This window comes from Perognathus longimembris, chromosome 17, assembly GCF_023159225.1.
Source record: "Perognathus longimembris pacificus isolate PPM17 chromosome 17, ASM2315922v1, whole genome shotgun sequence".
Lineage (NCBI taxonomy): Eukaryota > Metazoa > Chordata > Mammalia > Rodentia > Heteromyidae > Perognathus > Perognathus longimembris.
The window spans coordinates 28779060-29332761 of NC_063177.1; the positions used below are offsets into that span (position 1 = coordinate 28779060).

Sequence of the window (553702 nt, forward strand, 5' to 3'; positions counted from 1 at the left end):
TTCCTTAGGTTGTGGTAGATGGGATTTCATCTCTCTCTGTGTCTGTGTCTTTCTCATTAGGGTTACATTCATAATCACAACAGGAAGTTTTAGAGATGGACTTCTGTTGATCAGAAAAGCCATCCACTCAAAACTCATTGGGATGAGGATTAAAACCAGGAATTGAAGGTAGAGGGTCCCCAGAGTCCTGAGATCAGAGCTTGGTAGCACAGCCCCAGACATAGCACATTGGGAACAAGAAGAATAGACCCAGTGTGGTTCACCCTTGTGGGCGGGCCAGTGGGGTGAGTCTACCTGCCCAGACATCTACCCTCGTGGAAAAGGGTCTCAGTGAGAAGAATGGATGGCTGAGACCACGAAGGTAGGCTCCATCCGTGAGACTCAGAGCAAAAGACAGTGGTCCAAGTGTCCTCCACATTTCTGTTTTCATCCTGGACGGTTATTGCTTCAGGAAGGGTATGGCCCCATTTCTGGGTTTGACAGTTCTGGGGGAGTCAAACGCATCTTCTCTAAATAAGTTAGATCTCTCCAGGGCAGATCAATATTTAATGTGGGGCTTAAAAAGACTGACTCAGGAAATGAGTTTAAAAGTGGAGAATTTGCCTTAGGTAGCAATTTCTGAAATACAGTGGTATCAGGGGACAGATTATTCAAACCCGAGCCATGGATAATATAAAAACAGTTGAACAAACCCAGATCTGCTTCCTGTGCATTGGGTACTCTCAGTCCCCCAGCAGTCTGGGCACCACTCACAGAGCAGGAGTGTCAAGTGAGGAGGGAGCTCCGGGAGCTCCAGGGAGGACCACTTCCCTCTGGCTGCCCGCTGCCCTCGACAGTGGCAGACATCACCAATCCATCCCAGCACCCTTTCCTCTGGAATTGGATGCAATGTCATCTATTAATGAGAGCGACCTCTGCCTGATGTGACATTTGTTTTCTATCCTCATGAAGTCCACAGTCCTCATTTTAACTGAGAAGCACAAGGTTACCCAGCGCTAGCGGCAGATACAGGACCAACGTCCAGAGTTCTTGCTCTAAACATCAACTACTTTCTCACAGGAATGCATTAGAGGTCAGGGCACCGGAAGGGGTTCTTTGCTTTACTGGCTTCTCTGTGAGTTCCACAGGGCTTTCCCTGAGTGGCATGGAATAGTTTGTTTAGTGACAATCCGTGGTGTGTTGCAAACAAGTAGAAAAACACCATCTAATTCTATTCTCTCCATCATTGGGAAATTAAAATCCAGAGTCCAGGAGATTTTCTTGGGAACACCTAGGTAGTTACTCTACATCAACAATTAATTCCAAGCCCTGAGGTCTCACTTGGAGGCAGACAAATCATTTTTTTGGGGATGTCCATTTTCTAAATGGAATCTCTATAGCTGAGACTTTCAAAAGGTGTGTGTTTTGAGAAGCATTCACTTTTGTATAACTACCTAAAATTAAAAAAAAACCCAATATATTTTAAAACATATTTTGATGTTTATGATGGACCCTTTAATTTACCCCTGTGGATATGTGTGGATATGTGTGCGTGTGTATGTGTGTGTTTTGTTAGTACTAGGGCTTGAACTCAAGGCTTCCTCATCCCTCAGCTTGCTTGTTCATAGCTGGTGTCCTAATACTTGAGCCATGCCTCCAGTCTGACTTTTTTGCTAGCTATTTTGGAGTCTCATAGACTTTTCTGCCTGCATTGACTTTGGTCCACGATTCTCCATATCTTAGCCTATTGAGATGGTAGGATTACAGGTGTAAGCTACTGGCACTCAACTTCGAATTATGTTTTGTTCAATGCAAAAACAAATTGGTTTGTAAACTGGGTATGGTTGGCTTACGCCTGTAATCCTAGCTACTTGGGAGGCTGGGATTGTGGTCTGCTTCTGTTATTCTACCTATCAGAGCCTAACATTGATGGATCATGCCCAGACATTTATCCAGGGCAAGAATGGAGACCCTATCTCAAAAACAGTCAGCAAAAATTAGAGCAGGAGGCGTAGCTCAGTAATACATGCTTACCTAGCAATTATGATATCCATTACTAAACAAGGCTGGTTTGTATTTCCTACATAAACAGCAAATCTGGGCTAGAGAGGCTTGTCATTTTATGTGGAAATCTTTTCAAGGGTGTGTGTGTGTGTGTGTGTGTGTGTGTGTGTGTGTGTGAAGAAAATGGTAAGCTTCTAAGGCAGGAAAGAAATGTTCTTTTTCTCTGGTAGAGAAGCAGGTAAGAGACCTACTAATCTTGGGCTGAGACCATTTTTGTGGCCTCAGTTTCCTCATCTATAAAATGGCAATAATGACACTTGTCTTCTAGACTGTAGAGGCGGGTTGTGGAGGCTGAATGGAGGGAGTTGTGAAAAGGAGAGGACTGTTGAGCCCGGAAAGGGGTGGGGCCTGCAGACAGAGGACAGAGGGTTACACGTGGGGCTCCAGGAAGAGCACAGGAGACAGGCACTGCCTTGGACTGAACTGCTGGCAAGAATCCTCATGCCTGCATTTTGCTGGGCACTCCTGTCAAATTTAAACTAGCTTATTTCACTGCTTGAGATGCTGCAATATTTTAGAAATGGCAACCCAAAGGAATATATATATTATATATACATATATATATACATATATATATATATTTAAAGCTCTTTTTCCTGAATTTGCCACTGGGTGTTATTTTTTTATACTACTGCTCTGTTACCCAACTTTAAAATATACATCATATTTATATTGCCTCTGCTAAACATATATTTTTATTTTATTGCTTACCATGTGTGTGACATTTGGTTATTGAATGTCTAGAGAATTGGACCCAGTTGTTGGGTTTTTTTTCCCTTCCTTTCATAAGTGCTTGCTGTGATGTATTAATCTTTACAAAAGGAATGAGACAGGGACACATAAGCATTCGCACTCACACACACACTAATCACATTGCCATTTTATCTCACTTTGCGGGTGTGTGGCTACATTTATAAGAGCCGACAGATCTGAAATAGGTGGTCTGAACAGATTCAGGTATGGAGCAATGAAGCCAGCAGCCTCCTGGGGAATGGGCGAGGGGAGGGAGGGAGACAGAACCCTTTTGTCTCTTGCTTTTGAAGGACATGCAGGCAGGAGCCATTGCAAGTCAGAGCTAGAAGGGGCCCTGGGGACATATTTATGTGTCTATAAAAATATAGACATACGTTTTATAGATATTTTATATCTTATGTACCCATATATCTATATAGCGTCTCGCATAATTCCTGATCCTGGGCTCCATAAATGGTTATTGAATTAAGGAATGGAAGGAGAGTTATATAAACCATTTATTGAGGTTGTACTCGATAGGACACTGTTCAGGCATTTTTCTCTAAGCCTCCCAGCATCCTCACAAAGTAATTTCATCATATCTATTTTAAAAATAAAGGAAACTGAGTTCCTCCAAAATGGTGAACATACGATTGTTATATGACCCAGCAATTCTACTCCTTTTTCTGTTATAGACCCAGAGGAATTGAAAACAGACTCAGATACTTGTTATCTTAGTACTGCTCACAATAACCCAAAGGTGTAGATGCTCCAGTGCATACACACACTGATATGTATTTATGTATGTATATATATATGTATGTATATATACATCTATGTGGAATATTATTTAGCCATAAAAAGGAATGGGTGTAGATATATGCTACAACTTTGATGAACCTTTAAAACACTGTTAAACCACAGAAACCAGACACATAGAAATACATATTCCATTTACATGAAATGCCAAGAGTAGGTAATCCCATGGAATCAGAAAACAGACTGGTGGTTGGATGTCTGGAGCTAGAAAATGAGATGGGGGAGGGGGTAGTTTCTTCATGATATAAGGCTTTATTTAGGGCTACTTAAAATGTCTTGGATCTGGGTGTAGGTAGAGATTCCATTATGGCTGCTATCAAGCACCATTGAACTGTTCACTGTTCACTTTAAAATGGTTAACTATTTTTTTTTTGGGGGGGGGGAGTCAGTCATGGGGCTTGAACTCGGGACCTGGGTCCTGTCCTTGGGCTCTTTTGCTCAAAGCTAGCCCTCTGCCACTTTGAGCCACAGCACCACTTTGCTTTTGAGGGTTTAAATGGAGATAAGAGTCTCAATGGGACTTTTCTGCCCAGGCTGGCGTTCCAACTGTGATCTTCAGATCAACTAGGATTACAGCCAGCACCTGGCTAAAATGGTTAATTTGATGTCATGTGAATTCACTTCAATTTTTTTTTAAAGGCCACTGAACTTAAAAGCATCTGGCAGGTCACTGGTTTGAATGTGTGAATGACCCCTGCCTCCTGTCCTTGCCGATTGTCCTATGACCTCACAGAGCCCTTCCATCCTGACCTGGGCTTAGCTGGAAGACCCTCGGCTAATGGGGTGGCGGTGAGGGCTGAGAAGGCCCGGGTTCCTCCCCTGCTTTCCTGAACTTGCCCCCCTTGCTGAACACAAGGGTGGGGCTGCCAGAACCAGAGCCCATTGGTGAGGCTGCGCCAGTCCCGCCCCGCCCCAGCCCTCCTAGGGCAGTCAGCTGTGGGTGAGTGAGCCCAGCCAGCACCAGCCTGGCTCCCAGCAGATTGCTGGGAACCAGTAACCGCTTACTGTTCAGATGGGGCTCCCTTTGCAGTACTAGCTAGCTGACACGGAGTGATTGAGTGATGGTCGACACCTCGATCTAGTGAGAAAAGGAGGTACTGCTTCCGAATGTTCTACATGATTGTCAAGCAAGGACAATGAGGCTCAGTGTGTTCGTAGAGGATAGGAGTATGTGTGTGTGAGTGTGTGTGTGTGTGTGTGTGTGTGTGAATGTCCTCTACCCTTGGTAGTTGAAGAATGTATCACCTGCAAATCTTCTCAGCCTTCCCCAATCCCAACACGATATCCTGGGAGGTCCTGAAATGTCAGCCCTGGCCTCTGATTTGTGTTTCAAGATCTCCGCAGTCTCCGTTGGTGTTTGGCAAGGCTGCTTGCTGTCCCACATGACGCTGCCTCGCTGACAGAAAGAAAAGACAGCTCGTCACTTCTCTCCTAAAGCTTTGTCCAGCCACTAGCATGGCTCCACCAGAGGTTTCAATTCTGTGACGCGGAGACATGGCGAAGGTAAGGGTTGCTTAACAGTTGTGGAAACAAGGGTCCCAGAACATGCAGCTCCTCTCTGTCACATGGGTTAGTGCACTGGGATTAAAATAATTAGCATGGTGCTATCCCACGCATCTCTCTTGCCTGCAGAATCCTGGGATTGCTAGTTCACACCCCCCCCCCCCCCGCAGCTTCTTTATTATGGATGAGAAGGAGATGGAAGCAGAGAGACTCCCTCTTTCTGCGCTGGCTCTGGGGTGACACACTGAGGATAGGGGATCCCTGGTCTGCCGTTCTCCCACGGGAGCAGAAACCTGTGTGGACACATGGAAGACTTTCTCCTCCTTCTCACACCACATCACTCCCCTCATATCCAATACCATGCACGTCACCCGCGTCCCTCCACATAGTAGATTACAGGCCGCACACATACCACGTGCCACACAGATGCTGCAATTCATACACAACGCACCACACCCAATACCAAATGCTCTGCACACGTATCACACCCCACCCCCGTGTTTCCTACACAGGAGGGACCCCTGCCATGGTACACAGGTTACCCCAATGATGCACCCTGCAACTCTCCACTCCATGTGCTATGACCACTCTGTCTGCTTTACACTCCAGTCCCATTTCCTTCTCACCCAACCAGCACAGAAACCCACCCTTTCCTCCCTCCCTCCCTCCCTCCCTCTTTCCTTCCTTCCTTCCTTCCTTCCTTCCTTCCTTCCTTCCTTCCTTCCTTCCTTCCTTCCTTCCTTCCTTCCCTCCTTCCTTCCTTTCTCCCTCCCTTCCTTCCTTCCTTCCTCCCCCCCCTTCTAGCTCCTCCTCCTTCCTCTCTCCCTCTCTCTCTCTCTCCGGTTTTAATTTCTCCTCACATTTTATTAGCATCAATTAGTTGTACATAGGGGGTGTTCATTGTGACATATTCATATATGTATACAACGTATCTTGCTCAGACTTACCTTGTCTGTCATTCTCCCTCCTCCTCCTCCCACTTCTCCCCTTCCCAAACCAACCCTAACAAGCTTCATTGTCTCATTCTCACACGTGTACATAAAATATTTTGACTATATTCATTTTCTCCCACTCTTCCCCTCTCACTAGTCTCCCCCATCTAGGACCTGTTTTGCATTCCTGTCATTTGTCTTTCAAAAATGTATGTGGATTTCAAAAGAGTTTCACCATGGTATTTCCCACATGCGTAGATAGTACTTTAAACACATCGACTCCTTATTATACCGTAGCCTTTCGTGTGAGCCTCGTTTCCCTCTCTTCGTCTCCAGCTCACGCAAGGATGGCTGGGAGACCAGTTGGGGCTGTGGTGACGATGCTGTCTCTGCCAGCCAGTCCCACAGAATGTAGGCATATGAACTGGGGGTCAGTCTCCCTGCGGAACACCAGGTTGGCCAGTCACATGGCCTAGTGTGGGGGTAGTGGCCTTTCCTCACCATCTGGTGGCCATGGAGTGTGGCAGATACGAGGCCCTCCTGCCACTTCTCCTGGGAATTTCGAGAGGGGTTGGTCTTGGCTCTGCCAGCTGTCTTTATGTTCCCTTGCAAATCCCTTCTCCTCTGTGAAACAATGGGGTTCTGAGGGGTTGGGACACGCCGAGATCTGAGGACAAGGGCGGCTCATTGGTTCACAAATGACACAAGCACCGCCACTGCCTCGCTGGTGCTGGTCCACACTTTGCCTACGGAGTGACCCACCCTAGAGCAGGGGCCGTGGGGAGAGCAGAGTGGTGGAGCTTCCTTCCCACATCGACAGGGGGCGCTGTCTCCCCTCACTCCTCTCCACTTCCTAGGACTCCATTGCCCATGGGCTGGGGAGGTTCTGATGCTCAGAAACAGATGAAGCTGTCCCCTCCCTCAGTCAAAAGGCACCACTGCCCAAGTCTGCAGCCACTGATGAGTGGACCAGAGTGGGTGGGAATGCTTCAGGCAGTAACCCACATCCCCATTCCCTACGACCCAAGCTTGGAGACCCCACTTTTTATCATGGGGACTTCAGCTCACCTGCTCCCCACGTCCCCTAGCACGCCTTAGAGCACTCTGCTTTGGGACAAAGAGCTAGTGCTCCCTTCCAGCCAGGCCCAGGATGGCAGAGACAGGTGGTAGTCCTCCCCCTGCCTCCCACAAAAGCAATCAAGCCATCAGCCTGATTAAAAAAAAAAAAAGTCAATTCCCATGACAAATGGGTCTGTGAAAGAGGACAGGCTGCCCCGGGCATTCTGTACTTCAATGAGGACAACAGAAGGCACCGGATTCATAAAACTATAATGCACCATGTGAACATATTTCCCAGTAACCGGACCCTGCAGCCACTTCCCCGCCTCCTGCACCATTAAAAGGAAGGCGCCTCATCCTTCACCGGCCCAGATGGAGCCACTCAGCAGCCTCCTCGAGGGACGGGACCGGCTCTGTGTGCCTGGTTGATCAGAGGGCATTGTGGGAAGGGGGCGGGACAGTCAGGACTGGCAGGAGACTCTGCTGGGATGGGAATCTGTGGGTTTGGAATCGTCCACATCTTTATCCTCAGAAGTTTCCTGGCCCCTCTCATCTGGATCCTCGGTTTCCTTGCTTGTGCAATAAGTTTGTAACTGCCTTCCCTCTGAGTGGTCAGGAACACACAAGGTGGATGGAAATTGTGAGTCAAGCCTGGCACCAAGCTTATCTGGTAGACACAGTGAGAACCTCGGGGTCAGCCCACCACAAACATGGAGAAAGACACTGACACCGCCCTGAACACCCTGTTAACAATTCTTCATAAATGGGGAGTCGCAGAACTGAGGTCAGGGGCAAACTGCCATCCCTAAATTAGCCAAAGAGGCCCATCTGGAGAACCAGAGACTCCCAACGCAGCTTCGCACAAGTGGAAACCAGTGTGAGATCTGTGCCCAGCAGGCCTCTGGCTGGGATTGGTGGGTCTCTTCAGGCTCCCAGTGAATGTCCGAGGAGATGGGAAGTCCCGGGGACCCAGGCCACCGCAGACCTGGTTCTCAGGAAAAATCTCCTATCCCCTGTTGCTTCTGGTAACATTAGAAAAGGAAACATTAGAAATGCTCACTGTGTGTGTGTGTGTGTGTGTGTGTGTGTGTGTGTGTGTGTGTGTGTGTGAACTCTCCCGTGTGTCTGTGTGCAGAACTCAAGGCCTGCATGCTGTCCTTTAGCTTTTTCCCTCAAGACTTGAGCCACACCTCCACCTCCGGCTTTTTGGTGGCTAATTAGAGATTAGCCTTTCATGGTCTTTCCTGCCCGGGGTTGGCTTTGAATGGTGATCCTCAGTGCTCAGCCTCCTGAGTGTCTAGGATTACAAGGTGTGAACCATAAGTTCCTGGCCTGAGCTTTCTGTTTTTAACAAGGGCTGCCACTGGTGAGGGAAAAAATGAGAGAGGAGGTAACAAGTTGGATAAGAAATGTACTCACTGCCTTACATACAAAACTGTAACCCCTCTGTACATCACTTCGACAATGAAAAAAAAAGAAACTAGTTAACTATAGCCTGGCCTGCTGGGGTTTATCAAGGCCTATCCTACCAAGGGGAACGAAACCCCCACCTCCAGCTTCTTCTAGCCTCCATCTAACCGAAGGTGCTAAAACATCAGAGCTCCCCTCCTCCGACCTCACCACCACCACCGAAGGCCAGTGCATATGGATTCAGGGGTATGCAGCACACACTGGCTCATTCTTGCTGTCTCCTGCATTGTGCAGCTGAGAAAACCTAGGCTCACAGAGGACAAGAGATCTGTGGACAGCCACAAAGTGGCAAGGAGCTCAGATCAGAGTCTGGATCAGCTTCTCACTTCTAGACCAAGAAACAAGGATTCCCTGCCCTCCCCCATCACACCATACTCCCCAGAGCGTCCTTGTTCTTCCCAAACCAGGTAGAAACCTTGCCCCTAGCTGTTCCAGTACAGCACTTTCCTCTCTGGCCTTGGGAAATCTCTCGTGGTAACCAGTTCTAGCTATGTGACCTTGAACAAGCTCTCTTCTTTCCATTTTTTCCTTCTGAAAAAGTGAGGATAATAATTATAACCAGTTCATGGCGGTTGCCCTGAGGGTTAAGTGGGATGATTGATACAGGGCCTTAGTTCTTGGCAGAAGGAGGTGATGAAATGTTTAACTGTTACCTTCGGGGACATGTGTAAGATGACAAGAGTTCTCAATAACGCAATGTTTACCGCTCTCCCTGTGCCACCAGCCCTGCTGAGTGACCTGGAGCCAGTCATTGTCTGGCTGAGGTAGAGGAGGGATGGCCTCTTGCAAAGGCTGCCCTGTCCCAGCCCGGGCAGCCCTCTCCACGGGGCCTGAAGCGAGCAGAGGAGCAGGCGGAGGCCCTCAGGAGTTACCACCGTGCCATCGTCCGGGATATTATTGTTTGTAAGTTTGAAATTTCCTGACAGACAGGATGAGCCCTCTGAAGCAAGAGTTTCATTTCCTTTGCTGTCCAGCTGAGCCATCTCCCGAGGACGGCACGTGAGTGACAAGCTATAATTAAAGCCTCTGTCTACGTCCTCGTTGGAGGAGGACAGTCCTGTGGTCATGCGCACTGGGGCGGACAGGCCTTTTCCCCACCATTCGCCTCTAGAACCTTTTCCCCTGGCTTCCCTGTGCCTGGGAACAGGTGTCCCTCTTGTATGACCTTCACTGATGCTTACTGCCACCATCTCAGACTCCACTCCTGCTGCTGATTTCCCGGAGAGCCCGTGTCCACGTTGAGATCCTGGGAGGCCTTTGTGCCACTGCCCCAGGCAGCCACAGCTCTGGGAGGGCTCTCTGGGACAGATGGCGCCCCGCACACAGTCAGTAGTGGGACAGGACTGTGCTTTCTGGTTTCCATCTGCCTGCAAATCTGCACAGCTCATGGAGGTAGGGTGTTCCTAGGCAGAAGGTGCCTCCCTCTGGCAGGAGCCCACGAAAACGAGGACCACCTGTCCGGCCTCGCCTGCTCTCCCCACATGTGGCTGGCCCAGAAGTTTTCTTTTTTGATCATGATACTTTTGCTTGGTGGTGTTTCTCTCCTGATCTCTCTCTCTCTCTCTCTCTCTCTCTCTCTCTCTCTCTCTCTCTCTCTCTCTCTCGTGGATCTTATTTTTTCTATCTTTCTATTTATTGGAGACCTGTGTTAGAGAGACAGTGCTAAAAAGCACTCTGGGCTCGATACAGGGAGACTTTGAAGGGCAGTTCAAGGTCACACAGAAGTCCCAAACGCTCCATCCATCCAGCCCCCTCTGAGCCTGAGTGGAAGGTGTAGGCCAGGGGGAACCACTCTGACACACCACTTCCAAGCCCACAGGATCCCAAGTTTTGCCTCCTAATCTCTAGCCCAGTCCAGACTGATCTAGATCAGTGGGCTACCCCTGTATCTATGCCTGTTTCCCAGGCTATCTCAGGCACCCACCTGGGCCAACAATGTTCCATCATGTAGATCCTAACAAGGAGCCATCAAGGGAGGAGCAGGGGGAAGGTGCCCCTGGCCTCCTTACCTTGTGCTAACCACACACCTAGTCCTTTCTTGCACCCTTGTTTTGGTTGCACAGAATGCTCTTGTGCTTTTTCCATGCATCAGTGGTGTCTTCCCCAAAGAGCATAATCAGTAGACACTCCTTGTGATAGGGTCCCTGCTTGAACCAGCAGGCTGAGGGGGGACTTCGCCATTCTTCAAAGGGAGTGACTTCTGCTAACACCACCATCCCCACTCTTGTCCACATGCTCCCTGCCTGGGAGACATGGGTCAATGCTGCTGCTGCTGCCGATTCCCTCCTCCTTCTCCTCCTCCCCCTCCCCCCTCCTCTCCCCCCTCCTCCCCCTCCTCCCCCTCCTCCCCCTCCTCCCCCTCCCCTCCCCCTCCCCTCCCCCTCCCCCTCCCCTCCCCTCCCCCTCCCCTCCCCCTCCCCTCCCCCTCCCTCTCCTCCTCCTCTTCCTCCCCCTCCCCCTCCTCCCCCTCCCCTCCCCCCTCCCCCTCCCCCTCCCCCTCCCCCTCCTCCTCCTCCTCCTCTTCCTCCTCCTCCTCCTCCTCCTCCTCTCTTCCTGCCAGTCCTGGGGCTTTAACTCAGGGCTTAGACACTGTCGCTGATCTTTTTTGCTCTACTCTATGAACCACAGCTTCACTTCCGAGGTTTTATTAGTGGTTCATTGGAGATGAGAGTCTCATGGACTTTCCTGGCCTGGGCTGTCTTTGAACTGTGAACCTCAGATCTCAGCCTCTTGAGTAGCTAGGATGCCAGGCGGGAGCCAAGCAGTGCCTGGCTGGGGCTTTCTTGGTGCTGTTATTTGTGTCCTGTTCATCCTGGCTCAGCCTTGAGAGTTGGATACTGAGCGACTCCCCAGAACACAAGGCATCCAGGACCAGTTTCTCAGAATCTTTTTGATTTGGCCTTCAGCTGAACCCTGACACTGCAGGATCTTCCATCAACCTGTCCTGGGAGAAGCCAACGTCTTCCCGAGCAGAGCCCTTACTTTTAGTGCGACAGCTATTTTATCTGGACTGTGGGGGAACAGAGATATTTTAAGATGTGTGTGTCAGCCGGGGTCAGTTTCTGCTCAGCTATCGCTCGTTGCTGTCAGGAGGAGAGAGGTTTCAGCTGTCCGGCGGGAGCCCATCAATCACATCCGACAGCCCTTAATCAGACAAAGGATCCCTTGCCACGGTGTTACAGAGAGGGAGAGACTGTATTATTGTTCACACGCAACAAATAATTTTGGACAGGAGCTTTAAGCCTGTAAATAAGATCCCTGGTAACTAGCTTCCAAGTGTGTTTGATTCCTAAGGTAGCAGACATCCTTCCTCTCAGGTCTGAGTGTCTCCCACTTTTCTTTTGCTACAACTTGCTCTTCCCCCCCCCACCCCCCACTCAAGATATTTCATTCATTCATTTATTCATCCAACAAGCATTCACTGTTCACTTTTGATGTGCCAGGCCTTGGCTAGGGGCAGTGCTTAGAGAGAAGTAGTTTATAATATTATAGAAGTGACAGGCTCATCAGCAAAGGAGCCCCAGGCCACATGACAAACACTGGAGCTAAGAGGGGAACAGTGTGCTAAGGAAACACATACGCCCAGAAAAGGCGCAGGGCAAAGGCTTCACGAGGAAGCATGAAACTAGAATCTGAACTTGGCCATGTCCAGGCTCTGTGAAGTCAGGCATCTTATGTCAGCCTTGCTTGCATGGTCTCCTCTGTGCCTAGAACAGCATGCAATCATCCACACGTGTTTTTGTTTTACAAGATGGAGTTCACTTAGGAGGCCGCTGATCAAGTCTGGGGTCTCATAGGTGCTTGGCCAGTGTTCTACTGCTGCACTATATGCCCTGTCCTATAAAAGCAGAGTTGCAACCAAGACTGCATGGCCTCCCTAGAATGCCAATGGGGGGTGGTTTGCTTAGTCCACTTCCTCCACACGAGGCATTTCTGCCTCTCCATCCTGTATCCTCTGCATTTGGCTGGTCATGGAATCCCAGATTTCCCCCGGGGCGCCCACATGGGCACTGCAGTTCTAGGCCCCACATGCTACCAATGCTTATCGGTGGAAGAAAGGCAGAAGCAGGGGTTTTAGTATTTCTATTATTATTATTATCTTTTTATTATATTATTAGTTATGTTTTATTATTAGTTATTCTTTTATTATTTTTTTTTGGTCTGTTGTGGGGCTTGAACTCTAGGCCTGGGCACTGTCTGGGCGCTGTCCCTGAGCTCTTCAGCTCAACGCTACTGCTTTACCACTTGAACCACAGCGCCGCTTCCAGTTTTCTGGTGGTTAATTGGAGATGAGTCTCATAGATGATTTTCCTTCCCAGACTGGCTTTGAACTGCGATCCTCAGATCTCAGCGTCCTGAGTAGCTAAGATGACAGGTGCGAGCCACAAGTGCCTGGCTCTATTATTATTTCTAGGGGTTTTGTTAGTATTATTTTTAAACAGAGTTTTGTGCTAACTTTGCCCCTGCTGGCTCCAAAGACAGAGCTTTCTATCTCTGCCTTCCAAGTAGCTGGGACTACAGGTATCCACTGCCACACCCAACTTGAAAGCTTCCTTCTCAAAGGAAGGAGAAAACTTTCCCAGAAATCTTCCCAATGAACTTCCTCCCTTGTGTCATTGGATGCTATGCCATTTTTAAGAATGTTTATTGTTGAGGAGAAAGGAATCAGGGGAGATTAGCTTAAGTTAGTGAAGATTTACCCTTGGAGAGTACATTGTACTCATAAATTGACATGTTAAATGAAACCTGCTTGTACTCCTTAAAGATGATGATGATGATGATGATGATGATGATGATGATAAGATTTGAATTCCAGTGAAGGGATATATCATCAGCTCTGAATTTAAATTCTGACTCCATCACTTGGTATGAATCCATTCATTAATAACATCACTGGCACTCAGTTTCCTCATCTGTAAAATGTACTCCAGGAGAGTGGATGTAACACACACACACAACGTACAATACTAAAAGCATTTAATACAGTTTCTGGTACACTTAACAAATGCTGTTTTCTTTTCTTTCTTGATTTGAACGCTAACCAGGCTGTGCTGGCTCCTACCACGCTTTCTCTCCTGCTTTTAAGGATTCTTTCTCATATCTGATGTTATGAAACATGTTCTCCCCCCCACCCATTTTCTAAAATAACCTAACGGCAGGAATTTACATTTATCCCTTTTACATGTTTTCCACCCATTATTTCAACCTGTCAAGATGTTTTTGAATCTCGATTCTGCCATTCATTCTATTAACAATCCCTCTGGCTTTGTGTCAACTGCAATGTTGATAAAGCACGTCTTCCATTCTGCTTTGTCCAAATTGCTGAGAAAAGGACTGAAGTGGTAAAGGTCGAGGGCCAAGCCTTGGTGCGGTTTTGGAAATGCCCACTGAGCTGACACAGCCCCCTCCCTGCCCCCTCCACACGTGTAGCCAGGGGCAGGGAGCACCGCCTCTGCCTCAGCCCCACTCCTGTGCCTGGGTCTTCCCAGAACCACCTCTGCGCAGCCTCTGCCAAAGGCACCTGCGTCCCCTACTCTCACACTCCTTTGAGTCCAGGGATTCTGTCCGGCACAGCTCCTCCCTGGTAGATGCATTTCCTCCCCTAAGGAGCTGTGGCTTTGCCTGCTCTAAGTCCTCACACTTAGAAGGTGGCCGGCAATTGTTATGAAACCTGCCAGCCCCTTACTAGCAGTTCATGTTTTCGTGTGTTTTAAAAACAGAATATAAGCTTTCAGTAAGTCAGTGGCTGAGAGTTACGGTTGTTCCAGAACCCTTAGAATATGGGGCCACAGGTTTTGCAGTTGTCCCTGGAGCTTTATGTCCTGGGTTGTTGTGTCTGGAGGATGGAACTGCTCAGGACAGCTCCTAGGCCCTGAGTTCAAGACCCACAATGGACATAACAAAACAAAACAAAAAAACAGAGTATCTTCCTAGAGCATCTTAACCTCATGGAGTTCAGGCCAGAGGAAGCTGGCCTCCTAGGAGTGGGCAGAGGGGAGCAAAGGGAAGAGGGAAGGGAGAAGGCCAAGCTGCTTTGGGCTCCATCCTCAGGCTGCCATTCCTGGGCCTCTCCTGGGACAAAGGCGCACCGCCCGCTCCTGTGTGCTCTCAGCGTATCACTGAGCAGTGAGAGGTGGCCGTGGTGGTGGGAACAAGGCTATTCCACACAAGGGCTCCCAACAGGACAGAGGGGCTACATTGCCTTGGACAACAAAGAGTAGGGAAGGAAGGCAAAGAGATCTTGGTAGGACTATGGTACAAGCAAGCAGCAGGAAGATAAGTAAAAGGAAACAGGGGGACTCCCTAAGGAGTAGCAGCTACTCCTGGTTATGAAGGTGGCCATGCACACGGTGAAGAGGGGTAGAAAGCCACTGCGCATGCCCGCATTCTTACTTAGGTCCTGCCGGCTACTCTGTCCATGACTTCCTATCCCTCCTTCCATTTTCGGAGCCTCAGTTTCCTTGCTTTGCAGCGGAGAGGGATGAAGATGAGGAGGGTTGGGCCCTGGACTCTCCTATGCCAGGTCGCCCCTGCTTTGAGGAGCCCAGGGGACCAGCACCGAACTAACCCATTATACAGAGCCACTCTTTACTAGGCTGGGGCTCTGGCAGCTTTATTATAAGTTTATTACATGCTAATTCAAGCAAATAAATTTGCCCCAGCTGTGAAGCAGAGGAGATTAATAACCTCAAAGATTACTTTGCTGCTTTGATGAGTTTCTTGAGCAGAGTATATTTAGGAAGAGCAACTAGATTAGTCAAAACCCCCTTTAATTATTAGTGACACTGTGCAAACGACTCTATACGACTGGAATACCAAGTACTTAACTCCCTGACCTTCGTATTCAAATAAACACGTCCATTACAGCAACATGCCTTCTGAGCCCACACACCATGGCAACTGCGGGCCTGAGGGCCTGGCGATGGGATAGCTGGCATGAGTCCGCCATTAGGGTGGGATGTCAATCTTAAAAGGTGTAGGTCTTCCTTTCCCTGGCCACCCTCAGGCTGGTTTGGAGCCACAAAGAACGCCTTGGAGCTAGAAGAATCCATTGTCAAGCGAGGGGAAAGGACTTGTCCACAGTCTTGGGGTGAGTTAGCTGCATGGTCTCCATGGCGCTGCCACCCACTTTGTTCCATCCATCCCAAACCCAATGGGCTGGGTGTGCTGCCAATGGAAACAGGAGGTTGACTGAATCCATCTACAGGGGCACCCCGCTTCCTCTGAGCCCCCAGGCCGCACTTGCTAAACACAGCCTTCACCTGGCTCCATCTGTGTGCACTCCCTCCCTAACGCCTTGAGCTGCCCTGAAATCTCCAAATCTCGGCTGCCCAGGTGCAGAGAATGCAGGGCAGAACCGCCATGTGGATGGTAGAGAGGCTGAACTGCCTACAAGCTGGAGGAAGGTTCCTTTGTTCCACAAAAAGTCCTAATAGATAGTGAGGATGGGGCATGGACAGAAGCAACAGAGATTACAGCTTGAACCTGGAGCAGAAGCCATGGGGGATGGGCTGGTTCCTTTTGTAGCAATCATCCTAGGACTTCCAAAGGGATCACATAAGAACTACCTCAACCCCCAGTGACCTATCCACATAGGGAGCTGCTGTGTCTTTAGGCCCCACCTCCTCCTTACAGGGTGGGGAGGGGGGAGGGGCAGGCACTCAGATCCTATCTGAACCATAGCAGCTCCTTATGTTGGTATCTTGTCATAGAACAAACCCAGTTCAAGACTCCTACTCAGGGTTCATGCTTGAATTCCTGTGCAACAGGCACTGCCGATTTCTGTGTTTTCTAGATAAAGTAAGCTGTGTTCAGAGAAAATGCACCTCGATTCAAGATCTAGCCATTCATACCCAGTGAGACTGAGGAGGATATTCTTAGGAGAGGAACACAAAGGCACAATGTCTATGTGCATCGGATCATATAAATTTAATATTATATTATTATATATTAATATTATAATATTAATATTATATTATCAAATAATATTTATTGAAATGAACTCCAGGAATTGGAAAAAAGAGGTTTTGTTTGTTTTGCTGTTGTTGTTTTCTTTTCTGTCTTGTTCATCTGTCTTTGGGAGGAGAAGGGGAAACACAAAAAGGAGGGACAAGGAATGAACAAATGCAGCAGTGGTCCTCACTAGGCACTATGTTGAAAATGTACTATACAGCTTGTGGGATGGGTTGAGGGAGAACTGGGAGAGAGCAAGGAAAGGAATGACATTGTCCAAAAAGAAATGTACAATTAAAAAAATAAAAAATGCTCCTTGAAATGTCCTTCCTGCCTTGGATCACCTTCTAGTCTTTCTGGGCTCAATTCAAAATAAGCTCCCCAGTGGGCTCCTCCTCCCACACTGTGCTCCGTGGGACATTGCGTTTCCTTGTTCTGTCACCCCCTCATGGCAAGAACGGGACTCCTCCATCTTCAAGTCTGAGAGCTGGGGTTGCACTAAGCGCCAGCCAACACCGACACAGACTGGAAGCTGTCCTGGATAATCTTGGTCATGAGGCACACTATGCAATGCCATCTGTCCCATGTTTCATCCCCCTGATTGGCAACTTGGAAAAAAGAGAGAGCCTTCATTTCCAGAAATGATTCCAGAAAAACCTTAGGTGTAGAAGAAAAAATAATATAGGAATGAACTGCAGAAAATAGATCGGAATAGGTATTTCCACTCAAGTGGAAAAATGTCTTTCTCAACACTGAAACAAAGGCATAGAAAAATTTGGCTATGTAGAAATCCAGGTTTTATCTGCCACAGGTGAAGTGTAGATCCTTTTGCCCATACGTTGTCTGCATAAATTTCTTGTCAACCACGGTTTAAAAATATCATCAAGGTGAAAAATGTATTGGTGGAAATGTTTGGCTTTCTGGCTTACAATATGGAGGTTCCCCAGAGACCAGTCTTATGCCTCTCTCTCTCTCTCTCTCTCTCTCTCTCTCTCTCTCTCTCTCTTTCTTCCCTTAATAATGGAATCTCAAACTTTAGCTGAATATCTGCTTTTGACTAGAAGGCTGTTTCTCAGCTTTGCTTATTGTGAGTTAGTTAATGGGCTCTAAAGAGCAGCTGCCTGTGCACTTTGTAGGTCTTCTCCTTCAGGAGAGGCGGCTTCCTCTTCTCCTTGGCTCTTTGTTGGCTGCTCCTGGGATGATGACAGGGGCCTGGGAAGAGGTCTGGATCACATGGAACCCTAGGTTGGGAGAACCAGAGTAACGAGATGAAAGGAGCCCAAGTCCGTGGTGCATTAGACTCGAAACACCAGCCCTTGGAACTGTTAAGGGAGAATTCCATATTGCTATTAGCACTGTCCCTGAGCCTCTTTGTGCTCCAGGCTAGTGCTCTGCCACCTGAGCTACAGTGCCTCTTCTGGATTTTTCAGAGTAGTATATTGGAGATAGGAGTCTCACAGACTTTTCTGCCTGGGCTGGCTTCGAACAGTGATCCACAGATCTATTGCCCTGAGCTCTTTTGCTCAAGGCTAGTGCTCTGCCACTTTGAGCCACAGCTCCTCCTCTGGTTTTTGAGTGGTTCATTGGAAATAAGAGTCTCTTGAGTACTTTTCTGCCCAGGCTGGCTTTGAGCTGCGATCCTCAGATCTCAGCCTCTTGTGTAGTATTGCTGCTACTTTAAGGTCTTCGTTACAGCGTGATGTCTGTATTCTAATGATCGGCTACCTTGCTATGCATTCCTAGAGATCTGGCTCATGTTGCTACTGCAGAACCTTGGGACTGTGGAACCTACACCATGAGCAGCACGCTGAGAGCAGCTTGGACTCTAATGGATTAGAACCCAAACACTTCTTTTAAGACAGCTTGTTTTGTAGCTATGACTCTGGAGCCTGTGTTGACAATGATAAAAACAAATCTGTTGTTAGAAAACAAATCTGTTAAAGTTTTAAGTCTGAATTGTGAAAGCACTTTAGAAACAAGGAAACCAATTTATTGATTGATGTGGTAGCATGATGAATGGAGATGGTTCATGTGACTTTCAAAACAAATTAATTGTCCCAAGGGAGATACAGCCTAGCCAAAACAGCTAGGATATTGTTGAACTCTTGGAGGAGATTCAACCACTGATATTAATATTAGTGATGGCAGCTCCGGTATTGTTGATCTGAGCCCATTGGCTGCATCCTGTGTGATGAAGGAAGTAGTTTTGTTGCTTTTACTGAGAAGTGGAATTTGAAAGAAGAGCCTTCTCTTACCTTGCCTGGCTTTTAATGACCTTAGTGGGACCTAAGGACACTAGGGGCTCAACCTTGTCATCTTAGCTCCTTAGGAGGCAGAGACTGGAGATTGTGTTTTGAGGCTAGCTTGGGTAGAAAAGTCCATGAGACCCCCCCATCTCAAACCAATGGTGGAACACGATCCCTAGTTTAATCAAATGATCAGTCTAAATCACTGCCAGTAGAGCTGTGTGTGGTGGCACATACTGTAACCCCAGCAGTCAGGACAGCCCAGAGTTGGGAAGTAGTGTAGACATCACAGCAAGACTGTCTTAAAAAAAAACACCCCAGGATATATTATATTTGCAGATAGATAGATATAGATATAGATATAGATGATATAGATCTCTCTCTCTCTCTCTCTGGAATGACAAATAGGAATTGCATAACACTGGTAGGTGCATGAACCACTGCTGAAGTTCACCACAGAGGCAGAGGATGTAGAGACAGCATGGGGCTGGGAAACCACAGGGTTCCATCTTCCTCGGGCATCTAGAAGGGGCAGGATTGAGGCCTGAGCCGCAGGGCTGGGGAAGCCCACTGCAAGAGGTTCCTGCTAGGAAAGGCTAGCCCAGGCTGAGGACACAAGGGGAGCCACAGGACTGGGGTCTGGGAAAGAACAAGGAGCTGGGGGAGGTGTGAGGCAGGTGGGCAGGGCTGGCACCCTGCGTGGAGACCGTGGAGCATCGTGGAAAGGAGGCTTCGGCGGGCAGGATCCACCTTGAGGGCAGGAAGACAATGGAAGGCTGTGGACAGCTTCCTGAGTGCTTGTGGGGACACGCCATTGGGAGACAATTGGTGATTTCCTTCCACCAGTCCCAGCTGGGGCAGAGCAGGAGGCCCAGCGCCGAGACTGCCCCTCTGTGGACTGCGTGTTCCCCTCCCGGCCTCCCCACACTGCCTCCCCATATTGTGTCCCCCCCCCCCCAGCCTTCCCACACTCTATTCCCCCCTCCATGCCTCCCCCTGTGTCCCCCCCCGGCCTCCCCACACTGAGTCCCCCCCCTCCTGGCCTCCCCACACTCTATCCCTCCCTCCCAGCCTCCCCATACTGTGACCCCCCTCCCCGGCCTTCCCACACTCTATCCCCCCCTCCGAGCCTTCCCATACTGTGTCCCCCCCCCTCCGTCCCGGCCTCCCCACACTGTGTCCCCCCGTCCCGGCCTCCCCACACTGAGTCCCCCCGTCCTGGCCTCCCCACACTCTATCCCTCCCTCCCAGCCTCCCCATACTGTGTCCCCCCCTCCCCGGCCTGCCCACACTCTATCCCCCCCTCCCAGCCTCCCCATACTGTGTCCCCCCCTCCCCGGCCTGCCCACACTGTGCCCCCCCTCCCTGGCCTCCCCACACTCTATTCCCCCCTCCCGGCTTCCCCACAGTATGCCCCCCTTCCACAGTGTGTCCCAGGCTGAAGGCTCCTTTGTCCCTCCAGATCACCCCACAGAATTGAGTCTCCATTCCCAGGAGTGTGACTGTCACTGGTCCCTCCATCCCCGGGTGCCAGCTGTTCTGTGCCCAGGGGGAGCAGAGTGAGGGTTTTGGGGACGGTGGAGCCCATGCCCCCAGCACTGCCGCTCCAGATGGAGCACTGGCCCCCTCCCTGACCAGAACACAGGCTCGGAAGTTGGCTCACCTTGAAGGCTCCTGGGGGGAGAGGACGGGGGGGGGGCAAACAAAGGGCCTTTCGTCACCCAGCCAGGTCTGGGAGGAAGGGAGGGGTGGGGGTAGCGCTGGGGCGGGCAGAGTTTGTACCCCAGGACTATTTAGCCAAGGATCTGACCAATATTTACCTTCCCAAAGCCTGCACATGCTTCCCCAAACCTACCCATCTGCAGTGTAGCTGACACCAGGATCCCTCCCCCACCCCCCTCCTTTCATTTTCCTTGGGGGGGGGGGGAGAGGATACACAGCAGAAGGCAATGTAACATCCCCACAGCTGGGACTCAGCTGCTATAGTTTTAGAGTTTAGAGCCCTGCCCAAAAGCTGTCCCAGCATTGGGCTCCATGAACTCCAGTCAGCGGGCGGCGGGGCTGCTGGGGTCTCACGCTGACCGTCCAGGCCAGCCCAGCCCCAGCTAACCTTGCTCTGGGCGTTACTCCTGGGAACTTCCAGAGCATCTCTCGCCCTGTGGGGGCCCTCTGCTATTAGGTGTCCCTTTCTTGCTCTTGATGTGTTACCTGTGTGTCCCAATGTGGGGGACTCAACCAAGTGATCCACAGCTCCACGGCCCCAGGCAGGCAACTGAAATCTCTCCAGAAGCAATTCAAAGCCTTCCCCACGGCGATACCATCAACAATCCCTCTCACTGGAGAGCGCGCTTTAGTTCACTCAGGCTTCTAAAATAGAACACGGTAAACTGGGCCGCTTCCACAATAGGCACTTTATTTTCCACAATTCTGAAGGTTGGGAAGTTCAAGGTCAAGGAGCTGGCACATTTAGCGTCTACCAAGGGTCCACTTCTGATCGTACAAATAGTGCCTCTTTGGTGTGTCCTCACACGGAGGGAGGAGGATTCGGGAACTTTGGAGAGCTCTAGTGTCTCTTTCAGAAGTGCAGTAATCGGCTGGTGGTGAATTACTACAATTGATCATTCCCCATTTTACCATCTTCTTTCTCCCTCCTTTCTCCTTCCACCCCCTCCCTCTCCCCTCCCCCTCCCCCTTCCCCTTCCCCTCCCTCTCTTCCTCCTCCTCCTCCTCTTCCCCCTCCTCCTCCTCCTGTTTCTTCTTTTGCTGGTTCTAGGGCTTGAACTCAGGTCCTGGTACTGTCCCTGAAATTTTTTAAGTTATTTATTTATATATCTATTTTTGCTCAAGGCTGGCACTCTACCATGAGCCACAGCTCCACTTCCAACTATTTGGTATTTAATTGGAGATAAGAGTCTCTCATGGACTTTCCTTCCCTGGGCTGGCTTTGAACCTCCATCCTCAGATCTTAGCCTCTTGAGTAGCTAGGATAATGGTGTGAGCCACTGGCATTGGTTACATTCTCCTAAACCCAGCTCTTGTCTTTTCCATCTCTTGCCCATCTCTTCATTTCTCTTTTACCAAGTAAGTAGATTCTGTCTTGGGCTGGTAGGTCTTTCCCAGTCAGGATAACGCCCGGTCTCCTTTCACTCCATGTCTGCCCATCTGAGACCAGGTTCTTCTGGGGATTAGGGGAGGTAGGTGGAAGGCAAGAAGAGATCTTGACAGGGTCATGCTTTGCATGTGGAGAGGTCAACTTTGCCAGGTTGGACTCACACCACCCCAGGCCTCCACATGACATGCGCATTCACACCCGCCCTTACACAGAGCACTTGCCTGTGCTGCTCCCCTTTTACCCAATTCTTTTTCTTTCTTTTTTTTTTTTTTTTTTTTTTTTGGCCAGTCCTGGGCTTGGACTCAGGGCCTGAGCACTGTCCCTGGCTTCTTTTTGCTCAAGGCTAGCACCCTGCCACTTGAGCCACAGCGACACTTCTGACCATTTTCTGTATATGTGGTGCTGGGGAATTGAACCCAGGGCCTCATGTATACGAGGCAAGTACTCTTGCCACTAGGCCATATCCCCAGCCCCCTTTTACCCAATTCTTCAACGGGCACGTTTAAACTTCGTCAATATTAAGTTCTGATATTCATAACCACGACTCTGATTAGTGCAAGACTTCAAAGCACCTTTTGAATCATTAAAGAAAGATTAAATTATGTTCAGAGCAGTTTCAGTATTAAGTGTGGCTGAGCTAATTCAGATTCTCTGGAAATTGACAATGTGATACATTTCCACTTTACACAATCAGCATATTCAGATTAAACCCACATAAAAGCCCAGCCAAACTGGGCCACTCTGAATAGGATGTGAGCCCACAGGAAGCCATAAACACACAGGCACATCTGGGAAAGAAGCAGAGCGCCAGAGCCCCATCCAGCCAAAAGCTGTCACAACCCCATAAATCTCCCAGAAATTCTAACAGCCCTTAACGTTTGTCAATGCTGTAAGTCATACTTTCTTCCTCACTCCCATCTGTCTGGGCTGGGCCAAGCCCAGGGTCATTTGGTTAATGCAGAACTCCATCTTCATTGCTTCGTAACTGGTTTTTAATCAGCGATGATTGCCGAGCTGGGCTGCTGCAGGCCCGCTCGCCTGCTCTTTCCTTGGAGACTGCCCATCGATATGTCATAGCAATTAACCGGAGACCTGTGGGAGGGGTGCACAGGGCGGCCGGAGAGCCAGGCTGGCTGGAGCGGCCGCCGACTCCATCCTGCTCTTCTGGGCGCTCACCTAGCCCCACCTACTATGGTTGGCGAAGAACATTCACAGGCAAAGGATGCCATCCACGATGCAACCATGACCACGGTTGTTCTCAACTCATCCAACAACTTCATCTCCCAGATAGGAGGGAAAATGACTGGTGGACTGTCAGCCTGAAGTCAGAGAACTGACTGGGTGACTGGGAGGGAGAAGCTCGAAGGAAAGAGTGTAATAGCATTATCATCTTCCTAACATTGTAGGTCATGGTAGCAGAGGCAGAGAAGGCTTAGCATATGGAAGCAGCCATTAGACTGGTCTTAGGCTATGTAAGTGTATAGCAGACAATGATATATATATATATATTTGTTGATTGTTCATATGACAAGACTGGGAAAGTGAAAATGATGTGAGAAGATGGGAATGTGTGTAGATGGCACTTCTGACTGGGTGATGGCCAATGATCCTGGGGAATGTCCCTGTCCTTTCTCTCCTCTCTCACACATAGACATTTCATTCTATATATTTCTCTCTCTCTCCATATATATAATATATTATTTTTTGGGGGGGAAAGAAACTGGAAGAACCATCATCTCGAGGAGAGCAGTGGAGATGAAATGAGAGGGAGATGTTTCTCTCAGTACTTGTTGAGTTTTGAGATATATTATCGTATTAGCCATTCACATAAAAAAAAACCACAGAAGTGAACTAAAATAAGCAATGTTTACAAAAGATGGAAATAGAGCCACAAACCCAGAGGAGAACAGAGGGCAGCCCATCTCCATGAGGACAGGCTTTAAATGGCTGAGGCCTTGGTAAGTGGCCATATAACATGCACTTCAAATTTATGAGACAAAAAGGCTTTCGCAGGAATACTTGGAGCAGGAGGGCGATCAGAGCAGCAGCAGCAGCAGCTTGCTGCTGGGGTAATGTGATAAGAGAATATTGAAGCTGTGCTGGAAGTGGAAGGAAGTTAGGGGTGAAGACAGACAGGAAATGCAGGCTGGGTTTTCCAGGAAGTGGAAGGGAGGCATCAACTGGCAGAGGCCTGGGATGGTGGGTCTGGGGATGAGGCACTCCCAGATGAGGTATGCAGATGCCCACATGAGCTGGGGAGGGGGGGCTGAGCAATGGAGGAGGAGAGGCCTTCCCTCTGGATGGGATGTGTCTGACTTCTCTGCTTTACATTGTCATCCCCTTGTACACCCAACCAGAAGCTGGGAAGGGAATAGACGAAGGAATGCTCTCTGGACCTCTGAGCCCAGCCTAGGAAGCTGGTACAGTGTTTGCCATTTGCTGAATAAAGAAGGGAGCTAAAATATGAGGCAAGATGGCAGGAAGGTGGGGGGGGGGACACAATTTTGGTGAGAGGATGTCAGTAGGAGGGGGTGATAATGAATGGTAAGAGTAAGGTTGGGAGAGGGGAGAGGGAAGGGGAGAGCGTGCAAGGGGAGCAAGTGTGAGGGGAGTGAGGAGATGCTGAGGAGGGGTGAGTCACTCCCTCCCCCATCCACTCCTGCCATTCTCCACCCCCCAGCACCTGATCTGGCTGAGCCCTGTGCCAGTGCTGCAGCTCTAGCTCTTGTCCCGTGGAACATTCTCCTGAGCAAATCATACTGCTTATTAAGTTGCTCATGCAAGCCAGGTGCCAGTGGCTCACACCCGTCATCCTAGCTACTCAGGAGGCCAAGATCTGAGGATCACAGTTCAAAGCCAGCCTGGGCAGGAAAGTTCCTGTGAGGCTCTTATCTCCAATTAACTACCCAAAAACCAGAAGTGGAGCTGTGGTTCAAAGTGGCAGAGTGCTAGCCTTGAGCAAAACAAAGCTCAGGAACAGCAACCAATCCCTCAGTTCAAGCCCCATAACAGACAAAAACCAAAACAAAAAAAAAATTTCTCATGCATTTCTGTGGGGAAGGAGGATGGGGAAGGATAGAAGAAGGCAGAGAGGAAAACTGATCACGTTGCCTTTCACTCGAATTCATCATGTTGCTGTCCACCGATCAAATCCCAAATTCTTCAGTACGACATTTGTAATCTTGGAGAGTAAATGCCACTTTGGGTATACAACTACTGGATAGTTGTGCCAGTCATTAAGCTAAGAATCAGTGTGTTCACTATACATTTCAGCCTCTGTGTGTGTGTATGTGTGCGCGTGCATGCTGGTACTGGGGCTTGAACTCAAGGTTTCAAGCTCTTAGCCTTTTCTGCTCAAGAATGGTATTGTACCATTCTGGTATTCTGGTTAGTTGGTTAATAGGTGCCCTGAGTTTAGGCCCCAGTACCAACACCAATACACACACACGCACACACACACACAGTGATAGGTTGTCACAATGTGAGTGTCTCCAGGATAAACAAGTCCCCTATGTAAGGGCTCATAGTGGGATAGCTATTAGGACATCCTCCAGGTGAAGGGAAGATCCTATAAAAGGCACACTGTAAACATCCAGGTCCAGCTCCCTTTCATTTACTGGCAGGGCAGTGTTGCTAACTAGCCTGGTATTGGAACCCCAGTTTAGCTGGGAGCTCTCAGGCTGTCCCCTCATACAATCTCATGTCCTCAAATTTCCTGACTTCTAGTAAACCCAGACCTGATAATATGGAGTGTTTAATGAAGAGCCATTATGCCCTCTAGTTAATTTAGTCCCTGGGAACGAGGCAGGGTATATGACAGGGAGGGAAACTGAGTCACAGATATAAGCTAGGTCACCAGGCTACTTAGCATTAGACTCAAGCCTGCCGCTCTTCTCTCCAGCATGCCACATGCCTCTCAAACCACACAGGGGCCCTCTTCCTCCTCTTGCTTTTCATTCCCAAGGCCCTTACTACTAGTTGCTATGTGATTTTTCGAATGCCAATTCTCCCCCAGCCTTAGTTTATCTTGTTTATTGGGAAAAGAAGATGGACCAAAGATTCTCAATAGTTTCTTTCAGATATTATTGAGTCAGTGATTTTTTCTGAGGTCAAAGTTTTCAGTTTCTCCTCCCCAAGACTTTCTATGTTCTTATGCTCAGCTTTTGATTTGACATAATTAGAGCACTTGTATTTAGTGCAAATCCACCGCATGAGTTATTAATTACTCTTTAAGGATTGACAGGGAATTCACTGCAACTGAGGCTGCGTTGATTAGGACCAGGGGCAAGTCAAGCATCCAGATGTTGTCTGGGGCTGGAATTCATCTGTGAAGTCAGAGCTTTCATGGAACAGTATGGATAAACAAAAAAGCAGGCTGAGCTTACAAAGCAGTGTTACGAAAAATGAACTATCTTGACCTGTTAGTCCATGAGGGTCCTAAGAATCTGTGGTTGCTTCATCATAAACACACTTGAAAACCACATCTTCATTTTATTTCCCCTTAGCCCTCTCATTCCAAAGGTGTTTTGCTAACAAAGTGACAAGGCACACTTCCTGCAACCTAAAAAATCATGAAGCCTAGGCTGGAAGGAACAAAACTTTTAATTTTCTAGAGGAGCGCAGAAAAGCAAGAGGAATCCCCTGTGACAGGAGGGAGACACATCACTGACCTCCAGGAAGTTTCAGACACAAAGGAAAGCCTAAAGCTAAGGGTCAGACAGGAGCACCAAGACAAAACCTTCCAGCAACTCTGCATTGTACTAGAGGAATTCAAAACTGGTGGTATATTAAAGCTAAGACTCAAACCTATAGCAGCAAAACCTGAAGCCAAGTTAACATTGACTACATTGGTCAAACCATCGACATTAGATAGGCCAATTTTATCACTAAAGGGACCAGGTAATAAGACAATATTGAAATTATTAGTGACAGCAGCATCCCAGTTGTTTTTTTTTATTTGAAACGTTTTGTATTTCCCCGTATTTTTAGGGCAACAGTATTGAGTTTGGTGCTTTACCATAGTGTAATCAATTATTTTCTGTGTCAATGGTATTAATTAGAAACAACCACTATATTATTTTGAATATGCTATCAGTATCTGTATTATTCTTCTTTGGTGTTTCTCTGCTTGCTGAATGGATTGCTGATAGATTTTCTACTACTGAAATAGCCTTGCATTCTTGGAGGAAGTCCTGCTTGGACACTTTGATGTAATTTCTAGTTATACTTCAGAATTTTTGTATCTGAGCTCCTGTGTTTGTCTTAGTATGGTATTGAGCTTTGCTATGAAGACCATGTGTTTCATAAAACAGGAATGCTGTCCACATTTTTCGGTCATCTGGTTTACAAATAAGGTTTACATGGCACGAGGATTATCAGTTACATAAAATTCATTTGGATCCAGGCCATTTTACAGCATTAAGCCTTTAATTATACTTTTGGTATCCTTTTTGGTAATAAGTTTATTCTGGTTTTCTATTTCTTACTGTGTTTGGTAATTTTTATTTGTAGGATTTTTTTTTTGCAACTTTGCATTTTCATATTTGTTACCATGATGAATTTTCTCTGCTATTTGTGGCTAATGAGTGCATAGGTTTACTTTTCCTCTTATTCAGGGGAATTTATGTTTTAGTAATCTTTGTAAAAATCTAGGTTTCATATTTCTGTTTTCCTATTTTAGTTCCTACCAATTTTTTTAGGGATTTTTTTTGGTGTTTGCTACCTTATTAAGATGAGTAATGTTTTTTCACCATTTTTTTCCTCATTGAAGACATTGAAAGCTATACATTTCCTTTTAGTATGTGTTTGCTGTATATGCTACAGGTTTGGTATAATTTGTGTATGTTGTTGAATTCTAGGTAGTTTGTAATATTAACTTTCCTCTCTTATCCTCCCCACCCCCATGTCTTACCATGAAGCCCCAGCTGGCCTCAAATTTGCAATCCTACAGTCTCCAGGGAGCAGAGACTACAGATATGTACTACCACTCTTGGTTCAGCATTATTTACTACACAGTTACAATGTTTATAACCACATTTGAATATTTTAAATGTTATTGGGCTATGACATTGCTATTTATATTTGCAGACTTTCTGACTATGACTTTTTGTTTTTTGCCCATGTTCTTTTGAGAGGAACCAACCACACATTTTCTATTTGCATTTTAAATATGATTATAACATTATCAATCTATAATTCTTGGAGAGGCATATTAAAGTCAACTCAACTGTCTTCTATTTGAATTTTCAATGGTTCTTATTTTACTTTTGCCATTCTTGAGGCTTGAACTCAGGGCCTAAGCACTGTCCTTGGTTTCCTTTTTGCTCAAGGCTAGCACTCTGACACTTGAGCCACAGCACCACTTCCGGTTTTTTCTGTGTATGTGGTGCTGAGAAATCGAATCCAGGCAAGCAGTTTACCGCTAAGCCACATTCCCAGCCCGATTCTGTCTTATCTTTCTTACTATTGTGTCTTTTGTCGTTTCATTACATATCCTGTGGAGTGCTTAAAACTTTGAATTCCACTATGTCCCACACTAATCTTTCTTTTCCTTCGGTTTATATTTGCCTATTTTCTCTTTATCACCCCCTTTCAGCTTTCTTATTTGTTTCTATACATCGTACATGATTTCCTCTTTTTCTAGGGTTTACTGAGACATTCACTGTACACAGTCTTGACTGGTCTCAAAATGGGATCCTTCTGCCCTTGTCTTCCATATGCTAGGATTATAGGCATATGCCACCATGTTCTGCAAAGTTATGTGTTTGTCTAACATATCTCACTTTATTATTTTGTAGGTCATGGGGCTTGCTTGAACTCAGGACCTGAGCACTGACTGTCCCTAAGCTTTTTCTACTCAAGGCTAATGCTCTACCACATTGAGCCATAGAGCTACTTTGGGCTTTCTGGTGGTTTATTGGAGGTTTGAGTCTCATACTTTCCCTGCCTGGCCTGGCTTTGAACCACAATCCTCAGATCTCAGCCTCCTGAGTTACTAGAATTACAGACATGAGTCACCGGTGTGTGGCTCTCACTTTTCTTTGTAATAGAAACAAATTCAGTCATATTCTGACTGGCAGACTCACTTGATTTCAAGTCTTTTTGTTCTATCTTGCATATTACAGCTTCTCCTTAGTATTTTTTAGTTTTTGGTGACATGCTTTCTAGCCTGTATTTTGGTGTTTCTCCATGAGATATGAAAGCATGGAAGTTTTCTCCCCTTCCCAATTTTTAATTCTTCCACCTCTTATTTGGTATAGCTTATTAACTCAGGTGGGCCCCACCTCCATCTCCCAGGCACAATTGGCCCTCAATGTTGACACCTGTCACCAGTCTTGAACCCAGGGACGGGCAAGCTGTCCTGGAAATGAGATTGCATTCTGCCACTCAGCAGTTGTAAGATGGTGAGCCAATTAGCTCTTTGAGCGTTAAATCACACAGCACGCGCGGAGCTCAGCAGACTGTGACCTGTCACGTGGTTGGTGCTCCTGTTCTCTGTCCTATAGCTTCTTAGGCTGGGTGTGGGCCTTGTCCTCTTTTTGAGCTGAGCAATCAGGATGAGGAGGAAGATGACCAACGTGACTATGTGTGGGGCTCCCTCACTACTGTCAGAATTCCGGGGATAGATCAGCTCCCACTGGTCTTCTACCTCTGCAGGACAGTAGGGGCCACACACTCCTATCTAAAAACTATGGGGACAGGAGAATGCTGCTGCTTTGTGGGTGTACAGCAGCTAGTGCTGGCACAAGTGATCCTGTCCCTAGCTTCAGACAGGGGCATCTCCCACCTGTCCTCTAGGCACTTGGTGCTGCAGCAAGGCGTGGTGATAAACTGGAGGACAGACCTCAAGGAGGCTGTGTCCTAGGGACCTCAGCTTTCTTCAGTGCCTTGAGCAGCAGCGATGAGGATACCTGAGGCCCACACTTCAGCCTATACACATCCATTGGCCTGTCTACTGCTTGAATGGCTGAGAAATCTCCTATCTTGCATGTTGCCACCAAGCCTTAGACTTTCTGTGAGCTCCACCTCAGTGCTTTCATACTCTCCCAAGTGCTTGGTAAGGAGGAGAGGAGTGGTAGGGTTGATCTCTTTCTGTACTTCTGGTTTTGTGAACTTTTCTTTTTGGTGCCAGTCCTAGGGCTGGAATTTAAAGACTGAATGCTGTCTCTGAGCTTTTTCACTAAGCTTAGCACTCTACCATTCATTCCACAGCTCCACATTTGGCTTTGTGGTGGATAACTGGAGATAAGAGTCTCAGAGGTTGAGGGGCGCCTGAGATTCATGCCTGTAATACTAGACTCTACTCTCCAATTAACCACCAGGAAACCGATGTAGAGCTGTGGCTCCAAGTGGTAGTATGGTAGTCTTGAACAGAAAAGCTGAGGGACTGTGCCTAGGCCTTGAGTTCAATCAAGCCCTATGACTGACAGGAAAAAAAAGAAAAAGTGTCTTACAGACTTTCCTGCTTGGGCTGGCCTTGAACTGTGTTCCTCAGATCTCAGCCTTCTGAGTAGCTATGATTATAGGCAGGAGCCATCAGTGCCTGACTTTGGGGCATGTGTGTGTGTGTGTGTGTGTGTGTGTGTGTGTGTGTAACTATTTCTAGTGGGTATTTCTGAGCTCTTCAAGATACTCTTTTAAGCCCTCAACTGCAGGGCCACAAATTTGGTGTGGTGCCTTTGGGAGAAGGCCCGCCACTGACTGAGCTTCTTTCCTCCTCTTCCCTCCCAGGGTGCGTTGCCACTTCCTGCAGCCCCGTTCTCCCAGGGATTCTGAATACCTTCCGCTGTTAATCTCCTCCACACGCTGGCCTGCTCATCCTATAACCCCATGAAAATGGCTCCTCAAATTCCTTCCCATGCCAAGTCATATGTGGAAGGGTGAGGGGACCTGGTGCACCCCAACAGTAGCTCTTCCTTTCCCAGCCCATCCTCCAAAAGTACAAGAACACCAGACAACTCTGTTCAAAACAGTTTATTTTATTTCATTTTTTTTGTCAGACAAACACATTGATTTCTGGACCACAGTAGAGGATGGAAACCTTTCACAAACTTATTTATTTGAAAATACAAATATAAAATTATACTTTCCACATCTGTGATGTGAGAGACTGCCATCCACATAGTATTTTTTTTTTTTTATTTTTACAACAGGGCTTTAAGTAAGCCACACACAAAGACCTGAAAGATGCTTGAGATATATATATATATAGTTACATATATATGTATATATATAAAAAAAATACTCACTACCAAAGTTCTCATCAGTTTCATACTAAAGTATAAAAGTAAGGGTGAGGTCAGCCACAGTGCTAGGGAAAGTTTTATTTAGATACATTGATGTCCACATGAAACGCTTAGACTTGCATCTTATTACATATGGAATTCTGAGTTCACAACACACCATGAATGGCAGATTGGCTAGCCCACGCTACTCAGAGCACGCTCACAGACTCCACACAGGATGCTACAGTATGTACAGGATACAGTAGTAGGAGCCTTCTAGAAGGCTCTGGAACTTTTGTCTCTCAATCCCTTTCCCCCTCCTATCTTATGCTCCTGCCTTCTGGAAACGAAATCCTATCAGACAATGCATTCTGATTATTAGATAGCCAAGATTACGGTTGTTCCCCAGGAGGGGTGGGTTTGATTGAAATGTTTCTTTTGTTTCTGAGTTCACTTACTTTTGTTGTTATTGTTGCTGTTTTGGTGAAAGAAAAAAAGAAGAAAAAAGAAAACAAACATATTACAGTATTATAAAGTATTGCTTAACATCCAGCGTAGCCGTGTGCAGTGTCTGTGCCAGGCCTTTTTTTCTGCTCCAGGTGAGGGTGGGGAACTCGCCAGTGTCTGTTCAGTGTGCTTGCCTGCAGCCTGTCCCTCTCCTCTCCTCTGCCTGGCTGGCCTGAGCCTTCTGTGGAACATCTCCTGGCTGGCTTAGCACATTCAAGAAAGAAAAAAAAATTTCTCCCCTCCCTCACCTGCCCCCTGAATAATCCCTCTGTCCCTGTGTGTCTCTTCCAACTGATAAAGAGAAGTATGAATTAGTGTTTCTTTTGTAAACAATTTCATATGCAATATAATACAGAAAGCATGGCTGACCTTCAATAAAAAATGTAGTAAACTATATTGCTTTATTCTTGAATATGCGAGAGTGAGTGAATGGCAGAATGAAGCAGTGTGGTAAGTGGTGGTGGAGGCTAAGTCCCTAGCCTTCGTTTGCACTAAAGATCAAAATAGGATTTTGTTTGGAATCAAAAATATTTCCCCCCTTAAATTCCCAAATGAAAAAGAACAACCAAAAGAAAAAAAAATAAAAACAAAACAAAACAAAAAAAACTAAACAAAAAAATCCTGAACACCTTTCAGGTCATTAGAACCAACAATTACCCAATGATTTTATACTAGTCTAGCAAGATGTGTATAACATTCACTGGCTGTGGATTGCTGTGTAGTGATACATTAAATTGACAGCAATCAAGCCATGCTACCTTAAAGCCCAAGCTACAAGTTCAAATTAAGATGATGGTATGAAGGATAAAAATGCAAAGGCCTGCTGGAGCTTCGTTTAAATCAACTCAATAAGCGAATGGGATAATGTGAGTTTTCCCAATGTGTAGGAGGAAGGCCACAGAGCACATCTGCAGAAACTTCTGGAAGGAGATCCAGGCTTGGTCATCTCCAACTGTCTCCCATGTCCAGGCAGGACGGGGATGGGACCAGGAGCTGCTGCCACTCACTCTCCCCTGCTTGGGAAGGAGAGGAGCTTGGGGACTCCAGCTGGTGGGTCCAGAAGCAAGAGAGTCCCCAGGAGGTGGCTATTGGTAATGCCAGGGGAAGAGTCATCAGCTATGAGGGTTTCTTCCCCAAGGGAAGGCGAAAGGTGGTTTCCACATTCGCCACTGAGCTTAAATGAAACAAAGACAAGGCAGGACATCAGTGCTAAAAGAATTTATCAAAAAAAAAAAAAAAAAAAAGAAATTGTTCAAAATGGACTCCTAGATGAGATGGGTAGGGACTAATGTGAACCTTAACCTAGGTAGCCACATTAAAATGCATCAGATTTCTACAAGATTTGTGCTATGGGCTACTGGGTCTCTTCAAAAGGTTTATAAACACCTAAAACATATTCACACAGATTATCAATTTCTTCTGAGCATTCTTAAAAAAATATTTTTTTCTCTTAGTAAAATCATTTTAATATACCATGCCTCCCTCTTTTAAAAAATAAATTAAAAAAATCCAGTTTTGCATATTCTAGCATTAGCATTTAAGGTAGTATGGCACACCCCAAAACAGTGAGGGGGGCGGGGGGTCTACGAAACGCCACAGAGTCGGCCGGCATTTGAACATGGTGAGACCTTGGGTTAGTTGAAACCACATCAGATCAGCAAAAATAAAATTAAAACTTGAAATAGAAAAAAAAATAAAAGAAAAAAAACCTGCCCCCAAAATTATTAGCATTTTTTTTCTTTTCATAAATAAGAGAAAGTTCTATCCTTACTGGTCCTAAATCTGAGTAACTATGTCTAATTTTTTTAAACCTTAATTACGTTATACCTATCAATATGTAGTAGAAGAAAGAGGAGGGAAAAAAAAAAGTTTCTACGCTAGTACCAGGATAGCACACTTACAACATAGCCATTTTATACATTATTAACAAACAATGATCAACAAAGAATCTTCTATGAGATGGGGGTGCTGAGAAAGGAGGGGTACAGTACATCACCAACATGGACAGAGAAGAGTAATTCATCCCCTAGCTTGACACTGAATCTCTAGGAATTTAGTGTCTCTCTTTTTTTTTTCTTTTTAAAATAAAATTTCTGTTATTTTATGACTTGAACAAGTTTTAATATTTTAAAAGCTTCCAGCATTTTATTAACTTGGTTGTTTGGAAATTAAAAAGATGACTCCCCCCCCCCCTTCCCATAACCCTCACCAAACAACCTAGCATTTTACTGGGAACCAAAGAATATGATTTTTTTTTTAAATGCTGTTGCTGTTTAATTAGAATTGAAAACAGGCTTTTTTTTTTCTCCTTTCTTTCTAAGTTAGCATTTTGGAGGCTTTAGTTTGAAGATGCTTTTTCCCTACCATGTCTGTGAGTGTCTATGTTAGTCTACTTTGTTAGTAAAATTTATAAAAAATAGGAGTGCAGCAGCTCTTTATAATAAATGTCGCATTCAGTGTCTCATACTGGCTGTGCCTTAAGTACCAAATTTATAAACGTAACAATTTAAAAAATATTAATAAAAGTCAATATCACATTTTAAAAAAGAAAAAATATATATCCACACTACAATAGGTTTTAATGCCATCTATTGAGTTGTACTTCTACAGTTGCTGTTGCCGATCTATTACCAATATTAAAAAAAAAGTTAAATTAACAAATATCCTTCATCATAAGTGTCTTTCCCCAACTGAGGACCATATATTATAACAGCCAAATGTTTAAACATGTGCAAACAGGAAGTGTCAGTTTTTCCCACCAGTCACAGTGCAGGGATGTTTATACTTTCATTTTTAAAATTCTGTTTACATCTACAATAAATTAAGAAAAAAAAAGTTCTTCCATAGCCTCTCTGGTGATACTTGCAGCACTGAGGTATTAAAAAAATATATATATATAAACCAAAAAGGTTGCTTTTTCTAATTTGTAAATAGAAAGTGAATGGAGAAAAGGTTATATATTCCAGCCGGCTAATCCATTCCTAGCCCAGGGACCCCCAGCAATGGGGGTGGTGGGGGGCAAGGCGGGGAGAGAGGCAAAGCATACATAAGGAACCTTTGAAGGTGCTGAAATGATTGGACAATAGAAAATGATCAAACATTTAAAAATTAAGACTGAAAAAAGAAATGTTCCCTTCCCGCCCTTTGCCCAAGCCAAACAGGTGTGCTTTGAAACTTTTAAATATGTTAAATATTAAAATTGTAGCTTTTTTTTCCTTTAAAAAACATCTTGGGAAAAGCAGAGTTTATTTTTTCATATTTTAAATAAAAATCTAGCTAGACAGTAACATTTGAAGCTGTGCACAGGTGAGAGGTTGACAGGCTGGTAGGATACTAATGAAGTTCTTAGGTCTTATGACACCAAGGAAGGAGTTTAAACAAGTGTTCTACGTGTCCTGGGTGGTCCCGGCAGCTAGGTGTCCTTATCTCATACTAGATTGTGTCATGTCCTCCTCCTTCCTCCTCCTCCTTCCAGAGCATCAAACTGCCTGGGACCTACTCCCTCACAAAAATAAGTTTGATTCTTTCTTAATAGTTTCTATGTAGTTAATGAAATTGTATTTACAACATTTTTTTTTTAAGAGTTCACAATTTCAAAAAACCTTATAATATGACCTCTTTCAACAGAAAAAAAAAAGCACTTATAGAAAAGGAGGACACTCAAAACATGGTCATCCTTACCTTATTGCCGAAAATAGATATACTTAGGTTAACAAAGAGACATCACAAAAAGAAAGAACCGCTTGGAGAGTGTGTTAATCAGCTTACTACATCCCACTTCTACAATGCAAAACAGGAAGTCCACACCCACCACCTCCCACTCTGCGAGTCACAACTTCCCCTCAGGTGCGTCAAGTTCCACCTGAAATATCATACAGTCTCAGAATTGGTACCAAAATACGGAGAGCAACATCACCATCTCAGTATCCTTTACAAGTGAGAACAGAATCAAAACAAGCAAAAAAAGAAAAAATAATAACCCCTTAATATAACAATTACACTATGGTTAGCTTTTTAACTAGATATTAAAGCTAGGTGTGTACTGGACTAAGTCAAAATCACCACCAAATGTGATTCAAAGAGATTTCAAAAGGAGAAGGGGAAGGGAGGGGAAGGGAGACCACCAAGAAAAACAAAACAAAACAAAACCAAAATCATGGGTTATATACACATTTAAAAGCTGTTGTCTTATATTACAGCAGATTCGTGAGATGATGCGACGTAGTCAACCCTCGATCCGAAGTGAGCCATCTCTGTGTGGGATGAGGAGTGAGGCTGGTGGGGGTCCAGGTCTGAGGACATCACCTAAACAAAGGACCACTCAGAAACTTCGCCCAGTCTTGCCTGGACATCCAGGTATGCTCTGCAGGGCAGGGCAGGGCAGAGCAGAGCAGGAGTGTCACGAAGAGAAGACCAAGCAGGGTGAGAGGAGAGAGAAGACCCATCAGATACTTATGTGATTGATTCTAAATAGAGTCTTCAAAGGAAGGACTGCTATGGTTGTGTGGCTCAGTAGGTGGCCAGCTGGATTTCTGAAAACACAGCCTGGGAGATCGGATGTCTAAGTTATGTCTGATACAGGGAGGGAGGAGACAGCTCCACCTCCGCTCCTGATTATGTCACACAGGTGGTATTGGGATTCACACGCAGGGCCTAGTGCTTGCTAGGCAGGTGCTAAACCACTTGAACCATGCCACTTGGGACCACACAATCCTTGAGCCAAGAGCAGGAGCACGATCAGCACATTGAGAGTTGAAGTGCACACTGACCGGAAACTTTCTGTTTAAACGTCTGCTTTCAAAGCTAAATGTATAGGAAATATATCTGTCTTTAGAAGACACCTGTCAATGACAATTTATAGCTGGAAATCGAAATTTGTACTAAAAATATAATTTACAGGATATACCAAGGGCAAAAGATCAGAACTTTGAAAAAAAATCAAACCAGCTTTGGTTGGAGAAAACCCAAACAGCCCAGGATTCATAGACTTACTGAGTTTCCCTCAATTGACTGTGGGCCCTTCTCTCATGGATGGTGCTAAATGTCAGTGGGTCACCTCTGCTGGGGACATAGTGTATGTCTGAGCAGTCCTTCGTCACTGTGGTACAGCTTCATTTAACCTATGTGGGAGGGAAGGCTGCTGCCTCGACTCTCCTGGCTACTTGGTCCTTCTCTGGAAACCAAGTTCTTGAGTGGGTTGAGAGATGGTGTAGGAGCAGTGGCAGCCCTGGAGGGCATGGAAGACCCCACACTCCTTCCCCAGGGTAGGGGAAGAGTTGCTTGTAGCCCCAGCAGCTGGCTTCCCAAGCAACTGCTGGGCTGGGCAGTATGTGGTCTCCTCCCTCAGCTGAGTCTACAAGGGCTGCTGCTGTGTTTATTCCCAAGTTCGTGCACCTATCTGTTTTCCTTGCTTTCGGAGGAGCCCTACTGCCCCTGGGCCCCCAAACCCAGCTTAATTAGTAGCAAGTAGCTCTCTTTCAAACTGTTAGTGGCCTCTGGCTCTGGCCAGCGCTGGCTGGGTCAGTGCTTGAAGGGCAGTGGAGGCGAGGGGTGGGGTGGTTCACACACATGGCTTATTTGGTTAAGAGAGGCAGTTGCGTTAGTGGAGGTGATTCCTTAGCAGCAACACAGGAGAAATCTAAGAGATTTATGGGGCTCAACGCCCCCCCCCCACCCCCCACCAGGTCCCCAAGCTGGTCCCTTCTCCCGTTCTGAGTCCTGGCTGGCTCTGGGGTGGGTGCAGTGCCCCTCTACCAGACCGGAAATGCCTGAATGCCAAGTCCACAGCTAGCTCTCCTGTGTCCCAGCTCCATGAGTGAAAGGCTCTCGTCTCCTCCCTGGCATGATTTCTTAGGTGGAATCCCTTCCTAGGCCTCAGCTTTCACCCAAGAGACAAATCCACGTTCCCAGCTCACAGCTCATGTGTGAACACAGTCCACGTCTAGCGCTTTCACCAAGACAGCTCCTATCTTCTGGTGCTCTTCCCACAAATGACAGACCCTCGGTTTTGGAGGAGGAGAACGTGGTTAGAGGCTTGTTCACTGCCTGCCCCAACCTCCCCATTGCTCTGTTCCACCACCTCCGTATCCCCATCAAAGTGATTTAAAAATGTTTAATTAACTTGAGCTCAGTTTAAAAGGTTAGGAAACTGGCAGGGATCCAAATCCACGTTAGGCAGGTGATGTCGTTAATTTAATTTGCTTTTCGGGCGGTAATCTGGATAATTACACCACAGTTACTGGCAAAAAAATGTTTTCTTTTCACTAAAAGATGGGAGGTCTGGCTGTTTGACTGCACAAACCCGAGAAGCCAAGCCCCCAGTGGGCCTGATGGGCCCAGCAACCCTTAGGGAGGTCAGCTGGCAGAACTTCCAGGAGTGGCCCTGACCCCTGGCTCCCACCTCCCCCCAAGGTCTGTCAGAAGTCCAGTTTCCCTGCCTGCTCCCCGGGGCTGGGCACAGCCCAAGGTCTCCTTCCAGTTTCCTGCACTCTTGATTGTATTTCAAGATGGAGAAAGATGAAGGTGGGAAGATAGAGAAATGGAATCAAAAGAACCAAATCAAGGACATTAAAAAAAAAAAGTGAAAAGGAAAAGGCAGGGTCATGATTAAAAGCTGGAGGAGTGGATGAGAGATTGCACCTAGATTTGTGCTTGCCCCCCACCTCCCTGGAAAGGGGGTTGAGAAGGAGGAGAGAAATGTGATGATGCATGACAGGGGCATGCGCGTACAGGTATGAGCAGGGCACATACGTGTACGGACACGCCGGCAGGGCGGAGACGCATGGCGGAGACGGTAGTACCTCAGAGTGAGATGGCAACGGGAGCACCTGCTCAGTGGTATCCATTTGTAAAGGCCGTTGCAATCAAAGGTCCCTAAAATTGCACAATTGTTAAGGTCATCAGTGCGCTATACACGGGAACAGATTGTCACATTCTGAGAAAGGAAATTATCTCTAGGACTAGTCTGTGGTTGCCAGCATGAATATGTAATTCTGAGACACCAAGCTCCAAACCTCACCTCCCCCCTCCCCAAAGTTTCCCCAATAGGCCTGTCTGTTTCCCCAGGGGAAACCAAGAGCCAGATTCTGAGGGGTGGGCAGATGGGTGGGTGGTGGTGAAGTGGGGCAGGGGGCTCATGCCCCAAATAATAGACAGAATTGCCCCGGACCCCAAAAGGCAACAATAAAAGCCTCTGTCTGTAGGCCAGCAGCTGGAGAGAAGAAACCCCAGTGCAGAGAACACATCAGTACACCAAGGTCCCAGGATCCAGGTTTTCCAGAATGCAGAGGGACTGTGTTTCTGAATGCTGAAAATGGAAATGAGTCATGCTGTACACGGTGACAGATAGTTCCCCAAACTGATGCAGCTCTCAGCTGAATAATAATGTTCTGGAATTGGTACTATACTTGATCCAAAGGAATTAAGAGTCATCAAAACTCTGACTCAAGTAATATTGGCTTGGGAGGTGAATTGAATAGCAACCCAGACAGACAGAGAAGTGTGTGTGTGTGTGTGTGTGTGTGTGTGTGTGTGTGTGTGTGATAGAGTACAGTCTATGTGTGCATAAGATACAGAGTATTGTGAGAGTATGTGTGTAAGGGAGGCACAGACCATTGTGAGAATATGCAAGTGTGTGTGTGTGTGCTGTGTGTGAGTGTAGGATCCGATGCCTGGGAACATGGATAAGGTCACTCTGATGTCTCAGGTTGTCTGCACTGGCTTTGCTCTCTCTAGCACAGCCCCCTAAGGCAGAGCTAGAGCCAGCTCTCCTCCCAAAGGGAATCTTCCGGGGATGGGACCTGAGACAGCAGACACTGTCATGTCAGCTCAAAACCAAACTGCCTTCAGGAGGCTGAGGTAGGTGAGGGCAGAAGTTGGCCACGTTTCTGATTCCAAAATGGAGAGGATGGCGAGCAAGTGGGCTCAGGCACATTCATGCTCACATACCAGGAGGGAGAAGAACAATACAATCTGAAAACAGCATGCAAATCTGTTAAGCAAATTTCCATTGCCTGGATTAGTCAGATTATAGAACCACAGAGCATTACAAATATCCAATGCATCTGGCCTTTGGGGGGGGAGGGGCTGCAGCTACAGAACACACATGGGAACTTACTTGGAACCTGGAAAGAAACGTTAGAAAGGGATTGGCCTGCATGGGGGCTTGGCCCACACCACCTTTCAGGTACCAGCACTGCCACTAGGACAAGCAAGCTGGGGACACTGCTAAGGTTGCTAGCTCTAAGGGGAAGAGGACTGGCATGGTCTGCATGAACCTACAATGAACCAACATGTGATATAGGCTATTTCTGTTTCTTCTCATCCCGTCTACTCTGTCTTGTTTTGTAGTCCTGTGTAGCCAGGGACACGGGTCATATATGTGGCTTGAGATTGCAGGCAGTAGAGTGATGAACCTGAGCCCTCCATGCACCTTATATTCTTGCTGGGCCACTTAGAAGGGGCTTCAGGCTCATGACAATGACATGGAGGAGTCTGAACCTTCAGGAGTGGGTATTGACAGGGGCCCCGTCCTCTCCTCTGTCCCCACTCACTCTGGCCTTCCCTCCCCATGGGCTGGTTGGTCAGGAAGGAAGGACAGGGAGGGAGTCAGGTACTTACAGCTATGCCGTGGCCGAAGCCCGAGCCTGGCTGTGGGCTGGCCGCACTTATGTAATTCCCCACTCCAGAGTCCTGGCTGGCAGGGCCGTAGAGATCGGCGACAGGTCCTGGGCTGTTGGCCCCCGGGAAGCCTCCGGGCCGCGCCGGGTTGGAGCCTGCCGGGGAAGCGGGCGCGCCAAAATTCGGTTGAGCACTGTAGCTATTCAGGACTGGTGTGCAGAGAATAGAGCTGGGTATGAGGCCAGAAGCCAGGCATGCACCGATCATTACAAGCCAAACACTCGAGAGAAACAGCTGAGGCCCAACTTCTAACACTCAACCAAGGCCATGCGAGAACAGCAGGGACTCAAGAATACTCAGCCCAGGCTACTACTAAGAAGCTCGGAGCTCCAAAAATAGAGAGAAGAAATAAAAAACGATCATTCAACACACTACGGCAACCAACCGGAGGTGCTTTCACTGTCCACCAAATTATCACAATAGAAATAGAGATATATATGGAGGAGAGAGAGAGAAAGAGAGATTTTTTTTTTTTCACATCTGAATTGACGCTCATGCAGTCTTCTAGATTTGGGCACGTTGAGACAGCATTCACATCCCATGCAAACTACAAAGGAACTAGTTTTAGACTACACATTGTGTTAATATTGATATTAAAACGTGACAGGAAACAAAGCAATTTGTGTCCAGGAAAAAAAAATCTTTTAAGGAGGGGGATTTTTGATTTAATTTCATGTATTTATTTTTCTTTCTTTTTTCTTTGGATCCATTAAATGATAATTTTGATTTTATTTATTTATTTGAAAAGACAAAAGATCTCCATTCTTTACCCCTCCCCCTCCCCACACCCTCCCCGCTCCCCACTACTGGCTATTCCCTCCCTTCCCGCCCCTCCCATTTTAATCTCTGCATGAAAGTCGGCAATACTGAAGTGGTCGAGGATGGGATATGTCATGGAAAAATTCAGGCGTCTTCACAGAACAGTAATGATGGCGGCAGAGGGATCCCTTTTGAGGTGGAGAGCCTGGGATGGAGGGAGGGGATGGGGGTGGGAATGGTAACACCTGAAGGTGGGCCACAGCTGGGGTGGAGGCAATGTTCCTACAGAACACCCACACACTCACCTCCTGCCGTAGTAGGAAAGGGGGGATTTAAACTTTTTTCCTTTTGTTTAAAAAAAAAAGACAAAGAAGAATGAATGCAGAACATACCGATCGAACCAGTTTATAGCTAAAGCATATCTGAGGCGTGCAAACTCCAGACTGAGAACAAGGAAGCTCAGATGCACCTTAGCTACAGAGGGGGAGATCTGGCACCCATACCCCCAGAGCCTGACGGGACTGAATCTGGGTTGGCCCTGCCTTAGACCCTGCCCTTTACCTCCCCCACATCCCATCAGGTCCTCCCAGTAAGGGGCCCAGACTGTCTAGCAGGTTACTTTTGTCACAGATATAATTCCCTTTAACAACTTGAACTTTGTATCCAGGCCAAAAAGAAAAAGGGAAAAGAAAAGAAAAAGGAAAGAGTCAGTTTTAAAAGTAAGCTCTCAATGGTTTTGAAACCTCAGAGCATCTGGGACCAACCACTATTTGGATAACAGCACACCCCTCTTTAAGAACCATACAGTCTGAGTACCACACGTTTCAGCTCCACAGGTCACAGGTTCCCTTCTCCCTCCTGCTTCCCCTGGCACCTCTCTCTGCCCACCTGACAGCGGCTTTCAATGGCAGAAGGAAAGAGCATCTGAAATGCAGAGCTGTCATGTGTGCCTAAGGGCCTGTGGTTGGAGACCCTCTCACTTCTGTGGCTCCAAAGAGCCACAGGTGGATTTTCACAGGGGAGGGAGGAGACTAAGGATGCACCATACCAGGCTGATAGGAGATAGAGAAGAGGATACAAAATAAAGGAAACCAAACCAAGCTGGGTCTGGCTCCTGATTCAGCAGTGAAAAGTGATTCCATGCCTCCAGATGCTCCTGGGGCAGGAGGCTCCAAGGTAAGTAGACTCCAAGGTAAGTCCCTTTGAAGCTCTAGCCCAGAGTGAAAAGCGAGTCAATGGAAAGAGAGCAGGTTAAGGAGAAAAAGAAAAAAAATTATATAGGCTTAGAGCAAGTGAATAGCTTATTTGGAGACACACTGGCAGACAAAGAAGATGGGGAGTTTTGAATATAGAAGATTAAACCTGCAGATAACATTTGGCCCTCCTTACTCAAGGAGGCAAATATCAAGCTGATATATTCAAAAATCAGTATTATCTTGGTGGAACACACTTTCTTCCTCTAAGCTTGGGAAATGCAAAGAGTCACAGGACTCTTGGTTTATTGGGGCAGCTAAACCTCTCCTACAAAGAAACAAACCAACCTGTTCTGGGGGGATGGGGTGGAGGGAGAGGTAAGGATGGGAAGCCCAGTGGGAAAGGGAGAGTTTTCTCTGCTTTTTTCCCCCACTGGTTGGATTTACTTCCAGGAAGATCCAGGGCAGGCCTGCCTGTGTGGAGGTGTTAGGGGAAGAGGGCAGGTTAAGTTGGGGGTGGTTTCTCCCAGCAGGGAGAGGTCCTCAGAGTCTCACTGGGCCTGAGGCAGCCAGCCCTTGGAGACAGGATGTGGTGTGCTCACTGAAGGATGCTGACTAGAGATGCTTCCTGGAAAGCTAGAAGGCCAAGTGGGATGTTTGTGCTTGGTGCTCTGGCCATTCCTGGCAGCTTCTCCGGCTCCCTACGCGTGGAAGCCTGGCCCTCAAGAGCCGGCTTGTAGGGAATTTCACAATAAGCAGCTCGTCTCAGGCTGTATTACTCCCCCACCCCCTGCTCAGTTATCTCCTGTCAAATGATATTCAAATCATCATGGAGAAAGCACCGTATTAGAATGTAGCTTTAAACTCCCCAAGTCTCATTTTATTATGCACTTGCTCACGATAACATGTAAAACCCACCTCAAAGTCACCTTGCAAATAAATATCCCCAGCCAGGGTTGGAAGATGGGGCTGCTGAATCCCACCAGAGGGGCAGTGGGCAGACAATTAAGTACTCAGTTCTTGGCTGTCCTCTGCTGCAGAGACAATGGAGCCTGTGCCCTCAAAGGCTGGCCAAGGAGGAAAGAAGTCTCTAAGCTCCACAGTCCATACCTGCCTCCCTGTCCCTGTCAGTGGCAGAAGATCCACACTCCAGAGAGTAAGCTATAGTCCCCAAACAAGCCACCTGCAAACCCACGCATATTTGGGCACATTCAAAAAGCAACAATGGCTCTGGCTGCTCAGGAGAGAAAGGAGACAGACACTTGGCACACAAACTTGCCCATAGCTGTTTCTGTAAGAGGTAAAACTTAAAAAGATGCTTTGGCTGGACACTGTGAATTAATGAAAAGCCTTCCAACTTTGTATCTCTGCCCTCTGATCTGAGCTAGTCTCTGCCACAGTCTCTTTGCAAGCACCTTGTTTTCAGAAGCAAAGAGAGGATTCAGATAAGCATCTTGGGTGGAAGGTAAACTGTTCCTCAAACAAGCTATGTCTTTATTATCTTAAAGCCAACAGCCCAAAACTCAGGAGACTACCTTGTTCCTGTTCCAGTAATAAACTGATAACACTGCCAAGTACTACTCTGCCCTTCACTATGCCTCTTTATTTGTCCTAGGTGGGGGTGAGTGGCCAGCCCTACCTTGGAACTCCTGGACTTTGGGCTGGGGATCTGAAAGCCTGGTTTCATTTCTGGGGACTGACAGAAGGAAAGCATCAAGGACAAAGTCATGTTCTTCTTCTGGGAAGTCAGGGTAACCCTACATAGTGCACACTTCAGCTGGCTCCATGGATCTGAGGATCCCTTTCTCCCTCTAAGTTATGAGAGACAGGGGAGCAGGCATGAAGCTAAGTCTCTGACCTAGGGTGCTTAGGAGATCATGCTAGTCAATTCAATAATCTATCTTAAATAGAGCACCAAGACTCATTTTGAGGGGCCAGATATAGTCCAGGCACCAGCATCAGGTTAGGAAAAGAAGATGGACAAGGGCATCTTGACTGCTGCTGGGGCAGGGTGTACATGGGTATGTGGACAGAGTACATATTGCCGGTAAATAGTGCTGAGATCCAGAAACTGGCTATTACAACTACTGCCCAGAAACAGGGACTGCCTTGCAAACACTAGCATTTTTACAGAAGTTGAGAGTGTAAGGTGGCATGGGACAAGCCATCACAAGGCTGACCATTTAAGGAGTCACTGTGGGGAGCAGGCTCACTTTCCCACCAGCAGCTCTAGGCGGTATCCACCACAAAGACTTAATACTATGCAGGTTTGTTTTTCCCCTGCACCTCACCCTTTAACATCCTCGGGGCTTTCCCAGGCCAGGTGGTATTCTCAGGAGGCAACTAAAGTGCAGAGGTGGAGGTGGGGTGGGGGTGGGGGGGGCACTGGACTTGGAGTCAGAAGGCCCCGAGTGTAACCTGCCCCTGATCCTACTAGAGCTGTGTGCCTTGTCTAACCACTCTGGTCTATGTCCTCATCTGTAGCAAGTGAGTGATCTCTCCTTTCTTCAATCTGACTCACTGGGCTGCTGCAATGATGAAAGGAGGAAGTGTTCTGTGACTTGTCAAATTTAAAACAAACACACCTATTTTTGAAACAGTTGTGTCTGAACAGTCCAACAAGGTAGGTGCTACTGGCAGGTTTAGAAAAGTCCGACAGAGGAAAACACAATTCACTTGCTATAGAAATCAAGAGGTGATGTACACAGTGTCTATTTCATCTGCTTGATGCAGTTAAACTTCTTTTGAACCTGAAGAAAGAACTTCAGGGTTGGGGACAGGAAAGCAAGGACACTAAATCTCAGGACAGCAAGATGAATTCCTTCCTTTGAGTGACATAGGCATGGACTAAAAGGTGGAACTACCTGTCCTTCAGGAAAACACCTTGATGCTGACACACAGAGGTACAAGATATGCAGACTTTCACTTGTAGGCACTTTATCCCTAGTGTTTTAAAATGGGCCAGGTCAGGCTCCATATGGCTCTGCCCACCTGTGGTCAGATGGGGGCTGGGTGAGCAGTACAGTTAGCCACTGAAGTAGAGAAGTGGTGGGAGTTACAAGAGCCCTCCTGTAGGTCTAATAAAGGGGCACCAAGTCTAGGTATTTTTATATTGTCCCCACTGGGATGCTGTTGGACAGGATCATGAGGGAGACAGACCTTCAAGGGCATGTCTGGCTCCAAGGCCTGAAAACTATTATTGCTGATCTAGACAAAGCAAACAATGATCCAATTCTTTCCAGATGAACACAGCCCACATATCTGAGACAAGCCAGAGCCTACTGAGTTCCAGCTCTAGGCTAAGCTCTTAAGTTTGGTGGGTCTCACATTTCCCCCAAAGACTGGGCTAGCCTTGAAGACAATTTCAACCACTTGTTTTTGAATCATCTGCTGTTGCCAGGTTTCATTAGAGTAGTGGCTCCTGGTACATTTTCTGGGATGAGGCTCCCCTGCCTAGGCAGTCTGTGTTGCTCAGGTTCAGGGAAGGCGGTGGCGGGGTTAGTCTCACTGACTCTAATGCAGAAGGTAAGACAGAATTAATCACATCCTGCATTTCTGAGCTAAGCAGGAGGGAGTCTGGGCTGACTGCTTTCATGATACAAGTTGCTGATGGAATGGAGGAATGAGAGCAGGGAGGCTAACTAATAAGCCCATGTGTCAGTCTGTGAGGACAGGCTCTGTGTCAATCTATCACACAAGATCACTGGATTTCACTATTTTTTTTTAACATAAGCTAAAAAATGAAATAAAGTTTTCTCCTCTTCCGAGATCCACCACTCCTCACCTTGTCTATACTATGCTTCTAAATCTGCCACAGTCCCAAACTCCACGGTAGCAAGACTGTCCTATTGGTAATGAATTCATGGTAGGCTGTGTGGGACAGTGGGGAGCTTTCAGGGTTCTTTTGGGGCTCCATGATTAAGAAGGTGTGCTGAGTCCCTGTCTCAGGCAAAGTGACATTTGCACAGAGTTCCCCCAGAGTCTCTGAAAGTGCTGAGGAAGACCAGGGGAAAACCAATTCAGGAGACAGAAGTTTGTAGTGTGGTCAGACCTGCCAGTGTTTTAACATCAACATCCTGCTGCCCCCTCCTTAACTGTCTTCAGACTCCAGGCTTACAATGGTTAGAACTTGCAAACACTAGCAGCCAAAGAAAGCTATCAGAAACTGCAGTTCCCAGGGAATGCCTCACTAAGCCACTCAATAGCTGGGTGCAGAGCCTTTGCTTCCTCAGCCAGCCCTCTGGAGCCTGAGAATCAAAGGGAGATAGGGCGCAGAAGTGACTCCCTCTTCCACCTTGTACAACTTGGTGGCTCCCAGTCAATTCTGAGAATGTTCTTTGCTTTGTTTAACTTTTCAAAGAAGATAGCAGGGTGGCTTTCCCCATGTGCCCCTAGCTGCTCTCCTGTGTTGCTGCCCTGCTGTGAGCCCACTCACTGGTTTCCACCCTGAAGCCATTGCACCTGGCCACTGGGCTTCAGATCCCTCTGTGTCTTGTAAGTGATTCACTTCCTGCAGGGCCGGTGTACATTTTCTACCCTATAAACTTGTTAAACACAACAACAGCAACAAAACACTATAAAATCCAAGGCCAGGACTATAGACTTTGAAGATGGCCGAACACAAGTGCTTCAGTCATGATGATAAGCTATATAAGAATTAGATGTCATTCCGTCCCTGTTAGGAATGGGGGGGGGGGCGCAAGGAAATGCCACAATATTAGTGGGTTAAGAGAGAAGAGAGCTAATGAAGCACAAAGTTCTAGAAGATGTAGCTTTAGAGGGGTAGCAGGCTAGAGAGGCAATACAGGTAATTTTCAGCACCTGCTGTGGTGACAGGTACATTGGTAGGTCCTTAACACCAGCTTTCATTCTTCTTTTTTTTTTCCAGTACATGAGACCTCATCCTTGCTAGGCATGTCCATGACCCTAGCCCTTTTATATAAGTGTGTGTGTGTGTGTGTGTGTGTGTGTGTGTGTGTGTGTGTGTGTGTGTGTGTAAACAGGGTCTCTGTATTTAGTATAGGCTGGTCTCAAATTTGTGATCCTCTTGCCTCCACTTCCAAGTGCTGGAATGATTACAGGCCAATACCACCCACCCTGCCAACACTGTCTTTTTTTTTTTTTTTCCTTCCACATTCCTAACAACTTGTAAAATAGGCTTTGTTACCTGTGGTAGAGATGAGGAAACTGAGGGTTTGAGCGGCTAGGGATTGTGTTTATTAATCAATGTCACTTGGGGGTCTCACAAGCCTGAACGTAGCTAGCTCTAACCTGGAAGCACATGTGATTTTGGCTGTCTTACGCACCTTAGTTGCTCCTCCTTAAATCACAGCTTGACAAGGTTTCTTCTGTTTAGCTGGACCTTTCTTTGCCCCAGAGAAATGATGAATTCAAGGACAAGGAATCACTCCTTAACTTTGGAGCTGCTAAGGGTGGCTTGGATACTATTACCTTTTCTGAATTGGGAGCTTCCTGAGGTTGAGCAGTAGCTGCCAGATGAGATAAAAGGACTTCATCTCTCCTGACGACTAGACAATCCTCCATTGTCACAGCCCAAAGAACAAAGAGCCTGGCAGCCATGCATGTAGGCAGGCAGCATTAGTGGAAGGGGGTGCCACTAGAGGGAAAGTAAGTCCTGCCAAGCCTGGACCCTTACTGGGACCTCCTTGCCAAAGTGCCTGGACTAGTAGGGGTACCCAAAGGGCTGATCTCAGTCCCAAAAGACCACTCCATTTTTTTTCCTAAGGGCAAGTCTCGTGGAGAGCTGGAAACACCCTAAGGCTGATTGGCATTTACTGTCCAATCCTATCTAATGGCAGCCAGCAGGTGGGGTGGGGAGGGTGCCCAAGGGGGGGTCAGTCCCTTGAGGACCTGTACAAAAGACTTTCCACTTGAGCAGCCCGTCTTTAATGATTATAAAGGCACAGGAGTTTAATCCATTTTTGATGTAAGCGCTAATAGCTCTGTGCCCTTGAAGTTCAAAGCGAGAGCATACATGTCACTAATTAGCCAAGCACGAGCCATTCAGCTCCCTCTCATGTTTCTAATTAGGTCTTTAATAACAAACAAACTCCGACCTTAGCAAAGGGCCCCCATTCGTCAGACAGTCTAGGAGGGTGGCTGCTCCCCTGTTATGGTTAGTTTAGGCTGCTTGCTGTATGTGTACATGTGTATGTACATAGCCCCAGACATGACTGTCATGGGACAGTTCAAGTCATGGGACAAAGAACATCATGGCCCATGGGATGGTAGTTTTGTTGGTCCTGCTGGAAACACCAATGGCAAGCAGGAGAGCCCTAAGTCCACACTACAGATCTAAAACCTAGGTTGGCGATTTCTCCTGCTACTTGCTAGAGGATGCTGGGTGCCTGTTATAGGGATGGTGTGAAGTTCTGTCTTAGACCACGGTTGAGCTTGGGCTATACTTTAGTCTTGCCAAATTCTGATTTGATGGGTCTAAGTGTGACCTGGCCACAGGGAAGTTTAAAAACTCCCCAAGTTATTCTAATACGCAGTGAACATTCTGGAACTACTGCACTAACCCCAATCTCAGGGCTGGTTTACTCAGAAGCAATAATTAACAGCTATTAACAGGTTCACCGTTATTAATGAGCATCACCCATGAAGAGAGCCGAAACCTAAAAGGTTCAATTAACCATACTCCAAGACAGAGATCTAGCCAGCTATAAAAAAAACCCAAACTAAACAAAAACGATATGCAATTCTGAAATGCCTAGTCTCAAGTCCTGGTTATCATCTCTGACTGATTCCTCTCTCTTGGAAGCTCCTGGCTTTATTTCCACTTGTACCACTTGGCTCTTAAGCCACTGCCATTATCACTGCCCTCACCCTCAAGGACAAAGCATAGGGAGCTTTGGACACAGAAACAATATGGAGCCTTAGAGCTTCCCTATCCCCTAAATCATTCCGCAGAGGTGGAGGTCTAGTCATTTACACTGACTCTATTCCTTTTAAAAATTGGTTTTACACTTTCACTGGATTAATTCATAAGGTACTCCCCTCTCCTAGGGAGAAGGGATGGAAAAGTCAACTAGATCAAAGGGGATCAGCTGTTTCAACCTCAAAAAAGGCCAAGACATGAGGAGTGAAAGCAATCTCTCACCCCCAGAGCAAGTAAATTCCAAGCCTGAACTTGAATGTACTCTTTAAGGCAGGTGGGAGGGAGGGAGAGAGGAGGGAAGATAGGACATTTTGGGGGGGGGGGTCACTTCAGAGAAATTTAGACTATTTTATGTACCAAGAGATGTATTATCAAGAGCCAGGAGGAAAAAAAAAAGTATCAACATACATAGTAAAACAGGTCTAGGTTTTCTCCTAGCACTGTTCCATGTTGTCTGGGTGTACCACTCTGTTTCTTAAGTACATGGTCTGGGTCTGGGCCTAATTGATACGCTGATTCCAGGGCATCCTGGACCCTGTGGGTGTCTGTGATGGTGAACTCTTCTCCTTAAGGTGAGGAGAGCTCATCTTGTCCAGGTGACAGAAAGAACTTTCAGAAAGTGGGGGAAGTGAGGCTGAGAAGCAGGGCTCCGCCAGCTTTTCTCACCACATTGGCCTGCAGGTAGGCAGGTTTGCTTTAATTGTTTACCACAGACCTGGGCAGACCATTTTATTAATATTAATAAGTAGCCAGGAACAAAGGGCCCCTTTATTTTTAGCTTTCTCTAATTGTGTAGTAATTACTCATCTACAAAACAAATGAGCCCCTGCTTGCAGTTGCCATGGTACCAAGAGCCCAGCCTCCCTGCAGGATGACTGGCTGAAGAGCCCACAGTTCCTGCCTGTGGTTCCTCCCATCCTTCCACCATTGGCCCAAAGCAAGGCCCCAGCAACTAGGCAGCCAATCTTCTCCCAGCTCTAGGGCAGATCTGTATATCTGAACGACCTTCCAGATGCAGGCCTCTCAGGGCAGAAGAAGGGATGTTGACACCTCCCCATGGAGAACTCTGCCTTCCCAAAGAAGCCCTCCCTCCATCACCTAGTTTCTTTTGGACAAAAGCTAACTTCTTTTATTCTTCTTTAAGCTAAAGGTTCTCTTTCAAATAATTATGTTTGGACTCCTTCCTGTCTCCTCCAGGCCTCTTTTGTCTGACATTGGTTTGAATGGAGGCAGGGCCCAGAAGCCAAACCAGAAATGTCAACTAAAGAAAGCCAAGCAGTACCACGGCATTAACAACAGCAGGTGCCAAAAAAAAAAAAAAAAAAAGGTTTTATGTCTCCTGATGGCACTTGTAAATGATTTTGGGTTATCTCCTCCCCTAAGAATATGGAGAATTGTGAGTGCAGCTGTGGTTTTCAGTTGTGGTATGTTTTTAAAGCTGCAGAGTCCTGCTCAGCTCGCTCAACTGGTACAATGAAGCATCTGATGATAGGGATGGACAATGTAGACTGCTGGGATAGACTTCAGTTCAAATCCTGTCACTGACATCGCAAATAGGTTACTGTCCTCTTTAAGCCAATTTTTAATCTTTTACATAGGTATGGGTACAGAGCCAAGTGCTGGTGGCTCATGCTTGTAATTCTAGCTGTTGAAGAGGCTGAGATCTAAGGATCGCAGTTCAAAGCCAGCCCAGGCAGAAAAATCTGTGAGATTCTCCATTATTAACTAGCAAAAAGCAGGAAGTGGTAGAGTGCTGGCCTTGAGGGAAAAAGCTGAGGGAGAGCATGAGTTCAAGCTTCAGTACTGGGACAAATAAAATAAAATGATAGTTCATAGGATGATGAGAATTACTTTTTTTTTTTTTTGGCCAGTCCTGGGCCTTGGACTCAGGGGCTGAGCACTGTCCCTGGCTTCTTCCTGCTCAAGGCTAGCACTCTGCCACTTGAGCCACAGCGCCGCTTCTGGCCGTTTTCTGTATATGTGGTGCTGGGGAATCGAACCTAGAGCCTCGTGTATCCGAGGCAGGCACTCTTGCCACTAGGCTATATCCCCAGCCCGGATGATGAGAATTAAATGAAGGCAGGAGGGCCTGGCCTGGCTTTTGGCTCAGTCATGTAACACACAGGCTATTATTAACATGGTACTATTGTTATTTTGTTAATTGGTTGGGAAATATCTCTAACATCCTATCAACTACTTTTAAGATACCCTTCCCTTAAGGAAACTTGCAGCTAGGAGTGAATTTAGAGATGCTGGATGGAACCCTGCTCTTACAGGCCCTGGAGTAGGCCTCACTGGGGCTGTCTTGTCCTCTGACAGACCTATACCCAACAGCCTATCACAACTGCTCAAGAGTACTCCTGCTCTGAAAGATCCCAACCTGTAAAGGGAAGACCTTTTAAAAAGTTAATAGTAATTTTTTAATAAGCATATTAATGAGCATCCAAGAACAAATTACTAATATTCCATTTTCTCATCATTTCCTCCCAACTGTGTAAAGAGCTATTCTGTTTAGAGGGAGATGGATCGCATGCTCAGCGCTTTGTTCTTCTAATGCAGGTCGAGGCCAAGCAGTATAAAGCTTGGACTTCTGCTAGATTCTGGACCACTGGAGTGCTTCTTCTTTAGATAGGACAGTGATGCCAGAAACCGCCATTTTGTCACCATGAGAAAAACCAGCATAAAGGCAATACTGAAGTAAAAAAGAGGACAAAGCTACATCCCCTTGTAAAGGCCCATTTTTTTCATAGAGCTTCCAGGCCATATGCCCCTATCATATTTTAAAACAGTGAGTTGGGTTTTCTTGTCCTACCAAGAGCACCCTTGAGTCAGGTCTAGGAAAGCATTTGTACATATAATAATTATTACAATTATTGCAATACACTGAGTAAACATCTGCCTAATTAAACTCCACAGCAGATGTGCCAAGTACTGAAACCTACATTTGGAATCTTGGCTGTGAGGTCTTAGGCTAAAGTCTGAGTCTTTGGCCAAAGAGAGGCAGAACCTAGGCATCTTGGGTGTCCCTTGCAGCATCCTTCATTGCCACTGTGCCAGGTGACTGCTGGCACGGGTCTCCCTCATGAACACACACAGCTCCTCCACAGGGCTCCTTTCTTGGCTTGCCACATGCCACAGTACCCACTCCTAGCACACGATGCAAGGAGTAGATCTCTTGGTCCTTTCTCCAACATACTCTCAATGCTCCTGGAGCTCCCAAGGTCACTACTACATTTCCTGTCCCTTTTCCAGATAGCTGGGCCTGGGCTCTGGAGCCAATATGAGAGCCAGAGAACAACCTGCTCTGGGGGGAGGAGGGGCAGGCAGGGATGTGTCACCTACTGAAAACCATTCCACTGATTTAAAAGACCATTAACATTCCTCTACTCCATCCACTGTAGGATTAACTTATCCTTAGGTCTGGGCTTCAAGGCTAGTCACTAATTGCACTAGAGTTGATTTATCAAGTGCACGGTATTTCTATTACAAAATTATTGATTGGAGCTGATGTATTTTATCCTCAACAGGGTTGAGTCCAAAAGCCCTTGGAAAATGAATGAAGTTGAGGTCAGCAGTGGGTAGAGCTCTATCACATTATAAATTCACTGGAGTTACTGAAATCCTGCGCTGGTCTCTTTATGGTGAAAGTTCTGGGTCTTCCAGAAATGGCCATAGGAAGTAAGGTGTCTGTCCCCAGAACACAAGTGGGGATGGAGAGATGTGTACTCAATTAAGATCCTTTTGGAGGCAGGTGTTGGTGGCTCATGCCTGTAATCATAGCTGCTCAGGAGGCTGAGATTTGAGGGTCATTGTTTGAAACCAGCCTGGGCAGGAAAGTTTGTGAGACTCTCATATCCAATTAACCGCCAGAAATCCAGAAGTGGCACTGTGGCTCAAGTGGCAGAGTGCTAGCCTTGAGCAAAAAAGATAAGGGACAACACTCAGGCCCTGAGTTCAAGTTCTGGCACTCTCATGTGCGTATGCGCGTATGCGTGCCCGTGCGGGCGTGCACACACACACACGATCCTTTGGGTAAGCTTGGTTAGTTGCAGCAACTGCAGCTGGTTCTAACACCTGATCTTCCCCTGGGCCTCTGCACTAGCTCTCTTCCATGCCCACAGATGGGGATGTATTCTAGGATCCCCATGATCTTACCCACAGATGGTCTATCCTGGGGTCACGGACTTCAAAGGATGCTTGCTGCTAAGCATGGAGGGGAAGTGGAAGTGATAGACTGTGTCCTTCACCTCTCATACCCCATTAGATCTCGCTAATGGACACACACACATTCGTCTACTTTCCCTTTTTTAATGAAGCCAACAGAGGCAGAGCAAAACTGTAAGTGGCCTCTTCTCTGGGTGTTCTAAGTCCTCCTCTTTGGATGTTCTTCTCTCCATGAAGTTGTGCTAGTCACCTCTCTTAGGAATGTTATGACTCACCCCACTGGCTTCCTTTCCCATCACCACGCATGAGAACCAGCATGAGAACTAGGGCTTGACGCTCCCTGTCTCCTCCAACTCACCATCCTCCATCCTGAGGAGTGGACCACACTGACATACAGACCTGCATCCCTGAAGAACTGTCAAAGGACTCCAGAAGAAGAAGGGTTTGGGGGAAGGCTGGCTGATATACCTTAAGAGAAAAGCAAATTCCTGCTGCTTGGGTCAAGAACAGTAGGAGGAAGACAAAAACAAGGAAGAATTTGAAGTCTCCTTCCAACCCTAGTTCCCCCATCTTGGACACTGGTTGGACATTCAACCTAGGACCTCAGTTGGGTGGGCTAGCACTTAGGGGGTGATCCAGTTCTGGACTGGGGATGGGGCAGGGAGTGTGAGGGGAGGTGGTGGTGGCTGATGGCGAGAACATGGATCCAAGCCCCTTAGGCAACGTTGAAAATATGGAGCCCCTTCTCTCCCTGGCCCCCACACTACCTTCACAAGGCTAGGCTGTGCCCAGCATTCGGAGACCCTGTAATATCAACTCAACAATGCATGTTCTACAACTACGGCTACAGCTACCAGTACATCTACTACAGTGCATGCATTTAGTTCAGTCCCACAGATACATACAATCTAAGAACAGGCAGGGAGGTGTGAAATGTTTTACTGGACAACAGGTGTTTTGGAGTTGTAACTAATAAAAAAATAAATAAATAAACGAAAGTGTACAAAAAAAGAGACATTTCTCGAGAGTTGGATATGAGTTTTGTTTCTTGAATTGTTTCATCTGAACAAGCAAAAACATGCAAACCAGCTGGTACTAACAGGAAGCTGGACACTGAGAGAGGATTAATAGGTGTGGACAAACCTTCCCGCTGAGCGTGCTCAGAAGAGTGTTTGAGAGGAGGTGTGCAGATCCTAGTGTAAGAGAGGCGGGAAAGTATGCCTCAGACACTCTCACCGCAGCCCCAACCAAGCAAGAGAAAAGACAACAGAAACATGACTTGCTCACACTCACCACCACCATCGGGAGCTCATGTCACTACATTGGAATAAAGCTGGCAAGTATAAAGCACAGTAAAGGGTCCTGGCAGGGGCCGGAGATGGGCAGGGGAGGAGAGGGGAGGGCCGTGGGGCTCAGCAGCTCTGCAGACTGATACATAGACCCACCTGTAACGTCATCCCCCCAAAATAAAGCAGCCTGAAAATCTGAACCACTTCCCTCCTCCTGTTGGGGGAGTCATGTACCAAACTGGATTTAGGTTTGGATGGGACGTGATGAGGCTGCTGGACTGAATGAACACAAGCAAAATAAACAAACAAACTCTGACTGAGCACAAGAAAGATGATATTTTCAAACTACCAGGTGAAGGTAAAAGAAAAGTGACCACTGATAGTGAAGTTATCTAGGAGTCAGCAGGACCTCCCTTGGTGGGGGGTGGGGGTCACCTGAGCCCTGCTCACCTCAGGTCCTGGGGAACTACGAAAAGGCGGGCAGGTTGGCCCAGAGGAGTGGGCTGAGGTAGGTGCAGAGCTCAAGCTCCCCGCGCCACCCCCCCCCCCATCTCCTACCTTGGCAGCACATCCCTGATGGATACCAGCTACCATTCTGAGCCAAAAGGAAGCTGCCTCCTATCCACAGTCCTTAGCAAGTGCTTCCCACCTCAGGAAGGGCCCCATAAAGCCATCACAAAACCAGAATGGTGGAGCTAGGCAAAAAGACAGAAAAAATTGCATTCTATAGGATGCCTGCTCCCTAAACCCAAGCCTGAGAACCCTCAGTGGGGGCAGAGGCTATGTCTTTACTATGTGGAGTCACCTGCCAGGTATAGCATGCAGCCAAGCTCCAGGAAGGAATTCAGAGGAAGTTGGGAACATGCACTGTGTGCTGAGCTCTCAGAATCAGGATGCTGGCTCAGGCGGCTGGAGGCGCCTCCTTAGCAGCTGGGGAGGAGCTGGGATGAGTGGCCCAGGGTAGTACAAGGTGGTACCAGCAGAACTGGGTCATCCGTCCCATGGGTCCCCTTTCAGGGCCCGGACTTATGCGCATATCCTCGAAAATCTGTGTAGTCCTCCTCAATTAGCAGACAGCTTTTGCTAATGAAAGGCCACTTACAGATAAATCACTGGCCAACCTACCAGAATCAGAGTGCAGATCATTTTCAAGCAGGAAGGTGACAGTTGCCCTAGCAGCCAAACTGTGTTAAATGAAAGGCAAGAGTCTTTCCTTCCCCAACTTTATAACCTTGCTCCAGGTCCAAAGGTGGGGCTGAAGGCTCGGCTACACTGTCTTATCATAAATAGGTCAGACCATGTGGTAGCCTGTGACCCTTAGGTGACACTTGAGGGGCTTCCTTGTAGCTTTCTGGTGAGCTTGCACCTTAGAGTGGGCAAGTCCAGTTAAGGATTTATTCTTTGCACTACTCCAGGTTGGGGTGGGCAGGTGGTTGGGGAGCACACTCCTGAATACAATTCACTAACAGTGCAACGATGAACATGGCTGACCTTGGATGGCCTGTGGGAGATTTCGCTCCCAATGGAAATGACTACAAATAAAACACCATTGATCCTGGAAAAAAATGTGTGGTTGGAGATGAGCTTAGGGGTTAGGAGTTAGAGGACGGGTGGGTGGCACTCTGGCTGGGCGTGAGGGGAGGTTCTGTGAGAGGACAAGGGTGGGCAAAGGGGGCACAGACTGTAGGGAGACGGCCCTCAGACTTGCAAAGAGCCCCATGCTGCCCTTTAAACTTGCCATGAAGTCAAGGAGAACAGGGTGGGATAGGGAGAGAGGCAGGGTTAATTGTGGGTTAAAGTTTAGTTTCATAATCCAAGTTATAAAAAGAAAGAAACGGAATGGAAAAAAAAAAACAAAACCAAAAAACCAACCAACAACACTCAGGGGAAAAAAAAAATCTCAAGATAGTTTCTCCCATCCCAGGCACAGGTAGGACTGAGGCTTTTATTTTTTTTGAAGACAGTAAAAAGCACTCAGGTTCATAAATTGGCCAAAATAGGGAGATGCAATGTAGTTGAGTACACTGCCCAGGGACCCAGGGGCAGAAGGGGAACCTGGCCAGAAGGTAGTTAGGGGCTTTGGACATCAGTCAGGGCAGATGGAAGCTGAGGATGCCCAGCTTTTGGGACCTGCCTGCCGTTCACCAGCTCTCTGGCCCCTCAGCAGCCCCCTGAGAATTCTCTGCCCCCCCCACCCCCCGCCTTGGTTCAACAAAACCCCATAGTTAGAAGGAGTGGATCCTTTGTAGCTTGGAGGCAGTGCCAGTTTGCATGGAACGGATTTTCACTGACGTTTTCTAATGGGCCTCACTGTGCCAGTGTCTTACCACTCAGGGTTTGGGTTTCTGGTGTTTGCCCTTTGGGCTTTTAGTGCTCGGTTTCAGCACTAGCTCCTTCACCAGCCTCCCTGCTCCCCCCCCACCCCTCCCACAGAGCCCTGTTATACAAACTCAGTACTTCCCTGGGTATTCCTGCACACTGCTAGGGGTAGGGTGGAGAGGCGTAGGATAGGGGCTGAGCTGCAGCCCCATGTGTGACACAGGCCCCAGTGCCTAGGAAGGCAGAGGGTACTTAGCCTCATAGCACTGCTGGGGTAGTATTCCCAAGTCATTTGTCACTGGGGTTCCAGGCCTCTTAAAAAGGTTGAATTTGGGCTGGGGATATGGCCTAGTGGCAAGAGTGTCTGCCTCATATACATGAGGCCCTGGGTTTGATTCCCCAGCACCACATATACAGAAAATGGCCAGAAGTGGCGCTGTGGCTCATGTGGCAGAGTGCTAGCCTTGAGCAAAAGGAAGCCAGGGACAGTGCTCAGGCCCTGAGTCTAAGCCCCAGGACTGGCCAAAAAAAAAAAAAAAGTTGAATTTGAAGACCAAAGGGCTGGGAGAGAAATGCCTGATTCTCTTGGTAGCTGGAACCCAGGGGATTGCCTTAATTACAGAGTCAGGGGACAGCTAAGACTCAGCCCACAGTGGCTTTCTTCCTTCCTTCTCTGAGATCAAGAATCAGCCCATACTTGGCCTTGGGCACGGGGGCGGCGGGGGGGCCCTCTGGGAGTCCAACCAATCCAACAGCCTGCCTGCCAGGTACAGCAGGGGCCCAGAGAACAATCTAGTACCTCTCTGGCACTAAAGTCAAGGAAGGAAGCTTGGTAAGCCAGCCAAAGCCAAAGAAGTCTAGTCCCAGGGCCCAGAATTAGGCCTTGGGTGGAAGGGTAGTCCAAAATCAAAAGGAAATCTGGTTCGCCTTAGCCAATGGGACCATCATAGTCACTTTAGGTCGTGGTCCCAGCTGATTGATCCTCAGCAGCCGCTGCCTTGGGTGCCTGGGACTCACCCATGCCCCCTGTCTGCCCTCCCTGCCCAGCTGAGGTGACAAGTGTTGGACAGACGCAGCCACAAAGATCTGACATGGCCTTTACCTTCCCCTGCACACTGGGGCATGCCTGGGAGCCACCTGTCCCGCACACCTTCCTACCTGATCCTCGTGCCGCTGCCACTGCTGCCGCCGCCACTGGTCCATAAGCCGCTGCAGGGAAGCCTAGAGAGAGAGAAGGACAAGAATCAGACGGAGTCTGGACAGGTCCTGGGAAGCCCCCAGCCAGGCTTCCTGTCCCCAGCTCACCCAGCAGACAGGCCTGGAGAGAAGTATCATGGGTAGCTTTGGGCAGGACACAGATCAGTGGCTCTCAGGCTTCTGGAAGGCACACAATAGCTCCCTATCCTCTGAAGACGGGGCTAACTTCCCTGTTGACTCTGCACTGACAAACCATTGTTCCCAGACTGGCATACTGTTTCTTACAGGGAATTGGTCTCAAGTTCAGCTGCAGCTGCAGGCAGCAGGAGGCACTGGAGGTAACCTCTAGGCAGGACAGGCACTGTAGCCTAGAGAAAGGACAGATCCTTTTATTCTCCAAGGCCTCAGCCATCTCAACTCAAAACCTCATTGCAGTAGCATCTCCATCCCCAGGGAGAAGTGTGTGGGGAGGGGAGTCCCAGGTGACTGACTCCGTGTGGATGGAGCCAGGTGTGGAAGGGCTAACAGGGCTCCACATGGGCTGACAACTGTGGCACTGTTTCATTTCCTGGGGGCTTAGTTGTGGTTCTTCTGACTGAGGCACACAGTTAGATGAGGTGAGCACTGGAGAGTCTCCTAGGGGTCTCTGGGGTTTTCTGATCAAAGTTTGTGCTCTCTGCAAACACCCTGGGTGGCAAAGCTGGGCCAGCCTGGAATAGAGTTGGGAGGCTACGTGGCTACAGAATGTCTAGATGAAGGAAGAAGTGGGCCCAAGTCCCCTCTGCTGGGCTTCTCCAGCCATCAGCATGTGCATACATAGCCACACACTGGGACACACACAGACCTACTCCCACAGACATAGAGATAAACAGCCTGTCATTAGGCAGACACTTGGTGGCCTGACCAAGACCTACTTCCAACAGCTGTGGTTTTTAATGATGTGCCAGGAGCCAACCACAAACTCAATAAATGACCCCCAATGGAGCCAGTCAATTTTAGCCATTGAGTCTTTGCAATAGGGGACATCTACAGGACAGAGGAAGACATGCACACAAGGGGAGGGAGGAGAGAAAGCAGAGAGAGAAAGAGAGACATCCTCCAGACAGAGTGGTCTAGAAGCTCACTAAGACTACTGTCCTATGCTACGTGGTACTACCAAGGGTAAAGAAGATCACAGGGGAACAAGCTACTCTAAAAAGGTCGGGCTAAGCTACTTAAAATGTCAATGAAAAGAGACATACTTGCATTTAAATATGGTAATAGGGCTGTTGAAAGGGGAAAAAGAAAGATCCAGGTGAAACAAATGTACAGTTGTCCCAGGCTGGGAAGGAGTCTCCCAGTGAACCCAGATGGAGCCCAGGATGGGACCCCGACCTAGTCCTCTCCCCAGCTCTTCCAGGCAGGGGCTAGCTTTCTGAAGATGTGGTGTGGCTGGAAACTGCTGAAGGAAAATAAGGAAGAAGTCAAGTTATGTCCCCCTGTCCCAACCTCTGTACCCTGGTTCCTGCTGCAGGCCCAGAGTTGGGTTCAGGGGATGCTGCAGAGGAGGAAGCAGGTGGGGAAGAGGAGGAAGGTCAAGTTACTCTTTCACACTCTCTTACCACAGACTTGACACAGCAGGTTTCCTGGGAAGCATGAAAAGGTGGTGGCTGGGAGAGGGTAGTGCGGTCAATAAGATTTGCTAACAAAAAGATTTTTCTGGAGTTTGAGCACATTTTGGACAAAAAGTCTGAGAGAAAGCAGGGGTGGGGATGGGGGTGGAGGGAAACCCCTTTATCCGAGAAAGGAAATCCACTGTCCTTCCTTGCAGATAAAGGCTCCTATTGGAGACTGATTACCAGACACTGCTGAGGGCCATCCAAAAGGAGGGTGAGTGGGTGATGGGGTGGGAAGAGATAGAGTCAGAAGTCACCCCCCGAGCCTCAGCAACACAGGATACAGTTCCCTGGTGGCCACATACACACTGCTGAGGGCTCTGCTGAGACACTGGAGCCTTGTGTCCTTCCCATCTATCCCCCTTAGAAAGTTCCTGAGGGGAGGAGACTGTGTCTACCCCAGCATCCTCTACCCAGGACCACTTTCATCCCAAATGTTCCCCATAGGACTTGGCAGATGGACAAGCACAGGTGCCTAGCAATGTGTCATTTTAAAGAAGTATTAGTTGCCATCATGAACTTACACAGATGGCATGCAACTACCACTCCTGTCCTTAAGCCTGGACTTTTCCCCAGGAAAGGCTGTTCAAATGGTCCCATGGTGGAAGCCCTGGTTAAAGACCATTGGTGCAGAGACCTGCATTCCTTACTAGTATGGTGGCCTCTAATCCTTCACAATGTCCCACCTTCACCATGGGTGTCATTTTTATACGAGGCAAGCACTCTTGCCACTAGGCCATATTCCCAGCCCCATGGGTGTCATTTTTAATGGAGCTACATAGCCACAGCTCCAATGACAGATGGGAAAAGTGAATGGGCATGGGCTGATGCCCCATATGTTAATCCTACAGAAAGGAGGGTAATGACAAATCTCATGCCAGCTATAGGCTGGCATTGTGGGCCCTAAGAAATGCAGTATATTCCAAACAGGGATGTCTAGGGACGAAACAATGAGATGCTAATATGATTCCAGAGTGGACATACTGTGTGGCTTGTAGGAGCCAAAGAACCACCAAAGTTCCCCCAGCTTGGCATCATAGTCCAGCTCCAGTCCTGACTGACTCCTGCTTTCATGTGACTTGGGCAGGGCATCTCTCTCTCTCCTCTCTGCTGCAAGGGTAGGGGGTGGCAAGATGACCTTCACTGTAGACCTTGCACTATCTATGTAAGAGCAGGACACACCAAAGTCCTCTGGGGTTGGTGAATGATGTGCATTTCTATTCTTTTATTTTTGTTGTTCTGGTCCTGGGGCTTGAACTCAGGGCTTGGTATTGTCCTTTATCTTTTAAACTCAAGGTTAGTGTTCTACCACTTGAGCCACAGCTCCACTCCTGGCTTTTCGTTAGTCAATTGGAGATCAGAGTCTCATGGACTCTGGCAGACAGGCAGGCTTTGATTTGTGATCCTCAGATCTCAACCTTCTGAATCCAGCTTTTGCTGGGCATTTTTGGAGCTATGCTTCTTCATTGCAAAATGGAAGCCAATAATGCTTTTTCATTTCTTTTTTGAGATGATAAAATACCACACCTACATTTTCCTGCTTCGGTGGCACTTCCTGGTTCTGCCTTACCTAAGCAGAGTTATTTTTATATGTGTATTTTATTTCTCTTGCTAGGTGACACATTCTTCTAGGGCAGGGAGGGACACCGTCGCACAGCCCACTTAGGACCCAGCTTATTGTCTGTGCTTCCTGGCACCAGCTGAGGATGGTCAGGACGTGTGGATGCGGGCTGGAGTCACTGCTCTGGTTCAAGGATGGATGAGGGCAACACTTCACGCAAGCCCAACAGCCTCCTTATTCTCTTAATCATCGTCCTGGGCTGGCAAACTGGGTCTTACTTTATGTCCAGATGGGTTTGGGCTGAAATCTTCCTACTCGTACTTCCCCCTTATCATTGAGGATGACAAGCATGTAGCACCACATTCAGCCACTGGTTGAGATAAGAGTCTCAAAAACTTCTTTAACTCTAAGATGGGTTCAAACCAAGATCCTGCCCCTATCTTGGTCTCCCAAGTAGCAAGGATTACAGGCTTGAGCCATCTCACCCAGCTGGCTGGAACCTTTGCAAGCCAAGGTTGAGGATCTTCGGCATTCACAGTTTAAAAAGCGCTAGTCTTGGTGTACAGCTGTGCAATCTATCATCCCCTCTACCTTGTGGGAGCAAAGGGCCCCCTGAGAACACAGTAGAGGATCTAGTTCTTGTCATCAGTCCCCTTTGTGAGCCATCCATTCAGAGCAGTGGGGCTCAATCCTGTCTAGAGGAGCTTCAACATCTGATGTGCTGGCACCACCCCTGCTGACAGAATCAGATGGAACTGGGGTCTATCTTTTAAAGACCATCCAGGAGATTGTAGTGTAATGGGGACAAGCTTGGTAGAGTAGAAGCCCAGGGCTATTCTCTATTCTGTAACGGGGAGTGTATTTGGGTCATGAACCTTTTTCTTTGTCTCTTCTCCTACTCTTATTAGGGTAAGATGCTAGGCTAGAGGCAGCTGCCTGGGGTATGGCTCTGGCTCGGTCAATATTTATTTCTGTGATCTGGAATGAGTCAATAGATTCCTCTTGTCCTCTGTGCCTCTCTCAAAAAGGACAGATGATAATTCCTAGGCTCCTTATTGCTCCAGGAGGGATATGTTTCTAGAAGTCCAAGATGAACAATTCCTTCCAAGTTGTGCTTGCTTATTAACGTGCTCTCCACCCCATTTCCAACACCCTCTTGCATCTGCCCACCAGTGATGTCTATAGATGGTTCAAACATTCTTGGCTAAATCTAGTGTTGCTTCGCTGAATCCAAACGCTACAAAATAAGCCACCAAAAGAAGAAACTGTCACCCAGAATGTAGGAAACATGTCCTACACAAGTTTGGAAACATGGCCATCTGTCACTCTGGCTGGCCCAGGCCGCTCCCCACTCCTGGGCAGGCCTGCCTGGGGCGACAAGGCGAGTGCTTTTACAAGAAATGCATGGCTCTGGTGTCTGTGCAGAGGAGAGGCTGGCGGCTGCCACGGATGAGGCTGAAAGTGGAGGACCCCAGAATTCACATCAGAACAGAGTGTTTGAAGAGAAAAATGGATGACTGAAGGCATCCATTACCACCACCAAACACTGACAGTTTGCAGTGATGGAAGCTGATGAATGGTCCATGCAGAAAAGAACAACATGAGTCCCGAGTTCCTTGGCATTCGGGAAAAGAATCTGACTCAGACACACCATTTCGGAACTGAGACCAGCTTTCCTAGAGGGCAGCGAGAGCAGCATCTCATGGAGACCCCAGACTGAGGAGACGAATGCTTCCTGCTCAGCCCTCAGATACAGCAGAACATGACACCTCTCTCTTGGGAGAGGAACATGTGGCTAGGGCCAGTGATGGGCTAGAGGAGGAGGTTCTGTGGTCTGCAACTCTCAGTGTATTAGTACTTTTAAAACAGAGTGGGAGCCAGGTGCTGGTGGCTTATGTCAGTAATCCTACTCAGAAGGCTGCGATCGGAGGATCACGGTTTCAAGGCAGCCCTCATGGCAGGAAAGTCCAAGAGACTCCTACTGTTCCTTAACCAACAAAAAGCCAGAAGCAGACCTGTGGCTCAAATGGAAGATGATCTCCAACCTTGAGTGAAAAAGCTAATGGAGACAGCACCCAGGCACTGAGTCCAAGCCCCAGGATTTGCATGACGAAGTAATCAACAGTAGCTAAAACAAGGTGGGTGATAAGAGTCTCACTGCCCACTTGGTCTAGCTGTGAAAACTGATCTAAGTACTTAGTGACCCTCGCCTCTTGCTACTGAATTATCCGCTGCCTCCCTGTGCTGAGCCAGAGAGATACGTTTAGGTGTCTAGCCTACCATCCTGTTCATGGATGTGATATTTGGTATCTATAGAGTTTTAAATGATAACACTTAGAATTTGGTTGTGAGCAGTTCAGAAGAGTTTTGTCTCCAGTGCTTGCTCTAATGCTGAAGTTTTGTAGGGATCAGAGAGCCTGGCTGGAGTGGCCTCAGCCCTGTGATGTGGTCATGAAGGTGGGAATAGGTATCCTTGAAGTCTGGGGGTTGTGCCTATCAGAGAAACTGATTCTTCACTACCTTCACTCACATGCACCCTCTTGCTAGCTTCCCCAGCTCCTTGAGGAGGCTCAGGGCTAGAGTCTTTCTGGGTCCTTTTATCAAGTGGAATCCCATTTGCTCCTCTGCCTCCATAAGTAACCTATAAAAGCAGGGCCTGTGACATGGTGGGGACCTAGTGACTGTGCTGGATTTAAAAGCTATGGATGGATAGAGGAATGGGTAGAGTAGGCATAGGCAGGTGCTGGGGAGAAAAGCCTTGTACCTAGGTTCCCTGGGGTCTGCCTGTGGGGTTGCTCAAGGCCCCTGGGGAGTAACTTTTATGACAAGGGTGGGATTGACACCCCCACATCACAAAGGATCTGCACTGGCTTATGCATGTTCCAGTCTTCACCAAGGTATAAGGACCGCACCTGCCTGGAGGGGAGCCAAGGAATCAATGGAGGCAGGAGCAGGAGGGAGGTAAGACATGAAATGTTTTTTGTGCCTTGCACCTGATGGTTCCTAGACCTGGAATACCCTTCCCTTGTCTGCTGAATAAACTGCTATTGGTGCTTCCAAACCCAGCTCAGATATCGCCTGCTATGGTCTGAATGTTTCTACACTCCCACAAAGCAGACCAAGGAACCCTTACCCCCAACGTGACAGTACTTTTGGGAGGCCATGGTGGTAGAGACCTCACATTGAGATGCATGCCCTTAGGAAAGAAAACAAGAGCTCAAGACTCCACTAGCCCTTCCACCCAGGGAGGACACAGCGAGAACATGGCCATCGCAATGTATCAGAATGGCCTTTACTTGATGTTAGACTAACTGGGGTCTTGGCTTTAGGTATTCCAGGCTCCAGAAGTTTAAGAAATGTATTTCTGCAGATTTTTATCCGCAGGCTAAGGGATTGTTATAGCAGTCTACTTATGCCACGACTCTAAAGTCCTTCCTCTGTGCTTATGGTCCCTAGTGCTGTTAACATAGTGGGTCATATCAAGAGGACTCTACCTGCTCCCTAGCCTGGAAGGTTCTACTCTATAGGTGCTGAGGGCTGAGAGAGGACCCAGTCAGCTGGGGTCTCTTGGGGAAGAGGATCCTGGAAAAGTCTCTAAGCAGGGTTGTTTCCAGCCTAGGAGGAAGAGAACATTAGACACACTTTTGCCTTCTACTTGTCCTTGGCTGTTCTGGATAAATAGCTTTCCAGCCTTCAGGCCTGACTCTACTGTCTGCCCACAATTTCACACTCTGATAGTGTATGTGGCTGTTGTTTTTTAATCTGAGGCTTTCACTTGCTTTTGCTGATGACAATGAAACCTGAAGACTTGGAGAAAGGTGATTAAGTTCCTGGGATGACTGGAGAAGGTGTGAGAAGAGACAGATCTGGTAGGGATGGGGTCTCTGCCCACAGGGACAAAGGTATGGAAGCCATACCAACTCTGCCTTCCTTGAACAACTACTTTCTAAAACAATCAATCCATGCCTGATACCTTCACAAGGAAGCAGGATAGAGCAAGGACCAACCACTCCATTTAATAGATAGGGAAACAGAGGTCCAGAGATGACCTTGGCAAGGACTCATTTTCCCAACTTTCCACCTGAGAACACAGTGTTTTCACTGTGGGGAGAGAGGCTTGTATGAAGTCACATTACCTACTTATGCAGAAGAGCTTTGAGAGGCACAGAAAGCTCATGGCAAGTGAAAACTGCAATTCCTGTCGTTTTGGATGGCTCCAATTCATTTCTGCAAACGTTTATTAAGTGCTTTTTATGCACCATGCTCTGCTTTCCTCTGGGAAGAGTCAACTCCAGATTCTTCTCATGGTGACTAGGCATAACCACAGCCCTTACAAGCCTCCTACAGGGTTCATCTGGACTTGGGAGTTCATTTCTTTCAAGCAACAGAGATTCAGCTTCCTAGTTAAGCTTGCCTCTACTATTCAAATGAGAAGATAAGCCTCCAGCACACACTGGGCCAGGTGGCACCGGAGACTGGCTAGCCCAGGAGAGCTGGGCTTGTGATTTAAAAACTGGCTGTGGATGGGCTCTGAGAAGAGAGGAGTCTGGAGGGCACAGGGAATGCACATTGGAGGGCAGGGATGGGGCAGATGTGTGGGGCTCTCCCTCACAAGGGATATAGCTCAGCTCGGGGTTCCAACAACAGACTTGGGAAGCCAGTCATCTCATCTTGATATATTAAGACAGGCTTCCAAGTCAGTGAATGAGAAACCAGCTGCTGCTGCCTGAGTGATAAGTCTCGAGTAGAGGCAGAGGGTCTACCATCGGGGGCTCACCAGAGTTCTCAGACAGGCATTCTTGGGCTGGGATGGGGGAAAGCAGGAAGGGGACAGACACACGGCACTTAAATTTATACCCAAAGGTGGAGTCATCCTATATCCCTGGTTATGAGGTCCACAAGGCAGCCTAGCCTTCCCTGGGAGGTGGACAAGGCTCTGAGAACTGGACTAGAAAGAGCAAAATAGGGGAGACTGAGGCAGGAAGGGGTGTCTGCCACTGTGATGGGCTAGGGGAATGGGTGGGCAGGAGGGCTCTGGAGTGAACACTCGGCTCTAAGCAGGTTCCCAGGCCTTTATTAAGTATAGTACTCATCACTGTTTCTCAATCCTTTGCAAAATATTGTCCGCTGGGCAAAATTAACAGGGTAGTGATATCTGCCTCAGCCATCCTGTTGAATTGTGCCTCCTCAGCACCAGGGCTGTACGTGTTCTACTTCCCACAGGAAACACATATCCCTAGGCTGCGGCAATGCACCACACTTTTATCACTGCTCAAAGACCCATGACTTGCCCCAAGCTCACCTGGAAGCAGCTGCTGCTGAGAATGGCTTCTCATGGTGTTCACTCCACAGGGACAGGACTTCTCTGTGCTAGGACACCTCTCCTCTGACCATCCCCTCCATGGGAAATACCCCATAGCTGTCTCTCAGAGAACCTGAAACTCAGTTAGTGCCCTAGAGCTATCTTTAAATTGAAACACAGTACACTGAGTGCATGGCACACAGCCGCGAGTCTGCATGCCGGAGCCATTGATGCTTCTCACCAGACATTCAGCCAAGCTTGGGCTTGGCTTTGGTCATCTGAGTCAGTGCTCCAGGAAGCTGGTCCCCATTAACCACAGCAGCCATGGAGGTAAGACTTGTTTTCCATTGCCAAAGGGTAGGAAGCACAGAAATGGGTACTTCCAGAATCAGGGTGAAGCTGAGTGAGTGGTATGGGGAAGGGGGTCCTTGCCTAGGACCCATATTACCTCTGTCCTGGCCCAAAGCATCTTGGGAGGGAGGCACCAAGTCACATGTGATGCTGGCTTGGGCTCTCCAGGCTGCCCTGAGAGCACTGCAATTGAGGCCACTGTTGGTGGGTGTGGTAGAGACTTGATCACTGGGCAAATAACAACCCTGCTGTTACCAATAGAGCTGAAAGATACCAAAGGACCACCAACCAGCCTGAGGCAGGGAAAGAGGAATAAAGCTAAGAGGAGAAAAGCAAGGCTGGGGAAAGAGGGGGAACTCCTGGAAGCTTCTGCACTGTCCCCACCCCCAAAGCCTCTACTCACTCTAGAACTCTGCCTAATATGATGCCACTAATGCCACCTCTCTTCCAACTTTTCCCAAAACCTTGTATCTTGAGGACTACAAACTACTCCCATAATTCCTACAGCCTGCAGCAGTCCCCCTCTCAGATTCCTAGTAGAGATACTAAGGTTCACTGCTATCTGTTCATTCTTCCTGTGTGGAAACCAGCACAGAGCTACCTAGAATAAGGCATTTTTGACATTTCCTTGCAGCTGAATCAGCCAGGTGTTAAGTTCTGACCAAAGAGATCTAAACAGAGTGTCAAGCATGAATTCTAAGAAGTGTTATTTAAAGCAAGATGTACATTCTTATGGAAGAGTATGTGATGACTGGTGCTGAAGCAGTTTCCCTCCACTATGAGGTAGAGTCTCGTGCTAAAAAGGATAGAATAAGAAGACAGATGATAACTAGACTCTTATTATTACATCCAGGCCTCTTTACATGGGAGAGATAAATTCTTATTTAAGCCGTTACTAATTCTTGTTTTATTATTTTTACCTTTCCTTCTTCCTTCTTGTTTGTCCCCCCCCCTTTTTTTTTAATTGGCAGTAATAGGGTTTGAACTCAGGGCCTTGAGCTTGCTAGGTAGCCACTCTTATAATTTTCGTCACACCAAGCGTCCAAGTGGGACCTAGACACCAGGCCCTCTCACTTCCGGTCCAGTCCAGCCATGTTTCCACTATCCTACCGCTGACCTGCGCTTGAAAGGCAATCCCTGCACACACTCACATGCCTGGTGTGCAGATGTGGGGGCTCCAGATGCTCCTGTAGCATTCCCAGTGGCGGGCAGGCGCCACGGCAGAGGCAGGGGCCTGTGCAGCTGCTGTGCGCAGATGCTCTGCCACTGCTCAAGGACAATCACTTCGAGTGAGTGCAAGCACTGGCTGCCCGCGGTGAAGGCGGGAGGGCGGGGGACAGGCTGCAGCCAGGGGGAGTTGGCACACATTTAGACACTGTACTTGGCTGTCATTGGTACAGGCTATTTAGTGCATTCACCTCCCCCGGAGCGAGAACAGGACACTCTCAAGCTTAGAGATGGTGGGACACAGCATGTCCATGGTAAACAATTTATTTTTCTACCTCAGTTGCTTACAGGGGAAAAAATAAAATAAAATATCATTAGGGAGTAGCACAGATACACTATTTACAGTGGTGGAGAAAATCCACAATGGATGAAATGACTGTGAGACAACAACCAGGACAAGCTCACCCAAGCAAACAATTCCAAAAAAAAAAAAAAAAGTCAGTGGAAATAAATGGAAACTAACCAGTTATCTCATCAAGCATCTTTAATGAGATGAGTCACACGGCACACGCTGGGTCTCAAGGACGCTGACATTCAAGTGTATGAATTTGCTCATATCCACCACATTAAATGGGGGCATACAGGTCACTTCTCAAAAACACAGAACAGACAAAGGGGTGACTCCTGCAGGTGCAACTGAGCAATCCTCTATTAAGCTGAAAGAGTGGGGGGTACTTCAAAGAGGCAAGTATGGAGGGGCGGTCAGAAGCACAGGAAAAGGTCTTCCTGGGGTGACCATAGCCTGATGGAGATGGTTCTCAATGCTCTGCTCCTTCCTATCGCAGTGTATCACTAGGAAGGCGAGGCCAGCACAGGCAGGGAAGGAGAAGCTCCATGTGGGTTTGGTGCCTGTGGGCTCAACAAGAGGCAATGCCAGAGTGACTCCGCAGCACTTCTCAAAGACAGATGTTGTTATTATGGCCACAACCACACAAAGATTGTCCACAAAGGACAAAGACAATCAGATAACACTTGCACAGGTGTTCTTCCCTATTGTTTCCCATGTTTTATATAGAAGGGCGATGTGTGTTCACCACTGTCCACCACAGCACATGGGTGCTCCAAGTCATACAGCTGCAGCCCCCCTCTGCACCTCTAGCAATTCAAAGCTCGCCGCTTGACATGCCCACCAAGCCCGTTCCATCATTAGTCTTAAAAACCTGACACCTTTCCATACCCCTTAAGGAGTCTTGACAAAGTTGGAGAAGTGTTTGGACCCTGCCATATTCTGGGGAAAGGATCTGGGAATGAGAGGTGTGTCATTCACTATGCATACCGGAGAGGTAAGAAGGAAGAGGAGTGGAGCATGAAGTCTGATTTTTTTTCCCCCTTAAACTTGAGTGAAGGAAGCATAAAGTCTTTTCCAGGATTAAAAATGAGAAACAGAATATTCATTAGAACAGGTGCTAGGACAGGGTTTTGGCAGGCCCTGACAGCAGGTGGAGTGGCCCCAGCAGGACAGTGTCCTCTCTAGAAATGGGAACAACCCCCAATTTGTTATGCCTTTCCTAAGAACTAGTTGATTAAAAAAATTTTTTTGTCTTGTGAAATCAGCAAACAGTCTGCAAAGTGAAATAAAAAACAGAAGGGAAGAGATTAAGTGAAAATGGGAAGTCCAGAGGGGACTGTGACAGGATGTGGGGACCACTGATCACAGTCACAGTTCTAAACTTGCAACTGCTCTGCACGATGGACGAGCAGGCTGGACACCTGGGCTTGGGAAGGGGCCATTTCCAAAGTGGCCAGCTGCCACCCAGGTTTTCCACAAGAGCAGCTCTCCACTCTTAAGCTTATCCAGGGATATCCAGTCCTCTTTCTTGGGCACCTCATTTATTCTCAGACTCCTACAAGGGAGGTAGAGGCCAAACTGTGGCCTATGTGCCAACGAACCAGGGAGTACTGTCTGTCCATTGCAATGCTTGCTTTCTGCCCCATTCACACCTAGGGACTGTGCTGATTTGTAAGCTGCAGGAGCTAGAGCCATGGGGAGCAGCATTATCTCAGGGCACAATCAATCCACCCCCCCTCCACCTCCATGCAACCCCATTTCAATTTGCCCAGCCTTGGCTTGGCTGTACTTGCATGCCTGCTTGCTTAGGGCATACTTAGAATATAGGTCATAGAGACAGACTTCTACCAGATGTTTCCTGAGCTGGCTCATGGTATCCCTGAGGGAAGGTTCTCAGAAAACACAGGGGTCTCTCAGTATGGAGTTGTTTGTTGTCCCCCAAATGACTACAAACCAACTTCTCCTAACTCTGCCCTTTTGGGACCAGCACTGAGCCATAGGACAGTGATTGTGAATGGAGGCAATGAGCATGCAGATAAGCACAGCACCCTCTCAGGGAGCTGCAATGGGTCAGTCTGTGTGTCTCTTGAAGGCATGGGTTAGACAGAGAACAGAAAGCAGCCTGCAGGACCTGCAGGCTGGATAGTGCATGTATGTGTGTGTAGTGGAGACCATACATCCTTTTTCTGACCTCTAGAACAGCATGGTCCCACTGGTCTGCAGGGTGATGGAAATGTTCTGTGTTCTGCATGTGGCTGTGGAGTAGCTATAATGTGGCCCAGAACACTTAACTACTGGAATTTTCCTTTTCACTACCAATTTACTTTAAACTAAAATGTTAGTGGCTAATGCTATATACTACTGCACTAACAGATGAAGGGATTCGAGGTTGACAGTGGAGTATAAAAAGACAGCCCTCTGGGGCGGGGAGGTTGTGGGAGGGCTGAGGGCCACCAAGGACCTTTGCTGTTTTCCTCTCAGGTAGGGAACTGCCTTGGCCCCAGAGGGAACAGCAGAACACCAGCCTGCCTTGCAGCTCTCTTATCTCAAGCCCCCCTCCTCTCTGAACCACACTATCAGAGAGGTGCAGAGACCTTAAAGATGCTACTCAGCCCTTGCTTATGAAGAGAGTGAGGCCCCGAGAAGTGCCACAGTCACTTGATTAATGGGTGCTAGAGTCAGGAGGGAGCCATGGGGCATGGCCCAGAGGATCCTAAATGCTTCCTGTAACCATCTCCTGATACACATGGCCTCGCCCACTCCCAAGAGCTTGTGGCTAGCTCCAGTCTCTCTTTCTGCCCACCCACCCCCACAGGACACCTCTCAGCTCCTTGAGCCCCTTAGAACTTGATGCTCCCAGGCCACCCAGTCAGCCATGTGGAAGTGCAATGACCTGCCAGGAGTGACCAGCCAGGAGCCTGGCTCCATGTGGAGCCTGTCCTCAGTGAGAACTACAGAGAATAAATCTCTTCCCAACAACCCCTCTGGATATCCCAGCTAAACTGTCACCCAGATACTAGGTACCCTACTATATTCCCATCTATACCCCATGTCTGGGAACCAAGGCCCCCTTTGTAGGGAGAGGCAAAGCTTTCTGCAGTGTCCTCCCCCTCCCTGTCAGACTATGCCTGCCTCGGCTACTGCCCAGGGCCTGCCAGTCACCTGAGAGCTGAAGCTCGAGCACTTGGGTATGAGCAAGTATCGTTGAGTGCCTGCGGTGGCTGGACAGTCAGCTCACCCAGGGCAGATAGGGCCCCCCTACCAACAGCACATACCAGAGGGGCCTGGAGCACAGTGGTCAGAGCCAAGTGGAAGGAGGAGGAAAGGGAGAGAAGGTGGGAGGGAAGGAGGGAGAAAGGGCAGTGGATATCAAGCATATGGAGCAGGGAGGAAGGAGACAAGCAGTGGGGTGCCACACAGTGAAAGAAAGCCCTGGATCTCGAGTTTAGTCTCCAGCAAAAAGAACCCTAGAACAGGCTTCAGAAAAAGGAGTTGGCCAGGGGCATCTTGTTCTCTTCCCCCCCCCCCGCCCCCCGCCATCAAGAATGTCTTCAAACTCTCCAGTCAATCAGACACTGAGCTGCTTTCTGATCCTGTACTAAAGGGAGGTGCAAGGTGGCTCACACAAGTTGTCTCTGAAATGGAGGAAAGTGCGAGCACTGTCCTCTTTCAAGGCCCTCCCTGCCTCCAGATACAGCACACCTCCCCAGTTTCTAACATCCCAGGAGTCCAGGGCACTTACTTGGGAACTGGTAGCCATAGCTAGGTGCAAATCCGGGGTAGCCTCGGCCATAGGTTGCCACAAAGTTGGGGTAGCCTTGAACACAGAAAGAGAGAGCTGTTAGACAGTGCCCTCAGCTTTGGGGTATAATCCCGAGGTGACGCACACATTCCAGAGTCATTTTCCTTCACAGAATGACTTGTCTCAGGGGAGGATCTTTGTACCCAGGTCCCAGTCACAGCTCTCCTGTGGCAGGAGTGGGAGGTGGGGCTGTCAGCCTGCTGGTAACTAACCCGTATTTGGGCAGCCAGACCTCCCAAAGCCCATGCACTTTCTTGAACCTGCAGAGTAAATGCCACATATTAGCACCAAACACAGGGCCTGCGCCGGGCTCTGACATTTGGAGAGCTTACTCTGAATGTACTTTACTATAAAGCTGTTGACAGTAGGAGATTAAAGTCCTTGTAATGTCTCCTCCAGAGGTGGTGGACAACAAGGCCAGCACCAGGCCAGGCAGGGGGTTCTCTGGGGTGGTGGTGGGGGGGGGGGGGGAGGTGTCTCAGGTTAGTGGTTTAACCTGAGGACTGGTAGACTTTTGGCCTTAGGCAAATGCTGGACCGACATAGCCATGGGCTGAGGATTGGGGGAGACAGCAGGGTATGTCCAAGCACAGCACACCACATCAGTGCCAGTGTGTCACGAAGTCCTGGGGAGAGCCATGGGGAGCTGGGTGTGTGAAAATGTGCACCATGAGGCCTGACACAGGTGCAGAAGCCAAAGCCCCGTTTTCAATGGTACGTCATGGTAAGCAGTTTTCCCAGAGCCTTGTCTTGGCAGTATACCTAGAGTGATCAGTTACTGAAGGCTGTCTGGGGAAGCCGCTGCCAGGCTAAGCACAGGGTGCAGAGAGTGCCTGCTGGAAGTCCTGGTGTAGGTTTGATGTCTAGCTGTCACTTCAGCTCTGGGTACTTCATTCTTCACATCCCTGCCACATTTCCAGCTATAGTGATGGCCAGTGTAGCTGGGATTTCCTGGGTCACAGCAGGTTCACTGTCCCTGCTGGTCTTAAGTACCATGGTACCACCTGACCACTTGGCAGGGGAAGCTCAGGACACCTGAACCTGCCCTGCCACCAGGCTACTTAGCCTCTTACTTTGGTTGCCAAGGTTGATGCCTGTGGCTTTGGGGCTGCCAGTGCTGGAGTTCTTGCTTTGTGAGACTTGAGAGGCCACAGGCCAGTGAATCCAGGCTCAGCCAATACAAGCCTTCCCCAGGTGCTGCCTCTGGAGCCAGTGGGCAGAGGAAGAGTGAGGGGCGCTGGCTCAGAATGTATGCTGGTGCCAACAGCAGCAGAGTTCAGCATTTGGAGGGGGCAAGAGTGGCCCCCTGAGCTGGCCATTCCTGGGCTGCCTCCCAGCATGAGATAAGACCTCTCTTCCTCCCAGCTTCCAAGCTCCTGCCTATGTTCTTAGTCCTGTTCTTAGCCTCTGGTCAGTTCTGTACACTTCCCACACTCCTTGCAATGATCTCCTTCACTGCTTCCAGCAACCAGGGTTGCTTCTGTAGTTTCCACGAGAGCTCTAGTTGAGCACCATTTCAATGAGTGGGTTCCAGACAGCCTGGAAACCTTCCAACAGCAAAGACAGCAAAGACAGCAAAGACCATTCACCTCATGTCTCCATGCTCCCTCACACTCTTAAACAACACTCCTGAACATCAGCTCTAAGGTCTCATCCTTTATTTTCCCAGTGGATTCTCAGTGCTTTCTGACCCTGTGAGTGAGGATGGGGGAAATGTGTTGTTCACCTTGTTTGACAACACACAAAGAGCCAGGCTTTGCTCTTCTGATGCCAGTTCAGGCTTTTATACCTCAGAGGTCCAGAGCTGAGACTCACCACTATTCCCATCTCTGCAGATGCTAGTGGTGTAGCTTCTGCCTGTGACCACTGGATCCAGAACATACACACATGGATATGGAAGTCAGGAGATGGGTTTCAGTCCTGCCTCAGACCCAATACGATACTCTTTGGGGATTACTATGGTGGGAATGCCCAAGACCCCCAAATTCATATGCTGGCATCCTAAAACACACATACCTTAGGGAGGTGAAAAGGTCATGAGAGCAGAGCCTTCATGGATGGGATCAGTGCCCTTTTCAAGGAGGCTCTGGAAAGACTCTCACCTCTTTTACCAGGTAAGGACAGTGAGATGCTGACCATGAGAAAAGGGCCCTGGAATCTGCCAACACAGATCTTGAGCTTGGATTTCCCTGACTCCAGAGCTGTGAGAAATTAGTGTTATATATACACAGAACAGAACTTATGGAACTCTGTTGTAGCAGCATGACCTAAGACAGAACCTTCCCTTTCTCTTGGAGCCTGAGTTTGCCACTTGCAGAAAGCTTTGTGAGGTCCTTTGTGGCTCAACCAAGAGCAGCTATGGCTCTCTCCCTTGCCTCAGCCAGGGGCTTCTCAAATATGTGTTCACTGAATTTACTAGCCAATTTAGCTGTCTCTGCTTCCATAGGCCCTGCACCTACTCTGTCCCTCACACCTGTCTCATTGGCAGACGGCTGCCCAGGTGAGACAGAATATCCTAGCAGTGTTGTACTCACTGATCTCTTGAGACCCAGGAGCTAAGGGGGATGCTGATTTCAGGTACCTGATGGGAAAAGGAGGAAAAAGAGAAGAAACGGTAGTCCTCAGATGCATGCACACTGGCTCCTTCCTGGGTATTTATTTCATGGCTGGGCAGCTCAATTCTTCTTCAAATAAATCACCTGCTATCAAATTGGATCTTTCAGCTCTAGATTTTTCTAATACCATTATTTCAACAATATTGATGAACGGATTGTATGCAAACAGCCAAACCACTGCTGCCTAGGGGTTTTCCTGATGAAAAATGTCCCCGTTACTTCTAACTTCAGAGGTGGGGGTGGGGCCACGGGGGTCTTAAATATTTTATTGTTAATCTGACAGCAGAACAGCAAGTCCCTCTCTGTACTCAGGACCCCCACATGATCCAGTCATATATGCTTTCTTCCTGGCATACCCTAAGAATGCTTGACAAGGAAGAAGAAAAAAGAAAAACATGGTCATGTTCACCCTAACTTTGAGCCTCATCCCACTCTTTTGGGACAGGTCAACACTGTCATTTCCTGAGGAAGATGAGAATTGGGCACCTGCAAAAGTAAGGGAGACCATTTCCACACCCCCATTGCTGAGCAGTCTCTTGGCCAGGCAGATGAAATTATAAATTTATAATACAACATTACTTCAATTTTCCTCTTCATTTACTGCTGTGCAGCCCAGCTCTGCTCCAGCGGCCCGCGGCCGCAGCCACACAGGGGAAACTGGCGGGCTGCATATCAATAGCACATTATAGCAAGCCCATGTGGATGCTCCATCAAGCCACATTACAGTGGGGTGACCCAGCCACCACTTCCATTAGCAGCTGGGCCCCTCCCTCACTGGCCATTGCACAATTCATTTGCTCCAGTACCCTGGACGCCTGATCAATCCCACAGTAATTATCTCTTGTCACTAAAGTTAAAAAAAAAAAAAAAGCAAGCCTTCTGCCTGGATGATCACCTTTCATGCAGGCTGGCTTTCCATTGTGACAGAAATCAACAATAGAACTTGGATGTAAGCTTCTCTGCAGGACCCATTTTGGGGATGTTAGTAGGGCTCTAGATCTTTGTTCCAAACCTTGGATGGGTCCCTGATTTATCTTCTCTTGTGCTCTGCTATTCAGTTACTCAAGAGTCATGGAAAACCACTCTCACCAGGCACTTGACTTTAAAGCAACCAGAGACAAGGGCTGTTTATTCAGGCAACAGCCAGAGTGTGAGATATCTATGTGACATGCAGAATACTGCTAGGGCACCATGATAGCTCCATGAAGTCTACAAAGCAGACCAAAAAGGGCCAGGAACCTTTCTAAGACAAGGAAGTGAAGGCCAAGGTCTACAAAGACATTTTGCTCCCCAAATCACCTGGTATCACAGAAGTTCCTTTAAGCCTCAGCTGCCTAATTTAAGCTAAAGTTCTGGTAGATCTTATGATGTTAGGGAGTACCAGCAGATTATAGCTTCTGGCCCTTCTTACAATTACTGATTGATTGGTGCCAGTCCTGGGGCTTGAAGTCGGGCCTGGGCACCAAGCTTCCCTGTCCCCACCCCCCAGGGCACTTGAACCACAGCTCCACTTCTGGCTGTGTGGCTGTTGTTGTTGTTGTTGTTAAGTTAATTGGAGATAAGAGTCTCACAAACCTTCCTCTCTGGGCTGGCTTCTGTGATCCTCAGAGTTCAGCTTCCTGAGTAGCTATGATTACAGGTGTGAGCCACTGGTACCTTGTGTGATTTGCTTATTTTTCCTTTCAATTTAAAGGGCCTTACTTAAGGGTGAGACTCATGGTTGAGATTGTACTAAAGTTTCTTGGTATAAGTGTAGATAAAAATGCTTTTGCATAAAATGGTTAGCTGGTCAACTGTATTTCTCCATTCCCCAGCCCGCCAAAGTGAATCTTTATTGCAAGACCTTAGCAAGGTGCTATTTCTCTACCAGCAGTTATATTAACAGTATGTGTCCAATGAGGCCACGAGAGTTAAAGGCAGGAGGGGATTATGTGGCCAAAGGGAAAGAAAGCCAAGAGGAATCAAGTATATCAACAGTCATGTTTTTGCTTTAAGTCTATTTTCATTAAGAAAAACTAGGGCAATTCTTTTGCATCTTGCTAGCTATCTGTGGGCACTCTTGCTGTGGGAAGTACAACAGCATCTCAGGGGCTGTAAAAACACCTTCTCCAAGGGTGCATTTACTTTTGGTTCTGTCTGGCTGAGAGGCAGGTGACAACATCTAGGGATCACCCTCTTCTGCTACCTGACATGTTTAAAAGGGATTTCCATTGCGAGGATGACCCTATCCTTCTATCAAAAGCTGTAAGAGCTAAAACCTAAGCAGGTATAGGTTTTCCCAAAAGACACTGGCGGTCATACTAAAGGAGATCAAGAAGGAATAACTCTGCAATTTTACCATATGCTCATCAGACATTTTCCATGGAGAAAATCTAAAAAAGGTATGAAATCCATTCCATGATGGTCAAATCATTCATAGGCCAGGACCCAGGCTCCCAAATGGGTATCACTTCTCTGAGATCAGAGGACTTTTTCTCTGTTGTACATTCGGCATTTTAGACAGGTGCCTGCCAGGCATTTAGTACACACTCAATAAATATTTGGCAGTGGGCAGGGTCCTCCTCATCTAAGAGAACCTGAGCTGCATGATTAGGCGACACGAGGGCAGCCTAGGGAGTCTTCAATGAATGTGTCGGAGAGGCTGCTGGGAGATGGTGGCCTGACTGTGGGGTGACAGGCTCAGTAGACCATGAGACAGTGAGCTCGCTTCTTAGATGCCCGGCCTGACACATCCCTTCTCCCCAGACTTCAGCTAGGCAGGTGCCTAGCCAGGATCTCTTGGGAGACCTTACTCAGCAGACATTGATGGCCTCAGTTCACTGGCTGGGAAATTCAGGAGACCTGGGCCGCAGAAGCCTGGAGCCAGCTTATGGTCTTTGTCTTGAAGTCAGGCAATGCAAGGATTCATCAGACTCTCGAGCTGGAGCTGAGAAGGCACCACAATCGCTACGGCACGTATCACACATGCAGATCTTGCTAGGCAGAAATTGACTTCCAAAGGGTCCAGGTGTCAGCCACCTAACCTTGCAGTAATGTGCCAAAGCCCTCTAGTACCTGACTTATAACAGTTCCCAGCTGACATACAACTGCACCTTAGTGATGTGAAGAGATGTTCCTCTCTCTTACATTTTAACTTTTCTGTAAATGAGACCCATCTCAGTCAATGTGGTAAGACAGCACCATGCAGTTCACTCATCATTTTTGTTTTCTTTTCTGAATGGTACATGAAGGTTTACCTCACTAGCCAGGGCATCTAAAATTTCAAGAACTACTGCCTTTGCCATTTAATATTCAGTTTCACTTCTGCAACAACTCCATATAGTGAGGTGATTGTCCCATGGATGGGGTGTGTGTGTATAAATGAAGACCAGAGAGGCCAAACCACTTCTTCCAAGTTACACAGCTGACAGGGGTAAGGAGTCCTCTTGCTTCCAAAGTCCTGAGCTCTTCCCCCTGAGCTACATGGCCTCAGGCTTATACTATCAATTCCACAGGAATAGCTCTCTGCTTGGTTGAGGCTGTGAACCAGGGTAGGCTGGGGCAGGACTGAAGGTTCAACAGAGTTAAGGCAGGCAAAAGGGGAAAAAGCTGTAAGGAGCAGGGTGGGGGTGGAGGGGCTGGGGGGGGAGTTGACAGCAGGAACAAAGGAGCTCTGGGATACAGTGCTATTTTTAACTAACACTACTTTACCATGGCTCAGGAAAGACTACTTGAAACATGCAGGGAAGAATCAGGGCAGGTGACTAAGCATCTGGCATTCAACACAGTCATTTCTGAGCAAGTGGGAGACTAAGTGTCTGCAGAAGCCCAGGGACCTTGTCCTGTCTGCCATCACCTCTGCAGGTGCTCTCAGAATGGGGCCACTTGGGCTGTCCACTTACTGCAGGGCACAGCCAACCCTTGAGGCCCCAAGCCATTACTCCTGTCCTTAGCCTCAGTTCCACTTCAGTATCCTCATGTCCCCCAACACTACTCCTTGAAGTGAAAGGCCCTGGGCTTACACATCCAGTCCTGCCCAGCCCAAATGTCCCTGCAGGCTCTCCAGACTCCCCTCCACCCTTCCTCAAATGATCTCACGGCAACCCAGGGTGGTAAGGATGAGCCTCCTTGAGAGGAGCTATGGTGTATGTATCTCTTCCTTAGACCACAAGCTCCCCAAGGGCAGGGATATGGTCACCTGATTAGACACTGGATTCCTAGTGCCAGCCCAGGGCTGGGCACACAGTAGATGCCGACAGAGATTGTTGTGAATGCCTTCTGGCCCTCTCCCTGATGTGGCTCCTATGAGGACAGTCCTGGAAGCCCTTGTGGTTGGGGGACCCAGGCCTGGCTATCTGTGGAGTGGTAGCTTGGAGTTTAGAGTGATGAATACAGAAGTGTTTTGGTTCTTTCAGCAGTTACATGAGCAGAGATGGCTTGACTGCAACTTGTGCTTCTCCTCAGTATACAACCAGTGCATTCTTCCCAGCCTAGGAGGGCAGTGAGGTAGGTGAGCACTTCCTGCAGATCTGGATTCCAAACAGGCCCTCATTTATGCCCAAGGCCTCTCTACTCAATTTCAATTCACAACTTTAAAAGCCAACAGGTGGCTCAACTTTTTTTGTCAGTTGTGGAGCTTGAATTCAGGGCCTGGGTGCTGTCCCCAAGTTATTTTTGTTCAAGTCTAGTGCACTACCATGTGGAGCCACCACAGCACCACTTCCAGTTTTCTGGTAGTTAACTGGAGATAAAGAGTCTCACAGACTTTCTGGCCTGGGTTGGATTTAAACCATGATCCTCAGATCTCAGCCTACCGAGTAGCTAAGATTAAAGGCACTACCCGGCTGTTCCAACTCTTTAAAGTATGATTTCAACATTTAAAATGGTCAGTTTGAAATTATCAAGGTTCTTTCTGAGATACAACATCAAATAAAATAAAAATAGGGCTGGGAATATGACCTAGTGGTATACATGAAGCCCTGGGTTCGATTCCTCAGCACCACAAATGTAGAAAAAAGCTGAAAGTGGCACTGTGGTTCAAGAGATAGAGTGCTAGCCTTGAGCAAAAAGAAGCCAGGGACAGTGCTTAGGCCCTGAGTCCAAGCCTCAGGACTGGCAACAAAAACAAAACAAATAAACAAATAAAATAAAAATAAATGTGGTCGAGTGGCTAGAGCACCTGCTTAGCAAGCATGAAGCTTTGAACGCAAACCCCAGTACTCTGTCTATATATAAAACACATCTAGCCTATGGAACATCACAATACAGTGTGCAGTGGAGTCAATCTCATAAGAGAGGCTAACTATAGCTCACCACCACCATCTATCACCTTCAGGGAATATGGGACCATGTATAAGCAGCATTCACTGAATCTATATTGCATTCTCATCATTGTAAAGTAGAACATTTGTTAAGTTGACTCACTGTAAGGTGAGGACAGCCCTGTGTAACATACTGTTTGTATTACTGCAGCTTTGGGCTATGTTCTGGTATTTGGTCAAACCAGTGTTTTCTCATTTTAAAAATCAATTTCCTTATTTATTCCCACATGTTTCTTCTTCTAGGTAAGTTTTAGAATCATCTGGCAAGTCTTTAAAGAACTCTAATAAGGTTTCCCCGCCCCACCCCCTGGAAACTGTTAATTCTAAAAAAATTAATTTGAGGGGGAATTAATATTTTGGCTATTTTTAGCTATTCTCAAATGGCATTACTCTCCATTTTTAAAGTTATTCAAAACAGCTTTACCTGCCTTTATTATTTTTACAGACAAATAGAATTCTATGTAAGACCAAGAAAAGTTTTTATAAATTTAAAACTAAGCCAGGAATGATTTAAACAGCAGCAAATCTGAAAATATAAAGAGCTTATCAAAAAATATAGAAGAGGGACTCTTAGCCAAACTAAATGAAAACCCATTAAAACTAGACAGCTCATGTGCCTGAATGGAATTTTACCATTAACTACCATTTATCCCATTTAATTAGTATTTTCCTGACACACAATAACTTCCACTAAAATACCGCTCTCTCTCGCCTTGAAATTTCTAATTATTGTGGCGACCCACACCATTCCGCATCTCCTCTGCTTTCCTCATCTTTCATGCCATTTAGGCAGTGAGATTTTCAATTATCTGCGCAGGATGGACAGAGATACCTTTAAGGAAAGGGGCATATAATATGCAACTCAATTTCTCTAAAAGCCAGGAGAGATCATTTTTAGTCAGAACAAACACACTTTGTCTTTCATCATTTTTTTTTGCAAATAAAGAGTAAAACAGGCTATTTAAAACATCCATTTAAATGCAAATTTTGATATCCCAAGAGAAAAATGTTAATCATTTAAATAGACAGGATTCCCTCCCACCCATGCCACCTCTACTCCTCTCCCAAGTTTTAGAAGATGTAGTCTGAGTTCACACAGAAGCCAGTCAGGAGTCCTTAGATCTTAGAAACCTCGAGTGGGCTAAGAGGGCCTAGGCAAAAGGAATGACTTGTGCACAGGAAACAACAGAGGGTAGATATAAGTCAGACACAGACCAAAATGATATGCATATATATATATATATATATATGTCTACCTGGTCATCCTCATTTAAAGACAAGGAAGCTGAGGCTCATACTATTTTCATGATTGCCAAGTGACTCTGATGTGCACACAGACCTCCATGCAGCCCTCCCTGTCCACCATTACCCCTGACCCCTGTCCAGACTCACCTAGCATCCCCATACCAAGCATGAAAGCATCCATGGTGTAAGGCAGCCCCCGGGCCCGGCCTCTGGTCCCAGGTGGAAACATGACTTCTTTCGGCTGAGCTTTCTTACATTCTACCTGTTAAACAGAAAGGCCAACAAATGAGATGCAAATGAATTCCACGTAAATGTCAAATGCAGAACTGATCTGGTTACGAGCTAAGTTATTTTTAGACTTGCTCCTTACTCACTGTAAAAATAGCCATGCCGAGTAAATGGCCTGCAAAATAAATATTTAAGAAAACACACCACTCGTGCAAATCCTGCTTTGGAAAAATCTACAAGGATGAAATTAGGTTCTGGAAGGGCAGCAAGGGCGGCGGTTAAAGATACACACGCAGGATAGAGCTCAGATGGTAGCTTGTATAGAAAGCTTGATAGATTTTTTTTTTTTCAAAGAAGGCAGGCCATGGCTTACAGATGTGCCTGAGGAAGAGTAAGAGCAGCAGTAATCATCATCCTTCCTGATTGTGTGACCCTTTATACACAACCCTCTGATGTTCCTTCCGGCCAGGGCCTCTTCACATCAAGTCAGCTGATTCTCTCTCTTATAAAACAGGCCACTCAGCTCAAACTCACAGAGGAGAAAAGTCATCATCAGGAGGCTTGCATCCTTGCAGGTGCAAACTTCAAAGCCAGATCTTTACAATTTCTAGGTTAGTGATACCATCATTTCCATTCAACCTATACCATCACCATTCCCAGGGAACTTGAGATTAAACCCTGATTCTCTCCCTCTAAATATCTGATGTTCACTTGCATCTGTATCTTCAAGCAGCTGCTAACCTTTTGGTTTACATTCTGCCTCCAAACTGTCTTAATTCTACTTCATATCTTCATCTAGAAATCATTTGGGAACAACCTTAATGGTACAAAATACAAACCCTAGGAAATAAATGCATGCCATGGCCTGCTGAAGAGCCTTTACTATTTGCCTAGAGTACCTACTCCCGCTCAACGCTTCTTTCTTCTAGACAAATCTACCGGCACTGTGAGCCAATAGTCAGTTCTGCTGCTGCTGAAGATGGGCTGCTGCAGGGTAAGGCAGAGCCAAACAGCAATGCAGCCTGATAGTGACATAAAAAGAAGAATCAATTATCTTATTTAAAAAGTAGTTTGGGGCCATATGGCATAGGTGCCAAAGCTCCACAGCGGCAGAGGGGTACCACTGTATCTTGATCTCAGAGTACCTGAGAGCAAAAGAATGAGCCACATTGTATGCAGTATATATGGCTTAAAAAGGAACCTACCAAGCTGGGCACTAGTGGCTCATGCCTGTAAATCCTAGCTATTCAGGAGGCTGAGATCTGAGGATCATAGTTTGAAACCAGCCCATGCAGGAAAGTCTATGGAGCCTCTTATCTCCAGTTAACCACCAAAAACCTGAAAGTGGGGCTGTGACTCAAGTGGTAGAGCACTAGCCTCAACCTTGAGCACAAAAGCTCAGGGACTGAGCCCTGACCTTGAGTTTAAGACCCAGGACTGGCACACATACATACACAGAGACTTACTTTAATTGCTCATTTTAGAGATATTCTCATCCCAAATACTTCAATTAAAGAGGTAATGCCCCCTTAGTTGGTGATATTGCTGGTGTTTGTTTCCTCTTTTGTTCTTTCTTTCTTTTTTTTTTTTTTGCTAGTTATGGGACTTGAACTCTGGGCCTGGGTGCTGTCACTGGGCTCCGTTTGTTCAAGGCTAGCATTCTACCACTTGAGTGGTACTTCTGTGCCACTTCTGGCTTTTTCTGTGATTAATTGAAGGTAAGAGTCTTTCCTTCCCAGGCTGGCTTCGAACCACAATTCTTAGATCTCAGCCTCCTGAGTAGCTAGGATTACAGGCATGAACTGCAAGAACCCAGCTCTTTTTAACACTGATATAACTTTTGCTCTTTAAAGACAGATAAGCTCTAATGTTTCATAAACAATGAACAAAATGGCTCATTATTTAAGACTTAATGTGATTAATACAAAGAAGTTTTTATAGTTTAAAAGAGCTGAGCATCGGGGCTGGGGATATAGCCTAGTGGCAAGAGTGCCTGCCTCGGATACACGAGGCCCTAGGTTCGATTCCCCAGCACCACATATACAGAAAACGGCCAGAAGCGGCGCTGTGGCTCAAGTGGCAGAGTGCTAGCCTTGAGCGGGAAGAAGCCAGGGACAGTGCTCAGGCCCTGAGTCCAAGGCCCAGGACTGGCCAAAAAAAAAAAAAAAAGAGCTGAGCATCAGGAAAGAGAAATGGATAAAAAAGATATAAAAGGCAGTTCACAAATGGCTCATAAAGAAGCATACATTCCCAAAATAAGATATATTTTGTCTGTCAGACTGGCAGTGATGAACACACTGCTTGACGTAAGGGCTTCTGTGGGGATGAGGAGAGGTGGAAAATGTCACGTACTATTCTGATGGGTAACCTGATAATATACCCAAACCTATAAGAGTCCATTCTTTGATCTAACAATTCTACTTGTAGTGATTTATGCTGCAAGGACTTATGGGTGAGGGTATTTACCAGCAATATTGTTAAAAAAAAAAAAAAAAAGAAAAAAAGATCTCTCTCTCTGTCTCTCTCTCTTCAAAGTCCAAAGGGCAGGAACTGGTTAAGCTGAGTCTGGCCTGCAGTCTGGCCTACACTGAATGAATGCTACACACCACAGGAAACCAAGTACCTGAGGATAGCAGACACTGATACTAGGAACCTCCACAGTCCCAGGCAAACCAGGTTGTCTGGTCACCCTATATGTAAGAGGGCAAAAGAATAAAATGACTTTGGGGAAAACAAACAAGTATGTATGTATACTAAATAGACCGACCAATGTTCTCAGAGTAGCTTTAAAACTTTTCTCCATTGTTAAGGAAGTAGAAGTGTGGCTCAAGTGGTAGGGCATCAGACTTAATCAAAAAGAAAAAAACCCAAACAACTACTACAAACAAGCAAGAACAAGCTCTGGTTCAGATGGCCAATTTCCATTGTGCATTTTGTTATTGTTTATTTTCCAAGTTTTCTGCTAGGTATAGATAGCAACATGTTTTCTTATGACAATGCAATAGTCTGTCACCAATGGGGTTATTAGGGAAATATTGTGGCAACTAGGGAAAAAGCTACTTAAAAGATGTAACTCATCATGTTGAGTCTTTCAGGTTTTTCTCTTATGTAGGGGTAGGGTAGCGACTGTCCCCAGGGGACTGATTCCCAGGCCCCCAGAGGACTCCTACAAAAGCAGACTGAGAAATCTCATTTGCATGAATTTGTCCCAGCCCAGGAAAGTGGGCGGGCTCTGCACAGGCAGACAGATAATTACCTAGCATGACACCAGGATAGGGAATAATGCCGCTAACCAGCTCGCTTCTCTAATAGCCCTATCGGTGACAATCTATTGCATTGTCTTATGAAAACCTGCTGCCTGTTCCTAGGCAACCTGATCAACGAAAATTTCAGGTTTATACAATTTTCATTTAGGGAACATAAAGGTTAACTGACTGTAATAGGAGTATTTTAAACAAACCCACCTACTCTTCCTCTCACTAAACAGGGCTGGCAGCTCTGTTTAATTCTGCTCTGTTTTTGCTGGTGGCGTTTTGGGCCATACCTACCACTGGAGTTCTGTCAACCCCCTGCTGTGTCAACTGTGAGTGCTCCCAGAGGCCAGGGGCCTTGGCTTCCGCACTCTCAGGACTCCAGCCAGCTCTGGGCATTTGAGTGACAAGGAGAGGCAGCAGACACAGCAGGGTACCTGGGCTGGCTTGGCCTGTGCTGAAGACTTCTTGAAAGATTTCTCAGACCAGAAGGCCTACCCACAGAGCCTCCCACCTTGATTCAGTCAGGTTAATCAGGGGGTGGAGGAATTCTGTGTGCCAGGTATGAGCTAAGCTTTAGGGGACACAAGTCTCTGCCTCAGAGGTCTCAATCTATTCAAAATCAGCTCTGATTGTCTCAATCTCCAAAGATAAATGCAAGTATTCACACAGTGAATTGCCCCTGGCCACCTCTGGGCTTGTCATCTCTTGGCCTTAGACTTAGTTAATTATTGAGGCTATTCTACTCATGCTTGGCATGAAAAGCTGAGGTAGAGCTGGAACCCAGGTAGGAAAAACCAGTCTACTTCCTTGGCCCTCATCATGACTTAGGTCATCTGGCCACAAACCATACCTCAGACATCCACTGCTGTGTACAAACTACTCCCACACAGTGTGTGGCTTCAGGCAACCATCAATCATTTCTTCTCCATGGTTCTGGAAGTTAGTTCACAGCAATCAGCTGGAATCCTACCTGTAGCCTCTCATAGAGATGCGGTTGGGGCTGGAGCCAGAGGCAGTCTTGCCTAGGCTGGAAGTCTAAGACTGCAGTTGGGGATGCTACCCATAGCTTCTCTAGAGCATTCTATCCTCTCAAAGCATTTAGCACAAGCATTCCACACCGCTGAGGCAGAAGTGGTAAGTAAGTCTTCTCCTAACCTAGCCTTGAGACTCATGATGCTACTCCACCACACTCTATTGGTTCTACTGGGCCAGCCTCTGTGTGGGAGGGGAAAACTCAGAGAAGTGAATGCCAGGAGACAGAGACGGTAGGAGACAGCTACTGCTATGGCTATTTGCAGACAGGCATTCTCATCTTAGTGTTTGGCTGGTTGAGTTCCTGGGACAGTGGGCACTGAGGGCTGATGTCTCCACGGGGCAGAGGGTGAGGCATGGGAGCTGCCTTCCCACTGCTGCCCCAGAGAGGCATGATCTTCAGGAACAAAATGAAAATGTCTCATAGTGCTCCCTAAAGTCCTCATTTATAAGAAAAGCTCTCACCACTCACATGCAGAGGATAAGCAGCCACCTCCAAGGGAAGCTTTGCAGGCTAAGGCTAGAGGGAAGACAATCTTCACCTATAGCTGAGTCTCTGCCATCAACTGCCTCTCACAAAAGCTGGCACTGGCACTGTCTCAGCCAGCCACTGAAGGCAGCAGCGTGATTGGAGGGAACGCTCTCATTTGTGCCTCGGCACAAATGGGAGACCAAAAGACTAGGCCTCCATTTCCCAGTCCCACAGTTGGCAAAACCTCTACCAAGGATGTGATACAGATACGATTTGTTTCCATATTTCATTCTCTAAATATCCTGCTTTCCTTGGCAAACAGCTGGCCTTGGAAAGGAGGGAGTGGCCTCCTTCTATCCCCCAGTTATGGCTTTAGAATAAGGACCTGTTAGAAGCCCCTTTACTCCAGGGACAATTAAGAGTACTGCATGTTCCTGCTGGTGACATACAGACTACCCCATGTGAACTTGGGCATGCTGCTTCTTGGAGGTAGAGGCCCTTCCAACCAAAGCAACTCAGCAAGGTCTGTGGTTTCAAACTGTCTATTTGGAAATAACTTTAAGCTTATAGAAAAGTTTCAAAGACTGTCTAAAGAATGCCCCTGTGCCCTATACCCAGATTAGATCATCCCCTGCTAGCATCTTGTTACTTAGCATTTGCCTTACTGAGCATTTGCACACACTCCAAATCTCTATTTATAGATTTTAATGGAAAATTTTTTTTTTTGCCAGTCCTGGGCCTTGAACTCAGGGCCTGAGCACTGTCCCTGGCTTCCTTTTGCTCAAGGCTAGCACTCTGCCACTTGAGCCACAGCACCACTTCTGGCTGTTTTTTATATATGTGGTGCTGAGGAATCAAACCTAGGGCTTCATATATACAAGACAAGCACTCTTGCCACTAGGCTATATTCCCAGCTGGAAACAGGTTTTAAACTCAAGGCCTTGTGCTTGGCTCTACCATTTGAACCATACCTCCAGTTCTGCTTTTTCTCCTGTGTGTCTATGTGCCAGTATTAGGACTTGAACTCAGGGTTTCATGCTTTTGCTTGGCTTTCTTGCTCACAGTACTGGTGCTCTGCCACTCTAGCCCCACATTTTAATGGTTATTTTCCCCCCCCCCCATTTGAAAATACGCTATATGCATTATGGTTTATGCTTCCTAAACATGAGAACATTTTTCTTACATGATTAGATATCAAGGTTACAACATTTAACTTGGATATGATGTCTTTATAACCTATGTGTCTGGACTCTAGGCATGTACCTGGTTATACCCATGTTTCAAATACCTACCTTGTGATGCAGATCAGGGTATGTGCTACAGTGCTTAGATTCAAATCTAGATCTGTCTACAGCCACAGTACATGTGGGGGGAGGGTTGCCCTAGCCCCCACAACTTCCAGTTGGGTGTGAGGGGGGTGGTGCTTGGTACTGGCTTTTTAGGAAGGTACGTACTAGAACTTTTACAGGGACAGAGTCTCTTGCAGCCAGCCCATGGTCAAGGCAGGGTGTTTCTGGGAAGAGACAGGCAGTCTGAGAAGGCAGCCAAGCTCTGGGGAGTGAAAAGGCTTCTGTTTCCTCGCTGCTCGCTATACAAACAGTGCCAGTGAGCACACAATACTGTGCTGTGCCAGAAGGAAACCCAAGTCCTGTACCTGTGGCCTTGCTGTACCATCCAGAGACAAGGGAGCTCTGTGTGGCCTGAAGAGGCCGGTGTGTGCAGCCTTATTCCTCACTGCCAATAGGTCATGTTACGCACTCCTTGCTCCACTCAGGTGAAAGGCCTGTTCCAAAGGATAAAAGCCCTCCTCCCCCATATGCATAGACATTGACCTTGACTGTCTGGCTGGTAGGAAGAGGAGGGAACAGAGGTTCCCCCTCTCAGGAAGGAGGTTGTCTTGTGGCTTCCACAGTAGGTATCTGTCTATGTATGTGCCTCCTAATAGACCCAACAGGTCTGTGCCCCAAGACCAGCTTGGCCTCCTCCTCAGAGCAAGGCACAGCTCCTCCCCAGCCAGTTCTGTAGATGCCAGCCAACAGTGCTTTTCTGAAGCCCAGGTGACCACCTCCTCTGGCATCATGCTCCAAGCACTGTCCAGGCAGCCAGTGAAGGGAAGGAGAGAGGACATGCCCATTTAAGACTCAGGGTCTTTCCCAGGATCTGGCAGCTACATAGATTTTCCCATAGGGCAGGACTGTATGAGTGCCCCTGCCACGCTCCTCCCCAGCAGCCTTAGCTGTCCAGTACAAATGCCTTCCTTCCCCTGGAGCCAACAGGGTCCCCTGTCTTGTTCTACTGCAAAGAGGTTGGGACCTACTTTGTCATCTGGAAGGGTGTGGGTGTGGGTGTTACTGTGCAGACTGTAATGGAAATGTCAGCTCAGAAAGTGGAAGTGGCCAGCAGGCTCTCCGCCTTTAAGGGACACATGCTGATCCATACATAGGCTGGACTCACTGGCATGAAGTGTGGAGAGTAGAATGGGATTCACAATGTGGGCCGGCAAGACTTCTCTGGGAAAGAAGGAGCACTACCCACACGCCAGGCAGTCACACATTCCTGTGTGTGCACACATGCACATGTGCATGTGCAAACGTGTAAGGTATTGTCATAGATTATATAACTGGATTTCAAGAGCAGTGTGTGGCACACAGGAGTCCTCAAACTATGTCCACTGATCATACTGTCCTCGCTGCAGCAAGCCTCATCTCCTCTGGGAGATAATCAGCTTCCCTGTTGACAAGGACACTGATACTCCCTCTTTTTTTGCTGGTCCTGGGGCTTGAACTCAGGGCTTAGGCACTGTTTCTTTTTTCTCAAGGCTAGCACTCTACCTCTTGAGCCACAGCACCACTTCCAGCCTTTTCTGTTCATGTGGTACTGAGGAATCAAACCCAGGGACTCATAGGCAAGCACTCTACCGCTAAGCCACATTCCCAGCCCCAAGGACACTGACAGTTCGACGACTGACCGGCTCATTCTCAGGGCATAGCCAGGCCCCACCTTTAAAACCCTGATTCTTTCCCCGGGTGCTCCTCTGCCAGCCCCTCTTTGCTCCCTCTCCCCAGCCCCAGTCAGATGCTATTTCTTCCACAAAGTCATTCCTGACTCTAGCTTCCAGAATTAATTTCCTCACCACTTACAGAATTAATTTCATCCACTGTTTCCTCTGCTCAGTATTTTATTAAAATCAGTGATGGCAATGTGAAGTAGGTCATAAACCAATAATATTAAGCACCTACTATTTACCATGCAGGGCTGGGTGGGGCCACAGAAAGGAATATAGGGGGTATGTCTCTTCCCTCAGAAAGTCTCAGAGTCTTGACAAAGGATTGGGGGAAAGCTGCTTTTCAATGCTGCCGGAGAACATGGACCCCAATAACTACAGCTTCCACTCTGCTCCAGTCCTGGGGCGGGCTGAGGCCTTAAGGGTCACACTGTAGTCTTATTCCATTTGCTGGCTCTTGAGAGTTGAGTGGCTAACTTCTGTGGGTTTAGGGTTCCCATTTGTAAGACAGAGCAACAATAGCCCACAGGGCTGTGCACAGCCTCACCTGACTCTGCTCCACATGGAGCCTTAGGTGGTATCACTTTTAAAAAGGTGGTGTACAGAGGGGTTATAGTTACCTACGTCAGGTAAAGAGTACATTTCTTTTTGGACAATGACACTCCTCTTAGGTGGTATCTTTGAAGGTGATGGAGCCAGTGACTATGTTCACTTAAATCTCCAAAACTGGGAATCAAGAGGGAGAGAGAACAGCCTCCCTCCACAGCCTAGCCCTGTCCCTTCCTCACCTGCAAGTCCCTGCACTCATCAGCAAGGTATGCTAAGGGAGCACATGGCACAAGCTGCACTATCACAGGAAAAAGCTGACAGTGGGGGCAGCAGCTGTTCTTTTTCTTTCCAGGCATCTGCAAGGGCATTTCAAAGTGAAAGGAACCTCAGCCTCCAGCAGGTGCCCAAATCCTGCCATGAGACAGAATGAGGGCCCACCTCAGCCCATGGTGGCTTTACTGGACCTGCAATGGGCCTCACTTGGGAGGTGCGGCTGCAACATTCCCTTGAACCTCCAGCAAGAAGAGGTCACAGGAAGAACAGGGAACAAAAGTCCCAGGCCCAGGCCCAGGGCCTCAAACAGGTGATCCCTTTTCAAGACCCCCATACCCTATGAATAAGCAAGGCCATGCCAGACTTTTCTGCCCTCCTTGGCCTTCCCTGCATTGACCTGGCCAGAGGACAAAGGAAGGGCAAGCCTACCAGAACTCATGCAACCAGGAGACTTCCTCTCTGTAGACCAAATTATTTCTGCTTAAGAAGCCACACATTTGCCAACACTCGCCCATTAGTCCCCACCCCCCACCCCACCAACAACAAACCAATCACCGTGCTGTCATTAAGGGAGCCTGTACACAATAGCATGTGCACACATGCGTGTGTGATGCGTGGGGCGCGGGATCGCTCCCTCTCCCACGTAAACATGGGATTCATTTATTAAATGCCTCTCTGGCATTTCCTTTTTTGCCTTCATCCTGCTTGTTTAATATTGCATTTGACATTCTCATTTTATAAATGGCAACAGAAGCAGAATGGATGGCTAAAATTAGCTTACGAGTGAGAATGATGCTACAAATAGGATCGTGAGCACAGAAGCCCAGTTAATTCCACCCACATTACCCACCCTCCCTCTGCTTTTGGGCTGGTTCCCCACTAAGCTTTCAGTCTTGGGGGATGAGGAAGAACAGCTGGAGGGAGGGGCAGTGAGCTCAATCACCAGGCCCAACTTAGCCTGGGGGAGCCTAGTGCTGCAATCCACAGCCAAGAGGTCAATTCAGGCCTCTCCCCACATCTTTTGCCCCTCACTCCTCAGAGCCTGTTTTGAAGCTTAACCCCCAGAAGCTGAAGCAGGGGCAAATCTGAGATCACAGCAGGTTTTGCTTTTACAGAAATAGATTTTCAAAACCTCCTCCCTCAGAGGATGACTCAGTTGAAGGGTCTGGGTCAGCTTTTCTGGGACCCTCCTGATCTCCTCCACAGGATGTGTGCCTCCTCCTGGAACCACCTCTCACTAGAGGCACTCAATGCCCACCTCATACTCCACTCCCTGCTTAGGGACCTGGGACCCCTTACTGCCTGATCCTGCACCCTGCATGGTACTCACATGGTAGAAAGGACCAAATTTCCCTAAGATTGCTGGTGCAGTGGTATGCACTGGTTACCTCAGCTATAGGGGGTGGGGGCATGTAAATAAGGAGGATTGCAGTCCAGACTGATAAGAGCAAAAGCCAAGACTCTATCTCAAAAATCATGAGAGCAAAGATGGCTGGAGGTGAGGCTCAAGCAACCGAGTACCAGCCTAGTAATCACAAAGCTGAGTTCAAACCCCAGATATCCCTCCAATCAAGCACATCATGGTCTGGCTCTTTGCAGGTTTTTACAGGAGGGGGAGCTAAGCACAGAAGGTAAGAAAGGGAGTACCAGGTACTACACCATAGAACACTCAGGAAGATTTGAGGCATTCTCTCCCAGGAAGGCTTCTGGGCTTGGCACTACCTCCCTGACCTTTCTTTCATTCTTTCTCTGCTTAGTCTTTGGGGGCCCTGCTAAGAATGGGGCACCGATACATTTTACAAGCCCCGATTCTGAACCCTACTGTGTTCAGGGTTCGTGGTACTCTGTCTTCTCTGCCTCAGCCTCAAAAAAAATGTCACTCAGCAGTAAACCTGGCAGATCGCAGGGCTAAAATCCTCTTTAGGCCCAAGGAAACAAGCAGCATCCAAACCATGCCGGCTCTCAGCAAGTTTGGGGTGGGGGTGGGGGAGGGTATGGAAAACTGGTTTGCAGGCCAAATCCAGCTGGCTGTGTCTGTTTTTGTAAATGAGGTTTTATTTGAACACAGCCACGCCCACTCATTTACATATTGTCTGTGACTGTGTTTGGCTACAATGGTAGCATAGAATAGCTCTGACAGCGACCATATGGTCCTTCAAGCCTCAAATATTTACTCTCTGGCCCTCTACAGAAAAGCTTGGCCCCTGGCTTAACTTAAACAGAGGTCACTTGCTGTCACTGGTCATTCATTGTCACTAAGGAGGTTTTTTCAGAAGGGTTAATTCCTGCCAACCTTCCAAACTACATTCTTGACCACAGAGCAGACCAGAACCACAAAGCTGGAAATGGAGCCTCTGCTTCATATAAACTGCAAAAGGCCTTTCTTTACTCTTCTGCTTCCTCACTTTGAAGAGGAGAAAGCAGATGCAGGCAGGTGTGGGATTCATTGATGGTCAGAGGATAACCAGCTGTGGGTACACCTAGATTTCAAAACTCTTGGTGCCTCTAAATGATTCAGTAGGAGCAGGCACTGGTGGCTCATGCCTGTAATCCCAGCTACTCAGGAGGTTTGACACCAGCATGGGCAGGAAAGTTTAGGAGACTTATTTCCAGTCCAGCAAACAGCCAGAAGTGGCGCTATGGCTCAAGTGGTAGTGTGCTAGCCATGAGGAAAAAAGCTAAATGAGAGTTGGGAAGCCTGGAGTTCAAGCTCCAGCACCAATACAAAACAGATAGATAAATAACAAATGGGCCCAGTAGGTCCTGGCTTGGGGGCTAGGCCATTTACATGTCACTCAGGAGGATCCAGCCCATGCCTGGCTTCTTGTGCCTCAAGCTCTTTCTATAACCCTCAGAGGGAAGGGCATGCTGGTTGAAGGCTGTGGCATGGGGACTCTGGTCTCTATCTGACCATACAGGGAGTAGGGGGTAGTTCTGAGGACACTAGCTTGGCCTCCAGCTGCCTGGTCCCATCAGGCAGGGCTTGTCCCCGCTCTACACTCTTTTCTCTCCCAGATGCCTGCTTTTCGCTGCTGGATAGACGATTTATGACCCAAGTCCCCACGTTATCAATCATTAGCAGTGATCCTTGCCTGGTGCTTCTCAGATTTTAATGTGCCCACAAATCACTGGGGATCTGTCAGCACACAGATCTGACTGGAGGGCCCTGAGACTGCATTCTCACTCAGCTCTCAGAGGCTCTCCCAGCTTGTGGGGCCAAGCCCAACACTGACCACCAGGGTCCTTGCTTCCTTCCAACATGTGAGCGGCATTGTACCCCAACCTGCTTAGCCATGTATGTCTCTAAGTCTGATAATCTTAAAGGAATAAGTAAAAGACTATACATAAAGGAATTCTTTAGTAGATCTTGCAGGAAGCAAATAAAAGCTCTTCCTTACACAGCTGCTAATCATGTACATTCAGATTTCTCAAATATTATGTTTGTCTAAGTTGGTAGCAAGATATATACATATATAGTTCTACTAACATAGGACTTAGGGAATAGAATGGCACAGATTCAAATCCCAGCTCTGCTACTTATGACTGGCCCACCATGGAGCTCCAGGGGCCCTGTGGGAAATGGAGTGGGATACTCACAGAAGGCTGTGAGGAAGGAAGGAGATGGTTCCTTTGCTAAGTGTTGGTATAGCACCCTTAACCTCAGGTCCTTGTGTTGGACGTCTAGGAAAAGGCTCTACCCACCACCTGTCACATTGTATCCCAAGTTCTCATCCAGTGAGGGTGGCATTTCTTCCCTGCCATTATTTCAATGGTGAAGGCTAAACCAGGCCTCTGAGGAAACCCAGAGCTGGCTCTTTGTCAGTTTCCACCTCCCTGCAGCTGCCTGGCGCCTCAGGAGGCCGCTTGGAGGCCGGGCTCTGGCGACTAATCAGCAAGTATCCCTGCTGTTCAGGGGCTGTTTCAATCAGGGGGACATGGTGGGGGGCATTATTAGCTGAACTTGCATGGGGCCTTGCAGAGTGGCCGGAGGGTCACGAGGCAGTTCCATGCCTGCTTTTGTGTGTTTGTGGATAAAGAGTCAAGTCTGCATTTCACTCTGGCTGGGTGAAATGCAGACTCTGGTCTTAGCTCTTAAGGGCTGTACCCTGAGCTTGAGTGGCAGCCAGTTCTTTCCTCCTCCATGCCCTGCTCACTGTGTGCCTGCTTCTCTTGGATTTTTCTGTGGTTGACTAGAACCCCCTAACCCCAAATTCAGCCCTTCTTCCTAGCTAGGAATGTGGCCATGTGAGCCTGTCATCTCGGCCCTTTCCCTAGAAGGTCAAAGAACCAACCAGATGCCCTATATTAGGCCTCAGGTAGCCATATTCCATGGTGGCCATACAAGGCCTACAGCTCAGCTAAACATTCTCTCTCTCTCTCTCTGGTCCTGGGGCTTGAACTCTGTTCTTGGGTGCTGTCTCTGAGCTTACTTTTGCTTAAGGCTAGTGTTTACCACTGAACTACAGCTCTACGTCTGGTTCTGAGTCGTTTATTGGAGGTAACAGTGTCACAGACATTTTTGCCCAAGCTGGCTTCAAACTACGATCCTCAGATCTCAGCCTCTTGAGTATCTAGAATTACAGCACCTGGCTTAGCCATTCTTTAAAGTCCTTTTTGGCCTGCAGAAGAAGTATAGACTTGAGGGTTCAACTGAGGACTATCTCTGTGGCTCTTTGGTGATGAGACCTGTCTGTGAATATGAGAGAATGTTAGCTACATGCATGATGCTGGGCACTGCTATCTGCTGGCTCCTGCCAAAGCCCATGGACATAGTGAGGGTTGGAGGAGATTAGCCTTTCCAGTTCCACTAGCAGCTGCCTGGGCTCCTGACTGGTGATCTCAAGAGTTGTTGGTCTTTCTAGTTCTCTCATTTGAATTCTGCTCATAGCACAGCTTAAATGCATTTTCTATTCAGGATGTAGGCTCTTCTACCAAAAGTTTCACCCTTCTTCAGAGTGGGGGGGAACTGGCTGGAAGAAGAGTTTTCAAAGACAATGGTAATTTGGTAGACAAGAGCAAATGTTCATGAGAGTGTCCTGGGGCAGGCACTGTGTTTAGCCCTTTACTAAACCTCTAACAAACCGGGGAAGTAGCTCACTCAGTCTTGTTTAATGGGACATCCAGTGACCTAACCCAGGTCCCCACCAAGGACACTCTGAACTGCATCCCTCCAAAATGAGTGTGTCTAGGCTAGGAACCTAGACTATTACAAGCTTAGCATCCTAACCCCTTTGCCCCCATTTCTCTCTCTTCTTTTCTGCTTCCATTTTTTGCTCTCTTAAAGAACAAGGGCTGGTCCTTGTTACAAAGGCAAATTGAAAGTCACACTAGAGTCACCTGTATGGCCATACTCAGGCATCCACCCAGGTGGAAGAGAAGATGTTGATCAATGTGGAATGACTTGGGAAATGGCTGCCAACCTCTCTGCCTTCCAGCAGCAGAAGAAAGTGGAACTCTATCTCTACTCCCAAGTCACCTGGGGTTCACCCTAAGATCAGACAGCTGTCTATCTAGATGAGTGTCCAGTAAGCTCAAGGCCTACTTATGTTCCTTTGCTATCTAGGTAGTTCTGGGGTATGCTCCTGGCCTCAGTTTCCCCACAGGAATAATGGGGATAAAGCCCTTATCCATCTATGTCTTAGGCTTATTTCTAAGCCATGGATAGTGAAGACTGAACATTTATATCTGAAGCAGCATATAGACTGGGGTCTTACTTGCTTCAGACCTCTCCCCATGATCCATTAACTCCTAGCAGGGCAGGAAGGGCATCAGTCTGCACTCCCCACAAAGGCCCAGTGGCTTTTCTGGAGCCTGTCAATACCATGCCCTGCCTAGGATAAACAAAGCATCTGGGTACTGCACTCATGTGTAAGTCCTCCATCTCTCTACTTTTAAAAATAGCAAGTAGTGACCTACTGAGAGAGAGAGAGAGAGAAAGAGAGAGAGCGAGAGAGAGCGCCAACTAGAAGGCAATGGCATTTGGAGGACAGACAAAGCATACAAAAGACCTGCATCATTCCTACATATTTATCTCCCCTATACCATTTTAATGTCTACACGGATGCCTCCAACACACAGTATGCAAAAAAAAGAGAGTATTTTCATTTCAGATGCATATGATGGCTAGGAACAATATGAACAATATTATTTTAGTGCCCTGGGAAAAAATTAGCAAGTCAAATATTGAATCAGGCCTGTAGCACCACATGCTAAGCAGATTGCTTTGATCTTATCCACACTAAAAGCTCTATTATTGAATTTAAAGTTGGTGAACACATATCAGACCAATATACAATGCACATCTGAATGCATGTTTCAGAAGCAAGGAATGTTTTGACAAAAGGGAGAAAATATCAAAGTTACAGCTGTGACTGAAACACAATTTTGACTGTTCTCTTCTCTCAGGGCTGGAGGCTTTGCTGGCCAACCAAAATGTTTGTGCTCCAGAGGACCTGTAGATGGCTCCAGAAACACCTGCCAAGTGCACGCGCTCTCTCTCTCTCTCTCTCTCTCTCTCTCTCTCTCTCTCTCTCTCTCGCTCTCTCTTTTTCCTGGAATCCACAAAGAAGGGCTTTCTCACCCCCTATTCTACTGACAGTGCTGTAGGCACTTGCCATATGTGGCACCGCGCCATCTAGTGGCCACTTCTCTGGGGAAGACGACCTGGTTCCCCACAATTCAATAAACATCTAATCTGCCCTCCTCTGGAGGTTGCTTGGGCTGGAAGCAAAACTTCAAAAGGCCTAGGGTATAAGGAACCATCTGATCACAACGAAAGAAAGTACTTTACTGACTGCATGGAGGAGTGTGTGTGAATCAGCTTGGTAAATTTCTTACCTAGGATATATTCCTCAAAGGCAAAGTATCAGAAGCGTATTTGAAACCAGGGGTCAAAACCCCCTCAATCTGCGTTCAGACACCCTGGTCTGTTTCTGTTACATCTAAGAATTAAAATTTTTTTTTCTTTTAAAAAACTTTTTTTTTTCCCGGAACCGGGGACCGAACCCGGGGCCTCGAGCTCGCCAGGTGGGCGCTCTTCCGCTGAGCCAGATCCCTGGCCCCTAAAAAACATTTTTAAACAGTCATAAAGTAATTATTTTGTAGGATAGCCATGTAGCACAATGGTAGTGTGCTAGCCTAACCTTACCCTACCCCAGCACCAAGGGGTAAAAAAATTATAAGTCATGAAACATCAGAATTTCCAATTTTAGTGCCCACAAACACAGCCCCACTAATTCATGTACCTATGGCCCTGACACCACAACAAGAGCAGTTGTGACATTCATTCACAAAGCAGAAACTACTTGCCATTTGCCCTTTTAAAAAGAATTTGTTGGCACCTGTTCTAAACAACTGTTCTCCCAGCTGAGAGTCTAGTCCTCAAGCCCACCCTTGCCCATAGCACCCAGAATGCTGGGACTATAGTGGATTTGCCAGAAGAGTGTATGCACACAGGGGAAGGGTTGTCCCCCCAGACTTACCATTTTATTATTGATTTCATGGAAATGGATCTCACAGACTTTCTCCACAACATCTTCATTCTCAAAAGTGACAAAACCAAACCCTAAAGGAAAAAGGGAAAAGAGAAAACAACAGAGAGGAGGTGTGAGTTTGGTTCTCACAGGCCAGCCCTGTCTTTTTGTGGTGGCCTGCAGTTTGAAGATGCTTCTGATCTTGGATAGGTAGGGGAGGCAGGTCCCTGGCATGTTCTGAAAGTCCAGGCAATGTATTCTAAATTTGTACCTAGCACCCTTCACACAGTGAGAAAACGTTAGCAATTTCACTCATAAGCAGTGAACACTCTGTGGCTTACATTTGCCCCCAAGCAAACAAGAAATTTACTTGTCTGCTATTTATAAGGGTCAGAGCCTTGTAGCACGCTGTGGGAGGAGGCAGAAGGGCGAGCTAACGGCAGCCAGGAGATTGCTGCTGAGCCACCCTGGCCCTTTCTGTGAGCTGGAAAGGCCAACCCTTGGGTTGGCCTCCAGATGGAGGCAGTTATTTGTCCTTTTCTTCCTGAATTACTTCCTCTAATACCTCATCAGGACATCCTGAGGCCTGGAAGAAACTATTAAAAGTTGCAGGCCTCTGTTCTGCGCGGGCATCCTTTTTCTATTGCCGCTTCAAAAGCACTGTGGATTTGAGGCAGTTTAAGACTGTGTGATACCCGCTGTCAGCCCGTCAGCTATGCACTGTATTTACTCGGCTGGAGACTGGCTTTTCTAGACAAGCTGCACTGAAGGATTCTGGCAGGCGACCGCTGCTCAGTATCCTGAGTGCCTCTCTCCACCCTCCTGCCCCTTTCTTTCTTCTCTTCCCACCCCTGACAGTGCTGTCAGCATGTGGCCCCATCTGTGACCCCACTCGGTAATCACTATGGTACCATGTGGCCCCATACATGGGGCGTACCCCACCTCACATAGAAAACAGCTGCAGGGTTAGCCACTAACAGGGGAGGGAACATGGGAGAGGAGCAGATGTGCCCAGGAGGCTAGGGCCTGGGTTCCAGTTCTGACCAGGCATCTGGGGATTTGCTTCCCCTCTTTGGTCTTTGCACTGTACACCTGTAAATTAAAGTGGTGTGTGATTGAACACACCTCAGGTCACAACTCAAATCAGGACTTTCAAGGCTCTCTATGGTCTGAGTTTTGTTTCATCCCTACCCCTTAAGCTTTGTATGTTGAAACTCTACCTCCCAGGGCCCTGGTGTTGTTAGGAAGTGGGACCTTTTGGTTATGAAGATGGAACCTTTGTGCTTCAGAACAGTGCCCTTATAAAAAGCCACTAGGTATCTTGTTTTGTCACTCTCTGCCAAGCAAGGCTACAATAAGAAGGTGGCAGTCTATAAGCTAGGAAGAACTGCCCTGATCTCTAACCTCTGACCTACAGAACTGTGAGAAACTTCTACTGTTTATGGACCATGGTGCTTTGTTACATAGCCTAAACTAACTAAAACACTCTTCTCCCCAGACACACCAAGTGGGAAGCCAAAAATCAGAATGGCTGATTTTGTATGCTAATGCTTCCTGTCAATGAGTGAACTATACATGCTTCCTTTTCAACCTTCTGTGTCTACTTTGGATCCCAGCAACCCAAAGCCAAGGGGATTTTTCAAGCCCCTTTTGGTTCATAGATCCAATTCAGAAATACCAGGGGACCTCAGGAAATTGATACATGGTGTGTTTATATCATAGCACACACAGACTCTAGAAGAGTCCTTGGAAAAGGGCGGCCACTCCCTATTCCCAAACAACAGTAAGAGGGCTAGGACCAGCACACAAATGTAGTCATGACCTGCAGTGTTTGTCATTCATTACCATGCACCAGACACTGGGCCAATGGTCTCAGAATGCACAGCCCAGCTTGTTCAGACTTGACACTTAGTGCAGATATCAGACATACAAGGAGGGCACAGGAGTATGTGTGTCAGAGGCTCAAATATATGTTGGTGAGTTTTCCCAGTGTTACCTGGTAAAAGGTGAGTCCCTGGTGACCTTGAGGTCCAAAACAGGTGTGAGATGTGATGTATGACATGAGCTCCTCTCCACCAAAAAGCCAGGCCACAAGCTTATATGCTGGTCTCCCTCCACCATGCTTCCTAACGCAGGTCCCTGGAGACAAAGCTACAGCACTGACTGCTCCTCTCTGGGTGTGTCCTGGACCCTTGGTCTCAACTGTTACTGCAGCACTGGATGAGTGTCATATCCAGAAACAATGCCCAAGTATCTCTCTCTTGGGGCTTTAGTGCTTGCTTCTCCTGCCTCCTTCAAGTACCTTTGATTTCCCAAGGATATTCAGCTTAACATTCTGGGGGTATTTTAGGAGGCTGAGGGTAAGAGAGGCCTTCATACCATGTGGGCAGTCTATGCCTACTCTAGCAGGGACCTACATCATCATTTTGGTTCATCCCCTTTTCCTGTCCATCCTCCTACAGAACAGAGCCTAACTGGCCCTACAAGAAGGGATGAAGACCCAAGGCTCTTTGAAATGTCCACTGGGAGAGTGTATTGGAGGACACTGAAAGGAAGAGGTCAGTGCCAACTTCAAGCCAGAGCACCCCGGACAAGGGCAGGGCTAGGGCTTGATGCTGAGATGAAAATGACCTCCAGCAGGTACTGCATATAAAGTAAGTGATTAAATGAACCCTTTTAGTGCCCCCAGTGTCCAAGAATCTTGCAAATCAACAGGCCTCTTCCTACAACTCACTCTCTTTAGCAATGTGCTCCCCAAAAGGCTGAGTCAGGGACTCCTTAGGGACAGTCCCACCCCACTGGGGCTTCTCTAGCTGGTGGGTATTACTTGGGCCAGTTATTTTGGGGTCCTCTATGCTAATTATGATGAGTATAACAGATCTAATAGTGACCTCCTAAATAGGTACCAGGGTCTAACTTCTGGAACTCAAGAACATTATCTTATCTGGAAAAAGGTTTCTGCCAGTGTAATTAACATCAAGAATCCTGAGAAGAGATGGTTGAGGATGGATTTAGGGTAGGCTCAATATCTGATGACAGTTGTAAAAAGAGAGGGAGACTGAGAAGGAGACTAAGAGGGAGAGTCTCTTGAGGAGAGGGAGACTGAGGCACAGAGAAACACAGGAAGTGTGTGGGGAAGGCTACAGGGAGGCAGAAGGAGGCAGAGAATGGAGTGATATGGCCATGTGTTGAGTTCAATGGGAGCAGCTAGATGCCAGAAAAGGCAAGAATGACTGGCCCACAGATCATTTTTTAAAGTGGTTCTGGGATCTGAACTCAGGGTCTTATGTTTCCCAAGGAGGTGCTCTACCCATCGAGCTATATCTCCAGACCTTTTTGCTCCCCCTTCCCCTCCCCCCATCAGCCTGAACAAGGATCCTCCAAATACTTCCTGTATAGCTAAAATGACAGGCATATTCCATTGTATCCACAGTTTTACTGGTCAAGATGAGGTCCTGAGACATTCTTACTCTGCTGGCTTCAAACAATGATTCTCCTGATTTCAGACACCCAAGTAGCGAGAATTATGGGCATGAACTGCCATGCTTGGCCCCACAGAGCTTTTGCAGGGAACATAGCCCTGGCCTCCAGACTGTGAGAGAATCAATTTCTGTGCTTTTTCAGTTACCGAATTTGTGGTAATTGGTTATGGCAGCCACAGGACACTCATGCAGTGAGGTGACAGGTTTTGGCTGTGCCAGGCCTACTGATTTGGCCAATCCTACTGCTTCTACACCAAAGGCAGGAGAGTGTGAGAGAAGATCAAAGCCTATGTCAGCTACTGCAAAGAAGATAAAGCCAGTTGTTATTGAAAGACACAACTCTGAGAGCCAGAGCACAGCCTAGTTCGGAGCCCCCTTGCAGCTAAGCATGTGTGCTTGGTCCTAGAATGGAGGCCAGAGTGAGTCAAGGAGCCATGGAGCCAAGGGTGGAGCTCCCAGATACAAAAGCTGTGTTTCTGCAGCCACTCAACTTCTTCATAGACCACTGCATAAATCACTGCTTGGACTCTAGGGTCCCTAAACTTCAAAACCCTCTGCTGACCCAATTTTCCACTCTGTGCCACTAAAAAGGGACAGGAGAGAAGGGAGCAGAACTAGGAAACTGGAATTAAAATGCAAACCGCTACAGGGGAAGGGCAGGGCAGGTCTCTTCCTTAACCCTACATGACTTAAATCTGAGTGTCACAAAAGTGATTTTCCTGATTAAAGAAGAGAGCCTGAATTTCAAGCCTATGTACCTGGGATGCCTAGCTAACAACTGTACTCTGTCAGGACTCACTTGTAGTATTTTAAAGATCTATATCATTTCACTATCTCTGTCTGTTTGGCCTGAACAGAGAAAACAAACTTGATAATGTATAAAATATTTATTTATTCCATTTGGGGAAGCAAAGAAGCAATGAAACACTTAATTATCAATAAGCATTATTCCTTAACATATAATCACTTTTCTCTCACAGGTACATTATCATTGCCAATCAATTAGCAACTCAGTGGTGAACAATCCCTCAAACTAAGGAGCAAGAGATTGGAGTTTGAAGTTTTGTGGGGATGGATGCTGGGTAGAAAAGCCTTCTCTTAGCATTGTAGGGTTTTTTTTTTTTTTTTCTCCCTCCCTTCCTTTCTGGTGCTAGTCATGGTCCTTAAACTTAGGACCTGGACACTTGCCCCTGTGCTTTTGTGCTTAAGGCTGGTACTCTACACCTGTGCCACAACTCCATTTCTGGCTTTCTGGTGGTTAAGTGGAGAGTCTCATAGAGTTTCCTGCCCAGGCTGGCAGTCCTCAGATCGCAGCCTCTTGAGTAGCTAGGATTACAGGTATGAGACATTGGAGCCCGGCTAGTTTTTCTTTTTTGAAGTAAAAATTTAAGGTAGTAAAATATACTTAACATAAACCAGGTACTGATGGCTCATGTCTGTAATCCTAACACATACTCATCATAAAATTAGCCATCTTAATCATTTTTTAAGCAAGGAGGACTCACAAGATTGGCAGCCATCACCACCACCCATCTTTTTCATCATCCCAAATGACACACTGTATGCACTGAAAAGTAATCCCCACTGCCCCTTCCCATAACCTCTGCTAACATGTCTCTATGAATTTATTGGTTCTAGATACTTCACCCCTATCATTTGTCCTTTTCTGTCTTGCTTTTCTTAATATTTACAAAAAAAGACAATCTAGTCTTTTGAATAATCTGTTGCAGGTACAGACTGTATCTACTATACATACGCCACACCCTATTTTCCCCCAAACCAATTAGAAAATGGCATCTCATGAAAGCCCTAGCGTAAGAGCTAGGTAAAAGAAACACACAGTTAATCTTGTTCAAAAGGAAAGGCCAAATAATGAGCCATGTGTCTTTGGAGCATCCCTTGGCCTCTCTGGGCCTCTCATAATAGGTAAGACTTGTGGGTAGGAGGGTTGCCTCCTCTGGTCCCACTAGGGTGAGGCCTCTGATCTACGGTGAATGTATGAGGGCTGATCCTCCCATAAGACCCTCTGGGGAACCTTCTGCTCCATCTATCATCTCTTTGGAGAACTCCTCTCACAGGTGTTTCAACTCACTTAAGTCAGCATTAAGAATGGAGAGGAACCGGGAGCTGGTAGTTCATGCCTGTAATCATAGTTACTCAGTAGGCTAAGATGTAAGGACTGTGGTTTGAAGTCATCTGGGGCAGGAAAGTCCATGAGACTCATCTCTAACTAACTAGCAAAAAGCTGGAAAGTAGAGCTTGGGGACAGACCTAGGACCTGAGTTTAAGCCCCAGTACCAATTAAAAAAAAAAAAAAAAAAGGAGAGCCACAGGAACTCCTCAGAGAAACAGAGGTCCCAAGGCCCATATTTTAAAGGCTGAAACACAGACAAGTTCACCAAAAAAATCTTTTCATCTGTCATCAGCAAAATGGCACCTACTCAGCCTCTTTGAAACCTCCCACCTTAACTAAACACCCACACTTCTGAAAGGTCCTAGGGACTGGATGAGAAACAAGGGCTAACTCCATAAACAACCAGGCTTCAAGTTAGAAATAACCAGGATGGCTACTCAAGAAGCTGATATCAGGATTGCCATTCAAAGTCCATGAGACTCTTACCATGAGACTCTTATCGGCAATTAACTACCAGTAAACTGGAAGTGGAGCAGTGGCTTAAAGTGGTAGAGTGCTGGCCTTGAGTGAAAAGCTCAGGGAAGCACCCAGGCCCTAAGTTCAAGCCCTACAACTGACAGGAAGGAAGGAAGGAAGGAAGGAAAGAAGGAAGGAAAAAGGAAGGCCTATATATACAGAGAAGAGAATGGAAATCTGAAAACAAGATACCTCAAAATTAAAATTAACTGCTCCCCAAACCACTGAAGAATATCAGACAGTTAACTTACAAAGAATTCTTTTAGGTCAGGATGGGCGGAAAATAGGAAGAGCTAGACTCAAAAAATCATTCTTTTCTCTCTTATCATATAGGTCAATGAACACTAATAGGTGATCACAAAGGGTCTAATGCTCTGTCTGTGGAAATCGATGCAAAGCATGACTTAACACACTTGGTTAATGGAGAAAAAAAAGTGAAGGCGATAACCTCCAGATTGTCAAATTTATTCTGAGTATCCCATGAGGAATTTAAAGGTGTGTCTAGGCAAGCATATTTATACCATGTGCAATTTCCCTCCCTTGTTAAATAACCCACTGCTAGGGAAGGCGTCAATATCCTTAGGTTGCTTCCAGCAGATATACAAACCCCTCAGGCCTGAGCATGGGGAGGACTTCCTGGTTTGAAAATGTTTCTTGCAGGACTGGGAATATGGCCTAGTGGCAAGAGTGCTTGCCTCATATGTATGAAGCCCTGGGTTCGATTCCCCAGCACCACATATATAGAAAATGGCCAGAAGTGGCGCTGTGGCTCAAGTGGCAGAGTGCTAGCCTTGAGCAAAAAGAAGCCAGGGACAGTGCTCAGGCCCTGAGTCCAAGCCCCAGGACTGACCAAAAAGAAAAAGAAAATGTTTCTTGCAAGGAATTGGTGGCTCACTCCTGTAATACTAGCTACTCAGAAGGCTGAGGTCTGAAGATTGAGGTTCAGAACCATTCGACAGGAAAGCCCTTGAGTCTCCTATCCCTAATTAACTGGCATGAAGCCAGAAGTGGATGTGTGGCTCAAGTGGTAGATCTCCAGCCTTGAGTGCAAAATCCAGAGTTCAAGCCCCAGAACTGGCATTTAAAAAAAAAGAAAAGAATTCTCCTATCGCATCCTACCTTATCTCCAAGGCAACCTGGCCGAGAAGGGCAGCTCCACCAGTGTCACTGTGCTCAGCTGCTCTACTGCATATTTCAGTTACTTGTCTGTCCACTGAGAGCAGGAGCTGAACCAGGGTGTTTTGCTTTTGAATCTATGTACAAAGATGGATTTGGTGGCCATCGAACTTGGAGGGAGCAGGGCTGAGCTGGGGACAGGAAACATGGTCCACAGCTTCGTAAAGAGTTCAGCACCATTTCACCTCAAGCTGCCCTCAACCCAGAATATTCCTGGGCCATTTCTATGAGACATAATGGATATATCGGATCAGATGTCCTATGATCCTAAATGAAGAAAGTATAAGGTTCCTTGGGGCCCACCCGGCAAGAACAGAACAGGGTACACGAAAGGATTGGGAGTAGCTCCACCAGCCCTGAATTTGCCCTAAGAAGGACACAATTCAGAAGATCAATGGTTCCAAGAAAACAGAAACAAATCAAGTTGCCATTCCAAAAGAAGGGCATTTCTGATTATTGACTGTTGGGGAACTACTCACTGCACCCTGACTAAGTCCAGTCCAGGTAGGGTTTGCTGGGCATTTCTAGACCTTGGGCACCAAGCCTCAGGGTGGAGCAACAGTGGCCGGTGGGTCTGCTTTCACATCCACATGTTAATGTGCACTCCAGTCCAGCTAAGCAAAGTCACTTCCTACAAGCCAGCGATGGGATTTCTCCAGTGACATCTCTTGTCTGGCATACAGAGTGGTTATTTATGATCAGTCTGCATTCTGCATCACAATGTCAAAAAGTGCCAGCTTATCTGTACTTGTTGAGCAGCCATTCTACTCCATCCTCAGGTCTACCACCCTGTGGCGTAGGGAGGGCCACTTCCACTTCACAGGTGAAGGGCAGGTGGGACCCAATGTTCTCCCCAGTGCAGTCTACTTCCTGCCCATAGAGTGGACTGTTTTAAGTTTGTGAATTCTAAACTTGCCCTACCACTTGGCTCAGAACCCTGCCTCATCACGTTTCCAGGCCAGGGCCTCTATAAGAAGGCAAGAGCTGCACATGTTCATAACCCAAGCAGGAAGGTAGGAAAGAAAGTGGGTAGCACATAAGTTCTGTAAGCCCTCCCCCCCATATATCAAATAAAGGCAGAAGAGAGGGTGTTGAGGTACAAGAAGGACTTTAACACAGAAAAACAACAAATAGCCAAACCCAGAATGGGCCCAGGGTGAGTACCTGAAAACAAACCTGCCCCAAGTAGGGCTAGATAAAACGAGTGTGATGCCTGAGACCTCTTGCCAACAAACCTCCCGCTACCTTGGAGGACAAACTGAGAAGCATTTCCTCCTTCTTCCTCCCTCCTCCTCTTCTTCCTTTTTCTTTTTCCAACAGACTATCATTTCTCACAGTCCTGAAGGTTCAAAGTCCTTGGTCAAGGAACTGGCAGTTTATTTTTCTTTTTCCCGACTTCTCTCCTTAGCTTGCAGTCAACCAACATTTCGAGTCCCTCTCAGACTGTGTGTGTCTGTCTGTCTCTGGTATCATAAGAACACTGATCCTGTTGGTTTTAGGACCTGATTAAGATATTACTACCTTCTCAAAGAAAATCTAATATGCTAGGTGCTGGGTGTCTCATGCCTATAATGCCTAATCACTCAGGAAGTGAGATTTGAGGATCTTGGTTCACAAAGCCAGCCTGGGCAAAAAAAAAGTCTGTGAGAAACTTATCTTCAATTAATCACAAAAAAGCCAGAAGTGGAGCTGTGGCTCAAATGTTAGAGCACCAGCCTTGAGTGAAATAGCTGAGACAGCATCCAGACACTTTGACTTCAAGCCCCATTACTTGCATGTGCATGTGTGCACCCCCTCACCCCAAAGGGAAAAAAAAACCAACCCTAATATACTCATAGGCTTTGACATAAGAAACATTCACTTCTCTGGCCTTCTTAAGAATAAACAATAGGCCAGGCACAGTGACTCAATCTAGGGGCTGAAACAAAGCTACTCATTGGCCGGGAGGCCAGTGGAGACAGGTATTGTCCACCACTGTCCTCTCCATGGTCTCCAAACCAGCCTGTAGGGCTGCAGATAGCCCCTTGAAGCAGTCCCTTCCCTCCCCCAATCCTTCCTTCCTGCTTAGAGACAACAAGAGGCTTCCTTTTGGGGTCCCCTCCTACCAAGTTGGGCCTCTCCGCTGTGCCCCCTTCAGGGAGGTGTCTCAGCCATCCATAGTGGCATCCTTCACGCACCTGCTTCCTCATTTACACCAGTAGTTGGCAGCTGGTTGCTGTAAACTATAATAAAATGCCTTTCTAAAAAAATGAAGGAATGTGACCAGACATGCCAGACATCATGATATTAAAGCCGTGTCAATTAATTTCTCCCCCTGCTTGATAAACGAGCCCCATTCCATCTCTTAATAATGAGGAGAGAAACAAGAAAAGTTGACACTTAGTTTAATTTATTTTCTCAACTTGCCTGGTCATATTTCTTTCTGCCTTGCAGAGCTGGCTGGGGCTGTGGGAATTACAAGTGGCTCTGGCACAGGCAAGGCGGTGATGGGTGTGAATCCACACGGGCCTCCTTTATTCCCGCACACCACTTCATCAGGAGGGGACAGTGACTTAGTGAGCCAGCTCACACCTGCGCCTCTCTAGCCCCAACTTTCCCTTAGGAGCTGGTGGGGGAGGGCAGGGTACGGGGAGGGGAGTGTTCTCAGGTCTGTAAAAGACTAGAGAGCAGAAATGGCACTATGATATTTCTAATCTAGTTCTGTGAACTACACAAGACTGAATTCCCTAAATGAGCATTAAGCTACGTGGGTGGCATGTGGCAGAGGGGAGCCAATTTCTCACTAGAAAGGTTCTTTCCTTTCCTTTTGGCTGTAGGATAACCCTCTGAAAGTCACACAGCAACCGTGAGCCAGCAAGTGTCTTATGAAGATTTAGTTATGCGTAATTTTTTTTCAGTCAGCCACAATAACTTAATTTAAGGGCACTTAAGGGCACTCCTAAGCCATATACCAGGTTTCAGGTGAAAGCAAGGTGGGCTCCTAACCAGGTTTGGGGAGGGGGTTGTAAGGCAAAGGCACAGTCTTCTCATGGGGAGAAGCTGGTAAAAACTCAGAACCCTGGGGTGGCCAGGAATCAGTATTTTTACCCAGATCTTTGGTACTCTAATTGCCTGCATGTCTGACTCTGCCTTGTGTTTCCTAATTCAACACAAGCCAAGCAGAGATCATGTGGCCCAAGAGAATCAAGAATGTTCCACCAGAAGAATTGTCAAGATTTCTCATCCACAATGCAGGAAACAAAAGCTAGTTTTGAGAAGCCTCTGACAGGCCTCTCACAGGTAGCTCGGATGCAAAGCAGATTTGGAATATCAGAGGCAGTGGCCTCCCAGCTGCTGCCTCCCAGGCTCAGAAACCTGTTCATACTAAAGTATAAAGGACAGAATCTGTTTCCACTCCCAGAGATATTCACAGTTTACCCAAATCAAATCCCAAGCAATGACATTCTACTTTAGAATTTCAAGCAGGCATTCAGGTTCTAGGAAATACTAATTTTTTTAATTGGTGGGGGACCTCCTATTGCCTGTCAAATTATGTAAGTGTACAGAAAGAGCTTCGAGCATAAGAATAAGGATGGGGATCCCCAATAATCACCCAGCAAAGAGGAAGGGGAGTTCAAAAGGAAAAGAGATTCCAAAGGGGTAGAAGGAGAGCGGGAGAGAGACCTCTAACCACCCCAAACCATTTTTCTGAGAGAGGAATCTGCCATGAATACTGATGGTGTGATTTGAAAGTGCCTGTGGCTGCCAGGAAAGGGTGTCTCATCTCAGACTCTTGTTAACGGAGAGCGAAGAGGCACCTGTGGTCCAGGCCAGACAACCCCAACCTCATTTAATTCTGAGTGCGCTCCATGGCAGCGATTCTGTGAATGACACTTGTCAGGGCGGTGGATTAGTTCACAAACCTATTTTTTTGTGCGTGGTGTTCCATCTTGGTCAGGAAAATAGTCAGTTCTTGGCGAGAGAGACACATATTACTGCTGTTAAGTGCCAATATAAACTCTGGAACGCAGTGGTAAATTCACCAAATTAAATCGCTAGACAACTGGCTGGGATCAGGACCCCAGCAGAAGGTGCCAGGACTATAGCACGCGCCCAGTGGGGCGGAGGAGGCTGAGGCTGTGTGTGCAGCTGGAGAAAGGGCACAAGGACACACTGCCTCCGCATATGCTTTGGGAACCACAGTATGGGGCGGCTTTGGCTCCCTCTGTGTGCAGGACAGGGGCCTTCAAGGGTATCTTGAAACCCTAAGGGCTTTCTGGGCTCATGAGAGATACAGCATAGGCTGGAAGCCTTTAAGAAGGAGGGTGTGCTTGAGTGAGTACCCCAGCTAGGATTCCAAAAAGTGGGTTTCACATTGGTCACTTTTCCTGACATTCATTCCCCCAGTCATCCTGGATGGTTAAGAGGTAATCTACCTAACACCCTCTCCAAGGTGGAGTGGAAAAGGGCTTGGACTTTGGAACCAAATAGATATGAGTGTATACGCTCAGTGTTCTCCTCTAGGAAAAAGAACATAGTAAGATCCATCTCACTGGCTGGAAGGACTACTTGAAGACACTCTCTCTACCTGTGAAGGGCTGGTCACCCTTCCCACCAATCAGATTTGTTAGGACCTCTCCCCTGCACCAAACCCAGTTTCTCCTTGCCAGTCCCTATGTGTTTATCCCAAGCCCCATTTAATAAAATTCATCTGACATGTCTGTCTGGGGATGGAGAAATATATATGTCATACTTTTCCAGCTATCACAGTGAGAACAGCTAGTAAAACAAATCATGAGGTCAACTCCTAGACCATCCTGTTAATTTTAAAAGACCTGACTGTGCATTCATGCATGTTTAAAAAAAAAATCCAGCTGGGGACCAATGGTTCATGCCTGAAATCCTAGCTACTTGGGAAGCTGAGGTTTCAGGATTAAAGTTCAAAGCTAGCTTAAGCTGGAAAGTCTGTGATACTCTTATCTCCAACTGATCACTAAAAAGTGGGAAGTGAAAGTGTAGTGGGAAAGTAGAAAGTGTAGGCTCAAGTGGTAGAATGCTAACTCTGGGTGAAAAGTTAAGGGAAAGTACCCAGGCCCTGAGTTCAAGCCCCAGTACTTGTACAAAACCACCATCACCACCATCACTACCACCACCAATCATCATCCACTAATCACTGAGTGACATGCTCCGAATTAGCCAAGCTACGTTCATCCAAGCTACGGCCCACCCAACAGCCACCTCCACAGGCCATTCCTCCCTCTGACACATGCTCAGGGAACCACAGATACGGTTCTAAAACTCTATCACAAAACCACTACTTGGAAGCAGTTTTTTTTTTGTTGTTGTTGTTGTTTTGTTTTTTAGCAATGCCACAAATTACAGGACTTCTTATTATGGGGTATTTTAGAATAGTCCCAACTGACAGTCCTGGCTGGGTGCTTGCAGTGCCTCACCCTCCACACTACACCAGGGTCACTGTGCTACTGTTTGAGCCTGCCCTGAAGTTTGTGGGCAGGAGGCCACCCATCCATCAGTTAGCTGCCTCTGCCAAGGGGACTACATGAAATACACATGCTTACTCCCACCAAGGGGGCGGGTGGGGCTGACCATTTCATGTTCTTTTTCTGGCTGTTGAGGAGCTGATTTTGACATCTGGAGGCCAGATCTCAGGCAGCTAGGCTGGAGTGACGGCTCTGCTGGGCAAAGAGATCTGCTACTGGGTGGCTCTCAGAGGAGCCCTGGGTGTGGAGGGAGGCTCTGGAGTCTAGCTGCTGGTGGTACTCAGGGCACTTCACACACCTGCGGCACTAGTACTCCTAGGTGATTTTTATGCAAACCAAAATTTAAGATTCAAGGGTCTGGAGCAGTGATTCTTAACAAGAATGACTTAAGCGGAGTTTTTGTTTTTGTTTTTTTCTTTTTGGCCAGTCCTGGGCCTTGGACTCAGGGACTGAGCACTGTCCCTGGCTTCCTTTTGCTCAAGGCTAGCACTCTGCCACTTGAGCCACAGCGCCACTTCTGGCCGTTTTCTGTATATGTGGTGCTGGGGAATCGAACCTAGGGCCTCGTGTATCCGAGGCAGGCACTCTTGCCACTAGGCCATATCCCCAGCCCTGTTTTTGTTTTTAATGAAGCTGATGGAGCTAGGTCTGAGTAGTATTCAGTACTGTGTTTCAGAATCCCCCACAAGAGTCAGATGACATGTAGTCAGGCATAAAAAATATGGGGAAAGCACAGCAAACGGACTAAAGAAGGAATGCTTAGGGGAGGAATTCAAAGGCAGAATTCCTCTGAACAACTAATGTATTGTTTATGAATGAATACCAGGAAGTAGAAATGTGTTTTGGGAGGTGGGCAAGTGGAGACACAGGAATGGAGGAAGGGTGAGTAAATGTAATCATTATACTCAATGTATACTATATAAAAAAATGAACCATATAACCTGAGGGCATCAATTGGAGGAGGACAATAAAGGAAAACAAAGGCAGTGTTGACACTGACCCAGACCACTGTACTCATAACCTTACTTATGGAATTGTTACCTCTTTGTACAACTACATAACAGTAACAATAATAAGCAAAAAAACCCCAAAACACTGAGGAGGGAAAAAAGCATAATGCCTAATCTCTATTTTTCTTCCAAAAATATGGAATATTAAAAGCGTAAGTATTGTTAATTTTTCTTTTGGTGATACTGGGATTTGAACTCAGGACCTCAAGTACTTGCTAGACAAGCATTTTCCCACTTAAAGTCTTTTTTGCTTTAGTTTATTTTTCAGATTGGGCCTTGAGGATTTGTTGGCTGGGGACTAGTCTCTGACAAGGATCTTCCCACATAACTGAGAACATATACATGTTGAGATGGCATGTGTTTGTCTACGTTGGACTCAACCTGTCATCCTCCAGATCACCAGCTCCCAAGTAGCTGGGCTTATAGCTGTGAGCCACTGTGCTTGGTTTGTTTATTTCAGATTCAACTTTACCCCACTGGCAAAGTGCGATTGCAAAGAAAATGTAGGAAAATGCTACTAATGACAAAAGGAAGTTGGCGGTGAACCCTGTTGTCTCCTTTAGCAGTCAAACCAAACCCTACACCAGGCTTTGATCCCATGGGATCAGCAGTGGTGGGCTGAGGAGAAAAATGCTCTGAAAAACCAGTGTGTGGAGATATTTCCATTGTGATGTGATTTTGTTGCCTCTTTAAAGTGATGTAACTAGGTCACCTACAAACGTTCTTCTACCTGCAGCCCTTTAAAGCCCGGATACACAACTGCAAAGACTCATTTATAAAATGAGACATTTCAGCAGATTTTGAACCCATTTGTTAAAAAATATGAAAATGCAACACTTGATTAGTTTGCATGGAGAACTGATTGACATCAGGGAAGATGGAAATTTACAAGCTGAATTTCAACAAAATCCTTTGCATAATTGGAGGATGGGATTGAAAAATTAGTGCCATGATTTAGTTAGCACAGCAAACGCGGTCCTTCCACTGGGATCTGAGTAGCCTGTGAGGTGTATTTTCCAGTTATTCTAGCAATGAAAACCAACTCTCAAAATTAAGGAAACTCAGAACCCACCTTTAGAGCTGGACCACCAAGTGTTAAGTCAAGAACTTTATAAAAAGTGACATATTCCATCACATTGTTCTCATTAAATGCATTATCTTAATCATTAATAAATAAAACCCAAATATTTCTCACTGAAAATGCACTCTATTAACTTCCCATTTTTACAGGTTTAATAAATATACATGACATAGTAGCAGAGTTGTACCTGTATAGAAATGGGAAATTAAATAAGACACATCAGAGATGAATACTTTTTTTAATGAGTAATGAATCATATTCTAAAAGAATGTGACTCCAGCTCTGAAGTCTCCCTTGGGTCACAGTGATTGCTGAAAGCCAAGAGGCCGGGCTGGGAATGTAGCCTAGTGGTAGAGTGCTTTCCTAGCATATGTGAAGCCCTGGGTTCGATTCCTCAGCACCACATAAACAGAGGCCAGAAAGGGTGCTGTGGCTCAAGTGGTAGAGTGCCAGCCTTGAGCAAAAAAGAAGCCAGGGACAGTGCTAAGGCCCTGAATTCAAGCCCCAGAGATGGCAGGAAAAAAAACAAAAAACCACCAAGAGGCCTTTACTGTTATCAGCTAGTATGGGCCCCTTCCCATGATCAAGGACAAGTTTAGTCATGGGGACCAAGAACCGGTCCTTTTCAGAATTTCCTGGGCCTCTGAGCTGAGCAGCACCAAGCACTCAGAAGAATTTGGGGACTTCACCTTTCTGAATGGCCCCTAGTCCCAACTTCAACCCCCTGCATGCCAACCACAGCCATACCTGAACTGATTTGCAATAAATTTTTCATAGCATCATATCTTCATTAAAATTTTATTCTATTAGCATTCTGAATCCAAACCACTAAGTACATAATTGCTAAAACATGTGTTAAGCGCTGACTTACGAATGCTGGTTTTATCATATTGTTAATTAACAGAAAGTAGGATTAATACATTCACAGATCATTAGGAGCATTTGGTTCAGTTTCACCAGCTCTTCAGCTGGGTGGGGATAGTCGTTGGTGGGCAACCTTGGGACTTTAGAGCCAATACACAAGTATTCTCTAGGGTTTACCCTTGGCCCCAACAATGGCTCTGAGATAATGGCTCAAGGCCAATTTTTCCTAAAGGAAGTATTCTAGGATCTGATGCCACTCAATACCACTGACTCAAAATAGTCCATGTGGAAGGAAAGATTTGGTAGGAAGAGAAAGTAATACATTGTTAAACACAGAGCTGGGAGAGTCCATGAACCACTGGGAGAGTTCCAGTCTAGGATCTGAAGAGATGCTTAGAAATCTCTAGCTGTGCTGCATACTGGCTGTGTGATTTGGGGCAAGCCATTAACCTCCCTGACCCTGTTTCCCAACTTGTAAAATAGGAATCAAGACGCTGACCTCACAGGGCTGGCACAAGGATTAAATGAGATAATTCCAGCTCCCGTTATCATGCTTGCACAAGGCCATAGTTCTTATATAAGGATTCTGCACCCAATATTGCTTGCAATAAGTAGACCACTAGCTGAGACTTGAAAATACTCTAGCTATCAATAAATGTTTGCTGTGGTGGTGAAGACTCTAATGGGGTCTACTCAGAGGTGCCAGGGGCCAGTATGTGTTTGGACTCACCTTGCTGTCACATCTCCAATGAAAACCTGGCCACAAGATCCCTCAGGCCAGAGAGGTTTACTCAAACCTCTTCTCACCCTGTCCTGGGAATTACAGAGGTACCCAGGCATGAAATGGACTAAATGTCTTCTCTGTTCCTAGCCGTCCGAATTGCTTTAGTCTGGCCCAGTGGTGGTACTACCAATTTTTCATGCTTAATAATGAAACAGCCCACTTGGCTGGGCCACAAGCAAGACCAGCACTGGAAACCAGGACTGGAAGAGTCACCGCAGGTGCAAGGGAGGAACCTGGTATGGGGTGAGGGCTCCCTAGGGGTGTCCTCAGAGCTAAGGCAAAAATTCCAAAGTTGGAAGCCAGGGGCCTAGGGAAAAGCTGGGGGTTAGAAATATAAAAGAAGTCTCTGAGGAAACACGCACAGGGGCTGCCTCAGCTGTTACCAGGACACCTGGCTAGGCAAGAGCTCAACCGTGAAGTGACACAATGGACTTCCTCTTGGTGGGGCCAAGGTGCAAAAGTAGGAGCTAAGGGGAAACTCAGAACATAATAAGTACAAACCAGCCTCTGCCAGGCAGGCTTAAGTGTGAAGAGAGAGAAAAATCACCTGATTACATTTTTTCCCCCTGAAACATTCTTTCAAGCTCCTAGGTACTTAGTAATTTGAAGGTTTTCTGTGGTGAGGCCTTCGGCGTGGGGTTGTTATTTGTGGACTGTGACTAGAAAGAGCCCTTTATTTATTTATAGAAAAAGGTGGTGAGAGGCCTGGCTTCACAATCTCATTTCTACAACTCAGCTGCCTCAGTTTTTTCCTCTACAATCTTCAGTGAGAGGACTTGGGGGAGCTTCACGCCATTCCTAGCCCTCTTCCGAGGCTGGTGTGGCATCTGTCTGGAGATCTGCTTCCCTGTCACACAGACTTGTAGAAACAACTTAATTTGACCCTGGAGGACAAGGGCTCCAGAAAAAATGGCTGTCTTCACCAGGAAATCACCCAGAAAGGGGTTGGCGCCATACCTACACTGACCACATGGGAACCAAGAAGGCTGGAGACAAGGTTGGGAGGTTGTCATCAAGTTGCGATGCCTGCCTGGCACAACACTGCCTGTGATTGGAGACAGGGAGGCCTCCACGGACATGCACGAGCCACCCAGCACACTAGAGGCCAGGTAAGGAAACAAGGCCTGGCTTCCACCAGGAGCCATCACCTTCTCCCGTCTCATCAGGGGAGTTACAACATCTCTGTGTTCCCAGGAGGCAACCAAGGGACTACAGAGCTTGAAAGTCACAGCATACAGCCAGCCAGCTATGTTGTGGCCATTCTTCTGCTTGGCCACAAAGACCAGTAACTTCAATTTATTTGTGTCTGGGGCCTTAAGGAACCTCAGCTGTCATCCTTTCCTTAGTTTATTACCAAATTTCTAAAATATTACATTCTTTATTATATCCAAATTCACTTTATTGCACTTGACAATACAGATAATCACATACCATATGCTCTAATGTTTTGAAACCAATGCATGTTGACAGCGGTTTTTATTCATGATGCATAATTCCATCCTGAGCTCACAATGAAGCATCTGAGCACCCAGCCTGGTGTTAAGACTTTTGCCTAATAAGAGATTAACAATACGCAAGTTGCCGAGACATTCTCTATTCACAATAGGGAAAATGTACCTGAGCTGAAAAGATGGGTTTATGGAAGAGGAGAGGAGGGGGAACATAAGCCCTCCACCACCACCCACCCACCATTCCAGGAGGATTTATAATGATTTGTTATTGTTCTATGCTTATGAAACTTGATATTGAAAAGAGGAATTGGTCTTGAGCCAAACAGAAAGGCATCTAATCACAGCAGCCCACACTGTTGGCCCCTGAGAACCGAAAGCACAAAATGCCCAAAGCTCTCATTAGGAGTCTTTCTTGTTTTTACTCTTGTCTTGCTACAAGCAAATATTTGTCATTCCTCTACCTTGGCCAGTCTCTCCCTCTCTTGTCCCCTTTCCTCTTCCCTTGGGCAGCCCTTCTGTTCCCAATTAGCCCCAAGCTCCCTGGCAAAATGAACACAGCTGGGGCTGGTTCCTACCCCCAGCATCTTGGCACCTTTCGGACAGAAAGGCCAGGCTGGCAGGAAGCATCTTTGCGACTCCTTCAACGAAGCCCTCATTGTGCAAGCGGCTGAGCCCAGAATGGATGATGTAAAAATGCCTCCCCAGCCAGCTTTGCAGAGATGCCTGGAACAAACAATGCCATTTCACCCATCCCCTAACTAAGAGCTTTCATTTGCTTCAGAGAAACACTCCAATAACTGTAAACCTATTGGTTGTGTCAAATGTGGTGAGAAAGAACTCAGCTGTCACCAGCAGAGAATCAACTCAGATTTATAGATTCTCAGAGCTTTAATATATATTCTTCTTTTCCCTGTAGAGCAACAAGGGGACCAGGGTAGGGGTGGTGGTGGTCAGAAGAACAGCCCACATATTAGAGTTTCACTATCATTCTCCTGGATAATGGGATTTCTCAACAAGGGGAGGGGACACCCAAACAAAAGCCAGGGCTTCACTTGACTGTTTTGTTCAAAGCTTAGCTGAGGGATGTGGAGGCAGTGTATGTGTGTGTTTGTTGGGGGGAGGGGTGATCATTAACAGCCTCTGGAGGACCCAGTGGCCTGCTGGGAATAAGAATCTCATAGGACCAAGAAGGGGCTGGTGCTTGAGGACACAGCAACAGTGACTCAGCCACCTGCAATGAAAGCCAACTGAACCAAGAGGCGTCTCACTCCATATAACTGCTATGCTTCTGAGAAGCTTAAGCCCTAACAACCCTTTTTCATAAATTAAAACAACAAAAACCATGACTTCCCTTCTGGGCTTAACAGCACGACTCCCAGACAGGCTTTCTCTTCATTTCCTAGTCATCTTCAGCAGGCAGGGGTTCTTCCAATCACCAAAGACTTGGGGGGATTTTTGTTTTGTTTTGTCTCTTTCTCTTGCTTTGCTATCACATATCAAGTACGGCAGTAAGCAACTGGCAACGAACCAGCTATCACTTAGACCAGATTTAAAGACATAATTTCCAAAGAACCTTGTGGAAAAATTACTTGTCTGGCCCCTCTGGACCTGGAGATGGAGTGGTAGGGATGAGGTGGGCTTTCCTGAGGTAGGACCCTGGCTGGGGTTTGCAAAGTCGTCCTCGATCCCAATTATCTCTGTTTTTTTCACTGTTTGTATACATCTGAGGAAAGGGATGGGTTGTTTGTAAGCCTGCCAGCTTGAGGTGTTACTCAATTCCTTATCTCAGGTCAGTCTTGGGCACTTCCCTCATAGCAATCTAGAGTTAGAGCAGTCCTAGTCTCTCCATCTCCCACCTAGGAGCAGCCCTTTCCTCTCTTCTTATTCTAGTCCCTTTGGCTGCTCCAAAGTTTCTCCTGTAATAGTGTGCTGGTCCCCATCTGATGTCCCCCATCAGTGTCCCTCTTCATATAGTATAGCTGGGGTCTGAGTGACCCAAAGTACCAGACACTTGGGCTGGACTTGGCCTTGCACTGTCCCTGGGGCCTTTCTTAGCAACTTCATCAACCCATGCTTCAATGGTGAACTAAAACACTGATGGTGAACTAAAACCCAGGCTTTCCTGTAAGTCATTACTGAAAGCTCACCCCACCCAACCTTCAGTTGTTTCCCCTTTCTTAATAAATATAAACTTTGGTTGCAAGCTGGTTATAAAAACAGTATTCATTTTTCCTTCAAATGGAAAACATTTCTACAATAAACATTAATTGGACACCTACAACATGGGAGAAACTTAGTTGAACCTTCAGGATATAATGGAGGTAAGACCCTTTTTCTGGCCTTCAAGGCTAGAAGAAACACAAAATCCATTAATTCCCTCTGCTGGTATGCAAAGAATGGAGTGATTTAGTGTGAGCTCCTGAACTGCAGGCTTACCCCATCACTACATCCCAGCCCCCCTAATCAGCACCCAGCAAATACTGACTACAGGAATGAGTGGCTTTGGGAGAGGGTGTCTAGTCTGTCTCTCTAAACTACAAATTCATTTTCCTTTTAAAGATTTAATCAGTTATGACCAGAGGCAGTCAGCACCAAACCAGACCAAATCTGGAGTAAAGAAAAAGAGTCCCCAGGCTCCTTCCCTCATCTAACAACCCATCCATTTTCAATTCTCACCATGCATCTGCCCCCCAAGAGTGGAATCTGCTTAGCTGAAGGTCTAGGTAGAGAGGAAGACGACCAGGAACAGAAAGAGGAGAAAGGAATTTAATTCTAGGATCCATGGGCCTGGCCACAGCCCAGCCATCTTTCTTCTTTGGAAAGCCCAATAGGAAGTGTTCACGTTTCCCAGGCTGTGGCAGTTAGAAGGGCTGAGCAGTAACTGAAAGATGGAACTAGAGAGGCACAGCCTGCTGCTCCCATTGAGCTACCACATTGAGCCAAGTCAAATTTGGATTTTCCACTTTTCTTGACAAGACAGGACATTTGAGCATCTAGAGTAAATGGTGCCACAGAAACCACAAGCCAAACAAAGCCTTGAATCTCCCATCATGGTCTCTCTGCAGGGCTCAAGGGCTGCTGTGGAGGGAATAGGACCAGCCAGCAGGCAATCAGGACAGGAACTTACTCCAGCTAGGAATTTATTTAAAACAAAAACAAAACAAAAAACAGAATGTAGCAATTTTGTCTCTAAAACCTAGGAGATCTGGGTGTCCTTTGTCTCTTAGGACTGAAAAATCAGAAGCTCTGCTGTACTTGGTAGAAGTCAGAAGTTAGGTGCAGTATCCATGCTTAGAAAGGGACCCTGCCCTGCCCAGTGCCCTCTGTTAATGACACACCCACAGTATTCTGCTGGACGTAGCCAGCCTTTCTTTCCAGGATGATCACTCTTTAAGGGGCTGGTGATGGTCTTGGAAGTTCATCCACGGGGTGGGTGGTGACGGGGTAGAGAACCGGAACAGTATTCTTAGCCCAAGACCTTAGCACTAGTCCATAGCTAGGCTTTCTGCCCATTGACCAAAGGCCATCCCTTGATGGAAGGTGTTCCCATCCAAGGACCTGTGCTGCAGGCTCAGGAAGGCTCTGGGTTCTGGTTCTTTCATCCTGGTTGTTTTGCCAATCAGAAGGTCTAATGGATCTGCTTATTTTATTTCATTGGCTTGTAAGGACCCGTAACCAGTGATGGGAAAGAAAGGTGGCAGTGATAAAGGCTTTAGCAACGGCTGGAGGAATGCCAGGAGTTGAAGTAATGCCTTGGCCACGCCTGTTCCCTAGAGTATCAACAGTATTGCTGGAGCTGAGATGGAAGGGTGAGTGCTGGGCTGGGGGGGGGGGGGGAGGTACAGGTAGGATGAGGTTGGAGATTCATTGCTAAAACTGTGGCTCACTGAGGCAGAGCTAGAGCTAGTCATGACTATCTTCCTCCTGAATGAGCCACTTCCTTTCCCACATGGTTTTCTTCATCACTATCTTCACTCCACCATCATTAGTTTGCAGTAAGTCCTACTCAGTCTCTGCATATGCATGATCTCTAATCCTTCCAGCTTGTCCCCAAGATAGGTGATGTTATCTCATTTTGACAAACAAGGAATAGGATACTCAGCACAGTGAGTTCACTTGGCCATGGCCTCTCTCCATCAGCAAGTGGCTGAGCTGGGATGGAAGCCCAGGTTTGTCTGTCCCTAAAGCCCCAGGCTTTCCTCTCCATTAGTCCTTGGAAGGGCAACCAAAATAAGCAGAAGGCTTAGCACAACACAGCCCAGGATAAACTGTATGGATAAGTTGCCATACAATTGCAGCCAAATGACTTGATTGGCTATCCCTGAAGACATGTGTGCAGACCAGGATGCCCCATGGGTCTGGAGCAAGGGAGCATTGATCCTTAGCTCCACTCTCCAGGGCTGTATCACCTTCAAGCATCTCATAGGACTTCAAGAGACTCTGTGCATATTTGCAGCAGAATCCCCTGTACCTACAACTTGCACTCAATAAAACAGTCAAATAAATAAATTTGAAAAGTTTGAATCCCAGTATTATTCTACTTGTCTTTTGTTTTTGTTATTTTGAAACAGGGTCATGCTATGTAACTGGGAACCTGTGATTCTATGCCTCAGCCCTCAAGTGCTTGGACTGAAGGTACATGCTACCACTCCTGGCTCTACTGTCTTATTAGCAAGACAAGGTAGTAGAGCAGTTTACACAGAACATGGCACATCAGAAGGGATCAATAATTAGAACCTGCTGCCTAGCAATGTAATTTATTATATGCTATTATTATAGTAGCATTATTACTGCTTCATGAGGTCATTGTAAGGAACAATGCATTTATGAACTATAAATTACACCATGGTCATTATATAACCAGTAACTGATGCTGAGTAATCAGGACAGGCATGATGGCGGTCACCATGAATACACTGGATGTATGCATGTGGGACCTAGGGTGTGTATAGTGAGAGGAGGTGGACTTCCTGTCCTTGCTCTGTCCTGGATCACCACACTCCTCTGGGATTTTCGGGCCTAACTGCTAGGCATGTCTGCACTTTGATGGCAATCACAGTCAAGATGCTTTTATTACCACTGTGCTGGGTGCCTAACACCCATAAGCTACAGCCACGGCAGCCAGGTCTCTGCTCACTTTAGTTAAAAATAAAATTTACAACAGGGTAGCAGGGAAGCAGGTGCTACCTAAGTGGTGGTGCCATGCTGACATGCAGAGATCTACCAAGCAAGCTCAGCCCTTTGCCAAGCCAAAAGGGTAGCAGGCAGGACCCAGTGTGGACATGCCAGTTCTGGGGCAAGGAAGGCTCTTGGCACACTAGGTACCACATTCCCTCCGAAGTGCTAGCCTCCTTTGATTCAGAGGATCACAAGAGCCTAATAGATATGCCCTTATGAATGCATAAGATGATGCTAAGTGAAACGAACTCCATGTTATGGAAACGACTCATATCACTGTTGTAATGACTTTCACATGCCATATGAAACAGTAGCTTCTATTGTTGATGATCCTCTTGTATCCCCTTCCTGTGGTTGTACTTGCGCTATCACTGTATCTCATCTGAGTACACTGGATACTGTATATACTGGTATTAGAACTAGGGAAGTGAAAGGGAATATCAAAATCGGGAGACAAAGGGTAAAAAGACAAACGACTCTAAAAGCAATAGTTGCAAAACCATTTGGTGTAAAACAACTGAACAACTCATGGGGGAGAGAAGGAAAGGGGGAGGGGAGAGGGGGGAGGAGAGAGGAGGTAACAAACAGTATAAGAAATGTACCCAGGGCTGGGAATATGGCCTAGTGGCAAGAATGCTTGCCTCTTACACATGAAGCCCTGGGTTCAATTCCCCAGCATCACATATATAGAAAACGGCCAGAAGTGGTGCTATGGCTCAAGTGGCAGAGTGCTATCCTCGAGCAAAGAAAAGACAGGGACAGTGCTCAGGCCCTGAGTCCAAAGCCCAAGACTGGAAAAAAAAAAAAAAGAAATCTACCCAAGGCCTAATGTATGAAACTGTAAAACTGTAACCTCTCTGTACATCACTTTGACAATAAATAAGAAAAAAAATACTGGTTTAACACCTGCTTATGTGCTGGGAAGTACCCGAGGTTGAATAAACCAGGCCTCAGGGTGACAGAATAAATGGAGATAAGCAAGTACAGATAGATTTCCTTAAGGAAAAGGATAAACAGATCAGTCTTTCCAAAGCAACTTTTCAGAAGCTAGAGTCTGAGACCAAGTCCCACAAAAACAACTGGGCTCTGCAAATCCCTCTCATCCTAGAAGCCTCTGTGGGCAAGCCCTCACTCTTTCCCAGGCAGCTGGTGTCAAATACCATCTAGCTTATTAGCAAACTCACTGTTTCCAGAACGGATGACGCTCAGAAATAATTCTCACAGTTAGACTTACAGGGACCTAAATAGTTTTGCTGATTAAACTTCTGAATCCTTATCCAAACCTGCAATATTCCTCCAAGGTGGGGTTAAATCCTTTACTGTTTCCTAGCAAGCTTTGGCCTGAGGATTGGATGCTGTGGTATATGTATACACCTTTCTAGGGTCTCACCTGTCCTTTTCTGTCTATGCACCGATCTACTCTTTGGGAGTATTGATCCTGTTTTCAGCTCTCCTGATAGCCTCCAGAGAGGACTATGTGTTTACCCTAATCAGTAGCACCTCTTCTGGGGTCTGAAGAACAACAGTAGTTGTGGGCAGGTGGAGGGAACAGGGAGGGAAACAGGTACTTGTAAAGAGAGGGCACAGACCCTCCTGATTTCAGGGGGCTAGAGCCAGTTACAGAAAACATCTGGTATAAACTCTCATCTGGAAGCAACAGACGAGTGTCTGCATTTGCTTTTGATGTGTCATTGTTATAATTACTGTTACTATTTTACCACTGACTTTCCAAAACCATTCCTATGAGGTGTCCTGTGGTAGCATCACAATTATCCAATTAGGCATCATGGCTTCGTTGAATGTATCAAAATAAATCACTTAATTGACAGATTGGACATAAGAAATAAGGGCTTGGGAGGGGGAAAAAAAACTGTGAGAAAATGAGGGAAGGGGTGACTTATTACCTGACTTAAATAACTGTAACCCCTTTGCATATCACCTTTACAATAAAAATAAAAGGGAAAGGCTCGCTTGAGTCTCTAGCACATTCTGATGTTTCCATGGCTCCCCATAAGACCCTAGAAAACTCACAAATGACTGAAGGGCAGACTTGAACCCATCCTCAAACTCCTCCACCAGAGAAGCCCCTGGGAGCAGCTTGGAGAATTTCTCTTCTGTGCACACTTCTCAGCACTATCACTCTCAGCCCAGGCTGCTCAAAGCCACTAGGGATGCTCAGGCTTCCCTCAGAGACTGACTGACTGTCCATGAGGCAAGGCCTGGGAATTGGTATTCTTTAACAGCTCCCCAGGTGATTCTAATTCTAATGTGCTTCACAAGGTGTATAAATTTTATAGCTTTCTTCATGAAATATTATGTCATCAGCATTTCACATGTCATTTAAAAACTCTCTGTAAACATCATTTTAATGGATGTGTAATAATCCATCATAAGAACGTCCTGTAATTTTCCTTCAGCTTGCTTTTGTAAGTGTTCTCCTGAGTGTGTGTCATACATGGCTCATATGCAGACTGAATGTCTGTTTCTAGCTCTCAAGGCAGGTTTGTCAGCCAGCTTCTCTACCTCTTGCTCTATAATTCTTGGGCCCTGTACCACATCCCAGAATTCTTTACCAACTGAAGACATGATCATTTCTGTTGGTTATTTTGGTTCCATTTACCCAGAGTGAAGATCTATATGGCAAGACAAGTTTTGTATCAATTCATTCAGTCTCCACTGTTTTCTTTTGAGATCATTTCCCAAAAGTTTTGGAATTTAGAATAGTCACTTTAGAATAGTCACTTGCCTTAGAAGGTGTGTAGAATCTTTTCATTAATTAAAATTTTGGTGTGGTACTGGGGCTTGAACTCAAAGCCAGGGTGCTATCTCTTAGCTTTTCTGCTCAAGGCTGGTGCTCTACCACTTGAATCATACCTCCACTTCCAGATTTTTACTGGTTAATTGAAGATTCTGCCTCAGCTGGCTTCAAACTATGATCTTCAGATCTCAGCCTTCTGAGTAGCTAGGATGACAGGCATGAGCCACCAGCATCTGGCTTAATCTTTTTATTTTGGACCATAAATCAGGTCAGGAACCAATTCCACACCAATCTATCTATACCTGTACGTCTTGCCTCTGAGCTTCTGCAGAAACCGGCACCCATCCAGAAATAGGGACCTTGACGTCCAGGCATGCAAGGTTTTCAGCTTTTTAGGTGGGCTAGTTCCTTCAAAGGAAGGAATCAATACAGGTTTCTTATGTCTCCTTTCTTTGTGGGATATTTGACTTTCAGAAGAACCACAGCAAGACAGTTGCCCAAGACTCAGGCTGAGTGAGAGATGCCTTTTTACTCTCTTCCTTCCAGATGTTCTAGAAAGGAGCAAACGCCTGGCAAGCAAACTGTAGCCCACTTCCAACTCCAAGCTACTTGCTCCCCATCAGGGAACTATCATGTAAGGCCCCTCCATTTCCCACTTTGGGAACATCTGGCAAGTCGATGATTAGAAGCACATGCTAACAGTTACTAACATGCTTCCCAGTTAAATCCAAGCTTAGTCCCAGGAGCCCTATCTTCCCTCCTCTCTCTAATCCACTGCCCCACCCCCTTCACCTCCCCATCCTAGCTCTGCACAGCTTTACTGCCAAACAGATGCTACACCTGACCCAAGATCTGCCAGGCTCATAGCCAAAAAGAAGGGGGGGGGGGGGCTGAAACATGAAGCAGCTTTCTAAAGTCTAAGGTGGCTCTGGAAATTTCACCCTCTACCCATTTGCCTCCTCCCACACCTCCCTGCCCTGCCCCCTTGCCAGCCCAGGCCCAGGTGTGCTCATTTCTACCTCTCAACCTTTTCTCTCACCAATAAACACCATCACAGCTTTCCAGCCTCCCAGAGGTGCGCCTGGTGTAAAGCTTGTCATTCCCACTCAGCAGGCTCTACAATAACCCAGCTACAGGTACTTCCCCTTTGGTTGTGATTCTATGTCAAGTTTAACATGAAGGAATGTGCTGAAAAAGGCCCTCTAGGAATTTAATAACACTCATTTCCAGTAAACTGGATTTAGTTTGAAGACTACTATCAGGGAAAAAAGTCAACAGGGAAGAAGGGAGAGTGGAGGCTAGAGCTAGGTGTTAACTGTGAGGAGTTGAGCCATTAAAAGCCACTAAGAAAGCTCTAGAATCAGAATGATCCAAGGATCTACTGCTGTGAGGTCCTTTGGAGCCTTACCTCCTACCAGGGCTTTACATCCCGAGTCACCAAAGGCAAAGGAAATCTTTGAAACCAACCAGGGAAGAACTGGGAAAGAGACTTACCATTGGGCTTATGCTATGACCATCCTGGTGTTTCCTCTTTATCCCAACTTTGGGTCAATGTTTTATATCCTGTACTACATTACAGACCATCTCAACTCACACCCAAATATCTAAAGGGGTAAAAATATGGTTAAAGATTTTGGGGGAAATTATCTAAAGTGTGTTTTATTTTCCACATACAACTTTTCTCTGTGGACTTCTTGGAACCCGCCCCAGAGTCGGAAGATTCTTTTCTCACTTGCCCTCACAGAGCACAGTGGACTGACTCATGCTGCCCTCCTGCCCTAACTTTTAGCCCAATTAGTCTAGAAGGTGTAGAAATGCTCCAAGAGTATAGGTTTTGGAAGCACCACTCACGGAAGCTACTGAGTCTTGTGTCTAATGTCTTCATCTATGTAACTTTCACAGGGCTATTGTAAAGATCCCAGAAAGGTATTTATTGTAATCTTGGGCACACAGCAAGGTGTCCAAGACTACGTCTATCCCCTTCCCAAAACTTATTGATACAAGACAGTTATTGACTGTGAGGCTACTCAGCAGCAGCAGGACAAATTCATTCCATCCTTTCCTGGGGACAAGTAAGCAGATCACCTCTGAGACAATGACTTCATTTATCAGGAGGACATCCAACTTACCTACAGCTCAGCAAGTCTTGAGAGGAGCCCTGCCATTCTGTCACCTCCAGGACAGAAGACCCGGTATACAAGGCAACACACACTGCTCTGGCGAGAGGACTGGCGGTTGCTGGTTAACTGCCGGTTAAGGCAGCTGTACTTTACAGTAACCCAGCATGGACAATATTATGAATGACACTCGCAAGCTGCCAGCCTGGGGACTCATTACAGTCAAGGTACAACATGGCGGCCTGCCAAGCCCCCGGCTTTCGCACTCGCTATGCCAGAACATCCACACACAATTTAATTGCATTATAATTTCAAAAGTGCTTTTCAAACTGGAAAAAGGCATTCACTGATTAACCAGCGAAGAGCAAAATTGTTTATGAAATTGAATACAAAAAGCTACAGAAATGTAATTGGGTCGTTCTAGCACCTAATTTTCAAGCCATTTTCCCCACTTATTTAATCACGAGATACAAAAGGAGCGACTGAATTGACTTCATACTAATTAGATTACTCCCTGCGATACTCCGGGCTTATATTCCAACTGGCTGATAGCAATGTTTTAAACAGAAACGAAAAAGGCTGCAGCAGCTTGTCTGCGGGACAGAGTGGATTGTTTGGAACAGACCCTTCGGTCCATCTATCCCTTAATAAGGAGAAGCATTTAGTCCCCAAACCTTCCACACTCCCTGCTACATGCCAAATGTCCTTGGAGAAACCTCACCCTCCAGGGTATCGATCAGAAGCCACCTTGGGTCCCATTCTACGCACTGGAAGAATAGGTCTGAGCATGCCCTTTCTATTAAACCCTGTCACCTCCCCAGCGGGTGCGGATGCTGCAGAGGCAGGCAGAGAAAGCCACACAGCGACTCTCCTAATTGGCTATACGAGGCCCTCAGTGGGCCTCCAAACACTTTTCCTTTTATTGTTCCATAAACCAACTGGTGGCCCTGACTGGATTGGTGGCAGCCTCATGGCAAGCCCAGCTCTGCTGAGTTCTCTTCTCACTTATGCCCTGAGATTCATGAGATGAGCAGAATCCTCATCCTCTCAGTGCTGGAGTAAATAAAATGATTTTTGTTTTAGAGAGTGATGCTGTGCTATAACCTGTACCTTGAAATGATGCGGCACTATGAGCCTGTGCTCTGCAAACAGGTGTGGGAAAGCTGGTGTCTTGGGCACGGGTAAACACAGCAGATGTCCCATCATGGCACCTGCCAGCACTGACACCCAACTTACGGGATTCCTCACACCCATCTGGAAATCAATCAGCCAACCTACCTTCCTTCCTTCCTTCCTTCCTTCCTTCCTTCCTTCCTTCCTTCCTTCCTTCCTTCCTTCCTTCCTTCTTTCCTTCTCTCCCTCCCTGTCTTTTTGTCCTGGTATATTAGGGCTTAAACTCAGGGCCTCATACTCCCACTTGGCTTTTTTTCACTCAAGGCCAGTGCTCAACCACTTGAGCCACAGCTTCACTTCTGGCTTTTTACTGGTTAATTGGAAATAAGAATCTAATAAGCTTTACTACCCTGGCTGGCTTTGAACCATGATCAGATCTCAGTCTCCTTGGTAGCTAGATTACAGGAGTGAGCTGCTGGCACCTAACTACCTTCTTTTCATATGTAGTTCGGCCTTATAATTTTTTGAAGCTCACTTTAAATTTTATTAGGAGAAACATAATTGATTATATAATCAAATGTAAAATGTACATTATCAAGATATCTTAGCACTTCACAGGCCATTTAATCAAGATATCTGGGGCTGAGCCAGAAGGAATTAACTTACATGAAGCCTCAAGTATGCATTACTCTGCTATGTTTGTTTCCACTTCTAAGATGGGTCTTGCTCCTTGAGAACAGAGCTCATCCATCAAGGGCTGAGCGGTACGCAAGCTCCGGGTGGGTCTCAAGGTCCTCCATGCTACATCTCAACTTCTTATAACCAAAGAAAACCCAAAAGGCTGCTCTACCTTGAACCCTCTCTGCTGATGTCACATTTCCACAGAGCCCCTGAGTTGTCTAGTCTGTAAGGATGTCTTTAGGGATCTGCCCACGTGCCCCAGCAACAGACAGGCAGCCAAGAGAAGGAAAGGGGCTTTTGCTTCTATTCACTCATCGTAAATTGCTACTCTCTCTGGGAAAGTAAACAGATGTTATTTAGGAGGCAACAGGGGTGTCTCATGACTATAGCCAATTTTCACCAAACCCAGGGAGTCTGGGAAAAGAGGAGAATAGCAAGAGGGGGACATCTGCTTGAAATGCCATCCCCTCCTCTGCTTTTGAGGCCTAGGCAGGTTCCACAAAGCTGCTCACACCAACACACACTCAGGAATTGTCTATTGTGCTAGTCCTGGGGGTATACAAATTAAATACATCCCTGTCTTCAGAGAGTTCTTGTCCTAATCAGGAGAGGACACGCAAATAGCTGCAATACAAACAAAGCTGTGAGGTTGGGACAAAAGCAAGGATCACTGCTCCAGAATGCAGGGTTCAAGGCAGATACCATCTGTCTGTCCTTCCACAGGGGTGTAGGCAGACAAGCTCAGATTAGGTGCAGACAGGGCAGTACATAGCTGAGAAGGCCATAAGAGCATGATGCACAGCGGCATAAGAACCAAGGAGTGGAACTGATAAGCCTCGAATGTTGTGCTTATTCTACAGAAAATAGAAGATCCATCACAATCCTCTCCTCTGGAGCATCAGTGCTACCCAGGTACTGTGGACCATACTGAAACTCTTAAGACAGAGAACAGGAGAGAGAGAGGCACAGCCCAATGTCATCATGCAGCCTGGCTGGGAGGGAGGGCACAGCAGATGCATATTGTTGTCAACAGCAAGTAACCAACCCCCTACCCCCCTTCCATCTGAGTCCCAGTATCCTCATCTGTTTTAATTCCTCTGAAGATTAAATAAGGCAATATGTGTAAGGCACTTCCCAACAGCATTTGGCACCGAGAGTCACTCCATGAACATTACTGCTAATGAAGTCAGCAGAATAAGACACAACACACATAGAAAGGTAACCCAACCCAAGGCATCATGGTGTCTGTTCAATGAATAAGAGGCTGCATGCCTACACAGTGATACTGATAGTACATAATAGACCCTCTGGGGTCTTGCACCAGGAGTGAACTTAGCTTTAGTCACATACTTATAAGGTTCCCATTCTCAAAGTAAGCCTACAGCTCCATAAATCTGCTATGTGGTCTCATATTAGGGGAGAACACCCTGCTATCAGCAACCGCCCCCCGCCCCACACCAGGACTAAAGACTCCCTGGGACTGCAGCATAGACTCTTGACGAAGGACCCATGAGGTGAGTCAAACTGGCCTAAGAGGTTCTAACCTCAGCCTAACTCCAACCTCCTGTGCTGATTGAAAGCTTTTAGGCCATCTTGCTTGGACCCATTTGGGGCCAAGAATCCCCAGAATCCCCCCCAAGTAGAAGGCCTCACACATCCAGCTCTCCAGGAAACTGAAAAGCATGCAAGGGCACAGGGCAAAGGTTGCAAACCAAGATCATCAGTAAGGACAATTGGTGGTAGGAGTCACATGAAGCCTGGTCACAAGGCAACTTTCTAGGCCATCCCAGGCCACTGTCCATAAATATGTTCGCTCCAAGGCAGCTCTTAATTACTGTTGCCCTCAAACTCAGCCATCTGTGCCCTGTTCCTGTAAGAGATCCATGAACAAAGGTGAAGAGGGTGGTCAGCTGGGGCAATGGGGGCCTTTGTGTCTCCAAACAATAGTATAACTGTACAGTGAGACACATGCACAAGGGGGCTGGTCAGAAAGGACACCCTATTCATCAGCTGTGCTGGGGAAATGTGACACGCATCAGAGGAGGCACCAGCTCTGTTCTGGCTCAGGTGGGCTGTTCACTGGAGCGTGTTACAGGCTAGACAATGAGATCTTTTCGAATACCTTAACCACAGCATCCTTGGGGAAGGCAGCAGGCCTGGGGACCAGGGAGGAGCGGAGAAGGGGGGGACGGGGGACAAGAAAAACACAGAATCTATATCTGTAGACAGGGCCCATCTGCACACAAAGGCGTATATGTGTGTGCATGCGTGTGTGTGAGAAAAAGAGAGAGAGAGAGAGAGAGAGAGAGAGAGAGAGAGAGAGAGAGAGAGAGAGAGAGAGAGAGAGAACAGAGCTGGGGAAAGATAGACAGAAAAAAGGGAAAGACTAATGTGTAGTCATTTTAATGTCTTAAATCCTGGAAGACTACAGGCTGTATCAAGAAGGTCTGGAAATTATGTGAGGCTGGTCGTTTTGCCTTTCCACACATTAGGTATGACAGTTGTGGCTAACAGGAGGGAAATAAACTTTGGGGGTTCTGAGCTGAGCCCTGAGCTCATTTCTCAGCTCTGTGTTGGCTTGCCTGTGATCTCAGGTGAGTCCTCTCAATATGCCCAACTCTTTATAAAATTTTTGTTGTTATTATAAAGGTGATATATGAAGAGGTTACAGTTAAGTACATAAGTCAGGTAAAGAGCACATTTCTTTTCGGACAATGTCACCCCTGTCTTCACTCTCTCCCAGTTTTTCCCTCCTGTCCTCACCCACAAGTTGTGTAGTTCATTTTCAACAGTGTCTAGTAAGTACCACTGCTGCATTTGTTCACCTCTCCCTTACCTTCCCAAAGGCAGATAAATGAACAAAAAAGAAAAAGCAACAAAGAAAATAATTTCATTTCCATTTCCTGGATGCTCAACTCTTTCCATCTATAAAAGGAGTCCCTACCTCACAGGGCCTGGGGGAGGTCTGACTGAGAGACATATCCCCCAAGGTGTAGGGCTGGAGATGAATTGGATCTGCTATGAAACCAACAGGAAGAACAATTAAGTCACTAAAGAGAATAAGTCTAGAAGGCCTGCAGCCACTGGCATGAAAACGGTCTGCAGTCTACGTGCAGTTCACACAGCAAAGCTTATCTATCCATTATGCAGGCCCTGAGGATTTGACCTGATAGCCGCCAGCCCGCTATGTTAGAAGTGATTGCATTTTTTGACAGTGGTGGGAAAAAAAAAGAGCAGAGTATTTCCGCCTAATGTAAGAGTTTTGAAAGATGGCTCTCCTTTACCTTCCAGGAAGCTGAACTACTCTGGCAGCAGTGGGAACATTCTATGCAAAGCCAGGAGTTGTGGTCCTCCTCCATGACAGCCTAGCTCTAAGAAGGGCTATGTCATGCAGCTCTGTGTACATCCAGTTTCCTAGAAAAGCCAAATTTCTGGTTCTAGGCCAGAAGCCAAGCCTGGACAACACCTAGGCCAATGCCCAGGGATAGCGGGTGGCTTTGGGCTGGCAACGAAGGCCTTCAGAGAGAATGTTCCTTCTGTGTTTAAAGGCCTGTCATGTAGGACCTGAGGGACATACAAGCTTGCAGGCCAGCAACCACTTTTAAACTTCCTGGTATACACAATAGAGACCCTATCATTGCTTACTGGATGGGCAGATACATGGATGGATGGATGACAACAACATGTCCATCATGTTCTTTGTACATGCTGCAATTACCATACATACAAAGATGCATTCTGGTCCCCATTTTACAGATAGAAGTTAAATAGTTTACACACACAACAAGTAGGAGGAACTAAGATTTGAACCCAGGTCCACTGGCCTCCAAAGCTGAACATCCAAATGATCAATGAACCAGATCTTTCTTAAGTGTGTAAATTTCTGCATCTTTAAATTAGCACACTGCCTGCCATCAACTGTGGCCTTAGGATGCCCCTTCTTGGTCATTCCAATTTCTGATTAGACACACAGGTAGACTTCTCTCTGGATAAAGGGGTGCTACTACAGGAGGGGCGGCGAAGACTGTTCTCATGGACACACTGCCACTTCTTGGGATGCCAGCTGTGGATTTCTTACTCTCTGTCCTCCCCTTGATGTTCCTTAGGATCTCCAGTCCACGCCTCAAGAACACAGAGAGAGGGCCCAGAAAGCAAGAAGCAGCATCTAGGTCAACAGTCCACATGGCTATTTGTCTGCATTGGCTCCAAGGTCAGGGGCAGGGGGTGGGGGAGAAGCAGGAGAGCCTCTGGCCCACAGGGACCAGCACAGTCCCTGTGGGGTTTCTCGGGATAAACTGTACAGAAATAGACATCTTGGGGAGGGAGAGCAACAAGCCCAGTGGGTGTACAAGAGCAAGGATTTCTGTGCTATGGTGACTGTCTAGGGCTGGAGGCTACCATGATGGCAAAGCAGCTCTGACATGATGCACCTGCCTTCCAGGCAGAGGCAATAACAGTGCCCCCTCCAAAGTATCCAGGTCTCTCAGCCTTGTATGTCCCATCTCAGGACTCCATTGCCCAAGTGCAACAGAAGAACAAGAGGCTTCCACATGTGACTCCTAGGTGTGAATCATAGCAGTGAGTGGAGGATTCACATCGAGGGATCAAGGCTCCAAGTTTACCTTACTGCCATTTGTTTTTAGTTTCATAAGCTGGTTAACATGGGGCACTCAGAGCTCAAATCCAGATGTCTAGGGTCCTCAGAAAACCATAGCATTCTGCTAAGGCTAAGAAGTGTCTACTCAAAGTTGGCCCCAGCTGGGGTCTGAGCCCTTTTCCTGCTTCATGAAGCCCAAACTGTGCAGAGGTGTGGGGCAGCCTATGAGGATACTGACCCCTGGGTCACAGGGGCCACTCTCCTCAAACATCCAGCCATACTGGATGCATGACAGACATCAGTGGACTCTGGGCAGAAGCGTGACAAAGCCAGGGGTATAGACCCCCTTTGGACTGCAGGCTGTCACCAGCCCCTCTAGCTTCCCTTACCTTGGCACCTGCTATCATTAGCTCTCAGAGGCCTGTATGTTCACTATGAAGACCATGCATGACTGTGAGCAGGACTGAGATAAGTCCTGGCATGCAGGAGCCAGACCACACTGCTACCCAAGTGTCCTTCATTTTCACCAATGCCAGCTCTATCCAGCCAGTACCAGACAAGAAGCTGGAGTAGCTAGGGAGTGTAGCCATTCTGGGTGAAGACAACCAGGAGACCACCTCATCATCAAGGCAGGAAAGGATGGGACAAAAAGAAGCTGATATAATAAGATGTCTAACTTTCCACCACTGGCCTTCTCATTTCCTTAGCTTTTTTTTTTCCTTTGCCCCTTCCAAACTCTGTGGTTATGTGAGCCTGTGAGCTTGTCCTTGGGAAGAGCAGATACCATACCATTCTGTACTGCCATTGATGAACACTTGCTGCTAGTGGGAAGCTAGTAATGTCCCTCTTACTGTTTTGAATTTAAGAAAGTAAGAATTAAAATGTTCTCCAAGAATCTCTGAGGTTTTATTTATTTTTGTAGGTCGTGGGGCTTGAACTCAGGGCCTGGGTGCTATCCCTGAGCTCTTTTGCTCCTAGAGCCAGTGCTCTATCATTTTGTATCACAGCACCACTTCTGGTTTTCTGGTGGATAACTGGAGATAAGAATCTCACAGACTTTCCTACTCAGGTTGTCTTCAAACTAAGATCCTCAGATCTCGGCCTCCTGAATTCCTAGGAATACCGGTGTATGAGCCACTAGCACCCAGGAACTTTTGAGGTTTTGCCCACGAAAGGTAAACCAAGAAGCACTGGAAGGTTTTGTAATCAGGATCACCACTGAGAAAAGGCAGTGTCAGGGGCTCTGTCTGTTAGTGCCTTTTTAGAATAGACAGAGAGGAAAAGGTTCTAGGGATGGGCAAATGACTTACAGTGGGGTATATGTCTCTTGTTATGCCGCTGGGAAAGGTCTCTCCAAAAACAGATAGTGAGACTCAGCTCAAGCCAGTGAGGGCCTGCATTGAAACAGGCTGGCTCTCCCCTGGGTATCAGGGTTTCCAGGAAGCTTTTGTAGTACAAACACTTCAGTTCCAGCCCACCCACTCCAATCCAAGACAGAGGGAACTATCCACCTTAGTTATTTTTTTCAAAGACACTATTTTATACCTCCCAATCCATAGTTAATTTCTTTTTTAGAAAGACTGTTCTTGGGCCATCTGCACTGTACCCATCTTCCCTTGGAAGGCTGTGTGGTGACTACAATAGTAGGTGCTGACTAGGTGTAATTACAGAGGCACCGAATATGCCAACCGTGACCATGACAGTGAGGGGTTTCTCTTGGTAATCTAAGCATGTCCTTTCCCCGAGAGCCTTTATTTAAATATTTTGTCAGCTCCTCATGCCAGCAGCAAGCAAGCTCTATCTCCAGCACTCTTGGAAAAAGAGAGTGAGGTGCAAGGAAAAATATGCCTCCTACCCGCTCATCTTTCTTAACAAAATACGCCATGAAGATCAAGAACTGAGCAAGATATGAGTGCACCCAGGATGCAGGCTCCTGGAATGCTTACAACCTGCTGACTTAGCTGCCTTTGGCCATGGGCTTGAACAGTTAGATGGAATCTTTAGCACCCAGGAAAACTGCTGCTGTTACACCCCATGAACTCTGACCAAAATCAGGGCTGCTTCTTCCTCATCAATGGCAGTTCGAGAGACATCCTGGGAAACCTCTGGTCCCCAGGGAGCAGGGGCAGGGCAAGCATCCCTAACCCTGAACTTCAGGGCCAATGAGAGCCTGTCCTTAGCCACACACCCTTTCCAGGCTGGATTGTTTGGTAAATTTGACCTGGAATTCATGGGGAAGCAGAAAGTGACTTAGAAGTAAGCAGAGGGTTGCTGGCATTACTCAATTCATTCTAAACAAATCAATAATTGGCCAGGTACTGGGGGTTCACCCTCCTCTCCCTGAAGAAGCCTCTTTTTTTCTTTGGAATGTTTCTGGTGTCCAGAAAGGAAGTGTGAGTTAGTACTACATGGGAAGAATACACAAGGCAGCAGTTCTTTTGTGTGTGTGTGTGTGTGTGTGTGTGTGTGTGTGTGTGTGTGTGTGTGTGCCAGTCCTAGTCCTTAAACTCAAGGCCTGAGTTCTTTTTTTTTTTTTTTTGCTCAAGGCTAGCAACTCTGCCACTTGAGCCACAGCACCACTTCTGGCCATTTTGTATATATGTGGTGCTGTGGAATTGAACCCAGGGCCTCATGTATAGGAGGCAAGCACTCTTGCCACTAGGCCATATTCCCAGCCCATGGCAGCAGTTCTTACTCGCTCTCTGGAGCTCCCTAAGAAAGTGCAAGCTGTCCATGAACATAAGAACATGTCTATGAACATAAGAAAGGAAAATACAACTCGGAAGAGCAAGGTATAAACCTATTCATGAGTGCCACATACCACATGCCTCCACATAGCTTGTCTCTCAAAGTGAGGTAGCAACAGGCCATGAGCCAAGTGGGTCCACTAGGGAAATTAATTACACAACCTTTACCCCAGGTGGACCACATGGGGTCTGCATCCAGTGCCCAGAAGGCCTGTTGATACTACACGATACTCTGAACTCCCTCCCCTCCCCTCCCCATCAGCAAGATTGATGTTGATGACCACGTGCTCTGCCTAATAGATCCACGTGCCTCATCTGTCCACCTCAAGGAAGATGTATTCTTGCATTTCTAACAGATGTCTCAGGGAATAATTAGATGTCACTACTCCAACATTACATTACAACTTCCCTGCAGATCCTGGAGAAAGGGGAAATGAGTTACGAGGAGCAAACCAAGCTAAATACAGTTGGTAATTGAAAAAGTGGCTAAGGAAATCAGGGAGGGAAAAGCAAGCAAGCCAGACCTAAATGGATTATCAATCATTTCCTTTTAGGGCAAGCTCTACTGCAACTTAATCAATTGCTATTGCTTCCCAAATTCAATAAGAAAACTGATACTATGGGGAAAAAGAAAAAAACTTCCACACAAACAAACAAACATTAAATGTTTACCATTATACTCCTGATGGATACTAGGCAATATCCCGCCTTCAGTTCCAATCCAATTCCACATTTATCAGCATAGAAGAAATTTACAGGCAATGAAATCTGAACAATGTGTTAGTATTACCACTGAGAAGGTGAAGCGCCTGAGGTACAGTCGACAGGCCTCCCTGGGACATGGGTTTAGTAGTCACAACATAAGGGAGTAGGTCTGAGATAGGGCAGCCTGTCCTGGGTGCTAGGAGAGGGAGCTCTAGGACAAGATCAGGAGGGTTGCTACATGACCTTGGGACTTCTAAGGGCATCTGTTGCCATAGCAACCCAGTGAGGATAAACATCATCACTCTTGTAGTTAACAAATGTGTGTCAAGTACTGGTTATGATTATGGTTAGGTAGTGGGGGAATGGAAAGAGGAACATGGTCTCCTGTCCTTTAGGTTCTAATAATAACTGGGGAGTCAAGGGTAAAGAATAGATGATAGGGGTGACAAAGGAATGCTGATCAAAGGATGTGGTGGGATTCAAAGTTTAGTCAAGGAGCTGCTATGTCACAGGATACACTGGGTGGGAAGCCTAGGGCAAGGCTCTTCCAAACAGCATCTAGGAGACCACATTGATGCCTGGATGGAATAGAATCCAAGGACAGTTCTGAAGAATTCTTCTGAACAGATCAGAGACAGGTCTGGAGGCATGGTCACTATAGGTGCCCAGGAGAAATTCAATGTGATGCAGAAAATAGAGCCACCTAGAGCTAAAATACAGATCCTGGCCAGATGTGTGGGAAGCTAGCTCAGGATAAGGCCTCAGATGTGGCTTGAAACAATTGGATACCTTTAACCCTGGTCAGGGCAACAGCCAGGGGATCTCAGTATAATGGCCCTACACTTCCCCACACTGCCCTATTTCTCAATCACAGTGCACTGTAGACTTTAATACAGCAGCAAAGCCTTTCCAAGGAGCCCAGCACAGCGTGTAAAAATGCCAGAAGGAAAGAACAGAAGTGCTCCCTGGAAATCACGGAAATCTCAGCATGCTTGAGCAAAAGATTCCAGCACAGGCTGAGGGGCCACTACTCACAATGGTGACAATTACAGAGGTAGCAGGGAGGTGATAGCTAGGAGTCAGTCTCTACAGATATGATCCAAGGAACACAGGCGAGGTTTTATAGCAATACCTGGATTTAAACTGCAGCTCTGCTACTGACTGGTTGGGTGTGACCCTCCAGGAAAGTTCTTAACTTCTCTGTTTCTTCATCTGAAAAATGGGCATAACACCTACAGTGCACAGGGTCAGCCTGTAGGTGAAGTTAAATAAGACAAAACAAAAAGCAGGGAAGTACTCTCAGCTCACTTCCTGTGCTTAGGGAGCATTTTCTGATCTGAGTTATTGTCTAGCATCATTGTTAATAACAGTAACATCACAGACATAAGGCAGGTGTAGAACATTCCCTTATACCCTTCATCACCAAGGAGGCAGAAAATAGAGCTTTTTGACACTTTCCAAGCAAGTGCGCACATGGTAACTGCTTGCTGAGGAGGAAGGTGTCTCAGGACGAAAGGCTCCAGCTTCATAAGAGCAACTGGCAGCAGATGCTGGTGGCTCTTAGTGATTATGCTGTTTCGTTGTACTTGATGGAGGGGTGACTTTGCAAGCTACAAGGCTCTCTAGCAATACTCCGTAAAACTATAAATTTACTTTGAGAGCACCAAGTCTAATTACCTCGCCAAGACTCTCTGCATTTTTAAGAACTGTTCCCCCTGCCCCTCCTTAAACTCTTGATCATAAGGACCCTTGTTAGCAATACTTGGCGTCGGATTTGTTTCGCCTGTTGCCGTGGCAACAAAGCAGTGTTTACCAGCTCTTCCAAGCTGGTACATCTTTATTAGCACCCGATCCCATGAGGAGCAGGAAGCAGTTCAGAGGTTTAAAGAGCATTAATCCCCTTAAGCTTTGCAAACCTCTCTAGTTAGGGAGCCCAGGGGGGGGGGGGCAGGGGAAATTGAGGTCTCTGCCTTTAGCAGGGTCTTCCTAGAATCCTTAGGCTTACAAGAAGCACCAGATAGGGGGGTGGGGCTGAAAAACTTATCTCTGGAGCTTCACTTTAAATTTCTCCTCCTCTTGAAAGAGACAAAGTTGTGAACTGCCTCTGCTTCACAAGAAAAGTTTGTAACTCATCCATCACAGAAGGGCCGCTGGCTTTTTCCTCACCGCCTCTCTGACCACACTGCTTTCTTGTGATAAACACAGGACTTTCAAAAACTCTTATCTCTTAGCCAGAAAGAGGGACAGCCACAAAGGCCCACTGGCCAGGCTGCTCCTGCACCCTCCTTTCAGCCCCTCCGCGAGAAGTGACAGATGATTCAGAACTGAGATAGATTTCCAGTGCATTTAAAAAAAAAGAAGAAGAAAGAAAAACCTCAAGAAAGCGGCTCAAGAAAGCTCCCTCATCTCCTTAGCCTCTGCCTGCCTTGGAAGGTTTTTCAAAGTAAGGGCAGAAGTGCAAAGCAGGGAGAAGAAAGAGTTTCTCTGCATCATTTAAAGCAGTTAGATGTCCCATTCCCTCTCCTGACAAATCAACATCTCTTTCATCATTTTTCACTGCAGCCTAGAAAAATCAAAACCCAGCTAGTAGACCAGAAAGACCTGTGGCTGAATTCTGGACAGTCTCACAAGTGAAAGATGCTTTACTAGTATTTACTTGGGCTTCACAAATAGCTATCAAATGGGTAATTTTTAGCTGGTGGAGCCTTGGCATTGTCCATGGTCCCTAGATGGGTACCCTTGACTGACAGGGTTACTCAACTGAAGGGCACCGCCATTAAGAGCTTGAACTTGGCCTAGTCCATGCACATGTGTGGTGGTGGTGGTGGTGGTGGTGGTGGTGGTGGTGTGTGTGTGTGTGAGAGAGAAAGAGAGAGAGAGAGAGAGGGAGAGAGAGAGAGAGAGAGAGAGAGAGAGAGAGAGAGAGAGAGAGAGAGAGAGAGAGATTCTGGAAGGGATAACAAAGGGTCTTGGTCCCAACCAGGCAAACTCTAATTCCTCTTTTCAATAAGTCAGGTATTGCCCTTTATTCCAAATGGTCCTCAGGAGTGGGGCAAAGAATTCAAAGACCAGTATCAGCCTTTCAAAAAATAAAGACTTTTCAGCTCTACAAATTCTAGGTGGTCCAGCAGTCATGTAATCACTTACATTCCCATACCTGTTTTCTAAGAGTGCTTGAGGTGTCTCAGAGTGCTTAAGCTTGAAAAGAACCGGACAATAAGACCATGAGCCTAACTGTAAAAGACAGGTTATCACAGAAAGAAGATGATAATGGCTCTTTCTCTATGTCAAGGTCCAGAAGTGGTTGGATAAGACTTGGAGGTCAGAGAATCTTAAAGTCAGTAACACTTTCAGTTGTGGAGAAATTTAAAATGCCAAGGAAATACTCTCTAATGCCGAGAAGCTGGCAGTGGCAACAGGACTTAAAAATAGATTTATGGGGCTCAGAAAGGTCAAGACATTCAGAAAAAGGCAGGGCCCACTTGGTGCCACCTCGCATATGGTCCCGTCACTTCAAGCCCAGGCTAGAGAGACCTCAAGATGGACAATCCAGGGTTTAGATGCAGTAGAGCAGTGGAGGAGGGGGGAGTGAGATGGGGTACTGGCTGGCCTTCATGCTCCAAGCCCAGGAGCAGACAGGAAGCCAAGCTAGGATCCCATGGCTCTCTCAGAAAGGGACTTAAGAGTTACAGACCAGTGAACATAACTCTGAACTCCTCTGAGTTATGAGAGGTATTCTGTTAAGAGCACTAAAAATCTCATGAACCAGATGGTCCAAGGGACCAATGAGGAAGTGGGGGACAGCATCCCAGGGTATATCACTCCTGGGGTAGTATGAGGAGGGACCTACTGAAGGTCACATGCCTGGGTCCTCAGGTACCAGGGCCCTTTCCAGTGTAGCTGAATAATGCTACAACAGCCTCTGGCCAGCAAGTGGCGTGCAGGAGCCAACCTTTCAGGAAGCTAAAGGTTCTAAGGGAAGTTGGGCTGTTGGTCTGGTGATGGTGAGTGAAAGCTAGCCTGGATTCAGCAGGGCATAGCTCCTGCTTCCATGGTTCTTTCTGCTGGAGTAGTCAGCACACACATCTGCCTCCAATGGACTTTGGATCCCAGCTGGGGACCCCACCGTGTCCAGCCTTGGCATCTGTGGGGCTTTTAAACCTTTCCAGTGAGAAGTCCCTTCAGGACATGGGTGACTAGAGGTCTTGCTAGGGGGCTTCAACACCTACATCCAAAAGCTACAAATATAGCATAGTGGGTGAGGAAGGTGGCAGGGATGTATCTGGGTATCACGAGAAAAGGCAGAAGCCATTATGCTCCTGACACTTGATTGCTACTCGAAGCCCATTTCCAACCCAATTGCCACCTCTTCCTATACTGCAGCCAACACATCTTCATCACCCATCCAACCACACACCCTTGTCATCCTTCCTTCTGCCATTCCAGAGGCCTCTCCAGCTCATCCAATCTGAGGAAAGCCAGGAAAGGTGAGCCATTGTGGACTCAAGCTCTGCCTTCCTTAATCTGAGCAAATACTGTTTCCTCTGTCCTTCCCTGTTACCTACATGCTCTGGAAAAAGGAGCCTTCCATTCCTTCCAAGCTCTCTGAGTCATCCAGGAAGCTCCATACAAGTAATCCATTATGTGAGTTCTGAAGCGCTCCGAATAAACCAACAAAATCCTTTCATGAAATCACCAGGAGAAGGTTATTTATGTGAACAGTAACCATTCTTTCTCTTTAATCAGTATAATAAACAAATTTTAATGACACCTTCCAAGAACAGCACTTTCCCCTCAAGTCCATTTTTAGTTTACTAGAAGAAGAAAAAAAGGGGGGTGGGGAGAGACTGGTACGTGGCTCAAGTGGGAAAGCATTTGCCTAACAAGGGCTAGGCCAAGTGTTGAATCCTCAGTACAAAAAGAAGAAAATAGCTCCCGAAAAATTCTATGGGGGTGAGGCTGGAGTGGAAGGTGCCACCACACCACTCTCATCCAGAACATGAGTGTGTGTGTGTGTGTGTGTGTGTGTGTGTGTGACAGAGAGAGAGAGAGAGAGAGAGAGGGAGAGAGAGAGAGAGAGAGAGAGAGAGAGAGAGAGAGAAACTGTCCAAGATTTCCTGGGAAGAGGGACACTATCTTTGTGCTGCTTCTCCTTCAGAGCCAAAAATTTCCACCATTTTCTAGCAGGCATCAAATTTCTCAGAAGAAAAGACAAGGGGGTGAAGGTTCTAGGGAAGAGCAGAGTTCATTTATGTATATATTTATTTTTTCCTTACTTATGATTCTGCCCCTAAAAGTACTTTGGGAAAAGAAAAGGTAAAAGGATGTACTCCCCCACCCCCCAAAAAAAAATCAGAGAGAGAAATGGAAGCAAGTTCTTTCTCTATGACCCCTAAGGACTCCAAACCTTGCTGTTTCAAACAACAAAAATCACAGCATGCAGAGCAGCTGGCATCCAGCTGAAAGTGGCATAGTGTGCTTCAGTATTCCTACACCAACTCAGCTTTGACTTAAGTACTTTTGCAGCAAAGAAGAGCCCCGAGAGCATGTGTAAAGGACACCAAATGCTTGCAGAGATCCTGAAGGTCACTGAGATGCAGTCCTCTCTAGACAGTGGCAGTGGCCCTGCCGGTCACAGTCTCTGGCAGCCAACCAGACACCCAATCCCTGCTCCAAGTGAGGCCCCAGGCTCCACCCCTGTCCCACAGAGGGAGCATCTGCAGCATTTGTGCTCTATGAGGTACACCAGCATGGGCTCAGGAAAAGTGTTCTCTAACTGAGGCTGGGGTGGGGCAAGAGGGGGAACATAGTAGTCTCCCCTCCTGGGGGTGACCTGGTCAGGTACTGCTCTTGTATCAACCAGCCTCCAAATTCTAGGAGTCAGAAGTGGTCCTGCTAAGGTCTCATCTCCCAGTCTCTCTTGAACTCCACTCCTTTCTATTAAGCAGAGAAAGAGGTCAAAAGAAGGGCAAGTAGCTATAGCATAGGGTTCTAGTAGTGAAGAGCCACCAGAAATGAAGATGTAATAAGATACCTTCTTAATGCATGCAACTAAGACCTTAATAGTCAGATGGCAGCCCTTACCGGTCACTGGGGAAGGAAAATTCCTTGTTGCAAAAGGGGAAATGAGCTTATTTTCATACACCACAGGGTAGAGAGCAGGCACATAGCACTGGGCAAATCTTAGATGAAACCATTGCATAATTTGGCTCTTAACACAGGCTCTTTAACAGCTCTGTCTTTTGGCAAAGTCCAAAGCTGGGGGTCTATGAGTGGGTAGGCCACTTCCAGGGCTGGAGAGAATTAACTACTGTGAAGTCCAAAGACCAGTACAGTAAGAGGGATGAAGCCAACACACAGAATTATTGAGCGCCTACACACTGCTCATTAAAACCACTTCTTCCCTAGGGGTTTTGCTGGGGAAGTAAATGGTCAACAGATCCAGAAAACACTGGTTTTGGCTTCCTGCTGAAGTAGGGTCCACAGCATCCCTCTCTCCCCTCCCACCCCCATCCTTTCTCACTCCCCACACCAAACTTATTCAGCCCCAATGTTTACAGCTTGCTATACCACAAATCTTTATTTCCCGTCACCCACTGGCCCAAGCTGTCCCCACTCCCTGTTTCTCCCAGACAAGTTAATAAGACGGAAGGCTCCCTAGAGGCTCAGAGCGGCCAACATTATCACTTGGAAGCAAGGCAGAAATCCTGACACATCGGAAATGACTTCAAGCCTATTAATTACCCTTTCTTCTTTGGCAGATCTTTTGAAAGAAAGCTTGACAAATAGAAAGGATGGCTAGCATTGCCTCTCCGCCCCAATTAAGCCCCTACTCCCACACAAATCTGATTTGGCCTTTTTTTTCTCCTTCCTTTTATTTTTTTTTTTAAAAACCAACTTATTTGTCACAGCTGTACCCAGCTGGGATAGTCCTACTATGATTCATATGGTCAGGAACACAAAAGGTGAACCCCTCTTCACAGGTTAAGCTCCAGGTATCAGACATATCCCCTGGAGGGGGTGGCCACTTACGTGTACTGTTCTCCCTCTCAGCCCCTAGTGTTTCACCTGCTGGCCAGTGTACCTAGTCTCTTCTCATGTGGCCTCCTGGAGATGCCTCCCCTTATTTCTGTGCCTCTCACCTAAAATGGTTGTCCCTAGGAGGCTACTCCCAAACATCTACCCAAATAAAGTAGGGCACAGGCTGCCTTGAGAGCATCTCTTTGTTTTATCTTCTTAGCTTAGCACTTAGCTATACCTGAAATTATGGGATTATGGTCCTTCTCTATGAAGAACACTTATCAAAACCCACCTATGTTCCCTGTGGGATTGCTAGAACTCATAGAACAACATGAACATAGAATAGAGAGTTGCCTGATAGCCCCAAACTGAATGGGTAGAGAGAGATGAAAGCATGAAGCCAAGGGCCTCAAGAACAGGGTGTACTTCTGCAGGAAGGGGGGAAGGGAGGGTGGATTACACAGTGACTATGCCCCACAACAGGAGGCTTTACCCCACCACCCTGGGGAGGCCCAAGTGGAACAGCTGGATGAATCAGTGCACCCATGCAGCCAGTCACCAACTACAGGAAAAACCAATGATCTCAAACTGGAATCCACCCACAGCTTGCTGTCCCTGACACTCCAAGAGACCTTTATCAGTATTCTATATAGCCTTCTAAGGACATTGTGTATTTGGATCTCCAGGTCTGGCTTTGATCAAGGCAAGGCCACCCACTAGGACCCTATTTTTCTGGTGCCTTTCTACCGTATCTCATTTTAAACTCTTAACAAAAATCTTTAAGCCATTAACCAGGAAATCATCATTAAATCATTTGTTCATTTTTATTAGCATCCCAGTAATTAAAGAGAATCATATTTCAGAAATCTTCAGCTGCACTTATCAAAACCCACCCTCCAACCAATCAATTAGTATTACAATAACTGAGGTCCCTCGTTGCTGCTGCTATTAGCATTTTGATTGAATGTCTGTTGAGAAGTGACTGGTAACAGAAGATTGTGTTCAGAAAGTAATGTTTCTTTATTCGTTTCCACCGAACCTTGTCTGGTTGTCTCCAGTCTCGACTCAAAAGAGACAAGACAGTTTCCAAAAGCAGTCATTTTGGTGGTGGATTATATTTTCATGAGGTGTGTGATAAATTGGGCCTAATCACTCCAGAATCGCCAGCTACACACAGAGGCCTCCCACTGGCTACAGCACCCAGGAGCTGGGCTGGCTGTTGGCCCTACAGGATGAGGTCCCTCTGCCACCTTGCTCTCCACCGAGATCATCCAGGACCAAGATCATCCAGGACCGTAAACACCAGATCGTTCACAAATGGCCCTTCAGGCAACTCAGATCTAATAATGCCTGTGCCAGAGTGGCCCATGGCTGTTGTTATTCACAGGGAAGATCATCATTATTATACACCCCCTCTCTGCCAAGCACTTGGGAAACCTGTTATTCTAACATTCAGACTTAAGTTCTCCAGTCGTCATCATAATAATAAAAGCACCAGTCAGTGCAGAGATGGGTTAACAAGCTCCATTATAGGGACAGAAAGGCTGTCTTCTCCAAGCCACAGTAATTAACAAGAGTTCATTAAAATCAACAGCCTGTTCCTTCACAGCTCTATTTACTGTTGCTCCCCCTGCCTGCCCCATCACTGAGGCCTTTTGTGGAGACCTCCAGACACACAATGCCATCAAGCCAACAGAAAGGTTTCAATCTTCCTCTAGTAAGTTAGTCATAGCAGCTGTGGGAACTAAAGGAGATTGTACTCTGACTTGTCCTGAACAGAAGTAAGGTAGGGGACAGAAACTGGTATGTGTCTAGGGTGGGAAGGCTATGTGTTCCCAACTATAGATATGGTAGCTGGCTACATCTATGCATCAGCCTGTTCCTATATCTACCCACCCATCCACTACCAATCTGCAGAAAAAGCCCAAGCTTCACGTTCAGTGCATATGACCTTGGTGCAAGGAACCTGTCCCTATTCCAATGGCAGGGCTGTATTAATGCTTCATTAAAAACTAAAATTAAAGGCTTCCAGAATTCAGAGTAAAAAAAAAAAAAACTAAGCTAAAAAGTGCTGTTTCCTGTTTGAAAAAAAAAAAATCTCTTCTCTAAACTCAAGTCTCCTTTTTCTCCTCCTCGGCTCTTGTTTCTCCCCTGGCTGCCAGCCAAGATTTTATAATAGTGTCAGGTAGCAATTTCATTTTTAAAATGCTCTTATCAAGGATTTAAGGTGAAAGATAAGAACAGCACAGTAAATCTTCATAAAGGAGTGCAGTATGAGGCATAGTATTTTACAAATCAAAACAGTTAAACGAAATGAAAAGGCAAGGACAGGGAAACAAAGTGAGTTGAACAGGGGCTGGAAGGGGGAGGGGAGAGGCCAAGTTAAATAGAAAGATCATCCTTCAGATCTCCCAGCTCCCTTTGGTAATGGTCTTGGCATATTTGCTAAGAATTGCATGAACACTCCAATTTCCATTTTAAAATAGCATGTTTTTAGAAGGCATATATATTGTCAAACCATTACACACACTTAACCGAGGGTTTTCAACCAAGTCATCTGACCTGTAAGCATGTGTTGCTAATATCACTGCTTTATAATTTATCAAATCAATTTCTTCATGGAATGACTAATAACACATCCACAGCTGCTCTCCTCTTCCCTCCCCAGCTGCTCCCACCCCAAGAGCTGCAGCAACATGCGCTGGGCTACCTGCGGTGCCTCAGCTCCTTCCCACCTCTACTACACACACTCCGCTAAAGAACATTATAGAAACATAAGAAAGGAGGTGAGCCCAGGAGGTGCCACTAATGACCAAACTACTTTGTAGAGGCCGCTTTGTTATTTACTACCCAGGAAAAGTTAGCAACACAGCTAATGACCAGGCTAGGGCTCTTTATTTTATGAGGAAAGAGGAAAGATTTTAATTAGCCTCACAATCAAGAAACTACAACCTATGTTAAGACAGGAACATATATTTCCTTTCTTCTTTCCACCCTCATAACAACTTGATTCCAGTGAATTTTTTAAAACAATCAACCAAGGGCCACAGCCAACTCTTGCCTACATACAAACATACCCAGACACACATCCCTTACACATATACACATAATACATATAGGGCTGGAATACAATCCCAAAGTGGCAACAAAAATTTAAAACTTGTGAAAATAAACTCAGTACAGTTCAATTTAGCTCTTTACAAACACTGTCAATCTCCCTGGGACCTACCTTACAAGTGCACAACAAATAAAAACATACAATTAGATGATTGCTTATTTGTCAAGGAATGATTCAATTGTCCATTAAAGGCTGGAGTTCTAAAAATAATTTAAAGACACACAGCTCTGTTGTAAAACAGATTAGCACTATGGGCAAAATACAAAGCTTCCTTTGTAAATCCTACCTACTTTTTTTTTTAAAGATAAGACAATAGAATGGGTGAGAGGCCAGTTAAAGCATAATTTTCAGAGTGTGTTTTCTTGTTGTCAGTCAGAAAAATTATCAGATGTTTGTTTACACAGCAGTTTATAAATAAATATAGTAGTCGAATCAAGAGATCTCTTTCCACGACAAATGAAATCATCTTAACTAAAAGGAAACTTCAGGTGCCTAAGACAGAAAATTTTGGAGGTTGGAAGGTAACACAACTCTCAGTGCAATACCTTACTGGGAAGGAAATGCACAGGTGGTGTAGATCTTCAGCAGATGCCTGACTAAGTCAACCATCTTCTTTTACCTTGGCTGTATGTGGCAGCTACAAAGGTACTAATGGCATTTGTTCTTCCTTTTTAGCAAGCAAGATCTCTCAAAAGTCTGCTTGGGTCCCTCAGGTGCCAGAGCTCAAAGTGAGAAGAGACTACCATCCTGAGATCCTAGACACAGGTCAGGACCAAGGATCTGTTCCAGAGAAGAGATGGCAGCTGTGCCTCAGTGGACTATAAGGCTAGAAGCGTCTTTTGTGATGACATGACCTAGGCAAAGGCTCCCAGCCCTGGCTGCATATTAACATCTGCTGGGAGAATTTCAAGATAATCAATGCCATGGGCTCCATCTGGGTCTCACTTAACTGACCTGGGGTGGGGCCCAGGCAACTGTGTGGTTTAAAAACTCCCCAGGTGATTCGAATGTTAAGAACCACTGGTCTGGTTCAAAGCTCTGATGTGGCATCATCATTCATCTCATGTTGTGTGTAGCACTGGGCTGCAGGGTGACTTAGCCAGATCTTCCTAAGGGAGCCTGTCCCTCCATGAGAAAATCAAAGCTGGCAACAGGAATTAAAGCAGTTCTTTGGCTTATGAGCTGAATCTAAATTCCAAGTAGAAGAGTATAAAGGAAAAGATGAACTTTGAGAAGTCCCTTCTCTTCTGCTTCATCGTGTAAGAGCCCTGAAACCTGTTTATGCCTAGGAAAGACTTCCAAAGGGCTACCCAGACCCACCACAGCTCCTCCCCAGTCAACAGAAGGCAGCTGGGTGAGAGAGGTGAGGGAGAGCAGGGCTGGCAGACAACAAACTGAGGCCACTGTGGCTTCTGTGTCTATTCTGGGCCCAGAATGGATGATGTCACCTCCAGCAGCAATGGAAAGCAGTCATGAATCATGCATGCACCAGCCCAGCCCTCTGAGATAATAAATCGGATGCCTGCACTGAGTACAGAGGCCACAGAGCGGCTGCAAGAGCCCAGCTTTACCTAGGGTGCCTAGATTCGGGCCCCATGCTGGACATTTCCAGGGAAGGAGTCATTTTCAATTATATCCTGCAATCAAAATAGGTGGCAAGTGAATTAAGAATTTCAGGTTTGTAGGGAGCACCCAAAGGCACACCATTTTGGTTGTTACTGAGTCATCGCAGTTATTTTTGTATGCTGCTAGATTTGCTGACCACACCTGAGGAGCACTTCCACACTGTAATTATCTACTACTGCTGGGCCTACCGGGGGGCCCTGACCACCGTAGATGTCCTGACCTGCAGATGTTGCCATTCTGACCCTCTGCTGCATTGATGTAGCTTAAAACTCACTCCGGCATGAAATCTGGCACATGTCCCTGCCTAAAAGGATTCCTGGGACAATAAAAAAGGAAAACCAAGCTGTCTGTCCGGCAGCTTTTGAAGTTGGCTGTCTTGCTGAAGTTTCTTTCACTTTTCCCAGGATGGAAGTAGAGGCAGAATGGAAGGATGCCAAGGGGCATGTCCTCACATACATGAACACTCATTTATTTTTTCCCTCTGTCCTTATGGTTTGTTTTTGTAAAATCTTATTTGCCTAAATAGCTAAGTTTAATGAACCAACTGGAAAAAAACAAACGCACTAGGTACTATGGTTTACACTGATGAGATTTTGACAACTCCTAACTGTTCTGGTTCCTCTTTGACTTCTGAAGAAATGACTAAAACTGTGTGTGTGTGTGTGTGTGTGTGTGTGTGTGTGTGTGTGTGTGAACATCCCAAGGTCAATTTTGGAGGTCTTTGGCTACACAGATGTGGGCAAGGCATGAACCACATCAGGATTTGGGGCTGTGGTCTCAGTTACAGAAGTATTTTCTCTAATTTCTCTGGTACATGATTTTGCTGAGGGAGGAGAAATGGGTTGGAAGGCATATAGAAAGCAGCCTGTGTGGGGCCACTAGGACTGCGAGTTATTGGAGAACAAGCAGGTATATCCTGTAGAAAACACTGCTTTGCTCTAGAGCTGCTCTAACAGATTGGGGGTGGGGATGGGGGAGAGGAGTGTTGAAAGCAACAGAAATTCATTTGGTCTTGGTTTGTAAACGGCAAGTCTGAAATCCAGGTGCTGGCAGAGCTGTACCCTCTTTAGGTTCTGGGGAGGATTCTGTTTATGTTGTCTGCTACTTCCAGCATTACTTGGCTTACAGCCCTATCACTGCCTCTGCCTCTGCTTCTGAGGAAATGTGTGTGTCTTCTTTATGTGTCTTTCTGCACATGTTCTTCCTTATAGGCAACCTCCAAAGACATATATCTATTTCCAAAGATGATTACACTCTCAGTATGAGGGTGGAGGGCTTCAACAAATATTTTCAAGGACCCAGCTCAACCCACAGTACCTTCCAGTGTAGAAAACCCCACAGCATCTGTCAATTGCTTCTCTTTTTTTTTTTTGGGGGGGGCCAGTCCTGGGCCTTGGACTCAGGGCCTGAGCACTGTCCCTGGCTTCTTCCCGCTCAAGGCTAGCACTCTGCCACTTGAGCCACAGCGCCGCTTCTGGCCGTTTTCTGTATATGTGGTGCTGGGGAATTGAACCTAGGGCCTCGTGTATCCGAGGCAGGCACTCTTGCCACTAGGCTATATCCCCAGCCCGCTTCTCTTTTTTTGGTGGAAAAGTTTTATAACATATGCATGTCAATTGCTTCCTGAGAGCTGATACTGTTTCTAGTTAGCAAGCCTCAGCCTATATTTCTGGTCACAATGCTATTAACAAAATAGCAATAGTTAATAGTAGGATAATAATATAGACAGTCTCCTAGACATTGGGATGCTTCACAAATATTATGTTATTTAAACCTCACAGGTCCAGCGTTAATAATCCCATTTAACAGATGGGAAAAGTGAGGTTCAGAGAAGGTTAGAACTTATCCAGAGTCACACAGCTGTGTGTGGAACCTGAACCCAGGAGTGACACTAGCCTAAACTGCTGGTCATTTCCCCAGCTTCATTCACTGGATGTGTGAACTCTTCTCTAAAGTTATAGACAAGGACCCAGAGGAAGACTGTATACTTCCCTCATGCTACAAGAGCCAACTATGTTTACTAACCATAACTTGGGTTTAAAAAAATGCTTTTACCTTTTCTTCCTCCTTTAATTACAAAGTACTCTGAACTCTGGGACGGGGTCATCCTGTTCTGACCTCTCTCCTCTGGTGTTGGATGAAATGGAGCAAACAGGCAGGTGGGAGACAGACTGCTATTCTAATAATAGCACATTGTCTTGTCTGAGAAGAGCAGAAACTATGCAGAAAATCCTCATCTATCCATCCGGTCTCTCTGTATATGGAAAGAACAAGACAGAGGCGACTTGGAGGTGAAGAAGTCTCAGCTACACACAATCAAGCCTGCTGCTCCGGGTCGCCTTGGTCTCCAGGGAGGCCAGGCATGTCCTTCATGCTATACACAGTGTCAGAGACACCACAGGATGCACGAGCTCTGCAGCCACATGCAACCTGAAAAATATGTGCACAGATGCTAGGGACGTAGATGTGACAACAGTTATGGTGTCAAGGTGCTGGGACAAGGACCCAGAAAAATATATTTTTTTCTTTTGAAATTTCGCTTGCATGTTCATAAGTCACCACACTGAGGATTCAAACTGGAATGGAATTTAAAAGCTTATGTAATAAAAGTAAATGTTTGAATGGGTAATAAACACACATGGGACAAAAACTCAAAAGGTAAATCAGACTATCAAAAAAAAAAAAAAAAGTTCCCCTTACCTCCATCTCTCCCTCTCTGGTCACAATCTTCTCAGAAGCAGACAATCACTTATTATACATTTGTGTACAAGTACATTTGTATCTATGGATGCATATATACTTGTACATAAAAAATATCTGCGTGTTTATTATGGCCAGAGATGCTTCCTAACCTTCTCTTATTAAATGCTGCAATCCTCAGGTTAACCCAATGTCTTCTTACTTGACAGATAAGGAATCTGTGTCACAGAGAAGTTAAGGAGCTAGCCCAAGGTCACACAGCTATTATGTCACAGAGCTTAAGATTCCAACTGTCTGGATCCGTAGTCAGGTGTTCTTAACCACTGTGTCACTGTGACTATTTCCAGTGTCTGTGGCAAGCCTTGTAGAAATACTTCATGCACATGCTAGCATGTGTTGTATGCAAAGGGATACAAAGACTAGGGCCTCTCCCAAGTTCCATACACATTTTTGTTTGCCTAAAGACATGAAACTAGCCAGGTGCCAGTGGATCATGCCTACCACCCTAGCTACTCAGGAGGCTAAGATCTAAGGATCATGGTTCAAAGCTAGCCTACGCAGGAAAGTCTGTGAGACTCATCTCCAATTAACCATCAAAAAAAGCCAGAGGTAGAGCTGTGACTCAAGTGGTAAAGCACCAGACTTGAGTGAAAAAACTGAGGAACAGTGCCCAGGCCCTGAGTTCAAGCCCAGTACCAGCACACACACATGCACATGCACGTGCACATGTGTGCGCGCACACATTCCGCCCCCACCTCCAGAAATAAAATGGATGATATTTTGTTTTGTTTTTGTGGGCAGGGAAAGAAACGGTAGCTGAACACCAGGATCTCCTCCTGAGCAAGTGACCATCTCGCCTCCATAGGGAACACAGCCAGCTCCATTCTGGTCCTCTGCAGATCACTGAGCCCATGAAGAAGCTAAGGTTTTAATCCAAGGACAGCCACTTCAAAAGCTTAGGCTCTTTCTGGTTCTGGCACATGAGCAGACATAGAGATACAGATGGTCTGGCGTCTGCCCTCTGACCCACAAGGTTCCAACAGCGGCAACAAGTCCTGAGCCATACAATCCTCAGAGTTCCTCTGGGAACCCCAAGTCCATAGGGAAGTAGCTGTCCACGACTTTCGGAGACCTCTGACCTAGCCCTTCATGACCCCAGCAGCTCTAAAGGGTGCCAAGAAAGAGAGTGCTTTAATCAAGTCACCAAGCAGAGGCCTCTTTCCCCTTTGGGCCTCTGTATTCTGCCCTCACCCAGCTCTCAGAGCACTAGTGAGACTCACAGCCTGCGCGCCTCTATGGGAACAAGAGGCAACAAAGGGCTCATTGTCCCCCTTCACAAAAACCCACTTCTGGGTCAGTGAAATTCTGACCCTGGGCCCACTCCTTTCTCTTGCTTCCAAGGGCCATGGCCAGGGGAAGGCAGGAAGGCCATTAGCTCACCACCCTTTTGGTGCTAGGGCTTTTATTCCAAAGGAAAGAAGTTTACGATTTATACTCAGGCAAAAGAAAACTGGGCTCCCTCAGGAAGCGAGCTCCCCCTCATCCCTCATCCCCCAGATCTGCAGGCTCTCCTGGTTCCCTGGCTCAGGCCTGTTGCTAGGCACAGGAGTGGTTTTGTAGGATTTTGTGTCTCCAAAGCAAAGCAGGTGAACAGAACCTGAGCCGCTGTGTTGATTAATATCGCAAGAGACAGCACCGGAATGGGTGCTTCCGGAATTGAGTTAGCTCAGGGGAAGGGGAAAAAAAAATTAAAGCACACTCCTCGCTTTCCTGTCAGAAATAAAATTAAGGTCTTGGATCGATGTCGCCAGTACTGGGGCATCTACAGGAATCTCTAATGGCCTCCTTTACATGTTTTCAAATTCATGTTCCCCTTCAACCCTGCCCTTTTAATTGGTTATTTGCGAGGTCATGTTTGCACCAATTTCTCAGGAAGGCTAATCGTGTTTATTTAACGAGAAGATAAAATGCACAGACAGCTCTGGAGCTGGATTCTGAATGAGGACTCAGGGTGGGGGGCTGTGTCTCCTGCCCCACCTTCTCCCTTACCCTCACTATTGCAAAGTTGTGGGATAAGAGAGAAGCTCTATTGGTGGGGGGGGGGGTGTCTTATGGTAGAGAACACAGCACCCTACCCCCTTTTTTCAAATGCACTCAGCTGAATCCATGGAACCTTGGGGTCTGAGAATCTAGGAGAGAGAAATGGATATCCATTTATTGTTGGACTCCAGAACTCTTCCTCATTCTAACCAAAGTGTGCCCAGCTTGTAGTCTGCACACAACACTGTCGTCAGAATCTCTTCCAGTGCCCCAAGTCACCACTGCTCCTGTCCTCGAAGATCTCCTGTCAATCAATGTCTGACTGCAGGAAGCTTGGTCAGGCTGGGTTTCTACCCCATTCTAACCACTCTTTCTTAAATTCCTGGTGTGGTTAATTCCTTACCTAAATAGTTACCCCATACCGATAAGGACTCATCCAGGCTCTCTAATCCCATCAAAACCCTGTGCTTGCTTAAGATGCCAACCAGAAACTACAACTACACTGACGGCTCTGTAAGGCCAAGACCCTCTGCAGGGGGTAGTCTGTGACACATAGTCGCAGATGCTTTCTTATCAATTGGATTCCAATTCAGGTGCAGAATTAGGATCAAGACTAATAACAATTGGCCACTGGTTTACAGGTTTTCAATAAACCTGTTTACATATCTCAGACATGGGGCAGGATTTGACGGATACTTAGCACTATGGGATGCAGTCCTGAGAAATATTACTGGCATAATTCTAGTAGGCAGACCAGCAACAAACCTCACTGATTCCAATGGTGGGCACCCTGGACACTGGTAGGTTTCAGGGTGACTTATCATGTCAGAACCAGTGTCACAAGCAGCGGAGACTAGCTATCCTAATCATGCTTTCTAGCTCTCCCCAGTCACCCTCTTGGGTGTACCCTCTGTCAAACAACACCCTTCTTCTAACCCACAAAGTCCCATTTCAGCTTGTAAATGCCAGTTTTTACCTCAGGTAAGTAAAATCAGATATTACAATATTCTCATCAGGAAAAACACTTACATTGTCCTTGACATTCCACAAATGAAGCAATGCTTTCATAACTGGTGGCAAGGGGTAGGATGGGTTGGGGTATTGGTAGGGGTGTCTCTATATAACCTAGGCTGGTTTTAAACTCTTGATCCTCCAGCATCAGCCTCCCAATGCTGGGATTATAGGTATATACCACCATATACAGTTTAAAACAAACAAGAACAATTTAATTTATGCCTCTGTGAAAATCTTTTTACATGCCTTCTCTGTTTTTTACAAACAGGCACCAATAAGCTAATAATTAGTGAGATGCTCAATCATCTTTATATGGTGTTACTAATCCTGACTTCAGAGGTCAATTTCAAAAGTGAGTATCTGGCAGGTATTCAAGATATTAAGGGTTGTTTTTTCTCCTTAGAAAAGCATTATCTTCTATCACAGATTCAGTTACATCTTTCCTGGCACCATTTTAATAAGTAAACTGATTACACAAATTATGGAGACCTTAAATTTGGGCCAACGGCTTTCGGGACAGAGACTCTGAGCAAGCTTTAAGGGAGAAGCCGAGGTCTGGGCTCAGTAGCCTTGGGCCTGGAGGTGAGTCTATGAAAAGTTCCTCCCTCTAGCTGCATCTGCCCACCATGTATCTCTCCAGTGAGGAGACACAGCCATCCTGGGAAAGGACCCCACAGTTTAAGGACCTGCAGCAGAGGTACAGAGGAAAGGCCCTTTTCTTTGGAGGCTTATGGCTCTCAGGAGTGGTTCCTCTCCAAAGCCATTAGCATTACAGTTAATAAGTGACTGCTAACTGTTGGCAGAAGTCATCCATCACGCTAATCTTTATTTTTCTCTCAGTGTATGCTGTTTCTTTGCCTCTGGCAACCTTCCACAGCAAACAGGCCTGCTGGGTAATGGCAGCCACAGGGATGGCCAGGGCCAGAGACTATTCCTTCTCCAGTGGACCCTCCCCAGATGATGGCGTAAGCTTCAGAGGCTCCCCACTCATTTCCCAGTAGGCTCCCAATCACTCAGCTCTCCCCTGGAAGGGGTCCAGCAGTGCAGGGTTCAGGAACCCAGGACCTGGGGTCAGAGAGAGAAACAGGTGGATTGATCCTCATCCAGATGGCTCTGACCCACCAGAAGGAAGTAAATGTTGGACTTATTTCTGCAATCAACATGCTCACGTTCTATTTTCTCAACAAAGCTGAAGGTGTCGGGACAAGTGGAGAGAGAGCAGGGAGCTATTCCACCTTCCCTTTTCCTTCTCACTCCACAGACTCCCACCAGCAAATGAGTGACTTACAAGGACAGTGCTTGGCTGTTTCCTCCCTCCAGTGCACCCCCTCCCCTTCCTCGCCCTGGGATCAATACCTAAAGCTGAGTTTCAGATCTTGTCTTGAGTTTTACAAGGATAAAGCAACAAATTTCCCCCTGATGAATAAATCCTTTGATCAGCCCAATATTTTTCAGACCACCTCCAACAAATTTCAGCAAATGTAATGATGCTGAGAAAATTGGAAAGCCACCAGGCCCTCTCTCCTTAGCACAAATCATCTCAGGGAAGGCCATGGGATGAAGTGATGGGCAAGGCCAAGATGGCCCCCAGCTTCTACCACTAGCTCAGTTCCTTGCCAGGCTGAGGGAACCTGCTGTGCAGCATCCCTAAACTTACAGTTTCTCCATCTGGAAATGAAAGACTATCATGGTTCAGTAAAAAGGGTTGATGTGGCAAAAAACAAAACACAGAGAAGCACTCAGACTCAAAAGTCACCACTCTCCTGCTTATATGACTGCCAGCACCATGTCTTCACAGTGGCCAAGAGCCAGGGCTATAGGTCACACAGGCTGGGTTGATGTCCCAGCTCTGTTTCTACCCGTGTGTGCCTCTGGGCGGCACAGTTCACCTATGGTTACTTGCCATCAAACAGCCCCAGTAGCTGCAGGCACCCATGCTGTTCCAGCACTGGGTATGGTCAGTGCTTGGAAAGTGATGGCTGTTTCTATTTAGATGATTCATGTATATGTTTAGACAGCTATGTAGCCATGACAGCAGAGTCCAGGGTGGGAACTGTGACAGGATGCTCAGACCCCTTTCAGGATTGAGGAGCAGCCCCTGGGAATGCCTGGAGATGGTCCCTCTGGAATTCCCTCAGCAGAAAACCCTGGACAAACCAGCTTCATGAAGAGAGTGAGGGAGGTATAGAACAAGGAGAAGTAGAAGGTGGGAAGGGGGCATTACATCCAGTGATAGATCATGTAGGCAACACAGCTTCTGATCTCCCCTGGGGCTAGAGAATGGCCTTCCTATTTCTGAAGGCATCCCAGACCAGTTTTAACACAATCTCCAATCAAGAGCACTTTCTAGTCAGCTTCCTGGAAGCTCAGCCCAGTTCAGAGTTCCCAGCTCACGGATACTCCAGCTGGAGCAAATGCTTACACCTGTAATGCGTGCCCATTCCTAGCTAGCTACTCAGGAGGCTGAGCTCTGAGGACTGAAGCTCAAAGTCGGTGTGAGCAGAATAGTCCATGAGACATCAATTAACCACCAAAAAAGCCAGAAGCAGAGTATCAGCTTTGACTGAAAAAGCCAAGTGAGAGCATGAAGCCCTGTGTTCAAACCACAGTACCAGCACTAAACATCAACAACAACACACCTCCTACACACACAGTTTTTAAAGGATCTCATCTTGGAATGCCTTAGGTAAAAAACTAAGCCCAGATACACACTTTAAGCCCTGGGTTCCTCAGTGCCCATAATTTTAAAGAAAGAACCTGAGATGGTTGATGGTTGGGAAGGAAGCCCTAGTATAAGACCCATTATGAGGTAGAGTTCGAACTCAAGCCCCAAAGAAAATTCCTCCTGGCCTATTTTGAGGTGTTGGAAGGTATATTTGGCCTAAAGCTTCCACCTGTGCAGAAACAACATTGGGAATAGGAAAAAACGGGAAGGTAGATCCCAGGTTTTTCTTTTAGAAACTTCTTGGCATGCCTTCCCCTATGTTTGAAATAGGAACAACCTTGTGTCCAGCAGCAGGGTTCTGGTTAGCAGTAAGGGACAACTTATCCAGAAGTCTGACATCTTGAGTAAGAATCTACTTCTGTCAGAGCCTAGTAGTGTCGCCTCCACAAGCCTCCAGTCCTCTCAGGCTCCTCAGATGACAAAAACACCAGTCCCTAATTAGCTGTGAGGGTTGATGACAAAATGGCACAGTGGAAGGTCCTAGCACAGCAGATCAAAAACACTTCTTGCCATTGATCATCAAAAAAGGAAGTCATAGGCCTGAGGCTGGAGTTCATTCAGTGATATAGCTTATGCTTAGCAGCTAGAAGCCCTGAGTTCCATCACCAACACAAGAAGAGGAAGTAAAGAAGGGAGAGAGAGAAGGAAAAAAGAAAGGCCAACAATATTGCCTGAATGCTGCTCCAAAATCTTCCAGGATTATGAATTATAATAGTAAATAGTGGGTGCTACCTTAGATAGGCATTGCAATCCTGAAAAAACTAAATGGATGAAAATATTCTTCTTACCAAACCCTTCTCATCTGGCCACAACACATAAAGAACAGGATTTGGAATTATCAGTCTTAGGTTTGAGGCTGTGCTGTGTGGGGTTGGGGTATATAATTTACCATCCCTGAACCTGGGTTTATCACACTCACAAAATGGAAGGGACAGTCATAATGGTAACAAGAGCTAACACTGATGCATATTTGAGACTCTGCTCAGCATTCCACCCCCAACAGTCCTGGTAAGGAAGTACTACTATTATTCTCATTTCACACATGAATAAACCCAGGCCTAAAAAAGTTAGGTGCTTTCACCTAAAGTCACACAACCTTCCCCAGGGCTCATCTCTTCCCTCTACAAACACTTGCTACCCAATTCTCATTTTCCCATCTTGAGGTCGCTGTAGATGGGCACAATGACCCAGCACAATCAGGACATGCTTGTCTTCCTCCTACTCTGCCAGCCAAGACCCCCTCCCCTTTCATTCCTTTCTCCCCTTCATTCAGCCACCTTCCTCAAACAGGAAAGTTGTACAGTCGGCACTGGGTAACTGCTTCTAATCACAGGTGACAGCAAGAATGTAAACAATGAGAGAAACATCTAAACACAATCCAAGTGGCAAGGAAACACAGCTCACTGGGCTCACTATCAGCTCCCCACTGCCCTTAGGAGAATGCCCCACACCCTTTCCTGCCCCCACCTTCAGAGGTTCTGCTCATTAACACTCTGCAATTGGAACCCAGAAACCTGAAGCTCCTGGAGAACTGAAGAATGGAATGCTAAGTCATAATGTTCTTTGACTCTACTACCTCTGGGGAGGATTTTCTAGATTCTTTCTATTTTTTTTTCAAGAAAATAATAATTCTGTTTGAAGGGGTGGTCAGAACTCCCTCTGACAATCCATTCAATGCTAAGGATCCTTTCCCAAGGAGAGCTCTCAAATACATAACATTTTATAAGTCATTGCAAAAAAGGTTCTGGGACATCCATTTCTTTAACATGAATAGGACAGAAGGAACAAAAGAGAGGCTACAAATCAGTACACCTGTCCTCTACACATTCTGAGGTGCCATGAGGGACTGCCACATCTTCAACTGCTATACTCAGCAAACAAACTTAATACCAGGTTCTCTTTCTCTCTAGATTAACAGTCTACATCTAAGCCACATTCAATGGAAATTGAGAACTCAATCTTGAGTAACTGCTACAAATAATTTCCATTGCAATCACTTAGTGCTGATAGCAAAGGATTAAGAAAGTCTGGATTAGAAGTCTTATCTGAATGGGTGTGCTGAGTGTGGCTGAAACCAGTGAGAGTTCCCAAGCCAAAAAGGGATGGGGGTTTTAATGATCTGTATCTGGATTTTCCGTGCTAAGGTGGCTGTCCATTAATGGAGATCCTCAACACATGGCCACCACTTTCTGCTTGCTTTGAGATTCTTCCTGGTATCTTGGTCAGTGGGGCTGGACATGAGGAGTGACGAAGGCCAGGAGAGGGGGTACAGACAACTTTCTCATGCTGGGGCATCTTACCTCTGTGCCTGTTGGTGGTTTTATCAAACATCAGCATCGCATCCTCCACCTGTGAAATACAAAAGAGAGGCAGCTTTAGGCATTTCTACAAAATGTACACAACATTACAAATAAATAGTAGGGGTTGGGAGCAGTGGTTTCCATTATAGGTGTAATAGTGGCTCACTGAAGAAGATTTGAAAATATAAAAAATAAAAATATTGGTGAATCTTTCTACCTAGCACTACAGTTAACACATGGTATATTTTCCTTTACTATTTACTTTAAAAAGTGTCTATTTTAATATGGCTTACAGTGTACTGTACATGGAATTCCCTTCCTTCCATGCTTTAACCAGTAATGTTGAATTATTTTAAATACTGAAAACTTACTACAGCTTACTATATCATGAGATTGTTTTTCCTTTTCTCTTTTTTTTTCTTTTGGTGGGTCCTAGGGCTTGAATCCAGGGCCTGGTGCTGTTCCTGAGCTGTATCACTTGAGCCATAGCTCCCCTTCCAACTCTGGGGGTAATTAGTAATTGGAGATAAGAGTCTCACAGAATTTCTGGCTAGGGCTGGCTTTGAACCAAGATCCTCAGATCTCAGCCTCCTGAGTAGCTAGAATTATAGGTGTCACATATAGGAGCCACAGTGCCTGGGCTCTTTCTTTCTTTTTTGTGGTACTGGTGTTTGAACTCAGGGTCTTGTACTTGCTCAACTTACTTACTATTTGGGTTCTATCCCTTGAGGACTCCAGCCTTGCTCTCTGCTGGTTATTTTGGAGACAGGGTCCCAAAGGCTTTTCTGCATAAACTTTTCAAACTGTGATCTTCTAAATCTCAGAATTTTGAGTAGCAAGAAAAATAGGCCTGAGGGGCTGGGGATATGGCCTAGTGGCAAGAGTGCTTGCCTCATATACATGAGGCCCTGGGTTCAATTCCCCAGCACCACATATACAGAAAACGGCCAGGAGTGGCTCTGTGGCTCAAGTGGTAGAGGGCTAGCCTTGAGCAAAAAGAAGCCAGGGACAGTGCTCAGGCCCTGAGTCCAAGCCCCAGGACTGGCCAAAAAAAAAAAAAAAGAAAAGAAATACAGGCCTGAGCCACCTGCACCCTGCTATGAATACGATCCTGATCACTGCCATGATTTCACAGAGCAAGGAGGTTAGTTATTTCATTCTGATGGTTCTTTACACTGTTTCCAGCTACCAATGAGACTTCAACTTAACTGTTTTTGGACAAACTATGCTCCCTAAAATTCATATAACTGAAATCCTGACAACCCCCAGTACTGTGTACATGAATATATTTGTTTATGTATTTTTTGTTGTTGGTCATGGGGCTTGAACTCAGGGACTGGATGCTGTCCCTAAGATCATTTGCTCAAGGTTACTGCTCTACCACTTTGAACCACAGCATCACTTTCAGTTTTTGAGTGGTTAATTGGAGATAAGAGTTTCACAGGGGCTTTTCTGTCCAGGCTGGCTGGCTTCGAACCATGATCCTTAGATCTCAGCCTCCTGATATATGACTGTATTTTGGAGGGAGGTAATTAAGAAATCAACCCTAACATAATGAATTCTACCTTCCAGAATTAGGAAAAAATAAACTTCTGTTGTTGGAACCATTCTGTGGTATTTATTATGGCAGACATAGCAAACAAATGTACTCATGCTAGGACCTTTGCAAAACCAACAAAGAGAAGAAAATACCAAGGACAATTTCAGTTTTCCCTGAAAACTGCAATCATTTTGGAGGTTTCTAGTATCCTGCAACCATTTTGGAAGTTCTAACAATAAGATTTCAGGAGTGTCAACTTGATTGGCAAGTAGATTTCAAGAAACTCAATACTTAATGAACCAGAACTGACCTCAGAATCCGCTGTTTTTGTTTTAAGTCAAATTCTTTATTCCACACATCTATTTAGCCTAGGTGATTGTCTTAACTAATGAGCTGCTGACCTAGAGAGAGTACCTGGTCTGCTCTTGTGAGCACCTTGCTCTCTTTATTCATTTTGTACTCAAGACTGGTAGCAGAAACACAACACAACTTATGTATTTGTGGGTGGAAAAGTATCAGTCAGAAGGCTCTGTACTGGGAGCATTTTCTCCTGTGTGGATGTAACTAGGAAGGGCCCAGCACCATTGATTTGTGCTCAAAAGCTCATAAATGAGCCTGGGGGCTTGAGTGAAGCCAGCTGAGAAAAGGAATCACAGGCTATTCATTCTTCACTCCTCCCAGACTGGGAGCTGAAACTTAGGAGAGGACAGGAGGAGAAACAAGAAAACAAGGTTTAAAATGGTGCCTCCAGACAAATCAAATCTATTTTTCTAGATGCTATCAGATATAATGTAGAGAAGAGCAAAAAGTCCATGTAAGGATGGAAGAGAGGGTAGGCAAGGCAGTCACAAACCTTGAAGGGACTTGGCCTAGCTCAAAAACTCCTGGAGACAGGGCCCCCTTTTGTTGCTGAGCAACCAAGCCTGAACAAACAAGCTCCTCCTGAGGCCTTCCCCTTCTGGTCCTCACTCCTGCAGTCATGTGCAGGGAGTGGGGGGAAGAGAGAGAATGGCCTTGCCTGGTAACCCCTCCCGACAGTCAGGGTGCTGTCTTCACTCTCTCAGGCACCAGCTGGCAGGAGCAGGCACTGATAGTTTGCAGATTACTTGAGCAGGTTCCTTCCCCCAGCCCCTCCCAGATGCCCATCCCTGGCAGGCTTGAAGAGCCCCCAGGCACCTGCTGAGGCCATATATACAACAGCCGTTCTGCCTCCTATGCACCACTCAAGCAAAACCGCCATAAGATCAACCGGTGTGTTTGCACACAGAGCAGTCACACTAGAGCATATGGCAACTCAGACTTAGACCCTGGGATGAGATATGAATCCTGATGCCCAGGGTGCATGTGTGCGTGTACGTGTGTGTGTGTGTGTGTGTGTGTGTGTGTGTGTGTGTGTGTGTTGGGGAGGTGAGACCTGCTGGGACAGTGAAGGTAAATGTGACATCTGCTTCTTCACACCCATCTCCATGTTCTCTGAATGAATGCCAAGTCCTTATTTTGAGCTGAAAATGCCTAACAGTAAGGAAAACAGCTTCCCTTCTGTGTTGGCCATGTTTTGGTACTGAGACTCAGATCCCCTTAGGAAATACTTTGAATTTTTTTAACAACCAAAAAAAATGCATTTTCCAAACCCTTTTTCAGCCGTGCGTAATTGGCTGCTTTCTTACAAAGCCTCCAACACTCACTCTATCCTGGTGATCATGGGGGAGGATCACTGTGTGTTTAGGGTACAACTATTGTCCTAAAGAATAGAGAGCTCTTTCCTCTGTAGTCCAGCTGTACTATGGGACTTGCAAAGACCTCCTGAATAGATAGTGTCAGGGCAAAAGAAAAAAAAATTCTATTAACACTTTACAAAATGCAACATCTAAGAAGTAGCTAGAGAGGAAAGAGAAAAGGGAAAAAAATCAATATGGATAAGTCCCAGTGCTGGTGGGGTGAAAACTTTTCAGTGGCTGCAAAACACTTATTAATTCAGAGAAGCCATCAATGCGATGGAAATCTGGCAGAACAGCAAGAGCTGAAACTAGGAGAATTTGAATATACAAAGACTGAATAGAATGAAAAACACGGGCCTCACATACGGGCCTGTTTCTCACGGTTCTGTGTGAATCAAACAGAAGCAGCTTGTGTGAGTCTCCATTAAGGGGAAAACTGGGCACAGTTGAGGTAACTGGGATCAGCCCTGGAGCCAGCAAACCCATAAGGATCTCAGCCGCTCTATGTTTCACATGAGTGCACACGCAAACACCCTTGTGAAACCCAGTAAATGCATTGGCCGAACAGAGTTACCAACATTAACACACAGGCCAGCTCTCTCTCAAGGTCTAGAATAGCACAGAGGGGTAGGAGGGTAGCAAACACCATTAACTTGTTAAATACTCCCAGAGAAAACTCCCTGTGGTTAACACAGGCATTTAGTTTGCATCCACACTGTTTACACATTGCCACCTTATAGGTTGCAGTGTACCAGGTGTGGCACCAGTAGGCCTAGTGGTCTTCTAAGGATGAGAAGAGGACAGAGGCTGTCTGAACCTCAACCTGCTTTGTCCCACAGGAGCCTGGTTTTCTGGAGAGAAAGAGCTTAATCCAACCTTGAGAAATGCCTTATAACAATGAGCAAGGCAGAATGACAAGGAGCCCTGGTGTCCTTAACAGTGTCTTCCAGTGTCAAATATCTTTCAGGTGAGTGGCTGGGAAAGGGATGCTCTGGTCTTTGCCCTGACACCAGCAGAGCCTGAGGCACCTGAGTATTTCAGTCTCTGGCAAAGTATGGACTAGGCTGTAGCACAGTAGGGAGAGAGTCAAGGGTAGGAGGATCTATACTCCTAGTCTCTGGGCCCCTGCTGTTGGGAAAGGCTTCTCAATATCATCCATACCAGAGTAACCCAGCCAAGCCATACATCTCCTCCCCTTCTCTACCCCTCAGTATCCAGTTCAATAGCACTTGTGGTTCCAACTGGCTCCCAGGTGCTGCTAATGCAGCTGGTGGATGGTGGCACCTTCTTTCCCTGCTCCACTCTAAAGAGTGAAAAACAATACAAAACTTAAAGACTCTAGATGGAGTTTGCTCCCTCTAACATGCATCTGCTCTTCAACATACAGAACAAAATCTCTCTTCTGGATGACCCACTATAGTGTTGCAGTGTGGTGATCTCTCTTCTGTTCCTCACTTCTCTTGGATGTTTACATTCTAACATCATAAAAATGATGGTGGAGCTGGGTACAAGATACTCACACTTATGATCCTAGATATTCAAGGAGGCTGAAACCTGAGGATCATGGTTTGAAGCTATCCTGGGCAGGAAAGTTTGTGAGAATTTCATCTCCAGTTAACCAGCAAAAGTTGGAAGTGGAGCTTTGGTTCAAGTGGTAGAGCTCCAGCCTTGAGTCAAAAAAGCTAAGGGATGGAGCTTAGGCCCTGAATTCAAGCTCTAACACACACACACACACACAGGCCCTGAATTCAAGCTCCAATACACACACACACACACACGGTAGGATCCATGAAGGAACGACAAGAAAGCCAACCTGCCCCTGCACCCAAGGCAGATTTCACATTCCACTTTGACAATCAACTTTCCTTGTAACAGATAAATTCCTGTAATTGTCTGTGCCATGCAGCTGATCTTGATTAGGAAATTGAGCTAATGGCAATTGTATTTCCTTTTATTCAACCTGTATTTATTAGGCATTCCTTACTTACAAAGTATCAACCTAAGTACAAATAAGAGGCAAATCACATTCTCTCCCCATCCCTTGCATCTGGACTTAACGTATGGTGGTCATAAAATGAGGTGGAGAGAATAGAGTGGCTCATGGGGCCTAGCCTTGATAAAGATTTGCTTGCTTCTGCATGTCTTCTCTTGGGACTGTGCCATCGCCATGAGAAGGGCATGCCTGGGCTGGCCTACTGACATATGCGGGGGGGGGGGGGAGCAAAGTTCACCCCCCATTTGTCCTGAGGCCAACCTAGATCAGCTGAGAGCTAGCTATCCCCCAAAACATGCAAGCAAGGCCAGCCAAGTTTAGCAGAACCATTCCTAGTATCCTCCAGACAGGTGAAATAAACAATTATTGTCTTTCACTGAGGTCCTGGGATTTACTGCAAAGCATATTTGTGGCTACTAATTACTTGTTTGGGGCCTGTGCTGGGGCTTGGAACTCAAGACCTGGGTGCTGCCCTCTGGGTTTTCCCTTAAGGTTACAGTCTACCACCCTGAGCCACAGCTCCACTTCTAACTTTCTTCCCCCCCCCCCTTTTTTTAAAAATAGTTAATTAGAGTTAAGAGTCTCACAGACTTTCTGCCCAGGCTGACTTCCAACCATGATCCTTAGATCTCAGCCTCTTTAGTAGCTAGGACTAGAGTTGTAGCCACTGGTGTCCAGTAACAGATCCTTTTCCTTTGGTGTCCAGTAACAGATCCTTTTCCTTTCTTTCCTCTTCTTTTTTTTTTTTAACATCAAGATACACTGTATTCACAAACTGTTTTGTTAAATGGTAGCCCCATTGTATAATTACTTAAATAATAAAAAGAAAAAAAAACCTGTTCAAAGGGAGGGGAAAAGATCTTGCATGACACCAAAGATTAAACAAAAGCAAAAAAAAAAAAAAACAAAAACAAAAAAACGCAGGGGAGGGAGAAGAGAAAGTGCTGAATAGTGGGCTGGACAGTAAATTATCAGGTTCTACACTCTAAAAGGAACCTTCCAAATAGGACAAAGAGCTAGGGTGTAGAAGATCTCTAAATCTTACCTTAGCAGTAAGGTTGAAGACAGAAATCCTAGAAAAGCCAAGAGAAATTGGCAACCACATTCCTCACTAAATGAGCACCATGAAAAATCAGGAATAATTACCACTCAAGTCAGTGGGTGATGCCTCTCTAATCCTAATTCATTTAATGAATGAGCGAACCCTCTTTCGCATGAGTCAAAAGACTTATTGGGAGCCAGACATTCTTGCTGGATGATTTTGGAAGTAGCCAGATGGTGTTGATCGTATCCAGAGGTTAAGAATACAGCCAGCCCAGCTCCTGTGCGGGCTCAACAGGAAATCTTTAAAGTCACAATGCAATGAAGCTTGTAGAAATGAAGGTCAAAAATTCTATTTGCCCAGTTGGTCAGCTGCCGACTACGACTCTAGAGTGTGTTCTCCTAGATCTGCCTCTTCTGGTCCGAGCTGTGCAGTATTGGTTTTCCAAGCATAGAGGTGAATGAAGGCGAGCTGACTAGAGGACGCAGAAAACTTGTTCCCAGAAGAGGCTAAAGAGGAAAGAGCTGGGGACAATGACTCAGCAAGTGCCAGGAGCAGCTTGATCAAGGCAAGCTGTGCTGGGCAGAGCCTGTTGAGGGTGCTCAAGTTCCTATCCCACCCTACCCTGCACCTCAGGGAGGAAGGCATCGCCTCACTCCTCCAGTGGAGCCATCTGTGAAAGGAGAAAACTGTATGAGATGGTCTCTAAAATTCCCTTGCAAGGATGTTGCCCAGAGTGGAAGAAATGGGCCCAGAAGCTGTTGAGGCAACATCTGGGAGCACTGAGCTCTCTACCGGTCCTTTGCCAGCTCGGTTCTGTGAGGCTGTTCCAGAGCTTTGCTGTGGTCAACATTTGTCCTAAGAAATTTCCTATTCCTCCAGGGATGCAAATACACCCACATTCCATCCATATCAAGAACAAAGCAGGAAATGGCACTTCAAATGGACCTAAAATCATCTGGCCAGCTACAAGGAGGGAAAGGAGAGGGAAGAGGAGAAAACAGGCTCTTTCCAACACCCCCAGAACATATGCCCTTGAATTTTGCTTCCTGCTCCCACTCAAACGCTTCAAGTGTTAGTTTAAATAAACACCCTCAAATGTTGACCATGATGTTTAGTGCGTAGGGCTTATAGGCCTTATTATGTATGCTCCATGAACTCCAGGCATTAATGCTGCAGAGCAGACAGCTGTTTGATGTGGCGGGACCACCCAAGACACAGGTGCTGAAGCCTCTGCACTGTCAACAGCCACGGGCTGCTTTATTTCAGAACACAGGAAGACCAGTTCTTTACTCTTACCCTGCCGGCTTAGTCTCAGACAAAATCAGCTCCTGGTATAAGGCTTGCTTAGTGGTGTCCAGTCTTTTGAAATAGGGCTTTCCAGTGTGTCAGCTTCACCAAGGGCAGGGTGGGTCTCTTTGTGCACTATCCAAAAGGCAGAATGGAGAGAAGCAGTGGCCAGAAAATCCCACTAGTTCATGCTGAACTCTAGGTCAGTGTCTTCAGCCTGATCTGTCTCCAGAAGCACCTTAGGAGCTATCAAAACACCTGCTGCCTAGGTTGCCCCCAGCCTTTTAAATTGTCACTATGGATGAGACCCTGAAGAGGATCTTTTCAAATTCTCCAGTGATCCAGGTGTCACCAAGGCAGAAAACCAGCTATAAATGGCCAATGCAGCCAATGGGACATATGTATTGATGGATGCACCCAACAATAAAAGGCCCACATTGATAGACCTTTGGCCACTTATAAATAGAATGCTAGAAGTGAGGATCAGCCCAGCTCTCTGTTTCTTTTCCCATTGCCACCAATATTTCCCTGGGGACTATAATAGGTGTGTGTGTATGTGTGTGTGTGTGTGTGTGTGTGTGTGTGTGTATACACATACTAGTGCTTGAACTCAAGGCCTTTGGCTCTCATTTTTTCCACTCAAGGCTGGTGCTCTACCATACACTTTCAATATTTTTTTTGTGCCAGTCCTGGGCCTTGGACTCAGAGGGCCTGAGCACTGTCCCTGGCTTCTTTTTGCTCAAGGCTAGCACTCTTGCACTTGAGCCACAGTGCCACTTCTGGCCGTTTTCTATATATGTGGTACTGGGGAACTGAACCCAGGGCTTCATGTATACAAGGCAAGCACTCTTGCCACTAGGCCATGTTCCCAGCCCACACCTTCAATTCTCTGAGCCTTAGTTTCCTTACTGGTTGTTGGAGAACTGCCAGAGGCTGGGTCCAGAAGCCCAAGTCTCACCTGCCAGTCCCTGATTTCCTGCCATCTCTTGCTCTGCTTCCCCTGATAGCAGGCAGCTTCTCAAACAGCTCAGCTCTGGAGCAATGGAGGCACACTTAAGAGTTCTGTCCTAGTTGCTGCCCTTGATACTAACCCCTTCATTTTATAAGTAAAAAAAGAAAATTTAGTTTGTAATAACTCCAAGTCTGTTTTAATTCTTACCCATTCCTTTTTTGAATAGCAAGAGGTTTACTTAGTATCTTAAAAAAAAAAAAAAGCTCTTCAAGCCTTCTATCCCCAGAATATTCTACCTCTCATCAAGCAGAATCCTTCTTTGTCAGCCCCCCCCCCCTTTTTTTTCTTACTTTCGCTGTTTTTGATTCTGGAGTGGCCAATCCACTTTCCCATTTAATAAAATCAAACCCAGTGTTTACCAGACAGCAGTTATGAATAACAAAGGGACACCTGCCTGTGGGGACTCCATATAACTCTATCGGGGAGATTTAGTTAGGCAAGACCTCCCACTAAGGGATTCTGGCTATAGGAGTACTTATCAGGCTCTTGTGATGAAATGTCTCCCCTCTCCCCAGTAATGACTGTTGTAATAGCAACCACTTACTGGAGTTTAATGGGCAATTTGCAAAGCTCATTTAATTCTTGCAGCTTGAAGGTAGATACTATCACACCCATTTTATTGGTGAGGAAATTGTGGCTTGTTGAGATTAAGTGATTTGCCTGGGATCACATAAACAGTGAAGCCAGGATTTAAAATTGGACGTGTCCTTTCCATCTCCTACCCATGCGGGTCTCAATTGTGCTCCATTTTTAAAGTCCCTAGGGTTTAGTGTAATGTCATTGTCTGTTGGATGAACCAACAAATATTGCCTTAAAAATCCTACAAAAAAAAGTTAAAGATCTGTTTAGATACCTTAGAAGATGGTGTGTCTATTGCTGTAGTGGGTTCAAGAGGGAGGGGAATGACTGAAGAGGTAAATGGATAGGAGGATTCAGTGGGCTCCTTCTTGTAGATAGGCAAATCAAAGAGCTGGAGATCACGGGTTTCCCCATAAACAGCGGGTAAGCTGATAGCAAGAACTAGAACTGCATAGGAGCCCTAGAACACAGTTATGGTTCAGCTAACAAGACTGCATTGCCCAATGAGACAAATCTCCTAGGGTTTGTAGAAAGGCTTAAGTGGTAGCCAGAAGTGCCTGATTTGGAATAGATTCATCATAACAGACGCTGGCCTTATTCCCTGCCCCTCACACATACACACAGACACACCCAGTGCTGTGTTTTCTCTCTAAGTGGGTCACAACAAGGGAAGCCACTACAGGATCAGCATGTCCTTGGGAGAGCAGTCCCAAGAGGCCCTGTCTCAAACACAACAGAGAAGCAAGAATCTGCCCATGGAGTTACAATTGAGGTGGAGCTGGATGTTAGGAGTGTAGACAAAGCCCTGGGCTCTGGTCTAACCCTGGGGAAGTGGGGCAGGAGGCTGTCTCTGATCCTCTCACTTATCTAAGCCTGGGCTTTGACAGGAGGGGCCCAAAGAAGGGAAGTGGTAGGAAGGGGCCACAGAGAGGGGGCACTGGGCGAGACTGGGCACGAGCTATTTGAGAAGCAGCAGTTGGATCCGGCAGCCTGACAGCTGTCACATGGAAATGGCATCTGGCCTAATGGCCTCTTGTGTGAGGCTCCTTCGAGTGGCGGCTGCTGTGCTCTGGAAATCCAGGGCCCATTTCAGTGCTGGTTGCTGGTGCGTGTGTGCGTGCATGCATGCAAGTGTGCTCTGGGGGAGGGGAGTGGCAAGCAGGCTGCCTAGTGCTCCTTTTTCCCCACTCCAACCTCTCCCATCAGGCCTCACCTACCGTGAAAAAGGCCCAAACCTGCCAGCTCCAGAGGAGAGAGGAAAATCATTAGGGGAGCACTGATGTGCCGTAACACTCTCTTGCATTCCCATTAAACAAATACTAAACTGCTAATTGCCAAAATAGATCTCCACGACTCTGACCGAACAGGGAAAGGGTTTATAATTACCAAGTGTGAAAATGCACAGCCTGTAAATAACCACCTCATCTGTCCTAATACGGGCTGATATTGATGGGCATGAAATAAACATCAGGACCAAATGGAAAAATCATCCACATCTCCTGTGGCCAATGCAATCTCGGATGGTGACAAGCGTGGCTGCAGCCATCCGCCTAGGGAGCTGGGGAGAAGGGGAGAGGAGCTGTGTGGTTTGGAAAGCACAGGTTCTAATTCCAATGTCAATCCCTCGGGCCATGTGTGGCTTCTTTTCTCTGTGTAGAACAGGGAAGTAAAGGATATAGCTTGACGGAGGGGTGGAAGGAGGCTTGACTGCATCTCAAGAGGATCAGGGACCTGGGCAGGGGACTTCTAATTCCTTCTATTCTGTCCCTTTAGATGGACTGGGGTGGATGAAGAATGAGGGAGCGGAAGAGCCCAGCCAAGGTGACAGATTTATTCATTAAACCAGTATTTGCTGAGGCGCCTCTATCTGTCCAAAACTGAATTGATCACAGAGCACAAATGCAAAGAACGTGGGTTTAGAATGACCCCTGGAGCTTTGTTACCCCCATGCCTCCATGCCCCCTGCTATCCCTTTCTGCTACCTGAACATTAGGAGAGACAGACTATTGCCCAAAGGATGCAGGTCATGGATGCTGCAGGACTCCTAGGCCCCAGGCTCCTCTCTCTCCTTCAGCCTATGATTTTGATGAACTCAGCCAGGTGAATGCCAGTGACTAGAGAAGAAGCTGCATCTGTCTCCGCATCACAGGCTGGGGAGTTAGAAGTGACCTAGAGGTTACCATTGCACTTCCCACCTGCTGTAGGAATCCATTCTCCAAGGCTCCTCTGAGTCCTTTCTGGCACTTCAAAGACTCTGAGACACCCCCACCTCCACCCCCACCCCCTAACTGCTCAGGTCCAAATTCAGCAGCAGTAGCACTTAGATGCCAGAAATAGCAGCTTCCTCTATTCTAAAGCCCAATTTTGGCAGGAGGTAGAATTTTGTGAACTGTAGAGTATTAGGCACCTGAGTGAATGCTCACCCAAAGACTTTTCCCTGGGCTTTGAAAGGTATCCAAATTAGCTCCTGCTTCTTCCCTTGACAGCCAATCTTTCAGAGCCCTAAAGTCACCTCCATGAATGCTCGGTCAAAGTCCCCATGGGTTGCTCAGTTCAAGTCCTGACTCAAAGGAATTGTTGAAAATGAACAAAATGAAGAAAGTTATTTTTAAAAGCATTCTGTTTTATGATTTTTAAATTCCCAAAGCATTGTCAAATAATGGCTGACACAATGGTGCTGAGAACAAAGTTCAAGCACAGCTACAGGCAAAGGACTCAGTCACTTGGCAAAGTAACTTCTTTTTCAGAGGTATCATAAAATCTTTGAGGTAGAAAAAAACCAAGAAGATAGGAGTCCAGCCCCATCATTCCCCAGGAAAGCAGACAGGCCCCTGGAAATTCTATGGCTACCGGGAAAGCACCAGTAATCAAATCAAATAAAGTCAAGTTCTGGCCTCGCAAGACCTGGATTCAAGTCCCAATCAGCTGTCTCTAACTGAGCATGATCTTGGGAAGGCTCTCTCAGGCAGCTCAACTTGCTTGCACTAAAAGGAATGAAGATTTGTTTACTTTCCCCTCAGCCTTAAGGAGCAGAAATTAGTGATATAATATCCAAGAAAGCATTTGGCCAGTGGTCAGTGGCTGGTGTGGGCTACGCTTCCCAGCCCCGGCATACTTAGAGCTCACAAATATTAGCTAGACAAGGGCTGCAAAAGGAACAGATTTTGTATCGATCACCCTCCCATTCTAATATAGTAAAATCAGTATGGATGAATGACGTTTAACCTCAAAGTGCACATGGCTTTATGAACTATGCTGCTTTAGGTGTGCACAAATAAACCATATTTCAGAAGCATGGAAGGCATAGGAGAACAGACAGTGGTACATCCTATAAAGGAATGCTCCTCAAAGTAAAAGGAGAAAGAAAAAGAGAGAATCCCACCATATACCCTTAAAAACAACAACAAAAAAGTACTAACTCAAGCTGCTTCAAGACCCAACAAGCATGTTTTTCTTTCATTTATTTCTACATCAACACTCTGAAGGATAAAGATCTTTCTCATTTCAAGAGCTGTCAATTTGCTTTAGTGCTGTGTTTTTCATCTGTTTGAGGTAAAGAGGAATTACAAAGCAGGCAAATAAAATAACGCACTGCAATCTAACATATTTTGGCAATTCAAATTGGGACCAGGGAAAAGGGAAATGAAACAAGATGACAGGCCACGGTGCACACCTGTGCCGCAGCCCGCCAGCCCACCCTTGCCTTCAGCTACCTGTGCGGGTCCACAAAGCCCTCAGTCCTCTGCTGCCATCCATACTACCTATACACCATGACTCTGCGGATCATTTCTGTATGGGGGACTACTCATTCAACATTTTGGCTTTCTGAGGCAGGAAAAGGTCATTGCTACTGGCACGCTGTCAGGTGCTGTTACTTTAAATACCCCTGTGAAATAACACAGGTCTCTTTCCTGTGGGTTTCCTATCCCCCCTTCCCCCAAAGTAACAAAGATCAACTCTTTCTGTAAACCAGACTGAGAAATCCTCTATTCCCCTTCCTGAATCAGGCCTAGGGACTTCCATTACAATAGAACTCACAAATAAAGACTGGAGGACTAGGGACATGGTTCAAGTGATAGAGAGCTGGCCTGGCAAGCATAAGTTTCTGAGTTCAAGTCCTACTACCACTAAGAAAAAACTCCCACAAAAAATAGTAACAATGTGTTGCTAATTTCTTTTCATTTGAAAACAAATGGTTTCTCAACTGCTTCGTCTCTTATTTTTCTCTTTCAAGCTAGGATGCTCCCTCCCCCCTCCGCCCCTCCGCCCCTCCCCCCCTTGAGCTTGAACTCAGGGCCTAAGCACTGTCCCTGGCTTCTTTTTGCTCAAGGCTCTACTCTACCACTTGAGCCACAGCGCCACTTCTGGCTTTTTCTATATATGTGGTGCTGAGGAATCGAACCCAGGGCTTCCTGTATACAAGGCTAGCACTCTACCACTAGGCCATATTCCCAGCCCCTCAAGCTAGGATTTTCTAAGAGAAAATATGATGTTCCTGGGCTAACATGGCTCACCAGACCTCAGGACTTAGGTGGCACTTAGGAAAACTGCTCTTGGCCAGCCTACATGAGGCGTTGGAGTTAGCCAAGGGATTGTAGGAAACCCTTGGACTACCAGTTCTCCCCATTACTGCCAACTTAAAAAATCAATGACAGATGTGACAACAGTCTCGAGTAATGATCTCTGCAGAATACCACTTGTACATCAGGATGGCCAGCCTACTTCTGGTTTTAGAACAGACTCCTTGGGAAAGAAGAGTGGTGCCATCCCCTAAAAGCTGGAGGCTGATTCATGTCCCAGAGTTTCTGGTCACCAAGAAAAAATGGAGTTCCCGGAGCAGAAGCATACATGTGCTGGCTGAAGGGACCCTGATGGCACAGAGGCAGGAAGACCACTAATCCTGGGAACTTGCAGTGCCTGCGAATCCCAGGGAACAAGTCAAGGGCTACAGTGGCAGGCAACTGAAGCAGAAGGAAGTCCTGGACCAAGACAAATGGCAAAATCAGCAAGAGGCTAAAAATCTGCAGAAATAAAGCAGGTCTTGAAGGGTTCTGACTAAGCACAAGGTGGGAAGGAGGCAGTGGAAGTAATACTGCTAGGAGCCCTGAGGCTGGCAATGCCCTGGGAACTTGGAACTAAGGAAGAAGCAAAAGAAACCAGGACAATTGCAGACCAGCACAGTGGCTGAATGTTTCCTCAGAATGTACTCCAGTCCTCCTCTCCTTTCTATGAAAAATACCTAAGAAAATATCTAAGACACACACACACTCCAGACAGCTGAGGTTTCCTTCTTGCTAGCCTACTTTACTTACTTATTGGGATGCTTTGGTGAGGTTATTTTCAGACTTCCACATGAAATAGTAATACTTAGTACTTCCAATTTATCTCCTAAGCAGTTTTCAAATGTCAGGTCATTAATTCTCAGACCCCTCAAGCAGTCATGCTCTGCCCCATCTCTCGGACTGAGAAGACAAATGCAGGGTTGCCCGAGAACTTGCCTACCCATTTCTGTAGTGACTTAAGGCCATTTGACTCAGGTGTGCTTCCACCTGGCTCCCCAGGAACTGTTCTCAATAGAGATGGCAAACGGGTTAAGGCAAAAGCCCGTGGCTCTGCATCCACAAGAATTCAGAGAACCAGGCAGGTGCACACCCAGCCAGCACTCATTCTGCTCTCAGTGAACACTGGTTACTCTTGGCAGGTACCCACAACTCAGGAGTTCTGTCTTTCTTGCCCATCCTGCTGAGCTTATTGGCAAATCTATGCTGGGAGTTGCACTCTGGCATTGAGAACTAAACCATCACTTTCTGGGACAAACTGCAGACTTCATAGGAGGCCTTCGTAAGAGAAAATTTGGACCCCTACCACCGCTTCTATTCTTTGCCTAAAAAACATGCCTCTGGATGTCTTCATAGCTAGCACCAAATCTTTCAAGCTCTACTGAAGACCCTTAACTTTGGTCCTCAAATGGATTTTCCATTCATCACTCAAAAATGAGAAGTGACTGGGCTGGGAATATGGTCTAGTGGCAAGAGTGCTTGCCTCCTACACATGAAGATCTCGGTTCGATTCCCCAGCACCACATATATGGAAAACGGCCAGAAGGGGCGCTGTGGCTCAGGTGGCAGAGTGCTAGCCTTGAGCGGGAAGAAGCCAGGGACGGTGCTCAGGCCCTGAGTCCAAGGCCCAGGACTGGCCAAAAAAAAGAGAGAGAGAGAGAGAGAGAGAGAGAGAGAGAGAGAGAGAGAGAGAAGTGATGGTTCATGCTTATAGCCCCAGCTAATTAGGGAATGGAGATTGGGAGGCTCATGACTGATGCCACTGTAGACAGAAAGTTTATGAGACTCAATCTCAACCAATAAACCAGGTCTGGCGGTTCATGCTTTTAATTCCAGCTATGTAGGGATCATAGGTGAGAAGTATAGTCACAGTTTATGGCCCATGTGGTGGGAGAGCAAACAGTGCAAAATAGCTTCTCTGGCCACAGGAAGTTCTTTCCTGGAGCTTCCTGCCATAACTGCCCACAGGGGAGAAATGAGTGAGTAAGGATTTGGGTGGCTGTCCCTTTTCCCAGTCTCTGGTGCTCCCAAGTCCAGGCCCTTATAGTCTGTAGCAGCCATTTTAGAAAGGCCATTTCTGCTGCCCCTGTGATACCCAGTTGGTCTCCCTTCAACTCACCAAATACTCTGACTCTCATGTGTCGAACACATGGCAAAAATCATACAATACAACCTGTGTCTTGTTGCTTGAGGAACACACCTAGATAAATACTAACTGATCACTGTCCCCTTCAAACAACTCACCATGCAAGACCCTGTCTTTATTCACTAAGACTTGGATTTCTTTTTAGGAGGGGGGAGGGATTTCCTTCTAGTCTATTCCGAAATCATGCAAGACAACTAGTCTCACTATTTTATAGTTCTATTCCATCTGGGTCCAAAAACAACATAATCAATCTCGGCCACAAGTCATTTGGAGCTAAGGCTGGCAACAGTTTCCAAAAATCACAGCCACATTCAAAGGCCAAAGATTTATCACCAGTGAGGCTTCACAAGAAAATACCAGCATCTGAATCTGCGCTCACAGAGAACACTTTGAAACTGCTCAGAGCAAAGGTGGGCTCTCTGGAATAAGTACACAGCCTCCCACTTTGAAGAAGGGACACTGCATTTGCAGAAAGAGGCTTGGGTCCCATTTGTGGAAAACGACCCTGGTCCTAATGCTTTTAGTCACTGAGATACACAGAGAGGTAGGGATGTGGAAGGTGAAATACAAGAAAGAGAAAAAGAAGAGATTCACCCATAACCTAATACCAAATAACTAGAAGAAAAGTCACCACAAATGAGTAATTCCCCATATCATATTTTCCAAGCATCTGAATCTAAATTTTATTTTATTTTTTGGTGCCAATCCTGGGGCTTGAACTTGGGGTCTGGGTGCTGTCCCTGAGCTTTTGTGTTCAAGGCTAGTGGCCTATGGACTTTCCTGCTAGAACTGCATTTGAACTATAATCCTCACATTTCAGCCTCCTGAGTAGCTAGGATTAAAGGCATGAGCCACTGGTGCCTGGCTGGACCTGAAACTTTGACAATTACCCTATAGATACCTTTTGACTTCCACACCACTTCTGAATCTTTCTTAGATGTCAGAAAACTGCTTTAGAAATCTCAAAATTTAGATTCCTCCTTTAAAAACAACAACTAAAACCTACCAGGGTCTACCCTCAATGTCCCTAGAGCTTATGGGATGGGGAGAGTGTCCCCTCTCCCAACAGGCACACAAATGAACTCCAACTTTGTTCAACTCTAATCAAACAGGCCAAACATATCCAAATTCCCCAGCAGCTCTGGAAACCAGGCAGATCCCCCAACCATCTCCAATGGGCAGCCTTTTCTCTATTCCCTGGTATACCAGAGAACTCTTTAATGCAAAATGGCTGCTTTGGGGGACAGGAAAAGGACCTCAACACTCCCAAGGAACACAGCAACGACAGCAACCAGCAAGTGTACCCACAGCCAAAGAAAGATGCAATGTTTATCCACTTGTGAGACATCTGGAAAATGAAAGAGGCCACAAGCCATCTTTATCACATCTCTGTGCATACAAATACACAACAGAAAATTATAGATTCCTCTCATCTACTAAATGAGCTATAATAACCCCAACAGGTTTTTCTTGAATCCTTAAGACACTTTTCCAACTGTATTTATCAAGAAGGAAACAAGTAGAACTGATGAGATGCAAAGGAAGACGAGTGGGCAACTTTCACTGGGAGGACCCCAAGCCCTGATGCTTTGATCATGGTAATTGCTCTGTCAATGTCCTGCCAAACAGACTCAGGTGAGGGACATCTAAAAAGAAAATGTTCAACCTCTGCATGCCACAAAGATAGCACAGACTTGCCCACTGTCTTTTGTAAATGCCTACTGGGTAACATGCAGATAAGGCCAGTATTACATTATGATGCTTCTTCATGCATGGAAGTCTATTTTAAAGACAGCCTGGGGAAGGAGGTAGCAGGAAGGGGGCTGTATCCTAAAGAGAAAAGGTAAAAAGGAAGGCTGGTTTATTTAGAAAAGTCTCAATCATGTAATAAAACTATATAGCTTTCTTGCAAAGGAAAATTCATTCAACTTTCTCTTTGCCTTCAGAGAAAGAAGTCTACAATCACACAAGTTCAGAGAAACTGCCTTTTTCTGTTGCATCCTTGTTACCTTGTATTGCCAACCTCCCCATCAACTTACATACCACTCTTGAATCTGTGTTCCCCCACACCCCACCCAACAAGACACCTCTCATTACACCCACTTGCTTCCAAGATTTCTAACTAGTAGATGCTCTATTGCTCTCTATGTAACTTTTCCTGGCTCCCCTTTCTTCCTCTGTCCCATATATCTCCAGGTTGTCATCCACTCTGCCCTACTACCCGCCCCCCCCCCCCCATTCTCCACCTCTATCTGAACTCTGGTCCATGCAAGAAGGTGGCTTCTACAGCAATCCATCTCTCCCATGCATGTTTTCAAGGCACCTGCTTCTCTGCTACTAGTTTCCTGCCATATGGAAATTCTGGAGCTTCAAACATCAATGTGTCTTGATACTGCCCAACACTCCTTTCCAACTCTACATTCCCCCAGCTCCCATAGGCTGAGAACCTGCCACTTTTGTAGTCTCTCACCTGCAGTTTTATTTTCTCTGGTTTCTAGAACTATTAAATGGAAAATTCCCGCAATAAACAATTCCCAAAATTTCAACTGAGCATTATTCTAAGTGGCAGGAGGAAATCTTTGTCTGGCACATCCAAGCTGTATATACTGACTGCACATTAATGGCTACTTATATCAGTCACCAGATGGATCATACGGTGTGACAGTGCTTGTGTTCAAGTAACCCATATTCTACTTAATGATGGCCCCAAAGAACAAGACTAGATATAACTCAAATATGCTAGAGAAGCCACAAACTGTTCCCTTTTGGTGAAAGATACTGATTTAATAAGGAAAGAAAGGTAATCATATGATGGCACAACAGTAAAACTGACAGTAATAACACACCCTCTTAACCATAAGATTGTATAAAGGGAAAAAGAAATTCATGCTGTCACACTAGAAACTACAAAAGTTAAGAGCATAGTGCATGTTAAGTGCTTGATTAAGATGTAAGAAGTAGGGCTGGAGGTGTAGCTCAGTGGAAGAACACCTGTCTAGCAAGCCAGAGGCCCTGAGTTCAAATCCTAGTACTACCATCAGACTCTTGTTGACATGCATAGTAAACCTTAGAGTAGCTGATGAATGTGACATAAAAGAGGGCTTGTGAAACATCCTATTTTTTAATGCATTCACTATATGTATGTAGCAGAAACTGCCAGTGTACAAAATTATATTAATAAATATCCTGTTTTTTTCTTTTCCCCTTTTCCTAGAAAAATGTGTATGTAAAAATATTTTTAATCCAAACTGAATTATGTGAGGGAAATACTGTAATGAATGGTTTATGAAGCTATTTTGCTGTTCCTTGCCCCCTGGATTATTAAGACTTCATGCACAAGAATGTATCAGCACTGCGTAGCTGAGCCTAACAAAACTCCATCAGCTCTCTCTGGTTCCTTGGACTCCCATCAGTCTCTAGGCCACCCCTGAACTGTGATTTATATGACAGCTTGGGAAAAGCCAATTGGGGACAATCAATGAACAGACGGAGACAGGCCTGGTGAATGTGCATGAATTAAAAGGAAAACACCATTGTAATAGGAACAAGATTCTAATCACTACACCTAATTACAAAGAGGAGTAAATCACTGAAAAAAAATTAAGTGCCTCATACAGAACAAACAAAGCAATTAGTCATAAACAGAAGCTCATGGTTTGGTGAGTGAGCTGGAACCAAGATCCAAACCCAGCTGTGCATCTGCTCCCAAGGCCACATCAGAGCGAGAGGAGGTGTGCTGAAAGGTCAGGATGGAGCCTGGGTAATTGTGGGGGATGGGGAGGAAAGGAACAGCAGCAGACACAGGATATATGCACACACACACACACACACACACACACACACACACACACACACCATTTCAAGCCCTGTACTGGGGCTTGAACTCAGAGCCTGAGCATTCTCCCTAGCTTTTTTGCTCAAGGCTAGCATTCTACCAACTATTTGATCCATGGTTCCACTTCTGGCTTTTTGGTGGTTAACTGGAGATGAGTCTCACAAACTTTTCTGCTAGGCTGGCTTTAAAACACAATCCTCAGATCTCAGCCTCCTGAGTAGATAGGATTACAGGCCTGGCTTTCATCAGAACTGTTGGACCATAGCAGAGGCCCAGCATTAGGCTCATGGAGCCTAGACCTTCGATGGCAGAACAGTAATTGCTCTAACAATGGCAGCCACCTCCTTTATCTCTGCCATCTCTCAGTTGTTAAGGATACCAATGATAGTAACAACAGCTGATTCTTATTCCACAATTGCTGCTTTTCTAATCCTGGGCCAGGCCTCTCACAATGCCATCACATCCCAGCTTCAAGGAGACACTATAATTACCATCTCCATTTATAAATAGGGGAACTGAGGTCCAGAAGGTTGAGCAGTTTGGCTATAAACCTCCTGCTTAAAGAGCAGAGCCTGGATTTAAGTGCAACAGTGGACATGAGAGCCCCTACCTTTAAATTCTGTCATGTGCCTTATAAAATGGGACGTGTAACATCCAGGTCTCACACAAACCTGACAAAGATCCAGGTACTGAGTGTGATGTGCCTGTGTGTGCACACAGACCATTCCCTCTGGTTGATCCTCCTCTGGTTGCTCCCCACTCCTTCCTAGAGGGGCCTCAGAGGCTGACACAGCCACAGGAGCCTCTTTTTTCACACCCATCCTGTATGTCCAGGTGGCCTTCCTCGGCTGACAGTGGATGCCAAATGCTGACTCCTCTCCCACCTGCACACAACTCTTCCTCAGGTGTTCACCTCCTTCTAGCCACCAGGACTTATGCTCCCAAGAGCCGGTGGAACACAGAAAAGGTGCCACTCCTGTCATATGATGCTAAAAAGATCTGAGTACAGAGCCACCCTGTAGTTTATGCCCCCAAAGACACATGGGTCAGCCAATTGGTACTGTTTCCTTTTCCCTTTCTCCGTGACCATCAGGCAGCTCTGGAGGGGTGAGATTGACAGCTAAAAGTTTGGGTTCAGATGACCAATTAGTAACTGAGTGAGCTCTAAACACGTATTATACCTATCTGCCTTCCCTCTTCTAATCTGTAACATGCTGATAACCTTCTACTTTTCCAAGCATGTATAAAAATGATCATGTGGGGCAGAATGTATTTTACATATATGGCCACAAAGCTCCCTTCAGAGGCAAGGTATATGCTACATCTGTTATTCCAGTTGGGCTTGGGGCTTACATATGTTGTATGGCTTTCAAGGCAACATCAGAAAAGGTGAAGAAGATGCCTCTGCATTGTTAGCTGGAACACTTGTGGTGAAGCCCAAAGCTGCTGTATGCAGGCTTGTGACTGTCCTGATGCCACCATGATGGGAAGAGGCTCAAAGCAAGTGGAGGCAGAGAGCATGGGTAAGTCCTAAGATCATGTGAAGAAAGAGAAATGTGGCCTGCCCTCTGCTGCACTACCTCTGCTGGACAGGTCTGACTGTAATCTTGTGAGGTGCTCCCAGTCAGAACCTCCCACCCAGCCCCTCCCAGATGATACTGGCCCACAGAGACCACCAGCCATGGCTTAACAATCATTATGTTGAGCAAACATGTTTTTGATTGATGGCATCAACAAAGAACTAGAATACCACATATATAAAGACATGTTGTAAACTGGTGGGAAATACAGAGTCATAAGTGAGGTAGAAAGTTTTATGATTATTTCTGCTTTAAGACTGTCCTTTGATTGTGTCTCCCCCCCCCCGGTGTGTGTGTGTGTGTGTGTGTGTGTGTGTGTGTGTGTGTGTGTGTGTGTGTGTGTCTGTTATGTATACACCAGTACTGGAACTTGACCTAAGGGCCAGAGTGTTGTCACTTAGCTTTTCCACTCAAGGCTGGTGCTTTACCACCTGAGCTACAGTTCCATTTCCATCTTTTTGGTAGTTAAGTGGAGATGAGAGTCTCATGGACTTTCCTGCTTAGGCTGGCTTTGAACCCCAATCTTCAGATCTTAAGCTCTTGAATAGGTAGGGTTACAGATATGGGCCACTTGTCCTTTGCTCTAGTACTTCTGATTTTCCCTAGAACAATGTATATATTGAGGATGAGACAGGCAAAACATAATCATCTTTAGTTCTGGGGGAAGGGGAGGGAAAAGCACAATTATCCCCAAATGAAGGCTATCAATAAGCAAAATGATATCTCAATCCATGAAGCAACATGCATATTTTTTATTTTTATTTTATTTATTTATTTATTTTTGTTTGGAATAGTAGCCAAGACCTCACACATGCTAGGTAAGTACTGAACTATATCCCCAGCACTCGTGGCATCCTTTTCAAATAAAAGTCTACAAACTCATCAAAAAGTGATTGGCAATGGGAAGATCCCTCCACCCCCCACCCCCCCGCAGAGGCAAGTTGGTTCTATGTAGGCAAAGATCCTCCAAACTCTGCCTCACTGTGTGCTCAGGGCAGCTGATCCCCTGAGCTGCACCAGAACCCAAAACATCTGCAAGGCAGCACAGAACTGAAGTCTGGCCCCCATGCCCAAACTCTGGTTATCAGAGTAGGGGGACGTGCTCCACCAGCCACAGAATGCACGTGCCTGGGGTAGCCTCGGCACAAATCCATGGTTCCATGTCCTCACTGCTACTGTTCCTGGGAGCAAATTGAGATCGCAAGGACGTCAGCAGCCAAGACGCTCATCATCTTGACAGATACTTAGCTATTCATTTAAAAACAAGTGAGAGAACAAGCATCAGCTGTATTTTTTAATTACTCCTGGATAGGACTGGGAATGCTTTGGCATAATTGGGGTACTGAGATTTTTTTTTTCGCCCTTTGAAGGCCTTGTTGTGGCAAGAAAATGCTGTGTTTATTCTAATTAAAACTAACCCTTCTTTTATATCATCTTAGAAGGGAAAGGCAAAGGGTGACACTTTGTTTGCAGTGGGCAGTAGGAGTGGTGAGGACCAGCTCTGCCAAGAACAGATGTCCCTGGGCATGACTCTTACTTTAAGTATCAATTCTTTCATTAATAAAATGGGAGACAGGAAGAGAATCCCACATATCCCCTTTGTCTCAAATGTAATTTGAGGTCACTGCTTCCCCTTCCTGTCACTTCAGTCTAGTTTGGTGTCCAACTGTCAAAAGTCACCACAAGCCTCCATGAGGATACCAGGGCAGGAGCTAAATAGTCAACTATTGGGAACACAGTGGCTTCTAACCACCCACATGTCTGCCACACCGGTGACCTGATTAAACCCACAGCCCCAGGCTGCTCCTTCAAAGATAATGATTCAGTAATTCTGAAGGGCACGAGGGATCTTCATTCTGGGTAAGATATACTTATCCCTGTCAGGCATTCAGGGGGCAATAGACAACCCTGAATGGGGGAACCCTGGAGGGCTTTCAAAAATTCCAATATGACCATCTCTCTCTCTCTCTTTTTTTTTTTTTTTTGCCAGTCCTGGGCCTTGGACTCAGGGCCTGAGCACTGTCCCTGGCTTCTTTTTGCTCAAGGCTAGCACTCTGCCACTTGAGCCGCAGCACCACTTCTGACCATTTTCTGTATATGTGGTGCTGGGGAATCGAACCGAGGGCTTCATGTATATGAGGCAAGCGCTCTTGCCACTAGGCCATATCCCCAGCCCCCAATATGACCATCTCATAAGATGATTTTGGAGAGAAGAGAAAAGGAAAAAGTGAAGAAAACCCCAATTAAATAGGACCCAAAGGAGATGCTTTGGCTTAAAATGGCCACATCTCTCAGTTAACAGTGAAGATGAGGGTGCACCTTGAATTTAGCCACCAGCAAAACAAGCCATAACTGTGCACTTGGCAAGTGGATAACGCAGTTATGATAATGGTCACTACAAAATAGCATTAATAGCCAGGTGCTAGTTTCTCAAACTTGTAATCCTAAATACCCACGAGGCGGGGATCCTGCCTAGGCAGGAAAATCCATGATACTCTCTGCTTTAACTGACCAGCAAAAAGCCATAAGTGGAGGTGTGACTCATGTGGCAGAGCGCCAGCCTTGAAGGGAAAAAGCTAATGGAGAGCTAGAGGCCCTGCATTCAAACCCCAATACAAGCGCGTATGCACACAAATCTCTATAATGTCCTGGGTGGCTTGCCCTGCCCTGTTCAGATTTGGAGCTGTCATGTTCCCTCCCTCCCCCCTCAAGGAGCAAACACTCTAGAACCAGGGACAAGGGCTGCTATGAAAGGTCTTCCTAAAGCAGGTGGGGGAGCAGTTTACCTGAGGGCTCCCACTTGCAGCTAGACACCTGGGCTAGCCACAGCTAAGTTCTGTTACCAAAAAGCTGACAGAGCACATTACGTCATCTCCATTACTTGTCAAAACATTTTGGCCCTGGAAGGTGGCAGCAGTGGCACTGGGCCGGGAAAATGTGGACAGCACAACAAGGCAAAGGGCTGGCTGCTTGAGTAGGGAATAAGATTGGGATGGTGGTGAGACCCAATGCCACTAAAAACATCCGGGAAATGCTGTTAAGACCTGGGAGCATCAGAGAGTCACAAATGACAAAAGATCTCAATTTCTGTAGCTCCATAGGGCAGGCAACCAGCAAGGTGCTCGGGGGAAGAGGCATCCAGTGGGTGACTGACAAGCTGGCCCTCCTTACTTCCACCCTGCTCCAGTAACTACCTGTATTATGCTGAAATGACACAAGCGACAATAATTAAGCCCAGATCTCTATGGATCGTTCGCCGTGATAATTCCACCTTTGTAATTCAGCTTCAGATAAACCCCTTTTGTTCTGCCTTATAACACAGATTCTAGTATCATTCAAGTATATTAACTGTAGCCTATTACTGTCACAAAAAATGCTCCCTGAGCCATAGCAAAAGACTCCCCAGACAAAACTTTATGTCATGTTAATCCAAGCTTTAATAACTATGAGGATATATAACTGTATTCTAATTGTGCTCTGTGTTCCCGCATACAAAAACAGAAGATATCAAAAATGACAGCCGAGGATCTCTTCTAATAAAAAAAGCATTAATTCCCTACTCTGGGTGCTGGGATGTGGGGGTGAAGGGATGCTGGTTTACATGGGGAAAGGAGAGATGGAGCTTCTGAGGAAGGGACGACTCTGGGGCTATGTGTGGGACCTCTAGAACCCAAGGCCACTGAAGCCAAAGACCAGACTATGGGAGATTGGAAAAGCAGAAGAGACTTTGAAACAAATATGACTTGTTGAGGAAACAAAGCCAGACATCACAGAAGAAGGCAGCTATGAGACTGGGTTGGACACGGATTCAGTAGGTAACCCTGGCACCATCATATATACTCACTGGGCCTCCCTTTCTTTCTGGAAGGAGACCATTAGTTCAAATCCACACATGCACCTAGTATAGCTGATTCCATCACCTCCTTCAAGTCCTCTCCTGAGGCTCACCTTGACTGAACTGCAGCTCTGAGACTGGCCTTGACCAACTGATGTCAAATTCTAGGCCAATGCTTACCCTGACCAAAGAACATGACATTGCAAACTGTGTCTCACCTTGACCAACTGATGTCAAATTACATCCCATCCTCGGACATCTGATTTCCTTTACCCAAATCCACTGTTGTTTCTTTTTATATGATTCTCCTGTCATTTTCTAATGTGCTGTCATTTGCTTTAAAAAAAATAGATTTGCTGCTGTTTGTTGTATGTCTCCCTCCACCAGAATTTCACTCTGTTAATGACAGTTACTGGTTTTTTGTTTTTGTTTTTTTCCTACAATATCCACTGATTTTCCCTGGTGCCCAGCTTGGAATCTGACACACATCAAGTGCTCAGAGTTTGCTAAATGTCAAAGAGGCATTACCACAGTCCAGGTGTGTGCCCAGGGACAAGTTAATCAGTTCACCAAGGCTCAATTTCCTCAAACTGAAGAGGCAAATACCTGTTTACTAGTAGTAGGCAAAGGTGGAAATTAAAGAAAGATTTGAAAGCAATTGAAATGGTGCCCAGCATGAGAGGTGCTCAAGCAGGTTTCTTTATGGAGGAGGAAATATCCCTACAAGATTCAACTTTCATGCTCAGCTCAAGGCAGGACCCAATGCATTTACTGTTCTTGGTATGCATGCATCATGACACTCCCTTATTTATTAAGTATTTATCATTTTTGGTACTGGTGCTAGGGCTTGAATTCAGGGCTTCCCACTCTCTCTTAAGAGTTTTTGTTCAAGGTTGGCATTCTACCACTTGGACCACAGTTCCACTTCTAGCTTTTTGCTGCTTAATTAAAGATAAAGAGTCTTACAAAATTTCCTGCCCAGGCTATCTTTGAATCCGGATCCTTAGATCTCAGCCTCCTGAGTTGCTAGGATTACAAGCAAGAGCCATCCGCACCCAGCTAACATTGCCACCTGCTACTAACTCCTCTCTCCCCTGGCACATATTTCTAAACCTCCAACCTTACTCAGGCCTACAGTCTCTCCTAGCACCAGAAAAAGGCCAAACCACTATGTTCTTGTGGAACATTGCTCTACTTCAGGCCCTGGAGTTCTGAACTCTAAATTAATTTGGGCACATTAGAAACCTCTTGGCCTTAAAAGCCAACTTCTCTATAAAAATAGGACACTATATTTTAATAAGTCTCCTTTACTGAAGGTTGTAGAACAGTAACAAACCAAATCTTCTCTGACAAGAATCATTACTCTGTTATTTGACCCCTGAACATATTGCTCTCCTTACCCATGAAAGGGTATTGTAGCAATGCTACCGTCTACAGTAGATGGTCATAAAGACAAGAGTGCTGCTGATAACTTCTATAATTAGAATGTGATCAAAAGCAGAATCTCAAATTTGTGCCATAGTGTTGTGGCCAGCCAGTTCCAAGGTTCATACATATAACCACCTGCCTTCTCCCAGACTAGCTTCTTCATCTGTGTAATGGACATTACAACTTTCCCAGCTTCACTTCCCTTACAGCACTGGGTGAGGCTTAGGTAGGTACTTCACAGCCTACCAAGCACTTCTGGACCTGACTCTAAAGAGTATGAAAGTGAAAGAGGGTTTCATAATAATGAGGACAGGCAGGTGATAAGATCTCTACCTCTCCCCCAAGGAGAAAATATTCAATAAGCTCAGGATGCTTCTATGGCTGATCTGGAATCTTGAATGCTTTCTGATGGTAGGGATTCATGAAGCAGGGACAGAAATCTCTAGAACATGTTTCTACCTAGATGTGGGCAATGAGAAGGCACCCATCTGGACTCATCTCCATTGGCCAAGTACAGTCACCTGGCAAGTGTTCAAGTGTTCCTTACTAAGATCTTCACAGCTGGCCTCTTTATTAAGATAGATAGATAGATAGACAGATAGATAGATAGATGGACTGATGTGTATTTATTTATTTATTTTACTGAACTTAAAAATCAAAGAGTAAGAGACAGGAGCAGCAAGTGAGGGCAGAGATTTCATTTACTTTTTCATTCCTTTATGCTACAGAACAACTAGGGCAACCAGATTGTATCCTAAGATAAATTAAAATTTCCCAATGTAATAGCTATTTTTCCTTTTACCTTTCTTCTGACAGATACAAATGTCATAAGCACTCCTGAAAGGCAAGTAGCTACTGGCTGAGGATGGAGGAAGGAAGGCTGTTCTCCAGGTGCCTGAGGTGTCCAATAAGCTAGTGCTCAGAATTCTGGGGGCCTAGTTAGAATGAGAGTCCAGAAATACATATATGTTGCAGTTTCCTCCTTTTGATAGAAGGCTGGGTTCTCTCAGGACCCACAGTTACTATGGTGTCTTCATTCCTCTACCCTTCTCTCCTGGCTCATCTCATCATAATTAAATTTCAGCTCTCCAAAGTGGAAAACAGGTGGCAAATGGAGGAAGAACAAAATTACCCCCCTCCTCCTAAAAAAAAAATTAAGAATTGAAATGAATCTCTGTTTCATAGCCATACTGGACCAAGACTTATTACACACACAAGAAAAAAAAGAGGTACCACTTAGGTGTAAGCTCTTCAACACCAATCAAAATCATGTGTCTCCTAGCCCACCCAGAAATAGCTGATAAAGACTTAGACTATTAGTGAACCCTCAGTATTGATTGGGTCAAATGCTACGAGTTATTTTTTTCTTTCCTGATTTGCTGACTTTAAAGGGCCCTGGAGGACTCAGCCAATATTGTAATGCTACTGTACCTAGTAATTGATGCAGCCCTGATTTTCACTCGCCCATCACCTCAAATGTTCATGTAGATGTCTCCTCTCTCTCTCCCTACTTCCTGTGGGGATTACTGATACCCTGACAACAGGATAGAGCCTTGCTCTACTAGAGAAAGACTGTCGAGAATTATAAATGAAGGATTTAAGCAATTCAGAACATTATAAATCAGACACTATCTTTTTCATCTGTGTTAATATGTGAACACTAGGCAGCAAACCTGGTTTTAAAAAGAGAGAAAAAAAGCTGTAAGAAAAAGCTTTAATCACAACTGACTTAGAAGGTATCAGGAGCAAATTATAACACTAATATAGTACTCAGAGAAAGAAAACTAAGTTTTGAAAGAACAAAATGGTGACTTTCAGAGCAAAATTCATCCTCCTAGCCAGCATTGTGAATTCATCATAGACAGAGAAAAACAGAGGCAAAGTCACCAGGACAGGGGGAAGGAAGAAGGAAAAGGAGGGGAGGAAAGGGAATGGAAGGGAAGGGAGGGGAGGAAAGGGAAAGGAAGAGGAGAAGAAAAGGGAGGGAAGATAGGTCACATGCCTGCCATCAGGCAAGCAGTGAAAACAACCACCCCATCATCATGACGTATGGTTTTGGCCTTCCTCCCACCCAAATGCTCAGGGATTCCCGAACTGGAAGTCAGACTTGGCAGACACTGGTCCCTGCCTCCCCAAACACACATCTCTGATGGGCACAGGCCCAAGTCCATCCTTATCTGACTCCAGGCTCTCCCAGAGAGCCCCCCAAAAGACCTGGGCCCTCTGGCTACTGGAAGTCTGTATTAAAAGGTATACCTCAACTATATTTGATCAATTTGAGGTCTAGTGTCTGCTATAAATGGTGAACTGCATTCTGGCTACCTCTTTACCAAGTGTTCTCCTGGGCTGCTTTCTGGTGTCTCAGCTAGTCTGAAAATTACTTCTGATACCAGGGCCAAAGTTGTGGTAAACTGTGACTATGAAGGGTCTGGGTGTTCTAAAAGTTCACGCCCTGGAATCTTAGAGTTCCTCCACCCAACTCTGTTCAGCCTGCCTTTCCCAAGCTCCTGTTCAGTGCTGTGCCTGAGTCTGTGCTCTGAGAGGCCTCATGCCAGTCTTAGGATGGAGAATGGAGGAAGGAGGACCTTAGGCCTCTCCACAGGAGGATCAGAATAAACCCCAAGATCCCCAGAGTAAGCCCTTTATCCTAGTGCCAGGGCAATCACAAGCGGTGAGAGCAATGGCCCATGAGGGGCAGTGTAGTGCCTTTCATCCATCCACACTGGGAACCCTGGCCAGGTGCTTGGCAGATACTACCAATGTGCACCTTGGCTCCAAGAAGTCTGAGCCCGTCTAAGTGACTGGCTCTAAGTACTAAGCTAGGGCCATTGGCTAAGGAACCCACCACCACCACACACATGGGAGGAAGAAGAGAATTTAATCCTCCCTCCCTGTCCAAAGGCACATTCCCCCACTCAGAACCAATGCAAAGACTGGAGAATTGGGAAGCGAGAGCAGATCAAAACCTTTAGCCAAAGCACTTTTGAAAAGGATGTGTCCACTGTCACCCCACAGAAACAGAACACCTGGGCCCTGTTTCAGCATCAGGGTCATTCTAGGCCTAAGACATCTTGATACATGAGCCATGCTTTTTATTCCTAATGTGCCTCCTTGGCAAAGATGACTAACCCCTTTTGCCTTGGGAACCAGGACACATGAGTAAACTAACCCAACCACTGTTCTTCCAAGCTGATCCTGGACCAGAGGTGGCGGCTTTCAAAGCAGGGGTTGACCAGCAGTGTGAGAAATAGTTGACCAGCCCCTAAACTTTCCAGATTTCAGTTGAGAGGGTGTCTGTGTCTAATTCCTGCTACAAGAGGTTTGAGGAACTGAAATTATGGTAGCTTTTTGGTCTGGTAGCCACACCAAGATAGTTGACTTATTAAGTTTATGAGAACAACGAGAGGGGGCCTCTCAAAATGATGTCCAAAAGGAAAGCCTTTTAAATGTTTTAAATAAGCCAAAGGAAGAACTGGCACTTATTGAGTACAAGCATTTCATCTATATTATTTCATTTACATTTCTACCCCAACCCATCCTGATCGCCTGGATGATCCCCATTTTACCAATGAGGAGATTAGGGCTCAGAGAGATGAGAGCTAGCCCAGGGCACTCCAAGGTTCAGGAGCTCTCTGCCACAGCTTGCCCCCTATCAGGTACATTATTTCCCCCTGGTAGATAAGAAGAAGGCTTCCATTAGAATTTAAAATGAATGTAACTCATTCCCCAAGGTCCTAAAGGTAAAGGTCCCCCTTTACCCTTCTACTCACCCAGTTCCTCTTTCTTCAAATAACATAAAAAGTTGCATGTACACAACCACCTGGACTCTTACACCTGAGACATCTGGACTTGCATAAGAATCCAGGTGTTGTTTTTCTTTTTCCATGTCCTGTTTCTTAGCAAACTCTTCACCACCAGCAGGATGGAGCTGTCTCACAGAACAGAGGCCAAGTGCCTTCAGCCTCCTGGACCCCACCCTGCTCTACAGTGTTCCACTCCCAGGTACACAGGTAAAACACTGGGCAGAAAACAGGATGAGGCCTGTATGTTGGGGGCATGTGACATCTGGCACCCAGCAGGCTTGTATCGATTAGGGGGTGGTGGGTAGGGCAAAGAAGCTTCAGGGGATGGAAGAGGAACCAATGCTGGGTGAACCCTTCAAAGAGCACACACACCATAGTGGTTCAGAGAAAGCTGCTCGGCTGTACTGGCTGACCTTGCCAGGGCTCTGACCATGGAGGGCCTGCCTGTGCCATGAACACCTCTGGCCAATTTGGAATTCCAAAGCTCATGCTTGGAACCCCAGAGACACTTGGCTCAAGTTCTAAGGCAGCACCTTTCTGGATAGGCAGACCCACTCTTCTTTTACCCTGCTTTCTTTCCTCCATCTGTCCTCTGAACCACCTGAGAACATCTATCTCGGGACCCTTGCAGCTCTGGTTATCACTGCTGCTGTGGCACATTCTCTGAGATCCTTCATAGACGCGTCGAATTGGGAAAGGCCCAATGGAGTCCAAACCCCTCCTTTGACAGATGAGGGCCCCAGAAACCACACAGCCTGTCCAAGGCCACTCAGCCAGTTGGCAGTGGAGCTGGGCCCATAACCCAAGGCTCTTAATGACCCTTAATGGCTGCGATGACACACAGATGGGCACAGAGCAGAGCGTGAAGGCCTCAGGCCCGGCTGGCTCCTGGCAGTGCCTCTTCCCCATGGAGAGGCTCTCATAGGAAGGACTCACAGTGCTCTGGGCCAGCACATGGGTTTTCTCTTGCCATGTGTTCACATAGCCAGTCCCAATGCAGCCTATCACTATAAGATCTGAACACACTTTTCTCTTTTCTGGTGAGTTGTCATCATGGCTGTTTTCAAAGACAAGGAATTGCTATACAGCCCACACTTGTGTCAAACTCACTAACTGTGATCCTCTTGCCTCATTTTCCTGACACTGGAATTATAGGTATATATCACTGGCTTTCAACAGTTGTTTTTGTAAAAACGTAAAACTTTGAAAGGTGCCAGATATCCATCACTCATCACTACATACACACCATTGCCCCCCAAATTAGAGGAAAAACCAGAAAGGCTGTAATTCACATACATAAGCCTCAGTGACAGTTCATAAAGTATGATATGATAGTATGAAAAAAGATCTGCCCCAAGGAGAGAAAATTTCAACCCATTGCTAATTATCTTTCATTATTCAACCAGGCTTCCGCAGATGCTGAAAGCAGGCGGATGTTTAGATGTATGGAAATACCATTTCCTCCTCAGGACAAGGAGGAGGGAGGTGGTGTGGTTATATACAAATGATTTTCCCTGGCTATTTTCTCCAGCAATCTCAGTACCACCCTCAGGAGAAACAAGGCAAAGTCTGAACTCAGCATAATCATTCTTGCATTGCTGCCCTGGGCTTCCTCCTTCTAGCTCATCCCTCACACACACAGTTGTTAGGGGCCTAGCATGGGCCTGGCACCCAGAGAGTACTGGGAGGAGCTTCTGTTTAATGACATAATGAGGACGGCAAAGGAAGGAAGGGAGGGAGGGAGGGAGGGAGGGAGGGAGGGGAGGGGAGGGGAGGGGAAGGCAGGCAGGCAAGCAGGCATTGGAATATGTTCACAGAGAACAGTAAGTGGTCTGGGAACAGGAAGAGGGAGCCACAGCTAACTGTACCAGGTGGGGAAGGAAGGAGTAGAGGAGTAGGGTCTGCAGATATCTGCTGGCATAGGGATGAATACAGGGAATGCAGAAAGGAAGGGAGTTCTACACATAGGATACGGCCCATTTAAAGAGACAGAGGAGAAAGTGCAGGGGACACTCATTTTGGTGTGACTAAAGCTGGACATGTGGGAAGGCAGAGTGGAGTGCCTCTTGCCAAGGACCTTAGGCTTTCCTCAGGGGGTGACAGAGACTATAGAAAGATGCTAAGCAGGAAAATGACATGGCCAGTCCAGCCTGCTCCTCTGGCCAATAGGTAGAGTGAATGGATAGACTAGCAAAAGCTGAGGCTGAAGGTCTAAAAATGAGTTCTATCATTTGAAGGATGAGTGATGAAGAACTAAGAGCCAATAGTAGAGCATTTGAAGAGACAAGCAGGCCATGTTTTGTTGGTCATTGCTGGTCCTGGGGCTTCAACTCAGGGCCTAGGCCCTGTCTCTGAGCCTCTCTGTGCTCAAGGCTAGCACTCTACCACTTGAGCCACAGCACCACTTCCAGCTTTTTTTGAGTAGTTTATTTAAGATAAGAGTCTCATGGACTCTCCTGCTTGTGATCCTCAGATTCAGATCTCCGCCTCCTAAGTAGCTAGTACTATAGGCATGAGCCACCAGCATCCGGCTAGGCTGTGTCTTTAAGGTGTAACGTAAGAATTGATGCTTGTACAGTTGGGGGTCAGAGGGAGAGGGAGGGGGAAAGGGAGAGGGGGAGAGATGAAAATGACTCCCAAATCTTAGCAGCAATGAGCTGGAGCACACAGAAATAGAATCTGACCACGCCCCTCACCTGTGTGCAACACCTGAAGTTTCCATATTCCTGGCTTGGCATCAGTTTGCCACAAATCTATCCAGCTTTGCCACGTCTCCACAAAGCATAGCCACCAGTTTCCACCTCTGTACCTCAGATCCACTTTGCTTCCTGTGCCTGATGCAATGCAACCTAGACTTCAAGTCTAGCTCAAATGACAGCACCTCTCCTCTCCACCTGGGAAGATTTATCACCCTCTCTTTTATAATACCAAAGCATGTTGCATGTACTCGGTTCTCTCTGGCATTATCCTGTCTGTCACTGGCTCACCCATTAGACTCAGTGTTCCCTGACAACAAGGGCACGGATGGCTTCATGTGTCTTTGCAGTCCATGGGGAGCTTTGGACACACTAAGTTCCCAGTACATCTGGAAATATGCTGCAGTACCACAAAAGACAATAAACAGCCTAGGGGATGGAGATAAAGGTACTCTTTCCACCTGATTCTCACTGCCACCTTCCAGACTGACCACCAGTTTAATCTTCCCTACTTGCAGAGGATAACAGAGCTCAGAATTTATTGCCTGAAAGACCACTTACCAAGTGCAAAAAACGAGAGGGCTTGTCCACCAGCAAATAAGCTTTGCGAACCAACATCCATAAAGAGGAGTTTGACAAAAGTAGGTGAAATAAACCCCACATATTATTTGCATATAATGTAAGGAAATCACTTTCAAGTTCTCTGCCAGAGAGAGGTTATATAAATGCCATTTCTTTCATGATTCCAATGACCCAAACTATTTTTGGAATCCTATTTTGGCAGTGAGAAAGCCTTGCTTTTGCTGGGTTTTTGTTTTGTTTTGCCCTTCCCTATAGAAAGGAGACTCAGCTCATTTGGATTAACTGAAGTGAAAAGAAAGCAATATCTCTGCTCTAATTCCACAAGGCTAGGAGAGTCCCTTATAAATTCATTGCTGGTTCTCAGACAAACGCTTGTGGACCTGTTGATTAGAAGAAGGGTATTGTCTGCATTTGCTGGGGAAAAAAAAATTTCTCTGATGTCGCTCCTGCACCAACTGGGCAGTAGAAATGCCACCCCACCCACATGGGTGTTCAAAGTCTAATTTGCATGAATGTAGAAAGCTCATTTCAGAAGCAGCAGATAGCTGTTATTTTGACATTGCATCCTTAGGAGGTGGCTGAGGGAATGAGCCTGACTGAAGAAAGGAGATGCCCCCAGTCCCAGGCTTTCCAGAGCTCTGATTGAGCAAAGAGGGTCTGAGGCACCGGTGTGGCGCAGGCAGTCTCAGCCTGCAAGTATGGAATGGGCTTAGAAGACAAGTATGGGCTTGGTTCTCATTTCCCAATGGCCTCTAGTGACATTCTCCTTTCCAAGGCATCAGAAAGAGGGTCATTGGCCAATCCTCAGCCTGAACTCCTCCCTCTTTGACCTCTTAAGTTACTCAGAGTTATTATGGCAACTTGTCTCAAAGCATGTTCCAAGAACTACCAGTCCCACACAACTACACTCCTATGATCAAACTGCCTTCACCTGGGGGACCCGGCCTGCAGGTGGAGATTGAGAAAGTTCACTGTTCCTACAAAAGGCTCAGTGAAGTCCCGTGGGAAAGAAATCTGTTTAACCCACACTTCCCTCAAAGGACCACAGGCCCAAGGTTACCAGGGCAACTCTACTACAGTTCAGCTCACGAGGAACATGCATTAGTGCTATCAGTACTGTGCATGGGCCCCTGTTCACAGAATCTTTTGTTTCTACTTGTGCAAATGAATCTAGTTTTCCTAGATATGTAAATACGTAACAGAAAGAACAGATCAACACAGACTAAAGAAAGCTTTTCATCTTAGCCAGGAAATCTTCTGAAATGCAAGGATTTTTAACTCTCAAACCTGTTGTGTATGGAAAATACCTCAACAGAGACAAGCACAACAACCCCACTAACTCACTGTGGAACATGTGCTGAGATCAAAAGGGTGGCCTGTGGCTTCAGACCTAGGCCACTTTCTCTGAAACTAGAATAGTCCAGGCCTACCTGACTTCTAAGCTCAGGGTCTAAAAAGCAGTCAAAGGGTGAGACACAGCAGCCAAGGGAAAAGTACATATAAAGGTAGGGAAGATAGGACAAATGAGGGCCTAGGAGGCTGTGGAAGAGTACCTTAGTTTCCCTACTTGTAAAATTAACTGTCAGCTCCAAACTCACCTATTTAATATTTGGCTTTGTGCCTAGTATTGGGACCCTACAAATCACATACATTTCTGCCCTGCCTCTGGTAGCCCCCCTTCAGGTTCTGCCAATAGGAGGCACTAGAGGAAGGCTCCAAGTCTGTTGAGGAAGTCTTGCCTTTTCCATTCTGTGTCCTATGGGCTTCCTGTGGGCTTGTGGTTCCTGAGCATCACCCAGCAATGCTTTATAATCCTGGCATCTCTGACTGCCTTCCTGTATCAGCAGCTGAGACCAGTTTGCAGTTTCTCCTAATGCTTGCAGAACCAGCAACACTGGTCATTGCCTCTCAAGAGAGACCAGTATCAGGGGGTCAGACCTCCTTTAAACAACTAGATTTTAATCATTCCCAACTATCAGCCTTCCATTGAGTAAGAAGGATGGCTGCCTCCTGCAGGTCCATGACATCTAGATGGCACTGATTCTCAAAGTGGGGCTCCCAAACCAGCAGCATATACACCACTGGAAAAATGGTTAGAAATATGAAGTTGAAAGAAGCAGGCACCCCCTAGGGTGGGGGTGGTCCACAGAGGTGATTCGGCTGGAGAATCCCTGCTGCAGGGCCTCCCAACCAACCAGTAGGCGGTAGGGCTAGGATTTGAACCCAAGGTAGTTGGCTCTGAGCCCCAAATGAATCCCTCTATGAGTCTGGTGGCTGGTCTCGCTGGCCTTCCCCTCCTGGCTGTTCTTGGGTTCCACAGGTAGTCATTTCTCTTCCTCTACCAAAAGCAGATGCCCTTGGGGCTTCAACCCATCTACTCTCCCTCCACCTTCTGCACCAGCTCTACATGTACCTGTTCACTTGGCTGCTTCCAGGGGATACTGAGTTTGAGTCCAAAGATGTAGACATTTTCTCTAGATTTTTCTGTACCTACTGTGAATATTTATTTCTTCTCTCTTTGACTTCAATGTCAGCTTCTAAAAGTTCTCTCTTGATTATTTTAAACTGGAAGAATGTTTTCTTCCCTTTCCCTCTCACCCTCCCTTTTACTTTTTGTTTTTTGGACACAGGGTCTTACTATGTATCTCAGGCTGGCCTTGCCTCCCATATGCTGAGATTACAAGCATGTACTTCTAAGTATATTTTCACTTACACTGGCTCAAGGAGCCTACTTATTGCCTTCTCTCTGCACTTCTGTCTAGATTAAGAAACTGATAAGCTTTCTGTGCCATTCACTAGACTCTAACACACACAACAGTAAGTACCTTATAATGCTAATGCTAGCACTTATGATGACTATGTCAGCATACAGAAGTCAAAAGCAGAAAGCAAAGGAATAAAATATACAAAGATATTGGATTAGGTTGTATGTCCTTCCAGAGCAAAGTTACAAGTTTTCATGAGAATGAAAACATACCTTGACAAATACATGGTAGAACTCTTCTCAGAAAATGCTTCCTTTTTTCATCAGTGCCTCCATGGATGGCATGCAAAACCCCTCCATCTATCAAGCGGCAACAAGAACTGCAGAATTCTTACTAGTTTCACTCACATTAAAATGTTCACAGAGGTACACTATCTGAGATGAGGGGTCCCCTTTCTTAGGACTTTTCCAAAGTCTAACAGTTAGTAACACCACAGCCTACTCTAGAATAGTTTCCTAAGTGTCCTCTGACCACCCCCCACCCCCCAAGTAGAAGACTTGGCCCCAGGACTCACTTTCTTAAGCAGTCACTGAACAAGTAGCAAGCAATGAAACTACATAAATGGCTGGAGGAGGTTACAGAAGTTAAGCTGGGAAGAGCTTAGGAAGCTTAGGAAGGAGCTGACTGTCAGCAGGCAGTTTTCTTTGCCCATCAAAATAATAAATGAAGCCAGACATTTACTGTCGCGTGGGCGCCAAAGCAACTGTGAGCCCATGGTGTTTCCAACATCTTGGGAGACAGGCAACGCTACTGCAAAGACAATGCATTCATAATGTCTTTGTAAACAGATTCTGACTCAGCCCCTGAGATGCTGGGTTTCTTCCAAGAAATGTTTGCCACTGTGAGATATCTCTTTCAGTTCTCTCCAGTAGATCTCCTTGGAATTTGCCAGATAAACAGGCAATTTATCATGTGGCCAACCAAAGGTTGTATGCAATACATTATTTGCTCTCTACTAGGATTTGTGAATCTGTGTTCGGCCCCTGGTTGGGACACTGGATGGACCTGCTTCTATCTTAAGGTACCATAGCAACATGAAATCAACAGGAGCGAACTGTTAAATGAATAATTTACTGATTTCATAAGAACCTGTCTTGCAATTTATAGTTCTATTATCTTTCCTACCCATGTCTTAACTCTCCTGTATAAAAGATGCAATCAAGCTGAATAACATTTGAGAATCTAATAAGCATATACAGCGCTGTACTCAAGCCCAATGGTAGTAGAGATTGATTCTGACAGCAGTTATAACCTCTGAGGTCCAGTCATACCACTGATGTCTCAGATTCTTTGCCCCTTCTGTAAGGGGGTAAAAGTTAGGGAACAAATAACCTCCAGTGTTACATTTCCAAAGAAAAGCATTTCTCTTCCTTGGGATATATGGAGGAGATCAAGTCACAGTTGACTGGTTTTCAGGAATATTATATGGAGGAAATACTATCAGCTACAATCAAGCAATTGTCACTTTAAAATTCCCCCAAAGAAACCTAGATTGGGGGTGGGTGGGGTCCTGCAAAGCATAGTTTCAAAGACAATTATGGCGTTTTAAAGGCTCTTTCAATATTATCAGGGATATCATTTCAGTGGCAAAAGCACATCTTGTCACCAGGCTTCAATTTAAAGGATATTTATGAAGAAGACGATACAATGGAAGCCGACCTGTTTGCTGACTTATTTATTTGGGGTGGAATAGGTTACAGATTATTTTGGTTCTGTGCTTTGCAGCAGAATAGACGCATATTTGTGAAATACATCACTTGAGGGCTGCCACTCTGCAACTTGCCCTTGCCCAGAGATCACCAGAGAGAAGCGACCACTCACTGCTGAGAAATGCAGCTTCCACATTTTGGCACTAAAATCACTTCCTTGCATGCAGAATTGTTAACCACCCTGGGGAGACTCCCTACAGAAGCTCATGATTATCCAAAATCCCCTGGAAATTAGTCTCTCTTTCTCTGATGCATGAGCATCTGACTACACTTAAGATGAGTCTTTGAAATCCTGTGAATCCCCAGTCTTCAAACTCTACTGGTCACTGGCACTACCACATAGTTCTGTGAATGTCTTTGTTACACTTTGTTAGGGCTCAAATGGAAGTCACCTCCTTGTCACTGGTTACCTAGTGTGGAGGACCCGGCCTTTTGTCACTGCAGTGGGCTAGCTTGAAATTTAACACAGGCAAGTTAGTAACAGAAACTTCATGGCCCTAAGACCATGACAGCCTGGCCCAAAAGGCAGAATGTGACTGAGAACACAGAATTTTTGTGCTAAGTCTCTCCCCTTGTTCTATTTATAGTGCAATGTCTCTGCAGCTGAGGTCTGAACCCTAGCCAAGCACAGGCAGAGGTAGGCCTGTTAAGTCCTGTTCACGTGATCCCATCTCCAGATCCTGAATGTATTACTTAAGGGTTCAGACTAAGGCAGATAGATACCCTGATGAAGATGACATGAAATCTCTCCTCCAGCTGCCGATTAGAGACTGAACCTTGGCTAATGTCAATATGAATTCTGTTTACTGGCTGAAGAAACATTAACGAAGTTTTGGGTATTGTTTTTTTTTTTTTTTTAAGAATTCTTTTTTCTCAGCACTACACATTTTTTTCTTCTTTCTTTATTGTCAAAGTGAAGTACAGAGGGGTTACAGTTTCATATGTAAGGCAAGCACATCTCTCTCTCTTTTTTTTTTTTTTTTTTGGCCAGTCCTGGGCCTTGGACTTAGGGCCTGAGCACTGTCCCTGGCTTCTTTTTGCTCAAGGCTAGCACTCGGCCACTTGAGCCGCAGCACCACTTCTGGCCGTTTTCTATATATGTGGTGCTGGAAAAATCGAACCGGAGATTGTTTTTTAAGGGAGAAATATTTATCATTTTTTTCATGTTATGTTGAGAGGAGCTTACATTATGTCTTTATATCTTATCTTTGTCAGGCTGACATGTGAAGAGCTCTCTGCCCTGGTGACAGGAACCCTGGTGAACTAGTAATATGAAATAGAAAGTTACTGGCATTTCCATCATTCTGACCTGGATTTGAAGGTTGGCAGGACCTCAGACACATATCTTGACCTCCATAAAGAAGCAAAAATCCTCAACCTTACAGTTGCAATTAGCATATTAGCTTTTACTTGGTTATTCTTCTTTTATTTATTTATGTTTTTTCCCAGTTCTGGGGCTTGGACTCAGGGCCTGAGCACTGTCCCTGGCTTCTTTTTGCTCAAGGCTAGCATTCTGCCACTTGAGCCACAGTGCCACTTCTGGCTGTTTTCTGTATATGTAGTGCTGGGGAATTGAACCCAGGCCTTCATGTATATGAGGCAAGCACTCTTGCCACTAGGCCATATCCCCAGCCCCCTTGGTTATTCTTTTTTTTTGGCCAGTCCTGGGCCTTGGACTCAGGGCCTGAGCACTGTCCCTGGCTTCTTCCCGCTCAAGGCTAGCACTCTGCCACTTGAGCCACAGCGCCGCTTCTGGCCGTTTTCTGTATATGTGGTGCTGGGGAATCGAACCTAGGGCCTTGTGTATCCGAGGCAGGCACTCTTGCCACTAGGCTATATCCCCAGCCCCCCTTGGTTATTCTTGATTCACCTGGCTAACCCAAATTCCTACTGCTCAGACTCCTGAGGTGTCCTTCCTGATCATCTTCAAAAGAAAACATTAGATTACCCCTAATACAATATATGTTTGAGGATTAAACTATAAATGTAAAAATGGGATATTCAAGATAGTTTGTCCAAAACAGGAATGAGAAAAACACTGAGTCTCACCCCACTCTCACCCCACCCCCCACTGGCCTAAGACTCCCAGGTCACCCCACTGCCCCTTCTCTCTGGGACTTTCTCCCATGCCTTATCCCCTTAGCTATACACCATCTTCTACATGTTTGCCTTGCAGGCTGGGCTCTGTCTGTTTTGTTTCAGAGTGTGCCCAGAAGGACATTGGCAGATAACAGACACTCAGTGACTGAACAAATGAACAAATGAGGGGACAAATAAAGAATATATGTAAAGAGAACAAGAATCCACTCTCTCAAAAGAATTAAACAGTTGAGTTCTTGCTCATTTTATAAAATAGGAGAAATCTGTCTTATGAGTGATAGGAAGAGAAAGTGATGCAACAAATGGTTAAGCCTTTTGCCCAAGGCCCAAAACCAGGCTATTCACACTGCAACCTAGTACAGGATCCTGAATTCTTTTTGACTGCATGAGAACCACTTTGTGCTTCTCCCCAGGCAGTCTGGGACCTCACAGTGGCCTTTGTCACATCTCTGGCTCAATTTGAGAATTCAGAAACCCAATGACCTAAGTGCTGGCCTTGAATGAAACATAGAGACGTCAGCAGCAATCTATCTATCTCACTTGGTTTGAGGGTAGATAGTACTAGAATACAGCCTTCAGAAGTCTGTAGCCCTCCTTCTCTCTCCCCCTCTCCCTACCTCTGTCTCTTCTAGAAAAGAAATTTAAAAGGTTTGGTAGTGTGTCCTAAAGGCTTCATGTCCTGTAATTTGACACAAAACAGAAGAATTAGGTGACAAATAAGGGCTTCTTCAGTGTACTTCTGTACTGGACAAAGAGCTTGAAGGAGACACATAGAAGCTGACCAGGCACTGAAGATTACAGAATTTGGGGTGGAGCTGTCTGTTCCAATGTAGTATTTCTAATAGGTGGCTCCTTCACCGGAGGCCAATCTCTCCAGAAACAGAGGGGACCTACTTAGATGGATCCCCTGCCACTCAGGGGATGCATGCACCCCCTGTTAATACACTACAAAGTGAGTAAGCAAATGCCTCTTGGAAGCCTCTCCGATAGGCAAGTCTTCACAGGACCAGGCTTGGGGGCCCTACTCCCTAGATGTGCCACACACTGCATCCTCACAAGGAGCGAAGGGAAAACAGCTTTGGCCCATCCTTCAGTCGAGGGCAATGCACAGGGATGGGATCAGACCTGTGACAGCCTCTTGCTTCAAGCTTTCAAATGCCTCCCGCTTATGACCGCCACATATTCCTGACCTTTCTGCCAGGAATCACCAGGAGGGGCAGGCCTGCAAAACCCCATCTCAGAAGAGAAAGCTTTCTTCAAGAGAATTCAGATCTTCAGGGGCTGCTGTTTGCTAACCTCTCCCTACCCTGAAGACACACATACATACACATAGCAGAGCCTCCTCCAGGGGCCTCCCTGGCCAAGTCTATTCCCTTGGGTGGGCTGTGCATCAATGCAGAAGTGAAAGCCCCACTCCAAGTACCCAGGAGGCTTTAAAAGATCATGTGCAGCCCTCTCAGGGCCAGGGGTGTAGACTTCAATCCCATTTTCTCCGCAGGCACATCACTTTGCTTCCAGGAGATGGGGCAAAGAATGACACTGTTACAAAGGTCTGATATCTGTCATCTACAGAGAACTCAAAAAACTAAGCCCCTCCAAGCCCAATAAACCAATTAGGAAATGGGCAAAAGAGCTAAAGAGAGACTTCACAAGAGAAGATATAAAAATGGCAAAGAAACACATGAGGAAATGCTCAACATCCCTGGTAGTAAAAGAAATGCAAATAAAAACAACCCTGAGATACCACCTCACCCCAGTTAGAATGGCCTATACTCTGAACTCAGGAAACAACAAATGCTGGAGGGGGTGCGGGGAAAGAGGAACCCTTCTCCATTGTTGGTGGGAGTGCAAATTAGTACAACCACTTTGGAGAACAGTATGGAGGTTTCTCAAAAAGCTCAATATATACCTATCCTATGACCCAGCCATACCACTCCTAGGCATCTATCCTAAACAGCAAAACCTAAGATATCTAAAAGACATTTGTACTTCCATGTTTATCACGGCACAATTCACAATAGCCAAAATATGGAAACAACCCAGATGCCCCTCCACAGACGAATGGATCCAAAAAATATGGTACTTATACACAATGGAATACTACATAGCGATTAGGAATGGTGAAATATTGTTATTCGCAGGGAAATGGTCAGAACTCGAACAAATAATGTTGAGCGAGACAAGCCTAGAACACAGAAAACAAAGGGGCATGATCTCCCTGATATATGACTGTTAACAAAGGGAGACGGAGAGACAGTAGAGACCAAGTCTGTGAATACTATATATGTTCTTGATACATTGTATATTGTATATATGTCTACCTGACCTAGAGAAGGGATAGAAAAACAGGACGTAAGATATCACAAGAAATGTACACACAAGAAATGTACATAACTGTACCCTTTTTGCACAACACCTTGTAAAAAATTTGTGTTCAATTAATAAACAAATAAAAAAATAAAAAAAAAGAATGACACTGTTAGGAGACATCTAGGTTTGGGTTAACTAGTCCCTCTTGTTTGAGTCCATGTTGAGAACAGTGCAGGGTGTCAAAAGGAAACCCATTCCTGATGAGCAGAGAAGCGGGCTCATTGGCAGTCAGCTTTCGGTGGAACTGCCAGACTCCGAATCCATTAACAGGCAGTTGTGTCAGGAGAAAGCCCAGCTTGTCAAGAGACTCCTTCTGTGGGGCCCACCTGCTGTGTTTAGCTCTCCAGAGTACAAATAAACAGCTCTTCACTCTGCCCCAAACACAGAGACACAGACACACACAGAGACACACATGCAGGCATGTATGAACCAGGCTGTGTGAAGCAGGCCTCTCCAAAGGCTGAGTTGCTGGACTTCTCTGCCCTAGTCTGAGCAAAGCCTACAAGCCCTAGATCTAATAAATTAGGGTGGGATTTGGTCATGGAAAAAGAAGATCCTTATTTTTCATGCCTAAAGTGGGAGAAGAAGAGAGATAGGTCGTGCCCTCATGGCTTGCAGGGGGCAAGTGGCCACCAAGCACCACGTCTCTCCTCACATAGCTCCGGAGCACCTAGTCTTTCCATGTGATCCATGACAAGTAACTTCACCTGACAGAGAACCCATTTTCCTACCTCTAAAATGAGAGTGCTGGCTCAGAATGTGGCTTAGTGGTAGAGCGCTTGCCTAGCATGCATGAAGCCCTGGGTTCAATTCCTCAGTACCACATACACAGAAAAAGCCAGAAGTGGTGCTGTGGCTCAAGTGCCAGGCTTGAGCAAAAGCAGCTCAGGGATAGTGCCCAGGCCCTGAGTTCAAGCCCCAGGACTGGCAAAAAATAATAATAATTAATTAAAATAAAACGAGAGTGCTATCTTCTAAGAGCTGCTGGAGTACTCAGAACTTGGCTATGTGGGGGGCGGAGACAAGAGGGAGGGATATAGCATGAGAGGTGATAACTGGAAGAACCCTGACTTACTATGAAAGAAAAGCTGGCTGGGACTAAAACTAAATTATAAAGTGAGCAAGAAATTTCAATTTGTGCTAAGCCACCCTGAAGTTTAGGGGGTGTCATTGCAGCAGCTAGCATCACTCTAACTGGCATAGGTAAGAAGACTTCTGGCTTATGATGTGTCCATAGAAAACTCCTCTGGGTTGCTAGAAAATAGTTGGGAAGTTGAGGATCACCTACCTACACAAGGAACCATCCTGCACCCTACCGCACCCCATCCAGGCTCTGAGGAAGGTGACAGAAGGTTCCAAATGCCTGAAAAGCAGTGTGGATGCAAAGAAGGGAAGGGGAGCCTCAGCTTCCCTTGACTTCAGCTCAGGGACCCACCCCACCCCTCCCCATCCCCCCTCCCAAAACATACAGGGCTATTAACCAGAGGGGGCTGCTGATGCAAATCAGCCCAGATAGCCCTATATGTTGTGAGTGGCAGACACTAACCGTTTGCATGACAAACCTCCTACAAGATGCCAGCTAAACTGCCCTTTTGTGCCAATTAAAGATTCTCCAGAACACAAAGATTACACACCATTCTGCAGCGCTGACAACAATAAAACAATTTTAAAGGCTATTCAGATCTTCAGTTCACAGCTGACATTGTCAGGAGGGGGAGATTGTCTGTGGCTTTGTTCTTTGTTGTTGTTGAGTCTTAAGACTTAACCAAGGATTTCTGGAGGGAGCAGAGAAGACTGGCAAATAGGAGGAGTTTGAGAAGACAAAAATGAACAACTGATGGTTTTTTTTAATGATTTGTACACAAGCCTGTGTGTGCATGCACACATATAAACAGACACATCGTACACACCCACACACCACCAAAACATTCTTTTTCTCACTAGCTCCTCTCCAGGGGTCCTCAGAAATGATTCCCAAGGAATCTGGTCTCTATGGGCGTCTGATATACCCAGAGATGTGGGGTTGTAGGTAGCACTAGCAGATTATTTTTGGCACCAATTAATTGAAACTACCAGGGTGAAGGCCCAGGAGTTTTTCCTCATATGTTTGTTTTCTAAAGGCAAATTTCCAAACAGTGCGAGATTAAAAACAACTTTGAGTTTCTACAAATAAGAAATGTAGGGCTGGGAATATGGCCTAGTGGTAAAGTACTCGCCTTGTATACATGAAGCCCTGGGTTCGATTCTTCAGCACCACAAACACAGAAAATGGCCAGAAGTGGCGCTGTGGCTCAAGTAGTAGAGTGCTAACCTTGAGCAAAAAGAAACCAGGGATAGTGCTCAGGCCCTGAGTCCAAGCCCCAGGACTGGCAAAAAAGAAAAGAAATGTATGCAAGCCTGATGCATGTAGGGATATCTGATAGAGAACTGCCTGCCAGTTCCTGAGACCAGAGCCCCACAGCTGTCACATGAACTTTATTCTCTATACTTCTGTGGGAATACACACATCTTTGGGGCTCCCTTAACGCCTCGCCTCACTATCTGCCTATTCATGATGCAAAAATGAGCTTCTTGATCCAGTAAGACTATAAGCAGCATCCCACTCACCCAGGCCCTCGATGAGGGCACACAGCCTTTCTGGGCTTTTCTGGCAACTTTCCAGCTCCCAGGAATAGTCATCAGCTCTGGACTGTGGTCTCTCACTCAGCCCCAACACCGTACAATGCTAACACCCAGGAGCCACTCCATTTACAGTTATACAGTTGCTGCATATGTGCAACACCTTAGTTCTCTGCTGTCACCACTGTGTTCAAGATCAATAGCATTGAATAGAACAAGAGGACATGGGGTGAGCAATGGTATGAATATGGGAATGTTTTGGGTTTTTTTTTTTTTTTTTTGCCAGTCTTGGGGCTTGAACTCAGGGCCTGAGTACCATCCCTGGCTTCCTTTTGCTCAAGGCTAGCACTCTACCACTTGAGCCACAGCACTGCTTCTAGCTTTTTCTGTTTATGTGCTGCTGAGGAATTGAACCCAGGGCTTCATGCAAGCTAGGCAAGCACTCTACTGCTAAGCCACATTCCCAGCCCCTAGGGCATGGGTTTTAAACAGTGGTTCTCAACAAGAGACCTAGTTGGGTCTAGGCAATGTTGGGAAGCATTTCTGACTGGGGGTGTGGGTGTTGCTGGTGTCTGGTGGGTGGAGACCAGGGATGTGATGAGATGTCCTACAACACAAAGGACAATGTCCCTGACAAAGAATCACATAGGAAACACAGAATTAGTGAAGAAACTCTGGCTAAGTCTTCCCACGGGCTGGGAATATGGCCTAATGGCAAGAGTGCTTGACTCGTATAAATGAAGCCCTGGGTTCGATTCCCCAGCACCACATATATAGAAAATGGCCAGAGGTGGCGCTGTGGCTCAAGTGGCAGAGTGCTAGCCTTGAGCAAAAAGAAGCCAGGGACAGTGCTCAGGCCCTGAGTTCAAGGTCCAGGACTGGCCAAAAAAAAAAGAGTCTTCCCTGCCAGAACTTTTTCACTTTGAGCAGGACATTTTCTTTTCAAGACTTTGCTTCCAACAATGTACAATGAGGTTAAATTATTTAACTCTCCTGCAGAGAAAGAAATGACCTGGAGGGTAAGTGAATACATCCAGCTTCCGTGATAACTAGTCCCCAAAAGTTAAGAGACCCAGAAAACATGACTGGTGGCCAACTATCAAGGGAAGAAAGAAAAGAAACAGCCCTCAATGTTACAGATTAGCAAATGCCACCCCCCACGTTGAAAGAGAGCCTGCATGTCCCATCATTTGCCTCCAACTCTGTCCCCTTGAAGTAAATTCATTCATTAAACAAAACAAAACAAAATCTTCCTCATAAGGAAGTAGAGGGAGGAGAAAAAGCAAACTAAAAAACAGCCAATTCATAATAAGTCTGGGTCAGTTCCCATCAGCTGGTTGTGATCAAAACCACATTCATATTGTGTCTGGAGGGGCTAAACAGAAGGCTCCAAGACCAAGTCAGGAATGTGAGCTCTGGGGCGACCTCTCCCTCTGGCTTTTCAGAGGGCCAGGAAGGAGGTGCTTTTCCCCTTACCATCCCTGGGTACCTGCCTAAATGTAGGGGCAGAGCTGGATTCCTGGGGCACCCATTCATCTTTCATTCTCTCACAGACCTTTCCCATACCAGTTCAATATTTAGAGTAGGTTCTGGAAAAGAAGCCAGAGCACAGCTTCTGCCCATACCCTCCCCAAAGAAACAATTAGAGAGCTCAGGCCATGGCTGCCAAGTTCCTCTGTCCAATTTGGTAGATATTTTAATAGAGGATGAGAATTCCCAGGGGCCCCCAACGGAAATGCCCATGTCAGCGAACGTTTGTTTTCATTTCCTTTTGCCGTCAATGAATTCTACTCATGGCAACGGCTTGAGGCTGGATCAGATCCACACAGAAGCTAACCAGAAGCATTTGTTCCTTGAAATAAATCTCTCTTTGGGGAATGAGTTCTATATACATCCGTGGGGAGGGAGAAGGGAGAGAAACACCTATACACACGTAGTCACACATGCATATATATTATGCATTAAAGACAAAGCACACGGGCAAATCCCCAGGCAGGCAGCCTTGTACTTCTGGGAAAGGAAAGCGATCTGCTAGTTAGCTTCAAAGGACATTTAAAGAAAAGTAGCTTAGTGGGAAAACTCAATGATAAATACTGCCCTGTGAGTGGGGAAAACAGCTCCTAAAAGCAGAGTTTGCTGCAGGGCATAAGGCAGTACTGTGTGACAAAAATGAGCCACCACCGCAAGGCAACCTGGTGTTTACTATGTGCCGACTCCACGCCACACAATCATACACATTGCCTCAGCTCAATCAACCAACCATCAAGGACAACATGCGTTATCACCATCAGAATTACCAGTTTATAGATTGGCAAATTAAAGCTTATTGTTGAGGGATTTGTTCAAGGTCATGAGCCTGGTAAGTGGCAGAGCCTGGATTCAAACTCAGCCATAATTGGTTCCAAAAGCAAGTACCCAATCTATAAGACACAATGATGACTTTCCTTTGTATGACCTCCAGATAGAAGTCAGAAGGCAACTTTCCTCCCCATCTTCTGGGGATCATCACTTGCTCATTAAGAGGATCTGTAGGGCTTCTCCTTACAACAGCCTGCTAGGGTCACACTGTTCTTTCTACCTTAAGGAGGTCCTTCCCTGAACAAGTCTAATTGGGCCTGACTCTATATGTGGAAAGTAACACTCACTGGGCCCTGTTTGTATATTTTGCAAGATTTCTTTTGGGAGATGGTAATTTCCTCATGATTCATCTTTTCTGGAGACCCCATTACTTCCACATTGCTTAACGCAAAGTCCACTCATTGGCAGCAGCAAGCAGTGGCCCTACCAGTAGTCTCTCTACCCCACTTAGCTCTCCAAAAGTGAGGGTATACCCACCCGAAGAATAGAAGCTACCCTAGCTTTGCTGCCCCCATTCCCTTGGCTCCTCCTCCTGAGGCAGGGGGGAAAAAAGCCTCTGAGGCTCTGAGAAAGAGACCAGACATTTTGCAGTAAAAGTCATCTTTCTTCCTTTCTCTTCCATCCCTTCCTCTGCTTCCTTCCAGATGTCATGGCTTCCTAGGAAGCCTGGGCTTTGGGACATGAGTAAGGACAGAGAGAGCATCTGTGTTGACTAGATAAGCAAAGCTGGGGAGGGCACAGCTGCATCACCTCCTGCAGGTGACAACCTTGGTTCAACCTCCTCATCTGGAAAAAAACAAGAATACCTGTGAAGCCTGCCTCATGGAAGCAGAGGGCAGATGAGAAGTACTCTCTCAGCCATTTATAACCAAATAGGTACAGCGCTTGTACACACAGGATGCTCCATAAATGCCTCACACAGGCTGAGTCTAGAAGCAGAGCCAGCTTGCAAGAAGCACTGGACTAGACTAAGCTCAAGATCAGTACAGAAAGCATAAAATCAAGTAGTCCAAAGGCCAGGGAGTGATATAAATACAATGACATGTGAGATTGTCTACTTGCCTAAAGGAGCAGCCATTTTCCAGAGTGTGGCTGGCACTGTGTGCAATATGTTCCTGTGAGGTCACCAACCTATGCTCTAGCTAAGGCCAGTAATGAGCTAGCAGGGAGCTTAAGCAGAGCCAATGGAGCAGAAGCACCAGAAACAATCAATGTCACTCACAAGTGTCCAGAAGACTATCTCATTTACTCCTGTCTAGTAAGTACAGGTACTTACCACATTTTGCAGATAGCATTTAAGTGACTGCCCAGTTGGTGAGGCCAGGATTTGAACCCATACAGGTTGGCTAAATGTTCACATTCCTCACTGCACTGCTCTACCACTTTCCACCCCAGGAGCTTCAATTAACAGGTAACTGCTGTCTCTATCCTTGTTGTGAAAAGCAGGGCTGATACTGCCTGGGGCGCAAAGGTCTGGAGAGTCATTCATTCATTCATTCATTTAACAAATATTCACCTGTCAAAAGGTGAGGGGCAGGAGCATGAAAGAAAAAGGCACAGGGGTATGTGTGAATATGGCTTAAGTATTTTATATGCGTATATAAAAATAGAATGAAGCCAGGCACTGGTGGCTAATACCTATAATTCTACCCATTTCAGGAGGCTGAAATCTGGGGATCACTGTTTGAAGCCAACCTGGTCAAGAATGCCTACCAGACTTATCTCCAATTAAACACACACACACACACACACACACACACACACACACACACACGTCAAGAATGCCTACGAGACTTATCTCCAATTAAACACACACACACACACACACACACACAAGAAGCCAGAAGTGGAGTGGTAGAGTGCTAGTATTGAGCATAAAAGCTCAGAGAAAGTACCTAGGCCCTGAGTTTAAGCCCTAGGACCAATACAAAATGTGACGAAACTTGTTGACTTTGTCCCAAGAAGAAGGGAGGGACATGCCATGTGCTCATGGCTTATGTCTGTAATACTAGCAACTCGAGAGGCTGAAATCTGAAGATCTCAGTTCAAAGCCAGTCAGAGCAGGAAAGTCCATGAGACACTTATCTCCAATAAACTATTCAGAAAAGGCCAGAAATGGCACTAAGGCTCAAGTGGTAGAGCTTTAGCATTGAGCAAAAGAAGTTCAGGGACAGCATCCAGGCTCTGAGCTCAAGTCTCAGGACCAGGAAAAAATAAAAATAAGCAAAGAAAAGGGGGAGGAGGAGGGAGAGTGATAGAAAGGATGAGTTTGACTAGGATGAAAAACACATATGAAAACATCACAATGAAATCCCTTTGTGCAACTAATATATGCTAATAAAGGGTGGAAAAATAGGTGAAACAGATCCCCAGGACTACACAGTCAATAAGGACACAAGGCTGACCTCAAAGAGCTTATGTTTTACTGACAAAGGCAAACCAGGGGTCACAATATAGAGCAAGCAAGGAACAAGCTGCCTGGGAGAACTAGAGAAAGAAAGGACAACAGTGCAGAGAAAAGGGACAAGTGGGAACAAAGTTCTGAGCTGAGAACATCATGGGGCTTGGCATTGTCAGAACTGCAAGAAGGTTAGGGAGAGGTGGGTGACAACGGCGAGTAAGTGGGTGGTACAAGAGTCTTACAGCTCTCCTGGGTTTTATCTCATGCTATCAGAAACAGAAGTAAAATCAGGTGTGTGCACTTTAGAGGTCCATGAGGAAAGCAGCTCCCCACCTCCGAAGTGAGCATCAGAGAACAGGACAAGAAACACACCAACATCCCACCAGCTTGAAGAAAACTTGGGCCTGCTTCTCTTACTCAATTTGGCCCTAGTGTCCCATTTTTTCTTGCTCAGTTCCTAAACTCTATTCTGCAAGTGAGAATTTCACAACCAGGGCCTGCTAATACAGCTCTGGAGCCAACGGGATGACCCTGGGTAAGAACTGACACCCTTAACCCTCTCCTCACCACCAAGCCTGGCCATGTACTCCTCATCAACTCAAACCTGCTCGGCAGACCAATGACTCCCTCGTCATCTGTGTCTAAATGTAATGGAAAAATTGACTGTTTGCTTGGTGCAATAGGGCATGACACTGTTTACACAGAAATAATAGCCCAACTGTGATGGGTTCTAAATCTCCATTACAGTGAAAGATTTGAAGGAGTAAAGCAGTTAGAAAAATAATTGGTTTTCTTGTTTAGTTTAGAAATCCTTTATGCTTACAGATCATGGACTTCATACCTCCCTTCTTAGGGGCTTTAAAATACATGAACAGGAGCTGGGAGAAGAGGCAAGAGTTCAGAACTTCTCTCTTTCTAGAAGGCTTTTCAGAGCTGATGAGGCCAGTTTGTTCTAGATTTGGGGGGCACAATGAGACTCAGTGCCAGCCAGGAGCTAGGGTACCAACCTAGAAAGCAGCTTCCCTTCAGCCTCTGAGGCAGAAACAAAGAAGGGAGTCCTAAGGCAGCCATGCTCAAGGTCTGACCTCAGTGGCACATGCACACTGATTCTTAGGAAGAGAGACTGAGGAGAGACTGTCAGAGATGTTTATGAGAAAAGGAGAAGAAGAAAGTTTCTAATTTCCGGGATTCTGAAGTGAGCTGTAGACTCTTTCTAAACTACCTTCTAGTACGTATCCTCCTAGATCTCACCATTTACTCTGCCTTATGAACCCAACCTGAGAACTTCCAGGGCACTCAAATCAGGCCTGCAAGTCCAGAGTTTGGGCATCCATTGTGCTGTGGGGGCCTCCAATGACAGCCCAAGTTCCCTCAGCTTGCTGTGTGCCATAATATCATCTCAGCAGCCCAGGATCCCTTGAATCTCGTCACCCCCTGTGGTAATAATTGCTATGCAACGCTGCATTGATGGGCCATGGCTCTGTAGACTTCTAATGACTACAAGCATCCAAACCCTCAGGCACATACTTTTTTCTCATTTTACAGATGTAGAAACTGAGGCTCCAAGAGGTTACATAGCTCACCCAAGGCTCCATCTGCCTCAAAGCCCAAGCTGTGGTCCATTCTGCCCTATATTCCCAGGCAGGAGTGACTCCTAGCTAGCAGACTACAATGACAGCAAAGTGACCTTTGTTGGCTGGACCCAGAGAAGACACATCAGTACTCCAGCCATGAACCAGAAAGTGTCAGAGAGCAAAGGGCCAGGGTACTGGGTCTTCCATAGCTTCTAGGAACATATTCTTTCACCAAGTGTAAGAAAACAAGTTCTACAGGGGAAACTATGAGCCTATCATCCCTCTAGCCTTTCTTCCATCTAGCTGTCCATCTATTACTCATCTACCTATCTTTCATCTGCCTTGTCTTCCATCCTTGGCTGGTCCTTTCTAGTCACTCTTCCACCTATCCATCCATCAATTGTCTACATAGTCATCCCTCTAGCCTTCTTTCCTTTCCTCCATCCCTCTGCCCACCCATCCTTATCTGTCCCTCTATCCATTCATCTGTTTTTCCATCCTTGTTTCCTGCCACTCATCTATTCATCTCCATTTATTCCTTCTAATCATCTAGCACTTATCAAGAACTTATCCTGTCCCAGGTACAAGTGTCCCCTGCCATACCAGGCAGACTCCTGGCCTCTGGACTACTGGGAAACCCAGAAATGCACACCTATTGAAGAGTCCTTCCTGGAACATGTCTGTCTTCAGGATTTGGGTCCACTTGAAGGTTTTCCCAAGTTTGTATGTACCTCTAACCCCAGCCAAAGCTTCCGGCTCCGTCAGCCCTCTCTGCTTAAGGTGAACAGGGGAAGATGGAAGGTCCAGTCCTGATTATGTTTCTGGAAGAAGATATGAAGCAACTTCAGAGGTCTGAGCCACCCCTCCCTTCTGCTTACAAGGCAAGGGAGGGACCCCTTTGAAAAGAGTTAATAGGATGAAGAAAAAAAATCACAGTAGCTAGGATCTGGTTCTACCTGCTCGTTAAATTAAAGACAAGGGAGCACAGAATTGGGATGAAGGAAACAAACATCAGGTTGGGCTGACTTAAGACCAGTATCTGAAATATGATTTTCATTTGAAAGTTGGACCTAAATGTTGCCAACAGCAACCTTAAAAAAAATCAATAAAGAAAAGAGGGGATGAGAGCATAGTGAGAAAAATGCAGACACTTATGAGTTCAAGACCCTGCGGGACACTCCTGAATATTTTAAATATCTTGGGAAAGAAAAAAAATGAAAACAGTTTCTCCCAACTTAAGCCAGAGAAGGGAGTCTCTTTCTAGTCTGCAAATCCTTTGAGGCAGTTCTTTAAATTATTTACTAGCTTTTTTGATTATATTTTATGGTGGGGTGGTAGCAGGGGGAGGACGGAAAGGAAAAGAGAGCCAAGTGAGAAGTAAGTGGGAGAAACCGGCTGCTGACATTTTCAATATCTGTCTGGAATATTTTAAAGCGGCTTGGCTGTTTGAAATCACAGTCTCAGGCAACAATGGCCGGCTGCCTCCCCTACTTCTTTAGGTCATATTTGCATACAAAAGAGCGGCTGCTGAGCAGCCATTATGCCGCCCAGCCACAGAGGGCCTTCGAGGGGCCAGGTTACCAGCAAGCACAGAGAACCCACAGAGATCCCATTAATTTTTCAGGAATTCTTAGGCCTTGCTTGGCCTTTTAAAGACCAATAGGGAGAAATTCCAGTTTGAAGCTTCCCCCATGGTGGCTGCCACTAAATGTTGGGTCCAAACTGAAAAATGAAGAGTGACAAGGCCTTTTGCCTAATTGGGGGGGAAGAGGGGAGTGTGAAGTGATGGAGGCAGGGACTCTTGAGTCTTGGTGGTCACAGTAAATAGTACCAGGAGCGACATGTGCAGTGAGCTGGGGAGAAGCCCCATGTGTGCACCCAAGTCTCTCTCAGAGGTCCAATTCCAGGAAATTTATTCCAGTTGTAAGCCATTAGGTGCCAATTTTTCAAATCAACCTTATGATTCCATAGCCATGAAAGCATTTGCTGCCTAATAGACTTTGAACCTTCTACGGGCTCAGAGCTGAGCAAATCTTCACTAAAAGCCTCATGTCTTCAGCATTCTTGTGTCATTCTCAGGTTCTAATAAAGCCAATGGGCTGCTAAGTACAGCCTGGGTTTCTGGCTGCTCTGTTACACAGACACAGGGGTGGTAAGTAGGAGAGAAAGGGCAAAATGGCTGCAACGCAGGAAACAAAGGGTACATACAGGCTCTGCCTACCTCCACTACCTTCCAGGCCTTCCTACACTTTCTGGGCCTCTGGGCTACATGGGACTACACCCAGTCTCCACTCATGGGCTTTGAGTAAGGCCTGACTGACCTATGCAGAGCTAGCAAACAGCCTGTCATGCAGAACAGTGTGTGTGTGTGTGTGTGTGTGTGTGTGTGTGTGTGTGTGTGTGTGTGTGTGTGTGTAAATATATACATATAAAATAGCTTCTGATGGAACTACATTGGTTGACCTTATTTTCCCCGTGAAGGAAAAGAGCCTGGGAGGATCTCTGTCTTTGATTTGATTTTGGTAAGTTTTATTTGCTTGTTTTTTGGTGGGCTTATTTATTTGTAGTGGTGGGGCTCAATTCTCAGGACCTCACACAGGTTAGGCAACCATTCAACCACCATGCACAGAGATCCAGTCCTCGATCTCTGCCTTTGAAAAGGCCATCTGTGATGTATCTGGCGCTGGCTTTGCTCTGAACAAAAGACCTTCTTCTGTCCCTTCACGTATGTTTTCCAAACCACTCAACTCATGAGGAAAAACACAAAAGGACATCAATGAAAAACAACAATCACCTCATACTTAGAGCCATTCTTGATGGTTCTATCAAAAGAATAATGTTTTTCTGTTTATGGGACATAGATGGTGCAAGACAGAGTGGCATGAGTGTGGAAGGAAGAGAGCATCTACCAGGGTAGGTATAAGATAGACATTACCAGAAGGAAGCAAAGAAGCCATAACACATAGCAGGAAGGGCACAACACACTTTCTCATACAGTGTCTCATGCTAGGTACACACTAACCACAAGCTCCCTAATATTGGACAACAGACATAGACTGTTTTCTTTGTGCCAATCTGGGTATCAAACCTAGGGCCTCAAGCATGCTAGGTAAGTGTTCAACCACTAAACCACACAACCAACCTGAAACTGTCTTCTATTCAAAACTAAGGACTTTCTGGCAGGTCCAGTATCGTCCTGTGATGCTGAAGCAGGAGGCCTTGCAGACTGCTAGATGGACCAATCTCAGGGAAAAGAGGAAAAGAAGAACAGAGTGGCCTACCAGGAACCTTCAGGGCTCCAGATGGCATAACAAAGGGGATACTAATATACCAGAGAGAAAATGGCTCCCTTGTAAAAGAGGTTAGCCCATGTCCAGCGATGAATTTAGTGGTCCTCTTCTTTGTATCTGTCCTCGGAGAAGTGGCTTTAACCAGGTTTGACCTAACCTGACCTTCTGCTTGAGAACCAATGAAAGAGAAAAGCATCTTTCTGTATCATATGGATGGTGATGGAACCAAATTGGTGTTGATAGATTGATCCAACCAAGTTTGATGAGGAATGGTGGGGGGGGGGGGGGAGGTAACACTAGGCACATCAAATGTGCTAGGGTAGCAGATCACACTGTAGAACAGAGACGAGCAGGGAAATGTGGTTGGGCAGGACTAAACTAGGAAGGGCTAGAGCTCCAGGTGAAAGAGTAACTTGGAAATTCTGATCATACCCATGAGTGGTACTGTCCATAGAGAACAGGGTAAGTTTCCAGGAAGGATACCAAAGCAACTGGGAAAATGAGGCCAAGTCCCAAGGGTCTGGTCTAGAGGCAGACTTAGTGAAAACCAAGAGACCTAGACCAAAGGGAAGAAAATCTTAAGAGACAGAACTGGTAGCAGGCTTAATAGAGAGTGGCTTTCTCAAAACCCTCAGGAGCCTCTAGGTTTTACTCATGCTGGAAATTCCCCAAGAACAAAAGTCATTTCAAAACTATTGGTTTTGACAAAGGCCCTATCCATCTTGCCTACCACTCCCACTGCTATATCCACAATGCTGGAAGCCTAGCCCTACCCCATTCCCCAAGATTGAAAATGAGCTATCCCTGGCATGCCAGGGTCTTAGCATAAGAGGGAAGTACAGCCAGATCCAGGTGCCCGTCTAGAGCATTTCAGAGTTCAGGCCTGGGGTCCACCAAATTGCAAAGGGAAACTGCAATGTTTTCTCCTGAGACCTGTAGCTGGAGGACCCCCTGGCCTTCACTGAGATCTAGGGCAGTCACCTGGATACTCACTAGCTCCAGTATGTCAGTGGCCAAGGGAGAGGTGGGAATGTATGGGCCTGACACCAAAGGCACCAAGAGAGAACTGTAGCATACCCTGGCAATTAATAGGGAAGGCAAGAACTCTGGCTACCCAGAGGCCTCTGCTACATTACAGACTTAATGGCCCATGATGCTTTGGGGGCCAACATTCCCCTCTTGTTGAATTTCAACTTGGCTAGCTCAGCACTTCACTTAAATGGATTGCCTCCGAGGAGGAAATGCCTTAAATGATAAAGCGTATTCAGGGGATGTCCCTGCTCTGCACAAGAATATTTTTTGATCAATAGAAGAAAATTATCTTTTAAGTATGCAGACTCATGTAGATACTTGTTTTCCTGTCTCCACCCACAATGCCCTACTTAGAACTGAACCCAGGACAGGGGACTTCTTTGACCTCTTGGAAGAAAAATTTTGTCTGAGAATGGCAGAGGAGTCAAGAAACAGTGAGATATGGTATTTTGGATTTGCATTGTCACAACACCCACCACTGCAGAAGCCCAGGATGGGGCTGGCACACAAGGAGCTACCCACCCACAAATGTCTTCTGGATGTCCTAAATTATAAGAATCATGAACCATGAAGGCTCAGGAAGAACAGGTGACAAGAGAGAAAGAGTGAAAAGTCAGAAGAAAGAGTTCAAGAATGAGATAGGCCAGGGAAGGAACAGAATAAGAGAAGGAGAGATTATATAGATTGCTTTTTGACCCCCAAAAACCAAGCTGTTGCAATCCTAAACCTTCTAGTCCCTCAGAATGTGACCTTACCTGGAAAGAAGGTTGTTGACCTACTTGTTAAAATGAACTCAAAGTGAAATAGGGCAAGACCATTACCTAATGTGGCAAGAGTCCTGAGAGAAAAGGAGAGTGTGGCCACAGACATACACTCTAGGAGAGGGACACATGAAGATGAAGGCAAAGACTACAAGACTGAGACTACAAGACAAAGAAGATTAAGACTGCCAGTACTCCAGCAACAGCCCTGTCCTGCACCTTCATGTGGGACTTCCAGCCTCCGGAACTGTTAGACAATCCATTTCTGCAGTTGAAGCTTCCCAGTTTGGGCCCACTGCTATTGCACCCCCAGCAAACAAATACAGAAGAGGGATGGGGGAGGAGAAAGAGAAAGGAAGACTCAGAGGAGGAAATCTGTACAGAGCTGCCCTCTCCTTTGGAAAATTCGACCTTGGCAAGGAGACGGGAAATTGTGCTCCATGGTCCCATCAACAAGGTCACAAAGGAGCACCTTAAAACACACACACACACACACACACACACACACACACACACACACACACGCTCTACCTGCCTGCCCTCTGTCCCTCTCTGCTGAAGTTAACTCTTAGGAAAGATTAATTTTTAATAAATCAGCACTCTCTTTTTCTGTACTTATTAAAATTTAAGACAATTAGTCATTGAAACTGTGAAGCTTGGGATGACTAATTACCACCAAACAGCTGCCTGGGGTGACCAGTGGCCTTCAGGGAAGTGAGCAGAAGGCTTTTGGTGCACAGAGCCCAGAGAAGACTGTGTGATGACATTGCTTTAGTGTGATCTGTGCAGTCACTCTGAACAGGTCAAGAGCAGGGAGTGGTGAGGTGGCCCATGAGCACCTGCTCAGGTATCATATGAGTGTCACCAATTCCACCTCAGGAAAATGGGATGTTGAGATGAGGGGAAACTATTTTTTTCAAGTCAATAGAATTCTTTTATTGCATCATTTAAGTATCACAAACTGGTTGTCAGGATCCTGGATAGTGTTTCTGAAAATGGGTTAACTTAGATCTTATTAATCAGCCTGTTGAACTGTTCCTTTTTCAGAAACATAGATACCATCCACAAATTTTCTGATATCCTTGTTTTTTTGTGTGTGTGTTTTTTTTTGCCAGTCCTGGGCCACAGCGCCACTTCTGGCCGTTTTCTGTATATGTGGTGCTGGGGAATTGAACCCAGGGCCTCATGTATACGAGGCAAGCACTCTTGCCACTAGGCCATATCCCCAGCCCTGATATCCTTGTTTTTAACTGTTGTTGTTTACTGAATCAAAGCAGCTGAATTTGAGACAAGTTCAGTATCATTTCCTTCAAGGATTAATTCATCTTTCTGGGCTTGAGATACAGAACAAGCAACACCTGTCCTCATCCGGATGTCCTCTTCAGATGTATTTCTCACCCAAGAAGTTTCAGATTTCAACTAGAGACCAATTCTCCTGAATAACAACATTGATGGGGAAGTGAGGATACACAGACCTCATCTTGTAGCGAAAGCCCAGTGTAACACCCTTGATCATGTTCTATACATGACTACAGATAGTGCAAATGGTGGCCAGTTCCTTTCTGTTTCCCCACCATTTGTCAACCTGGAACCTCTTCTTTTTTTTCCAAGGAGACTGAGTTCTATGTTGATGAGGTTGAAATCCCTCCGCAGGGTTCCGCGGGGGCCCTTCACGATCACCGTGTGTCCCTTCAGAGTGATGTGGACATTCTCTAGAATGTCAACAGTCTGGTTGCTGAGAATGGTCTTCGTTCTCGCAGTAGATGGGGCAAAGAGAGCGATGGGAAACTTTATAAAGGCTAATACAGGTCCACATGGCATTCTACCAAAGCACCCACACAAAGGGGGATAAGTCTCTCCTTAAGAGGTTCCCAGCACTGAAAGGGATGGGGCACAGTGGTAGGGAAGACATGCATTTGACCTCACCACTCCTGACCTACCAAGCACATTCCCAACATCACCAGGTATGCTGCCTAAGGTCTGTCAACCTCCTGAGAACCCACGCTGTCTTCTCAGTCAATCTCACTTGTGTGTGTAAACCATACTTACTGCCCGGAAAATCCTCTTCCCACAGCAATGGTGATTCCCATGAAGCTCTCAGAAACCACAGATCCCCTCCTCTGTAGATAAATTCTAGTCTTGCAGGGCCAGAGACCTGGGCCCACCCATCACCATCCCATAGCTAGCATCCCGGCCTCCCATAGGACACTGCTAGCTTGCTTGCTGCCTGATCTCCAAATTCACATTCTGAGTCACTCTTAAGACACTAGAACCATGTCCTATGGGAATCCAGCTCATTTATTCCAGCCCCTCCTCAGGCCACAGTGCCCCTAGTGCTACCTAGTGCTCGACTCTATCTTACTATGAGGATTCCAAGGATGAAGTCTGTGTGTCCTGTTTCCAGGACTATACTGTGCCTGGCACCAGGTACTTCAATAAACAAAGCTGGTAGCTATTGAAAAGTGTAATAATCAAACAAGAATCTAGTGGAGTTCCAAGGGAGCTTTATAAACCTGGAGCCAGGGGTCAAAGGTTGAGAGCATTGTATTATTCTGACCTCAGCAGAGGGAAGGCCACAGAAGATGATTCACAACTCCTCTTTCCCATCTCCAAGAGTTTGATGCCATTTTCTGGAACATTTGACTGGGGCAAACAGCCTTGCATTGCATCCCTGGCTCCTGCTTGGCCTCTTTTCAGCTCGTTTTCCTATTTATTCCTCTAAACAAACTGCGAAGAACACTTGGAAAGTTAACAGGGACCCAAGTTTAACCCAAAGGCAATCTGTAAAATGTCACAAGGATGTTTGTGAGAAACACTTAGCTCCAGTCAAAAACACACTGTATAAACATCCTACAATCAAGTTTTACTCATTAAATGGGAAGAAAAACACTATAGCACAAGCCTGTCCTTGTGAAATGTCTTTCCAGCAGCTAGAGAAAGGTAGGCATTCTTCTAAGCAATGCAGCAAAACAATCAGCACTGAGCCCAGGCCAAAATTATCTGGTGGCAATTAAAGAAGCTGCCATAGTTACCCAAAGCAAACAACCCAGCACAGTCACAAGGTGCCCAGCAACCATAGAGCAAGGGAATTCTCAAATTATTCTCCTGTGGCCTGCACAGGGTTCCTCCTGCACACCAAACCTGGCTCAAGAGATGGCATCTGTAGCAATTAGGGGCCCAATTATGTTCCGAGTTTACAGAGCAGCTGATCTGAGTTATAGGCAGAGCTACTGGGCTTTTGGAAGAAGTAAGAGTATACCAACTAGAGAAGGCTCCCTATCCACACATCCAGTGGTTCCAAGTCAGATACTGTATTTGGATGCTTATAAGCAGCTTCTAAAGCAAACCACAAGATCCCATGTTCTCTGCTTTGGACCAAAGCATCACAGAGAGAAGTTATAAACTATACAGCACATATACGTGTACTTAATAGACATAATGCGTACACATATTCAAGCAACTATTTTATATGAATATATTTAAATATATGCACCATAGTATATATTATACATATAAAATTGACATAGATGTATCTATCTGACTTCAATCTAGGAGGTCAGAATTTATCTGAATCCCCAATAATTACTGAGTAATTGGTTTCCAAGAGGGAAACATTCTGTCAGGACCTAGGGTCACCAAGAGAAAAACAACTTAAAAAGATGTGATAGAGATGGTTAGCAGCACTCTAATAACTCCCATGGTGTCACAGCTGGGGAATTTCAAGCCTGAAAGACGATGAGACGTTAGAAAGGGTCTCAAGGAATATTTCAAGGCACATCAGTCCCGTAAGAGTCTCCTTAAAACCAGTTCAGTGGCATAATTTCCTACTTTCTCAGAACATGTTAGCTGAATAAAGGTTCTAAGAAGTCCTGCATTTAAGGAATGTTTAACTCTGAAGTTGCTGATTTTTTCTGGCTCTAGAACCCATGTACCTTCCAACATTTCATGATTCCTTAGGGAAATGTGGTCAAGAGGAAGACATCCAGCTCTCCATCCAGACACCAAGTCTACCTAGAGAAATGGTAAACTGGCCAAGGAACACCAGTCTGCCACACATGCCCTTGAGCAGGATGCTGCCACACTTCCCTTACCCCTCTCCATCCTACTAGTAATGAGCTTTCTAATTGAGGGCCACAAGGGCCAGAGTACATGGAGATGGAGAAGAGAAATATGATGCTTTTTTCTCAACTTCAAGAGCCTTGGCCAATTCAGATAAGTTCTCTTGCCAAGAATACTTAAACGGTTGAGAATGACCTAGAAGGCAATTGTCTGCCTAAAATAAACTCAAGATGATGCAGCCCTGGGAACTACATCAACATTTTGCAGTGAAAATTTGCTGACCTAAACACATCAGGTTTGGGATTTAGCCTTGTTTGTGCTCCTGATCTTGGCTTTCTGCAGAGTGTTTGAGCAAGACTAAATCTCCAAAACAAGGGGCTCAGTAGTACCCCTCACTCCCTCCTCAAGATGCTGTGAGGCTAAGTGGAAGCACGGATATCAAAGTGCTCTTCTGCGCAGGACAGGAATTACTTATCCACATCTTTGTATTTTCAGTGATAAGCTTAGAAATGTTGATTACTGCTACCATTAAATGGTTGTTCTATGTTTTTATTCTGCTGCCCAGAGACCCTTTTGCCTTCGTGGTGTCTGCTTTCAGCAAGAGTTTCCTGGTACTAAAATTGGGACTCAGAGTCTCTTGCTTACTAGAGGCACTTTATTGCTGGACCACATCATCATTTCTTTTTTTTTTTTTTTAATTAAACTTGTTAAGGATTTTTTAAAAATTGTAATGATAAAGGTGATGTACAGAAGGCTATCATTTCATAAGTCAGGTAATGAGTACATTTCTTTTTGTCACCCCCTTTCCATTTGTTTTTGCTCTTATTCTGAGACAGTGCCTTACTCTGTTGCCTAGACCATGATCACAACTGCCATGACAGTAGTGCACAGCACTGAGACGAGATCTCTCAGACTTTTTGTCTGGGCTGGCCTAGAACTGCTATCTCCTCAATCTCAGCCACCCAAGTAGCTAAAATTACACATGTGAGCCACCATGCCTAGCTACCCAATTAATTTAAGTGTTTTGTCTGAAGTGTTTGTGCATAACATCTACACACGGGCCTCAGCCAAGATGGGAGTGTGTGGGTGTTAGTGGACACGTGTGTGTGTGTGTGCATGCGTACGCACACATGCATCCTAAAAAGTGGACAAATCCCAAGTTTCCCCAAGGTTATACAAAGGACCAACATGAGGCAGTGTGTGTTGAGCACAGCACGCTACCCTGCACAGGAGGCCAAGGATTCAAAGCTCCAGCCAGGATCTCCCCCATTGTGCTCTCCTTCCCTGCTGTCCCAGGTCTCCTCTCACCATGCCTCTTAAGAACATCTCTGTTTGCTTTGGACTCGCTATACACAAAACTTACACACTCAGGGAGCATGCAGAGAGGGAGCTGTGCTTGTTTAAAGATGATCTCTAGGATGGCTGTAATCTTTAATTTATAACAGTTCCATGAACCAGACCATCAGTGGACAGCACTGAGCTACTTCTCTCTTTTCTAAAGCATTAAAATACAAGCAGCTGTAAAGGAAGTTGAGCTTCACAAAAATCCAAAGAAAAGAAGTATGTTAAATCATAAGCAATGGCTCCAAGGACCCTGTTTCAAACCTTGGGATGGTGGCCAAGGGGCCCAACCATGTGAACACAGCTCCCTATGTGAGTTTTGGTGTGGCATAGGGTTTCTCTACATTATTCCGGGGTGACCACAAAGCCATCCTGTCTGTGTAAAATCACCAAACAGAACAATTTTGTATGTGAGCTATAAGACAGCTGGCTGTACTCTTAAAGCAAAGGAAGTCCTAGCCTGGGCCTCCAGGCCACATGGAGAGCATGAGGAAGGAAAACAGAGTCATAGAGTGCCTCCTGAGTGCATTAGAACTTCAGGAGTTAGGTGGGGAGACACAGGCACTCAGAGATCAGCTAGCAGTCTCAGGGTCATGGCAGGAGTTCCAGCCAGGTCCTGTATTGAGAGATGGGCCAGAATCCTGAGGGTTAAGATGATGGGTGTTAGCACCTGCTTCCTGGTTGGGAAGATTGGACCAGTCCCTTCTCTGGCTTCAGCCTGGGGAAGAGTTCAAGGGCCTCCTGTGCTGTTTGCAATGAGGAACCACTCCACATGATGCTCAAGGTCCCAAGCCAAAGGCCAGGCTGAAGCAGATCTCAAAAAACAATATACCACTGGCAGCTCTCAGGAAGGCAAGGCAGCCTTCTGGAAGCACTTACGACTGCCCTTGAGCACAATAAGTGGAAGCACATGGCCACCACACACCAGCACCATCAATACACAGAAAGAAAATATCTGATTATCCAGTTTTGAGTTGAGTCAGGGGCAGCTGAAGATACATATTAATCATCACCTGTCCTCAGGCTCTCCAGATCAATAGTGCACTTAAGGAGCATGCTAGTGATCTGCACAGAACTCCTGGGGAAGAGTCCTCTCTGCTCAGCCCTTGGGGGGCTCTTAGGTCTCTGAGGGTTTCAGTTCTGCATGAGGACCCCACTGGGTGTCAGCCTAGGCTGCCAACAGCTGGACAACAGAATACAGGGCTAAGCAGCCCTTTCTGCTTGATATAAGAACTCACCCAACTGGAAGTAGGTTTTGATAGGGAAAAGAAAGACATATGCACTAAGGTCAGACAGCTAGGATCCTTAATCTGCTCATTCCCCAAATAACCTTGAACTAGTCACTTAACCACCCTGTGCCTCTACTTCCTCCTGTGTAAATTAGGACTCACAAAACACCTCACCCAAGGATTATAGTGAGAAGTAAATGAGCTAATACAGAAGCATGCCTGGGAACTCTGGAGGTGTGGCTCAAGGGGTAGAGCAATAATCTTGAGTAAAGAAGCTAAGGGAGAACATGAGGCCCTGAGTTACACACACACACAAACACACACATGCACACGGGCACATACACACGGTACATGCTCTTCACAAGCAAGGGCTCACATCTGCTCTTCTGCTGTTGGAATTAAGTATCTTGCTTTGTCCCTCTCCTAAGTGGAGGCAAGTGAAAGAAGAAACCCAATATGTGGTGACAGTGAGTGCTGACTCCTCTCCACATAGGAAGTTTTAGAGATACTGTTTAACTTCAAATTATTAGGCTACATATTAATCCTGTGGTGTTCATCACCTGGACATAAAGCCTTGCAACATGCCATGAGATGCCCTGAAAATCAAATCCAGACAGCAGCAGTACCAGAAATGATCACAGACCAGGCAAGAACCCCCTTGAGCAGACATGGCCTCTTGGTCAGGACTGCTCAGGTACTTTGTTCCAAACAGAACACAGGATTCTGTGTGACAGAATCCTGCTCCATCAGAGGGCAGGTCTTACATCCATGTCCCAGCTCTCCACATCTTTGAGGGCAGGACCTGACACTCCAATTTCTCAGCTGTACAGCAAAGATGACAACAGCTCCTCCTCACAGAGAGAGTGGAATGATGATATGTTGGATATTAAATAAATGGAGCTACATTGTTTACTACAAAAAAAAATCAGACTCTTCAGATTAGAATTCTGAGGTACTAGCTTATCCAAAAACAAGGTCTCTCCTTCCTTCCATTTTTCCTAAATCCAAAAAAGACAGTCTGTATTTAAGCAGCCTCTGCAATAACCTGGCTGCTCCTTGTAGTTCAGAGTCCACTGCTGGGCATCTCTGCTCTGGAGAGGGTACAATGCAACCAGGGGCAGATGGTCTGGCTTCCAGTCCTATATCTGCCTCTGGGAGGCTTATGGGAAAGGAGGTCGTGGGGAGTCGCTTTTCCTCCGTGAGGATGGCCAAGGCTTCCTGTTGTCCATACAGGTTGGAGAAGAGGCTCTGACGGTCCTGGTAAAGAGGAGGCAGGCTCAGGTACATGACCTGGAAAGCAATAGTGAGGAAGGACTGAAGTCCCTAGTCATCATGTCCCAGACCCCAGCTGGACACAGTTCCATTGATGATTTTTAACTGAAGCCTGACAAATGAAGGCCTAGTTAAAGGTGCCTTCCTCAGGACAGAGAAAAAGGAGGATGGGAAGAGCTACTCTTTGAGGAAGGAAGAGAAGGGAGAAGGGCTATCACTCATGGGAAAAACCAGCAAAGCTTACAGGTGCATTAGGGCATATCTTTTGCCCAGCGCCCTGATACCCAGTGATCTTTCCCATAGTTTCATGTGATGGTTGATGGAGGGGATTCACTGCCCCTGTCCCTTCCGTCTTTCTGTTGCTGGGCAGTAGTAAAGAAGAGTTTTTAAAAGCTATAGCTCAACAACACAGGCCAAGCCAGACAGCTGAGCCTGCCTCACTGCGATTCCCACAGGGTCTTTTGTCTTCCCAAGGCGGCTTCTACACTGCAACCGAAACCTTAGACAGTAGCAAAGCCATTTTCTCAGCTAGTCTCCAAGCAGAGGTAGGAGCAGATGCAAACAAGATCAGGAACTGATTGGCTCTCTGTGAGGACCTAGCAAAAAACCTCTGTTCTTGGTAAACAGGCAGAGAGATTTCCTGTCCAGAGATCTCAGACCCAGGTCTGGCTCCTGATGCTACAGAAATGTCACAGGACAGATGGGATGAAGGCTCTAGGAGCCTACTAGGTCTGTCTGTCTTTGAAGGTGCATTCTTCAAACACCAGCCTTCATATCACTCATTTAATTAACTAAGGATCTCATTTGTTAATTTCAATACAAGGTTATCTACTAAGGAAAATTGCGGCTTCTCTGTGAATCACACATCATGCCCAGCCCACCCCCCTAAAACCCATGCAGCTGCCATTGCTGTCTCCATTCAGACAAGTGTTGGGATGTAGCTAAGGCAAAGGCAACATGTGTCTAAATACTCAGTTCTCCATCAAATCCCAAAGCTCTACCCTCCTAGACACTGACATGCATGCATCCTTCAGCTAGTCATCTCTTCAGACTTAACCTAGATTATTAACAAAGGAGGAAGCTCCTCAGAGCCAAGGGGCAACAATGTGAACAGTTTGGAGACAATACCACCAACAGCTGCACCATTCAACTCCATGTTAACGAAACCACACTGACTCCTTCCCATGATCAGAAAAAGGTGGGAATGTTTTTAAAAGGCTTGCAAAGCCTAAAGGATACCACAGTACCTTTTCAGGGCATACAGAGGAACACATAGATGCACAGGACATCTTGTATGAATCCTCATCCAAGTAAGAGCAACTGGGCACCAGGAGGACCACTTGTGCAAAGGGACTTTCACTTTTCCTATAAGGGCTTCGTTTTTTTCAAGAGAGACTGACTTCTTATGCTGTGTCACTTTACAAACCCTTTTCTCTGTGTTTTTTAGGCTGGAGAATGTCATTTCCATTGGCCACTTAGCCAGTGAAGGAAATAAATCTTTTTCCTCCTTCTCCTTTCTATTTCAAAAAGAAGAAAAGAAAATCCTGTTCCTTGCCAATGTTGAATTTGCTGAAGGTCAAACTCTAGTGCCTATAAACTTTGATAATATCTCTATAATTTACTGGTTTTTTTTACAGGCTCTATAGCTTTTAATAGCAATAGCGAGTAATTCTTCACTGTTCATTTGCAGCATGCATGGGGAAAAAATCTGTTGTGTCTGACATGTTGGAGTTAACACACTTCATTCTCCTTTCTAGTCAGTAAGTGAACTAAAAATTACTTCTTGTATGTAGATGCATATGTCTATAATGAACACATAATATATGTGTCAATGATCAAGCCTGGGGGAGGGGGAGAACAGAATGAAATGAAAAGAGCTATACCAAACATGGGCAACACTATCCTCTAACGGGGCTGTACTTTTAAGGTATCCATGTTTGAGAACTAACTCAGGGTCAACGATTATTTGGTTCACCAACCAATAAAAAAAAAAAAAGAAGAAGAAGAAGCAAATCCTCATTAAAGCCAGTCCTCCATCTATGTACGTACACAAAGTCTCAAAAGGGGTGGATCTGTCATGCTGCCTCTGACCCAAGATGGGAGGACAAAAGCTGGACTAGACCAGGCTAGAAACAAGAATGGCAGGTTCATCTTTGAAGAAGAGTTCCCTGAAGCCCACAATGGGTCACTGAGTGCATATCTGCACTCACAGAAGGCCATTTCATGGCATTCCTACAAAACAAAGATTGCTTGGTAATGCATAGGTGGGAGGGTAGGCACTGGCATATCATGAAAATGACACTGGTCCCAAGGTGGGGTAAATTTGCCACACTGGCTCTGACCTAAGACAGGGATGGAGAGGGGCTGGGGCTGGACCAGGCCAGCAGTCTACACTGTCTGTTAGACACTACTTTGAGATTGAAGATCAGAAAGAAAACTATCTCTCACCTGTTCTGAGGCTCCCAGAGCTAATAAATTAAAGTTCAACAAATCCTAGACAAGATGCCCAGGGACCAATACACCTATGTCCCATGGCAAGCAAAGCCAACAGCTCTCTCATGGGGTCTTAGACCCCAGACTTGTTACACATAATTCTGCTGGTCTTACTGCTTCATAGGATAAGTGATAACTTGGGTAGCAGGAACCTTGCTCCTCCCCACCTCTATCTACTTGGTCAATCTAATGGGGTGAGGGCGACGGGAAGAGAAGCTGGCTCCACACACCTACAGGAAGGCTCCCTGCCAAAACCTGCCACACACAGGCTTTCCTGTTCATTTTGCCTCATGGATGATTTTTAAAGCTTTTTAATTGTCCTTAATAAATTACCTACACGTGCACAATTGTTACAATAGTTTCATTAATTTTTCTTCGTGCATCTAAGCTGTTTATCACAGAAGTGTTAATGGAAAGAAAACATGTCAGGCAGGCTCTTTCTCACACACTCCAGGCTTGGGTAAATTAATGCTATGGGATTGCTTTCCCACACCACAAACAATTAGGGACGTCTTTATTTCATCCTATCAAATCGTCTTTCAGTGAGGCAAGAGGAGAGCCAGAGAGCCCCAGAAGGCCCACTGAGGATACAGCCCACACATGTCTGCCTCCTGTTGAGTAACTCTATCCTTTCGGTCCTCAGTTGCAATCGAAACAGCTTGCTCCAAACCAACCAGGAAAGACACGTCAGTGACATTTCAGATGATAAGCTTCTTGATACTTGAAGCTTTCAACCAGACAAAAATGTGGAGTAGAAGCCCAGCCTGGAGTCCCAGACCAATGTGGGGAGAGAAGGTTTGCTCCACAGTAAATGGGCAGAGGCTGTTGGGAGCTTAGCTATAAAACCTGAGCCTTTGCTGATCTTTCACATACTTATCCTATGACTAGTGGCTTAACTCATGTGACACAGGTGCATGGACTTGGGTACATATGGACAGAGCCCCCTATAATTTATCCACTATACCGCAGGGTCACCTTGCCAGAATGGGGCAATTTAAAATTCAGAACTTGAATGGCCTGAAGCTGTTCTAAAAAGTTGTTAAGGAGCAGGTGGATGGAGATATATTTTTGCCAGTCCTGGGGCTTGAACTCAGGGCCTGAGCACTACCACTTGAGTCACAGCACCACTTCTGGCTTTTTCTATGTATGTGATGCTGAGGAATTGAACCCAGGACTTCACGTATGTATGAGGCAAGCACTCTACCACTAGGCCATATTCCCAGCCCCAGGTAGATATTTTTAAATTTAACTTTCATGAAGCAACCTAGCACCAGAACTTATATGAGTGCAGCTACAAGATTAAAGTCCAAAGCCTTAAGACCCACCCCAATCTGACTCCAGCCCTTCTTCATTTCTTACCACACCACATTACATATTGTGTCCTCAACACACTGAGCCTTTGACTCGTGTGGGTCACCCCTGCCAGAAAGTTCTTCCTATTTCCACCTGTTCTTTCAAACTCACACTCTTCCTTCAAAGCTATGTTTTATATACTTGATGCCAACCAGGCAAGAGTCATCAATGTCCCCAGAGCATGGGCGCTTCTTCTTTACAGCCTTATGGACACTGCAAAAATATTCCCTCAGCAGACTGGATGGTCAGCCTTTTCTCCCAATGATGTCCCTCAAAGGTGTCTACACAACTTACCTCTGCTGGGGCAGAGGAAAAGCCATATGCTATATGCTTGGCACCTTTGACATCATGTGGCAGAGAATCACGTGGAGGTTCCTCAGTGAAGAACACAGCATCAACTTCTTTCCAGCAGGTCCTTCATTGTAGCATCCTAGTACACTCACTAAGAATAAATCCCAACCTCCCATCATGATCTGGGAGAATCTATGTGATCTGGCCCTGCCCACCTTCTTTTCAGTTGCTTCTAGAATCACTTACTGCTTGCTTCCCGGAGTCTTCCAGCTCCACTGCCCTTCTGTTCCCTGAACTGACAAAGCTTGTTCTTACCACAAGGGTCGTTCTATCTGCCTAGAAATCTCTGTGCTTGGAAAGGTCACGTGCCTCAGATAGGCCTCTCTGCTGCTAGGTGTAAAGCAATCTTCACTCCCAGCCTATTTCCCAGTCCTTCTGCAAGCTTAACATTTGCATTTCTTCTTGATGCTGAACTAGGGTATGTAACCAGTACATTCCTTCTTTGATCCTCACTTACAGTTTGATTTTCCATTAGACTATGAATTTCACGAGTTGGTTACTTACGTACTACTCCCAGAATAGTGCCTGGTCCACAGTAAAGACTCCTACATATTTGTCTCAGGAATAAAACTCATTTTGTCATAGAGTAAACTTTGGTCCCCTGAGCACTGGAGAAAGCTTTGCATCCTGAAAAGTGGTAGATCCTGCTGCTGGAAGTGGAGACAAGGAATGCTTTGGAATTAGGGGACACACCTCGAAGTTCATGGGTAAACACTCAGCATGAATGAACAAAACTAGTTAATATATGCTGCCTCTCCTTAAACAGCTTATGAACACTGTAATTTTCTTCACTAAAACACTGTCTTACAGAACCAATTCCCCTAATTACAGACGTTTGGATGCATTATAATCTTCATACAATTAAACCTCCTAAAAAGAATAAATGGTTAAATGCCCCCTTGCCCTGTCACCAACCCACCCACCCTTCCCCTAAACACCAAAACACAACAACAAAACCAATGAACATGGCAATGAAAACACCCAAAGGTGCTGAGAACATCAAGCTGAGTTGTAAACAGACAAAGATCTTAGGAAATTGAAATCTGGGCTGACATAGAACTTTGTCGCCACAGGGGACAAAGTCAACTTTCAACTTCAAACCACAGCATCTGACAGCTCAGCACCTGACTTCAATGTGACATAAAAGGCTTGTGTATATTGAACAAAATGTCTCATTTCAGGAGCAAACATCTTCCTCACACAATTCAGCTCTAGACACAAACAGAGGGTTTAGTGACCCGAAGGCAGCTTTTCTGGGATCATCTCTGAAAAATTTCACAAAGGCATTCCTGGCCCAAGGGTGTTTACCAGGAAGTCTGCGGTGTCTCCTCTGGAGCCAGGCAGGTTTAACTGATAAATCTCTCTTTGGGACACTACATCCTGGAGACAATATCTGTGGAATCACAATGAAAAGGCCTAAGCATGAGCTACTGGACCACGGCTCACACTTGTGTTATTTTTTAAGATTCCCGCACTATGATGAGGAAAATGGGTATCATGTCCAGTGCACGCTGCTAGCTGAGATAGGTCCTCCTGTTTCAAGTACTAACAGGGCCCTGAGCACAGCCTGTTATCTGAACCCCTGAAAAGCTGCTGCTTGAAAAAAAGAACAGACAGCAGGCTTAATTACAGCTGGGGAGGAAATCCACTCTTGCTGGCCTTTCTACTACTCTTAGTGTCTTCAAAAGCCCTTGTGCCTGATCTGGGCCACTTTTAACACTACCTACCCAGATGTGCCATCCAGGGACAAGCCTTGCCACAAGGCTTTCAGACAATCAGAATTTTCATTGCTGCCTTTCTGGAGACAAGTTCTCTGAGGTCACTAACAGCAGAGTAGCCTCATAGAAAGGTCTAGGCCAACTAGCAGCCTCACCCAGCAGGCTGTGCCTGCTCCTTATCTGCAACCTGGAGGATTAGCAGGATTTGCTGCCTAAGGCTGCAGGTGGCAGGCACCCTGTGAGTGCTGCATGAACATTACAAAGACTTAGCCATGCATCAAGAATTCGCAAGGTACTTGGGGCCTTCATAGTGGAGATCCCTAAAAGGTCCCTTGGGTCTGTTCTGACTTGGGAACAGAGTGCCAAATATCCAGGCTTGTGGTCTTGAACTCTCATCCTGTCCTCACAGCAGGCCTAAATGGTAGGGATGATACTTGTTTCATTTGCCTCTGAGAAAAATGGGGCTCACAGAGGTGTCACAGTTTACCCAAAGACATATAGCTAGTGAAGGATGGTGTTCAGCCAGATAAGCAGGCAGGCCTAGCTTACACTCTTTGACCTTGCCACTTTTGATCACAGTGGAGATGTCTTGTCCATCCAGAGTCACCACATTCTAGAGCTTTCCTACACAGAAGCCTCTGGCTGCAGCTCAGTACAGCATCTTCCCTAGGTGGCTGGGACACATAGGGTAGCAGATGATAGCTAGGGTAGCAGATGAGGGGCAGCAGTTCCCCCTGGAGCTGCAAGCACCACTGTGGCTGCCAGGAAGTTGGCACCAACAGCTGCCCAGAGAACACACTGAGACCCTGCCAAACCTTGGAGCAGGTAGAAAATAGGAGGAACCTGGGAGAGGCAGAACTCTAGAACCTTCAAGGGGCTCAATTCTATACCTCCTCATCACCTATGGCCACAACCACCCAGAGAAGCCAACCTCACTTCCCTAAACTGCAGCTGCCAGCTTGGTTAAAATATTCTAATCAGGAATAACCCCTCAGCTGCATATAGGCTGCCCAAGGTATCCCCAGCCATGTAAATGGGTATGGGATTCCAAGATGTCCCAAGGGGCCTGAAGTCCTCTGTCATAGTCGCTATTTCCCCAGGTCTGAAAAGGAGCCAACAGGATGGGAGGTGACTCCTAATCTCTTTGAAGTTGATTTGAAAGTATGAGTCTCCCCATTACTGGCTTTTTCTATAAGCAGTTTCTATAAGCATTCTCAGGCTCTCCTGTCTTCAGAGCATCAAAGTATGGGCACTGTCTGCCACAGATAGCCCAGCAATACCAGCAGGAGATGCCATTCTATATACCTGACAGGAAGAAAGGGAGGGATGCATGGCTCCAGGCCAGCGCCTTCCTCGCTTCCACCCAGCTGCTCCTGGGGCCTTCCCAGGGTCTTTTCAACATCTCCTTTCAATTTTCACCCATCTCATCTTGGCCACAGGACCTGGAGATGTAGCTGTTTCCCACGAGAGAAAACATTGAACAAAACACCCATTTCTTCTGGGAAGAGTGGGAGGAGGGATGGCTGACTAGTCAGGCTACAGAAAGCCCTACAGAAGTCAAGGAACCCAAGTTGCTTAGGAAAACAACCCCCAAATAAACTCCTCCCCCAGTTCTGAATCCTCCAGACACCACCCCCTCCACTTTAAGGGAATAAAATCACTCATGCTTGAAAACTCTAAAAGAGTTTTTATGTTGTTATGTGCATAGAAGGTTTAGCAAAACTGGTTATTTTGATGTACAAGATCATGAACTGATGGGAAACCCAGTTTCAATGTCCAAGCACTTCAAAGAAGTGTGCTGGGGGTGAGGAGGGGGGGAAATGATGCTTCACTCTGATAATCTCCATCTCCCCCTGGAGGAATAAATAATGAATAATGAAAAAATGTAAATTTTTTTTGCCCAAAATAGACATCAATAAAACAATGACTACTACTGTTGCTTCTTATACCCACTGTGTGCCAGGCAACATGCTAAGTACCAATGAACCCCCACATGGGGGGAGAGGATAAAGCGGAAAGAGGAAAAGAAGGGGGAAGAAAAGGGGAGGAGAAAGAACAGTATAAAGCAGACAAAAAAGACAAATGGACATATGGATGTAGTTTCTGTGCCAGTCATCCCAGAGGGACCTGGGTCTCCCAAGGCCCCCTTGTCCTAAAGGAGGCTCCAAGAAGCTTAGGGACCTCCAGAACTGTAGAGCCCTGACGCTGTTCCACATGATTGCAGAGGTCATTCTCAATGTGCTAATGACACTTTCACATTTCTGTAAAATATGACCTTCCTACAGTCAAAGCCAGCCAGCCTAAGCTCAGGCTCAGAGCAGACCTTGGTGCTGTGGCAGTGTGCAGGGCATGAGGACACCTCACATGTGTGAGGTCAGGAAAGGCAAGGAGTGAGGTGACAAGACCTCATACTCCTGATTTGCAGGAACCCTGGGGCTGAAAACAAGCAACAAATGAATTAAAAAGAGCTGGTCTGGGCTTCCAAGGGAGTACAACCCCTCCCACTCTCTGCTCAGCCATCTTGTCCCTGTGAGTCACCAGCCAGGCAAGGGTGTGGGTGGTTCTGCAAACCCATCCCAGGCAATGAAAACCAAATACAAAAGCCCCATCCTTACACCCATGAGTTACCAGTGTCACAGCCTCCTGCAAAGGGCCAAGCTGCCTGAAAACCTGGCCTCCAGCTCAGCCAGGTGCCAGCTACCCCAGGGGAACAGCAGGGGGCAGTACTGACAGTAGCAAGCAGCCTTTACCCAGGAGCAGAAACCCTGATTTGAGATTGGATCCAAGCCCCATATTTCTCTGGGTTTCTGTTTCCTTGATAATGCAAAGGGCTCATCCAAGTCAGTTTGCTCAGCCATCTCTAAATTTTAAATACCAGATACAAACTGTCCAGGAACAACCAACCACACCAGTTGCAAAGATGCATACACTCACCCTCCAACTCAGCATTACAGTGCATGAGCCCACACAGGCGGCCATTCATTCAAAGCTTGGGGCAGCTTGCAAATTTATAAAGACTCTTTCTCTCCTCTCCTCCCTTTCTCTCCTCTCTCCCTCCTCTCCTCCCTCCCCCCACCCCACCAGTCTGGGGCTTGGGACTCAGGGCCTGAGCACTGCCCCTGGCTTCTTTTTGCTTAAGGATAACACTCTACCTCTTGAGCCACTTTGCCACTTCTGGCCTTTTCTGTATATGTGGTGCTGAGGAATCGAACCCAGGGCTTCATGCATGATAGGCAAGCACTTTACTGCTAAGCCACATTCCTAGTCCCCATCTCCTCAACAAAGGTCTCTGGCCTTCTAGCAGTACTGTGGGTCCTGCCTCCTTTCAACTTCTTTTAGCTAGATGTTAGAGAGCCCAGCTCTGACTCAGTCAGGCTAGCGAAACACAGGAACACACTCACACACATAAACTCTATGCATGGCTGACTGAAAAAAACACACCAAGATTTGGCTAGTGCAGTTATAAGGGCCAAAGGTGTCTCCAAATCATGAGACCAGACAATGAGCACAAAGTTAAAAAGAATGAAGGGTATGTCTTCCTGACACTAGGTGGCTGGACCAGAGGGCCTCCCTGCTCATCCCTCAATCCTGTTAGATCACAGACACCCCATACCAATTCTTCAGCTTGGGTGTCTCCCCAAGCCTGGATCTAGATCAAGAACATGCCAGAGTGATTAGAGGTTGAGATAACCCAAGGCTGAGGAAAGCAAACCGTGAGATCCCTTACCTCATCACAATAAGCAAAGATGTCCTGATGGTCTAACATGAAAGTCAAAACAGACCCCACCTACTCACCCCAAGTATCCAGGGCACAAGTGTACAATGTACTTCTGGACTGCTGGAGAGAAGCACACAGGCCCTCATTCAGTTATCTTCCTTCAGCCACACTTAGGGTATCAATAATATAAGATCAGCCTTTATATACTAGGAGTCTCTTTATCCACTAGGTAGTAAGCCTCCAATTTCTCTTCCTTGTTTCAATTTCCACCTCTGGCCCTCACATACTAGTCAGAGACTTTAAGCCATCCCAGAAGCAGCCTGAAATTTATTCACTTTGCTGGTAAATAATAAGTGACTCCTAGGAAATGGCCCCAGATCTAGCCTTCTACCCGGGCGCTGAGCACATTTATGTCAAAGTCTCTTTCCCAAGCAGCCACCCTGCACTTGATATGAATTGAAGTCCTCCAAGAAGAGCCTGGTAGGCATTGGTAAAAAAGGCTGAAGTTGGCACAGCTCTTTCCCCCACCCCCAAACATCTAGTCTTTATAATTAGACAAGAAGGTGCTTTTCTCCAGAGTCCCCAAGCCAGGAGAAGAATACAGTACAATGAGGAAATGCCACCTCTCAGATATCTACAAATTCCAGATCTACAAAGGCCTCTTAGCTTCCCACCTCAAAACCCCATCAATCATCTGGTCTTGACCCTAGCACTACATCCCTTTTCATGTCTTCTTGTTCACCAAGTCCCAAGCTACCAGAGTACACAGACACACAACGCAAGTTTCTGTGATAAGAGCTAAGCACTCAGGCCCCAGCTTGCCCAGATCAGGCTGAGATTTCCACAGGGTCCCCCTCTCCTCTCATTGAACCCCTCATCCCAACCCACTTCCAACTTTTTCCTCCAGACACCATTGTTTTTCCAAAAATTCTTTAAAAGGGGTATCTAGTCTCCTTAACTGAACAGTGGATTTCAAAACAGTCCTGACCTTCCTGCCCCTCCCCCTCCCTGTCACCGAGCAACAGAAATTAAATTGATTTCCCATTATCAGCACGCTGCATCTCAGTGATTATGCCCAGCCGCCAGAAAAGTCAGTTCTCTCAACATCCCATGAACAGCAACCTTGTTGCTAAATCCCACACCACAGCTCAGGAAGGAGAGGGAACAAGAAGAAGCAGGGGGACCCAAAGGGCACAGGTAACAATTTATGGTCCCCTTGTCACTATGTGGTCTTATCTCTGTGGCCAGTCTCCTTCTGAGAAATGGTACCCGTTACTGAATCCCTAGAGATCTACCCCCTGAGACTCAACTGTTTGGAACAGGTGGCTCTTTGGGGAACAGAAAGGTTGCTGTGGAGAGCCACCCTGTCCTCACCATCTTCCTTTATTCTGCATGCCACTATGCAGGTGTCTCAGCTTAGGGGGACACCTGCCTCAACCCACTACTGGGGAAAGTGCAAGGAAGGTAGAAACCACGAGAAGGCCAAACTTCCCCAGGGAGGCCATTCTACAACTACCAAGTTGTATTAGACCCCTCTTCTCTCTCTTGTAGAAAAACAGTGTTTTTCTCCCAAAGTGAGCATATGTGTACATGTGCATACACATATCTCTGTCTGTCAAATGTCAGTCTTACCCACTATATCAGACCTCATGAGGACCAGACCATAGCTGACTTCTCTCCCACAGGATCAAGAACTCAATAAATATTTACTGAAGAAGCAGAACAAAGAATCACTTTGCTGCAGGCTGCTAGACATTGGATATAAAATGGTTGTGTCTCTCATGAAGTCTACACTGCAATGCAAGAAATACATGATAGGAACTTATAGGAAATTCACTACATAAATGAATGATGAAAACTTCTGCTAACCCTCCAACCTGCTGAAGGAACTTTCCTCTTCTTCCTAGGTTCTAGTGCAACACCCCCCCCCCCAATTCAATCCCTAGTCCACTCAGTTGTCACACCATGATCCTCTCCAACCCCTCCCAGAGCTAGAATTCCAGTTTCCATCTGACCAAAGTTCCCCTACTGGCATTAGAGGTTTGGCTTAATGAATCATCTTTCTGATGACCTGGGAGCAAAAGTGCAGTGACTTCATTGCTTTATTTCTAAATCACTTTGTTCCAAAAGGGGATAGGAGGAGTCTTTAAAACAACACCTACAGCATGATTTTTTAAAAAGAGAGAGATGAGAAATAACAAATTCCAAAACTAAGTTACAGCCCAAAAGTACACATGACAATTGATAAAGGTATTTGCAAGAACCCCCAAATCCCATCCCCCTAAGAAGATGGGAAATAGTTTTGCTCAAATTCAACAGACACTTCACCTGCTATACAAATGTCTCCATTCAACCCTGGGGATGCATCGACAATGGCATGCACGAGGTTCCAGGTCCTGAGTGTCTCCAACGCCTTTGAATCTGATATCAAATGCTACTCAGCTGGAGAGAGGCAGGTTCCTGGAGTTCACCCAGGAGAAGGGACAGGAAAAGTGGGGGGAACATTTTTTGCTACATCCCTTCAGTGCTCCTATCTGCTTGCACAATAACCTTTGTCTGACCTTGGGCAGGACTAGATGCTTTCCTTGTCCTTCCAATTCTAAAACTTTTATGATTTCATGATTCATGGTTGTCATATTCACGAGTGGTTTTATTAGAACATCCGTGGCCCTCAGTAATCTTTCATTTCAAAGCTTAGACTCCAATGCCCTCAGAACTCTTTTTCCCTCAACCCTGGTTAGAATGAATTGCCTACCCTCAAGGACCCTTCCTTCTATAGCCAATTCTTGTATCTTTCAACTTCCATTTCCCACACCTGCTAACCCCCATAGTAGTAGGGTTAGGCCTACCCTGGGTCCCTATCCCTCCATCAAGCTCAGCTGGGAACCAGTGTTTTGGGTTTTTTCCACATTTTATAGAGAACTCAATACTCAGAACACAAGAACAACAGTTTTTCCCAGAAATCTACGAACAGGCATTCTTCCTTCCTGTATCATCTGTTCCCAATCCTTGTCATAACAGCTAATGTTTACTGAGTTCAGGCTTCATCAGACCCTCCATGAATTCTCATTCGCTCCTCACCTCTTCCCAGGACTGGAGTTTATTACTCTCCCCATTCTATGTGTCAGCATGCTGAGACTCAATGAGGCCAAGTCAGGTCAGGATTTGATTCCAGACTTATCTCCTCCCAAAGCTCTTAACTACTACTCTATACACCATGCCCATTTCCTCACTCCATAATGAACTTTACTAGCCACTCAATTACAGCTCTTTCATGTATTCACCCCATTGTGTAAGGAAGAAGCTGTGGCTGGGTAGCCTAGGAGACCTGAGCTTTGATCTCATTGAGACCCACAGTCTCTCAACACTACAGTATCCCCTATGTAGCCCCTATGTTAATCATTCTGGCTGAACATCTCCACCACATATACACAAAACATGGTATCACAATGCACCCACAAACATGTACAACTACTTGCCTGCCAACTCAAAGTAATAGTTTTTACTTTATTTATTTTGCCAGTCCTGGGGCTTGGACTCAGGGCCTGAGTACTGTCCCTGAGCTTCTTTTTGCTCAAAGCTGGCACTCTACCACTTGAGCCACAGCACCACTTCCGACTTTTTTCTGTATATGTGGTGCTGAGGAATTGAACCCAGGGCTTTATGCATGCTAGGCAAGCATTCTACCACTAGGCCACAATCCCAGCCCCTAATAGATTTGTTTGGTTTTTTTAAATTGAACACTACATTTACCCCACAAAAAAGAGCAAGTCACATGAAGAAGGGACACTTCTCGGGGTTGATGGATTCCAATGACAGACTGGGATAGTCACAGTCAGTATTCACGTATGGTCTATGCTGCAGAAGTTGTATGGCCAGGCAGGAGTAGGGGGCTGTGAACAGTGAAAGCACTTTGAACTCAGAATTTAGGAACCTGTTTCCCCATCCTATTGGTTTCCTAATGCTTCCATAATATAGTACTACAACCCAAGTGGCTGAAAATACCAGAGGCCTATTTTCCCACTTTCCTGCAAGCTATAAGCCTGCAAACCACCAAGTGCTGGAGGGGTAGTTCGTTCTGAAGGCTAGAGGCAGGGAGGCTCTGTCCATACCCCTCTCCTACCCTCTGACAGTTGTCTGCATGTACTCCTGGGTGCTCCTTGGATTGTGGGTGCATCCATCTCAACTATATCCCCACCTTCACACAGCATTCTTCCTCTGTAAATCCTCTGTGCTTCCTTCCTCTTAAAGGGCTTGTCATTATACCAGAACCCACACCAATCCAGTACTACCTCACACTAATAATTACATCTGTAATATCCCTATTTCCAAATAAGGTCGCATCCTGAGTTCCAGGTGAACATATGGGAGAGAAAATCATTTAACCCAGAGTACCTATCAACTCGGTGTATGACCTCAGAGAAGCCAGCTAAAGTATCAGGCAAACTTTTCTGCAGTATTCCAATGAGGGCCTCAAATTCTTTCCCTGAAGGGAGGATTTGACAGGCACTAATGCTGCAGGCCCATCCATGCATTTTGAGTGCAGGGGACTGCAGATTTGCAAGAGCTAGACATAAGAGCAAACACCTGTCCTGTGAAGACAGCATTTGAGAAAGTCCCAGCTGATGGGGGCAGCAAGATGGGAGTCATGGTAAGAACCATACCAGGAAGCAGCCTTGCTTGGGAAGAGGGCAGCATGCAGGAGAGAGGCGAGTATAAGAATCACGGACAGATAAAAATCAAACTCCAGGAATGTGTGAGGAAATGCTGTCAGTAATGCTGCTGTTTTCCCAGACAGGAATGTAAGTAAGGTAGTAGTAGACAGTAAAGCCAGTCTGAGGAAGGAAATGAGCCTAGGATGTTCAAATGGAAGTGTCTAGCAGTCACGACATGAGGAATAGAGGGAAGGGCATGGTTGCAGATGGAAACTGGAGAGGAATGACAGCTAAAGCCATGAGTGGAAAAAGCTCTAGGAATAACTATCTCTGGAGAGGGGGACAAGAGCAAGAGCAGGACCCAAGGACAACCTGCTTGACTCCAGAGAGGGCTAGCCTTTCAAATACCTGTGCATATGAAGGCCTCCAGCTAACCCATGCCTGGTGGTGGGAAAAATGTAAAGGGGAGTGGGGGGAAAGCACATGGCAGAAACCTGCAACTTGAAATCACCAGAAATCAGTGCCTCCTGCAGTAGGAAGGAGCAGGCTAAGCATGACATTCAAACCCTATCTACCCACACTGCCAAACTTGATGAACCCCTCTGGATCTCACAAACCCTTCCAATCAAGCTCTGTGATTCTCATCCACCCAAGCCATAGTAAGTGCTTAGTAATTCAATAATTCAATTAAGAAAGTTCAATTCTTTTTAAAGCTTAATATTTAATGGAAGGGTTATGAAGTGCAACACAACTCACTGTGATTAATAGTCACAATTAAAGGCTGAGCGCATTGAAGGGAAAAAGGTGTGGCTTAGTGGGAGCCCATGTGTGCAGCAAAGGGACATAGTGAGCCACACCCATAGGTTGGGGAAAAGCCTCTCTCTACATTCCAATTCCAGCCATGTGCCCTGCCAGGGCTTGAGCTATCCATGCATGGTATCTGTAGCATATTCACCTAGGTGCAGATGAACATTACTGGAGGATAGAGTGCCAAGTGCGGCTCCTCCACACCTTCCCAATACAAGAGATCTTGTTTAGAGTCTTTCCCTGAACAAGAGTCTCACTCTTTCTTACCTACCTCAACAAATCTTCCAGAAGGAGGAAAGTGAATCTGTCAATGTGATCTGACAAAGAGGAAGATTCAACAGCTGAATCTGCCCTGCCCCCGAAAGGGCCATACATAGCAAGGCATTACTGATATCCTGACCTTGTCATAATAGGGAGACCCTTTCTCCAAGACCACAGGAGTCCCTGGCCTCCAGAAACCCAGCTGCAGGATGAATGCAAAGATATGCCACCGGGCCATGCTACAACGCACCTGACCTCCCACCCCTATGGCTGCCTTTCCTTATATATTCCAAAGAAGATACAGGAACACACAGTGCAGGACCATCTCTGGCTCATCTAATATTGATAACCAGATCCAACACAGCCAAATGTGAGCTGCTGGGATTTGTGCAGACCATGCCTACTTGGTGATGGCACCTCTACCAGTCTTCCATCCTTCAGTTAACCAAAAGGAGAGGTGGTCATCAGCCACAACTAATGTGGGCTGGGTCTTAGCAAAGGTGCTGTTATCTAGTAGTGGAATACAGAGTTCTGGCTTTAAGTACAGCTATAGAGCCAAAGGCAGAGCAAATAAGTTTTCTGTTTGTGGCTCCCAACGGTACCTTCTCTGTGTTCCCAAAATTAAAACCAGGGTCGAATTGAGGAAAAAGAGATGGGCAAGACAGACCGCCCAGCTCCACCATATTTGTCATATTTTATTTGTCCGTCCACTTCCATGGGCAGCTACTCTTGAAGGAAGGTGAATGAGTACAGACCAGGAAAAGTGGTGAGTGGATGCTCTGAGCCCTTTAGCTTTGTCAAAGCAGAGGCAAGCTGGTAAATGAGCTCTAGAGTCTCATGTAGGAAGATGAGGATGAAGTGAAAACAAGATGGTGTGTGTAAGGTAAAGACTTTTGACTAAGTAAATGAAAAAGTAGATGGCTGTCCTGCATCACTAGCAAATCTCAGACTCCATGTGCTGGGTACCGAGAACAAACCTTCATTCCTATCGACATAGAATACCCCAGAGGGCTGTGTCAACACCATCACTGAAACTAGAAACATCACATGAGGAAAAGATGGGCTTGCATTTGGCAGAGGGGGAAATCTATTTTAAAGCAATACTAATAAATTACTGTCTTGGATGTTTCCATTCATGGTTAATTACTTCACAGAAAATGATGGTACATCACATGATTGTAGGCTGATTTTCCAATGATGGACAACATGTACATGGTTCTACTCACAGTCACCTGCTAACCACAACACTCTGGAGGAAGTCTCATTCTTATGAGTAGACACAGGATTTAAGTAAGCAGACCTCACTGTATGTGAGGTCTGCTGTTAAGGACTCACACGCATACATCTCCTTCAAGACTCCCAATCTGAGCTGGGCTCTGGGGGCTCATGTCTGTAATCCTAGCTACTCAGGAGGCTGAGATCTGAGGTTCTCAGTCTGAAGCCAGCCCAGGCAGAAAAGTCCCCATGAGATTCTTATCTCCAATTAATCACTCAAAAACTGATGTGGCGCTGTGGCTCAAGTGGTATAGCACTAGCCTTGAGCACAAAGAGGTTCAGGGACAGTGCCCAGGCCCTGAGTTCAAGCCCACAACCTTAAAAAAATATATATTCTCAATTTGGTAAAATTCATATAACTGCACTACCTTTTGTGTTGGTTTACTTTTCTTTCATTTGGAGGCACTGATGTTCTAAAAACTCAGGGCCTTCCACTTGCTAGGTAGGTACTCTACCTCTTAAGCCATGCCTACAGCTCTTTTTGCTTTACTTCTTTTTCAGAGTAGAACTGAGCATTTTTCCTTAGAGCTGGCTTCAGTCTATGATCCCCCTACCTATACCTCTTGCATAGCTAGAATTATAGTTATGCTTCACCATGCCTATTGTTAGAGATGGAGATCTTGACAACTTTTAGCCTGTGTTGGCATTGATCCTTATGATTTCTTTTTTTTTTTTGCCAGTCCTGGGCCTTGGACTCAGGGCCTGAGCACTGTCCCTGGCTTCTTTTCGCTCAAGGCTAGCACTCTGCCACGTGAGCCACAGCGCCCCTTCTGGCCATTTTCTATATATGTGGTGCTGGGGAATCGAACCCAGGGCTTCATGTATAGGAGGCAAGCACTACTGCCACTAGGCCATATTCCCAGCCCCTATGATTTGTTTCTTTTTTTTTCCATCTTTTTTTTTTCCTCAAATTTTTATTATCAAACTGATGTACAGAGAGGTTACAGTATCATACGTTGGGCATTGGATACATTTCTTGTACTGTTTGTTGAAGAGCAGGGATATCTGGTACTGCTACCACACCTGGCACTACACCATTTCATAGACAGACTCATTTGCCCAAGGTCACACACTTTACTAGAAGCCAGGCCTTTCTGCCACCAGTTACCATGTTTATCACCAACATGACAACAGCAGGGCAGACACATATAACCCAATGTGGAAAGGCATTCATTCTAATCATGTCTGGCTTCCACAAGACAAGAGTTCTTCCTTTTATTCAGTTGGTTTATATGTATTTTTAAATGTAAATTACCTGGGAGGTTGCTGTTTGGCGGGTTTGCTTTTTTAAGGGCAACAGCTCCCATGGCCACAACTCCCCCTAACAAGAAGCTAAGTCAATGGTAGGGAGGTGAATGTCCAGGTATTCCAGGCATAAAGAGACCTAGAGCAGGTCATCTCGGCCAACCTTCATGTGCTGTGGACGTCCTTGCTATCTGGTACCTAACAGATGGTCCTTACTTTCATCACCCCCCCCCCCCCGCCCCCGATAAAAGGTTGAGTGGATGGAAAGCGGCACAAACATCTAGCCGAGGACAGTAGCAGAAAGAGTCATTGGACTGTCACTGATCATCTGATCAGCAAAAACATCTCCCTGCAAAAATCCCAGCATCTGAGAGCACACTATTGGCTTTTCCTTCTCTTGTGGCAAAGGGACAAACAACCTAGACATACACACAAAAAACATTTTCTAAACAAAAGGCAGTTTTCCCCGTCTCCCAAGGATCTCAGAGATATGCTGCATGTTTAGTGTCTGTGTGGAATCAGGGTAAAAATCTGGGGATAATTCAGGGTCGTCCAGAAGGCAGGTCCTACCTTCCTGAGGCCAGTCCTATATTCTGGGAGGACCCTTAAAGATGTAGGAAGGACCACTCTGGCTTTAGAAAGAGCTGAAAGTGCTGGTTACTTAAAATCTGGAAGGTAATAATAAGAAGGAAGGGCAATGCAGAAGGCACTGTGTCACTGTGTGATGTCTAGAGTTTCTCTTCTGAATTCCCAGTGTCCACCTCTGCACTTGGCCCATAAAATGTACCACAAGTATAGAATGACTCAGCACCCAAACTCCATGATTTGGAGCACACACACCCCTCTTCAGGTAACACTGACTCAGCCAAACTTAAAGACCAATGAAGAGCTGGGTACTAATGGCTTATGCCTATAATGTTAGCTACTCAGGATACTGAGATAGGAGGATCTGTAGTTCAAAGCCAACATGGGCAAGAAAGTCCATGAGGCTCATCTCTAATAAACCACCAAATAGCCAGAAGTGGAGGTGTGGCTCAAGTGTAAGACAGCTAATCTTGAGCAAAGAAAATAAGTGCCCAAGACAATGACCAAACCTTGAGTTCAAGTCCAAGTACTGACATAAAAATTAAAAAAAAAAAAAGTCCTTCAAAACCATTAAAGTCCCTCCTAGATGACACCACCCCTCACTATATGCCCACTCTACTGAGCTGCAGAGTTCAATGAGTTTGGCATTCAGAAGCCTGGGTCCTAAGGGCATCTGGCACTGCTTACCTTCCTGTTGCTGGCAAGAATTGGTTTCTTAATCTCTTCCCCAAACACTTCTCCAGCAGGTCATGCTTAACTAAAACCTTCCCTATACAGCTAAAGAGTGCAGACTGAGACTGAAATCTGGGTTCTGTGAACTTCAAGCATTTCTCTGGAGGTTTACAAAAAAAAAAAATCAATGCAGATGTAAAAGGTAACAGGAGATGAGAATACCACATGTACCCCTGGCCATTCAGGACACTCTGGAATTCTATTCATCAGACAACCCCTGAGCTCTGTCTGAAGCTCCCAGAAGGGTGAGAACACTGTCACCACAGTCACCTCAGGACCTAGTATATCAGAAGCTCTCAGCAGTTTATTTCTTTCACTCAATCAGTAAAAATGGGCAAAAGATTAAAAAAAAACCAAACACAAAAACATGGTCTATGAATGGTATGAGAAATGGGGGGGGAGGGGGAGTGGAAAGAGTTGACTCAGAGAACTCCCAATGGGAAAACTTCCTAATTGAAGCAAAGTCACAAAGTGGGTCCTGGGTGTCTGCTGGGCACTGCACCAGGTGCCCCGAGGGACACTCACAAAAGCAGCAGGCTGCCGTCCCCACTAAGCTGCAAGGAAAAGATAAACAGGTAGCAAGCTGAACCTTTATCTTAAAAGAGCAATGCAGAATTTAAATAACAATGGTAATGCTTTAGCAAAGCAGCATGTAATTGCCAAATGTATTATATGAAAGGGAAAAAAAGCGCCACTATTTGTCTTCAGCTACATGCTGCCTGGGACCAAACTGGTATATGGCTAGGAACAATGATCAAAGGGCTGCTGAAAATCACCACTACACACACCCACTTGAAACATCTTACCTTGTGCCATTTTTGCTTCAAGATGACAATCTGAAACACAAACCCAGCTGCATCTGGCCTGAAACAACACTAGGGCTTTGTGGATCATCAGGAACAAAAGAGGCAATGCAAAAGCATTTAAAAGTCAATGTAAAACTATTTTCCTACTCTTATTTTTAATGTTTCCTAGGACCAATTTCAGAGAAATGTAAATTCTTGAAAAACTTGAGTATAAAAATCCAAAGACCAAAAGCCAAGCTCCAACACCGCCTTCTCTGGCAGAAATGTAAATTTGTACAACCTCCCCGTGAGGCAGTTTGGCAATAAATAGCAAATTGTAAAATGTATTATTATCTCCTTATTGTAAATGAATTGCTGGGTCAAAGTATAGCAGGTGCAGGAGAGAAATGCATTCACAAGGGCGGTCCTGACAACACTGGTTATAATTCCAAATAATGATCCTAATGATACCAGAAACAACCTAAATGCTCCTAACTGAGGGTTTGAGGAAGTCAATCACCGTACATCTACTCTAGAGAAACAATAGGAACTACTGACACAAAAAGATGTGTCTGACATATTGCTGAACAGAAAGGCCGTGGAACAGATAACACACAAGATCCTATTTATGTAAAAGTGTATGAGAGCAAGTTTATCTGTGTGCAGAGAGACTTCTGGAAAAACCTTACTGGAGGTTATCGCCTGGTGGTGAAAATAAAGGGCACTTGTTAGGTCTTTGTTTACTTCTGTCTTCTCTTTCCCCCCTAGTATGCTTTTTTAGTTTTTAAACAAAAGCCTAATGTAGTTATAAATAAATTTCCTTCATTTACAGATCCATTCAATTGTGTACAAACTTTCCTCACCACTGAGCCTGGCAGCTCTAGTTGGGGACTATTCTAGAATACCTCCAAGCAACCCACCAACATTCCTGGCCCTCCTCTTTTCAGGATGCCAAGTGATTGGATATGAGGACAATGCCGCCCTTGGGAAGAAAAGGTTATATAAGCCCCTGGTTTTTCGAATCATTGCAATGCTTCCTTGCCCCATACCTCCTAAAGGGCTGGCCCCTACCCCCCAGGAAGGAAATGAGGCTTAGCTGCAGAGTAGGAGTTAAAATACCATAACTGCACAGCACAACAGGTTTTTGCTCCCAGTCCTAGCCTCCAAAAAAATCACAGGAGCATCTGTAGGCCAAGCTCTTCTCCCTTGGTTCTAAGCCATCACCTGTGAACAGATGCCAGAGGGGAGGCAGAGCCAAATGACAATCCCTCCACCCCGCCCCCCCCCCCAAAAAAAACAACTCACCTGCTGGAAGCACTTATACCCTTCACTGACATCCACTGATGACAGGCATAGCCTTTTAATAACCAAAAGCAGATACCGATTGATGAAGCCCAGTAATATACTAATACCTCCCAAGCAGGATTGAGGGTGCAGCTTACTTAGTAAGATAGGCACTTAGCAAGTATAAGGCCCATTCTCAATATCTAAAGAAAAGAATCAGCTGGACATTGGTGGCTTGCACCATAATCCTAACTATTCAAGAAGATGAGACCTGGAGGATCACAGTTCAAAGCTACCTATGCAGAAAAAGTCCTTAAGATTCTACTCCATTCGACTCCCAGTGTGGGAACCAAAAAAAAAAAAAAAAAAAAAAGACTCTACTCCAAAATAATTTTAAAAATGCTGGGCTGGAGGCATGGCTGAAGTGGTAGAGTACCAACCATGGTTAGAAAGGTAAATGAGAAAACAACTTCAAGCAAGGTACTCAGTTCAAGCCCTGGCACCAGCAGAAGGAAGGAAAGAAGGGAAATTACAGTGGCCAAACTTCCCACCATGGAGCGTATTCCTATTTCTGGAACTAGGGAACAATTATCAAAAGAGCCACACACACAAGAGGAAAAGGAAAAAAGGGGAGAATCTACAATTCAGGACCCGCACTCTGAGCCAGGCACAGATTTCTCTTCAAGGTAGACAAATGGTCATTCTCCATCTAGCAAAGAAATACTCAGAAAAGTTAAGAGCTTGGCTCAGGGGCCTGGGGCCAGGAAGTAGAGGCACTTCAAACATCTGTCTGATTTGACTCTTCCCCCTATAAATCTAGAGATACTAGTACCTCTAGAGTTACATCACTTACCTCCCCCAATTCGTTTTATCCTTCCTGCTTTGATTTAAAGAGCTTAACAGAAGGCAGCTACAACACAGGGCCCTCCCCTTCACTGGAATAATGAGCTCTGAGAACACAGTAGTTCAGGGTTCATGTGGCCCCCGGGGCCCCCGAAGGGCTCCAAGAACTGACCCCCCAACACCAGCAGCTGGAAACCTGACAATAATTGCCCCTGCAGGAGATGTAGGTAATAAAAATTGAATGCTGCAGCATGAACTTCATACATACTTGTCCTCTTGGTTTATTCATCAGAAATAATTATCTGTGCTTGCTTTCACAAGAGCACATATTTTATAGGGCACATTAAAATTAAATGGATTTTTAATAATATTGGAAAAGGCTGCACCACATGTCTGTGCTGCGTTTTGGTGGTTTGGCCCCAGCATGGTAGAGGAGGAACTCCTTTGGTGAGGAGAAGCAGGCAGACTGGGGTGAGGAACTCTAGTCACCCACAGTGTAGGAATGCAAACTTGACAACTGACTTCTGGCCCAGGAGAACAGTGCTGAGGTAAGGAAGTCAGAGCAGACAAGGCACTAAATCAACAAACCAACCCCAACTGATGCATCTTGCATGACTTAACTTGACCCTGGGCAACTCAGGACACAGACAGACATTTCAATGGGGAGAAACCATTTGAAGGTATCATGCAAGAGACTAACTGTAGGGTGGGAACAGATCCATAATGTCCAAAATGGAAAATCAAGACCCAGAGATGTTATATCCTGCTCAAAGTGACAAAAGGAATTAACAAGAATTTAACATTCTTTTGTGCAGCTTTTTCTATGACCCAGGTTAAATACATACGCTAAACTGTGATGACCAAGACAACATTCTCAAATTCTTCCATAATCAGCTAGACTTCATTTCACTTTTCTTCCCCCGCCCCCCGCCCCCAGTTGTGGGGCTTGAACTCTGGGGCTGGGCACTGTCCCTGAGCCCTTCAGCTCAAGGCTAGCACTCTACCACTTGAGCCAGAGCACCACTTCCAGTTTTCTGGTGGTTAAGAGTCTCACAGACTTTCCTGCTCGGGCTGGCTTTGAGTCGCAATCCTCAGATCTCAGTCTCCTGAGCAGCTAGGATTACATGTATGAGTCACCGGCACCGATTCAAGTTTCACTTTTTTTTTTTTTTTTGGCCAGTCCTGGGCCTTGGACTCAGGGCCTGAGCACTGTCCCTGGCTTCTTCCCGCTCAAGGCTAGCACTCTGCCACTTGAGCCACAGCGCCGCTTCTGGCCGTTTTCTGTATATGTGGTGCTGGGGAATCGAACCTAGGGCCTCGTGTATCCAAGGCAGGCACTCTTGCCACTAGGCTATATCCCCAGCCCCTCAAGTTTCACATTTTAAAAGCCATTCCTGAAAACTGTTCTTAGTGGTTTTCATTTTAATATGCACCACAAAAGGTGGCTGTATTTTAACTTTTCAGGAAAACTTTTCTTTCTCACTATGGCAACCAAGCTCATATTATGTGAAAAACTTTTTGACAGAACAAGTATCCCATCTATTGGCCAGGATGAGGTGGCTCCCCAGGTCCCTGTGGGAGGCTCCTGCACAAGTGCCCAGTGCAGTTGTCCAGGGCCTCCTGATGTGTCACCAACACAGAGACTAGTATCTATTTCTGGCCAAGGAAGGGAGCATGTGGGGCCCTTCAACCAATGAGCTGTCTATACAGCCAGGCTGACTCACTTATTCCTAAGTGCACTACCAAAAATAACACCTTGCCAAAAACAATGTTTCCTATCTTCAACAAATATTCCCTACCTTCAACAAATTAAAATGAAAACTAAAAAAGGCTTAGATGTTAAGAACCATGGGAATTTATACAATGTGCCACATTTTGGGTGGACAGATTTTCTTCCATGACATCAACTGGAGCCATGAACAGGATGAGTGATGACAATGACGGCTGGAGAACAAGTTGTGAATTTGAGTTCATTAATCCTGAACTGAGATCACCCTCTGCCCTTTGGCAGCTTGTCATACCTTCTGACCACATACCTTCCTGCTCTGACCACTTACCTCATCTGTAACCATGGGCACAATAATACCTACCTCACAGGGAAAGTGTAAGAATTATACATCAATAAAAGCCATTGGCATAATGGTTGGTACACAGCAGAGACATAATTAATGACTGCTTTACTGATTGGATGGAGCTCAGTGGTAGAGCACTTGCCTAATATATGCAAAGCCCTAGATTAGATCCCCAGCACTACAGGAAAAAAAAAAGAAAAATAAGTTATTATTATTTAAAAATGCCTGGCATTTACTATTACTAAATATGATTTGAATGGATTGGGGGTTCCTTTCAGTTCTCATTTACAGAGCTATATAATCACAAAAGCTGTGTAATACTAAATAGTATTAAATATTAAGCCACCGTGTGCTCTGAAAGCCCAGCATCCTGAACATTACAGTCTCTCACCACGACACAGTTTTGGTTTATTTTGTTTTAGCACAAGTATATTATGCCGTCTCAGGAAGAAGGGGAGCAGGAAGAACAAGAAAGAGAGGAGGAGGGAGGGACAAAGAAAGAGGTGACAGACAGACGGACAGAATGGAAGGCCAACACCAATCTAGAGGGGTCTATATACTCAGGCTGGTCTCTTATTGCTACCTTTCAGGAAAACCTCTTGCTTCTTGTCTCCTCACTAGTGAACACACAAGAGGCCTCCCTATGACCCCTGTCCACTCCTAACACACACACATGCCATAACTATCTACAGCCGAGCTATGAAGTCAAAGTAATCACATGACCTCCTAGTGTCAACATGCGCTTCGAAAGAGGGCAGAGGACTGCCACAGGGCCATTAAGTGAGGACATTAAAAGCGTTGATGTAGCTAAACCACATTAACCTGTGGAGGAAGCCAGGCTATAAGCTGCAGTTCTACCGACATAATAAAAAGTAAAGAGGCCTCAGTAATGGAACCAATATTACAGCCATTGATATAAATTATACCTCAGAACAGGGGAGAAGGGGGTGGGATGGAAAAAAATGGAACAAGTTCAAACTTCTTTTATTGTAATAGTCTCCAGTTGAGCATAATCACCAAAGCTATACTGTGATACGATTGCCAAAACTAGACAAACATCTGTGAGATGGATTCATCTCAGAGGGGAGGCCAACAGCTTGTTATCATTAAAGCGGAGATGCTCGCTCCGCGATTGAACTGCAGGCCGCCTTGTTACTGCGTTTGCCGAGGCAATTGTACCAGATGTTGGCAACTATCTTCAGATAGATGACAGGCACCTGCTGTTGAGGAAATTAAGCTCCTCGTTGGCCTCCCTGATTTGGGGAGAGGGAGGGGCCAGCAAGAGTGACCCTTGCCCATGCCCCGCAGTGAGGCATTAACCACACATGACCAAGAGGTGGCCAGACAGGGCCCTCCCATCTGCTCCCACTCAGCTCCTCATGCCAAAGAGCCAAGAAGGGCCTACAAGGTGCTGGAGAAAAGGGTAGAAAAGTTCATGAAGGATCAAATTCTGGCTGGAGACAGAGTGCTCTGCGCCATCAACTCTCAGCGGGTTGCTCTTGGTAACAGTCTCAGAGACTCTTCAAGAGATCCAAATTTGAAACATGGCAATGGACATTAATCATCATTAAAAGCCAAACAGGCAATTTTCAAACCATGTCATGCTGACTCAGATAGAGACAAAGGCTTGGGGGTGGGGGGAGATCAAGGACAAGAGAGATAAATACCACCCATGCCACCATGGACAAATAAAAATCATGAGCGCTCATAATTCATTTTTCAGAGCACCCTGAACATCAAGCCACTAGTCATTTGATGGAAATGATTCACTAAAGTCGGCAGGGCTGACTCAGGTACCTGGATTGATTGAGGATGGCTTTGTAGAGAGTGCAAGTGCAGAAGTCCTGGACCCTGGAAGTATAGCTTGACTCCTCCATAGAGGAGGGCAGTCCAAAGAGCTGAGAGGACCAGCAGATGGTTGCTATTGTCAGGTCAAATCATCTCTGCCTTTGCTAACATGTGATGATGGCTCCTCCACAGGCCATGGGGTCATTTTGATCAGAGCCAAACCAGGACACCTGGACTTGACTTACACGCACTCTAGTGCCAGTCCAAGGACAGCAGATCCTGACGACTTACACGCACTCTAGTGCCAGTCCAAGGACAGCAGATCCTGACATCTGTCCTTGGAGGCAGCAGGTAGACTGAGAGCAGTGTGTTGTAAAAGATTTGACTCTTCCTTGAGTCTACACAGCCTAAAAATCCTAAACTCTCCTGGTCACAGCCAACAAAATTAAATGTCTTGGTTTAAATAGTTAAAAATTTTAACAAACTTGTTAAATCTTAAATTTTCAACCTCCATTGGAGGCCCAATTGGGACTTACTCTAATATTGAGCCACAAAGCAAAATAAACAGGCCTCTTTAGCTTGTAATTAAGGTTGTTTCATGTTCTTAACCAATAGGAATTTCTCTGCTGTTAAAAAAAATCCATATTTCAAAGTTCCTAAGATAGAAATGACAAATTTTCAGAGAAACACTTACTAGAGAATACAGAAATCAAGGCATCAATTTAATTTCACACTCTACCTGCCTTGGACTAATTTGTGTAAATTACATTTCATACTAAGAATCTCAGCCCACGTGATCACAATGGAGAAATAAGCAGCTTGCTTCAAATTGAGTTTTTCGAGATATAAATATATAGTTTTTTTTTAGTGTGAATGTTTAGCTGAGTTTTCAATACAGGTTTTAAACAAAAATTTCCAAGTGTTAATTTCAACAAGATGTCAATGTGAGTTTTGGGTTAGTTGTTAAAAAAAAAAAAAAAAAAAAACAGACACCAGGAGTGCAAATTAAACCATGTGAATCTTATGTTGTTCTTCTTTTAGGAAAATGATTATAGCCAAATTCCTAGTCCCTGCATATGAATTAGCAAAGTCAAGGATCCACTGCATGAAATTAGATAAAGTTTCCATTTGGGCCTTCTAAGCTCAGGAATGCAGCCGGACAAGTGGTACATGACAAGCAAGCCTTTTTTGCACATGTTCCTGGGTATAATCCTCCAGCTAGTGGCTGCCACAGACACTCAGAGCACCTGTACCCAAGTAGCAACACCTTGGACAATGCCCAAGAAGAAGTAAGACCCTCAGATGACTCTCTTAATGTGCCTTATGAGACTGAACAGGGCTGGGAATGTGGCTTAGTGAAAGAGTGCTTGCCTAGCACGCATGAAGCCCTGGGTTCAATTCCTCAGCACCATATAAACAGAAAAAGCCGGAAGTGGCTCTGTGGCTCAAGTGGTAGAGCAAAAAGAAGCCAGGGACAGTGCTCAGGCCCTGAGTCCAAGCCTCAGGACAAGGAAGGAAGAAAGGGAAGGAAAGGAAGGAAGGGAAGAAGGGAGGAAGGAAGGGAAGGGAGGGAGGGAGGGAGGGAGGGAAAATGGCTGAACAAAGGTTTATATCTTCTCTGTCCTCTCTAGTTCTTATACTTGCTGCTACTTAAAAAAAAAAATTTTCCTTGGAAAGGAAGCATCTGACCACATCTCTGATGTGTGTTGACATTTTATTAAAAGGCCTATTATTCCAACTGAGTATATTTAGCCCTCCTCCTTCAAATCAGTTTAGGACCAACTCTAACAATATTCTATTATATAAAACTGCTAACTTCCTGGAAGACTCAAGCTGGAGACTGAGAATGTTACTAGCTGTAACTTATGGCCCACTCGCCAAATGCAGCCTGCCGCCAGTTTTTGTAAATGAATGTTACATTGGAACCCAGCCATGCTCGTTCATTTACATGTTGTGTGTGGCTTTTTGTATTACAACAGCAGAACTGAGTGGCCAGGATGGAGACTGTATGGTCTACAGAGTCTAAAATCTGTCTAGCCCTTCACAGACAAAGTCTGCCAGCCCCAGACCACGCAAATAAGCAGCTCAGAGTGGGAATATGAATAATAAACACTTCTACAGGCTCTGAAGAATAAAGGTAAGCTGCAAACACATCTGAAAATGACCTTTTGATGTCTTTTTTAAAAAGAGACATATTTGATTGAGGGACATCGTATACAAAATGTCAGATTCAACCATCACTTGGATTTCTAGTGAGCATCTGAGGAGTTGTCTTGGTCTATTTCCTGGGCAGCCAGTCCCTTAGCTGGCAGCTTCCTTGGGAAACACATGTAGGAAGCAATGGGATTGAATTATAGTGTTCCCTGAGATGCTTCAGTGCTGTTGAGACAGTATCCACTACCCACTCATGGGTCAAACAAGCAAGCAACCTAGGCAGACAATTTCCAGTGGTAGTGAGGCAGAAGAGGTCAGAGAAGACATAGAACTTGGTGACAAAAGAGCATCTTCAGAATCCTGGGTGTGTCTCAGTGGTAAAGGGACTTGGGCAAAGTGTTCTGATTTGTTATGATTTCAGCTGTCTTGCTCCCTGCTCTTCAGCCACTGACCAAGTCAAGCATTGAAGTAGGCAGGTGATGGCCATAAGATTCTTTCCAAAGTGGACACAGGCAGGGCTGCTACATCCAGGGGCACGAGGGGCAACTCACAGCTTCCTACCCTACCCTCCACATAGACAGTGGTATTCTATGGAACCCACACTGAATACCTGTTGAGCACCTTTTCCAGGTCAAGGCTCAGAAAGGAAGATATGGCCTGCATTCACAAGGTACAAGCAGCAGCTGTGGCCCCCACCTACACCTGGCAGCTCCTCCCAGCCCTCTCCTCTGCATTTGTTTACTCAGATTTTTATCCCTCAACTGTGTGTGTGTGTGTGTGTGTGTGTGTGTGTGTGTGTGTGTGTGTGTTTCTGGAGGACAAGACTTCACTTGCTAGACTCACAGCCCAACATGGTGCCTGATACCTACAACTGATAGGGTCACTGAGTACAAGGATAGGTGGACAAGAATAAGCATCCAAGGCCTTCCAACAACAAGTGACAGGAACACCTCATGAAGAAAGGATACTAGGCTAGACACGATGGCTCACACCTATAATCCCAGCTACTTGGGAGGTAGAGTTGGAAGGATCCCAATTTGAGTCCAGCCAAAAGTTATTGAGATGAGACACACACCCCCATCTCAATAAATAAATCTAGGTATGATGGTCTAGGCCTGTAACCTCAGCTGTATGGAAGGCACAGGTAGGAGGATTGTTGTCCAATACTGCTACAGGCAAAAAAGAAGCATGATGCCTTATCTGAAAAATAATCTAAAAGAAAAAAGGGCTGTAAATTCAAACTTCTATACCACCCCAGGTTGGTGGTGGTGGTGGTGGGGGCACGAGTAGGTCTTGGGGGGCAGGGGGCCTACCCTAAGGAAACAGTAACTTCTCTCAAAACACACCTTCTGAAAATACTTGCCAAGGCACTGGAGCAGAGACTTCCAAGAGGGGAACTTGTGTTAGAGGGGCTCTGCAAGCCCAGGCATACGTGGGAACCATTCATCTAGGCTGGGAATCTTCCCAAGAGGTACAAAGAGCAGGATGATGTGGGCCCTGCAGTTACCTTTATAAAGCTGCCTTCAAAGAACATGTTCCATGCCCCTCTCCCATTTTACTTGAAACTGATTTTGCACTGCAAACAAACCAACCCTGCACAAATATCTGCCTCCCTGTGTGGAAAGGGAGGACTCTGCTGCCAGGCTGCATGAGAACTCAGGGACGCTGCCACGAAGATGGTGGCTTTCCACAGAAACTTGGCATTTATCATAGCGAGAGCATTATCTTCTCAACAGAAGCTGACAATTTGTCCCCGTTTCTCCCTCGAGAGAATCCAGCGAGATCGCATTTGCTTCCCCTGCATGCTGTTTCTCCTACTACAACATTTCTTTGCCTGGAAAGAAAATATTGTGACTCCGTGCCATATTCACTTCATTAGCATAAGAGGAGAAAAAGCCAAATCCTCCCCAGCCTCCCCCCACCACAGTAGCTCCAGCTGGGTTAAATCTAGCAAGATCTGAGATGCAGAATTTGTCAGAGAGCTGATGACTTCAGAGGGAGCAGGGGACAGAGCCATGGAGCCACTAAGAAAATCAGCCCCTTGGATACTCAAAACCCATCCACTTGGCACAGGAAGACACTTGGGCAGATGAAGGTAGGAGGTCTCTTAGAGGGGGAAAATGAAATCAAAGGAAGTCAACAATAATATGGGACTTCAGAAATTGTGTGTGTGTGTGTGTGTGTGTGTGAGAGAGAGAGAGAGAGACAGAGAGACAGAGAGACAGAGAGACAGAGAGACAGAGAGAGAGAGAGAGAGACCTAGAGAGAGAAGTAGGTGGGGAATCATTAAGGAATACCTCTGGGCCAGACAATACGTAAACTGGTCTCTTTTCTATTTTTTCTTTTTTATAGCAATACTAGAATTTGAACTCAGGGCCTCTGTGTATTCTATCACTTGAGCCACATTTGGCTTTAGCTATGTTTTCGGATAGGATCATGAGAGTTTTTTTCCAGAACCAGTCTAGATGGAGATTCTCCTACCTATCCCTCCCTCACAGCTAGGATTACTGATGTACACACATTATTATACCCAACTTGTTGGTTAAAATAGAGATCTTACTAACATTTTCCCAAGCTGGCCTGGAACTACAGTCCTCCTGATCCTCATCTCTCCAAGTATCCAGGAGCTCATCTAGCATGAAGTACCATGCCTGGCTCTCTTTTCACTCTTAACAGAGGACAAGGCTCAGACAGTTAAGTCAACAGCCCAAGGTCACAATACTAATGAGGTCATTTGTGTTCAAACTCAGGTCTACCTAATTCCAAAGTTCAATGTTAACCCCACATTGTGCAGAGGAGTCCCAAGAGTCTGGTAATAGTTAACAATTGGGTCCCCTCTCTATTCTTTTGAGAAGCAAAATGTACCCATTAATGCTTCCTCCCCATCCACAGCCAGATTCCCACATCAGAAATGTTTACGCTTTTGGCTAAATGTTGCTAGACACATTCTGCTCCACATCCTGGCTGATCACCAATCAGCCAGTCTGGGGGAGTGGGGGGAGCACCTGCCTAGTCCTCCCCACCCCAGATGCATACCCCTGAGATCCTGGACAAGTCAAGTCTTGCACTGGCTTCTGAGAGCCATTGATCCCACATAAGCCTTTCCCCTTCCCTCACCCACATACATCCAACAGGTCCCTGCGTTTCCAAAGAAATAAGAACAACAAGGAAGATTAATCACAACTCTGATGTTTACCTTGCTGCCTCTGTCAAGTTCTGGTGGCTCATGCCTGTTATCCTAGCTACTCAGGAGGATCTAAAGATTGAGTTTCAAAGCTTGCCTGGACAAAAAAGTCCATGAGACTCTTACTCGGATTAACGAGCAAAAAGCTGGAACTGGAGCTGTGGTTCAAATGGTAGAATGCCAACCTTGGGCAAAGAGCTAAGGGGCAGCACCCAGCTCCTGAGTTCAAGCCATGGTACACACATGTGTACACACATACACACACACACACACACACACACACACACACACACACATTTCCTTCCCTCTGGGCAATTGGGTGTCTATTCTCTACACCAAGACCTGTTTGAGAGTTTACCTATGCTGAAAGGGCCTTGCCAACCAGCTAGTGCCTTTGTGCTACAAAAGTTTAACTAGAGGGCATATATAAGCTCATTTACCCTAGGAAGGGAATAATGAGGCTACATAAGAAGTGCTCCAAATAGTTGACTATGTTCTCTAAGAACCTATTTTTAAAAAGAAATATACTGCTGGGCACCAGTAGCTCATGCTTATAATCCTAGCTACTCAGGAAATTACAATTCAAGGATCATGGTTCAGCCCAGACAGGAAAGTCTGTGAACAAAAAGTAGAACTGTAGCGCTCAAGTAGTGGAGCACTAGCTTTGAGCACAAAAGCTCAGGGACAGTGCTCAGGCCCTGAGTTCAAGCCTCAGGACTGTCACATGCACACACACACATGTGCACGCACACGCATGCACACACACGCGCACACACACACACCAACATATCAGAAGGGAAAAAAGGAAATCTATTAATTTTACTATTTAAAAATCCTTTTTCAACAACTGGCACAGCCCTGCCTTCTGATACAGAGAGGCCATTCATCGCACTACTGCAGTCTATAAACACCACTACCTATTGCCCAGGCCTTGGCCAGTCCTGATGCTCACTGGCAGAACACAACCCCAGCGCCACTTGGGTGGATGTGCAGACTAGCAGAGGCTAAGTTAACTATGTTCTTGGTAAACCAAGAAGATCCCATTAAGGATCTTCACTGCCTCCGGTTTGTTTGCTCTATGGCATAATCCAAGATTGTTTTTGGTCCTTCTCCATCTTATCCTGTGCTAAAATTTACATTACAAGGAAGCAGAGATCTTGCTGATTTGTTTCATGATGGACCCTTGGCTCCTGGCTCAGGACCTGACATTCAGTAGATGGAATTCAAGACTAGCTGAATGAATCTGTGACCAAATCCATTAACAATAGAGGCTGCAGAAGTAATCATGCTTTTGGGCCTAACGAGGATGACTGTTCCCTGCACTAAACACTCCCACAATGTGGAGCTTTTTAAGAGCAAAGGCTCTTTTGTTTTTATAGCTTTTTCTTCCTCCTGCTTTACACCAAGTTTATTAACATCTTCCCACCCTTTAATATCTGCTATAAATTCAAAAGGAGCCAGAAAACCAAGCTGATGAGAATCATATGTAAAAGAAAAGGCAAGAAAACATAAATGAGGACGTGAAAAGCTCTCCCAGAGGCAAAATAAATGCATTAAACGCATTAGTGGATCAATATATTTAAATGTATTTTTAATAAACATCAGCTAAGTGATACTGGGACATTTTCCAGATAATATCTTTTACCTTCACCCCTCCCTGAAAAATAGTTTAATTATTCAAAAAAGTTAAAAGAGTTCATCCACAGGCTCCAAGGAAGAATTCTCCTTTGACCCACATTAATTCAACATTTTCCATCACAGCCAGAAAACAACCTCAAAGGCAGTTCTACAAACTGAAAGCATCAGAGTGCTGGACTGAAGGAACATCCATAACCAAAAACTACCCCAACTCAGAGTCCTATATCATAAAGCCACTGGAATCCAGGATGAACTTTTCAGTTTGTATCACACCACCGCCCCTCCCCCCACCACACCCCAGAGGAGCAAAGACTGAGTGTCCTCACCCAAGAACAGACAAATTGGAAAAATCAAAGCATGTGTAGGCACCTATGTGCTTATTTGTAGCGGCTACTGCCCTAGCACACAGGACTGGAAAGACAAGTCCAGTCTTGAGGGACCAGGGTCTAAGAGGCGAAAACAATAGCAGCTGTTTCCAGTGTTGACTGTGTGACTACTCTGCTCCTGGGAGGATGCTAAGAACTACAGGTACATTCATGTACTCAGTCCTCAGCGCCATCCTATACATTAAGTATCACTGATTTACCCATTTTGCAGATAAAGAAAACTGAGGTAGGGGAAAAAAAGGAAAATGGCTTACTCAGGGTTCTGAAGCTGGTAACAGATAAGCTGGATTTGACAACAGAAAATTAGAATATAAACAACCTAAAACCCCTCATCACCAGATATGCTGTAGAAGGGGGTTAACAAAGGGGCCTGTTGGTCAAATCTAGATGCCCAAGTTTTTGGAAATAAAATTATATTGGAACAAAGCCATAATCTTCCATTTTCATATTATCTTTGACTCTTATCATGATACAATGACAGAGCTGAGTAGTTTAAGAGATCATATGGGCCACAAAATAAAAATACTGATAAATCCGTTCACAAAAAAGTTGGCCAACGGGTATGCTAGGCAATAAGCAGCAGGGATTCTTATGTCTTCTACCCTCCTACACCTTAATAGTGAAGTAAACTGAGGGATAGCCCAGGAACTGAGGTCAGTGCAACCAGTAGCTATTTTGTGCCTTAATATTTATTCTGTAACATGTTAAACTAGCAATGTCATAAAATAAGAGTCACCTTACAGGAAGACATGCTACAATAATTCTATAACACTTCAAACTACTAGCCAGGCATCTCATGCCATGAAAAACAGGACCAGAATGAGCAAACAGGTAATGATATATTTTAAAAACAAAGCAAAAAAACCTGCTCAGCAGAAGATTTGGATTGGACCCTGGGGCCCATTCATACCTAGCTGAAGGGTCTAAAATAGGTCACAGAGCCTCTCCCAGCCGTCCTTTCCTAACTTTAACACACATGCCAACTCAACTGGAATGGATGACTATAATGTCAATAAATCTTTTCTATTTCTGCTTTGCTGCTTACACAGGCCTATCAATAAAGGAAGTAGAATCATCTTTTTTTAAAAAAACAAACACTCAAAATACTAGTTTCAGAGAATCTGCAGGTTACCTGGCAAAAGACTATAGCATTTCCCTTCCCTGTGACTAACCATGCCTTTCCTGCATTCCTGAAGGAAGCTGGGAAGGTCAGGAAATCTGTCTCCCATCACTCCACACTTACTATTTTTCTTAAGTGAAAAGTACTTTGAACGCTTTTTTCAAACACTAACCTGCTGTATAAAAGCAAGTCAGAAAATGCCGCCAATAACCTCAACAACCCCACATCTCTAATTTACAACTAATCCATCTGCACAAATTACATATTCTACAACAGGCCACCTTAAAAAACAACAACACAGACTTCCTGTAAACAATCCATTCTGCTGAGTCTTTTAATCTAATTTAATCCTTATTTTGTTCTTTAGCTACAAGAAGTTCACTTTTCACAATCCTGGGGCAGAACTGTGACGTTTTCAAGATTCACAGAAATCTCCAAGTGGAAGCCCCGGAGGCACTACATTCCAAGTCAATGGGGGCCCCACTTATGGTCTACTCTCCCTTCCTTCCCCAGGCCCAGTATTCATCTAACACTCACTGGCCTGTGCTCATCTAATACTCTTTGCAGGTCTGGGCAGCTCTGGCCCCAGCTGCTGGGTTCAATCAGGAAGGCAGCCACATGACAAAAGGTATGAAGTGTTCTGGAACACAAAGAAATATTTAAATCTACCCAGAAGCATCATGAAGAGTATTGACTCTAACAGAGAATCAGAGGTTAAGCCAAGTGTCTAGACATCTCCCGCCTCTCCTTCATTTAGGGTGACCAATTCAGTTCTGTTTGCAAGTCCCACCATACTCCTGGTAACCCACTCAGTCACACTACTTCATCCAGCCCTAGTTGTAGGGGGAAATCCATCAATAATATTAAGATTAAGATTGCCTTCCATTTATTTGTTGTCTCCCATGTGTCTCCCCTGAATTCAACAAGTAGTCATCAAAATAACAGACCCCAGCAATAGCTATGGTTCATCTTTTATTTCTTCCATCCAGATTCTTCTATCCTGAAAACATCACGGTCACACAAATGCCCCACCCATAAAGAAGAGAGAACTATCACTAAGATAGCAGAAGGTACATGGCCTTAAGGAAATCAGATCCTACCTACTTTGCCCTAAACGCAGCTCTACAGAGACAATAGGAAGAGTGCAGGAAAAAATGGAAGCAGCCAGTACCAATTCAATCTATGCAATCTGTTTATTTTATGCAAAGTTTTCCTGATGCTTATTAATGCCAGTTTTTCCTCCACCATTTAATCTCTGCTTCCATTTCATTCTTAGAGGCCTGTGATTATTCTAATTCAGCATTTGGATGACTTCATTTCCGCTCAAGTACACCCAGGTCAACTTGGATAGAAAAGAAAGAGGAGGAGAAGGAAAATAATCAGCTAAAAGCTATTAAATATCAGCCGTGTGCCTCATGATTGGTTTTAAAGGCAGTGGTGAGGTTAGCAACCATCAGAAACTCAACCCTCCTGCCTCTTCCTGAATATTAACATTCTTTTTTCTGGGGCTTTCACTATTATGGCTTCGAATGTAAATAAAGCACAGATTGGCAGCCCACTTTCAGCTAATTCACAAATACCAGGGTCTGAAAATACAGCGTTGTAAAAATTTACAAGGCAGTAACTTGGCAAATCCAGCCATTCTACAGACAGAGGATTTCTGTGAGAACAAAAGAAGGAGGAAAAAGGGAAAGCATCCACAACCCACGTAATGGGGTATCCTGGGGGGGTGGGGAGGAGAACAGGGTGGGGAGGAATCTCCACATCAGTGTTCACTATACCCCACAATGAAGTTAACAGCGATGCCAAGTCTAAATGAACTATGCTTTCTCTTCCAAAAGAGCCACCCCTGTGCCCACTGGCACAGCCTGTGAACTGTGATTTCTGGTACACTCTTAGTTCCCACTGAACAAGATCTAGGGAAACAAAGGCTTTCTTTTCTCATGCTAACAACTCCATTGTAAGTGACCTCTTCCAGGACTCTGGGAAGATAAGCTGGTGGAAGTTCTTCCTGCTTTCCTCCCCCCTCCCCACCACTAAGCTCATTAACTCCTTTGCTCCCAAGTATTTCCCCAGTCCTGGCCTCTCTCCTCTTGGCCAGGTAGAAAAATTAAATAAAATGAAGCTAAAGGGAGAAATGCAGTCAAATAGAGAGGAGAGAAAGTTTGGGCCTAGTATCTCTACCTATTATGCAAATGAACATGGCATCTGATTAACATAATCTCAGAGATGTCCCAGCTTGCTACCCAGAAGGCATCCTATTTTTCTATTTGTATATTTTAAAACACTGCTAACAGAGCAATAATAATGTCTGATGCCTTTGCCTAACAACAGCTGGCTATATTTTATACACTAAGAAGGAAATGGGAAGTTTTCCTGGGAACCCACTAGCTATTTTAGGAAATCTTTTTTGAAGAAGAAAAAGATGATGATTTAAGAGAAGGGAAGTTAGGGTGCTTATCTGTTTCTAACTCAACAACAGAAACTGGCCTAGGAGGTGAAGGTAACCAGCAAAGCACACAGCTGTTCATTTTAGCAAGAGAGCTGGTTACCAGCAGAGCCTAGAGCCCTACTGCTGTGCGAAGTCTTGGATGCAAGCCACCCCTGGTCTAGAAGGTGGAGCTAAGAGGAGGCAGCCTTCTTCTGTCTTTTCCATTTCACAAACCAGAGAATGAAGAAGACGCAGGGCAGAGGTGGCCTCGTCCTATGCCATCAATCAAAGGAGAAAGATTTAAGCCCCAAGCAGCCTTCCTATGGCCAGTGGAGGAGGGAGAAATGGTCCTCCTTGGTTCATTCTATGGTTACAATGGAAGCCCATCCAGCAGGTGACAGACAGGCAAGGTCTAGCAATACCTCCCAGTCATAAACCACTTCAGAAACACCTCACAGCCTCACAGCCACATCCACATCCAAACACAGACTGTTGTTTCCCAGATCTTGAATGAGACTCCCATACAGGGTCCTGAGCTGTTTAGTGTCACCACACTTTGGAAGTGTAACATTCTACCTCAGGATGACAATCCACTTTTAGGAATATGGTGACATGCTTATTTATCTTCTCACAAATCTCTTGTCATCTCTCCCCGACATGGGGATACACTACTGTCACCTCCACCTAGAACCTAGAGCAAGAAAATACCAGGCATCCATTTCTCGGGAGATCCCTCACAGCTGTGGAACAAATAGATCTCATCAAGTTAAAAAGTTAGTTCATTCTGGTTCAGAACTTTTTCCTTTTTCCATAAAGTGTTGGAACACCACCCTCTGAAACACAAGCTAACTTCCATAGCCTACACACAAGCCAGATCCATCACAGTGAGCTCAAAGGACCTTCCACCTCCTTTCCATAGAGCTTTTTTCCACAAGATCTGCAGGACTATAACTTTCCGAGCCTCTTCTTCCCATCACTACCACAGGCTGACCCAGGAAAGGGTTAAAGCCCTCATGTCAAGCACAGGCTGGGGCACTGGCCCAGAAGGGACATGGGAACCAGGGCAACTGAGTGATAAAGGCGGATTGTAGCAGCCCACTGAATTGGAAATGACTTGTAGGCCCAATGAAACAGAACTTTGGCAGTAAAACAGAATGAAAGGAATGAGACAATAAAAGGCAGGACAAAGGGTGCAGAGTTGTTTCAGCTTAGCAAAATAAGCTCACTTTGTTGTTGGGGAAAGCCAAAGCGGATTAGGATAAACCAATGACTAAGCATAAGTCTTCCAAACTAATTACACAGTTCTCCATGTGAAGTATAATTGGAAACCTCCAAATGTGGGCTGCTGCACTCTCACAGGAGTCCTACCAAGTGAGCATCACCTATCGAGCTGGAGCACACCTGAGCAGCTCTGTCATCTGGGGAGCAGCTGAATGGTGTAGAACTTCCTGCTTCATTTGTGACCAGGCAAAGAGCTCATTCTTTCAAGGCCTCTCATGATCACCAAATCATACAAGTGGCAATGTAAGAAACTCCTACTTGAAGGATGGGCATAAAGGAAAGAAGGAGGGAAACCCACATACTTGGGGTTTCTTTGATCCAGAGAGTTTTAATTACCCAGCTGGGCTCTTCTGAGTGGCTGCTGCAGAACAGTCCATTCCATTGCCTGGGACTGCATGGGGATTACAGAGCATCATTTACCTGCCATTTTTTGGAATGGCCTATATACATCATTCCTGTAGGTATGGATTCATGAAACACAGATAACATCCACTAAGAAACCAAGGCAGCTAAACAAATTACTATACACCAGTGTTTTTGACAAATGAACAGAACTGGCTCCCGCTTGGAGTCAAAGCCTGCTTGATGTCAAAGTAGGAGTCAGATTTTTTGTAAAAGAGAAGGGTATACTATGCAAAAAATGAGTGACCATCCAGGCTTTTCCCAGTATGCAGAGACGTTAGACAATATCCTCTTCCCCACTGCCCACATAAAAGATATGCACCTATCTCACTGATATATTGAGAAACACATTTTAACATGCACTTTAAGCCTGGCACCAAGCACAAGAAGCTTTGATATAGAAAAATCTAAACCCAGCACAAAAAAAATCTTCATAGTAATGTCAGAACCATACAATCCCAAGTTTTATTCATTTAGATCTAGTTCTTTTTTTTTTTTTTTTTGGCCAGTCCTGGGCCTTGGCCTCAGGGCCTGAGCACTGTCCCTGGCTTCCTTTATGCTCAAGGCTAGCACTCTGCCACTTGAGCCACAGCACCACTTCTGGCCGTTTTCTGTATATGTGGTACTGGGGAATCGAACCCAGGGTCTCATGTATACGAGACAAGCTCTCTTGCCACTAGGCCATATCCCCAGCCCTAGATCTAGTTCTTGCAACAGGGAGGTAGTAGAACAACAGTTTGTCTGGGTCTTGAACATAGGATGAAGATTCCAGTTATAAATAGTGACCTTTTTCCCTGCATTGTCAAGTCCAGACATAAACTCTAATATGGTTAAGACTCTGGTTATTAACTACCATGTTCACCACTCTTCATAATGCATTGTTCTGGATTGTATAGATGCCCTGAATTATCATCTATTTATATTTAGAAAATTTCTACATCACTGACTTTTTAAACTTAAAATCAAGCTCAGGACTAATTCAATAAGGGGTTAGCAAAATCTGCCCCCAAAATAGAGCTCATCTGTTTTTTCTTTGTTTTTGTTGCCAGTCCAGGGGCTTAAACTCAGGGCCTGAGCACTGTCCCTGGCCTCTTTTTGCTCAAGGCTAGCACTTTATCACTTGAGCCACAGCACCACGTCCACCTTTTTCTATATATTTGGTGCTGAGTAATCAAACCCAGGCCTTCATGCATACGAGGCAAGCACTCTACCACTAGGCCATATTCCCAGCCCCTCATCTGTTTTTTTATGAGTAAAGTTTTACTGAAACCCCATCACCAGACCCCTCATCTGTTTATATGTTGGCTTTTTCACCCTATCGCAGTATTTGCCCAAAGCTGCAATAGAGACTATATGGTTTTCAAGGCAGAAATATTTACTACTCTAGCCCTTTACAAGTTTTCAATCCTTTCCCTTAGAAAAGAAACCAAGGCTAGCACAGAAACAACCTGTCTAGGGTATCACCTTAGTCCCAACATGAAGGCCTCAAAAACCTTACCTTGCTCTATGACAGACATCAGAAAGGCTACCCAGGGGAAAGGCAGCCATCAAAGTCACCCTTACACCAGTGGCCTCCCCTCACAATTTCATGTTAAATATAAATGTGACTAACCTGAGGAGGTAAGTCTTCTGGGAGGAAGGTGGAAGAAAGCACAATAAGCCTCCAATTTGAGTTATTTAAAGCCCTTGGTGTATCATTCTGAACCCACTCCACTTTCAGTAATGACATATTTAGACTCCTCTAGCTTGGCCCCTCAATAGCAGTCTAACCCATCTTTCCTGCACCTGAAACACACTTGGAGCAGCTGACACCTCAGACAGGAATGGAAACGACAATAGAGTGACAGGAAGGGAAACCTAGAGAATGGTACACCCAGTGTGGAAGCTGCAGAGATGACAAAGTTCTACACTTGGAGAGAATGGAAGCAGCCTAAGAATTCTGGCTCATTCACTGCTTAGCTAGCTGACTTTGGCTGAATCTTATCCTCCCTGACCCTTACTGTTTTCCTTCACCAAATGACATAGATGACAATATCCACTGTACAGACAGGCACTGCCCCTAGGCCTTCCAAAGAAACACCATACCTTCCTCTTCTGTGTAGCCACCCATTCTACATCTATCTTGGGGATTGATTAGAGGTTGGAAAAGAGCAATGTTCAGGTCTGTTATCAGATAAATAGGCTTCTTTTAGAGAGAGAGGGACTACTGTACCCAGTTCTACCTCTCAGAAAGCTATGACCTTAAGTCCAAGATAACCACACTGAGGGCCCATTTAACAACCCATAACCCACCAGTGGCCTCTCAAAGAAAAGTTAAAACAATAGCCTAGTCCAATATTCAGCTCTTTTTTTTTTTTTTCTTTTTTTGGCCAGTCCTGGGGACTGGACTCTGGGCCTGAGCACTGTCCCTGGCTTCTTTTTGCTCAAGGCTAGCACTCTGCCACTTGAGCCACAGCGCCACTTCTGGCCCTTTTCTGTATATGTGGTGCTGGGGAATCGAACCCAGGGCCTCATGTATAGGAGGCAGGCACTCTTGCCACTAGGCCATATCCCCAGCCCTCAGCTCTTTTTATAAATAACAAAATTACTTCTTACTAACTTGCAGCTGGTATGAAGGATAGCCCAAAACAATTTCACAGAATCAGGAATATGAACGTGTGCATGTGGGTGCATATGTATTTGAGTATTTTCATGCATGAGTGAGCAAGCACACGCGCGCACGCGCACACACACACACACACACATACACTTACAAGTCACCTCTTTCAACCAGAATATAACCTATTGAAAGGTAGAGTCAGATTATTAACTTATCTGTTACCTCCTTTCACAGTGCTGGATTTACTGATGGCTCCAAGGCCTAGCAGCAGTCTCTTCTTACTTTGATCATTCAGGAGTCAAATGAATTACACCAGAATTACACCAGGTAAGCCTGCACAAGGGGCCACAGACCTAACATTTGTTACAGGGAATGAGAAGTAAGCTCTTCTGAAGACAGACTCAGACAATACACAGAGCATATATATATATAGTTGAGATGAGCTGCTAACATGTGAGCAGAAAGAGCGTTATAGGGTTTGATACACTCAAAAGCCTTCTTAGAAGGCTCAATATAGAACTCCCCTATGACCCAGCAGCCCCACTTTTGGGTATCTATCCAAAAGCCCACAAACAAAATCACAGTAATGCCACCAGCACAACAATGTTCATCGCAGCACAATTTGTCATAGCGAGAATCTGGAACCAACCCAGATGCCCCTCAGTAGACGAATGGATCAGGAAAATGTGGTACATATACACAATGGAATTTTATGCCTCTATCAGAAAGAATGACATTGTTCCATTTGTAAGGAAATGGAAGGACTTGGAAAATGTTATACTAAGTGAAGTGAGCCAGACCCAAAGAAACATGGACTCTATGGCCTCCCTTATTGGGAATAACTAGTACAGGTTTAGGCAAGCCATAGCAGAGCATCACAAGGCCCAATAGCTATACCCTTATGAACACATAAGATGATGCTAAGTTAAATGAACTCCATGTTATGGAAACAATTGTTATATCACAGTTGTAACTACTTTCAACGTCCTATGTGTATGTGTAGTTTCTATTATTGATGATGTTCTTGTATCACCTTCCTGTGGTTGTACCTATACTATCTCTGTAATCTTATCTGAGTATATTGGAAACCGTGTTTACTGGTATTGGAAGTAGGAAATTCAAAGGGAATACCAAATTTGAGATACACAGGGTAAAAAAAAGAGAAACAACTACAAAAGCAATACTTGCAAAACTGTTTGGTGTAAGTGAACTGAACACCTGGCGGGGGGGGGGGGGAGGGAAAGGGGGGAGGGAGGGGGGCATGAGGGACAAGGTAACTGTAAACTGTAAACTGTAAACTCTCTGTACATCAGTTTGATAATAAAAATTTGAGGGGAAAAAAAAAGCCTTCTTAGTCCTTTAATGAAACACTTGATCAGTTTATACATCCTGCCAGCATGCATAAACACTACTGCGCAATTAACTGAGCAGCATCGGACCAGGCAAGTGCTACGCCAGAGGAGATGGTTTGTGACTGTTAACCACACAAAAGCACAAGTGTTCTCAGGGCAGTGATGGAAGCAGCCATGGCCATGGCTGAGACTTGAAGAGCATCGCACCACTGACATTCTGGGTCACAATTTTAAGTGTTAATGAGAAGCAACCAAAAGACAGACAGAAGTTTGAGAGAGAGAGAAAAGGAGAGGAAGAAACAAAGATTGGGGTACATGCAGAGATATGCTGTCTGTTGACAAGCACAGACCTGTTTGGAATACTCTAACAACTCATCTAGGCAATATCAACTTCTCTGACACCCGCAAAAAGGCCCAGGAGATTCCAAGGCAGGTTATGGCTCGAAAAAAAATCCCACCTCATGTTTGCAAACACTACCCTTGGACTTGTTTAAAGGCAGAAAGACGGATCACCCTCCAGAGCTTTCCATTATATAAGATAGACTTGTCTCATTTAATTATTTCCAACCCCTCTCCCTCAAGCAGGGTGGGGCCAGGTGACAGACAAATCCCCCAGTACCTTAAATCAGTCTTGGAGAGAGAAGTCCTTGGCATGCTTTGCTATTCCTTAGAACCAGCCCAAAGGAACAGACCTCCAACTGGCAGTGCCAGAAAGAGCTGTGAGGAAAGCATCTTTCAAAACACACCTAGGTGGGCAAGACAGTGCCATTGCAAATGCATGCAGGACTGGAAAGGGCTGGTTTCTCCTTGTTGCATGGTCTCATATTCGTGCAGAAATTGATTAATACCAGAGACAGGGAAAAATCTCCATTTCAAAGCTAAATAAAGGTCATGGCCCTCATCCCAGACAGTGGCTCATAAACAGATAAACCTGGGGATGGTGTCATAGATGCCCATCGCCCTGGGCAAATAAGCTGAAAGCACAGAACCTTCCCTCCGCTTGCCAGTGGGAGGTGGTGCCCTTGTCCTCTCCATGGTAAGCATGACAGCTATTGTGGGAGTAAATAAATGAGTGATGAGGGTGGAACAGGATGTCACAGTGCTCTGCTAATCAGCACTTCAGTGAGAAAGACAGACCTGTGTAGAAGGAGCAAGGGCCAAGTCTGTGGGTCACCTACCACCTTCCTTGGGACTGGAGGAGCCACTGGAGGAAGACCATACAAAGGGAAAAAGAGATAATATCCCTGGGGCAATAGGGAAAGGAACACAGGCCCTCAGGAAAAACTACCAAGATACTGTCTCTCTCCACCAACTAGAAAGAAGTAACAATCACTCATGGAGGCCCCTGCTGTCTGTCTGTGATTCTCCATGTGTCATAGTTCTTGGCTGATTTGAGGCTCCAATACCCAACTTAATCTACCAGTAGAGCCCAGGGCATCATTCTGTGCCTGTCTCAAGGGCCCTCAAGGGGGGGAATGAGGGAGGAGGTAACAAACAGTACAAGAAATGTATCCAATGCCTAGCATATGAAACTGTAACCTCTCTGTACATCAGTTTGACAATAAAATTTTTTTTTAAAAATTTAAAAAGGGCCCTCAAGTCAGAGAACATCAGGTACAGATGGTACAGATGTTGGGTACAGCCAACATTTTTCCTGAGTCTCCTGTACTTGACAGGAGTATTCAGCTGCCAAGAGCCCCAAGGAGCCTCGTCTATCAATGCATTTTCCAGAAGAGCATACAGAAAGGAAGGCTAGCGCCAGTTCACAGGCTTCCAACAGCTTCTGTAGGCACCTCTGTCTCGTGAGTCCATCACAGCCCTGGAGCCCTAACCCAGGCCCCAGGCAGCCATCAAATGTCAGCAAAACCATGTTGAAAGGCCACTCTGCCTGGTCCTTCAGGCTAATGGGGCACCAGGCTGATCCTATGCCAGACTTTTCCATCATGGTTCCTGCAGAAGGTCATTTCAATGGTGATAGTCAAGTTCAAGGACAAGATTCTTAAAGACACAGGTATGGCAAACGCAGGGCCATGACTGCTACTCCTAAAGACCAATCAACTAGCTGCCTTTGGACTGTGCTACCCAACCACCTCAGAGCACTTACCTTGCCAAACTGCTCAAAGTACTGCTTTACATCTTCCACTACGGTGTTCGCAGATAATCCTCCTACAAATATTTTCTTTGTTCTGGTGACCATCTGCAAGCAATGACAAGAGGACGACACAGGTTAACCAGGTTATCTGAAGCAATGCCTGATAAGATGCTGAAAAACATGCCTCACTCAACCTTCCTGCAGAAAGGCAATTTTAAATCTCTGAAGGTATGGACTAAGCCATTCAATATCTAAGGATGCTGGAGTTGGCTACTGTGCACATCTTAGGCATTCTGTCTGCCAGAGTGAAGAAGGTCCTAACTGACAGAGTAAACTTGGGGCCATTGGGGGTCCCAAGATGTACTACCTTCATTCTAATGCACTAGTATATAGGACCAAAAAAAACCCAAAACCCCATATCCAACTATTTTCAATATAGGAGGTGCAGACAAAACACAGCTAACAGCATAAAACCTACTAGTGAGAAAGTACCCCTCAAAATGTGTGCAATAACAATTGTACACATAAGCCTGTAATACCAGCTATGGGGAAGGTGAAGATTGGGAGGAAAAAACTAGCAAGTCTCCCCATCTCAATCAACAAGCCAGATATAGTGGCACATTTCTATCATCTCTGCTTCATCAGTGGACACCAGTTAGTAGAAAGATCAAAGTCCAAGACAACCTTGGGGGAAAAAAAAAAAAGCAAGACTCTACTTTAAAAACAACTAAAGCAATAGAAAGGGTTGGGAGTGTGGCTCAAGTGGTAGAACCTCTACCTCACAAACACAAGGCCAAGAGCTCAAAATTTACTTCAGCTACATTTTTTTTTTTTTAAAGAAGAATTGCACATATAATTCAAAGCTTGGTGAGGTCTGCCTGTGCTCAGCTGTTCTAACGTTGGTATATGTCTATAAACAAGATAGATGCCGACCTCACACCTGGGGACCACCCTGCAAGTGCTGTAGCTACTCTTTCCTCTACAGATTTTTCATAATTCACCTTGGTTCACCCCGGACCCTAGTCAAGCCCTGCTAATCCCCAGGATCAACATACCCCTGTTCTCACAGGACCTTCTTCTTGGAATGTTTCTCCATGCCTAAGTCTTCCCATGGCAAGTTGTAACCATCCTCCAAGGTCCCGTAACCTTCCCCAAAATTAACACTATCTACTTGCTGTCCCACCCACAAGCTACTCTGCTCTCCTCTGAATCCCCTAAGCACTGGACCCAGAGCTGCCAGCAGCACCCATTGTTCCATACCCACCTCCCTCCTGCTAAATAACTCCTTCTCTACATGGTCTAGACGACTCCTGACTCCCTAAGAATCCTCTGCAATGCTAAGCATAGGGTCAAATCTACCCACATTGTGGGTCGTGGAGGAAAAATAAGCAAATACAGACAAATTTTAGAGTTCCAAAGCAAAGGGAAAAGAAAGCCCCATGATATAAACTGCTTAGAGCAGAGATTGAACATCTTACATGTAGGAGCCAAAAATTAAGGAAATAAACTCAACTCTAAAGGTTTAGTTGGCTGCTATGGTGGGTTTATTTTAACGTCAAAATTAAAAACTGTGGCCAGGTGTGGTGGTACATGTTTATAATCCTAGCACTGAAGAGGCTTAGGTAAGAGGATTATAAGGCTCCAGATTAACCTGGACTACAGAGCAACACTCAGTGTCTCCAAAAGCAAAAATAATTGAAAACAAAAATTAAACCAAAATTTAAAAGGTATAAAAATCCAGTGGGCACAGTTTGGTTACCTATAATATGAGCAAAGGCTATCTACATTGATTGTGACAGGATACCGGAAGCTGCAATACATGGGTTATGGCTGCCTTGTTCACTGACCTCACTAGGATGCCTGGCATGTTTGCTGAGAGCTTGAAAAGACCAACCCACCTCCAACAAATCACCTGAGTGATACTCTAGGCGCATAATGGGCACTAGAGGCACATATGTCACTACAGCCCACTGGCTGATCCTAAACTGGAAGACCTTTGTAATAGACTTTCTACACTGTTTTAAGGTGTCCTAGTGACCACCATATTGCCTTCCTCCTGCTGCCTATGAAAACTACACCCCTTGGTTGCCTTTTTTTGGGGGGTGGGGGTGGTCCTAGGGCTTGAACTCAGGGCCTGGGCACTGTCCCTGAGCTTCTTTTTGCTCAAGGCTAACCCTCTACCACTTGAGCCACAGCACCACTTCTGGCTTCTTCTGTGTATGTGGTACTGAGGAATCGAACCTGGTGCTTTATGCATGCTAGGCAAGCACTCTACCACTATTGCTTGCCTTTTAAAGCCCTGGCTGTCATCTCTTTTGGAATATGAGTCAAAATGATGTGAGGACATTCTCTAACCACCCTGCAAATGTCCCCACCACCAAAGCTCCCAGGACTCTCATTTTCTACTCCTGCTCCTTCTGTTCATCCTTGTTTTTTTTTATCCATACATAAAATCCCCCCTGGAAGATCAAGGTCACCTTAATGGTGAAATTCCATCAGGCCTTGTGATGGTTAATCTTGTCCATTTGATTAGATTGACAGATGCCTAAGAGATTAGTAAAGCTCATTTGTGTTTCTGTGACAGCATTTCCGGAGATGATTGGTATGTGGGGCAGTATCTGAGGGGGAAAAGACCCATCTTGAATGTGGGGTGGTACCATGCATTAGGCTTGGGAGCTGGATGGAATAAAAGCTGAAATAGGAAAAAGGTAGCTAACACAGGCAAGTAGCCTCTTTCTCCCTTTAGCTGTCTCCTTCCAAGCCACCATGACGTAAAGCTGCTGCTCCTCCAAGCCATTCCTTTCAGGACAGATTGAAACCTCTAAATCTGTGGCCAGTAATTGGAGTTTGAACTCAGGGCCTCATGCTCTCACTTGACTTTCTCATTCACAGAAGCACTGTAACACTTGAGCTATATCTCCACTTCTAGCTTTTTGCTAGTTAATAAGAGTCTCAGACTTCTCTGCCTGGGTTAGCTTCAAACCAGAATCCTTGGATCCCAGTCTCCTGAGTAGTTAAGTATTACAGGGTGAGCCACCAGCACCCAACGAATCCTTCTTTCTTGAAGTTGTTTATGATCAATATCCTGTTAGGACTACAAGAAAAGCGAACACAGGCCCTTCTGCATTCTGAAGTCTCTCCTTATACTCACTAACCACCAAATTTTACTAACCTAACTTTCTCAATGTATTCACTCAAAAGACAAATTAAGTGCTAGGTGCTGGCATGTACATTCTCACAGAATGTGGAATTCAGCTCACTATCAAATGAAGACACAGTAATTAGACCACTATACAAGGTTCCCATAAGGGCTAAATTAAATATTATATGCCTAAAGAGTCTAGCAGGACATGTGGAGAGGAGAAATAAATGGTTACTGTAATGGAATCCACAGTCGGATACTGGAGTCATCCTTTGCACTCAATAAGACGAGTTACACAAAACGCTTAGAAAACTCAACTCCCATTGCTCCACTCTCTTCCACTATAATTTCAAAAACACTTGCATCTCTACATAGTATAAAGCTGCTGAGACTCCCAATAGTTTAATTTCAGATTTTCCATTTCTTTCTTTTTATTGCCCCTCCTAGACAAGTAATTAAATATCTATAAAGAAATACTACCGTGATCTACACATATTTGCTGATGGGAGCCTGGACTGACAGCAACTCTGGAGAGGCCATCTATGAAAGGAAGCCCATAGCCCCTTTATATACATCGCTCAGAGGCAGCTGGGACAGAGAAGGCTGTGCTGTTGTATTCCCAATATTCGCATGGACCACCATGCCTTCACTCCATGTCAGAGAAAAGCAACAGAACATTCATTCCCCAGAAAATGGTTAAATGAAAGAATCTCTCTGTACATCCTCCACAGTCACCTTTCAACCAGCCATAAACATGCCATGACAGAGCCCTAAACACAGAGGCAGACACCCAGCTGTAAATCTTCAGTTCTCTCACAAAAAGCCTTTAAAACATTCTTTTTGGAGGGATGAGAAATTCCAGGTCCCAGACAGTGTGCATCAAAGAGTCTGCGTTTCTAAAAACATCCTCTCTCCAGGAACCAGCTCAGAGGCAGTGACCGATCCCACTCCTCAGCACACACTAAAGAGAAACTGGCTTAATCAAAACGTCCCAGACGTGGAAAGGCCAGAGGGAAGATGTGTGGCACTTGGTTAGCTGTTCACTGATGTTGTGGCTTCGGGAGAGGGGAGCACAGCTGGGGGAGTGAGGGTGCTGTGCGTGGTGACCTCTCCTGCCAGGGCCACGGGGGAAAAGGGGAAGCACAGATGATCAAGTTCGTAAAGCCTAATGCCATCATTGCCAAATGGAGTGTGGACTGCTTGGTGATTTGCATTTGGGTGAGACACAGAGGAGGAAGCACAGGACCCTACAATCACATTCTTCTCTCTGTTTCCCTTCCATCTCTATGGCTACTGAGAAGGACAGGGTGAGGGTGGTGCTGGGATGTCCACTCAGTGGAAGTAAACTGATGCCACACAAGCTTTGTGCATGTGTGAGTATGCATGAAAGTGCATATGTATATACAGTGAAATGTCTGTGGCCATTTGGAGAAGTGCTCATTCTCAAGTCTGAAACTATCCAGTATCCCTCCCCAGATACAAGCTTAACCTTCTTCTGACCTTGGAAAAAATGAACAGGACAAGGAGAAGGTACTTGCTAGTGCCCAGGCTCTATGCTTCTTTGTAATATAAGAAAAACCTTTTGTGCCAGGCACTGACAGTTCACTCTTGTAACCCTAGCTACTCAGGAGGCTGAGATCCGAGGATCATGGTTTAAAGCCAGCTTGGGCAGGAAAGCCCATGAGACACTTATCTCCAATTAAACACAAGAATTAGAGCTGTGTCTCAAGTGGTAGAGTATCAGCTCTGAACCAAGAAGAGGAGGGGGAAAAAAAAAAGGCAAAGGGGCAGTCAGTGCCCAGGCCCTAAGTTCAAGCCCCAGGACTAGCACACACAAAAGTCCTTTCCACCCAATGAAGTCACCTATGTTTCCTTCCTGTACTAGGCCTGATATCTCTGTGGTACTTAACCAGTATAGGGGTACTGGCTGCTGCACACCAAAATGTTCAGAGGGAAGGTGCCAGCCACATGTTTTGAGAGTAATCAGTCCAAAATCTAGTTACAAGTAAACTGATCTCAAACATCCCTACCTTAGGTTGTGGTGAAGGGGATGCAGGAAAGCTTCCTACGTGCTTTTCACAACTAGCAATACTAGGTTCCTACCCAAGTCTGGCACCCCAAGAAGCCCCTCGGTTATTGGTATAGATCTCACTCAGAGAAGTAGGGTGGTTGTGTATGTTGTGTTGTGTATGTGTGTGGACAAGCAGTCACACTCTCACAAACCCTTGCCACAAAGCTGTGCCTCTAGATTCTTAATTTACATAAACACTACTGCTCTTCAAAGTAAGGCCCTCCACCCATGCCACTTCAGAAAAATGTTGTTTAACTGACACACTGGCTGGAGTCAACTGCTCAGGACAGCTGCAAAGACACTGTGCCTTCCTGCCTTTTTCCCCCCAATTCTTAGAAATTCTTGTTAAAGATGTGCTTCCATCTGAAAGATGGACCACTCAGAGTAAGATCACTGCCTGTATTCACACACACACACAAAAAAAAATTTAAGGATAAAACAAGTAGGAGAGAGAGAAAGGGAGGGGAAGATAAGAGAGAAAAGCAGATTGGGATGGTAGAAGGTTAGAAAAGCTATTCTTAAGAACTTAGTGCCGGGGTTGAGAATATGGCCTAGTGGCAAGAATGCCTCGTGTACATGAAGCCCTGGGTTCAATTCCCCAGCACCACATATACAGAAAACGGCCAGAAGTGGCGCTATGGCTCAAGTGGTAGAGAGCTAGCCTTGAACAAAAAGAAGCCAGGGACAGTGCTCAGTCCCTAAGTCCAGAGCTCGCAAAAAAAAAAAGAAGAAGAAGAACTTAGCGCCAGCAGTACTAGTCCAGAAATATTAATAATCACTTTCAATGCCCCATCCATGCACTGCCACCAACCATCTGAATCAAGTGCCACACTCACCTAGCATGTCACACTAAGACACAGATCATGTGCTGGTAATCTCCAAGTGTTTCTATGATCACACAGGGGAAAAAAAGATTGATGAATTGGACAGGGCGCCCCCAAAATTCATGTTACTATTGTTTTTGGATATACTAAGCCATTTTGTGGTGATATCACTTTGGATATTAGGTGGGTCATAAATCCAGTGACTCATGTCCTTGTAAGAGGAGGAGAGGATACACAGGGAAAAAGTAGTCATGTGGTGATGGAAAGACAAGAATGATTGTCTACAAGTGATGTGTCCAAGACCATCACCATCAACTAATAGACACCTGCAGAGGTACAGAACAGATTCTCCTCAGATCCTGCACAGCAGTCTGCTGCCATCAGATTCTGGAGTTCTCATTTGCCTAATCCACCCTATGTATATGTGTGGTGATCTATCCCAGAGTCCCAGGAATCTAATCAAGAGAAATCCCAGGACACCATTGTGTCACCTTTTTTTAGTGCCACTGGAGCCAGATTCCACTGAGAAGCTCTCCTTTGATGGGGGAGGAGAATGTTACTCCCACACTGTGACAATGTGAAGAGTCTACCTCATCAAGGAAGGCAGTTCTCACCCAATGCTTGTACATCTTTGCCTTAAAATATGAGAGTAGAGAAATTTAAGGAGAGACAACCAAACACTGAAGAGGATGTCAATTCCTTATAACCACATGACAAAAGGACCGGGGTTTATATGTGAACAGATTACTGCCTCATAGATAGAGCAGATGGAAAAGGTCATCTTCCCTATGGAAAAGTGCTTCTGCCTGGTGTTTCTTCCATACCTGGAGTTCTCTTCCCTCACTGCAGACCCTCAGTGGGCCAGGCCTGAGCTCTGCTATTCCCACAAGTTACCTCATGGAATTCAGCAACAGGTTCTAGCCTGTCCTCTGGAGAAAGAAGGTAAAGCTCAACAATGGAAAGCACCCAAAGAGAACAGCTACAGCTCAAGGGGATCTCACCATGGATAATAAAAGCCCCACCTTCTCTATTCATGGAAGGCTCTGGCACTTCCATTACTGATGGTGTTGACTTCTTTCTTCCCAGCAGGAAGACACAGATGAGGAAAGGGGACGACTAAGGGCACTATGAGAAGCAAATCTATCTTTGCTCTTTTAAATGTTCAAGTGAAGATGTAAAAATGACAGGGGGCTGGGAATATGACCTAGTGGTAGAGTGCTTGTCTCATATAGAGGAAGCCCTGGGTTTGATTCCTCAACACCACATATATGAAAAAAGCCAGAAGTGGTGCTGTAGCTCAAGTGTTAAGAGTGCTAACCCTGAGTAAAAAGAAGCCAGGGACAGTGCTCAGGCCCGGAGTTCAGTCCCCAGGAAAAAAAAAAAAAAAAAAGAAGACAGGCCAGATGTCATTGGTAGAAACATAAAAAGTAGCTAAGTGGCTTTGGAAAAGTCTGGATACGTCTCAGATGATTGGGCACAGAGTTATCTTACGACCAAATGATTCCACCCTCAGTACCTACTCGAGGGAAATTAAAACATGCTTCAAACCAAAAAAAAAAATTACACAAAAATCTCAGAGTGAATCAAGAGCAGACCAACCCACAGGTCCACCAATGGATAAACAAAATGTGGTGCATTCATGATAGAAGAGTATTCAGCCTTGAGACTCTTCCATTGAATAAGAGAGGCCAGTCACCGAGGACCACACATGGGACTCCCTCCCTTCACAAGAGGGAAATCTGAACATTTCTATGTAGACAGAGAACATTGATTAATGGGGCTAAGAGAAAGGACTGAGGGAGGGGGTAACACAATAGGTACAGGAATTCCCCCCCCAAAAAATGACTAAGAATGGGCATAAATATTTCTGACTAATCTAAGAACCGTTAAATGTACAGTTTAATGTATAGTTGCACAATATTTGAAGTCTATCTCAATAAAGCTTTCTTAAACACAACAGAAAACTCAATGTCCCAAGGCAAGGGCTTGAAATAAATCCAATTGCCCCAAAAGTATGAGCAGGTCTGTTGTTCCTCTCTGCTTCTCCCTCTAATCCCTGTATGCCTCAATTCACCCACAGCTGACCACTGGGAAGAAGTGTAATTAACAATACTTTATGTTATCAACTATAGAAATTAATTTAACTTCAAAGGAAACTAATTACAAATATAACCCCAAATGTTTCCCTGAGTTCTCTCTCCCTGTCTATAGCTATTAGCCACAGAGCACAAGGGTTCAAGCTACAATTTGGCATTCCTTCTAAATAGTTTTAAATTGGAAGGGAAAAAAATAGCCTTCATCTATATGGGCTAGAATATAATTTACACACAATTATACAACCTAGTCAGGTTACAGCATTACTCCTGATTAAAACAACAGTAAGTCATTGACAGGAGGACATGCTCTCATAATGAACCGATCAGAATCCTGTAGCAGGGTGGCTCATGCTGCCCACTTCATCCCAGAGCCCAAGGCTTGGCTCCCTCCCAAAATCATCTAAAAAATACTACTTCCTCTTACCCTTGAGGGAAAGCTGCAGGCGCAGGGGTGACCTGATCACAGATCCACAGATCGTATCAGACAGTAATATCCTTGACAGTAGCACAGAATCATATTGGGGATTGGGGGAGGGGACAATAAAGGCACAGAGATGAGTGTTGCTTTGGAAAAGCACAGGAAATTAAGGAACCTGGGCTATGCATCAACTGATACTGAGTGAGGCAGTAGGCTGGCTGTTATCCCCACCATGGATGGGCACACACAAGCAGTTTCCCCATCACTCTATCCTCTGGGCCGCTCAGTGAGCTAAACTCACAATGGAGAAATCACCAAAGACTTTCCTCAGGGTTCCAATGATTACCAATCCATAATACAATTAAGTCCCATCATGGCTTAGGTAATAAGCAAAAGTAAATAAGGACCTTTACTGTTGCTGACCCTGGGAACAGTGCATGTCTGCATACAAAAGAGGTCCCTTCAAAGCCTCACTTCTCCCCACCAAGGGAGAGGCTGCCAAAGCTCAGAATGCAGTGGGAGAGGGCTAGACAGGATGTTGAGGCTGGCAAGAACTGTGTCTTCAGACTTCTAGTCACTCTAGCAGTAGGATCCAAAGGCACCTACCCACAACAGAATTTTGAAGCTACAGAGGATGACTCGTGGGGAGAGAAGGCCCCAGAAATCATAACATAAATGGTCTCAAGGCCCCATGGCTAAAGTACAGGCCTTCAGAAATGATCCTAACAAAACACCAATAACATGAAAGGACTTAAATTATCTTCTATTAGTCTATCCATGTATGTATTTTCAGGCACATCTCTGTTTTTTTAGGGCTGGGGATATGGCCTAGTGGCAAGAGTGCTTGCCTCCTATACATGAGGCCCTGGGTTCAATTCCCCAGCACCACATATACAGAAAATGGCCAGAAGTGGCGCTGTGGCTCAGGTGGCAGAGTGCTAGCCTTGAGCAAAAAGAAGCCAGGGACAGTGCTCAGGCCCTGAGTCCAAGGCCCAGGACTGGCCAAAAAAAAAAAAACAAAACAAAAAAAAAACACCAATAACATGAAAGGACTTAAATTATCTTCTATTAGTCTATCCATGTATGTATTTTCAGGCACATCTCTGTTTTTTTAAACACAACTAATCCTGGGTTGTCACACAAGTTGGGTCAAATTTCCTAATTGCTCTGAGCCTCACTTTCCCATTCCATAAAGAGCCTTAAGATACTGGCCTAAATAACACACATTTAGGTACCCAATGTGAAATCAAACTGAATTATATCCTCCAACAAAAGCACTAAAGAAAACACAAGCCTTCCTTGGAGCTTCTCCCTCCTTTCCCCAGTCCCTCCCACTGAGCCTCTCACACCTATGTGCCTATTTCCAGGCTGCGCCAAGTCAGGCCACATATAGGCGGAAGGATATATGAATACACAGCCATAGTGATGAGCTCAGAGTATCCATTCACATCTCCCAAGGTACTGCAGGCTAGCTGAATGGCCACTACCAGTGAGTTGGTTCCCACACAGAAGTCATAAGTTACAAACTTTCTTGAACCACCAGTAGAGAAAGGCTAGCTTGGAGGGCTAGGAATGTACCTTAGCTGTATAGGGCTTGCCTTGCATGTATGAATCCCCGGGTTCAATTCCTCAGTAACACATAAACAGAAAAAAAAGCCAGGGGCTGGGAATATGGCCTAGTGGCTAGAGCGCCTGCTGTATATACATGAAGCCCTGGGTTCGATTCCCCAGCACCACATATATAGAAAATGGCCAGAAGTGGTGCTGTGGCTCAAGTGGCAGAGTGCTAGCCTTGAGCAAAAAGAAGCCAGGGACAGCGCTCAGGCCCTGAGTCCAAGGCCCAGAACTGGCAAAAAAAAAAAAAAAAAAAACTTCTGTAAAAAAAAAAAAAAAAAAAAAGCCAAAAGTTGAGCTATGGCTCAAGTGGTAGGGGCTAGCCTTGAGCAACAGCAGCTCAGGGTTAGTGCCCAGGCCCTGAGTTCAAGCCCCAGAACTGGCACAAAAAAGAAAAAAGCTATCTTAGATTGGGAGAAAAGTAGGGTGGGATGTGGGAGTGTGTTTCACCAGGATATCTAAGAATCTAGGAAACAAAAAGGACAGACAGGCTGAGGAGCCACACAGAGAGGAAGTATGTCAAGATTTCTCAAGTCATGTGGTCAGAACTGTCCACCCTTGGAGATATGTCAGATTACAGAAAAATACACTTCTGAGGATGCCACAGACTCTGGAGACAAATGCCCAAGAGAGGACTTTTAGAACCATTCCTATAATCATCTGTGGACCACCTGTAAGAACAAGACCCATTGTTACCAACTATCTGACTTGTTCCTCTTCAGAGCAGGGGAATAAAAATGTTGCTGGTAGGCAGGTTCTAAAGCCAGTGCATCCCATCCCCCAGCCCATCCAGTTGATTTTGTGAAAAGAACAAATGGGAGCCTTAACCCTTAGCCTTGATTACCATCATTACCATATTTTAGATGTACATGGCAATCAGTTCCTGATGAGCAAGCTCTACCTAATCCTCAGTGCTGAGCAGGCGGCCGTGCACTGGTGCTCCAGTAGCATGGGTAGGGTTGGGTTCAGCCCACCTGCACATTAGCTTCACCTGAAAATCCTCAAAATCCACAGACCAAGGCCTGTGGCCTGCCCTCAGAAATTCTGACTTCATGGACCCACAGGTATTTTTTGAAATGTTTCATGGGAAACTATGCAGTTAGGGATCTACCAGAAGCTGTTTCTGCAATCCTAGGGATGAAAAGATGGCAATAGTTCCTTTCTACCATTACCCTTGCTAAGCACGAAGGGAGAAAAGCCATGTTTAAGTTGGGGGTGTAAACCGGGGAAGTATGGACCAGAGTCCCAGCTTGGTGACTCCCTTAGAGGTACAGTTTGTTGTGAATAGGATAGGAATAAGAGTCTATGCTGGGGGGGGGGGGGGGAGTCTATGCTGGGAGCTGCTGTCAGCACCGAACAGCAGTCTATGAAAGCACCTGGCCCTAGCAAGAGCTCCATCAATGAGCGCCAAACCCCAGGAGAGGGAAATATAGACCAGGAAAGTAAGAGAAGATGAATAGTAGAAGAGGCTGGGTTAACAAGCCAACACTGGTTCACTCATTCCCTCGTCATGTGTTTGGGAACCTAGTATATACTAAGCACTGTTCTAAGCTCAACAGATGAGACCTTGTCTCTGCTCAGTCATGTAAAAAAAACTGGGCTCGGGGCCCAGGGTTGAGGGTGGTGGCTACCCAGGAGAGGCAAAAGAGAAGAGCCTACTGGACAGAAGTTGAGCATCTTCAAGTGTTTGGTGGGAGGGTGGCTAATGGTGAGTGGTACTGTGGAATGCCAGGAGAAGTGACTGCACAAAGAAGGCTCTGCAGGTCATGCCAGAGAGGCAAAACGTCTAACAGTCTAACTGTTAAGAAAGAAAATAACATCATTTTTAAAGCTTGGATGTGGACAAGAAAGCCTGAGTGACAGACAAGGCCACTAGTTAGTGAACAGTATGCAGAATGGGGTCAGCTTCTAGCAGTCTAGCTGTTAAGGAAGAAAATAACATCATCTTAAGGTTTGGATATGGACAAGAAAGTCTGGGTGACAGAAAAGGCCATTAGTTAATAACTAGTATGCAGACTAGGGTCGGCTTCCCCATCTGCAGGCCCCTGCCTGTTCTGCCATCCTGCTGTTACAGAAACCACCTGAGGTGGGAAGGAAGGTGACAGCAGAGGAGGCATAAACAGAGATAAGCACACTGCACTCTGGGCTCACTGGTCTTTGGAGCACTTAGCCATCTGTTAAGTCATAAATTTCACCTGACAAGGGGGGAGGGGTGGAGATCAGCCCTTTGTCTCCCCCCCCCTCCCCAGGATGTACTGATGTGGTTCTCTCTACTTTCACAAGTAGGAGGGGCACCAGGAACCCAAAGAACTGTTTGTAGCAAGGAAGAGAAAGAAGCCTAGGTGGTCACAAGCAAGTCTTTCCACCTTTAATTGAATGATTTTCCCCTCAAAAGATAGAAGGTGATTTTTCTAAGCCCAACAAGACCATAGAAGTTGTAATAACACCAGATTTGGAGATCAAAATAATGTCCATGTACCATTCTCGGCATCCTGAGAAGGCTGAATGGTAAGAGTAGAAAGAACAACAACTAGGGAAATCCTCTTTGGTCTTGAAGCTGCTAGATGATCACAGCCAAATGAGTGTGTCTTCCTGTACAAAATGGGATTGTTAGCTGGGTATGGTGGTATGTGCCAGCTATCCTAGCTTCAAGGAGGCAGAGACAGAAAGAATGTGAGTTCAAGGCCAGTCTGGGCTGCACAGTGAGATGCTGTCTCAAAAATGAATGGGGAGAGGTGGCACTAAAGAAGCTAGCTCGTCAAACATACTAAGGAACTAGAATGACAGCTACATCAATTTCTCTTCTTTTTCCCACACTTTCCTTCCCCACCTAGAACCACACCTTTGCTTGTTCACCTGTGAATAGGAAGTCAAACCTTCCCTGCCTGCCTCTTGGGCTAAACAACAGAAGAAAAAGCTTTGAAGCACACTTCATAGATGTAATGACTGATAACTAGCAATTCTATTTCCCTTGGCTTTCTTGGACATTGTGAAAAGCCCACCTCCAACAGTGCTGCCTGGCAAATGGGGTATTCTAAGGGGTGCATATGCAGCAGCAGACAGGAAACTCTGGCTAGGTGCCAATGGAGGAGGAGGAGGAGGAGGAGGAGGAGGTGGTGGTGGTAGTGGTGGTAGAGCTGTGGTTCAAGTGGTAGAACACCAGCCTTGAGCAAAAAAAGCTTTTAAAGGACAATACTCCTCTGAGTTCAAGCCTCCAGCAAAATAAATAATCTCTCCTGGTCATGTGAAGCATTATCTTCCTCTGCCTTCACCTAGGCAGCTCCTGACCCTTTGGAGACAGACAGATTGCTCCCTATTAGGAAGGTCATTCTGTATGGGAGATAAAGCTGTCCATGCCTTGGAGGTAATAATTCTCCACTACACCAATATCCTAATACTTCAGTGCTCTGCTTGGGCCAAAAACATATTTCTATAAATCCTCCCATAAAAGAAAACTTTGTTTTCCAGTGGGATAAACAGTGGGGAGGAGGAAAGGAAACAACCGTCACAACAAAAATATCACCAATCAACCAGAGTTGCGTCTGCCCGGAACCTTACTAAATGTGCACCGTTATAGATGTTTTATGGCTACGCCATGACGTCTGTTCTATTGAAAACCTTTGCAGACAACAAGGAGGAGAAAAGGAAAGAAATGTGCTCCAGCAAAATCCAACCCAGCTCACTGGTGTGGCTGTTTATTGAGGCAAAGAGGCCATGGGGGAGCCATAGCTGTCGGACAAAGCGCGAAGGGCTCATTTTGCAGTTTGCTCTGGAGGGCTGTCAACACAGCCAAACAGCCTAGCACACAGCCCAGCTCTCTCGAAGGGACGCTTTTGCCTGGACAACCAGGGGAAATTGCCCTGCACCTGACAAGTGTTTTCGTAAAACTGCATCCCCTTCCCTCATTGAAGAAAAAATCTGCCCAATTAAACCTCATTTGTCCAACAACACTGATTCATCCTCTCCACATATACTGGCTTAGTGCCTGCTTTAGACTAGTGCTGGGATAAGGGCTTAGTCTGTTCACCCCAGCATGGAATCAGAAACTTTTTTGTTCACTCCTATACTTATAGCACCTAATGCCTGATACACAGTAGGCACTGTATCAATGCACGTTGAGTAAAATGAGAGTGTTTCCAGTAAATGAAATTACTTTGTGAATGACTCCAAGTCCCTGGGCACCTTATTCTACTTGTCTCCTCACTTTCCTCTTGCCTAGTGTAGAGCAGAGCATGAGCTCTCAGGAAATAAAGATGCTCCTAAGGAAAACAGCTGGCCAGGGTTCTGTGCATTGGCCACCAGGAACATGAGCAGAAAGTACTGTGACAGGACACAAATACACTTGGTCAGAGAAACCCTTCCCTTTTTTCATTTCCCTTCTACTCAAACACACATAGCTGGTAATCTGACCAGCATCTTTTTTTTTTGGCCAGTCCTGGGCTTGGACTCAGGGCCTGAGCACTGTCCCTGGCTTCTTCCCGATCAAGGCTAGCACTCTGCCACTTGAGCCACAGTGCCACTTCTGGCCGTTTTCTATATATGTGGTGCTGGGGAATCGAACCCAGGGCTTCATGTATACGAGGCAAGCACTGTTGCCACTAGGCCATATTCCCAGCCCCTGACCAGCATCTTTATATGTAAAAAGAAAACTGGGGACTTTTGCAAGAAATCAGTTAAAACAGTGGAGGAGCCTGAAATAGCTGATACTTTCATGTTTAGTAACAATTCCCATTGTGTCACCTGCCCCTGATTAACTCCACTCAACACCAACCATTAAGTCCGCAACTAGGCTCTGAGATCCCAAATTAAAAGGTCTGGTCCTCTATCCTAGGAAGGTTTTCAAGGGTCTAAGGAATGCGCACATGGCATGAATTTGCAAGAAAAGGGAAGTATGATGATATACCCAGTCAGGTGATGTGAGTTGGGAAAGGCTTCAAAGAGGAGACAGCTAAGATTCTGAAGAACAGGCAGGAGTTTTCCAGGGACAAAGGCCAACAGTGTCATATCAGCATATTATATCATAGCTTGTTTCAGTCACCAAAAATCTGGCAATGCTAGGAATCAGGTAGGAAAGAGAGTCTACTAGGAGATCAGGATGGAGCGACTGGGGGATTGGGTAGGGGGGAGATAAACACAAGAAGTCTTGCAGACCATAACCAAGGACATTACACTGCATCTTGTAGACAAGTCCCAGCAGCTGCCTTCACCCAGGCTGATATACAACCTATTTTCTGAGCCCTTTCTAACCCTTGACAAAGGCCTTCCTTCTCTTCCTAGGCAAAATATATATTCTTAAAACTCAGGCTATATCTAAAACTAAAATCATCATGCGCAGCTGTTCTCTAAGTGGCATCTGCAGCTCAGGACAACTCATTTCCTCTCCAGCCACACTTGCTGGGGAGTGAGGCAATCCTATCCCTGACCACAAATCCTGTCTGTCTACATGCCCCATTGGTCTTCCCCTTGTTCCTGGCTTGTTGTCCACAGCCCCTGGCACCTTCCGACTTTCTCTGTCCAATATGGACCCAGGTCAAAGGAATGTGCTATAATAGACAGGAACTGGGCAGGGGGGGCGGTGATGGGGGGGGTGGGTAGGGATCTGGCAGAGGACTGTGTGCACCAGCAGAGCATTGGACAAGAAATTAAGAGTCAATGGTACAGTGAATCCAGAAGAGACTTGATCTGACCAAACTTCTTTTCTAAAACCTCATCCCACAAGATGTGGCTTAGTTGCAACTGCCCCTTAACTAGCAATGAGGGAGCAGCAACTGAGAGCATGTCCTTGAGGAGCTAATTAATGTCTTAATCAGGGTGGCAGGATATCTGCAGACACACCTACAACACAAGGCCTCTCACCCAACCCCCTTTGCAGCTTCATCCACCCACTATTCTCTCCAGCTCTTGCCGTGCTCCAGCCACATGACTCGGCCCACTAAGCACATGTCCACTCCCCAGGCCTCCTCTCAAGCTGTTTGTGTCCCCAGCAATAGCCCAGCTGCCTCCTGTCACATCTCTCCAAGCTCTCAGTCCAAACATCTTCGCTCAATGCCACCTCTACCTTGAACCTGGCCACCTATATTTTCCAAGCTCTCAGTCCAAACATCTTCACTCAATGCCACCTCTACCTTGAAACTGGCCACCTATTTAAAACTTCAGCTCTACCTTCCACCCTAAAACTCCCAACACCTTCCTCTAGCTCTCATCTCCCAATGCATCCCTGATTTTACTTATCATCCATCTTCCTCCCACCAAAACTTATGATTGGTGAGACCAAAGACTTTGCTCTGTTCTCAAATAAATGCCTAGTACCTAGGCTATAAGGCAGTATTTGCTGAATGAATCGATGAGTGAGTATCCTAAAACATTCCCCTTCCTCTCAGCCATAATCAACGACTCTTTTTTCTCTGCCCACCCAGGATGTAAACTATTCCTGAACCATGATGCTGTATTTCATTCCACTTCCTATTATCACTAGGTATTTACCCATTAGGTTTAAGTTGCTTGAAGGCAGAAAGCATGTCTTATTCATCTCTGTATCCCCAAAGCATCAGTGGTGCTCAAGTATATAATCTATTAACTTAAAAATCAACTTGCATGGAAAATAGGCAAGGAATACACAAGCTAACATCTTTATAACTCTATACCTAAGTGATTTCTGTTTCATTCAGCAGAACAATGTATTTATTTATCAGGCTTTTCTTGTAAACAGAGCCACAGTCACATGCCCAGGGCCTCTGACAGTACAAAAAAAACACCAATCTGCAGATCTGCAATGACCAAGATATTAGCACATGTGACTAAAATTTAAATTAATCAGAATTAGGCACCATTAAATATTCCATTCCTCAGCTGCAATAGCCACATTTCAAATGCTCCAATGGCTAGGAGCATTAGAATGAGAATTTCCTTGCTGCAAAAAGTTCCATGGGACAAGTCATATGGCGAGTCCTTGTCCTCAACATGTAGCTCACTAGTAGAACACACAGGACAGGAACATGAAAGACTAGGAGAAAAGATGTGTTACTCAGTCCTGAAAGAGCCAGCTATGGGGGCTAAGAAGAGTGAGCTACATAGAGGAAGAATGCAGGAGACACCTCAAAGAAGATGACCTTTTAAAAATGAGTAACAAGCGCTGGATGTGATGATGTACACCTGTAATTCCAGCACCTGGGGGGCAGAGGCAGGAGATCTCAAGTTCAAGGCCATCCTAGACTATAAAGCAAGACCTATTCTGAAAAAGAAAGCTGGGTGCCAATGGCTCACACCTGTAATTCTAGCTACTCAGGAGGCTGAGATCTGAGCACTGGGATTTAAAACCAGCCTAAGCAGGTAAATCCTTGAGATTTTATCTTCAATTAACCACCAAAACAGCTGGAAGTAGGTCTGTGGCTTTAAATGGTAAAGCGCTAGCCTTCAGGGAGAAAAAAAATATCAGGGACAGTGCCCATGCCCTCAGTTCAAGCCCCAGTATTAGCATATGGAGAAGAGAGGAAGGAAAGAGAGAGGAGGCCAGAGGAAAATTAAGACCTACATACAGAGAGACTCAGTGAGGACAGAATCCCAGGCAACAGACTTTTCTAGACTCCAGGAAAATTGGAAACAACATACAGGTAAGTCTGCAGAGGGTACAGAAAGGTTCCTCAACCACTGTATGACAGGTCCTGCTGGATAGCAAAAACAAGCAGAAACAGAAGTAGAGGACAGACACACATAGCAGGGACAAAACTTGGCAATGTCTTATCATGGGCTGACACGCAAGTTCAAAGGACCCAGGGTGCTCCCAAACACAGAATCCCCTGCCCTGTTACATGTAAGTAACTAGAAGGCAAAACACCCACCATTTTGGCTTGGTGTTGGATGAGACACTCAGGCTTACCTATACAGTTCACCCATCAAAGTCTGAAAAACATACCCTTGCCAGTTAGCCCTGTAGATGTTCCTAGGTTCCACAATCCTCCACTACTTTGCTCTCTCTGTTCTAAGATCAGAAAGACAAGGTTTTTCCATGGTTCCACCCTGCTGTCAAGAACTCACCCAGCAAAATCCAAGTGTGGACTGAGAAGAGTGAACAGGTTAAAAAAGTCTTTATGCTCACTCAGAGGGGCTCAGGGGCGGACCAGTTTCAAATGCTGATGCACAAGGGCTTAACCAAGCACTTAAGATGCAAGGCATACTTGGTTAAATGCTATTGTGGGTGGCTCTACAAACCCTCAGATGCATCTCAGCAAACAGCTAATAAGAGCAGAAGGAGGAGAAAAGTGGAAAGAGTCAACCTGGCATTTACTGGGGATCATCCTTCTCCCAACCCCCTACATGGGCATCTTTGTGATAACCTGCCTTCATGCCAATTAGCCTATTTTCAGCAGCCAATACACAGTATTCTGGGCCTGCTTACTTGAGAGCCTTTTATCCAACAGGCACATACTTCCAGAAAAGAAAAAGAGAAAGAAAGCAAAGAAAGGGTTTCTAAAGGTGTCATGCTAAGAGAGAGAGAGAGAGAGAGAGAGAGAGAGAGAGAGAGAGAATTGAGGAGGTGCTCTGTTCAATAACAAAGACTACTTTGGAAACCTTGAAAGGTCCCTGCCCATCTTTTCCTAATCAACAATCCCAAGCTAACCTGCAGGTGCCCAGTGGGCACTAAAGGGGAGTCAGAGGGTGAGGGGCCACATGCCTTTCCCCACAGAGTTCCACAATCCCTTATCACTGGCCTGCAGGCCCAACTGGGGCCTCTTGCCTGTATATAGAGGACTGTGGTAAGAGGTAAAGAGAGAGAGAGGCTAATCCAAAAAATAACTTCCTGACAGGTTGACAGCTGACATTCTTAACTGAACACAGGATATGCCAAGAAATTATCAAGCCTGGTTTTTCTCTCTGATAGATGATGAAGCAAAAAAGGAAGAAAAGGAAAAAAAGTTGGGGGGAACAACCCCCCCCCAAAGCCAACCACAGCCACACATCTCATAAATCACGACTTTTATTGAATGTTTCACCACATAATAGCAACAGTCAAATTGAATAAAGACATGCTTTCATGAAGCTTCAGGGGAGACCACATCTCCCCCAGCACAGGGCACATGGGAAAAGAAAAACTGAACTCTGAGGCACTCAGGGAAGGTTTGGGGGAAGGCCAATTCAATAGAAACAGACAGGGCTTCTCCCCTCCCCCCCCCCCCGACTCTTAAAACTCATCTTTTAAGCAACCAGAAAGAGTGGGATGAACAGAACTACACAAGAGAAGGGGTGACAACCTGGCTTCTGAAAGATCTGCGGTCATGCTTTCCTAAGGAAATCATGAGAGAAACAACTATTTCTCATGCTATCTGGAGCGCCATGTGAATGTGCAAAACCAAGAAGAGTAACTATGGCTGACCCGTCAGATGTCAGAGCAAGGGAGTGGACCAACTGCTCATCATGGGAACGCCAGGGACCTAAAATATGCCTAGCTACTTACTAGAAGGAATATTCTAAACCCACACAGGTATGGGAAGAACTCTGCAATCTTCTATCCTAGTGGCCTACTCCAAAAATCTGACCTGCCAACATCCCTAAACTTGATAAACTAAGAAACAAATTACAAAATTCTCACAATGCCCCACCTCTAAGACAGAATGAAACAGAAACAAGATAAAAGTCTTGTGGATCTATATTCTTCCATCCCAACTCAATCAAAAAACAACAAAAATTTTAACTTTTTTTTAACTAATGAAGAGAGGGAAAGAAATGGATATATTTCTTACCACACCATGCCACTTGCAGAATCCAGGGAAATACATTTATGGACAAATGTATTTGAAGTGCTTCCCTTCTAGGGAAGGTTACTGCCAAGGTAAACAAGCATACAGTTTAGAGAAGCATAGGCTCTCCACGAGTATTAGATACTACCATACTGGAGCTCATTCACCTGGCCTGGGGCCCCAGATCCTCTATTCTTTCTCTGAGACATGGAATTCTGAGTAGCCAGTCACAGTGACACAATGCAAATGAGTGATGTAACAAGGCAGAGCATTTCCAAGGAAATGCCATGGAGAACTGGATTCCCTGATTCAAGTGAAAGTTAAGGATTATCATACTAATATCTGAGGTTAGTCTTGGCTCACCTCTTCCTTTTCTGACTCCTTTCCAAAGACCTTTAAAAAAAAATGCTTCTGTGGCTCATGCCTGTGATCCTAGCTACTGAGAAGGCTGAGATCTGAGAATGGCAGTTTGTAGCCAGGCAGGAAAATCTGTGGTACTCTTTATCTCCATTTAAACACCAAAAACTCAGAAGTGTAGTAGAGTGCATAGCCTTAGGAGAAAAGCTCAAGAATAGCATCCATGCTCTGAGAGGTCAAGTTCCAGGACTGGTACCAAAAAAATAAGGCATCTGTGTGTCAAAATGGCAACCAGAATAACTATATGTCTTCCCTCCCTCCCCTGGGTTCAGTATGGGAAGAGCTAGGAGAGGAGTGGGATCTCGTTTGCCTGCAGGTCTTACCAACCACCCTGTCCCAAGGCTGAAAGCAGACATTCTTGAGTATGGAAAAAAGTTGAGATTCCCTGTTTTCAAAAAACACTTGTTTCCAAAATGTTCACGTTTAGCTTGGGCACAGAGAGCTCATCCAGAAAGTTAGGAAAATGGTAATACACCTCAAAATAAAACTTTTAGCACAACCTAAAATCATAGAAGCTTCTCCAATTCCAGAACATAGGGTAACGAGAGGTCAACATCTCACATACTGATCCTTGACCCACATGACTACGACATTCAGAGATTCCCTGAGGAGAACCAAAGGGATCTGAGTGCTAGCAGGTAGCAGTTGTGTGTGGTATGGTGTAAGAAGCTCAACCAATTTTAGGACACATTTGTTTAGTTCAACTGAATCAATAATAAATCTGTACTGATTTTTAGGACACATTTGTTTAGTTCAACTGAATCAATAAATCTGTACTGAAAATCAAGTCTAAGTAGACACTAGCTAGACTTTGGGCAGAGAGCAACAAACTGGATCCATTTCTGGATTGGGCCCCCAGCTTTTGCCACTTGGTACTGGCTGTTAGGTCTTCAGCAAGACACTTCATGATTCTGGAGTCCTCATCTATGAAATGGGCATATCTGGAGTGAGCTTAGTTTCACTGAGGATCAAATGAGATTACATGGAAATGTGCTTTGTAAACTGCAAAGATGCTGGAAGTAATCACTCTCATGAACTCACCAAGTGTCTTACCCACCCCTCTCCAGACCTGTGATTTCTCTATCTCAGATTCTCAAAAAGGCCCAAGGGAGAAATGGAGAAGAAGCAATTCTAATCCCACACTGGCTCAATAGCCAATCACCTAAAGAAAGAAATCGGTCTTTGGGCAAAATAAGAAAGCCCACATATCATCTAATTAATGTAAGCAGGTGAACACAAAGGCGGGGGTGGGGTGTGTGTGCGTGTGACACTGACTCAGCCAGCTGCTCCTGAGCAGCCAGAACAGGAATGGACAAAAAGGGCTTATGGGTCTCTGTTGTGGGAACAGGTATCCTTGAGGTACAGGACCACACGTGAAACGAAGACAAGGGGGACAGAAAGCATAGCTTTATCATCTCCAGTTACTATGTTACTACTCCCTGTTTCCATCTCAATCCCTACACACACACACACACTCTCTCTCTCTCTCTCTCTCTCTCTCTCTCTCTCTCTCTCTCTCTCTCTCTCAGAGTGGCTTTATGATTTTCTTTTTTTTTTTGCCAGTCCTGGGGGTCTTGGACTCAGGGCCTGAGCACTGTCCCTGGCTTCTTTTTGCTCAAGGATAGCACTCTACCTCTTGAGCCACAGTGCCACTTCTGGCTTTTTCTGTGTATGTGGTGTTGAGGAATCGAACCCAGGGCTTCATGCATACAAGGTGAGTACTCTACTGCTAAGCCATATTCCCAGCCCCAGAGTGGCTTTATTCTTACTGGACATGCCATAAATATAGTGCCTAAGTCATTACTGATTTCTTAATTACACGACAATATCCATCTTCATGTGTTCATCCTCAGCTATTCCAAGAAGCCCCACCTAGCTTAATCTCCTCACTTTCCACCCCATGAACCTCTGAATTCCTTGGCCACTAACAAGTCCACATCACCTGGCACACAGCCCTGTATTCTGTCATTATTTTTACATATAAGTTGATTACTACCAGGGTTTCATTCACATAAACAAGCCAACTCCTTTTAGCGATGAAACTACATCTTCATTTTCCTAGGCTTCCTCTCTCCCCTCCCCTGGTCTCTACCTCCCAGTGGAATGTGACTCACATAGCCTACAGCTGACCTACTTGACCAACTCAAGCGTGGGAAGGCTGCTGATCACCTGAAGGCTGCTGAACATAAATAGACTGGTCACTATACCTTATACAACCCTCCTACAAATTCTTGACTATCCATTTTTATCTTCATCCTCGTCTCAATTTAATCAGGCTATATGTTCATAAATATATCTCACTGTTCAGCAGAGATATATTAACCCAGCCTATTTTACACTCAGTGTTATATAAACACTAGGTAGGCACTCAGTGGTCACACCAAAAAGCTGGCAATGACCAGGAAAGACAATCAACCATGATCTGTCTATATAAAGAATTTTCAGGAATGTATCCAGAAGTTCCACTAGAAGTGTTAAAAATCTAGAAACCAAGACAATTGTCCCAACAGCATGTAGGACTTGTAATGTCAAGTGTGCACAAAATAAATGCTACATAGCTTCTTTGTGAGACAAAACAAGAATCTTTTTCAACTATGAGAAAGGAATATAGGATTCCACAATAGTATAAAGAAGGTAACACAAGAGGGGAAAAAAAGGCAGGGAAATGATTACTGAGGAAGTTTAAAAACAAAAAAGCTTTCATAACAAGTATTAGAATACAAGTTCAAGGATTAGGTGAGACTCCATCAATTCTCAAGCCTGATCTAGGCCTGGACTTTATTTCACTCAGGCTAAGTGATAAATTGCTGCAAATCCAGGCTGGCCTAAGGTTGTGAGATTACAATGCAACCTCACATAACATATTCTAAAACAATACAAGGTAGTACTGATGATACTCTAAGATGACATTTTTTATATAGCTTCCTTCATTGGCCTGACTTTTGCATTTTGCATGCCTCTCCAACTGTCTCGCTGTTTTGTTGCTGCTCATTCTGTTGTCTTGTCTTGTTTGCTTCTCTGACTGTCTACTTTTCATGGCCAAAAGATACAGCTCAAGCATATTTCCTATCATCTGGTCTCTTGACTCCATTGCTGAGCAGACCTGGGAAATGGGTGCTTTTACCCATTCCAGCCTCCTCCCCACAAGCTTCCCATTGTACAAGATCTGGAAAATTAAGGACTACTATTTCAGATCACCCCACAGCTTCATTCAAAAGGAGAAGTGGTATATTCTGAGCTTTAATTGCTTCCTCTGGCAGTGTGGCCCGGGAGACGATTGGTCATTCTGCAGCAATATCCTGTGTCTACACTAACTTCTCACAGAGCATCTATTTTGTCAGGAGAAGAGCATGGCAGGGCGAGGCAGCAGTTGTGGCTTCCTGACTGGAACAGCATGGTAGCATGGGTTCTTAACCCAGCATTGGCGGCATTACCTCCCAGATGCAGAGTGACTTCCAGATGTCTAGATAGGCAGTGGCCACTGGAAGAGCCAAATGTGCTGCATAGCCCTGAGCAGGATTCCTGCAAACATGCCTGGAGATTTCTCTCCATTTCCTAATGATTTCCACAGGCATCTCACTGCTTTCCAACAAATTCCTTTCTGCTTAAGCTAGATAGGAGTAGATTCAGCTCTGCAACTGAAACTAGACCAAAAGTACAGCCTCTGTTCTGGTTTTGTTAAATAGATCAATATCTTCACTTAAAGAAGAAAAGCAGACAAGGATACAACCCCAGAACCTGCTATTTCAGTTTTGTTTCTAACTACTAGCGGGCTGACCTGAGGCAGACACTTAACTAATGTTTACTGTAGCTCAGTTTTCTCGTCTATAAAAGGAGAAAGTGAAACCAGATGATTACTCAGGTCCCCAACACACCCAAAACTCAAGGATTTTACATCCTAATGCCCTTTCCTTTTTCTAATTCCAGATTTATTTTTGCAATCTACTTTCACATATGTGCCAGTACTAGAGCTTGAACTTGGGTCCTGGGAATTGTCCCTTAGCTTTGGCTCAAGGATGGTGCTCTACCACATGAGCCATAACTGCACTTCCTGCTCTTTGCTGGTAAACAGAAATAAGTGTCTCTCAAGACTTTTCTGCCGTGGCTGGCTTTGAACCATAATCTCAGCATCTTGAGTAGCTAGGATTACGGGTGTTAACAACCAATGCTCAGACAATTTTTGCAATCAATTAAGCAATATGATAGGTGCATGTAAGTATTATAATAGGCATATGTCCTCATTCCTGCTTAAACAGTAACTTCTAATCATGTTCTGAGACACACGTCTCCTGGAGCTGAGCATTAGCTGTGTAAAATGGAAAAATGGGTGCTCAGTGTGGGGATGGGAGACCAGGGTGGTGAGCAACTCTCTCTACTCATTCTTCCAGAGAAGGAATGTTAGGATGGGTATTTGTGTCATTTATTCTTTTTATAGTAGAAAGCTCCTATTGCCTCTTCACATAATAAAAAATAAATAAAAATAGGAAATAGGTAAATCTTGTTTTAAGATATATCCCTGAATTATATCAGTATGATGAACGTGATTATTCTGTGTGGTAAGATTTTTCATTTTAATTTTCATACTTTGTGGCACTTTCTAAATCAACTGCACCACTGATCCACCCCACTCTGCCCTCCGTCCACACCTATGTTGGGGATTTCCTGAAGTGGTTACACAGAAAGTATGACTTAGAGGAAAATTATGTCCCTCCTCAAACTTGGATAAATGTTAACCAAATAAGAGACACAGGCAGGTAGGTCAGGGTGCTGAAGGTAAGTAGCCAACCAACAAATCCTAAAGAAATGCTTTGTCAAGCCACCATGAAAGGAGGCAATGGAAAAGAATCAATTGAGCCCAAGTGGAGCCAGAAAGCCCCAGTCTTTTAGAAATTAAGCCTTACCATTCAGCACTTATTTTTGGAGGGAAAGGTTCTATCATTAGAGCGTTATTACCCAGGGCCTAATATATGCTAGGTAAGTACCGGCTGGGCACATGCTCATCCATACAAACCATCTTAACAAACATTCATTCATTGTTGTTGATGATGTTGTTCTGTAAGGCAGGGTTGCATTATATAGCCCAGGCTGGCCTTGAATTCAACATTCTGCTGCCTCAGACTCCCAAGTGCTAAGATTACAGGCTTGAGTCACCAGGCCAATAAAACTCACTATCTCTGTTTGTCTGTCTATCCATCCACTCATCCATTCATCTATCTTATCTACTTATTTATTTTTCTCAGCCTTGGGGCTTGAACTGAGGCCGGGGCACTCTCTCTGAGCTCTTTTGCTCAAGGCTAGTGCTCTACCACTTTGAGCCACAGCTCCACTTTCAGTTTTCTGATGGTTTAATGGAGAAAAGAGTTTCAGAGACTTTCCTTCCTATTCTGGCTTTGAACTGCTGCCTCTTGAGTAGCTAGGATTACAGACTTGAGCCACCAGCACCCAACCATTCATGAATTTTTAACTTAAGTTAATCTCACAAAATTTTGGTGACATTATAATGTAGGAACATTTTCCTTATGGGAGCAATATAAGATAAAAATATTTTAATGATTCCATGTAAATATATATACGACATTTTACAGATTGTTTTCATAATCACAAGGACATGGAAGATACAATTTACTACATATATATAATTTCTACCACATATGCATACATCTGTGGTGTGTATGTATGTGTGGTATATCTGTGTATAATTTCCTTTAAATTATCCATAGTATAGCCAGGCAATGGTGGCTCACGACTGTAATATTAACTACTCAGAATGCTGAGATCTGAGGGTTGCAATTTGAAGCCAGCCTGGGCAGAAGAGTCCAGGAGATTCTTATCTCCATGAACCAGCAAAAAAGCCAGAAGTGGAGGTGTGGCCCAAGTGGTAGAGTGGCAGCATTGAACAAAAAAGCCAGTGAGAGTGCAAAGCCCTGAGTTCAAGTCCCAGTACCAGCACACACACACACATACAGACACATACACACAGACACACACACAGACACACACACAGACACACACAGACACACACACACACACACACACACACAGAATATCCATAGTCTTTAACTCAAAAATTCTATTCTCAGATACACAGTAAAGAAGTAGTTAGAGATACTAAGGAGTTGTTCTATACAAAGATACATGATTTTGATTATATGTGACTTATGATTATACTTTGTGGACCACAAAATCACATAAGTTACAAAGTATAATCCTAAATCAATATACTACATAAACAAGAGGCATGCCATGAAAAAATAGTATAGAAGATTCATAATACAAAAACATACTGGTTTTTCTCTTTTTTCTTTTTTTGCCTTGAGAAGATGGGAGAAAATGCACCAGAGCATTAATGGCAATATCCAAAAGATAAATTGTGGGATTAAGAGAATTCTTCCTTAGTTCCGATAATTTTTCAAAGTTCTCCCCAAGTTGTCATGGAGGAGTAAGGTCAAGAGCAGTAATCAATATTCTAAATATACAAACTGTCAATGCTCTCCTTTCTGTCAATGCCCAAGCTGGAGTCAAAGCACTGTTCTTCACAGTTCCATCTCATAATGTTAACCTACAGCTGTCTGAGCAGAACAAACATTGAATATTTGCTGTACTTGTGGTAGGAGTACTATTTTATGCAATTTTTTAATTACTTAACTTGGATCATGAGCATTTGAAATGTGACTGTTTTATGGAGCTGAAATTTACATTTAACTCCTTTTTAAGCCCATTTAACAAATTAACAAGAATCCTGGAGAAGTTACTGAGCCTACCCTGGGTATGGCTGTTTTTGTGACTCCACTGCGGGGCTTCTTAACTCTGGGGTGGTCATACATGCCAGTTGCCATGACATCTGGGCATCCTGCACCTCTCTGCAAAGCTCCAAGTAGTTGAAGTATGAATGAGAGAATGTCTGGTCCATGTGAAAGGTCCGGAACCTTCTTCTGGGTCCGGGAACCCAGGCAAATTAGCATCACAGTTCACAAGACTTAACTCAACGCAATTGGTGTCAAGTCTTATCCAGACATCAAGACAGATAAAGAGCGGTCTCTACTACATGGTGGGGTCAACATTACTGAGGATCTAGGAAGGTCAAATTCCCAGTCATGCCTACCCCTGGACTGTGGCCTCTTGGGACAGAAAAGCACATCAGAGAGCCACATGGGTGGCAGATTGGGAAGCAGCCTGGGGACGAACAGTGAAAGTTAAAAGGATTTTTATAAGGCTCCTTTCTCCCACCAGACATTGGGATACAGCACCACAGGGTGGCACTTCTTCCATCAGGAAAGACATATGTAATCTAACCATCTACTGACTCAAACTGTCCTTTTCCATAGTCTATCTAAATTTGTGAGGTTGTACCTAATGTTTAAGATATTGTAATTAAAAATGCATACGGCAGCCCAGATTAGATGCTGGCGCCAAGGCAGGCCTGAGCAGGAAAAGGCACCCAAATTCCCCTTCTGCTAACATCGGTTTTCACAGCTACCCAAAGTGATGGCTTGAAATTAACTCACTCAGTTAATAATTCAGACCCAGGGGCTGGGCAAGTTTTAATGTTTCCATGTTAGTTTACAATTAACCCAGCAACAGTGTTTTAAGGAGTTTGATTTTTAATTAGTCTATTGATTTACCAGCCTGGTTAATGATACTTTATTCCTAGGCCCTTTATTTGGTCTTCTATTCTTGTTAAGGAAGGGAAGACAGAGACAGGGGTTACACTGGCTTTCTCCTCTGAACGACCCCCCCACCCCCGCACCACCACCCATCAGGAACCCAGGATATGTTAAGTCTTGAAGGTGTGAAGGCATATACCAGCATTCTGTGTGGCCTTGGGGAAAATGAGGCAACCTGTCTATGTCTCTGTTTCTCCACTTACAAAACAGGATGGCAGCCCTTTCCTGCAGAAATAGTATGGACATCAGGCATGACTCCTATGACCCTTAGCCAGTGCCAAGCACAGATGAAGGCTGAGTCTCTTCCCTTCCTAACAAGTTCTACACTGCCTAGACTCGAAATCAGAACACTGCGCTGTCTTCTTCCCATGCAAGACCAAGAATGAAAGCTGGGCTCCTGTAATCCTAGCTACATCTGAGGATCATAGTTCAAAGTTAGCCCAAATAGGGAAGTCTATAAGATTCTTATCTCCAGTTAACCACCAAAAAGCCAGAAGTGGAGCTGTGTCTCAAATGCTCTAGTACTTGAACAAGAAAAGCTAAGGAATAGCACCCAGGCCTGAAGTTTAAGTCCTATACTAGCCCATAAATAAACTAACAAGAGTATCTGAGAAGGTGTCAGGCCCCACAGAACATCCCTACAAAGGGTTCCATTCACACAGAGGATGGGCTTTCTAGCTTCTTATTCCTAGGGGACACACGGGGTCCAGAAGTCAAGATCTTTCTCACCTGTCCATTGACACCTGCTGTGAGTCTGACCTAGCCAAGAGGGAGGTGTGTCCTAGACTGGCTGCAGAGACAAACTGTGATGTCAGCATGGTACCAAACCAAAGCAGACATGAGGACTAGCTCAGCCAGCATTTCCATTGACCTCCTCAAGTGAACAAGACGCAACCAGGCTTAGAAATCCCTAGAAAAGAAAATTCCACAGGATAAAACAACTCTCTGCCTTCACAGACTGAGGAGGAAGCGTAAGTGCCAGCACACCACATCGTTTCACATTCCAGCTCCTTTGTGCATGGTCCTCTTTCCTTCTGGAATTCTATGGCTGTCCTTATCTCTCTAGTAAGTTCCTATTCATCCTTCAAAGCCTAGGTAAGAAAATAAGGTAAGAATAGGATAAGAATAAGAAGCTCCCTGACACACTCCCTGCCCTGCTTGAATTCAGGGCTTCCAGATTGTTCCACTTTGCTTGCTCACCTGGCACTCTACCACATTAGTCACTCCCCAGCCCAAAGTTGAGACTTTTTAAACAAAGGAATACATATCAGTCATCAGAGCAACAATTCCAACCCAGGTCACGTACTCTGGAAAATTCCAGGACATATTTATGAAAGGAAGATAGACAAAGTTGTTGAATTGCAATGGAAAAAAAAAAAAAAAGTTTAACGGCAGGCATGGTGGTACCTGCCATAAAACCAGAAGTCAGAAGCAGGGGCAAAAAGAATGAAAATTCAAGGCTAGCCTAGGTTACATGGCAACCTTATCTCAAAAAGAAAAGAATCTTTATAGCCAGGTGGCTGAGGCTCATGCCTGTAATCCTAGCTACTCAAGAGGCTGAGATCTGAGGATCAAGGTTCCAAAACAGCCCTGTCAGGAAAGTCTGTGAGACTCTTATCTCCACCAAACCAAATGTACAAAAAAGATGTACCAAAAATAACAAATGTACAGTCATGGCTCAAGTGCTAGAGTATTAGCCTTGAGCAAAAACAGCTCAGGGACAGCACCCAAGCTCTGAACTCAAGCCCCAGGATTAGCACCAAAAATAAAAACTTCTTTATAGACACCATGAAGAGGGGACAGCCAGGTGTCCTGATGCACAATTTGTAAAACACTTTTCAATTCTAATTCACTCGTATAAATTCATCCTCTCTGTTCTGAGAGCTACTTGAAGATCAAGGTCTACCCCCTATATTTCCATGCTCCTGTTGTTCAAGCTAGTGAACTGCCTTTAACTTGCCTCCTCTGAACCCACTTAAGTCCCAGGAATCCTCCAAAATCCACTCTGGCCACATGTCACTGAAAAGGAGCTTAGTCCTTATGCCAGCGGCCACCAGCCCTCCAAGACCAAAGCACAGAGTCTGGAAGAGGACAGTCCAAGAGAGGTGTAGGGGCTGGTATGGTATGCCCAGGTTTGCCAGCAACAACCCCACCCTCTCTTGGAATAGAACTTCTTTGCAGATGAGCATCTAGGGACACATACTTCTGATGTGTATTCATACAATCTCTCTCTGGAGATCAACAGGGACCTTCAGGTACTGAGTTAAGTCTCCTGTGTCTTCCCACAGGTCCCTTAACAAGCCTCTGGGGAAGGACAAGGAGCCAGACCTGTTCCTAGGCAACAGGAGAAGCCGGAGGCAGCTTAAGGAAAGGTAGGTAGCATCTTCTAGCCCATGGAAGCAGCACCCTCTGAAACCCAGGACTTTCTCTCAGTCCCCAGGCAGGGCAGGAAAGTCACAGAGCCAGGTCTTGAAAAAAACACAACTTCATCTGTACCCTATCTGATCTAAGACAACCTTGGAGTATTTTCCATCACCCTCCTGTTTCTCACTTACTCTAATACAACTACATTAAAACACATACACACACATACACACACACACCACCACCACCACCACCACCACCACCACCAAAACTGTAGTAATAATTCAGAAAAACATACCCACACATCTCACTAACCAAACATGAAGCTATTCCCTTTGCATGGCTCTGCCTGCTCTAAGAGAGTGGTGAAGAAGGAAATGCCATCTTACTTGCTCAAACTTTAACCTAAGTGAGTTTTTGCAAGTCCAATTTGGGTATCACTATTTGAATACACTTTGGAGCTGGGAAAACAAGCCAATAGTTCAGAGGATCCAACGCAAACTCAATCTGACAGCCACAGCCCTGACGGCTGCCAAGATTGATTGACTGGTTAGATATATTTAGATATGAAGGAGGAGGGGGATCAAACACTGTTGGGCCTCCCAACTCAAGAACACTGTTTGCTAACGACAGACTAGCAAATAAACAGCCAACAGCCATCCAACGACATCATCTGCCATCCTGGGCATCGGATCCTCGCCTCCATAAACTACACAGAATTTCAAAAGCTACCCACGCAATCGCAAAAAGGGAAAAAATGGCAATTAATAGGGTTTGTGCTACAGAATCCCCCTAATTATTTCCTAGAAATAAACAAACAAAGCCAGATGTTGGTAGCTCATGCCTGTCATCCTAGCTACTCAGGAGGCTGAGATCTAAGAACCACAGTTCAAAGCCAGCCTGGCCAGGAAAGTCTGTGAGACTCTTATCTCCAATTAACCACCAGAAAACCAGAAGTGGTGCTGTGGCTCAAGTGGTAGAGTGTGAGCCTTGACCTGAAGAGCATGGGAACAGTGCTCAGGTCCAGAGTTCAAGCCCCATGACCAACAAACAAACAAGCAAAAATGATCTGTTCCTTTGCTCCTCAATCCCTACCTCTGTATTCCCATTCTAGAGCAACCAAGAACCAGCAAAGACAAGGCCAAGGCTATACAGTTAAGTCTTATATCCTGGACTGCTGCCTGGATAAAGGATCTGTTTTAAATTTGGCTCACTCCACCACTAACTGCTGCATGTAGAGAAATGAAAGTTGGGGGTTTCTAATTTCTTCTCTCCTCTAAGAGATGAAAATACCAGCTGAGGGTAGGGATGGTCAGGGGTATTAATTACAGTCTCCAACACCAGGTGGTGCATCTTGGAGGGAGGGGTAAAGAGTGGAGAAGGGCCCAGGCTGAAGACAGACAGACTCCAACACAGAAACTCAAAACTACCAGAGACCACAGACCTGAACAAAAGGATTCTGTCTCAGTTTCCTCAAGTGAAATGTCAAGATATTATATTACTCTTCACTGGAAAGGTTCATTTATTCACTCAACAAACATTTACTAGCCAGGCGCTGATAGATCATGCCTATAATCCCTGTTACTCAGGAGGCTGAGATCTGAGGATTGCAGCTCAAAGCCAGCCCAGACAGGAAAGCCTGTGAGACTCTTATTTTCAATTAATCCCCTGAAAACAGAAGCAGAGCTGTGGATCAAAGTGGTACAGCACTAGCTTTGAGCAAAAAAAGCTTAGAACAGCACCTGGGATCTGAGTTTAAGCCTCATGACCAGCAGAAAAAAAAAAAATTACTGAATTTCTATATGCCTATCTGTGCTATAAAAGATGCTGAGACGCAGCAGGGAGTATAGCTTAGTAGTAGAGCAGCCTAGCATGACTCTCTGGGTTTAATCCCTACCACTGAGGGTGAGGAGAATTATGCTGACATCTATACATAAATAAAGTAAGTATGCCAAGGTGAGCTATAAAACATTCTGTAACACCATCAGGAATATAGTAAGTGCTCAATACAAGGGAGCTAATCTGCCACAACACCACCACTGTCACCTATCACCAGCCTCTCTCCCACCATGTCCTTCCTCATATACTCATCTTCTGACTCTGCAGGCATCTTGAGCTCCTAGCATGCCATTCCCTCCAAAAGACATTCTTCCATCCCCCTTCCCTAACTTCATGCCATGACCTGACCTGTCTCCAATGCCAGTCCTCCTAATGCTCTCAACTGATGCCTACAGGGCTCTCATATCACCCCACTGTCCTCCAGAGCCCTTAGAGCATGTTGTATATCCACCCACTTGTGGTGTCAGTATAGTGTTTGTCCCCATACATCCCTGTGGGGTCCTTTGCATTTTGGAAGGGCGCTAGCAGGTGCTGACTACACTTGGTGGCAGGCATGAATGCAAATGCCCTTTAAAAGATGTGCTCACAGGCCACGCCTCCATGCCAAAACATGACTTGACAGAATTCATCCCAGGCTGACTTCACAGAACCACTGGGCCGAGATTTTTTTTTTAATCAGCAAAATGAAGTTCTGGTAAATACACACGGGACTTCAGGGTACATTTCTCTAAACATGACTGGCTGTTTGGAGACAACAAGTAGTTTCTTATGAAATAAAAGTAGGTTAGTCGGGTATTGACTGGTAACAGACAGGAAGTGTCAAAAGGGCTCAAAAACAGAGGCTTGTGGGAGGGGGCGGTTTGTTTGAAGACAGAATAAATGGAGTTTTGTTTGAGGCAAAAAAAAAAAAAAAAAATCCTGTACCACTAAGGACAAAAGGCAACCATGCTAAAAAGGAAAAAAGATAAAAAATGAATAAATAAATAGCCCAAGCAGGTCTGAAACAGCATATCCGGGTTGTCAGAACAGAAAGGACACACAGAGCCCCAAGATAGCCTATTGTTCTGTTTTTAGGACAAGGTTCTGTCTCTGGGCTCACAGGACACAGAAGGGGAGGTGTTTCACATCTACCACTAAAGACTCCATGCTGGGCTTCCATGGTGCTGGTTAGGGATCAGCACTGTTTCCTCCCCTAAAGGTGAAAGGGCAGAAGCTGGCAGGTGGAGCTTCCTGGAGGTGACAATGATCCTATGGGTGGAAATGGGGCTGAAATGCATGCCCGTTAGTGAAGCAGAGCCTTAATTTATCAATTAGCCGCCATCTGTGGATTGTGTTCCTTGAAATAATTGTTGAATTTGACAATGCAGTGCAGCTTTACAAAGTTTCTGCCATCCTTGATGCCGTTTAATTAAATTTCTGCACTTAACTTTGATTGCACTGAAAGCGCTGATGCCTTCCCCAGATTGAGTTCGTTGGCCACCTGCTGTGTTGGAGCCAAGCATGTTTCCAGAGCAGGGGGAAAGATGTATTTTCTTTTCTTTTAAGCCTGGTCTTTTCGCAGGCTTTGCCCAAAGGAAATCAGGTCTCCTGCTGCACAGGAGAGACGGTGTCCCTCAACCCTGCCAATCCAGCCTTTGGCTCAGCATCATCTACTCAAGGCTCTTTGTGTCCTTTTACTGTGGCTCATGAAGAGAGTTAACAAAGCAGAATCCCAGACCGTTAACAAATGCAGAGAGGTGGCTTAAAATAGAACACAATAATTATCACATAAAACAACCAAGAAAAAAAAGATTTCAGGTGGAAACTGCTTCTGCCCCTTACAATACTCCACCTAGGAGGAAGAAGGCCTGGAGTCTTGCATTCCAACTAGCAGCCTCCTCTCGACAGAGCAGCTAGGGCCATGCTTCCTATTTGCAACATATCTGAAGGGTAGTTTGTCATCCACCTGGCTTAAGAAAGACAAGTACCCCCACCTACCTAGGGTTTGCTGTCATTTATTATGCTTTGACTTGTGGCAAAAACACTTATCACACTAAACCACCATCCTACTTTCTATCTTCAGGGATCTGCCTACTCTACAAACTGTATGTAAAAAGATTCCCACAATATTGCTCTCTTTTTTTGTGGCTGGTTGATTTCACTTAAAATATTGTCTTCAAGACTCATCTGTCACAGCCGGGCATAGTGGTACATAGCTATATCCTAGCATTTGGGAAGTTAGAGCAGGAGGATATCGAGTTTCAAGCTAGCCTAGGCTACATAGTGAGACACTATCTCAAAAAAGAACAATTAAAAAAAAAAAGATTTATCTATGTCATGACATGTGTCAAAATTTCTTATGATTGAACAATATTCCATTGTATGCATCTACCACTTTTCTTTTCAGTCATGATTCATTTGCTGATGGGCATTTAGGTGGCTTTCTTTCTCGCTATTGTGAATAATACTTCAGTGAACACTGGTATACAGATATCTGTTTCAAGTTCTAGACTTCAGATCTGTGAGTAGATCCTTGGTAGCACTGCTGGATCACAGAGTGCTTCCTGGAGCATGTTTCTCCCATGGCTGCACCATTTCACATGCCTAGCAGCAACACAGGATGGTTCTAGTTCCAATAGCTTCCATTTTTAAATGGAAATGCTACAATTCATATACTAGGTTGAATGCTACAGACTTTTCTTTAATACAGATATCCTGTCCATGTTACTGCATGAAGACAAACTCTTCAGTACCAATTTTTGTCACGCAAAATTAACAGTCAGGGTGGCACATAAAGAGGAAAGGGCATGAAAACCAAGCTTTACACTTGGTTTTTGTTTGACTGTTGTTGTTTTTTCCTAGAACCACATGGCTCTCCAATTCAAAACCTCCAGTTCAAAAGACTGATGGACTAAAACTTCAAAACTATAAAATAAAATTCTCCGAAAATGCTGTTACAACAGTCAGTGGATCATTACAGTGTCCACTTAGCAAGCCATAAACTCACTGGGCAAACAGAACTGGGTCAGATATTAACTTCCCCAGTGGACCGAGACTTCATCTTCTCTATTTGGAGATACTAGGGTTGGGGGTGGGGGTTCATCTCAAGAATACCACAGGGGATGAAGCCTGATGGTCCTCCAAAACACAAGCAAAGCATACTCAACGCCATTAAAGAACAAAATGAAAATAAAAATTTACATAAAATTTAAATGCCTGTGACTAGTTGTGTTTCATCACACAGTAGTTGTGTCCCTTCATCCTTCCTCGAGTCTCACTTTGCTCAGAGACACCTCAACTGCACAGGGGCCCAGGTGGTTTCTGTGGGACATCAAATAGTTCCAGCCTAGAAAAAGGTAAGGAAAGGCTTACTCGTTTCCAAAGGAGAAGTCAAGAGTATATGTGGACAAATTGTTCCTCTTCCAGATAGCCAGCTATCACAATGCCAGAGATAAATTCTGACTAGTCTATCAAGAATAAGGACCTGTGTTCAAATCCAGTACCACCAAATAAAAACTTGTGAGTAGATGGTCTTTGTAGTTACACAGAGACCAGGTTGAAGCAGTAGAGGCCATATGTTTAGAAAGGTAGAAAAAATAAAAACCTGTGTAAACAAACTAATACTATACAGATAATGATATCGAAGATCCTCTCTATCTTCTTCCTCCTTCCCTCCAATCTTCTTTCTCTTTTTCCCATTCTCCCTTCCTTTTTTCCTTCCTTAAACAATGCTAAGATTTGAACTTAGGGCCTTGGCTTGCTAGCTAAGAATGCTACAACTTGAGCCATACCCCTAAACATTTTGCTTCATTCAATTTTAGGGACAGTCTTGGCACTCATTTTCAAGGGTCAACCTTAGAATACAACTCTCTCAACATGTAGTTGGAATTACAGGGATGCAACATGGTGTCCACCCTGTTTTTCTAGATAAAGTCTCAGTAATCTGCCAGTATTGACCTTCATCTATGAGCTCCACTTCTCCCCCTAAATTGTAAATATGCAACACCACACCTGGACATTTTTTTAAAATGTCTTGTCCAGTCACTGAGTTTGAACTCAGGACCCAGCTGCTGTCCCTGAGCTTTTCTACTTGAGGCTAGTGCTCTGCCACTTTACATCACAGCTCCACTTCTGGTTTTCTGGTAGTTATTTGGAGATAAGAGTCTCACAGACTTACCAGCTGGCTTAGAACCACTATCATCAGATCTATCATCAGATCTCTGCCTCCTAAGTGGCTATAGGATTACAGGTGTGAGCTACCAGTACCCAGCTCCTAAGATTCTTTTTATCTATAAAGTTTGTGGATAAGCATGGTTTCTCTCCAGGTTTTAACTTCAAAAAGTTAAGCATCTCCCTAAATGTTATGATTATGAGTGATTTTGTTTTCATTGCCTTATTTTTTAATTATATAAACACTAATAGTACTGTTCATTAAAAGCAAAAACTTATTTAACTTAAGCTCTTTCAAATGTCTTTTATCTGATTTTTAAATTTATATATACATATTATTAATCTCTACTATCACTTGTAAATAGTATATCACTTAACACATATTATGTAGTACTGGATTATGTCTTATAATTAAATATATTTAAACTTTGTAGGTTCATACAAATAATTCTTACTAGTCTATGAAAGCTCTATTTTGTCTATTTTCTAAATCTCAACAAAGATAATTTGCAAGAAAATGGAATTTTTCACTGCTCCATGTAAAGCTGACCCATACACACACAGATTTACCCCCAAGAGAGATTTTATGTTAAGCTTTGTATGAATTTGAGAGCCAGACAGGGACACAGATCAGTGGTATAGTACATGCCTGGACCTGGATTCTACTCCCAAGTTCTGAAAACAATCAAATAACAACTCTGAATTGGGGGTTCTGAAAGTATATTGACAATTCATAACCCACGTCCCACTGGGCTGACCCAAGATCTCACTGAAGGGCAGAGGCAAGCATTGTCTGGAATTTCCCTACATGCTGAGTCTATATCCCACTTGCTGCAATCCTAGCAAACTTTAAAAAAAAAAAAAAAAAAAAGAACACTTCATGAATTTCTGTGTCATCTTACATGGAGCAGGACCAGAGGAATACTACCCTTCTCTGCATTATTCTGATTTTAGCTCTGTGCTGCAAAGGCCAGCACCCATAGAAAATTGTATGGACAAGACAGAAGCATCAGAATGAGGCAGTTCACAGAGATCTGTGTGTCCTGTACTGTGTGCACCCGCCCCCTCCCTAATCATGCGGCTCCTCCAAACCCTGTTATTAGCCTCTGCAGAATGAGTATTAAGCTGGAAGAGGTGGGAAGGGTCAATTACATCGCCAAATGAAGAAATGAGACGACACTTGTCTTGGCCTCTGGTTCTGTCATAAATTAACTTTTAATATCAAACAAAATGTTAGATTCACTTTTCTCATTTTCTAAAACATTTCTTCTGCTGGAATATTTAATAGAACTAAGAAACCAGAGAAGAATTAGTGCTAGTTCTGGTACTTTCTCTTTATGGGTTTACACTAACATCTGGAAATCACACCTACCTTGAGGCTACCAGATTGAACTGGACCCCATGGGGGTGGGGGGTGTAGGAGGGAAAATGTGTACAAGGAGGACAGCATGAGGGCAAAGAGCTCCTCAGCTCTGCAGCCGGAAAGTAAAGCCAGAGGGACCAGGTATTCATCCCCCACAAATCCCCAAGTCACCTTCAGCCCTTGCTATTCTCCCCAGCAGAGCCCAAATGCAGTAGACAAGGACTTGTGCCCAAAACTCTCTAGTTTTGTTGATGTTGAGGGGAAGAAGATACATAATTAGTGAAAAGAAATGGTTTCACTCAGTGACCCACAATCCTTCATAAAGCAAGGGAGGACATCAATTCCACCCTCACACAAACATCAGTATGCAGCAGTGGCATGCCCAGTTCCTTCCCTAAGCCATAAACTTCAATACATGGAAGACCCAAGGCTCCTCCAAGTGGCTACAGACATGGAGAGAGTGCTCCTGAAACGCCTCCAGAGTAAAAGTCCAATCTCCAGCACCTCCTCATTCACTTCAAGCATCTACTTTCTCACCATGCTCAAAGACAATGCGTTTTCTAGAAAAGTTCTCCTCTGGTGCTGAACACAGGGGCATCATGGGGGACGTCCTAAGTGATAGGATAAAGAATACCCCCAGGGAGGGAGGGGGGTATGAGGGACAAGGTAACAAACAGTACAAGAAATGTATCCAATGCCTAACGTATGAAACTGTAACCTCTCTGTACATCAGTTTGATAATAAAAATTTGAATAAAAAAAAGAAAAAGAAATAAATAAAAATTTAAAAAAAAAGAATAACCCCAAGTCAAAGGTGTCCAGTGACATAAATAATATTGTGGGCTTCACAGCTAAGGCAGTGTGCAAGGAGAATACTCATAGGAATTAAAAGTTTAACTCACTGCAAACAAAAGCGAAGATGCCTACCCTACAGGTGGTGTTAGCCTCAACAACAGGGACATCCTAGGACAGGCAGCAGGGCCCAGGGTTCTGCAGAGGGGATGTCACCAGGTGACCATAGCATGGACAGCAGATGTGTTGCCTGGGCACCTACCACTCAATACTATTGCTGATGCCACTGTCAGCTTTCCCTAGGGCTTCTTCTCACAAGCCTCAGGGAGCCCAATGTACAGGTGAGGAAACCGAGATGCAACCGGGCATGTTACTCTGTTCACCGACCCTGTAATGTAACTCCTGGCCTATCCTTTATCTCCCTTGCAGCTGGATTCATTTTTAAGATTAAAATAGCCACAGTATCAAAATACAGTGTGCCACAGTGAAGGACTGAAATCACCCTTGATGGGTGGGAAGTTTTCCCACACTCTCAACTCCCAAGCAATGGGTCTAATAGGTTCAGGTAACTGCACAGAGTAGGGATGGAAAACCTGCTCTCCAGGAATGCCAAGAAAAAATGAAAGTCATGGATGTTGGGATGGTAGGGCTGCCTGGAACCCTGGTCTAAATAGCTGCCCTAAAGGGCTTTGTGAGTGGACATACATGCCCTCCAAAAAAGTATTAGGATCACCCTAAAGAATGTTCTTTCCTTTTTCCTACATTCTTTGGGGACATGTGTATATTTTAACTCATACCACTTTAGGCACAATAAGTTCTGTACAACTGAAATTCTCTGAAAGCCATAGTTCCTTTATTTGTGCTAAAATCATTAAGCCTGGTACATCAGCATACACACTATTTTTCACTCTTTACCTCTCTGGGCCACTTGTGTGTACAATAAAAATTTTGATCCAATGAGTCTCCAAGGTCGGCTCCAAACTGGGATGACTGGGACCCCCCAACCCACATTCCCCTTCTTAATACCCGACTCTGATATCCTTCCTTCTTCAGTCTCAATCCTCCAAAAGACCCCTGTACTGAAGTGACCACTGCCCTTGGGTGACCACAGGCCCATGTGGTGCCTTTGTGCAGGGAGGAAAGATATTCAGCCACCCATTGGTCCCAGCCTTACCTCAGCGGACTGCAATAGATGCAGGTCTTGGCCAACACCCAGCCCAAAACACCCCTGCCACCTTTACAAAAGCCAACTGTAGCCCAGGAACTGGCCTGGAGACACATGCCTCAAGGAACCTTTCTGACTCCACAGCAACCAAATGCTATCCAGACAGCAAAACAAATCTCACCAAGTTCTGTTTGTCTCTTCTCTTCCCCACTTTACCCTCCCTCCAACCTTTCACTGATGTACATAGTGCTGTCTGCATCCCAGAACCTAGTGAAGCCAAGCCCACCAGTGGAGGTACCCCAGAAGGCAATCCCATGAGGTGCTCACCATGTAAGAAAAGTAGCAAGGACAGTATGACCTGCTGACCCTAGAAGGAAGATGGGACATGCAGGAACTCTATACTAACAATCAAGTCCACTAAGATCAAAAGTGAGACCAAAGACTTAAGAGGCTTGGCAAAGCACCTTTACCTGACCCAAAAAAGATGAATTTATTAATCTAAACAGCAAGCCTTTCCCCCTTGAGTACACTTGCCCTTCCTGTTTACTGATACAATCTCTGAAAGCTGGGTTCTCTTACTGAAGAAAGGCAGACAACAAAAGCCCCTCAACTGAAAAATCAAGTCCAGCAGGTCGTGTCGTGATTTCACCTTTAAGTGAACAGGATGTGGTCACAAAGGCCTGGAATGGGAGCCAGTGGCACAGCTTCCACTATTGTCATCATTAATAAGTAAGCTGCCTGGGCCTGTGTCCTCGTCCTCCAAGCATAGGGATGGGGCTGAGCAAGCACAACCCATCACTCTGAGGGGCACCAGGTCTGGGAGAGTCAGGAAAATCTGGAGGCCTTTGCTTGTCCAAGTGGAATGTGGGTGGCTGAACCCCAGATTCCCTAACCAGTCCCTTCTTACAGTTTGCCACAGGCCTCCTGATGATTTACCCACAGATGGCACACCCTATTTCCTGAGACCCTGGGGGTTCTGGAGCTTCAGGCTATTTGGAAACTGTCACTAGGGAGAACAGAAATTCAGAACTCCAAAGAGAAGGTAGAAGAAGCAGCAGCCATGGTCTGTAGTTCTCGGCTGCCAAGAGAGGCCTAGTTCTTTGCTCAGGGAAAGGAGGAAAGTGTCTTTGTGTCAGTGAATAAGGCTGTACTCAAGAAGAAATGGGGCCAGGCTGGTTTTGTTTTCTCAGGAAGGCCTGAATCACTAGAAAGAGAACTAGCCCAGCACTCCAGACAGGAACAAACTGGGCAAGGGTCCCCTAAATGGTCAGGTGGAGATATAATGCTGGCCTATTTGCTGGCTGACCCAAAAAAACCCACACAAATTTGTACACAAGCAAGCAAACACAAAACCCCCAAAGAAAGGCTTTCAAAACCAAAAGCAGCTGCTAATCACCTGTTTTAATTTTTTTCCCTTCTTAAATTAGCTGCAACTAAGAATTCTCAAACTCTCAAGTACAATACACAGCTTAACATTTTCATACACCTGTAAAATCACTAAGTTAAATCCCATTACAAAAGACTCTAACTTATAAAGGAGCAGTTCAAATACAGTTCTTATCAAATACAAACAATGGAAACTGATTTAGGCAGAGTACATCAGTCATTGGAAATTAACATTTGAAAAAAATTTTTACATAAAAACCATCTGTGTATTGAGATGGTGCACTCTGCTAAACCACAGGCCTAATTACGGAACCAGGAACCAAAGCATTACACAGTAACACATTAAGTTCTCCGTGTTTTCCTCTTCTTTGAGTCTTGCTTAAATCTTATCAGAACACGTTGTCCTTTCTTCCCTGTAAACCTAAAATAATGTCTATGTGTCTAAAATAATTGCTAAGAGCACTGTGCTTTGCTTAAGACAAAACACAAGCTTGCTCTCCCAAGCCAGCTCCCCCAACCTTCTGCTGAAGGGCATAAATATCAAGAAGATAAATATGAAGAAACATGGCTGCTCTGAAAGGAGATATACAAAGAAAAAAGGCTTAATGTGTGTAGGGAGTAAGGTCCAAATTAAAATACAACCTCAGCTGGTCACTGATGGCTCATGTCATTCTAACTACTCAGAAGGCTGAGATTTGAGGATCACGGTTCAAAGTCAACCCAGGCAGGAAAGCCTTACCTCCAATTAATCATCAGAAAACTGGAAGCGGCCGTATGGCTCAAAGTGGCAGAGCACTAAGCCTTGAACAAAAGCTCAGGAACAGCACCCAGGCCCTGAGTTCAGGCCCTAGGACCAGCAAAAAATACACACACACACACACCTACCTACCAACCTTTTTCATGTCCCAGTCATTCTCCCTTTTAAAAAAGACCAGTACTAGGGGCTGGGGATATGGCCTAGTGGCAAGAGAGCTTGCCTCGTATACATGAGGCCCTGGGTTCGATTCCCCAGCACCACATATACAGAAAAGAGCCAGAAGTGGCGCTGTGGCTCAAGTGGCAGAGTGCTAGCCTTGAGCAAAAGGAAGCCAGGGACAGTGCTCAGGCCCTGAGTCCAAGGCCCAGGACTGGCCAAAAAAAAAAAAAAAAAGACCAGTACTGGCTATCATCCACATGGCACTCTACATCTTCCCAGATACCTAGTGGATAGTTTGATCCATGCCCCCAGTATTAGTAAAGTTAGTTAGTTAGTAAGTTAGTTAGTAAGTTAGTTAGTAAGTTAGTAGTAAGTTAGTAGTAAGTTAGTAGTAAGTTAGTTAGTAAGTATTAGTAAAGTTAATTGGCATATCCAGCCAGAGTCACAAAGCAAAAGGCAGACCAGAAGCTTCGATTTCTCAGCACCACATATATAGAAAACGGCCAGAAGTGGCGCTGTGGCTCAAGTGGCAGAGTGCTAGCCTTGAGCAAAAAGAAGCCAGGGACAGTGCTCAGGCCCTGAGTTCAAGGCCCAGGACTGGAGAGAGAGAGAGAGCGAGAGAGAGAGAGAGAGACAGAGACAGAGACAGAGAGAGAGACAGAGAGAGAGACTCTGCCCCACTGCTTAGGGAATAGAACTCAGGACTTCTGCTAGGCTCTATCACTTGAGCCATGTCCCCCCACCCCCCACCTCCCCCAGCTCTTTTTACTTTACTCATTATTCAGATAGGATGTCAAGATTTTTTGTCTGAGCTGGCCTGCGATGCTCCTACATAAATGGAACAACAGGTGTGCACTACCATGCTTGGCTTACTTGTTGAATGTGGTTTGTCTGGGCTAGCTTTAAACCACAATCCTCCTGATCTCCATCTCACATGTAGCTAAGATTACAAATGTGAGGTATCACATCTGTCTTCATAACTGCATTTTTTTTCTAAATTTATATGTGCATGTGTATGTGTCAGTCCTGGGCCTTGAACTTAGGGCCTGGGAATTGTCCTTGTGCTCCATCTTGCTTAAGGTTAATACTCTTATCTCTGAGCTACAACACTATTTCCAGTTTTTTTTTGTAGTTTAACGGAGATAAGTTTCACAGACTTCCCAGCCTGGGCTGGCTTTGAACCTTGATCCTTAGATCTCAGCCTCCTGAGTAGATAGGACTACAAGTGTGAGTCATCATACCCGTACAATACAATCATAATTGTATTCTTAATGACAATCCATGTTTCTCCAATGCAAGGCCCCAAATGAGAATGGAAGGAATAAAGATGGGAAGGGAAACCAGACAGACAGACATTGGACACCCATTCATCTATCTGCTCAGCACAGCACTCCTGTCTTGGAGAAAACAACACAGTTCTCAGGAGACTCTCAATGGAGACTGGTTCAAGGGCTGGCTCTGTGACCTCAGCCGACCAATCAGTGAGCTTCCAGGGAAGTGATATGCAAATGCAGAAAGAAATTAGAACCACTCCCACTTTAGTAGCCAAACCAGTATGCAAATCCAGAATCCTGACAGCCATCTTTCCCAACTCTTGGACATTTATAAGCAACAGGAGGAAAAGAGGCCAACCCAGAGAGAAGAGGAGTGATAAAGAACATGGAGACCCATGATGACATCATTAGATAGCCTTTGGAACCAGCCATGACAAAGTCAGGAAAGTCTTTGGACTTAATAGTTACACAGGCCCTTTTCTCCTTGAACTCCTCTGAAAGCGGGTCAAAAACTTCCTGAGTCATATATGAACCAATGACAATCCTAAATACACACTGACCACAAACTCTACATTTTTCAGACTATCTCTCTCTCTATATATATATATATATTTCCCCCAGAAGCTTCAGTGTTCTTCTTCAACATATTTACAACATTCGCTGTCTCCAAAGCCTTCCTACCATGTCCTATCACAAGATCATTTAAAAAAAATTTTTTCAAGGTTTCTCTCTTCCAACTCTTAATTCCTTCCTAATTATATCTTGCCCACCACAACCCCTCAGTTCCCAATAATTGCCATTTACCAAGCTCCTTCCTGCCTAAAGGCACACTCATTTGCTTGCCTCACACAAAGCTTTAGGGATGTGGAAGGAAGTTTCCTCCCTGGACTCTGATCTCTATCCACAAAGCATCTCTTGTCTGCTTCCTGTTGCTATGGCAAAGTACCCAAGGTCCAGGAATTTATAAAGAGTAGCTTATTTGGCTCATGGATCTGGAAGCTGGGGAGTCTAAGAGCAGTGTCAACATTTGCTCTGCATCTGGTAAGAGCCTCCTGGTATATTACAACATGGCAGAGGGTATCACATGACAAGACACACAAAATGTACTGGCTCAAGCCTTGCCATCCTCTTTCTGCTCCGCCACTACTACTATCATGGGGTCGACCCTTGTGACCTCATCTACTCCTAATTCCTTCCAAAGGCCTCACTTCAGAGCATCATTAACATTTGAATTTGGAATGAAATTTCTCAAGCATGAACTTTTGGGGGACACATAAAAACCACTGCAGTGTCCTAGAGAGGTGTCCTCAAACAGCTCTTCCAATCCTACATATATACCCCTTCATCCCACTCAGCAACAGCACTCACCAATATTTGGAATCCTACTGCATCTCTCCAGCTAGAATGTAGGCTCTTCCAAGGCACTGACCATGATTGTGATTACTTCTTCATTCTGGATCCCTACTATTTGGTCTTTCTGCTGCTACTTACTAAACAAACACAATTTCCCTCATGATAACATCCAAATATCTCCTTTTAGATGCCACACCAAGATTCCCTGAACTGTGCTCTTGTCCAATGTGGCAGGTTACAGTGGTAGATCATATCAGGGCTGTTGTCTGGTGGTATATGACCTGAAAGCTGAGAATACTTTTTTGTGATCCTGGGGTTTGAACTCGGTACTTCATGCTTGCTAGGGCAGATGATCTACTACTGGTGATACCTCCAGTCCCACTTTTTGCTAATTATTTTTGAAACAAGATTTCACTTCCTGCCCAGTAACACACCTGAACTACAATCTACCTACTTTAGGCTTTCTGTTATTGCTAGGGTAAGAGAAGCACAAAATTTTTGTCCAGGTTCCCACCATGGAGTCTCAAAAAATATTATATATATATATATAGTATTCCAGGCTGGCCTGGAGACACAATCCTCCCAATCTCAGCCTCCCATGTAATGTAACATGACAGCCCCTGCACCTAAGTATGAGATGTGAAAAGGTCTCAAAAACTTTTCTGCCAGGGCTGGCCTCAAACTATTATCCTCCCATTCTCAGCTTCCCAGATAGTCATAATTATTCATGTAAGCAACCAACATCTAAGAATTTTTTAAAAGATAAACATCTATAATTGATCTGGTAATAGAAAACAGTAACTTTGAGCTCCAATTCAGCAAAACATCACTTTTCCTATAATAATATCCATTATTTTCAAAAGCAAAGCTGTATTACAAAAAAGTTTTCAATTATTATTTCAAAGTTCATTAGCAAATTTTTTAATTTTTTAAAAATCTCTATGTGTTTAGCACCCATGTAACTGCTTCAATATGGATTCTTTGCCTGTGAAGCCTAAAATATTCACTACCTGGCCCCTGTACAAAAAAAAAGAGAAAGGAGTTTGCCAGCTCCTGGCACAGACACAGTAGGAAAAGAGATTGAACAGGCCAGTCCAACCCTGACAACAACCAAGAGCAATTATTAATGAGGAGACAACAGGACCAGTTATAAGTTGTTGTTAATGTCCTGGAACCTAGGGGGAAAGATAATCAGATTAAGTCTGCTATCTACTGAATGCTCTAAGACTCTGAGGAAGAAATAGATATTTCTGTTCAGCAAATATCCCAGTAGGGACAGGTGAAACAACATCACTAGCACTAGCCTCCATTCCTATGCCCTAAATAACTAACAGGGAAAACAACTGTCTAGATTACACCTTAGAGTCTCTTAAGAGGCTCTTCTATTTGTTCCTAGCAAAACCATACATCAGTGTACCAAGGCCTGCCATTAGCCACATGCTCACAGTCCTTTAGGACATAGGAGTCTTCATACAACTCCAAGTTAACCCAGAAGCCCTTTGAAGCCAAGTCAGATCAACTCACATGCTCCCTCAACTGCAGAAGTCACCACCAGCACCTGCTCTAACCCCAACTAGAGCAGTGGGCCAAGGCTAAAGCCCACCTCTATCTTGGCCAGCAAAGGACCAGAAATGGTACAGGAAACCCAGAAATCCAGACTCTATCTGAGCTCCCCAGGATACTAAAGGAAGGAAATATGTTCTTCTCTAGAAGGGAGCACCTTAGGGAGCTGTCTGGGAAGAGGTGGGCCAGTGGGCTGTTGATATTCAAATCATCACTAAATGACTCAACTTTCCAGAAATGAAAGGCGTCATAGTGGGAAATTCTCCATCTTGACTTTTCTTTCTGGCTTCAGCAGAAGGCTGTGCTGGAGAGAACCCATTAATTTTTTAAGCATTTCATTAAAATTACTAGCATCACCCTCACCCAGTGCAGTTATTACTAATTTCCTGCTTTCCACACCCTGATCCTTAACACCACCCTGTGAAACAAACTGCTTAGTGCCCAGGAGGACCAGAGCAGAGCCCAGCAGCTTAAGAGAAGGCCTGGGAGGAGTCCTTCTGGCCAGAATGCTGGCCTGAGGGGCCCCATCCAGGTTCAGTCCACACAGAGCAGGAAGGGACAGAGAAGCCCAGACACAAGGACATGACTCTCCAAGGCCCAGGAGCGGGTAATGCCAAGTCACAGTCATGAGGACTCTCTTTCCTGCTTTGCTCTTGTTCTCTCAGCCAGGTCCCTCAAAAACTCCCACAATCACAGGCCATGTGGAAGAGCAAGAAAAGAAGAAACACCATGCTGTCTTGCTCTGTAGACAAGGCAAGCATAGAGGGTCCTGTTAAGAATGGGTGGCTCTATGGCACTGCTAGGCATTATGCATTTTGAAGATACTGCATGTATCTTCTATTCTGTTAGAAATTATTCTGTTACTTAATGAGCTTTTGTGTTTCCAACAGATACTCATTAAAAAATGGATGCAGAAATTTAAAAAAAAAAAAAGATTGAGGGGCTCACCTTCTACCACTTAGGAGCCCCATTTACCTGCTTCCATTCTCTTCCTACAAAGTCCTGGTCCTGTTTCTCTCCTATCTCTTATCTACATAAGAGGAGCAAATAAAGATGCCTCTGTTCTAAATTCTAAACTCCAGAAATGAAAAGAACGTAGATAATATCATTCCCCATCCACACTTTTACTAAGTTTCAGATACTCACAGTCAACCCTGACCCAAAAATATTACTTAGAAAATTCTAGAAAGACTGCACAACATAGATATAATTTTACTACAACACACAGTTAAAATTGTTCCATGTAATTATTACTCTTGTTGCAACTAATTTAAAATTCAAATATAAGTATATATGGGGAAAACATAGATCATACTGTGTAAGACTTAATACTATCTTATTCTCTAGGGTATCCATTCCCTGCAGATAACGGGGACTACTGCAATCAGGACTAGGATCCACAGATTTCTCTACTTGGGGGGAAAATGTGCCAAAGTAGATCTAGGTCTCAAAAAGAGAGGTGGTGGCACAAGACTCCATGCAAGGGTGACTCTCAAGGAAGCCTGTTAAAAAAGGCACTAGCCTGATTCATAGCTTCCTTGGACAAATATTTGCTTAAATCCCAACCTTCCTGGGGCTCCTTCAGAGGCCTCCAACAACTTCTGGGTTTTAAAAGGGAACATGGTGGACAAGCGGCTCACCCCATACCTTTCCTCTCAGTTTTGCCCACTCAGTGGTTGTCATTCTCAGCCATTCAGTGCAGCAGTAGAAGCCTACATCAGGCTCTGAACCTGGGCAGCAGGGGGCCTCAGGATTCACATGCAGAAGAGGCTAAGTAACCTCAGACCCCAAAGTGGGGAGGGAAGGGGGATTTGTCCCTTCCCACAAGCAGTCCAACTCTGATGAGATAGTGTGTCAATCTGTGTCGGCTGGGGACAATGGAGAGTAGACTAGGACAAGCCCAACTATACTCCAGGCCATGGGGACATGGAGTGAGACATAGGCTGTCCTTGCTGACACTGTCCTCCCACAGGGAGATTGTAGAAACCCCTCCCCACACACCTTCCAGCCACATCTGCTTTCTTCCTCTCTACTCTTGTGCCTTACAAGTCCACCCTACATAGAATGCAACCCCAGGGTGTCTCTCCAGCTTCTGGGTGGACCTGAGCAGTGGAAGTCAGTACTGGGAGAAGGTGGGAAGAGAGAGAAGTTGGGGCAGTGAAGGTCCAGTTTCCTCTTGTTGAGGTATATTCCTCCTCCTGGACATCTACAGCTCCCATAAGAGGCCCTCCCCACAGTCCAGGTCCAGTCAGTGCCCCCTCCTCCTTCGGCCCCGTGAGTGATAACTGCTTAGCACTACTGGGCCCATCGTTCCTTGCTGAATTACTACCCCCATGCACACTTTCAGTCCTTGCAATGACCCTCTCCTGTGGGCATCTGTGCCCTACAGGGACCGTGGCTGACATGAGGCAGTGGGTATGGAGTCTCAGAAGTGCTGTGGGCACTGACAAGAGACAAGCACAACAAACACAAGCAGGCACAGGAAACTAGGACAGAGGGTTAGGAGGGGACACCTATGCTGACTAAGCAAGATGGAGGGAAGGGCATCCGAGGCCAGGGAGCCCTCTCAGCATGGGCAGTGGGCAGAATAGGCCCTGCCAGCAGTGCAGAAGGATGGGTGTGAGGAGAGGCTACTACAGGGCTGAGAAGGAGGACACATGTGACGGCAGCAGTTGGACTCTACCCTGAAGCAACAGCAATCTCTGGGGCCAATCCTGGGGTGATTCTATCCAGTACCTCATGTGTTTCCAGGCACAACCCTCCCCTGGGCAAACTGGAAATTGGCATTTGCTTAGGACAAATAAACATAATCCCTAAAATGGCTATTCCAGAGCACCATGTCTGGAATCTATGGCAGAAAAATAAAAGCTATCAGACCATGAAATATGGCTCACAGTACTATCTTCCTATCAACACACAGACCCAGACCCAGACCCAGACCCAGACACACACACACACACACACACACACACACACACACACACACAGTAGCACTGTTAATAACAGGACTGGAGTATTAACAACCTTGGGTGAAAACACACTAGTCATTAACAACAGATTTTTGAGAAGATTACAACCAAAATAACTATCATTGAAAAACTTAAGTTACTTAATATAAAGTGGCTCCATATGGTTCATTTATAATTCACACGCATCAGTCAGCATCAGTCAGCAAGAAATCTCTTAAGAAAGACAGCATCGACTACGATCACTAGATGTGCTTTAATTCTCCTAGAAAAGGATGGCAAATGAGGGAGGAGGTAACAAGTTACACAAGAAATGTACCCACTGCCTTACGTATGAAACTGTAACCCCTCTCTACATCACATTGACAATAAATACATTTTTTAAAGGGTGGCAAAAGCAGGGTGTACTCAAGAGATGAATTCTGAAATATTCTTGGTTTTAAATTTTAAATTTAGCCTAGTGATGGTGGTTCATGTCCAGAATCCTAATTATTCAGGAGGCTGAGATCTGAGGATCATGGTTCAAAGTCAGCCAGGCAAGAAAGTCTATAAGGCCCTTAGATCCAATAATCTACACACAAAAAGCTGGAAGTAGCACTGTAACTCAAATGATAGAGTACTAGCCTTGAGCAAAAAGCTCAGGGACAGAGCCCAGGATGCACACACACAAAAAAATAGAGAGTGGGGGAGGGTGGGTGAGTAAAATAAACTCTTGGCTTCCTACCCCTTCTTTGGTTTTCAGGTAGATATGTTCTAGATATTGGCTTTGAAAGGTGTTGAATACAATTAGTTTCTATTATGCATCTGTTTGATAACCTCACCATGACCAGTGCTACAAACATTTCCTTATTTCTTTGCTGCTAGTAGATGGGTTCAGACACAAACATGTGTACCAACCTACATGACACATGGAGTAAGACTGACTGGAAGGGATCTGTTCGTCCATTTACATATATAGATCTTAGACAGGAATAGATACAATTCACCTATCTAAGGCCCATCATCCCAGCATTTCATTTTACTACCTGTTTTGTATTATTCCCCTAGAATACATAAGGGACACACATGTCAAGAACATTCCTGTATTTCTTTAATTGCTGTCAAGTTCCCTCATAAATGTTAATTAAAGAGCAAATTTAAATGTTACTCAAGGACTGTGTGTCCAATGTAAAGCCTGAGTTTGCTGTGGCTTGCAAAGTTTTCTCTCTCTCCTACTACCCACTGCACCCCCCTTTAATGAGCTCACAACACACCCATGCTCATATACGTGGCACCCACAGTCCCTACACCTTCCAAATCTCCAGGCTGCTGAGTCAGGGTCAGACAGCATTGATCACAAAAAGGAAAAGACACTGGGAAGGGGAGAATGACATCAGTATTTCGGAAAGGGAGGGTGCTCAGAGGAGGCACCAAGGAATCATAATGAAGGATCAGCCTGAGACAGCTCTACTCACAAACTTCATGAAGACTTCTCAGGCTCCCCAACTATCTCCTTGCCTGCTGATCAAGACTTGAAGCCTTTGAACTGGAGATAAAGCTTCTTAGTCTCTAATTTGAGGCAAAAGCATCTCAGATAACTGAGAACAACCAAAATAAATAACACCAGATCTTTCCTAATTCTAACAGATCCAGAAGCTAAGAGCCAGAACTGAGAAGAGGAGAGGGATGTGACTTGAGACTAGGACACTAACTATACTACTATTTCCCCCCATGAGTTGTCTTCCCCAGGTTCATAAAGGACCTGAACCTTGTCTTTCTAGTGTCTGAGCAGTGGCCCCTGTCCCAGGGGACAGCCCCAAGCATCAATCATTATCTGCCCACCTCCTGTAAAATCTCACAATCAGTATCACAAGAGTACAGCCAAGCAAATAGTAAAGGACTAGTAGAGCAGATTCAAGTCTTCCTGCAGAAATGTCACTCTTTCCCCTTTCTGCTGCAATGTGTGTACCCACAAGTCAGTGAGAAAGGGCTGAGAAGCTTTAGAGCATAAGGGAACTGTGCATAGCCTTATGCAAATGAGCTGTGAGCTCCAGGAAGGCAGGGGCCAAATATACTGCTAGACCAAATCCCCAGGCCTGGCAGGGGGTGTGGCCTGTGAGTGATGGTTCAGTGAATAAAAGAAGGAAGAATAGTCAGGCAGATAGAAACAGACTGAAAAATTGCTGAGCCTGGTGGCTCACATCTGTAATCCCAGCTACTAGAGTGGTAGACGCAGGAGGAGATGGGCCTAAGAAAAGCTAGTAGGGAGCCGGCATAGCTAAAGTAGTAGAGTGCTTGTCTAGCATATGGAAGGCACTGGAGATTCAATACTTGGGGATGAGTTGGGGAAAGAACATAAGGAAGGATCCCTTAGACAATTTGAGAGGAATCGATAACCATGTCAACTTAAGCAGGTATACTAGACACCAACAACCCTGCTGCCAAGAGAGAAACTCCAGGACAAAAATCCCACTTTTCTTCTGTGGGTGTGCTATAGGCATTTGTGTGACGTTTCCATCCCAAAAACAAAACAACCCCAAGGAAATAGCCATGGGTGGTAATACACACAAACTCTTTTTAAGTGGGAAGAGCTCTATACCAGGGTCAGAAAACAACACCCTCATATGACAATGTCATGGGACCCACAGATAGATGCTGGGTGCACCCAATCTTCTCCCTTTGAAACTGCTACAGTGTTGCATTCATTATTTCAAAACAACTGTTAGGAGCTTTTTTTCCTAGTTAAGTTCATCTTTAAAGAGCTGCTCTGAACTGGGAGGAAATGAGGGAGGCCGAAATGCAGTTTAAAAAAAAATGTACTCATTACCTGACTTATGAAACTATAGACGCCCTGTACATCACATTTACAATAATTTTTTTAAGAGCTGCTCAGGAATAAAGGTCTCTTAATTCAGATTTTGATAGGATGATGTGAAGGGTACTAGTCTCATTCCCATTTCCTTTTTACATTACTAGTCCAGAATACAGCACATCTTTGGCCAGAATACAGCACATCTATGGCCACAGAAGAACAATGGAAAGGGCCAGGATTGCCACCACTCACTGCCAGGAACAACCGTAAGGAAAGAAACATTGATTACTGGCTGCTTGAGAAATCTGCAATGGGAAGAAGCTGGCAAACTTTCTCCAAGGAGCTCCATGGTACAGCACAATTCGTACTTGTTAGATACAGCTAAGATGTGGCTTGAATCTTTACAGTATTAGATAACCAAGTAAATTCAAACTATGCACGTGCACACACACAACACACACACAACACATGTATGCCACTCATACCTGACATGACTCCTATTGTTTATTTCTGTAAATAAGACACTTTGTAACTGTCCTATTAATGATTCAAACAACCACAAAAATATTCCTTGGTCTCAAAAAGCATTTAAGATCTCCAGTCAGAACTATGATCATTCACACTTTCATTTTCCTATAAGATACAACTCTTTGTTTGCCAAATCCTCTGCAAGGCCCAGGCCAGTTTACTGTACGTACTTGACCAATGAGTTGGATCAATGGATTCAGTAAGTTTACATTTTCATTTTCGTGGAGAAAAAAACTCAGGCTTCTCCCCAACAACAACAAAAGTACTATTATTTACATGTTCCAAACTCTGTTAAAAACAAACATCCAAGGGGCTACTTACTGCTGAAACTTTTTAAGCTTCAAAAATTGTAATGCTTATGCAACTCTAAAAAATATATAAATGGAAAAACAGTAGTAGTTTGTCATTTGTAGTAGTGATATAAAAATGTTCTGATGTCCATGAAGTGAATAAGTATAAAGTATTAATTGAGTACAGGCTAGACATGGTGGCACACACCTGTAATCCCATCTACTTCTCAGGAAGGCAGAGGGAGGAAGATCTTGAGTTTGTGGACCGATTGATTAGACAGACAACATTTTAAAAGGAAATGGCAAGGAGAACACAGAGAATGGTGTGTAGCTTAGTGGTAGAGCATCTAGTTCAACAAGTCTGAGACACTGAGTTTGAACTACAGTAACTCCAAAAAGAACCAACAACAACAATAACAAAAATGCAAGCACAAACAAAATGTAGCTGAAGTGGTAGAGCACTTACCTACCAAGAGTGAGGTCATGAGATTAATACCTAGTACCAGAAAATAGAACTAATACAGAACACTTGAGGATATGATGAAACCCACAAACATTATAGCTGAGATCCAGAGGATCAAGGCTCAATGCCAGCCTGGGCAGAAAAGTCTGTAGGACTCTACCTACTCCCTCCCCTAAAAAAGAAATAACAGCAAAAGACTAGGCTGAAGGTACAGCTCAGCTACAGAGCACCAACCCAGCATGCAGAAGGCCTTGAGGTCAAACCTCAGTTCCTGCAAAAAAAAGAAAAGAAAGAAACACAAGAAGAACAAATCAAAAAGACTATAAACATGGTTACCACTGGGGATAGCGAGGGAAGGAAGGAGAGAGGGAGGGAGGGAGGGAGGGAGGGAGGGAGGGAGGGAGGGAGGGAGGGAGGGAGGGAGGGAGGGAGGGAGGGAGGGAGGGAGGGAGGGAGGGAGGGAGGGAGGGAGGGAGGGCCTCCACAAGGGGGAAACATTGCTTTTAGTCAACTTTTAAATCTGTGTTAATCTCCCACATATGAAGTACAATTAAATTAACAAAGATGGAAGAGAAGAGGAGAAACTTTGTAGTTGAAGGCAAACCACAACCCTATTGAAGGATGATTAGGTGGGGAGGGAAAAGCTTCTACCAGATGCTATGAAGGCAGTATCTGACTGTGTACCCTCAGTGTCTCTCTTGGATAGGTGGGGCAGGGGTCTGGGTGTGAGCAAACAAGCCCTGAATACTTTTCAACAGGCTAGTCTTTTAGAGCAGCATAGGCAGCCAGCTATTTTAGATGTGCCACAAGCTTGTACAAACTAGCAAATTACTTGCTGAGGTGGCAACTAGGCTTCTCACTAGGGAGGAAGGCCGCACAGACACTGGGATGGGGACACATGAAAGGATCCAGTGTGGAAGAACCAGAGCTGGAGGTACAGGGTGAACTATGGTTTCCAAATCTGTTTGTGCTTTATACATGTGTATGTCCACATGTGTGTTTACATGTGCATGTGTGGGTACATTTACACTCACGTTTCCTAGATCTCCCCAATCAAATGGACCTGTTAGCTTCTACTAGTAAATGAGCAAAGACATTCTAGTAAGACATACCTTGATAGCTAAATCCATTCCCCACTCAAAAACAACAACAAAAAAAAAAAAAAAAACAAAAAAAAAAACTAGCTCTTAAGAGAAATGGCCAACTCCAGCTCTGGGGTAGGGAAGACATAAGATGTGTCTGGAACGTCTTGTCATGACAGAAACTAAGGAGATGCTTTCAAAACATTGGGAAGGGTGGAATTTGAACGACAGGCCTCCTGCCCACTTAAACTGTCAACTTGAGCACTGAAATGATTAAGTATAGTAATGATCTTAAGCCACTGAAATAATAGGGCTCTTTGAGTTCACATCTATAATAAACAGATTGGGAAGGAAAGAGAGAAAGATGGGCTCTGGCTTATGGCAGAAAGCCAAATGCCAACTGGTAAACCTGAGGAGATGCAGAGTTTGGAGATCATTTTGTAGTCATCACAGTAAAGAGTGGATTTGGGGGAGGAATGAGTGAGAATGTTGAAGGGGTAACACTGATCAAAATGCTCTGTATTCATAAACTGACTTGTTGAATGATAACTCCTTTGTACATACTTAAATTAAAAAAAAAAAAAGAATGAGGGAAGTAACACTGTGGCTCAAGTGGTAGAGCACTAGCCTTGAGCTGAAGAGCTCATGGACAGGGCCCAGACAGACCTCAGAGTTCAAGCCCCACGACCAACAAAAAATAAATAAATAAAGTCCCCCCCCCAAAAAAATGAGGAAAACTTAAAAAAAAAATGAGGACAAGGGGAAGGGGGAGGGGGGAGGGGGAGAAATGATGGAGGAGGTAACAAGGAGAACAAGAAATGTACCCACTGCCTTTCATATGAACCTGTAACCCCTCTGTATCACACTTTGACAATAAAGAAAAAAAATTAAAAAGAATGAGGACAAAAAAACATATAAAAAGTACTATCCAATAAAGATTTTTTAAAAAAGAAAGAAAGACTTGATTAGGCAAGAATCCCCAGTGAGTGCTAAGTCTAGTGGAAATTAAGATAAGGAGCAAGATTTCTAGTGTCTCCCCAAAGACTGCTTATTAGCTGTAAGAAAAAGCATAATGGCCATACAGTGGAAAAGTAAAAACAAAAAAAACAACACCTTGGCCAGGTGATCAGAAAGAAAGAGGCAGATAGACGCTGAGTGCCTCCAGATATCATAGCCCCAAAAGGACACAAAAAATACCTACATCGAATTCTGGCCAACGATGCATAACTCGAATCCAATCATGAGGAAATATTAGACAAGAACATTCTTAGGGAAAGGGGGGACAAGAGAATACCCTTTACAAATGGCAATGTCATAAAGTCAAAGGAAGGCTGTGCAAATGTTCCAGATTAAAGCAGACTAAAGAGACATTAAAACTAAATGTCGTATCTGATCCTTTATTATGCGCTGTGCTGGAGGGGAAAAAATTCTACGAAGAATATATTGCATAGTTCACAAAGCTAGCAATCAAAAGGTAAAGTATATGAAAGTATGGTGTCAATATTAACTCCCTGAAGTTTCTATTTGGTAAGGGAATATCCCTATTCACAGTAATATAGTGAGTTGATGTGAACAGAGGATATAAAGGTGTGCTTTGTGCCTAATTATTTGGGGTTTGAACTCTGGGCCTTGTACTTGCTATTGCTAGGCAGATGCTCTACCACTTTAAACCATGCAGCTGGCCCTTTTAGCTTCAGATCTTTTTCGAATAGGATCATGTGTTTATGCCTGGCTGGCCCAGACTGATTCTTCACACTTAAACATGCCTCGTAGGTAGGATTACAAGTATGTGCCACTACACAAGCTTTTTTTGTTGAGATGGAGTCTCACAACTTCTTGCCTAGGCCAGCCTCAAACTACAGTCCTCCCAATCTCCACCTTCCAAGTAGCTGTGATTACTTGCACGGGCCTCTACATCTGCCCCTTGTACTTAACCACATTCCTTTAAGTTTTCAATCATTTCTGATGGAGAGGGGGAGGGAGAGAAGGAGAGAGGGAGGGCTTTGGTAAATAATGCCAGGGCTACACTTGCAGGTTGTTTATCCAGGCTCACTCCCACTTTGTACTCTTGGCTCTATTTGTTCATCTGTAAAGTGGGATCAGGTGGCTCCAACCTCACAGATTTTGCAGAAACATAATTTAACAAACAAAAACAGTAAAACTGATTCCAGTTACATTTTCTGAGGGAAGTCATTGCACACTCTCTTTTACTGGCAACCGATTTTGCAAAATATTTAACTGCAGTAAATTTGGGTAACCTCAAAAAAAGGAATCAAGGTCACAGAACTCTCTTAACTGGTATTACTAAACAAATGTTTGCTTAAACACAATCCTCAGAGTGAGTGATGCATTCTAGGGTCATTTCATAACGCGTGTGTAGAATCTTGAATTAGAACAGCAAAAGGCTGGGTGACATTCTACAATTAGAGAGATAGAATTAATTCATTTCCCTCTCCTATTTTTCAACATTTATGCAGCAGTACTTTACTTTCTAATTTGTCAGAAGTCTGTGGTCACCCAAACATTCCTAAAAGCCTCCAAAAATTTACCTTCAGCAATGATGACCTGCAAAAGAGGAGTGAGGATAGATAGAAGCCAGGGAGGGGATATCTGTGCTTTAAAAAAACCAAGAATGGGAAACCTAAGATTTTCAACAGATGCTCTGCCAACTTCCTAGTTCAGATTTGGACCATCTCCCTCTGACTAAAGGGAAAAAGTATTTTGTTCTGGGTTTTTTGGTGCAGGTACTGGGTGGAAGGAGGGCTTGTGCCCTCATGTGTTTTTCTGTTGGTTTAGGTTTTTTTGGTGTTTTGGGTTTTTTTTTTTTTGGGGGGGGGGGCGTTGGCTCAAAGCTGGTGCTCTACTACTTGAGCCAAACCTGCTCTTCTGACTTTTTCTGTTTAATTGGAGGTGAGTCTCAAAGACTTTTCTGTCCAAGTTGGCTTCAAACCATGATCCTCAGATCTCAGCCTTCCAAGTAGCAAGAGCAACCAGTGGCAGACCAAAAACCAAGAAACGACAACAAAAAAAAATTCAATCTCATGTCCTTGCTAAATTCACACAAATTAAAGATAAGGTATTTTTTCACCAGAAGTCAAATCACCTGCCCTCCACAGTTGGCAGCCACCATACCCAAGACTTCCCTCATTAAGACAGACCAACCTGATGATTCGGACAAAGAGCAAAACCTCAGGGTGTGGCCCTTCAACTAAGAAATCAACAGTTTCAATAAGACCTCTTATTGCCCACCCTCCCACCTGTGTGGGAACAGAATGCCCATGTGGTAATAGGATGCCCATGTCCCAAGGAGGTGTTTTGTCAACATCCCTCAAAATCCACATCAAACATCCAAAACAATTAGCTCCAACAGCTAAGCAAGCAAGCAGCATCTCCCATGTTCTCATTATAGGGCCATCCTATTCAATTCCTAAGGAGAGGACAGACAAAGACAGCCCATGCAATAGGGTCTACTTCAAATTTTCTTTTTCTCTTAGAAAACAGATCTTCTTTTGTTCTGGTTAAAGCACCAATTACTCTGCTCTCTCTAACATGCAAATCAGCCACACACAAAAAATAGGGCAATATATAGCCCACTTTGGTCCCACTGCAAGTGTGAATGAAGAAAAGAAAAAGGGACAGGGAGGGAAGAGAAGGGTTGGAAAGAAAGAAAGGAGAGAAAGAAGAGGGAGAGCAGAGAGGAAAGATGAGCGATAGAGGCAAGTCCCTGGGGGTCTTCAATTCCAAGTACTTTGTGTTCAGATAAAGCTCTTTTCAAAGAGCTTTTTTGTATTATCTGTGCAGGTGCCCACAAGCGGTGATTTTGCCATTATCCAAAAAAATAAAGCCAGAAAAGAAAAAGCACATTAAAGTGTACAATAAATACAAGCAAGAAAAGCGAAAGTGGCCAACAAAGCTATTTACCCAAAGCTCCTACTTGCTATAAACACTCTCCCAAAAAGTAATGCCACTGGCTTCATGAAGCACCAGGGGAAGAGAATGGGGGAAAGGAAGAAGGCTCTCTCTGGAAGGCAGACAACAGGAGCCTCTAGCCCTCTTGCCTGGCTATAGATGCTGCAGAGTTCTCAGGCAGGTGGCTGGGTAAGAACCAACCCAGGAAACCTATCAGCTCCATTTCATGTTCAGACACTCCAGGTGCTTGCTTTGGTTTGGTTTTCACATTCTTTTGTGAAGCTTACTTCATTTCCATCTACATACATTATTAGCTTTTCTTTTTAAATGCAGGTGGGTATGTGGAAGGGCATATCCCAGGTCCTCTCAGCTGCAAAGGAAGCAGAAGACAAGTACTTCTCAGACTTCCCTGAGCACCTGCCAGACCACCGGAGGAAATGCAAAACTGACTCCAAGGTCTGCCTGCACGCCTGCACTTCTTCTACACTGCCAACAAGCTCCCAAGCTCACCTAAAGATGCCATTGTCACCTTCTCCAAACCTTTGACTCTAGTTTCCACACCCTTTCAGACTCTGACCTGACTTCATTTACATTCCTCACCCAAACTGGTCCCTGTTCTCAGGGATGGAGCCCCCTCTCAGCACATTCCTACGCTAAAATATCCACCAGTTATCTCACACCAGGAGTGGAATAGGCACCACTCAAATGTCCAAACAAGATAGAGATTTAGAGAAGAATGTTAAATCCAATTCACAGGTGACCCTGTATTCCTGCTGAAGCTCCCTCCAGGGATACAGATACAAGGCTTTAAGCAAGAAGGAGCAGCCAAGATGGGGCAGAACATGACCAGAGATGGGGCCTCCTAATTTGTGACACACAGAAGAGACCACCACAAAGGAGACAGTTTGGTGCCTCAAAAAGCTCAGCGCACACACACTCAAACCCACATGGTCCCCAGTTAGAACAAATATTAAGTCTCTAATCAGGACTCAACTATCTACGTGATAACATCCACCACAGAAAGTCCCTCTCCTGTCACCCACCCTAGGCCTGGCTAGGAAGACTTCTATGGTGAAATGATAGCCACGATGAGGGGGATCCCCATGTTTTTCCTTTGGCCTTGGCCTCTTTCAATGGAGGCTGCTAAGCCAAGTCCCTCTGTTTCTCATGCCCCATCCTGGCTCCAGGGGAAAAAATGAAAGAAACATTTGCTGGGGTCTTATGTATGCCAGCACCAGATCTATTACATTTCATCTCATCTAGACCTCCCTACAGTGTAGAACCTATTCCTCCTTTGGCAGGAGAGGAAATGGAGATGCTAAAGGTGACCTTTGGGTAGTGCTGGCAAGTTACAGCACTACAATGCAGACGGCAGGGTAGCGGCTGGCAGGTAGACCTGGGGGTCAACTCCACAGGTTTGCATCATGGCTCATCACTTGCTAGCTGCACAGATCTAAGCCCTTTTTATGTCTAGTAAAAAGAGGTAAGAATGGTATCTTTCTCAAAGAGCTGTTGCGAGGATCCACTGAGACATCCTGGAGAAAAGGTGAGCCAGCCTAGAGCAAAGGGTCAAAAGAGGTTGGTTTATCACACAAACTGCAGAGCTGGAACTCACATCTGAACTAGGTGGGGCATGTTCTAACACCCCAGTTATTCAAGAGTCACAAAGGTTGATAGCTGTAAAGGGCACGCCCCATTCCGGTTCTCTGCAGGACCTTCACAGGGCCACCACCCAGAGGTCCTACGGAAGCAACCTTAGCTGGGGAACCCCTTAGCAGAGACCGTGGCCCAGAACACACACTGAGCACAGACCATGGGAAGCTGGAAATGTGGAAAGGTGTCATAAAGTAAGTCCAAGGATCCTTCAGGGGCAACGGAGTGTCACTGGTGGGTAGGAAAACACAAACAGCCCCACTACACACAGGGAGTGGAGCACTTACTCTTCCATATTCCCTCAGGAGAAAGGATCAGCATTGTGGTGGAGTCCAAAGACAAAGACAGAGAACAATGAGTGAGGATCAAAGGAAACCACACCTGGCCACCAACCCCAATGCCACAGCAGGTCCACAGAGCATTAGACACTGGGGCAGGAAGAGAGGGGAAGAGGAGCAGAGCACACCAAACTAGCCCATCCTTAAACCACAAGAGGAAAGAATCACACACGTGGAGATGGAAGCTGAGGCTAGTTATTGTCGATCAAACAGGGAACGATGGAAATGAACTTGACTCTTCAAGTGTGTATGTAAGATGTGTGGAAAACTAGTTGGCTTTTAAGACAATCCTGAATCCATTCCTGAGACAATGACCTAAACCTGCCGACCCCCTGGAGGCTGCCCAAAAGCGAAGACACTGCTGAAGGACAGCAGATGCCTGCCTGGCTCGCTTGGTTTGCACATGCCTCCCCCAGGAGCTCTACGTGATGGACAGTTCTAAGGAATACCCTATAATCAGCATTTATGCCATTTGTCTCTTTGATACATCAAATGCAGATATTTGCATCATTTATTTTAACGTGAGTGATTTTTTTTTTTCTTCTGGAAACCACAAAGAAAGTCTGATCCCAGTCTACCCCTCCTCCCTCTTCTTTAAAGCTTGAGAACTTAAGCCTGGCAACCCTGACAGGCCACACGGATCTGGAAAGATCTTCAGAAGCCATTGCATTAGAGTACAAATAAAGGACTCTCCCAGGCAAAGAAGCCAAAGAAGACAAAGGGAAGCTAACAAGCAGGCCCTGGTCACCTGAGATGAAAAGGAAGGAAGAGGAGAGAAGAGGAGGGAGGAAAGAAAGGAGGGGGGGCAGGGCATAGTCAGAACTGATAAAGAACTGCTGTATCGCTTACCTTTTTTCTGTGATAGAACTCAGGCATGCAGGCTTGAGTAAAAGCCTGTGCAGGAGGAAGAGAGGTTTTAGTGAGGCCTACAGGAGGGCTGGCTGTCCTGAATCAGTGGATTAACATCAGCCTGGTCCACGACACAGACCAACTATAAGTTATGCAGCTTCCAGGTCCCTGAGCAAGTGGGACGCAACAAGTCAGCACAGGGCCTGCCAGGCTACTTACTACTTATCCTTTATTTATGCTCTCAACGACACCTGGGCAGAAATATGGACATACAACAGCCACGTACCCTATATTTTACCGCCAGTGAACTCTAGAAGCATTATCTTCCCAGCCTTTCCTTCTTTTGCTAAGTAAAGTCAGCTCTGTGGCTGAGAGCCTGCTCTGTACGTGTGTGCTCTGTGCCCCAGGCCTTGTGCACAGTACACTGCACATCTGTTCTCATTAGTTTCCCCAACTCCCAATGGCAGTGTACCATCTCCACTTGTTGGAGGGCCAAGGTGTGACTAGAAGTGGGGGAACACAACTAGAAAGAAGCTGGAACCCAGACTCCCCCTAGTCCTTGTTAACAGGTGTGTCCTTGCTCTGAATCTTCTTTACACACCATTATGGTGAGCCTCAGGTCTAGCTGAGGCCAGTTTTCCTCTGGGTATTTTGCTTTCCTTTCACATTCATTTATTGAACACCTACTATAGGCACAACAGCGTGCAGGACACTGACAATACAGCAGGAACGAGACCAGTAAAGTGGCTAAGAGGATCAAAATAAACATAGCCATCTGTGGGCTCCTTCTTATGCAGGAGTTCACACATGTAGACTCGGCCAGTTCCTGTGCAGCAGTGTGGAGAGGCAGGCTCTAAACTCTCCTCATTTCTCTTAACTCAGAATGGGCACCCCTTCCAATTTTCCTCCCCCAAAAGCCTTGACATAGGAATGGCAGCAGAGGACACTCTTCCTTGCAAAATGGACCTCTCATACAGTGACTACACATAGATCTGGAAATCCTGCAAGGGCACAATCTTGCCCTAGTTTCCTCCATTCCACACAACAGGTGGGTCTAGGGCAGGCCTTTCTCCAACCTGTTACCAGAGCAAACAAAACTCCAAACTCTGGTCAACATTTAGCCTCAGTACCTCTTCCCACAAGAGTGCCCAACTCTGGCCTACATACCACAATGATTGCAAGTCTGCTCTCTTGGGCATAAGAATATCCTGAGGCCACCTTCACTATGTCCAGCTCTCGGCCATCCAAATTAACAGCCATCTAATCTACCCAATCCAAGCCTTCTCGAACATACAACCTCCTTAAAGGGGCTCCTAAGAAAAATGCCCAGAGCATGACATCATGCCATCATCATACTATGACATTAGCAGTTTGAGTGCAGAACTTCTATCCAGAAGACTTACAGGCAACAAATGGAACCAAAGTCTCTAACAAAAGTAATCCATCTTGTAGTTTATGAGAAACCAAAAGATACTAATTACCTCAATTATCAACTCTTACAACTACCAAGTATATATCCACATGTTGCAAATTAAAAAAAAAAAACTTGGACAAAAATAATTTGTGGCAAAATCAGGAGCCAAACTCAGGTCCTATAGAGTGAAGCTGCACCCTTTACTCTCTGCCTGCCCTGTGTTTTTATCTTGTATGGAACGGAACTGAACTTCTGCATACCTTGCTTTTGGTAGGAAAGTGAATTTAAGATTTTTCCATATTTTACAAGGGATTCTGGTATGTTACACAACAACTAGAAAAAATGTTGCTAAAATCATCTAGTGATGTGGAAATTATTACAAAGTACCATTCAATAAAGACACTGAAAAAAAAAGAAATGTACATAAATACAAGCACTACAGAGTGATTCCAATTCTGGGTTTTTTTTCCAATTGTGTTTTAAAATATATATGTGAACACAAAAATAAAAACATACCAGAGCATTAATTTTTGTGTTTTTTTTAAATCTTCTGGAAGAAGCAGACATTCCTTTTCTAATTTAGAAAAAAAATATTAATAACCTTTACCCCTGAAAAGAAAGGAGCCACTGTTCTGGCTGCCTGGCAATACACCAACTCACGACATGGAGCAGGGGCCCCCAACCCAAGTCACTGCCTGGCTAAGGGTTCAGCAGTGGTGCCAACACCAGTCGCTCATCACCAAGGTGGTAAACACAACAGCAAACACTGCCAGGGATCCTAGCTGTCCTGGAGCCCTGCGGCTAGCTGGCGACACAGAGACAAGAAAGAGCTTTTCCAGCAAGAAGCCAGGCTCAGATGAGTCCAGACCCATGGGCAGGAGGCAGAGGAAAGAGTTTAATGGGTCAAGAATAGAGGCTGAGGCAAAAGGAATCTCAAGAAAAGGAGATGGTTTTTCAGTGTGGACCCTACCAATGCCATCAAATAGTAGCAGTGAAATTAGACCCCAGAGAGGTTCCTGGGATCAATCCAGACTACAACACTGGAAAAACATAAGCAATGCTGTGGGTCCCTAGAAGAAAACAAGAATGATTCTCATCTGGGATGGTGTCCTAGCCTGTCAATACTGGCTTCTGTGTAACTTGTAGTTAAATTAGCTACTCTCACCTGAAAATCTAGATTATAGTGCCAAACTTAGGAGAGACTAAGAGCCAATGGTGGGGTGTCAAGCTCTGGGGGAAGACAACTGCGTTTTTGTATGATCTCTAGAGAGGCCCCATGAGCTGGGAAGCAAATTCTGTAGTCCATGAAGACCTCAAATAGCTGTGGGCTAGAACCTCAGCCTCCAGATAGAACCTGAACCTTCTAGCTAAAACATCCACTCCCTCCTGCCCTTGGCTACTGGGTAAGAAACATTTGCTGTTTTAGGTTGTCAAATTTTAGGCTATAATTGTTATACAGCAGTAACTATCAGAAGATGCAGTGCTTAATTATTTTTCTTATTGTTCTTTAAAAAAAAAAGAAACCTCACTATTAAACATATGCAAATTAAATGCATCTAAACTTGGTGAGTATTAAAGTTAACCATAACTAAAGAGAAGAGTATATTTCTGAAAGCTGGAAGAGGGCAGAGGTCGTGGCTCATGTCCGTAATACTTAGCAACTCAAGAGGTTGAGATCTGTGGATTGAGGTTCAAAGCCAGCTGGGCAGTCTGTGAGACTCTTATCTCTAATGAACCACCAAAAAGCTGGAAATGGACATGTAGCTCAAGTGACTGAGCACAAATCTTGAGCAAAAAAAAAACTAAGGGACAGCATCCAAACACTGAGTTCAAGCCCCAGTAATGGCACCAAAAAACAAAAAACAACAACAAAAACAGATGGTAGATAGAATCTGGTCCATGAGTCCCTGATACATTTGATTAATAAAGCTTATGTTCATGCAAATGCAAGGCACTATAAAATAAATATAATATCTGCTAGCTTTCAAATACAAGATATCATACAGTAATATAAAAACAACTTATACTACATGTATATAAAATATTGTAATGAAACCCATTATTTTGTTTGGTTTTTTGGCAGTCCTGGGGCTTGGACTCAGGGCCTGAGCACTGTCCCTGGCTTCTTTTTGCTCAAGGCTAGCACTCTACCACTTGAGCCACAGCGCCACTTGCAGCTTTTTCTATATATGTGGTGCTGAGGAATCAAACCCAGGGCTTCATGTATATGAGGCGAGCACTTTTACCACTAGGCCATATTCCCAGCCCGAAACCCATCATTTTGTATAAAAACTATGGATAAAATGGGGAGATGGACTGACACTACAGCTCTGGGCTACACTGAAATGCTAGTGAACAGCACAAGGAACCAGGATGACCAAGAGGTAAGGCTCAGGGATTCTAAGCACCAAGAAGATGCTCAGTTGACTGTTGTAAATAGGGTAGTGCCTGGCTTACTTCCTATCCCTGAGGACTGGGTCATGTCCAAGATTCTAATGAGTCCCATCTCTGCTAGGATAGTATCACCAAGTCATGATGTTACTCACCTAAGAAGACAATTTAGCAACTCACACTTGCTGACCTTTCAAAAAAAAATGCAGATGGGGGTTGAATAGAGGTCAAATAAATCTAGAGAAGAGCTCTGATGGATTCTTATGGAATCCAAAGAACAGTCACGAAAACAAATACGTGCAGCTTCAGCCCCAGCAGCCAGCAAGCAGATGAGGACTGCGCTTCAACTACCAAGAACAAAGGATAACTACAGGGCATCCATTAAAAAAAAAAAAAAATCACTGGCCCAAGACTTTCTGCTTTAATTACTGCTAAATTCCTAGCTGGGTGTCTCCTACCAGCCTTAGCTTGTTACCTTTCCCAAGCACTTTTGCCGTGCTCAGCCCACTAGAGGAAACATTTAAGGGTGCTGCTTTCCTGAACCCTGCCAGGCCCTGGGACTGTAGTACCTCAGTCCTCAAGAAGAGCCTTTCCTTGATCTTCTGGTAAAGTGTGCCAAACTTACAGGACAAATTGTTGTTTTTTTCTTTCTTACTTAAAAGAAAAGTTTTTTTAAGGTAAGAATCATACATTATCTATGTCCAGAAAAAGTTGACTTGGCAGATGAAGAATTTTAGTCTGCAATATCAGGTGTAGGTGGCTCACACCTATAATTCTAGCTACTCAGGAAGCTGAGATCTGAAGGTTATAGTTCAAAGCCAGCCCAGACAGAAAAATCCTCTGAGAATCTTATGCACACCTGACTGGAAGTAGCAAAAAAAAAAAAAAAAGCTGAAAGTACAGGTGTGATTCAAGTGGTAGGGTACCAGCCTTGAACAAAACTAAGAACCAGTGCCCAGGCCCTCCATCTAAGTCCCAGTATTGGCACACATACACCCACACCCACACATAAAACCATACCAGTTCCTCAAAAGAGAATGAAACTAAATTCCCACAGGAAAAAATACAATGAAGTAGTGGAGGAAATTCATTTCTGATTTTAAAATTAAGGCTGTAATATTAAAGGCAACTCAAAAGAAAACAATTCCATAAAACACAAGTTGTGACACTGCTGAGTGGATAGCCTTCCAGTGAGATGCTGCTTTTCTGGAGTAAAGTTTAACAAGGAGAGAACAACAGGAAACATGCTCTTTGTCAACAGGCAGATCCTTGGGTGGCTGACAGGCTCTCTGCTGTAAGATAGCCACGGGGGCACAGGACACTGGCATAGGTGAATACAGAGGAGGGTCACACACCCTTTCACATGTTCAGGTATCCTCTAGACTCTTTGGGTGTCACTGGAGATGACAGAAAGTGAAATCCTGGGCAGCCAGTCCACAATTCAGTCCCAATGTGGCTCACCTGTGAGACTGTCATTCCCAGAGTCTCTTTTTTGGCATCCTGCTGCCCTCCAAGAGAACAAAAGCAGAGGTCTGCATGTGGCTAATGGTTCATCACAAAACCCAGTGGCAACCCAGCTGCACAGACTGCACAGTATGTTCTGGATTGGTTCAAAGAAGTTTCATTATTTAGTTTGAGCCACTCTGGAACACAACAGAAGAAAACCTCTTTGGGCAAGGCAAGGAATATAATCTGATCCTTCCTCTGACCAAAAACAGAAATCAAAGTCTTGTTCAAGGTCACATGCACCAGAAACTTGAACTTCAGGGCCCCATCCCAGCCAGTTTTTCTTCTACCACACTGGGATGCTCCCCTCAAATAGAATGAAACTCTGTATTCTGGAACTGTCCATTGCCCTGCATACTCTACAGCCTGTAGATGGGGGGAGGGGGGGGAAGCCTAGGCTTAAGGATCATGCAGGTATCCTTTATATGTTTACCACTCAAGACTTAGAGGCTTTGGGGGGAGGAGGTGAGATGAGAGACAGTGCTGTGTTTTACATTCCCTAGACCCCCAACCAATAGTAAGCAGCAGCCTAAATGCCCAGCACCACGGAGTCCCTCTGGATGAGATGTCTTCTGTCCAGTTTGCTGACTGAAGGAAGTTGGAAACCCTACCATCCGTTCTCCCCAGTCATTATTCAACAACAAATAGGAGCTGGGCTGGGGATATGGCCTAGTGGCAAGAGCGCTTGCCTCGTATACTTGAAGCCCTGGGTTCGATTCCCCAGCACCACATATACAGAAAATGGCCAGAAGTGGCGCTGTGACTCAAGTGGCAGAGTGCTAGCCTTGAGCAAAGAGAAGCCAGGGACAGTGCTCAGGCCCTGAGTCCAAGGCCCAGGACTGGCAAAAAAAAAAAAAAAAAGTAAACAAATAGGAGCTATATTTAGAACTATTTCCATGAAGGCACCATAGGCAAAGGCCACCAACTTCTGAGACGAGGAAAGGTTAACTAAGGCTATCAGACATCTCCCCTTCCCCAAAAAAATACAAAAAAAAAAAAAAAAAACCCTTTCAATAGGTAAGTTTCATTTTTGCATTTGTCTGTTTAACACAGCTCCTAATTTTATAAATGGGCCTTAAAATTAACAGGACAGAAGTTTTCCCAAGAGCCTCTGTCCACTCTGCAGAATTATGTAACCCAGAAAACCAGGATTCTGATTTAATTAAGCTCTCCACAGTCTTCTGGCTGAGATGGAGTCACTGTGTACCTTGGCCCCTGGTAAGGGACTCAAACAAAGAAAAAGGGTACAAAAGGAAAGATGAGCACTTTTTCACTCATGTAAATAAGTCTTTGAGAAAACCTCTTCACTCCTTCAGTGACCCTCCTCCTCTTGGTAAAACCTCACCGAGCTGGGCTAGAAATTACACATTTCTGACTTTAAGCTTGTCCATAATGGAAGTTTGCATACATCTCTCACATAGGGGTACTGTTAAAAGGAATCAGATAATTTACTGAACATTCTGACTTTCAAGGACAGAACATGCTCTTGGGAATGCAAAATATCACCATTTACCCTTTAAAAAAAAAAAAGTGCTTGTCTTTTACAATCAAGCCAAAGGAAATACGGCTTTTTCCAAAGGTAGTTGGAAGTGCTGAAAACCTCTTCTAATTATCCTATTTTTGAAAAATGTGGAACTGTTTTACAGAGAGAAGCTCAAGGCCTGGAACAAATTTCTGGGAGGTGAACTAAGCCATGTTCCCAGCATCCTGCAGTTACCTGGGCATGGGGGCCCCACCCACAGGAGATATAATCACACATGAATTTTAATTAAAAAGTTTACATACAATCTGTCCTTTTGCTCTGCACCTCTATGAGCTTTGGTAGACAAAACTATGGGTTGTCTATTTTAATCATTATAGTAGAGGCAGCTTTTTGGTCTTGCTGCAAAAAATAAGCAACTGGGAAGGAGATATGGTATGTATCTTTCTGTACAGGACGAAACATTTGCCCTTGGCCTCTATGTGTGCCTGCCTATAAGCTCAAGGTCTAAGTGGTTAGTGCTTTCCCTCTCCACCTGTGACCAGCCTTTCCCTGGGACATGTCAGGTGTCTTCTCTCTCACTATACCAAAGCACTGGACTGGAGGGGGCATGTGCAAGGAACACATGTTTTGCTTATTAATTTTTTTAAAAAAATTGTATTCTCAGCGAGGTTTATATTCTCTCTAAGCAAAATACAGGGGAGTCAGAGGTAATGTAACTACTTTTTGATGACAAAATCTTCCCAAATGGCAATACTGGCTCCTTTCCATACATATATCCATCCATCTACCAAATTATTGAGTTCTCTCTCTTTCTAGGTTTTCCAATGTGAATACAGACATCATTTTCTATCTACTTTCCTTTTTGAAAAAATCTGGATCCCATTTATATGTTTAGATCACATTATAAAATAATAATCCAGCCTGGAAAGCCCAACGAAGTTTTCTAACTGGATCTAGCACCATCCATCCTACTTTCCATGCCACTGCCCCACCTCCATGTCCACTGGGGCAGCAGCACCTTTAAGAGCTGAAGAAGGATCCTAGAAGAAGGCTCATTCAGCTTAGCCTCTGTGGCTGGACAGCTCAGCCATGGGTTCAGCTTGGCCAGTAAGAAGTATGATAATAATGATCCTTGAAGAGTCCTTTTCTTTTCTTTTTTTTTTAAATTAAATTTTATTGACAAGGTGTTGTGCAAAGGGGGTACAGTTACATAATAAGGCAGTGAATACATTTCTTGTGATATCTTACACACTCATTTTTCTTTCCCTTCCCTAGATCAGGTAGGCATATATACAATATCCAGTGTACCAAAAACATATACAGTAACCATGTAGGGTACACCACAGGAAATTTACCTAGAACTTTAAAGATAACATCAACAGTCAAATCCTCCTGTGTCCTTCTCTTGGAGTTGTTTTTGCTTACCTCGTCTTATATGATCATGTTTACATAGCTGTTGAGCTATTGTGATCCACTGATAGGTTTATTCTAGACCTTTTTATGTTTAGTAGTTGTTTGGTTTCAGATACATAATGTAAGGTCGCTGACCCAAACGTGGAAATACCATGTGAAAAGAAGTTTGTTGTTTTGCAGACCTGGTCTCTACTGTCCTCTTCCCTCCCTAACAGTCATGTATCAAGGAAACCATGCCCCTTTGTTCTCTGTGTTCTAGGCTTGTCTCACTCAACATTATTTATTCAAGCTCTGACCATTTCCCTGCAAATACCAATATTTTATCATTTCTAATCACTATGTAGTATTCCATTGTATATAGGTACCACATTTTTTGAATCCATTCATCTGTAGTGGGGCATCTGGGATGTTTCCATATTTTGGCTATTGTGAATTGTGCAGCGATAAACATGGATGTGCAAATGTCTTTATGATATCTTGAGACCTGTCATTCAGGATAGATGCCTAGGAGTTTTTTCTTTTCTTTTGTCCATCATGGGGCTTGAACTCGGGGGCCTGGGCGCTGTCCTTGAGCTCTTTTGCTCAAGGCTAGCACTCTAGTATTTTTGAGCCACAGCGAAACTTCCAGTTTTCTGATGGGTAATTGGAGATAAGTCTCATAGACTTTCCTGCTTGGACTGGCTTTGAATTGTAATCTTCAGATCTCAGCCTCCTGAGTAGCTAGAGTTACAGTTGTGAACCACCAGCACCTGGTGAAGAATCCTTTTCTTAAAAAAGAAAACAGCTAGGCACGAGTGGCTCACATGCTGAATTGAAACCTCTTTGTAAAACTACTTAAAGATAATAAAAATTTTAGTTAGGCAAGGCACTAGTGAGTCACACCTGTAATCCTAGCTACTCAAAGAGGCTGACACCTGAGAATTATGGTTCAAAGCCAGCCTGGACAGGAAAGTCTATAAAACTCTTACCTCCAATTAACTACCAAAAATCTGAAAGTGGAGCTATGACTCAAGTGGTAGACCAAAAGTGGTAGAGCAAAATTGCTCAAGGACAGTGTCCATGCCCAGAGTTCAAGACCCAGGATTGGCAGAAGAAAGGGAGGGAGGGAGGGGGAGATGTGAGATGAGGGATGTGAGGTGAAGGAGGGATGTGAGGGAGAGGAGGCCAGGCTCTGGTGGGTCATACCTGTAATCCTAGCTATTCAGGAGGCTAAGATCTGAGGTCCCTAGTTCAAAGCCAGGCCATGCAGGAAAGTTCCTAAGACTCAACTCCAATTAATCACCAGAAAATTGGAAGTGGATCTGTGGCTCAAAGTGGTAGAGTGCTACTTGAGCTAAAGAGCTCAGGTATAGTGCCCTGGCCCTGAGTTCAAGCCCCATGATTGATTTGAGAGAGGGGGGGGGGGGGGAAGAAGAAAAGAGAAGAAAGAAGAGGGGAAAAAAGAGACTATAAACTCACTTGTTTGAACAGCTGAGTCAAAATTCTGTGCTTGTTTTTTTGGAGAGAAAGAAAGAGAAGGACAAAAGGCGGATGTTGGTACATTTTGCTGGCTTCAGTGGCTGAAGTTTAGTTATTTCACTGATAACCCCCACCTGGAGCTCCCCCGTGATGCCACGAAGAAGGCCTGTGTTGAAAAGAACACTTCCAGTGTCAGACATCAAATCACAAGTCAGGTGGTCGGTTGGCCAGCTTACCAAGAGTCAGGTTTCCACAGTCAAGCTGAAACCACAGAGCCTCTGCCCTCATTCCAGGTGCTGGCAGGGGAAAAAGCACCACTGAGGACTCTTAGGTTTGGTTATGTGCTACATACATAGGCTGTGTGACCTAAGCCTAGTCACTAGACCTCTCTGCGCCTCAGGTTTGCCAGGATGAGACACACAAGGCCAGGACTGCCATTGCAAAGTTTGTTTCTGTAAGCACTAAGTTCTACTTGGAACTCTGAAACCCTCATGGGAGAACATTCCTTAACTCTCACATTTGATCATTTTATCAAATGATTAAAATTTCTCTGTTGTGAGCAACACTGTCCCAGCTCAGACAGCAAGACCATACAGCAGCCACTGCAGTGGGGTAGGATAGCTTCCAGGTCCACCAAGTGCAACCTATGCATTCCTTCTCTGGGACAGTAGCTGGCAGTTAACACTCAAGCTTCCTGAATTCAAATCTCATGCTCTATTTCCAGGCACCAGCATCTTCCCATCCTCTATACCATTTAGAGGACTGATGTGAGGAGTAAATGAGTGCAAATAGGCAAAGCTTTCAGAATGGAGCCTGGCACACAGTGAGCGCTTAATAGCATTAATAAGTGTGGGCTATTATTATCCAGTCATCCAACCAAGTCTTACAGGGTATTTGTTCTCCCAGTGCCAGTTACTCCTGAAGACTCCAAGGAAACACAAAAATATTGCCGAGGACATGGTCCAAGGCCCTTACTGTCTAGTGGGAAGGGGCCAAGTCGAGCCAATAAATAGAAGCCTGTGATCCCTAATCCAAGGCCCCTGGGCCAAATGTCTTGGTGTTAGAAGTTTCTGACTTCACACAAATAATAGGGTGTGTGATATTATTAGAGCACACATATCTCCCTACTCTGACCACCTGGGCTCAAAAATATTAGGATTTCCTCAGCAAGTCACACTAAGTGAGATCAAGATCTTCAGGGCCTCAAGATCGATAAAGCAGGGCAGACTTTTGCAGCCAAATGAGTTATAAAAGCACCTTTTGGGTTTCAGAACATTCTGGATATCAGAATTGCAGGTAAGGGTCTGGAGCTATGGAACATGAGTTCAAAGTAGAGGTGACAGGAAGGGCATAGTTCAAGTAGGGTGACAGGAAGGCTGAGACTTGAAAGAGAACCAGGAGGGCCTGGGAATGTGGCTTAGTGGTAGAGCCCAGCATACATGAAGCCCTGGGTTCAATTCCTTAGTACCTCATAAACAGAAAAGGCCAGAAGTGATGCTGTGACTTAAGTGTTCTATAGAGTGCTAGCCTTCAGCAAAAGAAGCTCAAGGACAGCATCCAGGTCATAAGTTCAAGCCCAAGGACTGGCAAAAAAAAAAAAAAGAAAAGAAAAGAAGGAAGGGGAAGGGGAAGGGGAAGGGGAAGGGAAGGGAAGCAGGAGACATAGGAACTAGGCACTAAAGCCACAGTGAAGAATCTCCACCTGGTGCAGGCTGTGCAGGTCCTTGAAGAAGCAGCAGAATAGTGTGATCAGACATGCATTCTCATGAAATCCCTCCAGGCAGCCTGCCTGGTAAACGGAAAGGAAGGGGAAGAGAGGGTAGTAGCATTAGGGTAGGAGAACCATGAATAGTCAAAGAAGGAGATGAAGACAAAACTAACTCAAGCAGCAGAGAGACACCATCTCACACCAGTGTGGCACACAGCTGCACCTGCATCAAAGTGCTAAGAATGGGTGCTGAAGGGCAGCCACACCCATGTAGGACAATGCTCTCACTCATTCCCTTCACCCTTTCTTTGAGGCATCACATAACAACAGGGCTAGTGAAGCAGCTTTAGACCATGAGCAGTGGTAACATCCCCTTGTTCTTGCCAACCTCCCCTTCATCTCCTCCAGGTGGGTCAGCAAAGTACTGATCAGGTATATGTGGCCCGGGTTAGTCCCAGTGAGTCCAAACAGTGGGCCAGAGAGATAGGGACAGCAGCTATCACACATCCTCCTGAGCCATAAGGCCAACAAAAGTAGCAGGAGAAACTGGAGGACAAAGATGAGGAGGTGCAGACTACAGTGGTGTTGGACTCAACACAGTTCATTCATGAGGATCTACAACCATGCAACTTAGAAATGGACACAACTCCCCAGTTAAGACACAGTCAAAGTGAAACAAAATGCCAGCAAGATAGAGCCACCAACCCAAGGCCAAAGGGAGCAACCACTTGAGAGACTCAGAGCAGCTTCTGCCACTGGCATCCCCCAAGAAAAACCAAAGGTTGAAAAAGAAATGTGGACAACTGCACTGGACAAAGGGAACCGCAAGTGACCAGGTAGAGTATGACTAGCAAGACTCAAAGACTCCCAAGACCTCAGACTCTACCCACAAAACTCCTGACCCTTAAACAGACAAGTTCCTCTTATCATCATCTAACAATACCCCCGAACAGAACAGCTGGAGCATAATTACCTGGTAAATTGAACCATCACCAAAAAGAAAGCCATCTCGCAAGAACCCGTGGGAAGAACACTCAGCACAGAGCAGTAGGAGATGAGGGCAATGAGGAAATGATGAATTCATGCAAGAATCCACAAACTTTGCAACTAGGAAGCACTTCTGCTGTGAACTGCCATGCACCGCCCAGGTGGAACATTGTGTGTGTCACCTGCCTTGCTCTGCCCACATCAGACAACTGGGGACAAGCCCCTCCCACTGTGGCCACAGGGCACTGGCTTGAGCAACTTAGAGCCCCGACTCAAATCTGGTACTGCCAGGGGAACAGGGGCAAGCACCTCTCACTAAGAATGAGCACTCCACAGAGGGGGCTAGGGGAAGGGGCAGCAGAGGCCTCCCCTGGCCTTGAGGAACTTGAATTTTAGCAAGCACCTGACAAATGTCCAGCTGGCTTCTGTGGATCCCTGGACACTCACTGAGAGCAGGGAAAAGACAAACCACTTCCCAGGCATCGTGGATCTCCAGAAGTCCATGGCAAAAATAGTACTCTCCATTCAGTCTTCAAAAGGTAACCAAAATAATAGCACATGCACTCATCACCCAGTGCTGTGGATTACCAACTCACGACCTTCCTTCATCTATGCTCCTTCTTCCTTCCCCATCTCTGAATTATTCTAACCAGCTGATTTCCCCAACAAAACACAACACCCAAGTCCCCAACAACCTTTGCCCCCAGCCAGGCACCCCTCACATATTTACCTGATAGTGCTCCAAGTGTCAAAATAATGCAGAGATTTGTAATCAGCACAAGTGGGTTCTTCCACAGGAAAGGGGAATGGGGGAAGGGATAAGAAGGTCCAAGGCACCTCCCCCATGGCCAAGCCCTCAAGCACAGCCCCTCACACCAACAGTCAGGCACAAACCTGACAGCCTGGAATGTGGTTTGTTGCTTATGTTTGATTAAAGGTTGGTTTATATTTCTTCAGGGAGTTTTTATTTCTGCGCTGTTATTTCACCCCTAAAATTTAGTGTCTGAATCCTTCCTCCCTGTTTGAATCAACGCACCTCCTTCTCTCCTGTCTGAGAATGGTCAAAAGGAGTTTCCATTGTCACTAACCTAAATTTCCACTTTAATAACAGGAACAAATTTTATTTTCTTGCTCCTTCCTGAGACAGGAATAAACTTTTCCAAAAAGTTGTACCAATCAGAATCAGAGCCAAACCTGGACCACAAAACAACAGAAGATACCTGAAGAGACATCTGCATCCTGCCTTGGGGAGCAAAGGAGCTACTACTGGCTCTCAAAACCACACATAGACATTTATTTGTTCCACTTCCACAAATTAAGCATTCAGAGTAATACAGGCGCAGCTTTGTGCAGACCCTGTCCCTACCCTAGGGAAGTCACAGGTTCCTCAGGTAAACAGATAGAAGGAGCTATATAAGATTGCCTCCCTCGATGGCCAGGAACTTTATGGCCTCATCCAGGAGAAAGCTCAGCGTGACTCTAGTGTAACAAAGTTCTCTGTTGCCACAAAGGCCAGGGTGTTTCCAGAACTAATATTTAGATGGAATGCTGGAGTGCTGGGATATCACAGAAGGCAGGGGTGGGGCTTCCTGTGATTGCTCTTTTCTCTTCTGGTTCTGATGTAATGCTCTGAGCCAGCCATCTTGCCAAGCCAGGGAAAAGACAGCTCCCAAAGTGTTCAGAATTACCATCTCTATCTGCTTGTTGGTGGCCTAGTGATGACTAAGAGATCAGGCCTCAGAAGCCCTGACAGAAGGTGCAACATGAGCACAGAGGCCTCAGAAACTAGAAGAGGAACCCTCTGAGTTGGATTTTTCCCAGCTGCTCTGGCCAAACCATGTACAAAGTAGAGTTCATCGAGAAGCTGCTAGAACCACCCCCAATCAGGCTCCATATCCATGATGTCCCAGAGTAATAAGACAACGGGGTGTTCTTATTCCCTCCTCACCCTGGCCCAGGTGAGCAATGTAGTCTGGGTGAGAGCCAGGAAAGACTGAGAGACGAGGACAGACTGAAAGTCAGCTTAGATGTTTACCTCCATCTCCATCACATAATTAGCAACATATACCTCTGTGCCCAAGTTCTCTCTGCCTCTCCCTCCCTGCAGGAGTCCCTTCTTAGCTGCAAAGGCAGAAAGAATCTGCTGAGTGCTTCCTTCTTTCTGCACATTAAGGTAAGGTCTCGAGGCATCCTGCAACCAGCCTGCCTATTTCAATGAGAAGAAGGCAAAGAGGAGAGCTTAGGACTCAGAATTCTGGGAGAATTATTCATCCCCATTGGGCATCACTCAGCTCTTTGATGAGACTCTAAGGATAGGAACCTATGACCCTCCCCAACTGTCTCAAAATATTGCCTCCAAGCGCTGTGCAAACTGGCAGAGAACATCTAACGGGGCCTCCCCCTTGGGTCTTCTCCCTGGAGGATCCCCAAAACAGCCCAGCATGCCTAACCATCCTATTATCCTTCTACAAATTGGCTCGTACCTCAAAGAGGCCAGACATCACCTCTGCCCCAATTCAAGTCCCCACATGAAGGACTAAATAAAAGTACTTCCCTCATCCAGAGAGTCAAAAACCAACCATTCCCCAACCCAGCAGCACAGCCAACCACCCATAGAGATCGTCCTCCATCCAAGATGTCTTTCTAACCCTCTCAGAAAGACACTACAAGCAAGTATTGAACAAGGAAGCAGACTGCAAGTGTTCACAATTGCCCTCAAGTCGCAAAGAGTAATTGTGTTGCTTTCGATCAGAACACAGTTCAGCAGCAAGTATCCAGAAAACTCTCAGGCGGCAGCCTACTGACCACTCAAAACAAGAAGGCATTGTCATTGTACAGAGCTGAGAATGACACAATGCACAGGGAAGGACTGGCGGGAAGGGGCAGGAGGACTCTAACTGCCAACTCACTTGAGGCTGGCAATGCCAAGAAATAATCCTGAGGTTCCAGAGCTATAAGCCCCTCTCTGGAAAAGGAGGCTCTGGGAAGAGCACATTAGTGATGTGAGCCAGCTCTGTCACTTACCAATAGTGTCTACAGAGGTGAGCTAAGTTTACTTTGCCAGCAGACATGGAATTAAAAAAAAAACCAAAAAAAAAAAAAACCTCTGAACCAACAGGATTTTATTTTATTTAAAACTGCACTGAGGGCTGGGGATATAGCCTAGTGGCAAGAGTGCCTGCCTCGGATACACGAGGCCCTAGGTTCGATTCCCCAGCACCACATATACAGAAAACGGCCAGAAGCGGTGCTGTGGCTCAAGTGGCAGAGTGCTAGCCTTGAGCAAAGAGAAGCCAGGGACAGTGCTCAGGCCCTGAGTCCAAGGCCCAGGACTGGCCAAAAAAAAAAAAAAAAAAAAAAAACTGCACTGAGAAAATGTAACAAAGCAATTGCACAAAATGGGCCAACAGAACACAAGATTTTTATCAACAGTTACTACCATACTGATTGAATGTAAGGCCTTATAGATTTTAAGTTTCCCTGCTGTAACCCAATGCACCACCCACTTGGGAGATGTGCCCTGATTTTCTAGTCCAACATGAATGGAAATGTGTCTTGAATTGAAGGAACACAGTATTTCTGGTAGGAATCAAGGCATTCACATTCCTGTGCTGACAGTGTTATCAAACCACTTGTGTGATCTTAAGAAGGTCATTTTACTTCTCAAAGGAATCTCAATTTCCCCAGCAGGAAGTGAAGGGATGGACAATCTTGGGAAATTGCTAACAAAGGTCCCCAGATCACAGGTGACAACACAGGCTGCATTCCTCCCCACCTTCCAAACACCTTTCACCACCACCCAAGCAGCTGTGTCAGCACCTCGAGGGGCAAAGGCCCCTATCAGCATCGTCTCTGTCTGCTCCCGCCCCCCCACCCACAGGCTCAGAAAGCAGCAAGGCCAATGCTGCAGCTCTTTTCTGAGGACACAGTGTCCTTTTAGGACTACAAGAGCAGAAAGTGGCATCTCCCGTCTTGCAACAGCAGCGCCATAATCTACATTAGGAAATTTTCATCTAACAAACCAGCCCCAGCATCCTGAGGAGCACAGATGTTCCTGCAGAGCCACATCTCCTCTGCACTTAACAGGCAAGGAAACAGGAAAGAAGAAGCTTGCTGCAGAGAGATGCCATTTACATCAGGAAGACCCAGACAAAACCCAGTCTTTGGAATGGAGGAAGATTCTAGTCAGAAAAGGTCCACGCAAGATGGCCACCCAGAAGCAATGGAAGCCCTCAGAGCAGCCCTATGCTATCCTGAAAGGCCTCATCCAGCATTGCAGACACTAGCCATCACCTGCCTTTCTCATCATGCTGTAGACCCCTCCTGGGCATCTTTCCTAGAGGTACCCCGTCCCGAGCTCCCTAACCCCGAACATATGCACTGTCCTAGGCTGTGCATGCCACTTGCATGTCCTCAGGAAACAGGTTCCTATCTTATGGTCTTCTTTATCTGACACATTTGTTCCTTTCTGTGCAATCTACTCCATGTGTTAAGGCAATAAAATGGGATACAGTGGAACAGGGAAGTTATTACTAAATTATGCTAATAATGCTAATAGAGAATATTGAGACTCAAGGCATTAAGTTGTCTTTGCGCATATATTCTGCCTTTCTGGTGGGACTATAATTTTCCCAAGGACAGAGGTTATGTCTCTTCCTTTTTTCAAAATGCCGAAAATAAGATTCTCCACACATCATCATCTCAGCTGGTGGTATAAACTGAAGAGATGGCAATGGAAAGCTAGCATGCGGCCACCTCCCTCCCTTGGCTTTGACAGACATGGCTAATCGAGTGCACATTCCCATCCACTGACCAGCATACTGCAGTAGGTGAGACACTTTCAACCTATCAGAGACAGCAAAAAAAGAAAAAGAAAAAGAAAGGCAAAAAGGGTTTGCTCCCTGCCCCAGTCTGAGATAATACGCATGATCTCTGCTGAGTAGAGACAACTCTACCAACAGATACTCTGCAACCACCCTCCTCCACAGATGGCTCCTGAGCACTCCTGAGCAATGGAGACAGAGTCTGATCCTGTCTCCAAAGGCCCAATCCCCCCTGCTCACCACCCCCCGACCCTGCCCTGCTTTTGCTACCTCAAAGCCTTTTGAGAAGATCAGCAGGATGTAAATTATTAAATTATGAGTCCTGGTGTCATATCACTAACACACAGTCTATAATCTCTGACACTGGAGAAGGGGAACAAAGGACAGAATTTATGATGAATCCATAAAACTGGACCCCATGCCTTCAGTCAGTTCCTGCGGTCACCTCTCAAGTATCCATGTGATCGGATTACCCTGCCCCAGACTTCATGATCATCCAAAACTGGGAGGGGGGGGCAAGGAAGGGAATGCACAGGCCTTTCTAAACTCCAGGGCAGGAATGACTCAAGGCCTCAGCTTCTTGGATTCATAAAATAATAGGCTGGCGAAGATAGCCCCAAAGGGGTTTAAGAATTATAGATTTATTATTTCTATTTTATTGATGTCATATTTCCTTGCATTATCTACTGCCTTGTCCCCTGCCCCTTTGTTCCATTTGCATTTATGTTGACAGTGCAAGAAGGACTTGGCGACAAGACTAGCCCACAGTCACATGATACCCTTCCTCCGACAGACACGTCTGCTCCCTCAGTGGGACCACAGATATTCCATGCTAATGATGATGATGACAAGTGGTGATTTCAAAGGCCTCTCCTGTTTTCTGTCTAACGGCCTCTCCATGCCCCGTGTGAGTCTATATTCACGCATTCCATATTCGCCCTCCACCATAGCAAAGACCTAATTTAGACAGAGGCAAATTAGCTCTGTGGGGTGAAATGCATTAACCAAGTCTCCCAAACAGCACAAATCTAATTAACTGAAAATCAAAATTGCAAAGCTGAAAAAGATTTCCATGGAAGAAGTCTCCCAAGGATTGAGGGAAAGTTGTGGGCCATGTGACCTGCCTAATCCAAGTCCCAGCGCTAAACTGGGATAAACGCTGTTTGGGTGTTTGGGTTTGTTTGCCTTTTCACTGATGTTTGTTTTCTCTAGATCACCTTTATCACCAGTGGGCTTCAGGGGGCTTATCTGGTACATGCAATAGCCATGAAAAACATCCTTCCCAAGGAGTGGGCCCAGCCTTCAAGAACCTTTGGGACTGTGGGAAATAAGAATAGTGCTCACAGAATCAGCCTAGGAACACCTCTCCTACTCCCACACATTGGTCCCCTGCACAGAGCCCTTGAGATGACAGAGACACATTCAAGCCACAGCTTCCCCGCCATGAAAGAACAAGCCTCTGATCTCTCCAGACTAAGGCCAGCAAGATAAACAATGAGGCTAGGACTAGACAGAGATGTTTTGCCTCCAAAGAAAGCCCAAGAGCGCTCCTGGGAAAGAGATGGCAGAAAATGGTTTTCAAACCTCCCACCCTTTATCACTGGCCCAAACAGTAGTTCTCAACCCTGGCTGCACCTCAGAATCACATGGAAGCTTTCAAAAAATCTCTCAAAGGGCTAAATACAGTAGATACTTGGGAGGCAGAGGTAGAAGGAACACAGTTTGAAACCAGCCCCAGGCAAAAACACAATATCCTATCTAAAAAATAACTAGGGATATGGTTCAAGTGGTAGAGTGCTTGCCTGACAAGCATGGAGCCCTCAGTTCAAACCCTAATACCACCAAAAGAAAATAAAAAGTAAAATAACTCCCAAAACCTAATCCATACTCAGACCAAGGGCATCTGAACTTCAAAGGCATTAGCCAGACACCAGTGGCTCATGCTTATAATCCCAGCTACTCAGGGAAACTGAGATCTGAGAAGCATGGTTCAAAGTCAGCCTGGGAGATTAATCTGAGAGACTCTAATTAACCATCAAAAGAAGCCAGAAGTAGGGGTATGGCTCAAGCATAAAATACCAGACATGAAGAGAAACAATTGAGCAATTATGTAAGGCTCACTCAGAGTTCAAGCCCCAGTGCCAGCACAAAAGGGGGAGGGAGGGAGATAATGCTACTGTAGCCAAAGCAACAGACCAGAACTTTCCAACCTATAATGTGCCCCAATTTACCTGGGAGAATCCTATTAAGACACAGGTGCTGACTAAGCAAGTCTGGGTCAGGACCTGGGACTCTGCACCTCAGCCAAGCTCCAGGCTGATGTCCTGGACTCTGAGACCAACCACACTCTGAGCTGCAAGACTCTAGAATAAAAGCCTCAACTCCTCAGCTTAAGGCCCAAGGGACATATGATCTATTTTCCATTTTCCCTTTTCCATCATGTACTAGTACACAACTTATGTACCCCATCACACATGCAGGGCCCCAAAGACACACAGCTATCTCTCCTCAGTAGCTATATACATCTAGTCCTTGGGTGGGAAAAAAAAACTCCTACATTAATTATTTCATCTCCACTCATGCCCTCCTGTCTGGCCTACTGTCTATTATGGACTGAACTATATCGCCCGCAAAAGCGTGTATGTTGAACTCCTAATCCTCAGGACCTCAAAACGTGACCATTTTTAGAGAGGTTCTTTACAAATATAACCAGGGCAAAATAAGGGTTAGCTCTAATCCAATACAATGGTCATTGTTACCTGCAAATACAAAGAGAAGACCATATGCAGATACAGAGAGAGAGCAAGTGACCATCTTAAGCCAAGAAGCACAGATCCTTCTCTGCAGCCTCTCAGAAGGAATCAACCTTCTTGCCACCTTGACCTTGGACTCCCCAGACTCCACAATGTGAGAAAATGTATTTCTGATGGTGAAGTTACCCCACCTGTGGTAGTCTGTTACCACAGCCCTAAGAAACTAACACCTTGTTTTCAGGACCCAGTGTCCAGGCTCTGCCAACCCAGGAGGTTGCCCTGCCATGCCCACACAGACCCAGCCCTCTGCTGATGCTTTGGGTCTGACCAGCTCATCTGATTCCTCAGTACTTTGAGCTCCTCCTGGCAGAGACCCTGTCCAACCTGTATGCCCAGTACATGCAACATGAGGAACATGAACCAGGCTGAAGTGAAAGAAAGCAGCCACACTTGCCAGCAGTAACTTTCCAGCAAATGCCCTGCCTCATCCTGTAGTCTACTGCCTCCCCTAACTTCTGTCTTGTTTCCCTCTAGGACAGCCAAGAAGGATTTGGGCTTTGTTTGGGGAGGGGGGACAAGGGGGGTAGAGAGAGACAGAGAGACAGAGAGAGAGAGAGAGAGAGAGAGAGAGATTTAAGTCACCATATTGAAATGCAAACTGTCAGGTGTTAAAAATGCTGCCCCTAGCCATAAGGGGCAGCTGGTTTCTCCAAACTAGCATTTATCACATTTGCAGTAAGTACACAAAAGGTCTTCCATTCAAAATCAGGAAGAGAACATAATTCTTTTGTCAAAAGGCAGCAGTAACTAAAGCTGGGCAGAGAGGGAAAGCCGATTCGTACTGTGGCATTCCCATTCTGGGACACAGATGAGTTAGGCTGGAAATGGAGACCAAAGTAAGCCAGAGGGACACATCTCGTCCTGTGTATACTGCACAGTCAAGCTTTGCTACAGTCCTGAAGAGGGAAGGAGACACAGGAAGGCATTGAGAAAGGAAGGTCCTCCTTTGCAAATGGATACCTTGACCCTCCTTGGAATTAAGGCCGTGCCTGGAAACCAGAACTTAGGAGAGATGGGTCCAAAGGCCATTAATCCGTATGAATATGAAATCCTGAAATCATTCCTGTTCAAAGAGCAGAGAGCCACATTCAAAGTTAGGGTGCCCTCCACATCAGAAAAGAACAGCCTAGAGACCTTCATCAAACTTTTTCCACTTTTCACACAAGACCTAAAACATAAGAGGGTCATTTTCTCTTTGGGGCCGATTTATGCTCCGAGGACTGCACAGTCTGCTCTTTTGAAGGTTATAAGGCTGGCCAGCCTTGAAACTCTGGCAAGGCACAGAGTGTTTTATCTCTTGCCATGCACCTCCCTGGGGATCCCTCCCTAACGGCCTTGAATCGGAGGCCCTCACCCAGCCTGCCTCTTGGGGGCCACAACACTACACTGGCTTCCCTCCACTGGCAATTTTGAAAAGGAAAAGTTGGGAAGGCAATGTAGAAAGTGGCAGGAACTGCATATGAGCTTTTCATGAAAGGTATTTTCTGCCTTGAAAAGTTGCCTGCAGGCAACACACACACACACACACACACACACACACACACAACACACAACACACATGCACACACACATAAAAAAATAACAATAATAATAAAGACCATCAACAGTGTAGTTCAATTTGATCCTGACTCTGACTGCAGCTGCCTCTGCCTAGGGCAGGCTGATGGGAAATAAATAGGCTCAACCACAGCTCCAAGTAGGTCTGAGCAGATGTGAGTGCTATAGCTTGTCTCCTAAGACAGGTGTCAAAGATACCACTTGCTTTTCTCCTTGAGTTCCCAACTTCTTAGGGTCAACAACATCACAGCATCAACTCTAGCACCTGTTGTTGTTTTTTCCAAAAACAAACACACACACACACACACACACACACACACACACACACACACACACACACACACACGCCCCCCACACTCTTCCTGAACAGCAAAAGCCCTTACTGCCTGCAAAACCACTATTGGTTCCTTTTGTTCATTCTCCTTTGCAGAGTTATTTCAAAATCCAAAGAACCTTGCTCTTGGCAAAGAAGCATCTCTGACCCCAGGCTGCTGTTCAAGAAAGACCCAGTAACCCTTTATCATGGGCTGAGAAGTCTTCAAAGACCTGACAGTTTCTATACTCCATGACTGGCCTCCATAGCCAAAGCCTTCCTAAAGAATTAACAGAGGAGTCAATGCCCCCAGGCACATACTACCACATCACACATCACCAGTGATACCTGCCCACAAAACCCTAGCCACAGAAAACCACCACCACCACAGTAACAAGAGCCACCAATTACCCAGCATCTACTTATTCTGGGTGCTACAGGAACTTGATATGTGACAAAGAAACTCAATGAACTCTCACAACAGTGTCACCAAATAGCTATTGCCATTCCATTCAAAGTATTTCACTAGGGGCTGGGGATATGGCCTAGTGGCAGGAGTGCTTGCCTCCTATACATGAAGCCCTGGGTTCGATTCCCCAGCACCACATATAGAGAAAATGGCCAGAAGTGGTGCTGTGGCTCAAGTGGCAGAGTGCTAGCCTTGAGCAAAAAGAAGCCAGGGACAGTGCTCAGGCCCTGAGTTCAAGCCCCAGAACTGGCAAAAAAAATAAAATAAAATAAAATAAAATAAAATAAATAAATTTTAAAAAAAAGTATTTCACTATTCCTTTTATGTTAATGAGAAAAGTGAGGGCCAGAGAGCAAGTAAAGTTCCTAAGATCCCCAAATAGAAAAGAGGCAGAAAAGAACTTGAACTGAATCAGATGCCAATGACTCACGCCTGTAATCCTAGCTACTCAAGAGGCTGAGATCTGAGGATCACAGTTCAAAGTCAGCCCGGGCAGCAAAGTCTCTATGAGACTCTTATCTCCCATTAATCACTCAGAAGTGGCACTGTGGCTCAAATGGTAGTACACTAGCCTTGAGCACAGAGAGGCTCACGGACAGTTCCCAGGGCCCTGAGTTCAAGCCTCACAATCAACAAAAGCAAAACAAATGAACAAACAAAAAAAACTTGAACTGAAACTGGTTCTGATCTGCTTGGACTCCTTCAAGAGTTTCCCCATCACTACAGGCTTGAGGCCTCCACCTGTACAACATCTGGGAGACAGACAGAAGATAAACCAACATTGAGTGAAGAACAAAGGGTCCCTCCCTTTTCCTTGGGAGAAACACTTGTACTGCTTCCAATGAGGACTCGACTCCACAGACCTTGTGTTCACTGAGCACTGTTCTCAGGCTGCTGTCTTCCCTAGATGCTTTGCTCACACACAGGAAGCAGTGCAGTGATTCCTACAGGGGCTACAGAAGAGGTCCAGGCACGCCAGGACCAGCAAAGAGGAAAGATATTGCTTGTCCTTTCCTACCCTGACTTCTAGATCTCAAAGGACATAAAAGCTCATTGGTTCAAGTACCAAAGTCCTTCCCACTCCTACCCCTTCTCCCCTGTCTCCCTCACTATTATCTGCCTGCAGGAGGCTGAAATCCAGAGGACAGCACCACCCCTGCTCATGTCTCTGGCTGCTCAGGCTGCCTCTGAACCCATTGATGACTAACAGCTCTTCACTAGGCCTCAAGAACCTTCCTGCCACTGAGTCATGACTTCTCTCTCCTCCGTTCTGCCTGTGATCTATGCTGATTCTCAGGCAGGGCCCCCATTCCTCCTCCCTTCAACTGCCCAAGGAATTGCCACATGACCATCTAGAATTCCCCTCAAAAATGATCAAGTCACAAAGACAGAAGCCATACTTATCTGTGCAAATATTCCCCAATAATCATAGCACATGCCTTGCTCTCAATCTTACACACACTTACAATAGGTGTAATGTGTACAATTCCCCATATATATATATATATATATATATATATATTCATATCACATTATATACTTTCCCCCACAGTGGGATATATAACAAGTAGCCGACAGAGGTTTACAACTATTTGTTCTGCAAGCCCAATCTGGAAGCTGACTGGTGGCAAGGGGGGAACATGAGCTGTCAGAAAGCCCAAAGCAAATTCAGAATACAACAGGCACCAGGGGGTGTGATCCAAGGAACAAGAGGAGCTGGCTCTGAACAAAGCTTCCATCTCATAGGTAAGACAGAAGCACTTGAAAGTTCCTTGGCCCCAAACTTGAGGCTAAAATTCCCTACAATGATTAAACCCAGAACAGAGGATCTACAGAATTGCTTATGTTCAAAGAGTCTCAGCAGTACATTCTGACTTATTAAAGAATATTAACATTTCTTTTCAAAGGCCCACAGAAAACCTGGCTTGCCACAGACTCAGTACAGATTGCAGGATCTCAAAGGTTAATAGCTGAGGAGGTGGATATCAAAAATAAAGGCAGTCTCACCTGGGAAATCTGCCAGGGGAGAGCTCTGTGACCTTGGACAAGAAACATAGCACAAGGGGTAGGTTTCTCCACCAGTCACAATATGACAGTCCAACTGTACCCTAGCCCCTATCTTTGTAATTTCCCTTTCTGAGAACATTCAATGGTTAGCACTAAACTACACTAGGAAAAGAGACCTTATACTTAAGGGCAGATATGAGAGAGAACTGGGAAGCAGGATTTTGTCCTCCTTGAGAACTGTTTTACAGAAGAACTCAAAGACTAGAGTATGTAGTGTTAGTGTTCATAAAAGGAAGAGCATGAGGAGGTTCTGATGCCATGGACTTCCAGGAGAGAAAGATTTATCTGTAAAGCCCCTACCCCTCTGCCATTTGCTGCCCATTTTCTCCTTAACTACTCACCCTACCACCCATCCCACACCCACTGGGGCTGCCCAGTTCCCCTCTCCCACCAGCCAACAAACAGTGCAAGAAGACAGGCTTCAGAAGAACCATCTTCCTTCAGCAAGAACTGCAACATTCATTATTTCCATGGTGGTCATCACCATCTCCCAACAACCATTAAAAAATTAGCCCACTTTTCAGGGAAAGTAGATGAAGGAAATGGTCAGGGTAAAATGCAGTTGGGTAGATGAATAAAAGGCAATGTGAACTCACAAAGTTGTAGCCAAGTCTACATATACCTATACTAAGAAAGAAAAAAAAGCCGATTTCTGAACTCAAGGTTAGGGGAAAACCAGGGTCCAAGATCACACAGGCCTCCAGAAGCACATGCTGCAAAGGAAAGAGGGTGGGAACAGGAGTTGGCCCAACAAGTATCTGAGTCTCAACCATTAAGCCAACACACGCCGAAAAAGATGCCTGCTGGGGCTGGGAATATGGCCTAGTGGTAGAGTGCTTGACTCACATACATGAAGCCCTGGGTTCAATTCCCAAGCACCACATATATAGAAAACGGCCAGAAGTGGCGCTGTGGCTCAAGTGGTAGAGTGCTAGCCTTGAGCAAAAAGAAGCCAGGGACAGTGCTCAGGCCCTGAGTTCAAGGCCCAGGACTGGCAAAAAGAAAGAAAGAAAGAAAAAAGATGCCTGCTGAATTCTGGGTGATCTAGTTAAGTTAGCTCTAGGGATTTGTTTCTTTGCCATTACATAGGGCAGTTAAAACTGCTTGCAGGATTTAAATAGAAATTACATCTAAACAAAAATCTTCATGTAAGAAGAGCATGGATCTGAGAATGAAGCTCTAATTTATGGCACTCACTATATGTCATGTGCTAGGGATAGTCTATTTCAATTAATCCTTAAAGTAACATTGTAAAGTGATGATAGTAATGGTGGTAGTGATTTGCAGGACTGAGCATCCTTCACCCAATGCTGGGTACTCAAGCATTTCTGATTTTGTTTTCAACTAAGGGATATTTACAGATACAGGAGGTATCTTAGGGATGGGACCCAAATCTAAATATAAAATTCACTTATGTTCAATGTACACCTTACATGATGATAGCTTAAAGATAATAGACAGTATTTTATTCAACTATTCAACTGCAGCATGTCACAGAAGGTCGGTCAGGTATGGAATCTTCCACTGGAAGTGGTATATTGGAGCTCAAAAAGTTTCAGATTTTGGAGCATGTCATCTTGCAGATTTTCAGATTAGGGATGTACATGTAACCTGCAGCACAGACACTTCATGTCTGATTTACTCCTCACAACTCATACCCTCTTGGACATATCATCTCATTTAATCCTTCCACCAAAGGGGAGACAGATAGTATTCATCCTGGTACAAATGGATGGGATCCAACATCCAGTAAATGACAAATCCAGAACAATACTTAAGTTGGCCTGACACAAAACAGCCAGACCCACTGCCTCTCAGTGAATGCTAATACCATTATTTGTTCTTCACATACTCACTGACCATACGGGTAGTCCTCCTCTACAGAGCACATAACAGACACTGTTCCTACTCTCACACTAACAAGCAAAATGCTTTCATAGGATGTGGTTAATCAGGGTCCTCCAGAGAACCAGAACAAACAGGAGAGAGACAAGAGAGATTGATTGACTTTAAGAAATTGGTTTGCAACTGTGAAGAGTCTGAAAGTCTGTTCTCAGAGCAGGCCAACTGGCCAGAAACTCAGGTTAAGAGTTAACATTGCAATCTTAAATCTGAAGTCTGCAGGACAAACAAGCAGACTGGAAACTTAAAAAGGGTTTCCAAGCTGCAAATCAGTCTTTGTTCCTAGGAATTCAACAGATTTGATGAGGGTCCAGCCACCTTGTGAAGAGTAAGCTGCTTTACCTAAAGTCAATTGATTGTAAAGGTTAATACAAATGCCTCCATGGCAATACCCAGACTAGGGTTGCATCAAACGAGAGGGCACCATAAGCTGAGCCAGACTGACACCTAAAATTAACTATCACAGGGGTTATAGAGAGTCTTAAGAAACAGAGGAAAGGGGCTAGGGATATGGCCTAGTGGCTAGAGTGCCTGCCTCGTATTCATGAGGCCCTGGGTTCAATTCCCCAGCACCACATATACAGAAAATGGCCAGAAGTGGCACTGTGGCTCAAGTGGCAGAGTGCTAGCCTTGAGCAAAAAGAAGCCAGGGACAGTGCTCAGGCCCTGAGTCCAAGCCCCAGGACTGGCCAAAAAAAAAAAAAAAAAAATTAAGAAACAGAGGAAGAAAAAGCCTAAGGACTTGGGAAATACTCAAAGTCACAAGGAATAAGTGGGCATCCGAAACTTGGAACCTTTTCAGAACTGTGCAAATTTATTTCTCGGAGATCAAGTCTTCACCTACAGGATGAAGAAGCCTGGTGAATACCAAGAACCCGATAATCACGTAGTCCATGAGTTGGCTTCTGGTTTAATATTGTAGCCACATACCACATTTTCACGAAGTGAGAGGCAGCTGTGTACACTAAAGAATGCCACAGCAGAGTACCTGCAAGGATGCCCCCAGCTCCTAGAAACAAAAGAGGTCAAAACACTCTCCCCTTCGCACCCATCCACGTAGGACAAATGGCAGAGTCACCCCTGGACCTTCCTCCTCACTTGAGACAACTGCATAACCTAGACTAGAACTTCGGGGTCTAAAGGGATAACACATGGGACAGGGGTTTGAGGGATAAAGGGGTTTACAAAGGACACCTACGTAAAGAACGGGCCAAGACTCTGCCTTATTACTCAGTCACTGTCAGGTCATGTGTTTGGTGGAACTGCAGATGTGTCTAACTTTTTTAACTAGCAGATCTCAGTGGGAATCTCTCACTCTCATTAGTAGGCAGGAAGGGTTCTTCTCAATAGGCAGCAGTGAACTCCAAGCCCCAGAAGGCCCACCAGTGGTAAGGGACAGGCAGAGGGGAACACAGAGATTTTAGATAAACTCTTCCTCGTCAGCCAGAGGAAAAGGTAGGATAGGACCTCATCCAAAGTACCCAGAGGCCAGTGTTGCTCCCCAGCTGTGGGAGAGGCAAGAACCAGGATTCTCTCTGTCCTTCATGGATGGTAAGAGGGAAAGGGATCCAGATCTGGGATCCTTGTTGATTTCACTCCCAACACACATCAGGTGTCCAATTGAACTGTTGAAAGGAGTATATCTAAACTTGAATATAGTATCGACAGCACATCCTTTTTAAATTCAGACAATGCTGATGGTTGTAATACTTTCTGATTAGAAGTGACATTGTGCCCAGGGCCATGTTAAAAGCTAGAAGAAGAGCACTAAGGGAAAGACAAGTAAATGTTAAAGAGAGACTAGAACCCATAACCAGAGCCTCCATAGAATTGTAACTCTGATTGCAAGTCATTTCAATCTGTGTGTCAGATTCCCTTCTGTGAAATGGAAGTATATCCTCCAGGGGTGCTGTGAGCACCCCCATTTAACACACACTTGACTCCCTGTGCCCTGGTGGGGCCACACACTAACAATAAAGAGGGCCAGATGTCTATGGCATGAAGCCCTATGTCCAAAACTTTATGGGCACAATGATAAAAACATAATAATATGTTTTGACTACATTAGCTGCCTCTGGCCCTGGCTGTTCAAGGTCTCACTGGCATCATGACAGATGTTTTTCCCCATAGATTAATTTATTAACTCTTTCTAAAAGCTGTTTGTTGGGAGAGGAACACACAACTGACTCCAGGTAGCATGTACTGCTAAGAGAAAGGGTAACAGAACACAATTCCTTTCTTGTCTTTATCCTCAACTCCAATCTAAGGACGACATACTTGGCCTTCTCTGAAGTCCTGACTAGCCTGCTCAGAGACCTCTGAGCACTGAGAAGATACTGAGGTACCACTAGTCAGATGCAAGGTCCCTAGTCAGAGGATCTCACTGCCTTCCCTGACTCCTGACTCCCTCCCCCCACACTCCACACCCCCAGAATCCTCACCAAGGATCTCTGCTACAGGAAAGCACTGCTGACCACTCCTCTACAATGGGCCCTGGCCTGAAACTGCCTCTTACTTCCTGTCCTCTCTGTTACACTGAAAGCAATGTGAGGGCAAAGACCTAGCTGGTCTTTCTATACCCTCTCCATGCCTCCAAAATGTCTGGCACATTATAGTGTTCAATATACAACTTCTTGGACTGTGAAGAGGCCTCTGTATATAAAACCCCCATGCAGAGCCTCTAGTGGCCTCAAGCGCTATGTATGTCACCCTCTTTCCTAGAAGAGGATCTCCAAGTTTCATCATGACTCTGGAAGACCTAACCAAAAAGACAGCTTATGCCCTCTGATAGGCAGTGAGCACTAGGCAGGAATTCTGGGTGGAAGCCTCAGAGTCACTCCTTATCCTGGCCACTAAGGTGTGCTTAATCCAGTCTCCTTGCAGCCAATTTCCCTCTGGATGAAGTTCCCCTCCACATCTTCCTGTTTAGATCCCCTCATGTTTCAGGAGCCCCCTCAAGGCCACCCTTTCAAAGACATCCTCCTGAAAACAAGGACGGCTTGCTGTACTGTCCACTTCCTTTGGCAATTAACAAGTGCCATCTCACATGGCATGTGACACTCATGACTCTATGGGTCTTTATGTTCTTCTATCCTATAATAAATAGCACATAGGCTTCTGGAAGGCAGGGAGCAGAGTGTTCCTCATCAAAGTGCCTAGCACACTGGAACACAATGAGTAAATGTGCTTTCAGGCACTCAGAGTGGTCTAATCAAGTCACAGGCTGCCTAGATCAAGATGATTTTAGTAAAGACTTTTCCTAGACAATAATAATCATACTGGCTTTTCTAAATAAAATGCCTGCCATCCCATCACACAAACAAAATCATCTATTCTTATGTGTCCCAATTCCCTCTGGATCTTGTTTCTAAGCACAGGTAGTATTTATGTACCTGTAACCCAACGGCAAACACAACGGCTTCTCAGAACACTGTTGTCTCTAAATACACTTTCATGTGGAGCTCAACGCCTGCATTTTGTCCTGCGATCCACCTCATGGGGTTATTAGAACAACGAACCCAGAACACAGCGAGTGTGAAGCTCCATTCTGTCATAACAGAACCTTTTTTTTTTTTCTGTTCCCATAGGCAGCTTCCCTTCCCCAGGTGTCAAAGCAGATTTTCCTTCTCAGTTCCCAACACATCAAAGGTCTATTTTCACATGAAAGCATTCAACTGAACATGTAGTAAAACAAGACAGCTCTCCCCGTAGACAGCCAGCCACGGCAAGGACCCTTCCCTGGACAACAGGTACTCATTCAGATGCAGGCCCAACCCCTTGAAATCCAAAGGAATATTGTGCCTCTGTTATCCTGCTCCACCCTTCTTCGGGCCTAGGAGTCCACTCCAGTCCCTAATCCTTCCTCACTATATAATCTTTCCCCTCCCCCAACAGGAGGGCCAACCAACACTACCCTTGGTTGCAAGGTTTGCTCAAAGCTGTCCCCAGTACCTCCCCAGGGCCACTCCCTCTGCCAAGATCTGCTGCCACCAATCCCAGGGGACCCTGCCTGAACTCTCATTTATTTGTCTATTTACATTAAAAGGAACAACATGCTCTCATCACACTAGGAAGGGTGAAGAAGCTAAAGCTAGCTTGCTGTCATCCAGGGGCTTTTAATAAAATGAGGGGTCGACAGAAGCTAGCAGCAGCAATGTTTTTAAAATTATGACACTCAGCCCAAGAAAAGTGTCACAAGACGATAAACACCCCTGAGAGTCTCAAAGTAATAAAATTGTGTCTGCTTCTGTCCCAAGGCAAGAAAGCAGCACCACCAAGAAGACATATCCATACACCAAAGCAGTTGTTTTCAGGTTTAGTGGGTGCTTTAGTGTTCAGATTGCTTTCTCTAAAAAATAAACATGATGTTCAACCCCATTAGTAACCAGTAAAATGCAAATTAAAACCACAATGAGGCTAGGCACAGGTAGCTCACACTTGTAATTATCCTAGCTACTTAGGAGGTTGAGATTTGAGGATCACAATTTGAAGCTAACATGGGCAGGAAAGTCCACAAGATTCTTTTCTCCAATTAACCACCAAAAAGCCAGAAATGGATCTGAGGCTCAAGTGATAGAGCACAAGCCTTGAGGGGAAAAGCTAAGGGACAGCATCAGGCAGCTGAGTTCACACCCTAGTACCAGCATTTAGGGAGTAGGGGTAAAAAAAAAAACGAGCTAGGATGAACAAAAATCTGCAGGTCTGAGAATACCAATGACCAATGATCAGTGGTAAAACATAGCAATGGAAGCCATAATGTACCACTAAGGCCATCTTCAAAACAGTTTCTAGGCAACCTGAAATTGCACTACCCTGTGGCCCAAATGGTCTACTTTTTTTTTTTTTTTTTTTAAATTTTTGGTGCCAGTCCTAGGGCTCAGACTCAGGGCCTGGGTGCAGTCCCTGAGCTTTTCTGATCAATGCTAGAACTCTACACTTCGAGCCACAGCTGCACTTCTGGTTTTTAGTAGTTACTTGGAGGTTAAGAATCTCACAGTTTCCTGCTGCAGCTGACTTTAAACCATGGTCTTCAGATAACAGCCTCTTGAGTAGCTAGGATGACAGGTATGAGCCACCACTGCCCAGATAGTAGTTCCACCCATAAGACATTCTGATAAACTCTGTGCACTATACCAGGATAAGCTTATAAAGATATACCACCAACTGTTTGTATAAGCCAAAAAATTAAAACCAGCAACTGAAATGGCCACTAATGGGAGAAAATGCAAAGCAGTTGTCCATTCATACAAAGGACCAGAATTACATCCATCCACAAACGTCAAGTGAATGAAAAGTGCAAGGGTGAAATGCAAGCAAACCTAAGCACGTTAACAAGGTAATGTTCCACTCCTGAGCCATGTGGCTCATGCATATTTTCTATGTCTACATATGCATTATTTTCTATGTGGGGAAGAAATACTAAACCCAAATCACACTCCACTCCTCCCCTCTTATCACCTCTTCCCACCGTTCTTCCTCTGGGACCTCGCACTCAAGAAACTCACTTGTTAAGGGCCCACAATACTACTTTTCCCCAGAGTCAAGTTTAACTTCCAAGGAAGAGATGCAAACCCAAAAGGGAAATGTATCTCTTCCCATCACAAAGCAAATGCTAGTCTAGAAGAGTCCCTGTGTCCACATACACTGCTAACTGGGGTTGTAGCAACACAGGCAATGTTTCTGAGACATGCTCCCTTAGTGTCATTACTAGGGATCTCCTGTCTGAGCACCCACAGGGTAGTACCTCCCTAGGACAAAGGAAGTTAGAAACATATGCTGCCCTCACCACTGTGAGCACATCTCAGAGCATATCTCAAAGGATGTGCTCCTAATCTCTTTCAACAAGCTTAGGAGGATTAGAAGCACACACGGATGCTTTTGAATGTCTCCTAAAGGCCAATGTGTTTAAAACAAACAAACAAACAAACAACTGGTCTCCTGGGTAGTGCTACTGGAAGGAAGGTAGTAGGTCCCTTAAGAGATAGCAAGTGTTTAGGTCATTAGGGGTGTGCTCTAGGGATCCCGTCTTTTGCATTTTTCTTTTCTTCCTGGCCATGACATGAGCAGTTTTAGTGTTCCACATACTCCTGCCACAATGTGCTACCTCACCACAGTATTAAAACCTCCCAAGACTGTATGTGAGCCTAAATAAACCTTTTCTCTCTGTAAGTTGATTGTCTCCATTATTTTGTTATGGTAGCAGTAATCTAAAACAGGTTTCTTCTCAAAGAAACTCTTCAAAAGACTTTACCCATCAAATTTCTAGTTTTGTCTGCGCTTAACTCATTTTCTACAAAATCCTCCATTTCTCCGCCACTCCAAGAAACCCTAAAAGCAACAGGTAAACTGCTCCCCTTTCTTCTCTACTTCTACTCCTTTCCTTCTACCTGTGTGGTTAACTAATCCATACTCCAGCTAAGGACAACATAAGACCTCAAGTCATCTCCTTGAACTGCAAAGAAGTAACCCTTCACTGCTTCCACTTACATGGCATACTCTCTCACCACGTGTTAAAAGTCTGCCTGAAACCCTAAGGTTGCATCCATCCCAAGAAGCTGACTCAAGTACTCAGCAGATGAATATGGCTCCCTCCCTCCCAGCACCACAAAGCTTCATGGCACACCACACTGAACCTTCTCTCATCAGCACATACATGACTTGGCTGTGCTGAATCGTCATAAACAATTAAAACAATTCAGTTGTTTGTAAAGGGCCTATCACTAGTTGAACACAGGCCTGCACAAAAGAGAGAGACAGTTCTCAGAAGCACAGCTATGTCAAGGTAACGAGGTACTACACTAACTGAAATAAGCATAATGAAAAACAATACACATAAGTTCACACATTGGCCAACTGTATGTGGTATATAAAGAATAGATTTGGAGAAATATATTCTAATCCATTGATAGTAATAGTGAGGGCCTACTAGCTTTAAGGGGATCATTGTAATGCTATAAATCATCTAATGTTAATGTTTTAATTATGGTGATGTAATATCTCGAGTCAGGAAATGTTATTGGCATGGAAAGGAAGACAAAATTCAACTCTCAGGAAGCTTCTAATCTGGCTGCTTTAGTAAAATTCATGCCCAGAGAATGAGAGTAAACAAAGATAATATAAAAAATGCAATTATCTGGTCCTCAGAGGAGAATGGGGCGGGGGGGGGGGTATTACAAGATGCAGTATGCATGTGAGTGGAGTGGAATTAGGGCAGAACTGCAGAACTGGTGAGCCACCATAGGGACTGCTCAAGCTCTCTAGGACCCCTCAGGTCTTACTTTCCCAGTCTCCAAAGCAACAAATGTAAAAACCTTTCTTTTCTACAGTTACATCATTTTGAATGTAAATAAACCAAATTCAATCTTTTCCTGTTTTTTTCATACCAGTCCTGGGGCAGAACTCAGGGCCTGGGTTCTGTCCCTGAGCTTTTGTGATCAAGACTAGTGCTCTACCACTTTGAACCACAGTGCCATTTCCAGTTTTTTGGTAATTAATTGAAAAAGAGTATCATGAACTTTCCTGCCCAAGTTGGCTTTGAACCATTATCCTCAAGATCTCAGCCTCCTGAGTAGCCTAGGATTACAGGCATTGAGCCATCAGCACCTGGCTTAAACAAGCTAAAAGAATATCACAAACATGCCTTTCAAAAAAAATTGCCAAAAGAGGGCAATCTGGCTGCAACATCTGTCACCCCATTGATCGCCAGGGTTGATTGGGCTGATTTGGCTGACTAGGCGGGTGTCCCCTTCCTCCCTCACCGTTCCATGTACGTCCCTCCCAAAGCTGCGTGCTCGGTCGAAGAGGACAACCATCCCCGGTAGAGGAGGACCGGTCTTTGGTCAAGGGTATACGAGTAGCTGTGCTCCCCTGCTAGAACCTCCAAACAAGCTCTCAAAAAAAATTGCCAAGCATGGTGGCTCATGCCTATAATCCTAGGATAGCTAAGTGCAAGGTTGAAATCAGAAGAATTAGCAGCTAGAATTTAGCCTAGGCAAAAAGTTCAGGAGATTTCATGTCAACCAATAAAAAGCCAGGTGTGGTAGTATGAACCTGTTATGCCAGCTATGTGAGCGGCATAAAGAGGAAGACTGCAGTCCAGGCCTGCCTGGTCCAAGAACAAGACTCCATCCAAAAAACTGATCATAATGAAAGCAAAAAAGGCTGAGGGGCATGGCTTCAGTGGGACAGCACTAGCAGGTACAGGACTAGCAAGTACAAGTTTTGAATCTGAATTCAAACCCAGTACTTCCCACCCCCACAAAAAAAGTGCCAAAATATTTGGGGACAGAAGAAATGCAAAGATAATTTAGAAGGTGCCTCTTACCTTTTACTCAACTTGCCCTAATGTTCATCTCTTACGTAACCATAGCACATTGGTCACACTTGGACAGTAACATGGCCTCAATGTTATTATTTGGACTTTATTTAGATTTCACCCGTTTTCCACTGATACCCTTATTCTGTTGTAGAATTCCAGCGAGGGCACCACACTGCATTTGACAAGACTTACTTTGAAACAAGCAAATATTTTACTATTATCTATTCTTCCCTGGTAAGAAAATGTTCTGGGACTGAGGGCAAAGCCTTAATCCTTGTCCTCTCTGCATCAAAGCCAGCAATCTTTGACACAATCTGCCGCTTCCAAGGGAACAGAATCTGATCCACAGGAAGATAAAAACCCAGACAATGACCAAACCTCTTAACCCTCCATAAGCAGCCCCAGCCCTGGCCTCTCTCCACAGCAACTAACTGGCATTTTAAAGTAATTTATGTTAATTGCACTGGGGCATCTAGGAACACTACAAAGCAAACTAGCTTCAAACAAAAAGGCTCAAGAGAGAAGCTGAACAAAAAAATTAATTTTGTAAAAAAACCTATTTCTATTGCAACTTGTTTTTAAATATATGTTCTGAGTCATACACCATTAGCCATCTCAATTTATTAATAATCTCAGGGCTAGCAACGATCTAAGATCACGCAATGATGAAATCTTGCATTAAAAAAGAAAATGAAATGTCTACACGCAAACATTAAGCAGGTAGTCAGCTGTGATGACCAGAGAAGATTGGGACTTTTTAACCAGAACACAAGGTAGAGCAAACAAGAGGAAAAGTCTCATGAATCTGTAACTCAAACTCTGTCAAGAAAAATGCTCTCTGCTTAGCATGAGGTTATTGTAGCAATCACTGGTTCAAAGAAAGTTCTTTGGAATTCCTTCCTCCTGTCCCTCCCACCCCCAATCAAAGGCTTGAGATGGGAGGAAAAGGCCTCTATATTCTCCAAGACCCTTCTTTCAGCTCAGGAAATGACGGTGCTGTTTTGGCATTTTAAAGCAAGAACAAATTCTTTAGCTATAAAATCCACTTTGTAGACAGAGTCAGCAAGACAGCTGTTTATACAGAAACCTTTTCCCCCTTCCCTCTAAGCCCCTCAGCGATTCCTATCAGTAATAAAACATTGGCTAGAACAAAGAAAAATGGAGTTTACAAACCAGAGAGGCAGCTACACACAGCTAGGCACCCGAATACCAGCTTATCCCAGTTCTAGGGGACCCTCTCAAAACTTTCCTCACCTATGCAAGAAGGAGAAACAATCTCCCCCAAAGCTCAGTGACTTTTAACAGCACCAGCAAAGTGACTTTTGGGGGGAGGCTAGGGGGTGGGTACCTGTGCTGGAGCTTGAACTCAGGGCCTGGGTGCTGTCCCTGAGCTTTTATTTTTTTACCCAAGGCTAACACACTATAACTTTAGCTCCACTCTGGGTTTTGGTGGTTAATTGGAGTTAAGAGTCTCAGATTTCCCTGCACAAGGTTACCTTCAAACCATAATCCTCAGATCTCAGCCTCCTGTGCAGCTAGGATTACAGGCATGAGCCACAAGTGCTGGGGTTCCAAGTTATTTACAGCAAGACCCTGTAGCCATGGCAAAGCTCCGTGACCCTGACAAAGTCATCTTTGCCAAGCCCTAAGCTCTGGTGCTTGCTCTCTTTTTCAGGTTCACAACTTATACACCCTCCTCTCTCCCTTCCTTGCCAACCATGAACAAACAGGGTGATGTTAGGTAGATGTATTCATGTCTCCTCAGGGACAAAAGATTTGAGAAGGGGGCACGAAGATGCTCTCCTCAATACCCACCATGGGGAGCCAAATCCCAACCCAATTTGTTCCTCTTTCCTCTAAGGCCCAAGTCAAAGGTCACTACTTCTAGGAAGTTCACCCAACTTTCCAGACTGCTTCAGCATCTTCACTTGTTGATTTAACTCCCACCCAGTGGTCTTCGAATGCAGACTATACATTCAAAGGCAAATGAGGCTCTGTACAAGTCTGGGAAATCATATGAGCCATGCCCTGAATCCAGCCCAAGGCAGGGGATCAACAAATGTTTGTTCAACTAGTGAGCAAAACTCAACTACCCCCCAGAAACTACATCACTAAATGCTAATTACCACTAGCTGCATGAATAATAAATGAAGAAAGCAACTAACAAATGCCTCCTTGTCTGCCAAGTTGCCATGTCCTTTGGGAGCACAAAGAAGGGATCAACTGACTTGTGGCTGTGGCAGGATGGTATGTGACCGGCTGGGAAAGAAGACAGAGCCACCCACAGCTAGCAGCTAGCAAGACCTGGATAAACACATTCACTTCTTCACCTAGCAGGCAGGAGAGCTGTTTTCATTGACACATTCAGAAACAGTCCACAGGACAGCAGAGCTGCCTAAGGATAAACTCCACTCCTGGAATCTTTCTCCCATCACACCCACCCCAATGATACCCTTCACTAGTTAATCTGCCATAGCCACCAGCAGCATGGCTGGCCCTACAACCCAGCCAGCATTTTAAAATCAGGGCAGGGGGTGTGATTCAAGTGGTAGAGCACCTGCCTAGCAAGCATAAACTCCAATGCTACTACCAAAAGAAAAAAAGCAGATGCTCCCTAGGACCCACTGAAGGGCTATATTGAGCAAACAGAGGCAAGATTGATGCTCTGTGAAGCACCTCTCTCATCCTGCTCACTGGAATAAAAAGGAGCTAGATACTGCTGGGTCTAGGATTCATTCTATCCCTCAAAAATAAAGAAGTCCATCACCAGAAGCCCTCTTTCGCATCACTGCCAGGTAGTATCCACCTCTTATACCCCAATTCCCACACCCCTGGGAAAAGATAGAAATGTGCACACACACACACACACACACACACACACACACACAGAGGTGACAGCGAAAAGTCCACATGCACTGCCTATCCATCTTCAACATCTAACAGATTATGTTCCTTTAAAATAAATAAATGAATGCCCTGATTATATATTTAAAGGATGTGCTATATATCCAGAGGGAAATTTCTGATCTGATACTTGAGCCTCTTCTTATTCTTCAAATAATCAAACACTGGCAAAGCACAGTCATGCACTTGGTGGGGGTGGGGGGGAGCAGTACAGTATGGAGGGGCTCCACCATTGGCTCTCAAGAGCCCAACAGCCCCAGGGCCAGGAACCTCACTGATGGCACAGTGGGAACACAGGCTGTACACACCTTTGGAACAGTAAGCAGAAATGTCACAGCAATGGCACAGGGAAAGCCCTTCCACAGCAGGGCCCTAAAGAAGATCTCTACCCAGCCTCGCCTGCAGACCCAGGCACTGGCTTCCTCCAGAAGCAGCTCTGTAAACTACTGGTGCTCAATACCACTGGCCAAGTAGATGGGCTTTTGCTTGTAACTTTACTGAGGATAAACAATGAGCTTTTCAAACATTCAGCTTTTCTATTAGAGGACCTCTACAAAGGAACAGTATTTTATTTGGAGGGGTCAAAGATCAGATCATTACTGAAAAGGACCTCAAGCTAAAACCTTTGACAGTGGGAAGTCTTTCCCCCTGGCAATCAGGGTATTGTCTGGTGGGCTTTCTTAAACTGCAGTGCACTTAGGAAAGTGCAGGTCTATTTATAGGAAGGTTGTGGTACACATTGGGACTTTTGTCAGCAACCCAGTAAGTTCCTAAGACAATCACAGAAAGGCTCCATTTCCAGAAAACCTCTTCAGCTCCCAATACATTGGTCTCGGTCATTTTCTGCGGTGCACTTTTCTCTGTGACTGCATCCTCCTTGCCTCAATGATATTCTCTACTCATTTCTCAGCAGTTGTACACTAAGACAGCCACCACCTCACCTGCTAGCCTCCCTGAGAATGGGGACTGGTTTTTTTGTTCTTGTTTTCCTCCCTGTCTCCCATCCACTAGTCAGTGCTTGGCAGGCCCATGGTGGAAACTCAATCAGTAAGTTTACTCCATAAAGAAATCCCTTCTCATTTAGGCCTGTTAGAATGTAATGCTAATGAGGCCAGGGTCTTGAGTCCCATACCCCTTTCACTCTCTCCCCCTGCACTTAGAGAAAGCTGTTCAATGGCCAAACAAGTGATGGCTGGCCACAAGACGGACAAGGCCAAACTGCAGACAGCCCAAGAGAATCCATCGTCCTGCAGGGAAAGCCATTCAAGTACAGGTCCAACTGACAAAAGGTCAGGTGTGTCTTTCCACACAGGAGAAGAAGCAGAACCAATCCATCTTTCAGCATCCCCTAATAGTACTAAGCAGCATGTTTAGCTGTTATTTCAATAAGCCTTATTAAGACCCAATTTTCTTGGGTCTTCTTTCAGATTCTGCAGCATTAAAAGCCTCGCTGCTTAATTACATTAGGAGCACCTGTATATATTATGTGCAATAAATCAACTTTAATTTACCACCACACAAGGCTATTCATCTTCTCTGGGTTATTTATTGCTCAGTATTATTGGTGTTGAATTGTATCCTCTCCGCTGTTAAAGAACAGTTGGGGTACGAAAAGCCAAAGCTGTATTTCAGCACACTCCGGGATGCAGATCACACATGTACCCAGCAAAAGGGAAAGAAAGAGAAACATATAAGCCATCTTGGCAATCTGCTCCTTGCTATTTTCCTAAAACACTCCCCAAACATTTTGATGTTTTCTTTTGCATGCATGCATGCACACACATACCAGTTACCGACTAAAAAGACCCAACCTGTAAAACAAGCATACAGCTCCTACCAGCAAAGCAAGAACTGGGTGTGGGATGCTGGCTCCAAAGGAAGCAGGCACAGGGAGATGCCGCAGGCCACAAGCCACAGGAGACAATTCCTCTCTCCCCTGATGCTGACTTCATGGACATTATGCAATTGGGACCTGATCCTGGGACAGTGATGAGCAGGGATGGACACACATACACACACCCCTCTACATGTGAACCAAGGCCCAAATGATGACCTCAGAATAGACAGAAGCACTTCCCAAGTAAGCAGAGGTGAAAAGGATATACTTCCTCTTGTGATGACATGACCTTCTCATCCTTACAGAATCTGAAAAGTACTGCCATTGAGGAGTCATGGAGTTATCTGCAGACCCCAGGCATCACTGTCACTTGAGGTGGTCAACAGATTGTTGGACACTATGCCGCCCCCCCACCCTTACCCCCACCCCCTATAAAGACTCTGATTTCAACCCAGCCAGGAAAGGGCCAGTAGATCTTTCTGGACAATAAGGTTTAAGAAACCACCACTGTCACCAAACCTGACCAGCAAAGTTAACCATCCATTACAACAGAATAATATTACTAACAACCTAAGGGTGACTTCATGCTGAGCATCCAACCTGAACTTGCACTAGCTCCTCACAACAACCCTGAAAGGATGCTCCCTCACTCCCATCTCATAGAAGAGAAAATTAAAGCACACAGAGGTAGCTGGCCCATCTTTTTAACTAGCTGGGCAGTCTGGTCCCTGTCAGTGCTCACTGCCACTAAACAACTCTACAACTGTGCCTGTCCAAGGCCAGACTCCCCATATCTGGTCCAGCTAGACAAGTTTTTGATTCTAAATAAAAGGGAGGCAAAGTCACCAAGACATCAGGATCCCACCTCCATCACCTGGAACCCTCCAGTTCCCCTAAGTTCAACATCTGAAATTCCTACGTGGCAACTTGGGCCACAGGTTAGTCGTGACTCTGAGCTTCCCACTCACACGCTCCTTACTCGCTTGCTTACCAAAAGCTGGAGAATAAGAGCATGGTACTCTGGGCTGTGTTCCTGCCGCAGGGAAGCCAAACCCCTACCCCTGGGAAAAAAACAATATCACCCCCTGTAACTGACATCGCGCTTCTTCCTTCAAGCCAGGCCACTGAGGTGGATTTCACGGCACACATCTGACTTTTTTACAAGCGCAGCACACACATTCAACTTTCATTGGATAATTTACCTTTAATCAGAGCCTAGGAAAATCTCTGGACAAGCAACCAAAATCTCTGACAATTCCTTCTAGACTCATCTGACCAGGAGACGGGGTGAGGGTGGAACTCGGAAAAGAGGACCACAGAGTTCTGACAAGCAAAATTTTTATTAAATTAAGAGTCCATTGAGTATATGCAGAAAAGCCAGTTCCTCTGAGTGACAAATGTGAACAGAGGGCAAATCAAATTTATAAGTATGTAACCAATCTCCTCAAGCCCAAACAAGAGTGCCCAGAGTCCTTGTATGCCTACTGACTCTTGTTAAAGTTCTAGCTCTGAAAGGCTCCCCAGAGATGCTGGCCCAGGGACAGGGAAACTTAATCAAATGAGACAGAGGGCTACTGAAGACAGGGGCACCAAACCCAAAGCATTTGGCTGGTAACCTGAAGTAGCCTAGGTCTGGTGACATTTTTCAGGAACCTTCCTACTGTTGAAGTCTGAATACTTCATTGGCCAGGGTCCAATATATGTTACAGAACTTCACAGTATTTGTGACTTCTCTCCCCCTCTGGATGTAAACCACATATGGTGTCCCATCAATGCTTCTCAACCAGGAAGGCTCCCTTCACCCCTCCTAGGACATTACTTATAATAGCAGGGAGATGGCAACTGGTTGTCTACCAGGTAGAGGCCAGGGATGCTGCTAAACATCCTACAATAAAGCACCCCAATGTACCCCCATTCACACACACACACACACACACACACACGCACGAAAAAGATTACCTGGCCCAACATAACAGTGCAAGGTTGAGAAACTCAGGGTCAGAGCACTCAATAATTAAAGATGTCAACACAATCTTCCCATAGATTCTGGTCCTCTTGTCACCTCATCCCCACCCCACTAAACCAAGCAAGTAATAGAATCCACACCAATGCCATGTGTAGTCTAGACATCAATCCAGCCTTGACTCCGAGCCGAGGAGCTGCACCTTCAATCTCTAGCACTCTGGGAGGGGCTGTTGGAGGTGACACAGGTAAGTGGGAACTTTGTGAGGTCATCCCTCAATTCTGCAGAGCCTCAATTTCTGCAGAGGAGAAAATGGCATTAAAAAAAACCCTCCTAATAATGCCACACTGTGACCCCCTAGCACACGGAAGCAGAAGGAACAGACTGGTAAGTGTGGTAGCAACACACACTCTTCTTCCTGTTCCAAAACCAGGCGAGGTGCTCTACAAGATGTCCCATTGCTTCCAACGCCCACCAGACAAGTCTTCTCGGCCTCATTTTTTTTTTCCTGGTCCTGGGGCTTGAACGCAGAGCCTGGGCTCTGTCCTTGAGCCTTTCTATGCTTGAGGATAGCACTCTACAACTGAAGCCACAACATCACTTCTGGCTTTTTCTGTTTATGTGATACTGAGGAACTGAACCCAAGGCTTCATGCATGCTAGGCAAGCACTTAACCACTAAGCCACATTCCCAGCCTAAAATGTTTTTTTGTTTGGTTTTTTTTTTTTGGCCAGTCCTGGGCCTTGGACTCAGGGCCTGAGCACTGTCCCTGGCTTCTTCCCACTCAAGGCTAGCACTCTGCCACTTGAGCCACAGCGCCGCTTCTGGCCGTTTTCTGTATATGTGGTGCTGGGGAATCGAACCTAGGGCCTCGTGTATCCGAGGCAGGCACTCTTGCCACTAGGCTATATCCCCAGCCCTTTTGTTTGGTTTTTTAACGGTATTTTTTTTTTGTCTTTCCATTTTTGTCTTTCCATTTTCCTAGCACTTGCTAGGCAATCGCTTTGCCACTGAGCTACATCCCAGTCCCTCAGCCTCATTTTAAAGACAGCACACATGAAACAGAAAGGCTATGGAACTTAGCCAGGCCACATAGCCAGTATTCAATCCCTGTCTCCAAAGAACAGGCTCTATCTACCATACTGTCTGTATCAACCATATCATACTTGCCTCTCCTCCCAAACTGCATACCTGAGACAGGAGGAGAGAAGAAAGAAGGAGCAAGCTCCAAATCCACCTAGGCCTCCTGCTCCTGGTACCTGCCTTACCCTACACATCCTCCCTCCAGCCTCGCCCTTCTCTTTAGGAAAAGGGTTCCATCACCACTTAGACTTCTGCTCTGCCAATAGTGTCTCTGTCCTGCTGTCTAGGGTGTGAGCTCGGGCCTCTGATTCCATCCCTACCCTGCTGAAACAATACACCCTGCCTTTCCTCAAGGCAGAGGTATACCAAAAGCCTCCTAACTGACCAACAGCCCCTGCTCCTACCAGTGCATGGTACTGAAGCAAACCAGAACACCACACATCAATGCAACCAATAACCACACTCTGGGGGCTGAGAAAGCAAGTCAGACCCATATGCCCTTCAGAATACACATAATATGTTCTCTGTCCCTTGCATCCTCTCCAAATCCAGCCAATAAGGAATGGTGGTAAGGACAGGTGGGTGGGACAGGAAGCTATAGATCGCTTGGATTCCAAACTCAGGCACAGCAAGGTTTCCAAGACACTACACAAGTGGCCCCTTGGGCTGGATGTTCATTGATTTGTACTTTCCACACGGCCCTGAGGCATTCTTGGGTTCCCCAACAGGCCCTCAGATATTAACATATTACAAAAAAAAGGTTTCAAAAGCTGGGCACCAGTGACTCACGCCTATAGTCCTAGCTGTTTAGTAGGCTAAGATCTGAGGTTCAAGGTTAGAAGCCAGCCACAGCAGGAAAATCCATAAGACTCATCTCTAATTAACTACCAAAAAGCCAGAACTGGAGGTATGGCTCAACTTGTAGAGCACTGGCCTTGATCAAAAAAGTTCAGAGTTAACGCCCAGACATTGAGTTCAAGCCCCATGACCAGCACCAAAAGAACAAAAGGTATAGGTATCACAGAAAAAAAGAACAGAGCTTTGCAAAACCACATCTTTATGGAATATGGAGACCATGGCTAGAAAGGCAAAAAAAAAAAAAGGATGCTTTCTTTTGAATGTCCAACACCAAGAAAAACAGTACTTCATCATTCACTGCCATAAAGTCCAGCCCCTCTCTAGGCCTCTGCTATACCCAGGTCAGCTGTCCTCTGGGCCTCCCATACTAATTTCCCAAGAAGCCTAACCTAACATTGGCATCTTAACAAGCACTGCTGGGTGGCTTCCTCACGTGCCCCAACAGAACACAAGTTTCCCCATTCCGTTGGTTCACTGGTGGGGAGGAGGCAGATTTACTGGAAGGTCATTTTGCCTTAGGAAAAGAACAAATTAAGTTGAGGCCCTCCAAGGGCTGGGAAATACACTCTGTCAGAGCAGCGACCTTGAGCCCTGCAGTTTAAGGCAGGAAAGGTCACAGGCCTGGCAGCCCCTGGCAGATCCCAGTGATATGGTCACCTCTGAGAAGCACAATTAGCAACAGTGGCACACCAAACCTCTTTATTGGTTACCTCTTAAACACTCCAGAAATCTGTCAAATTCCTCACAGAAGAGCCAGGACAAAAGTACTCTCAGCAGGAGGGGGAAGCCAGGACTAGCTCATGAGCAATTAGTGAATCAATGATTCCCAGAAACTGACTTAGACCAGCAGCTCTTATTAGGACCCTCGAGGAAACACAAGGACACACAGCTTCTATGAGAAACTAAAGCTTAAAAAAAAAAAATCTCCACCAAGCATCAGTGTTTTCCAACTTAAAAACACTTAAATGTGTGCTTACTTTGAAAAAAATTTTAATCTATTTGTGGGTTGTTTCCAGAGGGAAGGAAGGCAGGCAGGAAGGTAGGCAGGGAAGGAGGGAGAAAAGGAGGGAAGAAGAGAGGGAGGGAGGAAGGGAAGAAAAGATAAAGAAAGGAAGAAAGAAAAGAAGGAAGGAGGGAGGGAGGGAGGGAGGGAAGGAGGGAGGGAGGGAAAGAAGGAAGGAAGGAAGGAAGGGAGGGAGGGAGGGAGGGAGGGAGGGAGGGAGGGAGGGGAGGGATTAGTCATATTGTTGTCTCTCAAAATCCCAGAAATAAAACAGGAATCACTTATCAGAAGGAGGGAACAGAGACAGATAGAGAGTATCCACACTTGCTTGCCAGTAAGCAAGCAGGCTAGCTAATCTGAACAGCATGACCCTGCCCTGGCCCTCATCAGAAATGGTAGGGTATGAAATAGATCGAGTGTAGAGGGCCTCTCCCACTCCATCCACCTTGGATGAAAAGGTATTGATCCAATACCCTGAGTCACATGATTCATGTGACAAGGAATATCTTTCGATTTTCTTTTCCTCCCCATAGCCCTTCACCCAACCAAACACTTGTTCGGGGAAATCAAAACTGCACAAGAGAAAATACTCAGAGCCTTTGCTATCTGACATACAATGAGAAAAGAAAACATTTCTAAAAATATAATGATGCTTGCTGGGAAAACAGGGTTCCAGTGACACAGGAATACTTCTTTGGGGAGATGTTCCTGTAACTGCTTTTAAACAACCAGTTCTAAGACCACAGAATTCAAAACAGCTACTAAGAACACAAAATCTTCCCAGACACAACTGTGGGTACCAGGGACTACAGAAATTTATTGAAATGCTGCTGGACAGCACACAACTATTCCCCCCTTCCCCCCACCCACCTCCCTGAAAGGTCCCGACCATTGCCAGTTTTCCCCCCTCTCCCTGGAGCAGCAGAAATGATAGAGTTTAACGTGACTTTCACAGTCACTGCAAACTTCTGTGTTCATTCCATTGGTTTGTGTTTTGCCAAGCTGCTAATCTATTTATTCTATTGCTGTTGAAAGACAATGGCAAAAGAACACCCCCCCCCCAAAAAAAAGGAAAGCTTTCTTCCCAGAACAAGGAGAAACATGGGTAACCTTGAACTCTCCTGACAGCATGTGCTGCTAGCTCATCTTGCATGTGGCACATGGGCCAGCACCTTGAGCACTCCTTGAGCACCCCACTTCCTTAGCTATCTAAAAAAAGGAGTGAGCTAGCAGAGAGATGCAACTTTTTTCAAAAGTTGAAAAGAAAGAAATCCCTGAGACACTAAAACTAGTCTGCACACAACTTCCCCTTCTTCCTCCTATTAGGTTTTCAGAAAGAGGCAGCTTATAAAGAGTAAATTCAGAAAACAAAACTCTGCTTAGCTCATTAGCTTTGATGCATTGTTACCAACTTGCTTTCCCAGAGCGCTTAAAAAAAAAAGTTTTAATTCCAACTGATTGAGAGTACAGTTTGGTAAACCTTTGGCCAACTTCATCTCTTCATCTCCCCTACCTTCACCCCCAGCAGCAGTAGCGTGGACCTCACAGACTAGACTAGCATCAATTAGGGGAGAGAGGACAGCAAGCCTTCCTCATCTCCCAAGAGAAAGAAGACAACATCACTGAGCCCCATGGTAAGAGGATAAAAGAGAGCGAAAGAGAGAGAGAACGTGAGAGAGAGAGAATACATTTTTTAAACTTTCATTACTATCTCCTACAGTATTCTAATGAATTTTTTAATTGGCATTAATGTTTTATATGTGTTAACAGTCAAACCCAACGTCTCTTCCCCCTTAGACCCATCTTTTAAAAAAATGTTTTTACAGATTTCAAAGTGGGCTGTGACTGCACAGCTGTAGAGAACAAACTTGTCGAGAGGAAAACCACACATACGCACCCCTAAAATACATACATAGAGCACCTAGGTTTATTTTTTGTTTGGAGTGCGAGACACAGCAGTGTGAGCGGGTTCTGGGCCAGCAGCTGCACAGCACACATCGGAGAGGGTGGAGACAAACACAAGGCCTTAGCTCCAAGGACAGCTGAACTGAGGGCCACCTAGGAAACTGCAGCCAGGCATCACCAAGACAACCAGACCAGGTGGAGGGCCGGGCATGGCCAACTCCCTTGACTCTTATAGTAAAGAAGGGGGGAAACTGACAGTGATAAAACGAAACCAATACTTGGACATTGCTCAATTCTGTGGGCTCCTTTTTAGAAGTGAAAAAAGAAACTGTATCTTGGGGTTGTGCTGGTCCAGAAAAACTAAAGCAATGGGCTTCTTGTTAAGAATCTGCTCTTCAATCCCCTCCAGTTGGCCATTTTTGTTGGCACTGGGTCCTTTCAAAGACTACTACAAATCCAGAGCAGTTAACAGTTCCTAACTCAAGGGTCTCTCAGAAACACAGTCAGGTTGGACAACAGTAATGGTCCTTTTGAATCCTCACCAACATGCCACCCTCCACTGTGGGGCCTGGCACAGAGGCCCCTAGACTCTGAGGGAGTCACCACCTGAAGGCTGAGCTTCCCGGAAGGTCACTGTGTCCTTGTCCTTCTGACACCCTTCACTGAGCAGGTCCTCCCACATGAGGCCCAGCAGCACTGGCTTTGCAAGCTCTGGAACCAAATGTTCAGAGCCTGAATTGAGTATGTGTGTTTGAGGGCTGTTTTTGCTTTAGGGAATTTGGAAGAGACTATTTTTCTCTCTCTTTCTCTCTCCTGACCTTCCCCTCCCCCATGTGCCCCTCCCCCCCTTTCTCTCCCTTTGTAACTAAATATAATTTTGCATGGTCTTTAAGTGGCTTCAGGCTTGGCATTTGTCTCAAACACATCTCTAATGCATCAGGAGTCCAAAATCTGTTTCTGATTATAACCAACAAATCAAGCCCCCCCTGAAGTGAGAGCAGAGAGATTGGGGAGAGCTGTTATGGACTCTTTAAAGGGTCTGCCATACAAATCGACTTCTGGGTTCTGCCCACAAAGGAAACACTTCAGCCCAGGGACTAACATTACTGACTGACCCCGTGTGGCCTCTACTTATAAACTTCCCAACCACTCATTCCAGAAAGTTTTATGGGAGGGAATGCCACCCCACACCAAATAGTGCTTTCTAAAAGTCCTGATGAGTTTGAAAGGGAAAAGGGAGTAAGGAAGGGGCACACAGCCCCCAACCCAAGCTCCCCAAAAAGGCAAGCTCCCAGATGCAGGAAGAGTAAAAACATTTGATTGTTTAAGGAGTAACAGAGGGCTGCTGGACATGGGCAATTTAAAATTAAATACAACTCCATCACAGATGTTTGCAGCTAAAGGTGAGCATTGTTCTTTTAATAACAGAACACACCACCCCAAGGTACCCAGATGCCTTCTCAATTATCAGTTGCTAGCTGGACATCCAACTGCCCTGTATGCTGCATGCTAGCTGGACATCCAACTGCCCTGTATGCTGCATGCCTTCTACAGATATCTCTAAGAGCAAAGTCTTCCCCACCACACAACCTAACGTAGATGCTTTAGCGAGAGTGGGAAACATCAAGGCCATGAAGTCATTCAGTACATGACAGGACAGACACATATACTGTTCATTGGCTGCCCTCAGCCTTCTACCTGTACTGGTAATTTTGTACAGCCCAAGAATGATGTGAAAAATATCCAACTGATCTCTGGCAGAAAAAAGGTTCCCCACCCCTGCTTCAGAGAAAGTGACTAATGTCTCATCACCAAGGTATGAGACTCAATTATAAAGCCTTCCAAGATTCTCAAGGAATATCTACCTACGTGGCAGAGACTCACACACCCAAAAGCTATGCTACAATATTTGCCCTCTATCCACCCTCTCTCTACTCCTACCCTTCCATGACAGGAGACGGGGGAAGCAGGGTGACTGGTAAAGTCTGTCATACAAAATCGATCGTTCAGACCTGGACAATTATCTGACACAAAGCAATGTCCCACAATCCTGAGAGACAAGCTACACACACACACACACACACACACACACACACACACACACACACCTTTAGCATCTCAGCAAGAATGACGGTAGGAGGCCTACACACACACAAACACACACACACACACACACACACACCTTTAGCATCTCAGCAAGAATGACGGTAGGAGGCCTACACACACACAAACACACACACACACACACACACACACCTTTAGCATCTCAGCAAGAATGACGGTAGGAGGCCTACACTAATTTTAGTATCAGATTTATTATGCAGTAGGGGGCAGGGATTCTTCAGGCCTGTCCCCTATCTCTACGGGGAGAACTAAAAGCCACCTTCAAGATGGCCCCTCCAAAGAACAGCTCAGGGAGGCTGACACACAGAAATTTCCACATTTCTGATATTCCAGAATCCTTGGGAAATAAAACACTGGACCACCAGCACACTTTCTAAGGCCTTTCAAAGCCTTTTCTGTGTGTTTCTGTCTACGAGCTCCCTCTGAGTAAAAGATCACCACACATACCTTACTTTTTTTTTTGCGATGACCCCATCACCCCAAGCAAAGACAGGAAAACCCCAAGGTCCTAAAGCAAAGGTACACTAACATGGTCAAAAATCAAACCCAGGAGTGACAACTCCCAGTCTCCCTGCTCTGATCTCAGGGGAGTCACATTTTAAAATGCCAGTGTCCACAGTTGGCCACTTCAACCTTGCTCCACAGTACAACCTAAAATGGATGGGAGATACATATTCAGGATGTTTTATCTCACTCAGGCTTGCTCCATCAGTTTCTGGACATCTTTTTTGTGTGTGCTTGGCTTTGACTTATTGAATTATCCTACAGAGCTGGACTCTCACTAGCTAGCTGTGACATTTGTCAGTCAGCCTGACTGCTAGACTACAGAAAGCCCTTTTTACACAGAAGTTTTGGTGGAAGCCAAGCACCCATCTTTGATGGACACACCTCTCACGTGTAAATGCAACTTGTGCGTCTCTACGGAGCACCATTCATTCATGGAAAAATGAAGGTACAGTACACTGGAAACAAGACTTAAAAGCATTTTCTGGAAGGCCGGATAGGAAGAACTAGATGGAGTAGGCTGGAGCAGAGCTGGCTTCCAAGAACCCAGGGACAGAGGGAGGGCAGCAACACCAAGCTGCGGGAGAGCAAACTGAGGGATCTCTTGGTGTGCAAAGGTGGACACAGTTTACTGTGCATCCTGTTCATCTGTGAGTCTTCAGATTTCAGTAGAAAAGTAATGTTGTCAGCCCATCAGACAAAGGGGAAGAGTGGCCCAGATGGGCTCGAAATTAGAAGCAGGAGGCCAAGGCATTGCATCCAGCAGAGGTACCAGGAACACATTTGAGACACTAATCCAGCCTCTGTCCATCTCTTAGATTCACTGCTCACCTCCTCCCTCAGCATCCTCACCACAGACACCCTGGCTGCCCTCTGCCTATGCCATACACCTGACCCTTCCCCACTCAAGTTCACTCATCAAGCATAGCCCTGGTGTACTTCTCCAAAAAGACCCTCCCAAACCGCTCCAGGTGGCCTGGTTTCCCAATAACCACAATACCTTTAACAATCAACACATCTTTGTAGCATTGTGCTTCAATCATGAATCGTGCTGTAAGTTGCTTAATGAATATGCCTCACCAAATGCAAACGTTTCAAGGGTAGACTCTGGGCCGTCCTTGTCACAGCTGTAGTCCTATACTCCCCAGCTCTGGGCCCAACTCTGAATAGGAGCTCCTGACACTTGCTACATAATGAGCAAATCAATCTTCCCCTTGCCCTCCTGTACATGTCACACTCCAGCCCATGAGGAGCAGTGTATCACACTCCCCTAAAGCCACGCTGCTCTAACTACTCCTACGCTTGCTGAACTAGCAGCATGCATCAGCTCATGAGGCCTGCTATGTAGAGCCTGGCCTGCCTCTGTCCCGTGTATCCCTTCTGTATGTGGCCAATCTTCCCCGCCAGAGTACTTCCTGATCTACACATCTACCTCTCTGCTAGTGAAGGAGCAGTTGTACCATTTCAGGACCTATAAACACCCTAAACAATTTCACATCCTGGTTCCAGGACCCCCAGGAATACCAAAATCCAACAATGCTCAAGGCCCTTATAGAAAAATTTCACCTAAGCATGTCCTCCTATACACTTCTGATTATCTCCAGATTACTTATAATACCAAATGCAGTGTAGATACTGTATAAATGTCACCATGTATTATTTAAGGAACAATGACAAGTAAAACATTTGTACATGTTAATTATAGACATGATTTTTAAAAATATTTTTACCTGCATTTTCTACCTACACTTGGGAGGTAGAGCCCAGGACACCAAGGGCTGACTATGCATAGACTGTACTATGCTCATTTGCATGGAACCCCCTTCTATCCCAACCTGAAGCACATTCTCTTCCTACTGTCCCTTCAAGAGAGCTACTGCAATAATGTGGCAACATCAAGTGCCCATGGACCAGAAACCCAGTGCAGCCAGTAGGACCAGCTCCACAGCAGCAATGCCACCAAAGGCACAGCCTCTGCCCAGAGTTCAAGTGGCCCCTGTGCCCCACACAAGACATTAATAACTAGTAGTAGTATGGCTTTTAAGTCAGCTCACCAACAGGAGGGCTAATGGGTGAGAAAGCAATGAAAAGCAGAACCTGCACACACTATAAAGCACTCTACATAATGAGCACCCTTCTGTTAAACAAGGTCTTAAACCTGGTGAGGGTCTGCATGTCACTTGAGGGTTGGGCATCCTGGATCCCTCTTCTTCTGAAGTGAACTGGTTTTAGTGTTAAATACAAGAGAAGCCCCAAGTTCCAGTCCCCACTCTCTGACAAGTTTCCCACTACAGACAAAAAAATTGAGAACAGCAAAGTTAAGTGAGCATCCCAAGGTCACACAGCCAGGAAAGTTCTTTCTCTTCTCTTTTCCCTTTTCTCAGTGCTGGGAGACAAAGTCCAAAGCCTTGTGCATGACAGGCAAGCATTCTATTACGGAGCTCTACCCCTAGCTCTACAGCTAGGAAATTCTTAGTCCAGGATGGGTACTGGTGGTTCACACCTGTAATCCTAGCTACTCCAAAGGCTGAGAGCTGAAGATCACAGTTTTAAGCCAGACAGAAAATTTCTCAAGGGGCTGGGAATGTGGCCTAGTGGTAGAGTGCTTATCTAGCATGCATGAAACCCTGGGTTCAATTCTCAGCACCACATACACAGAAAAAGCCCGAAGTTAGCACTGTGGCTCAAGTGGTAGAGTGCTAGGTAGCCTTGAGCAAAAAGAAGCCAGGGGGCTGGGAATATGGCCTAGTGGCAAGAGAGCTTGCCTCGTATACATGAAGCCCTGGGTTCAATTCCCCAGTACCACATATATGGAAAACGGCCAGAAGTGGCGCTATGGCTCAAGTGGCAGAGTGCTAGCCTCGAGCAAAAGGAAGCCAGGGACAACAGTGCTCAGGCCCTGAGTCCAAGGCCCAGGACTGGCAAAAAAAAAAAAAAAAGAAGAAGCCAGGGACAGTGCTCAGGCCCTGAGTTCAAGCTCCAGGACTAACAAAAAAAAAAAAAAAGTTCTCAAGACTCTCTCCAATTAACCAGCAAAAAGGCTCGACTTGAGTCATTGCTTGAGTGATAAGAGCACCAGCTAAGAGCAAAAACAAGCAGGAACACAAGGGCTCAAGTTCAAGACCAGAAAGAAACAAGACTGCCTGCTTCCTAAGCCCCTTCTTTTCTTCCCTAAACAAGGCTGCTTGCCATCATCTGCCCCCTCATTCTTCCTCACTCAACAACAGATGGGGAAACTGAGGCGGCAAGCTGCAAAAGAATTTACCCAAGGTTACATCCAGCTAATTAGCACCAAGCTAGGAAGCAGAAGTCTCTACTATTCTTGGAATTCTCACACCTAAAGAGAGCGGGTCATCTCCTCTCCAGGCCTCCTTTCCTCTCACTGGTACAGAAGAACTCACTGGCTCTTCTACATCCTTGTCCTTGTTGCCACCCTCTCCCAAAAGACCAAGTCAGCACTGGCAAAGCTTGGAGCAAGGGCCTCAAGTCACAGCACAAAAATGAGGTGCCTCCCTTGTCACCTGGTACTCACAGGGGATGTGCTTCAGAGTAATTCAAACATTATCCAATTTGGAAACAATGGAAATGAGTCGTGCCCCTTTCTGAAAGCTAGAAAGATGATTTCTACTTGCTGAAAAGAGAAAAGCAGCAATGGCCAGCTGGGGAGGGTTGCAGCTCAGAGCCCAGCCCACCCGTGCTCTCTTCTCTGGCCCTGTTCCTCCCTCCGCATTCAGGAGAATTGGAAGTGCTGCTGTAGCAGCCAGCCCTTTAATCTTCCCCTTTCCTTGCATTTTGATTCCTTTGACTTCTAAACCCAGAAACTTTCACACACACAAAAAAAAGTAGAGATGTGCAAAAAGGAACCACAATTGTCACGAAAGTTGAAGCCACCTCATCAAGTAACCGAGGTCTAACCCAGCTCCTAATTAATATTAACCCTCCAAATCAGAGTCATGCTCAGAAAATCTTGGATGAAGAGACACAGGGCGGGAGGGGAGTCTCCAATTTTCTTTTTACTTCATCTGGAAAATTAAGAGCACCGCTGATTTGAACAAGAAATCATCAAGGAAAGCAATCACAACTCCACACAGCCCGTAACTCGATGGACTTGGGACGTGTAACCTGCCACTTTCATGTGCTGAAATTAAAATGATTGTGGTGAGAATAGCAATGATAGCATGGGTTTGTCTCTCCTCCTTCATCCTTAGAAAATACAAAAGCCCCTATGGAGGACTGAGGAAAATCAGGCAAAAAATCATCCTGATTTGTCACAATATACTAGAAAACTGGCCAGCATCATCCCAAAGGACAATGGAGGGGACAATGAATGCAGAGAACAGAGGAGGCACCACTAGAGACCCTCTACTTCAAACCCAACACTTGGCTGCTGGTTCTGCATTAATTACAATAAAGTGTTTCATAGCCTAGCGACCACTTAATGGAGCAGCAAATATGGCTTTTTCCCTATAATTAGTCAATGTAATCCACCACCATTTCCCTCCTCCTGGCCACCCTACTGTTCTTCTCATCCCACCCTCCACACATCAACTTCCACATACAACCTACTCCCTGCCACTGGCATACTTACAGTAAGAATCTTGTCCCTGGTCCAGTCAGCACCTGGAAAATTCTACCCAGACAGGGTGTGGAGACCCATATTCTAAGGAGGCTCTAGGGTATGTATGTGGGCTTTTCCAGCCTGACAACAGTTCTAGAAGTTAGGACCTCTCAAGCCAATGGCAGAATGGTCATTTCCTGGAGCTCTGCAAAGCTTACTCCTTATTCATACCAAAGGGTTCATGCTTCATAGATCAAAACTTAATGATCTATTCTAGGCGCCAATAGCTCATGCTTGTAATCATAGCTACATAAGAGGCTGAGATCTGAGGATCATGATTCGAAGCCAGTCTGGGGCAGGAAATCTCCAATCAACTACCAAAAAGCCAGAAGTGGATCAGTGATTAAGAGAGCTAGCCTTGAGCCAAAAAGTTCAGGGCTAGAGACCAGGCCTTGTTCAGGACCCCCTTGCTGGGTCGTGCCTCAAGTGGAAGAATATTTTGCTTATGTGTACACATACACACACACACACACACACACACACACACACACTTCTAGTTACAGAAGTAAAAAACCAACTTTTCCCTCCTGAAGTGCTTAGGTTTGAACTCAGGGCTTCATACTTAACTACGCCCTCACATTTCACCCATATACCTTGGCCCTTTTATGATTTAGTTGTTTATCCAGTAGGGTCTCACATTTGTGCCCAGGACTAGCCTCAGACCATAATTCTCCTACCTAGGTCTCCTGGGTAACTGGGATCCCAGGCAATTATCACCACACTCAGACTGATTTGAGATAGGGATCTCACTTTCTCCCAGGCTAGCCTCAATTGTGATCTTCCCAATGCCTCCAAATAGCTGGAATTACAGGTACAAACAAGCTAGCACATCGAGTCTTAGAATTTTTTTTGGGGGGGGGGAGGTGGGGGGGATCAGTCCTAGGGCTTGAACTCAGGGTCTGGGCACAGTCCCTGAGCCTGTGTTCAAGTTTAGCACTCTACCACTGAGCTATAACACCACTTCCGGCTTTTTTCTCAGTAGTTTATTGAAGATGGGAGTCTCACAAACTTTCCTGCCCGGGGCTGGCTTCGAACTACAATCCTCAGATCTCAGCCATCTAAGTAGTAATTATAGGTATAAGCCACCAGCTGAATTAACATTAAGTGTCAACTACCAGACAATTTATTTTCATTGTCTTATTTAACTTACACAAATCTCCTAGCCTCATTTCCTTTAGGGGAAGAACTGAAGCTCAGTAAGGTTTAAATATCTTCCTAAGGTCACAATTAGGAACAGTAGCAAATTTCAAACTAGGGCACACTGAATCCAAAGCCTGTGCTTCCAGAAAATCACATGCTTGTCTGACAAAACACAATACCCTTGTTTGAATCCAATTTATACCCCTTCTCTACTCAGATTGCATATATTCATTCACACACACACACACACACACACACACACACACACACTTGTGTGTATATATCCCTTTATATTTCTCCAACAATACACAAGAAAACACCTGTAAGGCTGAGGTGCTTATAATTTAGCAAGCTGACAACATTCATCCAAACTTGCAAAAGGAGAGCACCATTCACAACAATGCCGTAAAGTAACTAACTCAGAAACACAGTACTCGCCTGTCCAAGCGATTTAACATGTCAACTCTAATCCTTACCACAACCCCATAAAGGAAATGCTAACCTCCTGTCCATTTCATAGATGACAAAACCAAGGCACAGAAGACTTAGAAAACTTGTTCAAAATCCCACAGCTGGTGATCGGGAGAGCATGGATTTTAATTCAGGAAGCCAGTACTGGAGATTAAGTTTTATCACCCCAATTAAAGTAATAAAAATAACTAAACATGATGGCTCTCTCCTGTAATCCTAGCTACTCAGGAGGCTAAGATCTGGAGGATTTATTTTAAGGCCAGTCTAGGCAGAAAAGTTAGACTCCATCTCCAAAATAACCAGCAAAAGGGATAGGGGCATGGCTCAAGCAGTAGAGCATCAGCCTACACAAGATCCTGAGTGGAAACCCTAATATGGTTAAAATACAGGGGGTAAAGGATGGCATCAGAACTGTATTTGGAACTCTGTTTTCCCATATTATCAGGCCCAAACTTATGTGATACTGAATCCTTCACAACCTGGCTTCAAGATTTCTCTATCACAAACAACTGTTCCATTCAGTCTCTCCTGTCATTATCTGTGCCAAGAGCCCAGAAGGCTGAGGAGTTGTCTCTGGGCAGCTCTTCAACAGACCAAGCACAGGGGGAGATGTCTGAGGATGCTTGAGTTCCAACCCACAAAGCACTTTGCCGACACTTGGAGGTTTGTCTGAAAAGCCCTGAAGATACTGGTCGTCTCCCATTAAGACAATCAGACTTTCTCTTAGGAGGCCTGGGAGGACTGCACACCACCTCCCACCACACATACATACCCCATCATCTCATCTCTCAGGGCATGGAGAAGAGCTTCAGTGACTATCTCCACATCACCTTCCACTCTAACCCACTGGAGTCCTGCTGAAAAGGAACCACCAGAAGAGCTGATACCGGGGACAGCCAGGCTTTGAGCAAACACGATGATTTGGTGATAAAAGCAATCATGACATGCTAGCATGGCAGTGTGCCAAAAACAAGCTGCCCCAGCAAGACTTGCACTCAGAAGAACTTTAATTGAATTCTTTCAGCAAGTGCAGCAGAAAAATTCATGATGAGGTCCCCACCTCCACCCCCCTGATGTGGGTCTGTTCTAGTTATGTGGACTCAACGCAAGTTCATTGTTAACAAGCAGAGGGGAGACATATGGACCTTAACCTGAACATCATGTACTATGGGGAAAATGACCATCCAATCCAAGGATCTTTTTTTATTTTCAAAGTGATGTGAGGAAGGCATTCTGCGATAATCAGCTTTACTACCCCTATTAGTACAGGCAAACAAGTTCTGAACCTGGCTCCCTAGTGAAAAATGCAAAATTTGTGTAATTAAAATTATACTTGTGAAATTCAAACACACTTTAATTTCCTAAGGGCTCCCTAATCAAGTCAGAAGTTCTCACTAAAACCAATTATCTGCTTTGAAAACAGAAGAGAAAACATATACATGTAGGAGTCTTGCAGAGATTCACAACCCAATTCTTTCATAAGTTACAGCATGCTAATTTGACTCTTTTTTCCCCAGGTAGAGAAGACTATGAACCCACTAATGGTTTCTTTTTTTTTTGGCATGTGTGTATCTGTGTGTGTGTGTGTGTGTGTGTGTGTGTGTGTGAGAGAGAGAGAGAGAGAGAGAGAGAGAGAGAGAGTATATACCAGGACTTGAACTCAGGACCAGAGTATACTTTGGCTTTCTTATTCAAGGCTACTGCTCTATCACTTGAGCCACAGCACCACTTCCAGCTTTTTTGGTGGTTAAGTCTCACGAACTTTCCTGCCGCGGCTGGCTTTGAACCATGATCCTCAGATGTCAACATCTTGAGTAAATAGGATTACAGGCCTAGGGCACTGTTACCTGGTTAGTTTATATTAAGTGTTACTTACACAGCTTAAAACATTTGTTTGTTGGTTTGTTGGCCTCCAACTACATAAATGACATGTTTGAGAGCTACCCCTGAGGGAACCAAGTGGAAAAGCTACATCAGCGCTTGCACAATTTTTCCACCCATCATATCCTAGGCCCCAGCCAGCTTTCTTCCTGGAGATCTCACATCAGTTTTTCAAACCCTTGCTCACTGTTTGATGGAAGGTCAACCCATTGCCATGACAGGAAAAGGTGAAGGTCCCAGCTTTCTTATGAAGGAAGTTGACAATAGAGCCCAAGGACTCTTGAGGCCTGCCCTGGAAGTCTGCATTCCCCAGGCTGCTCAACTCCAAAGTGTTGCTCAAAGCCAAAGTGTCACTCTCTTTCTTAACTGGAAATCCTTGCCCAAGAGTACAAACATGGAAATACAGAATATTCGCAGGGAAATGGTCAGAACTCGAACAAATAATGTTGAGCGAGACAAGCCTAGAACACAGAAAACAAAGGGGCATGATCTCCCTGATATATGACTGTTAACAAAGGGAGATGGAGAGACAGTAGAGACCAAGTCTGTGAAACCAAAAACTGCTTGTCAAATAGTATTCCCCACAGGATTGGGGCAGCGACCCAACAGTATGTAACTAAAACCAAACAATTAACATATAAAGGTCAAAAATTGACCTCTCGGGAATACAACAGCTCAAAAGCTATGTATGTACGTTCATATAAGACTACTGTCGACATATGGTCTAATATCGACATTACATTTAAAGCCCTAGGCGAACTTTCTTGGGCGTGGCCACGTGGCTACTGTATATGTTCTTGATACAGTGTATATTGTATATATGTCTACCTAACCTAGAGAAGGGATAGAAAAACAGGGCGTAAGATATCACAAGAAATGTACACACTGCCCTACTATGTAACTGTACCCTTTTTGCACAACACCTTGTCAAAAAATTTGTGTTCAATTAATAAATTAAATTTAAAAAAAAGAAATACTGAATATTCTCTGAGATGTCAAAACATTTAAGAAGTCGTTGTTCCAGGGCTGGGAATATGGCCTAGTGGCAAGAGTGCTTGCCTCCTACTCATGAAGCTCTCGGTTCTATTCCCCAGCACCACATATATGGAAAACGGCCAGAAGGGGCGCTGTGGCTCAGGTGGCAGAGTGCTAGCCTTGAGTGGGAAGAAGCCAGGGATGGTGCTCAAGCCCTGAGTCCAAGGCCCAGGACTGGCCAAAAAAAAAAAAAAAGTCGTTGTTCCAATGTCCCATTTATTCTGCCAATATGACGTATTATCAGTATAGATTTGGGGTTTTTTTTAAGGAAAAAAAAAAAAAAAAGCTCTACACCAACAAGTTTTCTCTTTTCCTGTCCCTACAATCCAATCCCTCTCAGAAGTGAGAATGAGGATTTTTTTTTTTTACACGCTCCCTCAGGTGTGCTAACAGTATCCAGTTCTGTGATTGTTGGCCTACACATCACCCACCCTGGCTCCAGAGGTCCCAGGGAGTAAAACCAAACACCTCCTTGATTACCACACTTCCTTGTTGCTACACATGGAAACAGAGGAGTCAATGTGCACACAGAGCCTGTGTACCCAACAGTGCACCCTGTAGTGTACCCTGCAGTGCACCCAACAGGGCTCAATACTAAAGCTTTCATGAGAAGATGTGGTAAACAAAGGGTGTGAGTGTGCATGCATACATGCATGCGCACACACACGCACAAGCGTGCAGGAGATACACTCAGCCAGGAATAAGTCATGGGAACATGACTCGGCTGGTTCTTTGCCTCCCTCCCACCAGAGCGGTCACCTCATTAATGTCACTCAGCATCACATTTTGCCACACTAGGCCTTTCTGCATGCCATTCCCATAGGCAGCCCCTAAAGCCGGCTTCCATTGTAAACTTCTGTTCTTTGAGAAACTATCAAAAGCTTTGTCTGAAGAAAAGAAAAAATACTCTTACAGGGCCCCCTACCCACTCTTTGCCTGCCCTGCTCGGGTGGCTTCTCTTCAGTGCTTTATTCAACATCACTACACACACAAATCAGGCTCTGAAAGTCGTTTACAATATGTCAGCTTTAAAAAAAAAAATTGCAGTGCCCCATCTATTTGCAATTGCCCAAAGAGAATAATTCATTTCAGTGGAGGATATGGATGAGCCCTGAATGCATTCCTACACCGCTTCCTGCCCTTCAAAACAATAAAAATGTAAAAACCCAGACGAAAAAAGGCCTGAGGTGGAAAAAACGAGAATCTCTTGACCCCCAAGGAATTTATTCTCCTGCATCTTCTGAAGCGCTCTCCCCAGAATGCATCATCAAGACCATTTTATTAGATTTTTCTAAACCCTTGAAATTGTCACATAATTGAAACAGAAACAGCAATTTAGAGCTCCGAATGGATTTCTTAAAAAAGAACCCCATGCTTGCCCAGCCTCACCCACCCCCTGGCCCACTGCTCTTGCCCCTAACCTAAATGTAAGGCCCATACACATAAAACCCTATTTATCTTTTAAATCCTCCCCTGCCATAAAAGTTACACATTCCCCTAATGCCTTAGATTTCAGGACGTTTGGGAGAAACTCATCCCAGACAACAGGCTAAAAAAAGAATCCATTAGCATTAACTTGCCTGTCACAGCCAGTGACAAATAAATGAATGTGATGCTTTCAAATCAGTCATTGGTGGAACTACCCCCAGGCAGATAAAGACCAGGACTGGGAAAAAGAGGGCTCTCAAACAGTGGGGGTCTCAGCTCTTCCCTAGCTATGTCCTAGGGCTGCAGAAACACAGGCATTCCAGACAGAAAAGGAAATGAACTCCTAATGCCCCTCAAGCAAGGCAGAGATAAAGGGTGCATGCCACCCACATAGCATTTCCCGATCTCAGTGTGCTGTGCCATCCATCACCAAAAGAAAGGGGCCGTAGTGTCAATCACCCCACAGGTGCTATGCTGCTGTGGACAGTGTCATTGTGGGAAAAAGGAACTCAAGCTTGTGGCTCCCCACCCATAAGGTGCACCCTTTTAGGTCCTTAACCATTTATCCTCTGATGTAGGTACTTTCCAACTCCCAGTTAAGAGATAAAAATGGAAGCACAAAAGCATTAAGTGATGTGTCCAAACTTCCATGGTTGGCTAAGTATCATTTCACTATACTAACCAAGCTCTTAGAAACAGGCCAGGAAAAATAACCTTGTGCTTCCTGGCCAGACTACAGCCAATTCTATTCCTCAACCCAAACATCTGTGGCCAGACAAAGGGGGAAAACCTAAACTCTACCCACTGACATTGGAAGATAAACTGGGGCTTAGCAGTAAAGGCAGCAAGGCCTTGGGATTCAAGACTTTGATTCTTGCTATTTCTGTGACCCCAGGAAAGCATATTAGATTCCTAGGTCTCAGTTTACATATCTGTTGAGTAAAGATAATACCAATAACTACAAAAGACTGTCATAAATTAACAGAGATTAAGGTCAGAGAGGCTTCTGTATTCTATGTCTATAGCATTCTAACTCAGTCATTTTTTTCATTAGGATTTTTCACTTTGACATTTCAAATCTCAGAACTAAAATGAACACATATGAAAAAGTAATTTTTAAAAAGTTTAAAGTTAAAAAATAAACAATTAAGAAAAAATGACAGCCTAAGAATAACTTCCAGATTCTCCCCCAACCTTGCACGTAGGACAAATGTACCTGTCACAGCAGCTGGACCCACCATCCTAGACTGCTGCCAAGACCACACCTGCTCACCTCTTCAATAGGCACAGGAAGCAGAGAGGTGATTCTAAAAAAGTGTGTCCCTCACATCTAGTGGCCTCCAAGCCAAGATGACATGAAGTTGACATTAACTCTAAAGTCACAGGTCAGAGTACTATCAGCAACAGGCCACATACTACCCAGGATTTCCTCACAAAGTAGCAGCCTAATGTCTACACATGGTGAGCTCCCAGTCCACGTGAGGCTCTGGAATTCTGTCGACATTCTGACTCCTTCTTAAGAAAGAAAGAGAAAGGAAGACAGGCAGTGAAAACGGGAGAATGACAGAGCTCTTTGTAAGCTGCCCACACTCCTAAAGATCAGAAGGGGGACCCCTCAGAGCACTACTCCTAAAGATGGTCTACAGGCAGAGAGAACAAGCAGTCTGAAGCCCCAAGTCCAGTAGGAGACATTCTTTTTTAATCTGATCAGCCACAGTTTGATCAATGACCTTCTCGAGGAGTCCAAAAACTCAGAACATGGTAAGGAGCAGGCACTAGGTTCCAGTACCTGCCAGACCAAACACCCATTTGCACTGTTAGCACTCAAACTTTTCTACATCCTGGTTCCCCAAACAAACTTCATTCCAGATCACAGCTGAAGCACACTCTTGCTTCCTAATAGGAAAGAATCACTGCATCCCTGCCATTCTTCTTACTTGCTCTTTAGGAGCTGGAGCAGGGACCTCCTCCTCCAAGATGCTTCCATCTTCTTACTACAAGTCATCTCAACCTCCCGTCCCTTCTATCACACAAGGTGGCCTCCTCCCCCAAAACCAGGAGCAATATCCCCACAAATTTGTCTCTATCATCTTTCATTCATTCAGTACTAAATGGGAGCTATATACAAAGGGCAGGTCCTTTGAACCAGTAAGATATGCTTATGTCCTTAGAGTTTATTGTCCAGTCCAAGTAATAAGACATAAACCTAGCGAGGCACTGGAGGCACTGTAATCCTAGCTGCTCAGGAGGCTGAGATATCTGAGAATCAGGGTTCAAAGCCAGCCCAGATAGGAAAGTCTGTAAGACTCTTCTAGAAGTGGCACTGGACCTCAAAGAGGTAGACTGTTAGCTTTGAGAGAAAAAGCTCAGGGACAGCATCCAGGCCCTGAGTTCAAGCACCACACCAACAACAACAAAAAGATATGACCTTAAATACCATAAAACTCTGAACCAAAAGCAGAACACAAGTCCTGGTGTTGAGCAGAACCTTGGTAAATAATTACTCAACTACTGAGACAATCAACTGAATGTACTGAAGGATATTCCCTGCCCCCTCCTATCATGGCCCTGACCAGATTTTTGGGTTCAGACCTGACAACATCTGGGCTGTTTACTCTGGACTTATTTATGGCCCTGCTTAAGTGAAAGCTTTTGTGAGGGCAGCAGCCTCATCTTTCCCACTGCCAGTCCCACAACAGTGTCTAGCTCCATGATATTTAGTGGATATATGGATGGAATGAACGCCTAATACAACTTCTAAGGGATGTAGGTACTAGGTAAATTTTTGCTCACTTATGGTTCTTGGGAGAGTCACAAGCAACAAAGTAAAGCACCATGGAAATTCAGAGAAGGAATAATTAGTCCCATGCCAAGTAACAACTCTGGTGAACAACAGACTGCATGTTCTACTGAAGTCCCTGATGGCTATGCTACCAGTGAGGATGCAGTTGTCTTCCTCTGTGTTAGCACAGCTCACTCTGTGGTGTTTGCACAAGGACATTGCCTAACAAGACATCATAAAGTGATGCAGGGATGTGCTTTCAAGAAGGTACAAGGACAGCTTAAACTGGGCTCTAAATGGGTGTTTTGTGGGCACCAGAGAGTAAGAAGGGCCTGGAGAGATGGTGATCCCCAAAAGATAGGAAAGCTGCAAAAAGGCTCTCACACAGACCTCGAAGGGCCTTAAACATGAGGACAGAACTATTCAGTGGGCTCCAAGATGCTCTAAGGGGCTTCCTGAATCCCTACTAAAGGGAGCACACATAAAGGGAGGTGGCAGTGGATATGGATTACACAAGTGTGCATTAAGTGAGCAGCCCAAATCCAACAAGTAGAAGGAGAAAATGAACTCTATCTTCCTGGCTGTACTCAGAGCTTTCAGCCAAAGTATCAGGCTTTAAAAATGTGGAATAGAGGGGCTAGGATGCAGCTCAGTGGCAAAGTGCTTGCCTAGCAAGTGCAACATCCTGGGTTCGATCCCCAGTGCCAAAAAAAGGAAAGACTAAAAAAAAATCTGGAATACAGCCAAGTGCTGGTGGCTCACGCCTATAATCCTAGCTACTCAAGAGGCTGAGATCTGAGGATTGCAGTTCCAGCCCAAGCAGGAAAGACCGTAAGACTCTTAACTCAAATTAACCAGCAAAAAGCCAAAAGTGGCACTGAGGCAAAGTGGTAGAGCACTAGCCTTGAGGAAAAGAGCTCAGGGACAGCACCCAGGCCCTGGGTTCAAGCCCCATAGGTGACCAAAAAAAAAAAAGGAAAAATAAAATAAAAACCCAGGATAGAACAGAAAAATACACACTGTCTCGAGGGACCCCATAACTATGATGGCTCATCTGGTTCCTCAAGAGACTCTGCCATCCAGCTCCCTACCTAGAAGACAGAAGAGTCTCACGTTGTCTGTCAAAAAGCACCTGACATGGAGTATAGGAAACCCATCATCTTAGCACACTGACTGCAACAGTGCAACACAAGCCAAGGAGGAAAGCAACATCAGGAAGAGGACATTTGGAGGACAAGGTGCCCCTCCTCCATGAGCTGACACCTGCTACTGACTTGCAGTGCAGGAAAGAGCAGAGCCCTCTGACAAGGAAGAAGCTAAGCACCACTAATCCTGCAAGGTCCCAGCTGGTGTGAAGGGCTGCAGACACTCCACCACACCCTCAGAGGAGCAAGAAAACCCACCAGAAGGTCAGTTAATGATGGCTGCTGAGATGACAGCTGCAAATCACCCACAATGGCAAGATGCTGGAGTGACCCAACCCGCAACAGCAAGGGGAAGCCGGAAACCCACCCTTTGCCCATGAGAAGCTGCCAAGAAACCAGTCCCCCGGAACGAGAGGGTGGGCATGGAAACGCACCGGCAGCCGCTGTACCCATCTGGATGTATGCTTCAAGAGAACCTTCCAGAGCCTAGAAGCTGCATCAAGTAAGATGAAAACAGGAAAATCTGGCTTCTAGCTGAATCCTCCACAACTTAAACTACCAGGGTGATCTGAAGTAACCCACAGAAGGTAACTGGATAGTAATCCACAACTAAAGAAAGCCAAGTAGATTTCAACTTACTCATTCAATTTCTGAGAGCTGTAGCCAGGGGGCTTACAGTCTGATTAAAATTTCTTTAAGCTACATGGCTCATGTCTGTAATCAAAGCTGAGACTGGGAGGATCATAGTTCAAGATTATCTCAGACAAAAAAGTTGAGAGAAGACCTCATCCCAATCAAGAAACTGGTGGCATGGGGCTGAGGCTATGGCCTAGTGGTACAGTGCTTGCCTCTCATACATGAAGCCCTGGGTTCAATTGCTCGGTACCACATAAACAGAAAAAGCCAGAAGTGGCACTGTGGCTCAAGAGATGAGAGTGCTATCCTTGAGCAAAAAGAAGCCAGGGACAGTGCCCAAGCCCCCAGTCCAAGCCCCAGGACTGTCAAAAAAATAGAAACTGGTGGCAGCCTGGTGCCAGTGACTTACACTTATAATCCCAGCTACTCAGGAAGCTGAGATTTAAGGATCAGTTAGAAACCAAACCAGGCAGGCAAGTCCATGAGACTCATCTTCAATTAAACTTACACACACACACACACACACACACACACACACACACACACAGAAGCTGATGGTCCTGATAATGGGTGTCTGTAATGTCAGCTACATGGCATGGGATGCACAAATAGGAAGACTGTGGTCTAACCCAAACTGGGAGTGTGGAGCAGGGAGGGGAAGACCCTATTCAAAAAATAATGAAAGCAAAAACGGCTGAGGGTATGAGGGTATAGCTCAAGTGGTACAGTGCCTACTGGGCAAGCACAAGGCCAGGCAGGCACTCTCCTAAGTTCAAGCCCTAATATTACAAACAAGTCTTTTTCTGAGGCCATTTCAACACTGCAGGTTTTTTATCCTATGATGATAATATCAGCAGATATTTGCTAAGTGCTTGTACACGGCTCCTAGCAAACAATTTTACACTCAGCCTCAAAACAAAGCCACGTAAAATACTCCTTTTTTAAAAAAAACTGAGGAGGAAATTGAGACTTGAAAAAGTGATGCTCACACACAGTCACCGAGATGCCAATGAAGGAACGCAAAACAGCCTGGAAAAAAAAAATGGTATCTCTGGAACAACAGCAAAGGTTCTGGCCTCAAAACTTAAGAAGACACAACATACATACGGATCAAAGCTCACAGTACCTTGTTAGAATGTGCAACATTAATGTTTCTATGCTTCAGTTAAGAGATAAATTTATACTGCAGAAATAAAAAGGAGAGAGATGACATGTGGGAGGTGTGGGGAATGTGTTCTCACACACGAAGGTAATTAGGCCAGATGGTGAGTTCCACCCAGCGTCCACTCTCGCCCATAGATGCTAAGGAGCTTCTCTGGCTCCTCCACAAAAGATAAAGAAGCCACAGGCTCCAAGCAAACGCTCCCAGGCAGCTGACACTTCAGCCCCAAGGAGACAAAGCAAGGATGTGACATGATTGATCCCCACCATCCTCCTGTCCCCAATGGCTTCAAATTAAGCCATCTTTTTAGCATAACATGACCATTTTAACTATTTAAAAGATGGGGGGAAGGGATCCTCTTACATATTTTACAAAATGAAATAACCGTCTAGAGAAATAGGTAGAGAATGGACCTATCTTCTGATCAAAATCTACTTCACTAATTAACAGTGACTGGTCTCCAAAGAGTCATCCCTTGGCCAAGCTAATAAAGCCCCACTATAGATCACATGCACTGTAAGCATCCATGCAGGAAAAGGGGACCAATGAACCACAGGATTCCACACCCTTCCTTCGGTGGTTCATTAAAATTCTGGTCAAAACAGATTTTTATTTATGTGAGACATTAAAGAATATTATGACAGTATTAATATGAAATCCGTTGCTTTACTGCCACAGATTTTTTCCCCTGGTCTTAAGTTACAGTTTCTTTCCACTGGTCTTGTTTTAACACCTCCACGGAATATTTCTCTGGCAAGTGTTAGCAAAGGAGGGATAGGCAGGAAGTGGAGAAATGAATCTGGGCTGAAACACAAGCTGACATATCATTTACAAAAGCTGCTCCCCCACTCTTCCAAGAGGGGGCACGGTACACTGGGCCACCATGACCCCAACAGCAGACACTCCAAAGTTTTATTGAAGAGAGAGAAACAAAACATGAAGAGGACTTCCCTAAGGTTCTACAGCCTACCAGCCAGTGTGCTAACTCACAATAACTCCACAGTCTAAAACCCTGGTGACCAGGCCCAAGCCCTATAAGAAAATAACCCGGGGCAAAGAAGGCACTTTCCTCACCCCATTCCCATTCCTGACACACCTCATGCTGCTTCCAGGGTAGAACCACCTCAGAAGTGAAAGCCTGCCCTGAGGGGTCCCAGGGAGACAAAGTACAAGTCAGCATTACACAAAGAGATGACATAACAAGGTGGAGGAGGGAACCACCAGAGTGGGAATGGAAATAGACTGTCTGGGTGCTGTGTTGTTCCTCACAACCTTCCCCAAGCCTGTCTCTTCCTCCCTAACCCACACAATTTGCAAGCAATTCTTACACATCTCCAGCTCTGTTTCACCACCAATACAATGTAGGGGATACTGGTCCCCACCTCTGAGATCTATAATAAGGATGAAATAGATTCATCACATCAGGTCAAATCCCTACAACTTAATCTGAGGCATAAATTCCACTGTTATTATTACCCAACCTCTCACAGGATTTGTGAGACTCTAACAAAAAGTAACTGAGAAGCAAGGAGGATGGTGAGTTAGACACCAGCCTGGGTTACAAACAGGAAGATTGTGTCTCAACCACACAACGGAAAAAAAAAAGTAAAATTATCACAAACATTTACTTGACATATGGCATTACCATGTACCAGGTCTTGTTTCATTTTTTCTTTAAGCCTATAACCTTTAATCTGCAGAGAAACCCTAAAAGAAGAGAAACAAGTCCAGATAATTCGCCGGGCATTCCAGCTTGCAAACAACCACCCTCCTAAAGATGATGATTAAATGAACAATAAAAATGGGGAATGATAGTGATGTTTTGAGGCTTTTTCCTTTTGGGTCATGCTTTTATTCTCCACAAAAACACACTGAGGGAACTGATGTCTTCACTCTCATTTGACTGATGAGGAGAATGCAACTGAGCTGAAAGAGATTGAAGAGCAAAGTCCTGTGTAAAGTGTCAGTAAAAGTAATTAGCTAGGTGCCAGTGGCTCATACCAATAAACCTAACTATAAGATCTGAGGATCGTAGCCCCAAACCATCCTGAACAAACATATCTCAGTCTCTTGTCTCCAATTAACCAGCAAGAAGCCAGAATTTGAAGTATGGCTCAAGTAGTACAGTACCAACTGTGATAGAAAAAGCCCAACAAGAGCCCCAGTGCCCCAACACACACACAGGAAATTATTAATAAATTCCAAGGCAACATGTTTTAATGTCAACACATATATAAATGTCTTAATAAATTCATCTCCAAATACCCTAGACTTTGGGTTTAGGGGGTGAGGGATAGTTGAGAAATAGTGTATCTTGTTTTCAAGCTAAATGTATAACTAAAACAACAAATGACAAAGTATATTACAGTGAAATACTGCCTTCCTCACTTAAAAAAGAAAAAGTCAACCAGGCACTTGGTAGCTCACGCTGTAATCCTAGCTCCTTAGAAGGCTGAAATTTGAGGATCATGGTTCAAAGAGCCCAGGCAGGAAAGCCCATGAGACTAATCTCTCCAATAAACTACCAAAAAAGCCAGAAGTAGACCTGTGACTCAAGTAGTAGTGTGGTAGCCTTGAGAAAAAAATGCTCAGGGAGAAGGGGTAACACTGTCCAAAAAGAAATGTACTCTTTACCTGACATGTAAATTTAATCCCTCTGTATATCACCTTTATAATAAAAAAATAAAGAATTTTAATTTTATGCTCAGGGACAGTGCCAAGGCCCTGAAGTCAAGCTCCAGGATCAGCACAAAATAAAAAATAATTAAGTAAAGAGATAAAATTATTAATTAATTTTTTAAATGGGGGAAAGTAACAAGGGAGATGGGGGAGGGAAGCAGTCAGATCCATAGTTTAGTCAAAGCTGGGATTTTTCCAGTTTCCCTGTAGGGAAATCTGATGCAGGTACAGAGTGACTGAGTAACAAATCTGGAAGCTTGAAGATTCACATTTCTAGAAGAAACAGCAATTTTTCCAAACCCAGGATACACTGCTGTTTCTAGAAAGCCTTTAGAAATGTGAAGATCATACACTGTTTGCGAAGCAATTACAACAGTTTGTGCCACATACACAAGTAATTTAATAATCCTTTCCACTTATTAATTCCTATCATTTATGTAGACATCACAGGAGAAAACGCCCTAAGAAAAAAATTCACTAGGTGCTGGTGGCTCACACCTCTAATCCTAGCACTCAAGAGGCTAAGAACTAAAGATCATGGTTCAAAACCAGCACAGGCAGCAAAGTCCCTGTGACGCTTATCTCCAATTAACCAGCAAAATGCCAGAAGTGAATCTATAGCCCAAGTGGTAGAACACCAGCCTTAAGCAAAAAAGCTAAGGAATAGCACCCAGGCCCTAAGTTCAAGCCCTAGTACTAGCACACACGCACCACAAAAAAAAAAAAAAAAAAAGAGAGAGAGCGAAAAAAGAAAAAAGAAAGTCATCCTGAGTCTATCTTTAAGACAGAAGCTTAAAAAGATCATTCACTCATGACAAGCTCTAGACCTTAAATTCTCAAAATACCATTCTCAATAGCACCTTTTTCTTTACTACCCAATGAGAAGACTGATGATCTAGGAGACTTAGCTAGGGGAAATTAACTAAATGCGTTTAAAAGCCATGGCCCTTTTCCCTTGATGCCCCACAAACAGGGGCTTCTACTTTACCCTCCAGAGTATCAGGGTCACCAGATATGAAAAAGTACTTCTTTCAATGTTATTACATTGGAAAAATGGTGACCTAAAAGGTGTAAAATGAATGTATATGTATATGTGGCAGGCCCTTCCAATCCAGCCATAGACTTCCTGCAATTGAATTCTAATCACTATTGACAAGCTCAGGGAGAGAGAGCCATGTGAACTAGTCACTTTTACAAAAGTATGGCCCTCTCTCAATCCTCTAAGCAGGTCTTATAGTAGGCTCCCACAGAATTACAGGATTTCAGAAGAGCACCACCCTTGGTTTCAAGGGTGCCCTGATTTATCTGACCAACCTGAAACCAAAGCACCAAGAGCTTTCTCTCTTGGATTTACAGCTTTCAGCATCTGTGAAGTTGTTTGTTTGTTTTTTCCCAGGAAAAGACAAGCTGTTTAGTTAAATTCTACCGCTCTCAAAAAGCACAGGATACTAGACCTGAAAAGAGCACCCTCCAAGAAAAAAAGCACAAAGTGTTCCGCTTTTCCCGATATGATCTCAGCAATACTTTAAAAATAAATAGAAGACTTGTATAAATATTGCAGCAGACGGAGTCACGTCCTCCCACTAAGGATCAGACTTGTCCCTCTGGATGCTCAGAATTCACATCAGACAGGATAACTGGGAGACACATGGCTATCTTAGAGAACTGCTCGCCTGGCCCCTCACACCCCATGCTGACACCCTAAAGGTGCCGCACACACCAAGGTGCCACAATTCACTGCCAATGTTTGGAATCTTCCCAGCCATCTGAGTATTTAAACCCTATCACTGGTTCTTCTACTTACCTTGGGTTGTGCTCGACGAGGAAATGCAACTTTGGGATCAATCTGGGAAAAAATAAAATAGGGGTCAGTGGGATAATTTGTGAGTAAGAAATATATACATGTATTATATATCAATTATTAATCAGTCATTTCTCAGGCTTGTAAATCAACATGTATATTTTAAATGTATGCGTGTGTTATATATATACACACATATGTGTATATATGCACACATATATACACATAAAACCCCATTTCTGAGGCAATTCAAGGTCCCTTCAACATTGATCTAAATTTTCACATGTTTGACTGTGTGATGTTTTGTATAAACCAGATCTTATTTTACAAGAGATCCTCTTCCATAAACATTATTAAATGATACCTGCAGCTAATGTACATTGTGGGGCCAGGAGAAAAGACAGGAACCATGTTACCACTCTGGTGAGGGGAAGAAACAAAAATCTGAAAATTAAATGTGTCTTCTGGCATTAATAAAATGGATGACATCTCTACTCCCTAGCACAGGAGGGCAAACGGATCCCCAAAATTCCAGATGTCAACAACATCCAAAAACTCCCAGCCGACAAAATGCTGTGCTTGAATCAATTCACTCTGTTTTAGCAAAATAAAGTTACTGGGCATTATCAAAAAGATAATTTGTTCTGTCGTTATACCGCCAAAGAAAACAGGTATCCAAAACTATGGAGCCTGACTAGGTTCTTTAAAAAAAAAAAAAAATGCAATAAAGCAAAAAATGCACACGAACTAAACCCACCTGGATTTTTTTAAACCACAAGGATTAAAATCCAGAAGCTCTAAACATAAAGTTCAAATTAGAAACCAAAGTCCACAGGTAGAAGAATACAAAAGAAAATGAAGTGGGATTCTAATGCCATAATTGGGAGCTCCCTCACCCCACCAACCCCCACAGGAAAGCCTACCCTATTCCAGATCGGATGCCTGCTCACAGAGTGAGGAGCTTACAATTCAAAACTAATTCCCACAGGAGCATTTGATTTTTTTCCTCCAGGCCTGGGGCTTGAACTCAGGGCCTATGCACTGTCCCTGGCTCACAGAAGCATTTGAATTAACAATCTGATGTGAGGAGAAAAAAAGTTACTGGACAGTTAAAAGGGGAGGGAGAGGGGGCAAGGAATATAAAATATATAGATTGTTAGTCTTCTTTGCATTTCTAAATGTTTCAAATCTTTGGGAAAAATGTAACACAGAAAGTAACCCAAATATTGCTACAAGTTAAGTCATTTCCAGGCTTTGACCTTCATATTTAATTTTTTTCCCTTTTAAAAAACAAAACTGAATGTGGCTTTCAGTTCGGCTAAGAAGAATGCTGTGGGATAAAGAAGGCTAGGGATGACAAGCAACCACTCATAATTCCCATCCCTGACCTACATCCTCTAGAGCCCCTGTACTAGGCTATACAAGGGCTTATTGCTTTTATTAAGGTAGTTTAAAGACAAAAGTCTGCATCATGGTTTCCACCTCTTAAGCATCACCTGAGAAATGAAAGATTACTTGTCAAAAACTACACACACTCACACTCACTCACACACACGAAAAAGTAACACTGTTCTAAAAAAAACTACCCTTTCCTAAAGATTAAATAACACTGCTGCATCTACAGGTGTGCCCAGCATTGACTAGAGCTTGTCTACAAGAGAGATACAACAGGTGTGGATTTTCCATTCTGTCCACCAAAGGTAAGACAGATGCCTCCGTGGAGAAACACTCCCCCAAAGGGTTGTTTTTAGCTGACCAGCACACAATTGCAAAAAACAAGGGCGAGGAGTATATCAGAAGAGAGGCCAGGGGCAACGAGGACCCGTGAAGTATGAGGACCCTGAAGTACTGAAATAAAAGATCGAAAATTGCAAAACTAATAGCCAATTGGGAACTGTGGTGACATCAGCGAATTACATACACCAAGAGGAGAGTCCTTCTGAATGCAATTTACACAGATCTCTAAAGGAGGGGGGAGGGGGTCAAGGCAAGTCGGCAAATCCCAACCTTTTGCACATCCCAGTCAACTAGTTTTTAAAAAAGAAAGAAAAAAAACTACCAAAAATGAAAATATTGGTTAGTTAGGTACAGTTCTACTTACTGGATCTACAAGTCCTCTAGGAAACACTAGGGTACAATTTTGGATGTGAATGGCCGTTACCTAAACAAAGCTTTTAAGGTAATGGTAAACAACATCCTCGGTTTCCATGTCAATAAACCAACGCTTCTGCCTCCTGTACTGAACGTTGAAACAAAGTCAAAAGCTAGGTTAAACTAAGTAGCAGTGACCTGAACACTTCTACAAAAACCCCAGGAGGGAAAACTGTAGGCTATTTACTAGATACTCAGGGTCCCGCCAGCCAAAACACAAACCAAACTCCCCACCCAGATAAGAAAGGGTACATAAGAAATTGCAAAATTTGCCTTGAAATGGTTTTTCTCTTTCATTTTAGTAGCTTTTGAGAATTTGTGTAGCAAAAAAGTCAAGGAGAAAGGGGGCGGGGGGATTCTTTACGATTTTACCACCCTACAAAAGACTATGCCCTGAAATGAAACGCTCAAAAAGTACAAAAGCACTGGATTACAGGTTCTGACGAGTCTGGAACAATTAATAAAAGCCAAGTGTGGGAGGTCTTTTCTTGGGTGAGGGTAATACCTGACCTTTTTTGATCATAGGAACAGGGTGAATTGGAAAATTCAATGCCTATGCACCAAAGGTTGCCAGGTCTTTTCTTGTCTTCTCTCCCATTCAATGTTAAAGACAAAGAACTTGGAAGATCACTTAATTCTGTGTTTTACCTTAACTGAGGCCCACACACAAGGAATGACTGGCTCAAGTTCCTAATAGGGTAACTGGAAGCAGAATCTCCCATCCTGCCCCACTCCAGGAGTCCTGTCTTCAGAGAAGTGCGGCCCCAACATCACCTTGAGGCCCGCATTACGCAGATATGCAAAAATTGTGGGGAAATTAGAGGACACATACAGGAGAGGGAGGAGAAAGCAGGAAGCCAGCACAGGGGCTAAATGAAATATGGTAAACTTGGCCGGCCTCTTCTAACATTAAATTTATTACTACAGACTGCCATCCTTCCTCTCTGACCCCTGCCAAGCAACTTTTTTTTAAATATAGAAATAAAAGTATAGGATCCAAGAAAGAAAAAAAAATCACTTTAAAACCCAAGGCCTTATCAAGCCTTCGGTTTCACACCATCTGGAGTCACCCCACTGGATACCCAGGCGTGGCACTGCCAGTGTCTCTTTCCCTCTTCAAACCACATTCCAGATCCCAAGGCCGGGAGAAAAACCTGTTGCCTGGATCTATGATGAGCGCCCCCCTCCCCTCCTTTCCACCCTGCTCCCCTCCAACCTGGAAGCATGCCATGCCTTCCCAGAGCCACAGTTGGCAATGCAGTCAGGGCTCCGCTGACAAAGAAAGTTCCATTTGCTCTCCAGTGGTGGTGAAGGCAGTGTGGTAAAGTCCCTAGGCCTGAGAAGATAACCCTCTTCCCCTGAGCTGAGTCCCCTCCCTCCCCTTCCTCCATCCTTAGCTCAGCAGCCACCAAAGCTGCAGTGCCAAGGGCTCTAGAAAAGAAAACCCCAAACCCAAGCCACCGCAGCAAACTTCTGAGCCAACTGTTTAAAAAGTATCCAGTACTAGCACAGAAAGCAAAAGAAGACACTGTCCCTTTAAACAGGGCTGTCAATGCCTGAAAAGGGGCAAACAACAACAACAACAACAACAGAAAAGCAACCTACCGTCTTGGAATCTAACTCATGGTGGGGCTGACCTAATACTTTATCTACACTTGCTGGGTCTGCGAACGTGACGAAACCGAAGCCTCTGAAAGGAGACAAAGAGGGAGAAAAACAAACAAGAAAATGTGACACCATTGAAAGCAACAAGGAGTGAGACCTAATGCAGAAAAAAAATAAAACCCGAGGAGCAAAAGTTGCTCCCTAATGCACCCCCATTCCTATTCCCTCCTCTAGTTCCCCTCCAGCCTGCAGACCTCCACCAGGCAAGAAAAATACCAAGGTTACTGGGGGGAGGACAGGGCGGCTGGAGGTAACTTGGATGAGGCTGGAGCCTCCACTCGGGCGGCCTCAGTTTCCTCTCCTCCACCTCCTGTCCCTCTTCCTCCATTCTGGAAAGCTTTGTTTTATTCTAAAGGAAGCCGGACACTTAAGAGAATCACCTACCTTCCTAACAAGGGACTTCAGAGTTTGGGGGAACTGTGAGGAAAGCACACATTTAATAAACAAAAAAAACAAAAAAAAAAACTGTAGAGTGAATGAAGCTGAATGTCATCTTCGAAACGGGAGAAAGAAGCAATGGGGGGGGGGGGGTTGCTTAAAGCCGGGTTCAGCCCTAATTAACAATAACCTTTAGGATGATGGGAGGAGGGGGAGCGACGTTCCAGCCCAGCCACCCCCGCCAGAGCCCCACTCTAAATCCGCTTAGGTACTTCCAAAGACACCTCCAAAAATAAAGCTAAAACTTTGTTCTATAATAAAGACAAAAATCCAGAAAAGGAATGCTTTACCTGGAGCGTTTCGTGGTGGGATCTCTCATGACCATACATTCTCTAATTTCTCCAAATTTGCTAAAATAGTCTCTAAGGCTATCTGTGGAGAGAGAAAGAGAGAGATGGGGGGGGAGAGAAGGTATGGAGGGGGTAAAAAAAAGCAATGCAAAATTTGATCAAGGACAAAAAGAAGAAAAAAAACAAAAGTAGTTTTCTGTTGTTATTCTGTTTTGTTTTGCATTTTGTGTGTGAGTGTGTGCACACGCGTGGGGGGGGGAATCGGCAGCAGAGGTCGCATAGAGGGCTCGGAGAGGATCTGCTATTTAAAATATATATCTATAACCTTGCACAAAAGTGGGGAGTCGATGGCGGGGCGGGGGGTCTCCCGGCGCGGGATAACAAAGGGTGATCGAGAAGCCGAGAAGGGGGGGACCCGGGAGTCCCCCCCCTCCCGCCCTTACCTGGTGAGGTCTGCCAGCTCAGTCCACCGATAAACATTTTACTGGAGGGAGAAAACACAACCGAAGTGAGCACCGATGTCAGATCGGCCATTTTGACGTGTAACTTACAAAAGCTACGAGGAGAGCGGGGGGGAGCGGGCGGGCGGGCGCCGGCCGTGAGGCGCGGCGGGGCGGGGGGCGAAGGTGCCGGCCCGACGCCACCCCGAGGTGTGCAACTTCCCGGGGGGCGGGGAGGGGGCGCCGGGGGAGGGGGCGCGCGCGGACGCCCGGCCCCGCGCGCCGCCGCCGCCGCCGCCGCCGCCGCCGGCCCCGCCGGCTCGGCCGAGGGGAGCGAGCCGCGGGCGGCGCGGCGGGCAGCGGCTGGAAACTTACCCGGGGTCGTGCTGGGAGTCGTTGGCGCTGCCCGCGGTGCCCTGGCTCCCATTTGCCTCCATAGCGGAGCCCCCCCGCCCCCCCACCCCCGACACACCGAGCCCCACAGCGAGCGGAGCGGCGCGGCGGCCGGCTCCGAGCCCCACAGCTCTCCGCTCCCTCCTCCTCCTCCCCCGCCTCCTCCCCCCGCCCGCCCGGCCGCCCGGCTCCGCCGCCGAATCTCCGCGAGCGCTGAGCCGGGGCCGCGGCGAGAGCCGTCACACGTGGGCTCGGCTTAGCTCAGCCCCTCAGCCCCGCCGCCCGCCGCCCGCCGCCCGCCGCTGCCGCCCGCCGCCGCCGCCGCCGCCGCCGCCGCTGCCTCGCACACCCCCCGCCCCGCCCCCTCCCCCAGCCCCTCCCCGCCTCTCCCCCTCCTCCGCCCCACCCCCATCCCCTCCCCCCGCCCCGCCGCGCACGTGGGGCGGAGTTCTAGAACGTCGTGTAACCAATGCGGTGACGTCACGCACCCCGTGCGGCCCCCGCCGGCCCGCGCGCGCACGCTCGCCCCCCCACACACACACGCGCACACGCACACACACTCGCCGCGCCTGGACCCGCGGGAGGCGTCACGCGCGAACACCCCCTCCCACTCCGAGCGAGGGCCCCGCCTCCGGCCGGACGACGGGAAACTGAGGGAAGCACCCCGACCGCCCCCCCTCCCGGGATCACATGGACCGCGGAAGGGGGGGGACGGGGGCGGGAGTACCGGGGAGGGGGAGGTGCGGGGAGCTCACCGCGCGGGGTGAAGGCGCGCCCCCCCCCGCACACGCACACGCGCGCCCACACGCCGCACCCCTACTTCGGCCTCTCCATTCAAGTTCGCCGGCCCCGGCCACCCGGCTCTCGGGGATGGCCCCGACCGTCCGCCCGGCTCTGCGCCCTGTTCCCAGACACCGCGCAGAAATTTAGGTCAAGGACGTCGGCAGCGAACCCGCACACCCTGGCGCTCCCGGGGCGGCCTCCGGGACCCCCGGGATGGCGGGGACCCTTCGCATCTCCCCCTCGCACCAACACCAGCCATAAGTTTTATTTTCCGCGGGCGCCGCAAGTCCGCTGGCTCCCGCGCTCCACCCCGCGGGTCCGGCGCAGCTCCCCGCCCTTCCCAGCCAGGGGACGCGTGGATCCGGGCCGGGAAAGGTTATGTGGGAACTTTGAGAAGCAGCCACGATGGTAGTGAGGGGGACCAGCAAGGATTCTGCGTGAATTACACACCGGTTTTGTTTTTGTTTTTAAGTAGAATAACACGGGTTTATCGGGGGTCAAGGTCAAATGGTTGGGGCTCAAAACAAATGTGTGTGCTTGAAAGTTGTAGGCGAGCGTCTCTGGGATGGTCCCACCGGGCCGGGCCGTTAGTTTCAGGAAACCTCTTTCCTATTCGTCCCTTATCTGTTTCATAATTTTTCAACTTCATCCAGTCTTTTCCTATGCAGAGTAAAGTGCGGGAGATTGAAAGACCTGTGCCAACCTGGGGAGGTCGCTGCCGGCAAACTCCTATTCATTCGCCCCGCCCCCCCCCACACACACACATAGTAGACACTTCATAAATGCAGGTTTCCTTGCTTCGAGCAATGAAAACGAAAAGACCCGTTAGTAGCTTGCCATAGGCATCGTACGCTTCTCCCAGCAGATCGAGGCTGGCCAGATTCAGGCTGGATTCAATTTATGGGGTATTTAAAACAATAAGGATGCAATTATCCTTATTGTTTTAAATTATTACAATAAACTAAGTTAATATGGCATGAGGGGCAACATACAGTTGTGGTTCATCAGATTCTCAGATTAATGTTCAGTGTGAATTGATGCCCAATTAACACTTTTCCATTAATTTTCCTAAGATTAGGAGACAATGAAATACACTCAGCACCAAAACCAGCAAATTCACTGTGGGTCTTGGAAACATGGAACATTTTGGAAATATCTCAACACCAGACAAAGCCTTGGGTTACCACACTGTCAATCTCCCTGTCCCCTCAGCTGGGATAATACCTCCCTGACAGGGTAAAAATGTTTTTCATGGCAAACCTCTGTGGGTCATGTTTATTATCACTTATTATTTCATATGATTTTTTTTAGAAGACTGTAAACCACAAACCCAAGCATTTCCAGTCACTCCAAATCGCTTCCCGAATCACCCTGGGTCTCATGTGGAAGAGCTGATTGTTTTGATGCTAATTGTTTATTATTATTCTCAATAACAAAATGCAGACAACACAGCTAATTGGATTGCATTTGGGATTCTTACCACAGAACTACAGACCATCAGAGCTAGAAAGGTCTTTTCTTATCTAATCTCCCCATTTTACATGAGGGCCTCAGAGGTTCCAAGTGAAGAGGCAGCATCTCCCTCCCCACTAGGCAATTCCTCTAGCCTTGGGTCCACTGTTCCCTTTGGCTCTGCTGCCACCATATTCCTTTTGCCCTTCATAAGGCAATAATGGATAGGCGACCTTCCCTATATAAATTTATGCAAGTGGTCAACTGGCCACTTAGGGAATTCACTAAAACCCTAGGGGGTCCAGCGCCTCAGCCACTAAATCAGTGGTAAGGGAGTACTAGGTTATAAGTCTCCATCATTTTTTTTTTTTGCCAGTCCTGGGCCTTGAACTCAGGGCCTAAGCACTGTCCCTGGCTTCTTTTTGCTCAAGGCTAGCACTCTACCATTTGAGCCACAGCGCCACCTCTGGCTGTTTTCTGTATATACGTGGTGCTTGGGAATTGAACCCAGGGCTTCATGTGTAAGAGGCAAGTACTCTTGCCACTAGGCCATATCCCCAGCCTCTCCATCATCTTTTAACTTAGGTTTTGTTTTGCTTTGTTTTTAGGATGTAAAAGCAGTAAGCTGGGTGCTGGTGGCTCTTGCCTGTAATCTTAGCTACTCAGGAGACTGAGATCTGAGGATCGAGCGAGGTTCAAAGTCAGCCTAGGCAAGAAAGTCCATGAGGCTCTTATCTTCAATAAGCCATTAATAACCATTCAAAAGCTGCAAGTGGAGTTGTTGGCTCAAGTGGTAGAGCTCTAGCCTTGAGCAAAAAAAGCTCAGGGACAGTGGGCTGGGAATATGGCCTAGTGGCAAGAACACTTGCCTCCTACACATGAAGCTCTCGGTTCGATTCCCCAGCACCACATATATGGAAAAGGGCCAGAAGGGGTGCTGTGGCTCAGGTGGCAGAGTGCTAGCCTTGAGCAGGAAGAAGCCAGGGACAGGGCTCAGGCCCTGAGTCCAAGGCCCAGGACTGGCCAAAAAAAAAAAAAAAAAAAAAAAAGCTCAGGGACAGTGTCTATGCTCTGAGTACAAACCCCAGAACTTGCACACACATATACACACACATACACACACATATTATAAATATATATAATGTAATATATGTATAAATATGTGGGGCATCAGTGGCTCACATTTGTAATCCTTGCTACCCAGGAAGCTGAGATCTGAGGATTGTGGTTGAAAGCCAGCCCAGGCAGGAAAGCCTCCAATTAAAGCCTCCAATTAAAACTACCAAAAATCCAGAAGTGGAGCTCTGACTCAAATGGTAAAACATTAGCCTACCAAAGCTCAGGGACAAAGGTTCAGGCCCTAAATTCAAACCCCATACCCTCATAAATAAGTAAATAAATAATAAAAAGCAGTAACATTACAAAGACTTCTTGCTCTCTGATTTTGTGCACACAGTGATGGGACTTTATTAACAGAACCAAGATGCAGTACATTTCCATGGCCCCCCAAAACATCTTCAGTCTGCACCTTTGCATTACATCACTTATAATAGATGGGGGTGATGGAGCTTTATATCTACTCTGTCTCAGTGCATCCTCTGTATTCGAATTCTGAACCCACTGCCAGAAATCATTCCTCTTGAGATTCACAATAATGGACAGCCTCTTCTTCCCTATCTCTCCCTCTGTACCCACACTCATGGTTCCTTGATCTCTCCCAAGTGCTTCTGTTTCTCTTTGTCTTGACTCTTTCTCTGCCTTGCCACTAAATACTAGTGTTTGTCTTCAGCCCTATTCACTCCTCTGTCTACTCACTCTCCCAGAGTGACCTCAGTGGGATGGGTTCAAATCATCCAACCTATTGAGATCACTAAAAAGCTCCAGCTCAGTCCTTCCAGTGAGTTCTAGGCTCTGGTCAGGGTCTTAGTCAACATCTCCAAACTCAACATGTCCAGAAACAGGTGGGTGCTCTTTCCCCTTAAGTCTCTCAGTGAACAGCCTCAGCCATCCTGAAGACAGCCTTTCCCCTTCAGTGTGCACTCCATCTTCCTAAATATCTCTCACATCTATCTTTCTCTCTACAGATCTCAACTCTCCTACCTGAGGCCCTGTAGTAGTCTCCAAAACAATCTCCCCATCTCTGCTCTTGCTCCACTCACATGCCTGGAAAAGTTTCCCAACCTCTCTGTTTTGACTGTCCCTTGATGTACACTGTTAACCTGCCAGGATGTCCTCAGTGCTCCTTGCCCTCTGTAATCACTTGATTTATTTCCCATCTCTTCCATCAAGCCACAAGCTCCCATCCCATTTTGCTTCTCTTGTAGCAGCATGGTGCTTGATGGTGCATGGTCAATAAGAAATCATTATTTAGCTGGCCACCAGTGACTCATACCTGTAATCCTAGGAACTCACGAGGCTGAGATCTGAAGATTGCAGTTCAAAGTTACCCTGAGCAGGAAAGTCTACAAGAGTCTTATCTCCAAATAATCACACACACACACACACACACACACACACACACACACACACACAAGTGGAGCTGTGGCTCAAGTGGTAGAGTCCTAGCCTTGAGCAAAATAAACCTTAGGAACAGCACCTAGACCCTGAGTTCAAACCCCAGGACCAGAAAAAAAAAAAAGAAAGAAATAGTTGTTGAGTGAATGGATGATTGAATGAATAAATAAATGAAGTTCAACATCCATTTCTAGGGTTTTGTGTGTCCATGTTCAGATGTAGTCAAACTGGCTGTAATTTCCTCCTCTTCATGTTGCCTTTTTGTAGTTAGACTGGCCTCCTAATATAAACTAGTAAATGTTCCTTTTTTTCTTTTTCCATTTTCTGGAACAGTGTGTTTAAGACTGGAATTATGTGTTCCTTGAATGTTTGGTAGAACTTGTTGATAATACGTCTGAGTCTGGGATAGCTGTTTCCTACCTAGGTTGATTTGTAACTACTGATTCTATTTCTTTAATGGCTATAGATGTCTTTGGGTCTTCTCTTCTTGAATGAATTTTTACATTATATTTTTCAAGGAAATTATAGATATTGTTGGCATTCTCAAATACACTAATGAAACATAGTGCAAAACTTTTCTCTAGGGCTGGGGATATGGCCTAGTGGCAAGAGTGCCTGCCTCATATACATGAGGCCCTGGGTTCGATTCCCCAGCACCACATATACAGAAAATGGCCAGAGGGGGCGCTGTGGCTCAAGTGGCAGAGTGCTAGCCTTGAGCAAAAAGAAGCCAAGGACAGTGCTCAGGCCCTGAGTCCAAGCCCCAGGACTGGCCAAAAAAAACAAAACAAAACAAAAACTTTTCTCTATATATAGTTTAGGCTTTGCTGTATCTTTTCATCATGCCCATTTTTTAATCCAAAATATTATTTTATACATATATTCCCTTGTCTAGATTATCTGTGCCAGAGGTCTGTATCCTTTTACAAATGTTCCTGTGCTACTTTCTACTTGTGTTTTCAAACACTCAGAGTTAATGTTGTTAGCACAGTCTTTTAATCACTATTGCTTCCATTTGATCATATTTATCTTTTCACATGCCTCTCCTTCCTTCAAGGCACCGGTCCTTTTCTCTGAAATATATCCTTTAGTAGTTTTTTTTGAGAAAGTTTTGTAAACGCTGTGCTTTTCCATTAAATATCATACTTAACTCTCATCCTTTTGTTTTTGTTTGTTGAGATAGGTTCTCACTATGTAGCTCTGGTGGACTGAAACCTCAAAATCCTCCTGCTTCAGCTGTGACTGCAGACATGCCCCATTTCTCTTGGCACCTATCTTTGAGAGGTGATTTCTCTAGATATACTTCACTAGATTGAGTTACTTTACCTTTGTACTTTTCTAAATATGCAAAACCTTTCTTCTTCTTCTTCTTCTTCTTCTTCTTCTTCTTCTTCTTCTTCTTCTTCTTCTTCTTCTTCCTCTTCCTCTTCCTCCTCCTCCTCCTCCTCCTCCTTCCTCTTCCTTCCTCCTCCTCCTTCTTTCTCCTTCCTCCTCCTCTTCCTCCCCTTCCTTCTTCCTCCTTCTTCTTCCTCTTCCTCCTCTTCTTCTTATTCCTCCTCCTCCTCTTCTTCCCCTTCTTCCCTTTCCTTCTCTTCCTCCTCTCTCTCCTCCTTTTCCTCCTCCTCCTCCTCCCCCTCCCCATCCTTTTCCTCCTCCTAAGCCTCCTCCTCCTCCTGCTTGAACTCAGAGCCTCGTCACAGTCTCTAAGTTTTGTTTTCCTTTCCTTTTCTTTCTTTTGCTCAAGGTTAATACTCTACTACTTGAGCCACACCTCCACTTCCCGGTTTTTGGTGTTAATTGAAGATAAGGGTCTCATGGACATTCCTGCCTTGGCTGATTTGAACTTGATCCTTAGATCTCAATCTCCTTTAGAGCTAGGATTATGGAAATGAGCCACCAGTGCCCAGCATATACCTTGTTTTCTTATATCATGATTTGCTCCTGAGACTTTTTTTTTGTGGGGGGGGGCCAGTCCTGGGCCTTGAACTCAGGGCCTGAGCCCTATCCCTGGCTTCTTTTTGCTCAAGGCTAGCACTCTACCACTTAAGCCACAGAGCCACTTCTGGCCATTTTCTATATATGTGGTGCTGAGGAACTGAGGCCAGGGCTTCATGTATAAGAGGCAAGCATTCTTGCCACTAGGCCATATTCCCAGACCCTCTGAGACATTTTCTATAAGACTAGTGTTTGTTCCTTTGTCAGTAATACGTCCTTTCTCTCTAGTTTTAAGTTTTTTGCTCTTGTCTTTGGTTTCCTGAATTTTTACTATGCTATGTTCAAGTGTGAATTTTTTTGTATTTAACAAGCTTATGCTTCATGGTGCAGCCATACTATCAAATTCACGTCGTTTATAAGTCTGGAAAATGTGCAGTCATCATTTAAGATTAAAGATTAGCTGGGCATGGCAAGTAGCTCATGCCTGGAATCCAATACCCAGGAGGCTAAAATCTGAGGATCATGGTTCCAAGCCAGCCAGGGAAGAAAAGTCTTTGAGATTCTTACCTCCAATTACCCACCAAAAAGCTGGAAGTGGAACTGTGGCTCAAGTAGAAAAGCACTACTAGCCTTGAGCTAAAACAATCAAACAAACAAAAAAAACAAGTGACAGTGCTTAGGACCTGAGTTCAAGTTCCAGTACCATCAGGGAAAAAATAATTTAAAATAAGGCTCTTCTCTTCCTGTTCTTGTACATGTATAATGCACCTCCTCTTTCTCTGGAGCACATTGAATCTCTCAGACTTTGTCTCTGGGCTGCAAGGAACCCCTCCTCCCCACCCCCCAACCCCCCTCAGCAGGTCTTCTCTAGCTGTATCTCTTCACACTGTGTCTACTCATTTCTTGATTTTCCATTTCAAGGACAATATCTGTCATTTCTAGAGAGTCTGTCTCATTCTACTTCAAATCAACCTTTTAAAAAACTGTTTATGTTCTTTTCTGGCTTCAAATGTCGTTTTATGTCTTTAATTATTTTTTATTTGTTTTATAGTTTGATCCTTCTGAAACTCTCAGGATTCATGTATCTGCTGTGCCTTGCTTACAGATGACTAAACTGGAGAATGTGGCACAGGTTGGCTTTGAGTCTGTACATGTATATTCATTCTCAGCTTCCAGATTCCTGCAATGGGCAGGCATCATAAATTCTAGCCCCAATTTCACATAAGTGACCAAGAGAAGTCTTCGGTTCCCTCTTCAGCCAGTGTTAACACAAGCTTACTTTCTTATCTCCCTGTGCTATTGCAGAGTGTGTGTGTGTGTGTGCACGCGCGTGTGCATGTGTGCGCGTGTGCTGGTACTGGGGCTTGAACTTGGAGCCTGGCTGCTGTCCCTGAGCTTTTTCAAACAAGGAGAAAAATGTCTCATAGACTTTTCTTCCCAGGCTGGATTTGAAGCATGATCCTCAGATTTCAGCCTCCTGAATAGCTAGGATTACAGAAGTGAGCCACTAGCACCCACAAGAATGTTTTTCTCCAGCAAATTATTTCTCTAATGATTCAGCCTTTATGATTATAGCTTTATTTTATTTTTTTAATTAATTGGACATAAATATTTTTACAAGGTGTTGTGCAAAGAGGGTGCAGTTACATAGTAGGGCAGTGTGTACATTTCTTGTGATATCTTACGACTGATTATAGCTTTATCGAGAGTCCTCACTTCTATCTCCCTACCATATGGGTCCATAGCATTGTCTTCTTCCTGTATTGATGTTGAACTCTCTGCCTCCCAAAGCCAGCACACCTGTCTTGACCAGATATGCCTCAGTTTACCAGTTTGGTCTGGCCTCCTGCCACGACCCTGTAGGCTCATTTCAGTGAATGTTGTGTGTTTTTTTGACCAGTTGTTGCAGATGGTGTAGAAAGGGAGGATTTTCAAGTTATACTCTGCCATACTACGAGAAATGGAACTCATTTCCATTTAATTTTTAATAGCTTCCATTTCAAAGTTTTAATATCTTTGATCACAAATGCATTTCTTTTCTTAATGCACTGTGGAATCTCAGTATTGGGCTTTGTGGGTGACCTATCCTTGGAGCTGTCTCAGAGGAGGCAAACATAGGTCCATTCTGCTGTTCATTTTAATTGCCTGAGAAATTTTTAAAAATACTGACGCTGCTGGACACCAGCAGCTCATATCTATAACCGCTGAGCTCTGAGGAGCACGGTTTGAAGCCAGCGCAGACAGGAGAGTCTATGAGATGCTTATCTCCAATTAAGCAGCAAAAAGCCAGAAGCCGATGTTTGGGTCAAGTGGTACAGTGCCAGTCTTGAGCAAAAAAGCTCAGGGACAGCATCCAAACCCTGAGTTCAAGCACCAGGACCAGCAGCCAAAACAAAACTAAACAAACAAACAACAATAACCACAAAACCCCCTGGCCCCAGTGGCTCATACCATAATCCTAGCCACTCAGGAGGTTTGAGGTTTGAGGACTGATAGTTTGAAGCCAGCCCAGGGAGAAAAGTCTGAGAGAGGAGTATGGCATTAGCAGTAAAGTGCTTGCCTAGCATGCAAGAAGCCCTGGGTTCAATTCCTCAGCACCACATACACAGAAAAAGCCGGAAGTGGCACTGTGGCTTAAGTGGTAGAGTGCTAGCCTTGACCAAAAAGAAGCCAAGGGCAGTGCTCAGGCCCTGAGTTCAAGCTCCAGGACTGGAAAAAAAAAGTCTGAGAGATTCTATCTCAAATTAACCAGCAAAAAGCTAGGTTGGAGGAATAGCTCAAGTGGTAGAGTGCCAGTCTCACAAGTTCAAACCCCAGTACTTCAATGAATAAATATACCCTCAAATGCTATAATACTCCACAATGTTTAGATAAGCTCAAAAGACCCATGTGGAGATTAATTGGGGTTTCTTGTCAAAAACACAAACTAAACTAGATCTGCCAACCTTGGTCAAGCCTTCAAAATATTACTCTTTTTCTGAGTGCTGGTAGCTCAAGCCTATAATCCTAGCTACTCAAGAGGCTGAAATCTGAGCATCATGGTTTGAAGCCTGACAAGGCAGATAAGTCCATGAGACTCCTATCTCCAATTCATTACCACCACCACCACCCCAAAAAAAACTGGAAATAGAGATGTGATTCAAGTGGTAGAGCATCAGCCTTGAGTGGAAAAACTAAAAGACAGTAAATTACCAGGCCCTGAGTTCAAGCCCCAGTGCCAACACAAGGAAAACCAAAAAGAATCTTACTAGAGCCAGTACCTTTGTTGGTTTATTTGTTTTGGGTGCTGGGGATCAAGCCTAGGGCCCTGTTCATGCTAAGTGCATGCTGGGTCACTATAATTTCACAAGAGACCTTGAGTCAGAACCTCATAGCTGTAAGACATTCTTAATTCCTGGCCTCAGATATGTGTTTGAAACTATTAAAGTTTGGGGTGATTTGTTACACAGCCTAGATAACTAATACAAAGATCCTTCAACATGCAGTAAAACACAGCAGCTTAGTTTATAGGTTTGTAACAGGATTCATGCATTAACATTTATAGAATGCTTTAGTTTGACTCTGACCAGATGAACTGCATATTAGATATAGAGAGGCAAATCGTGTATTATTAATGTTATCAGATTGCAACACATTTCATGTTCAATTAACGGAAATGCTCTTTCTGGAACATAGCTTTGCTCCTCTTCTTATCCCCACTGCATACTTAAGAAAAGGTCACTGTCAAGATATAAAAGTATATATGTGATTTAAATGTCTTGACTCAGTTACTAACAGCCATGAGCGTGTTCTCAAATTGGAAAAGCAAGATTAATTTCAACTCGCTCTTTTTCACACAATGTTCTTTGTTTACTTTTGGGTATTACATTTCACTGCTGCGCTGGGCGCCTCTCTTATTAAAGAGTCTGTTCATTTATCCGCCTTCCAGAGTCTCCCAAGCTTTACTTTTAGAAACAGACATGCCAGACTCTGCACCAAAAAAAGCAAGCCATATTTTTACTAGAAATATTTAGTGAAATGAGTTTTTATTCATGAAAATTTCACCCAGTATAAATTCCATGTCAAAAAAGTAATGGGCCCTTTGTATTTCCCGTATATAAATAAATAGCTTCTTTTCCTAGGAATTATGACTGTCGAGCAGGCTCTTAAATTCAAGGCTAGTTAGTGTTCTTCCAATAAAGTGAAAATAAGCATGGGCATAGAAATACTGAGTTGGCCCTTCTTTTGGCTCCGTATAATATGAGAAAGTCAAGATGGTATCTTTCTAATAAAGTTAAAACTGGAAATAGTAAATTCTTGAAAAACGGGGGGAACCCTAAAAAGATACAGGGTATAAGACTGAGAGAAAATGCAATTATGCTTTCCAAACACCCTTTACTGCTGTAACATACAAATATCTTTATGTATAATTTATTTTCTCCTAACATTGTTTGATATATTTAGAGGCATGAAGGTGTATTTTATTTCAACGAGAGAGAAAATTGTCTTGTTTTTATTTCTTTTCCAGATTAGGTAGGAAAATGCAAAATGTTCCCTAGTGGAAGGGGGGGGGTGCTGAGACATATTTAGCCAACAGTTGTTATTTTTTTTCCCCCTTTCGTTTTCACATCAGCAAGGCTAGCAACCCATTGCTTCTGTTGAGGCAGTTTACCCCCTCTCATTCCCCTCTGCCTCCTTCCTGCACTCAACTCAGAATTTCCCCACCCCTACCTCCCGATCAAGGGGCAGGCTGAATAACAACAAGCTGGACTCCTAATTAATTAAGATCACTGATAATCACAACAGAGAATCCTCCTGACCCTTCTAGGTATGATAATGCCAGGCATCAGTATGCTGTTGCCGTGTGTGTACACGTGCATGCATGTACACACTAGTACTGGGTCTTGAACTCAGGGTCTAGGCACTATCCCTTAGTTTTTCACTTAAGGCTGGCCCTCTACCATTTGAGTCACAGCTCCACTTCTGGCTTTTTGGCTGCTACTTGGAGATAGAGGGTCTCAAGGACTTCGCTTCCCAAATTGACTTTGAACCTCCATCCTCAGATCTCAGCCTCCAGAGTAGCTAGGATTGAGCCTGTACCCCACCCTCTGCTGTGACCTTTCAGAGTTGCAAAAGGTGGGTCTAGCATGCAGTGTTGCTCCTGGCTCTTCTGAATGACAATTTCTAGAAGACCCACTCTGCAGGCTGGCGTGGCCCCTGACCAACCGCAGCTCCTGGGAGGGGGCGGGGGGGGGGGGGAGAGGCGGGGTCAGTGTGCCTGTGGTTGGTGCCCCAGAAGAACCTCAGGAATTCAACAGGAAGTTGCCATTCTCGTTAAAAATAACCCAGGGCTGCTCTCCCGTGTCTGTTTAACTGCTGTTTGCCATTCTGTCATTGTTATACATGGAGGTAAATATTTTATTAAACATCCTCACCGCTTGCTTGGCAGTTCGGAAGCCCTTTGCCGCCTGGGCCTGGCTGCGGCCCAGCACTGCCTGGGAGGGCGGGAGCGGGGTGGGCCGTCTGCATGCTCCCCCACTTCAGCGGTGATCAGCACACGACCCACCATGCTGCCCACTTCTCTCCACCTGGAAGCGATTTTCTCCTCTGGCCTCTCAGGCTTAATCTTCCATTTCTCTCTCTCTCTCTCTCTTTTTTTTAATCAGTCACCAGCTTAAGTCTTGATGAAAGGTGCCGGGTGCTCCGAAGAAAATAGCTATGCCTTTTAATTCCACCTGGAAATGGTTGACACGGTGCCACTGCTAACCTTCCCTTTACGCCTCCCCGCCAGCCCTGGAGCCTACCCCCGTGTCCAAGGAGATCTGCCCTGCCCAACAGAAATCCCACAGCTGCACACACCAGGCCTCCTCCACCCCACTCTACAAGTTGCTTCCGAGGCCTTCCAAACTTGCTGCAGTCGCTCCCATCACCCTGCTCACTCTCCAGAAACTCACACACCCTCAAATCCCACCAGAGTTTGGGTCAACATCGGGACTGCTTTTTAAGAATTCTCTCTCTCTCTCTCTTTTTTTTTTTTTAATACAGTGTAGCGGGGGGGGGGGGGGGGGCGGGCAGCCAAAGCACCAGTAAAGTAGCGCTACAGCGTCATCCAGGAGACCGACTTGACCAGATTTATTTTTAATGTGAGAAGTTCCCACTTTGGAGGACCGTGGGCGCTAGCGCCCTCGTCTGGTAAAGAGAGAAAACGCCTTCGTGTTGCTGTGGTTCCCTCTACTGGCAGAGCAGAGAGCCCCATATCCCTTCCCAGCCCCCTAGTTCTACAGTTGGGGCATTCTGCTAGAGTGTTCTGAGACCAAATGTACGCAGTTGACGCCAAGACTCTCCACAATAGCCCACACTGCAATTTCTATAGTCACCAATCAGCTAATTCCAACTGGCTGAAAAAAAACTAATTAAAGGAAAGGAAGGAGAGGGAGTAAGGGCTATAATCTCTAAAGAGAGATTTTGTCAGACATGGCATTGACTTACTCGGAGGTAAGGGAGGAAGAGGAAAGAGAAAATTCTTAGATATGGAGATAACAAAGGAGACACTGCCATGTAAATTGTTGAGCAAGACATCCATGCCAAAAATAATAGTATTTGGAAGAAGGCATAAGAAATAGAAATATGAAGCTGGGCGTGATGGCTCATGCCTTTAATCCTAACTACTCAGGAGGCTGAAATCTGAGAATCACAGTTCAAAGCCCGCCCTGACAGGAAAGTCCATGAGACTCTTACCTCCATTTAACCACCAAAAAGCCACAAGTGGAAGTGTGACTCAAGCAGTAGAGCACCAGCCTTGAGCAAAGAAGCTAAGGAATGGTACCCAGGCCCTGAGTTTAAGTCTTGGCAAAAAAAAAAAAAAAAAAGAGAGAAAGAAAAGAAATAGAAGTATGTGTACATGTGGAGGAGGGGGGCAGGGGAACAAAGCAAATATAGTCCTACCATCTGAGAGAAGTGAAAATGAACATGAGAATAACTTGAACCAGAAAAATCAATTTCATCACCATTCTCTTGCTTCTAAGTGTGTTGTTGCTGCAACTCCCTCTCCCTTCATAGTGGCAGGCCATTCCTCTGGGTCCTAAACAAGTCCCACACAACCCTATACCCTCACTCAACAAACATCTCATGAGAAAAGAGAGCAGGGCCTGGTTTTGTATCAGCTAGTCTGGGTCACAAGTCATAAACAGTAAAAAAAAAAATAAAAAAAATCTATCGCTCAAATGGCTGATGGAGGCCTGGCTCAACAGAAGGCATTTATGAGAAAGACTGGGGGCCTGGGGGAAGTTCAGATGCTCACAAGTTGGATGTGAACCCGCAGAGACAGAAGGCTGCTGAGAACCCTAATGCAATCTTCAGCTCTATTAATAGCACAGCAGAGTGCGGAAGGAGAGAAGCAATAATCCCAGCGCGTGCTGGCAGGTCAGGCCACATGCAGCTTTAATGCCTAGTCCTGGGGGCTATATTTTAAGAGAAGCACTGGCAAATTCAAGCCTGTTCAGATGTGAATGAGAAGGATTGAATGTGGGTATTTAGACAGCACCACAGTGAGCTTTGCACGCTTTCCACAATGGGCAATATCAGAATGATGATTGCACCAAAGCTATGGAGTCTCCAAAGCCAGGACCAGAAACTATGATTCCATGGTTGACTTAAGCTCCTGGAGCTTTCAGGTCAAAGCCCACCCCACCCCCCAATGGAAGGGACTAATTACCCAGTCTACTGCCAAGCATCTTTGGAAGGATTGAGTCTGCTCAGTTGGGCTAATGAATACAGAGTGCTGAAAGGCTACGCCAGGCAGTGAGGCTACAGGGAAGGTAATACAGCATATCTGGCTTTGAGGAGCCAGAATTCTAACAGGACAGATAGGCCCACACCTTACATGCAGTGTGACATTTGATAATAAACATGCACACTGACTTGATTCATACGATGTGACTGGTTCCTTGCATGAAGAGTGACAAGAGGAAAATTCTGAGGCCCTGTGAATGGAAGGAAAGTCAGGCATCCGTAGCTCATGCCTATAATCCTAGCTACTCAAGAGGCTGAGATCTGAGGATTACAGCTCAAACAGCCTGGGCAGGAAAGTCCAAGAGACTCTTATCTCCAATTAGCAACCCAAAAGCTGGAAGTAAAGCTGCGGCACAAGTCTTGAGCATGCCAGTCTTGAGCAGGAAAAGTTAAAAGACAATGCCTAGGCCTTGAGTTCAAGCCCCAGTCAGTACCAACACAAAAGGAAAGGAAAGGAGAGGAGAGGAGAGGAGAGGAGAGGAGAGGAGAGGAGAGGAGAGGAGAGGAGAGGAGAGGAGAGGAGAGGAGAGGAGAGAAGGGAGGAGAGGAGAGGAGGAGAAAGGAGGTTAGAAACAGAAACTACAAGTGAGAAAGATTAGAAGCAGGAAAGGCCAGGGTCACAAAAGACAATTAAAGGGTCTCAACCATGGCAGATGGCATTGAGAAATGGAAAAGGAGGAAGACTGAAACATTTCTAGCCCATGGTTGTGAAGACTGAGTACATCCACAGGAGTCAAGAAGGATATTCCAGAAACATGATAAAGGCAGTCAGGCTCCATTTAGAAAGTCTGTGGAAGAGTACATTTGTTGAGCCACCCTTACATATTATAGGAGTTATAAAGCAAGATCTGGGTGCCAGTGTCTTGTGCCTGTAATCCTAACTACTCATGAGGCTGAAATCTGGAGGATCAAGATTCTAAGCCAGCCCAGGCAGAAAGTCCACTAGACTCCATTTCCAATTAACCAGAAAAACTATTGGACGGGAGGCCTGGTTCAAGTGGTAGGGCACCAGACATGCAACCAAGCACAGTTCTTAACACTCTCTCATGTTCACTCCTAGCTTGCTATTTACAGGTGAGATTAATATTGCTCCCTACCATCCTCACATTCCATACCCAACATGCGGTTTTTTTCATCACTGGGCTTGTGTTGGTTGATTAGTTATTCATGTATAATGTAAGATGACAACAGCTGTAGGACAGAGAGACGCTTGTGGAGGGGGCAGGCCTAGGAGCTCTGGGGTTAGCGTCCTTTGCTCTGCACTGTTTTTTCTTTTTTGCTTTGTAGGTAGGCATCTGAATTACTTGCAGATGGTTGAAACTTTCCCCCTTCCCAAACTGGTGACTGAAACGAAAATTGGGGGAATTTAAACAAATGGCCATGGCAGCCACAACTGCTCAACAAGCTCAACGTGCTGCATGAGGCCTGCATACCCCTCTGCAACTGCCCCATCCAGTCTTGCCTGAATGTCTCCTGATGTCTCACAGCCCGCGGGACCTTTTTTTTTTTTTTTGGAGGGGGTGCTGGTCCTGGGGCTTGAACTCACGGCCTAGGCGCTGTCTCTGAGCTTCTTGTGCTGAAGGCTAGCACTCTACTACTTGAGCCACAGATCCACTTTTGGCTATTTCGAGTAGTTTAATGGAGATAAGAGTCTCATAGACTTTCCTGCCAGGGATGGCTTTGAACCGTGATCCTCAGATCTCCGCATCCTGAGTAGCTAAGACTTCAGGCGTGAGCCACCGGCATTCAGTTTAGTGTGACTATTGTGGGCTGGTTTCCTTCACAGCTTGGATTTTCCCAAAGAGGATCACAACACAGACTAGCTCTTCCTCCAACGTGCCTTGTCAGCTTCCCTGGCACATCTGGTCCCAGCATAGTAGCTAGAAGCCTTTACCAGGAGGAAGCACATTGGCCCTGGGGCTTCTGACTGGATTGAACCCTGTGACATGGGTCTGCCAATCTCATGCCATAACACAGTCACATATTTTTCTCTGGCGTCCAGACCTTGCCTATGCTGTTCCATTTGTCTGGAATGTCCTTTTCTCCGCTCACTGTTTGGGTATTTCCTTACCCATCCTGAACTCTTAGTTGAGATACAACTTCCTCAGCATTGTTTTCTAGTCTGTTTTCTTATTTCCTGTATTAAGTGATTTATTTATCCATCCATCCATCCATTTGACATGGTTCTAGTGACTGGAATCAGGGCCTCATGCTTGCTTGGCAAGTGACCGATCATGTGAGCCACACTACAGTCCTTTTGTTTTTAGTGTTTTTTTTTCAGATAGAGTCTTTCACTTTTGCCCTGGCCAGTATAGAACCATGAGCTCCCTACCTTTGCCTCCTTGAGTAGCTGAGATTGCAGGTGTCTGTACTTCTATACCTAGCTTATTTTTTTAGATAAGATTTCCATAATTTTTCCCCTAGGCCAGCCTCAAACTGTGTGATACTTCTATCTCAACCTCCTAAGTAGCTGGGATTATAGACATGTGTCACTAAGCCCTGTTATACTGATTTCTTGAGTTATCTAGAAACTTCATTCAAGCAAGCCTCTTCCATTGTTGCTCTTTTTCCCATACCTAGAACAATGTCTGTATATGGTAGATCAACAAATATTAGTTAAATGAGCCTTAAACTTCTATAATTCTCTCCCAAAGGGCAGCTCTATTTTAAGAAAACTCAACATTAAAATACCAACTGAGAAGAGAGATACAGTAAAGAAGTGGTTATGTAAATTCCAAGGAGGATTCTTCCATATAGGAAAGTTCCTCCTTATCTTGTCCATAAAGTGAGGAGGAAGAGAGCTTAACACCCAAATAGAAATGATTCCCTGCCTACCCTCAAATCATGTTCCACCACAGTATCCTACCATTCTTCTAGCCCTTCTCACCCTTTGGGATTATAGTGTCAATTTATGTTTCCTGGCTAATTGCTTGCCTCCCACTTCCATCGACAGGCGTAGAGTCGACCTCACCTCTCTTGTTCATCGCAAGTGCTCAGCACAAAGTCAGTAACTAAAACCATATCTTCAATAGGTGAATTTTAGATGCCTAAACAATCAATGTACAAATACAAAGTACAGATAGAACATGTATAGAGAACCTTTTGTATTATGTTTTTTTTTTTTTATTGTCAAGATGATGTACAAGGGCTGGGGATATGGCCTAGTGGCAAGAGCGCTTGTCTCGTATACTTGAAGCCCTGGGTTCGATTCCCCAGCACCACATATACAGAAAATGGCCAGAAGTGGCGCTGTGACTCAAGTGGCAGAGTGCTATCCTTGAGCAAAAAGAAGCCAGGGACAGTGCTCAGGCCCTGAGTCCAAGGCCCAGGACTGGCAAAAAAAAAAAAAAAGATGATGTACAAAAGGTTCACAGTTACATACTTTTTTTTACAGTTACATACTTAAGGTAGTGAATATGTATATATTTCTTGTCATACTTGTTACCACCTTCCTCATTTTTCTCCTGCCTTCCCTCCCCCTAACACACCCCCTTTGCTTTCATCATTTTTAACCTTCCCAATGATGATATCATTATTTTAGTCTACAATGCTTATGAACTCTATGATTATTAACAATAAAACAATTCCTTCCAGGACCTTTTGCTTAGTGAAATATGTTCCATCTTTTTCTCTCATCCCCCCCCCACTGGCCTTGAGTTTCTTAGTTTGCCCCTCTACTGTATTTTTTTTTCACCTGCTTTCCACTCATTCTGTGCCCTCTGTTAGGTTTTTAAAGTAGGTAGCCGGTAAAGGAGAACGCCACGCGGTATTCAGGCAGGAGAGAACGTTTATTACCGAACTGCTGGCCTGTGGCCAAGATGATCCATGGCCAGAGAGAAGGGAGAGAGAGAGAGAGAGAAAGACCCCCACCCAGCCCCGCCTTATATCTAGGGCAGGGGCAAGGGGTGTGGCCAGGTGGATTAGGAGGTGACCTCAGGGAAAGGGGAGGTAACTGCCTCCAGGTCTGCAGGTTACCCAGGTGACTGGGTGGAGACTTAATGAGGTGGGGGCATCTGCATGTAGCCCTCAGGGAGAGGACCTAACACCCTCCTCCCAGCTTCCCTCAGATGTGCACATGTATACACTGTATATGAGGTAAAGAATATAGTTATGGGGCTGGGAATGTGGCTTAGTGGCAAGAGTGTTTGCCTAGCATGCACAAAGCCCTGGGTTCAATTCTTCAGCACCACTTATATAGAAAAAGCCAGAAGTGGTGCTGTGGCTCAAGTGGTAGAGTGCTAGCCTTGAGCAAAAAAAGAAGCCAGGGACAGTGCTCAGGCCCTGAGTTCAAACCCCAAGACTGCTCCCCTCCCAGAAAAAAAGTGTTGGGGATTCAGCTTGGCCTTGAGGGAGGAAGGGCAATGAGAGCGCTCCCAAGACACCACCCTTCCCCCAGCCCTGGGGCAGTGTGGAAGTGAGCCACACCTATCTCCTTCTGGGTCCGGAACCAGAAGGGGTAGCTTTGAGACCATCCCCCACCTTGTGCCAGCGAGCACCTGTGCTCCCTTTTCGCGGGCTTTGCCCAGAGGGCTGTACTATGGGAAGTGACTTTAGCCCATGAGGGAGGTCCTTGGGAGCTGCTCTTGGATGGACAAGCTCTCCAGCCTATCGCCAGCTCCTGCTCAATCCTCGTCATCATCACTATATTACTGTAAGCCCCTCCTGAATAAACCAGATTGCTCTCCGAAGCGTCTCCAAGATCCGTGTGTGCCTGGCTTCCTTGGTGGGTAAGGAGGGAGGAAAAGGGGATCTCGTTCGGCCACGTGCACCTTAGGCTTGCCTGTGTCCCTTCGCTCCACCTTGGCAGCCCGTGGGTCGGGTGCCCAGGAGAGAGGGTGAAAAGGGGAGCACTGATAAAGGAGTAAGCTTAGCATCCCCACACCAGGGGAGGTGAATCTAGCCCGGCAAAAAAGAATGTATTAGGTTTGTTTTTTTTAAGAGACAGCATCTTGGGCTGGGAATATGGCCTAGTGGCAAAAGTGCTTGCCTCGTATACATGAGGCCCTGGGTTCGATTCCTCAGCACCACATATACAGAAAATGGCCAGAAGTGGCGCTGTGGCTCAAGTGGCAGAGTGCTAGCCTTGAGCAAAAAAGAAGCCAGGGACAGTGCTCAGGCCCTGAGTTCATAGCCTAGGACTGGCAAAAAAAAAAAAAAAAGAGAGACAGCATCTTCCTATGCAGCCCAGGCTGGCCTTGAACTCACCATCCTCCTGCCTCAGGCTCCAAAGTGCTGGGATGACAGGTGCATGCTGCCATGCCTGGATGCAAAGAGCTTTCAAGCAAGTCTGCTGCTGTGGGAAGTGGGGAGAGCCTGCCAAGCAGAGAGACAGACAGGCATCAGGCATTAGATTCAAGTTGCAACCTGCTGCGACCTGCTCAGGAGTCCTCACAGGCCAGGCAGGACACTGAGGACTCCAGCACAGGGACTCAGGACACTCAGGACCTTGGAACTGGCCACCTGCAAGATCCACCTGCAAAGCTGGACCTGCAGGGGTAGCTGTCTGTGTTGGGATGCCTCAAATCATTAACAGGATGATGCCAATCACTTCCCGCAGTTTTTCATGAACTCTAGAGGTGGCTGAGGCTGACCTGGGCCTGGCAGAGGAGGACTTGAGTTGGCCTATCTGCTCCTAAGACCATGGGGGACCATGATTTTGACAACCCAGTTCCATTCAGCACCCATTCGGAGAAGCATTGTGCGAATTGCTGTGAGGGGAGCAGAGGTGAAAGGCATGTCCCTACTTGTCTCCAAGCTGAAGCAGGAAGACCACATCACAGCAAGATGGCTCCCAAACAGGATGGAAGGGCCAGCAGGCAGGGCACTGGGGGGACAGGGAGGCGGAGGGCATTGCCTCCAGCCATGCTTTTTGGCTAGCCATTTTGAGGACGGAATCTTGTGAACTTTGTTGCCTGGAGCTGGCCTTACAACCCCTCAGATCTGAGCCTCCTGAACCACTAGGATTACAGACATGAGCCACTGGCACTGGGCAAGAACAAGTTTCTTCAGCTCTAGTTTATCCTAAAAAGTAATCTTAGTTATAATTATATGATATTAATTAAAATAAGAATGATATACTAAGATGAAGCTGGTACTTGTGGCTTATACCTGTAAGATTGGCTACTTAGGAGGCTGAGATGTGAGGATCATGGTTCAAAGCCAGCCCAGGCAGGAAAGTCTGTGAGACTGAAGTGGAGCTATGGCTCAGGTGATAGAGCACTAAGCATTGAACAGGAAAGGCCCTCAGTTCAAGTTCAATACTGGCACCAAAGAGAGAGAGAGAGAGAAAGAGAGAGAGAGAGAGGAAAAAGATATACCAAGATAAATAAGACCATCAAAGTGGAGACACTGCAGATGGACATTTTCTCAAATAAACTGGGCCTTGTTAAGCCCTGGAACATGCCAATCACCCCCTTTGCCATGACACAGAACAGCGTGTGACTGTCAGTCTCTGAACAAGAGCCACAGGACACAGACTTTTTTGGGCAGGACTTCCCTCTGGACTTAGGGCCAACATTCCTGACTCCCCACTAAATGCCGATAATGGCCTCATCCATAATGACAACCCAAACAATTCCTTTGAATTTTCAAAACACCCCTGAAGGGTAGTACCAACCCCCCTCAAGAACCACAGATACATGTGAAAGCAATTTGAAAACTTAAAAGCACTTTTCAAATACACAGTAAGAAGAGTACACAAAGGACAGTGGATATCATCTGTTGGCACTCTTTAAATGTAGACTATTGAGTTACAAAATGCTAATCAGATATATATATATGTGTGTGAGAGAGAGAGAGAACTTTAGATGCTTAGACAAAGTACAAATATATATCTCCAATTTCTACCCCTGGAAATATAGCCAAATCAATATACTTATTGAAAATAACTAACAATTTTGAATAAAAAATAATTTCTTAAGAGAATCAATGAATAAGCAATGAAGTTCCAAATCCTTAGGGACCAGGTAGGGTGGGGTAGGGGTGAGCATAGCATGGAGCGCTGGGTTCCAGGGGTATGTCTCTCTCTTTGCCATTCAACTTTGATCATTTTCCTTGATATTTTATATTTAGATCCTTTGTGGTCTGGAATATATTTGCTTTCCTCTAGAGCAGATTCCCTTTAAGTTCCCCAGGTTGGAGGGGGGAAGAGAGGGTATGAGTACTTCCAGCTCCTGCAAGCTCCATTCCCCACTGGGGGTATCTGGACCACTCAAAGAGTAGACCCTTTTTCATACATCATGGCAGTGTGTGGTATGAATGTTCTGTGGTAATTCCTGAGGTAGGTATCTACAACCAGAAAGGCAGATACAACGCCTTATCCACATTAGTGTAAACGAGAGGTAGATTGCCTTCTCAAAGTCCAGGAATGTGTAGGAGGCATTCTCACATTTATCGTTCCATGGGTGGCATAGCCTTTGGAGATGGCCTCTCTCGTGTTCCATCCCTGCAGCTCAGTTGCAGTCCTGACCTAAGCATTGAGTTGTCAGCTCAGGCCAGGTTACCCAGCCTCCCAGATACAGCGAATGGTTTCGGCATAACAGACCAGTAAGATTCAACATTGAAGAGATCGTGTTACTTTGGAGAAGAATAAGCTGTCTTTGCATAGAATTAGAGCCACCAGCTATAAATCCAGGTAATGTAATTCTGGAGTTTAAGGGGGAATCCTCTTGTGGAATAGGCAGCCATCCAGAAACAGAGAAACCAAATTTGGAGACTGAATCTTAAAAGCTTTAGCATGAGGGCTGGGAATATGGACTAGTGGTAGAGTGCTTGCCTCCTATACATGAAGCCCTGGGTTCAATTCCTCAGCACCACATATATAGAAAAGGCCAGAGGTGGCGCTATGGCTCAAGTGGTAGAGTGCTAGCCTTGAGCAAAAAGAAGCCAGGGACAGTGCTCAGGCCCTGAGTTCAAGGCCCAGTACTGGCCAAAAAAAAAAAAGGCTTTAGCTTGAATTGGATCTAACTCTACCTGAAGCTTTCCTACTCTCTGATCTTTTCAATTACATGGCCTCAAGTTGGGATTTCCTACTTAGTAAAAACAGACAAACAAAAATCCTAGTGAATACAGGTGCATGACCCCATAATTATTGTACCAAATAAGCGAGGAAGGCCAAAATAAATGTGGGTATTTGGGGTGCACTTTGTTGTACTCAGCACACATAAGGTGTGATGTTGCTCACTTATTTCCTTTTGTCACCCTAGGTCTGAAGCTGAAGTGCAAAGGGGATGTCTTCTGTCTCTCTCTCTCTCTCTCACACACACACACACACACACACACACTCTCTCTCTCTCTCTTCAGGGTGGGGGGCACTCATGGTTTAGCCTACTACTTTGGTGTCCACCCAGATCAGTCAGGCATCCCTCACTGGGGGATTGGCACTACAACCCAAGGTCATGACCAATTATTACACAAGAGCAAATCTCAGGGATGGCTGTATCAACAAGGATTGTTTAGTTTCTGCCATACACTGCATCACAGGTTTCTGAAGCCCTTGGCAGCACAATTAAATCTGACATCACTCCCCAGGCTGACAAAACACAGTTGCATTCTTTCCGGTAGGATGAGCTCAGACACTTGAGAGTCCTCTCTTCCCCAGGCTTGGAATCACCTATCAGAGCCTGGCTAATGGTGATTGAGCCTCTAGGAGATCCTTGTCATAGGGACCACCATAGCTTTTGGAGGAACCAGAGCAATTTACACAGGAGCTCAGTGGAGTCAAGGTCTGGGAACTAGCCTTGAGCCTAACACCATAGTTCACAGTCCCCTCACCTCCACCCTTCCCCAGCCAGCATCAGAAGGAAATGCGGACAAGTGCTAGTAGTCCACACCTGTAATGCTAACAATTCAGGAAGCTGAGATCTGAGGATCCTGACTGGAAACTAGCCCAGGCAGGAAAGTCCATGAGACTCTTATCTCCAATTAACTACCAAAAGCCTGGAAGTGGAACTGTGGCTCAAGTGATAGAGCTCTAGCCTGGAACAGAAAAGGCTAAGTGAGTTCAAGCCCCAGTACTGGCACCAAAACAAAACAAAAAGGAAAACTACTCCTCAATGCCATGTGCAGGTCTTATTTTAGAATCAGCATCGATGAGACCACTAGCATCCTTAAGGCAAGGGACAATTGGCCTTAAAGCCATCACAAAAGGTCATGTGTTTGCATTTCTATTGGAGAGGGGCCTCAGGAAGGAGAGGTATATTATCATTCACAACAGGTGAAAGCTGATGGAAATACCCACAATGCCCTGAGCCTTGGCCACAGCAGTTCAGGATGAAAGGTGACCACTACCCCATTTGTGTCCCTGAGCAAGGTGAGGTCATACTTCCCCTTCAGAGGCTGCCACCAAAAGGAAATAGAAAAAAGGAATTTTCTCTCCTTGATAAATTTGAAGCTGTAATAAATCAGAATTTAGATCTTTGGTGAATAATTCATGTTTATCTAAAAGTAAAAGTGACTTTTATTATTATGTTTCATCTCCTTCTTAGTGAGTTCTAGTTCCTGGAATGAAGCTTCCAGAAATCTGCAGCCTGATAATTCTCTCTGGGGGTGGGAGGGGGAGTCACCTCCACTCTCTTCACTGAGCTGTTTTCAGCCCCGGGCTTCGCCAGGAGGGGGACAAAGAGAAAAGGGCAGGGGAAGGCTGGGCTGTTCTGGTGCTGGCTGTGACTGCTATTTCTTCCCTCCATGCTTCCATGGGGTCCTCCTGGTTCCCCTCCTGGGCTCGGTAACTACATCTTTTGGCTCAGGCAGTAGATGGCCTAGGCTAACTGCTGTGACTATCCTCCCATCAGTCAGTCAGGGCACTGGCCAGTACTCCCTCCCCTCCCCCTTCTTCCACTGAGGTCCCCTGGCTCCCTGCAGGAAGTCTAGTAGGCAGGGACCTTTCAAAACAACCCCACCCTTCCTAGCGCTTTTTGGAACTGCACATTTTTTATCTTTGCAATAGTTCAAGGATTCTTAAACCAGCGATTTCTCTGTTACCACTTCTGCCAACATCTCTGCTAAAGAACATGCTCCTTCCCTTTCAGGCTTGGGTTAAACTCTCAATCTGAATGTAAGACCTGGGTTAGGGAAACAGCCCTTACCTAGTATGTACAAGGTCCTGGGTTCAATACCAGCCTGGCTAACAACAACAAAAAAGAACTTGAAGCTGAGTGCCAGTGGCTCATGTCTGTAATCCTAGCTACTCAGGAAGGCTGAGATCTGAGGATCGTGATTCGAAGCCAGCGTATGATTTGTATGCCCATCTTCAGCCCCAGCTAGCTTTAGCTTGACATAGCCCTAAGAAGCTCCTAGTCTACAAACATTTTGTTTCTGTGACCTGATTCAGTGTTCTGTAATGAAGCTATTGAAAACACCCTTCTAACAGGTAATAGTTCAAGGGCTTAGAGTTTTATTTGCCTTTTATCACCCTTGTGGGTCCTTACCTATCACCCAACTACTACCACAATGGAGATGAAGAGCAGGTTCATCCCTCCCTACTATTTCTTCTCTCTCTTGCTAATTACTATCTTCCCTCTCCCAGCTCCAGGCACCCACTGTTCTCATATTTGTCTCTAAAGTTCAGGCTCTTCCAAAATGTCCTCTCAATGGATTCATTCAGCAGATAGGTTTTTGGTTTTGGCTTCTTCTTCTTCTTCTTCTTTTTTTTTTTTTTAGGTGGGAAAGGGTATTTACAAAGGGATTTTATTTACAACCTAAAACCCAGAAACAGAGTAGCCTTCCATCTCCAAATACTAGCCTACCTTGTCCTGGGCCAGAACCCAGACCCTCCTGTCCTGACATGAACTCCCAACCTCCACACCTTAATCTCCAACTACCTCAGCCTCCAAACCTCCAAACCTCCAGAGGAGCAAGCTTCCTTCCTGCAGGCCTCGCCTCCCCTCAGGCTTTAAGCCTCAAGCCTCCTCACAGGCTTTAGGCTTCTCTGCAGGCCTTAGGCTCCAGACTCCCCCTCAGGCCTCAGGCTCTGGACTCTCCCTCATTACTTCCTTTTTTTTTTTTTTTAGTTATGGGCCTTGAACTCAGGACCTAGGTGCTGCCCCTGAGCTCTTTTGCTCAAGGCTAGAGCTCTACCACTTTGAGCCACAACGCCACTTCCAGTTTTCTGGTGGTTAAGCTAAGAGTCTCATGGACTTCCTTGCCTGGGCTAGATTTGAATCCTGATCATCAAACCTCAGCCTCCTGAGCTAGGATTATAGGCGTGAGACACCAGCCCTCAGCCACTGACTCACTTCTTCCAGAGAGCCTCCACCTGCCACCTACTGAAGTTTCTCTCCCAATCCCAATAATCTCCTCCATAATTAATAAACCAAAAATGGGCTCATCCGCGGATGAGGTCAAAGTACTTATCACCCAGTCATTTCCCAGAACATTTCTCTGAACATGGCTGCATTTGGAAGCAAGCCTTGAATACACAAGCCTTTTGTAGGGGATACTTCCTATCCAACCAGAACGATCCCATTGGATTGACTGATTGATGGATCAACTGACCACCCAGGGATCAAACTGGAGAGGGAGGGAAGTCATCACTAAATTACTCAGGCTGTCTCTTGGTGGTGGGAGAGACAGGAGGCGGGTAGAGGAGGAGGCTGAGAGGGAGAGTGGCAAATGGAAAGACAACAGTATGGCTTTGCACAAGGCACCCCGAAGGACCACATTGTGAACTTCCTGAGCCACACAGAAAGTGAATCTCACCCATCACTCAGTGAAAGGGGAAGAGAGGAGCAGCCATGTGCTGTGGGTACAAGTGTTAATTCCCATTGAGTTCTAGTAATTGGGGGGCCAACCGTGAAAATGAGATTCTGCTTTTCCTTCACATCATTTTCCCTTTATCATTGGGTCCCTTTGTCTGCTCATGTCAGGAGCAGGTGCCATTAGCACTCCTAATGATGTGTGTCTTTTCTGCTGGTTCAGAATGTGCTGTGTGCTCCATGATCTGGGCAACAATTGTGCTCTGAGGACTGGGGTTGTGTGGGTTGCCACGTCCCTGTGGGTCCTTTGGGTGAGCACCACCTTCCATTCCCCACAAAACACACAGGAGAATGACCTTGAATTCAAGGAGAAGCCTTTTCTGGCTCTTTCCCAGATGGCAAAGCCACTCTGAATCCTGGAATTCAAAGGTCCATAGGGGAGCTAGACGTCTGGAAACAGGTAGAGACAGGGACAAAAGGGAAGGAATTAGCAGAGTCTGTGTATGTGTCATCTTAGTTGACCCCATGTCCTAGGAGATGGCATGGTGACCATGAGCAGATGAGGAAGATGAGAAACAGTAGCTTTCTCAAGATTCTGAAGCAGCCCAGTGTCAGGGCCAAGATCCCAGCCCACATCTGCCTGCCTCTACCCACTTCAGCACCTGCTGCCTCTCATTTTCCTCCTCAGCCATCCCTAGCTGGGGCACTGAGCTTCTCAGTGGGATGAGGAGCTGGAAAGATGGTGGACATGGATGTCCAGCATGGCTGGTGATGGAGATTTGATTCAGGCTGGTGTCAAGGCCAAAGGGGCCCAGTCTGGTCATAGCATTTCTTGGTGCACTTCGTGTCAGACTGTTGTCCACTGGTCCACAGGGTTTAGAGCCAGGGACACAGTAACTAGGAAACCTCAGGAGAGAGGGCCTTGATGAGGAGATGGCAAGGACACTCAGCCCTAAACAGTAAATGGAGCCAGGCACTAGTGGTTCATGCCTGTAAATCTAACTACTCATGAGGTTGACATCTGAAGACCTAGGTTCAAAGCTAGCCTGGACAGGAAAGTGCATGGAACTCTTCTCTCCAATGAACCATAAAAAAAAAAAAAGCACCATAAGTGAAGGTGTGGCTCAAGCAGTAGAGTGCTAGCCTTGAGAAAAAATGCTCAGGAACAGTGTTCAGGCGTTGAGTTCAAGCCCTATGACCTGCATAAAGTAAAAACAAAATGAAATAAACAACCCCAGTGAGTGAAAGTCGACTCAGGCCAAACTTCCCTTCCTGGAGGTGGAGGTAGAAATGACAAAACAAGATATTCCTGTGGCATCAGGGCCTAAACACATGGAAGACCAGGATGACAGCATCCTCCGAGGATGGAGCTGCCTCCAACCACAAAGAAACTCATGAAAAGAAAAGTCTGATTATCACTTTCCCACTGCTCTCCAATGCCTCTGCTTTGTGAACATGTATACATATCACCTTTGCTGGCCAATCCTAGCAAAGCAATCACCTGCACAAAGCAACACACCAAACAACTTCATCCATTCATTCCGCTACTATGGACTAGGTGCTAGGGATAACCAAGTGAATATGAGCTCCTTTCTGCCAGAGGAGAGGCCACAGGTAGCCTGGAAGTAGATATGCCTTGATGTAGCAAATGTCATTTGTAACAGATGGTGTGAGGTACCGATAGAGAGGCAGGCATTTCTCTGGGCATGGAGAGAGGAGAACACACCACCACAGAGCAGGTATCTGGCAAGGCTAGGAGAGGCAAGAATTTGCCAATCAAAAAAGAATGAGGCAAGGTGCTGGTGGCTCACATCTGTAATCCTAGCTACTCAGGAGACTGAAATCTGAGAATTGTGGTTCAAAGCCAGCCAGGGAAGGAAAGTCCATGCGACTTTTATCTCCAATTAACATCAGAAAACTGGAAGTGGAACTGTGGCTCAAAGTGATAGAGCTCTAGCTTTGAACAAAAGAGCTCAGGGATAGCGCCAAGGCCAAGTTCAAGCCCCATGATTGCCAGAAACATAGAAAGAGAGAAAGAGAGAGACAGAGACAGAGAGAGAGGAAGAAAGAGAGAGAGAAGAAAGAGAGAGAAAGAAAGGAAGAAAGAGAGAAAGAAAGGAGGGAGGGAGAGAAAGACAGAAAGAAAGGAAGAAAAAAGAAAGAGAAAAAGAGAGAAAGAAAGGAAGGAAGAAAAAAGAAAGAGAAAAAGAGAGAAAGAAAGAAAGAGAGAGAAAGGAAGGAAGGAAGGAAGGAAGGAAGGAAGGAAGGAAGGAAGGAAGGAAGGAAGGAAGGGAAGGGATTTCTAGTAGGGCAGACAACCAAACGTAAATAACAGAAGTGAGAAGATGAACCACAGGTTTGGGGAATAGTAGAGTGGGGAGTGAGATATGCTTGTGCCTATAATAATATCTAGCTAAGGTTACCCTACACAGCTGCAGAGCACTCTTGATCACATAGTGTGGGGTCAAATAAAACCAAGAAATGATTCTTATGGTAATAAGACAGACCCTCATGAATTTTGACATGATGCCTCTGAGAAGTCTATGTTCCTCTGTGACCATAAGCCTACCTATATGAAGTACAGATTCCTCAGTGAAGTAACAGGCCCCTCGGTGAGGTATGGGCCTCTTGGTGAGGTACAGGTCCTTAAGTGAGATACAGGCCGCTCGGTGAGGTACAGGTCCTTTAGTGAGGTACAGGCCTCTAGATGAGGTACAGATCCTTCAGTGAGGTACAGGTCCTTTAGTGAGGGACAGCCCTCTCTGTGCAGGTCCTTCTGTGTGGTATAGGACCCTCAGTGAGGTACAGGCCTCCTCAGGAAGTGTAGCTTATCTCTGTGAGGTACAAGCCTTTCTGTAAAGTACAAGCCTCTCTGTGAAGTACAGGCTTCTGTGAAGTACAGGCTCTTCTGAGAGGTATAGGCCTCTCAGTGAAGTACAGGCCTCTCAGTGAAGAACAAGCCCTTTGGAAAGATATAGGCCCCCTCTGTGAAGTTTAGGCCTCTCTGTGAAGTATGGGCTTCTCTGTGAGGCACAGGCAACCCAGAGAGTTACAGACCCTCGGCTAGGTACCCTCAGGGAGGTTACAGGCCCCTCTGTGATGTGTAAGCCCCTTTGTGTAGTTATCAGCCTTCTCTCAGAGGTTCATGCACCCAAGTACAAGACATAGGTGGGCATGAGGGAGCCATTCACATGCTCATGAGCACTAGATTTCACCCTTCTCCTTTGTATTTCATATGGATAGCCTAGGGAGTCAAACCAAATCAAGTTAGCTAAGGTTCAGGATGATTTTTCTTTCTAAGCCTTGAACTTAGACCAGCCTCTATTTCAGGCTTAATACAGATGAAAACATTGCTGCTCTACTCAAATACCCTATGGGGTACTTCTGAGTGTGTGTGTGTGTGTGTGTGTGTGTGTGTGCAACTCCTTCTCGGCAGAGCCTAGCCTGGGACTTCTCTTTGCCTGCCCTGCTGCCTCCTCACTGACTAATCTCCCTTGGGACCACGTCTTTAAATAAATTACTCATATAGAAAGCCTCATCTGAAGGTTTGGGAAACTTGATGTAAGACACTTATCTTAAGGAGTGAGGGAGAGAGAAGGCTGTAGCTGTAGTCGGTGCCAACCAGGGCGATGCTGTGATTTTCCTGTAGGGTTGCCACATGTAGCAAATAAAAGCACAATATGTCCAGGATATTTCAATTCCAGATAAAATTTTTTTTCTTTAGACAGGGTATTGCCAGACTGGCCCAGAACTTGTGATTCTCCTGCCTCCGTCTCAAATGCTGGGATTTCAGGCATGTATCACTATGCTTGGCTACATAGAAATTGTATCAATGACATGAATATGGGCTGGGTACTAGTGGCTCATGCCTAGAATCCTAGATACTCAGGAGGCTTAGATGTGAGCATCATTGTTCAAAGCCAACCTGGGCAACAAAGTCTATAAGATTCTTTTTTTTTTTTTCCCCTATGTTCAGTTTCCTTTAATGACCCCTATCTCCCTAAAGGGCAGGTGCAGGCAGCTAGGCGATGGCAACAGATGGTCACTTGAAGATCTTGCCCTGATTGAAGGCTTTGCCCATGTGCTGGAAGGCCCCCTCCCAGGAAAAGTACTCTTGAACCAAGGTCTGGGTCTCCTCGCTTCCGGGATCCAGTTTCCGCCATGTGTAGGATTCATAGTCCACCTGCCAGTCTGGACTCAGCGGAAACGCAAGCTCCTAGCCTGGGACAACCCAGACTCCAGAAATGGAGCTGCTATTATTGGTTCCAAAGAGGACGACACTGGCAAAGGCATTCTTCCTCAGCTTGTCCAATCGCTGGAACATTCCCGTGATGAGGTTGCAACTCATTAAGGTCTGGGTGAGCTCTTCAGGGAAGCAGTACTCAGCATACCACAGGGACCAGCCATCCTTATCAAAATGCTCCCAAAAATATGGCAGCACCATCGACAGCGTGTCCTCATTGGAGTACTTGCGCTTAAATTCATCCAACACAAAGGTACTCTTGGGCAGATGAGCAAAGGGGTCCTTGGCCTTGGGCTCAGAAGCCAGCGCCTGCTCACACTCGTCCATCTCTCCTCCTCCGGAGCCGGGGCAGCTGCCTTTTTCTCCTCTTTTCGCTCAGAAGCCCTTTCCTTCTGCTTCTCTTCCCTGGAGCCCTTCTCTTACCGTGGGGTATCTTTTTTAGGCTGGCCCTCTGCAAACTTCTTAGCGTCAAACTGTGCCATCTTCTCACACAGCTTCACCTCCCCCAAGACAGCCCGGAACTGGGGCTGGTTAATGCAGGTGAGGAACCAGCGGTTGGTATTGGGGAAAGCTTGGCGGAAGGAAGGCTCCAAGACCTGTTTATAGAGCCACAACAGAGTACAGACAACTGTGATGTCGGCCAGTGTCACTCGTTCGCCCACCAGGAAAGTCCTTGTCTTCAGATGAGCGTCCAGCAGCCCCAGAATTCGCTTCACCTCCTCCTTTGCATTCTCAGTGGCCTGTTTGTTATGGTGCATGATGCCCAAGGTGGGGAACACCCAGGTGTTGGCAGGGGGCACTATGTCACTGTCAGCAAAGCTCACCCACTGCACCACCTGGGCAGCTGCCTCCGGAGTTCTTCCCCAAAGCTCCTCATTGCTCACATAGTAGGCGATGGCGTTGCTCTCAAACACAGAGAATCTGTCATCACCCTCAAATGCTGGGACTTTGCCAGCAGGAAATTTTCGGAGAAATTCAGGGGTACGGTTGGTTTGGCCAAAGTGGAAGTGGGGTGGTGCGGAGAGTACACGGACCTGGGCCCCACTGTACTGAACAGCAATGAGGGCCTTGAAGGCCCTCCAGTATTCAGGATATGTGTACAGGGTCCCAGCCGCCATGGTGATTCCGCAGAGAAAGGCGTCTGTAAGATTCTTATCCCCAGTTAAACGCCAAAAGTTCAGAAGCGGAGCTGTGGCTCACGTGGTAGAGTGATTGCCTTGAGAAAAACAAAAGCATTCAGGCTAGGAGTTGACGCCCCAGTACTGGCACCAATAAAAAAAAAGAATATGTTCCATGAAATATTTTAATGTATCCATGTGAAAATATTCATTGTTTATCTGGAACTAGGAAGTTTGCTTTTGCTTTTCTGAGCTCCTTCTTTTATTAAAGGGAAAAAAGCTATAGTTATAACTATAGTTGGGATGAAGATGACTGTAGGTCAGACTGGATTCATTGTCTACACATTATTATTATTCCTTTTTCTTCTGCTTAAAAAAATTAAAATCAAAACATGTCCACGGGCCTCTGAAAGAATAGACACCCCCAACTACTATATCTACTGTGTTAGTCAGCTTTTCATCACTATAACAAAATACCTGAGATAGTCAACTTGTAAAGAAGAAAAGCTTAGAAAAACCGGGAGAATGTGAGGGAAAGGGTGACATTGTCCAAAAAGAAATGTACTTTATCTGACTTATGTAACTGTAACCCCTCTGTATATCATCTTTATAATAACGAAGAAGGAGAAGGAGAAGAAGAAGAAAGTTTAGTTTTCTTTATAGCAGTCCATAATTAGTTGGTCCCATTGTTTGGGTCTGTGCTGAGGTTGAACACGATGGCAGGATCGTGTGACAGAGAAAAACCACTTATGTCATGGCCAGGAAGCAAAAGAGAACAGGAAAGAGCTGAGATTTCATAATCCTCTCTCCCAATGACCTAAAGATCTCCCACCAGGACTCACCTGTTAAAGAGACAACACCTGTCAATAGCATCTCCCTGGAACTGAGCCCTTAACAAATAACCTTTGGGGGACACATAAGATCCAAGCCCCAGTACCTACTTCTAGTGAATGTCAACTTCAATTGACACTATACTTCAATTAAACATGACTTTATCCCTTCACTGTGACCCTAGTTGAATCAGTGTGGGGGAAAAAGACAAAATAGAACACTGGAGTATGTGATGCTTACTTTTCTGGGGCTGGCTTTGAACCCTTGATCTTCCTGTCTTTGCCTCCCTAGTAGCCGGGATTATAGGCATGAGCTAATAATATGCCTGTTCTTCCCACACAGGTATGCCTATTTGGTTCTATGGTATCCCATACACTTTCATGCTGAATTGAGCAGTGATGATAGAGACCAAATGTCTCCTAAAGCCTAAATACTGATACAGTTAGCCAGTCTTTCCTCCTAGGCTATGGGAGAAAGTCATAGGATGGGGTTTTGTGAGAAACTGGAGTTTCTGATTATGTGAAAGTTGAAGCCCTGCCCCTCAGTCTTCACTATATCTAGGGAGAGCTAGGTTCTCCTTTCCCTAGGCCCTGTCATTGAAATACACACTCTGCATGTCCTCTTCAGGCAGATGGGAAACGGCTTACTTCTTATGATATTGGAAAGATGCAGAAGAAAGCCTTGTCTAGATGGTGTATAAGGATTCACATACAAAACCCACTTCACAAAAGTTGGGTGTGCCACCAAGGCGGGGGTGGGGGTGAGGGGTAGGGGGGAGGGACAATGGGGAGGTCATCCCCTGCTTGGGGGAAAGCAGCCTGCCCTTTGCAAGCATTTAAATCATCCGTAGTGCTCCATGGGTATTTTACCTGACCTAATTAAAACTCAGATTGCTATTTTAGCTGAGAAAAAAAATGGTACTTTCAACTGCTTTAGAGAGAAGAAAAGAATAAACATTATCAAGACCATCTCTTAGAAGATTAGAACAAACAAAATCCAGGAGGGAAAGCTTCAAAGCTGTTTTTGTTTTTCCTGGCTTTGAAATATATAGACAGTCCTGATAATTTTATCTTCCTCGAAATATAGCAAATAAAGTCTATTTACTACTCCCAGGCAATCCCATACATAAATTAAAACATACACGTGCACACACAACACAAAGCACTTTAAACCTAACCTCTTGTGAGCCACAAATCCATCCTTTCTTTTCCTGTGGTGAAGGCTTTATGCCGCAGATCAATGTAATTTCTAAAGTTTGGGAGGTGATTCTGTTTTCATATCTTGCTATTTGATGAATTTTCAGGCGGCTATCTGAAGAACAGCTTACGTGCCGTCTCTCCTGGATCTCAGGGAGCCCTCAACCGAGCTGACACATTGAGCGATGGTGAGCAGAGATAGAAGTGTATTTCATCTAGTTTCTCCCAGTCAGCTTTTCAAGCTAGTTCCAACACGCAACTTAGGGAATTCATGGAAAAATCTTTTTTTAACCTCGAGACTGATCGTTCTTCTTCTCGTCATCATATTTAGCAAGAGAATTGCTTTTCTGTTTCAAAGGGGGGGGGAGGGGGAAGACTTTCTAGGCACAAACTGTGCCACAGAAGGCACCTGGGAAGATTCTTGGTCCAGTCCCTCTTGATTGTATTTCTAAATATGCTGAGTTTAAAATGGGGTTAGATGCTCCAATATCCCTAACTAGATTTTGGGATTTTTTTTTTAAGTCAGCTATGTAGGATAGAGTTTGCTTTATGGCCCCCAAAATCAGTTTGGATAGACTATGGATTATTTTCTTTTTTAATTTTTTTTTTTTTTGCCAGTCCTGGGGCTTGAACTCAGGGCCTGAGCACTGTCCCTGGCTTCTTTTTGCTCAAGGCTAGCACTCTGCCACTTGAGCCAGAGCGCCACTACCAGCTTTTCCTGTGTATGTGGTACTGAGGAATCGAACCCAGGACTTTGTGCATGCTAGGCAAGCACTCTACCACTAGGCCAAACTCCCGGGCCCTCTTAGCCTCCCAGTTACCAGTATGTATCCCCTCACCTGGCTAGAACATGTTGGTGGGTTGGTTCGTTTGGGTCACGCTGGTTGTGAACCCAGGACTTTATACTTTCTAGGCAGGCACTCTACCACTTGATCCATGTCTTTCCTCTGTTTTTCTCTGTTCGTTTTTGCCCAGGCCAGCCTAGACCACAATCAGTCACACATTTCCCATGGTATCTGGGGTGACATTTGCACACCACCAAGCCCAGCTTTTTTTTGTTGAGATGGGATCTTGTCTGTTTTTTTCTGGGCTGGCCTGGAACTTCAGCTCTCCCAATATCAAGCCTCCTGAGTATTTGGGAAGGTTAAGTGCACACCACTGCACCCAGCTTGGGAGATAGGTTCTCCCAAATATTTTTGCCAGGCTGGATTCTAATTACAATCTTCCTGATCTCATTTTCCTGAATAGCTAGGATTTTAAGCATGAGGCCTCAGTATCTGGCTTAGAACAAGCATTTAAAAATATACAGTTCATTATATTTTTCTTTCACCAAATCATGCTAGGTCCCTGAATGGGGCAGATCCTATGTTTAAGTTAGAGATTCAGAGATTAAAGTATGTGTTTCTTTCTTTTTGGTTTTTTGTTTGTTTTGTCAGTTGTGGGGCTTGAACTCAGGGCCTGGGTGCTGCCCCTGAGCTTTAGGTTAGTGCTCTCCCACTTTGAGCCATGGCACCATTTCCAGTTTTCTGGTGGTTAATTGGAGTTAAGAGTCTCACAGACTTTCCTGCCCTGGCTGGCTTTGAATTGTGATCCTCAGATCTCAGCCTCCTAAGTAGCTAGGATTATAGGTGTGAGCCACCAGTGCCCAGTTCAAGTGTGTTTCTTGCCATGAAATTGCTCACAGACCAACAGGGAAGATGGGCACCAAAAACTTACAATACATGACTGTGAGTTTGCTCACAGACCTTCTCCTAAAGTTTTTCTTATTACTGATGGTGTGTACCAGCAAGATGGATTGGTTGGTTACTTGACTGATGGCACCCCAAGCTTCATTTCTAAAAGGGACATTATCAATATAGCTCATCAAATGGGATAGCAAAAGAGCCTATGGACAGATTAGGTAGAAGTTAGCTGACTCTCTTGCTTTCTGACAGGATAGATTTCTATCTCAACCCTTCCATGAAGAACAGATATAGCACTGTGATGGAGGCCACAGGCATTAGATTGCCTTTACCCCTCTACCTCTACTACTTTCTTTCGTATTCTGGGCACCCCTGATAAACAGAAAAAGACATTACATCCTAGCTATTACAAGAGCTGGGAAAAGGAACTGGGTGCCAGTGGCTCACACCTGTAATCGCAGCTACTCAAGAGAATGAAATCTGAGGGTTGCAGTTCAAAGCCAGCCTGGGCAGGAAAATCTGTGAGACTTTTAATTACCCACCCCAAAAATCAGAAGTAGAGCTATGGCTCAAGTGTAGAGCACTAGCCTTGAGAAAAAATAAAAAGGCTAAGGAACAGCATCCAGGTCCTAAATTCAAGACCCCAGTACTAGTATACACACACACACACACCACCACCACCACCACCACCACCACCACCACCACATACACAGAGGTGGGGAAAGGAACAGAACTCACGCTGCCAGCCTACTAGCCCCCAGAGCCCTACACTTCAGACATGACCAACTTCTCCTGTTCCCTACGACAAAATGAGGGAACCTTTGGCCATAGCAACGGAATTCACTTAAAGAGGATAAACAATAAGGGGTTATTTCCATTATCAGACAATCCAGAGGCATACTTCAAGCAAAGGCAGGAAGAGTATTCAAAATACCTAACCAAACCTCACGGCTCTACTCAGAAGGCTGAGATCTGAGGATTACATGTCAAAGCCAGCCCAGACAGGAAAGTCTGTGAGACCCTTATCTCCAATAAACTACTCAGAAAAAGCCAGAAGTGAAGTTGTGGTTCAAACTGGTAGAGCACTAGCTTTGAGCAAAGGAAGCTCAGGGATAGCACCTAGGCCCAGAGTTCAAGCCCCAGAACTGGCAAACAAATTAAAAAAAGAAGCTCAGGGACAGTGCTTAGACCTGGGTTCAAACCCCAAAATAGTACCAAAAAGAAAAAAAATGAAAAACACCTAACCAATATGGCACAGGCTAACAAGCCAGAACTAGAGCCTGATCAGTCAGAAGAACAAAGCCCAGCTAAAGCAGCCATTATTGGCTAAATTCCATCCTTGGGTACAGGATGTAGCTGAAAGATGCCAGCGCTTAGAGACAACTTCTAAGAAATTATTTTGCCTTCCATCTGTGACAAGATGGTTGTCACCCCCCCCCCCATACATCACTTCCTCACTAACAAGAATGCCTAAAGTCAGAAAAGACAAGAAGAAAACTCTCAGTGAAATTCTCTTTTGATCAGAGGACAGCTTTCCCAGAAGACTCCCATTGGTTCCCTCTTGATCTGTTTGTCAGGGTCAGAGCCTACGTGAAAATTTCTCCTAGATTTATTTATTTATTTTTGCGCTGTTACTGGGGTTTGAACTCAGGGGCCTCATGTTCTCATTTTGGCTTTTTTACTCAAGGCTGGTGTTCTATCATTTGAGCCAAATCTCCATTTCCAGGGTGTTTTAGGTTTGTTTTTTTTTTTGGGGGGGGGAGCTAATTAGAGATAACACCGTCATAGACTGTGACTTTGAATCTCTATTCTCATATCTCAACTACTTGAGTAACTAGGATTACAGGTGTGAGCTGCCAATGCCTAGCCACTTTTTCTTTTTTGCCAGTGCTTGGGCTTGAACTGAGAGCCTGACTACTGTCCCTGGCTTCTTTTTGCTCAAGGCTAGCACTCTGCCACTTGAGCCATATTGCCACTTCCAGCTTTTTCTGTATATGTGGTGCTTAGGAATCTAACCCAGGGCTTCATGAATGCTAAGCAAGCACACTACCACTAGGCCATGTTCCCAGCCCTCCTTTCTTTTTTTTTTTTTTTAATTGTCAGTTGTAGGGCTTGAACTCAAAGCCTGAACGCTGTCCCTGAGCTTTTGTGTTCAAGACTTGCATTCTACCACGTTGAGTCACAGCTCCACTCCCAGATTTCTAGTGGTTAATTGGAGATAAGAGTTCCACGGACTTTCCTGCGTGGGCTGGGTTCAACCACAATCCTCAGATCTCAACCTCCTGAGTAGCTAGCATTATATGCATAAGCCACCAGCACCTGGCTCGGCCTGTTTCTTTTCACATTTTCCTTTGCATGCTGGCAGCAGTGGAACCCAGGGCACTGTCCACACTAAGCCTGTGCTCTTTGGCTGAGCTCTACCATATCCCCACATGTCCACCTTTGAGACCAGACATCATAGTCCAGGAAAACAAGACTGCAGTGGTGGCTTTGACCACTAGTTTGGTCTCTGGGGCTGAAGAAGGTCCTACCATAGCAGAGGACACAGCTGCTGTTGTAGAGCTGACTCCATCTTGATTAGGGAAACATGGTAGGTAATGTTGGGAGGAGTAGATTAGGTCAACCTGACCCCAAAATTCTGCTTCTGTAAATGGCTTGCTTAACTTGTTTGTTGTGTGCTCTGCCCCTGCATCAGCCTCCTACATCTGTGCCATGCTTGCTTCAGTTGTTGTTTGCTGTACCTCTGTGTCAAGCCCCTACATCTGTGTTACCCTTTTACCTTTATAAACCCCAATTTGAGGACTGCTTGGGGGCATGGGGGCAGCTCCGAGTCTACGCTGTGTCCCTGGCTGGTCAGCCCGCTTTTCAGGGGCATAGTTTCAGCTCCTGAGTCTGTGCTATGTCCCTGGCTGGGCAGTTTGCTTTTTACTTCCCCAATGAACCCATCTTTTTGCTTGAGACTATCTCTGAGTGGTGGACTCTTGAGGGGACGTGGAACCCCCTCCTGGACCTCATAACACTGCTACCTGTCTAATAAATCAAACTAGGCTGTGAGCAAAGAAGAGGGTATGAGGTGCATGAATGAGAGCTAACAGGCACTCTGGGCAAAGTGACACATTGACCCTTCTGTAAGAAGCAGCAATTCAGTTGTTTTATGGGAGGTGGGGGTGGTCAGGGAATGTGAACATCCACTGAGATTTTACTTTCTGTGGAGATCTTCAAGGCCAACTCCCACCTCCCACCAAGAGTGCCAGAGTTCCAATCTCAGTAACTGGGAATTGGGTATCACCATTCACTGTTGGCTTCAGAAGGTCAATTTGTGCCCTAGATTTGCAGTTTGATTTGTAGTTCTTACACCTCAAAACTCAGGCTATCCCTCCTACCATCTTAATACAGGCAGTGCCTTAGGAAGTAGCAGGAGCCCAGGAAACTGAAGGACAGATGGACTGTCACCAGAGTTTCCAGAAAAGAATACACACACACACACACACACACACACACACACACACACACACACACACAAACACACTAAGGAAAAGAGTACAATTCTTGCCGAACATTGTTACCACCTACTTTGTTCTCTCTGCTTTCCCTCCTCTCCAACTCCCTTTCCCCCAATTATAAAGTTCATTCCCAACATAGTGTCTTGTGAGTATCACTGTTGCATTGGTTCATACTTTGTCCTTTGTTTCACCATTTCCGTGATTTCCCCTTCCCATCTCCAAATCAGATAAACTTATATACAAGACAAAGGGTACCAAAATAAAAAGCAGTGACAAGAGGTAAACCAAAGGAAAAAAATGAAAGAAAAAAGAAATAACTGCATACAGTATACTAAAAACAAAAAAGAAAAAAAACTCTCTTGTTTTCATATTTTGTAGTTCATTTCAATTAGCATCATTTTACAAGGTTATATCTATGTAGCTATTGAGCTATTGTGATCCCCTGCTAGAACTATCCCAGACATATACTAGTTATTACAAATGAAACCAAAGAGCCTTTATTTCTTTGGGTCTGGCTTACTTCACTTAATATGATTTTTTCCAAGTCTCTCCATTTCCTTATGAATAGGACAATGCCATTCTTTCTGATGGAAGCATACAATCCCATTGTGTACATATACTACATTTTCTTGAGCCATTCATCCACTAGGGGCATCTGTGTTGATTCCATATCTTGGCTATGGTAAATAATACTGCAATGAACATAGTTGTGCTGGTAGCTTTAGTGTGGCCTTGTTTGTGGTCTTGGGTAAATGCTCAGGAGTGGGATTGCTGGGTCATAGGGGAGCTCTATATTTAGCCTTTTGAGGAACCTCCATACTGCTTTCCAGAGTGGGTGAACAAGTTTACATTTCCACAAACAATGTACTAGCATTCCCTTTTGGCCACATCCCTGCTAGTATCTGTTATTATTAGTTTTCTTTTCTTTTCTTTTCTTTTTTTTTGGCCAGTCCTGGGGCTTGGACTCAGGGCCTGAGCACTGTCCCTGGCTTCTTTTTGCTCAAGGCTAGCACTCTGCCACTTGAGCCACAGCGCCACTTCTGGCCATTTTCTGTATATGTGGTGCTGGGGAATTGAACCCAGGGCCTCATGTATACGAGGCAAGCATTCTTGCCACTAGGCCATATCCCCAGCCCTATTAGTTTTCTTAATAACGGCCATTCTAACTGGGGTGAGGTGGAATCTCAATGTTATTTTGACTTGCATTTCTTTTATGGCCATAAATGTTGAACATTTCTTCATGTGTTTTTTGGCCATTCTTATTTCCTCTTCAGAGAAGTCTCTCTTTAAGTCTTTAGCCTACTTATTGATGGGGTAGTTGTTTCCTTGAGGATTTGTTTTGAGAGGTTGAATTATTTGAGCTCTAAGTATATTTTAGATATGAGGCCCTTGTCTGTTGTATGGCTAGTGATGACCTTCTCCCAATCTGTGGGCTTTCTATTTATCTTGCTAGCTATGTATGTCCTTTGCCATGCAAAAACTCCGCAGTTTAATGCAGTCCCATTTATCCAGCCTTTCTTTAATTTGTTGTGTTTCTGGATCTTTATTTAGGAAATTTTGACCTGTGCTAAGGAGCCCTAGTGTTTCCCTTATCCCTTCTTGTATGTTAGTTTTCACCCCTCTTTCAAAAAGTAGCTAGAGATGGTGGCTCAAGACTGTAATCCTAGCTACTCAGGAGGCTGAGATTTGAGGATTATGGTTCAAAGTAACCCCAGGCAGGAAAGTCCACGAGAATCTTATCTCCAATTCACCATCACAAAGCAGGAAGTGGAGCTGTGGCTCAAGTGGTAGTGTGCTAGCCTTGAGCACAAAAGTTCAACAACAATGCCCAGGCCCTGAGTTCAAGCCCTATGACCAACACATATATACACACAAAAGCAAGAAGTAGAGCTGTGGCTCAAGTGATAGATCACTAGCCTTGAGAGAGATAGCACCAGGAGATAGCACTAAGGCCCTGAGTTCAAGCTCTAACACTGGTATACACACACACACACACACACACACACACACACACACACACGTATCATACCTGGTATTGGATTTTCTTTTGTTTATGGAGTCCTCAAGTCCTAAGAAAATCCAGACCATTCTCTTGCCTCAGCCTCCTGAGTAGCTAGGATTACAGACAATCCCCCCACCCCATCCAGCTCTGGATTCATTTCTTTGTGCTAGTGAACACATTCTGTTAACTCTGTTCATGAATTACCTAGTTAGGGTTAAAAGTTAACCATAAAGAGCTAAATCCTTGCATCCTAGGTTAAATGCTGCTGGTTACCAGTGTTGTTCCTCTAGGACTCTGTGGTCCCCACTGGTATCCAGATTCTAGACACAGAGTGATCTTGGCATCAGACCAAGTTGAAACTAAGCTGTGATATCCCATGGGCCCATGGCACCTACATCTCTGTGGAAATGACAAGTAACCATTAAAATGCACTTCTGGGTGCTTTGGTACCCAATGCTTTGCATATTCCTTTCTTCTTCTTCTTCTTCTTCTTCTTCTTCTTCTTCTTCTTCTTCTTCTTCTTCTTCTTCTTCTTCTTCTTCTTCTTCTTCTTCTTCTTCCTCTTCTCCTCCTCCTCCTCCTCCTCCTCCTCCTCCTCCTCCTCCTCCTCCTCCTCCTCCTCCTCCTCCTCCTCCTCCTCCTCCTCCTCCTCCTCCTCCTCCTCCTCCTCCTCCTCCTCCTCCTCCTCCTCCTCCTCCTCCTCTCTTCTTTGCACAATGGAGTTCAAACTCAGTGTCTCCTATTTGCTAGACAGCTGCTGTGTGGCTTGAGCCAACCCCCTAGTCCTTTGCGCTTTGCTTATTTTTGATGTAGTGTTTTGCCTTTTGTGGGGCCAGTCTAGACTGTGATCCTATTTATTTATTTTTGTCAGTTGTAGGGCTTGAGCTCAGGGACAGTGCCCAGGCCCGGCCCTGAGATCTTTTGCTCAAGGCTCATGTTCTTCCACTTTGAGCCACAGTCCTACTTCCAGGTTTGGAAATTTGGGTTTAGAAGATTGGGAGGATTCCGGTTGGAGATTATCTCAGCCTCCTGCATAGCTAGGATTACAGGCATGAGCCACCAGCACCTGGCTCTCCTATTTATACTTCTCACAGTAACTGGGACGACAGATGCATACCACCCCAGCCAATTTTTATGGCTGAGATGGGGTCTCATGCACTCTTTCGACTGGGCTGGCCTCAAACTGTGATCTCTCTCAACTTAGCCTTCCAAGTAGCTAGGATTACAGTCATAAATCACCAGGCTTCGCTTCTTGGTAGACTTAAAAAAAAATTTTTTTTGTCAGTCCTAGGGCTTGAACACAGGGCCTGGGCACATTGATAGACTTTCACACAACCTCTTTCAGCCCAGTAGATTTTTGCTCTGTATTCCTTATGCCTTTGACCAGCCTGGAGGACATGCATAAACCAGGGTCCCTAGTATATAAAACTCACAATGGACATGAAATCTGGGAAGAGCCTTGACTAGAAAGCTCCTAATTTTTCTTTTAAAATGAATGACCATGGGAGAATGGATAAAAAGAGGTGGATTTCATCTATGTAGGTGCTGTGCTTGTGTGAAGGTGTCACACTGAAGCCATTAACCTGTATAATTAATACATGCTAAACAAAAAGATGCAAAATATAAACTAAAAGGTAAATGCAATTCATTGTTAAAACCTTAAAAAAATAAATACAGTCCCAGAAGAAGCAGGAAACTATATCTCCGTGAATTACTTGCTTTCGTCTAAACCATTTCTTCCAACATTAAGTGTTACACAAATTATAGCCTAGAGAACTGAAAATCCATTTGCGTAAAAGCTCAGGTAGGAACAATGTCAAGATAAAAATGGAAGGTTTGGCCTATGGAATTTTCAAGAGTTTTCACTGCTCCTTAGCCCCCACCATGGTGTGTGTGTGTGTGTGTGTGTGTGTGTGTGTGTGTGTGTGTGTGCTATTTTTTTTTTTTTTTTTGCTTATGTTGCAACTACTCAGACCAAATTCAAGAAATTAGCTTCCTCTGTCCTCAAGTTCTCTTAGCAGACACTGGTGGCGCATGCCTGTAATCCTAGCTACTCAAGCAGCTGAGATCTGAGGATCACAATTGGAAACCAGCCTCAAGCAGGGAAGTCTGTGAAACTCTTATCTGCAACTAACCAGCAAAAAGCCAGAAATGAAGCTGTGGTTCAAGTGGTAAAGCACCAGCCATGAGCGAAAAGCTAAGGGATAGCACTTAGGCCCTGACTTCAAACCCCCCTACCCATGTACACACATATAAATACATACATCTGAAAGAGAAAGCCTGGGCCAGTGGTGAGTTCAAAGCTAGCCTGTAGTATATAGTGACACTGTCTAATTAAAAGAATAATAACAAATCTGCAGGAGAGTTCTGAATAGGTATATTTACACCCTGAGAGATTTTTTTAGATGATTTTCCCCCCATCATGAAAAGAGCCCTTAAGAGACTTTCCCTGTCTCCCAAGAGTTTCCTAAGTCCTAAGCAGTGACCATTCTACCAAACTCACAAGTGCGAAGCTGCGAGCCATGGTCTGTGTAACACTCCCTGGGACTCTAGCTAGGAGACAGAATCCCTGCACACACACACACACACACACACACACACACACACACACACACACACACACACACACACGAGCCTGCAGGTCACCGCCTCTCATCCAGGAAAGCAGCTGCTCAGGCTCCTGCGGCAGAGGGAATGGAAGATTCACAGGGAACATGCCCCTGTCTTCCTGTCTCGCTTTGGGCCAGGGCTGTGTTATGTGATAGGTCAGGCAGGCTCCAATCACGGCAGTCAAAACTCTAGTACCCTGTGCCACCCCTGCTAAAAATGGAACAGAAGGAACAGGCCCCAAGCAGAGCTGCAGTCCTGAGGATTTTGTGCTGTGAGGCCAGTGAGGCCTCTCCCCATGAAGTGAGAAGGGATTAAGCCTCTGAGTGTGAACTCTGGCTCCGCCCCTGGAACGGCTTGTGGTTCCAGAGAGGTGATTAATCCTTCTGTGTCTACTTCATTTTCTCAGAACACAGGGTGAAATGTGTGTGTGTGTGTGTGTGTGAGAGAGAGAGAGAGAGAGAGAGAGAGAGAGAGAGAGAGAGAGAGAGAGAGAGAGAGAGATAGAGATGGTACTAGGGCCTTAAACTCAGGGCCTTGGTGCTGTCCCTGAGCTTTTTCTCTGAGCTGGCACTCTACCACTTGATCCATACTTCTACTTCCAGCTTTTTGCTGGTTAATAGGACTTCTCTGCTTGAGCTGGCTTTTAACTGTGATCTTCAGATCTCAGCCTCCTGAGTAGCTAGGATTACAGGCATGAACCACTAGTGCCCCACACAGGGTGAAGTCCAATATAGCAATGAATCACTGCATTATACAAGGCGTTGTTGGTGAAATGTATTTTAAGCCCCAACACTAGTAGCAAGGGTTATATTTGACTCTTTTGGCAGTCTGAATAGACTGGGTTATGTAGAATAACAAATGACTCCAAAGTTCTCAGAGCCTCTTGCCTATGATGAAGTTCTTGCTCACATCAATGGGCCCATTGTAAGCTGGGCACTGTTTTATGACAGCTGCTCTTCTCTTTGGGACCTGGGCTGCCAGTGTCTCCTACCTAAGCCACTGCTGGGGTCATGGCATAGGACTCAACCCAGTGGCTATCAAACTTTCTACTTAGAAGTGGCACAGATGCCAGGTGCTGGTGGCTCACACCTGTAATCCTAGCTACTCATGTGGCTGGGATCTGAGGATCATGGTTCAAAGCCAGCCAGGGAGGAAAGGTCATGAGATTCTTATCTCCAGTTAACCACCAGGAAGTGGGAAGTAATGCTGTGGCTCAAAGTGGTAGAGTGCTAGCCTTGAGCAAGATTGCTCAGGCCCTGAGTTCAAAGCCCCATGACTGACTGAAAAAAAAAAAAAAGAAAAAAGAACGCAGGTTCCCTTGGCTAAATGTTCATTGGCCCAAGTCATATGCATTTCTGTCTTTAATAAAGCCAGGAAATGCTCCAAACAATAAAATGTGTCATTACTACATGTGATCAAAAGCACCAATATTGGAAACAAGATGTAGAAGCTATTCCTCATTCATAAAATTGACTCTCAAATAGTGGGTCTTCAGTCTAACACTTTCCCAACTGAGCTATCTTGGCAAGTTTCAAATAGTGGGTCTTGGGCTCACAGGATGCACTCAGCACTGAGAAGCCACCCCATCCTTCTGTCCTGTCCCCCTTTGTGATTAGGGACCCCTCTATTGGGATGCAGTAAAACTCCTCTGAACACAGGAGAAGCAGAATGAATAAGACTTGATCTATATGGGCAATGAAAAGACGCAAAATTATACAGGATTCTAGACATCCACACACCGTGAGACTAAATGAGGATACTCTCAGGAGAGGATCACAAAGGTACAATGCCCATGTGTATCTGGTCATATAAAATAATATTTATTGAAATGAACTCCAGGAAAGAGAAACAAGAGGTTATTTTTTTCTTTATTATTTTTTTCTTTTTGTCTTTTTTATCTGTCTTTGGGAGGGCAAGGAGGGGGTATGGAAATGGAGGGACAAAGCAAATGCAGCAGTGGTACTCACTTGAAAATGAACAAGACAACTTGTGGTTGGGGACAGGAGGGAAAAACTGGGAGAGAGTGAAGACAGGAATGACATTGTCCAGAAAGAAATGTACTCATTAACTGACTTATGTCACTATAGCCCCTCAGCACATCACCTTTATAACAACAATTTTAAAAATTAAAAGAGGAAGCAAGGTAAAAAAGATCCACATAATATGGCAATAAAAATCACACTTATGGACTTTGACACTGAATGAATCCCAAGGGAAGGCACTGCAGAACAAAGCTGTGTTGTTCAGAGGGACCTGCCTGTAACTGGAGTGTGAGATCACACCTTTCATGTTAAAGACAAGAGGGGGGGGTGGGGGGGTGAGGGGGTGCTATTTCATCCTTCTGTTTCCTGACTCCCTGGTGGATTTATTTGTTGTTTTGTCTTCTTTCTTAAGTACTTTTTCACAGATGGGGAAGAGAGTGAAGTGCTCTGTATTCTTTTATCTTTTTTTTTTTTCTGTTTTGGTGGTATTGGGGTGTTAACTCAGAGCCTTATACCTGTTCTACCACTTGAGACACTCTCCCAGCTCTTTGTGCTTTACTTATTTGGACGGTCTCCTGCTTTTGCCTGGAACTAGCCTCAAACTGTGATATTCCTACCTATATTTCTCATATAGTTGAGAGTACAGGCATGTACATCTATGCTTGGTTATGCTCTTGGACATTTGCACAGCATACCTTTTACACTAGGCCTCTCCCATATCTGTGTGTGTGTGCCGTACTAGGACTTGAACTCAGGGCCAGGATGCTCTCCCTTAACTTTTGTACTCAAGGCTAGTACTCTACCACTTGAGCCACAGCTCTACTTCTGGCTTTTTGGTGGCTCATTGGAGATCAGACTCTTAAGAGACTTTTCTACTAGGGCTGTCTTTGAACGTGGGTCCTCAGATCTCAGCCTCTTGAGTAGCTAGGATTACAGGCATGAGCCACCAGTCCTGGCTCAAATCTAGTCTATTTAAATACAATTTGGGGCTAAATCAGGTCTCTACTCAGTCTAAATGCTGTTGGTTCTGACCCATCTCACACAAGGACTTGAGACCCCAGGCCATTCAGCTGTCATGTAGACAGCAGCCCCAGAATCCTGATTTCTGAGGCCCAGCTGTCTCTAGAACTGCAGGCTGATCCCTGCTTAGGTGGTTCACTGATCTCTACCTCCCACCTATCCCTCAGAGGAGAAAGCCCTTTTCTACTTATGCCAAGGCCCAAACCTTGCCTAAGACTGAGTCTCTATTTCTCAGAAAACCTTAGCTCTGGAGAACAGAGAGAGCCCAGCAGGCTGAAAACCTTGTCCACGTCCTTAGGTGGTATTTTTGGCCACAGAGGTAAGGTCTGAGTGCCTGGCAGAGTTTGTAAGGGTTGCTTCAGTGGGTGCTGGTGGCTCATGCCTGTAATCCTAGCTACTCAGGAGGCTGAGGTCTAAGAATCACTTCTCAAAGCCAGCCCAGGTAGGAAAAGTCTCTGTGAGACTCTTTTTTTTTTTTTTTGGCCAGTCCTGGGCCTTGGACTCAGGGCCTGAGCACTGTCCCTGGCTTCTTCCTGCTCAAGGCTAGCACTCTGCCACTTGAGCCACAGCGCCGCTTCTGGCCGTTTTCTGTATATGTGGTGCTGGGGAATCGAACCTAGGGCCTCATGTATCCGAGGCAGGCACTCTTGCCACTAGGCTATATCCCCAGCCCCTCTGTGAGACTCTTATCTCTAATGAACCACAAGAAAACTAGAAGTGGTGCTGAGGCTCACAGTGGTAGAGTGCTAGCCTTGAGCAAAAGCACTCAGGGAGAACAGCCAGGCCCTGAGTTCAAGATCCAGGACTGACAGAAAAAAATAGGAGGGAGTTGACCCTTCTTGGTAGCTTCCTGAAAAACACGACTGCCTGGACCTCAGGTACAAGCTGTACCTCAGAGATGAGGCTATGGCTGTTCCACTCCCTTCTTTGGAAAGCATGATGAGGCAAGGTGACCTCCCCTACACATGGGCCCCCTGGACATGGCCAACTCTGCCTGAGGAGAGGCCTCGGGCGTGCCCTTGCCTAGCTGTCAGACTCTTTAGTAAAGGAGTTCAGTGTCCCAGGGGAAGGGGTGGAGACTGGAAACACCTTTCTAAATGGCCTCACACAGCAGTCCTTGTTTAACTCAGCTCTTCACAACCCTAACCATGGTCGGCGAGAAAGGGGAGCCTTTCATTTTTATTGGTCCCCAAGCATAGGGCGGAATTTTATTTTTAGAAGACTTACGCAGGCAGGCCTATCCTGCGGTATTGAGTTTCTACTAGCCTGCTCCATGAAGTGGACAGATTGAAACTAACAGATGGGGTGCCATTCCAACGGCATGTGGCCTGTGGGCCATAGTTGAAATTCCAGCGCTCAGTCAAGAAGAAATGTGGTCCGGAAGCCCAATGCTAACGCAATTAAAACTATAATTATATAAGCATAGATTCAGATGGCAAAAGACTCCCTTTTCCCCTGCCCAATCACTGGGATACATTTCTATTAGGACTAATTCTTAGGTGATTGCTTCTTAATCCTAATCCCAAATTCCTGCTTGCCTACAACTGTCAGTATTTGGGCACCATGTTCTTGCTGAACCTGGTTGTACCTTGGTCCCTTTTGCTTCTTCATCTTCATTGTTGTTTTGTGTCTTCTTTTTTGAGACAAGGTCTTGCTAGGTAACGCATGGTGGCCTCCAATTCACAATTTTCCTGCTTCAGCCTCTATGAGTGTGGACATTACACTACCACACCAGGCATGTTCTAGTCCCCAAGAAATTTAGTGAGCACTTCCTGGAGAGGAGGAGGAGCTCTATAAGACACAGAAACCTGCTGCAATGGTCAGTGAGCAAGGCTAAGGGCAGGGCTCTGTGTTTGTTGCTATGCAATGTAGTCAACACCAGTGTAGCAGGTTAAAAATGCATACTTGTTGCGTGCCAGTGGATCACGTCAAGGGGTTTTATATTATATGCTGCAGTCTTTTCTTTGACATTCACAAAAGCCCTGAGAAGTCTTGCAAAGAAACTGCTCAAAAGCCAGGCACCCGTGGCTCAAGCCTGTAACCTAGCTAACAGGAGGCTGAGATCCGAAGATTGTGGTTCAAAGCCAGCTCAGGCAGAAAAGTGCATGAGAGATGGCCAATAATGTGGATTCAAACAACAACAAATGCTGGTGGGGAGGTGGGGGAAAAGGAACCCTATTACATTGTTGGTGGGAATGTGATCTAGTATAACCACTCTGGACAGCAATCTCCAGATTCTCCAAACATTAAACATAGACCTTCCTTATGACCCAGCCATACTGCTCCTGGGCATCTATCTACCCAGACCAGGATACCTGCACATCTGCCATGTTCATTGCTGGACTCTACACAATAGCCAAGTTGTGGCAACAGCTCAGATGCCCCACAATAGGTGAATGGATCCAAAGACTTGGTATCTACGCACAATGGAATTTTACACAGCCATTAGAAAGAATAATATTATGTGATTTGTGGGGAAAAGGATAGACTTAGAACAAATCATGATAACTGAGGTAAGCCAAGCTCAGAGAGACAAATAGCATATGTTTTCTCTCATATGCAGAAGCTAGATCCAAAATACATTGGGACATATAATAAATTATACAGTTCTCTAGACACACATACATACAATGAGACCAAAGGAAAACACTCTTAGGAAAGGAACAGAAAAGCACAATGCCTATGTGAATCTGATACTATAGAATAGTATATATGGAAATGAACTTCAAGAAATGGAAACAAGAGGGTTTTTGTCCTTTGTTATTGTTTTTCTTTTCTTTCTGTCTTGTTTGTTCATTTGTCTGTCTTTGGGAGGATGGAGGGGGAACACAGAAATGGAGGGACAAAGGGTGAACAAATGCAACAGTGGTACTCACTAGACACTACGTTGAAAATGAACTAGACAACTTGTGAGTGGGGATGGGAGGGAAAAACTGGGAGAGAGTGAGGGAAGGGGTGACATTAACCAAAAAGAAATGTACTCATTACCTGACTTAGGTAACTGTAACCCCTCTGTATATCACCTTTATAACAACTATTTTTAAGTTAAAAAAAGTGTGAGATTCTTACCTCCAATTAACCACCAAAAGTTCAGAAGTGGAGCTATGGCTGGAAGTGGTCAAACACCACTCTTTTTTTTCTGGTCCAGACTTGAACTTTGAATTCTGGACCTGTGCTCTGTCCTTGAGCTTCTTTTGCTCAAGGCTAACACTCTACCAATTGAGTCACAGCTCCACTTCCAGTTTTTTCTCTGATGCAGATAAGAGTCTTACAGACTTTTCTGCCTGGGATGGCTTTGAACCATGATCCTCAGATCTCATATTCCTGAGTAGCTAGGATTACAGGTGTGAGCCACCGGTGCTCAGTGAACACTACTCTTGAATGGACGAAGCTAAGCAAGAGTCCGAGTTCAGGCCCCACTACTGGCACAAAACAGAAGAAAGCAAAAAGATGCACACTCAATCCCCATCACTTCCACAAACACACCATCATAAAATGTACAAGCTAGAGATCACACAAGATACTGTTCATGTCAGAAACAATACACAAACAACCCAGAGTGAGTTTTCAAGTGAGTTTTGTGACAGCATCCTGACCCCCTCCCCTCCCCCCATCCCCCTAACCCCCCCTCCCCCCCCCCCCCCCCGCTTTCTGGGCTCCTTCCAGAGCAATGCATTATGGGAGCTCTGTAGTCCAGTTGACAGGTCGTGGCAGTGCCTATGGGGGCAGCCAGGCCTTGAGGTGTACGTGGACCCCTAACTCAATGCCAGCCTCTTGACTCTGTGCTCCTCCTGCACATTCCTGGGACGCACACCAGACAGGACTTGTACGTGTGTGTGTGTGTGTGTGTGTGTGTGTTATCTTTTGGAGGGTTAGAGAAATTTAGAGTTCATTTCACAAGGAGGGAAAATTCTTTTTCTTTTTTTTGGAAAGAACAGCCCAACCACTCCTGGAATTTGAGTGATTGTTTTGAGACTTAAGGGCTTGGAAAAACATACCTATACAAACCCTCTTGCTTTATTTCCAAGGAGGAAGTGTCCTCCGATATACTACTTGTGGAGGAGAATTGGCTGGATGTGGGAGCCATAGGCAGCTGTCTTAAGAGAAGGGTCAAGAGTCTGCCTTCTACTTAACTTTCCATTTGGAGAAATTTCCTCTAGAGGATTTTCTTTCGATCCTTAAGGCCCTGTGTTTACGAGGCCTGCATGTTATATTCCAAATAAGCCAAGCCACATAGCTGAGAGCTGAAGCTTGTGTGTTTCTGACAGAAAACTGCATTTCTCTTTCTTTTGTTCATTCCACATCACATAATCTCAGTGTTCCAGGCTGGGCACTAGCCCTTGGAGGAGAAACCACAATGCCACAAAAGGCACAGGCATAGTACCCCTGTGTTCACAGGACACAGTGAAATCTCACCATGTGTGGCGAGAGACAACAAACACAGGAGAGGGAGGGACCCCAACTCAGCCTGGTGGAGGGACCAGAAAGAGGGTGGGGGCAAGAGGTGGAGTTTGGTGCTGTGTTTTCCAAGGAAGAGTTAACCAAGACTCTCTGGCCCAGGAAGCAGGTGATCCAGGAATAGAACATCCTGAGCAGGAGAGACAGCTGGGAAGGGCAAGGAAATCCATTCTGGTTCTTGCTTGAAAAGCTGCCTCATAGGGTCACTTGTGGAAAAGTGCAAGACAAAGCAAGCCACCATGCTGTGGTGAAGAGATCTAGGTCAAGATTAAATTTTAAAGTACATGCCTAACATATGAAACTGTAACCTCTCTGTACATCACTTTGACAATAAAGAAGAACAAGTAATAATAAATTTTAAAGTAGAAAGTTTCCTTATTTTACATCAAACTTTATTTTTGCCCATTCTGGGGCTTGAACTCAGGACCTGGACACTGTCCCTGAGCTTATTTTTGCTCAAGGCTAGTACTCTACCATTTGAGCCACAGCACCACTTTCAGCTTTTTCTGTTTATGTAGTAATGAGGAATAGAACCCAGGGCTTCATGTAGGCTAGGCAAGCTCTCTATCACCAAGCCACATTCCCAGCAAGCTTTAAAAAAAAAATAAGCTGGGTACCAGTGGTTTATGCCAATAATCCTAGCTACTCAGGAGGCTGAAATCTGAGGATCATGGTTCAAAGCCAGCCAGGGAGGAAGGCCTGTGGGACTCGTATCTCCAATGAACCACCCAAAACCTGGAAGTGGAGCTGTGGCTCAAGTGCTAGAGCACTAGCCTTGAGCAAAAAGAAAAAAACCTCAGGGACAGAGTCTAGATCTCGTATTCAAGCCCCAGGACTGGCACACACACACACAAAAAAAATCTTATTGTACCCCCTCCCCCACTATACTCTCTGTGCTGACATGAGATGATCCAGGCCTACAGGATGAAAGGAAGTGGGGAGAATGATGTCAGCACGTGGGGAAGCATGAGCCACCATTGATCTTTTTACTCTAACAGGGCACTGAGAGATCCTGACCTTTGATCCAATAACCAAGGCAACTGCTAAGTGACTCCCGGGGCAGGTAGCATATAAATCATGGATACATTGGTCCAAGGGGTGATTTATGTCCCGGGTGGGACAGAGTAGATTGGAATGAGATTTCATCACTCAAGTGGCTCATAACTTAAAATTTATGAGTTGCTGTTTCTGGAATTTCCCATTTAATATTTTCAAGCTGTCAAGGGCCATAAGTAACTGAAAATACAGATGTGGAAACCCACAGATGGGCAGGGAGCAGGGACTACTATAATTCTGTGCCCATTTAATAGAAGGAGAAACTGAGGCTTCGATCATTTAAATAACTCATCCAAGGTTGCATAGCCCCAAATGAGTATAAACAGGTCCCTACCCAGATTATGGATACTTAGCCATTATATTCTACATTCATTGAAGAATAGCACTTTAGTCAGGTACCATTCTTAGATCACCCTAGAGAATCACCAGTCAGGGACTGAAGAGCTGGGTTCTCTCTTCTGGGTACTCTGCCTGCCGACACACCCCTACCCACTGCTTAGCAGTGGTGGGGGCTGGCTGGGGAGGGAGATTACACCTGGAGATACTGACCCAAAGAAGCACCTGCTGTGCTTAGATCACATTCATCTTAAACCTGGCTGACTCCAGCCGCACCCAAGTGTAGTTGTGCAGTTGTCGCTTCTAAAAAAGCCCTCAGTCTCATTTCCCAGTTATATTTTCAAAGCCTCACTCATTAAAGGCAATTTTAGCTTCTGTTTTTATGGTAATTCTTCAACTCTTAAGCGAAACTTGTTTGAAATGTCTGTCACTCTGTTATTACAGAAACACTATAAGGAGAAATACGTTTTGATGTTTCAAGCAGAAGAGATAAATTGTTCTTGAACTTAAATATTGGAACTTGAAAAAAAAATCAAGACACAGAGATGAGGAGGAAAAAATAAGCCAATAGATAAGGAGCTGGAGGAGAAAAGTGGGTTCTAGCCAATAGGAATCTGTGAGAAAAGGACAGGGGGAAAAAAATCAAATGAGAGGAAGCTAGTGTGGCTCACACCTGTAATCCTAGCTACTCAAGAAGCTGAGATTGGAGGATCATGATTCAAAGCCAGCCCAGGTAGGAAATTATATGAGATACTTATCTCTAATTAACCAGCTTTTAAAAAGCCAGAAGAGGGGCTGGGGATATGGCCTAGTGGCAAGAGTGCCTGCCTCGGATACACGAGGGCCCTGGGTTCGATTCCCCAGCACCACATATACAGAAAACGGCCAGAAGTGGCGCTGTGGCTCAAGTGGCAGAGTGCTAGCCTTGAGCGGGAAGAAGCCAGGGACAGTGCTCAGGCCCTGAGTCCAAGGCCCAGGACTGGCCAAAAAAAAAAAGCCAGAAGAGCTGTAGCTCAAGTGGTACAGCACAAGCTTTGAATGGAAAAAGCTAAGGGATAGGTCTTGAGTTCAAATCCCAGTACCTGCACACACACACACACACATTTGACAATGTAAAAGTATTCTTAATATCTGCAGGTGATTGGTTCCAGGAACTCTGCCCACATTAACAATGAAGACTCTTCAAGTGCCTGAAATACAATGGCATGGCATTTGCATGGAACCTCCACATTCTCCTGTGTACCTGAAACCATCCCTAGATCACATAGACAACCTAACACAAGGTAAATGCTGCATAAATAGTCGCTATGCTACATTGTTTAGGGAATCATGCTGAGAAAAAGTCAGTGTATACCCAATACAGACATACTGTTTTCCCTGAATATTATTGACTCATGGTTAAATCCCCAGGTGCTAAATCCATGAATGCAGACTATGCACATATACAGGAGAGTCCTGGGAGAGGAAGGAGGATGGGGGGGGGGGGGGCTGGGCAGTCTCCTTCCCTTCTTACCAAGCATGTAATGTTGCTAAGGGATGAACCAGAAGAGGTGAGAGCGGATCTCAGACTGTGAGCACTGTGTGGAAATAGTAAGGTGACTGAGTTGGGAACATGACAGGAAGGGAAACAGAGGAGGGGTGTCAGCCAGCTAAATGCTGCTTCCATGTAGCAGTAAAAGCAATAAGCACACATCTTAGATGTAAAATAAAGAGCACTATTTACTGAGGGATAGGCAGCCAGCATTCAGAAGAGGCTGCTGAGCAGGTAAGCAGAGGCTGCTCTCAGGACCAGGCTGGAAAAACAAGACTAGACTTGAACTAAAAGGTCATTTGAAGTAAGAGCTCAGTGATGTTTCTTCTCCCCCCCCCCTTCCCTTCCTTCCTTCCTTTCTTAATTTTTGTGCTAGTCTTGGGCCTTGAGTTCAGGGCCTGGGCACTGTCCCTCAGCTTTTTGCTCTTGGTGCTCTACCACATGAGCCACACCTCCACTTCCAGGTTATGAGATAAGAATCTCATAGACATTCCTCCCTGGGCTGGTTTCAAACCAGGATCCTCAGATCTCAGCCTCCTGAGATTACAGACATGAGTCACCCAGATCCCAAAGTTCCATTGTTTTCAAGGCTGAATAGTGTTTCATGGTGGGCATTTCCCACTTGCTGCTCATCCACACACCTGTTCCAGTCATCTGAACTGTTTGCACCTGGCTGTGTGGTTTCACCGCCAGGCACACTGGTGAGCAAAGATCTGGTTTTGTCCACTGTCCTTTCTCTCACCCAGAAGGGGTGAGTTTTCTAAAACCAAAGTCTTTCCCTCTTTTCTTAGTTTTGCCGAGGGAGAGGAGGGGAGGTAGACACTGTGCAAGAGTGGATGGGCGGGAGAAAATATTTGTCAAACACATATCCAGGAAAGAACTTATATCCAGAATACATACCTACATATATTACAACTTAATAATAAAAAGACAAATAACACAATTAAAAGATAGCAAAGGAGGTGGGTGTCTATGGCTCACGCCTGTAATCCTAGCTACTCAGGAAGCTGAGATCTAAGGATCTAGGTTTAAAGCTAGCCCAAGCAGAAATGTGAGTCTCTTATCTTCAACTAACTGGCAAAACTTGGAAGTAGAGCTGTGGCTCAAGTGGTTGAGCGCCAGCCTTGAGCAATAAAGCTCAAGGACAGCACCCACGACTTGAGTTCAAGCCCCAGGACCAGTGCATGTATGTGCACGTGTGCGCATGTTCACACATACACACACATATACACACACACACAGTAAAGGAGCTAAGGCATTGCTGTAAGATTCAGAAATGGCCCATAAGTACAGGGAGAGATATTCTCTTAGATATGAGAGAAATGCAAAACAAACCCCCCAGTGAGCTCACACCCTCTAGGACACAGGGTACAGACTCATGAGTCAGCCTCCTGCTGTTGAGAATGTAGAGAAGTTGGAATCCTCCCGTGGGAATGTGAAAGGAAGGTCTCTGGGGAAAACAGTCTGACAGTTCAGCATATAATTAAATACAGAGTTACCATATGGTCCAGAGAACTGAAATCAGGTTCCTTTTCTAGTCAGATAAAAACCTATAGAGAATGTTCGCAGCAACACCATTCACAATAAGCAAAAGGTGGACACCACCAAAGGTCCTTCAACTAAGCAGATAAATAAATGTGACACGTCTATGCAATAGAATATTACTCAGCCATGGAAATGAAAGGAATACAGCAGGCATATTAATACTTGCCCAAACCTGGAAGCAACCAAGAAAAAAGACCCTTAGTAGGCACATGGATGACATATTACTTGGTGTTAAAAAGGAAACAAAGTATCAAGCTATGAAAGGACATGTTGATAAGCAGAAGGAGCTAATGTGTGAATAATTCCAACTAGATTATATTCTAGAAAAGGCAAACTATGAGGCAGTAAAAGTATCAATGGTTGCTAGGGAGGGAGAGTGATCAGGCACAGAACAAGGGGGTTCCAGGGCAGTGAAACTTGCCTGTATGACACTGTGATGGAAGAAACCTATTGCTATACGTTTGCCCAAATCCACAAAACAAGGGGCTGAAGGCGTAGCTCAAATGGTAAAGCACCTGCCTAGCAAGTACACAGGCCCTGAGTTCAAACCCCAGGACCAACACACACACATCCACAGAACGTGTACCCCAGAGTGAACCCTACTGTAAACTACCATCCTTGCTGTGTATGTTTGTAGAGGTTGAGGTGGGGTGGGAGTGTGTAGAGTCTCTGCTTTCTGTGCCATTTGCCATGATCCAAAAATTTAAAAAGGAGTGAAATATTGGCATATGTTATGAGGTAGCTAGGTGATCTGCATCATCACAGAAACCCACTGTTGTCTGATTCCATTTATAGAAAGTGTCCAGGATATCTTTTCCAGCCCAGACACATAGATAATAGATTAGTGATCACTTAGAGATAGGAGAGGGGAGTAATGGCTAAAGAGCCAAAAGGCTCCACCCTCCCCCCACCATTTTGCTTTTTTGTGCTAGCACTAGGGTTTGAATTCAGTGCCTCATATTGCTCTGCCTTCTTGTTTGTGGCTGGTGCTCTGCCACTTGTGCCATGCCCCTAGACCCTAGCCCAGCCTGTCATTGAGGAGATGAAATCATGCAGACTTTCTAGCCAAGGATGGCTTCAAACCAAGATCCTCTAAGTCTCGTCCTCCTGAATAGCTAGGATTGCAGAGATGAGCTGCCACTGCCTGGCTTTTGTTTTGATTTTTATACATGTTTAAATGTATAAATGTTTTTTTTTATCCTTTTTTTTCTTTTTTGAGTCTGAGCCTTGCTCTATAGCCCAGGCTGACCTGAACTTGCAATCCTGCTGTTTTAGCCTCCTAAGCACTGGAATTACAGGAGTGCCACACCTCACTGGCTAAGGGGAATTTCATTTTGAATTATGAAAATGTCTGTGGTGACAGATATTATCAGTGAGTATACTAATCATTGAATCATACTCTTTAAGTGGGTATAACATAAGGTATGTAAACTATTTGTTAATAAAGTTGCTTGTTAAATAAAAAAAAACACACGGCAGAGGTGTATAGCCTTCCTTGGTGGCTAAGAAGCTGCCTCCTATTTTATTGTTGCCATTATGTTTAATGTACTAGGTGAATTTCCTTTGGCGTACCCCCGTGGTCACTGTATATTATTTTGGTACACTGGATATTGTATATATGCTTACCTGAACTAGGGAAGGGAAAGAAAAATGAGGGAGGGTGTAACAAATAAGACAAGAAATGTACTCACTACCTTATTATGTAACAGTACTCCCTCTGCACATCACCTTGTCAATAAAATCTAATTAAAAAAAAAAAAAGAACCTGCCTCCTGCTCCGCCCCAAGTCAGGCTTGTCCCAAGTGATGGTGTAGGGACGTCTGCAGCAGCACCTCTCCAGCACACACGGAGCTGGCTGAGCCCCCATGCAGGGCGGTGGGGCAGGGCCCCCAGACCAGACATGCCCTGTCCATCACAGCTCTGTGCAGAGGCCAGTACAGAGGTGACTCAGCTGCCCTGCTGCCGAGGAGTCAGCACAAGGGCAGGGAGGAAAAGGAGACTGCCCTCCTTTTACACGGCGCGTGATTTCTGAGACTCTGTCTCCTTCCTCCTCAGGAGAAGCAGCCAACCTTGCAGCAACCATGGGGCTGGGCGGGGGTGGGGGTGGGGGTGGGGGGGGGAGAACTGCAGGCCAAGGCCAGGCAGATTCCTGAACATCCCACCCCCCAGCCTGTTCCTTCACCTTTACAGTTTAAACATCATCATAAAAGCTCAGCTGGCAAAGATCTCTGGAGGTCTTCCGAGACAGTGGCTTCTAGACTTTTCTATTTCACAGCCCATATCATTCCAAAATATCTGGGAAGACTGATGAGGTTGACAACTCCGTTTTGCTAAGTGATGACAACTTTAAAAGCTAGGGATGCAGCTCAAGGATTTCAGTGCTTACTTAGCATGTGCAAAGCCCTGGGTTCCAGCCCCAGCAGTGTGTGTGTGTGTATGTGTGTGTGTGTGTGTGTGTGTGTGTGTGTGTGTGTGTGTGTGTACTAGACCTTGAACTCAACTCAGGGCCTGGGCACCATTCATAAAATTTCTTGCTCAAAGCTAGTGCTCTATCTCTTGAATCACAGCTCTACTTTCAGCTTTTTTTGTGGATAAATTAGAGAGAAGAATTGCATGTACTTTTCTACCTAGGCTGGCTTCTAACTGCAGTCCTCAGATCTCAGCCTCCGGAGTATCTAGGATTACAGGTGTGGGCCCCTGGTACTTAGCAAGAAAGACAAGTTAGCCAGGCACCAGTGGCTCACATCTATAATCCTATGTACTCAGGAGGCTAAGATCTGAGTCTTAAAAAAACAAAAACAAACGAACAAACGAACAAACAAAAAAGATCTGAGTATTGTGGTTCGAGGCCAGCCCAGGCAGGAAAGTCTGTGAGATCCTTATCTGCAACAAACCAGCAGAAAACCAGAAGTGGCACTGTGGCTCAAAGTAGTAGAGTGCTAGCCTTGAACAAAAGAGCTGGGACAGCACCCAGGCCCTAAGTTCAAGCCCCATGACTGACCAAAAAAAAAAAAAAAAAAAGAAATGAGGAAAGACAAGTTGTTTTTTGTTTGTTTTGTTTTGTGCTGGTCTGGGGTCTTGAACTCATGATCTAGATGCTGTCCTTGAGCTTTCATTCCTCAAGGCTGGTGCTTTACCACTTGAGATGCACCTTTACTTCTAGCTTTTTAGTAGTTCATTGGAGTTAAGCGTCTCATGGACTTTCCTGCCTGGGCTGGCTTTGAACCACAATCCTCAGCTCTCAGCCTCCTTAGTATGGATATGAGCCACCAGCACCAGTCAAAAAGGGGACTTTTAATGGCTACATTTCCATGATAGACAGAGGTCCAAATGCAGCTTCTACCACTCACTGCCCGCCAATCTTTATGTTTCTTACCTCAGTATACTAATACTTATCTCAGAGATTTTTGTGTGTGAGAGACAGAGAGAACCATCACAAAAATCAAAGCACACAGTAGGCACTGACCCGTTCTTTCTGCGCCCCCTGGTGGTGGAAGGAAGTCCCTGTCGTCATGGAGTTCACTTTCCTGGCACTTCCATGGATGAAAACTCTTCTAGGCCTGGCATTTCCTGTCATTTCTAGGCCTAGCTCCTCCCACCTCCCTGTAGATCACTCACAGATGCAGGTCACAAGGAACAAGTCTTATTCTGTTGTGACACACTTTGCTTCCCTTTCTGATGTAGCTTCTCTTTCTGCCTTCCCTCCTGTACACTAAAAATGCTGCCTCTGGACTGTTCCAAAGTCTCTCTTGGCTAGTGGGGCATAGGAATGTGGCCTCACACGATATGTCTCCTGTTTACCTCTCTTTCTCAACCACCAGTGTCCTCTAAACTCTTAAACATGAATTGAATTAAAAGTCTTAATCACTTTGCCACCCCAAGGCCTTTGCATATGTTGTTGATGTTGCATTATGGGGAAAACTTTTCCTCTCTACCACATTACCCTGCTCCAAGGGGAAGGAAATAGAACTAGCGTGTCATACCCTCAAAAAAATATCCTCCTAACTACCAACTTCATTGACGTCAAGTACTATTTATTATTCTCTAGGGAAAGGGGACATGTACACACACACACACACACACACACACACACACACACACACACACACACCAACTCTTTATCCAGATTTATAATGGCTGATTTATTTAGTTTCATTTTTCTCCTACAACTAGACTTCCAGTTTGTCTAGCTTGCTTGTTACTGAATCTCCAGTGCACAGCCCCATCCTTACCCTCACCCATTTTCTGAGTGGAACAATGTCGATTAAAGACCAAGGCAGAAGTGAGTGGATACATTCTGTCAGCTGCCTGCTTCCCCTTGATTGGATGACAAGATGCAGAGAAGGGAGGAAAGACTGCGGGCGCCCGATGCTGTCTTCCCTGAGCTGGAGCTCCTCCTCTTCAGGAAGGGGGACAGTCACTCGCTGAGGCTCCTGACAGGAGTGTGGTGCTTTGACCTTTCTCAGCTGCCCAGCCTTTGCCACCAGATGCTTGGCTGGGTGGTGAAGACTCCATTCCAGGACTCATTTTGCTATTCAGAGAGTCACACACCCTATGACCAAGGCCCACTGTCCAGGCAAGTGTCCAGGTGTGGCTTAAGATGAAAAACATGCCACCAATATTTCACCGGGGCCATCCCATCCCCTCTTCAAATCCCCCTCCCCATCCTCATCACTTCCATAAGCCATGAACCAAGAAGTCTCCATCTCCCAAGCACCCATGGCTCAGTGAGCACATATATGACACTGCTTAAGGAAGTACTTTAAGGCCATAAGCCTAGAGACAGGACCCCTCTCCAGTAGGTAGGGCAGGATTCTGTGCCCCAGCTCCATCCTTTATGAGCTGAATGACCTGGCAGGGGACTTCTCAGAACTTCAGTTTCCTCTCCTGATGAGGGGCATGATGATGGAGACCTACTTACTGAGCTGTGTGAGCAGGATTAGCTGAGGAAGGTAACATGAGCTGCTTTGGATCTGGTGGCTCACGTCTGTCATGCTAGCAATGGGAAGCTGAGAACTGAGGATCCAGACACAAAGCCAGTTGGGAGGGGTGCATGAGACTCTTATCCCCAACTAACCAGCCAAAAGCCAAAAGTGGAGCAGTGGCTCAAGTGGTAGAGTGCCAGCCTTGAGCTTAAAAAGCTCAAGGACAGCACCCACACCCTGAGTTCAAGCCCCAGTGCTGGTACACAGACACAAAGAGATTCTTCACACATTAGTGGTGTCTTTCACCTTCTTCAGCCTAGTAGGGCTGTGCGGTGGAGCCCAGAGGGTTAAGGATGCAGGAATCAAAAACTCTGCCGCATGGAACAAAGAGAAAATAATGGGCGCTTCCGGATGCACTTGAAGGACAGATTGCTGGGGCTGGGATTGCAATCCAGTCTCCAAGTGGGAGAAGTGATTGCCGCCCTCATCTATATTATCGCTGCCACAGTCTACGTAGGGCTCATTCAGGTAATTGGGGTCCCAAATTTCATTTTTATCCAGATGCCAAGATGAATCGACACGGCTCCTTGGAATTAACTCTTTCGTGTAGCTTCTCCTGGAAGCACCGTGTCCTCCAGTGTTGACATTCACATTTGGTCAGAGGTGGAAGAGCTTTCTAGGACCCGAGGGAAAAACCAGAGGGTTCGACCTGAACATCTAGAAAGTCAAGGTTCGTTGTCTGTCTTTGCTGGTCCAAATATTTAAAAGGTCAAGGTCCTAAGATTGCCGTCGAGTTGTCAGCTCTGGTTTATGAGCCCCTGGGCAGCTCATCGGAGAGGAGGATGCAAGTCAGGACCCTGAGACATCAGACATCAGTGACCCGGGGGGGCCATGTGCTGCGGTTGCCATAGGAACCACACAACCGAAGCACACGCCATGACTAAAGCATTGAGCAATACCTCTAGGTTGTTGTTAGGGCATGGCATTTATATCATTAATGCAATAAATATTTACTCAAGGCTTATCATGTATCTTGCCCAAGGCATCTCTTCCATTTATGCATGAGATGTATCCTTTATAATAAACTAGAAATTGGAAAGTACTTTTAAAAAAAAAAAAAGGAAGGGGGATGAGAGAAGAAAATCTAATAAATGGAAAGACATCTTGTGCTCATGTATTGGAAGACTATGTCTTAGTAAGATGGTAGTGCTCTTCAAATGAAGGCATCCTTTCTCTGTGTGTGTGTGTGTGTGTGTGTATTTGTGGATCCTGGAGCTTGAACTCAGGGTGTGGCACTGTCCCTAAACTTTTTTTTTGCTCAAAGTTAATGCTCTACCACTTGAGCCAAAGCATCACTTTCAGATTTTTTTTTTGGGGGGGGTGGTTAATTGGAAAAATCTCATGGGCTTTCCTGACTGGGCTGACTTGGAACCAAGATCCTCAGATCTCAACCTCCTGAGTAGCTAGGATTACAGGCGTGAGCCACCAGGGCTTGCCAGGCTGAGGTAGCATTTCAACATCTCCTCCACCAAAGTTCACATGCCTACTCTGCAGAAAGACAGTGCACCCTGAAATGTATATGAAGTTGCAAGGGATGCCAGAACTGAAACAGCTTTGATAAAAAAAAAAAAAAAAGAGGGCTGGGGATATGGCCTAGTGGCGAGAGAGCTTGCCTCGTATACATGAGGCCCTGGGTTCAATTCCCCAGCACCACATATACAGAAAATGGCCAGAAGTGGCGCTGTGGCTCAAGTGGCAGAGTGCTAGCCTTGAGCAAAAAGGAAGCCAGGGACAGTGCTCAGGCCCTGAGTCCAAGCCCCAGGACTGGCCAAAAAAAAAAAAAAAAAAAAAAAAAAAAGAAAGAAAGAACGAAGTTGGAAATCTCATTCTTCTTATCTTCCACTCCCTCTCTTTTTTTTTTGTTTTTTAAAATTAGCATGTATTAATAATACAAGGGGGTTTGATGGGGGTAAGTCCATAGATATATGCAGTATGGTTTGGACACCCCTTCTACAATATTCTCTTTACTTCCTTTCCTCATCCTTGTTTTTCAAACAGCATTTGGTGGGTTTCATTATATTATTTTCACATGTTTGGGTATAAGTGTATATGTATGTATATATGAAACAGCTGGTAAAAACATATATATATATGTATATATAGAGAGCGATACATTGATTCTATTTATCCCCCTTGTGCCCTCTTTTCCTCTTCCTCCTCCTTCTCCTCCTCCTCCTCTTTCTTTTTCTCCTTTTTGCTTTCTCCTGGAGCTGGTTGTAGGGCTTAAACTCAGGGCCTGGTTTATCTCCCTGAGTTGTTTGTGCTCAAGGCTTTCTGTGATTAATTGCAAATAGGAAGTCTCACAGACTTCTTGCCCAGGCTGACTTTGAACTGCAATCCTCAGATCTCAGCCTTCTGAGTAGCTAGGATTACAGGCATGACCCACCGGCATCTGGCAATATCTGGCTTTTTGAGCGGGATTATCTCATTCCATATGATGACCTCCAGCTCTTTCCATTTTTCCTGCAAACAATATGATTTCATTTTCTTTACAGCTGAATAGTATTCCACTGTATATATGTACCACATTTTCTTGATTCATTCATACACTGATGGGCGCCTAGACTTTTGTGAATAATGCTACAGTATTCTCTCTACAAAAGAAAGAATGAGTGTGCAGGGTATCTTACACTCCCTTGGAATATGCACAAGAGTAGTATACAGCAATATCTATTTTTAGCTCTTAGCTGAACCTCCATACTGATTTCCATATAGGTTTCACTAGTGTATATTCCTACTAGCAGTGTATAAGGGTTTCATTTTCCCGACATCCTGGTCAGCATTTGTTGTTGTCTGTTTTTTGTTTTGTTTTTGTTTGTTTTGACAATAGGCAATCTGGGGTGAAATCTCTGTCATTTTGATTTGCCTTTCCTTTATGGCTAAGAGTGTTGAACATTTCTTCATGTATTTATTGACCATCTGTAATTCTTCTGAGAACTCTGTTCAAGCCACTGACCCATTTATGATTAGCTGGATAATTTTTTCTTTGAGCTCTGTGTATATACTAGATATTAGCCCTTTATCTGTTGAATGGTTTGTCAAAAATCTCCTCCCATTCTGTGGATTGTCTCTTGTCTTTGATGATTCTTTTTGATGTGCAGAAGATTTATAATGCAATGCAATCCCATTGGTCAAGTCTTGCTCTTCTTTCCTGGGAAATTGGATCCCATTCAGAAACTAATTGCTTATGCTTATCTGCACCTCCCAGTGTTTTTCCTATGCTTACCTGTAGAGACTCATATTTCTTAGTAACAAACTATTTACAAAGGTACAGTAATATAAACAGTGTGGTACTTTCATAAGGCCAAAAATATAGGTTAATGGAATAGAATTGAGAGCCTCAAAATAAGTGCATGCTTTAAAAAAAAAACCTTATTATTATTATAAGGTGATATACAGTCTTCAACTGCTTTTTAACACAAGTGCCAAGACCAGGAAACAGTGAAAAAACAATCCTTTCAACAAATGCTGCCAGGACAACTGGCTAACCACCTACAAAAGAACAAAGCTGGGCGCCTACCTCATACCCTGCAGAAAGTTTCACTTGGAGTTGATCCAAGGCCTAAATGTAACCATTAAAACTACTGCACTCTTAGAGTGAAATATACATAAAAAAATCCTTATGACTTTGGATTAGGCAACAGTATCTTAAATATACCCAAAGCACAAGAAGCAAAAGAAAACACAAATAAATAGAATTGCATCAAAAGTAAAAATCTTTATGTCACAAAGAACAATATCAAAAAGAGAAAAAGGCTGGGCACAGGTGGTTTACACCTGTAGTCCTAGCTACTTAGGAGGCTGAGATCTGAGGATCGTGGCTCAAAGCCAGCCAGGGCAGGAAAGTCGGTGATGCTGTGGCTCAAGTAGGAGAGCGCTAGTCTTTTGCTGACGAGCTCAGGGACAGTGTCCAGGCCCTGAGTTCAAACCCCACAACCAACAAAAAAAAGAGAGAGAGAGAGAGAGAGAGAGAGAGAAAAGAAAACCTGTAGGAGAAAATATTTGCAAATCATATATATGATAAGGATCTAATTCTATCAAAGGTCCAGACTATGTAAAGACTTCTTACAAGAAGACAAAGCAGCCAATTTAAAAAAAAAAAAAAAAAAAAAAAGAATGAGTTGGGTGCCAGTGGCTCATGCCTGTAGTCCTAGCTACTCAGGAGACTGAGATCTGAGAATCCTGGTTCAAAACCAGCTGGGGCAGGACTGCAGTTAACTGGCAAAGAGATGGAATGGAAGCTGTGACTCAAGTGGTAGGGTGCTAACCTGCAGAAAAAAAAAAAATCACAGGGACAACTCCCAGGCCCTGATTTTAAGCCCCAGGACCACTATCTCCCATTAAATAAAAAAGGATTTGAATAGATTTTTTTTTCTCCAAAGCACACACACACAAAGTATGCAGCAAATGCAAGGAAAACATTCAACATCATTACAAAAATGGAAACTGCAGCCGGAGCTGCCAGTGGATGGCACTGGAATGTCTGGAGTGAAAAAGACAATCATGTCAGGCGTTCTGAGAACGTGGAGAAGTTGGCACTCTCAGACATTGCTGGAGGGGATGTAAAATGAAGCAACAACTGTGGACAACAATCCAACAATTCTGAGGGGGGGGCAGAGACAGAGAGACAGAGAGACAGAGAGAGACAGAGAGATAAACCAGCAATTCAATTCCCAGGTATAAGTATATACTCCAAAAGAATGGTAGTGCATACCTGTAATCCCAACACTTGGTAAAAGCAGAAGAATCACAAGTTTGAGGCTAGCTTTGGCTATGGAACAAGTTGGAACCACCTTGGTTACTTACCGAAACCCTGTCTCAAAAGACAAACAAAAACTCAAAGCTGGGTGCCATGCCTATAATCCTTGCTACTCAGGAGGCTGAGATCTGTGGATTGCAGTGCAAAGCCAGCCCAGGTAGGGAAGTCTGAGAGACTCTTATCTTCAATTAACCCCCAGAAAACTGGCTCAAGGTGGTAGATCACTAGCCTTGAGTGGAGGGAGCAGGAAGCAGCTCAGGGGCAGCACCCAAGCCCTGAGTTCAAGCCCCAGGATACCACGCGCGCGCGCGCGCGCGCGCACACACACACACACACACACACACACACACACACACACACACACACCTGAAAAAATCAAAGGAAGGAAGGAGGAAGAAATGGGTATCTAAAGAAATACCTATATACAGATGTTGAGGGCAGCACTATTTATAACAGCCCCAAATCAGAATATGCCATGAATTGATGAAGAAACAAGATGTAATCAGTTCATACAATGTAATATTATTCAGCCATAAAAAGTAATGAAGTACTGATATAAACTAAAACATGAACTCAAAAAAAACCATTATGCTAGGTCACAGATTAGGGGGCTATTTAATGGACATGAGGTTTCTTTGGGTAACTGAACTCTATTCACTTGAAAGTGGTTAACATGGTGAATTTCATGTTGTGTCCAACTGACATGAAGCCCTGGGTTCGATTCCTCAGTACCACATATATAGAAAATGTCCAGAAGTGGTGCTGTGACTCAAGTGGTGGAGTGTCAGCCTTGAGCAAAAAAAGAAGCCAGGGACAGTGCTCAGGCCCCGAGTCCAAGCCCCAGGACTGGCAAAAAAAAACAAAAAAAAACACATGTTGGACATGAAGGTCACTAAGTGGCAAAATACCGACTTCAAAAAGAAAGTCAACCAAGATTGAGAGACTTCATGTTCAAGCCCCCCAGTACAGGTGCGTGTGCGTGTGTGAAACCACCCAGCAGCTCAGCCTTGCTTGGGTTCTGCATCTACCCCTCCGTGCTGTACCTGGGTTCTGTCTCACAGCCACTGGCTGCTCGGTGACCACAGCTGGCCTTGGTCTCTGATGGCACTGAGAAGTCTTCTCTGGAGAGAGAACCTGTCAATCCTCAGGCCAGAAGAGGCAGCCTGCCCCTTCAGCCTCCACACAGCCTCCTGAAAGCCAAAAAGCCTGTCCTTCCCTGCCTTCCCCCACCTGCACCTGACGCAGCACGCCTGGATGAGGAGACAAAAACAAACATCTAGGCGCCTTTATTTCCACCCATCAGGCCTGGGGGACATGGCTCCTCCTCTGTAAAATACAGAGCTGGCCAGGGTCGTGGATGTGGTCTGCATAAAGCCCTCGGGCCCATGGCACCCGTGTGACAGGCCAGCCAGCTTTTCTAAGTTGAGAACAGTCTTGGCTTCAATCTTCTCTTGGAAACGAGGGTGCTTTGGCCTGGTTGGGCTCGTGGTGGAAAGGAGCGGCTGTCTCCTTTGGGTGGGGCAGCTGGGAAGCTCACTTGTTCAGGCTTCTATAGGCTTTGGGCTCGAGACCACTGGTTAAGTGTCATTCCCAGCCCCACATCGGATGCCTTACCACCGGCAGGTCCGATTTCTTGTTCTTTATCCACCTTCGGGGACATTGGATGCCACTCCTACTAAGCCAGCTCTTTACCACTTGAACCCCAACCCCTCTTTCAAGTAGCATTTTCAAAAAGCATTTTTCAAATGCTTTTGCCCCTTCTGGTCTTCGATCTCAATTCTCCTACCTCCATCTCCTGAGTGGCTGGGATTATAGGCATACACCACCATACCTCCTCCTCCCCTATCTGCTTTTTTCTTTTTAACTTTTAACCCCTGATGAGAGGCAATAGATGGAGACAGTCAGCTTTCCTGTCTTTGAATTTTTAGGGGTTTTGTTTGTTCTGTTTTGTTTGGTTACTTTTCTTCTATTTTAGGGAAACAGCTTTAAAATTATTTCCTAAACAAGCAATTGGCAGATAAGATTTAATCATGCTTCGAAGCAAAGCATTTTCTAAAAAGCATTATTGCTTTTAGGTGAGACCCAGCACCCCTTTCTTCTCACCAGTGATGGGTGCGGGTAGAGACAGCAAACTCCAATTTCAATAGCACATTTCAAAGGTAATCCAACTGAATGGGGGCCTTTTTTGCTTCAAAGTACATCAAATGCTTGAGCAAATTCTCCCCATATAAAACCATTTAAGCAATTTCAAATGCATTTCCCTGGCATAATTATGCAAGGACCTTGGTCTTAAAAAACATGCCGCTGAAAACGTAAGTGAAATCACCCACAGATTATTATTTGCAAGAAAAATGCCCCCTTGCAAGATCACCCTGTCAGCAGCTCCTCTGTAGACTTCCATACTGTCATTTCTCACAACCCATGGCCCCAATCAACGCTCCCTCAGGTCGCTGGAAAAGCCCCCCTCCCCAGCCCCCTCCAAAGGAACCTCAATTAGCATCTAGCTGAGGTTGAGCAGATTGGCTCCTAACGCTGGGGATTTTGAGCTTGAAAGCAGAAGTCATTATGTCGCTGCATATTAAGGAAAGGGCCTTCATTTCCCTTCAGACATCCGCTACTGGCCTGGATTCCCTATGGACTGAGCCCAGAGCCACCCTCCGCACCCCTGGCTTCACAATGGGACACTCAGGGGGCCGGGGAGCTTTGAAGAAAAACACCAGTGTCTGGCCACTACAGTAGATCAACACAGTCGGACTCAGGGAGGGGAGCCAACTTCGATGGGGTTTTTTCCATGCTCAAGTGCTTCCGATGGCAAGCAGTGCTGTCCCCTTCTCCCCCCTCCACGTATTGTCACACCCGGGTCCCTAAGTGTGGCAGTGTGGGCTTCTCAGCAGCAGCATCCTCATTATCTGGGAGCTTGTCAGGGATGCCAATTCTGGAGTCCTACTCCGGACCTGCTGCTGATTCAGAACCCTCAGGGGCTGGGCACCCATGGCTCCTGCCTATAATCCTAGCTACTAAGGAGTCTGACACTGCCTGGGAATATGGCCTAGTGGCAAGAGTGCTTGCCTCCTAAGGAGTCTGACATATGAGGGGCATGGTTTGAAGCCAAGTCTGGGCAGGAAAGTCCATGAAATTCTCATCGGCAATTAACCACCAAGAAAAAGAAACAAAACCTGGAAGTGGAACTGTGGTTCAAATGGTAGAGTGCTAGCCTTGAGCAAAAACATGAAGGGACAGAACCCTGAGTTCAAGCCTTAGTACCAGAACAAAAATAGATAGGTGGATAGACAGACAGATAGGCAGATGGATGGATGGATGGATGGACGAGTGGATAGGTGGATGGATGGACAGAACAGGCAGACAGACAGAACAGAACCCCTGGGACCCAAGAGACTGTGACATATACTCAAGTGAGAATCATTGGGTTTGGATCACAGGTTCAGTCAAGTTTGGGTTTCTGTTCAAACCCCCCCCCCCCACTCAGGAGCTGTGTGACCTGGCCATTGTTTTCCTAGCTGAGAGTCAGTTTGCACATCTGTAAAATGGGGATAAGGATAAGGAGGGTTTCCACAGGACAGCGCAGGCAATGCACTTGATATAGTATCTGACAGGGACTTGGTACGTGATGAATGTCAGCTCATTTTATCCAGGGGCTCATCTGGAAGTTATCCTCCATGTGCTCTTCTCCACCCACCCCGCTCCCTTCATGATTCTTCCCCTCCTCTCTCCTCCTCCTGTCATTGCTCCTCATGGACTGTCTGGGGTGAAGACACAGAAAAGGACAAATGGTAGAGGGACTGGAGATGATGCACAGTTGCTGGAGGCAAAGAAAAAAAAGCCTGGAAGTGGAGCTGTGGTTCAAATGGTAGAGTGCTAAAAAAGCCACCTCCGCCGAGTAGGGCAGCCTGTGCTGGTCCCCCAAGCCAGTACCTGCCCCCCTGAGGTGTCACACTGCGTGACAAGTTGGGCCCCACATAAGCCCTTCAGACTGCACATTTCCTGGGTAGAGTGTGTCCCGAGGCTTCCTGTGATATTTGTTGGAACTTAAGGCATCCCTGGAACCTAATGAGGGGCCCCTGGTCCATCCTACAGGGATGCTGCCCAGAAAGTGGAGAGTGTCATGTCAAAGTCCCCCACTCCCGCCATGATCTGTTGGCTGTGAAGGAGCAGTTTGGGGTAATTCAAGCCTGAAGGAAGAGCACCAACCACCAGGCCTGGAAGGAGGCCACAACTGCCCTCCAAACAAACAGCCCTTGTATGTCCTGCTCCCTCCCCAGTGCCCACCCCACACCAGCTCCCCAGACTACAGGACAAAGCAGAAACAGGGTTCAGAGGGTTGGTGACTGTGCCATGAGGATTCATCATCACCCTCCCAAGTCCCCCACAATGGTCCCTTACTCTCACCCATGCGCTAGGCAGAGGTGTGCCTAGTGCACTAGGTGTGAGGCCCTGGGTTCGATTCCTCAGTACCACATAAACAGAAAAAGCTAGATGTGGTGCTGTGGCTCAAGTGGTAGAGTGCTAGCCTTGAGCAAAAAAGAAGCTCAGGGACTGGCAAAAGAAGAAAAAGAAAAACACCAAAAGCCAGATATACCAGCATGAGGAGGAGAAGGAGGAGAATTTCAAGGTGAGCAAAGAACATAAGGCTCTACAGATGCAGGCCCACAATGCGGAGCTGAGTGTGGTAACAATAAGATGGGTTTTATGGGGTTGAAGAACAAAAACAATGCAGTGTGGTTTCCCTCTCCCACCTCACCTGCCCTCCCACCTCACCTCTCAGCGCAGCAGCTCCCAGGCTCCCGCAGCCCCAGGCCGCGCCCTCTAGCTGGGCCCTGCAGGGAGTCCTGGAAAGGCCCCCTGCTGCCACCATCTCGGCCTTGCCAGCTGTTCCTGGACAGAAGGGAGGATGCCCCTCTGCCAAGGACACATGGTCATTCAAGGGAGGAATGGCGGGCGGAGCTGGCTGGGCACTAGGGCTGAGCAGAGCCCCTTTCCACTGCAACCACTCCCCCCACCCATGCAGGCCCAGAGTTATTTCCCCTGGGGTGCATGAGTGACGGTGGCCACTGGCCTGAGCTCACTCCCCCTGCCCACCCATAGCTACAAAGCAGCTCTTTACTGTTGTAGACTCTGCCATCAACAGGCGGGGCTTGTCAAGGGCTGGCTTTGAAGCACCACCCTCAATCTCTGCCTCCTGGGAAGCTAGGATTTCAGATGTGACTCACTAGTGCCTGGCCTTGTGCATCTTTATCTTTCCGTGCTGGAGAGGGAACCCAGGGCCTTGCACTCGCCAGGCAAACACTCTTGTATTGTACCACACTCCCAGCCCTTACACTTTAAACTAGCCGTATGTATTTTGTACCTCAATAAAGATGGACTATTATATAATTCGATTGCTTTAGCAGATCCTCAGGTCTCTGTGAATTATGAATAAATCAACCTAGTAACTATCTTGGAGAGAGCACATGGATATCACATTATATTGGTTTCTGTGCTAATGGCCTTCATTTTAAATATGTATACTATTGAAACACACAATTTTTGCAACCTGTTTTGACATTGCTTTATTATTTAATAAGCCAACGCTTAACGAAAGGGCAATGGCCTGGCTCTCTCTGAACCTCCGGTGCCCTGCTGCAGACACAGCCGCAGGACAAGTGGGGGACAGTGGGTGTCGGAGGGTTGCTCCAGGACACAGATGGGCCTGGATCATGGCTCAGTGCCAGCCCTGGGGGGCACTGATGAGCCAGGGGAGCGGGCTCAGAAGCCGCATACCAGCTGGAGCCTGGTCCCTGGGACAGCCCTCTCTGCCTGTCTTCTGGAAGGAGCCCGCGGCTGCTTCTTAAGCTTTCAACAGCCTTGCTGGGTCAATCCTTTCCCTAGCAATCAGGGGTGACAAGGCACAGTCCCTGGGCCGATGTCTTTGTCTCTCCATGAACACACAGACCTGGAAAAGAGGCCCTGGAACTAGCACATGCTCAAGCTACCCAGAGGGGTGGTTGGAGCCTGGGTAGAGGTCACAGCAGGACCCCACTCTCAGACGGACTTAGCTAATGCTCTGTGATCACCTTCTGAAAATCGTTAATAATGTATTGAGTGTAGTGGGGCACACCTGTACTACTAACATTTTGGAGGCTGAAGCGGGACGATTCCAAGATTGAGGCCAGTCTGGGTTACTTAGTGGCAATCGACTCAAAAAATTAAGGGCTTGGGATGTAACTAAGTGGTAGAGAGCATTTGCCCAGCATATACAAGCCCCTGCATTGGCTCTTCAACAGAGCGCGCACACACATGCACACACGCACACACGCACGCACACATGCACAGAGGGAAGAAGAAAGAACAGAAGGAAGGAAAGGAAAGGCTGAGAAGGGAGGATTATGGAGGTAGCAATCTTCCCTGACCTTTTCCCGGGAAAGGAGTCCTCCATAAGCACATGCTCCCTCCACACCACTGGAGAGGCTATCCACCCAGGAGAAGCGTGCCCCAGTCAGCTCACACAAGGAAACCCAGCCAGGCACCAGTGTCCCACACCTGTAACCCTAACTACTCAGGTGGCTCAGATCTGAGGATCACAGTTCAAAGCCAGCCCAGGCAGGAAAGTCTGTGAAACTCTTATCTCCAATTAAGCACTAAGAAAAAAACGGAAGTGGTGCTGTGGCTCAAGAGGTTGAGTGCTAGCCTTCAGCAAAAAGATGCCAGGGACAGTGCTCAGGCCCTGAGTCCCAAGCCCCAGGACTGGCATTAAAAAAAAAAAAAAAAAAGGTCAGGGACAGTGCCCAGGCCCTGCGTTCAAGCCCTAGGACAGGTATAAAAGAAAAAATGAAGGTGTTAATCTAAAATGCTGCTAATCTAAATGCAGCTCTGGCCTCTGCTCTATGTTCCTGTGTGTGTGTGTGTGTGTGTGTGTGTGTGTGTGTGTGTGTGTGTGTTTTAATGGGTAAGTTGGAGACAGTGAAAGGCAAGGAGCAGAGAGAAGGCTTTTGGCTTCCCTCACTTCTCACAAAATGGACACACAGGCAAGATGTGTCTGACATCTCCCAGGACTGGCCAGTGTTCCTGCTCATTGAGCACTGGGAACTCAGCTGCTGAAGGGTGCAGTTGCTGGGTTGGGTGCTGGCTGCACACTGCCTGCACCATCCTGGTCATTTGTGTGGCATGGGACAGGCTTCTGTCTCCTCTTCTGTGAATGAGGATGGCAGCCAACCCCACCATCGGTGAGACCTGTGAGTCCAGCATGAGCCGAGGAAGCGCTCAGAATGCCATCTGTGCGTGCTTAATGCCAGCCACAGCCATGCAGAGGTAGTAGCAACAGTGTTCTTGTTCTTATTGTTATTGTTGTTGTGGTTATTGTTCCTTATCTGTCCCAGGACCTTTGAGTCTGGTAGATGCAGATCCTTTCTAGAGAAGCTTCTAGAAGGTAGGGGAGTCATGAGCAGTACCAGCAATTGGCCAGTTTCTAGGAATAACCTCAAAGTTGTTTTAATGTGGGAGTGAACAAAACTTTAGAGGTCAACCAGTTTGCATTTCTCTTTCTCGATGAGGAACTCAGGCTCCTCCACTTGGGCAAGTGACCTGCCCAAGGTCACACAGTGAAAATGGCTGAGCTGGGAAGGCAGCTGGGCTCTTGACCTTGCCCTGCCCTGATGGTTCCTTCCTCCAGCCCATTCTCTCAGAACCACAGACTCCTCCCACCTCTCCATCTCCCTGGTGGGCTTTCCACCAGGTTACTAGCACATCGAATTCTTGGCCACATTCTCCTAGAGACCCATTTTTCTTATTGAATCAGGCCGCCATTAGGTCCTGAAAGGCCCATAAGTCTTCTATGGATGAGCAGATCCCTTAATCTATTATTCCAGGGTACTATTTATATATATTTATCCATATGGCTATATAAATAGGGCTCTGAGGCATATACGTGGCAGGTTATTGCTGTAGCATAGTTGCTGTCCCCAAGAGGGAAAGAGAAATGATGTATGGCAGAGACTTTTGCACACAGAAAGCTCCCGACTGATTTATTAAGAGTTAGGCTTTAGCCACATGCTCTGAAGTAGAGAATCTACTGCAAAGTTATCTAAGAACAGCGTTTTCTCTGCATCAGATTCCAGCAGAGTCTACAGAGCGAGGGAGGGAGATGGCATTGGAAAGTAGCAACGCCTTAGGCACCTGCCATGTCTCAGTGCTTGACCTACGACAAGTTGAAGCAAAAAAAAGAGAGCTCATGAGAAGCTGGACCCAGGTGGCTCCTACCTGTAATCCTAGCCACTCAGGAAACTGAGATCTGAGAACTGTGGTTTGAAGCCAGCCTGAGCAAAAAAGTCCATGAGACTCTTGTCACCAATTAACTAGTAAAACACTGAAAATGGAACTGTGGCTCCAGTGACAGAGAAAAAAAGTTAAGGAACAATTCCCAGGCGAGGAGGGGGAGGGGGAGGAGGGGGAGGAAGAGGAGGAGGATAGAGGAGGAGGAGGAGGAGGAGGAGGAGGAGGAGGAGGAGGAGGAGGAGGAGGAGGAGGAGGAGGAGGAGGAGGAGGAAAGAAAAAAAGGCCCAGTGATGGTGGCTCATGCCTATAATCCTAACTACTCAGGAGGCTGAGATCTGAGGATTGTGGTTCAAAGCCAGCCCAAGCAAGAAAGTCTATGGGACTCTTCAACAAACTACACAGAAAAAGCTAGATGTGACACTGTGGCTCAAGTGGTAGAGCACTATCCTTGAGCACAAAGAGTCTTAGGGACAGTGCCCAGGCCCTGAGTTCAAGCCCCAGGACCAGTTTTTAAAAAGGGGGTGGGGGAGGACAGCTACATGAACATCAACCCTGTTCACATTCACTGACACAGTCAGAGGATGGGAAGAGTGAAAGCAGAGGCAACCCCATTCATGGTAAATCAACCCTTCCAGGAACCCCTCTCCCCATCAGCAAATGGGTCCTGGGGTAAGGTCAATGATTTTCCAATCGCGTTTGATAAAGCCAGAGATGCTTCAGTGATTCTGCAAACGCTTGATTTAAATGTCATCTTTCAAAAATAACTTAACCTACTTTAAAACGATAGAAAAACCCCACAAGCTCCTATGTGCTTTGTATCAAATGGTAAACCTGGTAAACCGCCACAAATCCACACTAACTTGGGATGTCTATTCCCTCAGCCTTCTAGAAAACCCGAAGCAGGCCACTCCCACCTTCTCCACTGAGTTGGATCCCATCCTGAGACCACAAGGCGAGCAGCTGCTAAAATCTGTTGCCATTTTTAACTGCCTAGCTGCGAGTCAAGATTTTTCTCAATATTGTGTAACCAGAGCAAAACATTGATCACTGACACCTACAAGCATAACTTCAGTTTGTTTTTTTTTTCCATTCATAAAAAGTTATAAAGGCCATAGAAGTTTTTAAACTTTTTTCTTTGGGGGTAACTTTATATTCCTAAGACACTTGTAAAGATAGTACCAACTGTTTCTAAACAGATCTCATCAGCGTTGTTTTGTTTCCAGTACTGGGATTTGAACTCAGGGCCCTACCCTTGCTAGACAGGCTCTGTAGCACTGAGCCATACACATCTTTAATCTTGTTCATTTCTTTTCTCTTCTCTTCTTTATTTCTCTCCCTTCCTTCTTTCCTTCCATCCTTCCTTCCTTCCTTCCTTCCTTCCTTCCTTCCTTCCTTCCTTTCTTTTTGCCAGTCCTGGGGCTTGTGGTCACTGTCCCTGAGCCTCTTTGTGCTCAAGGCTAGTGTTCTACTACTTAGCCACAGCACCACTTCAGGTTTAAGTTTATTGGATATGAGAGTCTCGCAGGGACTTTTCTGGACAAGCTGGCTCTGAACCGTGATCTTCAGATCTCAGCCTCCTGAGTAGCTAGGATTATAGGCGTGAGCCACTGGTGCCTAGTTTTGTTGATTTCTTAATTAGCATCCTTCCTAGCCACAGCTCATGGTCAAAGCTAAGAAACCCAGGGGTCTACCAGTGTTAAGGGAGCACCACACTGCACTCGGACCTACGAGTTTATCCACTCATGACTTTCTTCTCCTCAAGGGTTTAATCTAGGTCTCACCATACTACATTTGGTCAGACTTACATTTTCATCACCCTTAATATTTTTATGTAGCAAGTAAATTTGCTAAATGTGGAGATACAGATTTGCTGGAACTCAGGGTCCTATGTTGGGCAGGCAGGTGCTCTACCACTGGGCCGCAGCCACAGTTCTCAGCAGCCACCTGTGCCCACGCTGCCCCGAAAACACAGACTGACATTTGTGTGGACAAAATATAAGGCCTCGTCTCAACAAATGAGCTGGGCACGATAGCCAGTGACTGTAAATCCATATCTGCAGGTAGCACAGGTAGGAGGATTGTGATCTGAGGATGGCCCCGGCTGAAACATCCTGAGATCCTATCTGAAAATTAAAGCATAACAAGGCTGAAGGTGTGGCAAAGCACCTGCATAGCATGCATGTACAGAGTTTAAACCCAAGTACAGGAAGGATGGAATGAAGGAAGGAGGGAGGGAGGGAGGGAAGGAAGGAAGGAAGGAAGGAAGGAAGGAAGGAAGGAAGGAAGGAAGGCTGGCTAGAATTTAAAATTATGTTATACGAGTGAAAAAAGCAGACAGAGGCATCTAAACCAGCCGAGCGTGGTGGTCCATACCTCTAAACCCAGTATTGTCAAGAGGAGAAGATAGAAAAATCTTGAGTTCAAGGACAGTCTGGGTTATATACTGAGACCTGTCTCAAAAAATAAATGAAAAGTCAAGAGACTAACAGAATGGAAGAAAAGGGGGTTGATATTATATCATATACGGAAACATGATTCTATGTTTTATGCATATTAAAATTGTATATGATTACATAACATTAATGCATAAGCATTTTATGTTACATAAATACAATCATTATATTTTTTTCTTGCATATCATTTTAGACACCTGTACATTTCCATATTGTGTGTCATATGCTATTTCACTTTATTTACTTATTTTGGATTTGGGGGGGTTGGTTTGTTTGTTTTTGGTGCCTCTCCTAGGGCTTGAACATAGTGCCTGACCTGTTTTGCCCAAGGCTGGTGCTCTACTACTTGAGCCACAGCTCCACGTCTGGCTTTTTCCGTAGTTAATTAGAGATAAGAGTCTCATGAACTTTCTTGCCTTGGCTTCAAACCACAATCCTCAGGTCTTAGCATCTTCTGAGTAGCTAGGATTACAGGCATGACCCACTGGCACTCGGATATTTTGTTCTCATATGTCTAAAACATGAATATATTACAGTGTGCGCTTGTGCGTAATACCCAGGTGTTCTGGTCCCACGAGGTCAGTAACGTCAATGAACCCCACCCCCACTGAAAGCACTCCCCAGATGCCCCATCCTCCTAGCAGGCTGAACTTCCAAATACCCAACATCTCTCCTGCCCTGCAACTCCAGGCTGGAGCTTTCTCTCTGTCTGGCATTAGCTTAAAAGCAAGGTGATGGCTCTTCCTAACACCCCAAGCCTAAGCCAAAGGCTGAATCATGGACAATTCAGGGTCGTTTCTATGGCATCTCCTGGCAAACAGCTGACAATGGCACGGTACGCCCTGGACTGCCTAGTCCAGGGGCTTTTCTTACCCACCCTCCCATCGCAACCTTTCCCCTCCCCAGCTCCCTTTCCAGCCCCCTCGCTCCTACTTGCTCCTCCCCAGGGAACCCCCTGTGTGCAGACCCCAGATTCATCTCTTCCAGAGCAGAGCAGCTCCACTTGCCTAGAACCTTCCCCCAAACTCCCAAACAAAAGGCCAGCCAGAGTGAGCAAACGGCTGCTAGAAAGCCACTGTGTCTCCATGTGCTGCTTGCACACACCCCTGGAAGCAACTGACTGGAAACTCAGCCTGGCAGCAAAGGCCACCCCATGCTCCCCCTCCACCAGCTGCTCACGATCCGGATCCCGGGGGCCCTCAGGATTCCTGCCTCACCTCCCTCTCCTCTTCTGAAGTGTCTGTCTTTCCTGTCCTAAACTGTTGCTCTGAGTCCCCAGCGCTCTGCGTTTCCTGACTAAGTGGCAAGCCAGCCAGCACAAAGGCTGAATAAACACGCGGCAGAAATTAACTTGAACGTTCAGGGAGAAGAACAAAGGCTTCCACGTGAGCTAGGGAAGGAATTGTAATTGCCAGAGAGAAAAGGGAGGTCCAGGCGCTCGGTGGCGAGAGCCCCAGAAGCGGGGATGTTGACAGTGGTGGAGACGGGCAGGCGAGAGGCTGACTTGGTAAAACAGAAGGAAGGGTAAGCAAGGAAGGGGCTGGGGCTGAGAGGAAAAGGCAGGGTGGGGGGGGGGGTCCCCAAGGCAGCCTGGACCCACAATCCCAGTGTCTCCTTCCAGCCCAGCAGCTGTGGAAAGGCTGACCTGGCCACAGGTGTTCGGAGCATGGTTTCACCTGGAGCCCTAATGATAGCCAAGGAGAGGTCACAGGGGGTCCCCAGGGGCAGGTAAAAGGGACTGGCAGTCTCCAACATGGAGGAAATAAGGGGGCCTTCTAGACTCAGAGAAAGAGGGTTGTCCCACCCACAGACACAAATGGATGAGGCCTCATATGACAGTCTTCTACAGAGAAGCATTTGACCGGTCTTATTCCCACCCACCCCCGACACCCATCCCTCCCCCACCTGGCCCTGGCAGCACTAAAAGACAGAAATAGTGAACAAAATATTGATCAGGCAAGCTGGATGCCGGTGGCTCACACCTGTAACCCTAGCTACTCAGGAGGCTGAGATCTGAGGATCATGGTTGAAAGCCAGCCCGGGCAGGAAAGTCATATCTCCAACTGTGGTTCACTAGCCTTAGGAAGATAAAGTTCAGTGCCCAGGCCCTGAGTTCAAGCCCCATGACTGATAGAAAAAAAAATGATCCAGCATGGTGGTTTACAACTGAAATCACAGCCCTCAGGAGGCTGAGGCAGAAAGATCATGAGTTCAAGGACAGCCTACACTACAGTGAGACCCTGTCACAAAACTAAGCAAGCAGAGCAAAGCAAAGCAAGCAAAACATGTCATCAAATGCCTCCTGGTCGCCAGGGGCTTCATGTTTAAGTCCTGGGAGATGAGCTGTCAGTGGCCCTGTCTCCACATGGTCCTCGGAGGCCTGAGAGGTGAAGGAACATCTCCCAGATCCCACAGCTCCTAACTGGCATAGCCAGTTTGCCAGCACACGTTTCAGTCCTAGTAACATAGAAATGTGATCAGGAGACCTGAGGCCCAGAGGACGGGAGTTTTCTCCTTATTCCCTCACGCCTGTCCTGCCAGACCTGGCTATACCAGCAACTAAAATGGCACCACCTGGCTAAAGCTCCCTCACCCCACCCCCAATCAGTCCCAGATGGAATAAAAGGACATTCCGACTTGGTTAGGAGTCCTAACTACAGACATTAGGGGAAAGCAAAGTGGGGGGTCAGGGGAATGGAAAAGAGTTTCCAGACCGGGGGTGGGGTGGGGGTGAAATGCTGGCATGCTGGACAGGAAGTCACAGAATGTCCTGTGGGAAGGTTCACCATCCCGAGTCCATGCAGAGGAGCTGCTGGCAACCAGTGTGCACAATGGCTTATTCATTTGCCCAAACGTGGCCCGTGACCCCTGGGTGCTGCGTCCCACACTGGGGTTACAGAGTGCTCGGGCCCGGCTGGCAGAGGCTGTACCAGGCTAGCTGCTGATGTGGCAGCAGCAGAGCACTGGGCATGCTCGGGAGCCAGAGTACTGTCACTCAGGGAGAAACACAGAGGGGATAGCTCGTGCAGAGGGCCAGAGGAGGGCACAGAACTTTCCTCACGTGGAAAGGACTGGAAGCAAGTCCTTAGTGGAAGGCTCCAAGGAGCGTTTTAGGGACACTGGGAAGTTCTCTTTCGGGAAGAAGAGTTGGTCTCTGGATCCAGTCCAGAAATGTGAGAAAAGAAAGCTCCTGCCTAACGGGGTACATCCATTAGCAAGGATCTCAGCTGGTGGACATGCCATACGCACACATGACTGGACAACCAAGGGGCGGGTACCTCAAGAATCTATCCAGAGCTGCTCATGCCTGTGATCCTAGCTACTCATGAGGCTGAGATCTGAGGATCCAGGGTTGAAGCCAACCCAGGCAGGACAGTCCATGAGACTATCTCCAATACACTACCAAAAAGCTGAAAGCAGAGCTGTGGCTCAACTGGTAAAGCCCTAGCCACGAGCGCATAAAGCTCAGGATAGTCAAGACCCTGGGTTCAAGTCCCAGGTCTATTTGGAGCACCTGGCTTTCATCCTTAGGCAACTTGGCCTCCTGCCTTTGCAGACGAGGTCAAAGCCCCAGAACTACAACTTCTGAAAACCTGATTTCTTTTCTGTGTTTAACAAAAGACATCTCCATGGTCTGTGGCCTCTTAATTTCCGTGGATGTTAAAGTGCAGAGAATTAAAGAATCGATGAGCAGTTAAGGAGGCACTGGTAGGTTCCGGCCAAGAGAAGATTATTTATTTATTCAGCCAGCTCTGCTCATTTTTAAAGAGCTAACTTTTCCATTTTGTTTGTGACATCAAAGATAAATCAAACAAAACGGTGCACGTGAGAGCTGAAAAAAATTATTTGCATGATACACTGTCCCTTTGAAGCCTCAGTATAGCTACCTGCAAAGAAAGTTTGGTGTCAAAAAAAAAAAAAAGAATTAATTCTGGTACTGGAATCCCCTTAGGGGACAGATGGGATTGAAATGATAAAAATAAGGTTTTAATTCACTAGTGATTTTTTCCCCACCTAGTCTCCAGCTTTTTGATTTCTTAGCATCCACTTACACAAACTGTCTCGGGAGGGTAGCCCACGTTCAGTCCATTAACACAGTGGTGGGCTGGAGGAATTTCAGCAGCCTGCCCTCAACCAGCACCCGGGGGCTTGTGCTGACCCAGGGAAGCCCTGAGACTCAGCCGGCCTGTGTCCCAGCTCCCGTTCCAACAGCTTTCACCTAAAGTGGGGGCCACTGGGGCCCCTAGAGTGGCCCCCATTTCCTTCCATCTAGCTGACAAATTTGGGCCTGCAAAACACAAGACTGCCACCTAGTCTCTAGATGGGGAACTGCTGCTGTCTATTTTGGAAAAGCTTGGTGGAAGTAGTTATTCCTGTACCTTTGTCCTTCATCTGCCCTCACCCAGGTTTCCCTGCGCCACTCCACCCTCACCCCGCCCCAGGAAGCACTGCAGCTCTTGCTTATCTTCCCCAGGCTTCCCCTAGGGCAACGATCCTCAAAGTGTGCACCAGAGCCACCTCCATGGCATACTGAAACCCATTTCCAACTCGCTACGTCCCGAGTAAAGTCTGAGACTTTGCATTTCTAGCAAGTTCTAATAAAGAGGCCACACTTGGGAGCCAGGCTGGCCTCAGGTGGTAGGGAGATTTAGCCTGTACTATAGTGCCATCTAGTGGTCAATAACCACAGATGCAATCTGCATTGTGTACTGGCCTCCCAACACTTGCGGGCTGGCACAGAACACCTTCACTTTCATGATCTCTGCTTAAGCTCTTGTTCTAGGGAGAGGGGACAAGTTCCATGTGGACTCAGGTCTTTGCATTTGTCATGCAGCAAGTCTTGACATGTCCCCAGCCCTTTTCGATTTACTAATTTTTAAAGATAAAGTCTTATATCTTTGCCTTGGACCTTGGACTCGTATTAGGTTTTGTTGCTAATGTAGCTAGGATTAAAGGTGTGAACAGCCATGCTTTTGACACTCTATGATCACACACACAGCTCGGACTGTTTGTTGGATAGTTCAGGCAGGGGATCACTGTTGGTCTCCTTCCTTCAAACAACATTGCAGGTGGCCAGCTCCTAACCCAGGCCCACAGAATCTTAAATTGTTAAGAATGGGACTAGGACCAGGCACCAATGCCTCATGCCTCTAATCCTAGCTAGTCAAAAGGCTGAAACCTCAGGATCATGACCTCAGGATCATGGTTCAAAGCAATCCTGGACACCTTGTCAAAAACTTTTGTTTAATTAATAAATAAATTAAAAAAAGAAAAAAAAGCCATCCTGGACAGAAAAGCCTGTGAGACTCTTATCTCCAAATTAACTACTAAGAAGCTGCAAGTGGAGCTGTGGCTCAAGTGGCAGAGCATCAGCTTTGAACAAAAAGGCTCAGGGACAGCACCCAGGCCACCAGCCAGCACCAAAAAAAAGGAAAGAAGGAAGGAAGGAAGGAAGGAAGGAAGGAAGGAAGGAAGGAAGGAAGGAAGGAAGGAAGGAAGGGAGGGAGGGAGGGAGGGAGGGAGGGAGGGAGGGAGGGAGGGACTAGGATCAGGAGTAATGGCTCACATCTGTAATCCTAGCTACTTGGTAAGTGGAGATGGAGAAAATCAAGGCTAGTGGGGGCAGAAAAGTTCCAGACCTCATTTCAACCAATGGCTTGGCACACTGGTGCATATCTGTCATCTCAAGGACAAAGGAAAAAACGATCAAAGCCCAAGCTGGTGGAGCATAAAGTAAGACCCCACCTGGAAAATAACAGACCAGGGGGCTGGTAGAGTGGCTCAAGTGGTAGAACGCATACTTAGGAATCATGAGGCACCAAGTTCAAACTCCAATACCACAAAATACAAAGTTAAGAAAAAAGACATAGGGCTGGGATGTAGCTCAGTGGCAAAGTGCTTGCCTAGCAAGTGCAATGTCCTGGGTTCGATCCCCAGTACCAAAAAAGAAAAGACAAAAAAAAAAAGTTAAAAAAAAAAAAAAACCCGGGGCTGGGATATGGCCTAGTGGCAAGAGTGCTTGCCTCGTATACATGAAGCCCTGGGTTCAATTCCCCAGCACCACATATACAGAAAATGGTCAGAAGTGGCGCTGTGGCTCAAGAGGCAGAGTGCTAGCCTTGAGCAAAAAGAAGCCAGGGACAGTGCTCAGGCCCTGAGTTCAAGCCCCAGGACTGGCAACAACAACAACAAACCCAACCAAAAAAAAAAAAAAAAAGAAAAAAGACATAATATGTATTCTATGTAACCCCCTGTTAAAGACATTTTTTTTTGGGGGGGGGTGTTGTGTGGCTTGAACTCAGGGCCTGGGCGCTGTCCCCGAGCTCTTCTGCTCAAGGCTAGCACCCTACCACTTAGAGCCACAGTGCCACTTCAAGTTTTTCAGTGGCTAATTGGAGATAAGAGACTTCTCTGCCCCGGCTGGCTTCAAACCATAATCCTCAGATCTCAGCCTTCTGAGTAGCTAGGATTACAGGCGTGAGCCACCAGCCACCTGGCTGTTCAAGACTTTTGAGTGGGGCTGGGAATATGGCCTGGTGGCAAGAGTGCTTCTTATACATTAAGTCCTGGGTTCGATTCCCCAGCACCACGTATATGGAAAACGGCCAGAAGTGGCACTGTGACTCAAGTGGCAGAGTGCTAGCCTTGAGCAAAAAGAAGCCAGGGACAGTGCTCAGGCCCTGAGTCCAAGCCCAGGACTGGCCGAAAAAAAAAAAAAAAAAAGAACTTGAGTGCTTGAACTGGGGCTTGAATCTCTGAACCTTGTGCTCATGTGGTATTTTCCACTCAAGGCTTGCTGCTCGAATGCCTGAACCACACATTTTCGTCTTTTTGCTGGGTTATTGAAGAATCTCATAGGTGTTTCTGCCCAGGCTGGCTTCAATCCACAAACTTCAGCCTCCTGAGTAGGCTGGCATTAATGCCACGAAGCATTCGGCTTGTTCAAGACCATTTTGTAATCATTCTTTTTGAACCCAGGTTATCACACATATAAGACAGGCATGTACACTACTTAATCTATACCCCCAACCCTATTGCGTCTGCTCTTCAGAGGGTCTAACTTTACCCACGCTTGCCTCAAACTCACAATCCTCCTTTACCTCTGTACTTACAGGCAGGCATCACCATGCCCAACTTTTTTTTTGTTTTGCTGTTTATGGGGCTTCAACTCTGGGCCTGGGAACTGTCCCTGAGCTCTTCAGCTCAAGGCTAGCTCTCTACCACTTGAGCCCCAGTGCCACTTTCGGCTTTCTGGTTAATTGGATATGAGTTTCATTGACTTTCCTGCCCAGGCTGGCTTCAAACCGTAATCCTCAGATCTCAGCCTCCTGAGTAGCTAGGACAACAGGCATGGGCCCCAAGTGGCTGGATAGCTGGTTCTTTTTTTTTTGTTGTTGTTCTTTTTTTTGCCAGTCCTGGGGCTTGGACTCAGGGCCTTGAGCACTGTCCCTAGCTTCTTTCTGCTCAAGGCCAGCACTCTACCACTTGAGCCACAGTGCCACCTCTGGCCTTCTCTATATATGTGGTGCTGTGGAATTGAACCCAGGGCTTCATGTATACGAGGCAAGCACTCTTGCCACTAGGCCATATTCCCAGCCCCTAGCTGGTTTTTCTTATAGTGTCTATTTTACACTTCCAAAACATGTCAATTTGGACCAAATTTCTAGTGCTCAATGTGCAGTGCTGGGTGGGGCAAAGCTGCTGGTGCTGTGTATGAAGGCATCACACGCTGAGTCAGCGCATTTGAGGTGTCGGCCATGCTCAGTGCTTACATGCCTTATGCCACTAGCCTCCCATCAACCCTGTTAATAGCTTGAAGTAGGGCGGCCATGAGTGATCTAGGTGCACATGGCAGCCCAGAAGCAAGCCGACAGGAAGCAGCCTGAGCTAGGCTACTTGTGGGGATGACAGGCTGGGGCTGGAACTCAGCCAGCGGAGAGAAGAGGGAGATTTACATACTGAAGAGGAGGGGATCCAAGGTCCCTCTCAGCCTGGTTCTCACCTGTGTGGTTAACCAGTGGTGAAAAGCCATGCATTCCAAGCCCAGCTCACAGTGCTCGCATTAGCACAGCTCCGTGCAGGCCAGACCTCAGCCCGCTCCCGGGCTCTCTTAGCCACAGTTGGCCGCCATGGGTGTTCTGGCTGAGTTGCTGGCATAGACGGCAGACTGGTGGCATTTACAGGAGAGCAGCAGCACTCCGGACAACTTGAAGGACTGCAGTGTTGAAGGTGTTAAGTGGAGAATGGAGGCGGGGTGGGAGGTAGAGTCGAGTCAGAGCAGTCGTGACCATTTACTGAAGGGCTTTTGTGAGATGCATGGGGTGACAGAGGCAAGATCCTAAGGTGATGTGTGCAGGACTCGGTGACAGGAGGCAGAGGGGTGGGGCTCATCCTTAGGAGGAAAATCCATCCAGAGTATGGGGAATGGAGAAATGCTTCTCAGAGGGCTGTGGGTTTTGGTTCATGTCCCAGGGTTCTGCAAAGGTGATGGATGTTTTGCTAGACATTTTGTTGCTTTTGATATGAAGTCCCCCGGGCCGTTCATTTTGGATGCCTCTGAATGACTGGTGGGCTGTCCAGGGGGTAGCTTCGTGGGACCTGGAAACTCATGGAAGAGCTAGGGAGACTGGGCCTCCACCTGGGACAGGATGAAGAGGAACAGCATAAGGCTAGCCACAGGATGCTCAAGTTTGGGGTGATCCTAGCGGGGGCTGGGCTCTGGGGCTCTTGTTACTCGTGCAGTTATGCCACTTGTTAGAATCTATGCCATCAGAAGAGCACCGACTGGGCTGGGAATATGGCCTAGTGGCAAGAGTGCTTGCCTCCTACACATGAAGCTCTCGGTTCAATTCCCCAGCACCACATATATGGAAAACAGCCAGAAGGGGCACTGTGGCTCAGGTGGCAGAGTGCTAGTCTTGAGCGGGAAGAAGCCAGGGATGGTGCTCAGGCCCTGAGTCCAAGGCCCAGGACTGGCCAAAAAAACAAAAAAAGAAGAGCACTGACATTGCTTTGAACCATCACTGGGTCAGTCACAAGGAAGCCATGTATGCTGGGTGCCAGGACCTTCCACAGGTGATATTCAGCCCTCAAGAGCTGGGGAGGCAGGGACCCCAGAGGGGCAGCTAGTCCCACACCAAATGATGCTAACTTAGAAAGTGGTCTGCAGTTGGAGCAGAGAAGACATCAGGCCAGGCTGTCCTCATAGGCAAAGCACCTTTCTTTCTTTTTGGGAGCAGCGGAGTCTACTCCAGTTCTCCTGTGTTCAGTTTTTGGATAGGGCTCAGCACTTTTGCCTGGGTGGCCTTGGATGAAGATCATCCTACCTCCAGATTCCCTGGTAGCAGAGACTGCAGGTGCCAGCCACAGCTCCCAGCTCTGGGAGTAATACTATCAACCACTGTACTGCTCTGTAGCTTGAAGACATCTCGTGCTGCACCATATGTTCCAGTAAGGCTACTCACAGGGAAGATTTGAAACTTGAATGGCAGGAGAGACTGATTTTAAGTGAAAGATTAATTTTTTTTTGGGGGGGGGGGGCAGTCCTGGGGCTTCGACTCAGGGCCTGGGCACTGTTTCTGGCTTTTTTTCCCCCTCAAGGCTAGCACTCTACCACTTGAGCCATAGCGCCACTTCTAGCTTTTTCTGTAATTTATGTGGTGCTGAGGAATTGAACCCAGGGCTTCATGCATGCTAGGCAACAACTCTATTGCTAAGCCACATTCCCAGTCCTGAAAGATTAAATTTTTGAAAACATGAATAAAGGAGATGCTTGTAGCATCTGAGTGAAAGACAAATGTTTCTCATCTGCTGATCTAGAAGAAAAACAAAGTCTATGAACAGTGTCACAAAGGATCTGGCCAGAAAAGCAAATCTGGGTCTGTGAGGCACTGATGGCTCACGCCTGTAATCCCAGATACTCAGGATCTGAAGAATCACAGTATTTTTTTGTTTGTTTGTTTAACCAGTCCTGGGGCTTGGACTCAGGGCCTGAGCACTGTCCCTGGCTTCTTTTTGCTCAAGGCTAGCACTCTGCCACTTGAACCACAGCACCACTTCTGGCTTTTTCTATATATGTGGTGCTGAGGAATCGAACCAAGGGCTTCATGTATACCAGGTGAGCACTTTACCACTAGGCCATATTCCCAGCCCCAAGGATCACAGTTTGAAGCAAGGATTTCTCCCTGTTCAAAATAACCAGCAGAGGCTGAAGGTAAGCAAGCAGAGTGAAAAGAAGACCCTGAGTTCAAGCCCTGTATTAGACACCACCCCCCCCCAAAAGGGGAAAAAATCTGAGTTTGCTTCAAAGATCAGTGCTAAAGCCTGAATAAAAGATCAAAAGTCATACAGGAAATTAATTTTAGTGGGGGAAATTTTAATTTTACTGATAGTCTATTTAACCCAATATAATTTCAGCACATAACAAGACATTTAAAAACTACTAGCTATGGTTATATAATTTTTAAAGTCAGTTATGGGGCTTGAACTCAGGGTCTGAGCACTGCCCCTGAGCTCTTTTGCTCAAGCTAGTTCTCTACCACTGTGCTGCAGTGCCACTTCCAGTTTTCTGGTGGTTAACTTGTGTTTAAAGTCTCATGGGCTTTTCTGCCCTGGCTGGCTTTGAACTGCGATCCTTAGATCTCAACCTCCTTGAGTAGTTAGGATTACAGACATGAATCGCCAGTACCCAGCGTTTTTTGTTGTTGTTTTGTTTTTAAATAAAATTCTAGTTCAGGTTCTGGACTAGAACTTTTTTTCTGTTTTGTTTTCAGAGCTGAGGACTGCACCCTGGGACCTTGCCCTTGCTGGGCAAGTGCTCGTCCACTGAGCCAATTCCTTAACAGTTTACATAATTTTCATTCTAAGCCATTTAAACCTGGTGTGTGCACTTCATACTTCCAGCTACCTGCTAAGACTACCTATGTTTCAGGAGCTTGGAGCCACAGGTTGCCGTGGCTCCACACTGGACAGGGCCAGACTGGACAACCCCATCCATCTCTACTATACCCATACGAACGAACAACCTTCAATAGCTGCTTCCTTACTCAAAAGCACTGGGCTTATCAGATACAGATGCGCATGCCTGCAATGCTAGTACTCAGGTGGCAGCGGCAGCAGGAGGATAATTATCCTGAATTCAAGGCAGCCTGGGCTACACCAAGTGGAGAACAAACCAATCTTTTCAAGTCTTTCTCGTCCCGCAAGGGGGGGAGGTGGGGGGGGGCGCGCTCAGGTGACCTTGCTCATTACTTTCACAGTGCGTTTCTCGCCACAGCAAACTAAACCACCCCACGAGTCTACCAGTGCACCAACACCATACAGCTGGCTTTGAGGCCACAGCCCCAGACTCCAGTCAGGCTGTGAGGAGCTCCACTGCCGCCATCATCGCCTGGTGGGAAAAGGAGAGGAACAGGGCCAATAATTCCTGACTAAAATGTCTTCAAAGAACTTGGCTGCTGGGCACCGGTGGCTCATGCCTTAACCCTAGCAACTCAGGAGGCTGTGGTTGAGGATTAAATCTGAGGGACTCAATTCCAATTAACCAGCCAAAAGCAGGAAGTAGTGCCGCAGCTCAAGAGTTAGAGCACTAACTTTGAGCAAGAAAGCTAAAGTATAGAGCCTTGCCCTCACTCAAGCCCAGTACTAGTACACACACGCATGCACGCACGCATGAGCTGGAAGGCAGAGTCGGACCCCCCAGTCCATCACACACAACCACCCTCTTTACACCCCCGCCTCCAATCTTGTACACCACTGGAAAAAAAATGGACTCAAAGCTCTAGTTAATACAATTCAAGATTTATATAAGTTCATGTTACTTAAGTTACTTATCCTTAAATTGCACAATGCTGAAGCCAGTCTAAAAAAGAATCAAACGATACCACTGTAAGGTAATTCAATGAGTTACTTTTTTTTTTTTTAAACAAATGTGTACAGCAAAAACTCCCCAAATGAGAGCCCCTCCCACCCAGTCCCCATGCGGTAGGCAGGAAGCCGTGGGCCCTGGCCGCAGCGCCAGGCAGGGCACCCCGCTCCAGGATTAGCTCCCACTTACCAGCCAAGTGTGTGGTGTGGAAAACCTCGCGTTCCCTTTGTTCTCCAGTGTGTCTTATACAAAATATTACATTTTTTAAACATCTATTTACAGAATTTGCACAAATAGAAAATGGTTACAAATTACAACCAGGCTTGGCAAGGTGATCATTCCCCTCCCCTGACTGGGGGCCAGGTGTGACAACTGCTCTGTATTTACATCTGCATTAAAAAGTCTGGGTTCCTACAGACCCAAGGGAGTATGTAAAAAATGGGCTAAGCGCCATCATTTCATTTCTGGGAGCTGCACAGGGGATCCATACCAATCAGTTCATGTCTGGCGCCCTGAAGGAAGACTCTGAAGCAAAAGAAACCCAAGCTGGTCCCCACCCCCACCCCACTTGTCTGCCCCCCACTATGTGTGGGTATGGATGGGGGGCACGGAGGGGGCTCAGGCTTCCCTTCACTTCTTTTGAAAGAGTTTAGAACTGAGGGTAAACCAGTTGGCTCGTGAAGCACCAGCCTATGGCTCTGAGAACCCACAGCTCCTCTGGAAGGAGCCACGTCTCCAACAGACTACAGAACGGGGGACAAAGAGGATTCACAAACACAATGTTTGTTGTTACTCTGATGTTAAATTTTTTGTCTTGAGTGCCAAGCCAAATTCCAACAGTGCAAAAAAAGACTCAAGAAGTGGCTTTGGGGGCCAGAGTCAAAGGCTGGCGTAGTAGCTGTCGACCCACTGTGCAAGGCCTCGCTCCACCAGTGACCGGTTTATCAACACCACCTAGAAAACCAAAAGCTCCATTAAGAACTTTGCTTGTGACACCATGGGACCGTCTCCCAAGCCAGCAGGGTTCCTCCCTCCCCAGTCCCTCGGCACCTGTCAGGCCACAGATGTACAGGCAGGCCTGACTCCTACTTCAATGTACTGCTGCCATTCAGCATGAGCAAAGACTTGTTAATACACTGAAAAACCTAGGCTTTGATACTATGGGGAGGACAGGAAAATCAAACTGACAGAAGGTTCTGGAAGGTACAGAACAAGGTTCTCCACCTTGGCCTGAGTGCCACTCTGGGGTGAACAGTCTTGTGTTGGGCGGGGGGGGGGGGGGGGCTGCCCAGGCCTGTGTAGGACGTAAGCATTCCTGGCCTCTACCCACTGAATGGATACTGCTACCCCTTGTCACGGCACTCGGTGTCCCCTGCAGGCCCTGCTTTACAGCCACATCCTCTGATTAATTCGGAAGAAGCAATGCCAGGGCCGGCTCCCAATCTACCCACTCCTGTCAGTGAGTAGCGCAGATGGAAATGGGCAGACTCACTTCATCTCCAACCACGCTCCACAGCTGGATGAGGGGCAGGCCAGTTGGACTGTAACTTGTCACCTAAGGGAGGGGAAGGTAGAAAGCACATCTTAAAAAAGCTACACCACGGGGGAAGAGAGAAGGAGGGAGAAAAAGAGGGAGGGCATAACAAGTATGACAAGAAAGGTACTTACTACCTTACGTATGTAACTGTAACCCCTTTGTTCATCACCTTGACAATAATTTTATTTTTCAAAAAAAAGCTACACCATGCACTTTCTTTTTTGAGACAGCATCTCACTACTTACCCCAGACTGGCCTCAAAGCCAGGATCCTCCTAACAGCTTCCTAAATGATGGGTGACAGGTGTGGGTCATGCCTGGTTTGTGTACTTCTTTTTTCAAGTCTGCTAATCACTCTAACGCCTACGGACAGACAGTCGCTCACACCTTTAATGCCAGTTATTCAGAGAAGAAATCGAAAGCATCAAAGTTCAAGGCCATCTTGGGCAAAAAGTTAACAAGGCTCTCTACAAACAAGCCAGGTGTGGTAGCATAAGCCAGGCTCATGCCAGTAACCCCAGCTACCTGGCAGGTACACAGGTAGGAAGATCATGGTCTGATGCCAGTCCCAACCAAAAAAAAAAGCATGAGAGCTATCTTGAAAATACGCTAGAGCAGAAAGATCTAAGCATGTGGCACAAAGAGCAGAGCATCTGCCTTACGAGTACGGGGCTGAGTTAAATCCCAGTGTAAGTCACACAACAGAAGTTCAGTCCCAAGAAACCAAATACTTGACTAAGTGAGACACAAAGCTCTGCTGACCCTCTGTGTCCAGCTCAATCACATACCTGGGCAAGCAGTGCTGTATTTCCTGTCATCTCGCTCATAGCTGCATCCGCTTCAGGTGAAAAATAGTCGTCATCTTTAGAAGAAGGACAAGCAGTAATTAGATGTTCACCAGGGCAAAAGTATACCTGTCATGTACATATGCGCACAGCATTCCAAGGAAGCTGCTTTAGATGCCCCAGACTTGAAAAGTGCACTGGGAGAGTCATGTGGGTGAGGGAGGCCTTAGGCCACCCTACAACTCCATATACACAGTCTCTGCTGCATGCTGCCCTGATCTTTCGGCCAGGATGGAACCCCCCGCCCCATCCTCATCCCCACCTGTTTTGGGGGCAACTATGCTGTACAAATCAACACCCTGGAGGACAGGTGTTGTGCCTGTTTGATAGGGGAGGAGGAGGCACTGGCCAATCACCAAAGGCCAACAGCTCTCAGAGTGGTGCAGGTGGAACTCAAATCTAGGCAGTTAGACCAATATGGGAAGTCACTTAGAGAGAGCAGGGCAGCAAGCTGGGTTTGCAGCAAGCAGCACTGTGCTGGGTTGGATTACTAACAGTAGCATTCAATAATATGGCCACGGCAGGGAGTGATAAGCATGGGAGACAGGAGTTTGAGAAGGTAGGGGGAAAGTCTGATGAAGAAAGCATTCACCAGGCACTGGTGGCCCTTGCCTGTAATCCTAGCTACTAAGGAGGCTGAGATCTGAGGATCATGGTTCAAAGCTAGCACAGGAAGGAAAGTCTGTAAGACTCTTCATCTCCAATGAACCACCACAAAACTGGAAGTGGAGCTATGGTTCAAAGGGTAGAGTGCTAGCCTTGAGCAAAAGAGCTGGGGAACAGTGCCCAGGCTCTGAGTTCAGGTCCCCCAACAGGAAGGGAGGAAGGGAGGAAGGGAGGGAGGGAGGGAGGGAGGGAGGAAGGGAAAGAGGGAGGGAAGGGAGGGAGGAAAGGGAGGGAGGAAAGGGAGGGAGGGAGGAAAGGGAGGGAGGGAGGGAGGAAAGGGAGGGAGGGAGGGAGGGAAGGGAGGGAGGAAAAGGAAAGGACTGGATCAATTTCAGAGGCTCTGGACAGACTGTTTTGATAGAAATGCACAGGTTGGGGAAGAGCAAGGAAGGAAAACAGAAGAAAGAACTTTCCTATGGTATATCTGCCATGACTCCAGCAGACCAGTGTTTCTCATTTGAATTGCTTTAGCCTAGCAAGAATCTGGTCTGAAGGGATAAAACCTGTGAACTGTGGTTCGCAAAGTGACAGATAAGCAGATGACCACTTACAGCTAAGTAAGTGGCTGCTACCTAGCCACCTACTCTCCACAGCACTATAAAAGACAGGCACCATCCCCATTTTCCAGAAAGGAAAATAGAGGCTGAGCAGTGCCAAGCCTCTTCTATCCACCCATGTATGGGTGAGGGCTGGCAAACCCCTAACTAACAGCCCTGAGGAGCTGTGCACTTGCTGAGTGGTGCTGTGGCCTCACGCCTGCCCTCTCTGGTGTGGGACTCTGTTCCCCAAGGGGCAGCTGGAGGTCCGACCCCAAAGGGCAGCCCACAGCACAGCAGCACCGGCAGCACCTGGGAACTTGGGAGAAATGCAAGTTCTCAGGTCTCAGCCCAAGGCCTACTTCACCAGAAAATGACAGTAGCACTCAAGTCCGGGGTGAGAACAGGGCTGTTGAGAAGAACACAGCCAAGTGCCCACCCCACAAGAGGCCCTGCAGGTTACCTGACAGGGGCATCACGCTGTCTAGAAGGACCTCTGCTCCTTGGAATGGCAAGGTCACAAAATCCGACCTAGGAAGGCAAAAAGAGACCAATTTCACAGGATGAACCCCACCACAGCCCAGGACTCACATCTACCTGTTGCTCAGCATGGGGGACACCCACCACAAAGAAGGAGGGGTAAAGCCTCGCCCCAGGCCTGGCAGCACCAAGCCACACACCGCACACCATGCAGGGCATGCGCCCTCTGGGGAGGCTTCACTCGCCTGATTTGCCGGAGCACATCTACTTTCACCCTTTTATATCCACCGTAGTCCACGTAGCGAATCTCCACCTCGTTGGTCTCCTCATAGGAGGCCACCACCTGAGCTCGCCACCAGGCCCCGTCCACACCAGGGGCAGCGCAGATGACGGAGACTGTAAGGCAGGAAGACTGTGTGGATCCACCTGGCCCTGGAGAGGGCACTGAGGCTCCTTCAGTACCGTCACCGTCTCTCCACATTATTCAGAGGCCTACAGCCTCCATGAGCTCCTCAAACCCAAGATGAACCCTGGAAAACTTGGCCAAAGGAAATCCAGCCGAGCAGATGGCAATCCTCAAAGCTATCCATGCCAAAAAGCATTCAACCAGATCCATTCCTCTGCAACGTACCGAGGCCCAGGAACAAGCCAAAGAAAGTATGAAGGTGAGGACACAGGGCAGAGGCCTGCCTGGCCTTTAAGGTGAAGTCTCTGAAAGAATGGAGACTCTGCAACTGTAGCAGAGTTTGGTAGCTAGCACCTACAGTCTGCTCACCTCAAATAGGGGCCTGGCTGCAAGTGGACTCCCAGGTTCACCACCCCAGGAGGTACAAGATGCCCAGACCACCAAAAAGTGAGCACTCCCAGGGCCACCCCCTCTCGTCCCAGAGCAGCAGGGGCAGTTGAAACCACGGTGTGAGGTCTACCCAGCGGTGCTCCTCGGCCAGCTAGAAGAGGGATACGGGGCTGACCCACCAAGTCCTGACCATTAAGGGAGCCTGGGCTCTGCTTTGGTTTTTTTACTGCTAAGTTGAGGATCTGATGAGAGCAAAAATCTCTACTATTCAAAATAGGGAAAGAGAAAAAAAAAGTTTCACACAGCCTCAAAGCTTTTCGCCTTCAGAGGACCTTAAGTTAGCAGTCTTTAGTGGATTGTAGAAATGTTATGACATTCACTTCCCACTGAGGAAAGCTAAAACAGGGTCAGAAGTTTATTCCCCGCTCCTGCTTAGGGGCTACCTGCGCAAGCCACCTGATTTCAGAGGCTTGGTTTTCTTGCCTGCCATGCAGAGATTACCGAGCCCACTACATGGATTTGTTGGACTTAGGATCTTTCATTATTAAAAAACAAATGTACATGAAGCATTTTACATATCACAGTAGAGCCACCTCTACATCCTTGTGCACAAGCCTAAATGTCACCTGTTAAGTTACCTACTTAAAAGATACAAAAAGGAAGGGTTTGGATTTGAACTCATGAATCAAGACTCTACTCCAATCCCATTGCTTTCAGTCAACAAACACTAGCTTTATCTAGCCAGGAACCTCCACCCAACAGGACTCTAAGGCAATGCAGGAACTCAAGGATGTTGGTCCAGGAGGGATTCCAGAACTGTTTCCTCCTAGGTCAAGACTGAGAGCCAAACCATGCCCAGACTCTCCTCTTCAACCCTGAGACCCCCGAACCCCCCCATACTCCAGGACAGCACTTACTTTCCACGGGGGTGGGTAGGGTGGGGATTCCAGGCTGAGAGTAGCAGAGGTACATCTGCTGGTCCAGACTGCGCAAGGCGTGGAAGGTGGGGTGTGTGTGCTGCTGTACAAACAGATGCCCAGCATTGACCTGGTTGACCACAATCACCTCCACAGTGATGCCATCAGGGAGCAGGAGCTGTAGAGGGGAAGAGGTGACCAATGCTGCTTCAGATTTTCTCTTCTCAGGTTTGGGAAAAGCCCTGAGGACCAGAGCAAGTCTCTGAAAGAATCTAGAAGAACTATTTCCACAGTAGTGGCTGCTATGCTGCACTACCACAAGCAGCCATTAGGGGCAGCCTCACCATAGGACAAGGCCTGGAGCCCCCTGGGCAGGGTCCAGACCCCAGAGCTCCCCTTCCGCTTCTTTTTTAAAAAAATTGTTCTTCTTGGGCTGGGAATATGGCCTAGTGGTAAAGTGCTTGCCTCGTATACATGGGTTCGATTCCCCAGCACCACATATACAGAAAACGGCCAGAAGTGGCGCTGTGACTCAAGTGGCAGAGTGCTAGCCTTGAGCAAAAAGAAGCCAGGGACAGTGCTCAGACCCTGAGTCCATGCCCCAGAACTGGCAACAAAAACAAAACAAAAAAATTGTTCTTTGTCAGTCATGGGGCTTGAGCCGAGCGCCTGGACGCTGTCCCTGAGCTCTTTCACTTTTGATGCGTCTGTAGACCCAGGGAAGGCGAACAGGGGAATGAGTAGCTGTTGAAAACAAGGTAGGTAGAGCCTCAGGCCCCTCTGGACCTATAGCTGACCCTAGCAGAAGGTCTGACAGCTTATCTGCCTTAGGAAGAACAAGCTGCAGACTCAGGATCTGCCAGAGGTGGTGTCCTATTCTCTTTGTACTTGCCTTCACGTCCCAAACCCTCAGCTAGCTCCCCAAACAACCCTTCTCCCAACTTATTTGACTTTGGGTCTTGGCCTGTAAGCAGGCTTAGCCCTATGTGAGAGGCCCTAGCAGAGGCCACCCCTGGTCTCTAAAGTAATGGTCTTTCCAAAGTCAAACTGTAGGAAGAAAGTAGGGCTCTGGGCACAATAGGGTGCCTAGTCCACTTTTGAGCCTGGTAGCCCCAGGGAAAAAGAGCTTCCTCCAACCCCATGTGTCCACCCAACCCTGCTCACCCAGATCTACCTGAGGTCTCCTCTCCTGTCCTACTGGGCGAAGAAGCCACCTATATACAAACCACCATTTACAAACCATTTAAGAAGAGAATCAAGGGCCAGGCCTCCTGGGCCCTTGCCTCTCCTGGAATAAAAGTCTAATTCAGGAGTAAAATACAACTCGGGTTCAGCCCACAGAAGAGGAAAGGATCTTCTTCCCCTTTTATCCCACAGCCAAGTCTGGTGGAAAAGAACAGAAGTGCCCACCATTCTAAGCAGAACCCACGGAAACAAGTATCCTGAAGCAGCCCATCAGTATGACAGTCCCTAGCCTGCAGAACTCAAACAGCTACTCCTAGTGAGGAGAGGCCTGGCCAGAGAAGGGAGGGGGCCTGGAGATGTCCGCTCCTCTTCCTGCCAAACTCCCAGGTTTCCTGGGTCAGAGACTATTTCCAGACTATAATGTAAGCAATTCTAGGGACTGGAAAGAGGAAGCAAATGCTTCACCAGGACCACTGCTCAGTCCAGCTCAACCAGAAAAGGACCAGAATGGCCCATGACAGCACTCATCCAAACCCTCGAGTGCTTCAAGGAGCCCCACGCCAGTCTGGCCACAACCGGTATGCTGCCTTAACTAGAATCCATTTTAGGCAAATGCCTAGCAAAGAGAAAATGTGTCTGGTGGCAGAGGCGGCCTGGTACTCCCACATGGGGACTGAGAGGCCATGGCCTCTTGCTAGCAGGTTACCCTATCCCCAGAGAACACCCACTGGGAGAACTGACTGCTGGAGCCTAGAGGCGAAAAGGCCGGGGCAGTCATGTGCTCATGTCCTTCCTAGTCCACAGTCTGGGGAGTTCACTGGGGTGGGCTGGGGGAAGGGCATAGAAGTCCTGACCGCAGGGAGCATGCTCACCCAGGATGTGATTGGTAAAGAAGGCAGCGCCAGGGAAGGCAACGGAGGGGCATAGATATTGGTGAGGTTCAATTCCTTAAACTTCTTTCCAATCAAGCTCAGAGCTTTGTCCACGTGATGCTGGGAGCCTACGAGTATGAGGATAGGGTAAGAAAAAAGTCACACCAAACACCTCCCTCTTTCAGAGGTCAAGAGCATCTTTATGGAAATGCTACTCTTTCAAAACGGCTTTCAAAATTCTCTAACCCCTATCTTTTAAAAGCGACACTTTGCCATTCTACCCACACTTTGAACACAAGAGGCCAGCAGGTGACAAAGTGCCATCCTGCCTCTATCAGTAGGCTCTTCACTCTGCGTGGTGATAGGCATCGAGACCCAGCACCTAGGCCAGAGAGCTGACCCTAAGATAGAGAAGACATGCAGCATTCTCTCCACCTGTCCAGAGCCTGGCCATCTGGACCTCTGCACTTCTGTATACTTACCTTTCAGCTAAGAAAGTGAAAGCCCTGCACTGACCTTCGATATGGCAGATCTGGATGTTCTGGGTGTAAGGCAGTGTGGAGATGTAGATCTTCGCACCAGACGTCTGCTTCAGAAAACTCACGTAGCGGCCCTGCTTGCCAATCAGCCGGCCCACCAAGTGCTGCCAGGAGGGAAAAGAAAGCGAGAGGTCTAATAGGAAACCAATCCCCACATCCCAAAGACCTACTTTTGCTTCCCACAAGGTCAAGCTCAAACGATATTGTTACTGTGTCAGCATTCATTTGCTAGCACTGAGGTTTTAGGATCCCTAAAACAAGTAACTTCACTACCCAGAGAGATGCAGCGGGATGGGGGAGTCTAACGCATTATCTCCCACCTCCCATTCCATCCTCACGATGAGGCCCACACTAGAAAAAGCTGCAAAGGTAGCAGCTCTGCATCCACACACACCCTGAGCAGCTTCACCAGCAATGACTGCTCCAAGCCTACTTGTGCCCAAGGGTAAGGGGCGGGCATGAAAATGAACACGGCCAAGGGAATGCAGGCTGGAGACTCTGGAGCACAAGGCGCACACAAGTGCCCAGTGAGCTAGAGTTCACAACAGATAGGAAAAGCCAAACAGCTGTGATGTAACACCAGCTCTGAAACAATCCCAGGTGACCCTGGCCCCACAGGGTAGGAGGCACTCAGTACCCCCTCACCTAGAGCCTGGCTTGGGTGACCTCTGCAACCACTGAGGATAAGACTCCTCACAAGGCTACCAAGGGAGGGAACGCCACAGAAGCCAGCAGCTCAGGGGCAGCACAGCCTTCCTGACCCAGATCTCAGGCCAAGCCAGGTCTCTCCCACAGCTCACAGCCCACAGCCCACAGCCCACAGCCAAAGGGCCTAGGAGAAACTACCAGTCCTTTCAAGCTGCAGAGATAACCATGAAGGTTTTAAGTTAGAACAGCAAAGGGCTAGGAACTGGAGACCAGTGAGAGGGACATACACAACCAACAGTCAAAATCACATCTCCAAAGAAGAACGTCAGAGCAAAATCGTTAAATAATTAAAAGTTATTAACCAAAACAACACAATCTCAGTTTTGTTTAAAAACCACAGGATGCCAAGATGAGAAGGAAATAAAAGTCTTTACAGTCACTCTCAGGGGTAGAATTAGAATGCCTTTTTATTTTCTTTGTTGTATTTCTACGGTTTTCGAGTTCTCTAAAGCTGTTTATGCTTGGTTCAGTTATAACATGCTAGACTGGGGCACAGGGGGTTCGTCTGCCCAGCCCTCAGTCTGGCTTTTGCCATTTACAAATGACCAGGGCAGGGCCGTGAGTTAGAAGAAGACAAGGACCACAAGCTCTTGAAGGCAGCTGGAGGAACCCACCACCAGCTCACCTTTGCACTAAAGTGTCTCTCTCTCACACACACGCACGCACACATGCACACACATGTTCCTGGCTCACTGGGGGCTTCTCATGCACACTGCCCACTCTACTCCCTCCTCAAAGTCCCAGGGGCTGGGAATGTGGCTTAGTGGTAGAATGTTTGTCTAGTATGCATGAAGTCCTGGGTTTGATTCCTCAGTACCACATAAACAGAAAACGCCAGAAGTGGTGCTAGCCTTGAACAAAAGAACCACAGGGACAGTGCTCAGGCCCTGAATTCAAGTCCTACGACTGGCCAAAAAAAAAAAAAAAAAAAAGGTCTGACAGCCCTGTACAAGGGAAGTTTGAGCTCACGGCAGAATCCGACCTGCGGGGCTGCTGTTTTCTTACCTTTGGCACCTCGATCTCCCAGATGATGAGGTCTACCTTCTTAGGGTTGGAGTCTGCCTGGGCATTTTGGAGTCTGTCAGACTTCTTGAGCCCACACCCACTATCCACCGAATCCATGCTGTTCCTGTCAGAACCTGCAGGGGAGGAAGCGGCACGCGCACACAGACCCAGCTCAGAGCCTTCAATACCCGTAGCTCCTCAAACTCCAGTCACAGGAGGAAGGAGGCCCACCTCACACCCCCTCCTCACAATGGGCAGTCTAGAAAGCTAGAAAAAAACCAATGAAAGGAGGCCTGGGGTACCCATCCACCTAATTTTAGCCTGTCACTTACGGTCCCACTTGCTTATTTGGCAGCCGCACCCAGCCACAGCTGCTGGAGCAGACACACAAGTGGGAAGAGCCAGACTGCGTGCCCAGGGAGGGGACTCCACGGGGCTGGAGGTGGGTGGGAGATCGCCCACAGGTCTGCACGGTCCCAGGACACTGTCACCACTCTCCTATCTTTCCACATCTCCTAGCCCTTCAGATCCATGGTCATCCGTTCCCAAGCTCTGACTCTTGGGTGATGAGAGCAACACAGCCCTCACTACCTGAGGGCCTTGTTTCCATCTCTCTGCCAGATGTGGACAAAAAGAAGGCAGACATTTCCCTGTGCTTAGGCTGAGCCTGTGCAGCTCTGAATACTATTTGGAATTGGCTCAAATTCCCCCTGGTCTGAAGACTGAGCAAACACTCATTTCTAAGAGGATGAGGGAGCAGGACTCCGGTACCAACTTGAGCTGCTTTACTCTTGCCCAAGGCATGCCAAAGGGACCACTGCAAAAAACAGTCCCAGAGCAGCTTAAGAGAAGTGGATCTAGCTTAAACATGGATGACTAACTGGCCAGAAATAGATCACTCCTGAGAGTCAACTAATTAGGTCATTTTTACATGGTCTTCCCAAACCCTGGGCATAATCCTTCACCAAGCAATCCATGTACTGTCTAGACACAAAGTACTAAGACTTAAAGGGACTCTACTTCCAGCTAAGAGTCACCTTCAAAGTGACCTCCCTTAACACTGGGAGTGGGAGTCTTGGAATAGGGTCCATGGCCAGACTGCTGGAAACATATCAGGCTGGGGTAGGCAGGTGGGGGCTCTCCAATTCACAGGCCCTATTCTGTTCAACAGAATGGGAACAGTCAGTATTTGTACTCTAGTGGTACCCAGGAGAGGCCCAGAACCACACCAGGCCTTTAGCAGGCTACATTCACAAGCCAGTTACCAGTTCTCTCAGCTGGGCAGTCTTCATACCCCTCAGTTTCAACGTCCTCACACACCAAGCAGGGAGACTAACATGACACTAGCCCAGTGCCTAGTACACACTAAGGGCTCACCGATTGGTGTCACCAAGCTTTTACTGATCAGCCATTCCTGAGCCTCTCGGTCCATCCTTCCCTTCCTTTGATCTTTTTTATTTGTGTCAGTCTTGGGACTTGAACTCAGGACTTAGGCGCTGTCTCTGAGCTTCTTTTGCTTAAGGTTAGTGCTCTACCACCTGAGCCACAGCTCCACTTCTGGCTTTTTTGGTAATTTAGTGGAGACAAGAGTCTCATAGACTTTTCTGCTCAGGCTAGCTTCAAACCTTGATCCTTAGATCTCAGCCTCCAGAGTAGCCAGGATTACAGGTGTGAGCCATTGGTGCCTGACTTCCTTTGGCCTTTTGAGACTGAGTATTGCTAGACAGCTGGCTTAGAACTTGCTACATAGCCTCAGTTGGCCTCAAACTTGCACCCAAGTGCTTGGATTCTCTAGCCTCTTTTTCTGCAGACCTAAACTAGAAGTCCTCAAAGCATCTGTGAAGTTTCTGCAGTCAATCCAGAGTTGGCATGGCAAAGCTGAAGGGCTTGTTAATTAAGGTTAAAGGCAAACAGGCAAAGAAGGAAAAGGAAAAAAAAAGACCACAAAACTTTCTTTTCACCCATCTAATGATGGACTTCTTTTTAAAAAACATATTAAGATCCCTGACATTAGTCAGGATAGACCCTATAGTATCTGTGGTCTTCCATCATCATGATTGGCAGCATCTGTTTTCTTTTAGAGGCCGTAAAACCCATTAGCAGTCTTAACCAACAGCACCTCAGGGTGGCAAAACACCCAAGGAAGCTTCCCTGATGGAGCTGGAAGTGAGAGGGACTGGCTCCAGGACCAACACGCAGAAGAGCCACGGGGGAGAGATCATGGCATCCTCCACGAGATAAATTACCCCAGGGAAGCTGCAAAAGCAGGGTCAGGAGCTGCTGACCTGTTAAGTTAGCAGGCTGAACTGTCTACGCTGGGGTCAGCACTCGAAAAACCCAGTGGACACTTCGTTACCAAAGTGCCCTCTCTCCTGGGGTGGAGCTGCAGCTGCACAGAGAGAAAATGGCTGAGGCTCTGCGGAGGAGGAGGTGACAGCAACAACCCAGGGCGGCTCAGCCTCCTGCCAGTGCTCAAAGCTGCGGCCGTCCATGGGGCACTTACCCTGGGAGAGCTTCTGGAGGAGGAGAGCAGGTGAAGACATGGGACAAGCACATGAGGAAAGGAAGTCAGCCATCAGGAAACACTTGCCCACCCCAGCTCTGGGGGGAGTAAAACTAAGGAGGCCTCTCGGTGAAAAGCCCAGGAAGAGGTTAGCATTCAACAGAAGAGGCTGCCCAGAGGAGCCAACTCTGAGCTGGTTCCTTCTAAAGGGCTGGGGGAGGCTCCCTGGCTGGTGAACCAAAGGATAGCCCCCTGAGGCTTTGGGGTCTCGGGGCAGCCTGACTCCCCAGGCTCTCTGCCCCAGCCACATCTGTAGGCAGTTGGGACAGAGCTGCAGGCACCATCACTTTGCTGTGGAAGTACAGAGGGAGGGGTGAGTGGGCCAGCCACCTTTCCCTAATGAGCAAAGGGAGACCCCCGACTCTCCAAGTGAGCACCCAAGGCCCTCCTACCTCCCGAGTGATCTCCTTCCGCGTCCATGGTCCATCCATCCTCAGCCCCCAAGTCTGATAACTCCCCCTTCAGCACCCCATTGCTGAAGGGCCCAGTACTGTCTGGCAGCGGCGGGCTGACGGTCTTGTCCCTGGAGCTCGAGTTGTTCTCTGTGCAACAGTCGTCAAGCCCTGAATCTGAGCACTGCCCAGGGGAGGCCGTGGAGGGAACACTCTGGCTGTTGTTGGACATGCAGGTGACACACGTGGCATCTCTTCCCAGGATGCTTGTCTCATCCACTGACTCTACTAAGGGGGCAGCTGGTGGGGGACAGGCTGCCAGGGAGATGGGGTGTGCGGAGTTCTTTGGCTTCCCCTCTTTGGTGGGGCTGGAGAGAGGGCTGCTCAGGCAGCTCACATAGGTCTTTGGCGGTGGCAGGTCCTCTGCTGGCTGGCCGGGCAAGGCCAGGGAAGGGTCTAGTGGACTGTTGGCTGTCCCTGCTGTGGCTGTAGCAGGCTTTGTAGCGTCTTGCCCCAGGAGAGTTTTCTGGCTGACTGAGGCCCTGCTCTCTTCCTCCTGCCCTTGAGGTTTGGTGGTGGAAGCTTGATGGGCCTGGCCTGCCGTCTTGCCTTCTGTGGTAGCCAGCACCTCTTCAGTCGCTTCCAAGATCACTTGGGAGATGATCTGGAAGGCAGCCTTCTCAATCTGCTCATTTTTATCCAAGGTTTCTTCTTTGCCCACGTCTCCATCACAGACTTGGCCATCTCTGACCTGGGTGACCTGGGTCTCCTCCTCCGCCAACTCTGGGCGAGCCGACTCCACATTGCTCAGCGTCTTTCCTACACGCTCTTCCTTCTGCAGGGGCTTGCCCACTTGGTGCAAGCCCCCACTTCCCTTCTCTCCCCCACCTCCCAAGGGGGCCAGGCCGAGGACCTTGCTGCTCTCCAGTTCTGGGACATACTCCTGGGATAACAGACCTTCTTCAAGCACGCTCTCTCCCCGCACTGCATCGCCAGTCCCCTCAGCCCTGCCCGTCTCTCTCGCCTTCTCCCCAGGGCCATGCTTCTCTGCAGGGACCACAGATTGGCTGGGCCAGCCATTCCCTGATGCCTTTCCCAATTCGGACTCTTGCTTGCCCACTTCAACCGCTTCATGGGGAAATGGCACATCCTTTGTGGGTGGGAGGGGATGCTCGGGAGGAACGGGTTTCACTTCATCACCCATCAGGGAGAGTTCCACCTTTGCACTGTCGTCTCTGAGCGTTCCTGGCTGCAATCTTGTGTCTATGGTGTTAGGAAGGCTGCTTGAGGATTCTGACCTGCGACAGACCATGTGCATCCGCAGCAAGGCTGAGGGCTCCACGGAAGGCACGCCTGCAGTGGACTGTTCCTTTTCTAGAGACTGTGGGACACTGGGGGGTGTAATCACAATGCCAGGAGAAGACTCTTCCATGGGGAGCCGTTCCTTGATGACAGGGCTAGCCTTCAGTGCTACGGCACTTGCCTCCGCCAACTTGTCACTGTTGCTGACTTGTTCTTTTTTTCGAGAGAAAAACCACCACCAGCCAAGGATCACCAACATTCCAGGCAATGCCAAAGGTAAGAGTGTGCGGAAGTGGATTGCCATCCTAGAGATGTGAAGTAGTTACGCCTGGGGAGAGTAGGAGGAAAAGGAAGATATTATGAGAGCCAGGTAATAAGAGCACAGGCACTACACACTTGACATGATACATTACACCTTCAGATGGGCTTGAGTTTTGCTACAAAGACCACAAATATAAATAGAATTCTGTGATTCGTTCCAATATTCAAAAGAAGTTGGGCTGGGCACCAGTGGCTCTTGCCTATAATCCTAGCTACTCAGTATGCTGAGATCTGAGGATTGCGGTTCAAAGCCAGCCTAGACAGGAAAGTCTGTGAGACTCTAATCTCCAATTAACCACCCCCCAAAGCCAAAAGTGGAGCTGTGGCTCAAAGTGGTAGAACAGTAGCCTTGAGTGAAAGAGCTCAAGGACAGCACCCAGGCCCAGAGTTCAGGCCCCAGAACCAACAACAACAAAACCATTGGGTGATTTTGCCTCCACTCCTTTGAGTAGACTCACTGATGCTACCTGAAGCCAAGAATGGCTTTAGATTCAATGAGGCAATTTTACTCCTATCATCTGGTTTGGAATGGAATACTTGACTCAGTCCAACAACCACAGAATGAGTATCAAGGTTCTATTCTGTACTAAGCCTGGAATCCTCCAGTCCATGGATCCACAGGGAAGATGATTATACAGGCTAAGAAAAGGGGACATTCATACTACGTTTTCAGAGAGCTCTTGAAAACCTTGTGAGCATGGACCATCCCAGGCAGCAAAGCTTGCAAGACCCCTTCTGTACCAGTAGCTGGATGTAGTGAGGTACTTTCATCTTAACTGTTACTATGTAGGAGGCTGAAGTTGAGGGGATTGTGGTTAGAGGCCAACTGGGAAAGAAAACTCTTTAAGATTCCATTCTCAAGAGAAAAGCTTGTTGTGGTACAACATACCTGTCATCCCACACCTTCCCATCCCAGATGAGAAGCCTCACAGGCAACTCACAGTCCAGGTACATGCTCAGGCAGAGACTCTATTTTGAAAACAACAACAACAAAAAAGAGTTGGAGGCATGGCTCAGTGGCAGAGTGCCTACCTAGCAAGCATGAGGTCCCGAGTACAAACCCTAGTACCTACCCACTAAAAAAGAAAAGAAATAAGTTATTAGGGTGTGGTGGCTCACACCTGTAATCTTACCTACTCAGAAGGCGGAGATCCAAGGATCACAGTTCTAAGACAGCCTGAGCAGGAAAGTCCATGAGACTCTTATCTCCAATTAACCACTCAAAAAGCCAAAAGTAGAGCTGAGGCTCAAAGTGGTAGAATGCTAGTCTTAAGCAAAGCAGCTCAGGGACAGACCTAGGACCTGACTGGGTCCTGGTTAAGCACCAGGATTAGCACACACGCACGCATGCGCGCACACACACACACACACACACACACACACACACACACACGTTATTTTTTTTTTTCCGTTTTTTTTTTTTTTTTTTTTTTTTGGCCAGTCCTGGCCTTGGACTCAGGGCCTGAGCACTGTCCCTGGCTTTTTCCCGCTCAAGGCTAGCACTCTGCCACTTGAGCCACAGCGCCGCTTCTGGCCGTTTTCTGTATATGTGGTGCTGGGGAATCGAACCTAGGGCCTCGTGTATCCGAGGCAGGCACTCTTGCCACTAGGCTATATCCCCAGCCCCACACACACGTTATTGACCACTGTGTACACATTCATGCCCTCATAACTCCATAAAATAAAAAAAAAAAAACAACAAACTGGGATGGCCCATACAAGCCCAAGCCATCCAGTTGGGAAAGCAGGGAGATTTTTAATACATAGATTTTGTATCCTTCAACCTTGACAAAGTAGTTTATGAGTTCAGGTAGTTTTTTGGTAGATTCCTTGGGATTTCTTTTTTTTGGGGGGGGGGGATTTCTTATCTACAAAAAAAAACCAAAAAACTTTTTGGTAACAGTGGTTCTCTAACTTGGATCCACATTATCACTAAAGAAGCTTTTGTTTTTGTTTCAGCTTACAGCTTTTGAAACAAAGTCTCACTGTGTAAACCCAGCAGGCATTGAACTCCTAATTCCTGTAGCCTCATCCTCCCAATTACTGGGATTACAGAATTTATCACCATGCTCAGCTGAGATAACTTTTAAAGGCCCACGGTCAAAGTGGCATCCAGACCAATTAAGTCAGGATCTTTGATGGGTGAGAATTTTGTTTTTGTTTTAACCCTATGTGATTCTAACACAGGGCCAAGTTTGAGAATCACTGCTCTCTAATATCTCTCTCTCTCACACACACACACTCTCTCTCTCTCTCTTTCTCTCTCTCTCTCTCTCTCTCTCACTCAATAAAGTTTAGGGAGATTTGCTTTGTGGTTGTTTCATTCCAGTGTCTTTCACATATGAATATATATGAAGTGGTCCAAAGGCTGGAGGTGTGACTCAAGTGGTGGAGTACCTAACAAGCATAATGCCCTGAGTTCAAACAAAATACACACCACACACGCACAGACACAAACATACACATCCTAGAAGGTATCCAACACTGCTAACTTGAGAATCTAGAACAATCCACCCAGATTCATTCACAGAGCCCACTGACCCCAGCCTCCATTAGAGTAGAGTCAACAACCCACTACTTCTAGACAGGGAGTGGCTTAAGAGAAAGCCTTTTTCCTTAGGCCTGCTTTCAGACACAGGTACTAAGGTATGAAGGCCCTAGAGAGAGAGCAGGATTTACTTTTCCTTGCTACCTGGGTAGGAGGACTACAGATGAGAGCCACTTTCCACCAAGAACAGCATCAGCCTTGGTTGCAACAAAACCTACCTGGGTCTTGCCATGGTAACGAAGGCTCTTCCATCAGCATCTACTTCCGACCCCTCAAGGAAAGGGCTAAATTGGGTGTTAGTAGGTAGCACCTGTCATTCTAACTACACAAGAGCCTAGGATCTGAAGAATAATAGTTCAAGCCAGTTAGCAGAAATGTTTGCTACATTCCATTTCCAAAATAACCAGCAACACCAGCTGATGGCTTCACACCTGTAATCCTAGTTCTTCAGGAGGCTGAGCTCTGAAGATCCAGATGTGGAGTGAGCCCAGGCAAGTCTGTGAGACTTTTATCTCCAACTAACCAGCAAAATGCTGGACTGGAGGTGTGATTCAATTGGTAAGAGCACTAGCTGTGAGTGAAAGAGCCAAGCAACAGTTTGAGGCCCTTAGGTCAAGTGTTAGTACCACCACACATACAAAATAGCCAGCAAAAAAAAAAGGCGGGGGGGAGGACTGGAGGCCTGAAGTGACGTCTTCTGTTCTCTCATTCTCCCAATCCCTCCCTCCTGTGCCCACCTACAAGTTGCATAGCTCACCTTTCATCAGTGTCCAGTGAGCTCCACTGCTGAGTTTTTTTTTAAGCTTTTACCCTCAAGTTCTGTACCCTCCTGAGCACCCTACTAAAGCTCTGTACCCTCCCAAAGATATACACATGAATGTCATATATAAAGAAGACAGAATAATCAAAAAATTTAAAAATTATAAATTATAAATTTTTTAAAAAGAAAAGAGATCTGTTTTCATATCTTGGAGTTCATTTTAATTATATACTTTATATAAATATAAAGAGGCATGTAGGCATTGCATCTTTGTATTTTTCTTCTTGGAGTATCTTTTTCTGTCTCAGTGTGTGTTAGTATCTAGAATCCTGCATAATTTACCACATCCCAGTGTGTTTTAGATCTAATTTCTGCATATTAGAGAGAACATGTGCCATTTGTCTCTCTGAGTTTGGCTGACCCCATGATTTGTTCTAGTTCTATCCATTTCCCTGCAAAAGACCTTTTATTCTTTCTAATGGCTGTAAAATCTCATTGTGCATAGTTACCCTATTTTTTGGACCCACTCATCTACTATAGGGCATCTGTGTTCTTTCCTTATTTTAGGTATTGTTGTGCCTGGGTAACTTTTTAATTTTTACTCTATTTTTTGTGCCAGTCCTGGGCCTTGAACTCAAGGTGTGGCACTGTCCCTGAACTTTTGTGCTCAGGGCTATCATTCTAACCTTAGAAGGCAAGCTCCACTTTCAGCTTTTTGGTAGTTAATTGGAGATTAGTCAATTGAAGTCTTACAGACTTTCCTGCCTGGACTGGATCCCAACTGCCATCCTCAGGTCTCAGTGTCCTGAGGAGCTAGGAGTACAGGTAGGAGTCACTAGTACCCAGCTTATTTTTGCTTTTAAATCTTGGGGAAAAGCTCCTAAAATTTTCTCTCTTTGGAATGATTTTTTTTGGCCAGTCCTGGGCCTTGAACTCAGGGCCTGAGCACTGTCCCTGGCTTCTTCCCGCTCAAGGCTAGCACTCTGCCACTTGAGCCACAGCGCCGCTTCTGGCCATTTTCTGTATATGTGGTGCTGGGGAATCGAACCTAGGGCCTTGTGTATCCGAGGCAGGCATTCTTGCCACTAGGCTATATCCCCAGCCCTTTGGAATGATTTTTAACAGGTTTTACTGTTCTGTTTTCACACAGGCACATAAAGAGCATCTCTCTTCTTTCTCCTTCCTTACAACCTCCTGAATCTCCCAAGATGTAATTGAGTGGCCTGAGCACTGCACACCCCAATGCCTCAGCGTCACAGCTAACTACAGGCGGTGGCTTGTAGTCAGGGAAAAGCCTCCTCCAGGAGGGGACAGAGCCCCACCCAAGGGCTGGTGGAGAGGCCATTTGCTATTTTGAATCTGTTGGAATTAACCGGCTGCCTGCTTATTTTTATTTTTAGCAGGTCCATTTGCTGGGGGAAGAGCCATTTGCTTGGCCCACTGCCAAGCAGTCACATGGAAGATGTGCACATGCAGCCACAGGGCCTTTGCACTCATCTGCTCACACCAGGTTCAAAAAGGATCCTTCCTTCTCTGGAGAGGCACACCTGCAATAGGTTCTCCCAATCCAGATGACAGATGGGTAACCCCAAGTCTAGCACCTTCTGAAAAACAACAATCCCTGGGAATGGTACAATAAAAACCAAAACAGTTCCCAGTGAAAAATGACAGCTTGGCTGCAGTTACCATACAAAAAGAGCTGCATGGAATCATGGGAAGTTGTCCACTCTGAGCTTGGGCCTGTCGGCAGAACCACATCCATTTTGTGTTCTGGATAAGCATTCACATACCATCTTGACTAGAATCAAACATTTTCTCAACATTTGGAGTTCAGCCCAGCAAGGTCCAGAAAAAGGCTCCTCCCCTTTCCCAAGACTGGGAGTCAGAATTGGAGGCCTAGCTCCTGCGTCCAGAGCAACAACAGCAGCAGTGGTGGTGGTGGCGGTGGCAGCAGCTTTCCATTCCTGCCCATCCTTGGGGACAGCTTGGCGGAGAACCAGAGACAGTCAAAAGTTCCCTGTCCAACTTCAAAAGTACTTCTTGGTTTTCATCAGAAGCGTTTTCCTAATTAATCCCCTCAGCAAGTGACAGTTAATTCTCCTTGCTCACACAGTCAAATCTGTGTAAGCTGCTACTAACAGCAGCTTCTGTCCACCAGCAGCTCACAGCCCAAGCAGCGAACTCCACCTTGTTCACTCACACTCACCCTCACAACCCCGGCCCCACAAGCTGCCAGGCTGGAAAACAGGCAGAGAGCAACACAGCCTAGGAAGGCTGGCTCAGACAGGGCCAGAATTTCCTTAGGGTGCCATGGGTGGGGCCAAAAAAAGACATTAATTAAAGTTCTACCACTTTGAAGGATGGGATGGGAGAGGGTCCCAGAGAGCAGAGCAAAAGCTCAAGAGCTGGTAAGGGGCGAGACTGTGAGGAGTATGACCGTTCCCTTCAAGCAAGGCAATGGGCACCATGCGGGGTGGTGCAGTTGCAACCTGGTCAAAATGGAGCAGAGGTAACAGCTGGGGCAATCCCAGTGATGGCTATTTAGTCATGGGGGTTACTGAGCACTTGAACTTAACTTCTAACATAAAGTTAACTTAAACTGCCACATGCAGCTGTCTGGTGGCTGCCTACTGGACAGTTCTGGAAGGTCTAGAAGGCCCTTGAGGACCTGAGCAAAGCTACCAGGCCAGCACCTACCTTGATGGCAGTGTGCAGTCCTGCCACAGAGGGTGGGGGCGATGGTGAGCCTGGGCCACTCTCCCACAGCAGCATGGCTGGGCCAGGAATCACAGTGGGGGAGCCATGCCTCACGTGTGGTGGTCTCGGCCCTGCCCCGGTGCTCCCTTCATCCTTGGGGAACTGAGCAGGTTGACTCAAGAAGGTACCCTCAAGATTCCATGTTAGCTCACAGTGGGGCTGGAGAGCCTGCCCAGGACTACCCCCACACCCTCCATTATGACGGCCCCATAGCCAGTACAGCCGGACAGGTGTGCCTAGGGCAGCTCTGCCCTCCTAGTGGACCAGTGTCAGGACACTACGGAACATGTTTGAGGCACTTTAAAGGAGGGCAAGGCTCAACCAACATCTAGATGGAGGACCTGCCCAGCAAAGCTTCTGGCCAAATAAAATGAAAATCAGAATCCAGAACCAGGAACTCCATGTAAGGGGAGCAAGAAGCCAAAATTATCATCTCTGGATATGGTCTCTTCCTCTTCTAGTCCAATTATAAATTAAACTAAAGGCTAGGCACAATTACAGGCTCATGCCTGTAATCCCAGCTACTTGGGAGGTACAGATAGGAGGATCAAAGTCTGAGGCCAGCCCTGATTTAAAAAAAAAAAAAAAAGGGGGGGGGGGAAGAGCATAAGAACCCATCTGAAAAAGAACTTAAAATCAAAAGACTGGGTCATGCCTACGTGGTTACTGTATATGATTTAGGTACACTGGATATTGTATATATGCCTACCTGATCTAGGGAAGGGAAAGAAAAATGAGGGTGTAACAAATAGCACAAGAAATGTACTCACTACCTTATGTAACTGTATCCCCTTTGCACAACACCTTGTTAATAAAATTTAATTAATAAAAAAAAAAAAGACTGGGTCATGGCTTTAGCAAGCATGAAGATCTGAGTTCAACCCCCCCATACCACTAAATAGAGAAATAAACACATAAGTAAAAATCAGTCAACCTCCTAGTTTGGAAAACTGGTGACAAAACGAACCACAAGCAGAGTAAAATCCTCTCCTCAGGTGATGGATGAAAACTCTCAGCCTACCGAGGCTTTCCCAATAGCTTCCCCTGGGGTCAAGACTTTCAAGAGACATTCAGTTAACCCTGACTCCCTCATCTCAAGCTCTTAGCAACCACCTGGCTTTACAAGTGAATTCTATCAGATTCCTAGGAGAGTGCCAATGCAGATGTAGGAATATACTCCTGGGAAAGAGTTCCTGCAAAAGACCACAGAATACACCACATAGGACAGAGCAGTGATCTAACACTAACATGTGCATTAAGAAGCAATAAGGATGGGTTGTTTCTGATGAAATCAGAAAAGATGTTATATGTTAGGGACAGGCGAGTGGCTCATGCATATAATTCCAGATACTTGGGAGGCAGAGACGGTCTGGACAAAAAGTTAGCAAGATCCTATCCTCAACTAACGGCTGAGTATGGTGGTACACACCTATCCCAGACACACAGAAGGCATAAATAGTATTGTGGTTCAGGCTGACTCAGGCAAAAAGCAAAACCCTAACTCAAAACTAACTGGAGAATGGGTGCGGGGCTGGGAATATGGCCTAGTGGTAAAGTGCTCGTCTCATATACATGAAGCCCTGGGTTTGCTTACTCAGCACCATATATATATATATATGCATGCACATACATATACATACACACACACACACACACACACAAACACACACACAGAAAAGGCTGGAAGTGGCACTGTGGCTCAAGTAGCAGAGTGCTAGCCTTGAGCAAAAAGAAGCCAGGGACAGTGCTCAGGCCCTGAGTTCAAGCCCCAGGACTGGCAGCAAAAACAAAAACAAACAAACGAGAATGGGTGCCAGTGGCTCATGCTTGTAATCCTAGCTACTCAGACGGCCGAGATCATGGTTTGAAGCCAGCCCCAACAGGAAAAGTCCATAAGATTCTTATCTCAAATTAAACACCAAAAAGCCAAAAGCAAAGCTGTGGCTCAACTGGTAGAGCACTAGCCCTGAGTTTAATTAAGCACCAGGCTCAGCAACCCCCACCAAAAAACCCAACAACCAATCAGAGCAAAAAGGGATAAAGGCGTCGAGGCTCAAGTGGTAGAGTGGCACAATACCACCACCAAGAAAACAGAACAAGGAGCTGGGGATATGGCCTAGTGACAAGAGTGCCTGCCTCGGATACACGAGGCCCTAGGTTCGATTCCCCAGCACCACATATACAGAAAATGGCCAGAAGTGGCGCTGTGGCTCAAGTGGCAGAGTGCTAGCCTTGAGCAAAAAGAAGCTAGGGACAGTGCTCAGGCCCTGAGTCCAAGCCCCAGGACTGGCCAAAAAAAAAAAAGAAAACAGAACAAGACTGTGGGTAAGTGAGCAGACAGTCTATACTGCCACCACCAGTGGGCAGAAGACCCTGACTTCCCAAACAGACCATCAACCCAGAGATAACACAAAGGCACCCCAAAGCAAATAAATATCCATGGCACTAACCAAGTATCAAGCATTTGAGACAGAAATAAAAGTCAAGGCACACTGAGTCTTTCACAGCTTTGGGGTCACCTCTTGTCCCTTGAGCTTGTTATAATGCCCTCTGTCATGGACCAACTGAATGCTTGGACCAAGAGACAAATAAGTGCTGGCAGTGTGAAACACACAGGATCCAAGGTCCCAATTCCCCAGAGAGGGAGATTCTAGTATCCTGGGGCAAGGTGAAGGGATATTAGGTTTAATCTAGCATCATGGGAGCAGACTATCATTCAACAACCACTTCTAGATCTGTTCTCTTTTACAATCTCCAAAAGGTAAAGCTAGCTCCTTCTGGTGGCCTGGAGGAAGAGATCTACTGGTTCACTGTCTTTGCGTACTTTCCACCAATCCCATGAGCACATCCATCCCAATGATGCCTTTAAGGTGTTCTCTGCCTTCCTACATACCACTGGCTTCTTGTCAGCCACCCCCTCCCACCCCCAAATACCCACACTTTCTCAGCAAGTTACCACAGGATGTATTCCACCTAGACATAGAAAGGAACCCAATAGAAAAGGAAATTCTCAGGAGGAAGCAGCAGCAGAGCCAGTGGAATGGGTTACAACACAAGAGCAACACGGAATTTTTAAGGGGACCCAAGATGTTTAAGCACAATGACAAGAGCTCTCTCCAACATTGAGTTCCACAGCAATGGTGGAGGCTCAGGGGAGTCAAGGAACTAGTGAGATCCAGAGAGAAGCAAACAAAGGAATGAGTGCTGGGTGTGGTGGTGCATACCTATAATCCTAGCATTCCGGAAAAGGTCAGTATAAGCTATGAGGCATAGTCAAGGTCAGACTGTGGGGGGAGGGGAAGGAAGGGGGGAATTAACCAGCAAAGAGGAAAAAGAGAGCAACAAAATAAGAATTTTGTAGCCATAGATGTTTATAATATATACAATGACTAGCAACTTGTGTTACTTCTACACAGGATGGGAGAAGTACAGGAATAAACAATGACAGAGAACTCTCATAGCACAAAAACGAGCCAGATAGTATAGTCTAAAAAGAAAGCTAACATAGACAATGTGGCATGGAAAGCTAGTGGTTCAGACCTCTAGCCCTAGCTACTTAGAAGACTGAGAAGGATAGTGATATGAGGGCTGGCTAGGGCAAAAGAAACGTTTGAGAGATTATCTCCAAAAATAACTACCAAGCCGGGCCTGAGTGGCTCAGGCCTCTCTCATCCTAGCTACTCAGGAGGTTGAGATCTGAGGGTCACACTTCAAAGTCAGCCAAGGGCTGCAAAGTCTGAGAGACTTTTTCTCCAATTAGCCTCCAGAAAACCAGAAGTGGCGCTGTGGATCAAAGTGGTATAATGCTAGCAGTGAGCAGAAAAACTCAGGGACAGAGCCCAGGCCCAGATTCAAGGCCCATGACTGACATACATACATATATAACCAAAAAACCAATCAATCAACCATTAAAAAGATAGGCTGGGAAACTGGGGCATGGCTCAAGTAATAGAGCACCAGCCATGAGACAGAACACAAGGCCTTGAGTTCAAGCCCCAGCACTGGCAAAAAAAAAAAAAAAAAGAAAGAAAGAAAAGAAAAAAGTTAGGGCTGGGAATGTGGCTTAGTGGTAGAATGCTTGCCTAGCATGCATGAGGCCCTGGGATTGATTCCTCAGCACCACATAAACAGAAAAGGCCAGAAGTAAAGCTGTAGCTCAAGTGGTAGAGTGCTAGCCTTGAACAAACGAAGTTCAGGGACAGTGCCTAGGCTCTGAGTTCAAGCCCCAGGACTGGCAAAAAACAAACAAACAAAAAAAAAAAAACAAAAAACTTAGACCCAGGCATAGCTGTAGTGGTAGAAAGACAGTCAAGAAAATTAGAGGCCCTAATTTTTTTTTTAACCACAGACAGGCAAAAAAATAAAAATAAAGAGGTAAAGGGTTCTACTAAAAAAATGGGGAAGGTAGCTGCCACAATAGAACAAGAGTAAGTACGGTAGGTGTACAAGACAAAGGTCCTTTTCTTTTTTTGCCATGCTAAGGACCAAACCCAAGGCTTCATGTATTGTAGAAATGTACTCTATCATTGAGTTACATACCCCCACCCCCAGCAGAGGAGGTCTTTTCAAACCTTATAAACAGTCAAAAATTAAACCTGGGTTGGGATGTAGCTCACCTATAAAATACTTGCCTACCTAGCATGTGCAAAGCCCGGAGTTCCATCCCCAGCACTGCACAAAGTAAGTAGAAATAAAAAAATCAAACCAGGTGCTAATGGCTCACGTGTGTAATCTTATCTACACAGGAGGCTGAGATCTGAGGACCAAGGTTCGAAGCCAGCCCAGGCAGTAATGTCCATTAAGACTCTTAGATTAATCATCAAAAAAGCCTGAAATGGACTGTGGCTCAGGTGGTAGAGCACTAGCCTTGAGCAAAAGAAACTCAGGCACAGCACCCAGACACAAAAGTCCCAGGACTGGCACAAAAGAAAGAAAAGGAAGGAAGGGAGGGAGGAGGGAGGGGGGAGGGGAGGGGAAAGGAAAGGAAAAAGAGGACAGGGGAGAGGAGAAGGGGAGAGAAGGGGAGAGGGGACCTATCTGGGTGCTGGTAGTTCACACCTGTAATCCTAGCTACTCAGGAGGCTGAGATCTGACCATAACAGTTCAAAGTCAGCTCAAACCAGAAAGTTCAAGAGACTCTTATCTCCAATTAACCAGTAGAAAACTGGAAGTGGTGCTGAAGCTCAAAGTGATAGAGTGTTAGCCTTGAGCAAAAGAGCTCTTCAGGGACAGCGCCCGGGACCTGAGTTCAAACCCCAGGAAGCAAGGAAGCAAAGGAGGAAGGAAGGGAGGAAGGGAGGGAGGGGGAGGAAGGGAGGGAGGGGGAGGGAGGGAGGAAGGGAGGGAGGAAGGGAGGAAGGAAGGAAGGAAGGAAGGAAGGAAGGAAGGAAGGAAGGAAGGAAGGAAGGAAGGAAGGAAGATCAATACCCTTGGTGAACCAGGTTCCTCAGGGACAGAAGGAAAAAGCTCTCAAGAAGGAAAGGCAGGGACTCAACTTTCAGATACTGCTGAGGAGACTCAGCAACTGAACCCATCTGCAGGCTCTCTGACTGGCTGAGAGAGCACAGAGCCCGACAGCTTCCTAGCATGCTATGGATTGACTGCCGTCCTGTGCACATGGAAGGGCAGCGAGAGGCTGTGAATAATCGGCAGTGTACCACTGTGTAGATGAGGACAGGGAGGAAGCTCGAAGCAGAGTGGTAAGGGAAGGCCCTCTTAGAAGACATGCCATCAGAGCCAACAGTGAGGAGCCATGCCAGGATCTCGGGGGAGGTAGGAGGGAGAAAAAAGTTCCAGGCAGGGAGCACACGTGCCAAAGTCCTAAGGCATGAATAAACTTGGAACAAGCTCAGCTGACTCAACAGACAGCAAAAGCAGGGGAGGCCAAGGTAGGGTCAGCATTCTGTGGCCAGAGAAATGGCTGCTAGGCGACCCCCACCGAAGCACAGTTTAAGGGAGATCTGGACCCATGACCCAAAGAAGCTAGGTTTAACAAACTTCCTTCAGGGGGAAATCTATGGGTCCCAGGAGCCAAGGAACTTTTTATTCTTGAAGCTCTTTTCAGAAAAATATTCCAGAAACAGGATGTCCTTGTCCAGGAGTGTGACTGGAATATGACCAGTGTGTTGTGGGTGCTTGCTGGCACACTTATGTGTCAGCTTGGTATACCACTGCAGGACCCTTCCTCCATCCCCACCCCTCTGCAATTCAGCAACCCAGCCCCTAGAAGTGGGCATGCCTGCCCACCCGCAGCCCCCATAAGTAAGCCCTTGCCACTTACTTCAACCAGACTTTGCAAAAACAACTCCACTCTCTAGCCAAACCATAGGCAACAGAGGGCCTTATATGGCTTGAAGTGTTCTTAATCAGAAGCAGAAAGATGGGCTGGAGCTGGCAGCTCCAAGTAAGAAGGAAGAACCAAAAAGAAAAGGATAGTGTGGGGAATCGGCACACTTGTTTGTCACACTTTTTCATCCCCCTTCTGCCTTGGTGGCTTCCCAGGAAAGAACTCCTACTAGAGGCTGTGGCTTTGCCTCCTCTCATGTTTGTATTTTGGTTTAAGCCAAAGGACACCAGCACTGGGACAGCCCATGGTTTTGTGGGGTTTGCGTCCATTTAGTGGCCAGCCAGCCCCCCTAGACTGGACAACTTCATGTGAAAATGGGTTCTGTGGTTTGAGAAATCTGCTGTTTCCAGGGCAGCACCTGGCCCCAGCTCGCCAGCTCCCTGAATGCCTCAGTCACATGCCTACCAATCAGACCAGGAGGCAAGATTAAGCAGCCACCCTCTGTGGAGGCCCCTGGCAGGTTCCTGGGTGATTTTATTCTCCCCCTCCCCTGGTTAGGTGGCAACGGCAGTGACACTGCAGCCACAAGCACTTGGCTCTCCTAAAGGATGCCACCTGTTAAAAATAGCTCCAGCATATGCTTAGTAGAGTGGGCCACACCAAAGTCAGAGGACAAAGCCCAGAGGTCATTCTTAGCACTGCCTTTGCTGGTCCCCCTCCAAGATAGCATGAGAGGTAGGAACAGCAAGGAGGAGACACACAGAGGATGGGGGGGGGCTTCAGCTGGCTGCCATCACTGGTCCTCACTAAGGCATATCCAGGCCAGAGCTGGAAAGAGAAGAGGGCCTGAAAGCTGGGCTTGAACCCATCTGGCTGCCTCCTCCAACAAGGACCAGACTACAGCTGGGTGACAGCCCGCTGAGGGCCAGGGGATGGTCTCGTGACCTCCTTGTGAGGTCTGACAGGCCACTAGTGGAGTTATTATTAGCTGGGGAATGAGTGACTTCAAGGTCAACCTGCTCAATCTTCAAGGCACTTCCAGACCCAAGGTTCAGCAAAAGTCTAGGAGGCTTTTTTATTCATACTTGTTACTTGTGCAGTTGAAAGATGAATTTCCCAGATGATAATAGGACTTGGGGAAGATTAAAGAATAGGATACAGTGTTAAGTGCTTGCATAAACAAGGTCCAGGGTTCAAAAGATCAGGAACTTATTTCCTGTAAAACGGAGTAAGAATAACCCAATAGGTTGTAATGAGGCTAAAATGACTCAAAATACAACCTATTCAGTTTGTGAGATAAAATCTTAATTTTTTTAATGAATCCAGTATTTTTCTTGATGAAAAGGGAGAATGAGCCAGGCACTCGCGCCTGTAATCCTAGCTACTCAGGAGACTGAGATCTAAGGATCCTGGTTCAAAGCCAGCCCAGGCAGGAAAGTCTGTGAGACTTTTATCTCCAATCAATCACAGAAAAGGCTGGAAGTAGCACTGTGGCTCAAGTGGCAGAGTGCTAGCCTTGAGCAAAGGGAGCCTAGGGACAGCACTCAGTTCCAGAGTGCAAACCCCAGGATAAGAAAGAAAGAAAGAGGGGAAGGAGGGAGGGAGGGAGGGAGGGAGGGAAGGAAAGGAAGAAGAAAAATAAAGAAGAAAAGGGAGATCTAGCATGGGGATGGGGTGGATGGGAGGGAGGAAAACAACCTTCCCTGTGTCCAGAGACCAGCTTATCCCCCCTCCCCACCCACTTAGTTCAAACCAGGAACCACCAGTGGGATTGACAGGATTAAAACCTTGCATGGCTCAGTGTCTTTAACTCCCATAACCTGAGTGAGGAATAGGAAATGTTTCATCTCCTCCATTTCTCCCTACTTTAACTTCGTTATACTACAACAAATCATTGCTAAAACTTTCAAATGTGTGTGTAAGAACATACATAAGAAAGGGATGAGTTCAAAGCTAACCTGGGGGCCAGAACAAGATCTCACCTTAAAATAAATTGGAAAACCTAATAATCCTAAAACACTAAAAGGCAGACACATGTTACACTGGTCATGTTACATGTGTCAAAATGCGTACCCTAGGACTGAATGAGGGACACCTGTAAATAAAGCCTGCTCAGCTCCCCAGGCTCACTCCACTCCCACACCTCAGGATCTGCAAGGACGACTGCTCTCCCGACTGCTTTCCCGACACCCCCTAACAGACTGCAGGAGCAGATGAAACTGCATCCTGGCTTAGTGGGGGTCCTTTAAGAAGTCATCAAGCAGCAGACTTGGACGACATTTTGACATTTGTAGAACCAGAACAATGAGCACAGACTTGGAGAGCTAGAAAAAGACCTTTGTAATGATAAACAGGCTCTCAAACCCAACTGGCTAGCTTCTTGCTGTGTCCCCAGGCCTCCCTAACATTGTTTCATAATTGATAACTCCCCTCCCAACTGGAGACCAGAGCTTGCTTCTTAAAATATGTCATGAAGGCAACCGATGTGTAATGCTTTATGGAGATTACAAGCTGCTTTGTGGAGCTGAGCAAAAATAAATATTCTAGAGCAGCACTGTCCAACAGAACTTTCTAGCATGATGAAAATGTTCTTGATCTGCATTGCTCTGAATAGTAGTAGCCCAAACATACCTCCAGTAGCCCCCAGGAGCATAATTTGAATGTCTTTAATACCAACTCTCCTACCAGCTGAGGAAATTAGGTTCAATAGCCTGCCTAGACCCCCCTCTACTGCCAGGTTTCAACCTGAGAGCTAAACCAAGCCCAGGGTGATGCCAGCTAAACCCAGGGGGAGAAATAGGCTTCTTGGGCCCTGAGCTCTGTGTGCCTTTACTTCCAGAATTCAGCTCAACATGCAGCCTCTGTTACAAGATGGACAACAGAACACTTACTTCTGATAGTTACAAATACCAAACTGAGCTGTAAAACCATTCTGATGGCAAGAATGAAATAATGCTCCACGGGTCAGAAGAGAGTTAAGGAAAAAGAGCTGAGTATGTCGTTCAAGTGTCATGTGCCAAGTCCTGAGTTCAAATACCAATACAGCAAAAAAAGGAGATAGACCTGGTAGCCCATGCCTTTAATCCCAGCACACGGGACTGAGAGTTCAAGGCTAGCCTGAGAAACACAGTTAAGACTGTCTCAAAAGTCTAGAAAAACCAGCTGGGCACCAGTGGCTTCCACCTATAATCCTAGTTACTCAGAAGGTTGTTATTAGAGGATTATAATTCAGAGCCAGCCTGGCAGACAAATCTGTGAGACTCTTATGTCCAATTAATTAGCAAAAAGCTGGAAGTAGAGATGTTGCTCAAGTAGTAGAACACCAGCCTTGAGCAATAAAAGTCAAGCAAGAGCAAGCCCCTGTACCAGTATATATGCATGTGTGCACACACAAGCTAGAAAAGTTAAGGATACCTTGAAAGGTACTTTTTGCTGGAAAGCTAGTTCTTGGGATTCTATACAAGTCTTCACTACAACAAAATACTCAGAAAGCAGCAAAATAAGATTCTTGTATTCATAGCTACTTGGTAGATGAAGATCAGAAAAATTGAAGTTCAAGGCCAGTCTGGGTAAAAAGTTCTTGAAACCCCATCTCAACCAATAAAAGGCAGGGCACAGTGGCACGCCTGTCATCCAGCAATAAAGGAAGAGTAAATAAGAGGAACACTTAACCAGGCCAGCGCACAGCAAAAATCAAGATACTGTATGAACATAATAAAAAAAAAAAAGAGAGAGAGATAGGAAATTGAAGTGGTAGAATATCTGCCTAGCAAGTGTGTGGCCCTAAGCCTAGATAGACTCTATTACAGAAAAGAGAGGGGGAGAAGGGAGAGAGAGATGGGGGAGAGAGAAGAGAGGAAGGGGGGAGAGGAAAGAAAGGGAAGTGGGGGAGAAGGGGAGAAACCAAGGGGGAAAAAAACAGCAAAGATCAGGAGAAAAGCCTAAGGAATTAGGAATGTTCCTTAGTTCTCCCAAACACCTTCCAGTGGCCTGCGTCCAAACATCCACATAGTTTCTCTTTCATTCTACATATATCTCACCACCACCACTACCCACCGTCTCTGGTTTGAGCTTTCCAGCTAGACTGGCACTTGAGCCACAGTTTAGCCTGGCTTCTTGTTGGTTATTTTGCAGATGAAGTCTTAGGACTTTTCTGTCAGAGCTGGCTTTGAACTTTGATCTAAACCTCCTGAGTAGCTAGGATTACAGGTGTGAGCCACCAGCATTATGCTGTAATTTATTTTGTTTTCTTGGCAGTCAAACAATGGGGAACGACCTCCAGCTAGATTAAGGAGATGCATGCTAGCAGCTCATCTAGGAAGAGGCATCTTCCACATCATACTTGCCACACTCCCAGGAGCTAGTTCCCCAGCCACACCCGGTCCTACTCATAAGTGCCCTCATGGACCCAGCTCCTTCTAACCAAGTTTAAAATGAAGTGCCAGGACCAGCAGGCTCACTCGGGGGTATGCCACATACAACGGATACTTGATGTTTAACATCCCCTATGTAAAGCCTGTGCGAGGTACCACATGAGGAAGGAGTGTGGGAGAAATAGAACTTGCCCTTCTTAGGAAGCAAGGCTTAGTAGGGCATAGGACAAATGAACACACACACACACACACACACACACACACACACCACAGATAGATAGATAGATAGATAGATAGATAGATAGATAGATAGATAGATAGATAATTAGAAACTCTCAAACAGTATAAGGTCGTTTCAGTGGATCAAGGGTCCCCAAAAATCTAGCACCTCCTCATAAATACAGGAAAGCTCCTAGACTGACATGTCAAGGTTATTAACCCATTCTGAAACAACTGTCAGCTTCCCTGTAACAGGAAGACAGAGTGCACTGCAGAGAGGCCCAAGCATGGTAGCCCCACAGAAAGATTAGAAAAGAGTGACTGGGGAAAACAGGCCCACTCTCTAGGCACATCTAACCTAAAATGCCCACACAATCAAGACATGTTGACCCAGGCAAAGTGGGGACACCAACTTGTCTCCCTTTTCAACCAAGTCAGTAAGTCAGAAGCTAAGGGAGAATATTTTTTTTTTCAGAGCTGAGGACCAAACTCAGGGCCTTGTACTTGCTAGACAAGTGCTCTTCCACAGGGCTAACTCCCCAACACTGAGACTGGTACTCTTAATAAAACTCATGTAATCCTACCTACTTAGGAGGCTGAGATTTGAGGATCGCAGTTCAAAGCCAGCCTGGACAGAAAAGTCCCATGAGACTCACCTCCAACTAAAAAGTAAAAAACCAGAAGTGGCTGTGGCTTAAAAAGTAGTAGAGCACTAGTCTTGAGTAAAAGAGCTCTGGAGCAGTGCCCAGGCCCTAAGTTCAAGTCCCCCAGCCACAAACAAACTCAAATGACTCAAAATGATTCAAGTGAAAGAAATTTAAAATCAGACTCAGGGATTCCTAAGGCAGGGAGGAAAAACAAAGAATGCATAAGCAAGGCCTATCAGGCACAGTCTCAAGTCTTACATATGATCTCCATCCTTCCTTCCTTAGGAAGAGAAAAGTCACACTGGAGGCTACAACTATGGCTATGACCAGTCTGGGCCTCAAGCCCAGTATAATCTGGGTTACTAGGCACCAAGACAAATTGCTCTGAAACACTGATGCTCAGCAACCTTATACTGAAGGCACATCAACCACAGCACCTGATCAGTCTACTTACAAGTTCTTAGATCTATCTCTGCTGTTACCCAGCAATAGACAAGTGTGAATGCATTTTCTACAAACAGCTGGGATGTGACAAAGAGTCCAACAAGGGACTACAACTTGACAAATCCTCCAGGCTAGTTTCACTCACTGGGTAGGATCAGTTGCCAGCAAAGAAACAACTACCCTCATGACAAAAGAGTCTACTTAATTCAGAAATAGACAAACTTCAGTGATATATAGGCCTAGAGGAAACTTCTCTAACCCAGAGCCTTATTTCAGAAAACCATACCCAGGAAGCTTACAACTAGTTAAAGCTGGGCGCCTGTGGCTCATGCCTGTAATCCTACTCAGGAGGCTGAGATCTGAGGATCCAGTTTGAAGCTAGCCTGGGCAAAAAAGTCTGTGAGACTCTTATCTCCAATTAACCCCCAGAAAATGGGAAGTGGCACTGTGGCTCAAAGTGGTAGTGTGCTGCCCTTGAGTGAAAAAAAGCTCAGGGACGGCCCAGGCCTTGAGTTCAAGTCCTATGGCCAACAACAACAAAAAAAAATTGTTAGAGAGTAAATAAGGAACACTCAAGTTAAAAAAAAAAAAACTCCCAAAATAAAACATCACTTCATTCCAGGGTTCAGAAAGTCAAACAATAAGCAGGTGAACCTTGAATGCCAAGAAAAAAGGAACGAGATAAATGACCAAGTCATTCAGCCCTCTTCATTTCAAAGATGCTCTGCACCTTTAAGACCTAAGTGGCTGGGTGGCCAAGCTTTGCTCTCTAAATAAAGAGTTTTTAAAGTACTAATTTGGAAAATACTTAGAGATAAATGGGCATGTAAGGTATTGCCGGAAATAATCCTTTTTGGTGAATGGCGTTCCTGTTCCTGACACAATAATTGCGACATGGGGAGGTGGGGGGAGCGAGGTTGCAAACCAACTAACTGGCAGGGTTGCATCAGGTCCAGCAGCCCAGATTTCACTGCAGGAGTTAAATTTAAACACCAAGCAGCCTGCACTTCAGTAAGGGGAAAGACAGGCAGTTTAACCTTACTAATTGCCCTGCACATACACCCAACCCTCCAGGATTTGAGAGGATTTGGCCGGCACCTGGTGCGAAGTCCACCGGGTTTGTGTTAACCCAATCCCTGGGATAGAAATGGCTCCCCCTAAGCAACTCCGGAGGAGTGGAAGGCTCCAGCCATGCCCAGGGCTTCCCTGAGACCCAGGGTTCCCTTCTATACAACCCACTATTACCAGTATTACCAGCATCTTCTCCTCTTCTCCCGGGAGATGAAATGCCGAGAGCCGTATCCTAGGGCACAAAATAGCTGAACTCCGGGAAACGTGGCCCTGAGGCATCGGACCCAAGTTAAGCCTCCCAAGCACATTTTTACCTCTAACCCTTCGATGTCCCTCCAGGTCATGGACGGGGTGCGGGACACGTGACCTCTGGCACCCTTAGGGGTGAAATCAGTAGGTACTCGGGACTAGCCGGTCCCCGTCTCTCCGGACACTGGGGGGAGGGGGGGAGTAGGGGTGCTACAAATGCCAATATCCCTGGAGACACCTAAGTCATGGCCCTGGGGATCCTGACGGGGCTCGCAGGGTCCCGATCTAGCCTGTCTCCCAGCCCAGGCTCCCGGCTCAGCCCACTGAATCCTCTCCACTGAGTTCGCCCCACGGAGCTCCCAGGGCTGGGATACATGCTCGAAAGTGCCACCGCCACCGGGCCAACCCGGGGACGAGCCGGCAGGGCCCCGAAGTTCGGCGAGCCTTGCAGAAGGGACCCGTCCAGCACCAGTCCTACCGAGAAGAGGGTCCGAGGGCACGGGATGTCGGGGGCCTGTGGACCTCCCCGCCCCGCGGAGCACCTGGCCCTGCCCGGAGCCCGCCCCGCCGACGCCTCTCGGGGACTCACACTGGGTACACACGACCTTTGAAAAGTAAACGCGAGTGGGGCTGGGCGACCTTGTGTGGGACGCGCTCAGGTCCGCCCCGCGGGCCGGTGTGCGCGCACGGGGGAAAAAGTTAGGGCGCCGAGGGGGCACCCCGGGCCTCGCTGCCCCCTGGTGCCCGCCCCCAGAGGACGGGAACGCGCGTGAGCGGCCGGGGCTAGCAGCGCCGCCGGAGTCCCGCACACGCGACCTGTCAACGGGAGCCCGCGGGCACAGGAGCACGGCGGCGGCGTAGGGGCAGGAGCGCGCGGGCCCCCGAGGCAGGGGAAGACCCGTGGGCGCCCCGAGCCCCTCTGCTCCCCGGGAAACCCAGCCCACGCGACGCATCCTGCACCTGCACCCCACAATCGCCATCACCCGTCCCCCCGACGGCTCCCCTTGAAGGCCCAGCAACGGGTGTCCGGGCCGGTCGTCCTCGGCGGCCTCAACTTACCAGTTCCTCGGTGACTGTCGGGATGCAGAGTCCTTGAACTGCCGCCGCCGCTGCTGTTCCCCCCCCCCCCAACCCCAGCCTCACCCCGCGGCCCAGCCCGGCCCGGTAGCGCTACGCTCCGGCCGCTCTCCCACGTGCTCGCCCAGGCCGAGGGAACACAGAGACATTAAATACTGAGGACGCGCAGCAGCGTGCCCGCGGCGCGACGCAAAGCCCCGCCCCTCGCCCTTGTGCCCTCGCGCGCCCGCGCGCACTCATCCGCCCCCCCCCCGGCTCCCGCCCGCCCATACGTCTGCTCACCTGCGCGTGCGCGCCGCCGGTCGCTCCCGCCCGTACCCCACGTGCGCGCGCGCGCGTGCGCGCCTCCCCAGCTGCACCAGAGGGGGCGCGGTCTGGAGCGCTTGGTGAACATCCCGCGGCCGCCAGAGCTCTCGCGAGAGGATCAGTAATCTCGGCGGGCCGGGGAGAAGGGAGTGCCAGCAGTGTTTTCCCACCCGTGGGTTCCTGCATTCTCTCTGTCCCGTGATCTTGCATGGCTGCTCGGATTTGACCCAGGGAGAACACTAGGAATCAATGAATGCAACTTTTATGCCAACTTTCACTACTTGGCATGATCAAAGTGAATCGCTTTCTTCCAAAAGGGTTTGTTTCGGTTTTGGAATGATGCCTATGAAGAGATGTTACTATGAGTCATTGCCTGTGCCAGGAACTTGGGAAAATAAAATTCCCCCCAGACAATTGGACAGGGTGGGGTTCGGACTGGTCAGTAATGCTCAGATCCGTTACAATTTGTATTTGGGCAAAAAAAAAAAAAAAGCATGCTCTCCGCAGAAACAATCTGCTTCGCTAGAGAGCAAATGCAAACTTAAATATCAAAGAGACACCTTTGCCCACTGAGTTGTAAAGTATAAGTTTGTGTGTGTGTACACGTATGTATGCATGATGGGACAGGTGCTTTGATGGAAACAGGAGCTGGATTGTTTTAGTTATTTTTTTGTTTTTGCCGGTCCTGGGGCTTGAACCGTCCTATGTTATACCACTTGAGCCACATCACCACTTCTTGCCTTTCTGTTTATATAGTACTGAGGAATGGAACCCAGGGCTTCATGCATGATAGGCAAGCACCATACCACTAAGCCACGTTCTCAGCCTGGAGCTGAATTTTTTTTTTAAAGAATTAACTGGGGAGGAGAGTAATAGAGGGGTGAGATTGACTAGAATATATTGTAATGCAGAAATGTAAATCCCCCCCCCCCCTTTATAACTAATGTAAACTAACAAGAAAAGTCGGAGGCTGAGATTTAAGGAATTCTGTTCCAAGCCAGCCCAAGCCCTTTCGGACTCATCTCCAATTAACCAGCCAAAAGCTGGAAGTGGAACTCTGGCTCAAGTGCCTTGGACACAAAAACTAAGGAAAATGGTCTAGATCCTGAAGGAAGGAAGGAAAGAAGGAAGAAAAAGAAGGAGGGAGGAGGAGAGAGAGAGGAAGGGAGGAAGAGAAGAAAGGAAAGGAAGGGAGAAAGGAAAGAAAGAGAGAAAAAGACAGAAAAGAACTAATTTGAAATTTGGGAGAATTTAGTAGCCATCCTTGCAAAAATAAATAGGAATTGAAGAATCTTCTTCCAAGGAAGAAGCAAAAGCAAGAAACTTTGGGCTTTGGGTGCATGCCTGCTACTCAGGAGGTGAAACAGGAGGATCACAAGTTCAAGGCCAGTCTAGACAAAACTAAAGAGACCCTATTTCAAAAGCCAGATAAGAGGGCTGGGAATATGGCCTAGTGGTAAAGTGTTCGCCTCGTATACATGAAGCCCTGGGTTGTGATTCCTCAGTACCACATAAACAGAAAAAGCCAGAAGTGGTGCTGTGGCAGAGTGCTAGCCTTGAGCAAAAAGAAGCCAGCCAGGGACCAAGCTCAGGCCCTGAGTCCAAGCCCCAGGACGGGCAAAAAACAAAACAAAAAGCCAGATAAGACACAAAGGCTGAGGTCAGAATACTTGACTATTGTGCATTTCTTTCTTTGTTGTTGGGATTCAATTCCCAGCACCAAAGAAACAAAAAGAAAAAAACTTGAGTGGCTTGGAAGATCACAGAGGGAGAGAGTGCTAGGGAATTAGGGTCTGAGTTATACAGTTGTTCCTTGGTTGTTGTGAATATTTTATTCTTTTGGAGAAGATTGTGTTCTGGTCCACATCATAACAGTTTGGAGTTATTCTACTCTATTCAGCCCCAACACCACTGATAACTTCACCTCAAAGCCTTTTTTTTTTTTTTTTAATGATGATAGTGGGCTGGGCACTGGTGGCTTACGCCTGTGATCTAGCTACTCAGGAGGCTGAGATCTGAGGATGGTGGTTCAAAGCTGGCCTGGGCAGAAAAGTCCCTGTGAGACTCATCTCCAATTAACCACCAAAAAAACAAGTGGCGCTATGGCTCAAAGGGGTAGAATAGCCTTGAGTGAAAGAGCTCAGGAACACCACCCAGACCCTGAGTTTAAGCCCCACAACCCAAATAGTAATAATAACGATGATGATGATGATGATGATAGTGGGGCTTGAACTCAAGGCCTCATCTTTGCATGGCAAACACTCTATCCCTAGAGCCACGCCCTCAGCCCTACTTGTTTTAACTGTGCAATAGATAGGGTCTGGCTTTTGCCCAGAGCTGGCCTCCAACCGTGGTCCTTATACCTATGCATCCTTTGTAGCTGGGATTCTAGGCATAAACCACTATAACTGGTTTACTTTAGAGCCTTTGGATTTGCTATTCACTGAACCTTCCATTCTTAGTATCTTTTTTACTTTTGCCAGTTATGGGGCTTATTTTTGCTCAAGGCTAGCACTCTAGCTCTTAAGCCACAGTGCCACTTCTGGCTTTTTTCTATATATGTGGTGCTGGGGAATCAAACCCAGGGCTTCATGTATACGAGGCAAGCACTCTTGCCACTGGGCCATATTCCCAGCCCCCCTTCCATTCTTTACTAAGACCTGCATAGGTTACTCCTTCACCTCTAGCCTACCCAAGCCTCACATAATCACACCTCAGCTGGACTCTATTTAAAACTACACACACACACACACACACACACACACACACACACACACACATACACTTCCCTGGCCCTGGCCCATGTCCTCTGTGTACTGTCTTCCTCATTTGTTTCATAAAGCAGGGACTCTCGATGGCCTGGCCCAAGAGATGAGCTGTGAGACCTGGAGGGTATCCAGTGGCAATGTGCCTAGTGAGTGAATAGGAAGCTACTACAGAGGGTTCAGTAGACAGGGACAAAATATAATTTCTGTTACTAAACAAGAGCCATCGCTGATAGGAAAATGGATTAATTAGTGTGAGACCATCATAGAAGCAGGGACCCCAGATAAGAGACTGTAGCAAGTGACTCAGATGAGACATGATGCTGACCTGTGCTAGCGGCCCAGAGTTCAGAGGCCCTGGGGAGGAAGATAGTACCTTAGACTCTGCCTCAAAAATAAAACAAAAACAAAAGCCTGGTGCCAATGGCTCACATCTATCATCCTAGCTCCTCAGAAGCCTGAGGAGCCAGTTCAAAACTGAGAGACTCCTATCTCCAATTAACCAGCAAAAAGCCAGAAGTAGAGCTATAACTCAAGTGCTAGAGCACTTGCCTTAAATGGAAAAAGCTAAGCAAAAGCATAAGGTCCTGATTTCAAGCCCTAGTACTCACACACACACTCACACTCAGTGGTAGAGCACTTCTATAGTATGTACCAGGTGCAGGGTTCAATCTCCAGCACTTCAGAAAATACATATAGGTAATGCTTAGTGGTAATGGAGGATGGAAAATGAAAAAGTGATCATCTAAGGGGTTAAACTGGGAAATATTAGTTGGAAAGAAAAATGAGGAAAAGGGAGGAAGTAAAGGAGGAAATAGAGCTATGAATATGGTTATGAGAAGGAAGAATAATAGTTCAGGGGAGAATGAGATTCCTATATGGGTCAAGTCCATCCCTTCAAGCCTGCCAAGAAGAGGAGGAAGGAAGAAAATGGTGGGTGAGTGAACGGGAACAGGAGGGAAAGTGGAAGTCGAAGGAGGGGAAAGGGGAAAAAAAACAGGATTAACCATTTGAAACCACAATCACTGTTCAGGGGAGCTCTGGCTGAGGGTGTGTCCTCATGGGCAGGGCAGGGCAAAGGTCACAAGCGGCCCCAGTACAAGATTTGAAAGTGGAAGAATGATGATAGAGATCTCAAGAACTTAGCAAAATGATCTTGACAAAGGTAAAGATTGCTTTGTTGCTAAGAGTGGTGGTATACCTGTAATCTCAGCAGGGAGGGAAGTTGAGGCATGAATTTGAATTCAGGAATTTGAAGATTGCCTAAACTATACAGAGAGACCCTGCCTCCACAAATAAATCCACAAACCACAAGGGTTACATTGTTAGGTTTAAACTTTAACATAGCTCAACATGGACAAGTTCTGTTTAAAACAGGGTTGTTGTTTTTTAATGATGGTAGTGGGGCTTGAATTTAGGGCCTAGGCTCTGTCTCTTAGCTTTTCCATTCTACTGCTTGAGCCACAGCTCCACTTCTGGCTTTTTGATGGTTAATTGTAGATAAGAGTCTCATGGACTTTCCTGCTCAGGCTGGCTTTGAACCTCCATCTTCAGATCTCAGCCTCCTGAGTAGCTAGGATTACAAGCCTGAGCCACCAGCACCCAGACAATGTAAGACACTTAATCTCCAATTAAGTACTAAAAAAAGCTGGAAGTAGTGTGTTCACCTTGAACACACACACACACACACACACACACACACACACACACACAACTAAGGGAGAGCACCCAGGCCCTGAGTTCAACTCTCAGAACGGGCACAAAACAACAACAAAGTGAACCTAGTATTGGTAAAACAGTTTCAGAGTTATCACAACTCTCTGAAATTGTTGTCATGGTGTGGTATGTAGGTATGTATTGTGTAGCATTTTCCTTGCAGATATTTCTATTTATTTATTTATTTTGCCAGTCCTGAGCCTTGGACTCAGGGCCTGAGCACTGTCCCTGGCTTCTTTTGCTCAAGGCTAGCACTCTGCCACTTGAGCCACAGCACCACTTCTGGCCGTTTTCTGTATATGTGGTGCTGGGGAAGTGAACCCAGGGCTTCATGTATCCAAGATAAGCACTCTTTCCACTAGGCCATATCCCCAGCCCCCCTTGCAGATATTTTGAATGGCTTCTTTCAGATTCCCTAATCTTACTTTTAAAAAGAAGAATGCAGTAATAGATCAAAAGGCTTCAATCCAAGAAAGGAAAGTGCAGTCAGAGGAGAAAGCTAAAAATAAAAGTATTCATGGCAGACAATAAAAGAAGAGAAGGAAGAGGACAAGGAGGGAAAGAAAAGGAGGAAGGAAAGGAGAAGGAGAGGGGCTGGGGATATAGCCTAGTGGCAAGAGTGCCTGCCTCGGATACACGAGGCCCTAGGTTTGGTTCCCCAGCACCACATATACAGAACACGGCCAGAAGCGGCGCTGTGGCTCAAGTGGCGGAGTGCTAGCCTTGAGCAAAAGGAAGCCAGGGACAGTGCTCAGGCCCTGAGTCCAAGGCCCAGGACTGGCCAAAAAAAAAAAAAAGAAAGAAAAAAAGAAAGGAGAAGGAGGAAGAAAAGAATGCAGAGGAGAAGGAGGAGGAGGAGGGGAGGAGGAGGGGAGGAGGAGGGGAGGAGGAGGGGGGAGGGGGAAGGGGAGGGGGAGGAGAAGAGGGAAGAGGAAGCATGATGGTGTAATTCATGTTCTAGAGTACCTGCTTAGCTAGTACAAGGTATCACTAAAAAGGGAAAGGAGGAGGTGATTAATAGTAGCACCCAAAGGGCTTGTGTACCCAAGAGACTGGCCTCTCTGCCAACTTCAAGTGGCTGGGTAAGGACCTAGTGCTCTTATTTACTTAGCTCCTTTAACTCAAGCTTCTCCCCATGATTCCATACAGTAGGAAAGCTCTGGTCCACCAATGACGTTCTTGCACTTGTGAATTACATAAGTTTCCCTCTCCTTTTCTATTTCCTGTACATCTTATGAACATGTTTGGCATGAGTCAGCTGGCAGTTCCAGGGCTGGAAGGCAGTGGAGTTCTTGAGGTTGTTGTACATTTAGGTGAGGGCTTGGTGCAGGACCTGGAGAATTCATCTGGCACACATCTGCTGGTGAGGCTTTTTTTTTTTTTTTTTTTTTTTTTCTGCTCATGGGGCTTGAACTAGGAGACTGGGCACTGTCACTGAGCTTTTTCACTCAAGGCTAGTGCTCTACTACTTTGAGCCACAGTACTTCTGGTTTTCTGGTGGTTAATTAGAGATAAAAGTCTCATGGACTTTCCTGCTTGGGCTGACTTTGAACTAGGATCTCAGAACTCAACCTCTTGAGTAGCAAGGGTTATACACATGAACCTCCCTCTGTGATGCTTTTTTTAAAAAGCCAACTTCTTGGGCCAGGAATGTGGCTTAGTGGCAGAGGGCTTGCCTAGCATGTATGAAGCCCTGGGTTTGATTCCTCAGCACCACATAAACAGAAAAAGCTGGAAGTGGCACTATGGCTCAAGTGGCAGAGTGCTAGCCTTGAGCAAAGGAAGTTCAGGGACAGTGCCCAGGCCCTGAGTTGAGCTCCAGGACTCTGAGCCTTTTTCCTTTACTTTCTAATTTCTCTTACTTTCCTTCCTTCCTTTCTTTCTCTCTCTCTCCCTCTCTTTTTCTCCTGAAACTTGAACTCAGAGCTACATATTCTCTCTTAGCTTTTATAACTTAGCTTAGCAGCTTCAAATCTTTATCCTTAGATCTCAGCTTACCTAGGAGGCCACCAAGGAACTCTGTGTGTGTATGTGTGTGTGTGTGTGTGTGTGTGTGTGTGTGTGTGTGTGTGTGTGTGTGTTGATCCTGGGGCTTGAACTCAGGACTTATACCTTAGCTTTTTGTTCAAGGCCAGTGCTTTACTTGAGCAGTAGCTTTATTTCTAGCTTTTTTTGGTGGTTAATTGGAGATAAACAGTATTAAATATTTTTTTTTTGCCCTGGCTGGCTTTGAATCCTAATCCTCAGATCTCAGCCTTCTGAGGAGCTAGGATGACAGGTGTGAGCCACCAGCCGAGCACTTGGCTTCCACTTGCCTTTGGTTGCATGCCCATGTGCAGGGTTTAACCCACATAATCCTCTGCCTTCCTGCACTTGTAAGGGAGTCCTCTGCCATAGCTTTACCAACCAGACACACCAGGCAGGGAATAAGGGAGCAGCAAGTGACTAAATGATGGCATGCTTTTTCAATGAGATACTATATAACATTCCAGGGTTACATATAAAAGTGATAGGAGGCCAGTGAGACTGACTGAAATGCATTGTGACAATGTGTGGAGATGTAAAATGAAATCCTTTTCTGTGTAACTAATGTAAGCTAATAATTCTTTAAGGTTACATGTCCAAAACATATTCATTCACTGAGAAAATCCACGTGGGGTACAGAAAGGTACAAATAATATGATTCCCTTTATCTGAATTTTTTAAGCCCACACTACATTGCTTATCAATTCATGAATAGGCTAAAAACATAAAAACAAGCATGGATTTATGAACACCAAATTCAGAGTAAGGGTTGTCTTAGGATCAAGAAAGAGGGAGGAAAAGAAGGATATACCATTGACACTTAGGCCCTCAGCATCCACGTCCATTCACCAACCCAGGATATACAACCCTCACAAAAGCCAAGCCAAGTACGGTGCTGCACATCTAGAATCCCTGTGCTCAGAAGGGTGAGGCAGGATTGAGAATTCAAGAGCAGCCTATAATATACAGGGACCTGATTTCCAGAAACAAAACCTTGGAAAAAGAATGTATCTATAATATATATATATATATATATATATATATACCTTTTCCCTTGTCATTATTCCCTAAATAACTATTTACACAGCACTTGTACAGTACTAGATATTTTAAGCCACCTAGAAATGGTTTGAAGTATGTAGGAGGATGTGAGTAGGTTATATGCAAATACTTTGCCATTTTATAAAAGAAAGTTGAGCATCTGTGGATTTTGGTATATATAATGTGCAAGACCCTATCAAAATAACTAAAGCAAAAAAAGGGGGTCAAGAGGTAGGGCATAAACAAGGTGCCAGTGGCTCATGCCTGTAATCCCAGGTACTCAGGAGGCTGAGATCTGAGGATTGTGATTCAAAGCCAGACAGGTCAGGAAAGGCCATGAGATGCTTATCTCCAAGTAATCACAGAAAAAAAAACAAAACAGAAGTGGTGCAGGGGCTCAACTGGTAGAGCACTAGCCTTGAGCAAAAGGAGCTCTGGGACAGCATCCAGGCCATGAGCTGAAGGCCCAGGACTGGGAGAAAAAAAGAGAGAGAGAGAGAGAGAGAGAGAGGTAGGGGATAGCCAGGCACTAGTAGCTCACACCCATAATCCTAGCTACTCAAGAGGCTGAGATCTGAGGATTGCAATCTGAAGCCAGCATGGGCAGGAAAGGTCTATGAGACTCTTCTCTCCAATTAATCATCCAAAAATGCAAGTGGAGCTGTGGCTCAAAGTAGTAGAGCACTAGCCTAAAGGTCAAGGATAGTGCCCAGGCTTGAGTTCAAGCTTCAAGCTTCACAAGTGAAAAAAAAAAAAAAAAGAGGTAGGCATCTGCCTAGCAAGTATGACACTTTAAGAAAAAAACCATTTTTGTGCACATGAGCACACACCCACACACACCACAGAAAAAATGTTCTAAATGTTTGAAGGTAGTAATAAGGGAAGAGTAAGTATATGGATGTGTACATTAATTTCTTTAGCTAGTTTTTTTTTTATTGTTTTGCTTTATAAGACAGGTTCTCACTATGGAGCTCAGGCTTACCTCAAACTGGCTATGCAACTGGGCTGCCCTTGAACTTACATCCTCCTGCCCCAGCCTCTCAAGTGCCGGGATTATAGGTATGCACCATCACACTTGTCTTAGACTTTACTCTGAATGGGAAAAGCAGCAGAACACTGCAGTTGTCTTTTAATGGTTCAGAGGGTATCTAGCCAGCAAGACTCTGGGACTGCTTTAGAAATGGTAGATCTGCATGGTAGATCAGTGGGTAAAAGCACATTTCAAGTCCGAATCACTGGATGATCCACAGGCCAGATAGTAGATCTCTGTTTTGTTTTCTTTTTTTTTTTTTTCTTTTGCCAATCCTGGGCCTTGAATTCAGGGTCTGAGCACTGTCCCTAGCTTCTTTTTGCTCAAGGCTGGCACTCTGCCACTTGAGCCACAGCGCCACTTCTGGCTGTTTTCTATATATGTGGTGCTGGGGGGAATCGAACCTAGGGCTTCATGTATACAAAATAAGCTCTCTTGCCACTAGGCCATATTCCCAGCCACTCTTTCATATTCTCTCTCTCTCTCTCTCTCTCTCTCTCTCTCTCTCTCTCTCTCTCTCTCTCTCTCTCTCTCTCTCTCTCTCTCTCTCTCTCTCTCTCTCTCTCTCTCTCATACAAAACAAGCTCTCTTGCCACTAGGCCATATTCCCAGCCACTCTTTCATTCTCTCTCTCTCTCTCCTCTCTCTCTCTCTCTCTCTCCTCTCCCTCCCTCTCTCTCTTTCTCTGTCTCTGCCAGATGGGGGACTTGAACTGAGGAGTGGGGCTTGAACTAGGGCCTTCATACTATCACTTGGCTTTTTCCATTTAAGGCTGGTGCTCTATCACTTGAGCCACACATCTCCACTTCCAGCTTTTTACTGGTTAATTGAAGATAAGGGTCTCATGGGCTTTTCTGTCTGGGCTGGCTTTGCACTGCAATCCTCATATCTCAGCCTCCTAAATAGCTAGGATGATATCACCTTTCTTCTTAGGGAAGGCAATGTGAGCAGTACATTGGAGCCAGGTGTTCTGTCTGTCTCAAGGAAATTCAGCCAATCTAGAGGGCTACAAAACTCTCCTGCAAGCTGCCCTACAATCATGCCAGGGAGTTAGGACAAGGCTCTGTGGATTGAGTCAACCCTTTGGGAATCAATTTAGTAATCATTAACAAAAGTCATAAAAAAAACCCGTTCACATCCTTTGACCCCAAACCCAGATTTCCAGACAACTGCCAAGGGAACTGATTTTTAAAAAAGCAAAATCTATACCCAGAAGAGCCCCTAATGCCATTTTCCCTGTGATGACTAAAAATGAAGGCACAGCTTAAATGTCCAATAGTAAGAGAATAGTTAGCTAAATTATGATTTTTAAAAAATAAGGACTGGGGCTGGGGATATAGCCTAGTGGCAAGAGTGCCTGCCTCGGATACACGAGGCCCTAGGTTCGATTCCCCAGCACCACATATACAGAAAACGGCCAGAAGCGGCGCTGTGGCTCAAGTGGCAGAGTGCTAGCCTTGAGCAGGAAGAAGCCAGGGATGGTGCTCAGGCCCTGAGTCCAAGGCCCAGGACTGGCAAAAAAAAAAAAAAATAAGGACTTACTAAAGTTCCATAAATGCTAAAGTGACAATTACTGTTACTATAGGGCAGCATGAATATTTAAATATATATAATGCACCAGTTGCTCACACCTGTAATCCTAGGTACTCAGGAGGCTAAAATTTGGAAGACTGAGGTTCAAAGTGAGTCTGGAGGGCCAGGAATGTGGCTTAGTGATAGAGGGCTTGCCTAGCATGTATGAAGCCCTGGGTTTGATTCCTCAGCACCATATAAACAGAAAAAGCTGGAAGTGGTGCTGTGGCTTAAGTGGTAGAGTGCTAGCCTTGAGCAAAAAGCAGCGCAGGGACAGTGCCCAGGCTCTGAGTTCAAGCCCCAGGACTGGCAAAAAAAAAAAAAAAAGTGAGTCTGGGCAGAATATTTCTTAAGATTCCATCTCCAATTAGCGAACAAATAGCTAGGTTGGAGGTATGGCTCAAGTGGTACAGCGCCAGCCAAGGAAGCATGAAGCCCTGAGTTCAAGTCATAGTATAAGGAAATAATATGCAATGTCAACTAACAAATTCAAAATGTAAAAATTTCTCTGCTTATGAACAAGGGCTAGAGTCAGACATGGGAAAACCTTTTTTTCCTTTGAAAATATTTGTATTGTTAATTTTAAGCCCAGATCAGAAAAAAAAAATAGGCAAGAGCATATTAATTATTTTTATTTGGGCTAGGACTATAGCTCAGTGGTAGAATACTCACTTAGCTTACACAAGGTCTAGGTTCAATCACCAGCATCACACATGCACAGAAATGCTTTATCATGGAAGAAAGGCCACACAACAAATTCTAGAGAATGAATGGTAACATTCAAAACTACAAATACATAGATTCTCCCTAGAGTTTTTAATTCAGAAGGCCCCAGAGACAAACCAATATTTTTCCCAAGGAGTTTTATGTATACCAAGGCAAGAGAAACCTTTAGAAACCATATAATTAACCTTCACCATTTTTCTTTCAAATAAATTAATAATGCAAGGCAAGGCACACTTACATAATCAGAACATTTCCTTTGGATCAAATATGTTCCTATGTGTGGGGCCTTCACATTCCCATGTATTTCCTTTTACTTTGACTAATTTGTAACCTTCATATGTAACTCATCACAAATTTTGTAAACTCTTGTAGTCCTGTACAATGTAAAGGAAGAAAACCTGACATAAGCGCCGATGGCCCAAGGCTCACCAAGAGAAGAAATAGAAGCAGTTTCCTTGCAGTTCCATAGAAACATGCAGTTTCCATCCCTGTCAGAAGGACCATCTCCTAATGTCACCAGCTGTGGTCCTTTCCTCAGAAAGACTCCTGGGTATGGGCTGGGAATGTGGGTTTGCGGTAGAGTGCTTGCCTAGCATGCATGAAGCCATGGGTTCAATTCCTCAGCACCACATAAACAGAAAAATCCAGACGTGGTGCTGTGGCTCAAGTGATAGAGTGCTAGCCTTGAGCAAAAGAAGCTCAGTGCCCAGGCCCCAAGTTCAAGCTCCAGGACTGGCAAAAAAAAGAGTACTGGGTAGTCTCATGAGATTTAATGTAATACATTTTAACTTCTTTTTTTTTAATACTGGCATTAGCCCTCTGGAAGTTACTAATCCATGCAAATTGTGTATATTGGGCTGGGGGTTGTAGCTCAGAGTTAGAGTACTTGCCTCACGGGGAATCATTTGCTGCTGGTGGTGTGGCTCAGTGGTTTAGTAGGAAGCACCTGCAGAAAAAAAAAATGACCATAGACATGGAAAAAGCTAAATAGATCCTTGTTCTGCAGAGTTTAACCTCCACAGAATCTATGCTAGGGTTAGGCAAGCCAGTTTCATGATCATTTGTTTTACGAGATATTATTCCCAAAAATGTGTTCTTTGGAGAAGTTCCTCAGAAGGCTGGATAGTATTGCTGGAAAAGGGGTTCCATGGAAATGGAAGTATAGTTCAAGTGGTAGAGCACCAGCAGCCTTGAGCAGAAAAAGCTAAGGAAGAATGCACAACTTTGCTGGGTGCTAGTGGCTCACACCTGTAATCCTAGCTATTCAGGAGGCTGAGATCTCAGGATCATGGTTTGAAGCCAGGAAAATATGAGACAGGCAGGAAAGCATGAAGTTCTTATCACCAGGAGTTAACCATCAAAAAGCCAGAAGTAAAAGTGTGGTCCAAGCAGAATGCCAGCCTTAAGGAAACATGCCAGGCCATGAGTTTAAGCCCTAGTATTGGCAACCAACCAACCAATCAGTCAAATAAATAAATAAATAAATAAGAGCTCCCCAGTAAAGAGCCAGATAGCCAGGGATTTGACCACAGTCTGACTCTGCTCTTCCAGTCGCTCTTCTTGCCAGGAAATTTCCTCACAAGTCTCCCAGTTCCTGACCTCTGCATCCCTCTATTCTCTACGTAAGAGCCCTTGCTCTCCCTCCCAAAGCTGACCACTCAGTTCCACCCCCACTTTAGGTTTCTCTGTGACAGCTTTGGCCTCTTGTTCCTTCCCGAGGTTCTTAGGGGGCTTCTGCCTCTCTCCCGAGATGGTGATGATCATTTTGTCTAGATCTTCCAGCACCAAGTCCCTGCCTTACTTAGCCCTTCCCCATTCCCCACTGCTACCCCATCACAGAGGCCTATGTTGGGCAGTGGCACAGCCACCTGCTGCCATGCTCACCCATGAGCAGCCCCTCCAAGTTCCATTTCCAATTGCAGCCAACACATGATGTGCTTGAGCAACACTGTTCCGTGATCAACCCTGATGTTGTCTGTACAACGGACTCTGGTTCTCTACAATTAAGAGGCTAATTAAGAGGCTACTTGCCGCCTCCGCCTCCTCCTCCTCCTCCTCCTCCTCCTCCTCCTCCTCCTCCTCCTCCTCCTCCTTCTACTACTACTTTTTAATGCCAGTACTGAGGCTTGAACTCAGGGCCTGGACACTGTCCCTTAGCTTTTATTTGGTCAGTTGTGGGGCTTGAACTCAGGGCCTGGGTGCTGTCCCTAAGCTCTTTTGCTCAAGGCTAGCACTCTACCATTTTGAGCCACAGCACCACATCCAGTTTTCTGGTGGTTAATTGGAGATGAGTCGCATGGACTTTCCTGCCCGGGATACCTTTGAATCATCATCCTCAAATCTCAGCCTACTGAGTAGCTAGGATTATAGGCATGAGCTGCTAGTGCCTGGCTGTCCCTTAGCATTTACGACTAAAGAACACACTTCCACTTCTAGCTCTTTGGAGGTTAACTGGAGATAAGAGTCTCACAGACTTTCCTACCCAGGCTGCCTTCAAACCATGATCCTCAGATCCCAGCCTCCTGAGTAGCTAGGACTACAGGCATGAGCCACCAACATCCTATTTTTCTTTTCTTTCTTTTTTTTTTTTTTTTGGCCAGTCTTGGGGCTTGGACTCAGGGCCTGAGCACAGTCCCTGGCTTCTTTTTGCTCAAGCAAAAGTAGCACTCTGCTACTTGAGTCACAGTGCCACTTCTGGCCGTTTTCTGTATATGTGGTGCTAGGGAATTGAACCCAGGGCTTCATGTATACGAGGCAAGTACTCTTGCCACTAGGCCATATTCCCAGGCCCCTATTTCTTAATTATATGGTAAAGTGTCTGCATTCCCAACCAGGAACAGAGATCCACAAAATCAAGCTGAGATGGAATCTCAGCTTGAGACGCCATCTGAGTCTCCATCTTGAGACTCCAAGCTGAGAGTATGGGCACTCTCAGGTATTAAGGTGACTTGTCGTGGCAGCATGACAAATGATTATATGTCTTGGATCTGTGGGGTCATTCAAAAGTAGTTTAAGAAGTGACTGTGCTGGCTAACAATGCAAAGGATGCTCATTTAATACCTAATCAGTTCCTCCCTTCTGTTCACCTCTTGTTATGCCAGATGACTCTCATGCCTTCTATTTTACTTAACAAAGACTTATAATCAACTGTCTTGCTCCTTATATTCTGTTGTCCACCTGCCAAACCAGACATACTTCCTGAATTAACACTACGGGCTGCTTTCCCATGGCAGATTCTATCCAAATGCCAAGCATTAAATGTCAAGTCCCCCATCCTTCCCTGGGTGCCTTGTTTCTTAATGCCATAGGCCAGTAGCTAAGATGGCTGTGACCATCATAACCAATCACATCGAACACCCAATGGAATGACTCAAGGGAATTATTTTTAAATACCACTGCTTGCTCCAGGGAAATACATCAAGAGATACTAAAGGAACCAGTCTGATAGTCTTGGATCATTAAATCATCTCATATGAGCCATACTAAACTCTAACAAGTGAAGCAAGATCATTAGAGGCCACATTACAGCCATCAAATTAGGCTTTTGCTCAAATGGATGATCCAATGATAACTTTTATTTGTTCTGCAGTTCATAGGACTCCCTGTGCAATCCTATTTAGAGTACATTTTAGACTTTTATGGAAGTCAGAGTAGCAGACTTTTATTGTTATTGGTGATTACAGACTATAGAATTTTTTTTCTTATGATATGTATTTTTAACCTGTTTAGTCTGGATCTCTGGTCAGAAGCACACTATCTCATTTCAATAATATTCCTATGAGGCAGTTCAAGGTCTTCCTTCAAATTTAATTGTGTGTGTGTGTGTGTGTGTGTGTGTGTGTGTGTGTGTGTGCCAGTTCTGGGACTTGAACTCATTGCCTGGTTTTTTTCACTCAAGGCTAGTGTTCTACCACTTGAGCCACAGCTACACACACACACACACACACACACACACACACACACACACACAAAGACAGGAATATCTGTAAAATTAAATAGCTCATATTATTATTTCGTATATACAGGTCTAATGCAACATTTGTGACACAAGATCTGAACAAGAAATTAGATGGCTAATACATAATAGTAGCTTGATGTACATTGAATACAGGATTGTAATTTTGTGTTTGTGGTGTTGAAGAGGGAGGGAGCCAACGCTTTCAAGCAACCTAGGCAAACACTCTACCACCAAACAACACCCCTACTCCAAAGGATCATTTAAAAAATATTTTCCTATGTTTCATTGACATTTAATAATTGTACCTATTTATACAATATGGCATAATATTCCCATATATGTCTATAGTGTGTAATTGTAGAGTAATTGACATATGCATAATTTTAGATACTTGTTTCATTGTGTTGGTAATATTCAAAATCTGTCTGTCTGATTGAAATAGCTTATTAATTGTTGTCAACTACAGATAGAACTTGAGAACATATCTTTCTACACAGTTGAACTCCACCACCCATAACTTTCTTTTCTTCATTCCCCCTCCTCATCCTCTTCCCAGGCTCTTGAAACTACAAAGAATCAGAAATTTTTAGTTAAAGAATATCAGTAAATTGGGGCCCGGGAATGTGGCTTACCGGCAGAGTGCTTGCCTAACATGCATGAAGTCCTGGGTTCGATTCCTCAGCACCACATAAACAGAAAAGGCCAGAAGTGGCGCTATGGCTCAAGTGGTAGAGTGCTAGCCTTGAGCAAAAGGAAGCCAGGGACAGTGCTTAGGCCCTGAGTTCAAGCCCCAGGACTGGCAAAAAAAAAAAAAAATCAGTAAATTGGCCACTGATGGGTCACACCTGTAATCTTAGCTACTAAGGAGGCTGAGATCTGAATATCCTGATTCACAGTCAGCCCAGGCAGAAAAGTCTGTGAGATTCTTATCTCCAGTTCACCCTTAAAAAGCCAGAAGTGGGCTGGGAATATGGCCTAGTGGCAAGCGTGCTTGCCTCGTATACATGAAGCCCTAGGTTCGATTCCCCAGCACCACATATGTAGAAAATGGCCAGAAGTGGCGCTGTGGCTCAAGTGGCAGAGTGCTAGCCTTGAGCACAAAGAAGCCAGGGACAGTGCTCAGGCCCTGAGTCCAAGCCCCAGGACTGGCCAAAAACAAACAAACAAACAAACAAAAAAAACACAACAACAAAAAGCCAGAAGTGGAGGTATGGCTCAAGTGGTAGAGTGCCAGTCTTGAGTGAAAAAGCCAAGGGAGATTGTGAGGTTCTGAGTTTGAATTCTTCTTTTTTTTTTTTTTTTTGCCAGTCCTAGGGACTGAACTCCAGGCCTGAGCACTGTCTCTGGCTTCTTTTTGCTCAAGGCTAGCACTGTACCACTTGAGCCACAGTGCCATTTCCGGCTTTTTTTATATATGTGGTGCTGAAGAATCGAACCCAGGGCTTCATGTATACAAGGCAAGCACTCTACCACTAGGCCATATTCCCAGCCCTTGAGTTCAAGTTCTAATACCTGTACAGACACAAAAGGAAATTGATAAGATGAAATTACAACCTCCTAAAACTTAAATAAAAATTTCAGCTTTTATTTAAGTGATTTTTGAAAAGGAATGTCAGTCAAAAGCATCAGAGATGGAAAGTACAGAAGTGGAACAGAGAGAAGAAAATTCCGAATGATAGATGAGAAGATAGAGGAGACTGCTGAAATCATCCCAAATCAGAAATAAGGAAAACAAGATGACTCTTCTTGCTGGGTAAGACCCACATAAAATCTGCCAACAGGATTTCAAAAATAAATTCTTTAAGAAAGATTTAATTACAAATAATATGAAAACAAACAAAAAATATCTTCATAGCCATGACTGAAAAGATAATATGAAATCTCCACAAGATCATATTCTTCACTAAATGGAGACTTAATTATTGATTGAGACAGCAAGGACAAAAGAATTATTCATAAGACATTCATAACTCAGACAGCCAAATGCAACTCTGACCTGTCCATTAGCATATGAACAAACTTCTTTAATAAAAGCTACAACTGAATGAAAAGCAAGGTTTGTTGTGCTTATTGGCTAGTGAGCCTGACAATGCTTTAACAGCCTCCTGATGGCATAAACACATCACTAGCAAAATGCAATTCAATTTGAGTAAATGCTTACAATTTTCCATTGCCTGAACATGGAAGAAAACTTAGCATTTAATTTTCCATGGGGAAATAAAAAAATGGTTTTAAAATTATTTTATAATCTGAGTAAAAAGTGTGTATTTTGTGACAACAATGAAACCTCTCTTCAAAACTGTATCTAGAAACATTCTTGATCTTTTAAAGCAAAATACCATTTGCATACAAACAATACACATGCAATTACTAGAAATATTTTTTTAAAAGACTGAATACACTGCAAAACAAAAATAATACTAAATAAGGACAACTGATGTGTGTGTGTGTGTGTGTGTACGCACGCTTACACTTGGGTTTAAACTCACCTTCATGTTGTCATTTGGCATTTGTTGGGGTTTTTTTTTTGCCAGTCCTGGGGCTTGGACTCAGGGCCTGAGCACTGTCCCTGGCTTCTTTTTTTGCTCAAGGCTAGCACTCTGCCACTTGAGCCACAGCACCACTTCTGGCCGTTTTCTGTATATGTGGTGCTGGGGAATTGAACCCAGGGCTTCATGTATATGAGGCAAGCACTCTTTGCCACTAGGCCATATCCCCAGCCCCTTATTTGGCATTTTTTAGCTCCAGTTCTCAAATGACATGCTTTGTGTGATGTATAAGAATCTCATAAAATGGTATTAATGACTCTGTGTGTGTGTGTGTGTGTGTGTGTGTAGAGAGAGAGAAAGAGAGAGAGAAAATATTGGAGATTAAACTCAGGGCTGGAAGTCTTACCTTTAGCCTTATCTACTCCATTTGAGCCATAGCTCTACTTCTGACTTTTTGGTGGTTAATTGGAGTAAGAGTCTTATAGCCTTTCCTGCTCAGGCTGGCTTTGAACCATGATCCTCAGGTCTCAGCCTCCCTAGTAGCTAGGATTACAGGCATGAGCCACCAGCACCTAGCTATATTTTCTTATTACATAAGCAGTGGGTATACAATGTACAGTCTATGAGAACTTCAGATAAGCAAAATATATACATAACTGTGGGTGAATAAAATAGAAGTTTTAAGCAAAAATAATTGGGCTGGGAATGTGGCTTAGTGGTAGAGTGCTTGCCTAGCATGCACAAAGCCCTGGGTTCCATTGCTCAGCACCACATAAACAGAAAAGGCCAGAAGTGGCACTATGGCTCAAGTGGCAGAGTGCGAGCCTTGAGCAAAAAGAAGCCAGGGACAGTGCTCAGACCCTGAGTCCAAGCCCCATGACTGGAAAAAAAATTATATTTCTACCCCCTACTAAGTTTTGGTACATCTCAATGGTAGTAGATAGATGAAATGATTGACAATTAAAAAGATATAGAGGGGTGACATTGCCCAAGAAGCCTTGTACTAATTACCTGACTTATGAAATTGTAACAACCCCTTTGTACAACTTCTTAAAATAACAATAATATTTAAAAAGATATACAGATGCCTGGCATGGTGGTGAATGCTTATAATCCTAGCCAATTGTCCCTGCTACTTGAGATGCTTAGACAGGAGGATCTCAAGGTCAACACCAGCCTAGGCTACATAATGAGAACCTCTCTCAACAGGAATGAAGGAAGAAAAGAAAAACAAGAGAAGAAGAAAGAGAACATTTAATTAATATATCATATAAAATAGATTTTATAATATGTTGATTGTGTTATTCATTAAATAGTATGTTATACACTTTAAATATATAATGTGTGAATAAAATACAACTTTTATATGCTTTGTTTTTACAAAAACCAACTCCTGTGCCAGGAGCTGGTAGCTCACACCTACTCAGAAGGCTACTTAGAAGGCTGAGAACTGAGGATCACAGTTCAAAGCCACCCCAGGAAGGGAAGTCCATGAGGCTCTTATCTCCAGTGAACCACCAGAAAACCAGAAGTGGCACTGTGGCTCAAAGTAGTAGAGTGTTAGCCTTGAGTGAAGATAACTCAGGGACAGCACCCGGGCCCTGAGTTCAAGTCCCATGACAGACAAAAGAAAAAAAAATCAACTCCTGTGAGCTCAAAAAATGAAAAGGGGAAAAGGAGCAGCTTATGTTACTCACTTCTCCTAACTCCCATGCACCTAGAGTATGGCTCACACTGCCCATCTCTCCTGACAGGGACAGTGGCTGGCTGGCAGCCACATGGGAGCACCTTAGAGTTATAGCCAACCTGGTTTCTCAGGCTAGGTGTTTCAGATCCGGAGAGAACCTTTCCCTTTTGCCCTAAATCACACTAGGAACTGGGTGTGCCTTGCCTCAGACTTGCCTGGAAGCTGTTCCCCAAGGGTAAAGCAATAAAAGCACAGACACTTCTGCAGGAGGAAGGATTCCAACAGCACCGGACTCCAGTCTTCCTGGGGCAGCAATTCACAGCCTCAGGAGCAGTGTTCATAGTGTGGTAGGAGCAGGAGCAATCTTCATTCTCCCCAGACCCTCCTCAGTTTCCTGAAGGGCTCCCTGCACACCCCACCCTGGGAGAATGCCACCCTCATGCAGAACCAGGAAACAAAGGCTTTGAATACTGGAGGCTACATGCAAAAGCTGAGATGGAGCTGGGCATTGGTGGCTCACACCTGTAATCTAGCTACTCTGGAGGCTGAGGATCGCAGCTCAAAGCCAGACCGGGGAAGGAAAGTCCATGAAACTCTTTTTTCCAATTAGCCACAAAAAGTTGAAAGTGGAGCTTTGGCTCAAGTGGTAGAGCACTAGCCTTGAGCACAAAGGCCCAGGGATAGCATCCAGGCCCTGAGTTCAAGTCCCAGGACTAGCAAAAAATAAAAATAAGGGCTGGGGATATGGCCTAGTGGCAAGAGAGCTTGCCTCGTATACATGAGGTCCTGGGTTCAATTCCCCAGCACCACATATACAGAAAATGGCCAGAAGTGGCGCTGTGGCTCAAGTGGCAGAGTGCTAGCCTTGAGCAAAAAGGAAGCCAGGGACAGTACTCAGGCCCTGAGTCCATGGCCCAGGACTGGCAAAAAATAAAAATAAATAAATAAAAATAAAAGTGGAACTTGCATATATTCGAAGGTGCAGCAGGGTAATAGAATTGTGTACTCTTGGTTTTTCACATGTTTTGTAAGGTTTCCTTTTTTTTTCTTCTTCTGTGCAATGAGAACTGGGATCAATTAGAACCCTCTGTATACAGATGTTAACAATATTCATCTACTCATTTTTATTATGATTTTGGTGCTGGAGATCAGTAGGCATTCACTCTTCACTGTTCCACTGAGCTAACTTGCAGCTACCAGTCTAAGTGGTCTGAATCATATCTAAATTCAGTGGATTTTTAAAGCAGCAATCCTTTTTTTGAGAAATTCCAAATCAGTTAATGAGATTATTTTCTGCTCCTTCCTTCCTTCCTTCCTTCCTTCCTTCCTTCCTTTCTCTTTCTTTTCTTTCATGCCTTCTTTCCTCTTCCCTCCATCCCTGTCTTTCTTTCTTTCTTTCGTTCGTTCATTCTTTTCTCCCTCTCTGTCTCTCTCTTTCTTTTTTTTATTTTTATTATCAAACTGGCGTACAGAGAGGTTACCGTTTCATGCGTTAGGCATTGGATACATTTCTTGTACTGTTTGTTACCTCGTCCCCCTTTCTCTTCCCCCCCCCCCCCCCCATGAGGTGTTCAGTTCATTTACACCAAACAGTTTTTTGCAAGTATTGCTTCTGTAGTTGTTTGTCTTTGTTTTTACTCTGTGCCTCTCGATTTTGGTATTCCCTTTCAATTTCCTAGTTCTAATACCAGTATATACGGTTTCCAATATACTCAGATAAGATACAGCGAAAAATATGGAACACTTCACTAATTTGCTTGGCATCCTTGCACAGGGGCCATGCTAATCTTCTCTGTATAGTTCTAATTTTAGTATATGTGCTGCCCAAGCGAGCACTCTCTTTCTTTTCTTGCCAGTAATAAGACTTGAACTCAAGGACGTGTGCTCTCACTTGGCTTTTTCACTCAAGACTGGCACTCTACCACTTGTACCATACCTCCACGTTAGGCTTTTTGCTAGTTAGTTGAAGAAAATGAGTCTCATGGACTTTTCTCTCTGGGATGGCTTCAAACTGCCATCCTTATTTCTTAACATTCTCAGTGCCTGACTATGACATTTCTTATTTTCTCCTAATCTTTTTTAAAACTCAGCAGACTATGTTTAGATCGGGTTTAGGCTTTCAAGAAAAATTAAACTGAGGGCTGGGAGTATGGCCTAGTGGCAAAAATGCTTGCCTCATATACATGAAGCCCTGGGTTCAATTCCCCAGCACCACATATATAGAAAATGGCCAGAAGTGGTGCTGTGGCTCAAGTGGTAGAAAAGAAGTCAGGGACAGTGCTCAGGCCCTGAGCCCAAGGCCCAGGACTGGCAAAAAAGAAAAAAGAAAAAGAAGAAAAATTAAACTGAACATGCAAAGTTCAAATATACCTCTTGACCCCAGGCACAGTTTCCATTATTAGTGTTGTTGTTGTTATTATTATTACTATCATCATCTGTGTTGGTGTTCTCCATTTGTTAGTATTAGTAAATCAATACCATGTTAATACTACACTAACACATTATTATTGACAGAGGTCTATAGTTTACATTAGCGCTCACCCTTTGGGTGATAACGGTTACAGGTCTATGGGTTTGGGCAGATGGATATTGCACACAATATCAGAAGAGTTTCACTGAAAAAATGCCCTGTACTCTTCTACCCCAACAGCCAGAAATCTTGAATCTTTACTGTCTCCATAGTTTCCTCTTCCCCAGAATGTCATAAAGGGACAATAATACAGTATTATAATTTTCAAACTGCTTTCTTTCACCAAGCAAAATATACTTAGGGTTCCTCCTCCATTTCTTTCTTTCTTTTTTCTCCTTGAGGCAGGGTCTCTCAATGTAGCCAAGGGGCACTGAAATTAAATTTTAATTATAAAATACATTTGACTTAAAATTTACTTTGCACCTGACACTGATGACTCATGCCTGCAATCCTAGCTATTCAGGAGGCTGAATTCTGAGGATCAAGATTTGGTTTTTGTTGTTGGGCTTTTTTTGGCCAGTCCTGGGGCTTGAGCACTGTCTCTAGCTTCCTTTTGCTCAAGGCTAGCACTCTACCTCTTGAGCTACAGCACCACTTCTTGGCTTTTTCTGTGTATGTGGTGCTGAGGAATCAAACCCAGGGCTTTGTGCATGCTAGGTGAGGACTCTACCGCTAAGCCACATTCCCAGCCCTGAGGACCAAGATTTGAAGCCAACCTGAGCAGATAGCTCTGTGACACCATCTCCAATAAACTTTCCCCCAAAATGTCAGAAATGGAGCTGTGGTGGCTAAAATGGTAGAGCACTAACCTTGAACAAAAAAGCTCAGGGACAGGGAGGGTCCAGGCTGAGTTCAAGCCCTAGGACCCCCACAATTTTTGTTGTTGTTGTTGTTTTCTACACTCTACTGCTTGAGACATACTTCCATTTGTGGCTTTTCTTGTTGCTGTTAATTAGAGATTCTGCCCAGGCTAGCTTCAAACCATGACCCTCAGATCTCAGGGTCCCAGGTAGCTAGGATGACAGCTCTGAGCCACTGTGCCCCTAGCTCATTCACCTATTTCCTTCATAGAAAAGTGAGGCACTCCCTGGGGAGACCTTTCTCAGGTCTCTTATTTTCTCAATGACTCTGAAGCTCTTTAGAGACAGGATGATAGCCAGCCCTGGGAGCAGCCAGGCCCGCAGAACAGCCTCCCTGCTGTGCTTATCTTAGGAGGGGAAGGTCAACCCACTGCCTTTGCCTGCACTGGCATTTCCCCCACTTCCTGGTCTCCACAGGCCGCTGGTTTCAAAGGTCTCAGCAAGTCTGTCCTGAGCTCTGCTTGCCTGCCTGTGGGTTTCTAGCTCCTCCTAAGAGCAAAAGAGATTTGTCCCCAACGTGAGACCTCAGAAAGAGCCATTACCTTGAAGAGCCTTCCCTGGCCAACAGTCTCCTTAGCTCCCAACTTGGAAACTTCTCACCCTGTGCCAATTAGTATAGAGGGCAATGGGAACTTTGCCAGCTGAGATGCTGCAACCTTAAAGGGAAAGCAAGTAAGGAACAAAGGCAGCCATCCTTGGGGTTGTAACAGCCTGGTGCCCTCTAAAGAAAGGGCACAGGTAACACAAGACTCTGACCCAGAAAGAACCCACAAGCTATAATGTGAAGCCTACCATTAGAAACACCCATCCCAGCTGGGTGCTAGTGGCTCATACCTGTAATTTTAGCTATTCAGGAGGCTGAGATCTGAGAATCATGATTCAAAGCCAGTCCAGGCAGGAAAGGAAAGTCTGTGAGACTCATTACCAATTAACCACCAGAAAACCAGAAAATAGCTCACAGTGGTAGAGAACTACCATAAAAATTCAGAGATAGTGCCTAGGTCTTGAGTTCAAGCCCCACAGCCAATGAAAAGAAAGAAAGGAAAGGAAAAGAAGAGGAAGAACGATTCATCCCTGATCCAAATTAAATACAGGTGTCCTCCCCCCCCCCCCAAAAAAAAACAGTGTGGAGGGCTGGGAATATGGCCTAGTGGCAAAGTGCTTGCCTTGTATACATGAAGCCCTGGGTTTGACTCTTCAGCACAACATATGTAGAAAAAGCCAGAAGTGGCACTATGGCTCAAGTGGTAGAGTGCTACCCTTGAACAAAAAGAAGCCAGGAACAGTGCTCAGGCCCTGAGTTCAAGCCCCAGGACTGGCAACAAAACAAAACAAAAATAAAATGGTGTGGATTTCACTGTCATGTTCTACAACCAATCTGTCACTTAGTGGAGAAACAGCTATTCCTGAAAGACAAAAATAAAAACTTATAACCGAAACATTGTAGAGTCCATGAGTATAGGATGATATTTGACCAGCTGCAGATTCATTGTTTTTGATGGTCACAGAATTGCTGGCAATGGCAGCAGGCTTTTTTTTTCTTTTAATCACATGGGCTTTGGAATAAATTGTATGCTTTCTTCTAAACAGATTGCTGCCTGAAGCTTTGCTAAGACAACACTCAATGCTGCTTACTCTCCCCAGGTGAGGGCCAACTGGTTGGCTGGAGTAGTGAAGCAGTGTGCAGGCTGACAGATGGGAGCTGTACAAGTACCTGAAAGCTTCAATCCAATGTCAGCTAGGGGGAAGAGGAACTTCCCTTTTAGACACCAGGCTGGCCTCATCACACATAGTTTGGAAGAAAAACAACCTGGTCTAAAGTGAGCTCTTGCACCAGAGGACACCAAACTAAATATTGTCATTGAATGTTCAGAATTGGAGCTTGAGTTCAGGGTCTTGAGCTCATGCTTGGCTTTTTCACTCACAGCTGGCACACTACCACTTGAGCCATACTCTACTTCCAGCATTTTGCTGGTTATTTAGAGATAAGAGTCTTGTGAATTGGTCAATCCAGGCTGGCTTTGAACACTGATCCTCAGAGCTTAGCCTCCAAAGAACTAGTTTTGCTCAGGGTTAATGCTCTACCATGTGAGCCTCAGCTCCACTTCCAGCTTTCTGCTGGCTAATTGGAGATAAGAGCCTCACAGACTTTCCTACCTGGCTGGATTCAAACTTCAATCCTCAAATCTCATCCTCCTAAGTAGCTAGGATTATAGGTGTGAGCCACTGCCACCCAGCTTGTTTGCTTTTGAGGCAGAGCTTCAAGTTGACCAGGCTGCCCTCAAACTCCTGGGCTCAAGTGATCTTCCTACCCCAGCTGGAATACAGATGCATACTTCATTTGGATGCAATTTTTTTGTTGCCTGTCCTAGAGCTTGAACTTAGGGCCTGAACACTGTCCCTGGCTTCCTTTTGCTCAAGACTAGCACTCTACCACTTGAGCCACAGTGCCACTTCTGGCTTTTTCTGTCTTTGTGGTGCTGAGGAATTGAACCCAGGGCTTCATGCATGCTGGGCAAGCACTCTACTACTAAGCCATATTCCCAGTTCTGGGATGTGATTCTTAAGGGTTCTATTACCATCCCTCACATCTGTAGTATGCAGAGATGAGATGGCTGTAGTTTAAAGGCAGCCTCAGCAAAAGTTAGCAAGATCCTGTTTCAAAACCAAGCGGGGTACAGTGCTAGCCTTGAGCTGAAGAGCTCGGGGATAGCACCCAGGCCCAGAGTGGAAGCCCCATGACCAACATTAGAAGAAGAAAAAAAAAAGAATCTCAAAAGCAAGTTTGCTGTTGTGGTGCACACCTGTAATTCCAGATACTTTGTTGGAGGCAGGAGGATTAGTAGACAAATTAATATAACACTCTGCCTGAAAGACTAAAAATCAAAAGGACTGTGTGTGTGTATAAACTGGTAGAATGCTTGCCTAGCAAAGTAGGAGGTTCAGACCCCAATCTCTCTCTTTCTCACAAACATATACACACTCATACACAACTCCCTCCTCCCCCACCCAAAAGAGTTCTACACCTGATCAAGTTGTTGTTCACAAGCAAAGGCAACAGAAAGACATGATCAAGCTCTTTCTCTTTCTTTTTTTTTTTTTTTTTTTTGGCCAGTCCTGGGCCTTGGACTCAGGGGCTGAGCACTGTCCCTGGCTTCCTTTTTGCTCAAGGCTAGCACTCTGCCACTTCTGGCCGTTTTCTGTATATGTGGTGCTGGGGAATCGAACCCAGGGCCTCATGTATACGAGGCAAGCTCTCTCGCCACTAGGCCATATCCCCAGCCCCAGAAAGACATGATCAAATACATAGATTCCAACTGGAGAGGAATTTGGAATCCATTGAAATAATTCCGTTTACATCATTATAGAACCAGGATTTAACCAGCAAAGCAAAAGTGTGTAGGAGAATATATGTATGTGTGTTGAGTTTGTATGTACATGAGGGAACAGGCCCGGCCCGTATAGGGGTGTGTTATAGGATTTGACTTACACAGTGTGGCTGCTGGCCAATCATCATAAGGCTGCCATCTCTAAGTCTAATGCTGGGGACTGAAGTATACAGAGCACGCCATGAGGAAAGGATGATGCATGTCAAGTGGAGAAGAGTGACAGCACTGAGTGCAGTTCACCAGGACTGCCCGTGGGAAAGAAGTGCAGGCCAGTTCCCAGTGCTTCACGCCCTCCCCTGGCCAAGGACCCAGATAATCTCCAGCTAGATTGCAGTAGAGGGGACGTGGGCCAGGCTACTAGTGTCCCGCACCTACATACAGAAAAAGACAAGGAAATTGAGTGCTGGGTGCCGGTGGTTCACACCTGTAATCCTAGCTACTCAGGAGGCTGAGATCTGAGGATTGTGGTCCAAAGCCAACCAGGGCAGGAAAGTCCGTGAGACTCTTACCTCCAATTAACCACCAGGAAACCAGAAGTGGCTCTGGGGCTCAAGTGGTAGAGTGCTATCCTTGAGTTGAAGAGCTCAGAGACAGCACCCGGGCCCAGAGTTCAAGCCCCATGACCAACCAAAAAAAAAAAAAAAAAAAAAAGACTGTGGCTTCATGTCTACTCTATAAAATTCTACCAGAATCTTCCTATGGGCCACGGCTCCTCAGAAACATTCTGGAGAATGGAATTTAGTCTAGCCAAGTTGAAACATTACAAAGCCATGACAGTTCTCCCTTTGTTAACCTGGCACTCATACATGTGGCCTTAATCTATACTTAATCTCCAAATAGAAACTATAACAAAGCCCGGCTTCTATTCAACATGAGAACTATCATTTTTAAAACCCAAACACTAATCTTATCTCTGAAAGGGCTGGACAGACTTTTAAAAATTATTATTATTTGGCTCTACTTTTTGTCTTTGGGTATAGCTCATTCTTTTCCTTGTTTATTTGCACTCTGTCTTTGACATTTGCAACATATACTTACAAAGTTACCAACCATATTTTAGACAATAAAAGGATAAGAAAAGAAATGGCAACAAAATATCTACTTAATAGGGCTAGGAATGTGGCCTAGTGGTAGAAGTCCTGGGTTCTATTCCTCAGTACCACATATGCAGAAAAAGCCGGAAGTGGCACTGTGGCTCAAGTGTTAGAGTGCTAGCCTTGAGCAAAAAGAAGCCAGGGACAGTGCTCAGGCCTTGATCAAGCCCAGGACTGGGAAAGAAAGAAAGAAAGAAAGAAAGAAAGAAAGAAAGAAAGAAAGAAAGAAAGAAAGAAAGAAAGAAAGAAAGAAAGAAAGAAAGAAAGAAAGAGAGAGAGAGAGAGAGAGAGAGGAAGGAAGGAAGGAAGGAAGGAAGGAAGGAAGGAAGGAAGGAAGGAAGGAAGGAGCAAAAACTACTTAATATGAATAAAAATAGGTCGGCATCCAAACAAGGAAGATCCTGGCTGTCAGTGGTTCACTCTTACAATCCTAGCTACTCAGGAGTCTGAGATCTGAGGACACTTGCTGGAAGCCAGCCTGGGCAGAAACGTCCAGAGACGTGGGTGGAGGTGTTGGAGATCGAATCCAGGGCCTTACACCAGATGAGTACACTGAGCTACATAACCAGCCCAACACACTAGATTAATTTTTTGGATGTACCAGGTTTTTGTTTTTTTTTTTTGCCAGTCCTGGGCGTTGGACTCAGGGC

The 553702-nt window shown here is 45.8% G+C and overlaps 2 protein-coding genes, 5 long non-coding RNA genes, 1 other non-coding gene and 2 pseudogenes across 21 annotated transcripts; 3 read left to right on the forward strand and 7 right to left on the reverse strand.

The window, feature by feature from the left end:
• Positions 1–33848: 33848 nt before the first annotated feature.
• Positions 33849–403376, reverse strand: Msi2 (musashi RNA binding protein 2). 13 transcript variants are annotated; one of them, XM_048365278.1, is made up of 15 exons: positions 403222–403375; positions 402850–402890; positions 402407–402488; positions 401619–401703; positions 397866–397907; positions 328283–328327; positions 267283–267375; positions 158149–158197; positions 97741–97823; positions 81595–81709; positions 72229–72303; positions 58063–58125; positions 40220–40428; positions 38401–38473; positions 33849–35963 (listed from the first exon to the last, which is right to left on the reverse strand). In XM_048365278.1, exons 1-14 carry the CDS (start codon positions 403281–403283, stop codon positions 38432–38434), a joined length of 1086 nt encoding a protein of 361 aa, XP_048221235.1. In that variant the 5' UTR covers positions 403284–403375; the 3' UTR covers positions 33849–35963; positions 38401–38431. The 13 variants fall into 13 exon arrangements, with proteins under 13 accessions (XP_048221235.1, XP_048221239.1, XP_048221230.1 ...); XM_048365282.1 differs by having other exon boundaries at positions 40220–40374; positions 403222–403374; XM_048365279.1 differs by having other exon boundaries at positions 35758–35905.
• LOC125365293 lies at positions 126529–159052 on the forward strand. The gene is made up of 3 exons (XR_007213683.1): positions 126529–126541; positions 142623–146771; positions 159004–159052. It is a non-coding gene; the product is annotated as an uncharacterized LOC125365293 (long non-coding RNA).
• On the reverse strand, positions 215776–216586 carry LOC125365732 (annotated as a pseudogene).
• LOC125365295 lies at positions 293612–316502 on the reverse strand. The gene is made up of 3 exons (XR_007213685.1): positions 316491–316502; positions 311179–311184; positions 293612–294358 (listed from the first exon to the last, which is right to left on the reverse strand). It is a non-coding gene; the product is annotated as an uncharacterized LOC125365295 (long non-coding RNA).
• On the forward strand, positions 360539–379502 carry LOC125365294. The gene is made up of 3 exons (XR_007213684.1): positions 360539–360550; positions 376218–376224; positions 378956–379502. It is a non-coding gene; the product is annotated as an uncharacterized LOC125365294 (long non-coding RNA).
• Positions 375967–387904, reverse strand: LOC125365292. Its single transcript, XR_007213682.1, has 3 exons — positions 387891–387904; positions 376683–378084; positions 375967–376518 (listed from the first exon to the last, which is right to left on the reverse strand). It is a non-coding gene; the product is annotated as an uncharacterized LOC125365292 (long non-coding RNA).
• Positions 403377–433428: 30052 nt separating the features above from the next.
• Positions 433429–434756, reverse strand: LOC125366108 (annotated as a pseudogene). The gene has a single exon (XR_007213783.1). The product of XR_007213783.1 is annotated as an elongation factor 1-gamma-like (transcript).
• A 45271-nt stretch (positions 434757–480027) lies between these two features.
• LOC125365252 lies at positions 480028–500483 on the forward strand. Its single transcript, XR_007213677.1, has 3 exons — positions 480028–480041; positions 498490–498492; positions 500110–500483. It is a non-coding gene; the product is annotated as an uncharacterized LOC125365252 (long non-coding RNA).
• On the reverse strand, positions 490743–526044 carry Akap1 (A-kinase anchoring protein 1). Its single transcript, XM_048365213.1, has 11 exons — positions 525907–526044; positions 503871–505500; positions 500916–501049; positions 499180–499306; positions 498664–498791; positions 496607–496784; positions 495139–495289; positions 494877–494944; positions 493155–493228; positions 492323–492385; positions 490743–491784 (listed from the first exon to the last, which is right to left on the reverse strand). The coding sequence occupies exons 2-11, from the start codon at positions 505474–505476 to the stop codon at positions 491710–491712; spliced, it is 2604 nt and encodes an 867-aa protein (XP_048221170.1). The 5' UTR covers positions 505477–505500; positions 525907–526044; the 3' UTR covers positions 490743–491709.
• Positions 526045–546968: 20924 nt separating this feature from the next.
• Positions 546969–547075, reverse strand: LOC125366650. The gene has a single exon (XR_007213937.1). It is a non-coding gene; the product is annotated as a U6 spliceosomal RNA (small nuclear RNA).
• Between the last annotated feature and the right edge of the window lie 6627 nt (positions 547076–553702).

What these genes read in the sequence shown, in the direction of transcription:
- Msi2 (XM_048365273.1), bottom strand. Translation starts at nt 403,283, where the DNA reads ATGGAGGCAAATGGGAGCCAGGGCACCGCGGGCAGCGCCAACGACTCC. An exon ending in CTATGGCTACCAGTTCCCAA is followed by an intron (nt 58,126 to 72,228) that starts GTAAGTGCCCTG and finishes CTCTCTCTCTAG; the next exon opens with GCTTCCCTGCAGCGGCTTAT. An exon ending in GCTTCGGCCACGGCATAGCT is followed by an intron (nt 35,906 to 40,219) that starts GTAAGTACCTGA and finishes TCCTTTGTTTAG; the next exon opens with GTGATGTCCTCAGACCTGGA.
- Akap1 (XM_048365213.1), bottom strand. Translation starts at nt 505,476, where the DNA reads ATGGCAATCCACTTCCGCACACTCTTACCTTTGGCATTGCCTGGAATG. An exon ending in GGAAGGAGATCACTCGGGAG is followed by an intron (nt 501,050 to 503,870) that starts GTAGGAGGGCCT and finishes CCTCCCCTGCAG; the next exon opens with GTTCTGACAGGAACAGCATG. An exon ending in GGAGCGTGGTTGGAGATGAA is followed by an intron (nt 491,785 to 492,322) that starts GTGAGTCTGCCC and finishes TTGGTTTTCTAG; the next exon opens with GTGGTGTTGATAAACCGGTC.